The 576,716-nt window shown below is 42.3% G+C and overlaps 2 protein-coding genes across 5 annotated transcripts; both read right to left on the bottom strand.

The window, feature by feature from the left end:
- Positions 1-172,977: 172,977 nt before the first annotated feature.
- Positions 172,978-514,863, bottom strand: PPARGC1A (PPARG coactivator 1 alpha). Of its 4 annotated transcripts, XM_054172284.1 has the most exons (15): positions 300,890-300,948; positions 232,587-232,700; positions 232,365-232,500; positions 227,101-227,280; positions 201,584-201,778; positions 200,523-200,645; positions 199,384-199,588; positions 195,258-195,303; positions 195,076-195,149; positions 186,899-187,802; positions 186,252-186,356; positions 185,995-186,115; positions 177,088-177,209; positions 176,304-176,455; positions 172,978-173,451 (listed from the first exon to the last, which is right to left on the bottom strand). In XM_054172284.1, exons 3-15 carry the CDS (start codon positions 232,410-232,412, stop codon positions 173,348-173,350), a joined length of 2,379 nt encoding a protein of 792 aa, XP_054028259.1. In that variant the 5' UTR covers positions 232,413-232,500; positions 232,587-232,700; positions 300,890-300,948; the 3' UTR covers positions 172,978-173,347. The 4 variants fall into 4 exon arrangements, with proteins under 4 accessions (XP_054028259.1, XP_054028258.1, XP_009903217.1 ...); XM_054172283.1 differs by lacking the exons at positions 232,365-232,500; positions 232,587-232,700; positions 300,890-300,948 and adding an exon at positions 514,401-514,863; XM_009904915.2 differs by lacking the exons at positions 232,587-232,700; positions 300,890-300,948 and having other exon boundaries at positions 232,365-232,540.
- An 11,680-nt stretch (positions 514,864-526,543) lies between these two features.
- Positions 526,544-564,903, bottom strand: DHX15 (DEAH-box helicase 15). Its single transcript, XM_054172412.1, has 14 exons — positions 564,656-564,903; positions 558,433-558,781; positions 555,302-555,495; positions 554,788-554,947; positions 554,172-554,390; positions 545,676-545,843; positions 541,643-541,729; positions 539,949-540,098; positions 539,681-539,789; positions 538,367-538,558; positions 535,224-535,346; positions 532,869-533,059; positions 528,961-529,130; positions 526,544-527,826 (listed from the first exon to the last, which is right to left on the bottom strand). Exons 1-14 carry the CDS (start codon positions 564,721-564,723, stop codon positions 527,709-527,711), a joined length of 2,298 nt encoding a protein of 765 aa, XP_054028387.1. The 5' UTR covers positions 564,724-564,903; the 3' UTR covers positions 526,544-527,708.
- Between the last annotated feature and the right edge of the window lie 11,813 nt (positions 564,904-576,716).

Genomic DNA, 576,716 nt, shown 5'->3' with positions numbered 1-576,716 from the left:
TTTGAGAAAAGATGTAACAGAGGATCACAACCAAGAGGGATAAGGTGAGGGAAGGATATCACTACAGAGCAGTCAATACACTCTGGCCTGAACTCATGTTAATTTTCCACACTTGCCTCAGACATCTGTTTGATCCTAATTGCCCCGAGTCTCTGCAGAGCCTACAGAGAAAGTCAGCTGGAATGAAGCACTGTGGGAGATTTCACATTGGGCTTCTATGGCCAAATTGACTTGACACTTTGCTTCAGTTGCTCAGGAGACTCAGAAATCTTGGGATCGCTCACTTCTTGATGTCTCAGTATAGGTAAGTACTTGCATTGAGCCAGTATCAGATTTCCTTCATAGAAGTATTGCCCAATGCCTTTTGTAAAGCCTCTTTGTCCATATAGGTGAACAAATCAGGCATAAGGATAGGAAATGCCAGTTACTCGCTACTCCCATACTCTTGACTGAGGTATGTGATGAGAAAGGTGGGGTTTGCCATGTTTTCCCTATCCTTACAACACACAGGTTCCAGTTTTAAAGGCAAATCATGAGAGTTTTTATCATTTCTTGTGGAAGCTTGTTGTCAGGAATACTGCCTGATGCTGAGATGAAACATCTGCCCGAATTATCTTGTGAACAGTTAAAACCGTGGTGTCTACCACTCAAACTAAATCCACCCTTTTCTTCTAGTAATAGTCTTCAAATATTGGCAGAGTATCAACACCTTTTCTCTACACTTTACTGCTCTATTTGTGTACACAAAAGATAGGCAGTGAACTTTGCAGTTTTAGTACTGGATGCATTTTTACCTTCTTTCTGCAGAAGTGACCAAAAATGAATGTCTTTGTTTCAATTTCCATTCAATCCACCTCTTTCAAACTACACCAGCACATCAACTTCCAAATCCTTTACTACACCTACTTGATTCCTTCTTCACAGGTCAGCCCCTCCAAGGTCAGCCCATCCAAGTTACTGGTATGTTGTTACTTATCTCTCAAGTGGCAGCAACCTAATTACATCACTTTTACAATGCAGTGTTTACAAATAAGTGCTGTACTTCAGGGGTTATTGCATCAGAACCCAGCACACAAAGGCTGCAGCTGCATTTGCCTTGTCACTGGCTTATGCTGTAGGCTTGTACCTACAGGTTACATCCATAGCTAAAAGTTACATGGCTACAATTTGGATGATGAACTTGTTGTTTAAAATTAGTGTGCACCTTAAGGTGAAGATATAAGTATAGGTGTGCTTTAGATACAGACTGCTTAACTCCATTTCTTTGTGTGGTATCTATGCCAATATAGATAACACCTTTACAATTGTGTGGTCATGAGCGCTCCAAGAAGATGATACAACTTTAAATGCAACTCTAAGTATCTTAAAGTGGGAGAACTTGCTGTTTGAGATGAGCATCTGTGGCTTCTCTACTCACTCAGCCTTTTTCAACCCTAAAAACTTCCAGATTTTCCCTTCTAGTTAAATATTTGAGCTGCAGATCATTTTTTCCTGAGGTATATTAGCTTTCATTTTTCCTATGTTAAATCTCCTGAGTGGTTAGGCAGCTTCTTTATTACTCCTCCTATAATCTTTTAACCCTCTGTTCGCTTTCTGCTTTCCAAATCCTTTATGCTAGAACCGAAGTGAAGTCTGGAACATACAGACACACAGCTGCATACCTTTTAAATTGCTAAAGGCACTTTTTTTTCCTGAAGACTGGGAGTAGATTTGCTTTCTTCATAGCTTAACACTGATGCAGTGTTGCTGGTTTCTACAGCATTGCTTAATATGAGAGAAGAGTCAAGCAGCAGGGTCCTGGCTTGGAAGAAAAGAACTGTATTGACTTCATCAGGCTTAAGATTCAGCCATAAATCTGTAAACCCAAATGATAGGGTCAATGGTTTAGTACTCTATAAATTTGGTTTAATAAATGAATGCAAAATTTGATCCTAAATGTCTCCATAAATTTATTCCTCTCTTTTCTCATTCTTTAAATCAATATCGATGAAACACAAGGAATGTATCAGTGTCAAGCTATCAATAGTTCTGCCAGTGTTGTCTTTTGTTTTATATGCTTTTCCCTTTAAAGCTAGAAATATAAATATCTCTACATCATTCAATTTTTATAACTATTTAAATTCGTATTCAGAATTCTTTCTCTGGGCTTATTTCAATTATAGCTTTAAAAAAAAGAAGAAGAAAAAAGAACAAGGAAAAAAGAGAAAAGCAAATGCAGCATCACTCATTGAGAGCAAGAGAATTTGTCTGCAACATTTTAACCCCATGTGATATGTCTTACTGAAACAACTGTTTTAGAAACCCGGGGAAAGGAGGCTGTGTAGCAGCAGCGATGACAGCGTTAATGGTGCTACTGCATCATACAGAGCCTGCAGAGGGCACAGAGGCCTTCTTCAGAAAGATATGGAAGGACGTTGATGGATCTCATAAAGCTGACAGGTCATTGCTATCCATTGTCTTGCAGAACAGATTAATAGATTCATTGGTTCTTACTAGACAAAACTGTTCACAGCAGATAGAATTTATCCTGAAGAGTTGCTGCATTCTGCTTGCTGGTACAAAATCTGCCTCAGCTTTCCATCTTTCTGTCGTTGGCAGGTACTTATATAAGAAACACAGAGAACTCGTTTACAGTTATGGGTCTCTGTCCTCACTCGTAATTATAGTTATTAGATAGATTTTTAAAAGCTCTTTTTGTCCAGAAGAGAACATTACACAGCCCCCAGGGGCACAATTAATCACCCTCCAGATATGTCAGCAGCATGATACAAGAGTTGGTAAATTTAATACTTTTTTTTTTTCTTTATGTTGGATGGAAATCAAAAAGGAAGCATTTGGCAATATGCCCTAGATCATTACAAAGTAGTCTACTGTGGCACTCCAACCTTGACAGTCACAGATCAGCTGTGGAGGAAACTTGCAGAGCCAAAGGGGACTTGTAAAATCAAACTGATCCGCATTCTGCTATCTTGAATATTTTCACTTGAGGCACTCTGCTGCGTTCGTTATAATAAAGAAGGAGGGAAAAGGAGGGGGGAAATCCACTGCCTTTTGCATCAGTGGAACACACAGAGCAGTAGCATGATGCTTGCAGATACTGGTGAGCAGTTAGAATTTGTGCGGGTGTGCCCTTTGATGGGACGGAGTGATGGCTCCCCAAGGGCATGTGGAGGGTTCACAGCCTGGTTCTGCATCATCTTGGAACCGTTTCCTCGCACCCTTTGTGTCCACTACTTTTCAAACCATGTGTAAAAAAATTCCAAAATCTGAAAAGCTGATAGGAAACATTCCCAGTTTACACCCTGCTGGTATAATCCAAGTGTCAGGAGATATGTGGTCCCCCAGGTTAATGCTTCTTATAGCTATGATTTTGTACTGTATCACTCATTCCAGAAGAGTGGGAAATGCTCTGCAATGACTCTCACACAGTACTACCAGTCTCACAGTGTTACTTGAGAAAATGTCTCAAGTAGGCTTGATCACTGTGGTTACTTCTTGTTCTCTTCTTTGTGCTGTATCTCCATCTTCTTTCATTTCTCTTAAGAGTGGTTACAAGATAAAACCAGAAACTGCTTCACTGTGTAAGGTTTTTGATCCTTGACTAACAGGGGCACTAGTGTTGGCTTAAATCTCCTCTTTTCAAGTCCATGATGGAATCCTGCTGAGTCATGGAAACAGTGATTCCTTGGTCAAAGGAAACCAAGGCAATGTCAGCCATACTTCATTGTCTTCCCCAAGGTGGAGGAGAAACAAGCACATAATTGTAAAAGCATGATGGCAATCTGGGTGCTGAACTCTCTTGCTGGCACAGATGTCATCCATGAACATCATAGGGGGAAGCCAGATCTTGTATAGATCACAGCAAATGGAAAGGCTTTGTGTCAAAAGTGTGGCTTCAAAAACTGCTACATTTACAGGCTTCAAAAAAAAGAGCATTCATCTTAAATTCTCCTAAGGCAGTTGTTGGCAGGTGACTAGCCAAGGGGATGAAAACCAGGGGGGAAAATAACTCCCATGGAGGTGGAAGGTACTTTTGATGTGCTTTGTCTCTCTTGAACAGTTCCATTTGAATGCTTGAGGGTGAAACAGTAATTTTCAAACACTGTTTATGTTTTGGTGAGAGATCACGGTTAAAGCAAGGCTATGCAGTAATCAATTGGTACATCAATGAATTGGAATGTAGACTACTAAGTTTATGGTAATAAGGGGGGTGGGAGGGGTGCTGGAATTTCTTACTGAGGCATTTTGATGCTAATGTAAGTTTTAGATCAGGCAAGCTCCAGTAAACATATACTCACTCTCCAATCGGCAAGTTCTGACCAGTGTGCTCTTTCCCTATCAAAATACACCACGCCATGGCTAAAGAGCTTCTGGGGGTGACCTTAGGCTCTGCTGCTATTTTTTACTTCCAGTGCTGCATCTTGCTCTCTGCCTGTAGGAGAAGTAAATATATGATAATCAGTTTGCTGTTTCAGAACTACAAGAGAAGACGAGGAGGGATGACTATTACTTGGGGCTTCTCTAGTTCTTTCTCCTACCCAGCAACACTTTCATCTTTTAAGACAAATACAAAAATTCTGAGTTTGTAATCTGAGGGCACCAGCTCTCAAAACAGGTTTTGCTACAGGAAAACAAATATATATATATATATATATAAAAAAAACAAAAACTTCCTTCTTCCTGCAGTCTAGCCTTCAAATTACAGCACAATGGCAACTTGGAGTAGCCTGCCCCATCAGTGGGCCAGCCTACCTCAACCTCAGTAAATCCAGGTTCAGGGAATGCAGATTAACTTACTTTTCAGTCTGTTTCTAATAGTATCTCTAAAAGGCATAGGCAGAGGCATACTCTGTAAAATATCTTCTAGGGGAAGGCTTTTAGTGATCCCAGCTTGTCCATTATAACTCTTCTGCCAGAAAGTATTCCCCCTGCATCCCACTGCTTATGGCATTCTCCCTCAACCATTTCAGTTGCAGCAAGTCAGCTAAGTGAGCTCTGTGATTTAAGCAGGGTGAGCCAACCTCACAGAAGCATGTTAGGGAGTGACTGTGAGAGCAGTGGAGTCAGGAGACACAAGACTGTGTTAGATGGGAGGGAGGAGAAGGAATAATGTCTAGGAGAAGGGCAGCAGAGAGCAGCTGTGAACAGGGTGGAGAAGGGAATCAGTTGCACTGGCAGAGCTGGAGCTAGACAGCAAGAACCATCCAGTGCTTGGATGTGATTGTGCTGGAGACTGAGGCATAAGATGTAGAATAGTTTCCAGGGGGTACAAAACTATTAACATGCCCGGTTTTGATGCCAGGTAATGCAGGAATGGTCCTGTGGTATGTCTCAACGTGGCTGGTAAGAACACACTGCAACAGCAGGTGGTGCCTGCTGTGGAACAAGGCGTCTTTAGCTGTACTCTTCACCTCTTTCCTCGGTTGTGCTCTATCAGAAAGCCCAGTCCATTCATAGTTCAGGGAGGGAGGGCAGTTCATGCATATCACTTTGTGTCTGCTACCCACCCCCCCGCCCCACCCCCCCTGAAAAAAAAGCAAGCAAATCCAATTGGTGACTTTGCACTGAAGCACAGAGAAACGCTCACACAGCCACATCAGCTGTCTCTGCTGTGGAGCTTCTCTTCTCCTGTAGATATGTAGTAACAGGAGGTGACATTTTAAATGCCCTGGCTGGAGGTGTTTTTTTTTCCCCCAGCAAGCAGCTGACTAAAGCTTGACCCATTTATTTCTAAACTGCTTCTCTGCCATTGAGGCAATTACAAAGAGATCAGCTCTATGGTGCAGACAAAACCCAAACTGATCTTTAGGGCTTTTACTGCTGCGCTTCAAAGTAGTCTATTTCTAGAAAGAACTGGAAGGAAAGTGGGATGCTGGCAGATTTGGCACCATCAGGCAAAATATGCTTTTGCAGAAGGTGATGTGGAATGAAAACATTTATTCAGAGCAGCTATATTTCAGTTTTCTGTGTTTCCTAGTGCCAAAAGGTGAGCAAGCATATTGCAGGTCTTTGTCTGTGTCTAATCCCAGGCAGGTGGAGGCTGTGGGATGATTCTCCGGTTGAGTCACAAAATTCTTGCATCATGAGCAAGGTATTGCAGTGCCAGGAGGCTGGCTACATTGTGCCAGTATTTAAGATTTCATTTAAAGGAAAGCTCTTTCATTTTCTTTGTGTCTCTCACCTCTTGCTCTTAGGAATAGAAAAATACAGAAGCCTTACAATGTCACAGCATTAAAATATTTGCCTTTTTAACATCATTTTCTCCAAAATTTCCCTTTGCCATATCTGTGTTGTCTTAGTGTCTCCTTTAATTCCCAGTCTTGTTTCGTAAGGCCTTCTTGCTCTTTTGTTCCTCTCTTCTTTGCTTGTCTCTGACATATAACCTTTCTATCTTCCTTTTCCTTGCAATTTATGAAATTGTAGTTTTCCATGAGATTTCTCATATTACAGGACTACTATCTAAATGCAAATGTTTAAGGAAAAACACAGGAAGATAAAGTGAAGCACTTCATCACTGAAGCATGTATTCAGCAGGCTTCAACACCGAGACAGTAGCAGCTAAAAAAACCCCAAAACCACCTGATAGTAATCCTTAGTAAAAATGGCTAAAAATTTACTGAATTTGGATCAGAAAGAAAGTTTTGCTTTGTATATCTCTTCTCTTTTTTCTTACTGTTTATGGGAACATACTTTAAATTAGTATTACATGCGTCCAATAATCTAACAGCAAAATACAAATCGGGCATCTGTGAAGCCTCACATTTAGAGTGCCAAAACTACCATTGTCTGCTCCTCTACACAGCCTTCTGTTCAGGAATTTATTCATATCACCTGTTTATGAAATGCATTCAAACCAAACCCATCATAATTAGGCCTTTATGCCAGAATTGCAAGAGAACTACATTCAGCCCTTCTCTATAATTTTAATCTGTCTAAAATCAGAGGTCACTGCAGAGCTGGAGGAGCTTTATTTTGCTCCTAGGATCTCATTTAGATGAACTTTTGATAATATCATCTGAGATGAGTTGATACAAAGAGGTTTCCAATACAGGACTGGTAGTGACAGTGATAGGCACCTGGAATTACCTATGACAGATGGACACATAGCTAGAACAAGCAGTTTTAAATCAGTTTTTCTAGGAAATTAAATCTTCTACACCTAAGATCTCCAGAGCAGTTTAGTTTCCACTGGGCAACTCATCTGTAGCAGCACCCTGAACTCCATGAGCTGTGTTTCAGGCAGTCAACATTATCACAGAGTGACTCTCCTACCACTTGGGTTTGCAGAAGCCCTCTGACAAGCCAGCTCAGCTGCCTTTGGCTCTCTGACACTTCATGCCCATCCCAGGAGCCACAACCCCTGAGGCTCAGCAGCTCCTGCTGCCCATGGCACCCTCCCACCTTGCTGCCAGATCTGATCGCTGTGTGAGGTTTCCTTCAGGCAGTCATCCCCTATGGATGTTGGCAGGTGGTGCCGAGCAGCTTCCCAGGCTGTGGCAAGACCATGGGAGTGTCTGTGCCAATGGTCCCTTGGCCACAGGCTAGATGAGAGACTGGCTGTCCTTACCCCCAGGACAGATGGCATGTATCCATATTGACCAGCCAACGACCCTGTGCATCCTTTTGGTCCCAAGTGGCACCCCTAATGCAGACCTATTTTTGTGTGTGTTTTACACTTGAAAGTGCCCAAATCTGAGAGGACTGTCACAGCTCACTGGAGTGATGTCTCTGGCATGGATCCAAGGATTCCATTTTCAGGTGAAACACAGAAGTTTGATATGGCCTTAGACTTGTTGTCTTGGATGTTTTACACCGATACACAGACAGATGAACCAAACGTGGTAGTCTTGTCTGCCCTGCCCGCAGTGAACTGACACTTGAGGGAAGCTCCCCCACATTTCACCCAAATTAAATCCTGAAGAGCAAATTGAATTAGTCCCAAAGAGTAATCCAAGGGCAAAATAACACACACATACAGAGTGTTGATGATCAGTGGACCAGGACCTTCTATTGAACTGGAAAGCCAGGTTATTTGAGAGTGGAGCTGCACTGCAGGTATTAAGACACTTTATTTCTATCATTCTCAATGGAGATCTAAATCCACACAAGGATATTGGTCTAACTTGTCTGAAGCAGTAGACAAGTCAACCTACTCTCAGTCTGCAAAATCCAACTTAAAGTCACTAGCTAGCTGAAAATCAGTTTTATGCTTGTACTCTGTTTCATTCCAAATACTAAATCAAAGCTCAGGATCAGAGTCCTGGTGTTTCACATGATGCCTTGCAATCCTAAAGCTAGCTGGAGCTTGAGGCCTGAGCCAAAATGATACCAGAGCACACTATTCACATGAAGGACTGAAAATGAGTCTTACTTCTGCATGTTTTGGACAAGTGTTTGTAGGGAGCGTACTCTTTGCCTTTCCTCCTTTTCTCTTACTCTGTCTGAAGGGGAGACAGACCAGGACAAAAGGAGTCATGTTAACACTAGGGTACTGCCTACCACCTTCCTAGTCTGAAATACTGGAGGAAGGTTGTCTTGGACCTTCCACTTGTGATGCTTAGTCCCACACCAAGATGGGCTTTAGGTTCATTCTTTAAAATAAATATTCTCAGAGGCATTTTTCTTCAGTTGAAATAGGGAGTCTGCTATGGAGTTAAGCATTTGCCCTGTGTGCCCTGAGCTCCCATTACAGCTGCTGATTTTAAAGGGCAGTGAAGGGAAAAACAAATTTCCAGTCTAGTCTTACTTTGCCAGTTAGTCACCCTAATATATCAACACACATGCTTGAATTATGGTCACAAAGTGTTGTGCTGTTTTACCCAGCTGTGGGCAGGTTGGAAGCTAACAAATCTGTATTTTAAGCATATCCTAAATCAATAAAAAGTGCCAGAAAAAGTACATGCATAAGTGAAAAACCAAACATAAGTGGGCTGGCCTCAGGATATCATTATTTATTGAAACAGATTTTTCCTTTCCTTATGGTTTTAGAAACAAATGGCAGGTGCAAACAAAGAATAAAATTAGTCATAATTAGTTCTGCAGCCTATTTTGAATCACACAGCTGAGATCTGGATAAATGATTCAGTTTTTGCTCAGTAATTCTAAACCCAAAATCCATTTATAAATGGAAACTGTTTATTAATCTGCAGCTCTCAGGTTGCCAGTTTGTGTCAGTAACCCAAGCAGTCTTGTATTGCAGTTAATCATACGTCACATTTCTGTTCTTTAGTACAACAGTTTGGGTAAGAAGTCACAATTTCTCCGTTTCAAGGCGGTCAACTTCTTTGTTAGAGTGTTTGTGAAGATGAGAACCTAGGGGCTGAGTAGAGAAGTTTCTTTTTAAGGTTCTGGTAAGAAGTAGTTCTTGGGTGTTTAGAGGAATAACAAGCCCAGAAGCCTTATGGGTGAAGGTAATTAGCTGAAATAATAATTTAAAACAAAGCAGCAAAACACTTGGGAGATGGTGGCAAAATAGGGGCCAATCAGCATGGTTCCTGCAGAGGGAAATATTGTTGTGTTAATCTCCCAGAACTCCTTGAATATGTTAATAAAGAGGAGCAGCCAGCGTAATTTATTCTAACCTCTCTGGGCCACTGACAAAATTCTTTGCAAGAAGCTACGAAGGAAGCTAAGCAGTGATGGATCAAGAAGTGGTGGAGGGAAGGGAGGTGAAGGGCAGGATTAAATGGTCAATTTCATCATGTCAAAGGATAACAGCGGTGAGCCCCAAGGTTCCTGCTCATCTACTTATTTATTAATCATCTAGGAAATGAGAATTGCTGCGAGGCAGCAAAATTTGCAAGGGATGAAAAAAAAAATAGTTCAGCCTAAGTTCAGAGATGATTGTGTGCAACTTGGGAAACAAACAAAACCCTGTGACCTGCTCGCTCTGACAAATGAATTACCAACAAAAGTGGAGCAAGGTACACCGGGTGGAAAAAATACGAATCACTCAACCCCTCACAGAGCTCTAAATTAGCGTACCAGCTTTAGAAAGGGACCTAGCTATCCTTGGAAATTACTTCAGTAAAGACTTCTGCCTAATGTGCAGCTGTACCAGATAAGCAAACATATTAAGATGCATAAAGAATGGGAACTAATAGAGGAAGGATTAAACTGCCAATGCTACAGTCTGATCTGAACTACGGAGTGCAGTACCAGTGACTCCATCTTATAAAAAATAATGCTGATTTAGAGAGGGTTCAGTGAAGGACAATGGAATGATCAAGAGCATTAAAAACTTCTCTTGCAAAAAAAAAAAAGGTCAAAGACACTGGGGCTGCTAACCATGAAAAAAAAGGGATGTCAAATGTACAGGCTGTAATAAAGGCTAAAGTGAAGGTATGTCTTGTAATGCACACACACAAAGGCAGAGGCAAAGCAATTAGAAAGAATAAAATGGAAGATGAAATTCTTCTTCATGTTATTTGCAGTTAGATCCTGAAACTGAGGAAAATTTAGGGGTGGAAAACTGAAGAGGATTAACAAAGAGACTGCTCGGCAGGAATAGAGGTGCCCAGAATTTTCAGGGGTAACAGCTGGTTGAAATGGCTCTTACCTGAGCCAAGCAGAGTTCAGGAGGGCTGCTGTGTCACAGGCCACATCCCACATACCTGCCTTGAGGTTTCTCTGAGCACCTTCTTCTGAATCATCCTGGGTGATATAGAAGACAAAGTATTAAGTCAGACTGATTTGAGACAATTCCTACGGTTCCTGTGACTCTTAAAAATGCTTTCTTGTTATGTTGGATTCCATTTGTAATTCTTTGTTGTGCCTTTATTCATTAGCAGCTTTGGAAGCTATTTCATTGTTTATTTATTTATTTTACACTGGTCTGCACTGCCTCTGTACAGTTCTATTTCTTAAAAGTGCAATGTAACATAGAAGTGGCAAAATTAAGCACAGAAATCTAAGTACATTGTGTCAACAGCTTATCACCGAGTCTTGGATGATCTCATGAAAAAAAGTGGTGACAAATGTTCCTGATAAGAGCTATTTTCCATAGAGCCCTATTAACTGACATTATTTCTGCTAAAAATCTTCATGTGTTTACTGCTTGTGTCCCACACGAGCCCTTCCATGGTTTTAAGAGAGGCTGACAGCAGACTGAGTAGCCTGTAGCTCCTCATATCTCATTGCCCTCTCTTTAAAATAGTAACTCTCTCTACTGGTTGCCTGGAACTTTTTTCTTCCCCCCCTCCCCAAATCAAGATTTGTTCAAAATCAACATTAATATTCAGAGAGCTCCTAAGCCGATTCTTTAATATTATTGGGTGTACATTATAGGGCACAGTAGATTCTAAAATGCTTAATGTTTTTTGTTTCACATTCTCCCCAGTTACTAATGGAATAGAAAGTATTTAATTAATCACTGTAAGAGACGAATACATCATGCTAATGATGAATGCTTCTGTTTTTCCTGCATAGTGATTGACAATTTTGCAATCCTGGTCAAGTTCTGGATCTGTGCCATTTGAAGGATTTCATTTGTTTCTGATTTAGTTAAAACATTCCTTCTCAACACCATCAGTCAGAAATTCTTCTTACATGCCTTTTAGCTTTCCTTGTTAATTGCCTGCTTTTCCTGACTGCTGGCTTGGGCTCACTGTCAGAAGTTTCCCTGTGTGCCCCTTCTTCTGTGTGTTACTGCTCTGGTGGCGGCTGCTTTCACCTTTCCTGTAATGAAATGCTTTCCTTCATTACATTCACAAAGAGTTTCATAGTCTTCTGGCTGTGTCAAGGGGAACAGGTAGAGTGATGCAACTAGAGCAGACCTATGAAAAGAAATGACAGGCATTGAGTATCTGGCATTCACATCGTACTCCTCAGGGGTGTCTCCTTAGGACCAGCCAGGGATCCTGGACTCGACAGGACCAGTGAATAGGGACCAGCACATGATTCACTCCAGGAGCACGTTACCTGCAATGAGCCTTAGCTCCTATACTAATGTAGATGCACCTTGTAATAAAGAAAATCCTGTCTGGATGTTTAGAACATCTGCCAATCTCATTTACCAAATAACCATTAAAATATATATATACACACATACATGCATACATATATATATGAGAACTTTTCTGAATTCCATGTGGGGTGAAGATACATTTTTTTTTCCCAAGACTCATGTTTATTCTTGCAGAAGGAACCATGACTTTTTCTACTGCATCCAGTAGAAAACAAAAGTCTCTGCTAAAATAAGGGGACAAGAATGTGGCCAAAGACAATGTGCAGGGAAAATCCAGTATTGTTTCAAAATTGTAGATTTGGGTTCTTTGTTTCATTTTTTTTCAGTCAGGAAGGCTGAGAATTATCAAATGGATCTGAGTACAAAATAAAAGTTTGAAAAGGTTGTAATAAGCAGCTTTTTTGTCAGATGTAGCAAAACATTGAATAAGTAGATTTCCAATCAGGGTAATTTTTAAATGACCTCTAAATCAAAAATAGTTTGATTATACGCTGTTTGAAGAAAATTAATTACCCTTCTTTTCCCTTCAAAGAATGGAAATTTTTAGGCCAAACCAATTTCCAAGCCAAAGTTAAGGAAGGGCAAAAATAGGACTTTAAAAGCTAGTTGCAGCCTTAACAATAGGGAGAATGCTGCTTTTCCACAATAAAGAGAAGGTGGACGTGACAAAACTGCCTGAGAGGTCTATAGATTTGATTGTAAGAGGAGATGAACCAAAACTTTAAAACAATTGAGCACTTGCAGAGTTGAGCTGAAACTTCCTTCACCTGTGGTGCTGCATAGTTTCTGAAATGGGGGCTAGAGTGGGGAGGTGCTTCTGGGATGTGCTGCTTCTGCAAAAGAAAACTGCAATGCACAAGTGTTTGCTAGGCAAATGGACACCCCAAAATGCAGCACTGCAGCTCTTCCTCTCTGAGACATTATTCTGTGCTCTTACAAACACTGCAATGCAAAGCTTATTTCACACATGGAGCCATTGCTTCTCGGCCCAGCATCTTAACTTCTTCTGTCAGTTGGTGGTGGACCTGCTGGATAAAGATAAGATGATGAAGATTCGGCCAAGGTGAAATAGCATGTTACAGCTTAACTCAAGTTTCCCTGATACCATCAGAGCTGAACTTGGCTGTTGGTTGCACTTTACTTTCTGGATGTAGTGATGAAATGCAGTCATTGAATTACCTTGGGTCACCCATTTGCTGGGCAGTTCAGGTTTCTCAAACCCTTGATTATAGAGCTAAAATACTGGTGACAGTCTTATCTCGGCAGCAGAGCTGGATGAGTGATAATTCATTTGTGATGAGGAACCTTTGGCTTCATTTTCTGTTTGTCATTTCTGCATGCATTTATTTGATTTTGTTGTTGCTGTTAGTGAATAATCTCTATAAATATTTTTCATATGCAGGTTGTTGGAAGGCAATTTAATTAAAGTATCTGATATTAGAAATTCCAAAGGGTCTCCTTTGATTGGACATAGCAGCCACATGGGTTGTTTCTAACTGGCTGAAGATATCTCTCAGAATCTGCCTGTTAGTAAAAATAATAATAATTACAAATGCAAAGTTATTGCTGCATTGATCATTCCTGCCAATAAACTGATAGGCTGGAATATCTGTGGCAAGCAAACACTGAAAGGATGTGAATAGTTAATTACAACTCATTCATTTGAGCAACTATTTGCAAAAAAAAACCCCAAAACAAAACATGCTTGTGAATGTTCCACCAAACAGTAATCACTGTTATCCTCTTCCCTCTCCTGTCTTTGAGCCTCTTTGTCTGCTGAAGGCAGGTTTTATTGCAAGACCTGTCAGAAAGCCATACCCAAAATGAAACCTCAGGTGATAATATTTAAAGGGAATTTTTTTAGCTTAGGATTCCCTAAATGATTTACATTGCCAAAAAAAAAAAATAAATTATTATTTTAAAGGAATGTAAAATATCTCTTACAAGCTATAGATATTTAACTCTGGATGGATTTTCCCCAGAGTCCCTCCCTGGTGAGTCCTTATGCACATTACAAACACTGAAGTGTGATTTATAGCAACCGTCTCGTAGTTTGGAATCCCCAGCAGAAGGCATCTATCCATTTCATTTCAATGCATAGAAACATGTCTCCTCTGATCCTTTTTACAGATGACTTCCAGTTAGCACATGGCCTAATTCAGAGAGTTATTCACTGTGCTTCAGTCATTAAAGTAGAACTAGAAGAAAAACTACTTGATCTCCATCCATACCCAAATGCTTCTGCCTCGCCAGCAAGAATTCACTGATTCCTTCTGGATAACTGTATTATAGACCTGACTACACTGGGCATCAAAAAAGCTGGAGATACAATCTGCATAAAATTTACATACATTTGCATACATATGCCTGGCCAGAAAATATAGCCATTCACATTTCCACATCATAAGAGGGCTAATGGAAGCATTCTCTGTTCCTTTGGTGTGCCTTTCACTTCTTTTCAATTTTGTTTTAGGCATCTGTTTTGCTCACCAACTTCCCAAGTTGTCCCTGTGTCCCAGCTTTGCTTAAGCCAGTGCAGAGATGATACTTCTTAGTTTTTGTCCTTATTCAGACTTTACTCAATTTACACAACTTTCTCATCCCAGCAGGATTCTTTAACAAGATCTTACTTTGCCATTATTCATCTCTTTGAGGAATTTCTCCTGCTAGCTTGTGGTAGTCCCCCAACTTTGTCCTTTACCACCCTAGATCACCTCTCCAGTTTTCCTCCACAGCTCCTCATGTGTTTTACCACCACTGTGGAGGCAGAATAGAAGAGTAAGATGAGGAGAATGGTGATGCACTTTCTGGGCTTAGATTTGTTGCCATTTGGGTAATTTAAGCAGCTTCTCCATTTTCTGTTGGGTTAACACAGCTGTCGCACATGCTCAGTGGCATTCAGCTACCGTCCCAGGTTTATTGGACTGAGCATGAAAGCTACAGAACCCATCAGATGGATGCTGAAGAATGGAGATAGAGCTTTCAAGTCTGTCTGTGCAGTGAAATGGATTTGGTGTAATTTTCACTTCTTACATTTCCTAGTTAATCTCTGGTCAGACAAAGAGATTGTTTCAAGAGAAGCAAGCACGAAACTAGCGTACTAAAGGGGGGAAATACACAAAATTTCCTTCTTAAAAACAACCTCAGAAATAAAGGTAAAGACCTAGATACCACTGAAGTCTACCTCATGTGAAGGCTGTGCTAAAATAAGGATGAAGTTGTTAATAGGTGACTGTTGTTAGTGTAACCTTCATAGGGACCCAAAGGGAAAAAATAACCTCTGGGTCTTGGACTCAGAATTACACTGCAAAAGATTCAATGAGTTCTGTAAGGACATCCATACCAGAGTTAGAGGTGTGCTCTGAGTTAGGCCAACAGCAGCAACGTTCTTTAAGGGAATCTATTTTCTTAGTCAGACTTTCAGCTGGGCCTAACTGCCAAAGCTAATCACGTTGTTTTTCCCCTAGAGCCCTGATTCAGTCAATTCAGGGGCAAAGATTTTGTATAGAATTTCTTCCCCAATTAGAGATTTCCACAGACCAGTTTCAAGTGGCTAATGAGAACGTACAGGGATTATAAACACACTTTCTTCTGGGTATTTTGGGTATGATTAATCCTGTTTCCTGATTTCAGAACACTAATATGTATATAATGAAATCTTTCTACTGTTGTCCTCATTTTCTTTGGATTTCAGGTATGCAAAAAGGGGTAAAAAGAGTTGATTAGAACTGCTTTTGGCATTAAACAGTTGGGTTGGAGTTAGGAAAATGCTTTTGAAGGGATTTTTCTGTCACTGTTCACAAACTGCTTGAACTTACAAAATAGCCAATGAAGGCTTAAGAACCTTGTGGCCAATTCTCTGCTAAAAGTAGGTTTATGTACTTCACTTCTCACACCGTCCCCAAAAGCGAGTGTATGTATCCTTACTTTAACAGTTTAAAGGTAGATTGAAGCACAGTTGCAGGAGAGTTCATTGCTTCTAGCTGTGCAAAAGGGTTTGTGCACAGTGTTTGAACTGGGTTTATTTTAAAAGTATTCCTTAATGAATTTTGAATATGGATTGTCCTGAGGAATTCTAACAAAAGAATCCTGCCCATAACCTTGATATAAATGTCAAACCTTGTAAACTTATTCCTGCTACTAGGGCAAAACCTCTGAGGAGAAAGTTACTGTGAGTCAGAATCATATAATGATAGAATGATCTGGTTTGGAAGAGACCTTAAAGATCCTCTAGTTCCAACTCCCTGCCATGGGCAGGGACACCGTCCACTAGACCAAGTTGCTCAAAGCCCCATCCAACCTGGCCTTATACATCCACACCACCTCTGGGCAGTCTGTTCCAGTGTCTTACCACCCTCACAGTTAAGAATTTCTCCCTTGTATCTAATCTAAATCTACCTATTTTCAGTTAAAAGCCTGTCTAGGAGAACATTTTAAAAGCTATTCTAAGTGCCTGTAGACAGGAATTTTCTTCTTCAGGATGTTTGGCTTCCTTAAGGATCATGTAGGATGAAGTGTGTCAGATGAAAAAAAGATGCTTTCCTTTGAGGAAATACACCGGGACACTTCCTTATATTCTTTTTGCTTTAAAAACAAAACAAAACAACAAAAAACCCCAAACATCTTTCTTTGGCTGCATATTGAGCCAAGATAAGTGAAGTTGTTCATCACTTAGTATCTTCTCCCAGCCTGTAGTCAGGGCAGAGGAGGAAGAGGCTGCAAATTGCCTTACTAGCTATAGCTGTTAAATTTTGTTCAAAGCAACTGCTTTAGCAGATCTAAGCCTTCAAGAGCAACTGTTCTGTTTCTGTGCACATATGCTTCTATTTTTCTCTGTATAGTCAGTGTCGCAGTTATGATCCTCAATTACTGTCACTTGCAAAAGTGAAACTGAATCCATGGATCTTCTCCAATTTTTACCAGTCTAAAATTATCATCCAGTGCTCACATTGTAAGCTCCACCTTGAAGGAGTGCCCTTTTATGAGTCCCATTACCCAGTGTTTCACATCCATCTTTAGAGAAACAGAGGGAGAGAATTTAACTGATTGCTGAGGTTAATTTGGTCCATATACTTTGTCAATAGCAGGTCTGAGGAAAATTAGCACCAATAATTATAATACTGCTGTAAGTCATGAATCTTATTAGAGCGATTTTTAGCCATTTAAGGGCTAAAGGATCATGCATGTCAGGACTTCAGCAATATTCTTGGCTTTTAATAAGCGGCAAGCGTTAGAATTTAGGCTCCTTTTGCGTGCAAGATTAATCAGTAGCCAAGAACACGGGAGACACAATGATCATTTTTAAACCAGCCTTACAAAATTAAGAGATCCAAGCCAACTTGGACATGGCTATTAGTAGACTGTATTTGCTTTAAAAGGCAAACACTTACTGATTCTCTCTCCTATCTCAATAAGAAACAATTCTCCTTTGTTTTACCTTTGAAGGACTGTGTACGTGTACTGAGCCTGGCTGAGGTGGAGTTAGTTATCCCTGTAGCAGACCTCATAGTGCTCTGTTTTGTATTGGTAGATAGAAAGGTGTTAATAACACACAGTCTCTTCAACATTCCCTCCTTACCAGTAGACTGGGAGTGAGCAAGATCTTGGGAGGGGTCATAACCAGAACAGCTGACCCAAAATGACCTAAGGGAGACTCCATACCATATGATGTCAGCTCGGCAGTAAAAGCTATGGGAAAAGAAGAGGAGGGAGGAGGTGCGTTATTACAAAGCTTGTCCTCTGGAGCAACTACTGCTCCTACTGAAGCCCTACTTCCTGGGAAGTGGCTGGGCATCACCTGCTGATGGGAAGTATAGAATAAATCTTTTGTTCTCCTTTGCTTTTACATGACTGACCTTTACTTCTGTTTTATTAAACTGCCTTTATCTTGACACACAAGGATTTGCTCCATCTTTGCTCTATTTTCTCCCTTATGAATCCAGCTGATGAAGAGAGAGATAAAGTGGCTCGGGGGGCACCTGGCATGCAGCCAAAGTGAACCCAACACAATGTGCTACTAAGGCACAGGAATTGCTGCTCCTCAGGCAGGCCCATAGCCAGAAGAGTTCTGGTTTATTATACCAGAGCATGCAAGTGGTAGGTGATTGAACTACCTAAGTATCTACTGCAAGAATACTGTCAGAACACAGTCTGTCCAGCAACCCACGAATGCACTGGTGAGGCAATTTTTTACATGGAAGAACAGGGAAATAATGAGAGGGATGAGCTTTCTGAAAATACCTCTAAGCAACAGAGAATTAAGAGGTGAGCATTAGCATGGAATGGCAGGGTTTAAAATGCTTGGAATGAGATACTTTAGGGCCAAAAATGAGAAAAGCATGGGAAGAAATTGAAATGTGCTTAAAAAGGGACATGTGGTTTAAGAAGATGGAAATCTTTAAGTAGCATTCAAAGGCAAACAAACAAAAACCCTGGTGTCCCACTGAAGATAATAAAAAGTTACTTGCTGGAGATGCCAACACTGAACACAGATTTTCAGATTTCCTAGAGGGATCTTTTGCTTATTTCCAGTGATCCAAAGATTCACAGGATGTAGATAAGCTGGGCATTTTGAAGGGAATCTCAATAGCTTATGGCTATATTTGTGTTATACTTCCACAGGGGTTTATCCTCAGTCCAGTACCAGCCAATATTTCTATCATTAGTAACTGGAAGTCTAGAAAAAAAATATTATTACATTTATATATAACTGTGTGGGGAAGGACTTCCAGCATGCTGAATACCTGTTTGGTATCCAAAATGGACTGTGCTAGACTAGAATAGAAATGTCCTCAAATAAAATGTTCTAATAAATACAGTGTACTCAAAGTAAAACTTTTTATGGCACCAAGTTTCATAAAGTTGGGCTCTTGTTGTTGTTGTTGCCAGCACTGTAAGTTCTCACAAACAGATGAGACTAACATCTGCCCAAAACAACAGAGAGGTGCCTGGGCTGCTCCCATTCAGTGGGAAAAATAGACTTGTGAAGTCTTTTTCAGGCAGGTAATTTGTTTTGGCTTCAATCATACAGTTCTGGATAGATGAAGGAAGCAAAGATGCTGAGTTGTTCTTTGTGTGCCAGCATTATCCTTACAGACTTTGCAGAGTTCTGCTAAACATAATAAACAACTCAAACTTTTCCCAACGTCAGTCCTTCAGGCACAAATGGTTCATTAGTATAGCAGCATTTACCTTCATCAGACATCTATGAAGCCTGCCTTGGTCTCACAGCAGGGCCTTTGCATTTCTTCTACCCTGCCAGGATTTCAATCTGTTAGAGGCTAACAGAACTGATTTATTTTTATTCTGAGTTTCAGGCTTCTATCTCACAGGCTTCTCTAGCTTACTGTTCCAATTTATAGATGAATTTGCTGCTTGTAAGCAGTCAAAGAACACTATTGGAGAACTCTATGACTAAAATTAACAGCCACATCTGATGTCAAACATTGCTGTTGGTTCGCCCACAACAGATGGATTTCCCGGTTTCATTTTCACACACAGGATTTACAGCAGTACCTTGCCCTGCCCATGGTTGCTGCATGCCTCCTCGGAGTCTGGTTTAGTGTTACAATTGACTACCTGCCTTTTGGTTTTTTAAATACATCAACTATTTGACTACACACTGAAGTGAAATCTTCCTGCCTAACATTGTCTCATGCGTGGTTATGAGGTATAATACTTTTCTGCTGTACAGGCCCCCAAATTTTGGCTCTTGCCTTTGAATACCTCGCATGTTCTTTCAGTCTTACACGATTTGGGCTTATCCAATTTACACCTGCCCTTCAAGGATTTGTATTTCTTTTATGTCTTGATACAGATTTGATGTTATCTCTAATTTGATCTTGGGCTGATGTTGGATCTTTTCTCAGCAGCTGTAGAATTTACAGTCATTACACTTCAGAGCTATCTCTTCTAGATAAGACATTGAATTCTCTGTGTTTTGACTGCACTCAGCAATGTTTCACTAACTACTAATACTAAGCTTTAGAGTGATTTCTTGAAACAAAAAGCATTCCTTCGAGAGGCAGTCCCTTTTCTGTGTATAAAATCAGAACTCAGTGGTGTTCAGATATTAGGTGCAGTTATGGGGATTATAGAAGCAGAAATGGAGACAATGAATCATCTTGCTGGAATCCCCAATGTAGCCGCTATGAGACAACTATATTTTAAACCCTCTCTTTTTCTATTTATTTCTATTTTTCTTCCAAATAATATGGTTTGCTCCAGTCTTAGAGATCTTCATTTAAAGGGTTCCCTATCAGAGGCCTGCAGCTTACTGGGAAGTCACCCTGCACTGAAATTTTGTGCATTGATGTTCTGGTTTGGCAGGTGTTACTGCAGGAACAAAAGTTATATTGGAATAGCTGCAGTCCTGGGTTTATGACTCAATGAGGAAGGTGAGAAGGAATGAAAGGCAAGGCAAGGCAAGGAGAAAGAGACATAAAGACATGATCCTCTGACAGTACGGGGCTGCTGTTCAGTAGTATCCTGCCAGTGACACTGCCATTTAGATTTCCCAAGATACTTGTTAACATCTCATACCATGACATCTTAAAAGGTATCATTACAGTTTATCATGTTGTGATTTGTAGATAAATAGTGTGTGATGGACATTTTTAGGGAGATCGTAATGACCTTGGTGTCAATGGAAAATCACAGACCTTTCATCTGTATATCCTCTGACATAAACAAGACTTAAGGACAAAACAAGATGGGGAAATAGAAATGGTTAAGTGGAATAAGATGAAAACCTACATGGAGATTTGATTTTTTAATAACATCCTTCTTGTTAAAGGACTCTTTCACATCTGTGTGTGTGTGCTCAAACATCTGGGACAGACACAGCAGAATAGATCACTAAAGGTGATCAATAGGTTGAACTTGTGCCATTCTCCAGTCAAGATGTTTACTTATTTGCTCATCAAACCATATCCTTCTCTGCATTCAAGTAACTTGGAATTTCTCTTTATTCTTATTTTACATCCATTGTCCTGCATGTCAGATTTTTTCTAAGGGTACTTTGACAAGTAACTGGCTTTAGTATTTCCTTTTCTACCTTTCATCCCTTGAGAAGGCTCCTGTGTAGAGCCTTCTATTACACATGCTGTTGCTCTTGAAGAGGTACTCCAGTAACATGCATCCTAACAGTACTGTAGGCATTTGGGATAAATAATGACTTAATTGATCATTTTATGTTTATTGAAGTCTATAAAGTTTAAGCATTCTATGGACCTCCGATGCTTCCAGCTTCACCTTGTCCTACTCTTGAGTTCAGTGGAGGGAAGCACAGAATTTTGTTCACAAACTGCACGTTACAAGGCTGAGACAGCCACTTTAATGAGCATTGACTGCCTTCATTTTGTGTTTTCTGGAGCACTAAACTGGCTTTAGTAGCAACTCTTGGGGAATAATTTGTTACACCTAAGCTTTGTCATAAGAGCAGGTTCACTGCCCTTGTTGGACATATCACATAATCTTTAAAAATGTTAGTCTAAGAGAGCACCAATAGGACCAAAAAGCATGAGTACCTGGTTGAGATGGGCTCTTCAGCCAGACTGAGAAAAACCAAGCAACTGCCCTGGAAACCTATGGATTCTTTTACTGGTCACTTAAAATGAGGCTTTGCATTTTGGAGAAGGATGTGTGTACCTGTGTTGATGCAAGTCTGACTGAGGGTGAGCAAAGTTACCTCCTCTTTTGTCTACCTTTCACCTCTTTAGGTAGTGCTGTTAGTGTCTCTTGCTTTATCAAATGCCAGAGAAGACGTTGCAAGAAGGCAGAATGAAAAACAAGAGGCAGCAGTTCAAACGCTGAGGGCTGTGGACAAAGCCAGTGGTGACAGATAAACAAAGGAGGAGTTCCAGGAAGCAAATGAATGAAAGAGCCTTTTGAAACATAGGCAAGGGGGTGGGGGTGTGCTCTGCCCGTGATTCGCACTTCCATGCTTCATTCTATTCGTTTCCATTTCTACTGTGGAAAAGTACTCTGAACCCCTTGCCTCAGACAGTAACCTCTGTAGAAACTTTAATTAAAAATTATCCCTTATTGGTCTTATATTCCATTAAATACTTTAAAGTTACTTCCCAGACAGCAGCTACCTGAATCTAAACAATCTATGTGGTAAAATACAAACAAGGGATTTTCAACCCACTGACTGCTTGTAAGGGACTCGCAAAAGCTAACTGAAAAAGAAGGCAGGCTTGCTGCCAAGGGGTTCAAATTTGTCATACATAAACCTGCACTGAAAAAATATTTAGAGCTCTGCATGCAGAGGAAAAAAAAATAAAAATAAAAAAAAAAAGAATGAACCTCATAGCTGACCCCAGCAGCAGCAGCATTTGTTTTTTACCCCATTAGGGGCATATTCTTTTTAGTTATTATTCCAGGCTCTTTGTGAAGTGCCAATAGCTGTACTTGACATTGTACAATATTCATACAGCCTCTAGAGAAAAGAACACGCATTTAAAAGGAGACAGTTGCAAAATAGACACTGTGCCTTGAGAAGCACAAAGGAAGCTATGAGTAGGAGGGCTGACATTTTTTCCCCTTTTTTAATCTTTTCTGGACATCATTAAAAAAAAAAAAAAAAAGTGGGGGTGGGGAGGCCTTGGTTTTGAAGCTTTACAATACCGCCTTTTAGAAAAGATCGCTGGCGAGTCACTATGTCCTGGGTCTTGAGGAAACCTGTGCCTCGATTTGCATTGTTAATGGTGAGTAGCCATGCAGACACCGTTGCAGTACCCGGCTGCGTCCACTAGAGGGGTCAGTTGTTCCTGCATGATGAATGCTTACCCAGAGGACTGCTAAGCGAGGAGCCTCGCAGTGTTACCTGGTAGGTGACACTTCCCCCCCCGCCCCATTTCTAATAAAGAAGCAAACAAGAAATTAGTTGCCTTAGTAGCAAATGAACAGACAGCTCCTGGACTTGCATACACTGCTTGTTTGACAAAGCCCATAGGAGGGTTCTGCATCTGATGGCTTGTGCTGCTATTCAGAGTGGCAACTAGAGCTTGATTTCAGGATACACTCTAAGCTTAGAGCCTCTTCCTCCTATGGAGCTGAACTACTTATTAATGGGGTAAATTGGAAGATCTGCTGAATGAACTGTGATATTAAAGGCAGGACCTGGAGGATGCTACTCTAAAGGAGATTTACCTGGCTCTGGAAGCAGCCCTGCAGAAATCAAGGTGAATAAAGTAGGAGCAGTCTGGCTGAAAATCTGCACATGCAATAGCTCCCCAGGATATCACAGCTGGAAAACAGTTCTGATCGTTTTTAACTTACAGGATTTTAAGTGATGTTGTTTGCCTTCAGAAGACTATCAAATAACCCTTAGCTTATAATTATAGCTTTGCTTTGAGACACACTAAGTTTTAAAGTAGCCTGCTAGACAGAGACATGATAAGAGTCCCTGCCTTTGTGTTTGGGGGGAAAAAAAAAGAAAAGAAACAAGTGGGATATGGGCCCAGATCTCCTCTGTCTATTCCCTCTGCTTTTCCTAATCTGTTCTCAACTGGGCACCTGCTGTAGCAAATGAAAAAGCACTGGAGGAAGAGGAAATGGAAATGCTGCAGTACAAAGTATGGTTAATAATATTTATTAATGCATGCAGAGAACTATTAAATTAAAAAAATTAATGGAGGTCAAAAGCCAGCTTCTAATTCTCTTCAGGCAAAAGAAAGAATTTATTAAAAAGCAGAAAAGGTATCCACAGAGAAACTTTCCCCATTTGCTTTATGTGCATGAAATATAGACATCATCTTGACATTCAGTTGATGAAAGGGAAGAAAAGAAACTAAAATGAACACTCGGGCAAGTTAACATTACCCACATTGTGGGAGGGGGGACAAAACCACGGCACAGTGGGTTTGACAGAGGCTATTCTAGAGATCTGTTAAAGTTTGCACAGAGCCATTTCCTTAGAAATCCTTTTACAGAACCTGCTTTCATCATACCATATCTTCAGCACAGATAATCTTGGCATGGCATGATTTTACACACTGCAGCTAGCTGAAAATCTGAAGAAAGGATACCCAGATCTTCTGGCTGTGTGGATCTGACACAAAAAATTGGAGCATAGAGGAAGAGAGTCAGAAGCATGCATCAAACATGCCTTTTGTTACTGTAGGCATTCTTCTCTGCTGACAAAAATATTTGCTTAAATTTTCACATCAAGGTGAGATTCAGGTGTAGTTGATCAAATAACCTAAAGCTGCCTGGTAACTAAAATAAATTCCCAGAAAGCATCTCAAGTATTTTTTAATTTTCTGTGTGCTGGAAACACGAGTCTCAGTATGGTTCCCCTGCACAATCTGTACCAGGGCAGAAAAAGGAATCTGATTTGAAGGAGTTGCTACATTTTATGGAGAGAATTTGCAGGAGGAAACAAAAAAATGGGAAGGGAAAAAAAAAAAAAAAAAGGAAAAAAGAAAGTAAAGAGAAAATATCTTTTGGAAGTGTCACTGTTCTGCTGCCACTGAAGCCAATTGCAAACCTCCATGGCGTTCTCAGAGATGTGCATAAGGAAAACATAAAGGCTGGGCACTGCTTGGATCTTGTATAAGCTTCTGGAAGAAGGATGTGTAGAGGCTTTGGACAGGACACTCTGCAGAGAGGTGAATTTCACCCTGGCAACAAATCAGAACCCTTGTCTCAAACACACAGTGGTTTGTGGTATTTTTCCATGTAGCCTTCCTGGAATGAGCTGTTTGTGTCTCACCAGTCTTGTTAAAATCTGACATTATTTCCCCTGATATTAAGCCCCAATTCATCATTTACTCAAGACTGCACAAGGTTTCATCCTGGGAGTAGGTTTTTTCCTCTATCCATTTCCTTAAAAAAAATAATTATCCTTTCATAGCAGTTTGCTGTGATCAGAGGTGTTCCTGGTTTCATGAATACACAGGAAGACAAGGATCTTGCAGTCTAATTATAATTACAAACGATTAAATGTGAGACCTCAGACTAGGGGCAGACCTTTAATAGGCAAGAAACAATACTGGCACAAAACAGAAGGAACTGCAAGCAGTGCTCCAAGTTCAGTTGTATAAAATTCATGTGACTGAAGAGCAGGTCTATCATTTTAACTTTCTGGTTTGGCTTGTATTCTTTTAAAAGTTATCTTTTAAGTCCAGAAGAATAATATCTGCATTCATTACCTTGCAATTTCTTTCGCAGGACCTTTTGTCTCAAGCTCAGCGCCTTGCTAGAACAGTTACACAGCTCCTGCCCTGGCACTTCAGAGGGTAGAAGGAATATTTCACCACATAAACATCTTGTATAGGTGTATGAACTCCCCCCCACCCTTTCAGCCTGCAAATAACCTCACTCAAAAATACTGAGCTGAAGCTATTATCTAGCTAATGAGCACACAAAGATTATCTGAAGAGGCATTCTTAACAGGTTCCCTGCAAATGTTGTAATCCAATCTGTTGTGAAAATATTACAGCTGGACTGAGAGGGAATGTGTGTGTATTGTACCTGAAGATAAAGCCAGAGTGTCAGCCTGGATGTACTGTGTAGTTCCATTCCTTCCTCAGCTGAAGCAGCTGCCCATAACATTTCTTTGGCAGTCCCTTCCAGCCCAGAGGGCAGGTTCCTCCTGTGGGTACATCCCAACTGTCCTTTATCAGGGGACTGGTGACATCAAAAGTCTTCTTCAAGGTTTTAGCTAAACACCTCTGCACACTGGTCTCTTCCTGTTGACCTTCTTATTATCTGTCTAGGCTGGCAGACTAGGAAGAGTTTCCCAGGTTAAAAACCTCTTGCATTTTGTTTTTAATTCTCTATCTCCTCTATAGTTTCTGAGCTGATGATGTTTGTCTGTATAGTTTTGCAATCCTATGCTCTTTAAAGTTTGGTTTACTATCTAATACATAGAAGGAATTCCAGCATTTAAAAACTATTTTCAAGTCAAGTGTTTCATAGGTTAGGTTGGAAGGGACCTCCAAAGGTCATCTAGTCCAACTCCCCTGCAGCGAGCAGGGACATCCTCCACTAGATCAGGCTGCTCAGAGCCTTGTTGAACCTGACCTTGAATATGTCCAGGGATGAGGCCTCAACCACCATGCTGGGCAACCTATTCTAGTGTGCCACCACCCTGGCTTTCTTTGGGATAGTTTCATGTGGGGTTCTAAGTTGCATTGACTGTATGAAGCCAAAAGTGAAGTCTTCCCACTTCTGAATGAATCCCAGCTCTCTGAACTCCCTGTCCACACACATGTACGCAGAGACCCACCCTGTCTGGAATTACTGGCTGGTTTGTTTTGCTTTGGTTTTTTTCCCCATCAGCTACTGGTAAATGAGTGTTATTAATGTCAGATCAAATGCTTTCCTCTCTCTTACTAAATTGGATTGCCTGTGACAATAGGCTCGTGGAAATTTCATCTGTTTCATTTCTTTTTCATGGTAGAGTCCTTTATTGCATTAGCATTTCTCATACAGGGAATGAGTTACCAGGTTAATTAGATAATTTTGTTGTGACAGTTTAGTTGCCTTCATCTGAATTTTGGCATGGCCTAAATGCTACACATGTCCTCCTTTTGTTCTCCAGGATTAGACTTCTGTATTCCTCTCATGTGTCAATTAGCTCTTCTTGCACTTTGCAGGTAGGCAGCACCTGAGAAGGGCAAGTGCCCAGGAATAAAGTGAGCTTGGGATACTCTTTGCCCCTCTTTGCAAAAATGGCTGCTCAGAGTTACCTGCCAGCTCTGCACCCTGCTACTTACATAAATGGCCTAATTACAGACCAGTGATTATTATTGTTGAATATCTAACATTTTCCACTAAATGGAATGAACTTAAAGTCTCAGATCAAACAGAATTATATACAAACTCCAAGGTAAATGCTAGACTCTATAGGTGAAGCTAAGCAGAAGCATCAGATACACCTATTAATTAACATCACTATGTTGAGTTCTGTTACTTTTACTTCATGTTAAATTCTGCTTAGTGCAGAGATTTAAATACTTACACCTCCGAAAATGATATCTTAATGCAAACCACCACAGAGCAGCCCTCACCAAAACATGCCCAACCACCCCAGGTGAATGATAAGATAATGGAGCTTCAACCTTTGTTTGTCTCTTCTTTGCAGTGAGTGGTAATTCACACTCAGCACATTAGGGTTTGCTAAGCAAAAGTAAAATTATTTCCTTTCATAAGAAATCACAGAAATAATCAGACTTGCAACTGTTATAGTTTGAAGGGGGAACTTTAGCCTAGATCCTGACTGAGAAGACTGAAAGTAATATAAATTTACCATTGGATGCAAAAGGAAAATAAGGATAAGGTCTATATAATTCATTGGATTGCTAATGGCATTTAGAGCAGAGGCATAAACAGTTCTCTCTCTATTTTCTTCTTCTGTCACTTTTGCTTGCAACTTTCCCCTCTCTCTTTCTCATGGCCTTGCCAGGGTATCTCTGGTTTGGCTGCTGTGTGAGGTAAGGGGAAGGAGGGAGGGTGTGGGGGAGGAGGTGAATGTGTGCCCTGGATGCATCCAGGGGGGTCTGAGGAGTTGCTGTGTTGTTTACAACTTGTGAAGAGAGAGAGAGTGTGTACATAGATTGTATACTTTGTACACATTCATTGCACTTCATATTTCTACATTGTAGTTTGCTTGTAAATAGAGCTTCATTTGCTTCCATCCCAAACTGAGCTGGGCTGGCACTTTTACTTTGGGGGGTAAGCCTCTCAAATTAGTGTGTGTGGGGGGTGTAATTTCAACCTACCACAAGCACTTTCCTGCTGCACCACAGCCAAAGAGGCAGACACATCAAGCTGAGGCTGCAAGCAATGGTGAAAAACAAACTGTAGGATGCTTTCTCTGTACACCTGCTTGATGAAACATTCGTTGAAATGTGTTTACTTAGCCTGTTGGATTTGTTTATACACATATGTATATTTATGTATTTTTGTCATAGAAAATGGCTGCAATTTCAGCAGGAAAAATAAGAACAGAGATTTTAATAAATTGCATTGTTCAAATGTAATCTTACAGGCAAAGTCCTCTAAGGTATTTAATAAAGTAGGCCAGAGAACTCTCCTTTGTGGATAAAACTCTGTTGCAAGTTCCAAGCTGTTGGTGAGATAGATCTATTACATTATTAGCTCTGGGGTAAGGTTTCCCAGTGCTCCTAAAATATGCTCAATTTAAATTCTATATTATATCACCCCGCCTGAATAATTTTATATCTATATTTTACTTTTAAATGCTTAGCTGACTCATGTATTTTAAAGAATTATAAACATCTTTAAAAAAAAAATATACAACTTTATGTTACCTTCCTTTTTTTTTATTGCATTTAACTGGAGTAACAGGAGGAGCAAGGCCAAGGTTAGAACCGGAGGTTGCACTATATTTACATTTTGTTCAATACCAGCACTTAAGAACAGAGGCTAAGCATTTAAAAATAGGCTGAAGGGAATGAAGAGATTTAGAGGGGAATGCCTGGCTGTCTTAGAAACTACCAGGTGAGTCATAGCCCTGCCGATGCAATGAGCTCGGGGCAGGGAAATTGGTACAATTTAGCTTGGGGCAGGGAGACTGCAAAATACAGAGACAGAGCAGGGAAGTGTTTCGATTGTGTTAAGAAATCCTCCCCACCCTGAGAGGCATCTGCAGAACCTCCCCAGACCTCTGTAGATCAATACAGGATGCTGGCACCAACAAGTAGATTTCTGTGGCAGCAGCAGGACTGTCAAGGGCAGAAGTGGTCAGTAGCTCAGGACACTGCCTCCAAGTCATCCATCTGCACCTCTTCTGTACCAGAGGGTATGGACAGGGCAGGCTGTTCTGTATGACCATGTTCCTATCCTCCTGCAGACCATTTAACACTAGTATGTACTCTGAGAAACCACTTAGTAAGTGATTTATGTTGCTTGTCCCCAAAAAAAGCAACAGGAGAAGGCATATAGTTGTGCCACGTAGCCCCAAATCTAAGTCAGTCTCATAAATTTGTAGGCTTGGGTTTAGGAAATTTTTAAAAATGAAGTATTTTCCTTCCAATAAAGATGGATTTGATGCTGATGGAAGTGGCATTGGCTCTGACAGAGGAAGCTTTTCTCCTTCAGTACTTTCAATGTGAAGTATTCCCACTGAGACTATTTTTTTCAGGTAAAACTCTGACCTGGGTAGAGTAGACTAAGGAAAGTGTGGTATTTGATGTAAGAAAAGCCTATATATAAATTTAGCATCCTGGCCAAAGCTGAGCTCAGGTAAGAATGCTGCTTCCCTACCGAAGCTAATTCTCACTCTCAAAGATGGCACTTCATCCATTGGTCTGCACTGAATTATTCCGGGTTAGTGCCCAAGGATGGCTACGTTTTTGCTTCCAATAAGCAATCAAAAGGCTAACAGCTAAAATACATGTTCAGACTGGAAAGTAAAATGGCATTGGAAAAAAACCCAAACCCAACTTCCCCCCTAACCCCCAAATCTTAGCACCTTGTTTAATAGCTGCCTACATCCAGGCTCTTGACTCCTGTTTAATGTGAGTTCCTTCAGGATTGCCACTAACCTTCAAGTCCAAAATGACCCCTGCTTTCTAAGTCTTTATTGAATGGAATAAAGGGCATCAGATACTTGAGAAGAAATTATAAGTTCTCTCTGTGCCTTATACTTCATGTTGTTATCACATCATAATTTTTCATTTCCTGGGGCTGCTAGAGTTTAATTCCCTCTCTTTTCTCTTTCCCCCCCTTTGTTTCAAGGGGCTCATTCCCCACAGGCAATGCCAAAATTGAGTCCAAGTGTCATTCCAGCCCACAGAGTCACACATTTTCAACTGGTAGGTGGGTCCAGTTGTCTAATTACCTTTTGACACTTCCATTGTCTCCTTTGGCACCTAGGTACAATAAGTTGGGCATTTCAATATCTGCTTATCCTCAATTTAGACCTGTTTTGAAAATACAAAAGAACCTTAAGTGATCTGTCCCCAGCATTGAAATACCAACTTTAGTGGATACTTTGAAAACTCAAAGGCTTTACAAGATGAATAGCAAACTGTGGATGACAGCTCCTGTGGAGCCATTATTGAATAGCAGCAGTGATGACTGCATTGCTTTGGATTTAGATAAAAGACTCCATACAAGACAAATGGTAGGAGGACATCAAACAAGACTGTGTCCATGCGGTGACAGAAGCAATCCAATTGAAGAAGCTGTTGATTTCCCCAAGGCAACTTACTATTTCTTCCTGAGTAATTTATACTAAGGAACTAAAGATTGTATATTCATCTTCTATTTACACTTTTCCCTAAAAATGCTGCTGCCAGTTGTCAAGCACAAGACTTGCTTAAGCTGTCCTCTGGAAATGCCGTGGCCAGAACTTGTTAATTATTTTGCATCTGTGTTTTCTTTAGCCACAATATCGCTATGTGTAAAGGTTATAGACCGAGAGTTACAATCGATACTGATCAGATAAAGAGATTAGTCAGCAAATCAATAACATACATACCAACAGGAAGCACTGTGCACTCAGGACAGCAGTGAATACAAAGGGTACGGATAAACATCGTCACCTTTATTTAGATGAAAGCTGATTCTCGAGCACTTCCACTATCTCATTAATAATGTACAAACCTTTTGGAGTCTTAGTTTGCTATACAAGCATAATGTACATCTTCAGTATGCTTCAAGATGTGACATAAAATGGCTTTGTACAAAACCATCAGATTTGGAGGTTACTGGCAGCTACAAGCTGTACCATGGAAACGATACAGAATGTTTATTTAACCTCTTGAAGATAGCCCCACAACAGCATTTGAGTCCTCCTGTCATTCCCACTTACTGTGCCTTGCTGCTTTACAACTTCCAGTAGACCTAGATCTCTCAAACCAGCTTGGTTAGAAACAAGATAAAGAGGGAGGTGTACCCTATGAGCATGTGTCAGATGGTCCAGTTGGGAATGGCCATCTGGCCCAAAGGGCTGAACAACTTTTCCGGAGCAGAACTGCCTGAAGTGCAGAGAATGCTGCCAGTGGTGTGCCAGCACACACTGGTTCACTCCACTGAGCCACTTTCATTTGTCTGTCATAACTCTATCAGAGACAAAGACTCTTAGAGAACAAGCACGGCTGAAGGTGAGCATTTAGTTTACTGTAGCTTCTTGAAAGGGCACATTGGAGCATTTTATGGATGTGAAGAGATTAAACATACAGGTGTGCATAGAAGCATATAAAATTTCTGGTAACTCAGATTTTTTTTCTATCTTCCCTCCTTATACCCTGTTTCATACCACTTCACAACTTCCCATGCTTGCTTTCTATGTTGGATCAGGTCTAGTTGCCATTTGCCTATTTTCTGCTGTTCTCCAAAATGTTTCAGCATGTTTTTATCGCTGCCTGTCTTTCTCTCCTTCCTTACTAACACCTTTCCTTTACCAGGCCCATCTTATTAAGCCAAGTATAGGTTAAAGTGTGATTAAAACAAACAACATTCAAATATGTCTATAGAAGAATAGAATCAGAAAGGTTGGAAAAGACCTCAGAGATCATCAAGTCCAACCTATTACCTAATACCCAGCACCTCATGACTCACTAAACCATGGCTCCAAGTGCGACATCCAATCCTTTTTTGAACACCTCCGGGGCCGGTGTCTCCACCACCTCCCTGGGCAGCACATCCCAATGGCCAATTACTCTTTCTGGGAAGAACTTTCTGCTCACCTTTAGCCTAAACTTCCCCTGGCACAGCTTGAGACTGTGTCCTCTTGTTCTGGTGCTTGTTGCCTGGGAGAAGAGACCATCCCCCACCTGTCTACAACCTCCTTTCAGGTAGTTGTAGAGAGCTGTAGAGTCCCTCTTTTCTTGACCCTTCTGCTTCTCCCTCTCACACAACCTGCCTGGCAGACAGGCCAGAGTCAGCTGTCATGTGAAATTTTTCCTGGGGTGCCACCTTGCCAGGAGGTACAGTCCAAAATCTCTCCTCACCCTGCTGCAGCATTTGCTGTTCTTGATGAAAATTTAATCTCAACGCCCAAGGATCTAATTCCCTAAAACCATACCCGGTTTCAAATAACATTAGCACAGAAGGAGCCTTTAGCCTGTCATCCTCTCACGATGAGAAAAAAGGCTCTCAAATCTGAAGAGTTTTAGGAAAAAGCCCTGAGCAGCAAATTTTTTGCATAATCAAGAAACAGATCCCCTCCACCCCACCTTGAAATGCTTGACTAATTTAATGTGTGCCTGTGAGTCTCTGAACTCCTCGCAGTGACGGTGGTCCCGGGAGGAATTATCCGCATCTGCTCCTTCCCTTCCAGGATACTATGAGCAATATAGCAGAGGATCTAAAAGCTAAGTTTGTTAGGAGCAGATTCATTGAAAAAGAACAGGTTTCAATAAGCTAAACTTAAAAATAGCTTCAATAGTGTCTAATCTGTGATTCCTGCTTGGCACTGATAATTAGGACTAAAAAAACCCACCCAACTAACATGATTGATCTTGGTGAAAACAGTTTTGTTTTGTTCTCTTGAAGCCATCCTCAGGATTCTGCTTTGCATGATTACTCACAGCATTTTCCCCCCTTTGTTTTTCCTTTTCAGAGCTGAGTTTGCCCAAGACTCATAACCAGCAAGTGCAATTGCCAGCCTAGGGATAAGGGCCAGATGAAATTATTCCTTCCTTTTCACCCAGGTCCTGGTGAGAGCAAGGCTTCCTTTCTCATTGCAGAGTTTTTACTTTCAATGCTCTCCTTCTTGCTGACATGGGCAATACTTTGCCTCTGGTGGGAGGGCAAGGCGTGTGGCACCTTCCCAGCTCTTCCCTTGGTGAGCCAGTTGGAGAATGAGGACCAGAAACACCTCCTGAAAATGTAGCATTAGTACATATGGCTCCCCCAGCTTCATCTGTATTTATGGCTGCTCAGCATCTCAGAAAAGCAGACCATGACAGCAACCTTTTATGCCTTGCAGTCAAAAACTAGAGACCTTCAGACTCAAGCTGTTTCTCCCCTTGTAGGAAATTCCACATGCAGAACATCATCTGTGGGGAGCAGTATGGTTTTCTTCAGCATCCATACGTGTACTCCTCCTTGAATATGAGGAACTGTAAAGTGAATAGAAACAGGAACCCTCTGAATCCTTTTCCAAATAATCACTTGAAAAGCAGAAATATGGTTCATTTCCTACTGCAGAGGAATCCACTTCTTTGTCCTCTCCTTTTCATTGCTCATATTGTTGGCAAAATTATTTTTCTTCCTAGAGTAAATTTCTGAAGTGGAGTTTGTCTTTTGGATTCTTTCTTCCCATGGGCTCTTACCTGGTGAAGTTCTTCTGATGGGACTCTGAGGAACCTGATCTAGTTGGGGATGTCCCTGATTACTGCATCAGGGGTTGGATGAGTTGAGCTCTAGAGGTCCCTTCCAAAGCAGTGCATTCTGTGATTGTATGATGCAAAGAACTGAGCAGGAACTCCCTGGTACTGACAGGCTGCAATTCCTCTGCAGCTTCCTCTAGGAAAAAAAAACAAACCAAAAACCACAAAACCAAACCAACCAAAACAAAAACCAAACCGAACCCAAATCCAGACAAACAAAAACCCACCTCAAAGCCAGTGTCAAATATAGGTCTCAAAAGAATGTGTTGGTTCCCCAGCACAAAGTCACTTTAAATCCTCTAGTCCCTCGTTTCTCCTCCCCGAGAGGAATCAAACCAAACAGAGAATAGCTTACACTGTCAAGACCTGGGAGCTTGTTGTAAGAGTAACTAGTTCTTGACATTTGAAATTACTCTGGTTCAAACATTTTTTGATCTGTCTTATTAGCCCCGTGTCTTGAGAAATAAAAATATGATAATCAGAAAGTACATAATTGGGTTCAGGGTATTCTGTGGTCACCCTCGTTGGCTCTGGAGATAAAGGCACTTTGAAAGATTACGCAGGGATATCTGGAATTTATTCTGCACTGCCTGTGAAACTGCAGATCTCTGTCCTTAATTATGCCAGCTATCAGTCTCACACCTATAGTTAACCATTCTGTCCTGAGGAATCTCTTCTGTTATGTTTTATTGTTCCACCGGCACGTGGACGCTGAGACATTGATTGCTGCTGACACAGAGGCTACTTCAAATCCCCTCGACTGCTGTTTTACAGCACCACGTCTCCATCGCCTCCGGGCTCGGAGGGGCCGGCCCCTGAAGGTGCAGCCACGCTTCCCCAAGCGTTATGGGCTGGGAGATGCGGTTTTGCAAGGGGGTTGGGCAGACGTACCTGTGAGCTATCCAACCCGCACAACTTCTAATGAAGTGTTTTGGGGGTAGTGCTGCATGGCCAGGCTAGCCCCGTGCAGCCCTGGAGCCTGCAAGCTGACAGCAGTGCCCACTGCCCAGCCCACCGCCTGCTCTTTAAACCTCCAGCAGGACCCTTGCTGCAGCAATGAATCACAAGCAGAGGGCTTTCCACAAGCTGAGTTTATTGAGCTGTATTATAGGAAAATATCGCTCAGACAGCCCTACTGCAGCCAAAACAATCTGTCATTTTTAATTCTTTCTGTCACCTCATTAGGTATATAGCTAGGGTGACAGTAAAAAAAAAAGCCACTAACAAACAAAACAAACCAAGAAAAACCCACCAACAGCAAAACCCAGAACACACTTTCCACAACTCCTGCTCAGGCTTGAACATAAATATCAAGGCACCATAAGATTCATTGTCCAAACATATGTGACTTGCTGCTGTATATAACAAAGTGACATGCAGAATGGTCTCAACAGGCATATAAAGCAATTAAAAATAACTGTGCTTCAAAGCATTGTACTACAGTGTAAAAGGTCATCCCTATAAACATGAAAAAGATGACTGTATTTTTTTTTCCCCACAGACACACAAATACTCATCTGGAGGTTCCATCCTCAAAAGGTAAGCTTAAAAAAAACCCCTCTGAAAATATGCCATGTCCTGTACCCCCTCCCTCAGACTTTATCTTTTCACCAACTCTATGTCAGAAGGCAGTATTGTATACAATATTTCCCCCCCTGCATCCAGATGATAGTGAAGGAAATCCCAGCTAAGTTTCTGTGAAAATTAAACTATCTTTCCCCACCCCCCTTCCTCCTAAAGCTTCCTTGTTTTCCCATTCACACATTAAAGCTGTGTTCCATTGAAGCTGCACAGAGTACGTTTTGAGGGCCCTGATAATTTTTGCAGTAACACTCTTGAGTTTGTGATAATAATGTTTGTGCACAGATGTAAAGAATGTGCTGACAGATTAAAACAGAGCCGGCCAGTGTTTGCACAGTGTTCATTTTTGTTTAAGGGGAGGACAAAAAGAGAAAGAAAAGGGAGGGGGGAGTTGTACACCTGGCTATGAGCAAACACCTTTACAGAAGTGGAAGTAATTCGGTGTACTACTACTCCCTCTGGATTACATCAAAAAGGCAGGTTATGGGCACATCAGAGATTCACAAGATTTGATTTTTACTGAAATTAGAGAGTTCATGTAAAAATACTCTCTGGTGAGGAGCAGAGTCTCACCCAGTCAGTGGGTGGAGGTCAGCTCAGGTAGGCTGAATTTCCCTTTGGAAAGTCAAGTCTTTCTCCATAGCCTGTAGAAGGAGCCCAGGGTAAACACACTCCTTAGCTCCTAGCCTAGCAAGTCTCTATGAAGTGGTTTAAGTTTCATCTCTGCTTATTTAGCTTCAAAGTTTAGCTTAAAGGAGTGTGTTAAACTAGAAAAGTTAAGTGCTATGCTTGGCAGTGGGAACTTCTCTAGAAAGAAAATCAAAGTCATCTCTAATAGAGATAAGTCTGCTTAGGGGAACATACGGGAGCTCTCCCATATATTCAAGACTCAACAATGGTAGTAGGTGCTGAATACCATTGAAAAACAAGCCATAAACCAACATGAAAATCTATTGTAATTGTTCCTGATATACATTTTAAAGATGGATATCTCCTAACTTATATTACAAAGAGGGCTTCTAAGGTGGTGCTGTTTGGGACATGCAAGGAATAAATTGTGTGATGCCAACAGAAAAGGTGCTGAGGTAGCTGGTAATTGACAGAGTTAATGAAGTATGTTAAGCAGGTACAATATAGATGAAGTTGTCCCCTGCAGGGTGATTGGCCACTGGGGAAACAATGTGACAGTTGTCTTTGTATTAAAATAATGTGGTACTCCTCCTTTGCCAGATCCTATCTGCAACGAGAGATGAAAGAGATACTGCAAGGATACCCAGGTCTTCCTCCAGCAAACACTGAGCTTGAAGCTGGCAGGTAAAGGACAAGGTGAAGAGAGGGTAAGGAGGGTACTGGCTCTCTGTAAAGAAGTTGGGCTATTTCCTACATGAATTAGCCATTATTGAAAAGTAATAATTTGGCACTGTTTTCTGTAATCCACTCTTGACACATTACAATGAACTGTGGTGCTGCCTGGGGACGAATGAGAACAGAATTTGAACTGCCAATTTTTTCTGCAAGTTGATTCTTTTTAGATATTGTTTTAATAATTAACTAACCAGCTCCCAAGCAGTACAATGGATTTTGAGAGTAAAGGATGTTTCTGAGAGTAATGTAGGGTTTGTATTATTATCTCAGTCTATTGTGTGTGAATATTGCCATTGAAACAGCAGGGGAAATGTCAAATGGAAATAGAGCTCAACCTCTCAATTATTCCAAGCTGTGTGGTCAGCATTGGTTCTAAAAGAGGCATGTAGGGTAATGAAAGATCATTGATAGCATCAGTTTGGTGTCTAAACAGTCTAATGTGCTATTCCAGCATTGTTTTTATTAAGAATATCTCAGAGGAGTAGTTAGCCAATTAGTAGTTCCTTGGCCATCAGATCTCCCCATATCCTGAAACTCTGACAGTATTTTCATGCCATAGATGCTTGAAAATTGAAATCATTGAAGTTGTGGATGGTGATATTTTCTTAGGTGATCTTTATCTGCTCATAATGAAAGTGAGTTCGTTGTCATTGGAACTTTGAGCTTTGCTGTGTGGTTTTAGCCTCATCTTATAAATCCAAGGCAAATAATGAAAGATTTGCCAACAAATACCCTCTAAAAGATGTCCTTCAAACAGAGGCACCAAAGAAGATTAACCAAGAGTTGTTCTAAGGGTTCTCAAGGGTAGTGATATTTAGAGAGAGATGTGACACTTAGCAAAAATCAAGGAAGAAAAACAAAGAAAATATTTCCAAGCAGCACATGACAAACCATCTTCCAGTTTTCAAAATGAAATAATTGGGAAAGCTTTAATGGAAACATTTGTTGATTGTAGGCTTTAGCCTTACAGTAATCACCATCTCTTTCCTCTCTCTCTGTTGCGTTCGCAAGATCTGTACAGCCATTTGTTATTATGTTGTCAAGAACAACAGCCTGGACATGAGAACATTTTCAACTTACTATGGGAGTTTTAAAATCACTCCCTTTCAATTTATTACAGACCACAGTTTTAAAAACATTTTTGTGTCCAAAGAATCTCAGGTGATGCCATTAAGACAGCATAAAATACCACAAAATACCAGGAGATCAAACCAACTAGCAATTACCTGACACATTTTTCTGGTATCTACCCAGATTTGCCTTTTGGGAGTGCTAACTCAGTAAATAATCACTGTACATAAACAAAGTATTGGCTATAACTCTCTAAAGAACTTAAAATCATCTTCAAAGTGTTTTGCTGTGTTTGACAAAATACACTTTGGGGATGTACTAATGGACAAAGCTAAAGATCCAGCAAAGGGGAACTTGATCCATTTGAAAGAGAACAGAAGGCTGAAGGAAGCAAATGTAAAAATATGCTGGTACTCACTCAAAAAGTGCTGACTTCCTCCTGCAGGTCATCTCACCAGACCACCTTGTACCACAAAACAGTGTAATTAAAAAGTGCTGATGCTCTGTGCTAGCAAGACTTCTCTCTTTTCAACCCTTGTTTAGGACTAACTGAGACAGAACACATTATGCGCGGGGTTGTAAATGTATCTTAGAGACTGCCTTACAAACAAAAGGCACCGTCAAACCCCATAAAAGTCAGGTCCACCAGAGCACTCCTAATCTGTTAGTAATAATTAATAAACTCTGAAATTACATTTTCTATCTCAAGGCTTTGTTACAAATACTCACAAACACAGCTGTAATTGACTACAACTGACACAACTGAAAATGGCCTGTGCAAGCATGAGGCATCCAGCATGCTCAGACTGACGCTGTATCCTGTACAATGGAGAGAAAATTGCCCAGTATGATGAGCAGTTTACAAAGTCCAGCTGGAAAGAGGATAGTCATCTCTCCTCCTTTGCATCTTCTTGCCAAATAGACTACCTTTTATAAATCTCTATAGCGGTATTTGAAGGGCAGCAAGTCTGGGCTGGTCATGAGGAATTAATTGAACATAGAGGGGGATTGTGCTGTCTGCAACAACTCAATTAACGTACTTGTTAAATAGATAAGGGCACTTGACTGTTAAGTTGTGAAGGAACCTGTTTGTTAAACAGGTATTGCTGCTTATTTATAGGATACGGTCTAAGGCCTGGGTAAATAATGAGCATCTGAAGCATGCAGGAATCTGAGCTGTGTAGCAGGGGAGGCAGAATGGCAAAAGCCTGCTCTTCCTCCTGCTTCAGATGCTCTTACCTGTTTGACAGAATTTGAAAGAGAAGAAGATGTTTTCTCAGATTTGAAGCACTGCTGGCCACAGCTATGCAGAGGAGGAACCAACTGTATTCTGATGAAAATCTATGACTCTGTTATCCTATAAAATCTGGGAAGGGTTGGTCATGGCTTGAGATTTATTTGTTTGGGGGCTGTTATTTTGGTGTTCTTTTTCCTTCTCCTTCTCTTTCTCCAGTTAATAACCCTTCAGATCACTGCTGAGCCAAGAACTGAGCTATCAAATATATTTCTCAAAAGAATCAACAGCTTCACACTCTCCCAACAAGCTACATTTTAGCCTGTTCTTCCATTCTGAAAGTTTTCCTTACATCAGTTGCTTCCTTAACAACAGGGATAACTGAGCTTGAAAGGGTTTTGCTCTGAAATGTCAATATCGTTCACTTTCTTTGCTCTTCATTTCAGCATTTTGGCCTGAATTTCACATCTTGGTCTGTGAGAATCATAAATCATGGGGAATAGATACATAGAAAATGAAACAGTGTGGTCCATCTACTTAGTTTTCAAGGGACTTTTTCTCTACAGCTCCCCAGCTGTCAGCTCCAAGCTTTTGCCCAATAATTTATTTTTATTTTTAAAGAAAGCTAGACCAAGATAAAAAAAAAAAAAGCCAAAAAGCAATGTAACAAATCACTGCATTCTCTGCTTTTCCCCAAAGTTTGAAAAGACCATGTTCTGATCTGGAGTTCTGCTTAGGAATGTCTCATTTTAATTAAAAGCAAATGATTACAGAATGTAAAGTCTGCATGTTTCACTTTGATTCTCCCTTGGTGCCTACCATCTTATAAATACAGTGGCATCTCTCTGAACGTGAGACAGCCTCTCTAACCTCTTGCAGGATTCATAAAATCCTGCCCATATGTCATGTGGCTGCCACCTTACCTCCTCATGGGACAGAAAGTCCTGGCAACCACTTCAGAAAGCTTCTTTCTTTCTTTTTCTTTCTTTCTTTCTGTCCTTCTGTCTTTCTTTCTGTCTTTCTTAAAGGTTTATCAAATAAAAGCAAAGCTTTACATTGTTTAAAGCATCATCTGAGATTCTTCTTAAAGGATAAAACCTTTCCTTAGTGCTTAGACCAGGCTTCTCAGATGAACACTGAGAAACAAAGTACAAGAAAAGGAAGAAGGCTTCTCTCTGTAGATCGTAAGAAAGGCATTGCTCCTGCTTAAGAAGTAACATTGGTTTATTGCCTTCTACACATTATCTTCAAGTAAAAAAGGTCAGGGAAGTGTTGCAAAGTCATTGGGGCAGAATTTTGTTCATCTGGAGCTGGAAAATGCCTTTGCAGAGGATGGAGGATGCTTGTTGGGAGGCCCTTTCCAATAGGTGGTACAGTAGCAGGAGATCTCCATCCCACAATGTGAATTCTCCAGGGTGAGTAGCACAGATTTCAGTGAAGCCACCAGAGCTGCCCCCAGCTCCCTTAGATCTGTTTGCAGGACTGATGGTTACAGTTTGGCTCCTATTTTTGCAGTGGTCTGAGATATTTCCCTCTATGGGGCCATGGTCATCTTTTATGTTTCTGCATGTGCAAGCAAGGCAAGTGGAGTGGAAAAGGAAAACTTCTCTGTCAAGTGGAAACAGAGGGAAACATTGCTCACAGTGCACTTCAATAAGCCATCCTTAAACATACAAATTCATCAGCTAACCTTGGGCATGAAATTAGTAGTCAAATTACACTGTAAATGTAACTGAATACTAAATCAGATGACCACATGCCAGCCTCCACCCCACCTAGTGCTTTTTGTACTGCAGCTCCTACACAGTGATGTCTCTGCTCTTGTGTATCTCCTGCTGAACAGATGAAAGTACCAGATCAGCTCCTTGCTTAAGCCACCAATTCTTCCAGTTCTCTATTTGCAGTTAGTTTACCATTACCATAGCTGTGAGGGAAACCCTGTTGTGATGTGTTGTCTCAGTAGATAGACAGAGACAGTCCTCAGCCCAAAATCTCGCTCTCAAAGCTTTGGAGATGTGCTGCTGACTTTGTTCCACACACAAGAACCAATGCTATGGATAAGTAAGAGGTGTACTGACTTATGCAAGTATTGAGGTACTTAATTCTCTCTTACACTGAGAGGCTTTGCAATAGCAGCCACCAATGACAGGCATCACCAAACTTGAGATGCTTTGTTGAAATGGCCACCTTTGCTTGTAAGCTCACAGGATAGTGATGTACAGAGGGTCACCTCCACCAGGTGCCCGTACAGAGAGCACTGCTGAGCAGAGGGGTGCCTCACTTACCTTTCTGGTGTCAGCCTAAATTAGTCCTCCAAGTACTTTATTCAAGATCTGACAAATAGTTGGTATCAAAGGGAAGCCACTTTCCTCTTTCTCTTCCCTTTTATCAGATCAGCTCCTTGTGTCATATGGCTTCTTTGTGTAAGTTTACCTAGAGTTTTCTAACTGTACTGATGCCATCAGCAGTGTGTAAGTATCAGTATTTTGATTACTGTTAATATGCATACATTTCAATAAAATTAATTTAGCTAAGAATGAACACACCTTTTATACAAGATATAGCAATTTTTAGCAATGTATTGATTTAATGTACTTAGTTCAGTGAAAAATCTGTTGGTTTAAGCTATCTGCCATTAGTTTCAATTAAAATATATTGATCAGAGTAAATGTTGGTTAGATTAAGTGTTGCCTGACTGTGAAAAAAAAAATATTTGCTTAAGCAAAAATTGTATGAGTATTTAGACATGTGTTTTAGACTGGGGACTCTTCCAGCTACAGTAGAACTGTTTCGGTATCAATAAATTTCTTTAAACATAAATGAAAATATCCTTTCTGAAATGAAAAGAAAAAAGCTGATTCCAGTAATATTGGGACTAGCATGCATATTAATTCCAGTAACATTGGTTTTGAAAGAGTAAGCATTCAGGCAGGCATCATGTAACTTGAAAACATGGAGACTCCAGCCCTTTGTGAGGGAACCCAGGTTTTCCCATGGAAAGATTTTCTCCATTGCCACAAAGCTAAGACTTGTGGTGTCCTCTATTCTATTCTATTCTATTCTCTGAAATTAATTTCTTTTTTAGTGATAAAATAATCTTGGGAGCCTTTGGTAGTAGGGCAGCACAGATGCAAGGGAGGACATGCAGCTGTTTCAAAGTACCATGCATACCTTATTCATGGGATTCATTTCAATTCAAAGCATAAAGATATATCTGTATAAATAAAACAGCGTGCGAGCAATGAGGCTGACACGCTGATCTTTTATTAGTTCTATAAAGACTGGAATCCCTTGGGACTCCGATCCACATGCAGCAGAGTGTCTTCACCTCATGATAAAAGACCAACTTGCCTGCCTGCCTCTGTCCTCAGATACCTGCACTTGCACCCAGATGGCAGCTCTCTGGCGTGGCCAGCCAGCTAGCAGGCTGAATCTATCCCACCGTGGTTTGTTTACAGCCATGCAACCACTCAGCTCTGGGATTCAGGTTAAGAAACTCAGGATATCTGGGGTGCTAGCTGTGCATTTATTCTCCAAAGACATACCTGCTGTCCAGCTGCAGTTTACACTAAAGCTGATCATTTTAGACATGTGGTGTTTATTTTCATCTCCTGTATTCAGGTGAAAATAAAAAATGCAGCAGAACACCCCTAGAGGGTTTCTTAAAACATCCTTGATGGTTTGCCTAGGGGAAAGGTGCTGCTCAGCCTCCCTTTTTTGTCTGTGTGTGGATGCATAGGGAGAAAAAAATCTTGCATTCAGGGGTGTTTGTACTTGCCACCTGTCCTGTACTACAATGGCACGTTTTGTCTGCTAGAACTGCATTGACTGTGACAGGGCATCTGGATACATACAGCACTCACAAGCACCAGGAGACTGACAATTAAAAGCAGCAGCACAAGAGTCAAGCAGTGTCTGGGTGGCAAGGGGAGCAGACAGTGGTTGTAGCAGCAGGGCAGGGTTTGGGGGGATCACAGGTCCGGCAGGCAGATCCCATGCAATCCTGGGGAGCCCATGAGGAACAGACAGGTACACAAATAATATGTAAGGGCAAATTGTCAGTGCAGTGTGTGGGAAACATGCAACCTCCATGAGCTCTCGTGGGATTCACAAAGCCACATCCCCACATCCTGTATGGCAAATCTCCCCCTGCCTGGACAGCAACTGAACTATCAACAGACAGGTATTGACTTCTGAATGAAAGAAGCAACAAGTAATGACTAAAATTACAAAGTGGTTCCCAAAGGAGCAAGGATTACTAAACCCAACTCTTGAGGGGAAAAAAATTATATCTATATAAAAAAAATGTGGTAGTAGAAAGAGAGTTTTCTGTGTTTCCAAGGTCTGTGACTATAAAAAAGGGCACTGAATCTTGAAGTCTCAGGATCAGTTTGTGAATACCAAGAGTGAAGTTTCTAGCTATCCTGTTAATGACTCGGGCAGCTATCAAGTTCTTACCTTTCACAGCATATAATTTCCACTAGAGAAGAAACAGATGGAAGGGTTGGTTTGTCTTTTTGAGGATGATCCTAGGTGCAGAGAATCTGCAAAGCCCTTTTTCTGAACACAGTAGATATTAAGTAACCATGGGTAATTTATTTGATTATGGCTCTACTAACAGACAGGACTTCACTGAGCAGCTCTTTCCTTTCAGCCATTACCTGCTTCAGGCTCCCATTTGGACTACAGGTTACATGTAAATAGTCCCTGGGTTTGTTGTTTCCTTTACCTATAAAGACAAATATAGTCACTGTTCTCATTTTACCAATCTTTTGCTTGTTATTTAGGAATGTGGAAAAAAAAGATCTCTTCAGCTGTGTGGGCAGTGATTCCTACAGTTTCAGCTAGCTGTTCCCAGTAAAATGTGATTTCGACTTCCTTTAAGTGAAGGATGCCTGCTCTCTGTCTTTTACAAGGTTTTATTTAAATCCTGGGGTAACTGTAGTTGAACTCCACTACCATGCCCTTGCATAGCAGAATTAGAAACTCATGCCTGAAAATGTGATGTGTGTGAACTTTCACATCAGGACAGACCTCTCAGACTGTAGGTCACACAGCAATTACAACAGCCATTATCATCCAAAAGCAAAAACTATGCAAGTGTGAAAATGAGAGAAGAAATCCAGGTGCATTCCTACACAGCAATGTATGGATCAGTGAGCAAGTCTTGGGGCAAGACAGGGCATGAAAATCAACCACAGCACTGAGCAGTCAGCATCATACATAGAACTTGATTATCAGTTGCTAAGCCAAAGTAAGCTGTGAGCTTCATAAGAAAAGAAATGCACAGATAAAAGGCTGATCTGTGGCACCTAAAATCTGACACCTTTTCTAGGGCTGGGGTATTAATGCAACTCTTTGCTGCGTTCCTTCACCTCTGATTTGGAGGAATCAGCATGAAGTGAAGGAAGAATCAATTCTCATCCTTGATGTTCATACTTGCTTTTATTTATTAATGATCTTACACATTGCCAGTCTTTCTAAACTGGCAGAGGGATTTATAGCACCAGAACAAATCTCTGCTGGCTTTTTAACCCAAGAACATTAAGGGATTGCTTCCTTCCCATCCATAAGTACTTATTTACCCAGAGTGAGTTAACACTGCATAACAGAAATCTACCAAACAGACATTTCTGATTTAAAACATACAGAGACCTTTCCCCTGACACCCCCTCCATTCACCCCAGTTGGAGCTTCTGACAATAATTAAAGGCAAAGTTATCTTCAGAGGCTGAAGAATTAAGTCTGCTTTTGAAGCAATGAGATAATGGGTACCTGAGAACTCAGAGAACAAAGCTGCTTACAGCATGATCCCAGTCACTTAGGGGGTAGGTTTCAGAGACACAGAAGCTCCCTTAACCAAAGCCAGCCTGAGTAACCACAATCCCAGCAAAACAGAGATGATAGGGCAGAATACAGAAAAGCCACAATACTTACATTATAGGATTTACTTTAATCCATATAATAAACTAGGTCAGATGACTATCTAAGCAGGTAAGGATTAAATGAAGAACAATAAGTGCAACAAATAAGAAAGGAAGGAATCAGTAAAAGATAAGGTGAAAGAACAAGGCAAACAAAATATTGTACTAGGACTAGCAGCAAAACATGTGCAGAGAGCTGCTGGAGCTGTAATGTGCACTGTTTTGTGTGTAGGCATAAACTAAAGGGGAGGATTCCAGAAGGTGCCAGACATTTCTGATGTGAGGAATTTAATGTTTGGGGTTGTTTGGGGTTTTTTTAATGTTCACAGTGACCTGCACTAGATTATGTGGTCCTGCTCTGGCAGGGGGGTTGGACTCAATGATCTCTGGAGGTCTCTTCCAATCCCTAGCATCCTGCAATCCTGTAATACTTCAATGTTCAGAGTAATAATGCAAGTTTCAGACCAGGAATATCGAATTCTCTGACACCATAGTAAGTGTTCTGCCCAGCAAGCAGAGGTGAGGCAGAGTAGCCTAATGTCCCGCTTGCTGAGCCAAGGTTAGGGCACAGGAAACCTGCAAGGTAAATCAGCTGTGGCATCATCCTGCCTGTGTACACGAAAGATAGGTATTTTACCAGAAAGCCAGACTTTATTCATTTGTACACATTCTTCTATCTTCCCTAAAATTTCAGGTGCTAGGAGAGCTTTTCCAAAGATGAAGAGAGCAGAGAGTGGGCAAACATTCATGAGAAAGGAAAGAGTTCTTTACAGAGGAGCTGTGACTATTCTAATGAATCCTTGACTTTTCTCCCCCACTTTCTGGAGAAAGATTCAGGCTTAGGAAATAAAGTGTCTAAATTAAGAAGCTTAATTTCTGTGTTTAAGCTGACTTGGTGGCTTGTGGGAGCGCTTGAGGTTTATGCTAGAAATTCCCTTGCATCCCAGGGATCAGAAGTGGAAGCTGATAAGATAACTTGAGGCACAGGATCAGCATGTCTCACTCCACTGGCTCTGCCTTCAGAGAACATTAGTAACTGGCATGAGGCTGAGTCTAGCTCTTTTTCAAAAGCATAATAAAGCAAGGGCAGATAGTTACAGTATACTGCTTACACTTACTACCACACACTCTTCAATGCACTGGAACTCATTTCTGTTGCTCTAGTGGCCTGTTTCACCATGCTAGGCTTGTTGTCAGGCAAAAAGAAAGGAAAAAGCCTTTTACCTTGATTAGTATCTTTATTCAAATAGCAACATACCTGTGATAGAATCATAGCCTCTACAAGGAGAGCTGAGACAGTCCTGAAGTCTTGCTAGAAGGGGCTATAAGTGCATTTGGTCTTCCTGGTGTTCTCTGGTCACTCCCTCCAGCCAGCTGGAAGTGATGAAGAGGCAGTAATTGGTTTAAAGCAGTAAGGCAGTGGGATCAGGCTTTTACAGTGCAAATTTCAGCCCCAACCTAAAAACCAGGCCTACTGAAAAGATCTCTTCTGAGGACTAAATTCATCTCTTCTGTGATGTCTTGGTAAGATGCTCTTTAATTTGCCTAATCTGACCACATTGATTTGTCTTATTCTTCTTGTCTCTTAGAACCTCTGTATCTTTTACAAAAAGGGAAACAAACAGGAAACTCCCACAACAGTTTCCCCTTTCTTTTATGATTTTTGCTGAAGATGGGGAGAAGAAGAGGGGCAGGAGACTTCAGAAGCTCCTTTGGCTTGTTAGGGCACCCTGTGTAGCACCTGTGCAGCTGCTTTTCACACAGCATTGTATGCAATGTGCATTGGATTTCTCAGTTACTTAGCTATTGCATTTAATTAGAGACAGTCACAGCATCGGAGGACTAGCCAGTGTGGATGAGTACTGCAAAATACTCTCTGTGAACCTTCGTGTCAGTTCCCAGTTAAATTTGCCTGCAATCCTGTTCGTCTGCCTATGCTCCTCACAATTCATTAGTTTTATGGTAGGCCAGGAATAGGTGCTGAAAATGGAGCTATGGCAGTGGCAGGTACCTAATGGTAAGAGACTATCAGAGTGGTGCTGTCCTATGTACTCCACTGAGCTGGGAACATAGAATCATCAAATTGTTAGGATTGGAATGGACCTCAAGGATCATCCAGTTCCACCCCTCCTTGCCATGGGTAGGGTCGCCTCACACTAGATCAGGTTACTCAGAGTCACATCCAGCCTGGTCTTAAAAACCTCCAGGGATTTAGGAAACTGGTCCCAAAAGGTGTCTGTGGCCATCCAAGAGGTTCCAGATTGAAGGCAAAGGCTTGAAGTTCTAGAGTGAACCACAGGAATGCCAAAAAGGAGGAAGAGAAATTATGTTTCCTTTTCTGTTTTCCAGCTGGGTTTCAGGGCACGACTGTACATAAGCACATTTCCAGATAAAAGCAGCAGAGGCAGGCAAAAATTACAACGTGGGTGAAAAGCATTGACCAAAATGTTTGAACACATAAAATTAGGAGTGTGTTTCTGTATTGGAATTCTTCATAAAATGCCTGGAAAGGAGCTCTGAGCCATGTTTCAGGGGGTTTTGTAATCCAAATTTTCTTTAAGGCTGGGGAGGATGTGTAAAGAGGGAGAGATGGAGGAGGAGTGTGGCAGCAGCCCAAGGGTTAAGGCAGCTGGGGGAAAAAAACAGCCAGGAAGATGGTAACAAAGCAAATGCCTGCTCAGCAGAGTGTTTAATGCCAAAGATCAAGTTATGGCATGTAGCTGGTAATATTGCTGAGGTCAAGAGGCTGCAAACCCTTTTATGACGGTTATCTCTGTCTCTCAGCTTCCCATATTTTGACTTTACACTCCATTTTTCTTTCACCAGCCCTCATGGTAAGTGCCCAGTTGATGGCTATTTTGCTCAGCCTTTAAGAAAGAAGGGTAAGCCCCAGCCAGCATTACTGAGGTTTCTGTTTCCTGTGTCCACAAATAGCTCTGACTTACAAATAAACTCAGGAAAATCAGGGTATTTTCATGGACAATTTGCAAACTTAAGACACAAAAATTCAATTAATAACTGACTTGCTATGAATTATCATCTCCCCCTCTTCTGACTGCATCTCAGCAGCTGTGTACAGCTAGTACAAGCCAACAGGCACCCTTAAAAACATGAGATGAATCGCTTCTGACCTTGTTCTTCCTGTGACCTTAGAGCTCTGGCTTGCAGAAAGGTATACAGGTACCTTGGCATAACCTCAAGAGTGGTTCAGTAAGTGGTTCACAACTGCTGAACATCAGGCTGTTAGCTCTATGAGGGATCTGTTAATGCTAGAACTAGATCACCACCAAGCTAAGCTGCAGCAGAAACTGCAGGACAGAAGTGCATACAGGCCCTCTTGAAAACCCTGATAGAGATCATTGCAATTGTTTTATCCCCCTGTTTACTAAAGGAATGCCATGTGCTTTCTGGTACTGCCACGTGCAGAGGCACTGCCTAGGAAGGAGCTCCATTGTTTGATAAGCAGCCCCAAAGAGCTTTAAATCTCCATAATATGGTGGAAAAGACAAATTTGTGTGCATCCTTCTGGTTCTTTCTGCCCTTTGAGGTGATCAAAAGCAACGGACTAGATAGAGATAGGTGTTGCTAACACAGTGCCAAGCTTCAGGCAGAAGCGCCATAACTTCTATGAGGCGCTGTTCTGTAGGATGGTTTCACACTGCTCATGCTCAGCTTAAATCTGGTAGAACAAGTCTGCATCATCCAGCAGTTTACTGCATTGGCAGAATATACAATAAGCAAGGAACAAAGAGCAGGGATGGGGAAATACATGAATGTGTACAGTTTATGAGTCAATTTATGCAATATCATGGGGGCTATACTTGGACATCTCTCCACACTTTTATTGCATTGGTGTCACAGCAGAAACAACCTGAGGGATTTGGCAGTGTCATCTTGCATGTCAGTTTAGCAAGGTCTTTTCATTCAGTGGGAGCAGCAAGAAGTAAAACCTATGGGAAGAATAAAAAACCCAACAACTTGCATTGTGTTGAAATGGTTATGAATTTTGCAGAGCACTAAGTCAATTTGGCATCAGTAAGACATGGCAATAAATTCTGCATTTTCTCTTGAACCATGTTTTGAAAACTGTCTAAACACCCATGCTTTCCCTTATAGAGTCATTTAAATGTATTCAGAATGTGTATTGACTCTCAGGCCCAAGATTAAAATGCATTTTCTAAACGTTTTATTGTTTTTTTCCCACTGGGCTGATTGGTCTAACAAATTATTGCCTCAAAGTATTTTTCCCCTCTTATGCATGCTTTCAATGATCAGATCAGCCTATGAAATTTAGGGGGTTGATCTGAACTGAACCCAGTGCAAAAACCTTTTGAGGTTTGCCCATCACTGCTTACAATGCTGTTTTGAAAAACAACCTCAAGGCTATTTAATTAATCGTTCATTCTTTTAGTCTCCCAACCCAGGTAGATTAATACCTACAGTGCCCACAGATCAATGAGTTCTGGAGTCTCCTACAGATTAGCACATCTGTAGTTTAAAGCTATTTTGCCTTAGAAGGAAAGAAAGAAGGAAAGAAAGAAAGAACAAGCATATTCCCAGGAGGAACTTCTCAGGGATCAATTCATAAGCAAAGGGAAACATGCTATTCTCAGCAAGGAAACTATATATTTTTTTGTCTGCTACAGTGATTAATAACATGCTTTAACCAGAGCCTATTTAAAGGCCTCCATCAATCCACGTAGACCAAAAGCTGACCCACTTTAAATTCCTAAAATATGGCTAGAATTGCTCCCAATATTTATTTAATTATTTAGAGAAGCAAATGGAAGCTATAGAATCGTCACCAACAATTTCCTGCCCCAAGCAAACTGAGTGTCATTGTTAAGAGCCAGCAGAAATGGTGGGAGTTTAGCAGTAGAGCACTGTGAATGAAGTCCTAGGACTCTGGAGAAACAAGCTTAAACATTCCCAAAACTCAGGGTAGACAGGAACTGCAAAGTATCATTCAGCCCAAATTTCAAAATCCCACATGGAATTCTGCCAGTCTTCTGGCTTCAGGGGCCACAAATGCACCCCAAAAAGCAGTTTTCTCTCCCTGCTTCTCTCTAACAGAAGTGGTAACATGTTTTCTGGAAATAATGAGATAAAATTGATGTCTATAAACATTCAGGAGCTCAGAGATTTCATCTTAGGTTACAGTTAGTAGAATCAACCCTCAGCCCTGAACATTCCCTCCTCCCCATCAGCTGGACTTCACCGGCTGTGACTTTGAAAAGGACCAAATCCTTGCAGGTGATGCTGAGTCAGTAGCCCAGACAGTGCTTGTAATCTTCAAGGATCAGACCTCTGAGCCCTCCTCTAGCAAAGCACACACAGAGCTACTAAGAGGGTGAGTAATCTTGATGATGTTTGTAGGAGTATGAATATACACAAAGCCTGCAGGATTTTAGTAGGCAGGGGACCTTCTGAAGAAATAAATTCATAAATCTTCACAGGGAAAAAAAAAAAGGCTGAAAAAATACTTTAAACCCATCAGAATGTTCAGTCAAAATACATTAAAATCTTCTTTTCCTTATCTAGCAAGAAAAAGAGTACAGTTTATTGAAGACAAAACCTGAATTATTAATATACAGCCAATAGCCAAACATAAGATAGAGTGTGTGCTAATTTCAGAGTTCAGATAGGCAGTTGTGATCCTAAATTTAGCCTCCCATTAAAAAACATACCTTGACCAAGCTGTTTAAAAAGCACATCAAACCCATTATGAGTGAAACACAACAAGACAGGGCAGTGTCTTCAGCCTCAGACAGGTAGGCAGGAAAGAAGCTAGCAAGGAGCACCTCCACCCATTCCAGCATGTGAGTAGCATGCAGCAGGGACAGCTAACTGCCACCAGATGTTACTGAAAAAAAGTCCAGCTAACCAGTGAAGTTAGCAGGATTGATGAGAAAATAAAGCCCTCAATATAACATAGAATGGATCAACAGTGACACAAATGTTGGGAGCCCAACACTGTGTTTAAAATATCCTGCCATATAAAAAGCCATGAACTAATTCATGGGGAAGTGCACCCTAACTCTGCAGCCTGAGTGTGAACCCAGATTGTATCACTTTCTATATTCAGGATGGTAGCAAACAAGGGCTACTTCTTTCAGTGCTCCAGCATGCACCAGGCTGGTCCCTTTGATTCATTACTGCCTCAGGTTTCTCTTCTTCACCATCTTGTGAAGAAAGATTTCATGCTCCCTTTGCTCTCTCTTTCATGGGAAACTCATGCAGTGCTGTGGGACTCTACCTGTCTTCAAACAATTCAGGGCGGTTGAGAGCATCCCTGCATCAGCCCCACAGCACTTAAAAAACTGGGCAGCTTAGGTTTGCATCACCTCAAAATGCTCCCCAGCTCTGGTCCTACCTTGGCAAAATGCACTGAGTTAACATTATCTGCTTGGAGTCCATAATGAAATTCATACTTGAATGGCAAGGACTTTCAGTGCTTTTTCATAGTCTATCACCAATGTATTTCTTCACTCTAGTTATTTCTAAAACCTTCATTACAGAAGCAGTTAAAAAATAACTTTCTGCTTTTAAAATGTTGATTTGTTTTTGTTGCACAGAATGTGCTGGGAAGTGTCGAGGTAAGCATTAAGTTAGAAGGCCACTACACCATGCCAGCAGGAGCAATTTACTTCTTATGCATATATTCCCCAACATTATTTTGTTCCCTTTCTCTCTCTGAATGGGAACCACTTCCTTACAGCAGCTGAGTGCTTTCCTCCCCCTTCCCAGCCCTTTCTTCACCTGCTCAACATCAGGGGCATGCTGAAGGCTTGGGCAGTGGAGATGCACATAGCATTTCTCTCTGCATTAACAGATAGAGTTGCTCCAAATAAATGCAGTCTGTGGACATCATCTGAGGCTGAAAACTCAACATTTTCTGCATCTTAAAACTGTGTTAATCTGTTTAATTGTTTTGTGATTACCAGAACACTTACCTTGCGAGGATATTAATTATCCAGGCATAAAGAGACCAAGTTTTTGTCTGTAAGGAGAGAGCTCCTCTTATTTATTTCTTTTTTTTCTTGAAGTTATTCCAGTTTCTTTTACTCATTCCAGCTAAATAGATCTTGCCTGGGAAAGAGGGGAAAAAATGGGTCTAAATGCAAATTAACATTACTGTTTAAATATCACAGACCATTTTCTCTGAGCCCAGTTACAATAACTAGTAATTATAAAAATTGCTTGCCTTGGGCTTCTGGCTAAGCCAGTGCTAAACTTGTCCTTTTATTAGATCTGTCAGACTGAGTTAATTATCTTTATGATAATAGATGTGCCTTACCTCAAACAAAACAAATACCCTTATAATTAGCTTTTTAGTTAGAATTTTAATTTATTTATAAAGAATGTTTGTTTTGTTTCTTTTTCCTGCTTTACAAAGAAGTTTGGGGTTTAACAGGTTACTACTCAGCTTAGTCATATTTAAGAGAAAACAGACTCATTAGGTTGACCGAAAGGGTTTGTAGTTAACATTGTATCTCATCTAGCCGCGGCGAAATCTGCTGGGCTCTGGGAACGTGCTGCTGCATATTTGTGTGCAAGACAAGGGAGAAGGAGAGAAACAAGACATTTTCTTTTATTCCAGAAAGTTCTCTCTGAGCTGACTTTTGAGGCAGCACATTAACTGAATTTAATAGTGAAGTGTGCTAGCAAACACTAATCCTGGCTATATGTTTTCTTTTGAATTCTTTTTCTGAAGTCAGAGCTGAACTTTCCTTAGACTACTGAAAATAGAAAGCATAGTCTGGTTTAATATATTTCTGTCTCCACAAAATCCCTTTCAATCTCTCTCTCTTTCTCTTCTCTTTTTTTTTTACCCCCCCTTCTTATCTTCCTCACATTTTCTCTGAACCGATCCTGCAAGCCCTTCAAACAGAGCTCCTAGTAAGAATTGATGGACTGCAGAATGGGGTCTGTGCTTTATTCAGGATTTCAGATGTGTTTCTCCCACTAAATAAAAAATGTGACTTATGCATCAGGACCATCTCTTATTTTCCAAACAGGGGGAATAAAATAAAATAGTTTAAAATTTGATGTTGGTGGAAAATGCAATCTACAGATTAAGGAATTAAAGAACACAGTTAGGAAATGAGTGCCTTATGTATTATTTTAGTTCTGTCTCGGTGATAGGATCCAGACTGGATTTGTCAGATGAAGCCTGTTTAACTGAGAGCCAGGGTGCAACTTCTCTAGATGTGAGCGTCCTCATGTGAGCAAAGCAGTCCTATCTGAAAGCATCTTCGGGGTCTCAGTTCATTAATATTTCTATCAGCAGCTGAGATCCAAGGATTAGATGAGGCTAACTAATACTGGTTTATCATCTTATTCCCTCTATCATATCTTATTCCCTCTTCCTGAAGTAGCTGTATAGCCTTGATATGCAACAAATGTAAGGGGAATGTGGAGGAAAAATGTGGTAGCAATTACAGTAGGAGGAGACATTACCAATATTTACAAGTTTTTCAATTAATAAAGTAATTTCAAAAGTAAACAGCTTTGCAACCACAGGAACGCAAGTGCAGCTGTTTGGTAATGGGAAAAACACCCCATTGCTATGCACCTTGTGCAAGCAAGCAAAAGGGGGAAAGCACCCAGATGAAATCAGCACAGCCATCCCTTTTTTTACTCTCTAGACGCACAACTGCTAAACTTCCAAGCTCCTCAGAAGCACGGGAAGTAATACTTAGCAATGACAATGTACCATTAAATAATAACCAGTGGTGATAGCTAACACTGAAACCAACCTAATACAGACATAGGCCTGCTTGCAATTAAAAATGTCGTCATTTATTTTTCATAAGTCAAAGCTCTTTGGTGAAAACAAATATTTCTGTGGCGAATAATTAAAATTAATGTGATAGAAGGTTATATTTTCCTAACGTTGTACAGCCTGTTTGGCTGCTCCCAGTCACCATTAAAGGCTGGATGTTTATTCTGCTTTTTGGGAGAGCGCAGGAGAGATGGAAAGAGAGAGGGAGTCGAAACAGAAAGTAAAGTGTTTTAAATGTGATAAAGTGTGAGAGAACTGTAACTCCCTTCCTTCTCCATTCCCCCTCTCAAGGAAGCTTTTGTTGTCAGCCATATTTACTTGCAGTTCTATAAACGGTGTAAAATCTTTTAATTAGGAAGATAAAGCTTTCCTAATTTGGGGTCCTTACATAGTCTAATAGGTCCCTTGTGATGAACAGGGCTGTAGCTCCACTTCTTGATGCCAGGCAGAGTGGCAAGGTGAAATCCACGACACAGGCAGCTTTTTGGTGAAGCCAGAGCTCCTGGCATTGGACCTGTGCCGAGTGCCCATGCCAGTCACAGCCCCATGGGCAGGCTTTCTGCACAGAAAGTGATGGCTGATGCACTGATTCTTTTGAGAACCGAGCGTGGTTCCTTTGCTAGCACAGGTATGGCAGCTAGAACAAGATGTTTAGAACAACAGATTACCTCTAACCCCAGCACATACTGAAATTGGTATTTTGCTCTTACCCATAGAGGAAAAGGAGTGTGATCTGGTGCCTCTCCTGGGGCCCCACAAAACCCTTTGCTGCTGAAAACAGAAATCTGGTCTCCCTTTTTCTCAAGTCAAGGTGCAATACCACCTTAGCCAACCTAGGCTGATGCTTGCTCAGTCACCCCCTCTCATTTGTAGCTCAGTTTCCTGGTCCTTTGCATCACCAGCCTTGGTGCCTGGCTGGTCTGATTCAGGGAACTGAAGTAGCAGAAACTTTCTTTGCTGGGTTAGTTTTCTGCTGGCATCACTCTCTGACCCACCTCACTGTGGTATCAGTTGAATGCTGGTGCCAGTACAGGTGGGAATGTGAGGCTAGAGGCAAGCTTTTAATCACTTTTGCTCACAGGACTGCAGCAGCCAGGCATTGCTGCTACACAGGTGCAGGCTAGCTTGGTGTTTTTCACTGATTGCTGGGATTCTTTTTACCCAAGCTGATATTTAACTTTCCTGGGTAGTTTCTCAAATAAAACATTTTGATCTATTTCCTTGTCAAGCAACATAAGAGAAAAAAATAACCCACAAAATAGTTTAAATAGATTACAGCTTTCTACAGCTTTTTTTCCCCCCTCCCCCTTTCTTTTTTATTTGTTTTCCCTTAGATGCCTTGGTTAGATGAGGAGAATGTGATGTATAAAGATAAGGAAGCTGAGGTTAAATCACACTGTAGCCATTATCATTTGGGTTTATATTAGAGTAAAATTTTGAATCTGCTGTGGCCATGTTTGTGCTTTCTTGTACAGAAGCATTCAGTAACAGTTCCTGCTCAAGGAGCTGACATTTTACTTGCAGATGCAATACTTCAGCTACTACCTAAGATGTAGGTGTTCTATACACAGCCAATAATATTAATAGAGATTACAGTATGCAGTCTGGCTTAAATAATCCTAGGAGACTCCACATAAATAGAGAAGTATGCTGTGAATGCTGTGGAAGTAAGCAATATCCTCTCCCTCTGCAGAATATTCCAAAGTTCTCATCAGTCATGATCACACAGGAAATACACACATTCCAATTGGAAAACAAAAAAGTTATTTTCTCTACAAAATAATTTAGAAGCATCTGTTCTATTCATAAAAGCAGAAAGCTTCTCACCGTTGAGAAGACATCCTCTGGAAAGGTCAAAGCTGTACTTGACTGGCCTGCTCTGTTACATCTCCTACAGATCCTGTGCTCTCACACTGTCCTGCAAGGACACACAGACAAGGCAGTATTAGCCCTTTGAAAAGCTCCAGAGGGACACTTTCATATTTCACTCTTTTTAAATTAACTTCAGAATGGAATGTAGATATCTGTTGCATATTTGCACTGTAAATGATGAATGGATCCCTCCAGATACGGATGTTCACTAAACCAACAAGAAAAAAACATTCCTGAGGTTGGAAAGTCAGATCACCCAAAGTTAGGAAATGTCACAGTTAAGGCTGCAACTCCAACTCAACCCTCTTGGGAATGTGACTTAATTGATTAGATAGTGTTAGATGATAGGTTGGACTCGATCTCAAAGGTCTCTTCCAACCTGGTCTGGTCTGGTCTATTCTATGCATTATGATAGAAGTTTTAATCCCTTTTTTCCCCACAGGACTAGTGCTTTGCAGGGTGGAAGCACAGTGTGCATCCCTGCTAGTTGCCCATAAAACACAAGATTGTGAAAACCATTGTTACACAGGCTAAACATCCTTTCTGCAGCATCTCGGGGAGCGGTAGCTGGCGTGTACCCATTCGTTGCATTTGTATGTGCTGTACATTGTTGTCAGAGCTACCCTTCTCATGAGATTAATGGTGTCAATTAGGCTGTCAAGGATGAGCGAGCCTGTCATGTGGGCTTTGACAGAATGCTTGGGTTGATTAGCTTCATGCAGATATCATAGCTTAATATTTACATTTGAGCAACTAAGGTTTTACAAAACCTCTTTGAATTTTTTCCGCTTGCAGAGCTGCATTCATAAATATGATTTGTCTTGCAAAAAACATAATCATAGCCTACTGTATATCACTTAAATATGTTCATTTACATAGGTTGCAGGCATAATAATCAAATCAAGATTAAAGCACCATTTTGCATTACTCTATGAACAAGGGGGGGGTGGGGGTGGAAAAAGGCAGTTGATTGACTTTATTTAGGATTGTTGAGGACAAGGCCACATCTCTCATTCTTTTGTATGTCATTCCTAGGATTAGTCAAGAGTGAGTGATATTTAGTGTGTGTGCTGCTGGAGAAGGGAAAAATCTTCAACCTGTGGAGGAAAAAAGGCAGACAGTGTCCTGTTGGCTAGACCACATACTGGACTCTGCAGTTGGTCTAACCCTAGCAAGCAAAGGAGTGAGCCACAAATGCATGTCTTGGACACCACACCCACCCTCTTCATCTATCTTTTTCCAGTGGACTTTCTTTTCCAAAAAGCAGCCTCCCAGCTTGGGAAGTGGACAGGAACTGCTCTTCCCCCTTCCTGCAACCATAATGGAATGACGTGAGTTTATGAGGAGGTCTCTCATTTACAGGAGCTCTGCAGTGCAAACGCAGAGCAGAGGCTGGCAGGACCTGGAGTGTTGTTTTATGCAATTCTTTTAAAAAGATCCCTTTTTTTTTTTTCTCTTTCTCTAATGATTGTGCAAGGTGTCAAAGGCAGATTTCCTTCAGAATGTCATATATTGCTCTCAGCAGGGCTTTTAGTTTTCAGTGATTTCTGTTCTATATGCCATCTGCTTTCAGTTGTGCCCTGACCAAATCTCCTCTTGGATGCTATTTCAGGGCTGTATATCTTAGACAGTGCAAGGTCAGAATTCCAGGCAAGGTTCTATCACTGTGCCAATAGATAAACACCTTCTCAGTTTCTATTTGGTCTGTACTGAGATTAACCTCTCATTAACTTCAAGTCAGGATTCTGGAATTTGGCCCAAAATAATAGTTCTAACAAAAAGAATGAAAATCAACTCGAAAGTGGATTCACAAATAGAACCACAAATCTATACAGTGCTTCAAAACATCAGATAAAAGATATCTTATCCCAAGTACCTCATCCATGGTGGCTAATGCAGACAAGGCTTTGTGTGATCTTTCTCCATTCTGTTTTGGTCATGAGTGTTCCCCAGTGCCACTGCAGAGAAGCTGGATGGAGACAGAGCACCTGACTGCCAGACCTTTATAATCTCAGTGTAAACTTTAATCATCTTTCCTTACTTACATCTGCCCATAGCATGAAGGAGAATGGCCAATGGACTAATCTCAATCAAGGAAGTAATAGCCATTCCCCCTCACGCTGTGACATTGAAAGGCATGTCATGGGCTCACTAAAGTGAGGCAAGGAGAAGGCTAGTGGCTCCTGTGTTGGCTTTTCACCACATCAAATCCTGCTGTGTCAGGGATACTAGATCACTATTGTGGGAATTAGTAACCATGTGGGAAAGGACAGGAAGGACTGTGCAGACAAGTGTATTTTAAAAGGATTGGAAGAAACACCAGGAGAGCAAATGAATAAAACATGACAGAGGCAATCAGAGAGGTAAAGGAGACAAAGGGAGCATTAAAGGGAAAATATTAAGTGAATGATAGGGAGGAAAAGATGCATGGAAAGTAAAAATGGAGATATGGGATAGGGCAAGATTGTCAGGGACTTTGCATGTTCAGGTCAATAGCTTGCATTTCTTCCCTGTAGATTTGCCTTGCAGTCATGCCAGGAGCAAAGACAGTGAGCAGTAAGGTGGCATGCTACATGACATAGTGTTTGGAAGGGAAAGAAAGGGTAGACTTGGCTGGCACCTTAAGGGGGGGGAAAAAAAAGGTCAGGGGAGTACCTCTCTGATAAACTGTTCTTGAATATACTGCCAGAAACATAAACACAGCAGAGATTGAGCTGAACTCCCCATTTTTCACACAAAACCTCTTTCCACATCTCAGCTATTAGGGTCACTAGAGAGATGGTGTGCAGGAGAACAAGAAAGTCTCACATTAATTACAGATTGACTATGTCAACTCCATTATAATATGGAAGATCAAGAGTCAGTGCCGTGAGACAAGTAGGGAGAACACATATGGAAAGTGGAAAGGTTTGAGAAGGACCCCCACAGCTTCCACATCTTTTACTGCTCCCTTCACAAAATAGCAGCCAGGGTAAAGCTCCAGTGAACTGGGGACTGTAGCTGGGAATAGAAATTGGAAAACAGCATTTTATCTCTTCTTACTGCTTATTGTGAACCATACTAAAGCAGAAGACAGTCAGAAGGGGACCACTGGAAAGAACCACAGCTGCATTAAACTCGCTCCCTCTTCTCAGGTCTGGCAGTATGTGCAACCTGATATGCATGCAAGGGACCCATCAGTGGAAGGTGTGTAAAGACATTACAACACACAATCTCCTTGATCAATTCCCAAGCTGAAGAATTGCCTACAATTCACAAATTAGCTCATCCTATCTTTACAGATCGAGGAAGTTTTCCAGGAAAAAAGAGAAAAGAAGTCACTGGATTATAGTTATTACAAAGCCAGAGGGGGAAATTGCACAGCAAAGCAGTATATTTATATCTACAGAACCATAGAGAGCAAACAAAACAAAATAAAAACAAAATATCCCTAAGCAGTGGAAACTGCATTGCAAATAAAACTTTACATTAAGAGACACATTTGCATACCAGGAAAAATTATATGTGGAACTCACAGTAACCACAGATCAAACCATTGCAAGTAAAAAGCAGCCTGTGGAAATCTTGATGGATTGATGATGACTGAGAAAATACTTGGGAAGGACCTCAACATTTGACCTGATAATAGGATTTGCATGTCCAGTTTTGAAGTGAAACCCCCTGGAAGTCATTTCCTCTTGACACATACCCACACTGCAGTCTAACAGTAAAGGGAGGAACGTGAACACTTTAAGGATAGAATATACCATGTAAGTATCCCAGAAAGACTTAACTGAGTTTAATTTAGATTAATAGGATACTATATAAATACTTCTTGCTTGTTAAGCACTTTTTATTAAGATATAACTACTGTCTAATACTTTTCCATCATTCACACAGTAAAAGCATAGAGAGAATAAAAATTTCAAAAGCAATGAAATTCCCTTTTCAGAAGCAACCAAGACATTCAAAGCTGGGTTTATTTTCAAGAGCATAGAAGTGGCATTCATCTCCTAATTTTAGCTCTTCAGAGGACAGTTTAATCTTGTTACTTAATCTAGCCTTAACTAGAAGCCTAGGTTGATTCTACAGTCAGTGAATAAATGCCTCCAGCAAAAAATCCATTGTAAAAGAGGAGACCAGAGCAGGTTAACTGTGCCACTCTGATGATATTTACCAAACTCTCTTCAGTTGTCTTCTGTATGGCTCTTGAAGCCATACAGATGACAACCTTAGACCAGGCTCAAACCATCACATACCTGAAATGAGCTTAGATGATTCTCAGTTCACAGTTTAGCTTTCAAAATCTCTATCTTGCTGATTATTTCAATATTATAGGTACATCTGACCCCCACTTTGGATGAGACATTAGTTCTCTTAAACCACATAGTTGTAATTCCTACTGTCTAGAAAATCTAGTACCTGAGCTTGAGGTGTGGGGCATGTTTGGGAAGAAAAATGGGTTCTAATTTTTCATTGATTTATGTTAAAAGAAAAATGGTAATGCACTCAGTGCCACCTGTTACAGTGACCCAATATGTGATGTCAATATTGCTCTGCAGAAAGAGTACAGCCCAATTGCTCTGCCCTGAGCCATGGGAGGGACTGATCACTTTCCTTTGAAGGCAATGAAAGCTACACCTAGTAGGACCCTAATTTCAGATGCATTTTTCAAGACTATTTGGGAAATATCTGCTATGAACTGGAGCAGGCAGGTGATGAAAGATAGAAGTCCAAACACAACTGCAAAAGCACAGAGAGAAGTGCAAAGGGCAGATAATTGCTACAGGCAAGAGAAATATTTGCATGTATATACATTGCTTCCCTAACAGTTAGATCTGAATGGGTTGTTTGCAAAAATAACAAATATATATCTGCACAGCAGAGATAAAGAACTATTATTTGTGTGGCAAAAACTGAGGTTCAGAGAGATTAAAGACTTCAGTCAGAAAAACATTCATTAGTGTGCTAGACTTTGCTGTCAATGGGAACTGGAAGCTTAATACATGCTTGGAGCTTTGGTCAGTCCGGAGCATAATTCTCTTTTCAGTTCTTCAAAGCAGCCAGTAACGAAGATGGATATAAATTGCTATTTAATTGTGTACATTTTATAGCATTTCCATAGGACCTGATTTATTATGTATATAACCCTATTGATTGCATCTTTATTTAACTCCATTAGAATGGTATTGAGAATGAATGAATTCAAAGCCAGCTTAGCCTTACATGTAAGGTCCACACCAAAGCAGAATATTGTTGAAGCTTTTAAAATGTGAGATAGAGACTTAAAAATATGCTTTCCAGTAGGCCCTGTTGTGCCTCTGGGCAGAAAAAGTAACAAAATACAAAAACTCATGACGACATTTCTGACCTAGTGAAATGTCAGGGAAGCTTCATGGATGTCCTTTGCCAAATCCTCCACCCCCAAGACATGTTGAAACATCTTTCAGAGGATACAAGTTTCCTATGCAGGTGGGGTAACAATCTGGGTTTGTAACCTTGTTGAACACATGTTTGTTTCTTTTGGGTTTACCTATCTATAAGCAAAGTATCCCCTGAAGGGCGTAACAAGAGACCCTTAGTGCTGCTAGAGGAAAACACGGTCAGAACTGCTTGTGACCACTGCGCCTCAATAGCCAGCCAGCAAGTTTCTGTCTTGCCTGCCCTAAACATTTTTAACAGAGGCTCCACACATCTGCATGACTAAATAATTTGAAACTTCAGGCTTTATGGCATTCAACTATTGCTCATTTGTTGTGTTTCTATTTGCCCTGAGTTGGAAATTCTCAAGGCAGAACAGAAGCTTCTTAAATATTAGGCTCACAGTAAGCAACTCATAAAAAAAAAAAAGCTAGGAAAGGAGAAGCCAAGGCACTTTATCTGGGATAGGGAAATAAGGGGTCAAATCCTGAGTTCAGAAAGGGAAATAGCGTTCATGAAGCCACTCATGAGCCCAGCGTAATCAATGTGAACAGAATGAAACCCTCATTGTGTTGTACAGTTCCAAATACTATGGCTCCTTGTGTTTTGATATATATTGACCTGTGTTTAGGCATAGCCCTGTTGCTAGCCCTTAAGAACTACCTGAAGGGAGGCTGCAGACAGGCAGACGTTGGTCTCTTCTCCCAGGCAGCCAGCACCAGAACAAGAGGACACAGTCTCAGGCTGCACCAGGGGAGGTTTAGGCTGGAGGTTAGGAAGAAGTTCTATACAGAGAGAGTGACTGCCCATCGGAATGGGCTGCCCGGGGAGGTGGTGGAGTCACCATCACTGGAGGTGTTCAGGAGGAGGCTTGATGGGGTGCTTGGTGCCATGGGTTAGTTGTTTAGGTGGTGTTGGATTGGTTGATAGGTTGGACGCGCTGACCTTGAAGGTCTCTTCCAACCTGGTCTATTCTATTCTATTCTATTTATCTGATGAATTCTGGTGATGTCCTTCCAGTCCAACAAATGTCAGTGACTGCAGCAAACAGAAGATGGTGAAAGCTGTTTGAATCCTTAGCAATCTTCAACATCAAAACACCATGATCAGCACTTTTCCTAAGGCTCACTCTCCATTAATGGCATGTGCTTTAATCTTACCATTTTCAGTTTGTGACAGAGTTTAGCTAACCACAGTATCCTCAGTTCAACACCACCCACCGTTTCTATCCATTTTGTACTGTCAGAAGCACATCAAGCAGCCTCTGAGTGTAATCACATCAAAATCGATTTTCATGGCTGAGAGAAAAATAATGGAAATTTCTCTAATGTAGAAAATGTATGTGTTCCTTTTGGTTAACCAAAATAGACTATATATCAGGACTGTCAAAATTAAGTTTTCTTGATTCAGTGCTCTTCCCCAGACTTGTGTACAAATTACAAGCCCTCACTACAGAATGTCTTTAACATAATTTTCTGTTGCACTGCCTCGGTGTGGTTCCCACAAAATGAACAGTCTTCCCAAGCGATAGACTACAGATCATTCCCCAGTTCAGATCCACAATTAAATTACTCCAAGGGTTATAAGCAGAATCCCTGAACCTACACTGAAATGGGCAGCCAAGACTTCACACTTGCTTGAAGCTTCATGACATTACTGGCTCCTACAGAAAGCCTACTGCAGGGTACAGAGGCCACAGTGAACTCATGGATCAGCTCTGTGTGTGTGCATGACCCCTCAAGAAAGGTGAGCTCTATGCAGTGTTGTACAAGCAAAGCTCAACAAAACTTTGAGGAAGAGTAATTTAAGAAGGGCTAGCTCTAAAGGAACAAAAGCTTCTTGGATATAAGCATTTGGTTTAATGATTTGACGGCATTGTTTGAGAAGCATATCCAGATCTTAGCTGTTCTGATTATGTTGATCATCCACAACTGCTCTAATCAGTGCAATGCCATGTTCCAGGGCTGGACTTGCTTCCCTTCTTCAACCAGGTTTGAAATGTGGAAGTCAATGTATATGAGCTTATTTGTTGAGATTCTGGTAAGAGTCAGAGAAAAGGCTCAAGTAGTCGGTGTTATTTCCTGGGGTTATCTTAGAGTTAGGTGCCAGAGAAGGCGGTAGCAGCATTATTAGCTAGACACATGCATTTGGTATGAGCAAAGTCTTTTTCTGTGGAAATACACTGGAATCTTCTGAAGGTAATTATGGATGGCCATAAATATTTATTAAACTTTGAATATAGTAGTGACCTACATTCTTAAAACAGGGTTAGTTCAATAATCTTGAAAAGGGCTTTTTCTGGTGCATGTGGAAAGAGCAGTGAGTTTCCATTTAGAAAGGCTTTTGCTGTTGCTTTGCTATGGAGATGTGGTTTGAATGAAACTGTGATGTCATGGGTGAAAACTTGAGTTAGGGAACTTTATTCAGAAGGTATTTATCAAGTGAGGTTTCTGTACCAGTCTGTTCTGGATTGTGCTGTAATCAGTGACTAACAATTTAGACAATGGAATAGAGAATGTGCTTATTAAATTTGCAGCTGATGTGAAGCTGTGAGACATTGCATACACACTTAGGGACAGAATTGGAAATCAAGATGGTTTTTAGAAATTGAAGAAATAGCCTGGAAAATGTTAGATGTTATTTAGTAAGTGTGAAGTATTAATGACAGCTAGGAATGAAGTATTAATGACAGCTAGGAATGAGCAGAAGCATAGTACAAGAATCAGAGCAGCTGATCAGTTGAGGAACTATTCATGAAGGCTTAGGGAGCTACAAGCTGAACATCAACAGCAATACCAAGCTGATATGAACAAGGATGCATAAACAAAAGCTTAACAGTAAGAGATGTGGAATGATTTCCCCCCCCCCCCCCCCCCCCCCCCCAATCTGCTTAGTCTTCATTAGGCTTAGTTAAAATAACACATCATCCAGATTTGAGTGCTGAGCTTCATCAAGAAGTGAACCACTTGGAGAGACTTCCAGAGCAGAGAAACTAGAATGAGCAGAGCCCTAGAAAACACAATCTGACAGAAAAGATTAAAAGACTGAGTTACTAAACTAAAGAAAAACTGTCAGAAGGCCTGACAAAGCTATTGCACAGCGGAATGGAACACTAAATTCTCCAAGATATCTCACAAGCTGGGAAGAGATGATCTTAAATTACAACACTGAAGACTCCAGTTACAATTTAGGAATTATTTTCTAAATATAAGGCAGTGAGAAGATGATTGAGCTTCCAGTGTCAGGGATCTTTAAGAACAAGCTGAGCAAGAAAGGCACAGATTTAGCAGGTCTCACCCATAACCAAAGAGGTGGACCAGAGGAAGCTCTTTCCAGCTCTATTTTTATATGAGCTGATGACTGTGCACTTAAGCGTCTGTGCACAGACACTTGGACAGGTCTAACCAATTAACTTGGTCATGATGGTGTGCAGCATCTCTTAGTGACAGAAGCACCTGAAAAAAACCCACAAACCATCAGGCAGTGTTGTCAGCTCCTGCAGTTTCGCATTGGCTCAGCTCCTGAACTCGTGGGATGACAAGAAAACCTTTCACAGAGAGGGGGGGGGAAGTAAATTTCTAATCTTGCCTTTGTGAAGAACTTGAAAACCTGTCTCCAAAAGGCTTTACAAAATCAGACAAAGAAAAAAGGACAATGTTTCTACACCATTAAATACTCATAGTTTTGGGGGGGTGGGGGGGCCTGACTCATGGGTTTTCAATGGAGTTGGCATTAATGGTAATGGGCTAATTTGAATAGACAAATTTAGAAATTGATATTCCTGAACTTCCTATTATAGAGAAGGCAATACTGCCTGAACAGCAGGTCTATTTCAGGAAATTAAAACCTCCCCATATCCTTTCAGATGACTTGATCGTTTCTACATTTCAGTCAATGTTACACAGGGGACATTGCACAATGCTTACCATGGTGGCAGAAAAGTCACCTAGCAGAGAGCAGTGAAGGCACAGTGTATCTGCTGAAAGACTCTCCAGCTGGGAACAGACATAATGGGGGCACAAGGAATTCGTTCTTGGGCAATCTCTGTTGGGAAGCTGTTGCCTCAAATTAACAGTTCTTCTCCTCCAGAGGGGGTCTAGGTAGAAAGTGCAGGCAGAAGAGCAGCTCTCTTCTGTACCAAGCAGGCCCAGACATCTGCATTCTTCAAAGACATTCAAAACTTACAACAGATGTCAAATGTAAGATTTGTTTAATGGAGTTTCTGTCTACAGAAACAAAGAGAGCAGAGGGCATTGTTTTTAAAAAGCAACCAACCAACTGACAAACCACAACTATCCTTCAAAAATCCTTTTCTCCTGAATAGCTGTGGTCTTTGGTACAATTTTATTTTCCTTCTCCCACCATATGTCCTTGCTGAATGTTCCTATTTCTCCTTTCCTGGAAACAGGCATCTTCTGCCATCCCTTCCCTCCTGCTTCTCAGGTGAGAAAAACACTGCTCTAACAGATCACTTGTCAAAGGGTAGAAAGGGAAATCATAGGGAAAAAGCACACCTTTCTAAGTAGTCAATCTCTTGAAGCACTTCATTAAGAGCTGGAGTAAATGTCATACATGTTTTACAAAGCTCTGAGCAGTCAGTATCACAGTTGGGGCATTTCAAAGTGCTGCTTAGGTTCCACTGGACATGGTCAGCTGATACCATTATTAAAGCCTTTCTATGAATCTCCTCTCTCCGCTTTGACTAACTTCTATGAGGCTGATAACATAGAGACAACACAGGCATGTCTTGACTACTGACACCTTCTACCTCCTGAGACTTGTTCTTTTTCTGTACCTTTATCTCTGCTTTTAAAAGATGGCCTATCATATCATATCATATCATATCATATCATATCATACCTCTTCCCCAGGCATTGCTAATCAATTTGTCCTTTGGCTTCTTCTTTGCTAGGATGAATAAAATGAGCACTGTAATTCTCTCTAAGTGGGCACTATTTTTCACACTCTGAAGCGTTTTCTGTAGCAATCTTTCAGAATCCTCAGCCAATTTTCACCATTCTTCAGAAACCCCAAACTTCTCAGAAGACTCCAGCTGAGACAGCCTTTCCATTTTGCTGCTCTTGCTCCAACTACTATCAATAAGGCCAGAAGCCACTGAAACTCCCCCATCAAGCAATAGCTTTCCTGCTGCTTCCACTGCAATTGCTTGTTTCTTGAACTTTTCAGTTCATCAAAGAAGAGCCAGAGGATCTCAGGAGCATGCAGGAATGTAAAGAAAGGGAAGGGGAGACGTTCTTCCTTTGATGGAGCGAAGAAACCATGACACCCACACTGTCTTTCAGCTTAATATCTTCTCAGAAACAGCTGTGATCTGAATCCCTGAGAGAGTAGGTACAACAGTGGGAGGAATTTTCCCTGGAAATCCTTGGAGGGCAGCATTGTGCTCCCAGAGCTGGATTTAAACCACTGGATGCAAATATGCCCTCAAATTACACCTAAAAAGAAGGATCCCCCTTGCCAATGGTAAGCACAGTTATAACAATCCAAACATAAAGAGCAGAGAGCACAGAGGAAAATCTATTATTGTTGCTGTGAAAAAATGTAGCAACTCATGAGAGTTTTACTTTTATTATTCATGTTGCTATTAGGAGTTGCATTATTACTAGATCCTAGCTGGCACAGATGGCTTCTGTGCTTTGAGGTCTGCTTTAGTCATGTTTTTAGCTGCTTTTTTCTGCAGATTTTATAGGGTTTGGGCTGATTTTAGCTTCCTTCATTTGCTTGTTAATTGTTTTGTGTTTTGGTTTTTTTTGGGGGGGTTTAGTTTTTACTTAATTAGCTGGAATATGTTCATGTTTATTGTGTGCTTTATTCACTCCTTTTGAACTTGTGGTAACCAGAATCAGCAATGCAATTATACCTTCTGTTGTTTGTGTGGGACTGGCTCAGGCCAGATGCTTTGATGATGGTGGCAGTGGCTCTCCTAGAAGGTCAATATCAATTTGCTGGCACTGCTGAGATTGTATTTCCCACCTGTTGAGAACTTTCCACCTTGCAAAGCATCTTCCTCAACATTGCTTCTGTTTGCTGCCAGAGAGAGGGGGAACCTCTCACCCAAATGTATCCCCTGAGACCCTCCACCAAATCCCAATGGTTAGGATTTCTGCTTCCAGGGCTCCTCCTCAGACACACTTATGTTCCTCTCAGCCATCATCTGCGCTGCTGCTGTGTTTTGCTCACCTAACAGGTTATCTTTTTCCTTGTGCCTTCCAGTCATTGCCTTGGTAACAATGCCAAACAGCAGGAGAGGGTTACTTGCGCCGCTGTACCTGGTCAGCTCTTGTCGCAGGTGTGACTGAGCAGAACCTACTAATAAATTTTTATGGTCTGTTAGGCAGAAATTCGTGCTCAGCCATAAACAACTGTGCCTGCACTGCGGTTTACTTTGGCTAAATCATCACAGAACATTGATAAGAGATCTGAGTGCAAGTTTCAGCTTTCCTCTGAAAAGGAAGACATGAGGCGGGCAGTTGGGTGCAGCATGCTGCCACATACCTCCTGGTCTGCAAGGTCAGTATGTGGCCCTCAAACTCAGAAACAGACTGACTTCTGACTTCTTCTAGACCTGAAATACATTGTTCAGTCTTCATCAATGTCCATGCCTTATTTTGGTCTTCAGTAATTTCTCACAGTCCTGTTCTTTGCCTGCCAAATGTGTGGCCATCTGGTTAGGAGGAGTCACAAAAAGCTTCAAGTACATGGTTGCACTACCTGTTTTCTCCTTTCCACTGAACTTCACCACCCCTATTTGATAGGTAAACAGAAGTTTTAAAATAGAAAGTCTGTGAGAGAAAGCTTCATTTTACTGGAAAAACAAATAGAGCTTTTCAGGTGTCTGTGTTTCAGATGTAGTTTTGAAAACCTGTGCAACTTAGTTTTCCCATTGAAGAAGGCAAGTAATTAATTAGCATTGTCTCAATGTCATAGGATAGTTTTCAGTGTTATGACCAAAGGGAAAATAGGATGCACTAACTTACAGTAATTGGCTCCTAATCTTCTACCATAGGATTTGAGTAACTGCCTTCAGAGTCCATGGCTGTTGTTTTTATGCTGTGGCAGGGGACCAGGTCCCTTAACTTTTATCTGCTCTTCACATTAGCCTGAGTGAAAGTCTATGAGGAAAACCTATAACTCCAGCTCCAGATGCCCAAATAATCTGGAGCTGGCTAAGAAGGTGGCAGCTCAGGCCCATCTCTAATTACAATAGACAAATTATTGGATAATTTCTTCTGCTTTATCTTTGCAATTCACTGGAGCAGTTAATTTCTCCAACATCAGGCACTTCCTTTCTCATTCCAAATTCCTTTTTGGCCTTTTTAATGTGAGTTTCTTACTATTAAACACATACACATGTACATGCACACAGACACACATATACAAAAAGTCTTGCTGATAAGGGGTTACATAATTAGTACCTAAGACAATATTAGATCCTTAACAGAAACTTGTCTTTAGCTGCTAGATAATTAGCCACTTCATGGAAGCAGCCACAGCTGACTTCTCTTTTTACTCTTTTTTTCTCATAACTACAGCTAAATTTTGAGTAGTAACAAAACAGTAGTCCATATGCTTCCATAGGACAGACCTGGTGGGCAGCAAGGAAGAGCTGGCAGAGGAAAGGACTAGTGGCAACTGATTTGAATGTCCACTTAGTGGTGTCATGGATCACCAATTTCTGGATTGATTTTTGAAGGTCCTAGCTCTTTCCTGCCTATGATGGAAGTGAGGTGTTCAGCACTTGCTAACTCTGATATTTCTACTGGCTTCTCTTCCCTTTTTGGTTCTCTTTTTGTTCAGTACAGGTACACTCCATACATTATTTCTAACCCCCTAGCTGGAATTGATTTCAGTCATCCCTAAGGGTAGTACAGACACTGAAGATACACAGATACTACAATCTGTTCAGACCAAACAGAAACAGGAGGAGGATCATTGCACTAGATGGAAGTGTCAGCTGTGGTTCTATGGTCACCCAGAGGCATGGTCACATATAATGCCCTGGACTCATCATTCTTGCTCTCTTTTCCTCCCATCCATACAAAAACAGCTGGGAAAAACCCCAAACCAAAGCAAAGCTCCTGTTTTCACAAAATATCCCAGAAAAATCAACCTTAAATACCATTCTGCTTTGCCTGAGCATTGCCATAGGGATTTCTGCTGAGACTTCCAGGGAGCTAACAATGGCACCTATAGATTTTGACGCTCTTGATAGTGAGATTATTTTTTTCCCTGAGATTTCTGCTAGTAAATCAGTATGGTTAGTTAGGAATTCCTGGCCTCTCGACTTAGCTGCAGCACTGCATGCCTCTCACTTGCATATTTTGGCAATGCATGCTTCATTGAAGTGTCATTGATTTTCAACTAAAGTAAAAATGCCCTCCTTTAATGCTTTCTTAAGAGAATTACAGAGGAGGCTGGAGAGGGTTTGGACAAAGTCCTTATTAATTGTACATCACAAAATTGGGATTTATATATTTTTAATGTAGGAATTCTTTGCAGCTCCTAAATCAAAATGCCCTTCTACAAGTATGTCTAATTTTATAAATGGAAAGACCCTGTTTTGGTCAAGAGTTTTAAATTCCTTCACTTTGTTCAACAAAACCCCTGTACTTGCTGTGAGGGGATTGCTGATTGCTTTGTCAGCAAGACCAGTGATATTCAATCTTTGATTTCTGATTCATTTGCTTCTTGCTTGCCTTTGATGAACAGAATAAACGCTTAGCTTTTTTCCTCTCCTTTCAAAACAATTTCTCTCGCCTCTCACTTCCTTAGTAGTGAGACTGTTTCATGTGAAACATTCTGTCTGTCTTTCAGACTCCCTCTTCCCTGGGCTCAGAGCTGGGAAACTGCTTTAGAGTCATGAATTAGAGCAAACAAATATATATTTTTTTTCCCCCTTCTGTCATCTCTGGTTGTGTGGCATCAGCTTTGTCTCTGACCATGATGCTGCTTGCCTAGACCTTTGCATTGGCATTGCTCTCTGAATTGGCCACATCTACCCCTGGTCTGGTAGGGAATGGGTAGAGAAGGCCAGGTTCTGAAACTGATTGTATCTTTCAAGGTGCTGTGAGAACATGGAGGCAATCTTGAAGCAGAGCCTAGCAGATACCACAGATTAGTCTCAGCTGACCTTGGTGTTGGCATGTGAGCTTCACCGAGCCCTAAAGGATAAGGCCACAGCTTAGTACAAGCACAGAGTTCCTGAACTGTAAGCAACTCACCAAACACTGTGAAAGCAGTGACAGCACATTCAAGAGGGCTACATGGTGAGCAAAACGGGACAGCAGCATCCAGCCATCGGATGTGGCAGCAACTTGAACAAAACTGACCAAGAACAGTGTTTTCACTCTGATCTGAATGCCACAGGCAGACAGCCAGGGGATGCCCCAGCTGGGACCTGGGAGCACACATCACATGGCCCCAGCCACCATGCTACCCCTCATGGCTTTCCTCCCAGACCATGTCAGTATCATCAAAATGATCAATGGGCTAGAGAACCTGCTTCATAAGCAAAGACTGAAGGTATTAGTTCCTTTCTTCCTGTAGAATGCAAGGCTTATCACAGTATTCAAGCACTTCAAAGTCAATTAAAAAGAGAACAGAGGCTCTCTTTTCACAAGGAGCCACATGGAAAAGACAAGGAGTAAAGGTACAAACTGTGCCAGGAGAGGTTTTGTCTGGAGATGAGAAAGAAATCTTTTACAATAAGAACAACTGGAACAATCTCCTCAGAATTCTGAGAGGCTCCCACAAAGGGTGGGTCAGATGGTTTTCCAAGATCTGTTCCAACTTGAGCTGTTTTTATAATTCTGTGGCTCTCACAGAGAGCAGACAGGTCACCTAAGTAATTGTTTGCCTGTATCTGTCATTGTAGTGTTTCAGTGTCTGGATTCATGTAGTCTCCACACTGACATTTGGTCTTAACTGTGACCAAGGCTCCCGAAGTTTTATCTTATTGACATCTCCAAAAGTCCCAGCAACACCAGCACGCTCAGTGCCACACAAATGTGTCAACAGACAGCTCCTGTCTGCCTGAGTGTGAGTTAAAACCAAACCAATACCAAATGGCAGAAATGCACTACCAGTGTCTCTGCTGAAAGGTGGAGAAGGGGGGGGCTCTGTGCAATGAGTAAACTCACCAAAGGTTGGGCAGCATGTCTGAGCAAACAAGAGTTAAAGTTCAGCTGTGGCATTACAACCATCTTGCCATCATCCAATTGCTAAAGTTTGTTATAGTTGGCTAAAATCAGTTAAAAGCAGAGTTCACCTGATCTGCACAAGAATTATACTTTGCTTAACATGAGCTATCAAATGCTAATGGTTTAGCTGATAAAAATACCTTTGACTACTGAAGTCTTGACCACTGTGCCTAATCACCTTGAAAGTGCATGTGTGCTTCCTCTGAAAAGCTGAGTGCAGCTCTGTGCTACCCACCTCAATAGCTACTGATCTCAGCAGGACAAAAGCATGGCTCATTTCAGTGGGAATACCTTGACAGATTGGGGTTTGCACTGCCTCTGAGCAGTGGAGAAGTGTGAAGGGCTCCTGTACCTCATGCTCTTCACTGGGCAACACAACATGCTTTAGGAACAATTCTTGCATCAGGACTCATTAGCTGTCCTAAAAACCTCTTTATTTGACTGGTTATATAGACAAGTAAAGGAATATGTACTCAGAGGTCTGCAGGTGAGACTGAGATTGCAGGTGTGCCATAACTGTGGTATGGGCTTCATAAAAATCTCTGCAGTGTGAGAAGGTAAAATCAAAATATTGATTGCAAGGTTTGATCAGTTGCTCTTTTCAGAAGAAATTTCAATCTGATTTGTTATGGTATTGATTTATTTTTTTTCCCCTGCTCTTTGAGTAATTATTTTCAGTTATTCTTGGCTGATTGCTTCACTTTGAACTAGTATCAGATATCAGATTGCGGGGGGGGGGGGGTATTTAAATGTGAGAAAATACTCAATTTAAGAAGGATTATAAAATCAGATCTGAAAGGAAAAGCTGCTAGGTGGTGTTCTGGGGAAAAACGGCAAACAGAAGCACTTTCTGCTTCCCTATATGGCAAGTAAGGCCATTCAATAGTGTGAGAAAAGTAGAACCTGTTTTTATTATGTCCAAAGGTAGGAGATAACTTATCAAGTCATTACTTCATCATGTGCTTTACACTGCTGTGTATCTAGATACCATTTCCAAATATAGCCAGAACTTTTGTAAATATGTAATGACCTATCTTTATTGCAAGAGCTGTTCTCCTGGGTGATTCAGCAGAGTACTGAGCAGTGAATTCCAAGTCTGCCTCTATACCATAACAGTTGGTAGATCTGGACAGGTGACCTACTGAATTCTGTATTTCTCTTCTCCAAGAGGAGTGCATAAATCAGCTGAAATGTTTTGTGATTAGAGTTCCATTAAAGATGTGATCCAAAATCTTCTGAGATCATTGAAAGTTGACTGATGTTTTGGATCAGGTTCTCAGTGTGTAGGTGGCCATGAACTGACTGAAAACTCTTTGGAGGCAGTGAAATTCGATTTGGATCTGGTTCTTCTTTATCTCCCACTTCCTGTGACCTATTAATACATCCTCTGCTTTTGGCCAAAGCAAGAAAATCTCAGCCATGTCTTTTTTGCCACACTGATACACATCCAGTGCTTGTTGACTAATCTTTACATGCAGATCTTCCCAAAACATAAACATAAGAAAGCATGGAATAACATGGTCAGCTTCTTCTCTGACAGACTCTACAGCACAGCTTTCTGTAGAGGGCACTCTGATAGATGGTTTTTTTCCTTTTCCTATGCCACACAACCATTTTCTTGCAAGAAGATAGAACCTATGGATAGGGCTCCTCTTAACAAAATTGTTGTGTGTTGCATTTTATGGAATATCTGAGATCATAAAATAAAGCAGCATAGTTTTATGGCCTCTGGGCTGGCACGGGGAGGAGATACACTCAGCAAAGTACTTACATACTCATAGCCAGTAGTTAAAGAAGAGATATAATCATTAAGGAATGAAAGCTCAGTCGCTCAGCAAAGCGATTTTAGATGGTTAGATGATAAATACTTCCAAATAGTTGCACTTTATTTAAGATTTTAGACTTTTTTTTTTACATTCATATGAGATTTGCAAGCTTCAAGGCAGAGATTGTCTGGATTTCCAATGATGGAATCAGGAAATCACAGAAGAACAGAGGCTAGAAGGGGCATCAGGAGGCTGTACAACCCCACAACCTGCTCGTAGGAGGTTCAGCTAGACCCAGTTGCTCATGCCCATGTTCAGTCTAGCCTTCAACATAAATGATGGAGAGTCTTCAGTCTTTCTGGGCACTTTACTCCAGGAAATGATGACCTGCATTTAAAAAGGAAATCTTTATATTTAATTGCAGTTTACTTTGTTGGCCTTGGTGCTACAGGTCATCTACAAGAAAAGTCTGGCTACAGGTTGCTTCACCCTTCCCCTTCACCCTCTCTTCTTAAGGCTCAACAATCCAAGTTCCCAGTGTTTGCATTAACAAAACTCAGCTCCTGGAATAATTTAACTTTAGAACTCTGCAGGGTTGTGAGGACAAAACATGATGAAGTATTATTTCAGGATGGCATGACTGGGATTTCTTAAATGATGTTACAGAAACTGATAAACATGACTGTATTAAGAGACTTGGGGGGGGGGGGGGAATCTTAGATTAAGCTCTTCTGATTAATTACACAACTGGAAAAAACCAGCAGTTTAAAAAAGATTTAAGATATTTGCTTGCACAAGCATTACTCAGAGCCAGCTTTATTTTTTAAGGATGCAATTTTTCTGTCAGTCTATAATGTGGTACTGTGACGGGGTAATATATCTTCAGGCTTTACAGACTCCTGGCATGACATACTCTTTGAGGCACTAGATCTTAATAGATCCTTCTGCATTAATCCTGACTAATGAGCAGATGAATAGCCAATTAAAAATGCTCCACACAGGCTGTGACACAGTAGACCATTGCAACTTCTCTGTGGTTCTTGCTTTCTAATAGATGAACGGAACTTAACTTGCATTTTTTCCATCAGATCATAATGGCTCCAAAAGCTCCATTACAGTTTACCAGATCACTGATCTATGAACTAAACAGCATTTAAATATTTCTTGATTTGATTTACTATGGTATATGATCTCCTGTGCCTTCACTGAATCCATACAGTGAAAGAGCTATTATGTCATTTCTTTACTCACTGATCTAGCAGATCATTAAGAAGTTTTTCATTCTGGAGACATTAAGCTTCAAGGGCTTTTTCCCTTTTTTTTTTTTCCCTCTAGTGTTCTGACTGCTGGTGCTCTGCACAAGAGGAAGCCCATTGACACAGACAGTTCTTCAAGTGCAATAGGTATGGTATGAAACCCTAGGCGGCAGCCCATATCAAGTTAAAATGAGGTCTTTGCTGTCTAAATAGAATCCTGGCTTTACCTCCTGAATTATACATTCAACAGCTTCTGATGACACTGCACATTTAAAAAGTGCTGGCAGGTGTAAAAGGATGTAAAATGGCTTGAGTTTTGAGTCATATCAAGAAAGAATGTAGCCCTCCACTCCTTATTGAACCCTCACTAAGGTTCACTTGTGGGTAAATCTTCTGTTAATGACCCATGGAAAGCATGGAAAAAGCTCTAAATGGCAAGGGTAGTGTGACTGATCTCAAACAGCTACAGAATTCAGATTCAGTCAAATCAAGATCCCAGTAACTGGAAGATTAATCTTTTGCCTTTAAGATTTAGTTCTCAGTAGCAAAGGAATGGTAAAGTCTTCACAGAGGAACAGAGCTGACTTTCTTTTCCTTCAGAGAACCCCACCCTTTTGGGAATAGATGCTGCTGTGGTTAGCAGCAATCCCATCTTGCTTCATTTAGCCAAAAACACATTGTCCTTTCTCCAGCTAAGCAATTTTAGCCTTCTTCCTTGAAAGACAACATCTTTTACTGAAAGTCTGTCTCTAACTCTCCACATTTCTGTGCCTAAATGCCGCACACAAATAAGTTTAAGTGAGGATTATCATTTTTGCACTAGAAAGAACCCACTTTACCTTACTGATTTTGTGTGTCTGAGAACAAATTCTAGGTGCTCAAAGGAAACTGCAAGAAATCATGGGGAGGATAACTAGGGAAAAATATACCCATGCTAGAAAACACTCTATAAAGCATTGCTTCCTTCAAGTAAGTGCCAAAACTTACTTCCACTTGGTTTAAAAATATGTTCTATCTATCTAATGCAATGGTATTTTGTGGAATAGCTTTCTATAGCTTGGATGCTCCTCGGAGGAGTTAAATGCACCAGTTAGACTAGATGAGAACTTCTTGAGAGGTATTTGTTGATTGTGGAAAAATAACATTGTAGACACAATTACCAAACCAGCAGAAATTAGGAAGAAATGAGTCATGGTAATTAAGTTCCTTCAGCACTCTCATGTGTCAGAACCTAAATGTTACTCCTTGATAGATTTAGCTAAGGTATAATATTCTACCTACAGTTAATAGTAACAAATGCTCTATTAGTAAAGCAGAACATTTAGGAATATGATAAAGTTAATGCCTGAGAGAGCTGAATGACTGCTAGGATTAATTGTTGTACTACTTTGATATCCAAGTTTAAGGCTACCTGCAGATATGTTCCACTTTATTTTGCAACTCATTAAAGAAGAAAAAGATTCTCCTACAAGCAAGAGGTATTGTGTTCCTTCCACTAATAAAACAATGCTGCCCTGGAAAACTACAGGGATGCTGGCCGAAGAGCAATAAAGAGAGATCAGGAGAACTTCTGAAACATTAATGATGTCCTTCTGCCAAAGCTTGTAAAAATGTGCTAAAACTTTGACTATTCATGGACATGGCAGCTTGAGGTTTACCTCAGCTCATCAACTCCCTGGGCTAAGTTTTCACTTGCCCAATATTTTTCCCAGACGGGATCTCTGTAGGGTTATGAGAGATAAGAGGGGAAGACATACATTCTTTAGCCAAGAGATAATTAAACAGAGTCATCAAGGCCAGACCTCTGACTGGGTTGTGAAATCTACTGCCAGATGTTGCAGATACATCTGTCTAACAGTATCCTTCTCATCACAATATCTAAGCATTTCACAAATATTAATGGCTTTTCTCTCTGGGAAGGGAATATTTTTCCATACTAATAGAGTACCAGGCAGAGATGGACAAATAACAGGGGGTTTGAATTCTGCAGTTTGGTTTCTGTCTTCTTTTGTACATGAGAGAAGAAAACACTTTAAACTCTCTGAAGCTTGAAAATCTGTAGACATCTAGCTGCTTCTGCATGGAAGACTCTTGCCCCCATAGTTCTATAGCTACTGAACTCTACAGAACAAATGATGAACCATTTATTAATCATTTGCTTCAGTATATTTTTTAGGTCTACAAGGCTTAGATAATGCCATGGTAGTGAAAAGGCCTAAACATTGAATAACTGAAAGACCAGACCTCTGGGATCCTACATTCACAGGTACGTATATATATGTATACTTACAAGTACATGAATAGATCATAATTAGGCATTTTCACTAAGATTGTACTGAGGGAATGTTGTAGTAAGTGGGCTGCTGATGGTGCAAGATGCCCAGGTCACACTGGCTGTCACTGTAAAGAAAAGCTCTGTAATCCTGGGCTTACAGAGCGAACTTGGGCAGACTCCACCTCAGACACATCAGGCTTTCTCCAACGACTGAGAGAACTGAAATGGCTGCATGGACAGGGCACAGGTTGTCTTTAGAGGCAAAAGAGGAAGGGTAGGGCACCTCCCCTACTCCAGTCAACTCTAAATTATAAACCTTTTGAGAGAGAGTAAGGGCATTCTCTCTGTCCCCCTCAGGGAGCATGTCCCAGGGTCTCCCTGCGTGTGCTCCAGTCAGCTGTGTGATGGATGTGCTGACTTGAGGCATCTCCCTGCTGACAGCCCTGGCAGTTGTCAATCTCTGCCAGAGCTCACCCTCCACACTCTGTGCAGGGAAGGTCAGTTTATGGTATTTGAGGACCTAAGCTAAATTATATTAATCCATTATTCTTTTTCCTAAGTGTTGTTTGCTAAATTCTGTGATGGCATCACATAAATCACATCCAGGCACCTGCCACTGACCCAGGTGGCATTTCTGCTGCTAGCTGAAGGTGGAAGCTGTTTAATGATGTAGCCCTTGCTACATAAATGCTTTTGCTCTAATAAAATTACTACAGCTACATATAGTCTTAGGATAATATTTTTGAGAAGATTCTAGATTAATTAAAGCTTATTAATAATCATTTGCTAGCTGCACACTGTATATAACTATGCACTTAATTATTCTATTCCTGATGAGCTCTCATTTTGCCACTTTTAGTCTATTGGCAAAATAATCCATTTACTCTCTTGATTTTGCCCCAAGGGTTGGGGTAGCTCCTGTTGGAACTTGAGAGATTATGGAAAGTTAGGGGTTTCTTTTTCCATTTGAGCACAGATTTTACCCTACATTGTATGGTTAGGGTTTAAGTGCATTATTTTTAATTCACTTTAGAAGATTAATTAGGTTCTGGCCAGGAGATGTCTTTACAGTTGCTAAGCATTTCCCCAACAAGTGAAAAAAAAGGAGTCTGGTTTGGATCCATTTAGCTGTCAGTAAATTTTGATGCTGTCACCAGAATAATATTGATGTATTTGTGATATTGATACAGCTGAAAAAATACATGTTCTTTGGACCTTGTGGCTCTTTAAAATACACTTCCCAAGATTAGTTAAGTGTTTCCTATGATGATGTATAATACAACTGATGCTATAAAGTACTTTACCAAGTCCTTCAGGGACCTACAAGGACTTTTAGCACCAGCATTTCCTGACTACTGCCACTGTGCTCTCTACTCTTTTCAAGAGTAGAGGGGGAAAGCAGCAGAGCTACACATGCTGGAAATTACATTGCAGGCATGTTTGCTGTGCTCTTGAAGGCAGAGGTGGAAGTTTGTTTGGTGCTAGTTGCCAACTACTTATTTAGAGCTTCTAATTTGTGCCAGAGAGATTGAAAGCCTTGGCTGGTAGCATTTTCTCCAGCAAAGCAAACATAAAGCAAAATAAGTATGATTCAAAGTATATTCAACGCCTTGAATAGAAAGTTTAGTCCTGATCTTTGATTCCCAGAGCTGTCCAGTTCCAAGAGGAGACGACTACCGCGATCTCAGGCTGGTACTTGTCCTTTAGGTAGTCAAATTGCTTCCTGATAAAGACAAATTAATCCAAATATTTTGGGACCTACATTTTCAATGTTGGATCTGCTCCTGCAGTGTGGTCCACTGGCTCTGCTCTGTTAGAAACCAGATCTTCTCCATCCGTTTGCTGGAGCAATGCCCTGGAAGATTTGGAGTGGTAGTAAACACGGAGTTTCAAAGAATAACTACATGCAGTACTTGTTCATTTCTTAACATCATCTTCATTTTTGTGCAGAGATAACTCAGGGAGAGGAGAGGTTTGCACTAATATTTTCTTCATCCAAAAAACCGTCTAAACAGGATTAAAAAACCCACATACATTGTACTATCTAAATTAGCCTTTCCAAGGGAGACATAACTTAGAGATTCTCCTTCTGCACAGTCGATAATGGGACTTTCACTATGTTCCCTGGGAAACCACCTAACAATTCAGTGAATTTTATCATTAACATGCTTGTTCTGCTTGTCCAGGTTACATTTTTCTCTGCCCAGCTGCAATCTGTTACTCTTAGTTGTATCCTCCTGCCTTTTACTAAACATCTTTTCCTATCCTTTAAAAAAATACTTCAAAAATAATTTGGAGATTCCTTTAAAAACAGTTTAAGGGTTGTTTTTTTCACACACAACAGATGAGTCCCAAGCACTGAAATCTTTTGCATATCTTAGCCATGTGTTTGCTTGACATTTTCTGTATTGAACAGATCTGCTACTTCCTGAACATACTTTATTCTTTTTCAATTGTTCCTTGTTTGCAGATAGAAGCAGCATGAATTTCATTTCTGAGCAGTCATCAATAGAAAGTCTTTATTCTTACAGAGTTCCTTTTAGCTCCGTGTCCTGGCTTTTATGACAAGCATTATACAACAAATTCCTTCTATGCCTCACTGGCCAAGGTGTGAAATACTTCACTTGTAACGCTGCAAAATGAAGCACTCCTTGGAACTGCAAGGTTCTACTTTGACTCAAAGTTGCCCAGTTGGAAAATCTTTTCAAATCAGGACACATGTTGGATACTCAGAAATGCAGGTCAGAGAAAAGGAATTGCCAAGTTGGTTTTATTAACCTGTGGTACGCCCACATACAAAACCGGGAGGGCATCTACTTACACTTTCAAGATACAGTTATAACCCACTGACTTCAAAAGGACATAAAAACATTTATGAAGTAAAAATCTCTTTCAGAGCAGAGCCTTAATTACTAAATGCCTGGCTGCATAGGTACCTGGGCACATACTATGCCAATTCACACGCTGCTGCCACAGGAATCAAAATGAAAGATCGCTTGTTCACAGAAATGTGAGTATTGCTTTGTTGATGCTGGATAGGATTTGAAAGGAGCTAGAAACAAGGGCCAGAAGTCTCATTAGAATTATTTTTTATTTCTTAGGGTAAGTGACCCAGAAGTGGGAAAGCAAGCATTCAGAATGAAGTGGTCAGGCTTTCAAGGCTAACTAGATCAGTCCTTGGTGAATGCTAAGCACAAGCTCTCCTCACTTCTAGATGATGAAAAAGAGAAATTAGCATCATCATTCGTCTCTTACATTAAGCCACCCTCCCTCGCCACTTCATTGGCACCCCCTGATTATTATCTATCACTTACTTTTAAGAGGTATCTCTTAAGTCACTCATTTGTGGTAGGGGTATGAGAAACACTGGATTAATTATGCAAAGTTTTTATAAAGTCATTTACTTTTCCTGCAATAATTCAGTCTGAGAAACACCAGCGGGCTTTGACAATATAAATCAAAACGGAAAACCAACAACAATTCCCTTTCTGAGCTGTTCTGAGGAACTAAACAACCCAAACAGAAAGCCCTGCTCTGCACTCACAATTCCTACAATTCTTTCCCCATTTCCACAGAGCTCTGTCTGGGAGCAGGCTAGAAAAAGCCTCCATGGCTGTGCATTCACTAGGTCATGAGCTTTTATGTTGTATGGTTTTGAATTGTGGGCCAACCCTGAAAAGCCTTAGCTGCAGTGTGATGATGATCTGTTCTGAGAAGCAGAGGCATTTGTGCAAGAATCCAGGCTTTACAGCTGAGCTCAGATAAGAGCAGTTACACACAACCTTTACATCCAGAAGACACTAAAAGATGTATTTGCAGAAACTGTATAGATATGCTATCAGCTTCTGCAGAAATGAAAGAAGAAAGTGTTGAGATGTTCCCCAAACAGCAGGCAGCATCTTGCACAGTAAACTATTTGATATCTAAAGATTATTTTTGTCCTATGGCTTTATCTGAGGCTGAATCCCGGCTGTATGAGTATTTAGTGTCTGCTGGGCTGCTCTGGGTAGGTACAGAGCAGACAGCACAGACTGAAGTAGCATTTAAACATTATTTATATATTTTTAATTGACTGAATTACAGCCCAGTAGATGGCTTACAGCCATAATGGCAATCCTGAGGGAACAGTCCTTCAACAAATCAAGATACAACCTGCTAGTTGTCTCATAAAGATAGGGCTACCTGCTCCTCCATTCATTTCATGCCTCTGCAGACATTATTAGAAAAACATTATTCCTTCTTTATTTTTTTCTGTAGCTGTGCACAGCAGACCTGAACCAGCTTTTTAATTCCTAAGACAACAGAAACATACAAACAAGCAAAACCTCTTAACAGGTGGGTATCACAAAACCTTCAATTTGCAGGACAAGACAAGTAACAGGAACTGGAGATGTCGTCTCCAGAAGCAGACCAAAAAGGTTTTCTTTTGAACATGTCTTTGTACTCCCCAGTTCACTCACTTCACATCTTCATTTCCCTAAACCAGACCTGACCATGTGCTCCTGTCTTACTGGTTGACTTCACTTCTGCATTAACATTGTTAAAATGATTGATTATTATTTTAATAGCTTAACCCTGCAGGTGTCTTCACCAAATGTCCAGCACCAAAACAACTCTGGGGCTCGGCCGCCTTACACTCCACTGTAACAGACCACCTTCTTTTTATAGTCCGTTCCTTAATTAATTGTGAAATTGCCCTTTCTGGGTAAAAACCTACATCTACTGTCTTACCCACAATTCATCCACTTCTGCCACGTAGCAAAACTCCTAATTAACCAGACCTCTCAGGGGCCTGGTTAACTTCTACTTGCACAGCTATATTCATGAAAACTGTAATATGGACAACAGCTCTCTGAAAAGAAGAGGCTTTGCAGTTTCTGGAATGAGAGAAGAAATAGTTTTGCATGGATCAGTAAAGATAGCAATAATTGCCAAAAGGCTTACTGTAATTTATGCTGAAGAAGTTTCTCAATTGCTCATAGTGGACTGTCAGATGTGAGACAGCATGCAAATGGAGCACATCATAAAAATAATTTCTAGTCTAGGTTCCAAGAACAAAACTCCTGCAACCTTCCTCTAGTGCTCCGAAATGTAGAAGTAGAGCAAACAATGTGATTGCTAGCAAAGTAACAGACGTGCATATTGTATTACTCATACTGTTACAAAGCTACACCAAGCTAAGTAACAGAGTTGCCTGAGATGTATGCACAGCTCTATCTTGGTAAGTTCACTAAAGAACGTTCATGAACTGCCAGCAGGATATTGGTCTTCCTTTGATTCAGGAACAGTTGAAGTCTTGGTTGCCCACTGATGTCTTGAGCCAGAGAAATACAGAAAAGTTTCTTTTAGTTATCAGTTACCATACAGTTAAAAGGTAAATAAGCCATTCTGTGATTTATTTCTTTCAAGACAGTAATAAAAATGCATGAGGAATAGTTAGAAAAAGTCACAATTATCCTGCAATGGCATCGCTTGACAGTTACAGTAGACCTTCTCCTGCATTTTTGCCAAGGAGGCTAGGCACTTGCTGACAGCTAACTGTCAAGCTCCTTTGCTGTGCATCTCAGCAGAGTATGGTGTATCTGGTATTGAATACAGCATTTCAAACACAGCCATTTTCTTGCACCTCCCCAGTGGTGTCCAGCTTTACAAGTTGTACTTCACTTAGGTAACGTTGAACACCTAGGAGCACTGAAGCCTTTCCTCCCAAGATGGCTACCTCCTACTCCGCATTTGAAAGGATCTTAATGTGGGTTTTATCTGCTTGTATTTACTTACATGCAATAAGATAGGCTCACCTAAGTTTAGCAGTTTAAAATTGTCTAACCCAAACTAGCAGTCCAATGCACTCATTTTAGGAGAAAGAAAAGTGCCTTCAGTGAACAGTTCATCCCTTATGCTTCCCTAGTAGCTACCATGGGTCTAAAGTGGAAAGAGAAATAGAGCAGATTGTACTGGTGTGATGTTCTAACATTTCCTGATACTGATCCATGATAGTTTTACAGCATCTCTAAACCTTTTTTCTTAGTCATGCTTTGGTCTTCTCAGAATCTCATTTTGCTCAAAGCAAGAGCATATTTCCTTTGCCCTTGCAGTACAGGCTGCATTCCCAAGTCTGTAAACTCAGCACCTTGCTTAAGGACCTGTGCTCTTGCTATTTCAAAATAGAAAGGTGAGTTGTCTGAGCTATTCTGGATGGACTAACTGCAGGGGTTTTAGACATCTGCCATGAGCAGCTCACTGAGGTATCTGAATGTGGTGGGGAAAGGCAGGTATCATCAGTCTGTCTGTCCCCCCTCCACCTTTTTTGACTGTAAAAAAAGTGGGAGAGGTCCACACTGTACACCTGCCAGTGATCTGCCTGCATTTTTTCTTACCCTAAGTAACAGTAGACACCTTTCTTTTTCTCTTAGAAAAAGACATTGCCACTTCACCTGTTCCTCATCTTGTCTTACTTTACTTATCTTTAGGAATTATGTCTTGGAGGGATTTCCTGTGCTATTCAGATCTTGACTGCTGAAGATCAGTGGTTTTAACATTTGCCTGTCAATGGCAGATGGTTTTGTAATCCCATCTTCCATACTCAAGAGCGCTGGACGTTACAGCCTTGACATTTGGCCTAAGATTGAGGATTTGCTATTAGTATTTCCCCAGGAAACTGACAGCTGACGGACAGGCTACATAATCCATGCTTGAATACATTTCTTGGTGAATTGATCTCCATTTCAAATTGATGTGGGCAAAGACACAACTGTAGCAGATCACCATCTATTCCCCCCCCACCGCGGACTTTAATGAAATGCAACCTGCGTCGGAGCCGAGCTTACAGAGCACAGAAATCTGCAACGCGCACTTTTGAAACCTGCTTACAAAATGCCATGAATGCCTTCCACATCTCCCCAGTGCTTATTTACTTATGCAGTAAGCCTAAAAAAAAATAAATAAATTAAAAAATATTGTGATCTATTGCATGCCATCATTTTTAGCATTACTCAAAATGTTTCGAAGGAATTTTAGTGGAAGTTAACCCACATCAATCATGACCTTGACATGAAAAATTACCTCCAGTCTTTACATTCAAAAAAATAGAAGGGGGGGAAAAAAAAAAAAGAGAGAGAGAGAGGGAGGGAGCAAGAACTCTTACTCTGCTGGCTGATGCTGCATTGTTGAAAACATCCAGTGTTATGCACATACCCTGTCCACAGTGAAGCTATGTAAAAGGAAGCCAATCATTTAGTACTATGGCAAACATAATTAAAGATCTTTTATCTTTTCAACTTATAGGATCCCAGAATGTGTGCTTTCTATAGTGAGAATTATATTTAGTAACTATTGTATTAGTAACTATAGTAACTCTTTCTACTTTAGATTAACATAGATTCCAATGAATTCCCTGGGAGCTTTTCAAAGTTGGTAAAAACATGCATTCAGGCTGTGACTTTGTACCATACCTTGCTCCTTCCTCATTGTATTTCCCCGGCTGAACTTGCACCTGTTATCTAAACACATAGATGATAGAGTCTAAGCAGGGTTGACCTGCTTTTTGAGTACTCTCCTTACAAAGGAGCAACAAGGAACTACATGCCAAGACCTGGTTTCCTCACAGGGTCTGAATACAGAAAACTTTCTGTTTGGTAAGCACAAACAGCATTGCCTCAAGCTCTGAGCCAAGACTCATCAGTGTGTCTGACAAAGCTGGCATACAGCATGTAATTTCCCTGAGAGAAGTCAACCTTATCAAAAGTCTGAGAGTTAGGTCATCATGTCGAATCCTCAACATCTATGGAGAGTTGTGGTCAGTCTGATGCCCTTGGGTGCAGAATTTAATATGATTCAAATGAGGAAATGCTTCTTTACTGTATTATGGAAACCTTCAGCCTTGAAATATTTCAGCTGTACATTCCTCTAGACTGGATGCTTTATAAAACCTTGTTATTACAAATCCAGCTTATTTCAAAGCCTTGATCCTTAAAGCCTCTTTATATACAGATTTCTGATATTTTTTTGCAACCCTTCTAAATCACATCATCTAATTTATTCAAAGTTCTGCCTGTGCTTCTCAGTCTCTTTCAGCATTTCAACAAGTTGTGCAAACTATGACATTTTATTAAGGATATGAAAACTGCTCCTCTTCTCCCTCTGACTTGTTATTCTACTCTTGCAATGGTTATATTCACCTATAAAAGTCCTCTCACTCTTAAATCTTGCAGTTCTGTATATCATAGGGAAACAGAGGAAGGTGATTGCCCTCTGCTTGTGGTGGTAGTTTTTACCTGCTTAACTTGAGCTCTTACTGTCAAATGAAGTAGAAGCATTTAAACTGAGATAGTAAAGGACCTAGGCCAGTCTTCTTGAAACAGCTGTTGCAGGACAGGAATCAATTCTGTTGTTAATTTAAGAAAAGGCAGTTTCTAGAAATTATGAACAATGATTGCAAATAAGAAAACAGATTTAACTAAAAGCAGATGCAATTAATCAAGGAGGATTTTTCTGTGCTCCCTTCTTACTGCCTGAAACAGAAATGTAAACTTAGTATTTATCAGCTTTTGCTAATGAGAAGCCCAAGAGTGAGGCTGCAACTATGAAACTTCAATACAACTAGTCAATGGAAAACGTTAAAGGAAAAAACCTTATCAGGGAGGAGATGAGACCTGTGTGTGCATGTGTGTCTGCCTTGTCTTCTTTCACACCAGCAGCTCTTGGTTCAACATGGTAACAGCTCCTGGTAACAAAACCACTAGCAGTTATCAATCACTCTTAGAGTTGATCTCCTTTGCTTTAAAGAATTCCAAAGCATCTCATGAGTTTTAGTTTTCTCATTTGTCTTCTTTTTGCAGAGGGTACTGAAAACCTCTCCTCTCCTCTTCTGACTCTTTTCATTAATTGTCTTGCAATGGCAAGGAGCACTTCAGGAGAATCTATTGGCCATGTTAGATTATGTCTGACCACTAGAATGATGCTCTGAAGGCTTTAGCTCATGGGATCCTGTGCCATAATTTTTCTTCCACTTCATTTACAATATCCCTATTTTTAGCATCAACGTGAGACAGACCCAATTATACCTGAAGTTCAGCAGCATATAATAAGTGTCTGAATTTGACTCTTGAGTTCTTCTAACCATAGTTTTCAGAGTTTAACATCATTTGCACAATGCTATTTGGTTTTAAACAAGCTGGGCTCAACGTTATGTGCTTAAAGTAATGGATTTTGAAGGAAAAAAAGGAAAATTTACTAAGAAAAGCACTATAGGCAATGACTTGTGACATACTATGCTTAGCAAATACAGGGTAACATGAGATTATATTTTCAGCAGCTGTCTTCTCCATTGATTATTTTTTTCAGAGTGCTGGTAACAATAACCAGAGTGAATAAGCACTCTTTCTAGTTGTGGTAATTTTAAAAGGCTGCTGTAAATCTGAGTTTTCCTTTCCCACCTGTATTTGAAGTTAATTTTTATCTGTGCTTCATGGCATCTCCATTGGCTCTTGTCTTTCACCAGCCATTCTGAAGCCTTCTTGCAGCTGGACCCCATTTGACAAAGTCCATGATCTTCCAGTTGTAAATAGATGAAGAGCTGGAATCCCATTTTTTCACCTGACACGTCCCTTTACATGACCTGTTAGCAACAGGCTTGAATCATTACAGCATTATTCGACAAACCCTCAGCATCTGCCTGAAATTCAGTCACCTAAGTACAGGTCTACCAACCTTTGTTTGGGATTTCCTGGAGAGATGCATCACCATATACATTGTGCAGTATGTCAGGTGCCACTGTAAGGTAGCTCTGATGTTTTGCAGACTGGTTGGATTTATTTCATTGCATGTACATAAAGCAGCTGTGCAGTGCAAGAAGAGTTAGTCCCTTAGAAGCCTCTCTGCTGATTTGCAGATAGCTGGTAACCCTCTAAGGTTGAATGCTGCTGTGCATACACAGTGGAGTAAGGCAGGCTACTAGAGGGCAACAAATCCCCAACACTCGCTGCAGATGAGCTGGTCAGAAGGAGTTAGAGGCAATCCACAGCCAGATCCATGTCACTGCATATGTTCAGTAGCAAATAAATTCACAATGTTATGATAGGATCATGAGGAAAAATTATTTGCTAAATATATGAAGAATATCTCCTCATCCTTTGCACACAGGGTTGAGGAGATGTTCCAGTTGTGAGGTAATGCTGATTAAAGTGTTAATCAATCAATTAGTAATAGCAAAAAAACCCCTACCCCATACCAAAGTACTGATACATTCAATCAACGTAAGCTAATCAAGATAACAGGAAGCAGAGGAAATAGCTCCACCAAGTCGTGCTTAATGCAAGACTTACAGACAGCACATTTTACAACAGTGTCCATCTTAAAAATACTTCTAGCATAGAGCATTTTAGACCCTTTTGGATAGGTGTAACCTTTGAAGGACTTAAATGAAACTTATCTAGAGCCATATCTAAAGCATCTTTCAAGAGACTAAAATGCCACTGTTCCTTTCTAGTACCTATGTGGAGGAGAAAACATCACTAATATCAGCCTCACACAACCTCCTGGAAAATTTGGGCTTGCATATGTCTGTGTATGTACTGTATCCATGTACCCCATTAATGACAGTAGCACATCAGGGCTGAGCTCTGCTGTGCATATCTGAGAGGATATTCTTGTTACTAGAGAAGATTTCAGAGTGTCTAAAAGGTAAGAAAAAACCCAAAATCGTTAGTGATGAGATTTGGTCATAGTCCCCAGAGCTGTATAATTAGTTGTAAACGTTCTAGTTACAGTCTTGCTGTGGATTTGCATGTGTAACTCCTGGTGATTAAAGCAGGACATGAAGAGCAAAACTAAGCTTTTGCTCTGTGTGGGAAGCAATACATGAATTTGCACCCACTGAAATCACTGAGAATATTTCCTTTTCTTTGCTGGGTCAGGATTTTCTTCCATGTCTGGCTAAGTACTCAATATATTCATTTTCAGAGACTCTATTCCCTCTCCCTTTTCTCCTGGTTAGATAAGATAAAGTATTTTCAAGGGGAAAAAGAAAAAAAAGGGAGAGAGAGAGAGAGAGAACTAACCCAAATAAATGCATAATTTCTATATCCTACTTCTCCCTGGCATAAAAGCAGAAAAGAAAGGGTTTATGCTCCTACTGTATTTTTGATTCTAAATCCAATGTAAATACAGAATGAAATGTAAATCCATTGGCTTTTTATGCTGTGAATTTTACAACATTTTTAATATTGATTCAGCTGTGTGTTAGGAAGTGTCTTTAGTTGAAAAAATAAATCCATAAGAAGTTGAGGAAGGGGGCAAGATGCTATCTGCATGTCTGCTAAAGTTTAAACCCCTCTTCTACAAAGCCTGGTGAAATCCAGGAGTGGGCAAAGTGGCATAAGCCACGTCCCTCTCTGATCTCCAAGGGTTTATGACATGCATGCTTTCACACTTGTAACTCTGTGGTTACATTTCAATTGAGTTCTCCCTCACTGTGTCACTGCCTTAAGTATTTTTCACTTTTCTAATGTCAATAGCTCTTCTGTTGAGAGGACTCAACAGGAAGTGGATGCAGGGAGTATGAGCTCTGATGAGATCCTTTAATCCACCCCTAATCCCACTCAATTAAAACTCCATTGATGACAGAAAAATCATTAAGTGCTGAAGAACAGGAAAATGAGTGAAAACAACCCTGCATGAGAAATTAGATGCACAGCTTTTAGCAGGGGTGTCCTGCTCCTTCCCCAGCACACCTCCTTTCTGTGCCATGCCTGGCAAGCCAAGCTCTTAACTCTTACAGCTGGGCAGGTTAAAATGTATAATGTAGTTGGCAGCTTAAGCAAAGCAGCTCTCACTGTTCAAAGAGGGTTAGTTATGCACAGAATACCTAATACCACCCTTCCCACTGCTGGGTGAGCTGGAGGGATCTGGAGGCTTACATGAAGGGTCCATTCAGTGACTGCTCATGTCTTCTGCAAACACACAACAGTAGTAAACTGTGCAGCCCTGTTCCACATAAACACTGCTGCTTACCTGTGCATTTCTGGTGTTATTTTCCAGAGAGACAGTTTGCAGACACAGAACAACTGCAAGTGAAAAGAAAAAAAAATACCCCATTATTTTATTCATAACTAAGGTTTAATTGCATTCTTTGCTATTTTCTAACATAAAACACAGGTGGTGTTTGCTGTTTGATACCTTTACATTTAGCATGTCCGTTTTTCTACTCTAAAGCTTTTCTAGTGAAGTGGGGGGAAAATTAGGAAAGCAGTATTTGGTGTTACCTGTTCCCATCGTATGTCCTCCTCTGATACCTTTGAGTCCTGATACCTTTTAGGTCCCAGAGAAATAAGAGGTACCAGAACTAAGAAGCAGCAGGTTTGAAAGGTGTTTTCCACTGGGAAACCTGGGAACCATATGCTGTAAATGTTGAGTACAGTTAATGTGGCTTGAATTAGCATTAAATCCATTTACACTGCATGAGCCTCCTCTTACCAGAGTGCACACATGGGTCACAGAGCCAAAAGCAGTACAGCAACCAGCTGGACTTTGTTGATAGTTCTGGTGGTGGCTGGAGGAAAGCTTTTGGAAAAAGTGGTTTTGCCTGCCTATGCTGAGAATCTACAGCACTGCAGTCTTGATTTCTCATAGACTGCCAGTCATTATTTTCTTCCTTTCTCGGCCTGAAAGAGCCCTGTTTAGAATCTCAGGTAATCTCACAGACATAAGAGGTAATTTATAGAAACTCAAGCCCCAAACAATTGCAGATTTGGTGCTGATGTGATTTTGCCCTGGAAGAGAGTATGCACACTTCCATCTTTCTGTTCTACCAGGAATGGCCTGGTACTTTTCCAGGCAATCTGTGTGCACCTATAAACTGAAATGCAGCTCATAAACATTAACCATGTTGAAACAATACACTGGCTGTTTGCAATCACATTATAAACAACTTGGAGCTAAGACACCATTTGTAGACATCTGTAATGTCCCTGCACAGGGAAACCCAACCTCTGCAAATGAAGCACAGGGTAGTTACAGGTATATATATATTTTGCCTTGCCAATGTGTGCATCATCTATATGGCATTGCTTTTAGTAAGTACTTCATCAAATAGTGCTGATGTTTATCCTCTGGTCACTTTTATGTTCCTTTCATACCTCCTTATTTCTCAGGTACACACTCACTGCTTTCTACTTCAAACTGCAGATTGCCAGAGCTTCTTTGCCACGTGCTTAAGTGCCTTCTTCAAAGCTTTGTATTCTATTTCCTGTTTAGTGCCCCTAGGCATTACAGTAGAGAGAATAACTCATGGGTCCAGACCCCTTAGACACTTTCTAGTGCAAGTGATCCCCACGAAGGCTGGTAAGCACATCCAAGAGCAGGCTGATGATTGGTGCAGCTGGCAAGCAGAGGCTCAAGAGATCCTGTAGAGGTTTCACTTGATGAACTGGAGAATGTTGCTGTGCTTGTATTTGCTGACATCTAATTTGATATAGCAAAAAGCTTTTCAAAGCTAGGCAGTTTCTGAGGACTGAAAAACCTTGCAACTAACTTACTTGTAGAGCTGCCTCAGAGAGCTCAGAGTTGTCATGCTCAATGCTCAGCTATCAGAGCTGTGGTTGACTGCCAGGCATCAGCTTCAGCTGTAAATTTACAGGATCTGCAAATCTTCCCCAGCTCCTCCAAGATCTATTCATGGAAGTATACAGTGATCTATGCTTGGTGGTTTGGTGCCAGTAACAATTGCAGAGGGGACTTGGCTGGTTTCTTCTGTGTCCTTCTTTTGCACTACTCTGATACAGGTAACGTAAGGTCAGAGTCAAGACCTTGCAGAACGATTTCTCTATCACATTACACTGCAGACTTGTTTTCATCACTTACTAGAGTGAAGAATTTGTGTTATGAAATTTAACTTGAGGAGAAAGCAGAAACCTTGGAGAGAAGTTCAACTCAAAATACTGGGAAGGGTCTTGTTTCTTCAGGTCTGCTTGATGGAAAAATAAATTCCATAGAGAACTTAAATGTTCCTTCTTAAACAGAAAGAGAAAAAAATATAATGGCTGCAGTTCAGGAGGTCAAATGTCACTGGGCCACGTAGAAACATCTAGAGTAGAGTTCCTTACACTCTCAGATACTCCTTCATGCAGATTCCCAGCTGAAAGTATTGTAGAAAAATACTTCACTAAAAATACTTATTTCAAATTCCTGTAGAACATCAGTACTTGGAAATCATTCATTTTGTTTCCACTCGAAACAGCAGAGTTTGGTGATGTCAAAACAACACCCAGCAGTGGGCTTTGGCTGTTCTCTTTGTATACTAATTTGGAAAGACCATTTTCTTTTTCCATCCCTTTTTTTCCCCCCTCTTTTCTTTCTGGAATTCACATTCTTCTGAGGAAGAAGAATTCAAGTCAAAACTTTCTTGCCAAGGAAGAAACATTTTAATTTTTTTCAAACTAATCTCTTAGAAAATAGATTAAAAAAAAAAATCATTGTTTTTCTGGGAAAATAATTGTATTTGCTTCCAATAGGCTTTTAATGGTGTCCAGCTAGCAGGGAAAGAAATTACGAGCATCTTGCCAATATGTAGTCAGGTAGAAAGCATAATGTGTGTGTGTGGGGGGAAACAAATCACAAAAACATATACATTAAAAACCCCACATGTTTTTAAACAAAGAATAATGCATTGTTTGTTCTTATGGATTTTTGCAGCTTTCCTCTTTATGAGTTGTTGAATGACAGCTTAATTTGCAAGTGGGAGAGCAAAGAGCATAATGTGATCATTTATCTCCAAATAAAGATAGAGCAATAGCATGCACAAATTGAAGCAGCCCCCTGCACAGGCTGAGTTTTTAAAGTCTCCCAGTAAAAAGTATTTTAGTATTTCTAAAAAACCATTTGTAGCTGGCTGGAATTAATTTCTCTTGTCCTCTTAACAGCCTTTTTCCATAGGAAACTAATGCATCACTTGCCACTTGATAGGGCAGTGCATGTGTGTGTTTAAGTTTGAGAGGAGAAAGGGGTATTCTAATATGCAAGTGTAATGGTGCTGTTGGGTGTTTAAGGATCAGGATGATCTATATTGCTTCCTAAAGTGAGCCTGCCTGTAGTGGTGTTCAGAGACATCTTGTGTCTTGTTAAATTTTCCCAGTAATACAGAACAAAAAACCACAATAGCTTCAGTAAATCAAACTAAAATGAGTGATTAAGTACCTCATTTAATACTGGGCATTAATTTTAGTTCAGATGGTCCTTGCTTTGTTGTATAATACAATTGCAGGCAAGACTAAATCATTTGCATGCCACGGGAAGGTGCATTATAAAAATAATCTTAAATTATCAGGACCTGAAAGGGAACAATTGTTAGGCTGCAATGTCCATATATCAAAGGCAGATAGTGAGGGTGCTCCTTGTTTCTTCCCTAAGAGAGAATTGCTGAGGCCACAAAGCACACCTTTTCTCCCAAAAATCCAAACACAGTGGCATCCCTTCAGGTTTCCAGGGGTTTAGCCATTACTGCTTCTCCTGCAAAGTGCCAGCAACCTCTTACTTAGCAAGTTTTAAATTTTCCTGCATCTATCTCAAAACTACAGGTGTACTGTATCACATCCCTCCAAAGGACTCAGAGCTAAAAGAAGAATTTCATTCCAAATTACTGCTTTAAACTACTGTACATCTACCCCTCTCTCCGCAGGGTCTTGCTATCTCCATTCAAGCGATTATTCCACCTCTCCAGGCTTTTATCCTGGCTGCTGGATGTTCATTGCTCCATCTGAAATCTGCAGCTGCCTTGGGAAGGCAGGCATACAGCTCAGAGGTAAGCACACAATGTATTTGGTGTGTTTGGTATCATTAAAACCAAAAATGGCTGATTCAGATGACAGCTGATGTGGGCTTTCTGAGAGCCATCCCATCACATGGAGCCTGTCTCCTGATCCTGCTGCTGCATGTGGCTAATGTGAGCAGGACATAACAGCAAACACAGCAACTATCAACAAGAGTTTCAGCATTGTTGAAAGGAACTTGATCTGTGCTTTTTCTAAGCCATTTAAGGCCCTTTTACCCTGGATCACTTTTAAGCTGTATCATGCCTCTTCCCAGTACTGACAAAGCTGATGCATCAAAGCCCTTTTCATTGAGAGCCTGGAAGGGGCTCCTCCTGTAGCCTGAAGGTCCCTTCAGTGCCTTGAGGACCTTGTTGAGAACCACTGCCCTCCACTTACCACCTCAGCTTCATCTTCCTCAAGATGCAACAGAAAGGCAAATGTATTGGGTTGCTAAGCTGTGAAAGGGAAGGGCCTTACTGATCCAAGCAGAGTGCATGGGAAAGGAAGTTGGTACGCATGTGCCCAACTCCTGCAGAAGAAAATGAGTGCCAGGGATAGGGCAGCTCACAATGCTACAAGCTGGAAATGCTGGACAATCATGGGGGGCAGTAGTACTGCAAAGAAATATATCGGTGGGGTGGGTGGTACAGGGGTATATTTTTTTCATGTTTATTGTCTCTTAACTGCTCAGTAAAAAAGAGTTTTGTTTAGAGACAAACTTACCCATCAGGAGCAAATCCATAGCCATCACAGTTCTTTTCTCTGCATACAACCACCTCACTCTTTGTCCTCTTGAAAGATACATTCCAAAGTGCATCAAAGGAAAGAGAACAATCTGCATTCAGAGAAGCAGGTGCTGGCACACACTAAGGGAGAGCACTGCTCTTCAGTGATCTGCTTCTTATAAATGCAACTTCCATGGCAATGATTCCACCGCTCTTTGGTTCTTCCACACTGCTTAAAAGTGCTTCCTCTTCATCTGACTGAGTTTGCTGACATTGGTGATCACTTGGTGCTTGCCTGCTTACAAATCAGAGGAGGAAGGTCTCTAATTTGAAGGGGATCTCCAGACCCTACTGTGTTCAATTGGAGCTCTGGGGGGCTGGGCTTTTCTGTAAATCTGCCTCTAAGTGGAATGTCCACTGCTCAATAAAATATTAAAGAACTGTAATTAGTGCATAAATTGAAGGAAGTGCTACAATTCCCCCAGTCAAACAACATAAACTTTCATAATTTATCCATAACTCTGCACAGCTAGACATCCTTAGATGTTTCTTGCCCTCTCTGTTTATGTACCTATGCCTGTGTAGCGACAATTATTGCAGAAATCATATCTAGCAGTGGTACTATGGAGTGTGTTTCATGGAATTAGCTACATCCCTGTAAAGAAATAGCCAATTTGGCTAATACAAAACTCTCATTAGCTTGCTTTCAGTTCTTTTTACTTGAGAGACTTCCTTTGTTCTCATCTCTGTAACTTTGAAATGAGACTAAAGGGAAAGAAGCTGGCTGGCACAAAAGCTTCTCTTGCACACTGCTCCAAGTCTTCACAGCAGAACTTTTAAAGAAGACTGGCAGGCTGAGAAGTCACCAGTGCTGTTGAGTGGCTTCCTGGAGATGCCAGATCATTTTATAAAACTTATCCCATGCGACTTTTGCCAAGTTAAACCTTATTTCAGAACTTTTTAACCACCCAAGGTTCCATTATATAATCAGCTGCACTGGTAGCCATTGTGTCTCCCAGTTTAATAAAGCCTGTGAATTCAGTCAGCAGGCTACTTTTCTGCACCCACATCTCTCATAAAAATACTCTCTGAGTCTGTATCTGACAAGGATCCTCATATCATGCTCCTTGTAACCTCCTACGCTCTTACCTTTCCTAATACCTCACCAAAAGGCTTCGTGCTTGTCTCTATTGAGTACAGAAAACCAGATTGGAGATGCTTATGAGTAAATAGCTTAACTGGCCTACATTAAGGGAGAGAAGGAACAAAAGAGCTAGAACTGGTTTGCCTCTTTTTCTGTCTGTTACAAGTAAGCCCATTCTTATTTATGTGCATTTTTCAGCCCTCGTTTTCCTGTACTCAGTTTCCAGTAAACTCACTGGAGATCCTTTAGAGCCTTTGTTTCACTCATGTTTATATATTAATCATTTTATATGGCAATGGGAACTATCAGCAACAATAAAAGTAGATTGTAAATCAACTATAGTAAGCATAAAGGACCAAATTCTAATCCAGTTATATTAATGAGCTGTGTAGTCTTGTCCAGCAGGACTCCCTTTTAGCTTGATATAGGGCCTGGAGACTTCAGCAAGTAAACACTATGAGGTTTCCTCTCGTTTCATGTGAGCCTCTACAAGTATTAGTGCAAGACACCTAGCAATAGAGAATAATGCCAGAGAGAGCTGGCAGCACCTCAAAAGTCTCATTTGAAGAGTGCCTGCTGAAGGCAGGGAACAGTCTCCATCTCCTGGGAATTGACTGGCCAGGCTGAAACCGCCCTCCTTCTTTGACAGTCTCCAAGGAAAAGTGAAGGTAACACGACCTGCCTCTCCAAGGACATACCAGTCCCTCTGGAGAGCCAGGAATCTGTCTAGTGGAAGAAAGTCATACCCCAGCAGGGGGATCTGCATCCTCTCTCCTAAAGTGTAAGTTAAAATCCATCAGTCATTTTAAATGTGTCATACACAGAGCTCCAGACTACAGCATTTGAATAAACAGCATGATACCGGGTTTGTATTATTTTTTTTTCATCTACTGAATAGTCTCTCTTAGGCACTCCAGTACTACAGTAATGGGCTCTGGATAATAACTTGAACTGAAAGAGTTAGTCTTTAACCATATTGCAGTGTTTGTCCTTACAATACTGCAGAGCTCCCTGGCATTACACAGCAAAACACGAGGCTGGGGGTGGGGGGCAAGTTATAATGAACAAATGTGTTTGCACCGTGTTGAGAAACAACAGGCTAAATGCCAATCTGCAAGCCTTTCTGAGTGATATCCTGTGTTTATACTATTAGTTCAACCAACATTACTCTGCTTCACAGTAAAATAATAACAAGAACAGAACCGTTTGTTCAGCCTGACTGCTGGAAAGGGAAGATGACGTGGTGTGTGGAGCTGCAGGAAATTGTGTTGACTGATAACAAATATAATTATTTCCGAATTATTATGATTGTGGCACAATCATTCCAGGAATGCAAGAGATTTTTTTTTCTTCCCCCCCCACCCCCCCCCCACACTCTTTCCTTCCACCCCCCCGCCAGCAGCACAACTCCTTATCTTCCCCCTTTGTTCTTACCTTCTGCAGCAGTTGCAACGCTGGCGCTGTGCCCCAGCACATGAAAGCTGGAGTATTGTGGATTATCAGAGTTTTTGCCTGGAATAAGATGGATGCAGAAACACTCACTTTAACAAAGGCCCCACTTTATCTTTGCCCAGTCTTCTTTCCCCTGCTCTTTGAAGCTTCAGTTGTGTCACAGGGTGGCATAAAGGATAGCTGCTTTATAAGAGGGTTTATGAGCTGCAGAAACAGTTTGGTGTTAAGAAATGCCTCAAACAGAAAAGTAAGTCAGATGCCAGTGTAAAATGGTTGGCGGTTCTGGGCTGGGGTGTTAGTTGGCAGGAAGAAAAGGTTCATAAAATGGATTCTAACAGGAACAGAGTAGAATAAGGACCTGTGATTGGAGAAGGCCCCAGAATTGGTGAGATATTGAAGAAGATTATAGCTGATGAGGTACATTATAAAGTAACCGAAGAGAAAGGAAATGGATTGTGAAAATTAGACCTAGATCAGGAGAAGAGTACTGGAAAAAAAGGAGTAAATTAGAATTGATTGACAACAACCTGTTAAATAATATTGGAAAAGGTTACTTGAAATGGGAGAAGAGTTCAGCTGCTGAATTCTGGGTTTGCATGGATTAAAGCAAGGGAAACCATTTAGAAGAGAAGCTAGCACCACCTGGGACTATTTCAGCTGTGTCAGGGTTGGGGGGCAACAAAAGGTGGCTGCTTCAGTTGTTAAACCCCACGGGCTATGGTATGGAAAACCCCAGCCCACTGCCTTCAAACAAGCTTCTAGCAGCACCTGGGCCAGCTAGCACAACCTAGGAAATATCCAAAGGTGAAGAAGTATCCAAAAAAACATTGCTAAGCCTTTGGTACATTCATCTGCAATGACTAAGCAGCAACAGATAGGACAGGTTTACAGAGACTAATTGCAGAGCACGTCAAAGCAGAGCACTGACTTCTGCACAGGAAAGATCATTAGTCAGTAGCAGAGGCCAATGTCCCATGACATGACAGTTCTAGTGGTCCCCAGCCACCCTTTTGTTGGGCTATGAGCCATAGGAGCTGGAGGATGGGAGGCAGATTTGTTTACCCGATGGCTGTGCTGCAGAAGGCTGGCAGCAAGCCGCTGGCACCGCGGGTCGGTCACTCGGAGCTGTGAGAAGTCTCTTTGAAAAAGGCAGTCATGACTGTCTGCCTCACACAATGTAACCAGTCACATCTCATCAGAGATGTCTAATGTCCTAATGATGTCTGCAGCTCCTACTGACTGCACACAAGTGAAAAAACTGTTTCAGACAGGGAGACTTTGTCCCAAGCGCTAGCTGTGGGTTGAGCCTACTTAAACAGGGTTCAGACAAACTCAAGCTAATCACGGCGTAAGACTGCTGTTGTGAAGAGGACTATGTTCATCCCAGGCACTTGGGTGTCCTGTGCCTGTCTTGTCTTTGACTGCTGGGAGCTGGAAGCCCTGGATTGTGGTGGCAGCTCCCAACCAGGCTTTTCAACTTGGTGAGTCTCTGGTTGAGCTAATCCTACATAAGGAGGGCTTCAGACGAAGCCTGAGGCACAAGCCCAGCAGTGGCTCTTTGAGATCCTCTTCTCTGCAGAAAAATTACAAATTTCTGGATTTGCCTGGAATGCAAATTTGCTTTGTAGCAACTAGCCCAGAAGGGTATGTCCTACAAAACTCTTACCCTTCAGACTCTCATGTGGAACCACAATCAGATCCCTCCCTTCATGTAGCACACAGACTAGTGGAATAGCACCAATATCTGTATGGCTTTATTATGTGAGTCCATGGGGCTCTGACCAGGATTCACCTCCATTCCCCCAGTTTTAATGTCCCAGCTGCAAATGGCCTGGCCACCTCCTGCTTTTGCTATCTTCACAATGATGCAAGGTAAATCTTTTTTTCTCCACTGCCTTGAAAGCAGAGTGAAGCCTACAGCATTGTCCCAGATTCGCCCTGCTGCTTTGATCCCTTAGGGTACGTTTTAGGATGTAAGTACCTTGCAGCACATGAGAAGAACATGGGAGTTCCAGTATGCATAAGCTATTAGAAGTTAAAGAACATGAAATATTCTGAAACAAGTACAGCCCTTTGCTTCAAAAAGTGATCGATTCAAAGTATCTCAGCTGCAAGCTGCCAGAGAAGAAATTATCACAGGGTCTTATACAGGGAAACTGCTTGTAAGCAACATTAAACTCCTCAAAGAACACTGTCTTAAAATAAAGACAGTGGAAAAGAGGAAATCTCAGACATCCAAAATCTAGGAGGTTATCTTGGTAGATAAACTACTGTTACTAGCTACCTATTAAGTGTGCTAGTGGTTAATTTCACTAACCTAGAGTGAAGGCCTGTGTAAGAGGTACAATGAGACAATAGATGCAAAGGAAGAGATAAGGAAAAATATAAAAAGATTATCAAGGAGAAAGGCTAGTGGGGGATTTTGTCTGCTAAAAAGGGAATTATGTTCTTAATGGGGAGAAGCAGACAAAAAAGAAAGCGTACTAGAACACACCAAAGAGACGAGATCTGAGCTTTACAAACTGTGCTATGCAAAATTAGTCATTAATATATATTTAAGTACAAATATATATACACATATATGCATTTTGAAGAGCTATGAAAAGCTTTATGCCTCAAATCACATTCTAATCACACTTTCCCTTTCTGAAAGCTGCATGCTTTGATGTTAGCAATGAGATTACAGTGTTTGTGTTCTGCCTATTTATCTATACTGCATAAAACTGTGTTAGATATATATTATGTTACAGCCAAGGCTTTGATACACAGCAATATTTCCTCTTTTAAATTATTACCATTTCTTTTTACTCATCAGGAGCCTCATCACATCTACCTGCCTCTAAGAGAGGAGATTTATGCAAAACATCTTTATGCTTTATGTTCATGTCCCGGGCAATTCAGAAAGGCTAAAGTGGGACATCTGCCTGTGAGCACCTGCTGATAGTTTGCTGAAAAGAGCAAAGATCATAAAAAAAAAAATATGTTCTAGAGTCCATCAAAAAAGCCAGCTAAGGAAATGGGGAGAGACTGATCCAGGCTTCCTCTCTCATCTGTGACACACACTGAGCAGGCAGCCAGGGCTGCATTGCTGAGTGGTTATGAAAGCCCTGGGCTACCCTAGGAAGTTTTGATGGATCGGCCATCTCTACAGCAGAACATGAGCTCAGCCAATTTCTAGGCTCTTTTCAGGAAGCCTAGAGTCAGTACTTCCTACTGCCTAGATACTTCTAAAAGCCTAAGGATTCCACTGGAAAACACTAGGTCTTTGGAGCTTACTGCATCTGAATATGACCCTACCTGATCAATCCCTAACATGCAGAAAGAGCACAAAAGGAAAGACATAAAACAACAGTGGACATTTTCATTGTCCAGATTCCATCAGCCATTGCTCAGGTGTTGAGATCAGAGAGTAAAGGGATCAAAATCCAACCTTGGTGATTCTGTGAAAAAGGGCCAAAGGACCACTCTGTTATATTTCCATTTGTGCATGCTGACATTTGTGCAGCAGGCATCTGGGAGCGCCATGCAGACAGGTTGTAAGAAGCTACTTCTGTTATTATATTGCTGCACACAACCAGAGCCATATGTGCATATCAGGGCATTATAAATAATGCATTCTTTGAGTCTTGTTACCAAAACAAACAGGCCGTTGTTAAAACACCCTGCCAGCATCTATCTCTTGTTTCCACTAAAAATATTCCTTGGACTTTCAAGTTGCAACTGTCAGCCTCATAAAGCAAAATGCAAAGATCTCAGACAACTTGTTAAGAACAAAACTTTAGTGGAAACTTCAGGGTGAAACAGGCTTTAAAGCCTCACCTGTTAAAATAATCCTTTTCTTGTGTCTTTCAGTGTTTCCAGTGTGTTTTACTACTAGCCCACTGGCTAATAATAACTTCCCTTGTGCTTATTGGAAGATGGATGTCTTTTATTTGCCTGTTTAAATCCTAGAAATCTCCCCTATTCCAAGCACATATGAAGATAAAATATATTGGTTGGTGAGGTATGAACAGGTTGCAGTGAGGGCACAGTTTGCTGGGATGAGACATTTATTCTTCCCATAAGGGGATACATCCAGCACTTTTCAAGTTTCCACAGGTGCTTATGTTGTAATGAAGACAGATATTTCAATTTCTCCAGGTTTTAAGAAGGGAAAAATAGAAGTATTATGGTTAAGGACCCTTTCTGGCATCTGTGTATTAGTTTTGGACAAACCCCTTAAGTCTTTGCTTAGGGCTAAATCATCATTAATGGATATGCCTGTGGAGGGAGGGAGAGAAAAGCTTATATAAATAGAAAACCCATAGAGGGCAGGGATGAAGGTAAAAAGACTAATCACCTTTCCTTCCCCTCAAGCACAATACATTATGAAGCCTTGGGGGTGACCACCCAGGTTACTGCTCACAGCGTCCACTCCACTCTGGAGCGGAAATTGGGGGTGCTAGAGGAGTCTCTCTCTTTCTACTGGTTATACTGTAGAATAAATAGCAGTGACTCTTTGCCTGAGGTATTCATATGGTCTCTATTATTACTGCACCTGAGCTCCTCCCAGTCTCAAATATGTTTACTCTCACAACAGCACTAGAGAGCAGTGCTACTGCCCCATCCTGGAGGCAGGAGTCCAAGACATGGGACAGTTAAGGTCTGGATTAAGTCACACAAACATCTGACTTCCAGAGGTTCTAGTAGCATTTAGACATCTGAACACCTTAGAAATCATCATCTCCTGGTAAGTGAAGGAGCTGGGAATTCATTCCAGCTATCACCACCCAGCAAGATGTCTTTCTTTTCTATGAGGAACGTTTCTGGTGAAACACAGAAATCACACCACGTAACAAAGATGCTAACTGCCCTGAGGGGTAAATATCGTGGTCCCTTATTGCTGTGTAGATGATTTTCAGAGATAAAAATGGAAGAACGCTAAAGTACTGTTAAAAAAGAAAGGAGGGGGAGGGGGAAAGAGAGTAATTGGGGAGCTGGAAGTTAATCACTTCTGCCCAGAGCCTCAGAATTGTCTTTCTAAAGTTACTCCTCCTAGAGGCAACTTCTATCCTGGTGGGGATCCTGGTAGGAGAGTCACATATGAGTGATGGAGTTTTCCTGCTGTGCTGTGGGCTTTCCTGCTCAGGCAGGACAGTCTGTGGTTCTGAATTTTTCTGCTTAGTGATTACAGGATTTGGTCTTTTAATTGGTTTCTGTATATTAATTGGATCTGAAAAGCGAAGGTATTTATCTTTGTAAAGCAGTTCTGAATGCTGAATAACCAACTATTTTTCATAAGGAGTTTTACTATCCAGCCTGAAAGGGAATGCAGATTTATACATAAATACAACTGCTCCAAAAGAGATGAGATTTATCTTAGCAACTGGCAAAGTCTCTGTAGGATTCATCCCCAGTCCCAGCCTATCAGTCAGTGTATCGTCCTTCCAAGGCTTAACTGCAATAAAGCAACCCTTTTATAAATTATAAAAGTTTTATTTTGTCAGAGACAGGAGGAATTCCTCCAAGTGAGAAGTTTTATCCTTTAATGGATCACATTAATAGCAGTAATCTTAATTATTTACCTTATATCCTAATCAGGATTGCATCCGAAGCATTAGGCACGTCCTTGAGCGTAAATGAGCAAGGGCAAGGGCAGTTTAGGGGGACAAGGCTAGCGTAACCTCTAGACTCGAATAAAGAAACAAAAATCTTACCAAGAAACAGCAGAATCTTAACAATTGCCAAGCCAGCAGGACGGCTGGAATCCTCCCCAGTTCACCCTTTACGGCCCAGGAAAAAATACATTGCCAGGCAATTTTGTTGTTCCTACTAGCAGACCTTGAAGTGGAAATTAACGAGTGGTGGTATTCTCTCACACCCAATCCCCTGTATATTTGCATTCATTTGCATATGAATGCCCAGCTAATTGTTTTGAAGTAACAATTAAGAAAACAATAGAGGAAAGAAAAGGGACTCCAGGCAGCAACTGACACCTGGGAGTCTGTATTAAGAAAAGCTTTTACATATTTGAATTAAAAATAGACAAAGAAACAGGCAGGCACAAAATTCATTACGGAAAGAAAGTAGCACACCGCACTGGTGCAGGCTATCTCGCTCCAGAAGATGTTTCCCGCTCCTCCAGCCAAGAGACTTACAATATCCTGGATGGCAGAGAGGAGGTTTTTCCTTCTGGTGTGCATGTCAGGATAAGGTTGCTTTCTCCCATTGTCTCTGTGCCTAAACTTAGGAGTCTGAGTTCCGAAGGAATGAACTGTCTTGCCAGTTTGGTATCACTTTCCAAGTGGATTTGCCTTTCCTGAGAAGTTCAGGTGTGAACAGGTGAGGGAGTGCCTTTAAACTGTATGCCTGTGGTTAGAATGGGGTCCATTGGATTATGATAACAGAGGTTTAATTTCTGTTATAACACCATCGGTGCCATCTGAAATGATTACTCAGGCTGCACTTCCAGTAGGGATCCAATTACCCAATTGCTCAGGCAATGTGTTTTGTTAGTCTCACCCCTCCCTCCTGGTAATGATGATGTAGCTCTTTATATCTGGAGCAATTGCTGCTGTTAACTGCATGACTGGCAAATGCTAAGCTCTGCTGTCCCCTCTTGCAAAGAGAATCATGGGGTTGGGAAGTAAGCTGGAAATGGAGCAAAGCAGTTTTGCTCAGTAATAAACCCTGCTACTAAAGAGGTTTATTGACTCTAAATTACTGATCACTAAAAACACTTTTGTACCCACTAGGAGCATCTGAGCCCTCCTGCAAAGAAAAATGCCAGCACACAGCAGAAGGGAAGGAAGCTTGAGGCCATGGGGAAGGCCACACAGACCAAAGAAGCATTGAGTGTTGGGGCTGAAGCCTGGAGAATGGCACAAAGCTCTGGGTGAAGAAGCTATGACTGTGTGTTTGCTGGGGGAGATGAACACAAGCAGCCTCCTGAGAATAGTTAGCAGCTCAGCCTAGAGGATGCTTTGATAGAACAGTGTTTTCTAGCCCCAAACTCTTTCAAAAATATTTTCTTTTATGGAGGAGAGAGGAGAGAGATTGCATACTGTGTACACTTCAGGAAATGTTTTTTAAAGGAAAAAAATAATAACACAAAAAAAGAAGATAAGTTCCCAAGGAAAACCCAGGCTCATGACCATCGATCCCTGATCCAGGTGGGACCATAATCTGCAAAAGATGCCTAGGAGATACTCTTAGTGCAAAGATGAAAACTGTAATATGACCATAAATTACATTTCTTGAAATGCAAAATTACTAGCCCTGGGATAGTTGTGAACTAGTTCATATGTTGCAGATAATAGCAGCTTGGTACTCTGATGCTCGTGGGTGGCAAAATGCCCCAGAGTGCACCATTCCTTTTTAAGTGAAAGGTCGTCTTATACAAAGCAATCAAAACTTACTCTCCTGCAATTAAATAGTTTAGTTCAAATGGAAAAGACATAGAATTACAGGAGCAGGCTATCTTTTTTTTTTTTCCCCCCCTCCCTCCTTGAGTGTCTGTAATTTCTGTTTTATTTTGATAAAAATGATTGTGGTGAACGTGCATTATACAGCTGTATATGTCACACCACAGCTAAGGCTTCTGAATGTAGAGCATTACATTTGAAGATGATCCTAATCATGAGATGAAATATTCATAACATATTCTTCAGTATTGTCATGTTCAAGTTGTCTGAATTGCTGGGAAAATAAATGTCATATCTATATAGAACTGCAATGGCTTTTCTCTTGCTTGATCACAGAGATAAGTAAGATAGACCCATGGAAAGACTGATAGACCTTCCACTATAAAAGATTTGAAAATATGAACTAATCCATCTCTACATTATTTGCTGAAATGCTGTATGGTAAGGCATTTCTTTCTCTTCCTGTTGTTTCACTTTTCCTGTTTCTCCATTCTTTTCATGTACTTCTAATACATTAAATAGAATGTTATGGATTGAAAAATAAAGGTCTCTGTTATGGATGAATTATTTTTTTCCATCAAGTTGTCTGAAGGTTAGACAGTCAACACCTACAAATTACACAGATGTGTCATATTCCTAAATGAATTGTATTATGCCAGCACACCTATGAATACTAAAAGAGATCTGCCACAAATCTGGTATAAAATGCACCCTTCTAATTCATCTGGGAGTATATGGAATAAAAGAACATTCTGCCACTCTGAAAAGAAACAACATCTTGTGGGTGATAGTCTTCAGCAGCCAGTTGCATTTGGTCTTTATTATTTAGCCCTTTACTGAATTAACAGCTCTCTTTCCAAATATGCAAAGAAAGGAGTCAATATGCATTGGTAGCACTACTTTACCACTTTCTTATTAAAAGCCATCCCCATGTGTGCTCCACGAAGCAGAGAGTGAGGGAGGAACACGCTGGCAAGAGCAGGGAAGACTCCAGTGCCCAGCTTGAAGGCAACTGTTGCTTCAGAATGTAATGCTAGATGTATGCTTCTAAAAGGTCCCCTTAAAATATGATCCCCTATCAAGTTCTGTGAATGATGTGGTGGGAAGGAAAGAATTAGATGCCATTTTATAGCAGCAACAAATAATAACACACTGTGCAAAGGAATCGACTCTGGGAGTGTTGATTGAGGAGCCAAGGCATCTGGTGACATGTTGACCAGCCAAGACTGCAACAGAGACTTCTTTTGGCATTTTTGGAAGGTAAGATGAAGAATAGGTCAAATCAAAAAATTCTGCTGCTTCCAAATGTTAGGCTACCCACTTGTCCCAGGAAACACCCTTAAAAATCTTTAAGGGTATTTAGAAGAGTTTTGGACATTGACCAAGCAGAGTAAGACCAGAGAAATGTAAATCCAGCACTTGATGTCTAGCATAGCTGGGCCCAAACCTTTAGGCACCACCATAATACAAACTGTAAGTGATAATAACAGGTTACCATAGAACTCACCATAGCATAAAATGATCATCTTAAACACACAATGCCATTATGAGTGGGGTTTCTTTTTTGTACATAATTATTTCAGAACGATACACACTCGTTTAATCATTTGATGTGATTTTCAACTTGTTGGTTTTGTATTTAGCACACTGCAAAGTGCCCCATAATTTCATAATTATTAGTGAAAACTAACCTATGGACTCCCAAATTGTAATTTCGTGGTGGACCCAGTGAAAAGCAGATTCTATTTTCAACATTAAGCTCCAATGGCAGTACAGCAGTAAAATAATTAGAATGTATACATGAAAGCTGAAATTAAACGATGCCCAGTGGGCCAGTGCTAATGCATATGGTAGTGTAGTAGAAATACATGAAGAAAGATTATACACTAGATAGTCCAAAGAGATTCTAGTCAATCTACCATGAACAAGAATTGTAATTGCTGTAAACCATAGTAAAATGTGCACCTAGTCAGAGGTCACTTTGTAGCATGAAGAGGACAAAGATAATGAAGTGCGGTCAAACCCTAGAACCCACCCTGCAGGGCTTCGATCAGGGCACCTGCTAATTCTTTAATCTTTAATTGTGCATGTTTAAGGTGTATGCTCTGCCAAGACAATTCAAAGTTGCATTTTCTTCTGTGTGAATCAATATTAGTGATTGAGTAAGACAAGCTCATCTGTTCTGCCTTGAAACATGACTTATGTGGTGAGACCACATCTAGTGGGAGGGCAGCTGAAATACTTAGAGTCAAAAGAGTGAGAGCTTGCCAAACAAGTTTTCTGATCTGTAACAAAAGCATCTGGACAAGTGTTAGTGCTGAAACTGTCATTTAATTTGGGATCAAAGAGGTCTGCATTTGCCATAGCTTCTGCTGTTCCATTTGCCCCAACTGAATTGTTAAGAGAAGATCACCTGTGCCCACGTGTCTCCTTGTTGTGGGGCCATGGAGGCAAGAGTTTTGTGATTTAAGAGAAACACTTTAAGGTACCTGCCAGTTTCTGCTCACACATTTCAAGGAGAAAGGCAGCTGTAATGCAAGGCTTTAAGTTAGTGGGTTTGTGCCCAAAGTTCATGAAGCCAGTATTTCCTACTCTTCCTCAAACTGGCTTCTATTCAACAGTGTTTATTTCAGCACTCAATATTCTACAGACAAGTATGCAACCATGCAGAGCAAAGGCTCAGACAGCCTCTGGACTGATCATGTAACTGTTTCAGGTTCTCAGATTTGGAAGGAAAACACTTTTCTTGCCCTCTTGGCTGGTGGATGCTGCTTTCAATTTGCTTTGCTAAATCCAAGTTGTGCCCTGATTTACATAGAGAGAGCACAGAGGCATTCCCCCAAGACCAAAGAGAAGGAGGAGTCAAACTTAGAAACTGAGAGTGTAAGGCAAAAGAATTACAAAAAGTCATTAGGTATGGAAGATTAAATGTTAACACAGTGTATGAAACTCTCAGTCATTTCATATTTCTTGACATAATTTGTCCATTCTATTTACACCTGTAAGGTCATCCACTTGAATCATGGCACATGGAAGAATCTGTCCTCTGAAGGCATGCTTGCTACTACTGATGCTGGTGTAGTTTCTTTTTTTACTCAGAAAAGAAGACATGACTGATGATTGTGAATTAAATGTAACCCAGTGAGCTGTCAGTGACAGATATGCATTACGTGCACTGGTACTAGTCCAGATGTCACTGCCACACTCTAGTATTTTCCCTGTAGCAGCTTACAGCCCATAGTTAAGGTTTAACTTTCCTTTTAACGCTTTCATATCCCAAAGACCCACACAATAAAGTGACTTATTTGTAGAACAGTCAGTTATTTGAGATGAAAGAGGGCGCAGTGACACGTGCTCATAAGCATGCAATAATTTGGGGGGAAAAAAAACCCCAACAAACTATTTCTTAATAAATGGAAACAGCAATTTTGATGAGCACAACAAAACAGGAGGAGAACACCACCTCCTAAGACATGATAGATGGTCATTTGTTTTCTTTTCAAAATGTTTATATGGAGCAAACATAAGAGTAATATATAGCCACGAGCACTACACCCTGGCTGCATCCACTTCTGCTCTAGCAGCTTCTTTTTTACCCAGTTCCTTGATTCTATAGTATTAACCCCTGTGTTTCTCAGAGTGCACACAGCATTTTAACAACATGACTCCCACTGACTTTAATGAATCTTGATGTTGGAGATTATGTAGTTGACTGATGGCTGTAGTCTACATGTACGGTATGCAGTCACAGATCATTACACCGCCTTGTCTCTCTTGTGAGCTATAAGCAGCAGCTATAGTCTCTAGGCAATCAACTTAATTTGCAATGGGCTTAACATAAAATATCATGAAACTGTAAAGGAAGCATTTTGCTTTCCCACCCCATGCTGAAAGGAGAAAGCTTGATTTGATATTATCTGATAAGAGTAAGACTACCTTCCCTCAAGAAAAAATGGTACTTCTTGTTTTCTTTTTGTCTGAGAGAAAGCTGAACTTTTTGGCAACTCAGCCCTGTAGGTCACCAGCAAATTCCTCTTTTGGGGAGTGCCTGTCCAGTTAAAAGTTTTCAGTTGCAGTCCACTCCACTACAGAATAGTGGCACCTTAAGAAAAAAATGCATCAGAGTTGCATGGGTCCCTGGGCTTTCCTGTCAAAAATGGAGAGCAAACTGATGTCAAATGCTTTGTCTGCCTGCCTCCACCACGGCCATGGAGAAGAATGGAGTACATTTGGAAAACAACCTTGCATTCTCTGACAAAAAAAAAAAAGCCTGGCAAGTGTGACTCTCCTGGGACTCCAGGAGAGTGCAAAAGTGGTCATCCTTCATGTGATCTAATTTTTTCTACTATGGTCTTGAAAAGAAAGTCTGTCTGGCAGTAGCACTGTTCTCTTGTCATCTTTGTTCTCCCAGGAAACAGCTTCTGACAAGGAAGGCAAAGTTGCAAGAAACGAATGAGGACTGCAGTCATTTGGGGTTGGTGCATTAAATGCATAGGATGAAGCCAGAACAAGCTTCCTGCTTGATCTTGACACTTCTACCTTGACATGGCTTAGTTGCTTCAGTAGAGCCCCTGAAGGTTTGTGTGGTACTGCTAGGGCAGAACAGAGAATCTTTGGGTTTTTTTATTTGCCCTTCTTTTTGTCCAACTCTTCTCAAATAAATAATCATCTTTGGCAGAGATTGTACAGGAGATTGTAGTTGGGAATTAGCTTCACCAGGAGGAATGAAACCTGAAGTGTAAGGAGAAGCAAGGGGGGGAGTTGTGCAGCAATAGTAACAATATATCTAGTTTTTAAGTAAGTATTGTAAAGAAATTGGCAAATCAGTGCTATTGCTTCTAACAAACAGTATGCCAGAAGTAGATGTTTCTCATGTGTGAAACAGAAAGATCTTTAATTGGGACATCTTTAGAAAGCCCTGCAAGAAGGATGTAGCTTTGGTTTCAGCCAGTGGAATCCTCCCCAAATCCCCCAGAATACATTTAACATGAATGGATGTGTTAATACTGAACATTATACAGAGAGCTGCAAAGAAAAAAGGACTAATGAAGTAACAAAATTCTGAGCTGTTTGTAATGTAAGACAGCAAGTTGGTAGCAGATTCATATATATGCTCAGATCCTCAATGTTAATTCATCTGGTTTGTATATAAATGAGTAATGATTATAATAAGCTGCTAATGAAAATGTGATTAAACTTTGTTCGTGTAAATAGTATTATGTAGATAATTGGGTGCTATTTAATCATTAACATCTAGACAGTCACCGAAAAAAGCCCTAAATAACTGCAGACATGCATAGCTATGGTGTATATATGTCCATCCTTGTCCTATTTGAGAGTATTGTTCAGTCATTAGAGTGCCTCTGACAGCGCTGTGGGAGGTGGGTGCAGTTACACACACTTTAAAAACTGGGCATGATGTGCAGTGTAAGGAACTGAATTCACACAAAGCCTGGGATGGAACTGAACTCATCTCTCTCTGAACTCTCTCTGGAGCTCTAGATTTCTTAGGAACCTTTCAGTCAGGGAAAGGCCTAGAAATATTTGTGAAATGGTAGTATTTCTAAATCTATAAATGGAGTTTAGATCTCACACAGGGTGGAATTGTTTTTCCCAGCTGTTCTAAATATCATCACATTTAAAACTATCAAAGAAACATAAGAGTAAGTCTTGCCAATAAGGGTAAGTAACTGTTGAGATGGATCAGGGGGTTGTAAAAATTGATTAGAAAAATGAGTAAGACTGATTTATCCAATACAACATAGAACTTCCCTGGATTGCTTTGAGGGAAAGAAAATATTAATAGTTGGAGGAAAAAATGGATAGCCAGACAACAACCTTGACTTTAGGATTACCTGGAAAATCTTTCTTTAAGTTGGTGTAAATGTGTGCTTGGGTCAATTTACCTGCCTCCTAGCTTTGCCTTTCCTGGGCGTCCCTGCTTCTTCACCTTTTGCCTCTGGAGTCTCAGAGAAGTGCTCCAATCATGTGGCTGCCTTCAGCACTGCCTTTGTATGGTGTTTGGTTTTGTCTATACAGAAGTCTACCTCGTGCTCAGAAGAAACCTTCCACTACAGGAAGGGAAGCCAGGACTTCCTTTTAAACCTGATGTCTGTCAGGGCTCAGTTACTGTGGGCTTTGCCAAAGGCCATTTTGCCTCCTCCTGAGGTATTATGTTGTAGCTCCAGCTTGTATAAATGCCTTTAGCACCTTAAAGCAGGTGCTTGCTTAGCATTGTATTTATTCTTGCAAGTACTCATTTCAGGTTCTCCTACAAGTCTCACCCTGCAGTGCTGTGGCCTGTCTTAAGGGTTCAGTGGTATCTGAAGGACATGTTCAAAATGTGAAAACCTACTGAAAATTTCTTCATGTCTGCCAGCCTGGCCCTTTTCTTCTAGTTTCATAGTTCCCAGGCCTGAGAAAGAACATCAGAATGCACGTGGTAAAAGACAAACTCAGCTCTTCTCACCTTTGTTTCTAGTTTAATATTCTATTGCTAGCATTTGCTAAGAAGTTGCTTCAGTTTGACTTCATGGAGACAGACTGCATCAACAACCCCTTCTTCTATGACAGTTATGTCATAACCTGTACTCTTTAGATCCAAAAGTCCATTTTCAGTCCATGTCAGGCTTAGCTTGGTGCCTGTATGCCCAAAACACCTGCCAATAGCTATGGCAAAGATTGTCAAGAAGCTGGATGGCTCACCAGCTTAACATGCCAGACTCTGCTCTTGACGTCGCAAGCAGTTTAACCTGGAATAAATCACAGCGGCATGTCTCCAGCAAGTGCCGATGGATACTGACTTCTTCCAAGCACTCTGCTCAGTGCTTTTGGCTCAGAGCAGATCCTTGGTTTACCTGAAGACTTTCTAACTACTTTTCGGCTGCTGATTCACTCCGTGCTAGTTCCAATGAGCATAATAATACCTCTCGTTTACAGCCTTGTCGGTTCTTCCTTCGGCAATCCCATCACATCTAGTGGTACTTTGCATTTCAGTAGTTCCCCCAGCTGCAAACAAGGATACATCTCTACTTTGGCTTTGCCCTCGGGGTGTCCAGTCCTTAGGTTTAAATTCTTCGCAGTCCCCAAGACAAATGCTCTGCTTTTCTCTGGATGATGTAAGTCTGTCCTGTGCTGAGCTCTGTGCCATGCCCTGCTTTGTTGGTCAGCAGCCACTGGTACCCCTTTATGTCCACAGCTATAGATTTCAAGCGGTAGTGCTGCCTGTTTCAGGAGCTTTCTTACTGACAGCCTGTGTGTGTCCAGTAGTCTTAGGAGGATTTTTCAGAGTATCTTCAGTCCTTTGTCACATCTGATATTAGCACTTGCACATGGTGCTGGAGCTGTGTTGCAGCTGGCTCCATAATCCAGCTGGACTATTGAACAGGAATAGGCTGGCGATTATTTAGTAACCAATATGGCAGCTGTCAGGCAGCAGCTTTCTCCTGCAGCGTATTTATGTATTTGGATCAGCACATATCTTTGTCTTTGCAGACAGCCTTCTCTCTATTGGAAATCATTGTTCCCAGTCACTGCCTGTACTGCCATTTTCGTTTTCTCTGGTAATGGTGAGATCAGGACAGAATCCTTTCTTTTCCTTTTTTCCTGCTTTGATGCTGGGCACTTCAGCAGCCCATGCTCCTTTCAGAAAGTCCTCTTATTCTCCCACAGCTGTCTCCCACGGACTCAGCCTGCAGCAGGAGAATCTAGTTTTTTGTCTTTCAGAGACATGAGCATCTCTCAGCCATAGTGCTAGAGTTCCCAGCTCTGCTATATGAATGTTTGTCTTCCTTCAGGTTTCTCAGATTCAGGTGAAAAAAGAGCTTGCTCTGCAGCACCACTCCATATAGGAAATGTATTAGCTACCAAAATTTACCACGGACTCAGTTTCTGTGTATTTTTTGCAGTGTGAGAGTTATTCCAGCATGCTGACCTCTGGGAAGAGTCTCTGAAATTTCCATTCTCATGCAAAGGCTTTCGTAGAAGGCAGTGATCTTGTGGGAGGACATTTCTAGTGCTCTTTTCATGCTGCCTCCTTGGTTTGCTTTTTAGCTGGTGTTTGCCTACAAAGCAGATAATTTCTCACTGGGGCTCGGTGGCCTGAGTGCTAACGACTTGTCCTATGTCCTGCCTGCTGAGTCGAAACATGAGAGGCCTCCACCTTCTAAAGCTTTCCTGCCTCACCATGATAAATCAAGTACACAGAGATGCTGCAAACACAACCAGCACTTCAGGATGGATTTCTCTGTGACACCCTCACAATTCCTCACACCAACTGCCTTAAGTCTTTCCTCCCAGGACCACGACATTCACCACCAGCAGATGCTGACAAGATTTTTCTGTAATGCTACTCCAGATACAGTTATCTTAACTGGGAGCTGAGTAACACGGAGCTAGTTGGCCAGAGTCAGTAGTATTAAAATGTAAGTACCAGAGTGAAGAGAGCAGAAATTTCTTTTACAACTCTAGCTTTGATAAATTGAGATGAAAACAGATTTATTGTAGTTACACTCCCATGGAGGTCACAGTGTGTGCACATTTGTGTCTATCAGGTTGTGTGTTTCTGCTAACAGCTTCTGACTTCGTTAGCTGATTTCAGCCACATTTGACTGAAGGGTACCTTTACCCTTCATTCTCTACAATAATTGCATCTGCAATTTATTAATAATTAATATAATTAGGCTATAGTTAATGAAATAAAGCTGTAAGTTTTATGACATTGTATAACCAACTCCAAAAAACCCCTAAACCATGCAAGTGTTCCCCATATGAGAAGGAAAAATTGCCATGTGAGTGTGCATATGCTTTACATGCCTTAGACATTTATATGAGAGAAATCATTTATAAAGGTTTGTTTGTTTGTTTGTCCCAAGGAAGATACAAACTGCTGGGAAAAGAGGATTCTTTACTTCCAGGACTCCCATGAGTATTTAAATATTGTCCTCTTCATTTTAGTGCACTCTCCAGGTTTATCTACATGAGGGAGCTGCAGATTGCTTGGACAAGTTAACATGTTCGTGATAATACACAGCTGCTAATGATGTAGAAGAGACAAGTGCCACCGTCAGAGCATGTAAAATCTAATTGCTGATACAGCTGGAGCGCTGCAGTGCTATGTCCACAGTCGTCAGTCCAGCTTAGAGCATCTGAAAAAGGCTTCGTGCTGTCTGGTTGCCTAACAGAGAGTAGATGGCAAATCTTTTTCAGTGCTCCCGTGCTCCTGTTCCCACTGACTGTAACTAACTGACACAAAATCAAAGGTTTGTTTTTTTAATGCCAAAGACTTTTTGCCTGCTCAGGCTGTTAAACCATGCTTAACATCGGTGTAACTTCACTCATCTTTTAACAAGATGTTCCCTAGCAAAGGCCACGTTCCTCCTAGCATTTACAATGGATAATAACCCTCAGAACCACAGAATTAACCAGGTTGGAGAAGACTTTTGAGATCATCAAGTCCAACTATCACCCAACACCCCCCAAACAACTAAACCATGGCACTAAGTGCCTCATCCAGTCTCTTTTTAAACACTTCCAGGGATGGTGACCCCACCACTTCCCTGGGCAGCACATTCCAGTGGCCAATCTCTCTTTCTGTGAAGGTTTTCTTCCTCACATCCAGCCCAAAACTCTCCTGGCACAGCCTGAGACTGTCACTGGTTGCTTGGGAGAAGAGACCAACCCCCATGTGGCTACAACCTCCCTTCAGGTAGTTGTAGACAGCAATAAGGTCTCCTCTGAGCCTCCTCTTCTCCAGGCTAAACAGCCCAGCTCCCTCAGCCTCTCCTCATATAAAACCAGATGGTAAATAGAATATATTTAATACAAAACACCTCAAAGAATATTTGATGATGAGATACCTACTGTTTATTTTGAAGGATGAAACTTGGTCAAAACAACTAAAAACACAGACCACATTTCACACCTGCATAGCTGCTGAACTTGCCTTGATTTTCCATTCTTTGCCTCAGAATAGCAGACTGGAGTTTAACCTTCATCATATGATTATGTCTGTACTTCTCATGGTAATTAAGTGACCTTCCAGAACACTGAACAAAACTTTCAGGTTGAGAGATTAGTTCTGAGAGGTGTGAACTCTTCTGTTCATCCCAATCGATGTTAACTCTGAAGCCTTATAGATAGCTTACACTTCAGTCTCATTAACTATTTCACTGCTGATCACTTTGAATGAAAAAGCTCCCTAATGCAGTTATGATTCAAACCTAGCTTCCCCCAAACGACTGCGTATGCCAGACCCACCAGTCCCCTCTAGTTATCTACAGCATCTGTAACACAGCAGTTTGCTACAAGGATGGGAATTTATAGCATACTGAAGATCAAGGCAAAAAAAACCCCCAACAAAACAGGGGGAAACAGGTAATAAATTATATTTCATAGTCAAATAAAGCAGGAGCCTCTGTCCTAATGTTATTATTCACATTAATTCAGGAAACACCTTTCCTAACTGTAAAGAAAGCTGCTGCAGGGTTTCTAAGCTCGCCACACAGCTATACCGTAGCATAACAAGTGTCTGGCTGGAAAAAAGCATATCTTGAGCTCTCATCTTAGCCAAGCAGATTAGCACCAAGATTGAGCTAAATGACTTTTACACTTAAGACCTATTTGCAGTTATTCTGAAAAAGAAAAAGGTGACTTTGTTCCTCATATTTCTGGTGCTGAGCCCTTCATAGCAGTAGCCTGTCTGTCACTTTTTATGCCTCCTGTATAAGGGCTTGTCTCCGCTTGTAAGTTGTGCAAGGATAAAGTCCAGAGGAATGTGAAGCATCTGGAATAGCTCCTCATATAACCCCTCTTACTCAGTAACACTTTTCCACTGCAGATTAAACAACCTCCACAGCTATTTCTCAGCAGTGCTGCAGTGTCCACCGCTCTTAGCCAGCTGAAGCACATGGATCAGACCCATTCTGAAGCGTTTGGAGGTGCTCAACCCACCGTCACCCCAGGCAGGAATTTGGGGGGGGGAGGAGGGAGGGGGTGTTTGCAGACAAACGACCTGGCACTAAGCACACAAACATTCCTTCAGGGTTAAAGAAGAGTGTGGTGCTTATGGCTGTGCTAAGGTCAGGCTTAGCCAGTTTTCAGGTGGAAAGAACTGGATGGAAGGAGCTTGCTATTATCTAAGCACCGGTTTATGAAATTCGTGCTGGCACTGCTGGAGCTAGTCAGCATTATATAGCTCCTGGATCACCAGGGACTTTACAATCTGTCTTAGTCTATTTGTGTGCTAACAATAATTCTAGCTGCTAGTTCCATGAGTTCTGTGAACTGTGCCTGAAAAATCAGTATGTAAAAATATATTGTAAGGGAAGGCAATAAAAGAGGCTCATACAAAAAAATAAATGACAAAAGGCTGTGTGAGATTAATAAAAGTTAACTGCTTTCCAAATAGGAAAAAAATAAAATTATTAAAAGAAAACTTAACTGAAATGAGGTTTTTAAACATTTTCATATTTCATATCTGTTGGAAGGTTGTATTTGATGACAAGGCTGTAGCTTGTTATTTTCATCTTATTTTCACACTTTTGGGTTTCCATCTCTTTACATCAGTCTGGTGAAAGCTTATTAAAGCTTTATTTGAATTTTTGTATCTCTTTCTACCTAAACCTTTACAGTGATTCACATAAAAGTAATGTTTTAAAATCCATAGAGGGAAGGGAGTGTGGCAGCCCAGGTTTTAGGAATGCACTTTGATTTTATCAAGCCTTGCTAAGCAAATGATTAGGAAATAAAGTGCTACTTCTCCCTTGAATATTTACATGAAGTGAGTACATTTCATGGCTTCTGTGGAAGAAACAGGGCTTTACTGACTCTCCAACCTGAGAAATCTGCTTTCACCTACACATTTTGCAATGAGGAAGTGTGGTTTGTTTGCAGTAGTGAGACAAAGGTGTCTCGGTTTTGAGTCCAGTTTTTTCCAACCACTGCACAGCTTAGTACTTCACCTGCTAAATATGCCAAAATGCTTGGGTGTTGTTGAGATCAAGAGTCCTTGGAACTGTTTCTCTGTTGAAGAATAATTTGTTTCTTCAGCTTTCTTTACTTAGATCTTAACAATGTCAACAGTGATGAACTCAGACTTGACCGTTTGTCTAGGACACCACAAGGATGTGCTGTGGAAACATTCACATTCCCTGGCACATTCTATGACTAACAAAAAGTCTTCCAAGTCCCATTGTCTACATGGGATGGTAAATTGGGTGAGATGACAATTCTTTGGAGCAGAGACTTCCAGCACCTCTTGATTTCTGAGAGTCTAAAGAGTTTTCAGCATTAACAAGATTCGTGGTTCATGGTGAAAAGCTCTGTCAAAGGTCTGTCTCTGCTTTTCTTCACAGTCCTTTGGGAACGGCAGATTTACACTCACTTCCCCCCCCAACCCCCCCATCCCCCTCGGGCTGCTATTCTAATAGGTTTCAAAACTGTTATTTGGCATGTTTGGCCACTATATCAAACAGCCTTTGCTCGTTCCATGATAGCTGCATAACATTCCAGCTCTGGACAGGCTGAAAATATGACATGGCTACCTTTATGTGTGACATTATCTGGTGTCTTCAACAAATTAGTTACAGAGCTCTTCAGAAGCAAATGGGCTGTCCTTCCAAAAGGACATACATGAGCATCTGGTTTTGTGAATTTCTTACAAGTTGTCTAATATTTCATCACAGGTTCTTTTTAGCCCCTGCCCTTAAACTGGCATAGAAGTAGCCTGGATGATGCTGGCTGTCACTTCTGAATTGCTACGAGGTCAAGATTCTTGTGTTCTCTGTTCTGTAAGGCTGTTCAGGATAGAAAAATCTACTAACTACATATTGATCATTTTCTCACAATATTCATCTTAAAATACAATACTGAAACTTCAACAGCAAGCACCAGAGAAATCTAAAAGGAAGGCACTGAGTATTTCAGCCTTCTCTCTGTCCCCTGATATCAGGTCCCTTGCCCTACTCAGCAGAGTCCCTCATGCTCCTTTTGCAGCTGATAGACCTGTACAAACCTTTTTTGTTGCCTTTGCATAGCCCTTGCTGGATTCACCTCTGAGTGGGCCTCTCCATTCAGTTCCCTCAAGGGATCTGCAGTGCATGGGCTACACATCGATTCTTCTCTGTGACTTCACCAGCCATTTTGAGACAGCTTTTCTTGATACACTCAACCCCTAAAACTGCCATGACATGCTACTTCCAATTACAGAGGCAGAATACCAAGAAAAAGATGAAAACATATCTCGAAATGATTTGAGGGAGATGGCCACCAAACAACCAACCCACCCCAAAAAACCCCCCAAAAAACCCCCCAAAGGTTAAGACGTTGTTTGGAAGGCAATGTGTCTTCCATAAAGGATCAGGGAACTGCACAATTTGGTATTAAAACTAGTGAGAGTATGCACAAGTGTATTTTCTTGGAAAATATGGTCACCTCATTTGTCAGTGAGAACTGAAGGCTCTTGAGAACCTGAATTTATTGTGACTAAGATGCCCTTAAATTAAGAACTTTAACTGCCAACTTTAAGAGACTGGCAGCAAAGTGTGTTCCTTTCACTCTGTAAAGTATAGCCCTTGGACAAGCTGCACTATTAAGGGCTGTAACAAGAGCCTCTAACAGCATCTTACCTCTGAGGTCACTTGTTCCTTTCATCTGAAGATGCCACCCTACAAGCTTGGGAAATCCTGTGTCACAAAATAGCTGTGGGTTGGCCAGAGCCTATAAATCATGGTTTGGAATTTGGGATGTTATCCAATATGAATGAGACCATTCCCTTTCTATAAACAACTTGGTATTTTTTCCTGTCCATTATGGTGGTGCTAAATATAACATACTAATGGGCTCTGTGGGCTTGCAGTGGATTTCCTCTTAAGGTTCAATATTTTTTTGGTATCAATTTACTTTTTGTGTGCTCCCACTCCTGTTCCTAGCAGCACGGTGTGTATAGTCAGTCACAGAAGGAAAGAAAGAAGGGGGGGAGGGGGGGAAGAAAGAAAAAGAGAAAGATTGAAAATGAGGATTTATCTTCTATTTGAAAAAAAAAAAAAACCAACCCATCTGCAGAACAAAACGACCCTCTTGATGCCGGAATTGTCATCAGTGATGACTTTGACAAAATGAGCAATACATAATTTGCTAGCTCCCTTGCGAAGCTGGAACAGATTGTTGAATAAAACACTGGAGGAGATGCATATGGGGTGAGTAGACCAGCTTTGAATATGAACACATGCAGGTGGTGGTTTAGGAGTGGTTCTCAGAGGCAGGACATCCCTAATTTGGAGGGTCATTTGCATTTGGAAATGCTCACTGAGAAACAGCGATGTATTCCCTACAGTAAAGCAGGGCTGATGCTGCCAAAACTCCAGCTATTTCTGTTGCAGGGTAACTCGAACAAACCAGACAGCCCAAGGCAAAGCGGAGAGTGGTTTACACTCCAACAGACCTGCCATTAGTGGTGGATTTGCAGAATACAGATTAGTAAGATAGGGAAAAGTGCTTTCTAAAACGTAGAAGAAAAGAGAAGTTGTTCTTCACTCTCCGGAAAGGAATGATGGATCTCTTGGAGGGCAGGCGCAGCAGCTGGGTTGACTCAAACGCTGTGTAAAACAGGCAACCTTCAAAAGTGTTTTATCACAACCTCCAGTTTTGAGTACAGCCACTACTCTGAATTCTCAAATCGCTCTCTCCACTGTCAGTCACTTGACAGAGGCTGCAGCACACAAATATATATGCTCCTGTATCTTTCCTACTGCTCTTCTTGACTATGTGTCTGCACATACTGTGCAATCACAAAATACACCATTAAAAATACATATACTTAAAGAAATTCTCTCCTTTTGTTGAAATTTATGCTGGGGGGAGGAAGAATGGCATGTGAGCTTTTTGACTTACATTCCATTCCATTCCTGGTGCTTGCCTGTGTCTGCCAAATTAATTAAAATATTTCCTTAAGGAATTATTAATCTACCCATCAAGAAAGGTTTCTCTGAGATGCTGTTCCTGCTAAAACCTTTTCTTTGTATGAATTTGAGGGACCTCATTAGATGTTCTGATTGCCTTCAACACCAGAGATTAAATGACATTGTGAGATTTTTGGGATCCTGGACGTTCTTCCAGTTTGGACAGAGGATGGTATCAGAAGACCTTTCTTCTGACTAAGACATTCAGATATTAGTGTGCTATAAATAACTCATGATGATGTCAGCTTGAGGGCACTTAGCAACTTGTAAGAGCACGCTGCTCCTTCAGCAGTAGTTCTGTAACCTCAGCCTTTCAGCATGTTACCTCTAGAAGAATGTAACTTCCTCTGGAAGCTTCATTTCCATTTAACCAGCCTTGTCCTTTTTTTGTATGTACTCCCCTTGACATGTGTAAAGGAAATGTGATCCAATAGCCCAATGAAATCTTGCTCAGAATCGTTAATTACCTTTGATCAGACTCATCCCTCCATACCTTGGTGAATAGCGTGGATTGGAAAAAATAACAGCCAGATCTGTTATCCCAGCAATTACTGAGAAACTAAAGTGACAATTTGCTTACTTGCCCGAAAGATCAAGCAGCAAAGCCCTAATTTCAGTCACTTGGCAGTGGACTATATGCATCGAATCTGGCAGGCACACTTTATGCAATATCCAAGCAAAAATGACCTCAGGCTTTCATGGACTAAAGCATGGTACCCTCAGAATCACTCTGCCTGCTGACTGCCTGCCTCTCAGAGGACTCCTCATGTTAGCTTCCTTTTTTTTCCCCCCTTGGAGTCCATGATAACCATGTATACATATATTCAGAAGTTGAAAAAATAAAAAGTGACCTATTGAATATATCATGCATCAGACAAGTACAGTACAGTGTGCCTTGACACTGAGTGTTTAACAGCCCATCCTCAGAGACAATGGAAAACTACTGTAATTGAAGAAGGAAGAATATTTGACTCGAGTATGACTTTTTACGAACACTATATAGTTCATAGTACACTAGGGATCTTTTAAACACAGAACATTGGTGTAAGTTTACCTCTTTGACAAATGACTGTTTTACCACATACTCAGATTGTTCATCTGCAATAGTAAAAGTTGCCTAAGACAGAAAAGCCGCAGAGAATTCTCATTCCTTTTTCTCCAGTGTTTCCCCCTTTATCAGATCCATTCTCCGTCCTGTCTTTCAGGTCAAAACAAACACAAAACAAACCAAACACCACAAACCAAAAGCAAAAACACACACTGAAGAAAAGGGAAAACAAACACACACACACCCCCAAAAAAATCAACCCCAAACCAAGGTTTCATAACTGGTGAGTCAGTTCACTTCGCTAAGATCAGCACCATTAGATATTCTTTAGTATAACAAAGTGATAGCTTTATGGGCACCTGCCTCGCCTCTACTGATCTGCACTCTGAAACCAAATCATGCACCACACAACAGTGAACTAACTAAAGAGTTAACTACAACTGACCTGTGGGAGAGGTTTTTAGTTTATTAAACCATTTCTGACTCCCAAGGGCTGTGCACAGGTGTATACAGCTAGGTAAAAGCTTTTAAAACACAAATCAGAAACCTGTGTACATCACAGAGGTCCTCTGCAGAAAGTGACCCATCAGTCCTGCTCCTCACAACGCACTTTCTTTTAAAGCCAAGTGATTTACAAGGCTGTACATACACAACTGAAAAAAGTTCTCTGAAGATTATCTCGTATGGAAATCAAAGCACACTTCATTAATTACCCTCTCTGAGGAAAAGAAGGGTGAAATTTGTTATAAACTCAGACCACAAGACAAAGTCCCATGCATCCATTATACAATTTACTCCTGACATAGCACATTAAAATGTGAGAAAGAAGACCATTTTACTGTAAAGTCAGCAAAAAGCTGCAGAACTAAAAACTTGCTGCCTGCATACCACTAACCATAGCTACAGTGAATAACTACTCTAATGGTCACCCTGGTATTAATGCTCTGAGAATTTTACAGTGGTTTGTGCTTTTGCTTCAGCCTCACACAGGCACTTCTGTTGCTCCTGCAGACCATTCAAACATTGACATTTTGGTGAAGTATTAAACACTGTTAATACCTTTTCAGTCTGCAACCTAGTGTGCCAAAGGCACACCTATGGAATGAACGTGCCACCCCTTCCCAAATTTGTTTGTTGACCAGGGAGTCAAAAGCATACTGGGCAGGAGTTTCCAAGAGCTGTCTAGTGGTCAGGCTGTGGTTTCAGGCACAGCTGTGAGCTAACAGCACTGCCTGGCCTGGGCTGACCCACCAGTGGCCTGGGCACCAGTGTGAATCCTGGCTTTTGGGGGAGAGTAATTCCTAAACTGGCCACACAGCTTCAGCCAGCAAACAGAAGGATGAAGCAAAAGTCTCGTCCTGCCCCCTCTCACAGACAGAAAGGAGGAGGGAATCTGGCTTGCCCCCAAGCACACGGCAGGGAAATGTCAAATTCCATATTTGTCATTGATTTCCATGAGAAATTAGTCACCATTTTGGTTACAATCCCTGGTGTCAAAGTCCTAATGCTAAAAGATGGAATCACAAGAGGTGAAGACCTGCCCTTTCTCCTTGCACAGCCCCAATGAAGATGCAGCCCGGTGTCAGAAAAGGCAACACCATTTGGTTCAGTCTGTGCAATTAATTCATGTCTGCAGTGGTGTCTGGTGAGCAGCAGTGGAATGGATTTAATGATCTTTGTCATTTTTATAAACTGCCCAAGAATGTGCTGGGTGCTCTGGTCACCCCTTGAGTTTCTGGACTCACAGCCTTTGCTGTCCTAAGGCTGTATTTTTCCCCCCTCAGGAGCAGCTCAAGCAGACTGCATTCAGCTGAGTGTTTAATTAATTTACTTTTTCATACAATGCCTGATTTTAGTAGAATTATGAATAAATTAGATAACTACCACACAGTTTGCCCACCAGGACAGCACACACATGTTCTCCTGCTGTTTCAAATTCAATGATCTCTTTCTGTGCTAAGGTTCACTCTGAGGCTTCAGTATCTGACAACTGCTCAGCTCAAAGTTCAAAGATCAGAATTTGATCATTTGTGGGTCTGTTCTGAGAACAAATGTGGTACAGTAAGGGGGACAGCATGTCCTAAGACAAAGAGAACATTTGTTTTCAATGTGCTGTTTGCTGAAGGAGTTTTTATCCCAACCCATTAAAGAGCGCAGCTATGAGCACCTTCATTACATGTTAGCTCTAAGAAGCCTCAGCAGACTAAGCAAGTGCAGGGATGAAAGGATCAGAGATCAATTTACAGGAAAAACAGACTCTCTGTACCACCTCCTTCTCAGAATCAGGTGATTAGCTGCTGGGTAAGGCGCTTTGGGTGGGAAGCCAACTAACATCATCATCATGGTGCACACCCCACTCAGTGCATTCCACTGATTGTAATCTCAGAGACCAAAATGCACTATTGCACAGCAGCAGATAAAGCTCCCTTTGCTTTTGAGTAGTACACTAGTGGGAAAACACACTTCTAATCACAGTGTTATTTGTTGTGAGTCAAGAAAAGGCATGACTGGCACGAGCAAACCCCTTCCTAGCTCAAGCAACTACCCAATAAACTCCCGAAGTCCACACTGGGCTTCATACATCTTTCTTCCACTTACTTTTAGTAGGAAGAGAAGTCTGTAAGTTCAGAGTAATAGAGGAGCTACATGGCTCAGAGCTGACCCTCTTGTTCCCACACAGAGGAACACACCCTAAACCTTTCTCACAAGTTTAGAGCGTTCCCTGCTCTGTAGAGATTTCAGTTTCTCAATGTTTTTCAGCAGAGACTGTTTCTTTGTAGATGTTCTCCTTGTTGCCTACCTAAAAACGTTGATCTGTTCTGCTTCTGTAAGATATAATTTCTTGGTTTAGAATTAAAGAGTCTTCCTTGGCAATAAAGAAAAGGCAAGAGTCAGAAAAGAGAGAGGTGCCAAATGCTAGTGAGCATCCAGCTGCAGCACTCTGCCAACAATAAAAGTATATTTTACTTAAGAGTTCTAGGAGAAAGTTATTTTTGAAATATCTTTTTACAGCATGGCCTGCAATGAAAGCCTTCTGAATTTATCACCCCAAAGTTTTTTTGCAGAGCTGTTTCTACCTGAAATTCTGAGTAACAAGGTATCAAGGTTGTTCTTGTTAACAGCATACATAAAAATTCTTCAATGAATACTTGCAAGAGATGCATTCTGTTTAGCAGCTTATGTTCAGGGTGGAAAAGGAGAGCTCTGTGTTCTGAGCCAGAGCATTGCTTATGCCCTCTCCCCTCAACTGCTACCTTCAGAAGAATACACCATGAATGTGTAAGAAAAAAGAACACCTTGTGCTCAGAATAAATTTGTTCTTCCAATATATCCTATTGTCCTTTGATTTCTGGAACTTGCCCCCAAAAAATAACCACATAATAACAGCTCCAAATGCATGACACAAGATTCAAGGGAGTCTTAGCAAAACCAATTGAAGATGTTCACATGAGGCTTAAAAATCTTAGTGCTAGTCCCATTCATTCAAAAATCTTGTAACACAGTTGTCTTGGCTGTGTACTGGAAATCAAAGGGAGCTTTGGGGCATCTCCCTCACCCAGTGAATGTGGACAGATTCACAATAGCTGAAAGGCTGAAGAAAAAGAAAATAACTCAGTGTTATTGGTGTATTCCATAGGCATGGCACACAGTGGTGATTGACCTACTTCAGTGCTCCTGTGAATATGAATGAAGCATTCTCAAATCCTTAAAATGCTGCCAAACATATCCATGACAGGGCACATCCCTTTCATTCTGTGCCAGGATGGCAACCTTGAGCCTCAGGTCCCATAAAAGAGCATCCAGGATTTTTCATGTGCAAGTTTTCCACATTCCACGAGTCAATATCATTTTGCCTCAACTGTCTTGTTTTAGCAATAATTTTTATTTGCAACTAGTTAATGCCTGGAAATAACTGGTTTTGAGAGGCTACAAGAAATGGAGGAATATTAGACAGCTTGCAGTGTTTACCTTTGAGCAAATAGCCTCTAATAAATGAATGTTAATGCTCTATAACATGGCCATTCTGAAACAATTGCTATGAAAACCTGTTAAAATCAGCAGCTCTCTTACATCTCTATCCTGGAGTTGCCCTTTGAAATAATTCCTCATGGGAAGCTATTATGCTGCAGAAACCTTCCCTGAAAGCTGCTCCCACACGAGAGCAAAAGCTTAAATACGTTGTGTAATACAAGAGTGCAATTACAACAGTGGAAAACAAACAGAGGCTCCGGCGCTCTCCTGTGTATCACAGCCCCAGTTGCTCTCTGTTCTGTGTCATGGTCAGTTACTTGTTGCTGGCATTTCTTGACCCCTTTCTGTTTTCAAGAAAAATATGTTTGCAAAACCAACAAACAGCCCTACCCAGGATAACCCCGCAGCGAGGGTTCACCGCAGCTACAGCAACGTGTCATTCATATGGACTGACCAGCAAACAGGGCCTCAGCTCTGCCCTTGAGCACATAGCTTAATCCCAGAAGCAAAAGCACCTTTCAGCAGCCACCATCTTTGCCAGGTTTGTTTGAAAGCCTCTACCCATAGCTTGTGAGACAGCAGGAATGGGGTCTCAATGTGGGGGGGCTTTCCCCATCAGAATTTCTGCACTGAAAGACACTCAAAGCTTTTTTCCTAGTCAATGACTTCTACCCAACCTCATTTTGGTTTGTTGTCTGATGAAAATACAAAAAGTAGAAATATATATTTTTAGTCAAAAAAAGGGAACTAATTGGCTGCTTTAATGCATAATCAAACACCTTTTATAATTGCTTTATGTATGCATAAAAGTTCCCTGCTGACTGTGCCAGTGAAGCCTGTGTTTTATCTGCATCATCTGCTGCTTTTGAGATCAGAGGATTTCTGACTCAAACCACATACCCTCTCTCTCAGTGTCTCTCTGTACGTATATTACTATTTCCTCTTTCATATAATCTAACAATCTTCTGAGGATGTTATAATTGTACCTTAAGCATCTACATTATCTGAGCAGAAAAAAAAAAAAACTGTAAAAAAACTGGGGGGAAGGTGGAAAGGATTTTATTTCAAAACCACGTTTTGCAAAGCTCAGTTAATTTAGATCTCTGAAGGTTTCTTCTGGCTCTTCTTCATATATGGCCTGTTTATCCCTTCTGAAATAACTCAGTGGGCTTCCATTATTGCAGCTTGTAAGCACTTAAGACTCCTTGTTTATTCTTGAACACCGTTAGGAGGAAAGGAAGCCTTATTATGTACAATGCATTACTATGATTAACATCTGGAAGGTGAACACTCTACGTTCTGCCAGTCTCATTCTGTATAATCCTAGCTCTAAATGTACTAGATGTACACCTTTGTATTTCCAGCTTATCCCTCTTACAGCTGAAGAACTAAGCATCGTTTGACCCAAGCATCTGTGAAGAGCTGTTCTGATAAAAGATTCACAACTCAGGTAGAGAAAACAAACATTCCTTCAGTACAGTTGGCCTAGGAATCAATTATTTTCTAATTAGCCATGTCCTGTTTACCACAAGGAAAACAACAGTTTGGCTCCACCTCCTGGTTTCTAGGCTACCATAAGAGGTTAAAATTTGGCATTCTGTAGAGGCTGGTCACAAGGTGGCAGTGATCACAAGATGGCAGCAACTGGAATGCTTTGTAGGGTGACCAGAGATGGCTAAAGCTGATCCTAGCAAATAGGGTAAGGTGGAAAAGGAGTCTTGCAGTGTACAGCATTACATTTCAGTAGCTATACGCGTCCTAGAATCCCTCTCACACACAGGTGGGAATGGGCAAAAATCAGTGGAGTATCAAGGCACTGCCCACGCCTGGACAGATGCAGTTAGGAAAGTCAAAGGTCATCTGAAGTTGAAACTAGCAAGTGATCTGAAAGAGAGGAAGAAAATCTTCTAGAGCATACTATCAGAAAAAGTAAAGCAAAGCAAAGGCACATCATGGGGCTGAGGCCCCAGGGACAGCCCAAGGGATGAGATTCTCAGGGCTTTCACCGCCTCAGCTTTCACCAATAAGGCCTCTGCCTACACTTCCTGGCTTTTGAAGCCCTGGGAGATGTTACAGGAGTGAGAGCTTACATGACACAAAGAGACAGACTTAGTGACCATTTTATTATAGGATGAGAAGCGGTGGGAGCTGGCCAGAGTTGCTGTAAGGTCATCTAGCAGCTCTGGAGTTGCTGGGAAGCCTGGCAACACCTGGTTGTTTTCCACTAGTCTTTGGAAACTTTTTCTTTATTTAGTGCCTGTGAAGTACTTTGATGTTTGCAGATTTTCATTCCAGTGGACACCTTGTATCTCTTCATTTCTTATCAACAACCACTTTCCAAACCTGTTAGTGCAAATTTGTAAACTTTAATCTAAAATGCAGTCAGAGAAAGGTTTGGTTCAGACAGATCTTAAACAATTCCCAGCTTATGGAAGGAATTCACTCTATTGCCCAGAACACAATCTAATGCTTTCCTGGCTCTCCCAATGATGGAGCAAGGCTGTTATTTTCAGTATTTTCATGTGTCCGTGCCCAAAATATTCCTGGAGAAATTAGGGAGTGATTTGCAATAATATCAATACTGTGAATGCAATACTACATTATAATCTTCCATTTCTAGACCTTCCTCCCTGCCTAGCATCCCACAGCAAATTACAATCAATACAAAGCTAAAGTTAGCACTGTTATGTCTGCCAAGTGATGACCAGATACAGGGGCAGACCTATCCAATTTAGGGGCTCTCCAATCTAGCTGTACAACTCTGTGTCTATTCATCCTTTGCATTACTGCAGGAGCAGCTCAGAACAGAGCTGGCAGCTGAGTCAGCCCTGCTCTTGCTGGATGGGAAGGAGAGTTTTGACACTGATTTCAGAGGGAACACTCTTGAAGCTTAACACATGAGGAAAAGTAATAATGAATCAAGGCTGGATTTTCTGAGGAGCAACAAAGAATACTCTACTTTCAACCCAGAATCATGATCTTGTTATATATTGGAAGTCCCAGTCCACAAAACTGCAGACAAACCACTTGCAGTCATTAGATGTGTAGCCTCAGTTTCTCAGGAGATGAAAAATAGGTGGGATTGGCCATTCTCTGAAGGAATTCCTGTATTGGGAACCAATATGAATAATTTTGCTAGTGCCTAGACCTCAGAAAGCGATTTTTCAAGTGACTCACAACGCCCCCCCACCCCCACCCCGCCTGTGCATGACTCAAAACCCACGGAAATTTGCTCTTTCTTAATGGTCATGCCCTAGAGGTCCTGTCTGTAAAATGAACTAGTGTAAATCAGTATCATTATTTAAACCAATAATTCATACTAGCTAAGGATTTGGGCTCTGATGAGTAGTACCTGAAAGGTATCCATTTTTAAAATGCCAAACAGAGATTTAATATTTTGAGTGACCAAAGTGGGTTTTCCATTCTTGCAGAAGAAATTTTAGAGCAGGGAGCCAGTAACTGAAATCTCCATTGCCATACCCCTCACACGAGATCACAGCATCATTGCCTACCAGAGGTGCCAGTGAGGAAGTTTGGGATCCATCTCCCTTCAAAAGCAGCCCATACCCAGCAGGGTGCTCACACGACACGAAATGAAAGTGTGTTTAACTAATTGATTCGCTATACTCGAGGAACCAATACAATGCTTATAGAAAGGAGTCTTTGTATACTGAGCAGAGTTAGTGGAGGTAAGAAACATGACAGCAGCATTCACTTATGTCTCAAGGCACTGAAGGGCTTGATCACTGAATGCAGATAACATAGTAAATAATTTCTGAAGATGTAAACCATGCAGCTCTCTTTCCCATCTGGCTTATAGAATTGCTGAGTGTTATTTCTCCACTGGGTTAAGAACAATGGCATGAGACCCTCCAGTCCTCAGAAGCAAACCAAGGATAGATGTGAATTAAAAAGAAAATAGGGCAAAGCCTCTCTGTGTAGAGGACTGTACTCCAAGCCTACTGAAACTGCTGGAGGACTACCAAGCACCTGAGGTCCTGAAGGAAAGTCAGAGAGGAAAGCTTTATTCTCACTGTTTTTGGTATTAAGCCTTGAAATTCTGTGAGGAAAAAAAATAATTAATTGGAAGTACTTTTTTCTATCCTGATCTCACAAGTGCATTTATGTGCAATGAGGGGGGAAGAACCAGGACAAAATGCCTATATGCTGTTAGTAGTACTTCAGACAAGTTGTTGTGAGTAGAAGTAGTTTTACAGTGAAGTCCAAGGCAACAGCAGCAAACCACTAGAGTAGGACCATGATTTCTTTGTTGGAAAGTGCTGCTTGCCTCCCCATCAACAGATTCAGCACCTTGCAGTGTTCAGGTTCAGTGTTAACATGAATTGTGAATGAAAATATTGACTTAGCTCCAAAAAGTTTCCCATTTCACTGGAGAAGGATGTCTTCTAGCTGCCAGAATAAATCCTGGGAGAGCCAGAAAGCAGTTTTGATAAATTAGCAGAGTCAGTTTTCAGCATTTCTGTTTTAACTTGAAAAAGGTTTGCTGCCATACGCATTTGTACTTTGGCAATGCTTGCTGACAGAACAGAGGCTGTCTTGGCACATCACTTGTAGGAGCAAAATAGATTTGGCTGTCATTTCCATAATAAGCATAATTCATATTGCAGTGTCTAAAAACATACGGGAAAGGAGGATGTCAATATGAGAAGAATGTGCCTTAAAAGAGCTTGTAGGAGCCTCCCAATTAGACAGGTACAGGCCAGATGAAGTTATAACACAAGCATCACCTCCTCCTCCCATTGGAATGGCATTTGTTTTGCATTCAATTAATGAATGAGGTAACTAAGTACACTACTTTGAACATGCAGAGCCCAGGTTATCTGTTCACACAAACCTTGTACCCGTGTAATGCAATTAACCTCAGCAATTCATATCAGGGGAAGATCTCTGAAAGATGAATGGAGGAGGGTTTCTGCAGATAAGGCATGACTTCTGTTTGCTGCAAGTGTGTGCACCCAGTAGTTTGCCTGGAACTGGACCATCTGGTTTCAGATGGTCTGCCCTGTAGCTATCTTTAGGACATCACCAAGTTTATACAACTGACTACAGGTAGGAAGACAAATCTTCATGTGGCATAAATCACATCTGAGCTGCTCTCAGGTATTTTGGAGAGAGAATAAGTGATCAAAGTATGAAAGAGTTCTTAGGTGTCTACAAAGGAGTGCACGAACAAGCTTCTGATAAATGTATATGCTCCTGTTACATATTTTAGAGGGGCTTTGCAGATCTAAATCTCCTTTATATTTGTGTAAAAACATGTTATGATAATTATTGCACTGATAGAAAGCCTGAGACCATGATCTCCTCTCACTGGTAGCAGCATGGAGCCAGGCTCATACAAGTTTAAAGTGAAGGAGAGCATCTTACTAAATACAGTTGCACCTAGTTGAGAGCCGCATTTTGCTGCCAGTATAAACAGAGCAGAGTGTGAATGAGAATCATCCCTGCATATAGATACTTAATTTACAGTATCCTCATTGTCTTTTAACTGCTTCTAATCTTTAATCTAACTGGTTTTGCAATGGCAAGAATTTACAGCACAGGAAAATAGGCACAGATGACATTTCATAGCACTGAAGTCTGGTGTACTAAGGTGATGCATTTCAATAAAATGAAATAGCTGCTCTTGAAAAACCACAGGTAGATAAATAAAATGAGATCCCCATATCCCAAGCTCAAAGTGTTAGCAGTGTTGCTCAGATTTTACATGCAGTCTACAAATCAAACAAGTTGAACTTGGGCTATAAGTCTGCAATAAATTCTTCCATTTTTAGGTTTATACATTGAGAATAGTCAAGTGTGAGGAACAGGTAGAAGGAAAGAAAAAAATATCCTGTTTTAAAAGTGAGTGCATTAGGAAACTTGGGCCTACTTTCAGGAGTGAAATAAGCTCTTGGACACAGACCTCCTACCTGCTGTGCAAGCCAATTATATCTTTAAATCTAGCATGAAGATCCTTAAAGGTGTTTCCATTGCTAAAGATACAGAGGGATATTTAGAAGAATTTTTGAGATGCCTTGGCATCAAAAGCCTTTGACATTGTTGACATTTAAATCCCCTTAAAGACCTGACTCGTGTTGCCTAAGTCCCTGCAGAAGTTGTACAAGCTCCCAAATCATTCAGGGCTTTTTCTGTAACAAGTGTTGTAACCTCTAGGCTCCCTGTAAAACGTAAAGGAATAAATGTTACACTAGGCACCTCAGCACTGACAAGCTGTCCAAGCCAGTGTTTAGATCAAGGAGAAAGTAAAACTTAAGGTCTAGCTGCAAGAGTACTTCAGTGTCTAATTCTGAGATCATGGGAGGTGATGATCTACGATTTCAACCCCCAGACCTAGGTCCTCCCTTAGAATTAAGTATCTGATTCCTCCCTGCAAATTTAGAGCATCCATTTCAGAACTCCACCAGTTGTGCAGGGAGGCAAACTCAGGATTTCTTCATTTCCTTTCCCTCACTTAATTAGCACATTGCAAGTGAATGACCAATTACAACAGTTGCAAACAGAAACAAAGAATGTCAGGATAATTTAGCCAGGCAGAGATTAATAACATGAAAAGATTTTTCAAGACAACCTCACATGGGGGGGTGGGGGGGTGGAAATGTATATTAATGTCAAACTCAAATCGTCAGCCTAAACTGGAACTCCAATACTGCTCAATTCATTGATGTTTCTTTGCAGTACAAACCGAGTTCTGACCAAGTCTATCAAGACCTTGTTTTTATGGTCTGCCCTCTACAAGGGCAGTCCACAGCATTGTGTAAAAGTTGAATAAATTGATTGATGAAAGAAAAGAGCCACACTCTTCCTGCAACACCATAATGGCATTTGAAGGTTTCCATGCAAACTCTGAAACAGCCTAAGCCTCATTAACATGTAAAAACTTCTCAGGCATACATTGGTCTATGAGGAGGTGGGGAGGAAACAAATAAATACATTAATTCTGTCCAATAAGAAAAATAGGTAAGTTGCTGTAATGAAGTCATACAGAAATTACCTAAATATATATATATATATATATAAAAATTCTGTAAATCTCTAAAAAACAGAAGAAATTCAATAGAGAAATAGAAGCAAAGTTTTGAGGCTAATCCTTGGCAGTGTGTCAGACCAAATTAACTTTCACTTTGCATAACTATATAATGCATTAGTTTTATACTTGATTTTACAACACTCGGCAGAGGGACTACTTATCATGATCTTGACACAGAACAACAGTAGCAAGAAGAAAACAATAAAAACTACCTAAAAACTGCTGCAAGTGGGTATTTGCTTCATAAATGCCAGAGATATGAAAAACAGAAGTGCTTGGAGAACTTCCACACAGCCCTGAATCAAAAGCCACTGGAATGAGAATTGATGCTCTGTTTACACTTCTGCTTTTGTTTATTTACGTTGTAAAGCGATGCGAACCACAGTCCTTGGTGTACATACTCCTCACTGAGTGGAGAGAGTATTAATATGAGGTAATGATACTACCAGTAGGAAGCTGCAAATTCACTGCTATCAAAATTTCAGCTTCACAAAAGACCTAACTCTCATGCCTGGGTGTGAAATTAAAATGTATTTCCAGTTTTCGTAATTTGGAAACGTTGGTCGTCTTTGATAAATGCAAAATAAATCAGAATGACAGAAAATGTAACTCCAGCAGGCCTGACTGAATACCACAACCAGGGGTGTGAGAAAAAGCACTCTTCATAGTCAATGTGTCTGATGAATTGTGATCTCAGCAACAAGATATTGTTAGGCTCTATCTACTTGAGAGCCCGCAACAGCCACTTATCCACAACTACTCATCCAGTCCCTGGTGACCAGCAAGCGACTAACCCCCAGGTACAAGGTCAGCTCTGCTTCAACTTTAAATCCATACAAGTCAGCAGGCAGATATCCTGTAATATTTTCCAATACCTGTGCCAAAATACCCTGCCCCCAACACCAGGCCATTCTACTCTTTTCCTCCTCTCTCCTCTTAGTGCAAGGACGGACAAACCCAGAAGGAGAGATGAGTTATCTGCAGACTGGTTCCTGTTAGACCTCCACATTGCAAATTAATTGTTTTGGTGCAGCCATACACTGTTAGACAGAAGAGGAGGGCAGCCTGAGGTCAGTCTCCAAATTGAGGTCAATTGGCCTCCTGTGGGGGAATCTGAGGTCAGTCTCCAAAATGACTTTAAAATATCCCTACTGGCTTACTCTTTGTACAAGCAAAATCCTTCTTGGTTGACAGTGCTGGGGTCTCTACCTCTGCCTATTTGGTTTATTTTCTGGCATGAGGAAATCAGATCTTTGCTATTGCTTAGAGTAAGTGATATTTTTCTCACCACCATGAGCAACACTAATGCTGAGAAAATAAGTTAGATTAGACACAAGTCAATTACAGAAGAGAAAGTTTTAACATTGCCAGTCACAGCAGCCTTCTGGGGGTTTTCTCTAGTGAATTAAAAGCCTTCCCTTTTCATCTAGAAGCATCTTATCACTCATTTCACTATCAGACAAACACTCTGAAGATAATAATGAGAGATTCCTTTAAAGGAAAAAATATATCTAGTTTAATTTCATCTCAGTTTTAGGAGGAGGAATTGTTCTATTTTGTTATTTGGGTTCCTGGTTTTTTGCCGCATACACTGGTGATAACAGCCAAATTTATAGGAGGTGAGCTGCCAGAGAACTGATTTCACTTCTTATGCAAAAAAATAAAGACTGTCTTCTCTACAACTATGCTTCTTACATGGCTTGTGTTTTATCTGATGCTTACTTGTAAACTGGCAATCCACTCCTACCCTGCCTCCTGACTTCTTACTCCCAGGCTCTACACTTTCTTCAGGATTCAGCAACATTACTCATTTTGATTATGTCACTCATTTGTTCAGCAAGTAATTTATTACCTTCCTTTAAGGACCAGGATACCATTTCAGGTTTAACTTCCAACGTTTAAGGCACTTATAGTGCCAGGTCTAATTTACTTACAGCTACTGATTGATATCTACTTTCTCTCTTGACTGGAAACTCAGCTCTGAATTACTCCTTGCCTCTTCCCACAACCCCCTGTGTGCAGTGTGGATGCACATTTCTTAAATGCAGTAGTATCCCTAAACAGAGCCCCAGCTTATACTGATTTTGTTTCAAACAGAGAAATTGAAGATGTTCCCATCAGCCTCACCATCCCTAACTTATGTGGGTTTCATTCCTCAGATTCAGCTCATTTTCAAAATATAACAAGGCATTGATTTTACAAGCCTGTTTTGTAGCAGACCCAAGACACTGTAATCAGATGTTATTCTATCCTATAATCAGGGGAGAGGATATGACCTAATTCAACTTCTTTGCATTATGCATCATGCCACCTGACCACAAACCTGAGACTCTTGCCTTCTCCGCAGCAAATGAGGCATCAGCTCCCGATCAGGATGCTGGCAGCCTGGCACCCTGACTCCAGTGGTGCCAGGCAAAGGTGTCATGCAGTGTGGGCACAGCCAGTCTCTCCCCCAGCAGTGTCTCAGCTCTGATGCTTTTCAGCCAGGAGGAATTGTGCACCGCTATAGTTTCTCTATTTTGTCACCCAGGACACATCTCTTTTCCAAGTGCTTCCCCAATTGCCTCTTGAAGCATCTTAGGCATACAACATTCTTCAATGAGAAGCTTTTCAGATCTGTTGCTGATGATAGAGAGCACGCCACAAGCCCTGACTCCTGTACTGGAAAAGGCAGTGAGCAATGTCCATTTGCACCTTTCCTAGAGCACTCATGATTTCAAAGACACTCTCTTTTCCAGTCAGAAGAAACCTGCTCAGCTGCATCTTTCCTGGTACAGACACTGCCACTTGATTCCAGTTACTGCCAGTTTCCTTCCTCAGATCTTCCTCTGTCACATCATAAACTTCAGGAACAAGGGGAGAAGAACAATTCACAGTATCCAGAGTGCAGTTAGGCAATAGCTGCAGAGCTGCAATACCTCTTTCACTTTCCATTCCTTTCCTAATCTCCTCCTAAAATCCATTTTTTTCCTCTTAGTTGCTGAGCACTAAGCTGATGTTTTTCTGGATCTCTGTCATAAGAACCAAGGTCTCCCTTTTGAGGCATAATAAGCAGGTCAGAGGGAATTCAGTGTGCAAATTTAAAATGATTTCCCATCTGCACCAGTTTGTATCAAATGGTTCCTGCTGTTTTATTTCCTCCTCTGACAATGCCATTCTGCCCCAGCTCAGACAGTTTTGTCACCTTGCTGCACTTTCTAGGTCACTTGGGGACATGTCGTGTAGCACAGGTTCTAGAAGAGCCCTGGAGCCCTCCTTTCATTTTGAAAATCAAACATGTAGCCTTAACTCTTGTTTGTATTGCTGTGCCCTTATTTATCCAAGCTAGGGCATTCCCTCTTGCACTATGGCAGCTTCATTTCCCTAAAATCCTGTGGTGAGTGACTTTGTCAAAAGTCCTCTGCAAATGCAGGCAGATTACAGCAAGAGGCTCATCCTTAAGGACTTGCTCAAGAGACTTCCATTTTGTTTGAAGGCCAAGACTGGCTTTTACAGAAGCTCTGTTTTCTTTCCAGTAATTCATATTTATCCAGACCTCCAATAGCTCAATTTTATCGTGGCCTCTGTTAATTTATCAAGTGCAGACATCAAGCTCACAGGCTTGGAGATCTTCCCTAGAAACCTCTTTAAAAATTTGTGCCACATTTACCACTTTCCTCTCACCGTGAAGGAGCGAAAACTTAAGAGAAAGGTTACACAGCACCATCAATAATTCAACCATTTCATCCTTTAATTCTCTTAAGACTCTTGGGTGGATATCATACAGTCTCTGTGTTTATTCTATCTCTTTATTTGATTACTTCTTCCACGGTTTCTTCTGTTTCAGACAACCTCCTGCTGAGTCCTCTCAAAGACTTTGGGCTCCCCCCAGTCTTCCTACAGTGAGCATCAGAGCAAAACACTTACTTAGCATCTCCACCACAGCCTTGCCCTCACTGAGCTCTCCTTAAATAACCCCACCACCAGCTGACCTGCAGGGTTGGCCAGGTTTCCTTCTCTGCTGGGTGAGGGATTTAGACCTGCCTTGCTGGACAGTGGAACATGTTGCCTACAGGAACCATACTTCTTTGCCATAAGAAGTGGTTGCTTGGGCAAGGATTTCAGGAAGATAAAACCGGGCTCTAGTTAAGACAATGGCTCAATGGTCTGGATAACTGGGTTTGTGTCAGTGTCATGTGCACTGGGCAAGCGATTCAAGTCTTTGCACCATTTGTTCACTCCTGATTCTCCGAGTTACTCATTTGATACCTTTGGTACACAATTCATACAGTTCCATTTTTAATATAGAAAGTAGACACCAAAAATTCAGACCTCATCACCTCAAGTCTGACATATTTGAGGGCTGGGAGCTTTTGTTTCCAACTCTCTGTCTCAGCTCAGCATCTGCAAACTGGAATACTACTAGTCCTTGCCTCAAAGGAGTTTCGTGCATATAAATTCATTAATGTTTGTAAAACGTTCAGGTACTATAGCAACAGGCACCATAGAAAAACCTGGAAGGGGCACAGTAATTATCTTCATAGCAGGGTTTGGATACTGTGCAGTAAATAAGGCATGGGGGACACATTGAGCAATGGGAAGAGAGCTAGAATTGAATATTTGTGTTTGAGCTAAGCTCCTTCTGTCCTGCGCACAGACTGAAGCACAAGTAGCTCAGAACAAAATTCAAATGTGACCATGTAATTAGACAATGTCATAATGCTCACACCCACTGGGGCTCATTTAACGTCACACAAAGCAATTCTTAAGGTTTGGCAAAGATACCTGCAATTAAAAATAGGTTTTTACATCCGATAAAAGGTCAGGAAACTGTAATGAAAGGCAGTCCAATTCGCTTCTGCTACGCCACTGAACTGCAGTTTGAAAGGGTAATAAATATTGCATACAATTTTCAAAAGTACTTTAGAGATTTGAGAGCCTAAACTCTGTGAGTGTCATCACAACCTAAGCTGCTATTACTCCAGCTAGAGGAAACTCCTCTAGTTGCAGAAGTGGAAGCATTAGGATGATATTTCTGCATGACAGCCCATGCAGAGAGAAAACACCATGAGAGGAAACACTAAACTGGCCTCAGTCGATGTATTTGGGTTGGTATCATTGCATACTGTGCCATCTGAATATACACAGGTAAGATGTTGAGACAAATCTGATTAATGATTGCTTGACAGAATTTGATGCTTTTCCTAACTTTGCTCAAACTGATTAGCATCCTACTCCAAAAGCCTTCTTGCTGAAATCATTGGGGTTGCTCAGTGGGCTCTGTGTAAGGGGATCAGAATCCCTCCATTACAGAGAAAGGGAGCAAGCCCATCGAGGCATCACAGCCTTTAATTGCACTTAATTAAATGATACAAATAAATTCTTTTTTTCCAAGACTGATTAACTGTGAGAACTTCAAATAATTTTTACTTCTCTGAATGGGAATTAAAATCTCATGTGAAAGATGTACTTTGAAGTATGGTGCTGTGGCTTACAGTAAAGCTTCCATCCATTAGTACCAAACCTAACTTTCACCTATAAACAACTTAATCTACCTTGAAATTACAAAGGGCTCAGCTGATCCTGCCAGGATTTCATTCTGATGTCCAGGGGAGGAAGGTATTTTAAGACTGTAGCATCCAGCAACTTTTGTGAGCTATCTGAGCCACAGACACCACTTGCATTTAAGAAAACTGTCTATAAATAACAGTTCTTTCTGTCAGAATTACCCCTATGACTTAATTACTTTTGTTACTGTGTTGTAAAGTATTTAATGTTTCAGACTTTAAAACTCTACAGCAAATACAAAATAATTGATCATCATAATAACTGTCATTCCAGGGATGGAATCCATGCATATATATATATATATATATATATATATATATCTTTTTTTCTATAGGGCTGCATTTGTTCTACTGGCATGCACATAGAGCTGTTGGGTTTTTACGGTGGAATCCGATTTGGGCATTCATTATTGACACACACAATCAGATTTTAAGTGCAGTTAAGTACACCATCTGGCTTTTCTTTCCATCTCTGCCTGTGTAGCCATACAGAGTTATCTGCTATTCCAAGAGTGCCTGGCGTCTATTCGAGCCGCACCAGTTGCGCTACAATCAGCTGAGTAGGCATTTCCCTTATGAACTCTGATTTCCAGTGTTTAACAACTAATTCCAAATCGCATCAAGCTCCAGCGCGGCGTGCACATTTGCAGACCAGATGTGGGGTTGTTTATCCTTTTATTTCTAAATGCCAAAAATGGCAGGGGTTTAAGAGTCCGTCCAGATAACATAACATTTGTGATCAGCAAAGCAGACTTGCTCTCGGGCTGGGGGATACAATCACAGGATATTTCAAAGTGGGTCTTACTTAGCCTTTTGGTCATCTCCCCTTAGCTGACTAGCAGTAGTACACAGAGTGTATTGCAAGCCACATTTAATGGTGGGGCTTAAGCACATCTATGACAAACCACTAGCACTTGGCACATAGGGAAATGGTGCTGATTTACCCTACAGCCAGACAGGCTGGATTCTATTAATCCCAGTGTAGAAGTAAAAATAGTCTTTATATTTCTCTCTAAATCTGAGGAACCTAAGAAGTGAGAGAGAGGAGCCCTCCAGAGACAAATTCTGAGAAAGAGTTCAAATTCATAAGAGGACATAAAAAGGAAAGAGGAGGAGGAGGGAATGAATTCAAACCACTTTCATTTAAATGCATTTTGTTAATTTTTCTGACCATCTGCACTTTATGTTAGCAAGATTCAGTAACATCTCCTCTAAGTCAGGGTCTCTAACCCACCAAAGGTCTATTGAAGGACCCAGAATTAACAAACATAGTCCTAAATCACCCGCAAGTTCTCCAGGCATTTGTTTCCCCAGATAGGCTTGCAAGCGCCTGTCCTGGGGCACCGAATGCTTATCTCCCAGCAAACACTCCAGCTCCACTACAATCCAAAGCACCGGCTTTGCCCATCTCTCTTGAGAAAGGCCTATTTGCAAAACAGTCTGCTAGTTAGAGCACTGAGTCATGGAGCAACAGCACCCGTGGGGCATGCAGCCCACACCACCTCTGCTGAGTGCTCTACAGCTCTTTCAGCCAAAGCCTGAAGTTCTCAAAGAGTTTCAAGAGGCTGCTTTGCACATTCCCCACTAATTAGAGAGACCTGTGTTTGAGCCATTTCACACTGTGGAAGGTATTGAGCCTGGGTGTCTCGCTTCCTCAGCAAGTGCTCTGATCTCTAACAGGAATTGTGGAAACCACCTCTCCCTGCCGGAACGTTAAAAGAGAGGAAAGAGCTGGGATCAGTCCTTTGAAGAAATTGTTACAGAAGGCTACCATCAGGAGAGGACTCCAGGTTTGTGATCTCCAGTGGAAGGAAGTACTTGGAGTGAAGCAGTGGGTACCAGAGGAAGAAAGAGATCACCTCTTACCCACTGCAGCTTGACACGTTTGAGAACAACAAGGAATTTAGATCCTTGAGAGGTGGGCTTAAGTTTTGCTCACAAGTCAGGCAGTTCAATACTGCCGGCAGTCAGACTGCTAGCATCTGTAGATATTTATGCAATTGAAAATAAATCAAACATTAGGAATTCAACCAAGTATTATTTTCTGTAACAAAGGGTTCTGTGTTACCACAGCTCATGCCAGACATTCAATATTTTAATGAAGGAGAAACACATCATTTTTGCCTGTTGAAAAGGCTAGCATTAAATACAACATGTACCTCTGCCTTGCCATATTTTTCCACTCTTTCAAAGCTCCTTCCCCCCTGAAGCTCTTCTAAGCAACCTTTCTTTTTTTCCCCCCTTCGGTTTCCTGCTATTTCCACCTTCACCCTTTGCTGTTCCCTGGCTCCAGAACATTCTGCTCCACTTGCAGCCACGAGCCGCAGGGCCAGGGGCTGACATGGCTCCCACAAAGCAGGTCCTGTTTACACAGGCAAAAAATACTACAGGTCCCAGTTTTGAGGCAAAACGTTAGCATAAAGTGAAAAATGTTCCAGTACATAAGGAATATTGATGTCTATTATCATGAGTTCTGTTCCTTCAGCCCATGTCTGACTTTTGATTATTGCACAACTAAGCCTTGCATTTCGTCAAGTAGCCAAAGACCCTCTTAATTGCTTCCATTTGCACCTGACGATGCCTCCCCACAGAGAGGGGCAATCAGGAAAGGGAGCGAAGAGCCGCAGGTTGAAATGAAAGCAGAGTTCATGAAATTACCAAACTGACACCAACATCAGCACAGCATATATAAAGTTCTACTCACCCAGCAAGAGTTCAGCAGCCACAATATCCACAGTCCTCAGGAGCAGAAAGAGAAGCGACCCAAACGGGAGGCTCTCCTCACCAAACTTCCCTCTTTATAGTGTGTGAGAAATTAATGCTATTGGCTACAGCTGTTGCCAATATTGGCTACAGCTGTCGCCAATTCAGGTCACCTGGCCTGGCTGACTCAGAAGTGCTAACGGCCCGCAGCCCATGGCTGGCTGGGACTTTGTCCTAGCAAAACCACTACAGAATACAGCAAAAAAACAACCCATAAAACTAAAAATGTGGCACAAGCCTCACAAACATTGTAAAATGCTTATCATTGTTAGAAGTGGTAGGACGTTGCTTCTGTCCTATTTGACTGACTTTGCAGAAAGAATTCAACCCCGAGGTATAAATACATAAAGATTTTCAGGGGCAAATGAACAGACACTGAAGTTGTGGCACAGTCCTCTCAGGAGCAACTTTCACCATTTGCTTTGGATGAGCAGTGTAAAAGCTGAACAACAGTGTGAAATCTGTGTCTGAAAAAGCTACTTGTGGGCTCGCTGGTAAGTGAGCCAAAGATACATCCCAATTCCTCCTCCAACTATCAACCTTTCTGGTAGCTAATTTTCCAAAGTCTTTGCAATATACAAAGCAGTAGGACAGCAGCTCACATTTCTGGGCTGCACCAACATCTTCTCCTTGAAAATTGCATTACTTATTCATCTCTATCTTTTTAAAATAAATAAGAAAAAGGGTATGTGGCCATAAAAATATACTTTAGAGAATGGAATTATTTGTTCCTGAGATGGAAACACTGTTTTCTTTTGAATTAGTCTGAGGGGGAAAAAGGCAGCAACAGGACTACTTAGCATACTAAAAACAACCTCCTACCTGTCTTTATTTTCTATTGAAAAACACCTTATTTTTCACTTCTATGAACAGTTTAAATCTATTGTAGACACAGGTTAATGATTTAGGCAAATAAAGTATTTCTATGGTGTACTCACCTACAAATCTCTCCTTATCATCTTCTGTGATGCCCCACTTTCTGACCATTTCTTTGCAGGATTAGACTGCAAAGTGGACACTGTTCAAATATATGAAGAGCATAAATGATCTCAGGGAATACAGTTCTTGCTGTGGCATAGTCTGCAATGCTTATCATACTCTCTATTTGGGACCATTCAGTTTTACCACTTCTATTTCATGGAACAGCACAACAGAACTGAGGAGGAATCAAGGTAATGATGGGGAAAAAGAGCAACAAGGTTTTGCAGAGGTAACTGACAGAGACAAATGAGCTGTTAATGCTCCACACTGTCCCATACAAAAAGCTTCCTAAAACATTGTTCATTTTGAGGAGTGATCACAGTTGCTGGAGGTGGAGTCACTGTCTCCAGATTTCAGCACTGCTCCCCTGAAGAGAGTACTAGATGTGAAAGTGCACAAATGGACAGAATACTCCAAACTCCAGTGTCTTTTAAAACAGAAGGAAAGCTTCCAGTAACTCATGGTTACAAACCTGTGTATAAAATAAATAGGACCAAGATCCAGTTGTCCCAGGTCCTACACTCATATTTAGCACTAAGCTTCCAAACCTGATTTGCTCCATTTAGGCACAAGCCTCCAAATCTGATTTACCTGAACTGAATCTCATATCTAATTCCTTAAATAAATAAATAAATAACTCTATCTTGGTTTAATTTCCAATATGTTTTCATTCAGGTGAGAACATGTACATTTTCTGTGAGCATTGGTTTGGATTTCATCCTGCTGGGTTTCACACATGCAGGGTGTGCAGCTGAGCTGACATGGACACGGTAGCAGATAAGCTTAGCACCCAGATCAATGAGAGAAAATTCATATTGAGTATCACAGGACAGCCAAAGGAAGCAGCTGTCAGATTTGTTAATGTAACACTTTGTATCAGAAAGGTGGCTCAAAGGGTGCTATGTGTCCAGTCCAACCATTCCAGGAACACAACCATACACTCTACCCACTCTGCCCAATTAGTAAAACCTCATTGCTCACATGAATTGCTGTTCCACACTACACGTGAGGACTGAGGCAGGGAAATGCTCCCAGAAATGCAGACAGCTCCTGGAAGTGCCTCTTTCATAAAAACCTGAAGTCCAGTTTTGAAGAGGAGCAAAAATGTGAACGATGCTGTTGTGTGACTCCTGTGCAAATTAGCTCTATGGGAATCCAAAATAGAACAGATTTATGCTAACAACAGGCTGAGGGAGATTACTTGCAAACAACAAAGGCAGCCTGGCCAGCAGTTTAGGCCTTCTCTTGTTAAGAAAATTTTCCCATCTGTAACTAAATCAATTAGTTATACCAGTGCAAGCCCCTGATAGAGACATGCTGCACCAGCATGAATTGGGGCTTAAAGCCATTTAGGTTAATTCAATAAGTCCTTGTCAGCATTGCTTTGAAGCAAGGGATACCATAAAAGCAAAAGTTTATTTGGGGTAAAGAGACTGACTGACATGTGGGTAGGTATCAAGCTGTCATTCTTCTGGCTGCAAGCATGTGCAGCTGAGAGAATATATGTGGCAGGTCTGATTTGGATCTCATCTCAAGCCTATGTAATGAAGAATGACGCTCTTTCCCTTGCAGCCCTTTCTATTCAATAACTGATCCTAAACTAATTTTCAGAAGCTTTAATCTTGAGATGTAACAAGACAATTACACATGCTGACCCTTAACACAACACACCTCCTGGAGTAACACCAGACTGGCATCTTCCTCTCCCTTTTCCCAGCTCTCCACTTTTCTGTGGCAGTGTGGCCAAGTCTATCACTTTCTTCCTTGTCAGCAGGAGTGCCAGGGTCCAAGGGAAGGCACAATGCAGTCCCCAGAACTGCTACATTGCTCATTACACTGCTCACACCGCTGATGCCAGGTGGGCTCTTCTGTGCTAACAGATAGCTTAGTCAGAAATGTGCTCTGAGGAGGTCCTGCAAGGAGGAAAAGCAGCTACAGGAGAGTCAGGATGCCTTCTCCTCATTAGCATTGACACTGGTGACTAGCTGGGCTGGGAGTAAAGCAGTGGTGTGTCAGCACTGGTGCAAGAGGTCTCATTGGTTCCTTCTGAGCTTGCTTGTGCTGCCATGCTGATTGTGGAATAGAGTTTAAAGTAACTGCTTTTCCAAAGTCTCTAAATACCTGATGTCCTACAGAAAAAACAACAACAAAACCCAACCAAACAAATATACCCAAACATTTTGGAGCACAGCCCTATGAGGAGAGGCTGAGGGAGCTGGGGTTGCTTAGTCTGGAGAGGAGGAGGCTCAGAGGAGACCTTATTGCTCTCTACAACTACCTGAAGAGAGGTTGTAGCCAGGTGGGGGTTGGTCTCTTCTCCTGGGCAGCCAGCACCAGAACAAGAGGACACAGTCTCAAGCTGCACCAAGGGAGGTTTAGGCTGGGTGTTAGGAAGAAATGTTTCATAGAAAGAGAGATTGGCCATTGGAATGTGCTGCCCAGGAAGGTGGTGGAGTCACCATCACTGGAGGTATTTAAAAGAAGACTGGATAACGTGCTTGGGGCCATGGTTTAGTTGATCAGATGGTGTTGGATGATAAGCTGGATTTGATCTCAAAGGTCTTTTCCAACCTGGTTAATTTTATTCTACTCTAATATAAAAAATTGTTGTGTCATTACTTACTTATGTCACCTACAGTCAGCCATATATGAAACTTTTCAGCTGGTTCTCAAATAATCAGTCCATGTTCCCTGGGCCTCATAAGACAACATCTGCAAAACAGAATGTGTTTGAAAACCAAAACCAGTTCTGAGCTTTTAAATGTTAAAGCACAAAATCTCTTGCCAGGTACTTAATACAGGTCAGTCTTCTGCATATTGCCTACGTCAAAAGCTTTCTACTGCCCAGGAATCTAGGACTGAAGGCCTCCTGGGACTATCACAGGCTATAACATAGCCTGGGCTATCACAAGCTCCATATCAAATAATTCTTCATAACAAATCAATCTCCAGTCCAGCAGTAATAGATTTTTGTTCCACCAGGCAGATGGTTCTGGACCAGAGCTCCCCTGTTTACTGACCTGATAGTTAAGAGCTCAGTTTTGATGCACAGGCCAAAATATACCTGTGTTCAATAAATTCTGCTTTAGATCTCTCTGTTGTCACAGTAACAATTTCCAATAGCTTAAACAGTTTTTCTCTCACTCGTATCTTATGGTTTCTCGTCTGCCCACACACATTTATGTGAGTCTTTCTAGAACTCTGTTTTGCCAGGAAAAACTAACCAGGAAGTTTTTGTGTCTTCTAGTAAAAGCTTTGTGTCCCAGAATATGCCTTGCAGTCTTCCTCTGCACCTCTTCCATGCTGCATTAATCTTTCTTGTGCTTGTCTGACCAGGGCTGCGCACAGCAATCTCCACAGCTTGGCCTCCATCTATGCACTGGACAGTTTGTAATTACTTCACCTGGAACAGCTTCCAACTTCTTTTTTTCCCCATTGTCTAGTTCCCAGAGTCATCCTGTGGTGCTGGCACCAGTGAGAAGGCAGCAGCAATCTGTGGCACGGGGACAGGTGTGTGTGCCTTGTGAGATGTGGGAAGAAAGGCAGAGAAAATGGCTTTTACTGCCAAACCAAACACAGAAGGAGTCACATTTCCCTACTCACCTACAACCAAAGAGTAGCCTCAAGTCTTTTCCTTCTTTTCAGGTGTTTCCAACAGATAGGCTACCAGTTCTTGGCAGAAATTCTTGCTGGGCTGTGACTACATGATGTTGAACTTTGTACCGTTAAATTTCATCCATTTCTCTTTACTTCTCTCCTGCTGCTCCTGCATGATATTCTGAGCCTCCTCTGCAAAGGCAATGCCACTCAGCTTTGTGTCACTAGTGTCATTTGCCAGTTCACTCCCACTTTAATCCTCAGAAGTAAAAATACTCAACAAATACAGAGCCTTTTCCCAGTCACTGCAACATTCTAGAAGTATCTTCACTCCTGTCTGCCACTATCTCTTCAAAACTAGCCAGGAATCATGCTCACTTTAGTCTACTTTCTACCCCTCTTAGGCAACTCACCTCTCTCTCCCCTAGTCTGACTATTAGTCAGTGAGAATGCAACAAAAAACTCCAACCAACCAACAAATTACCTGGCTACCAACACTGATCTCAATAATGTACCATTTTTTGAGTGACTTTGGAAGTAAAAGACATTAAAATATGAGGAAATAAATGTAAGGATTTATATCTTTGTAAAGAGATGAAGTGCAGCTCTGGTGCCAGATTGATCTGACATTACTCCTCTGTGGAGAAGTTCTTTTTGTTTTTCTCCTCCTGAAAAATAAAAAAAAAAGGAAAACAACAACAAATAATAATTAAAATACAAACAAACAAACAAACAATGAGTGTGATCTGCTGGGACTTCAGTAAAGGACTTCATACCGTGTGACACAGCTAGTAAAGGCTTGCTGGTGTTTGCATTTTAGGCAGGGAAAGGGAAGAGGGGGTTAGCATAACTTCATACCAGTTAAAAATAACTGTTGAGGCTGAGAGTGACTGCTTGGCTGAGTGATGCCATTTACCACAGCTTTAAATTGCTGTGGAATTGTTTAAGCATTAGTTAACCGGCTGCCACGAATCCCATGATGGATCTCTTAAGTCAGAGTTAAGTAATGGTTTACCATAGCCTGGTTAATGGTTATACAAGCTGCTTGTGTCTGATTAGGCTTTTTCTTTCCATTAATATAATTGTGTGATAATTAACTTAATTCCTTTACTTCTGCTTTTTTTGGGGGGTGAAATGTACATATTTTGTGATTTTAGGATTGTTTTTTCCCCCCTGGGAAAAACTCTTCTATTACAGAGCATTCTACCATGTCAATCAATTAGCTGTTCCTGCCGAGTTTATATTCTCAATTTTTCAACCCAAAATAATGGGTGCTTAAACTTTTCCACTGGTGGAAAGCACAACAGAGAGATGATGCTTGATTGATTGGAATTGCCAAGCAGCAGTGAACATGTACCACAATATAGCACTGAATGCTAACTTAAAAGAGAAGACCATAACTCCTTGAAAGAAAATCATATTTACTGAAACATTAAGCATTAAAAAAGTTTGTGTGACACAACTGGAAATATTGATAAACACAACATAAACACTGCAGTGTAGAATGTAGGGCATTAAATATGCTGCTGATTCTGTTTGGGGTTTTGGTAACATTTTGCACTGTCAAGCACATAAACAACCAGGACCCTCAGTCACACCAAGTGTATTTCACCCTGCACTTTTTAATCGGTTGTCTGAGGAAGGGACAGAACATGATACCCCCCACAGAGCAATGTGAACTCGGAGACAAAACTGTGGGATCTGGGTGGAATAAACAAGCAGAAATCACAACCCACTGCAGAGCAATGTTTTTACTGCATAAACTCTGAGTTTCTCCTTTGGAAATAAAATATGGGGTGGGGGGGAGAGGATAGCAAAGTTTATGTTCATGCTGCTAAATATATACCTGCATGAGCTGATGGCGAGATGCATTTCAGAACTACTGCCTGAAAACAGTTCCTATGACATAACCAAATGCTTTAACATTGTTTCCTAACTGCATTTGAACTGTAATTCCAGGAAATTTTCAGCCAGAAAGGTAGGTGCATTTCTAGACATCCACAGCCAGGAAAATGAAGTCATATAACAACAGATGCAGAAAAGGGTTGTGGACATCATCAAGGGAATGGGACAAGACCAGAAGGGCTCATCCTCATCAGCTTACCAAAGGAAGGGGTTTATTTGTTTGAGGTAAAGCAATGGCATATAGAGAAAAAAATCACATGGAGTTATTAATTAAAACAGTAAATTAAAATGTGGGAATAAATGATGCATTAACAAATGGCTGCACCAGTCCAACAAGAAAAGAGTTAAAGGTTTTAGGCAGTCTCTTATCCCATGAAGAGCAGTTTCACCTCCTGTTAGCAGGAGTCAAATTTACTACCAAGGGAAAGCATAAAGAGCAAGGCTGTGAACAGGGGCAAATATTCATATTCATTTGGGGATTTTTAGTGCAAAATTCAGATAAAAATATGAATAAATGCAAATTTCATCTGGTGTGCATTTATCCGGGCATGAAATTTCATGCCTAAGCTTCCTCCTCCTCTGTCCACTGAAAACCTAAAAAAAAAAAAAAATAAAATAAAATGAAGCTTTAGTCTGGCAGATCTAATGTGCTCCTCCAGCTCCAGGATTTGAGCAGCCATTTGAGCTTTTCTTTATAACAAGCTGCCTACAAGTGATCATAGCATGTGATGCTAAGCTGTGCAGGTCCGGGAACAGCATCAGCTGTATCATCCAAGTTGCACAGCATGGTGATAATCCGACTGCCCCAGAGCTCCCCTGAGAGGCAGTTCCTACCAACCACTTTCACAAGCAGTCTATGAACTCAAACAATGATGTGGAGCAAGAGAATATTTCAAACTCTCATTACAGAAAGATCACTGAACCTCAGTTCTGGACCAGTGTGTAGGGGAAATGCAAGAGTCACACTTTTGCTATATTGCCTATTGCACAGGGTGCAGCTCATTGGGACAGCGTGAGGCAATCTCTCAACTCACTGCCAGCAGAAAGGGGAGATCCTCTCTAAACACACACATCTGTGCTTCTGGCTCTGTGTGCCCACCATCAGAGCTTGTCTGAACTGACTCAGCTCACTGGCTCAAGAAAACACTAAGTCAGCAGAAACGTAGTTACCTGCCTGTTTAGTTGGAGGATAAATCACCCTCTGGGAAAAGCCTAAACCTATCTGAACCAGTGCAAGGAAGAGGACAGAATGAACGCAGACAGGTCCTGGACAGGAAAAGGAGACAGAGGACAGGAGAGTGCTCTGTGAGAGCACCAAGATGTTGGGCTCATATCCATGGGCATCACTGCAAGCTCAAATTATACTAATGATTTGCCTTAGCCTATTAATTTCAGAAGTGAGAGAAATGCCCCATTCCATGAAATTCCACCATAGTATAGGGTGCAATGTGTTGGCCATTGGTTGAACTTCCAGGATTATTTTAAGAGACCCCGTGAGGTCTGCAAATGTCAAGACCTCTGGACTTCAAAACTCAACAGATCTGAAAGCTGGACAGCTGCAGTACAGTTCACTGCAGTATACTACCAAGGGAGAAACAAATCCTATTTTTAGTTCACCTTGTACAAGAAGTGAAATCATTACAAAGATGAAAGAATTGGTCTTTACTAAAAATAGTATGCAAATGAAGCCTTACTTTCAACAAGCTTATCTTTTCCCTTCACACTCACAGCCATGGTCAGGAGCAAAGACTTTTCCTGAAAATAGACACGACTCTCATTTGTGTTCTCTGCACTCATGAGGAGGAAAAAGAAAAGAAAAGAACAAAACCCCAAACCCAAAGTGGTGTACAACATAAAACACAAACCATATACAGAATTTAAGTGAAAAGTATCATAAACCTGCAGCTACAAAGAGTCTCTTACTTTGTAGACCAAGGTCAAAATAAACATTCTGAAGACAAAAAACTCCTTCAACCATGACAAGGAGTTCCCTGGTCTCCAGTGTTTTGTATCACAATACTAGAATTAAATGCTTGCATGGTCTTATGGTCTCCCTTGTCTCATTCTGCCAGAGGAGGAGCAGCCAGCAGCATGGAGTTTTGCAACCTCAACACTTTTTCAGCTTTTGATTGTCCATCTTGTAGAAGTGATTGAGAAAATAAAGGATACTTTTAGAGGAAATTAGTGTCAGGATGGAGAATAATTGCATTTAGCTTCATCTTGATTATACAAATTAGAATGGTCTTGTTACAAACATCTACTAATAAACCAGGGTTTGGCATAGAAATATTGACACACACTTGTCTATAGTTCTGCTAGCAGCACCATTATAATCACAGACCAGGATACAATGCAAAAATGAAAAAGAACATTCAGCACAGAGAAATTCTGTTGTGTTGGTTGGCTGCTGAATAGCTGCCTCAGAGATTGACAGAACAAGATGGGGCTTTTAAACGGGACAAAGATTTAATTCAATAGAGAAGCAATACAATACCAAAAAAAATATGGAATTCTATTCATTTACATGCAAGCTATTAAGTGGGTGAAAATGTATTCTTTTTGCCTTTAATTTACAGCCTTACAGGCAAATTTTTATTTTGTAGTGTTTATGCAAGTTACTACCATGAGCTATTTTTTCTCTGAGATTGAGAATTTTGCCTAATTCATTCAGAGAGCAAACAAACTGACTGAAATGCTGATCTCTCTGTGCCTTTAGCCTTATCTGTGCCCTTCCATTACTCTTTCTGAACTCATTTGAGTCAAGAAATGAGTCATGGCTGCGTCATATGGCTCAGCTACCTCTGAAGACTTCTCTGTCGCTGAAAGAAACACAAACTGCCCTTGACATTCATAGTGAAATACGGAGAAACACTTCATGCCACCAACATCTCACTGAGAGCTCTTCCCGAAACAGAACTTCAGTCTTCTCAAGGGTATTCTACTCCTCATGGGACTTGCTTTTAAATGTGTGTCCTGGTTGCTTGAACCATTTCCTCTGATAGCTTGACCATTCCCATTCTCTGTATTCTGACTTCAGTTATTCATAGCAGATTCTATGTGCTAATGAAACCATTGAATTTTGCCTCTGATGTCAACAGTGAAGGAGTCAAGCCTCTAGGATAGCAGATCACTCCAAATTTACTTACTCAGATTGTCACCAGTGTTGATGCACATAATGTTGAAGGGATTGAAATCAGAAGGGGGGGATATACAGGAGATTATGCATTTCTAGGACTGGGAAGCAGGCAATTTTCTTTCTCAGGGAGAGCATCATGAAGGAAATGGATGTTGTCCCTGGAATACAAGTAGTACATTGTCCCTTGCAGGGTTTCAGGTCTTTGTGAGACAGATCAGCATGATCAAATAGGGGACCTCAGTGATTTTCCAGGTATAAAGTTATGCCCTTCACACTTACATTCAAGTTTACATCAGTATCAAAAGAGATAAAGCATTAGCAAAGGAAACAAGATTAACCATGAAAGTCATTAGATTTTAAATTACTGAAGTAAATAAATGTCCTGCACGGTGACCCAGAATACCTTCACTTTTCTTTAAAAACCATTAAACCAGAAAGTTCATCAGTCATTGGACTGCCTCCTTCCATCAGCCCCAGATGAAATACAAAGTACAACACCTTGGTGCCTACTGCTCCTATTCAGAGACTCATATGTGTGTGTGTGTACATATTTCTTTCTATTTATCTATCTGCAAGGATGTCACTGCATCATTGCATTCAGTCTGGATGAGAAGACAACAAACAACCCATTCCAGGATATAAAAGGAGGAATAGCAGGTTGCCCCTTAACATGACAAAGCAGCAGTCCCTAACCAGTGTGATCACAGGTGAACCTGCACCCTTGGACTCATGCATCTCTCACCCTACACCACCACCAATGCCTCGTGTTGTGACATGTTGCACGAGGACTCCCACCCAACACACAGCTACCCACACACACACACACTGTAGCATGTTACACCCAGCTCCTGTTTTGCAGTGTCGGATGGGCAACCTTCTGCCCTGGCATTCAAGTTCAGAGGCATAAGAAGCCATAGTGAGCTAGTTCAGCATTTTCCTACACGTCCAGCTAGCACATGCAGGTGCTCTCTGGTTTCTGATTTCATATGAGTCAGGCTTTTTCTGCATGAACATTCCCTGAGCTCGGGAGCATAACATTCATTCTCTCACAGCCACTCCTATATTAGTAATACTACTACATTTCCATTTTTATTTCTATCCCCTGTGGACTTCTCATTCCCTGCAAGCATATGAAAACATTAAGAATAATAACGCTTAGTTCTTATATATCATTTTCCATGTTTAAGCATAGAAACTAATGATGCTCTAAGTCCCTACAACAGTGCCTTTTAGAGAGTAGTAAGGCAAGAACATCTTATTGGAGAACCAAGAAGGTGTGAAATGACATTTAGTTAAGAGACTGTATTGTAGATTAAAGAGACATAAAATGCTGGTTTTCAACTAAAAGCTGAACCTAAGTGAAAATCCCAAGTTTTGGGGGAGAAAACAGCACTAATTTGATATAGATAAATGTAACTATAAAATCAATCTACTGGCTACTTACAGCAACTGTGCAGTTAGGATATGGCAGAAGACACAAAAGACCTGACATTTATATTGTGAACTTGGTTAAGAAGAGAGTTCAAATGTTTTTTTATGAAGCTCATCCACTTACCTTACCAGAGTCTACCAAGCTGCTGTGATGTACCTACAAGTTCGTTCTCTGGACTCATAAGACCTTCTCTTTGTCCCTTGGTTGCCTCCAGCCATCATTTCCATCATTCAGTATTCTTATTAAATACAACATCATGCATTTCTTGCTTTACTTCTAAATTAGAGACAGCCTCTTCCAAAAGAGGGCTCCTAAAAAGCTTAAAAGCGTCTGTTCTCATACCTTCATTCTTGAGAGCAATTTTGCTGTTGGTCTGACATCTTCCAGCTACTTGAAGCAAATAGAGAAAGCTGACTACATGATCTTTGTTTCACACAGAACAAGAGTAAAACATGCAACACCTCCATCTTCACCCCTTGCCTCAGACTCCCAAAGATCTTAGTGACTTTCTGCGTTCCAGGTCCCTCCTGCTGCACTGCATTACCCTTCTTAGAGAGAGTCCTTGAAATGCTGTTTTCTTTATTTTGCTTTTTCCAGTGGTCCTGCTAGCTTGGCAATCCTTAACTTCATTATAAAATCTGTTCCTGTGTGACTCCCTGCTTGTCAAGCATTTCTTTATTTAGCCCTGCCTTTACACATTCCTTGGTCTTTTCTGTTTGTTTCAAGGGCTTTCTGGGCCTCACAGCTCCAGGTGTTCACCCACAGACAGCAAGAGAAAACTTCTTTTCCTGTGATGAAGTCATCACACAATTTTTGCTGGAGAAGAGCTAACTGTTTTTAATAACAGTTTTAATGCTCTTATTCAGACCCAGTATTCTGCCTCTCTGGGCCAAAGGAGTAGGCTGACAGAGTATCTTAAACAATGGCATAAACATTCAGTGAGATTACAGACCTGAGCAGAATTCATGAGTGGTGCACAGACAAATTCCCAAATGAAAGGAACATTATTAATCAGCGTGGTCATTCAGAAACCTGCGCTGCTCTCTAGTCCTAGGCATTCAATTGCTTTCCCTCACTGGATTTTGGTTCATTGACAACAATGATGATTAATGACAGCCCGGCCAATAGTGTATTTACACTGCAGAAGACAAAGTGCTACAACATTTAGCAAAAGAGAACAAAAGAGAACAAAACAAAAAACACAGACATATGGGTTGTTAAAATGGTGTTTTGCTCAACAATCCTGAAACTTTAACAAGAGGTACATCCTCTGATTGTAATGGATAGTCAGATGGTTGAAACAATTCATCTGGGTTTCCTGTACAAAAATGAAAGCCTTTGGTGCAGCAGAAATCGTTAGGATTTAAAATAAGTAGAACCTTCTCTGTTCCAGAATTCAAAGGACGAAGGTGTTTTTCAAGCTGCTAAAATAGCATGGTTGTTAATACCTCTAAAGACAGTCACCAGCCTTCCTTCCCACTGCTTTCTCAGCTCAAACATGCATTTACCATTTAGTTTAAGACAAAGTTTCATGAGTTTCTATTTTTCTGGGAACTTAGGATAACTCTTCTCCAACTCAATTTAATTTTGACATCCTATTCATCTTCCTGCTTATTTCCCATCACTGACCCTGATCTTATTAAAAAATCTCTGAGAATGTCAGCAGTTGAGGGGAGGGAGGGGTTTGACAAGTTACTCTGGAATGTGTTTAATGCCTTAAAATTGTCATTGATTGAAACTAGCAATTCTAGATGAGCAATTGAAAACTAATGTCCCTCTATTTTTTATTTCTGTTTCTCCTCAGCCATGTTTAGAGCTCCTGGGCTGACTTCAAGGCAGACAGACCAATGGCCCTTAAGAACACTTCTTGCTTTATCCTACTGCCCCATTTAGCTTCTTTCAGGGTATAAAAACCAATGGAGGATACTTCTATGCCAGAATGGACCAGCTAAGAAAACTGAGAAGTCTGAGCATTGCTCCTGTGCAATGGAATAAGACCATCACACACAAACATGGAGCTGGTTCTAGCTTCTGTGTATGTGTGTGACCTGTGTTCAATGTCTAATATAAAACCTAGTGACGATTTCAGGACAGAGTGAGCTAGATGGGAATATCTAGACAATGCTCTTTTAATTGGTGAAGTGGTCTGCAGCTTGGACTTGTGAGTATCCTCAGCAAATTCAAGATAATTTCTAGACCTTTTATGCGTATCCTGTGAATCACAGCCCCTAGAATTGTTCCCATTTTGCCACAAACTCACTTGGGAACTTCCCCAGTTTCTTATTTCTCTTTGTTTCCTTGGTCTATGTAAGGACATAAGGATGGTGTTAGGGAAGTCAAAGCTCTCCTGAAGATGATGCTTGCAAGGTAAACCAATGGCAATAAGAAGAGTTCCTACTGCTGCATTCATAGTTAAGATAACAAAAGGCTAAACAAGAAAAAAGTGAAGTTTCCATTTTCAAAATATTCCCTCATAACTGTCACTTGCTGCTGGGTTCTGCTCAAGCAATTTTTGTTTCTTAAATACAGGTAGATCATAGCCACTGCTGCACTGGCTTATTGACAGCAGAAGTTTGAAACGTGTCTTCAGGTAGTGGAGAGCTGCTTTGCTCCTTTGGGACTCCTGGCTGTCTCTCCATTAAACAATCATTCATTACATCAAAAAACTTAACCTTGCTATCATATTGTATCTGTGACACTTTAATGTACATCCTAATTTACTACTGAAGTATCCTACCATAATAGCCTCTTTGATCATGCTGTTTGTCACAATGAGGCATTACAACCCACCTGAATAGGTGGCTGCTGTCAACAGGCAGTGCTGTCATTTCTCCATGTAGGTACAGGATTCCCATCTGTACCAAACTCACACTCTGTTGATGTGATTCAATTATTCATAACATTTAACTCTCCAAATGCTCTCACACCTTGCACCACTGCTTCCCTTCCAAGCAACACTTTACCTTTTCTGCAGACTTTGGTATAACATGGTCTAGAGCACAAGTCTTATGAGGAGCAGCTGAGGGAACTGGGGTTGTTTAGCCTGGAGAAAAAAGAGGCTGAGGGGAGACTTACTCTCTACAACTACCTGAAAATAGGTAGTAGCAAGGTGGAGGTTGGTCTCTTCTTCCAAGTAATAAGTGATAGGACAAGAGGAAACAGCCCCAAGTTGCACCAGGGAAGGTTTAGACTGGATATTAGGTGAAATGTCTTCACTGAAAGGGTTGTCAAGCACTGGAACAGGTTGCCCAGGGAAGTCATCGTTCCTGGAGCTATTTAAAAGATGTGCAGATGTGACACTTTGCAGCATGGTTTAGTGCTGGGCTTGGCAGTGTTACATTCCTGGTTCAACTCGAGGGTTTTAAGAATCTTTTCCAACCTAAATGATTCAATGATTCTGAATGACTATCATTCATCCACCACATGCATGTCACATCCTTGTTTAAGGCCACATATACCTCTTCTCCTACCTTGTTAGGCTTCTAGGACTGTAAAGCAGTACCAGTCCTTAGTCCAATTTCCACTTTTCTGGGCTCTGTTTAAATAAGAGCTAATTTGATAACTCTGCCCTTAGTATTAGCTACTTTATCACCTTTTAAGGTATTCTATCTTGGAGGATAGAGCATCTCTACAATTTCAGCTGAAAGGACATCCAGAAGCCTCTGATCCTCTACAGCTTTTGGCATTTTTTTAAGACTTTATTTTTAAAACAGCCACTGTACTCTTTCTTATTTAAAATCACCACTTTTGTTTCTAATGCAATCATCATTGATTCCAAGGTCCCAGTTATTCAGTGGATCTGTGCAGAATGAAAACATTGCTTAGGAAAGGTGAGCCCACATGCTAACATGGTTCCCAATTAGAAAATAAACTTCAGAAACACAGCTGCAGAGAAGTAGCCCTGAAGTCTGCTTTTCCTCATTCAAAGAATCACGTGCTGCCAAGAGAAGGCTGGGGAGAAGACACATTCAAAACCGTGGAGAGACACAGAAAGAATAAAAACCAGAAAATATTTACCTGTACACTTTATACAGATTCTTTGTAGCTTTTGTATAGTCAAAAATATCCAACCAGACTTTTCTCCTTAGAGAGCTCATGGATTTTTGGCAGGACAAGAGTTTCATCTGAAGTGCTGGGAGAAACGTGAGCTGTACTATTACAGCTTCATGGCTCTCTTGCCTTACAGAAACCTGACCAAAAGAAAGAAATGTGTCTCAATCGCTCCTGAACCTCAGTAAAGGCTTGCTTCTATTTTGCTTCTTACAATGTGCAAGAAATGCTTTTGTCTGGACTGTTTTTTTCTATCTCAGATATCCACCTTTGAAGAGAATATTTCAGATCTGTGTGAATTCCTATGTTCTCTTCGTAATTTGTACAGACTTTTCTCATGGTATTAGGTAGCAAAGGCAAAAGCATCAGAGAGAAGATCTTATAAGGAGCTAAACTTAATCCTTTGTAAAAGTTAACTGCAGATGTGTCTGTTATTTTGACAGATCCATGCACTATACCTCAAAGCCACTCTTACTTGAAAAACAGCAACACAAATCCACCTATCTGCATACTTCTCATATTATTTACGGTGTAATACAACACTCAGGTGCATTCTGTGAAGCAGGTCCACGCTGTAGCTAAGGTTGAGTACTACAGACATACCACATTGATGTACCCTAGCCAACTCATCTAGGGAAGCTTCAGCAGAGAATGTGTGTGCAGGGGTTTAAGGAAACAGGCAATCTGAGGATGTATTTTGGCAGTAGGATGGCACTGACGCAGCTGGATTGCTAGACAGACTCTGCAGTTGAAGGTAGACTGGACAGGTCAGATCTTAGTCTCTGTGAGGATAAACCCTAAGAAATGAAAAAAACAATTAGGAGAAAGCAAGATTAAGTTAATGTGATGTTTCTTAATCTTTTTTTTCCCCTCTAGAGATGCATTGATTTTCACAAACTCCTTGCTAACCATGTCTGCCAACAAGCAATGACAAGCATTACTTCTATGGACCAACAACTTATGGACCAGCAGTTAAATAGCAGTGTGCTAATGGTTTATTCTGAATCAGGAATTAGTTCAAGATATGGAGCTCCATCCTTGGTTGTTCTTTATGTTATCTCCTTCAAAGCTGTTAAAGGCAGCTCTTCCAGCTCTTATTTCCTCTTACTTCTTCCCCTTGCAATGAAAAGACCGGGGAGTGGATTTCTGTGTCCTTAAAGTGACTCATGAAATCAGAATCCTCCTCAGGAATGCCACAACATGCCAAAAAGAATTCTTGAAGGCAAACACAACACATCACTAAATGGAGGAAAGGAGAGGCAGTGGAGGGACATGATGCGAAATACATCAAGGACGTGTGCAAGCACATCGTATCAATGAGTGTTAAGAAGAGAAAGAGAGGCTTCCTCACCTGTTGGTTACCATCCCAACAATCCAGTGTCTGAACCTTTACTTTAAACATTTGGTATATCCACAGCTCAGACATTTGGTTGTTTTTGTGGAGGCAAACCCTAGCAGCGTTGCAGCTAAAAAAAGTCGCCTCACATGAAGATAGCTGAGGGCAAACTGAACACATCTTGAAGTACTGGAAAGCTCAAAGGGGATAAATTGGAATATTGCTTTTGGGTTGGTTTTTTTTTTTTAAATATACCCTTGGGGCCAAATTAAATGGTATTTTACACACAAATTCTTTGTTGAGTCTCAACCCACCACAATGCCTTAATAAAACTAAACCACATCTGAGGCTTGTATTTCTTCCCTGGCTTGGTATATACCACACTGTCACTTGAAATGTTAATATCAAGGACTTTAAAGGCGGATTGATGGCCGAGGCAGGGACCTCTCTAAAGATTAGTGACATTTCCCCCTAACTCTCCCTTTCCCAAAATGACCTAGAGCACTGAAAAGAGCAGAACTCTGCTTTGTACAAGCAAATTCTGTGAATCAGATCTAAAGCAAGTCCTACAGTTTTTGGAAGTAGCTGTATAGCCAGTGTAACATGGCCAGCCCCAAGACTAAAATCCACGGGTGGGAAAGGGTGCTGTTGAGCAGCAAAATCCCTCAAAGGTCAGTTGAAATGCTGCTATGCAAAGTGGCCTTGTGACAGAAGCTGGCTGTTCCGATTCTGCTTGGGTGCTTTTTTTTCCCCCTAAATATGAATATTTATCCCTAAAGGTTCTATTCTAAGCCCACGAGGTCTCCTAGGTCATAAGCCATGACTTTCCTTTTGGCAGGAGGGCGGAGAAGGGAGACAAAAAGTGCATGAAATACATTATAGGAACTTTTAAAAAACGAGCTCTCATTAGTAATTACTATTCTGAGTGTTGGAAGTAAGCACTCCTTGAAATGCCACTGAACCCACCATCACAAGATGCAGTCCTGCTCTGGCTTACCCCTTTAAGCAGAATGAAGTTACTCTTACTTACACCAGAGCAAGAGTGCAACTACCCCTTTATTCTTCACAAACTAATCCTCCCTGCAGGAACTGTTTCTTTTCTGATACTTCCATAATAAAGAAAATTGCTATGTCCATTTGCACACGTACGACGGGTGATCTGTTTATCAAGAAATGAAAGAACATTTCCTTCCCATTTCTGTTTTCCTTGTGATTGATATTAATTAGGTTTTCTGCAAAGCACGGCTTATCTTGAACTGAACCCAAAGCAGATGAATATGTTACTGTGCGGTAAGATTTTCTTTTCTTGAAATGAAGAATGGGATGAAGATGCTTATCTGAGATCAAACAGGCTTCAGGTAGAGTTTACATCAGCAGCACTTTGAAATTCATTGTTAGAGTAGAGTTGGTATCAATAAAGAATGAGAACGGTACCCTGTATTGTGCCTGCATTTATTAACTTATTTCCAGCAGCTAAAAAGGCAGAGCCGCCGCGTACCTCCAGCCGCAGTCTTTTCTTCCCCAGATGAAAGCAGCAAGAATATTTCATAATGAAAATTAATGGAATCCCTGAGAACAGCTCCAAAAAAAAAAAAATAATATCAAGAAATCACTGTTAAAAATAAAAGCTTGTGAATTTCCTCCCAGGTCCAATGTTAGTACACACAGCTGAACAAAAGTTTGCTGACAGCTCTCTTTGCTACCTGCTGTGCCTCCCGCCTGCACGGTGTGGTGCGGTGCTGCATGGGGCAGCCTCGAGCAGCTGGAGCTCAGCCCCGACTACACCAGCTCGGGTACCTAAAGCAGTATAACCGCGACTGTGCATCCCACTGCCGACTCGCCATGACCTGCTTCTTGAAGCAGAGCGCCACACTAGCAGGCTTCCAGCACTTGACAGACCATGTTTATAACTCATACTATAGTAGAGACTTATTCTGATCCCTACATTTTAGGAAGGCTCTAGGTAGGGATGCTAAAACTCTCTTTTCTGTAGCACTAGCCAATATCCTTTGCTGGTGTATTGTGAAATAGATCCAGTGACTTAATTTAATTCTCTCTTTACACCACACTGATGTAGGCTCTTTTTTCCCCTATAATCCCCTGCTTAGTGGTTCTGCAGCTCCCTTCACCCCTCGCTGAGCTCTCTGCTGCTCACACAACCCATCCAGCTATCGCCCTCTCCTCCCTGTGCTACACTGCCAGCCTTGATATTCTCAAATCGCCTCTCTGCTAGAGCTTCACCACTCATACTGTTGGCAAAATAGTTTACACTACTGTGTTTTGTACAAGTGCAGCTTATCCCAGTAGCAACACGTTTAAATCCCAGGACAGCTAAACCCTTCAATGCTGTGGTCATGTACAACATGTAACTAGATAGATGTATTACCCAGCAAGCGTTTCTCCTGCTCCAGGATTCAGGGAGAAAAGCTTTTGCCAGCTTCCAGAATCATTACTTTTCTTCTTCATCATCTTTTTTTCTCCCTTCTCTTTTTAGTGGCATCCATTTGTTCCCTGTACCAGTTTTCTCACCACCACTCTGCCAGTTATGGTAGTTACTAGATTCTTAATAAAAGAGAATAGCTGCAAATTAGGGCTGCCATCTGGCTTTTATTAGAAGAGAATGAGAATAGGTTTTTCCTATCCCTTATTTTTCTTTGTACTAAAGAAATGCTGAAATAGAGAAACAATACAGTTTGAGTTTTTCTGTCATAGAGTCCCAGAAAGGGCCACCCCCACTTTACAGCTGAAAACAGTGATTTAGTCTCCATGCTAAATCAGTCTTCAACTTCTCCTAAGCAGAGACAGCCAATTGTGCCTAATTGTGTGTGGTAGTTCAACGATATGGACTACTGTTCATTGGGGATTGAGCTGCTCATTTTAGTTAGGACCACAAATTGAACTCAAACCAAGGTCCCAAAGAACAAAGCCTGGTGTTTTATACATTAAGTCATTCCTCCTTTCTTACTTGGCCCGTGAAATGAATCAGGGAAAGATTATTTTCTGGGTAAATTGGTAGTAAAGCCCTGATGCAGACAGTTCCACAATTTGATTGCAGTCTGACTTCCACTTATTGAATATCACATCAAGCAGTGGTTCAAGGGTTTCATATGACAGCTTTAAAATCCGCAAAGTTTTCAGAGGTACTTACTACATTGTGATCAGGTCACAGATCTAAATGTCAGTATTGTATGCCTGATTTGCACATTTCAAAACGATTTGGTAATTTTTTCATTTTAGCTGCATGCATGAAGTGATTTGGAATACAGAAACAATTTGGAATCATATTTAGTTTGTAACAGTTCAATTAACTTTAGTGCTGAAACATGCTTCTTTCTTAGGAACTAGTTTAATTGGTTACTATTGCAAGAACAGGTTTTGAAAGAATGCCTAAAAGGCCAGGGGCAAACTAAAAGCCCACTCTAGAGAATCCATGCTCCTGCATAGGCATGTGTGAAAAAGAAATAGCAAATAGTCTTTGGGGTCACAGTGCAGCGTGTGATTGCCAGTGGGGAAAGGACGCGTAGCCTGAGCAAGAAATGGACTGCACAGCAACTGCTTTTCACTGACACAGTTACTCGTGTAACCTCCAGTTCCCTCTGGCTAATTTTATTACTGTTCAATAAGCAAGAACAGTGGAGCACAACAAGGTTAGAAAATCTTAATGGTTCTTTATATAGTAGATATATAGAGATATATATAAACCTTGGTGTGAGCAGTAAGTACAAAGATTAGTTGTAACAAACTTAGCAGCGCAATTGTTAACGCGTGCCAGTGGTAGGGAGTGCTCATGCAATTAATTTAAGGAAACATCTGCTTTTCTTTTGAAAGTCTGACTTTTATTTTGCTACAGCCAGAAATCTTTTCTTTTTTTCAATTTTATTTTCACTTTAAAGCTTTTTTTTTTGCTAAGGTTTAAAAATAAAAAGGACACATCTCTTCAGAGATAGTAAATCACCACACACATTAATTCTGTCAGAGATGAATAAGGAAAAAATCTGTGTGGATGTTTGCACCTCTGGATGGCTGCAGAGGAATGCCTGGGATCTGGGTGAGATTTGAGATTTTTCTTTAGTTTTCTCTCATAAATCTGCATCACAACCCACTGCAGTGAAACTAAAGCCTATGCTGGATTCTGGGCTGTAGAGTGGACTTGGGACTGTATTTATCTATTTGAAACTCTTTCAGCCACAAGATTTGGTGCTGCAGTAACCCAGCTGCAGTTTGCTCAGAGCACTGCCTCTGTGCCTGGGCTGCAGAAAGCTGAAGGTGCGAGGAAGAAGCAATGTCGTTCTGCTCTGAGGTGCTGGGAAAGAAATTTGAGGAGAAAGAGTAGTGCCTTCATGGAGACCCTGCTTGTCAAAACAAGGCTTCCTTTGCTTCTTTAAGAATGGGCAAGCTACTGAGTGCAATTTATTCAGCACATAGAGGGCTCACACATATTTCAGGTAGAGACAAGCACATCTGCTGCTAGGGGCTGAGGTGTGGTGCGGTGTGGTACATCCCAAGAGCAGTTTGCATTGCACCTGCTTCCATCCATCCAAATTTTAGGTCTCTAAATCAGTCTCTGTTTTCTACATAGTTAATGAAGATAAATCAGCACCTCAGGAGATAACCATTCCCTCCTAACCACTGCACAACTTGCATGGGCTATGAGGGGCAGGAAATGGCACAAGAAATCCACTGACTGGGGGTAGGTCTAGATTACCAACTGTCTAATTCTTTTACAGCTAGGGCCAGGTGAAATGCAACCAGTGCGCAGTATACAGTCATTCCTTCAAATGAGAAAGCAAATTACCAATGTTGCTACCATAATCAAAAGTTCTGTATACCCTTGGCTTTCAGATAGTGTGTTAATGGATGAAAATCATGTAATGTTGTAAAGATGTAATACATAATGCAAAGCAAACTCAGATTTCTAGAAAATAGCTTGGAAAAAAAAAATCAGGATTATATTGTGTGTATATATCCTTAATTCACTGCCAAGACAAATAAATTTGATATTATGGGAATTACAGCTGCTTAATTCAAGAAATAGAATTAGGCAACTTCATTGTGAATAAGTATTAGCTGGAGGTTGCATTTTGATGAACTTAACTGAAACAGCAGTAATGAAATGTTATATATTGCTTGAAAGATTATTTCACTTTTCATTCATGAAAGAAAAATGTTTCATTGAGATGATCACGGATTTCTACTCACTTCCTCCAGATTTCCAGTTCTGCCACACCAATTACTCAAAAACAGTGGAGGAAGAGAGCTCTCTTTTTCTTAAATTAAAGTTTCAAATTTTTTTTTTCCTTCACTGAGAAGAGGCCAGTGCAGGAAATCAGTTGATGGTCTGACTATAGCCATCTGTTTTGATCATAAGGCAGTGAAATGGGACTTGTGGTACTTGGAGCTGCAGAGCTGGGGAGGTGTGGAGCCACGCAGGTCCATCAGCCTTGGTGAGGGCTTCTCTTGGGGAGACATCAGCACAGATGCACCCAAATGCACAAGCTCACAGTGGAAATTTGTGTCTATCAGTAGAATCATTTTGGTTCATGGCTTAAAGCACAAAATGAATCCAGGAGTCTGATCCAGGAGCAGGGACCTAAGTTGGACCAGATTGTGCAATCTGTCCATTCTTCGGAAGAAATAACCTCACCTGCTCCATCAGGGACTGTGCTACAAGAGGAGTCAAACCAGGAATATTAGGTGACTAAACAGACTCATTTTTTGGCTAAGTAGTCCTGTTTGTCCAATGGTGTAATGCCAGTAGCAACTCTTATCTATAAGACCATCCTTGAGGGTCAGCTAGGGTGGTTCCTGTGAAAGGTGTTCTGTAGCTCCTTCCATAATTTGTTCTCTTGAGGCTGGGGCCATTCTCAGTGCACAGATACATGCACACATATGTTTATGTATACATATGTATATATATCTCCAATATATGCCACTAGACACCATTAATTTTATTTTTAACTGCCTTGTTAATTGCCTCCATTTGTCTATCTGCATTCCATCTACATACTTTTGGAAAGGAACACTGCCTAATAAGGCTAAGTACAAAGAGAGGCAAAGCAGCACAATGTATGACTGCAAAAGGATGCCAAAAAATTAATCCACGAGAGATTTTTAATTTCAGATAAATCAGCTGACCAGGCTGGCCAGAGGCTCTGCTCTGCCCCATTACAGCATTGCTACAAAGTTCAATGAGGAGGCAGGAAAAACACTGGGCTACACATGTCCTAGGAAAAGAGGTTGAAAAAAAAATTACATAAATGCTGTCTTTTCAAAGTAATATGATGAAAATGATACTGTAATTCTGAAGACTTCTGATGAACATTTTATCCTCAAAGAGCACTTAATTCACAAAGGCACATCTCTCTAGCACAGTAACCCAAAGCTTGGAGGAACAATATGAGAATCTGCAAAGACTTTGTAGTATCACCAGAGAGGTCTAAATATGAAGACTGTAAGCATGAACATCTTTGGAACAAACTTGTCTTTGGGATCTCAGAGAAAGCACTTTCCCAGAGCCTGGTTTTCCAGTGATTTCATCAAGGAGGTGATTTGATCAAAAGCTGAAGGAAAGCTAGTGCAATGCTGAAGTGATAAAAACACAAGGAAGAGATTGTAAAGCCATTGAAGGGTGCATCAGGGGTATCTTCAAATCTTTAAATACTTTTTCCCTTAATAATAGACATTCAGCAGAACAGAGCAATTATTTCCCTCTACAGATCTGAATAGAAAGGTTTCGTACATGGGAGTAGATAGATCTTGTTAAATAAATGGGATAGTGCCACATGTTGTAAATACAGACAGATAAAATCAAAAGAAACATCATTTGCTACTTACCCCTGAAGAGCCATGGTAGCAGCACTCAAAAGTGAAGTGGAATTGTTGAATGCTGAGCTTGTATGAGATGCAGTACAGACCTCAGACTTTAGAGTAACTGTCAGTGTAGGTCTCTGAGCACTCCTGCAGAAACCAACCTCCTCCCACCATTTATCTGCAAAGCTGTAGCAATTTGGGGTGATCTAGGAAAGCTGTGTTGAGAAGCCACCTGGTGCTGTTTGACTCTAACAATTATTTCAATTCAGAAATGCTAGTGCAAAGTTCCACAGTGTGTTGTAATGAGCAAACAAACAAGTCCATTCTTATATACAGGAGCTGGAACAAAGCCTTGAAGTCATCACTGAGAATTGTTGCCCGCTTTATGACCAGGGATTGGAAATGACATTTAAAATACTGCAGCCAGCTATGAATTTAATCATAGAGCAAACATCTGGAAAGGAAGAAAAAGAAATCATAGCCCTCTTCAGTTGCCAGGTATGGCCCTGTACTATAGGAAGAAGGGGCTGGTAGAAGTTTGTTAGCTACAGGTACCCAATCCCATACCTTGGACTGGCTGATGCACCACCCCAGATTCAAGGAAATGACAATTTCCTTCAAGTTGAAGTGGTCCCTGATTGTATCTGAATGGTGCCAAGCCTGGAACATTTTGGATCCCCAGGCTGGTTTCCACCCCTGGGAAGGAGCCAGGGTGGTATGGAAGCACTGTGGACCCTATAGCCTTGGGGACACAGGATACCTGCACAGCCCTTTCAGAAGATACTAATTTAGTGTGAATGAAAAACAGGTGCTGCTGCTTTCTATCTTTTAACTGTTTGAGGGCTTATTGGGTTAAACTTAGAGGGTCTGAATCTGCCTGTTACCAACATCCTATAGAGTACACAAGCCTGTTTTGAATAACTGTTTAAGGAGCAATTATTTCTTTTTTTAGGCAGCCCCAAATTCAGTTACCATGGCTGCAAAAAGATAGAAAATAGTTTTGTGAAGAATGATTAAGGAACACTCAAATTACCAGGAGTAAAGCAGGTACTGCCTATCTCCTGACCAGTCCACAAGCATGCTGTGAATGATGGGGGGTGGTCATGCCCACAGAGCAGAAGACATTTCCTTTGACTCCATTCATGATGGTGATGGCAGGGAGGAAGTCCCTGCAGTAACATCAGCCAGGGTGCAAGAGGAATCAGAGCTTCTTGCTGGCCTGTGAGAGAATTAATTCTTCCACAAGGAGGATGTAGATAAAGCCTATGGCCTTGTTTGGGGACAAAACTACTATGGGAGTTTATGTTTTATTGCAACAGATGAGTTTCTTAGTGACAAATGCCAAGTGAAGAGTCTCCATGCACATACATATTGTAGATATACTGAGATGCATGTATGCATTCATGCACACATGTAACCATGCTTACTTGCTGTGCATGTAGGTGGGTGCACACACTGGCTGAAGAACAAGCATGGCAGCAGGTTACTGGTGAGCAAATACACCTTAAAAGATTACATGTGAAACAAGTTCTCCAGCCCTACTAAAGGAACCAAAGACCAGTATGACTTTCAGTTTGACCAAAGGAATAGTTTCCTTGGTATGACCTGAACCTGTGTGGGTAAAATGGAACAAGGAAAGTAGTGCATAATGTTTCTCTCTGCATCAAATAGTTCTAAAGGCCAGATACTGCTCTTGGCTGTATAAAGCAATAAAGGCAGACAAAACCAGAAGAAAAAGAGAACATTTGCTATTCATCCAAGAAAAGCCACTCTAACAGGACTTGACAATCCATTTCCTCATATTCAGAGGTACTTGAATTGACAATATTAGTTCTGTAGCACAGGGCATAAACTTCAGGGCTGACCATATCCTTGCTTTACTATGGTCTCATTATGAGCGAAGGCTGTGACTAATTCTTCTAGAGACTCACCACTAACCAGCATAAAACCAGACAGATTTCCATGCCCTCTATTGCCATGGATTTTGCTGAGCTCTTCAGATAATTGCCCTGTTCAGTTAAACCTCATTTTCTTTAGCATTTTGGAGTGCTGAACATCTTCTTTTGATGTCTTGTAGGACTGTCCCACACACATTGTGGCACAGAAAAACACAACTCTAAATCTAAATAGGAATAATGAAATCCCATAATTAACATTTCTATAAGAGAGTGAGAATAGCATCTGTGTGTTAGATGCAATAAACACAAATAAGTCAGAATCATCTCCAGTCTCGTATTAAGACGTGAATCATCTATTTATTACTTTGAGTATAAATGTTCCATTGCTATTTGCACAGTGATGAAGAGTAGTTTTCAGAGAATAAATCTGTTTCTTAATAGTGCAAAGAATGAGAAGGATGGAGAATAAATGGGAGTTTAAGGGGATGCTAAAGTTCTCCCATGAGCTTGGATGAGATTTATGTGCAATGTGAATAAAAAATGTATATGCCAGTGCAGGATTCACTTTGTTGTTAGTTCCTATTCCATTTGTCTAGCCTAACTGTATTCTTTGCCTCCCAGACATAGAGTGAGTCTGGCATTGTTGAGCAAGTGAGGGAATAAACTGCCAGTCAGCAGCTATTTGTGGAAGCTTAACCTCATCCGATCTCATCAGGCCCAACATTGTAGAGCAAGACCAGTGCCATGAGATTCAGAGCAAAAGCATAAACAGCAACCTGCAAAGCTTCTTCTGCTAGGAAGAGGTATCCTAGGAGGCTTGCTGCAGAGCAGTCTTGTTATTGCCATACCTTCTCCACTGTTAAATGAATACCTCAGTCCTTCAATTATATATCAGCTTTCATACAATGTCAGCAGCTTAGCAGCACAGCACAAGTAAGAACTGGTGGGATTCTGATCTATGGCTGATAAGCCTCTCTGTACAGTTTCAGAACTATGAGGCTTCATGCTTGATGCTTCATGTCCATCCCCTGTCCACTCCCATTAAGGTTTCCACAAAATCCTCACTACAGTTGCTCAGCTGTAAATGTGCAAAGGTCCGAATCTGAAGCTTCTGACACCTTATTAGTTAGATGGACATCATCTGGGTGGCTAGGAAATAACACCAACACTACTGAGCCATCAAAATGGAGGATTCCACTTGGGTTACTTTCTCCTCATTCACTGAGGGAATGAGACTTGGGCACTTCTGCCTCCTGCCCAAGTTGTTTCTACCATGCTCCCATTGCCCACATGCTCCTTCTACCTCCTGGCTCCCATTCCCCAGTAAACTCCTGATTCTGTTGGTCCATTTCAGCAAAATTTGGTGACAAGGTAGAAGGCTTCAGCACACTGTGAGCTAGCATAACATGCTTTATTTTGTGAAACCAGGGGGAGAAGTGGAGGCAGAGACACTGTCCTTTATCGCTGCGGCAGAGCTGCCACCGCAGTATTATTACAGATCAGAAAATCCACCCAGGAAAGTGCTGCAGTAAATCAGCCTGTGCATGATTTACAGCCCAAGGAACTATTTGTGAAAAAAAATAATTGCTATTTGTTAGCTGCAGAACTATGCCAGATGTTGGACTGGTGTACAGCAGCTGTTACACAAATGGCGTCCCCTCACGGTGCTATGGCCACCCTCCCTCTGGGTGCTTGGGCTCCACTAGGCCCCTGGCACCCCACAGAGAGGCTTATGCTTGCCTTGTGTTTGCTGAAAGGGGCCCCAGCACCCCACAGAGAGTCTTATGGTTGCCTGAAAGGGCACACAGCAGCCCCTCAAGGTTTGCATAACTGTCATGTGTATCATGTGTCAGAGGGCAAAGCAGTGGCTGAGTCCATGACGTTGCTACCTGGCGAAGCTGGACCACACAACAGAGAACAAGATATTGCAAAACTTGGATACCCTGCTCACCCTTCCCAGGTCAGACAGGTATGAGCACATGCAGGTATGCTCACCCCATACTGCAAGTGAACTCCTTGCCCTGAAGTGAGGAACTGCATCCCTGCTTCCCACCAAGAGCTGGGACAGGTTTCAGCAAATCACTCACATAGCTGCCATGTGGTGAGAGCCAAGTCCCTCCCAGACCTTGCCAGCAGGCTGTCATGGGGCAATTCAGCAAAGCCACGGCTGGAGGTTCCTGGAGGAGCCATCACACTGTTCTCACACAAAACGTCAGCACATCAGAAGGAGCAATGGCAGCACTGCAGCAAAGCAGGGAAGCTTTGTACCCTCTGGCAAATAAGATACGTGAATAAATGGCTTTCTATCGAAATTCTGTTGTGTACAGATTTGTACCAAAGAATTGTTGTGATGTGCATCATTATGTCTCATTATGTGATTGCAAGTAACCTTTTGTGTAGCAGCCACCATCCACGTAACACGCTGTGTGACCAGTTTACAAAACCAGGCTCCTTCAGAAGGGCAAGTAATTAATCATTATTCAGCAACAGCACTCACCACTCCAGTCCTTGCTGGCACGAGTGTGCAACTCAGGGCATACCCAGCTACCACAATACATTATTCATGCAAGAGAAAGCGACAGTCAGCCAGGGTATTGTTCCAACAAAGGGTTAAAAAAGGCAAGCACTTGCTCGGGCTCTGAGCGTGCGGCTGATTTTTATTATTTGTTAATAAATTTACTGCCAACACATTGCATGAATAAGCACAGGCCTGAATTGCAAACGCAGTAGGGAAGAATTAGTCTAAGGCACCAATGTGTGTTTTTCATAATGCCAAAGTCAATAATCCGAGGACAACGAGAAGATCTCTCGACTGCCTTGCCTTGAAGGTAAAGCACAGAAACTTTATGGCTGCGATGATTTTATTGCTTTATCAAGCGCTAATTTAATAGGGAACGGAATGCACATTGTCAGAAATAAATTGTAGCAAATATTTTATTTGATTAGGAGCCCTAATAGCCATTTACATATTGTGCTCTTCAGGACATGGTTTTCTTCACACTTAGCTTTGGCTTTCATTTACACCACGTCTGGCTGACGATCCGTCGTGACGCAAAGAAGGCACATGAGATTATTTACATTTGATCACTGCCCGCTATTTGCACAAGCCAGGGTTAATGCAAAAGGCTGATGAGGGCTGGAGTTTAGCCACTGATTCTGTACCTGTTTTCTGTTCAGCCACTTCTGTCACAGAGCAGCTCTGTTCTTTACCAGCAAATATTGAAAGAAAATTGTCAGTATGCAAGACCTACTATCACCGTGTGCTTCACCGTGCATACATTCCCCCCCAAAAAGTACATTTCATCCCAGGTCTCACCATTTACCACATCTCTTGGTAGAACTTTTCCAGCTGGGGCTATTGGTGAATTTTATTTTCAATTGTTTTGCTTTATGTGGAATTGTTTTTCCCCCCACTAATTCAATTTGAATTTGAAGGAGCTTAACTCAACAGGCGCAGTCACGTCATTAAGATTATATTTTTATAAAACAGAATCAGAAATGCCCTTGTACAACTAAGACTTCAGAAGCACGTTGAAGGAAGCTGCAATAATTCAAGGGAACCTCAAAAGCCAAGTGTGTTTCCAGCAGCAGAACAAATACTTGTAACTTCACCAAAATTCGTCACTGAAGAAAGGAACACCTTTAATTTTGCTTTGGGTTCATAGAGTACTAAGCTTTTGGAGTGAGGCTGGTTGACTGGAAAAGAACCAGTGGAGGAATGAACGCTGATCAAGTGCAGTGCTCATGACTTGTATACATCTTCCACCCAGCTGCAGTTTCCACAACTGCATTGCACAGACACTGGCCATTCAGCAGAGCAAGATTAACAAGAAGGAGCAGTGGTGTAAGGAGAGAACAGCGACAGGAAGTGCAGAGGATATATTCACTTCCTCTCATGGAGGATTTCATTTTCCTCTGCTGAGACCAGTCTCCTTTGCCCTGAAGTGTTAACAAATATACCAGCTCCCAACGAAGACAGGTTGCCCTGTGTCTATCAATAGAATCTATATAGAATCTTTCCCCTTAGGGATTAATTCAACTTTTGATTCAATCTCTCTGAGCTTTAAATTATGATGTTACAAACCTCCAAGGAACTACTGTACTATTTGTGACCTTCTTTATTACTTTCTGCTGTTTGATAAAGCAGAGAAAAGTGATTTATAGTTTAGTTTGCTTGTGAACACGGAATATCAATGGTGAAAGTGTGGTTCGGAGGAAAGCAGGGGAAGCTGGCATTAGTTAAAGTTTAATACAGCAGTTTATTAATTAATGGTGAGGGACAATGGAATAACTGCATGTTAATCTTGAATGAGAAGTGTAATGTGAAGCGGTATCCATCAACCAGGGCATCTTGCAGTAGCTGGATTTGAAGTTTTTTAAGTCATTTTCTGCAAGGAAGAATTTTGTGCTTCACTTCCACTTCTCCTCCCTAAACCTCTGCCTCTTCCCCTTATGACTTGCTGGTGGTTTTGTGTTTTCTGCAAGCATTAAAGGTTAAAGGTGGTAAGCGAGGCCAAGGTTTTCCAAACAGGCCTAAAATTAGGCCTCGGTGTCTGTATTTGGATTCTTAGGCCCCAGTCCAGGAGTCTATTTTTATTCCAAGCAGCCGAGCACTTGACTTCAATGGATCTAAACCCACTCGTGCTTAAGTGCACTGCTGAATCAGGCTGGACTTAAGCACAAATGTAAATGCTGTGCTGAATTGGAGTTCTAAATATGTGGCTTGATTTTCAAAGCGCCGAGAGCCTGCAGGTCTAATTGGAGTCAATGGGAGCCGGGAGGTGCTCAGCGCTTCCGAAAATCAGGCCACTCGCTGAGGTGCCTGACCCTGATTTCAGGTGCTCAGCCTGCACCGCTCACCGTGGAGAAAATGGCAACCCAGGAGAACAAGTGATGGAAGGAGTGATTCCTTAATAAACAAGATCCTGATTTGAAGCAATAAACCACAATAACAGAAAAACAAGGGGATGGTAAGGCAGAGAGCACTTTTTGCTGGAAATCTAATAGAGTGCTTTGTTATGAGCATCAAAGTGCTATGCAAAAATTCTACATGAATAAACCACATTAAAAAGCCTGGTAAATGAAGAAGTACTGGGCTAAATTCAGGCCCTCTGGAACAGCAGCCACCGCTGAAGTACGTCAGGGACAGATTTGTCCCAATACATTTGGAGTGTTAATTTGATCAGGAGCAGCAAGTCAAGAACACAAATCCCACACAGCAAAGTACTTCACTCTACCTGCATTGCAAGCACCAAGCACAACAGTTTGGATTAGGAAATAGTAGAAATGCAAAAGCTGAATGCTTTTGCAAGTGAAAGCAGTATCTTTACAAACAGTTAATGTTAGAACAGAGATGACGTGGAGGCTAGGTGCCTTGAGGAAGGCAAGTTTACAAATGCATTCAATAATCCTCCATACCTAAAGGCCACAGCCAGGCTGCCCATCAGCTGCTGCTCACATCATGCTTTGGGTAGCTTCTGAGGCACACATCAAGATGAGAAGACACTCATTAGTTTTGTGCTGTTAGCCCCCAGAGAAGGCTGTTGACACAACACGACAGGCCTACAGTGGTACATCGTCTGCCTGTGAACAAACCCCAGGCAAACGAAAGAAAAGCAATTTCTTTCCCTTTTTATGTGCATGTAAAGGAGAGGGCTGCGAGTACCTTTTGTCAGCCCTGCTGTTGCCTGCCCAATGGCAATGCTGGTATGGCAGCCCACCATACTGCACCCTGTACCATCCAGAAAGCATTCAGAAAACCCCGTGTTTGTCCAGCCACCAATCAGTCTGATCCTCTCAGCAGAGAAGAGAGGCTGGTGAAGGCCTCTCATGATAGTGCTTTTCTCCTAGCATAGGTATTTATCATCTCAGGATAACCATTTCTGAAATTGTCAGTCTCTACTACCTGCACCACTTAGATCCAAGCATGGCCACACAGAAAAACCATTACATTCCCCACACTCTTGAGCCAGTAACTCTTCCAACTCCACTGAGCGTTGTTCAAAAGCTTTCCTAGAAGGTTTATGTCAGCCTTTCAGCAGCCTTGGGCACTCACAGCAGAAAGGCAGACAGCCCCTTTCTACCATTAAACACACTAAAACCAGTGGTTCTGTCCCCTGCCCAAAGTGCAGTAATGCAGGTGTGATCTGGACAACCACCAAAAATCAATCACGACCAGAGAAAGAGCAATATAAAACCCAGTACACAACCAGTCTGGGGGAGAAATGGGGTGATGGGGAAACCTGTCACTTGTGATAAAAAAGAGAAACAGAAATGGATTTGAAACATTCGTTTCCCTTTATTTGCTCAGTGAGGCTGATGTGTACTGCACATTAAAAAAAAAAAAGAAAGAAAGAAAAAAAGAAAGAAAAAAGAAAAAAAGATAAAAAAAAAATCACAGGAATTTTCATACAATGAATTAAACCACAAAAGTACATGTAGAATTAATTGGCAGGTGGAAACCAGCCCACAGCTTGGGCTTTGCTAGTATCTCGCTTTCCCTGTTCAGCATAGTCCAACCAACAGCTTTACATGTTCACCTACGGCACAAATCTTACAGTAGCTCCATCAGGTCAGTGGTTCACATTATTGAGAAGGTCTGTCACACAGATACAAATTTAGGATCATCACATTATATTACATGGCTATTCTAGGTCATTTAGAGATCAGATCTTAAACTACAGTGATTGAAGCTCTCATTACAGCCATCAAAACCGGACACACGATCATTACCTACTGTAAGCTTACATCTCAAGGATGAGAAGGTGTGGTTGGTTTGCTTGGGCTTTTTTTTTCTTTTTTTTTTTTTTCCAACTGACCCAAGTATTAAACCCCAGAGGCACAAACTTTCCTCTCAGCCAAACTGCTTTTCAGAATCGTTTAGCACAGGCATTTGTCTCCAATTTTAGGCTCCCTCTGTTTGGATTTGGATGATTTTTACATTCTGCAGGAATTACTTTGTTCCAGCTCTAGGAAAGACCGTAGCTTCTAAATATCGGTTCTGTTACCTGCGTTGTGGATGTGGTACTTACCGCAGCATGAAAGCAACAGTACAATCTTCATCTAAAAGACACAGGGAGCTATGCTGCTATTTGCCTCCGGTGACAATGTGCTACATGTGCTAATGTGAAATGTTCTTGGGGAAGGGGAAAAAAAAAAGAGAAGAAAAGGAAACACCAAGTTTCTGTTTGGCTCGGGTACCTACTACAGTGTCTACATAGGACAGAAACAGCTTTATTCAGCAATCCTAGCTCGAGTAATTTCATATGGAATTTTTAAACCCACAGAGGAAAGCCATCTTCAAGATTAGAATGTTTACCAGGCCAGTGAAAAAAAAAAAAAAGGCAAAAACCCAACTGACTCATGTCATTATGCCTGCTTGCTGAAAAAGAAATAATCCCTCCCCCAAACCCCACACCAATTTGTTCATGTCAGCAATCTAGGGCAAAAGAGAATGTATTTAAAATTGAATCACATCAATTTAAAGGCAAAAATTAGGTAATGCATCTGGTCCTTGAACACATAATTATGATATACTAAATACTGATTTCTTAAAAATAATTTATTGCTTTTAATATTTCTTTTTTTTCTTTACAACAGAAGATACTCAAAATCCAGAAAGGAAAACTGTAAACTTTTAGTTTGGCATTCACACAAAGTTAAAATTACCTGCATTTTCAACCTACAGAGCAACAACAAGAATTATGCAGGTTAAAGAATATTACAGTCGGAACGCAGAACCTCTGAAAAAGTTCTTGATCTCTTTTTTTTTTTATCCTTTTTTATTTTTTTTAATTTTTTTAAATTTTTATTGCTACCTATCTACTGAGAAAGAAGAAGCCAAAAAATCAAGCAAGCATCCGACAGGACAGACAGTGGAATCTCTCAGAACACAATATGCTGGTGATAAAATGAATGCAGCCATCAAAATCAACTGCACTGGCGTGAGTGTGGAATCGGTTTTCTCAGATGGGGAGTGGGAAAGGAGATTAAATAGTTGGGTGTGCCATACCTTTAGGAGGAGTCATGAATGCCAAACAGTAAGAGAATACCCACTCTATACATTCACAAGCAAATTCCAAACTGTGCTGATTCGGACTGGAGACTCAGAGTTCAGATGAAATTCTGATGCTCGGACTAGCAGTAGTTTACTCTTGTGGCTTTTTTTATTTTTCCTCTTTCCTGAAGTTCCTATTGAATTTAGCAGAAGCAATGTCATCAGCAACAATGTCATGGGCACATCTGAGGCCATGCTAGTGCATAGTAAAACAAACAAAACAAAACAAAACAAACAAACAAAAAAAAAGAAAAAAATAAAGGAAAAAGAAAAGAAAAAACCACAAACAAGAACCCACTGCTTCTGCAAAAGCTGAATTTCCACACAAAGCACTTACTCCAAACTGACAACCATCATGCATCCTACATATAAAATTTCCACTGGCCTTTTTATTATTTTAGTCATCTCATAATTTATAATAAATAGGATAATTGTAACTGATAAATATGTCTCTTTAGTAAACAAAGGAATGAAGGATTGGTATTTGTACAGGATGCAGAACTGTAAAAAATATAGATAAATACCATCATTAAACTCTGCCAATGAAAAGATTACTGGCTTCAAGAACAGCGTTTAGACACAGAATTACTGTAAAAATCATACTGTACTTAGTACCTCAGCGTATTTTTTATCAAATTAAAATCACAAAAATTAAAACAAAATAGCATTTTAAAAAGATTTTTGACCTCTAGTTCCAAAACTACTGTCGATACATAAAATAAAAACATTTCTTAATGATCACCCATTTGAGAGACTTTACATAAAATCATTATGGTATCTCCTAGAAAAATTTAGATGAGAAAAATTTTTTCATTCCCCTAACAAATTCAGTGTATAAAACCGCAAAAGAAGATCAAGCAATGAAGAAAAATGTGGAAAAATACTGCAGAAGTGGTTAACACCTTTTTGTGGGCTAGGATAGCTCTTGACAAAATTCTTGTAGAAGCTCACCAAAGAAGGGATGAACGCGTGTAAAGCATTTTGGCGCTCGGGCACACGCACACGTACACACACACACACACCCCCCCCTCACCCACACCAGTTTCTCTCTCTTTGCCTTTTTTTTTTTACAATCAAATATATATAAGCGTTAAGTTCAGCTTTCTACATATGTTAGTGTACAATAATTGTTTCACCTCATATAATTACATTTGAGTACTCTTAAGAAAAATTCAGCAGTTTTTGAAAAGAAGGCTGCATTTACAGTGCATAGCTGTAACAAAACCAAAGAACATCGTCATACGTTATGTACATAAATAAAAATACTCCATTTAACATTTGTAAATACTCCACTACTTTAGAGAATGTAGCAAACAAACTATCTGTGCACACACCCAGATAGTTACATCCAACTCTCATTAATAATGTAACATCACGTCCGCTCATTAGAATAAACCGCTGAACAAGCTGCACATTTGACCATTAACAAGGCTTTGAAAATTCTGCTGTGGAAGATCAACGTTGTAGACATTTACATGGGTGTCAGAATTAAAAGATGAAACTTCAAAATGTTAGGGAAGCTTGAGCCTTTCATTTTCTCTTCTGCAAGGACTGGAAAAAAAACCAAACACAACACACACACACACAAAAAAACCCCAACAACAACAAAATAAACCCAAAACCAAACAGAAAAAAAACCCAAACCCAAAACACAAACAAAGGAGGTAAAAAAAAAGAAGGTCTTAAAAACAAAGCTGGAGCAGATTGTAGGCTTCTGGGAGCTGTGGTTTCTTCTGGATTGTCATATTATCACCATGGTGTGAGAAGAAGCTTAATCTTTAAAAAAAATAAAATTGCAATGTCTGATTCCCAGACATCAGCAGCTGTAGTTCTCAAATTTGGGTTGGTTTGTTTGTTTGCTTGGGTTTTTTGTTCTTTTTTTCCTTTTTTCTTTTTTTTTCTCCTGTTAAAATGCAGTATGTACAGATTTTGCAGTTTGTAGTTGTTTGTGTATCTCTGTGGAACTGCTGCCATGTCTTGTGGTTTGCATCGAACTCGCAAGGAACTCCCGGCTCCCCCGCCACTGATCACCCGCGAAAGCAAAGCTGACACCCATGGACATGCGTGTGCTTACTGGACAGCCATCCTGCCCCTCCACTCGCTGAGCAGCTGTGTTCATGTAAACCATGGTTTTGAACAGAGAGTGTAAAGCAGAAGAAATTCCTAAGTATGACTTGTTAATTGTCCGTTATTGAAGGACGTGATGTCCGTGAGGTATTCGCCATCCCTCTGTTTTCCTCAGGTCTGATGCATGTTACCTACGCAGGCTCCGCTGTGCCTCTTTAAGTAAACTATCAAAATCCATGGAGTCGTACTTGCTTTTAGTGGAAGCAGGATCAAAATCATCCGAGTTTGAATCTGAAATCCAAAGGAAGTAGATTCAGACAAGATGCAAGAACCCCTAGTGAGTATTTATACTATCTCCTCTATACATCCTATGAAACAATTCACTTACAACCACAACCTTATGAGATGAGAAAAGCGTAGAAACGATCATCAGAGAAGCTTTAGGTATGGGCAGAACTTTGTGGTGAGGAGCAGGTCTTAACAAAAGAGGTAAACATCACCAGCAATGGGGAAGAATCATAGATTGCATGTACATATAGAGCAAGTCAACACAAAAGTTTCTCCAAGGACTTGAGCACCAACACATGCTATGTGTAGGTCTCAAAGGGGTCCCGATAATCTGAACAGATGCGTCTGGCAAAACCCCACCACCATTTTGCAACAGCTGTTTTGCAATAGCCAAGATTTTCTGTTCCTGAGAAAGGTACTAGGGGGATGGCTTTGTAGAAACCCAGGGCTGCCTGCAGGCAAGCGCACAGGGTACGTGGCTGCTTCTGCCTGCCCTTCCTTGGGGTCTTGTAGAAGTCACTACACCTCCCTGAACCTCTGGGTTTTGCTTCCACTGTGGGGCTTTTAAGGGGGTTTCTTGTTTAGAGTGTGAGCGATTCAGAGTGGGGACTCCGCACTGCCATACAAGCAATCTCAGGTGGGCTCCTCAGCCTTTTGCAGCATACGTGATAAGTCAGAGCAGCAACAATGGTCCAGCTCCTGTGACCTGTGGTACCTGCTTCTGCTTTGGTAGTTGCTCAGATACAGATGTCAATCTGTGCCTCGTGCAGAGGAGGGATTGTACGTTTGTGGCCATACAGCCCCAGTACGACAATTATTGACATGGCTGCAAGCACTGAATTTCCTTTTGGAGTCATCCCTGCTTAACACCAACTCTCTCCGGTTCCTGTGTCACAGCTCCTTTATGAGAGTGCCCTTTTCTTGCCATTTCCTGTGTTGAATTAATCAGAACTCCCCATCTACCACTATAAGACACACTGTGCATTAAATGTTCATTACAAGTTCTGTTAAGACAATATCTTCTCACAGAGGAGAGGTGTTAAACTTCCGACTACTATTTTCAAGTGTTTTCTTTCTTCTGTACTCAACCCAAGGCTGATTAATTCTCTCTGTCCTTGTACTAGCTCATGAATTTTAAAGTTCATCCTGCCATTTCCTTGTGTAGCTCTCTCAGCTCTATCTACTCTGCAAAACATAGGGAATGCAGTCTGAAGTACAGAAGCTCGAGCTGTCAGCAGGACAAAGTGAATATACCCTGCTCACAGATACTCTGGGAATCCCACTCGGTACGGAGAGACCTGCCAGGGAATACTCCCGGTGATGAATAATGTTCAAGAGGGTTCCCTTCAGACAACTTATTTTAAACCCCAGATTTTCTGAGATACAGACATGACCCTGACTTCCACTGCTGAAGATAAGTCAAACCAAGTCAAGACTTCAATCTGTTTTTACTGTTTTTATCAGCCTACATTTTGACAAATGCCTCACTACCTTTTGTATTTTCAACATCAACCTTATATCTCTTCAGCAGTCAATTGCCTTCTCTTAGCTTTACATTATCTACTTAGCCACTGAAGTGAATTATAGCATATTCATCGTGAACAATGCGTATCATCTTTATCATTTATTCTGAAAAGACATCAATTGGTTAGAAAAAAACAGATCTGTATTCACTTTCTGCATTGTACAAAGCCGAGGGCAGCGCACACAAGATTTCATTAGCACTGTGTTACAGGGTTATGAGAGATTTTAATGACTGTGGTCATTTATTCATAAAACCCCACAATATCTGATTAATATAGATTCAATGGCAAAATGTCCCTTGCTATTCAGAAAAGACTATCTCCCCCACCTTTAGTCTATTTATACAAGTATTAGGCAAGGTTTAACATCTAATGAATACTTTAAATTTTAAGAGGTAATTAAATAAGAGGCGAATTTATAATATAATGTTACAGAGGATGTTTTGGTAGTCTGCATGATCTCTTTATGCATATACTTAACATCAGTACTCCTGCTGTAAGATTTCAACATACTTGCCACAAGAAGCATCACACCCTGACCCAGAGGACAGAATGACATATTCCTGTCCAGACAGGTCTAGGACATACCCAGATGTGTTATCACAGCCTGTATGCAAATTGGGATTGGAGTTATCACAGCATACCGGGGTGTAGAGACTGGCTATACATACTGCCACCCATCAGAGGGACAGTGAGCACCACGAGATATGCCAAGTCCTCCACAGGCTGAAGCCTTTTACATCATGACTGGAAATCCCTGCAAGGTGACACCTTCATACACAGATGCTTATGCACAATTTGAGAACCACCGGTTGAGATTTGTGGCCTCTGCTATACTAAGGGTCAGATTCGGTCACAAGGCCTTCTGTCTTTCCAACCTGAGAAACTATGATTTGTGTTTAAGAAGTCTCTGGCAAGCTCTATGCATCTACAGCACAACTCATGGCAAAGTAAGAACCATATGAATTTTCTGGGTCAAGGCATTTTCTATTGCTCATATAAAGAAGTTTGCTATTAGAACCAAGCAGTTATCATATAGTAATGAATAGCAAAGTGTGCACTATCATTCTGACATGGAAATGTATTATTGAATATTGGGCATGGAAACAGGCTTTAGAATAATGTTCATAGACTGAAATACCTAAAAGAAGCCAGCTCAGATTAGAGCTCAAGTTTAGCACTTTCAAACTTCTTGCAGCAAGTGAACTTTAACTCCCCCACCAAGCACTTAAATAACACAAGCAGCAAACGAAAGAGAAGCAAACCCTAAACTGTCCCATTCTACAAGGTTCCAGTTACATGCTTTTAAGTCCCAGAGAGCAAAATCCCTACCTAGATCTGCATAGTTAGACTTGCACAATTGCTTGCGTCCACAGAAGTACAGCTCGAAGTCAGGCTCGTTCGACCTGCGCAAAGTGTATCCGTTTTCAAGAGCAGCGAAGGCGTCACAAGTGTAGCGGTAGGTGATGAAACCATAGCTGTCTCTGCAATTGGAAACACAGTTGTGGGAAAAGCCTGAAAGAGTTCATGCACATGTGTGTAACCCCCTCCTCCTGCAAGAAAGGACCTGCATGAGATCCAGCAGCAGACATGCCAGAAGTACTGCATCCATTCTCCCAAGCAGCTTGTGACAAGAAGAGAGGGCCAGACCTGAAGCTGCGCCAGGGGAGGTTTAGGTTTGATGTTAGGAAGCACCTCTTCGGGGAAAGGGGAATCAGACACTGGAATGGACTGCCCAGGGAGGTGGTAGAGTTACTGCCCCGGAGGTGTTTAAGGAAAGACTGGACGTGGCACTTAGTGACATGGTCTGGTCAATGTGGTGGTGTTGGGTCACAGGCTGGACTCGATGATCTCAGAGCTCTATTCCAGCCTCAATAATTCTGTGATTCTGTGATTTACCAGCATGATTGTCCTGACCTGCAGCTAAATACTTATTTCTGAGACAGAAAATCTCAAGATTAATAAATAAGGCTGAAAGAAAACAAATAAGGGTTTTGCACCCAGTTTGTCATCTGTCACAACACTTACACTGGTAAGTCCCACACCACTAATCCTACTGCCATCATTTTTTCCACGTGACAGCTCCCAAACAAGAAGCAATCTCAAAAGTTCATACCCATCATCCTGCAAATTTACTGCGCACTCCTCAATTTCACCAAAAACTTCAAACCGGTCCCTCAGTTCTGTGCGGGTTGTGTTGGGTCTGATTTTACCCAGATAAATCACACGGCGTTCTTCCTGTGGAGACAGCACCAGCAAGGGCAGATCTTCAACAAATGGGGGAAAGAGATGAGCCGATACATACATGCATGCAAATGCACACGCACAGATATGCAGACGATGCATAATTATAGTCTCAGCTGGAAGACTCACTGCCTTTTGTAAGTGAAACAGCTCTCTCCTGGAAAGCATCTAAGGTATTTCAATGGCACTACATTTGTCAGGGGGTGTGCTCCTGGAAGCTTTCACTGCTTGCTATACGCTGACAGACAGCAATCTTTGTATCATACTGCACCTTCTTCTCTTCCATACTTTCTACTACTTCCCCTCCAAGACTGTAAACTATTCCAAACCAGCAGCTTCCTTTCTTCTGCCATCTATACAGTATGAGGCGAACCCCATCTTAGTTGTGGAGCTCTAACAACCAACACAGTAATTGTACCACAGATACAACAAAATGTATTACAAACATAACATTATAAAATTCAGATGACTCAGTAGCTGATTTTTACCTCCAATCAGCTGTCCCCTAAAAATCCATGTCTTAAAATGCAGGGAAAACTGTAAGGGGTCCAGAAGATGACTTTTATAAAAGTCAGTATTTGGGGGGCAAAGGTGAGGCAGTAGACTACATCCTGGGGTCACCATTACCTTTTGGTTTCTTCATTAAAAAACCACCTGATTGAAGTCCCTGATTTCTGCAGGCTAGAGTGCCATCTGCATTTTCCTTTGTCACTTGGAGCATAAGACCAAAGATGCTTTTTAAATAATCAAGTCATGGTTACATCCTTTCTCCATGAGTGGAAATGCTCAGCAGAATGACAGAAGGACTAAGAAAACCTGAGAGAGTCACTTAAGGAATTTTTGGATGCACACCTTACTGAGGGCAGAGAGCCATTTAGTGAGCTGCAAGCAAAGCAGAAGGCAAAAGATCTTCAAAACACTGACTTTAAAGTGACCAGGGCAAAGAAGCACCAGCTCCCACACCATGGCTTGGGTGCCCAGCCCTCCTGTCTCAGATTGCCTCTGGCCTGAAGAAGCCTGGCACTACTGGCCCTGCTGCTCATCCCTTACACACACGCACATTTGTCCCTTAAATTGAACCACCACCACCACATTCTCAGCTGCCGTAAATCTGTCAGTCAGTGGAGCACTGTCAGTTTAAACCATCAGCTTTGGCACCTGAGACCTGCATAGAATTTCGGTGCTGAATGCTGAAGGAGCTATACTGACTGCTGAGAATTCATGACTGTCGTAACCTGGAGGTGCCTAAAGGCTAATGGCACCTCAACTGTGTGATGCAAGAGACTCTAGGGACCTAAATATAGACTTCCATTCCTGATCAGAAACATCCTAGCCTGAAGAGACAGGCAGCTTATAGTGTTACAACTCAGATATAGCACTAAATATATTTTTTTCCATTGAGTCCCCACTAGTCATTTGTGGACCATGGACAACAGGATTGGGATCAGACCAACATGTACAAATAGAAATGATCCTGATACTACTTTACTGTTTTGAGCACTTTGAGATAAATGAAACATCCGAACTCTTAGTTATGGGGGCCCCAAAATCTTGACTCCCTCAAACTGTTTAATGCGAAATAAAGAAACCATTCCTGCAGCAGGAAGCTGAAACTAACATACCTGCTTCTCACTAGCACATTCAGTCAACTATTTTCACTGACTTCTTTCCTGGCCTTGAAATCTCAGGGGCTCAGATCCAATTAATCTAAGCTCCTGAGAAATGGTAGTGAGTTTAAAGCTCCCTAAGAAATATCCAAGAATGAAACACTCTAAGGTATGGCAGAAGAAATGACCACTAGAACCACCTGGGCTCTTTACAGCTCCCTGATCCGCCCAGTACAGTCCCTGGTTGTTCCACCAAAGCATGTACAGGCTCTCCTTAATCAATAGGATCACATGTCTCATTCAGACGCTTCAAACTACTGCCTCTTTTGATTATGTAAGGAAGCCAGGTGACTTCCTTAGTAGTCCTCTGTAGCTTTGCTGGGACAGACACTTCAATTTCTAAATGTTATGCCTAACAAAGTGCATGGTCCAAAAGCTGCCCTTGTTCTCTGCCATAGCAGTGCAGTCTGGAGAAGCTGGCATGGCTAAAAGCAGGACAAGTGTGCTCAGGTGTGGCCATAATTTTAAGAGTACCACTTTACAGACAGCTGCTGCTTTTTATCTGTCCCTGTTGTCCCTCAGTCCAGAGCCCTGACCCTCCTGACAGAGGAGTCTGGGCTTCGTGGAACTAGGGACTGTAGAGTACAAGCAACAGAAATCTGCAGTTCTTCCCTTTTGCCATTTTAATTCTGCTTACTTTCAGTATGGTTGGGTGCCATAAACTTCAAACCCAGGAAAATCTGCATATGCACAGTAATTACTTTTTCAGACTGTTTTACCAAATCAAGGATTTAACCGCACTGAAATACTTGATAAGAAACAATTCCACTGATACTTGCTATTGAACCTAAATGACTGACCAGATGGAGCAGAACATAACATAGCAGACTGTCTAATATACTTCAGCTGTGATAATACATCTCGACTGAAAAAACATAATGCTTCACTCACTGACATGGAGATTGTTATATTACAGTGTGATGGAAATAACTATTGCACGCTCTTCCGTAAGTCTGCCTGCATGCCTGCACAATTTTTCCTACTTCTATTTCCTCTAATAACCTTTATATCTCCAATATCCCTTTAAGACAACTGTAATAAAACAAAACTGAACAATTAGGAAAAAAAAAGGGGGGGAAGCCTGTTAAACTATCATTAAGGGAATAATTTAAACCTGCAAAATTAAGGAAATTCAGATTTGAAGCTGAAACGCACCATATGTCCTCCAGTGTGCACACATGAGGAGATGTGCTCAAGCACTTTTTTTTAAGCAGAGTGCCATGATGGTGTAAGATACTGGAGAACGCAGGATTCATGCAGCAATGTCATTGTTCTGGTTAACTTTGGTTTCTTTAAAGCAACTATGGAGAGCGCATTTACATTGACTGAGACACCTGCCTTTTAGTCCCTATTAAAAACAGCAGCTATAGAAGCCTAACAAAATGACAACATAGCTCTAAATGTTCAAGACCTTTATTTTATAGTAAGTTACATGCATAAGTCCATATCTGCATATTAAGTGTACTTTGCACTGGACTTTTTAAGAGGAGATGATATATGACCTGGAAACCTAGAGAATGACAGTGTGCTTTCAATTCAGCGTGGGCAGAGGGAACCTGCAGGAAACTCCAGAAGATACTGTTCTTATTTCCCTCCCAAGAGGGCAGATGATTTATTTTGCATCTTAAGATATAAGTGTAGTTCATTGCTTTGCTAGCTAAAATGGAAGAAAGAAGAGTTAGATTAACTCCCAAAATATCTTCTTTTGGTATACATAAAGCTTCTTCATATTCTTCCTCTTTCTTCCTTGCAGTAAAAACATTTTAATAGACAGATGTAGCAGAAAAACCTCAGTCTGAAAAGTCCTATTTCAAGTCTCAAATGAAAGTACTGAAGTATTAGAATGCCACAATTTGAGAACACAGGACCAGGATATGCCCTACACATCTACAAGTCAACAATAGGATCAGCCATCCTGTAGAACATTTATGCATGCTAATGTTCTTTTTGTTCTGCAAAGGCTTCCTCCAAAACTTCATTGTTTTCCCTTCCCCATTCTGAGACCTTTACCTCACAGGGAACCAAAGCACAGGTAGGCTGGCTGACTGCAAGTTCCATGCCTGTACTGCCTACCATGCCAAGCAACTTCTCTCTTCTAGTTCAAGTGTCGGGTTCTCACTTTGGCCACAATGACCCCATGCAGCACTACAGGCTGGGGTCAGAGTGGCTGGAGAGCTGCCAGGAAGAAAGGAACCTGGGGGTACTGGTTGACAGCAGCTGAACACGGGCCAGCAGTGTGCCCAGGTGCCCAAGAAGGCCAATGGCATCCTGGCCTGGCTCAGAAATAGTGTGGCCAGCCAGAGCAGAGAAGTCATTGTGCCCCTGTACTCTACACTGGTTAGGCTACACCTTGAGTACTGTGTCCAGTTCTGGGCTCCTCAATTTAAGGACACTGAGATACTTGAACGTGTCCAGAGAAGGGCAAACGAGGCCAGTGAGAGGTCTGGAGTGCAGCCCTGTGAGGAGAGGCTGAGGGAGCTGGGGTTGTTTAGCCTGGAGAAGAGGAGGCTCAGGGGAGACCTTACTGCTCTCTACAACTACCTGAAAGGTTGTAGCCAGGTGGGGGTTGGTCTCTTCTCCCAGGCAACCAGCACCAGAACAAGAGGACATACTCTCAAGCTGTGCCAGGGGAAGTTTAGGCTGGAGGTGAGGAGAAAGTTCTTCCCAGAAAGAGTAATTGGCCATTGGGATGTGCTGCCCAGGGAGGTGGTGGAGTCACTGTCCCTGGAGGTGCTCAAAAAAGGATTGGATGTGGCACTTGGAGCCACGGTTTAGTTGTCAGGTGGTGTTAGGTATTAGGTTGGACTTGATTGGTCTTTGAGGTCTTTTCCAGCCTGGTTGATTCTGTTGTGATTCTGTGAAAATGGTTAAGTGTTGCTGTGTGGCTGAGGACTGCAACAGTCCAGCCACGCTCTGTGGTGACTGCTAGAAAGACAGCGACGGATGAGTAAATCTCAAGATTTAGGTAATCTGTTTGATACATTTTCAGCAGCTCACACAGCAAAATTATGAGTGCCTGGGATCAATGCCATAGATGAGCAACTACAAAAAAAACCCCAAACTAAATATACAACATACAACTGGATGCTTCCTTAGTGGAAAAGCACTCCATTATAAGGCTGACTCTGGTTTTAGATTTGAGAGAAGCCAAGCACTCACTTATGAAACCACCTTTCTCCTGCCTTCCTGTTGTACAGCAATTTATTTTCTTTGAAACTGTGTTTCTTTCCGCTGCAGCGGCCTCACACTGCATTTATCTTTTTATGTCTGTAAGTTCTCTGGGACAGGGACTCTTGATGCTTGTCTCTTGGAGGCTGTCAGCACTTAGAAATGAAAAGTAGCAACGTTAATAATAATTTTCTACTTGGATAAGAAGCTGATTGTGTTGTACCTCCTGGTAGCAGCCAGCAGCCACAGTAAATGAGCTGCAGGGATGATGTGACCCTAAGTCAGTATTGTGCCCAGAGAGGCAGAGTAGCAGAGATCCAGAACACCAGGCTGCTCATCAGACAGTTTAACCTCCCAGCCCTGGTGCACCATGTCAATGGGGAACCATGAACTGGTGACTCCAGAACAAAAATGTGCTAACTGTATTTCTGACACCATGCCTTGGAAAGTATTTGCTGCATGGTCTAATGGGCTGCTGGAGTAAAAGCCAACATTAACTCAGAAATTTCCTGGGGTGTATCAGAAGTAAAAAGGAGCCCTCACTCTTCTTGGCAAATCACTGTTACCTGCCCTGGTTGGATGTTGTATTCCAGTTCCTACAAAGCCCTGAGAAGATTTTCCTGTTCTGCAGTTGCTCTTCAAGTTTCACAATGACTGTGCCTCCACTCCCATCTGCTTAACACTACAAAGCCAGGTCAGTTTTGGTGGTAGACCATCCTTCTGTTCAATGAGAACCCATTCCAAAACAAAATTGGGACCTAGTGAAATAAATGAAGTAAAGATCAAACTAAACTATGCTAGCATTTCTCAGTTAGCAAAGGCATCCCAAACAAAATTATGAACAAATGAATGACCAACATATTTTTCTCTCTCTAACTGGAAAACATCTTGTGGACTCAGATCCTGTTTTTCAAGTGTGATTGCTGAAAATTAAGACCTCAACTCACACAAAATAAAAAGGAGGCACTGAATCTGGAATAACTGTAGGGAGGAAGAGAAGGAAAAAAGAGGAGAAAAATATCACAGTACCTTTAGATGTCAAGCCACCTATATATAGCTGTAAGTCTAGATAGGCACTCAGGGATCCATACAAGGAAATGCTAGCCCAGGCTTCTAGCTGATCTGAAGCTCCTGTGGTGAAAGTGGCGTGTGCAGGACTCAAGGGGCAGCCACTTGAACACGCCTCCACCACACAGCATGAGCACAGGCTTCTAAAACAAGCCTCCTGCGAGTTCTGCCAATCTCCCCTCTCGCCTGCCAAAACACAAGCTGCCTGCACAATCAGAGGGCACTGCTTCACATATGGTTTTGACCAATTCAAATGTGAATTTTTCTCTCATTTATTTTTTCCTAGGTTTCCCACCCTGGTTGTCTCATGGAGACTAATTCCGGGCATGGAATTACCCGATGGCTTTTAGGTCAGCCATAACTTCTGTCCCCTTTCCACTGCGCATGCTTTCTACAACCAGCTCCTGAGATCACAGCACAGTGCTTATGATGAAAAGCCACCTGCCCTGTGTGACACCTGAGGCATTTGTACTGCCCAATCTTTGGGCCACTCTTTCAACAGTACCTGGAGGAATGTGGCCATGAATCAGTTGTGGCAGCACGAGAATCGGCTAGAAAGAATGTAAAAAAAAATCCCCAATGCAGAGAGTAAAGAAATCTAATTTATGGGACTGTCCAAAGAGTTCAAGGAAAGAGAGGAGATTCTCCTGGCTGCACAATAAATGAGTTAAGTCCCCCAAGAAAAAAAAAAAGAGTAGCACAGAAGGGACCCATAAGCTGAAAGGACTAAGAAAAGGAGCAGAGAAGGCTAGAAATAAACCAGATTTTATCACTGATTTCATGGCATCAGGGCCTTCCCTGTCTCTGCAGTCCCTAACCTCTACTTATTTGTACAGAGAATAAACCAGCATGATTCAACAGTGATTTTTTAAGTGCTCATAGACTTGATAAAGAAGTTAACAGGATTTCATCTACATCTGCAGCACTTACACAGGTGACTGAATTTTAAGTTTATGCCTTGTTTTAGGCTTTTTTTTTAGTTCTGATTTATTCACATTCATTAATAAATTTCTTTAATGAAGTTAATCATCATGACAATTCTTACTTCAGGAAGGAAAGAAATTCAGCCTTGCACTGAAATGTCTAACATTGTTAAGATAGGAAGAAGCCATAACACAGCATGTCTGGAGCTTTTAAAGTTTCTATTCTTTCCTTTTCTCTTGATTAGCTACTTGCCAAGCATTTTTGGTTTCAAAATACATGCAATTTTCTATCTCCTCATCAGGCTTCATCGTTATTTACACCAATAAGGTACAGTGACTGAGCAGTAGGAAGATATACCCATGACAGAGGTCTACTTGGATCTTTAATTTGTGTTTGATCTAAGAGAGAACAGGCAGCGTAAGTTACGATGGCTGGAAGCTAGTGTTCATCTCCAAGCAGATGGAAGCCAGATATTTTAAAACTAACTGCAACAATTGACTTAAATATAGCCCTGTCTGAAGGCAAGCAAAATCATTCCATTGCCTTCGCCGAGTTTCAGATCAGCACAGCAGAGCATGTTATAGCTCTAAATCTCGTGCTTTACAAAATACACCTATCACCAGCACTTTGTAGATAGGGTACCTGAAGCAGAGAAAAGTGAAATGATTTGATGAAGCTCAATAGTGAAGACAAAAATCAGAAAATAAAGGTGTCTATTCCCTTGCAGAATTTCTCATTGCTGTAGAGTACACCAGCCTCTGTCAATCTCTCCACACTCCCAGTTCTGAAGGTCTAAGTATTAGAAAAAATGCTGCCAAGTGTGTGACAAATCACCTTTTATGACAAAGTCCACTAAAGGCACTGGGAAAAAGAGCCACTCATTTTGGTGAGCCTTGGACAGAGCACTAGGGGAAAACCTAGAAATGAAGATAAAGCATCCCAGTCTGTACCAGTTGATGCAAAAGCCAGAGCTCAGACAAAACAGCAGTGAAAGTGAATGGAATAAGCAGGACATGGAAATCAAGCAAAAACGGTTAAGTGAGACACTAAATGGGCTTAGCAACTACAAGAGGAGTGCAGGCTTAGAGCAGCTCCCAACTTAATTTATCAGAACTATCATGCAGTTGCCAATGGGGAATTCAAGAGGGGCAAAAGCCACCTGGCCAGTTAATAGCCATTCTTCTATCCTACAGTTACAACAGCCACGAGAGTTGCTCATCCCCACATGGGTATTTCATTTGCCTCAGGTATTTGAGTTGTTTCAAGCAGAACATAGATGAACAAAATAATTAAATAATACATATTCATTATGAGAGGGCCAGTGCTAAGTGACTCTTTCAAATTGCATCATGTCTTCAGACTATTTATTTTGCTAAAAATAACTTTAAAATTAACAGAGTCTTACAAAGGAAAAAAAACTTCAATGCAGCTCCTGCCTTTGGATCCTGTTATCTGCACCCTCTTTATAGACAATTACAGCTACTACTGACATCCAGCAACCAGTAGGTAAGCTGACTCCTTGCATTGCTTGTGCAAAAACCCCATAAATACAGAAAATAGGCATTGATTACTGGCACTCTGGTAGGTGATATATAGTATAAAATGAAGGCTTACTGATAGATCACTAGAAAAATTGACTGGTTCACTTTTAACTTTTATTATCTGGGGTGAAACCTTTTTCTAGTGAGCCCTTTGTATGCTTGACTGTGAAAACCCTGCAGAGTTGCAATTTACAGGGGAAAAAAAATAGTACTGTAACATCAAAACACAAACTGCTACAACACATTTGCCTAAAATCTGGCATACTAACACACACATGGAAGCAGAGTGTTGTATTTTGGTTTTTCTTTCATGAAAAAAGAAAGAAAATTAAGTGCGAGTTCTAGCTTTAGAAATCTATGAAAAGAAACAGAAATCTATTTGAAAATGAAAGTTATCTTCACAGTGCTTACAATTGCTTTCTGCCTCTGTCTCTCCCTTTGTTTGGCCCTTTCAGATTCCCGTTTTTCATACTCTTTGCGGTATTCTTCCCTCTTCAGCCTTTCATGCTGATACTCCTCATAGCTGTCATATCTAGGAAACATAACTGAGTCATTAAATCAAGCACCTGCATTTGTGAAAGTAAAATTAGTAATACAGTTTTCTGGAATGCTTCGTTATGCCTTGAGAACCAGCTGCAAAGCAAACCAATGCAGGTAACACGCTCTACCTGGGTCTGTGACTGCACGGTGATCTGGATTGTGATCTTGCACGTAAGGGAGAACTTCTGTATGCTCGGTGTCTACAGTGGCTGGACTCATAATAGCAACAAGATCTGCAGGAAGAAACACAATTCACCTTGGCCACTCAGCCTGAATCTATTGGCAAAATTTTCTACCTCTCCCCTGAGCTACCAGCAAGATTTTCCAGCGACAGCCTGTGATCTCCTAGTCAGCTATGGGCCTCAAATGTTTTCCACCCTCACCCTTCTGTAATGTTCCTTATTGAGGCAAATGTAGAGAGGAGAGTCAACTACTGTCAACTTCATCTGATAAGAACTGCAGCTAGATTGGCACCAGGCAGCTCACAGATATTGGGAAAGGTTAGTTGCGTGCATCTCTCAGCAACTGTTCTGCTGCTGACCTGATTGGCTCCACTCAGACAGGGTAAACTTGACAAATTTAGAGGATAATGGCAAGAATTGTTTCTGTAGCAACTCCACTGCCTTCAGAGTTAATCAGTTCAGGAGCAAGAGAATGAGTTACACTGGGTTAAGTCACTGCTTTTTTCTTTCTTTCCTTCAAGCTGCTTTATGCCTTTTTGTTGTTTTCCCTCTTACTAACTATGAGGATGATAAATGAATTTGCTGTACTGTACCTTGAAGAGGATCTACTACAAGGCGACCTTGATCTCGATCGGGAATATGGAGAACGGGAACAAGACCTGCATTGAGGAAAGGACCTTGATCTAGAGCGTGTCCTTTGGGATCGTTGAGAAAATAAGGATTTGGGTGGAGACACTGAATCTCTGCATGGAGAGTTAAAAGAAGAGCAAGAAGGCGATACATCAAATAACGAATAGGCTTGTGTCCCATCCCAAGGGTAGCATAGTTTATCACTTTCATCTTCACTGTCATCAAAGAGACCATCCATTGCTAGTCCTGAATTTATAAACATAGGTAGTTTGGAGAACTGTTCATTACTGTAATCACTGTCCCTTAGTTCTCTGGTCTGATCTGCTTCTTCATCAAAAACAGCTTGGCTGGGGTGACCAAAATGCTTGTTCAGTTCAGCCCGAATTTCCTGGTCTTGGAGCTGTTTTCTGTTATTACCGTGGGATCCCTGCTTACTTGTCTGTAGAGTCTCTTTCTTGAAATACTGGTCTTGTTCTAAAGAAGAACAAATCTGACACTGCCACCCAGGTGAAGATTCTGGTTGTCTGGAGTCCTGAAGTTCCTGGGATATTTTAACGTGTATTTCCGATTTTGAATTCACAGATTGACAGTAGTCATGGTCACCAAACAGCCGCAAACTGGGCCGTTTTGTCTTTCTCTCCTCATGTCCACTGGACAGTACTGTAGTCTTGCTAAGCTGTGCATACAGCTCAGACTGTTCTGGACCCTTCTTGATTGGGTTATTTCCTTGAGAACCGGAAGACTCACTACAGCGGGGCTTTTTGGAAGGTGGTACAACAGTCTTGCATGATGACTTCGGCTTAGGTGAAGTCCTGAAAGGATTATCCTGGTTGGCTTTATGAGGAGGGGTTGTAGGTGGAGTTAGGCCTAAGGAGGGGAAAAAACAAATAGGAACAGAGTATTTGTCAGCACGCATACAACATTTATAAAGGTGGCTCACGTGCTTCTTTAAAGTCAGACACAAAGCAAGACCCATTCCTCATCACTTGAATACAGCACTACTAATCCTGGGAATAAGAGTATTTGGAGCATGAGACACCAAAGCTCTGATAAGAACAATAGTAACAGTACTAATGGATTGCCATTAATCTTCAACATCATTTCTGCCCCTCCCCTTCCTCTGTGACATCCGCCTCCCTCTCTGTAGATTGTAATAGAAAAGATCAAGAGATAAAAATGAAAAGACTTTTTTGTTAAAAATCAGAAGGACACAAAAAATTCACAAGTCGGAAGACCAGCACTGTCAAAACCCTAAAGAAATTAGCAGACAAAAAACCTGAATAAAAGCAAGCCTGAGAAAAATAATTGAGTGCTACCAAAGGAGCCTTGGTACAACACAGAACTTGAATGAAGGAAGTACAGCAACTCTACGACTCGACTGCAATGACTCTTCGCCTCCACAGTTCATTAACTTAGTAAACCATTGCTAATATATGTATAATACATTCTTGTAAGCATAACTAATACATTTTGCCTGAAAAGTGGTTCTGCAACTGCAACCCAAGTGAAGAATAGGACATGGAAGAGTAGAATATTGTAATTTCTTCAGATTTTACTGAAAAGATAACCCAGGGCACCAGGCTACAGTAACAGCAAACTGCAGCCACTGCTCAGGGAAAAAATTACAGGAATGTTTGTATTATGTTTGGAAAATGTGCACTGACTCTAATGTCACTTAGAAATAAATATGCTTAAAATTAAACAACTTAAACCAGGGCTAGGGAGTTCTAGGACATCCAGACCACCTTTAAGTGCTCCAGAGTTTGATGCTGCCCAAGATTTCTTCTCCTAGCCCAAACAATGAGGTTTCTATTACTTCCTTAGCAAGAATGAAAGAGAGAGGGCAGACACACTTCCAGGAAATGTGTCTTGCAAACACAGCTATAGAGTTTTGTTTCATATTTTTAACCATGCAACAGAGCTCAGCAGATCAATGCAAATGGATTATGTTTTACAGTGTTTTGCTGTAAAGAAGGAAAAGCGTCCATCAATGCACAGTGCTCCCTAAGGAGCACAAATGGAGACTGGGAGCCCCACTGCATTAGCTGCAATGAATTTGTGCTAGGAAAAAAAAATAGAAGTACCAAGGCATGAATACTTGATGTGAAAGAGATGCTTGGTTTTGTCTCAACGTTTGGCAAACACAGCTGTGAGCTACCTGTGGCTATGTGAAGATTTTGCCTAATGCCATAAAAGCCAGGGAAACTGAGGCACAATGATGACACCTAAAACTCCAGTCACCTCAAATTTATAGTGAAAAAGTCTTGTGCAAAGTCATCACTGCTAAACTGTTTCCTTTAATTTGAGTTCTCAAATTTTTCTTCCTTCCTGAAGATTCACTTGGGCCAGCAGCATTTATTTCACACCTTATCCACCTCCTCACCAAGAGGTATTTTGCAGCGCCAAACGAATGTTTAGTAAAAGGAAGAGCATCCCTTCAAATTCTGTAGCAATAACTTTTTTGGTTAAAACTTCAGGCTTATACTCCACAAAGATTTGAGTAAGCAAAGACTATTTTCTAGATTAAAAAAAAGACAGAGAACCATCACTGTTCCTCATGAACTTGTGTAGGCCATGAGAATCATAGGAGGGACCTCAAGGATCACCTAGTTGTAAGCCCCCTGCCATGGGCTGGGACACTTTCCACTACACCAAGGTGGGCTCCTTTTTTTTTTTCCTTTTAAACATAGTTTTAAGGAAAGAATGAAGCAGCAATACAACCACCCCACAATAAACATGCATACTTAAGAATTTTAGCATAGAAACTCAGAGATAATCCAATATTCAAACAGAAAATACTGTTTCCTTTTCCACCTCTTTAAAGCTGGCCCCAGCAGGAAGCCAACTAAACACAGAGCACAACAATTTCCACAAGCTCAACAAGGAGTTCAACAATCTTTAGAGGAAGGGAAAAGCAGCCACCCCTGTAAAAAAAAACCCTTGCAAAAGTACAGACTGAGCTACATTTACTGGCACTTCTCTTGCTGGCAGAGCTGTGCTAGGGACAGCCTTAGAAAGGGCTTCCTCGTGGCATATTGGCTTTTTTCCTGGTGTTCAGCAGAAGCAGGAAGCGCACAGGCAAGTACAGATAAAAGTTGGAAAACATTCCTTTAACTTTTGAACAAACCTCCACCGGAGGATGGCCTAGCAAGGGAAGCTTTGAATTCATGTCACCACTACAGAATCCATCTTTGGAGAGTCCCATGACCAATCTCCAGCCCATGAACTTTGAGAAAACCAGCTGGCTGCACACTTGTTCATCTTCACACGAACCCCTGGCAATCTGCACTGAGGGCCATGATCCCCCATCAGGGGTGTTACGATACGCTCTAACCGCTGGATTACTTCACACGTGCCAATTTCTCCTCCAGTGTGTACATTTTAGCGTTGACAGTGCAAGGTATACTCTGTGCTCTCTCTTGAACTTAGCAGGTTTTGACAGATTTATGGAAGGACAGATGGCCATTACGGGCTGAAGGCTGACAAGAGGCAGTTCAGAGCATTGTTAACACACTTGCACAAACTCTCAGCAGTGCAGCGCTGTGCAGAATGTAATTCAGACTATAGCTTTTTTATTGCTGCCTATTTTCTTTTGTCAAAAGAGCCTGCTGTGCACAGCAACAAATGGCTGCCATTACCCAGAATGTAATGGGTGTCAGACAAATCACGTAACACAAACAATCAAGAGTATGTAGGTCATATTTCAACAGAGCACAACCTTAGCAATATTTATGATTACTGCATTGAAATGTGCTCTATAATAAACAAGTACCTCTACATCACTCACACTTATGTACTTCTGCACAGCAAATCTGTTAGAAGTGGTACACACTCTACAATCATCCCCCTTAAACAGTCTTTTTTTTCCTCTTCTTTTTAAAGTAAAAGGCAAGTATTTTTTCATGACGTGCTATAAAACCATTTTCTTTGTAGGGGCTTTTCTCTAATTGAATGGCTTTGGTAAATGGTAGCTTTGCACTTTGCCTTGCTCTGTCTGCATACTATGAAGTGAGTCGACGATCTTGTGCTTGAGAGCAGCGTACATTCATTTGCCAGCACTGCCAGCACCATCCTCCCTGTGTCTGTGCAACAAAAGTTGTTTGCATGTGTGCCAACTCTGCCACCTCGGTCGAGTGACTTCTTTCAAAAAAGTTCCTGGGAGAGTGAAACTGCTTTTGTTTCATTCCAAAAACTCCACTGAAAAGACACCAAACCCTTAGTAAGTATTTTAGCTCAACCAGGTTGATAAGCAGAAATGAGGGGGAGCCCCTTGGTGTAAAATGTGACATCTTGACTTCATAGGAAAGGTTTGCAAAGCTGTTTTACACAGACAGATCTTTCTAAAACTCTACTGCAACTGTTGGCATTTCAGTGTTGGATGATGTTTGTTGTGCTTTGCAGAGGCTGAGGATCAGTGTCTTCTGGGGGAGACAGTCCTCAAACCTTTCCACGTGTGGACTGGACTTTCGAGAGGCATGAAAATGAACTTTTAAAGTTTGAGAATGGATTGTCAAGGGAAACGTTATTTAAGGCCACTTTGGATGCTGAATACAAGAGAACAGCTCAGTTCAGTAAAAGAACCAGAAGAGCCTTTGTGTGGCATAAGACTGCAGTAGCCAGGAAAAATATAATAAAAATAAATGGCCATCATATCATATAAAGCTACATGCTCGTTGAGTATTCAGTTTAATCCTGTTGTCAGTGCTGCAGAGAATAAACACAGATGCCTGAAAATATCAAATTATTTACCAGATTTTATTCCCTCTGGACAACTCTCTGCATCTCACATCTCATTTTATCAGAAATCATTTTGAAGCCAAACAAGTTCTTATGTGATAGATTTTAAGTATTTGTTCTGACAACTAAAAGGTAACACAGATCTAGAGGTGGGCAAAGAGCAGAGTATAAGTATTTTCAAGGATGCTCATGAATTTCAAATCACTATTCAAGCTGATTGTATTCATACAGCCTTTCCTGTCATCCTTTTGGAGAAATCAAATTCTGTACCCAAGGAAAGACCAGTGAGGAGTTTTATGCTCAGATAAATTACAGGGATCTGTGTGCAAATGAGAGACTTTTCGCCATCACCTGCTGCAGACAAAAAGGTGGAAATAGCCTTCCAGTTACTGATTGAGTCTTAAGCATGTGAACTTCTTTCATGCATTTACATGACGGCTTTGATTACGTAGGAGTGAAGGCTTAAAAAAAAAACCACACTGGGAAAACAAAGGCAGATGGATTTCAAACATTTTAGGCATCACATCATCCAACTTCTGGCAATCAGAAGTTCAGCAGAAAATCTAGGATAGTTATTGGGGAGCCCTTGATCACCAAGAGAAGCACAGCCACCTCCAGAGGGGGGAGTTAACCCTGTGCTAGCAGGTGCCCCCACAACTTGACTGGTAACAAAGAGGTCTCAGTGACACAGAAACATCCCATGCTCCTGGAAGACATCAGAGAGATTCAAGCCCGTGACCTCCTACCAAAGTGTTGGCAATGCAGCTAGCTATGGAAGCAAAGGGAGAGGGACTTCTGAGCCTCTTGTTCAGAGTGAGACTTGCTTTATACAGAAATTCCAACTGCTACATTATCCTCACGTAGAACTCCCTCCATATCATGATGTTCTGGTCCGTTTTCCTTTGAACAACACTAGGAGCTGGGACTTCAGGTACCAGCAGCCTTACTCCTCTACAACACACCATTTATTTAAAGTGCATTCAAAGAATTCTTGCGCGAGACTTCAAAACACTGTAGCAAAATATTTGTTCCTTGTGATTTGACAGATCAATGTTTTGACAGTTTTAGGGAGGATAAAGTTACACTCACGACTACTAACAGATTTGTTGCAAAAACAAGATACAGCCCTGGCAAGAGAACAGTTTCAGTTTGACTTCAGCTACACGAATCCAAAACACGTGTGTGACAAAGATTGATGGCTCACGTAGGAAATGCTCTTATTTATTTTTCTCCTCCAAAGTTAATTCACCAGTGAGGCAACCGAGGCTGTTTTCAGCAGAGAGATCAAGGGAGCTGCTCTTTATATTAAAATACTTTGTGCTTCGCTAGTGTGAGCAGCACTGCTAATGGTCTTTTCAATTCTGCAGTGAGATCAAGGCAACTCCTATTTAAATTATAATAAACAGTGCTTGTACAGTGCAAGCTGCCCTGCGTGAGGACAATGAGCTATGTGGTTATCTAGATATCATTTAGAGTTGCCAGGGTCTCACTGAAGAACTCCAAGGTAGTAGTAATCACTGCTGCCACTGCTTTCTTCCTTATTCTTTTTTGGGTGTGGTTTTTCTCACTGAAGTGGGTCCCCATTCTGCCACGATTTACTCACATACGTTATAAGTTCTTCAGTACTCGAGGTGGTTTCTGTGATGGACTTGTGTCTGCTTCCAGCATGAGCAGATACATAACACAAGACACTACTGCAATTCAAATGAATCAAGAAGACATGCAAACCCACTGAGCCTTTTATATATATGATTATAAACATAAAATCTACACGAATCTAAAGGCAGAGATTAATACAGCAGGCAAGTGATGAAATACACTGTCCTGAAACCTCCTCACCAACCACTGCTAAGACTAGAGCAAGATAACAGAGCAGAATGAATTTGGTAACACCAAGAGCATTCCTGTTGCCAGTATGGAGGCAATGCTAGAGGACTACCCAGGGTCCCAGTTTCTGTCTAGTTAGCTGATGTGAAGAGTAGACTGCTGGCTGGGTGAAAAACACTGCTCTCTTCAGTGATTTCAAGGGCTGCTTGTAGTCACCTCAGCTGCCCCTTTCAGTTGGCAGTGCTAAGCACTTACCAGTGTGCTTACAAATGGGCACCCTCATGCAGATTTGCTCTGCAGTAATGATAAAAGAGGCTCCTCCATGCTTCAGGCCTGCTGGCACTGAATGGGATTATCCTGCTGCATGCAGTGAATTTTGCTGTGTTTCTGCTGGTTTTCCAAAAGGGTGCAATAGAAGGAAACTTCTTTCTGGCATGAGATGAATGATTAAGGATGCAAGCTTTCGGTAAAGTGTGTGTGTGTTTTAATGCTCAACTAATGAAGGAGTTTCTGGAAGAGTGGAATGAAGGATGTAGGGAGGCAAAAGCCTCAAGTAGATACACACATCTAGTGCTTGGGCCTGCTCTTGTGTACAGCTGCCACCGAACTGAGAAGCACCAGGCTGATTCAAGGCACCCAAAGGCATATTTTGCAATGCCCCCCAAACATGTTAGGAATCACATAATTTACAATTCACTCTTATCTGGAGAGAAACACATGCCAAGCAGTACACCTCTTATTTTTCAGTATTATACAACTGAGAAAGAAAGCAGTCTTGGCAAAAGCTCCAGTGGAGCTCAACAGTTCTGAGCACTCCAGGAAAGTGGAGGCAAAACAGAGTTCAGAGGAAAGAATAAACCTGATCCGAGTCTGAAGGAATTGACTTTAGCTGGAAGAAGAGCAGATGAATTAAATGAGCACAATGGGTGATGCATGAACTGTCCCAGCATAGGATAAAATGTCGACGACTCTTCAGGTGTTAGAAACACCAGGGATCTGAAAGGAGGGGCAAGGTAAAGGGAGGTTGTGTGATATGTGCTAACAGAAGAAATAAAGAGAAAGAAAGAATAGAAAATGAATACCAATTAAAAAAAATTACCTCTGAGCTATGGAATAGTTTTTCAGTGGCAGAGGAGAAAGCTGTTATTTGTGACATATTAATCTAGAATTGACAAAGCACTGAAACATGCAGTCACGTACAGCCCTAGACTGGCCTGGAGACAGACTGAATGACATAACTTTTCCATCTGTAACATCTATTACACTGTGCTGTGGGGTTTCTCTCTGAAAGATGGTGCTCAGCAGTACACAAATCTATGGGGAAATGGGGAAGTAGAACAGATAAATGGTTTCATTCATATTTTCCCAGAAATTATGCTCTCTTGTGGAGGTTTGGAGCCATATTTTCAAACACATTCCTTCTCAGGTAACTGGATAAAAAGTCAATGCTCAACTGCAGGGCAGTTAATCTACTGGAGACCACTGTGAGGTCTTGGTGTAGCTGTGGTATATTAAAATTAACAAACACGCACATGAGCCATGCTTAAAGGAAGAGGCAGCACTCTCCATTTCTCACCTGCAGTTCCAGAGAGTTCCACACTTAAGGTTTGTTCAATAGTCTTGTTCTCAAATGGGGAACCCTTGGGATCACTGGAAGACAGGGCACATTTATAAAAACAAGCTGAAATGGAGTTGCTGTAGCCAAAATCTATTGAACCCCCCTCCCTTGTAGGTATGTTTGCGCTTTTTAGTACTTACTTTGGTGACTCGGGCGTCAATGGAAGTGATAAACTTGTTGGTTTGGCTGAAAGGAAAAGGAAAAGGATTATGGAATAGTTAAACACTCCATACTGTATAGAAAGAACATTTCTTTTTATGTTGGTGCTGGAATCCCATGCTAGTCAGTTAGGGCTGAGTGCTGATAGTTCAATAGCCATTTCAGTGTACCTTAGATAAATAAGGAGGCTCATTCTGATTCCTTATTAATGGTACCAAAAGGGCATCTAAATTTCAACAATGATTTACATCAATTACTGTACCTCTGAAATACAGTACACAACCCAAATGCCAAGAACCTTTCAGAAGAAGAGTGGTACATGCTAAAAATCAATGAAGAACTCTACAGGATACACTGTGAAAATGTTATTTCTCTCAGAGTTAATTTAGACTACAGTTCACGTTTCAGTTGGAAACAGGAGCAGCAGCATTACTAGGAAGTAACAGAACGTTATGAATATTCAGTTAATTTTACTTCTACAATATACAATTTTATATATAGCACTGAGAATAGGTTGTTTCTGTGAGGCCAGAGTCCAACCACTTACAGTCCAAATTTCTGCATATTATCCTCAAACTATGACAAGCCACGGACACAGTCACAGATGGTTAAAAACGGGGTTGAAGCTCTCGGCACTACAATCCCAACAGACACAAAACCCCAAAGCTCTGGCTGTAAAAATCCAAGTAGCCTTTATGGCTTTTACTCATGCAAACTTGTATTTTCCCAAAGCAAGCCAAGAACCAGGCTACTGTACTACAGCTGAGAGTCCTTTAATTGTCAGCAAAATGTTTAAAAATTAAAGAAGAATATTACTTGCAAATTTCACTTTTCAGAAGTTAGATTGATGTTTAAACGCAGAGAGCATTGTACCAAGAACAACAGCAGGGGATCTCTTCTGCAGATTAATTACTTAAGACAAAATGTTCCCCTTGAACACTCCTGCACTGCAGATCTTTTGTCCAGAGTGTCACTACTGCGTATTTTGTATTCATTCCAGGCTTGGAGCTCCCATCAACATTAAAGGATTTTATATGCAAATTGATTACTTTTATAAGCTCTAGAGCATTCCTGAAGTGATATTACTTTTAAAAAAAAATAAATAAATTAACTCAATTCTCAAGAGCTGCATATTGTTTCTCCTCCTCCCCATATGAAAGTTAGAAATGGAAGCTCAGGTGTTCACCTCAAGTTCACCTTCCTCAGAAGTCACCACCGGAGTGAGGAGATGCACCTCAATGAGTTAGTTGTCTGACCCAGTGCTGCTTCTGCTTTGTGCATAAAACCACCGGCACTGAGGCTGAATGCATCTTCACACGGCTTTATGTGTATTTTATATACATCTAGGGATAGTAATGTTTTACCTAGGGGTAAAAATGTGGTAAACCAACCACAGACCTTACAGTAAAGCTCTGGAAGGAAGTTTTATGCAAAACTTCCACTGTGGTTTTTTTTTGTGTGTAGTATTTATACACTCTGCTTGTTTTAAGCTTTCTAAGGAAGTTGAAAGTGTAAGAGCTATTTAAGCCTCTAAAATGTCTCATTTTAGTTCTCATTAGTCCCACAGAACAGCTTCACATGAGACCCTATTTATAAAATTCTGAAGCACAGTGCAAACCTGCCAGAGATGGGCACAGGACCAAGGCGTTATCTCACGCTCCTATCTATTCACTTTTGGCAGCTATGAGGGAGCTCTCCCACTGAGAAATTCCCATACCAAAACACCCATCGGTTTTCTTACTGCTAGTCAAGGGCTTGACCAAACAGTACTCCTGCAAAGGATTTGTCCTCACATACAGCTATTGACAGTGTAAATATTTAGCTGAGACACTATCAATGGTGCTTGTTTATTAGAGCTTCAAGATCTACTGTGGTGTGGAGTTTTTTCTTATTAAAAAGGGTTCACATGAAGTTGCTTGTCCCTGTAAATTGAAAACATTCAGGTTCAAAAGAACTAAGTTTCCTCATGGGCAAATTTCAATGCAAAACCACAGATGATCTTTGGCATGATGGGGTTTGTGGACATTCCCGTGGGTTTGCAATATGTTTACAACAGCAGCCCTAAAGGAAAATACCATTTGACTTATCCTTTGTGAGTTTTCCCCAACTCTGAAAGAAGACATCAGACCCTGATTATTTTTTAGAACAGAAGGAGCCAATTTTCTTGTCCTTTTGATTAAATGTATGAACTAATGACCGCAGGTCTGCAAATATCAAACTTGTAAGGTTGTTTCTGCCCGAACTGACTGTCCAAACTGAAAGCATTATAGTCTTGCATTTGCATTATATGCAAATCCATTGATATTGAAGTCATATATTGGTGTATGAGGCAAGTTTGATGAAAAAAAAAACACCAAAAAAAAAAAAAAAACCCAAAACATTTCAGAAGCCTGTAAATTAAACTGCAGGAATTAAAGAACAGAGTAATTTCTCTGTGCCTGCAATTTCACCTGCAAAGTCACCATCATCTCTTAAACACTGCTAAGTTAGCTGTACGTCCCTTTGGACTTCCCTCAGCTCTCTTTCTGTGCTGTTTCCAAAGCCCAGCATGCCCACCTGCTTCTTTGCACTGAACCTACACAACTGCCTCAGCTGGAGGGAAAATTGCAGCTCTGATCTGAATAGGAAGATTTCATAATCTGTACTTCTGTGTGTGTGTGTATAATACACATGTGCTATATATAGCATGTCACACATGATATACCTTATCACAGAGCACCTTAGCACCCAACAGTGCCAATCAAGCTCCCTTTAACTTCTGGCAGGTCTACATTTCAGTGCCACTGCAGCATGAGACCCTGGTTTTACATGCAGCGTTCAGCCTGGATTGTTCTGTGAAGCAGACTGCTGAAGCCATCCAGAAGGAGTGGCAGTTGGTATCCAAGAAGCTCTCAGGGCAGTTGGATTTCTTTCTTACAAGAAACATTGTTCAGATGAGACCATAGCAGCAAAAGCTACACTTAGGATGTCAGAACACACAGCTGCAAGAGGGTGGTGGAAAGAGAAGATTATTTTTCTGAAGTTTGCTTACACTTCCTACTGAAGAGTGAAAAATGAGACTTGATGTGGGCTGAAAATTGGGGGAGGGAAGAAGCAAAAAAACCTATACAGTTTACAGCTGTTTTTTAAAAAATATCAGAACACCACCTTTAGGGGCATATCCTGATCTGTCTTGCAGCCAGAGAACCCCCAGTGACTGTGGTGGAGTCACCGAAGTCACATCCAGGATTTGCACGGATGTGACTGAGATAGGCACCCAGCCTTCCAGCTGCCAAGCCTATATATACTGTATATACATAGATGTATTTTAAAGTAACAACAACTTTAAAAATAACTCCCTTTGGGCTTGTTAACTTTTACAGCTTTCCTTTATCTTGGGAAAACAGGCAAGGGAAGAGGGGGAGAGAGAGAGAGTGGGGGGCTTTAAGATCTTGCTCTGTCATAGAAGCTACTTGTAATGTAGACCAATCGTATATGCATTAGGGAATACTAAAAGTCAACACAAGTATTTAGGTTTGGCCATAAAGAATCTAAAAGGAGAGAGAAAGATCAGGATGGCAGCTAAACTTTCAACTATTTACAAAATAAAATTACAAACTGGCATTCCAGCTGTAACAGGAATGACACATTTATTGCTTTCTCTGTAGCAGCGAGAGCACTATTTATTGTCTCTTAAGGACTAGGTGGCAGGTTAACAATGCCTTCAGTTTTACACTAGCAAAAAAGAAAAGCTCACTAATGAACTGGCCTGCCCAGCTTGTTTAGGGAAATAATGCTTTCTTAGTGGTACAGTACTCTGTGAATAAGCCTCTCCAGCTAGCCTGGCACATGAACACGTGGTATTTGCTAAACTTTTTTTCCCTGAGATTTGTTTTCTGAGGCTGAGGGCAACAGAGACAGGATTAAAATTATTTAAAAGCTAAATCTAGCTAACTAATTCTAACTTCATTATACTGTTTTAAAGTTCTCCCTACACAGAAGAGATGCCAGATTTACAATACTAATCCAAAGAACAGAAGAGGTATCAAGGGGATTCACAACTGCGGTATTACAGCTTCCCTGCGATACTGCCGGTACCAAAGCTGCTTCCTTCAGTCCCACACCTACCTTGCAGATGATTTGTCTGAGACTGCAGATGGGGCTTCCTTTTGGAGGTGCATTTCTCTTTGCTGCTGTTCCTGTTCTCTGCTGGTTTGGTCTGAGGAGGGTCATCATTCGTAGTCAGATACTTGAGAAGTTCAGAGCAGGGACGTCTTTGAGGCTTTTGCTGTTGACAAATGCTCTTTGCTTTATTGCTCCATGAATTCTCAGTCTTAAAAACAGGGCACAATAAAATAAAATAAAATTAAAAGGGAAAAAAAAAAGTGCTAAAATTAGTGAACTGAACCTTATCAGAATGGATATAGGTTTTCTGAAGAGATGAGATTTTCAATGAAGTGTTCAGTCTAAGTGTACTAGATCTATGAGCTGTGAATAATTGTTTGCAGAACAAGGAAAGAAAATTACATTTAAAATTCCTAAATGACATTTATGCAGCTTTTTATTTCATTTCTCCTACATTTCAATGTTCCTACTCAGCAACATGTAACTAACAAGACCCTGCAGCACCTTTACTGTGAACAAAAAAAATAAGCTGGCTTAAACCTTAATTTGCTGCTGATTGCTTGAGCCCAATATTCACAACTCTCTTAAGTACCCCTAAACGCTCTGTTTTCAGTTACAGTGAATGGCAAGACAAACATTGTTGACTATGCCTGCTAACAGAATTATGGCAGAGCCCCCATTCCAGCCAATCCATGGCCGACATACAGCTTTTTCCAAGGATCCAGTGTCATTTTTCTTAAGCTCAGACAGCTGGTAAAAAGGCAATCCTGCAACCTGGAGTCACTCATAAACACCGCCAGACCATCAGCAAATTTTATCATGCCCCCTACTACTCTGTGCATCAACAAAGTAGGCAAGAGTAACAGACGGTGGGACTACAACCCAACTCTGCCAAGTGAAAGAGCATAAGCAAAATATTCAGAGCACAAAGGAGCTCAGGTGATTTCCTGGAACCCAGTCTATGATCTGGTCACTTTGGGTTTTTTTAAAGCAATTGCAAGACAGTAGGTAGATTCATACAATACATATGGATCAACTGCTTGCTCAGTTGCTGGAAGCATGAAAGACCTTGTTACAATTTTTTCCTCCCCGCCCCCCCCCCCCCCTTTTTTTTTTTCTTATTACAAAGATTAAGTTTGTACCTTAACAACCACAGGGCTTGTTCTGATCCTGTGATTAGTGTTTGCATGGTTTTGTGTGCTGAGACCACTGCATTCATTGTAATTTAGTTGAGTGTTGGCTGGAGCCAGCAAGAGCTTCTTAAGCTACAAACACATCAGGGAAAGAGTGAAGTTATGCATCTGTTTGGATGAAAATGACTTATCTACATTTTTGCATAGTTACTTAAAGTTAGCTATATCAATTTCAGCAAAGTACAACAAAACAGAAAGAAGGGCTCGCTATTCCCCAGAGCAAAGAGATTTCATTTCCTCCTGGACTGGCAGCGTATTTCTGCTCCCTTTCCTGCAGTATACTGTGGGGCAAGTAGAAATGCCCAGGGTGCTCCATTTCTGAATCCACAGCAAAATGAAATCCTTGGTGATCTGTTCCACAGAAGAGGCTTCTGATCTGAACAGGGAGGTTAACTTTCATGGATACAGCACCACGATGCAGGTATCTGGCTCTGCTTTCACAGAAGCCAGTGATCAGGAGCTTTCAGCAGAAGCAGAATCACGCCTCAAACTGGTTTTATTTAGCAAAATGCATATGAGATTTTACCCACATCCTCACCCAAGGTTCAGTTTTGCCCTGATTAGCACTGAGCTGGTGTTCACTGGTCAAATCAATGTTAAAGGCACAAAATTAGCCCCACATCCCGCCAGACTCAATGGGTCCTGCTTTGCAGATCACCAAAAGTGATGTCTGCACATACACACAAAAACAGCCCCGAGAAATGAAATTTGGATTAAAAACCATTACCCTAACTTATTTGAACAGCATGATAAGCAAAAGTGTCAGCCATTAGCAGAAGAATCTCAAAAACAATCTCTTCAAACACACTTTTTAATGGACTGCCTTATTAGTCATCCTATGGTATTTGGTGCTGTTTTCCCCCACCCCCTGCTTAATTTTCGGTTCTTTACTCCATTTTCCTTTCCAGTCCAAAAGAAAAGCCCAGACCTTACTGTGACTACATCATACCCATGCAGCGGGCTGCCAGAGGCACATCCAATTCCCGTTAAACAGTAGGAAGGGTTCTTACTAGAGACGGCTCTTCTGCCTCCTGAGTTGGAGGGGTGCCGTCGGGCATCGGGGAAGGGCTAGTGGCATTTTCGTTGGTCACATCTCCATCTGTCAGTGCGTCAAACGAAGGCAATCCATCCTCATCCACAGGGATGCTGTCCAGGGTTTCAGTGAGAACAGCTAGCAAGTTTGCCTCACTCTCTTCATCTATCTTCTGCAGAAGGAGACAACACAAAAAGCGGAACCAGGTGAGAAGAGGAATGGATCAAAATGATGTCTCTGTATGTGACAGAAACCTGCAACAGTGTCTCAGAAGATGTAATTAGGCACAATAAAAGAACCCATCTCTGCCTTCAACAGAAGTCTCTTTGCATTTGCACTGTATTGCTCTCGTTTACTTTTCATCCACAGTTCTTTTTTTCCCTTTTCAGCAGTGTTAACAACAAGAAGTAATCACTCAGGGATTGTATTACAGGATGTGCCTAAGCTGCTGACACCCAGTGATGGTGTCAGCCCAGGCTGTCTCTTTCTTTTTCTCTTTTCAACACTGAACACCAGCTAATTGACCTGACAAAATTACAAGTATCAGAGAGTAGGACAGCTAATCAGAAGACCCAAACGAATCACCAGTGAAATCTGGAAGTCCTTCTTACATACATGTCGCAGTGCGGGAAGACTTGACCATACAATCAATATGATTGATAAGCAAGCTTCAATCTTTATTCAAAATCACACAGTTTATATAGGATAGCTCATTCATATATTCAAATCCTTCTCATACCATTGGTTACATGTTAAATGTCAAGCCTACCTCCTGCGGTTTTGACAGCCTGCTAAGTTAACCACAAGTTCCTATTTCTTCTAGCTAAGTTCCTCATGAAACTCTCCAAGGTCGCTTTGTCCTTGTTCATGATTGGCCTAAATCAGCTGTGTTCTATGCTTTGCTAAGTCATTCTCAGGTCCTTCTTATGTCCTTTTGTAACCAGCCAACCCTCCACACATACACAGCCAGGGGTAAGCAAGAAAGCATTTCCCTTCCATACTTCTGGAAATCCTAGCTCCAAACCCAAAAAGAACAACTTCTGCCTATGAGCGGCCATCAGGACTCATGCTGCAAGTGGCAGGCTCTCTGGGTTTTAAAGCAATGCAGGTTGCCTTTGAAGTGGTCCTTTCGAGTTATGTTGTTTGAGTACTCAGCGTGACTATTGTGAGCATTTATCTAATTCAGATGGCAATTATAAAAAGTTGATTAATTCCTAATCAGATGTGGCTGTCATGTGAATTTGTATTAGATATTTTATTCCAGCAACATGACTTCCTTTTGTCAAATGGAGTAAATTCAAATGACTTCCAATTTTTTAATGAAACACGGTCCCTACTGTATATTAAGGTACAAATTTTTTGGCATGCTGAGAGCTTGGAGGAATAGACTTGTGTAAAAATCATTATACTTATTTTTCAGAAAGGTTGGAAATTGATCTTGACAGATCAATTATCTAGGATTCCTAGGCTGATCCTAGCGCTATTAAAGTAAATGAAAAGCCTTTCACTGATTCTCAGGATATCAAATTGGGAGATTTTCCACCAGCTTCAGAGTGGCTCATCGTGTTCCAGGTTCACAGTGTGAAGAAATTTCAGCTGAACTCAAATCTCACTTATCAAAAGTGAACTAGCAAGAAATATACCAGCGAGACAAACAACCAACAAATTAAAACAACCCTTTAAAAGTCAACACTAAAACACTGCCAGTTACACTTCAGAAAAAATTTAGAACCAAGTGAATCTGAGTATCCCCTTAGCATGGCCTTTTTTTTTTTTCAGTAGTAATTTTGTCTACCAGACTCCAAACAGAGACACTCATAAACCACACAGATCACTGCTTCTGTCAGGCTGCTCTGCCAGATCACACCTCACGGCTGCTTACAGAAACTCTGTCTTGGAGCTAGAAAGCTACAGCAGAGCAGAGACTGCGCTGGTGCTTACAGCATCACCCCCAAGAAACAAACAAATACTCAGGCAAAGCTAATGCTACAGAGAAGTATTTACTTACAAGGCCAAAAAACACTTGGCCACTGAAGAAAAAAAAGAGTCTAAGTTCTAGTACCTGGTGATTTCCACCAAACCAAGCAGACACATGCACAATGCTGGGATAATTCAGTGTACAAAGGTTGGAAATATGCTGAGGGAAGCCACTCTGTGAATAAAACCATGCTCCAAATCCAGCTTTTGACAGCCACTTTTTGAGGGAAATAAATACAACCATGGGACAGTCTGGCTGCCTCCAGCCCTGCAGCAGGAACTTCTCCAGCAAGTCTAGCCGGTGGGGCACACCCCTGCACCCCCTTCACTGTGCCTTGCAACTTACAAAGCTGACACCCAAGCTGGAAGTGTTACTATTTCTAATGGGGAATGCCTTCTTCAATAATAGCATGCCAGAAGAAACCCTGATATTTGCTGTTAGCTGCTCAGCTCTTGTGCTTTAAACAGACATTCAAGTGCGCTGACATTCAAAACTGGAAAGTTGAGTGGACACTGGTCCTCATCACAGCAATTTCAATTAGTTTTGTACAAGTTTCAACATTCAAACACCCCAGAGAAAGCAGAGGATGTGACAAAGAGGACTCTGTTAAACAATTAATGTCACTTTCCATTATTGCTTCAGTCCCAATTTACAGAGCAAATAAATCAAAGTCAGCACAGATGAAGCACACTAGCTGGCTAACACATGTCTATTCACAAACGACATGGCAGCAGGAACACATTAGTCAAGAAAATGACATTGCTAGATAACCTTTTAAAGGTTTAACTGTGCTATTGCTCCTAATTGTCCTAAATTACTGTTTATAAAGAAACACAATTATTAGATACAGCAGAAATGGTGCTGAGGGGAGATGCAGAGGGAGAGATGGTCGGGCGCATCAACGTCTGAGCAATAATCACTGAAGCAGCAGCTTTCTGCTTTGCTGTTGCAACCTGAGTCTTGGTGTTGACAGCGCTGGGGAGAAGTAACGCCATGGCCAAATGCAGGCTCTTTCACAGTTTCAGCACTGTCATTGCAGCAGCTCACATTTCAGACTGGCATCCAACCTGCACATCACACAGGCTCAGTGAATCAGGAGCTAAGCACCTTCCTTCTCCAGTGAGGTTAGAGGATGTGCCATGTGCTCTCAGGAACTCATTCTATCGTGTCCCTTACTTCCAAGCAGGGTCACACTGAAAGTGCTTGCTTCTCTCTAAAGAGAGACACTAAGTAATTGGAGCACCTAGCAGAACTACAGCGTGTTTTTAACACAGAAGCAGTCAGGCATCACTTCCCAGCCAGACCACAGAAACTTAATATCCTTGGTTTTACCCTCTGCATCTCCCCTCAGCACCATTTCTGCTGTATCTGATTGTGTTTCTTTACAAACAGTACTTTAGGCCAATCAGAAGCAACAGCATAGTTAAACCTTTAAAACCAAGTTTAATACACAGATATTTTTTGACCCTTATGAACTACCCCCCAGCTGAAGGAGGCAAGGAACAGAGCATGTCACTGAACACAGGTGTCTTCACATTTCTGACAGCAAAACTTTCTAGGATACCCAGATGGCATTAACTCTGAAGAGAAATAAGATTTGGCACTAGGAAATGCAATGGGAAACACTGGCTAGTGCTGTAGGACACCAACCAATCCTCAGAAATAAGCAATCTAGGAGCCTAAATATCATGAAGTGTTTCTAACTGTGCTCTTCCCTGCTTTCACATGTTTTGCTTTAGTGCTTCAAGACTTTTGCAGCACTAAAAATAATTCTCTGTCTGAAAACCCTTTATTAGTTGGGTAACAATCTTATTCTAATTGGGTTTCTGCCTTCAGTAAAATGTCTCCAGAGATGTTCTCTCTTTGGCCAGTGAGAAGTGCTAAGAAATGAGTTGATAATTTACCCACACAAAGGTATTTAAATCCTCTACCCCTGATAATTCTTTCTCCTTTGCTTATTCTGCCTATTGATGGAGTGGGGTTCACTTCGTGGCTAGCATTTTATGACTGTAATACTTGTTACTTGTAAGCAATCCCACTGCAGGTGTCTAAGACTGAGCTGTAATGGAGAATTTGCCACTTTGTCTTTCCCATGCACCAATCCCTTCCTGAAGACCTTGACACCAGTGTGCAGAGGTCCAGATGCAAGACTCCACTGTAGCTCTCTCGTGGCCAGCTTGGGTATGCTGATTCACTCTGTAGTGAATCAACAGTTAGAAAATCTTTTCCAAATCTTGATCATATCTTCCAACACTTCCCCTCTGATTCCCTCTGTGATATGTGCAAAGCTTTTGCTCGCTGTATCTCAAGAAGTGAAATCACCTAAGGAATGATGACAATGCTCTAAAGTTTCCTTACTGATAATCTGAACCACCTTGATTCATCCTGAAAGATCAGGGTCTAAACTGTGGCATTAGTCCACAGCCCCAAAGAGCTGGGAGCAGTGGCAGCTTGCCACGTTTCTGTAAAAAGCCCAGGAAACTTTGGGACAGATCCACAGCTGGTAAAAGCTGTCACCACTCCAGCAGCCCAGCTTGGTAAGCAGTTCTGAGCAGCCAGGTGTACACGTGAGCCCATGAGGGATCACCATTTCAACATATTGACTCATTTCTCCTCAGCAGCCTAAGATCTATTCATAGCACAATTAACAAAGAGTACACAAGATTTTCCTCCAGCTGAAAATATCCAAGTGATCTAAAAATACTAATACATTATGGCACTGCTCTCAGAAGCACAAAACTTTCTTGTGAGCACATCTGGGACTTCCAACAGGATTTAATTCCTCAATGACACATTTTGGAATGAATACATCCTCAAGATTCATACCACTAGGAGAAACAAGGGGTACAGACTCACCCCTTTTTGCACACAGGGAGGCAGGGGCAGGGAAAAGCTCACCACCACCACCTGAGCACCACCTGCCAAGAAACATGCAGAGGTAGGGGCAGATGGCATCTCAGCCACAGCCTTACAAACCAGGCTTTGCCACCTGAGGATAAGGAGCCGCAGGCTGGGCAGAAGCACAGGGAATGTAGGAGGAGGAAAAGGATTAGGATGCATGCTGATCTTCCTGCTCCTGCCAGCAAAAAAAATGAGAGCTGAGGTCAGGGACAGCGAGTGGCAAAAATTTACAGCCCAGGTTTTCCTTCTTCTGGAGTAGAAGGAGCCAACCTGGCACAGCACCAGCACAGACAGTGCTGTCATGGTGATTCTGCTGCCTTCTCAACGTGCTGATCAAGGCAAGTGCCTCCTTCTCCTCAAGTTACAGCTGGCCATACCTGGGACTATTTTCTCCCAGGGCCAAAGCGGACTCAGTGGTCCAAGTGAGAACCACTTGTTCCACCCTATCTGCTCACAACCAGTCCCAGATCATTATATACTTTGAGACATACTTCAAGCTCTGTTCAGCTACTTTGTAAATCCTTAGGCATCCTGTGCTGTCTTACAGTAGAAATCCACATGATGCATTTGCATTAGAACATTTTTCCAAGGTCTGTTAGTCTGGTCCCCAAGAGACACTCCCATAATTGAAATGCTTAAGTCCAGACCTATCAATTATCTTTAAAAACAAAATGGAGTCCCACCAGGAGAAAATTACAGCCAGCTTTCTTTATATGTTAGTAGAAATGTGGGGATTAATTATCACCACCTCTGTGCAAATGCCTTTAGGGTATGGGAAGGAGACAAGAAATCTTCTCTTGAAGGAGACAGCTGTACTCCTAGTCTTCACATGCACCTGTAGGCAAAGACCACTTGGATCCAGAGCTTTCCTTCTGTCTTCAGCTGTCCCACTGCCTAACATAGGAACCGTGACCATCTCTCATCTGTGGGACTTGCTGCATCTCTGTATTTATGTAAAAGCTTCACTCCAGCTGGTTTTCTGGAGGTGCTGTTCAGAGCTGGAGCAGTATGCTCTGCCATCCCCATCTCCTTCAGAACAATGTAAATAGTGTAATTATACACAAAGCAGGTACTGCAACACTTAACTTCCAGCGCTGGGTCCCTGGAGTGGAACAAACTCCCAGGGACATTATGGCACCACAAGAAGGACCTGCACAGGGTCTGCCAGCTGAAGGAGACAGGAGCACCTGCAGCAACCACTTCACCCCTCCCTTCTCCAGGATATAACAGCAAAAAAAGTATCAGTATCTGCTATTATTCATATACTCTACAAGGTGTGTATTTCCAGTCCAAAAAACTCTCATGTTTAATCTTGGCAGCTGAACTCAGGTTATTCTCCATCAGAAGTAGAGAGCTTCTCACCTGACATCATAAAACTTTCATCAAGCATCTGAGATTAAAACATCACAACACAAAACCATCTGTAAATAGGAATTTTCTTTAAGATCATGCCCTTGATCACCCAAACCAATGCTGGACTATCTTTTCAGCAGCTCTAAGCTAAAGACATCAGTTTAAAGGAGCTTACTAAATATTCTTCTCCCACAGACACTTTTTATCTACTACTGCTTCTGAGTTGCTGCATTTCAGAAGTTCCCATTACATGCAATTAAGTTTCTAATAAACTACAGAGCTACTAACTGACTTATCCATCTCACTAACCAAGGACCCAGCTAGCAATCTCTATCACATTTTACATTTTCTGGCCATAACTCATGCATATTTTGCAAGTCAATTTCATTGGTGTCAACTGCATCCTTCCCCTCTGTGATACTAATCTTTGATTCTGAGAGAAAGACAAAACACAGAATCACCTGAGAACACGCTGTGCTTGCTGCTGACTGTGTGAAGGGGACCAGCGTAAGATGTTGCTGTGTTGGAATCAGTGTCCCAATGGCAGACCCAGTATGAAAAATTTATGGTAGCTGAAACCACAGAATCTTTGGAAATGCAGTCAGTTTGACTCTGCATCAAAAGGTTATGCTATTCATTTATACTTGATGCTGAAGACTATACTGAGGAAACACCTGAAAGCAAATCAGTAGCAGTTTGGGCCTCAGCACTGACTGCCTACAGAAGCTAATTTGTGGATTACTAATTAAATACATCACCTGTGTTTTTGGCCTGGTGAGCTCAACAGTGGGGCTTCTTAACTTGTATAGGACTTAAAACTGTAAATCCATCACCAGACCTCTTACCAGGAATAGCACATCTGTGATGCTGCAGCACACTGTGGACATACTATCACAGTCTTGCCCAGTGCCAGGGAAGACAACCTGGTGGGGAACTGCACCAGGAGAAGACCTGGCATGTCTTGTCCAGGCTGCAGTGGGCTAGGTTTGGGCAGAGCCCCACATCAAAGAACAACAAAACTCTACATATATCTGCAGGTGGGAAAAACAAGAGCAGGGAAAGAGCAGAGTGCAAAGGGGAGAAAAAGTCTGATGAAGAGCTACAGAAGAATGCAAAGGCTGGGAGTCATCCTCTGCTTGCAAGACAGCCACAGAGGCAAGCAAGCAGGTGGAGTCTGCCTGCTGCCAGTACTGTTGGAGAGGCAGGCATGAGCAGAGGAGTAGCTGAGCTGCTGCTGGGGCAGGGGACACAACATGGGCAGCCCAACCCGCAAGAGTATTTCACTGCTTGGGCTCAGAGAGGCTACAGAGACTGCCCCTCCAAGCCCACCAGTTCCCCCCTGGAGCAGCACACAGCACTTCTTACCTATCCTCCCTTTTATGCACATAGTAAGGTCCTGAGCAACAACCCAGAGTTTTTTAATCATTATTACACACCCAAAATATGCAGGAGGGTAGAGAGTCACAGTCCCTGACCAAGGGTCCCAGTGCCCAGACAAGCTCTAACAGGGAAGGATTACTGCAAAAACAAGGGAAGGAGCAGGAGGAAGGCTACAGGTTACCGCATCAGGTAGAAAAGAAGTTTGGGACTCTCCCCACTGCAGAGCTCTCAATAACGGTGTCAGCAGTATTTCATCTCAAATACTCAAACATTGCTTGCTCAGATTTATTTATTTACTTGATTTATGGTGCATGCCCACACTAATCTCTCTATGCACCAACATAAAATTTTTCAGCATTCACAGACCTTTGTTAGGCAGCCAGGCATGTTCTGGATAAAAAAAGAGCTACATATATCTTACAGTGATTATTTCACACCGGTAACTAATGGAAAAACTTTTTTCCTCCTGAGGATGCACACCTAACAATTGCACTGGAGTGGTAGTATAGAGCCTTTGCAAACCATAAAGTATAAGCTTGTTGCTTTTGTTCATTCTCTATTTCAGCATTGCATTTGCTTTAGTTTTAATTATATTGGATGTGTCAGGATGCCTATCATAATCCCTACTTCTTTCCAGAGATTTATGCCTCCACACAAACATAAATTTCCTGGTAACACTGTATAGAACAGAGGAGACTTTACATACTTTTAAAAATTGTGTCCAATTTTATGGAGGCTGCTTTTTGTGCAAAAAGAACAGGCACTCAAAAATGCCTTTTTTAATAGTAAAATAAGACACACACTTCTGTCTGGGGCTTTTACTGGTAGAAAATTGGGATTTAATTTGACCAGGAAATTAGCATTTGTAAAGCATCAACCTGTACTGTGAGCATCCTAGGCTGAAAGCAATAAAAGGCTCCTTTGTAACCGAAGCATCGAGTGAGAATGTGGAGATGCCACAGTAAGGGAGGTGCTAATAGGTACAGGGTTTAACATAGCACAGATCACAGGTTTCTTTGGCCAAGCTTTTCAGTTCACTTTTACAATTCCATGAAACCAAAATGTCAGCTTATACCAGCAGGCAAGTACACCCTCCCCTCAAAAAGCAGTGATCCTGGTAAACCCCTACAACCACAGAGGACACCCTCCAGAATGAGAAGTGTCAGAATCTTCCAGTAGTGAAGCATTTACATTTGTTTAGGTATCTCATAATATCCTTAATGATGTATTTCCTTGATTTGTCACTAGGGGCTAAGACTTTAATGTTCTTTCAATTCCATTTTTTGCATGGCAATGTAAATAGGCCTCTCCACAGGTTTTAACCTGCATGCAGAGCTACGCAGATACACGCTAGCTAGGGACCTGGGTCTTCTGCTCTTTGGGTATGTTGATGCTGAAGCTGAGAGTAGCAGCTCCTGCATACCAACCTGTCCCAGGACTAGTCCAGCAAGGGCTAATTCTTCCTCCTCATCAAGTGAGTTTTGCAGCAGAGTGCTACATTGCTCTAAGCTAGGCAACATGTCTTCAATGTGGTAGATGCTCTGCTCATGTTCCCTACTGGAAATGCACTGATGTATTTGTTCATGTCAAGTGCATTTTCAATTTAAAAGTTATGCCCACTGAAGTTAACACAAGTTATAATTTCAGCCTATGTAGCTGCCAGACTCACAACCCAAACCTCACAGGCTGTGCCTAACCCCAGGAATAATAAACAAATTGCAGCCATGTGAATACTAAACCAGGCTGGGACACTGGCTTCAACACAGCCTATCTCAGAAGGCCTCCATTTGTATCAAGGTGTTTTGCCTTGCTCTATCAGTGCCCAAAATGAGGGGAAGGAAGCTGTGGACTGGAAATGAAGAAGAATGAGAATGATGAAGAATAGAGATACTTCCATTACTCCATGCTGCATGACCTTTCAGAGAGAGGGCAGGACAGTGTGCCCAAGCCCTGCTCAGCTGGCTGAGAGGAGAGGGTGGGAGCACTCCTCTTTCGGTAGCAATAAAATCCTGTTTTGTAAACATACTTAAGGAACACACACACATCGACAGAGAGAAAGGGGGGAAAGGAAAGGAGAGAGAGACCAAAGTAAAAGCCACACTTCATTCTGTACTTGAGGGGACAAGACCATACACTATTTCCATTTCCAGTAAAAAGATCAGCTATCTGTGAGTAGTATTGCAAAGTTGTATCCACCTGAAGCACCAAACCACCGGTGTGCACAAGCACTGCGGTTTCTCAGAACCCCCGTCACCAGCAAAGGGTGCCCCCAGCCCGGGCAGCAGCAGTGCAGGGAGCGTAACGGCACCCCCAGCTTGACTTCCCTGGCATTAGAGCAGCACACACCAAGCATCACCCGGCGAAGTCAATGGAGTTACACCAGGGCAGATTAAGTGTAAGCGAGAAGCCAATCAGGCTCTTTATGTCTGCCCTTCCTTCCCTGAGAAGAACTAAACAGGATCCTTTTTCCTCAGAGGCATCGCCAGCAACAGCCTCGAACTGCCCTGATTGGGTTTCGCCGGCCGCAGTGCAGAAATGTTTATTTCCATCGGGCTGGGACTGCAAGACCTCCTTCCAACTCCTCTGCTTCTACAGTTTCCAAACAGCAATGCCTGGCATTTCGGTCTCTGACAAGCAATGCTCGAGGGTGGGACATTTGAAGGAAAAAAACCCCAAAAATCTCTAAGAAGAAAGCTCTTAAGACAAGATAGGCTGAGCGTTTGCACCACCAATGGTTTGTTTTAGCTATCTCTCTGCCTCCTGTAAGACGGAAATCAGACAGCTTATTGGCTTAGCTTGTTAGGCCAGGTTAAAGGGATGCAACGCTGAAAGGCTCTTACAGAAGCTTACCCTTGGACTAAAAATAGCAGGCACTAGAGAATTATCTTAAATACTACCAAACTTGTTCTGCACTGTGAATGCAGATAACTGTAATATGTTTCCATTTTTGGTAGTTTTAGAGCTTTTTAAAGTTATGCTGGCTTTAGCTGACTATTTAATTAGTTTCTGATTCTATTTGCCGCTTTTTCTCTCAGAGATATAGCCTGAGGGGTACTTTGCCTATGAATCCTTTGTATTTAGCAGCGTTGCTATTGTTAACATCTAATGAGCTGCTGGATTTGCCAAACACTCCGCATAGGTACAAACGCTGCTTTGAAATATAAATGTTTAACACACAGCAAATAGCAAATCAAAAGATACTCTAACGCGGCGTCCTCACTCTCTCTTCCTTGCCTGCCTCATCAAAAGGGAGGAAAAATAAAATTCTGCTTTATTACATTTAATTCTGAATTGCCAAAATGCATATCAGAACGCGACATTTTTAGCTCTTTAGAAGAAAACTAAATGGTTTTTGTTACTGCAGGAGGACTGGTGTGTACAGGCGAGGCTCTCCTAGCTGAGCTGTGGAGGTAGCAGGGTTCTCTTTGGGGTGAAACTGCAAAACCCTACAAACAGCTCTCTTTAAGTGGTCTAAAGATGGATACCTGTTCACCTGCTCCTCACTGAACACTGTGACGAGATATGAAAACAAAGAAGCTCCAAAGCAAAGCACCAGTGTCCTCCATCCTTACGTGCATTTCACCTGTGCTACAGCCAGTCTGAAAGACCTCACAACAGAAATCAGCCATGGTGTAACACCCTGGCTGTCATTGCTACCTCAACTCTTCCCACTTCTGCTGATAACACCACAGTGGATACTTCTTGTATGAGCTCAGACTGAGAACATCACAGGACTCAAGCAGCAGGTGCCTCCAAGTGCTGGTGTTGCCCACTGCCTTCCACATGACATCCCAGGTACCACACCAGCCCTGGCACCTGGATGATTGCTGCAGCAAGAGTACCAAATGGAAATCAATTCAGGCTCATACTTCAGCATCTTTACTGCTATTTTTGCCTTCCCTGGTTTACCTGCAACATTTTAGTACGAGTTACTTTTAACATAGTTTTAAAACCCCACCTCCAGGAAGGCAAATTTCTCGATACAAACACAGGCCAGGGTCATGTTAAAACCCAGCCACACAGCCCACCAGAAGTTCCTTCCCTTATGGGGCCGGCACTGCATTCAGCCGCCATGGAGCTAGCAGAGACTGTCCTTTCAGACACCATTTTTCTTTGACTCCTTTCAGAGTGAGAAATGTTTTCACTCTTAAAGAGTGGTGGAATTCACAGATTCCCTCACCAGATATATACCTACTGCCTTTATAAGCTCATGCATAGTGGGCATAACCTAGCCACCTGTCTTGCAACTGCCATTAAAACCCTCCATATGTCTTCATTTGGGAAGCAAGTTTTCTTTTTGAGTCAGGAGTTAAGTTCACAGCCTCTCTGTCAAATAAACAACACGTCTGTTGTCACCTGGCTGCTGAGCAAGCCTGCTTTTGACAATATGCACTCAGTGATTTTAATCACCTATTTCTCAGCCTCTCCTTCCACATTCATGCAGTAAAAATAATGTTCCATCTTCATTACAATGATTAACATTACTATCCACCTCTTGGAATTTAACTTGCTCCTGGTTAAGTGCTGCTCTAGCACTACCAAGACAACAGCCTTGCACTGAATGGTCTCCAGTGTAAGGGAAAGTAACTTCAGAATGTATTCACAGTTCAAACAGATGAGATCAAGAAAGGAGGATTATAACCCCTGCTTTATAGCACGGGATTTGATGCACAGAGATCAACCACCTTCTCTAGGCCAGTGTCCACAGGAATGGTGGAGGGCAGGGTTCCAACCAGCAACATCTGTCTTTGCAAGCAGGGAACAACATTTCACCAGTGCACCATCCCTGTCCCAAAGCACTTGCAGCCAAGCTTACAGAAGAGGACTGAAAAATGGTAGTCAACAGCAACCTAAGGGGAGACTCACTTTGTGCATCTGTGGAACTTTGTAATTTTGCCATCTTTTGTACCAAAAAAGTTCCCATCCTGTTTGTTCACTTACTACAGGCATTCCAAAATGGAGATTTCCAGAGAAAGTTAACACAGAGACAGTAGTGAATGGCCACAACAGACTAAGGCTGGTGTGCCAAATGTACCTCCACCAGAAAGCCAGAGCATAGCTGTATGACAGAGTGAATGTTAGGGAGACCATCAGCACACCATAGCAAAACAGACAAGTTTGGATCGGTGGAAAGGAACAGGGTCATGATTGAGCTCAAAAGTGAGCACAGACACCATCTAGTTTAACATGAAAAACTGGACTAACCCCTGGCAACACAGGAAGAAGAGGCTATAACACCAACTCAGCAAGTCTCTAGGAAAAACAAAGGACCCACAAAATGTTATTTGAGTGGGGCCCTCTCTTTGCATAACTTACTTTGGGAAGATAAAAATCAGACAACATCCAAAGCTGGTTGGGTAAGTCATTACCGGAACAGACAGTCACACGCACAGATTTGCCCCACAGAAAGATAAGCAGAAGTGAACTGAGAGTTCAGCAGAGCATCATCTCAAAGATTTTCGAATTACTATAAGCCAAGATGCAAGATATTTTGCTTTAGAACATGGATGGTACCTAGAAACAAAAGTGTTCACAAAAGCAACCCCTGTTTGCCCCCATCAAGATGCCACGGCAGCAGCTTTATTGCATGTGGGCTCCAAAGAGCAGAGCCTGCAGGCAGAGCAGCGCACAGGGTGTCTGCAGTGTCCCAAACCTGCCAGACAGGAAAAGAGAGGAGAAAAGCTGTTGTGTTGCTGCCCCATTTTTTACTGTATGCTTTTTCCGTTCTTTTCTTTGCTAGTGAAGAGACTGCACTTTGTGACTAGTAATAGTTCAAGATCAGTGATCTGCTGGGGAGGACCTTCTGAGCTGAAGTGACAGCCTGAGATGTGGCACTCATTTGTGGACTTTTGTATGTAAGACTCTGTCATCTACCACAGCCTGCAAAGGTCGTTACAAAGTCTGCAAGAAGGCAGACAGCAGTGATGGAGGAAGAAAGTGTCTTTGGCACAGGATCAGGGATAAAACACTTTCTCAAAGGCATTTGTGGGATATCAGGCAGAGTGAATTGGAATTAGGATGAGGAATTGTGCCATTAACGGCAGCAACAGATTAAGTCCTGACAATTTTCCTTTTGTATAAAGTAGGGGAAGACAGGCTAGATAGTGTGTGTTTATTGAAGCAAGAAGGTTAGAGATAAGATATAATCTAACCAAATCATGGAATGCAATTTAGGGAGATACTCTAGAGTCACAGAGTCTGAATTAGCGTGTTTGTCTAATACCTATAGGTACAATTATGGCCTGGTGCAAAACAGTTATTGGATTCCAGAGTGGGAGAACACCAGGTGAAGTGGCCCTGATCCTTCATTAGTTGAGTAGCTTCCAGGACCAGAAAGGACACCCACATGTATCCAAAGATACAAGTACTTCGGGAGGAGAAAGACATCTCCAGAAATGTTTGAGTGTACAAATTTGGCACTAGGAGACACTTTCTTTACACAGAAACAAGTCAGATGGATCCAAACATTTAAACAGAAGCCAGGAATACTTTTGGAGGTTTTCATTCCAAGTCTGTGAGCATTTTGATTTCTGGGTTATTGAAAACAAGGATGTTATTACACCACTCTATTGTCCTGCCATCTTCCTCACACACAGAGGGCTTTAGGCTTACCAGTTCCCAAAGTTAAGAAGGATATCATTTTAGAACTGAACCCAGTACTTGCAATGAAAACTGAAGCCATGAAAATTTGACCAATTTCTCATCTTAAAGCTTCTCAAGAGAACTTCATCTCACTTCTGCATGGCTCCTGCATGAAACACAGAAGTTTGCAATGAGATCTGCTTTTCTTTTTTTTGAGGTTATACACACTCCATTCTTGGATTTAACTCTCTAGGGGTCATCGTGATGAGGAATCATGTGGACTGTCTCCAAATCCCTGCAACATTGATTCTCACCAATATTGGAGTTATTTTTCTAATTGAGAACACACCAGTACTGTTTGGAGGGATTCCAAGGGGAAAAAAACAAACAGTACTTGATAAGTCTTGATTGGAATGGCTAAAGAATAGAATGCAAGTTTGGGACAATACATTAGAGGGATGTCTTTGTTAAGAGCTCTGATTTTGGGAAGGAACTGGGGAAACCTAGCCGCTCTGTTAAAAGGTATAGAAGGGCAATGAATTCTACTGTAGGATCTCTCCTTTTGCTGACTCAGTGAAGACACATTTGTCATTCAAAGACAAATTAGAAAAGGGCATGGATCATGCTACATAGATGCTCAGTCTCAGTTATCAGCCAGGTACAGGCAGCTTCCAACGTATCTACCTCCAAGTGCATCCGAAAAAAAAAGGCAATCTCTTCTGGTGGATGTGGACAGAACATCTTTGTCAAAATTTCAGTGTGAGCAAATAACTGCAAAGCGGTTTAGCGCAGGGAGGATTTGTCCCTGCAGAAATTGACACAAATTCCTTTAGGACAGGGGCAGCCACCCCAACCACATTGCTGGGATTGCCAGCAGATAGAATTAGGAAAACTGGAAGATAACACTGGGGCCTAATGTAAACTCTTAAATCTGCTGTAAACAGAGCGGTAACATTGGCACGCAATAAAACCAGTATCTGTCATTGCACTCCCAGAAGCAGGTGTAGAGAAGGACAAGAGACATGCCTGGATTTCTGTTCATCCCTGCGAAGTCAGGCTGGGAGAAAAAGCAAACTGACAGAGGCTGTGGCAAATAGCTAACATTATAGTGATGGAGGGCATAATGGAAGAACAAGTGGAAGGGTCCAGTTTGAGGTTCCTGCTAACACCCATGGTGCAACTTGGAGTAACAGGCTTGAGGAGGCAGCATTCCTGGATGTTTCGAGTTGGACAGAAAACACAGTACCCACAAAAGACATTTTCTAAAAACCTTGTAACATGCCTGCTGGGCTGAGGCTCGTCTTTAAGAACAGATGCACACCATTTTCAAAGCCACTCATTAGGGAATGGGAACTAATAGCAGCTGAAGTTCAGGTCTCTTGCCTTCCTTAGCTTTGGGTACAAAAAGCAAAGTTTCACAAGCTGAGTCTTGTCAGAGCGCACACCATAAACCAAGGGTGGGCTGCTCACTAGTACCGACAAAGAGACCATCCAAGATCTTACTCCAGGGTTTATAGGCATTACCATGAGACAAGTAAATAAAAACTGTGGTTAGTAACTAAACCAAAACAAAATAATGTAAGCTAGCATCACAGCCAAGGAACCAGGCAGGCCAGCTATTAAAAAGGGCCACATGGAAACCCTTCAATTAAACTTAATTCATGAGATGAGATTTTCAGGAGGGTTAGGTATCCAGTGACAATGTTTAAAAAGCAAATGCACACAGAAGTAATGTGCTGCCAGAACTGTAACAAAAAGACTGTATAGAAAGTTCTGCATTATGGATGATTTAGCAATATCATAGCACAGGCTCCAGCAAAGAGAGTGAAATCATCCCTAACTTCCCATTTGTCGGCAGAATTTTAACAAGGGACTCCTGGGAGCTCTTGGGGGCTCCTCCATGGCTCAACAGACAAATTAACTCATCAGAAGAAAGGTAGGGATGATTAACTAACAAAAGCCCCCTCCAGCCCTTCACTGGCACATGGTTATTCCACCCAGATGGTGTTCACCTACCTGAAACTGGTAATGACAGCCTTGGATTGGATTTACAGAAAAACATAGATAATAAGGTGCTGCAAGAGTGACATGATAGGAGTTATTGGTCTGTGATGCTCTAGACTGTGCCAGAGGCAGCAGAGCTGTTTTGTAATGTTAGCCTCTGTTTTGTAACTTTATCCTCTCTGCCCGAGAGGTTTCCTGCTGCAAATAGGAGACTTGGTCTCCAGAGAGGCATTTGACCTGACCCTTCCTATATGAGAGTGGGATCAACAGCAAAGAAAATGACAAGAGATGGCAACACTCCCATCACATACAAGCGGCAGCAGTTTGACACCCTCTCACTGCAAATGGATGAATGTCTCTGCAGCGCTAAGGACTGTGCAATATTTTCTTATGCCTCAGGGGGGAAAAAACAACAACAAAAAAACCAACCCAAACCCTAACCCCCACAAGTTCTTCTGGCTTTTCTCCAGATGCAATTGAGGTGACAATTGGTAAAGTTTTGACCTTTGTGCTAGTATGAAGAGTCTTTTGGGGACTTTGAGGGACAGTTGATATGGGGCAGAGGGAATTGGAAAAAAATCCACAGCAGTCCTGGATGGGGAAAATAAGCAAATAAAAATCCAGGAAAAAAGAATTAACAAAAAATAAATAAAGGTAGGTTTCCCTCAGATAGGGAGAAACAGAAGTCCACCACTCCTTCTGTGCATGCCTGGAGGATCAAATGCCTTACAGAGCACATCCAAGCAGATGTCAACAAGCATGCACTTAGGGTTTTGCTCATTAACATAACTGCAGGTGCATCCTTTTGTACCTGACAACTATTAAAACCTCATCTGTCCAAGAATAAGCCTATGAAAACGCACAAGCTAAGGACCTGTGGAAGTTAAGACTAGCCCTAGAGGTAGGTTTCCTTATTAGGTGCTTGGAAGGGCTGATTTTCATGAACTTGTTGTGACGAGCTAGATAGCCGCGAGCAGTTCAGGCAACTCAAATACGTCATAAATCAACACGTCCACAACATTTGCCCACGGGTCCTTACAGAAAATGTTCTGGTTTTATGATCAACATCTTCATCTTGGTGATTAGAAGTACCCATTACAGGCCAGCAGCCATTGTGCTACTCACAGGAAAGCACAAAAGCACAGATGTGTGCGAGGAAATGGAAGCACTGTTCCAACGCATCACAAGGCCCAGGCCTCATGACAACACCAAATCTCTGCAGGTTTTGGTTTCGTGCTTCCATAAACAAAACCCAGTGATTACTGCATGTGGTAAAAAGCAAACTCCAATCACGGCCCTTCAGACTCATCACCACCGCAAAGTGCTAATTAATTTCTCAGTCATTATGAAGCAAGGCTGTTGTCTGCTGTGGTAGAACAAAAAACGACCCACAGCCACCAACTCTGCATTGCAAAGGGGCTGATTTCCACCCAGCCCTGACGCCAGCCAGCATGGCTCAGCACATGTGTGCAGCCAGATGCCCACACTGCGGCCTGGCACCTGCAAACACCTGCAGAAAGCCATCACAACCAAACCCAGAGACTGCAGTTTTTCTCCCCACAAAACTGCAGGGGAAACCCCTCCAGAAAGGCTGCACATTTCTAGTGCATCCGAGTATCTGAATCACTGTAGCACAAGCGGGCAAGTTTTCACAGACACACACCCCCTCATTCTTGTATTTTTTTCTGCTCGTGGGGAGGAGAATAGTTTGACACTACTTTAGTTCACTACTAAAGATTTCTCCCTGCAAGAAATTTGCTCTGTGCAATTTCTTTCTCCTGGCATACACATGCACAATAGGTTAGCAGCATCAAGGAAAAAAAAAATAATTACTAAATGAAGCCTCGCTATGATTTTCTCCTTCTGTAATGGCATGGGCCTGAGTAAATGTTAAGTGGGATGGGGCAGCAGGGGAAGAGCATGCCAGGGTTAAGATGGAGCATTTAGCAGCAATTAGCAATGATGCACAATGCAAAAATAGTAACAATGGGGAAAAAAAGAAAAAAAAAAAAGGAAAGAAAGAGGTTACACTAGAAATGAAACCATTAAGGGAAATAAATTCAACAGTTTAGCCAATTAGCATTTGTCTAAGAAAGGCAAACTTTCTGCTGCTGTTGTTAAGCAAGTAGGAAAAGAAAAAAACCCAGGAGAATCTTATCAGAAATATTTACTTCCCACTAGCAGTGACTCTGGGAGTGTTTTCCTAACAGAAGACAGAGCCACTGTCCCACTTTTTTGTGACCCTCTCTGCAGTTCTAGGGAGAAAATATTTAGTTCAACATTATCGTAAGCCAGAATATGGCTCTATTTATGTGACAAGTTGACAACATACAATTTCATGCTTGTTGAACTGATCTGTGTTATATATTCACTGTGAATATTATGAAGCCTCACCATTATAAATATGAAACAGTATACACTTATTCAAAATAACTCCAGCAGTGGCAATTTATAGCTCGGTTGTTTGTGTGCTTATGAAGTCCAAATGCCACCTTAAGAAGCTGCATCTCACTAAAACAGATGTGGAGTGTGACTGTGACCAAAGTGGATTTAAGATGACCTCTGTGAAAGGAGGCTATTACATTTTTGTCTGCATGGCAGCTGACACCAGTTTGTATTTAGATACGTAGCCAGCGGGAACACAGTGTAACACGGTGTCCTCAAGGGCTGGTTTTAACTCCGGCCAAGACATTCGTCTAATGACCTAATTAGCTTACTACTGTTCTAGCTAGTGTTAGCCTTCCCTCTTGCAAAAAGGACAGGTGCTCAGCAGAGCAGAGACACCACGGGTACCTCAAACCACTACTGCTCCAGGTGAAATATCTCCTTAATGGGACTGTGAAGGGGATCAGTTGCATTTTCTTGATTGCGCGCCCGGGGAATGGTCCTGGTGGCCTCATACATCAAACAATAAGCTCTCAAAGCAATTGGGTTTTTTTGCTCATTTGGGACTTTTTTCCTGCCTGAAGGTTTCAACCAACATGCAAGGTTCTTGCATTAAAACAGAGACATGTTTAGACGGTTTGTAGTTGGTCCAAGTGGGGAAAAAAGGAGCAGTGAAACACCTTGCTAACACCGATACGGAGCATTTGCATAAACTCTTCCCAATCATACAGCAGCTGGTTTGAGTAAAATAAATTCCACTTACTGCTTGAGCCTTTTTAAATGTCAGCATAGCTAGTCACAGATTATAGTTTACATACATCATCCTTGTAGATGCAGTGTTATTGTGCTGGCCCTTATTTAGCAGATGCAGAAACCTGAGTCAGGCCAGAGACACTGGAAAAGGCAATGCATAGCAGCACACAAGAAAGGTGACATTCCTCCATTAGAAATGTAACAATTCTGGCATTTTTGCTCAGCCTCCACCATCTTCTTCCCCTGGGACACAGACAGGGTCTTCCTCAGTGTCTCAAAGTGGGTTTTATAATACATTGTTACCTTTTATTGTTCTTATAAAGTTTCCTATCCCAAATCTGCATCTTTTGCCTTTTATGTTTATTGTTGTATTAAACCTACGACGTTGCCTGTCGCCCTACTAAATCTATCCCATAACCACATACTGTACATTCATTTCTCAAGGCCCTCAGTAGCTCTTATCTGTTTGCTTTTATGATCTCTTATGAACTGCTAGGAATAGCAATTTGCAGCGCTGTTTGTAAAGTCATCTCAGCCTGAACTCAGCCTTCCCCTTTTTTGCCATCCAGCGATCTCCTCTGCAGCGAAATCCCATTTGCCAGAGAAGCATTTCATTACGGGATGCATTTTAGAGGGACACAAGTTCCCAAGCACCCCACGTGTGCTTATCATGTAAAATTCAATGTGTGTGGATCTGGAATTCAAAAAACCCTACTTATTAGAGCAGCAAAGTACATGTTGATAGGAGATGGGCCTGTGCTGCCTTCAGATTCTCTGATATGCTGCCTGCTCCATGTTGCTGCCCAGAGCTATTTAGCTTGTGCTCTCTGAGGCCTCAGACATGCTGCTACGCTGTTCACACAATCTCAGTTCTTTAAAGCACTTTGATAAGCTTTATTCTGCCATTATACCATCTAGAACATTAAACACAATGTTTAAGTTCTATGTTAAATCACAATCAGTTCCTATTAACTGTTCCAAGCTCCTCATTTTTATCAACAGTTACTTTATTAAATCCTTAATAATATAGATGGAATAGTTAGTTAATTTGTGTGTTGAGCCATGGATGTTAATTTGTAAACATAATAACATACTGCAATCATTTGCATAATAGCATTTTAATCTTTTTAGTAAAAGCTGTAATTCCCTACAAAGTACGCTGCAGTAGAAACTAAGTGACTATTGGTAATAATAAAAAAGGCCTTAAAATTCTGATCCTATTATAGTGTTGGAACATACCCAAACTGCTACCATAATCTCTGAAATGTTACTGTTCTCTGATTTAGGTGTCTGTGTCAAGAATAAAAATGAAGTATAACTGGTAGCAGTAGACTATTTCCTAAATGTAATTTAGTATTCACTAAGCACCAGCACTTTGCAAATAGCTCTGAGGCTTTCCTTCAAAGTTCAGAGCTCTAGTTATGCATATTGTGTGAGGTACACCATGCAGCTCACCTCCAGCCTCTGTTGTGCTGAATAGATGGCTATGATAAATCATGCTGATTTGGCACTGAAGGGCATCAGCCATCAAGGATTTGACTACTATGTCTTTTTTTTTCTTGTCTTTTTTTTTTCCCCCTCTCTGAGATTATATCTCCTTGAACTGCCTGCCCTGGGCTACTAGTTTTGGAGAAAATTAGAAAGTGGAAAAAATGCTAGGGGAGGCCAGTACAGAAAGCCTATATAGGCTCAGCTCTCTGGAAACCCATTAACACTAGTCACAAGACTGGCAAAGAAAACAGTGGTGGTTGTTTAAAAGTCAGGCCAAGTCATTTTACGCAAGATCTGGTAATTCATTAATCAATCTGGCTGCAAACCTTGAATGAATAACCTGAAATAGTGAAAGAGACTGGCAGCACCACAGAACATGCTGGAGTTTATAATCTGAAGCAATGCAAAACACCCTGGTGATGTTTAGGGCTCCCCTCTACCCTCGTCATTCCCTTCCAAATAAATAAGAAAAGATTTATCTCCCAAGAATTTCCCTGCTGCCAGGGACAAGTCCGTACACAATTCACTGTGCAGCTCTTTCTCTCCCCACATTTTCATTGCTTGTAATACAGCAGGTTTTGGCAACCCACTATAAACATAGTAGCCTGCTTAGGCTTTCCAAATACATGGTACTTAGCACGGTCTTGAACAGTTACCTGGGCTACACCTCTGCAAAACGATTAAAAACAAAGTCATCAAACACAGTAAGCATCTCTCTGGAACAGAGGATTGTGTAAATAAATTAAATCCACAGAAGAGCAAGCAAAGTAGGATTGCTGAAGTCTTTTTAAAGGCTTTTGTTCTGCCAGGTATGAGAATACCTCACTTACAAGTCTTTACAACTTTGCACATGTTTCTTTACCAGGTGATTCCCTACCTGTGGGCTGAATTTTCTCTTATCATCAGCTATTTGTAAACAATACCAAGAGACATCCACTGCAGATATCTGCTCTCTTCAATGGTAGGCCTGGGTCACAAATAATTTTAAATATGACTAACCTCCCATGATATGGTACAGCATGTTGGAAGAAGCCTCAGGGGCAACAGTTCTCACTTGTGCCACATGAAGTTGTATGCTTTTACATAGTATTGGCTTAGAGAATGGAAGACTTATCCTTCTGATTTAATCAATTTATCACAAATACAATTTTTTTAACTCTGGGTCTTCACAAAAGCAAGTCATGAAAGTGAATGATGCAGTGAACCATCTAAATACCTGGTCTTGGGTGACTTGTTAACTATTTACTTGCATGAACTTGTGTCAACAGACAGTGCCCTGAGGGGCAAGAACTCCTTCATTCTATCTTTCCAGTAGTCAACACAACAGGCAGAGAAAATTAGGCTAAACCCAGAAGGGATCAGGCTGTAAACAGAAAGAAATTAACTAATTCATAACATGCATATGTACAGATATTGATGACCAGCCTCTGTGCTGAGACAGACACTCCAGGTTGGTTCAAGACTACGATCAGTTACACTGGTGTGCAAAGAGCGCAACAGTGATGTCCTAGGTGTGCCAACAAAGCACTGGTATGTTCTAACACTAGGGTGAAGGGCAGAATCTCATCATACCCAAGCAGCTGAGAGCAAGGATTTATACTCAACGTACTATGTAGATTAATTCAACCTTTATCTCACTTGGCTCCTGGTTACTGCAATAACTAATAATTTCTAGTCCATGAGACTCCCAGCGCCACTGAAGTGCCCAAGCTTGTGGGTGCTTGGCTCAAGTGAGCTTCCAGGAAGCCTGAGTATTAGCTTCCCCAAGAACAAGCCTTTCTTAAAAAGAAGTGCACCAGAAACATCCAGGAATGCTTTTAAAGGGCTTCTGAAGACCAGCCTGCACCTAGAAAATGCCACATGTACTGCACTAAAACCACAAGAGAGAGTGTGCTTCACTCAGGGTTAGATTTGGCAGTCATAGCTTGTGCAGTTAATGCTGCTCACCTACTTTCCAGCCTTTGTTTGTTGTTTTGGTTCTTTTCCTTACACCCTAAACTGAGTGTATTTCTCCTTTTTGGGATGACAAAGCCTCATCTAGAAGCTTAAGTTAGAAAAAGCATACCACTCATGCTACTCCCATGATTATATGAGAGAAAAACGGGGGGGGGGAGGTTGTTTTGTGGTTTTTTCCCAAAGAAAAGCCGGTGCGGATCAGTAAGGAAAAACCCTGGAGATTACCAAATGGGAGACTGCACAAAACTTCTATTCTCTCAGCTAAAACAAACACTTCCTTGCAGAGTTTGTGAGAAAAATCTCTGGAGAAAGAAGACATCTTCTTCTGTTCTTGAGCACCCCCAGTTGTCACATTATAGAGGTGCAGAGGTGAGAAATAGTGCAAGGTAACCAGCTGCATGATGGAGTACGGGGACAGAGTTTGTATATGGGAGGAGAAAGTAACTGTTTCATTGCCATCTTCCTAGGCCAAGTAATGTAAATATAACAAACCATGAAGCTGAAAATAGTCTAATTTTGCACTGCAGTATTGCAAAGTGCTATTAGAGCACAATTTGTCCCTACAGGTAAGATTGGGCCAAGCTGTGCTGTCAGAGACAGTGATGCAGCCCGTAACTGAAGCTGCTGGCACATGGAAACCCAGGCACTTGCAGAGAGCACAACAGAATTTCCCTATTAGGAACAAATCTTCTTATTCCATTTCCAAACTATGGCTTCTGACCTATCAGTTGCTGCATAGATGCACTGCCCAAGCTGCTTACCACCTATTTCTTCACAATGGGGCTGCTCATCCTCAGATGCATCCAAATGTGCCTGAGAGGTTACACCTACTGACCAGCACCTCTTGTCACCATTTCCCAGTGATATTAAGAAGAAGCCTCTCTCTGGTTGTCTTGCTGTTTGGCACATGTTTTGCTTTTCAGAATGGGAACTGTCTCACATAGGATGTGACAATTCCTATACAAATTACATAGGGGAATTATCACTACCAATCCCAGACAATTTTGTGTCCAGCAGCTGTGGCCACCAGTGCAGCTGAGCAGTTACACACAGGGCAAGACATAAGCCTATGGTCAAGTTCCACTGTTTTTCACTGGAAAAGTTTGTGTGCTTAAGAGCTGATGGATGCTTATTCATTACATTATTCATCTGGAACTTACACTTTGAAAGTCTGCATCTTCAATTGATTTTTCCGAAAGGAAAATGTCTCTGCATTGATGAATGAGGAAAAATATGTCTCCTCAGTTATAAAACAGGCAAAACCACTCTCCACCATGCTAGCTGCTAATGGGTCCCCTGCCCCCCTGCCTCTGCTGCCTACCATCCAAACCTACACACCAACACACTGTACCCTGCCTGAGGCAGTACAACAACAATTCAAGAATGAGATGGGGTTTGGAAACTTTGTAAAACAAGGTGTGGAACATTATACAACTAATAAAAATCAAGAACCTAAGCACAGGGCTTTGCAGGGCTAATTTTGGTTTGATTTTAATAGAATTAATTCCAACTTCCTTGGGTGTAAATGATAGAAATTGAATAGGGAAACTGAATAAAGACCAGTTTCTGGTACCAGTTACCCTGGTATAAATCTAGAGTAACTTCATCTGCATCAGAGAAATCACTGTAGGTTTGGAGCTGTATATAAAAATTATTCAGGACATCTTAGGTGAGAGCTGTTTTATACTGTCTCAGTTAAACCTTTCTAGGTTTTCAACTCCACCATGGTAATTTGGGGCTTCCTCAAGACATGGGCCAGCCACACTTCCTGGAGCTGCAGTACCTGCCCTGTGAGAGTGCCAGTGCTTGCTGTTGCACAAGCTCCCTCTGCCAGGTATCACTTTATTGTCTAATTTCCCACTCAGTGGACAATCTATGGCATTTCCTACCATCAAGGATGAAAGGAGTTCAGGGTTCAGAAGGCACAAGGCAGAGAACCATGAAGGCTTTACACAACAAAAGAAATGAGATTGGAGATTGAAATAAAGACACAGCAACCATCCTCTCAACCCACCTGATCCTCAAGGTAGAATTGTAAAGAAAACATTTAAATCTCCTGTACCACCCTTCAACTTTTACTTTAAGACAGCTCTCCACAAGAAGCTCTATGAAACAGCTCAAATTTTGTGCTTGTTCCTGAGCTCCTGACAGTCCTGACTGCTTTCTATGTCACATTTACCCTTTTTCTTCCCTATACATCAACTATGAGGACCTCTCAATTTGTATGCAAGTGCCTTGCACACTAAGGCCCTGAGAGGTAAAAACCTTTACTAGAACTGCTCCAGCTACATCAGGTAGATGCTGTGCTGCACTCCTCTTCTTGCTGGGGAATATAAGTGGAAAACAACAAACAGGTTTCAACTTTTGTTTCTCCTTTGCAGCTGACAACTGTGCAACTCCTTGCTGTGACACCACGGGGCAGTGCACTCTAGGCACTTCTTAGCCATTTTCTCCCCAAAATTAAAAGTTCCATTTAATTCCTTTCAAGACTTTTCCTCCCCCTCTCTCTCCAGATCGCAGGCCTGGTTTTGATCATGAAGATTAAGGCTGCCAGTCAGAAACTGTAACACACATCACCACATTTGTTGTCTCTTAACAAAGGAAGAATAGTAAAACTGCTGTCCACTGGACCAAAAAAACCTAACACAATAAATTTAGCAATAAAAGCAAGCAAGGACTTTGCAATGTGCACTTGCATCTCCTTGCCTTACCTCGAAAATATTGGCGGGTTCATTGCTGTACTGATTGGAGATGATCTCCGACTGGTCGCTGTACCACTTGAGTCCCCCCAGAAAGCTGTCTGCGTCCAGGTCGTTCACATCTAGTTCAGAGAGGTCAAGTTCTGGGAGATCTGGGCAAAGAGGCTGGTCTTCACCAACCAGAGCAGCACACTGCAGGAAACAGCAACACAGAAATAGTTTATTAATTACTGGGAATCTATTAACTTTAATATCATGTGATAAGAATTAAGGCTCGATTAAGCCATGGGGCAGGGTCAGTAGAATTGGCTTTGTTTTCTGGAAAAGAACCCACTGAGTAGCTAAGTATGAGAACACTGTTAGCCCTATGCAGGCATGCAAAGCAGAGGGGGAAACAGGAGGGCACAGGCTTCCTTCTCTACCACATCTCTGTTCAAAGGCAACAACTTTCCTTTTCTCTATACTCTTTGATAACAATCATGTTCAAAGGTTTATGAAATTAAACAGTGGAGGCCAAACCATGGCCTTATTCTCCTGCTTCAGAGTGCCCCAGCACAGGTAGGAGTTACAGATGAATACCTCTGGGCAGTATCTGTCATGCATTTCCTGATGCATTCAGGTTAAAGAGGCACAGCCTGTTAGAGCCTTCAGGCCCGGAGGCTAGCTCAAGCTGGAGATAGTCACACTTTCACTTTTACAGATCCTCACTAATCCTCAAGGGTCAAGTCACGATGGTGGATACCATGTGGGCATAAGAAAGTACAGGTCAGTGCTGCTCCTGTGGTCGTTCCTCACTGCACTTGATGACGCACTGACCACAAACACCAAGCCACACATGAGGGTGCTGGCAACCGCTCGATGTGTGTTCTGAAACAGCCCCATACAACTCATTCATGCAGCCTTTCACCTGTTTGACCCAGTCAGTCTCCTAAGTGTCCCCAGACAGTGGTTGCAGCGAGGAAACCAAACAGGTTTTCCTCCTCTGGCAGCCTCTGATTCAGTAATCCTAATGTAGAGGGTCTGTGAAACGGTTTGTCTGAGGTAGTAAACAGTCTGGCCTGTATGGATTCTCTTCAACACTGCAAAATGTTTTCATTTCTGTGACTTTACAAAGAGAGGAGCAATAAATACAAATACACCTGGAGTAAGCGTCCTTTTATATGCTAGTATTCAGCTAGATAGTGTATTGACTGACCTACTAAGGAAGCAAAATTAGTAACACACATTCACTTCAGGATGGCAATTGAAATGTTAGAATATGCACCAAAACCATTTCCTAATTATGGAAAACATAGTAACAGCTTGGCAAGCAGCAGACTCCCATACATCAATGCTGCTTGATTAAGCAATTCCTCCTGCACCACACCTCATACCCTTGTAACTTATGCCCAAAGATCAACGTTGATGAGGGTACACTGCAAAAACCCACAGAGCTGCAAAGACACCAGGTGCTGAATGGTTAAACCCATTTAAACTCAACTGAGTCTGTGGACTTCTATCCTGGATATTTCTAGCACTGTATTAAGGATGGCCAGCAGCAGGCCCTCCTTGAGTCCTGTCCATTTGACTGGGTGGTCTGAATGACTTCCCAACTGCTACTTGGACTGAAGACAACACAGAAAGTGCCGCTTTCTGCGGGTAGATGTCTGTAGGGCACTAACAGAGTGTCCACAGATGTGAATTGCTCAGCGCTGGTTATGCCACTCTCGCAAGGCCTGCCTTTTACACCAGTGCCTGTGAGAGCTGCTGAAGGTGCATTTCATTGAAGCTTTTGTCCCCGGGAATCTCGGCGCGTCTGCAGTGCGCGGGCTGGATGCAGCAGTGCAGCCGTGAGCAAAGATTTTGTCTGTTGGCACAAAGGCTCGGTGCAGCTGGTGTGAGCTATAATTTACCAGACAACTTCTACATCGACCAGGACTCTACAAGATAATCACAGAATAGGCCAAGGGGCGAGGCAGCTGAGAGGCTACAAAACGAGGTTCTGAAATAAGAGCTGCTTTTCTCCCTATTATTAAGGGGCTGCAGAACTTTAAGAAGTCCAACCCCACTTAAGGAATTTTCACAGCACACAATTTTTTGTAATTATTTTGGTCATAGGGGAAAGAAAAAAGAAAAAGAAAACAAAATATTAGAGAGTTTCCTCTTCTTCAACGCAAGACACAACCTTCCCGTAGCAATCTTGCAATGCAGAGATGACCTTTTATGATGCTTGGCCAAAATCTCTGATCTAATTAAAGGATAATATAGTTTTGAGCGAAAAGGTAGATCCTCAGCATCATTCTCAGGTTTGTGTTGTGGAGGTCAGTAGCTTGTAACTGATACCGTAGGCTTCCAAAGTACCCTGCTGGTCTGTTACTGCTTTCATTTGTAAAAATAGCTGCACTCTGTGAACCACTCACTTAAACATGTTTACTCTTGGTAACCTGCATTTTTAAGTTCCTTCGGTGTGCTTTTGAAGCAACATAAGCAATGATATTAAAAACACCACCAATCCTGCTCATCGCAGCGTTCATCTGCCTGTAGTGACTGCACTGCCACCTAAACAAATTGCTGAAATGAAGTATATATGCTCTTGCCAACGCTGACATGATAATAAAATCAATGTTTCTGAATATGACATTATGCTTCTAATCTGAGACACATTAGTAGCAAGTGTTCCTGTTATTAATTTATATTTGGCCTTTGGATGATGCCAGATTTAACAGTCCAAGTCCTAAAACTGTCCTCATCTGACACGCTGATATTTACTGTTTGCCTCTACATCTGTAACAGGTGCACCTGCATTGCTAGCAAACGTTTGACTGTCTGCCTACCCTTACTCGATATGAGAGTTGCTCTGTAACTATAGCTTTAGTTTGATAGTAACATTTAGGAGGATAAAGCAGTCACTAAACACAAAAGGCTAATTACTGCACGTTACTTCACCCCAACAGACTTTTTTTTCTCTTAGTTCAGGCGCAAACAATAAATTAGCTTAACTGCACTGATGATAATGAATCATTATAATTAAGTATAATTCTCCATTAACCTTTTGGATTTTTTTTTTGCCTTTGAAGGTAAATTAAAAAAAAGAAAAAGAAAAAGAAAAAGGAAGGAAAAAAAAAAAAGACAGACTGGACTTGTGCCATATTAATTACATTAATGAAAAAATAATCTGCATTTCATTTTTAACAAGTTTTTCAAGCAGCCAAGGGGATGAACCCAAGGGAAGAAAGAGAGACTTGACAGCATGTGTGTCATGTGGATTCTCTCTATCAATCTTTGGAACCTTACTGTACATCACCTTCATTAAGCTGTGAAGCATTGGGGACGCTGATCAGCTACAGTGATGCAGGCCTTTATTAAGCAACACGCCGTCCTGTCATTATGTGAGTGAGAATATAATACATTTCACTGACAACAAACATTCCTGATTCAAAAAATGCAAGCTTCCTCCAGTGCCTGCCACCTGCAGTATTTTAGATCAGTGAAGGTGATCCCCTGAGCCAGAGAAGCACACAGATGCTACTGTATTGCTATAGGAAGTGCAACGCAGGAGCTCGTTGGTAAAATCCTACCCAGAGTTAATCCATCCACCACACAATTAATATGAAGATCAAACCTTCTTTAAACTCCTTTTCTTTTCTCCACACTATGAAAAAGTCATTGACATAAGTTATCTATTCTGTTACTAGCTTGAAATTACCGCAGGAACTCCAGTGATTAAAATAAATCTTCAGTATTTCCATATAAGCTGGTTCCTCAATCAGCTCCTAGCAGCATTAGGAATAATACATGATGGAAAAACGAAGCTACGGCAGCTGAGACCCATGCTACAAAGCCAGACAACAACCCACAGGATACTCCAGCTACTCAGAAACAATTAGGACTTTGGAGCCAGCAAGTCATCCACTTACAGCCTTGACTCATAATAGCTACAGGACATATGAATTATCCATATCTATTCCACTTTACCAAGAAATCAAAACAAGATAAGAGCAATTACAATATGCAAACAGAAATCAGTGGACACAATGGCAAGCTGTGAGTATTTAGAACACGACAGAAAAACTTGAGAATCCGCACGCATGCTCCATCAGATAGGAGAAATATACTGGAGAACACGGGAACGTTTTTACTTTAGATGGGTATCTCTCGGTGGCAAGAACATCTCACTTAAAAAACATTGCCTGTAACCTGCTTTTTCCCTCCCCCATTGCCCAAGGGGAGCATTTTAAGCACTTATTCCAAGCTTGCAGCCAGAGGGTTAGTTCCTTTGAGGAGGTCTGTATTTGGGATTCCTCTCCATGGGGTCCAAGGAAAGTTTGCCTCGCTTCGCAAGTTGCCCGAACTTTCAGGTAATGCTCCATTTTGCTGAATGCAAACATGCAGAAATCCTCAAACCTCACTTTATACTCCAGAGATTACCAGGGAGCTGCTTGCCCTTTTTTTATTATTTTTTTTTTATTCCCTTTATGAATTGTAGCCAGCAGAAGCTGTGGATTTGATGTATTGCCATCTATTTTTACACAAGCAGCAGCGGCGGCAGCAGTGGCAGCAGCAGCAGTTCACACAGTCCTGCATAAACTCTATTCTCATGGTTCATCCTGTTGTCTCTGCTGTGCAGTGGGATTTAACCATTTGTTGGACCGACTGCGAACCCTGCTCTACAGGACATTAGCTACAGCGTCATTATTCCAACACCACAAGAAGCAGGGAAACGTCTCCTTCCAGAAACCTCTTTTAAAAGCATCTAAAGCCAAACAACAGGGTATTCATTCTTGTGTGTGTGTTTGAATTCTGCAGCTGACAAAAAAGGAAAAAGCCTTCCATAGAGCACAGTGAAACAAGCAATTAAAATATGAAGCCCTTGGTTAATGTCAACTTTTTCCCCTCCTTTTTTTCCTTCTTTTTTTCTTTTTGCAAAATAATCTTTATCTTATTCTAAATAAACATGGCATTTTTCCAACCAGGCCACTAAACGCCACTGGAAAGACTTCAGACACCGATTCATATCAATATCTTAGAGCATAAATATTGCATATGACAGGAAAGCGAGCCAGAGGCACATGAAAATAGTTTCCAACTGCAGGAGATACTGATGACAGGAGCTCAGCTTTGATTTGCTCAAGGCATCGCAGAGTAACCTTAAAATAGCAAACTTACTGGAGTTAAGATAAGATTCGGACTTGTTTGCAAAGTAGGCTGCCTCGGCCGCCCTGCCGGCCCCCCGACGAGCCCCCCGGCCCCGCACAGCGCCCGCGCCCCACGCGTCACCCACGCCGTGCGCCCCTCACCTCGAAATCACTCCATAGAGAGTCCTGGTTGCACATGTCCCACGCCATCCAGCTGCGAGCGACGGCAGGAAAGCTGGCAAACTACAGTCCAGAGGCAGGCAGGCAGCAGACACTCATGCAGGCAACGAGACCCTCTCTGAGAGTGAACCGAAGGCACCTGTCTTACTACTGTTCCCCGTCACATGACAAAGCTATTAAAAAGTAGGCTGGGCTGTCACTCACCCAGCCTTCTGGTGCCGCCGCTCCAGCCCGTGACGTCACCCAGGGGCAGACCCAGCCTCAAGTGAAGTAAATCTTTGCAAAACCCGCTCAGACCTCGCCGGCCGCGGCTCCACGCTGCGATTCAAAGCACATTTCCACGCCACACCCCTGAAACTCCGCTCCGGCCACAGAATGCCTCCCCGCCCTCCCCATCTCTTTACATTTCTTGGCTTGCTTTCCCCACCAATCCACCTCCACCCCCCCCACCCCCAAGAAAACAACAGGCAGAGCTCTGCTTATTATAAAGAAAAAGTGAAGTAACTCCAAGCCGAGCTACAGCCTGCCTGCTCCCAGCAGCCCGAGCCCAACCTTGCAGCACCCGCAGCAGCTCCCCGGCGCTGCTTCTTTCGGAGGGGCTGTCCCAGAGTTCGGCAAAAGTTACACCACCGGCCCACTTCCCCCCCCCCCCCTTTCCCCCTTTCCAGTCAGGGATTTTGGTTAGGTTAATGGTTTCTCGTCGGTAATTGCAACTCAAGTTAGTTTTTCCACACCAAACGCATCAGCAAACAGCACCCACCCCCCCTGCCTCCCCACCACCAGGCATTTCTGTGGAACGGGGTAAGCAGCTATAAAAAACATTCATACAGTTATCTCACCTGCTACACGGAGGGAGCCTGATCCTGTTCCCAGCCAGATAACAGTATTTCTCAGCTGCTCTTTAATCACTTCTCTGTCTCCCTGGCTATTCCCTCTGGAAGCCAGGGCTGTTACAAGCAACTGCCACAGTCCTGCCCATAACTACTCAGACCCCTGCTTGCTTTTTCTCCTACAAGCACCACTGCCTCAGGCTGCATTTCTGTATAAACACCATGCACCAACCCCTCTGACCTGGACTCGGCATTTTCTCATTGAAAAAAAAAAAACCAACCAACCAACCAACCAACAACCTCTTGTGTGAAAACCTGGACACGCCGTCAAACCCTTTCCCAGACAACAGGGGCTGCTGCAGGTGCAACCGGTTTATGATGTCCCTTTGCTCTGTATACACAACAAACTCCAGGTACCCAACCGAACTGCAAAACACTGCTCACAACGGGGAAAAAAACAACCCACAAATAAAGGTCTTGTTTAACTATCCCCACCTGCCTGCTTAATTGTCTTAAGTTGCAGGGTTTTTAATTAGCTGGGTGCAAAAAAGTCTCCTGAAATGAAGCGCTGGCTCTGTCCTGCTGGGCTACCACTCAAAGTCACAAAACCATAATTGATCATCCTACTTGTCATGAAATATTCATTTTCATTGTTATTTGCAAACTTGAGTATTCTAAAGGCTAAATGAATTCAATTATTATACAAGAGTATGGTGATTTTGTTGAGAGAAAAAATAAATACAAAGAAGTACAATTCTTGAAACAGCCTTTTTCCCCCACGCACATTGGAAACTTCAGAAATGGCAGGGGGTCTCAGATACATTCTCAGCTTGTTTGTGTTCCCTTGTAATTCATTATTGCCAGTCCTGATAAAATGAACAGTTTTCCCGGCTTGTGCTTAAGTTGCAAATCACATCACCCTGTCATATTTTCACCGTGCACAGATGACAAAAATGGCATTGTTTTTACTTTACTTAATTAAAAAATAAAATGAAATAAACCCAACACACGGCAAAATGCTGAAGGACTACAGAAAGCCTTTCCTAGGAATGATTAAATTAATGCTATTGCTTTGCTCTCATAACTAAAACAACCTCATTTCCTTCCCAATTATATGCCGATTTAATGATAAAACTGCAGTAAATTATTAAGATCTGGGGCAAAGGTGAGTACCTCTACCCCCTGAACAGTCAGCTGTGAAATAATGCCGGGCATCCGCCTGCCTGGAGTGGAGTTGGTTCTTATTAATTATTATCTGTGGATCCATGGCTGGTGGAATATTCTCCTTCAATACCTACTTATAATTGTGTTCATTGACTGTGCCGAATCCATCATCTGGTTTTTTTGAAGTTTCATTCACACCTTTTATAGAAATGTATTTACACTGGAACATTTCATATTGCTGTTTGGGATATTTTGACCTGCTCATGTTGTTTCTATTTTCTACATTTCCACTTCACTGCTTTCCCTTCAAATTAGCAACTTGACTGATAAATATAAACTGTGGCCTTAGTGGTGCTCTCACCATGCAAGCTTTAGAGATTGGAGAACTTTCTTAGTGTACTGTAGACAGTGCAAGCACTAGGTAATAACAGGAGCCCTCCGGAGCTCTTCTATGACCCTGTCCACGTCACAGCTTGAGCTTTGCCAGTTTCAGCATTACCTGGAAGGGATGCCAAGCACAATTCCAACTACCAAAGACTGCAAGGTTTCAACAAGGGTTCCCCATTGCTTGGGAAGATTTTATTTCATGTTTTTCATAAATCCAAGTGTCTACCCCCAGCCACAGTAAACATTTACTCACTAGGATCTTTTTTTTGTGTTGTAATGTGATCTTTTCAGCATACTGCCCGTGAGAGGAGAAAAGCAAGGCAGGCAGTTGTTGCAGTAGTGGTGTAGTTTGGAAATGGCACAGCCTCTGCACTTGGAAATGAAGTCTGTGAAACCTAGCCAGCACCTAAGCTGCTCTCCTCAAAGGAAACCTTGTCTTCTGAGCATTCCCTAGAAGCTTTAGCAGTGCTCTCCCCTCGTGTTTTGACAACAAGGAAGAATTGCACAAACATCTTTCCTGGGGCAATACCTGAACACATACACGTTATTTGGTTCCATAACAAACCCATACAAAGAAAACCCTCTTTCAGCTGGTAAACGGCTGTGGGTCTGCTTGGCCCAGTCTGCCCTGTTGAAATACCCAGCCTCAGACCACCCCCCCAATCACTGCATTTGCCCTGTTTCCAGGTTACTCTCTACCCACTCTCAGCAATTCCCAAATCTTGTCTTTTTTTCTTCAAGGGCCATAATTCAAGAAAGTTCTGGCAAGCCTTCCAACAGCATTTGGGCATGAATTCCCAAATCCTGATATATTTTTTAACAGAACTTGAAGGTAAGGCTGCCTGCAATGACAAGGAAGACAATGCAAAGACCAAAGTCTTCAAGCCCTCTGTCCTTAATTTTTTTCTTGGATTCAGCATTCATTTTATTTCTTCCTTCTCTTCTCCCACTCACATTTTCCAGATATGATCATGTTTTTCAGTCCCTGTAATTTAGATTTCTCAAAGAAGCTACTCATTTTGGAGCCCTCAGGATTTTGAAATCCAAAACTTAGTCCCTTCATCACAGCACTGAGGAACAAAGAATTTAATTCCTGGCCCTTAAGACTATGTTACTTGCTGATTTTCAGCACTCTGCTACTTTTCCAGTGGAGTAAGGACAACCAAACTTGTGTATAAAACTAGTGCTGGAGTTTCAGCAAGCTGAGGTTTGCAAACCAGTTCACCAAGGTTCTCACACCAGTTCAACCCCCTTCTGCACTACCCTCCACGAGTGAATGGATTTACAGCAGCAAATCAGCCAATGCTGTATATAAAAGAGCAAACTGCACTCCAAAGGTGTGTTAGTGTGAATGGTGTTCTATATAAAGTATATGTACCCTATTAATTTTTTATTAGAAATATTCCTTCTGTGCATCTTTACTCTCATTTTTTTGCACAGTCCTGTATTTGTTGTATTTGTTTTCCAGTTTGTTCTCTCTGTTCTGCTATTTGTTTGCTGATCTCCCTTTTTTCCCTTCTCAGTTTCTTTTCATTATTTATCCAGTTCATCCTACCCAGAATCCACCCTCAATAGCACAAGCCAACTCCTCAAACTTCTGGGTTCACTGGTGCAGCAATTAAACAATGCAATAAAACAGTATGTCCTCTCCCATTTTACTAGGGCAGTTGGGAGATGAAAATCTTGTGTGGTTTGTTGTGGGGTTTTTTTAACACAGGAAAACCATGATGGGTTCTCTGTACCAGCTCCCTGAAAAACTCAACAGATCTGGGCCAAGTTAATTCCTGGCCCAGCTATGGGCCACAGGCTGCTGTCTGAGGAGCTGACATTACTGACACCAGGCTGAGTTTTGCCACATCTGCCTCTGCAGACTGAGGCCTCAAATAAACAGCACTGAATGCCAGGGGAAATCACTTGCTTGTTCACATGCAAATGGACCTGACTGTGAATATTCACTATGAGTGCAGATTAGCTGATTATCAATGTTAACAGGGCTCGCAGACACTCAACTCTTTGTAACTCCTCCTAGTGAAACCTTCCAGGAGCGTCTAAGTGAGGCAAGAGCACAGGCACCCATTACAAGAAATCTTCCTCATTTTACTTGTGTCTCCCTGAACATCTCCCTCTATTTCACTTACTCATTTTTAAATCAAGTAAAGCAAAGCCTCACCAGCTGATTACATAAAAAACACACTGTCACTTGTTTTCCCCCAACATTTGGAGCATATGTTCTCCAGGACCCACATTTGTGATGATTTGCAGGAAAATCCAGCTTGTCAGGCCTGTTAAAAGCAGCATAAACAATGTCTTTCACTTGGGTGTTACTGTTTTGGAGAGAGACTAATCTGTAAAAGAGTATCTACATTTAAATTTATTGCCCCTATATGTTTGAGAAATGGAGCCCTGTAAACACATCAGTTTCCTGGAGAGGCTTTGGGCTGTTTGAGCACAGACGCCCAGACAAGCCAAGGAGACAGATTCCTGTTTTGCACCTTGCACGTTGGCAGAGCAAGCAGGACCACAGCAAGATCAGCCCGTTACAGATCTTCATCACCTCTCTTTTAATCACTTCACTGCTGATACTTCCTTGAAACAGAAGAAATCATAAAATCCCCCACCGACTCCCTGCATTGAAGTCCCTGGGAAGAGACCAAAACCTGCAACCTGCTCATGTCCAATAGTATCACACTCAAGGAACTGGCTTCTGGCATTGCTGTTCAGTGGCTGGGTGCAATGCCCCCACATCCAGAAGCTGTGCCCCTCTTCTCCCCCTCCCAGCCTGTCTGGGATGCTCATACCCCTTATGGAGACAGACAATTGCCATCTTCATCCATAAAAGGCAGAACCTGGGTCTGCCTGCAGTCTCTGCAGGGCCCTGAAAACCCCACCCAGATCCTTTTATTTACTCGTATTACCATCCACCTTGCACCACCCTCCCTGAAGCACCTGTGGGGTCCCATTCATCATCAATACCACCAATCTAGTTTATACTGACTTTTTCTGAGATGGATCTGAAAAAGATGACCCCAGGAACAACCACCATGGATTCAATATCTTAGGGTACAGAAAAGATTCCCTGATGCAACCGTACAGATTTAGTGGGAGCTGAGGCTGTTCCAAAGTCACTATCATTCACTAGGGCTGGCACCCAGCTGGCACACTGCACTTGGGACTTGCTGCTTTGCCAGCTGGCCATTTAGTCACAGAACCAGAACCTCTATGATCAGAGGGAAGCTGTGGTGTCCGGACTGCCACAGCAGCACAAGAGAGCACAGTCTCTGCCAGATCCATGCCAAAGCTTGTGGTGGCTGCTGGTGGAAGGCAAAAAAGCCTGTATTTCCATACCAGTATTTCCATACCATAGCCTCTCTGCTCTCTAAAATGGCTGGGAAGGCGATTGCAGTGGAGCACACACAGGTCTGCAGCGCAGCACTGGAGAGAACAGCAACCTCTGAATACTCTGAAATCAAATCTTGTTTTACACAAAACCGCTATGGTAAAGTCGATGTGAATGAAGCACCTTTGAGTGAAGGAACAGAGGGAAAGGCAGTGGACAGCTTTAGTGCCTCCTAGCAATTTTTTTTAATAAACTAGAGATGACAGACAGCCTTACCAACACATCTCTCATCTTCAAATAAGACTTTCTTCAGACAGAGCTCAGTGGAACTGAGTCAGCCTTTTTTTCTTGGGCCTAGCTCTTGGCATTTTTCATATTAAAACAAAGTATAATGTGGAAGTAATTCTGAAGTGTAGTCATCTGATGGGATTTTAGCAAGAGAGGCTACAGATTTGCTCAGCTACTATTTTAGGCAAACAAAAGAAAATGAAGATATCACACATAAGAACTGGAGCTGTTGTGTGGTGGTGTTTGCTTATGAACCAGTTGTAGGGTTATGCCTAGCTGCAGAGGAGGGCAAGCTGCTGTGGAGCCTGCTGTCAGTGGGCAGCAGAGCTTCACATGTGCAGCAGCCAGCACTCGCTGCTTGGCCTCTGACTGTCACAAAACTCAGCAAATGTCCCCTTCCCCAGATGAACACAGCACCCCATTTTCCCCAGTCAGCCAAGGGACAGGCCGTGAGGAGATGGGGTCACGTCCCCACAACAGCCAACATAGTCTCACACAGACAAAGCTCCTGAAGTATCAGCTTCCCCTGACCTCTTAACTAGCAGCTCCTGCCAGCCAAAATTGAGCCCTGAAGTTATTTTTAGCAGAACCCTTCATGAATTGCAGTTAACTTGCAATATGCAAACTAGTGACTAGTGCTAGAGGAATCCCTATGGGTTTTGTGGTTCCACTCTCTGCTCAAAAGTCCAATTATTCATTTTTCTTGGAGCTGCAATATTAATCTAAAAAAGTTGCACAAATGGCAAGAGATGTCATCCTCCCTCCATCCCCAATTCAGATAACTGAAATAAAGGAAGATAAGCATTTAGCCCAGGGGTTATTAGCTGTACAAAGTGCAGCTGTAAACCTTTGGAGGCTGACCCTCCTCCAGCGATGCTTTTGACAAGAAATTTGTCAGTACTTCCACCTTTGACTCAGGGCCAAACAAAGTAGTACAGAGATGGAATGGGAGAGCTCCTAACTATGGAGTGGTTTGGACTGAGTTACTGTTTTATTTTAATTTTATTTTATTCTATCCAAATTACTTGCCTTCATACCTGTAAAAGAGGGGTTAAAGTGACTGGAAGGGGTGACTGCTCTAAATCCTTTGGAAGAGAATGGGAATTTTAAAATGGATTTAGGCAGGCTTTGAATCAGACCTTATCACAGAAAATGGGACCAAGACAGTCCAAAGCAGAATCTCCTCCACACACATTTCCACCTGTGTTTTATTTTCATACTACTCAGACTTGCCCAGCTTTCCCCTGTGAATGGAACAGGGATGAAGTGCTGAAACCCCACCAGCTATCACCATTTTAGCTATCTTGGTTCCTGAAAAATGTAGTATTTGCCAAAGATTCTTTGCCCTGGGGCACTGGTTAGTCTCATAATTATTTTATAAGTGGGTACCAGTGAAGATTCATACCTCCACCCCAAAAGAGCTACAACTACTTTCATTACTTCGTGCCAAACAACAGGTAAGACAAGCTTGCTACTTTCATATTTGTCCCTAATGGAGCTCTACCATCATAAAATTTCACAACAATCTGACACAATAAAACATTATTTGCTGTCTTTGCACTGTTGAACCTCACATGCAGAACAGGAAGCCAGGGCAATGCATTTAACCAAAAGCATTGAAAGGACTGTGTAGGATGGACACTTTACCAGAGCGCACCCTTCCCTTTCGCCCACTGCAGGCTCCCCCTTCCTTTCTGGGGAACAAAAGGCCGAGTAAAAATAAGAAACTGTCAGGATGGAAGTTTATTTTAATTTATGTTGCAAGTTGCTATGCAGAAAAAGCCTCTGAAAAAAACAACCAAACAACAAACCAACACCAAAGAGCACTTCATCATAATATTATTACCAATTTATTAAACCGAGATTGCCCAGACTGGAGAAATGAGTGTGACACATCCCCAGGGGTTTCCTGGAGGTAGACCTCCAGCTGTTTCATTCTCACATGCACTCCTGTTTACAAAGACACAGCAAAATATTTGCACTTCGGCTCACTGCAACACAATTTTACATTGTTTGCAGGTTTCCTTTAAGGCAGGGTAGGAGCCTGCCGAGCGGGCTGGGGACGCACGCTTCTGGGAGACACAGGGCTACCATCTTCCAGGGAGAGTGGGGGGAACGCACGGCGGCTGTTAATTTATATCCTGGACAACGCTATAAATCGAAGCATTGCTGACAATTCCTGCCCAGTAAACATGCTCAATTTCATCTCCCGTAAAAAGGCAAGCAGGCACTAAATAGCAACACATTTTGATTTTCATTTAGCCACTTTAATGATAGGTGATGTTAGCGGAAAAGATCATTTATCTTCAGATTTATTTCACACCAGATAAAAGGCCTTGCCAATTTTTTAAAATTCATTTACACAAGTGAATAAATCTTCCCCAAACAATAAGTGGGAAAGTCATATTTCTTTAACTTTGCTGAAATCTGAAACTGCTGATCTTGGAGTGAAATAGACAGCACCGGCATTTTAATCAAGAGCATAAAGACTCCTCTTCTAAATAAGAGGCGCAGCTTTCCTTCGGGGGGAGAAAAAAAATATCTCCCAGTCGGGGAACAGCCTTTTTAATGCCCTTTGTCCAAAATCTCTGACAGATCAGGAGAGACACTTGCAGTTTTTATATCACCTTCATTTTCAGATCAGTCCCAATGTGAAGGCTACCTAAAAATAGACCGGACCTAACCTTTCAAATATCTGTACTGCTGCATACCAGAAAGGCAAGCTTTCAGTGCCTCTCATGGCTTCCAGAGCCTTGTGCTGTGCCTGTCCTCTCCTCTAGCACATTATCCCATGTTGCATATCGCGCCCGGGCACGAGACGAGCTGCAAGTCGCAATGTGCAGCGCCTTGCAGTATGTGATAGGTGTTCATTCCGGACATGCAGCAAGATCATCAAAACCAGCCTTCCCTTTTGGCTGCTTGAGTTTGTCTCAAAAAGGACACCAGCAACACCCAACCTAGAAAGTGGGGATGTGAGAATGAAGCTGTGCCAGCTGACCTAAGCAGCTCTGTTCAGCAAACGTGAGCTGACGCGTTTGCAGCATACCACTCTTAAAAACCTGAAAGGGCACAATAAGCTCTTTTGTCTTCTTCTCTGCTACAGCGCTTGCAGACACACTTCTACCCATTTAAAGATGAGACTTTCCAACGGTGCACTGAACTCTGAGTGACTGGTGTAGAATTACAAGACAGCAGAACACGCAGCAACTATTTCTTTGCATTGCACTTTATAAATCGTGATTCTGCTTGGCCTTAACAGTATAGGTCAAATTCATCCCGAGCACAATCCCAGCAACTTCAGGTCAGTGGTACCTGGAAAATCAATAACATTTAAGGTGATGAAGTTATAACAAGGGTGATTTTGACCCAGGCTGTACAAATACTTACTTTTATTGTATGTATTCTTCACTGGGTATTATGCTTCAGTGAATATATTTTCCTGTTCTCTGCTGCTAAACACTCTGCTTAGCAGGTCCTGAAGCCAAACTAGGAGCTGGAACAGGAGAAATCTGTCCTAACCCAGGTTGTGGGGCTGCCCTGGAGGCTTTGAGTGACTGACTTCTGCTTACATGAAATAGAAAATCACCCTTGTACCAGTTGTTAGAGAGCTACTCCTAGCAGGAACGAGCTCGAAAGGACCAGCTTTGCTTTGTTTACTGTCATGCTCAGCTCCGACAGAGCCAGAAGTTTATCAAGGCACTTCACTCTGTCAAAAAATGAACAAAATAACTTCCACTGATCAAACAATCAAACAAAGCAGCAACAGACTAAGTGAGTTCTTTCAATGGATTTTGGATGGGGAATGTCTTACCTGCTGACAGGGAGGGAAGAACAGCAAACAAAGGCATAGGAATAAAAACTATTCAATAAAATATCGATTTCATTATCACCACCTATTCAACTTCATTTTCTTGGCATCCATATCCCTAATGCGGGTTTGTGATAGATCGTACAATCACTTTTTAATTAAGCCCTACTGTGCTTTGTATTAAGAACAAGGCAGTAGACATTATGGCACAATGTATCTAGCGCAATATTTAATGCTTATCCTTTTCATTTTGGTATTTAAAAGTTGTTCTCTTAGGAGGAGGTATCAGTATTTAACAACATTCTTGACAGCAAGTGAAAAAAAAAACCCAATCAAAAAGCTTCATACTTAATCTAACCATGTCAAAGCTGAAACTCCTTAAAATAATGGCTTTCTGACTGTATGATATTTCCATTGCCTTATTTTATTGTTACCCAGCTTTCCACATCTTAGAATGCAAAACTTGTTCCCTCTTGCACATACTGAGGAGACAGAAAGTGGCACAAGGACAGGAAGCTGAAATTTGACCGACGCAGTTGAATGGCACACGACAAGGTGCCATCACGTTTTAAGAGATATTGAAGCAGAAGCTGTAGAAGGTGGGAAACTTCTTGGTACCTTCTTTGGGGTTTAGGTGTGCATTGGTACATTGCAGCTCTGCTGCTTGTGATGGGGCAGATCCTGTAGAAGAAAAGCAACTCTTCCAGTAGAGTACTGGCACTTTTCAGAGGGCAACATTCACTTTAATTACTAAAATGTGCCCACCTGCTCCTTCCAAGGAAGAAAAGACTGTTGTTGCATATATAATGTGGTTTTAGTTTTTAATGCCAGAAATAAATTGGTAAACATAGTTACATTATGGTATACTGTTTTTTATTCTGTACCCATAGAAACCAAATTAATCTCAAGGCACTGCTGGCATTAATTCAATCTGAAGCTCATACTTTGGATTTCACATAGGTGCCTTCATCCTATTCTTCTTCTCAACTAATAAAATGTTAATATATGGCAATGTATTTATTTCTGGTTCAGTTCAAGTTGAGGAGTGCAGTACTTTGCAGAAACCTAATTAATATCAATCATATATTACAACACTGTGGTTTGGTATACAAAAAAAAAAAAAGTGGTGCTAGTACATGAGGATGAAACAGATGAGCCAGGAATTCATTTCTGTCTCTAATTTCATTTCTGTCTCTAGGATAGGTATGATCTGTTTTTTCCTTACCCTTCAATCACCATTAGGAAAAAAATAATCTGTAACATATGGCAAATAACTACACTAAATATATCACAGATCCTAAAAAAAAATAAATGAGAGGACTGAGATTTGGGAGCATGAGATGTTGATAGCTCCCTCTGTACCACTGTAACTTGGGTACACACTTGCAAGAAGCTGGAACAGCTCAGGAATTGCACTTGAGTGGCTCAAGAGGCATAGGCAGCTCAACAGCTGTTGTGTAGCCATCCTACACCAGACCATGGCCAAAAGAAATGTGGTTCTTTCCTCAGGGCTTAATTTGGACAGCCTGAGACTCCAAGCACACTACAAACCCAAAGTCTTAAAATTTCCTCTGCTCCCCATAGTTAGAGAGGTTTTGCAGCAAGGTTCAGTGGCAGTTCACCTTTCTCGACGCCTTTCTTTCCCTTCTATTCCTAGAAGCACTGGTGTCCCCAAGTATTTTGGTGCTTTCAAAATGTCCACCTATGAGAAATTATTGCGCTGAACAATGCTCAGTCTGATCCAACCACTGCCAGGGCAACAGGGACAGGATCTGTCACCCCTATTCACTACATGAGCAGACCCATCAAATGGGTGAGTTGTTCTGAGGACTCAAGGACTTCTGGATAAGCACAGGGAGGGTGAGTGAGCTGTGGCTTACTGAGTGAAGATTTGCACTCCAAAAAGAAGCACCCTTCTGCCAGCATGGCTCTGCGAGGAAGCTCAGGCCTCGAGCTGTACATGGGTCACACAGCTGTAGCAGAGCTTGTCTTTGGCTTACAAAGATCTGGTGTTCTGGCAAAAGTCACAGGGATGTATCAGCCAGCCCACAGCCCACTGGCAGTCCCACACCCAGCACTGCAGGACAGAGAAGACTCAGGACTCCCTCCAGCAAGCACATCCCTAAAGGCTCTCCAAGCAGATGCATGAGCCCAGGACATTGCGAAAGGATCCTGACCCATCTCTAACAAACCTGCACAATGCAGAATTGCATCAAACAGCTGGGCTTCACAGAACCCTCCAGAACACTTCAGGCTCTGCCTTGGCAACAGAACAGTAAAGCTCTTAGGGGCCCTAATGTGCCCCATGGCACTGACACAGGGCTCCCACTGGCCTTGAGCACTGCCTGTATACCACATCCAAGGGCACAATAGAGTCCTTCACTTTTACCAACTGCTACAGAATAAGAATTCCTAGAATGGCTCAAACACATAGCAGTTCAAATATGGGTCCTTTCAAACTTCTTCTTTTCTATTCCAAATGATGTGCTTTGCCAGCTTCAAAAAAACAGATGGAAAATACATCCCTAAATGTGCACCCTTGTGATCATTCCAAAAGGAAAGCAGCACCAAGTAGCTTAAAACGCTCGCTAGAAAAATTCTCTTCCATATCATGCAAATAGAAGACAAAAATAACTGCTAGGCAATTGATATACACACAAATATTGGTTATTTTAAACAGTAATTTGTTATTGAGGACAGCTCACAGAAATATTATAATATTCAATTTCCTCTGCATTTGCATGGAAAAGGAGCTGGAGAGCACATGATCATTCATTTAACTATTACATAAATACGTCTGTGATAAGATCACAGGGCTTTCAAGCCAGAGTTCAAACACATGTTTAATGCATGAGAGTCTGATGAAGAAACTTGTGAACTCACAGGTCTTGTAGCCCAATCTCAATCAGATACGAGCTTGGTGTAAATATGTACAGTATCATGTGCTTTCCAATAGCAGCGTGTCTCCAGGGAGCAGTCTGACATCAGCAAAGGAGACAGGTGGTTCCCTTTCCAACCCAAGAGGGGGGAAAAAAAGTAATCCTGAAGACACTGTATAAATATAGCAATATTTTGCCTCGGTGTTTTGCTATGGTTTTCACCCCTTAATGAAACTTCAGTGCATGAACAATTCTCATAACATCTTTGCTACAAATCAGCGAGCGGATGTCATGTCCCGAGATATTTATAGCCTTAAAGGTAGTGGTAAGTGATACTGTTTGGCAGCCTGGGTTTAAAAGTGATGAAGATTTCTGCCTTTTGCTTTGCTAAGAAAGGAGTTCCACGAAGCCACAGAAGCCCATTTTCCTTGCTCTGAGTATATCCTTTCCCTGTAGCAGGTCACTGTTACTAACAATGCCTGTAAGAATGACAAACAACAGTCAATCACAGGCGAGAGCAGGTCACAACTGCTTTTAGCTAGCTCAACTTTGTAAACTCCAGCAGTGTCAGATATGCTAAACCCTGCCCAATCCGCAGCCGTTTGATTTTGCGTCTCACATTACAAGAATTCACACATACACTAACCTGTGTATGGAATAACCCAATTTGGCCTTTCTTTCCTATCTGTACGTAGATACTTTCTACACAGTGACAGCCACAGCCTCTTAAAGCATTTTCTTTTGTTGCATTTCCTTAGAAACACAAATCTCGTTCCTTGGCAGCAGTTGCTGTAAGTGCTGTACCACATGCCCAAACTAGTTCTCACTCACAGCTTTAATTCACAGTAAGTGGCACGAAAGGAGGTCAACACTTCTCAGAAACCACTTTCAGTTCTTTGCTGCTTCAGTATCTATTCTGTAAAGCCATCTACCCTAACAGGAAAAAGAGAAAAAAAAGGAGTTGTTTCTTCTATTGCATCCCTTGCCTTTTTTACTGTTGTCATCTTTATGGAACAGGCTGCAGAATATACGATGGAATAGAAGAAGATTATTCCTGGAATCACATTCCTGGTGTCCCTTTTGCAAGATCCTAAAAGTATGATAAATTATTTTTTGAAAATAAAATATGAATCCTTTCCCCAACAAACCCAAAATACTCTTTTTTCTTTTTCCTATGCAAAAAAAGACTTTATATAAATGGCCTCTTGCAACTCAGTGTCAATCTCTGGGCCTTACTTTTTGTCCACTTTGCCTTCCTACAGAAAGATTATGTTTTTTTATCAACCTGACCAACACCTCATGGAGGTTGAAAATCAAACAGCCTTCTTTTTGCTGTGATGCATCACTGGCAAGAGGAATGGCCTTGCTGACAATATTTTGCTGTCACATTTGCCTCTACAGCTTCACTGCCTCCTCTGTGATCAATGAAAACAGATTTTGACCTCATCTATTTCATTTCAGACCATATTCTGCCCTGAGGCACACAAGTACAACCTATCATAGTTATAGTGGCAAGGGGGGCAGAATTTGTTCCTTTCCTGACAATTCAATATGTGATTCATGAACCAGAATTGAATCCAACTCTCCTTTCCTAGAGCTCCTCTGGTTCTTTGGCATTAGCATTGGTAAAAAAGCAGCAAAGATGAATTTATGTTGGGTTGTATCAGCAGAACCGGCTGGGCAGTCAATAATCAGACTGCTCACTAAGATGCTAGCAGACCAAAAGTTAGTTACTGTGTTTTATTTACACAGCCTGTTCTGTAGTCTGCTTCCTCTCTTCACTTATCCCTCTGTTGTTTATCTAATGGGATCATAAGACCTGGAAAAACACCTCCTAGTCTCGAACATTTCTAATTGGCTTAATAAAGCAAACAGGGGGGGGAAAGAAAGAAAAAGATAATCCTCTCCCAAACCATCACCTTCAAACCCACAGAAAGCCATGCCGCTAGACATGGGGTATCTGGTGTGCTCACAGGATACGCAGTGGCAGGCAATAACCGGATGATCAAGTTCCCATTAATCCCCAGGACAATGGACCACTTCTGAAAACACAGACTCCATTTAGAGTCACACATGAGCCAACGCCTGCCTGCATTCCTTCATAGACCTCACTGCACAGCAGAGGTGAGAACTCTTCAGCATACCAGGTATGAAATGGAGACATACAAATCCCTCTGAGATGTGTGGTGCTCCTCACCAGTGTATGTTATGGGGCACTCTCTATGCATGACCCTCGGCAGGAGGTAAGCCTGTTTGAGACCACCTAGGGGACTTAGGCACGTCAGAGCCAACACCAGGAGATCGTGTTTTGAACTCTGGAGGTTCTGTGTCTCACTCCAGATGACAAACATTACATACATACATTGTATGGGGATTTTCTGCAGGACTGAAGGCCCAGGCAGAGGCAAGGTTGACATAACTGTGAAAACTGCATCTAATGAACTGCATACAGGAGACTAATCTACAGTAAATGGTAAAAATAAACTCCTTAATATAACAAAAGCACTAATCAACATATTGCAAATTAGGCCTGCAAAACACCAATTACCTGCTGAAGAAGAGTAATACTAGATTGTTCCAATTCCTTCAGTTATTTAACTATTTACATTAATGGAAACCAAGGAAGACAATGCCTACAGATCCAAGCATGAAAATATACATGAAAGTGCTAAGCCAAGATTTGGGTTCAGATTTGAAGGTAAGAGGAGAGAAAAAAACACTCAATGATAAACCAACAACAATACTGCTCAGGATCTCTGAGTCCTGCTGCATATTGCTACTGTACTGGTTATGAGAACACTGGTTTGGAAACAAATTATTTTAATTTCTTTTACCATTTAAGAAAAATTCATCCACGGCAAAACATCCACAGAGCCTGATCCTGCCCTCCTGCAACCCCCTCAAAACCAGCTGTACCACAGATTCCAGAGAGGCAGGATTTATCCGTTCTTGTGGCTCGTGCTCTGAGCTTTTAATGCAGTTACACCTTCCTCACCAACTAGCTCAGTAAGGTTGGCCAAGTAGAGGGTCTGCAAACATCCTCTTGCTCTGTATTGTCAGACCAAAGAAAGTATTCATAATCTGGAGAACATTTCCAAAGGCCCAGAAAGAAACTGAGTATCTTCTGGGGGAATTTAATGCAGTGAGAGGTGTTCTTGGGTTTGAAAATTGCCTTGCAATGAGAAAAAAAGACAAGAACTCCCTTCTCTTCCTGTCTTTTGTAGGTAGCATGACCTAAAAAGGATTTGCAAACAAGCTTGGAGAGGGAAGCAAGTTCACGAGTTTACTGGATTTCTGCTTACATTCTTGCAGTTCTTTCAGAGATCATCTCAATATTTTCAAAGCTCTCTGAATCTTACAAGGGCCATCTTTTCCAAGTGCAATGTGTCTCGTTTCAATGTATTTTATTTTTCAACGTATTTATTGCACTTAGTACAAACTCTCTGAATGCTCACAACAGTGCTTTAAAGCAGGCTGCAAATATCCCCTGGATCACCATCAGCAAAAAGCTGCTCTCCTAAAAGGAAGTAAAAACCAGCATGTATTTTTGTTCTGTTATGTGCTGTTTTGTAAAAGTGCAAGAAAACTTCTGCCTGAAGGGCCAAGCTGTGCTCGCTCGGCAGCGAAGGAGCTCAGGAGCGGTCTGTGCACTGCACCGGCGTCGGGCTTGGAGGTAGAGCACGGGAGGGACAGCCTGCCAGAAGTGCTGATTCACTGCAGCGACCCAAGAGGTTGCTTAGTAGCTAAGCTGGGGAGGAGAGACGGCACAGAGAGGGGGGCATCTGGATCAGTGCGAGTGAATAAACAGGAGAGAATGCCACAGTTGTTGCAGAGCCTGGGTCCCCGAGATCTCCGCTTAGTACATGCATGTTAGTTCGTTTATTGGAACAAAATCTGTTACTACAGCTTTAGCCATAGGGGGAAAAAAATACTTGCAAATGCACAGAAGTCATGTAAATCAGATCTGCTGCTCTATTTTACATGAAATGTTCTCCATTAATTAGTTTCCTGACTTAGAGCAAATGTGCATGGCTGGAAACAGGGGACCCTGCTGATACCAATCTCATGGCACAGGACACTTTTGTCTTTCTCTCTCAGATTTATAGCAGATGTACTCCCTGGCTCAAATCCAGGTGTGGACTAGGTGCTTTTGTGGCTGAAGCAATGCCTACCAACCTGGTTAAGTCTATTACTAACTTTTTCCTGGTTTGGAGCTGTAACAATCACATGAAAGAAAGAAAGAAAGAAAAGAAAAAACAACAGGATTTTAAAATCCAAATTCTCAGAGCTGTCAGATTTATAATTAGAATGATCTGATATGACCGGCATTAGTATGAGGTAGGAACATATCACAGAGGGCCAAGCAGACAAACTAAACTATTTCTCACCCTTAAAAAGGGGATTCTTCCAAGTAGAAATGTCAGTAGAGTCACAAGAGCCCTGTGCAAAAGTAGCACCTCTTCATCCTCATACCTCCTCATCAAAAGTCCCATGCTGCAGCCTAACTTAGCCCAGCAGACCACACCACCAAGTGCAGCCCTGACAACAGCCTTGTCTCCCTGTATTAAACCTTGATCCTCCTCCAGACAGGAGATTTCTATTCTGGAGATGCAGGTTGTTTTGGAGGTACCTGTAACACCCTCAAACATAAAGAAAGCATCTCTGTTGATATCACACGTTGAAGGAGATGCCCCCACACTGAAAAAAAATGAGGTTTGATAAAACACTTTGTCACAGAATCACTAGATGCAGAGCTGGTTGCAAGTGTAACCTTTTTATGTGCTGATGAAAGGATTTTTCAGGTTGTCTGCCCCCATATAGGAGAAAGAGAAGAAGGAAGAAAAAAAGGAAGGGAAGAAAGGAGGGAGGGAAGAAGGGAGGTTACACTACTGTAGCTACTGAATCAGCACACAAACCAGCAGCGGTCAAAACGAGAAGGGCTGTAAGGAACCTGGCAGCACCAGCATGTTCACTGAAACAACAAAAGGCCTGGAAGAGAAGAGAAACCCTGAATCCAGATACTCACATCCCCCATTTTTTTTTCATTCTTCCTGGACAAGGATTTATGATGCCAGATTTCAGTTGTCTCTTAATACCCACACCTGGCTAAATACAAATGAAATTAATTTTACAGCTGCAGACTTTCCCCATTTTGCACATGGTGATTTGCTGAAGGAAACCCTCTCACGAGGTGTCAGAAAACAGCACAAAACATAACATGCAATGTTTTTGGAGAGACATCAACCGTAATTATATGAAACCTAACAAAGCTGCTCCAGGGAGAGGTGGATGGAGTGGCACAGCGGAGTGCCTGGCCCCCTGTGCAGGAGGCAAAGCTCGATCCAAGTGTGTACAGTGGGAAGGCCACAGGGGCTCACACACATCAAATAATAACAGTAATACGTCTCCTTATTCTGCCATCCGGTCACTGAAATCGGTGTGAAAGCTGCACAGAGATAAAAATACTATGGTCATGGATTAGACTAGGGCTTCCTACATGACCTGCAATGACAACCACCATCCCTCATCCCTCTTACTTCCACATGACAACCCTCATTCCTGTTGTGTCCTAAACTAAATCACTGGTCTTGGAAGTTTGACTAGCACAGGATGGGTGATCCTCACTCCAAGGTCTTGAGTTGGTTTTGAAAATCGGTAGAAAATATGTCTGTAACACAGCCCTGGGATTCAGGCACTTCAGTTGCTAGCACTGTGCCAGTGCTGTGAGAAGAGATGGTGATACTCCTCCAGAAACCCAGGGAAATTTTCAGCAGACTCTGTCTGAGAAACAAGGTGTGATACTTATTTCAGAGTTAGGGCAGGAGCACTTTACCTGCTCACAGTCGTTAGCCTCCTTGCCACATGCCCAGACTCCGGTTTAGTGCTTGGGAGAATGAAGATTGGTGCTGTCCTAAGTCTCAGTGTTCTACCTATAAAAAACACATCCCCAGGAAAGTAGTATTTTCCCCATTGCTTTCTGCTGGTGAGGGTCAAATTATTAAATGCATTAGGCTCACCTGCTTGGAGCCAGCCGTGCCCACAACAGGAGAGGAGACCTCCAAACTGGAGCTTTTTCAAGCTGAACTAAAAAAGCATCGGGTCCTTTACCAGACAAAATCCCCACTTTTGCAAAATGGGTCAGTGCTGAAGGAAAAAAATCCCTTTTCTTATTATTAAAAGGGCAGTTTGCTTTCTGGTATTTTACCTGACCCCACATTATCACGAGCATGCTGAATTAATAGCTGTAACTACATTAAAGCATCAGTAGGTCCCCCTTTTTTCAGATTTTGCCCTCCTTTGACTCTACCAAGCTGCACAGTGGCATTAACACTCAGAAAGATATTTTCCCTTTGAGAAAGCAAGCAAAGAAGAGTACCAGCTTTAATGGGTAAACCAGAGGCAAACTATGAAATGTGAACACCTATCTTTCAAAGTGTGGAGAATGGCAACCAGTTTTTTACAAATATGCTGCAGAAAACTCTTTGTAAGGTGGCAGGTTTTCTGCACTTGGGCTTGCACCTGGCTTTAATCCCTCCCATACTTCTCAGCTCTTGTGCAGGAAACGCAGCACAGTCCTACAGCTGCGGCATTTTCAAGCCTGCACAACATGCTGTACATGCCATTGCTTGACATTTTATTGACAACAAAGGCCTGCAGCATGGCAGCTTTTTTAGAGATGGGATTAACATAATGAACTCCATCTCCATGGCTTTTTTCATGGCATTTCTTCACATGTAAGAGGAAAAAAATACCCAAACCAGAAACAAACATTTTTTCCTACTCTTTTAAGACGCAGTCCCCCTTGAAATAATAGGAGAGAAGAGTCTGTAAGTAAAGGAGCATGTTTGTATCACAGTACATTAGAGGCTGGAAGGGACCTCCAGAGATCATCGGGTCCAACCCCCCTGCTAAAGCAGAAGCACCGAGGGTCGTCCACACAGGAATGCATCCAGGTGGGTTTTGAAAGTCTCCAGAGAAGGAGACTCCACAACCACTCTGGGCAGGAAGAAGAATGTAACTGCTGAGGAACCAGGAAAACAAAAAGGTTCTAACATGTCTATGAGGCAAGTAGAGCTCAGGTGTGAGGTCTGAACTGGTGCAACATCGTATTTGATAGTGCGAACTCCAGCCACTCAGGGACAGACTGAAACTGTCCATTTGCAGCAACACAAAACATCAAACTCCTAAAAACACATGAACAAAATCCAGCAGATGCTGCTTATCTCAGGCTCAGGTCAGTTGGTCCTTGTGCATGATAGCACTCACAAACACAGCCACCAAACCCAACCTACATTTGCCAGGTGCCCAGCCCAAGTCTGCAGGATGGTCCTAAGCACAGAGAAGAGAGTGGCACCCTGTGTAAGAATCAGCAATTTTGTCTGCAGTGCTCTAATCTTCCCCTCATAGGGCTTCAAGGAAACTCTTCGATGAAAAAGTGCTTGGCAGAGTTTCCACTTGTTCTCAACTGGACTTGTTAGCCAAGTCTAAAGAACACAGGGCTCTGGTTTGTTGTTTTGTTTTGTTTTGTTTTTTCCCCCCTGGTATATAGATAAAACAACGTTCATATTTTTTACTCAGTGAGATGGAGTAATCACACAGCCTAAATGTAGCTGCTACAAAATGATGTCTAGACAATTAGGAATTACGGTTTCTGCTATGGGGGAATGTTTCCATTTCCTTTCTGTCCCTCTCTGAAGTCCTGCATCCAAGACTACCCTTTTGTAGCCTTCTACGATGCCTTAAAAACTTACCTAGTTATCTACAGCAGTTACTTATTCAGACCCTTTAGAGGGTGACAACAGAAGGAAATGGCAATCTGGTATGACCTCAACCACCAATGCAATGAAATTAATGTTAGTAAGAGATCAAAGAAGAACTAAGCAGTAAAAAAACCCCACACTGGCATCAACCAATTGCATCAAGAACCTGTCTGCAACTCAATCATTGGCTTTAAGTTAACACGTTATATCCACACAGAAAATTAAAGAGGAAAACTCAAAATGCCAACTGCTTTGAAAAATGGAGGCAAAGTTCCCGGTCACTGTAAAAGCTGAGAGTATTCGGCACCTTTCCTGAAAGTCCTGACAACTTGCAGAATTGCTATTCAGTTTCTCTGGGAAGCTCTGAAAATCAAACACATTTGCAGCCCTGATCCAATCCCTCCATCCTGGTTCACAACCTTCACTTAAGGAAGACAAGCAATCTACACTGCAGAAGGAGGCTGTGCTCATTTTCCTGACGTACTTCTCTGTGACCCGAACCCGCAGTTATATAAGAGTGGGAAGCATGAACAATTCATTCTTAATGCTAGCTCAGTCCTGGCCTCTCCTGGGCACTGGCTGAAAATAATACTAAACCATGCTGAATCATTTACAGTAGCTTTATGATGTGGATTATCATTCAGAGAGGACTGACCTGACCCCAGCACACTCTCTTCATGCAGCAACACAGACTGGACTCCAACCAGAGCCTAACGAACGCCACCCACCAACACAAATCATGCATTCGTGTAAAGTCGCTTTACATTTATCCTTGTATTAAACCTTCAGTAATTGCCATGTACTTGCCTCTTCTGTCAGCACAGGCAGTGCTTTAAAAATACAAGTGGCCCAGAGATATCTGCAGTTTTTTATTTCAAGCAGCTTCCCCACTCTTATTTTCAGAAGGATGCTAGCCATTATGAGGAAACATTTTGTTAATTAATGCTTCCAGCAGTCGCACAGATTCCTAATGTCTTTGCTAAAATAATGGTCCATTATTCTGTTTCATCCTCCAGACACAGATCCTGGTCACAAGGCACGGGAACAATTTACCTCCTCTTGGACATGAGATCTTGTGCCACAGTGCATGCAAAAATGTGAGCTTCTCAGTCACACAGGACCTGGTCATATGGCTGCCCACTGAATTCCTTCTCTTTCCACCATCATAAAAGGAGTACAAGATGCTGTTGCCATTTATATTCCACTGATTACACAAGCTATTTTCATGGCAGGACTCTGCTGCTGCATTCCATCTCACAGGCTGAACAGATTGAGCTTTTTTAGTGGATTCTGTTAAAATGGATGTTGGCTCCAATAGGACAAATTCGTCAGGTAGGGAGCTTTTACAATGCCTCATTTTGAGGTAATCTTTGTACGCATCCTTTTCTGATAGCTTGAACTCTTTGAACGATAAGAGCACAAAAAACAATAGTGGCTGTGAGTGGAGAAGCAATGTTTAAAAAGCTGGGTTTGTTAAATGTTAACCCAGAAAACTAATGTTTGCTAGCTGCATTCCCATCCTTGCTGATTTCTCTCTACAGATGTGCTTTTAAGCTAAGTGAAACAAAGGTTTTAATTGCGAGACACTTTCATTTTTACTCAGGAACTGTCATTATCAATCATTTATGTTTTCTAGTCAACTCCTACACTAAATAAAAAGAGAATACACGAATACGTCTTTTAAAAGGAATCAATTTGCTGCACATCAATCCCTGCAGGCCATGTGTTCATAAGTCAATAGTCTAAAATGAAAACATCTGATTCAAGGTAACACACCTGGTAAAGGAGCATAAAATTCCAAACCCAGTGGTAAAATATAAAGATTATGAAGCCTCTTAAAGGAGCCATCAAAGTAAACTATTACACAGCTACATCTGCTTCACACCAGCGCCCATTCCATCAGTGCCACTCACGATAAATGCCTATTAGGACAAACACTTCATAGAGCCTCTGTTGAAATAGGGTTTTTCCAAATGTGAGTAGTTCAGCTCAAGAAAAGAAGAAAGTAATCACTTGGCCTTCCAGGTACTTCTAATCAAGGATCTCCAAGCAATGCAAAATATGAATGATCTGACTCAACACAGGATCTGTGTGTTTGCAATTTATCAGTCATGTTTTACAGATGGAGCAACAAATTACATATTGTAATAAGTGTCAGCAGAGCGAACTGAACAGCAGCCCTGACCATGGTGAGAGCAGGGCTGAAGTACCAAAGCAAGCCCACAGGAAATCAGCACTATCCCCGCTGCTGTGACTAGTCATAGTTCAATCAGTTCTATTGTTTCCCACCCCAGTGGCTCCATACTTTGAGGTTTGATGGAGAAGGAAGTCAAGCCCCACGCCATCATGGACATCCTTGTGCTTTTGCAGTTTCCACCTGCCCTGAAGCCATAGAAATCTCACATGAATGCTCTCTGCCAACATACTCACTTCAGTGTGTGCTGTTGGGAGAACCAAGGGGGTTTTGTCATTTGTTCTTTCTTTTCTCTCTCTCCTTTTTTTTAATTTAAACAAAAAGTGCTCAGACCTCCACCTGAGGGATTTTTGAGCCCCTTTCCTAAAGCTTCTGGACTCCCAAGTCTCACTTGTAATTACAAAATCATAGAATCATAGATTAGTCTCAGTCATGTTTTCTAGTCCTTCATCCCTGGGATTGCAGTTGGGTTTGGCCTGCAGTTTAAAATGGAGGGAAGAGCTGGTACCAGCTGTGTGTTCGGACTCCAGAATTTCTCAGCCTTTCTCATACTTCCTAAATCTGAGGTTTTGCAGGACATGAGGGGAAGAGAACTACGGTGTCCCACACAGGGCCAAGGGAGGGTAAGACTTCTCCTTCACAAAATACATTTCTGTTGGGATTCCTCCTGGTTCCTGACCATAGCAGTGCCGAACCTCCTCTGGCTTCACAGCCCCAATAATGCAGATTTCACACTCTCACCTCTTCCCTTCATACAAAGGGAAGCCAAGCCCAGTGCCCAAACTTTCTGTTGCCCTGCTCCCTGCTCACAGGCACTGCTGAGGTGGGCTGCAGGCAGCTCCTGAGGGGAGAGAATGAGCACCTCCTGCCCATCTGGTGGGTGGACATGTGTGAGAAGACACCGTGGGCCCCATCCCACCAGCCTTTCACCAGAGGTCACTGATGTAACCTTACCTTCCAGGTTACCACACGAGTAATGCTACTCAGGTGACCAGAGTTACCAGGCATGGAATCCAAATCCTTTGCACCTCTGATGTTACCTCATGAGGTAGAGAGGGCAAGGCCCCTGCCTCCTCAGCCTGGGGCTGGCACACCACACTTCCCTGCGAGCCTCAGCTTTGTCACCCAGTACCTCACGCACAACATTTACCACATCTGTCCAAGTGCTTGAGCAGTCAGGGCCACTGCCACGCTTTGCACAATGCTGCACGCTTGGCACCGGTTTTGAACTGCCCCACACAGGTGTCAGCCTGTGCAAAGGGTACAGCGTGTGTGCCTGCCTGGCCTTCCCCGTCAGCCTGCGGATCGTTACCTCTCGGCAAGCATCGCCCTGCCGCTGCTGACATTTATGTAGCACACTGAGGTCTATTTTGCCAGCTATGACTTCAGCCCCGTTCTCAATAACTTTAAAGATCAACCATAACAAAACAAAAAAGGCTTCTGAATTTTATTGGCACGTGCTGCCACCACAAACAGGGAATGTGGGCCCCTGTCACCACTGATCTTTTTAAATTGTTACTTATTTATTTATTTACCAAAAAAAGGGGGGCGAGGGGGGTGTCAAAATAAGAAAAAAGCAATTGCAGCCTGCAGAACTGCTCTGAACTGTAGGGTCACATTAAAACAGAGGAATCATTAAGATAATAGTCTCCTCTGAGGTACAGCAGCCAAGGTAAGCTTGGTGACCGTGCACTACCAGGCAGGGCAGGGTGCCTGCTGCAGGTGCTGCTCCCAGAGACAGAGCTGCTCTGGAAAGAATGGGTTAATATGAGCTGCGTGTTATACTCAGTGATGCCTTAAATAATCATCACATGGCTCCTGTAATCTGTTCCATGCTGTCAGCACCGGGTTAGTCATAATAATATCAGATAAGAGCTGTTCAAAGTGACATACTAACCAACATGAGAGCCACATGACTTTCTGGCTACATGGCTGCCCTTCACCTGAACTTTGGCTTAGATAGCTTTACGCCAGCACAAGGTGCGCTGCCCTTACAGGCAGCTCCCCTGCACCTGAGCACCTTCCCGCCACCTCATGCCCCCCACGGCCTGTCCTCTGCCGATGGCAGGTTTGGCTGCCGGGGCCACCCCTGCGGACACTCCTCTCTATTTTCCCTACGCTGGCCGCGGGGTGAGGGAAGCACTGCTGGCAAAGGGCATGCAGGGTGACTTTGCCTTTTTTGCCCAGCGCTTCCTGCCCCTCCCCTGCCGCAGGGCGGGAGGCGTGAGCTACCCTGGGCCAACGAGGGGAGCTGAGGGGCAGGGCAGGAGGAGGGACCCTGGCTGGGGAGCAGGAAAGGGAGTGAGGCAAGGGGAGAAGCATTCAGAAGGGAGCCGGTGCAAAGCTTAGAGGATCTGTAGCAGAGAGGGCAAAAGGGGGCAGACTGCGGTGCCCAGAAAAAGTATCAGAAGCAGAGAAACTGGTGTGAGAAAGAAATCAGGCCAAAAAACCCAACCCCAAAGCAACAAAATAACCAGAACTGGTTGTTGCAGGCCCTGAAGGACACCAAAACCAATGCAAGGAAGAAAAAAAATGTCAAGAGTTCCAGTTACAAATGCCAAGACAATTCTAAATGTGGTCACAAGGTTCCCATGGCCAGTCAGGCAACAACCTCCCCTGTATCTACAAACCACAACTCATACCCACCACTTAATATAGAAAAGGACTGCTGTGAGAAGGAAGGGAGTTCAAGGGAACAAGGGGAAACAAGTGAAACACAAGAAAAAATATGAAAGGGAGACACAGCATTAGAGAGCTTAAAGAAATGGAAATATAGCCACAATATTTGTTTGGGTTTATCTTCCTTAATTATCTCTGTCCTTATAAACTGCAGCACACTCCACCCGCACCTCCTAAAGCAGCAAAAGTTTTGACCCCTGAGGAGAAGATCTGGATTTTCAATCTTACTGTTAAGCATCCATCAAATGTTAATCTCTGCAACATCAAACTGCCATTGGGCACCTAAGATATCACTGTGTTAGCCTCCCATTAAGCAAAAAAGAATGGTGTCAAACAAACTCAATGAAGCCAGGGGATTCAAAATGAACAGGATAAAAGGGGAAGTGTTTGGTACTGGGCTGTCAGCAGTCAGCTCAGACTGGCTGCAGAGGCTGCTCACCCAGACTTTGTCCTGAAGACAACAGAAAGGGGTGGCTGGATCAGGTCCCAGCCTGCCAAGTGTGATGCTTGCTCACTCAGGAAGACACCCTCAGCAAAGACAGAAAAACTGCACCACAGAAAGCCATCCCTTCCCTGGCACTGATGCGTCTCTTGAGCATTACGTTATCACCTGCTCTCTTGGGTATTACACTAAGACTTAAATACATAGTGGACAGAAGCTGGCATTTCTTGGCTCAGTTAAAACCTGAATCGCTTTATGGACCTATAAACTAAGAAAACCATACCCTTAAGACATTAACTTAAGTGGGATAAATCTAGGAGTATAAATTAGTTCCCTAAATTTAGGTGGGCCGCAGTTCCTGCATTGTTCTTGTGAAGAATCACCTCTAGGATATAGTCTGACTCTGGGAAGAATACCTGGTGTCATCTCAGGAGACAGCACCCTTTTTCCCTACCTAACTGTAACCTGAGTGTGTTTTCTCTTCTACTGACACATGTCAAAACCAGTGTTACACAACAGTGAAATGGCTGGAAAGAGCTCCCTGCTTTTTTAAGACCTTAACCCTAGGCAGGGATCTGGGATGCACTCACATTTCCCTCCATGAGAGGCAGAAGGTCTGTTAGCCGTCTTCACTTACTGAGCTGTGCAGAATTCTGTTCCAAACTATGCCATTTATTATTCATTATTATTTAATGGGACCAAAGAATGCAATATGTGTAACCAAGAAATATGCCAAGTAATGTTCTTTCCTTTAATGGCGAGATCAAAGGAAAGTTTATGAGGCTGGTGCTGGCTCAGTCAGTAGTGGCATTTGCCCCAGATCCTCTGCAGCACACCTTGCTCAAGCATGCTGTTTTAAAATCTTTAAAATCAGGAACCAAAAGATGTGCTAGGCATCTCAAGTTCACTTGCCTTCACGAGCTTTTTCTCCCTTTCCAAAGGAACTGGAAGACATTTTTTCCCCAAATGTTTCTGAAAGACATTTCTAAGCTAGCTTGTAGTAAGTGCTTAACATAGCATCTTGGGTACTCAAAAAGCAAATAGTCCTTGGAGAACACTCTTCCTTCTTTCGCTGTAAATGCATGCAGTGGGTGATGGAAAGGCTCTTAGACTTGCCAGAAAAGGGATGATTTTATGATTTTCCTCTTTTAGTCACCAGCTGCTTTATCAACAATCAGATATTCCACATACACATCGTATACACCACCACCCCCTAACCCCTCTTGCCCCCAGTGAGACTTGTAAATGTCTCTGGAAAAGTTGTAAAACTAGCTCTAGCAGGATAGGCATTCACACTAATGCTGAAGACTCTCAACTGTGATAATTTAGCAGATCATTAATCCCACTCTCTAAAGGAGGCTGTAAAGCAGAACTAAATATGCAAATCCTCTTGTGCTTTAAAACTTGCATCTGTCTGTCCGTCCATCCAACTATCTATCTATTGTAGTGGAATTCTCCTAAGATCATGCTGTATTCTAATCCATTAATGTAGCTCAACTGGAGCATACAAGATTAAATTAAAAAAAAAAAGAAAAAAAAAAAGGGTAAGAAGAAGGTGGAAGCCTCAGTACAGTGGCAATCTTGAGGGCTTTATGATCTCCACCACACGTGCAGAAAAGGGGTGCCCACAGCACTGGGGGTTAGTAAATTAGCCTTTTATCACCACCCACTGACATTCAAGCATCAATTACTGTAAGGCAAAAGTTGCAAATGAGGTGGGTGGCCTCTTTCTAGTCCACTTCACTGCACTGCAACACAATCTGGCATGACCTCCAATTCCTATTCAGGACAGCAAACGCTGTGCTGTCAGGGGGTTTGGGTATTCTGGCATGGCTGCAGGTGGTATGCTTGCGCAGTAACTACCCACACAGTGCCTGGGGCTAGACATTTTGCTCACATGAGCAATAAACTCTCTCAATCAAACGTAACTAAGTGTATGATTTACTATTTGCAGCTATTCTAGCATGGAACTGTTCCTGCTTTAACTTAGACTCTTCTAGGGTGGTTTTTTTTTTCCTTCTGGCTTTAAATCAGAATCCTAAATGAACATTTAAAAACGTAATGATCTTTGCTCCTTAAAAATTGCAGTATCAACGTCTATGGGGCACCTTCACAGCGAGCACTGCAGTGATTTTTAAGATGCAGCACAAATGATGGAGTGCTAACAAATGTGAAGGAACATTGCAGGTGAAAACTCAACGAGCAGTCCTGGACCCCACAATATGTATGCAAAATCCAGGTGGAAGGGATGTACCCCATCTTCTGAGAGGATCTGCAGCGCAAAATACAGCAAAAAGAATATGCAAAGCTCACAGAACCTAACCCAGTGGAAAATACCAGCTCCTGCTTGAGCCATAGGAGCTCTGGAAGGCAAGAAATGCCTTATTTCTGTTCAGGGGAAAAAAGGGGCACTGTGCAGATGGGGAAGACCCAGCTTCAGCAGTTTGTGTCAGGGAATAACAGATTTATTCTTGGTTGGAAAGCCCTGTGGGGAGTTTCAGCAATCTTAAGGCTGGAACTAACACTATGTCTCCAGCAGCCACAGGACTCCACTCCTGTCTGAAAGTGCAGCTGATGCTCCCATATGGGATTTAGCTGCTGGCAAAGAAACTCTCCCATTTGCTACAGAAACCTCCACTCTCCTCCCCCAGTCACTTCAGTGTACTGTGAAGAAAGCTACTCATCTAGGGAGACCTAATGGGCTATGTCTGCCTCTTATGCCTCTGAAAACTTCCTGTTTCCTCACTGAGAAGCTCACACCCAGAATATTCCACTGAGAGGCTTGCGGTCTAAGTGCCTGCTTGGCCTTACAGAAGGTTCCTTTCCAAGGACCACTTCTGGTTTCCCACTGTCTCGGTAGAAACTGGCACAACCACTGGACTTTGCACATCAGAATCCAACAGGATGATGGCTGAGACCCTGTGGATGTATGCCAGTGCCATGAACCCAGCAGGTGCTCCCTGCACATGCTATGGGGCATTTGTGCACGCGTGTAAGCACACCAGAACTCGTGTGTTTCCTTGTATATACTCAGAAACCTGCAACCACTCCAGAAACTAAGCAACATCATCTGAAATGTCATCTAGATGTTTTCCTTCTCTCCAGCCTGCTACAGGCTACTTCTTGTTCTCACTGTCCATGCCAAGACTCACTCCCCAGGCTCAACTCAGCTATTTGGGCTACACTGGGAGCACTCTTTGCTGTGCCCTCTTGATGGTCGAGGAGGAAGAGGAGGAGGAAGAGGAGGAGGAAGAGGAGGAAGAAGAAAGGGTATCTGATAGTTATGTATGCATATCTTTTCTTCTGCTAACTGACATAAACTGGTAATAGAAATTAAACCTGAGCTGCAAATGCTCAATGCCTAAATATTATTACTATGCCCCACATGCCTGGGTCTATTCCAGTATGAAACAGCTCAGAAATTAAACACAGGAATAACAGGGACTTTAAAGATGAACTCTTCACTCACAATGCATACAGACACATTAAAGTATTTATTTGTATATGTGTCAGCTCTGCATCTAGAAATGTTCACAAAGACTCTAAATGTGTCCCATGTTCCAGTACATGCACTGAGTATTCAGAAGAACAAGAGTTTGCTAACCAAACACCATTATAAACAAAAGATATTGTGGGGGTTTGTTTTTTTTTCTGCAATACTTTGGCATGATTTTAATTACCTATGAAGAAAAATCTGAATAATTAGCTTTATAAAAACCTGCCATTTCCTTCAGTAAGTGTTTAGCTCTTTTCCTCCGTAAATGGATCACATCCATCCAAATTTCAGGCTCACAACAATGAGCTACTCAAGAATACAATTCAACCTATTCTGAAAGCACCTTCCCATTGCTAGAGACAAGCAGTTTACAAAGGGAACAGCAGAAGTAGCCAAGCTGTCTTACTGTCTGCTGTCTACAGGATCACCCTCAAATTCAGCTTCTTGCCATTTGTAAGCCATAAGCATTGTTTTGAGGAGACTACTACAACATGCTGCAGAATGCTGCATGCAGCATGGTCGAAAGCAAAGTTGAACAGCTAATAACTCTGCTCTTACAACACCAGCATAAAATGTACCCCTGCAAAGGGAAAGATTAGCATTAATTGCCTGTTGTCAAATTCATCATTTCCCCCAATTTATTAGAAGTTTTGAGCATTGCAGCACCGCTAGGATAACTTTGTGAGTACTGCAATACACCAATCTTTATTCTCCCTTTGGCAAATTAATGCAGATATTTTGCCTTATGATAATTCCTAATTAATAAGAGGTATAGAAAAAGTCCCACTCATTTGGAACTCCGGTGCTACTCTCATTCATTTGAAATTCAACTCTTAATTTATTTTTTTTCAGAAGGAAAAAAAAAACTAAAGAGAGAGAAGATATTCAGCTCTCTCTTTACCACATCCCATTTATTGCAAGAATACTTAATATTAGTAAATTGGTCCCTTTGGGAATCTAAATGTAGGCACATATAATAATACACGTTGAAAACCATAATTCTATCATAATCACTCCTCATTTCAGGTTGTTTGGTTTAGGGGTTTTTGTGGGGGTAAGGAGGTGTTAATTCAAAAAGGAGGCTTCCTCACTGAAGATTTACCATAAGATGTAGGTATTTACATAAAAAGTTATGTTTGAAGTGCAAGCTCGTTCAGGCATAAAGAACCCTTTCTGGTATGAAACTCTTACATGTAGTTACAGAGTTAAATAAACTTCTGCACTACAAATTCACTTTGGGTAATCTGTACAATTTTCTGCATAAAAGATCAGGTCAGCCTGAAAACCACTTGTGAACGATTTAAAACACAGGAAAAATACTACCAGGCTGTACATCAAAGGCCGGGGTTGTATTTTCAAAGGGTACTTAGTGCAGGTGAGTGAAGTGCACGGCGTGTTCTCACATCCGCCGGCTTCTTTGAGCGGCGCTTAAGGACAAGCGGTTTTAACTCATTCCGAGTCTGTGACTTTAATAAGTGGAAAAAACATTACGAGGCGGACTCCAGAGTCAGCAAAAGCTTCCCACGTAGTGCACTCCAGTGAGCAGGAAAGCAGGGTATGCGCAGGGGAACGGCACCGAGAAGAGGCTTAACCTGATTTCCTAGTTTGTATTTCCAGCCCTGCTGACGCACGCCCAAGAAGGTCGCTCGCATGCGATCTGCCGAGGTGTCGCTGCAGGGACCTCAGTGCCGCCCCGCACCCGCACCCTTCCCAGCAGGAGGGAGCATCTCAATCCTGTGGCCATCAAGAGGGTCTGCAAAGCACTACCGAAGCAAGAGTGGAGGGCAGCATCCGGCCTGCTGCGACTCTTCAGAGGCGCTTTGCATTCCCGTTGGAAAACAGGCAGGTTTTCCACGAGAGAGGAGGAGGAGAGGGGAAAGAACTGTCTTTCTCTAAAAGGCCAGCACATTAGTGACGAGATTTTTGTGTTAGATCCCGGTTTGTCTAGTTGGGGAATTTATGGACTTTTAAAAATAGATTTTGCCAAACAATTGTGTGGGCAACTGCTGACTTGCAGTCTGCGAGATATCTTTCCGTCAGCCTCAGGAAGATTAAAGCAGGTTCTATTTTCATCACGAGGGAGCTAAGGATGGAGGCACAAAGGAGAAATTCACTTTTTGTCCACATCAAGCTGAGCCTCTTGCCAGACGATGCAGCGTTCGCTGCAACAATTGCCAACATAATGTGTTGCTTTCTATAGCCCCTTCAGGTTGAAGAATAGCCTTGTACTGCTACACGTAGAGAGCAGGAGTATTTCCCTGTCCCTGGGTATCTGGTTTAACACTGGGACAATTTCTTTCCTAATTTTGCATGCCAAAAAGCTGACAGAAAAATAACATTGGTCTACAAAGCAGCAGAACCTCCATGCATCACACCCAGGTGAGGAAAGAAATGGAGATGAAAATAAACTATCCTCTGAAGGATCACAGCATTACTTATTTTTCTATTTTCTTTGAAGTCCTGATTCTAATACCAGCAGTACAATGCTCAGAGAAAGCAAGTCACAGCCCGGTATCTGCCCCTCTAAGACAGAAGAGGGGTAAAGCAGCCCTGCCAGCATACCAGAGAAACCTTGTGCTAAGTAGGGCTACAGGGACATGGGAATGGAAATTATCTTCCCAGTCATAGAATCCAGGCCCCTAGTGTGGGGCTACAATGTGGTGCAGTTCCTCTTGAAAAGCAATCAGCAGCCCCTGTAAGGGATCTTCCCCACTACCCCTCAGCAGCAGGTTCTTCCAGAACCTCACCTTGTTGATGGTCTGAACGTCTTCCTCCAATTTTCAGCCTACCTTTTCTCATGGCTAGTTTATACCCATTTATTCTTATGGCAGCATTCTCTTGTATCTTGAACAGTCCTTCCCCTCCCTGGTGCTTATTCCTCTGATGTATTTATGGTAAGCAATCAGATCCCCTCTCAGCCTTTGTTTCAATAGGATACCCAAGCCAAGCTCTTTAAGTCTCCTTTCACAAGACAGGCTCTCCGTTCCTCTGATCTTCTTGGTACCCATTCTGAACTGAATTATCATTCGTGCACACAGATGACCTGAATTGTACAGAGAATTTTGATGGGGTCACATCACTAAATGTGCCATGGAAATGGTATAAGCAGAAGAGATATGGGACATATGCTCCTGTTTTTCTTGGATACACAGAAACATAAGTGCACTTGGCACTTTCTAACTCAAACTAAAAACACAAATGTAGTAATATTTAAATATTCAGACAAACAAACCCAAGAAGCTTTCCTTTTGCTTATCAAGGGAAATAGCATTTTACCCTGAACCTAAATGTAACTTCCGAGGGAAGTTTCCTATGCAATCTAGTGGACTTAAACCAAAGCTGTGCTCCCATGAAATACCATCCTCCTGTTTATAACAAAGGAGGGGCCTTGTGCTGCAGAGCTTCTTTCAAGCCATGATGAACACCTGCATGAAGTGCAAAATGTAAAGACATGAGCAGCATCTTCAGGTTAGCTGCTCTGTCTTCTTCAGCTTGATCTGACTGTGCTGCTGCTGAAGACGCAGACACAGAAACCAAAAGCAGAGCAGCTCACTAACTTTCTGATGATGCAACTGAACCTCCCCCCACTTGCAAGCAAACAAAGTGACCCATAGGAAATGGGTAAACGTAAGAGCTTATTGCTAAGGGCCCCCAGCACAAAAACTAAACTGAGCCAAGCGGTGCCATACAGGTAGCAATTGTACCGAGGTATGCCAGCAGTCAGCAGGCTTTCAGCAACACCCCACACATGGCTGCAAACACTCGTGCCAGTTAATTAGCAGTGGCATTAACTGAGAGAAGGGACACTGACCACGACATTGGGGTTAACCTTAGCCTATGTGAGCTGTGCCATGTGATCTTTTATTCCATCTGTTATCAACATACTTCAAGAGATTAATCCCATACTCACTATTTCAAACGAGCAGATACCATTTTGTTACTCTGGATCATACTTCACGAGTCTCAAATGTTCAGCATCTGATTGACAGCTTGAAGAGGTGCCACAAGGTTAAATGACAGCCTATCAATTTTTCAAGGGCAGGAAATCCTTTACAAGACATTCAGAGGGTTTTTCCCCCCCTTTTAGCATTTTTCCACCGTTTGCCTAGCCCAAACCTCAGACATACAGCAGAGTTTAAGGACATGCTCCTGTAACAGGAACCATCAGTCAGCAGTGAAAAACATCTCTGAGAGATGTGCCATATGCCCATCCTGCAAAGACACACCAATTACGGTGCTCGTACAAGGGATCACGGCAGGATCTGTTGCTATGGCAGAGCCACTGCTGTCAGTTACACCACGCCCAGCGCCTGCACCCGCCCCTGAACTCCAGCCCTACAGCAGTGCCAGAAGGGACTTGCTTCCATTGGTGCCACCTACCACAAAGGCACCTTTGCTTTTCCAACCCTGCTATAAAGCTTTACACCAGATCCAGGGCAGCATGAGAACATAGATAGCTTTACTAGCCACAGCTATGCCAGAGGAAGATGAAGCTGTGCAAACCCCCATGCATGAGGAGCTGCTCTACTGGATTGTGAGCAAGGGAAGCCAGACAGAAACATGCAGCCAGGCACATGCAGCACTGCTCTTCTTTATAGGAGGAGACAAGTGATTTCCTGGCATATGTGCAAATGCCTGGGAAAGTACTGGTAGGAACATATGAACATTGCCTGGTAGCTGGCAAAGCATGTGAATGTGGAACCCTCGCTGGAAGGGAAGCTTGATGGTGCCCCTTGTCTGCCCATGTGAGAGTCACTGCTCCTCACCTCATCAAGCTCTGCACCCAAGAGAGTACTCCTACACTGCACAGAGCAGGAGCTGGACAAACATCAATAGCAGCTTTATACTGGCCACTGGAAATAGAGCCAGTTACTATCAGCTAGTCATTAATCTGGTGTTATGCTGCAGGTCAAAATGTCCTTCTGTTTAGACCTTATTGTCAATGTCTTCAGCTTCCTCAGCATCATGATTTACTGTTCAGAGCCATGTAACTTCATGTCACTGTCACTTTCACCGCATGTGTTCTGCTCTTTGCCTCTGAGACATCTTGACACCTTGATATACAAACTAGGGACTCAAAGATGGCTGTAAATACTGCACTAGGCTCCATTCCTACCCAGCTGAAGAGAATCTAACACAACTAATTGCAGGGAAGAGATTGACTCGAGAAATTCATAAAGAAAATATATTGCATTAATAAATTAAGAGCTGCAACCTGTCTAAAGTTCAGCTGTATCGACTGCTAGAACATCTGAATGATTGCTCTAATTACTGTAGATACCAGTGCCAGTTTACAATATGGCCTCTTCTGCTTGCATTGTCCTTCCCATCTTTGCAGCAGTACCACAGCTCCAAATGCAACTGTTGCTGAATTGAAGCCGGAGTGCCTCGAAGGCAAGCACCATATTTTATTCTTCCATGCTTTCGGTGCTTAATTGGTTCCTGAACTAAATATGCTGAATATATACTTAATTAAATGTGCTAAAGAAATATTCTAGGTGCATTTACAAAAGATTTGTTTGGCCAACTAAGATGTTTTGCCACTGTAATTGCATTATTGTTATTGGCATTTCTAAATCACTGTCTTGCATTTCCTTTGGAATAAATGTCTCGGTAGCTCACCAGTATAATGTATTGCTGTGCTACAAACTGGAGGAACACATTATATATTCATGTACACTTGGCTTTAACCACTTACAGTAGAACAATGAAGGAAGGATTGTTATGCAGTAAGTTTGCTGAATCATCATTCTTTGCAACCATAAATATACTCTGCACATACCACAACACCCACCCAGGAAGAACTTGGGTAAACAGAGCTCACTGTGTGAAAAACCTGAATGGACAGTTGGAACTGAATTAACCAGTCAGATAACATGGAAACTGTAGCTCACACATTTTGAGCCTGTTTCTCTTGCAGTACAAGGGAAAGGAGTTGGTATCATGCATGTTCCCAACACCCATACATTCATTCAAAAGCAGGTCTTAAATACCTCAACTTATTAAAAGATAGAAGTCCCCTTACATTAACATTGTCTAAAGCATCATCAACACTGCAGCAGAGCAAGGGGAATCCAAATCAGCTCCTAAATGTGCCCTGATTATCTATGTGATACTATCTTCTGTCAAACTGCATCCAGGGCATTCACTTTCTCAAAAATCACAATCAAAAGCAAACCCAAGGCACAGAGGATGTCAGAGCAGCAAAGGATGGTCAAAGCACAGAGGATGTCAGAGCAGCAAAGGATGGTCAAAGCACAGAGGATGTCAGAGCAGCAAAGGATGGTCAAAGGCACAGAGGCTGCCAGAGCAGCAAAGGATGGTCAAGGCACAGAGGCTGCCAGAGCAGCAAAGGATGGTCAAGGCACAGAGGCTGTCAGAGCAGCAAAGGATGGTCAAAGCACAGAGGATGTCAGAGCAGCAAAGGATGGTCAAAGGCACAGAGGCTGCCAGAGCAGCAAAGGATGGTCAAAGCACAGAGGCTGTCAGAGCAGCAAAGGATGGTCAAGGCACAGAGGCTGCCAGAGCAGCAAAGGATGGTCAAGGCACAGAGGCTGCCAGAGCAGCAAAGGATGGTCAAGGCACAGAGGATGTGAGAACAGCAAAGGATGGTCAAGGCACAGAGGATGTCAGAGCAGCAAAGGATGGTCAAGGCACAGAGGCTGCCAGAGCAGCAAAGGATGGTCAAGGCACAGAAGATGTGAGAACAGCAAAGGATGGTCAAAGGCACAGAGGCTGCCAGAGCAGCAAAGGATGGTCAAGGCACAGAGGATGTCAGAGCAGCAAAGGATGGTCAAGGCACAGAGGCTGCCAGAGCAGCAAAGGATGGTCAAGGCACAGAAGATGTGAGAACAGCAAAGGATGGTCTTTGGAACAAACTGACTGCACTGAATGTGGACAGGGAAAAAAACCAAACCAACCACAAACCCCCGTGTTAAATTTTTCCACTCTAGCAGTTTAGTAATGTACAGGGATTTTCATTGTTTGTGTGTATTGCAGTTTTGTTAATAGGCAGGTCCCAAGCATATGCTTGTATAACACAAACCATACTAGGTTGTAGCATTAATAATTTCTTTAATTACTGTTTTTAGCAATTGTGGCATATTTGCAATTTTCGCCTACTATGTCTTTCACATTTTCTATTTTTTAACCTCTTGAGACCCTTCCCTTCAATCTTTTTGGGGTATTTTGTGTAGCAGGAGATGCCAGTAGCTACAGTATAAATTAGCTGGTAAAATTCAAGTTCAGAAGATAGGAGAGGCAATCCTGCTTGATGCGGCAGATCTCTTGGTCACAGATCTGATTTTGAGTGGCGTCTGAAGGGAAGGGGACCAGCCATGCCCCAGCCTAGCAAAGCTTTTAAGCACACACTTAACTTTAAGCATATGATTACTTTAAATTACTTCAACAGGATTATTCACACACTTGAATTAAATGCTCTTCTGGGTTTGAGCCCTTATGCACAGCACAGTCTGTCTCTGCAGCAGGTCCCAAACTATACGGGGGATGTGGGAGAGAGAGGAGGGTGAGGCACCTGTAGGTGTTTCCAGGACCTCACACAGCAACCAGGTGAGGTAAATCTAATACCAGTTGGAAACTGCAGCTTCTTTCCCACACTGAGATGGGCACCTCTTACAGCACCAGTGTGGGTTACTTCTTGCCTTTTTTTTTTGATCTGTTGAAAAATGAAATAAAGTCATGCATTTCTTCAAAATAGACTTATTGATCAGAAATCTTTCCTTTCAACTCACATTTTCCCTAGACAAAAGCCCATTCTTCTCCAAAAGCTCTTCACTTGTTTGGTACCCAGTGCTTTTCAATAAATTTGGTATTGTACTGTACTCCTATGCTGTTAAGAGGAGAACCATATTCATGCTCTGATTTTTAGGACTTGGAAGTATTACCAAAACCCAAAAAGGCTTATTGTGTTTGGTTTGTTTTTTCCTTCCTTAAGACAGAATAACAACTCTTCTGACCAGCTTTTGTTTCCTGATCCCACACAGCAGCTCTGTTACGTAGCTCCACTTGTGCAGAGTTTGGCAAGCCAGGCAGGCTGGATGGAGCTGGGTAGAGGAGCTGCCCTTTAAACAGAGAGCACAGCTGCACATTGGTTGGGTGGGGATTTAAGTGCCAGCCTCTCTAACTGTATTAATGGGAATTTAAGATGTAAAGAGATACCACCAACACAGAGAAATAAAACAGTTTTGATCTGATGTTTCTTCAGCATCAGAACCGATGGAGAACAATAGCCTGGTACTTTGTAGCTTTCACGGCTATAAGGCAAGGCAGAAACTCTTTTATCTTAATACACTTCCTTTTTCAGGATGAGAATTATCATGTTCAAAATGGCCCTGAAAAATGAAGACAGACATGACACCAATGCTACTCAAGGCAGTTTAAAATCAGACCTTATTTGTCTGTGTCAACATTTTAAAGCAGAGGGTACAGAGAGTTTTGTTATTTTTGTACTAATAAAGATCCCAGAAGCCCACAAGGACCCGGTACGCTATTTCAATATTTAGAGAGTGTGCCAAAAGCCCAGGCATTGTATTCCCAACAAGGAGGCAGAAGCACACAGTTTTGCTGCAGTCTTGCTACTTTAACTACGTGTCACTGTGCATCAGTGTTAGCTGGAGAACCGAGAGCATGGCTAATGAGAGAGAGAGGAAAGTAAAAACTGATGGTGACATATGATTTTTCCTGAAACATCACCTCTCCCTCTTTTCCAGATATTAGGGAAAGGTTATGCTCCTTTTGCTCACAATTATAAAGAGAGAATTCTAGTAACACGAAGGGCCAAGCTTTTATCAATTTCCAACTGCTCAATTTATTAGGGAGTGCTTCTAATCTTTTATCTGAGATGGGAAACGAATCCAAGGCTGAGAATCTTTTGCTGATACTTTTTTAATTGCACTGAAACCACCAGACAACATTTATGTTCCTGTTAAGATTTGCTAATTTTATTTCATTTTTTATAGCTGAAGACCTTTGCAAAATGCATTTTCTCACCTTTAATGAATACTAAACAAAACTGATTGATACAACTAGAAATGTGTTCACAATGAGTAAAAATTACTTACGATGGCATTAAAATATCAACCTAAGTTATACTTAGCATTTTTTCATGTCCAGGGGAGGTATTTTAAAACATATCCTAGATTAACAGTTACCACTACTGTTGTTATAATTATTGTTACTATTATTATTATTTATATAAAAAGTGGTGCAAAAAAAAAGAAGCAGCAGAAATCCTTGAAGTTGCCTGGTTTAGGGTCTGCACCAATGCCTGTTAAAGAGGTCCTGACAAATATTTTGGGTACACTATTGCAAATGAATCAAAAGATCAAGGTGGTTTCATTTCGGTTCTAGAATGGCTATTTTTTAAAGTACTGAGGTATTTTTATCATATCTATATATGTGTGTGTATATATACACACACACATTTCTAGTTCAGAGTTAAATCTTGAATGTAGCAGTCTAAACATAATCCCTATAATTAACAGATAGTCCAGCATGCTGGCTAGGCTTTCCCCTCTTGAGCAGATAAAAGTCATTTATAAGAAAGAGAGAAAGAGAAGGAGGGAGGAAATAACAATTTTCTAGCTGATGCAATGTTTTACTGCAACACACTCGTTCCTATGTGGCTATTTAAAAATATGTTTTCAAAGATAGCTGATATTTCTGTTGGAATGCAAACCTAAAGGTATTTTTATCTCAGTGCACAAGGGTTGCACAGAAATCTCAGGAGCTCTAATGAGAAGATTCCCAACCAGTCTGCTTCAGGGATTTGTCCAAAACCCAAAATTGCTGTACCACATGGCCCAGCACTGGCAGTATCTGCTGGGCAGAGTGACTGGAAGGAAAAAACAGGATCCCTTGTACTATGAAGAAGTCCTTCCTCACTGTCTGATCAGAGAGGAAATGTAAATGCCATCACATTGATTGAAGGGGAAGCATCACACACCATGTGGTCAGTCAGAAGCAACTCTGCAGTGAGGGAGAAGCTCCTTGTTTTGACAATATACAAGGCAGGCAAGTGAGTGGACACCTGGTGATTTAAAACGCACCAGGATTTGAATGTTGGGCCTGTTTGCCAAATTGCTGCTGCTCTTCTGAGCCAGAAGAAGTAAAATGTGTTTCTCTTACACATTTCAGCTGTTGTGCTGTATCAGAAGGCACTCCAGGCTGGAATGTGAAAACAAGCCCAAATTATCATCCTGGATTGTTTTCCCACAGTTCCTACCAACTTTCACACTGCAAAATCCCATCTGACATGTACTGCCATTAGTGCATTACCTTCAAATTAGGACTAATAAAGTCCTGTCCCAGTCTGCTATAAAATACCAAGGTTGTTTTTCAATTGCATAGTCAGTGTCATGAACTGGTGACAGACTTCATGTGTGTAAGAAGTATTTCCAACCTGTAACTAAAGCCCAGTATGTATCAACATTGGAGAAAAGCTTGCAGTTTATCTGCCCCAACTCACATCAACAGTAAACATCATCCAAACAGGTGGCTTCCTGCCTCTTTGCAGCTATTCTCTGGATTATTCCTACAGCTGACTACACATGGAGTGCCTGACAGAGATCTCCCCACTGCCACAGCACATACATCCTTCCTATTACTCTCTTTATCCTCCCAATCAGAACCACAGACTGATGTTTTGGTGCCCTTGACATCTGTCATCCAAAGCGTCCTCTCTCTGGGCTGCTCCCATTTTCTGCAGCACCTCTCACACAGCCCTATACTATCACCTGTGTGCCCCTGGTGCCCCACTCAACCTATGCTTGATGTGGCTTAGCCTCTGCTCACCAACAGCTGGTCTCTGGAAAGCTCAGCAAGTCCCAGCTGAACTTTCCATTCACAGACACTGCTCACAAGCTCCACATACAGAAAACCACTTTACTATTCAGCTTCACATCCTACAAGTGAATATCCAAATGCAGCAGCATTCATCAGGAGGAGTTACTGGAAGCATTTACCCTAATTATGCTCCTGTCTGAATTGGTTACTGATCTTGTATTATAGTTAAACTACCAAAAGGATTTCTAAAACAATAGATTTTTTTGCTAGTTAGTGGTTTTTATCAGACAGATAATGAGAGAAGAGGAATAAATAAACTCAGTGAGGTACAATTACATCATCTTACTATTTCAGCACGATAAACAAAATGGTATTCTCTTCCCTCCCTAGAGTGCTATGAGGCTTATTCCATTAAGGTTTGTCAAGTGCTTGGATGGAAGGCTCTGTAAGTGCATGGTGTTATTAGTAAATACTAAACAGAAAACTAGATTCTAATTATCAGGATAAACAGGCTAAGTTCTGCTTGGCTAAATGCACTTGGGAGAGGAACCCAGGACCACCAGCGTGCTGTAGCATATGCATCCTTATCAGATTCAACACCTCTTATCCTCCAAAAGACCAGATTTGCTCAAGTTCAAAACTACTAGAGCTAAAATTCATCATCCCTATCTCTTCCCCAGCTCTGAATAAAAATTTTACTCTCACTTTAGTGTGTCTCTTGCATAGCAGACTGATGCAATTAGTTTTCCAGGCATCCCTAAAACTGCCCATCACCCTGTACAGCTGGGATAGAAACAGCACACAGGTACAGCAGGCAGACCCTCTGCTCCCACACCTGGCAAAGGCCCCTGCCCCTCCAAGCACAGGGCACAGTCTCCCCTGTTATTTGGCCTTGCTCCCTACATCCCAGCACCAGAAGGAAATCCCTGTAGTAGCCTTTCTGCCTTTCACCACAATGGAGAGACCAAATGGAAAAAACCAAAACCACAAGTAATCATCCTACAAATGTTTCAGCAGAGATAAAAGAAGGAAACGTTTGTGTAACACTGCACTGATCAATCAGAATTAGAGGAAAAAACTGCCCTCAATATCATGCATGAGGAAAAAGTCTCAAATACTTTTGCATTGATCATTCATGATTAAAACTAATGTCATCTGCTAGCTTTGGTGGTGTTTGTGGTTTGCTTGTTTTTTTACCTTTGCTGTCAAGTCAAGCCTGTGCTGGGCACAGCCATCTGGGGCTTTGCATCTTCCCAAGCATGCTGTGCAGTCTGATGGCATCGCTTGCGTAAAAGCCATCGACTGACAAGGATTCAAAGGAGACACAATTGCTGCAGTGAAGAGGCTCCTTTCACATCAGGGAAAAGGTAGGGATGGGTAAAACTGTGGAAAATAGCATTTCTGGTGGGTAGAACAGGAATCCTAGTAAAGAAAGAAGGTCCTTCACAGAGTCTTCTATTCTGGGAGAGTGAACACATTGCCAGCTTTAAGTGTCCTTTAAAAGGAGGCAAGCAACCCATGCCTACAGACCTGCTCCCAGAGCCTGTGCACAACGCAGCCCCAAGAGCACAGCTAAAGCACATTAGCCAGTTCCTACTCACCTATTTGTTTGAAAGGAAAACTATCTTCACTGAACACCATGTTAACAACCTGGCTGCTGAAGCTTTCTCACTGGGAGTAAGCTCAGAGATGTTTGGAAGACAAAAGTTGTGAATTACAGTGACCTCTTGCTAGTGGGGACTGCTTACCAAAAAGCAGCATTTGCGAGACTGATGGTTTGGGCTGTCCTGCAAAGATCCCCCTCTAGAAATCAGCTCTTGGAACACCAGCAAAATATTAAGCAGGATGTTTTGCAACCTTCCTATCTGTCTCCTCTCAACCCATAACAACGGGCTGAATTCAAACAAACAAACAAACAGAAGAGCCTGTGGAGACTCAACATCAGTCTCCTTCCATAATCCCCACCGAGTGGCTCTCAGGAGAGATGGCTTTCAGCCACACTGCATCCTGACCTAAGGGAGGCTGGGCTGCAGGAGCATCAGCTGGGAAGCCTGTTTCAGGAACACCCAGGTTGGACTGTTGCTAATTCAGTAAAACTGTTGCTAATTCAGTAAAACTTGCTCTTCCCTTTAGGTTTATGCATGGAACAGCACCAGCCTTACCAGCATGCCAGGCTGCATGGATAGCTTGGGTTTAGGAGAGTCATCACCACGTACACCCATCTGTTATGTTCTCCATCCACGTAACAGCTATAGATTCACACAGCCTCCAAGCAAGCCCTTCTTCTACAGCTACAGTGTGTTTAGGCACACACTGAGGATGGGCTGAGGCATCCTGCAATGGTGGCACCATCTCCTGCTTCTCAGAAACTGCCTTCCAGCACTAAGCAGCCTGAATGGGGAGTATGGACTGAATTGGAAGCATGCAATTTTTAATGCGTCTACTTATTGAATTTTTAATTTGCAGATTATTGACTGTATGGACTGTAATGGCTTTGAACAACAGGGTGAGTGTGTATGCCAGACATCTGAAGTAATTCCATGTGAAAAGAGATAGCAAATTGCTGGAGCCTTTAATTACACTATTATTTAATAGTATTAAGGAAAGGCCAGGAAAAAACAGAATACTCTCCCCCTGCACATTTATCTACATCTCAATAAAATGAAATGCCATTTGTGTGAGACGAAGGGAAGGGTGGATCTGAATATATATATATATATACACACACATGTATACAATATCTCTGAATGGGGCTGGTATGAAAGGGCAGGACATAAAGAACTGATGGTTTCAGTCCATGGGATTTTTACACTTTTTGCTTCTGTGATCTTCTAAGCCCCCAAGACCAAGATGCCATTAAATGAAAAGTCATTAGATTTCTGCCCTGCCTTTTTCTGTGCATCTGAAGACAATAAAAACAATGAGGCTGCCACCAATTCCCACATCTGTTTGCATATTGCATACTTTATAGATATAGGGCCTGCTGCCACAGAAATGAGGACTCCCAGATTGTTTTTTTTCAGCAGCCTCTTGACAGCATGGTCAGCACAAAAATCCATTCTGAGCAAAGAAGCAGCAGCCACGGGCCAGCCACTTCACCATACCCAGCCCAGGTCATGCCAGGCACTCCTTCCCTCTCTGGCAGCAAGGCACTGCTCTTCTTCTCTTTCCTCATGCTTTTATTTGGAAACAAAAAGAAACAACATCCTGTCATCAAACATCAGTAAGGTGTAATTATCATAGCTACGTTTTACCTACCACAGCGAAGGTTATTAATATGTGAGGATCACAAATATCAAGCCTCCAGGAATGTCACACGAGAATGTCATAACTAAGCCTACGTCTAAAATAAACACTCGGGAAACCTCTTCTCAGAATCTCTGCCTACCTACGTGCAAATGCACCTTGTCAAGGGCGGCTCCTTAAAGGATCAGGGAAACAACCTGTGCAAGAGCGAGGCCAGATTGTTATTTGGGGGGAGAAATGGCAGTTATGCAGAGAGCTACTGTTTTGCTGCGACTTCTCTCCAACTGGTGCCGTTGGAAGGAGCCACAGCTCGGCTGAAGCACGCTGCAGCTGCTCAGGACCTGCTGCCATCGGAACAAGGCTGGGGCCGGCTCTTCTCTTTCATGCCACCGACTATGTGCCGGCCTTGTATTTCTGCTGCCCCTTGCCAGCACTCGTGTCTCAGGCAGGCAACTCAAAACTCTGTTATAAAAAGCACCTTTGCTAACATTTAAATGCACTGTGCCCAGCAAATGAATTTAAGATGAGTTGGTGTCACTGGGTGCTTTAGATAGATACATATTTTTACTCACTGCCGACCAGCTCATCACATTGAGGTCTAGCAGCACTGAAAAAGAAGGCAGCGAATACATACCCCATTGGAAACTGAAATGGCACACAGCAGGACAAAGCTTGTCAGTGGAGGGATGAGCCAGGGAAGGGAATTTTACAAATGCCTTTCAATGTCAGGTCCTTAACTTTGCAGCAGCAGTTCTGTATACCGAAGTTTTGTTTCATGCCCTATATATATTCCCCTTTCATGGAGAGAAGGCTGGAGACTGTGCTTGCTATTCTTGGAGTGCTGTCGTGGATGGGTGGAATACTAAGAGAGCCACATCTGAAAATGTGCACTCACAACGTCTTATCAGTCTTGGACATACATAATTTTTTTTCTTGCAAAGTTTTTGCTATGAAATTGGTTGTCACACAAATCCTCGTGCTTCTCCTTGCTGGGCTGTTGGGGCTTTTTAAACTCCCTACATTACTGTAGGTTTTGATGTCCATTTTAATGTTCCTTAAAGATAAAGCCAATCGTCTATACTGAAATTTCATGCACTCTTTTGTTCACTTGCACAGAACTGCATTCTCACTCCCCAGTAAAACTTCACATACGTTTCAGTAACTCAGCAAACTCCATCCAGATAAAAATATCCACCTGTAGGCATGAAACACTTCTGCTCTAATTGAATGTAAACACAGCCTTCCTGAACACACATTCTCTCAGGTAAGAGCCTGTGCTCTATCTGTGTGAAGCACCACCATCTCCTTTGCTGCCATGGGAAGTAAGGATGGATTAGCTGAATATCTGAAACACTTTGGTCTACCCTTGGAAAACTGAAGGTTTCTTCAACCTTAGCTGAAGATTCTCTCAGGCCAAGCTTTTGATAAATCATAATTTATCAAAATAACACCTGCACTTGATACAGAGACTTCAGGGAATGCTTTATGTGAACAGAATAGATGGGAAATTTCAAGGGTTCATGGCTAAACACAAGCTGGCAACTAGCACTGCTAGTCCACCAAGCACACTGTTCTCTTAACAACCTTTGTTTTTCACCTGAAGCGTAATTCACTACAGATTTTCCGCTGCCCACTATAAATGAGACAACAGCAGTGCCACTTTGCAGGGTGGGTTTTTTTGAAGCAAGAACCACTATTGATTGCATGTGGAAATGCAGAACAATGAACCAATAATTTCCATCAACAGCATTTTAATCCCATGAGTAAGGTGCTCAACCAAGCCCTTATGGGCTCTTTGCAAGGCTTACATTGAAGCGACTGGAGCAGAGCAGCAGAGAACTGCAGTGGTCAGAGCAGAGACCTAGAGGAAGCAATGTAGAAGAAAACACCCAAAAAATTGCCTATTTAGCATGCTGAAAATGAGGATTGTTTCAAACAAAGGTCTTTGTGGAGGCTGCATGGGATTACACAAGCTTTGATAAAGTAGAAGCAGGTCTCAGAAAAGGTGTATGGGCTTCAGCCACAGAAGAGCAAAACACAGACACTTTCCAGGTAAGTCCTAAAAGGTAAGGGACTTGCAGGACAGTTGGCCACCACCAGGCCCCAGGATGATGATGATAATGCTAATAATAACAAGAATGAATTAATTAATACAGAATAGGTACTAAAGTAATCAAGTCATCTAAAGTCTAAGTTGAGGAGTTGTTTTCTTTCTAAGTGAAGAAGGGGAGAGCTGCTTCTACATCTACTGCATTCTGAAATCATGCTGGTTTCAGCAAACAGGTACCCTGGACACAGCAGTCAACAGAGCAACTGAGAGGAACCAAAGCACTAAGACAGCTGAAGCACAATGGAAAGACCCAGTGCTCTATTAATGATGCTTGCATTTAAAGAACCATGATAGAACTGTGGCATTTAATATCAGTGCTTATCAGGAGCATCTCAAGAGATTTCATCTCTTTTAATGTATGTCTTACAAAAGAAACACCACTACAGAGTGCTGACTTCAATGTTTTCCTACTACTAACAGCTACCTTTCAGGGAAGATCCCATGCAGCTTTCCTCTTCCACGTTTAACTGACTGCAGATTTCCACGTTTAATTGAATGGGATTCAATAGCAGGAGCAGAGAGAGTTCAAATTGTCCCTTTGGGGATTCACTCACTGGGAATTACTCATTCATGCCATGACATTTTGAGGGAATATCATAATGTCGTTTTGGACACAATGTCATAACTTAGAGGAACAGAAGAATAAGATGGAAACATCAATTACAATAAAAGAAAGGGTGTAAAAATCATGGTTTGCCCTGTGCCCTTCCTTTCACAGGGAACTCTGAGTTTGAAGAAGGCTGTTCTGTATCTGCAGTTGCTACATGATTGGGTCAGTACCATCACCAGTGACAGGGTCACTTGCAGGCTGTGTCTTGCCTAGCCCACGTTCACCCCAGCCAGCCCAAAATCCTCTGTGGCAGGATAGAGGAGAGCGTTGTTATGGAGACTGATGTGGTAGGTGAGTGCTGTTGGCAGGATCTGGCCCTTCCTCACAGCAAAAGATAGCAAAAAAGGACTGACATGGCTGTGGTGGGTATGCTCGTCCGGCAGTACCGCAGGGTGGTACAACACAAACCCTTTATATGAGCACGTATGTACAGGAGTATGTATCCCCACATGTGCAGGCTTATATGGATAGAGAGAGAGTCCTGAGAGTTATTTTAGCAATGCTACCTCGTGTGCTGACACTGAATTCCATTAGCAACACCACTCCACAGCAGAATGTTGTGGTTTTAAAAACATGAAAAATAAGTGTGAAAAATCAGGCAGATGCAGAGCTGTGATGGGAAGGCTGAGTGTTTGAAGGTATCTAATATGGGGATACAGCATGTCACAGATGAGCCACCAGGTCATGTATGTGCAGTCTGAGGACAATGGCTCAAAACTCCTTCCAGAGATACTCCTTGCACAGCCAATGAGACATGAGCTGTGAGGTAAAAGGTGAGGAAATGTCCTACGGGGTTATGGCTTGAGGAGAAAGTTGACTTTACCCTACCCTGTGTGCATTAAAAGCCTCTCTCTTTGTCCTCTCTCTCTCTGCCTTCAACCTGCTATCTGATTTATATTAATTAAATATAAATGCAATTAAGAATGAGTTATTTTCATTATGATTAAGTATGTTGAAATGAATCCATCTGTTTTTGAGGTAAGCAAACTTCAAGGAACAAAACCCTAAGTCTTTAACAAAACAAGCCAGTGCTGACACCTTTATGTTCACTATCTGATTTTGAATTACTTATTACTCTTTAAATATTATTTCACCTGTTGTGTAAATTGTCACTTTTTGTGTTACAGCTGCTATGCCAACACGAAAAAGGCACTAAACATTTTATCACACTGCGCTGAATGGCCTCAGAGTTACCACACTGTCAGTAAATATCTGTAGAAAGGCTCCTTCCAGTTGGATGGGGTGCCTGGACCCACTGCCACCTGCCCTGACTGCCCCACTGGCAAGTCAAGCTGTAGGGATAGCTGGAAGGCAGCGAGCTCCCTACCTCCACAATCGAGCTCTTGGCAAAGACTTAACTGGGAAAGTAAACTTCCACATTAGGGCTTCATCACTCTGATATTATAATTATTCCCTTTTTCAGTTACTGCTGCAGCTTCAATTCATCTAGCAGTAGGCTTTTTAGATTACAGTCCATTTATTACCAACTTTTTTTTTTCCCCCCAGAAGGTTACAACGGTTTATTAATCCATCAGCGGACTCCCTAAAAATATGATCAATGATGCTGCATGAAATGTCATTCTTCATACACTTTAGGAGGTTCAGCAATTAGCACTTCAAAACATTATGATTGTATTGAAGGTTTAAAAAATAAGTTGTAGAGAAAAATACAGAACCATATCCCTGAAGAGTTCTGCTGAATTCGAACAAAACGCTGTAAATCTTGCCACCTGACAGCACTACCTTTATGGAACGATTCAAAAATGCATGTTATTTGCAAAAAGTTTGGGGAAAAAAAAAAAACACAAAAAGGGAAAGAAAAGTATTAAGGACAGCATTTGATTAATGAGACCGTGTCTCGAGCAGCTCCACAGTGCTGCGGTTCCTCGGAGTCGCCTTTCAGACATACCTTGAAGCCTGGGAAGTGCTTGCTGCTGTTTTCCAAAGCATCTTATTAAAAGAAAACACTCTGACAGGGCTGCTTGCTCACTACAGTGTGGCTGTGGACAAGGAGAAGCTACAAAACACATTACAGTTTGCTTTCCTTGGATGAAGAGAGGCTCTTCAATTACAGAAGCAGAAAGGGGCGAGGATGGAATCACGGTGGTGAAAGCCCCACACGTACTCATCGCTCCCCGCCCGGAGCCTGCAGGCACAGCAGCCAGCAGCACCTTCTGCAAGGTGCTGGGAGAGAGTTAATGCTGCACAGCCTCTTGCACCGCATCCACACTGCATTCAAAGGACAGCACGCTTTGCTGAGCCCTGCTCTAAGACCACCGCTTACTGTAGCGCTGTGCCAAATATTTTGGTTGATATTTAAATAATTCATGAATGCTAAACTCATCTCTTTCTCTTTTTTTTTTTAATAGAAGAATAAAACTGTCATATTCAGGAGCTGACCTTTTTACTCTGCTATATAAACCCATTAACAATACGGAAAAACAGATCCCAAACATAAAAAGCTTTGAAATATCAATTTAAAGGCTACTTTCTGCTATATCCTTTATTGTAAATGTTACCAAGAAAAAGGCAGAAACCAAAAAAAAAATCAATTTTTAATATATTTCTTCCTACCACAGGGCATCGGAAACATTAAGGGTTTCTGCATCTCCCTGGCTACTCTTACCAGCCTTGCTCTTCCCACACTCGCCTTTAAAACGTGATTAATGTATGTTTGCATATACATTTAAAGTACTTCTGGATGTAAATTAATTAACAATAATGCAGTACACACAAACAACTTTCCCATTATTTGATTACCCAGAATAACAGTTTGGTATTTACATAGCTGCTGCAACTTAGGCAAAACAAAATGTTGCCCATTTTTCATTAGCTAACTGGATCCCCAGCAAACCAGGAATCCAGGCAGGAGGCAGACTTTTGGAGTGAAGTTTTGCAGCCACTGCTGTTCTGAAGAACTCGGCTCCAGTAAAGACATTTTGTGACAATGTTGCCTGCCTTTAAACTTTCAATGGTCCAGGAATACTGAGTAGGGCTTAAAAGTTCCACTGCACATCAGCACCACAAGAGTGCTGTACGAGTGATGGTTATGAACAGCCTTCTGCAATCCCAGTGTGGAAACATTCCTTTGCATTTTCTTTCTGCTGCTTCCGAGAAGTCTCCCCTTTCCATCATAAATCCATGCACACACACACACTTCTACCTAATTTCCACGCTCCACATTTGAAACCACAGTTCATCCTACTGCTCCTGGTTACTCCAGGCTTTGTTCACCTCTATTTCTCAAACTACCCTTATGTTTCTGGAGATGAGGGTGGAAATTTCCTCTGTAATCAAGAAAGAGAAGTAGGAGCCTTTGAAAGCCTGCAGACAGGGAGATCTGGATTAGGATCTAATTAATTAGGGATTAGGAACCTAAATTACCTCTCTGTTCACAATGTAGGTATTTACTTCAGGAGGACTGGTTCACTATGTGCCTAAAGGAGGAATGTGCGATATAATCTAGATATTTTCCTCAGGTTCACATAACATACTCTGTCATAGGTTTCATGATGAAGTTTTCTTCCTCTCTTTCCAGATCAGGCTCTGGCTCAGTAATACTCATTGCTATTCTACTAATAAAACAATACCACATTCTCCAGTCTAGAAGTAGCACATTAGACTAGAAAGCAGAAAAAAAGACAGCTGGACAACACTGAGAGACTGAAACCACTGCAGAAAATCATTACACTGTTTGCTTGGGCTCTAGGGTTTTCTTACACTCCTTAATCTACTTTTAAATACCACCTTCCTTTTCAGACTGTCCCACTCTCAGAAGCATAATCAATCTACTGGATTGCTCATGGGTTAAAGTGACTCTGGGATTGCTGGGAGAATCTGTGTGAAAATATTCCTTCAGAACTATGCAGTAGCATTTCTACAGTCAGGCTGCAACATTACAGAAACTTCTCCCTCTGCTTGTAAACATATCATTGAAACTCCACAGAGCTGCATGGCCAAAGCCTCCTCTCCAATCAGCTAGAACAGTCTTGGCCCCACAAATGCAAACTGGTTAAATATTATTTTTAGCACTTTAAAAGGAATTAAGAATAAAATCAACTTTTCATATGGCATGGAAGTCATCAGTGTGTCTCATGTCATTTTAAGCTGATCTTTTAAGTGTTAAAATAACACAGCAGAAGCCTACAAGGCCGTGAAAAGGTTTTTTTGCTCCCTTTCAGAGAAGGGAGTAATCCAAGGGATTTACAATTAATTGTACAGTTTCAGCACTGAGTAACTGCAATGGGTGAAAGTCTATATAAACTGTCTTAAGCTGGAGCTTTAAGTCTGTCAGGCCAGTGCTGTCCGCTGCAAACTCCACTCCCAGGGTAGCACAGCTGCTTTCTAAACACCACTGCATATCATATGTAGTACTGCAACATCTTGGTGCACCTGCATGAGTTACAAGCAGTCTTGTTCCCAGTTTTAACAAGAATCATGATGTCATTAAAATGTAGATTTCATCTTGGGCATGACCACTGTCAAGGCACAAGCATGGAAATACTCCTGTGGGAAACTCTGTTGAGCCCCCTTGAGAGACGTGTCTCTGCCAGTAAGGAGGGAGCACAGCCTTCCTCAAACAACACAGAAAATGAGAGGTCTCTCAAGAGAAAAGGATTTCATTCACTATTTCCTCTTAATTGTCGCTATCTATTGAGGTCCTAAACCTGTTGCTGAATACTGGGGAATTCAGAAAAAACAACCATAAGGTAAAGCTTTTACCAGCATGTATCTGAGCATTAACTGAAATGCTTTAAGGCAGAGTAAAAATGCTTCTAAGCATTTACATGAGATGAACAGAGCTTGGGTAAGAAAGAAAAAAGGAGATATTCACAACAGTTTTCTTTACAGCTATCCACATCTATTAGCCCTCACACACAATGACTTCTTGACTTAAGTTCTCAGAATGAAAGCCCACTGCAAAGAACCCCAAGGTCTAAGAAAACATGGCTTGCTGAAATATTCCAGAACGACTTTTACCAAAATAGCACTGAAAGGATTGGTCTCTCAACAGCAGATTTAGAAGGCACTGGGTTTGTTGCTTGGTTCTTGGTTGGTGGATTGGATTTTTTTCTATTGATAGCTGCACAGAGTATTTCTCAGGCAGACTTTGGGCACTTTAGGTACATTATGCTCCCAAATACAGCACACACATCACCAAACGCCCAATTGCAACCAAACCTTAAACCTCCTTCCACTGTATCTTCTGAAGAGAAACCTGTGGCATTACAGGAAAGCTTTTGTTACTGCACATGGGAGTCATATGCCAGGATACCTTCCTCTCATCCCATTGCTGATGGTCTGAGGTCTGATGAGGCTGTAAACTGCAAGGCCAATGCAGATGCAGCTCTTTAGAAGCAAAGTTCTGATTGCTCTTAGTGTGGGAAGACTTTCCACAGGTCCTGGCACCAAGAGTCCCAGCAGGATCCTCAGCCCTCTGGGGGAAACAGGGCTCTGAAGATGTAATCTGACTTAAAAGCTCCCAGCAGGGAACACATCCTGCTCCCAAGCAACTCGCCACAGAAGCTAGTGATCTGACTGCTGAGGAACTGTGGCCAATTTCTCCTCTGAATTTGCTGGGGATCATCTTTTAACCCTGGCATCTCAGCTCGCCTTCTTTGCCTAGATTAAGGAGCTATCTGCTATCGAAGGTATCGTCTCCAAGTAATACCCTGTAGACCATCATCCCATCATCTCACATCCTCCTCTTGGACAAAGTAAGTAGATTGAGCTTCTTAAGTCTGTAATTGTAGGGCCTATTTTCCAGAGATTGAGTGAATTTGCTACTGACTTTAATGCTGTCAGGATTTACTCTCAGAGCCTCAGCTGGGGCAACTTCTGTGCTCAGAGGTCAGAAGAAAATGTAACTAAACCGTTGCTGAGATGTTCTGATTCCAAATACCTCCTGCAAATCTCTCTTGCAATCTGTTTTAATTAAGGCTTAGCAATCAGAAGAAAAAAAAAAATCTTTGAAGTTGAACATTTCAATATCATGTGAAAATGTTAAATACTGACTCCTTCTGTGTAAGCCTGATTCTGTTAGTTAACAAATTTCCAATACAGGAAGCAGCTTGTTGAAAACAGATAAAGAAAAAGAGATTGGTGTGGATAATACCTTGTGGCTAACACACTCCTTAAATTCAGTTATTTACCAAATGTTATGCTGGTGACAGTGGAGTGCTTGGCAAAAGCCGGACAGTAAATCATACAAAATTACACTCCCATGCAACCTTAAATTTTGCATTTTAATTGCCTTTGAACAGATTCTGCCCATGTTATAGCCTAAAATATGCAATGCAGTTCTAGATAACAGAAAAATAAATGGTGAGATCAGAAAACAGCAGTAAGAATTATGGGTGGATTTGTTTCTCCCAGTGCAATTGTGAGTAAGCAGAATGGAGCGGGACTGCTACTTCTCCTAGCTACACTGGGAAGGGCTCAAAGGGTCTGTGTAATGAGGATCTTCATGGCTGAAGAACTGGAAATCAAACCCTTACAGGCATCTAACAAATCAAGCCAATGATCCTAATATTTGAGAGGCCTGAAACGCTTCCATTTCCCTGAGAGATGGGCAGAAAGACAGAACACCACACTGTACCCGACGCACTAACCAGGGGCTGTACTTATAATGGTACTTTAGGACATTAAAAGACTATTTTCTTTCATGTTTTGGTCTATTTGTGTTGGCAGGAAGGTACTTGTGCAAGCCTGCCTGGGTGCTGATGAAACACAGGCTACCCAGTCTAATTTTCAGTGTCTGAGTGCTCTCACAACCGACTGAACTTGATACCCAGGAAAAAATGAGTGGTCAGAAACCTCAATACAAATGCTGTAACATGTATCCTGATAGCCTTACTACTGAGGGACTGCTGCTTGCTTTTATTGTTCATAACATTTGTATTGATAACTACTTAAGCTATACAAAGGATTCCCACATCTAACTTTCCTAATAATCGATGAAATCTACTGTTTGTGAGAGAGCCTACCCATGAAATCAGGCAACTTTTGCCCCTGATTTTGGAAGTTAAACTAGGGTAAATATTGCAGTAAAGTGTGTGATATAAATGTGAGTGTACCATAATACCCACAGCATATGTATTAATGCAACCATTAAACAGGATAGTACTGCCACAATATTAATACATTTTAGATTATAGTAGCAGAACTAATACACATTAGGTTACATCATCTTCCTACAGTAATTACTGGAATACTACATTATCCATAAGAAACTGCCATTTGCCTCCCTGAATTCCATTATGTGCCATTTCAGAGCAGCAGGAGCACAGCTGGCCTCTGGAGATGAAGCTCCAGCTGAGGAGCAGCACCCCAGGAACAGTCAAGGTGCTTAGTTGTTGCTGACTCCTTGGAGCTGTGTAGCACAGACATGGGAAGCTCTTTGGATAATGTTTCCTGCAGGAGCAGTCTCAGCTGGGAGCTGTGGATGCCTGGCCTTTCTGGGTCCTCTAACCTTTCCTCTCAGCCCTAAAAAAAAGTCTAATAAAAATGCTGAGAGACAGGACAAGGAGGAGCTTTGCTTTTTGATGGTGAGAGGCAAAGGCATTTTCCCTGATTAATTTACCTGATTAATGTTGATCCTGATCAATGACGATGATGAAAGGCCATAAACTCCTCCTGAGATACTCAGAGCTTTTCAGCTCTCAGAGAAAAAAAAACAACCCAAAACATAAATATTCATTTGGCTTATAACATAAACTGAAAACCCTCATTTGACCAGTTCTGAGTGCTGCCCTACCTCCTGGCCAGAAGCAGTATTTATTCATTATTTTGGTGAGCACTCCCCACAGCAGGAACACACTGGGGCTGGGGCCAGCACAGATACGGGTTAGGCTGAGGAGGACAAAATTTTGCTACACCTATGATTTACTCCCTTCATTGAGATGCCTGCCTCCACTTCCAGCAGGACCCTGAAAAACATCGCGGTCCTTCCTCCTCCAAAGAGGCAGCTGGCAAAAGCAGCTGGATTGAGGACAGAGATGAACCTGTTAGTGAGCTGTTTGCTTCTCTGTGCTCCTTGCTAACCACCACTGAGTGTTCACTGCATCCCAGTCACATCCTAAAGATACCATTTGGCAGGAAAACTGCTGGCAGAAAGTGCAAGGAAATAACAGTGAGGAAGTGACTGGGTTAGGAACAAAGCACTGCAGGCAAGCAAGTCCTCTGGACTCAGGCAGTATCGCTCTGCTCCATCCCTGGACTATGTCCCACAGGAAAAGTAGCTCACAAAGCAACAAGGAGATTAGCAGAGATAGAGAGTATGGCAGAGGAGAGGAAGGCAATCAAGTAAAACAACTCTGAGCAGTATCTGCTCCAACAGGGTTTTGCCCCTCTAACAGTGGCAAGTCCTTAAGCATAGGTTAAGTCCCAAATTGTGTCCTTTGCACCAAGGAACAACTCACTGACTGGCACTTAGCTGATAGCAACACATCCTGATACTCAGAGACAGGTGATGTCACAGAATCAACCAGGTTGGAAGAGTCCTCCAAGATCATCAAGTCCAACCACCCAACCCTATCTAATCAACTAGATCACTTCCTACCAAGACAGAGGAAGGCTCAGGATGCCCAAAACTATATGGGACACAACCTGGTCCCTGCTCCAGATGGCACAAGGGGGAAAGTCCCCATGCTGAGTGCTGCACAGAGCTGCAAGGATGCCCAAGAGAAGCACCTCTGCACTGACCAAGCCTGTGCCTGCTGCTTCTGACCTCGACACACACCAGTCTCCAGCTTAGCAAGCTCTGGCTCACCTCCTGCTCTCTCCACCACATGGAAGTGCTCACCTGTGGATTAAGAAACCCCCAGGTGACCTACACCATTCCACACCCACCACACACAAAGCCTCCACTTCTCCAGGTCCCTCTGAAGAGAGAAAAATTCCGAGGAGAGAGAATCTGTGTCCCTTTAACAGAGAGATATCATTAACCATTCCAACAATTTATCAAGGCTTCTCAGGCATTTCCAATCACAGCAATTTTAAATCAAGGTTGGATGCTTTATTTCTGAAATAAATGCTCTTGTTCAAACAAGAATTATTTCAGGGAAGTTTGATAGTATGTGTTATAGGACGTGGTCAGACTAGATTAGCACAGTATTCCCTTCTGGCATTATAATCTATGAATCTATAAAAGGGAAAGGATTTAATTGATGAAGTTTAGCCCCATTAGCCCCTCATTACCAGATGACATTGTCATCGTTAATCTCTGACTCCAAATGACTATAGATCCAAATTCAACCTTTTCTCTCTAATTTTATATACATTTTATGTCTGTGATATACACACATGGTTTAAAGGGATTATAAAATCCACCCTTTACCTTTCCCCTGCATTAAATACATGGAAAACATTACAGATTTCAGAATTAGCCCATCTGCAGCTCCTCTCTCTGGAGGAGTTTTTCAGTAGATTTTCAAAGGGAAAGCAAAGGAAATTCATTCAGACTGGAGAAAGACATTCAGGGATTGCTATGATGAAACCTGGGACTGTGTGGAAAATGATGTGCAAAAGCCATGCCCAAGCAGATGACATAAATGCACTTTCCTTTTAGCTCAGAGATGACCTTAAAGAGAAGACCTCATCTGGATGATCGTAACGCTGTTACCAGGGAATAATCATTTATGAAAGATCTTGTTGAAGCCTGGGTTTGGATATCAAGTAAATTCTGAGCAGCAATTTTCTTATATCCATTTATAATCTCCCCAAAAGTTTGCAAAGGAAAACAGGAACAATTGAAAGCCTTCAGACTGTCCCTTCATTTTACCCCCCATTGTACTGAGTTGCCCAATTCACTTCTCAAGCATTTACTTCACTTTTTAACTAGTCCTCATTTACAGATTTCATCCTCAGTCAAGAAACAGTACTCAAAAAAGTGGCCTGCAGTGAAGTGGATATTTCATCTAGCTTCATTACAGGCAACAAAGGAAAGCAATCTGTTGAGTTCACTTCTGTTTGGGTTGGCCTGCTGCTGAAGAACAACTGTGATTTAAGGATATCTGAGATGTGGAGTACATGAAGAGAAAATGCAGATGGAATATGGAGCTGACAGAAGTCAATGGCAAATCTGTTAAATTTGTTTCATTCCTAGTACACAGTTTCTCCCCCCCTGCACCTCACCATTTCATAGTGCATAGTGTGAATGTGATAATACATTCTTAAATTGTTAAACTTGGTGTTCATGGAGACAATTCCTTCACGTACACATCTCCAACCCTTTAAAACAGAGGATGAACCTTCCTGACGCTCAGCAGCACTCAGTACTACTCACCCCATGCCCACAGCAACCTGGGAGTCAGCGAGGAGACAGGGCAGCTCTGCAACACAGTTTGCTCCCAGGTGCATTCACCAAGCAGAGGATGCACCAAAAGCCTTCTGTCTGGTTTTCCTCTTTTCCAAATCAGAAATGGTCCTTCTCTTTCTCTTGAATGGGCAGCTGAGAGTCCATGCCCCATTTTCAACAGTTTGCTTCTCAGAAGAACAAAGTAAAGAAAGATATTTATAGCTCAAATCTAAAGTAAACCATACCTGAGAAGCCGGATTAGACAAAAGTCCTTTTTTATCTGAGGTTTTTGCTACAGATTAGGGAGGATTAAGCAAGCATCCTGCTCTCACTGCCGTGTGAACGGCTGCAGCAAAGGGGAAGTGTTAGCACGCTCCCCATTAACATGAAAGGCCAGCAATGTTTAAAGGTAAGCACAAAACAAGTTTTTCCAGCAGCCCGTGTCACTTGCAGAGAGTTCAACACAAGTAGTTTGGGTTAATAGTGTACTTGCATGTAAATACATAAAAGCTTCAGTGCCGTAAAGCTAATTTAAAAAAGGACATTCCTCTTTATCGTCCCCCTGAGTATAATAGAAGCTATGATATTCTTTCTACCATAATGTACGTTTCATTAAAGAGCTGGAGCTATAATTGTCTACATCAGTATGTAGCAGCAGACTGGATAAATTGTCCACATAAATTGCTTAATACAACTCTGAGCCCTGTTGCAGAGTGCTGGTGACTCCTACAACCGCACCGCTGAGTCCTGCCTTAGGTTATGCTGCTACCTGCAGCTCCCCAGGGCTTCGGACAGACCCAGAAGGACCCCGGGTCCCATAGAACCGCCCGGTGCTGAAGTCCACACTCGACGCCACATCAAACATTTAAACCTGTTCACTATGCTCCACGGTGGACACGAAGATTTATGTGACAATTATGTATATGAAGCGATATGCAGGCTATTATCATTCTTAATAAATCAATAAAGTCAACTGAGGAATTAAACTGAGCATGTACGGAACATTTGACAGCAAATATATTTTGGTCTCTTAAGCGCTGTCATTTTCATTGCAATTTACTGCCTACCCTGCAAGAGGGTTAAATCAGAAAAGTGAATAAAGCAAGAGAAGAGGTCTCAGAAAAGGAACTACAGTGCATTGAATTGCAATTTCCTAGTAAATCAGCATGGCAGAGGGAAATTTTTGTCGTAACGGGGCTGTAACAATCTTTTTTTTAAAGCCAGTTTTGTCTTGAACCTGAAGCTAACATTCATTAATGGCAACTTTAGGACTGTACTAAAACATAAAACATGCTAGAAATGTAGAGATGTAATTTCATTGGTTTAAGGTTTCTATGCATTATTCCTCATAAAATATGAATGCTGATATCGACTTAGTAGGTAGGATGCAAAGTATTTTCCTTTTTAAGCCGAAGAGGAAAGAGGGAAATCTTCGAGACAACAGCCATTTTCCAACCTAATGTGGAGACTCAGCACTCTCCTGACTGAGTTTTTTTGGATCTTGATCACATTTTGACTTTCTACAAGATACATTTGCACGAAGGGTTTCAGTTTGCCCGTTTTTCATCCTGCAGCAAAACGGAGTGGTTTCTCTCAGAACGTGTGGTCTCTGAAGTCACACACAAACACAGCAATAGAGGGCGTGGGCTCACGCAACCCAGGCATATACACGAGAATATTGTCTTAAGGAAATCCCCCCAATAAGCACACGAAAGTTTGTGGTTGTTAGCCCTCAGTGTTTTAAGTCAGAGAGTAATGAAAGCAAGTAGCACATCCATGTGTACCAGGATATTAAATGCTGCTTTGTGAGTGCCTTTACAAGCCTCCGTATTCCCTGCCCTCTTTTGTGGAAGTTATCACTGTATTAGATGTTGTTGAACATATTTGATATGAAAGCATTGTCTGTTTGCTACCAGTATCTAACGAGTATCTCCCCTAGAGTTGCCAGCAAGGTGCTGATTAATTAACTGAAGTAGTGAAGCTGAATTGTACAACAGCTGTTTAGAGAATTGTCATTAACTCGGTCTCTTTCCCCATCTATTCATTCCCTCGCAGTGCTACCTCTAAACTGTGCCTTTGGGAAGCTTTCTCTTGCTCCTACCTTCACTTGTCCACGCTCCATACCGAAGGAAGGGGTGGCTGGTCAAGGCTTATTTATAAAAAGAGAAGGGAAGCATAGGAAGGAGGGAGAAGAAGAAAATAAACTTCCTGGAAGTCGCAGCTCTGCTGTCACTTGTCAATGGCAGCTGACAATAGATGGTCCTCCAGGCAGAATGTCAAAGCAGGAATCACATATATCCTCAGCTGACTGAGAAGCCCAGGGCTTTGACAGTCCTTCCCCAGGACCGCTCTGCAGCCCAGGGAGGCAGCTCGGCTCTCCCAGCCGGCAGAAGAAGGGATGAGGGCTAAGCAGCTGCAGCCCACTCCCACAGTGTAATGACACTTGGCAGTGGATCCCAACCTGTGGACCTCAGCTGCCCCACTGAATAAAGATGATTATTCAGGAGAGTATAATCGGTATTAAGTGGCAGACGGAGGGGTGGGGGGAAGTGTTGATAGGAGAAGCATTTCTCGTTAAAACATGCTGGATAGGCTTTCTGCACTTGCAGGAGCTGCAAATTTCAAAGGAGAAGGGGCAACAACGATGTATTATTTTTTTTTGTTACAGCTTGGGTGAAATTAATGCAAGGCAAAGTTTGGCATGCTCTCCTCAGGCTGATCACCTGACCACCTGAGTAAGCTCAGCTTATTCCACTTGACGTGCTCTGCCGTGACACGCTGGAGATCGAAACGTTAACACCAGCTGCATCTCTAACTGCTGCTCTCTGCAATTTAATTTAATATGAGGCTGCTTCACATGGGCCTGGCTTTATTATGCTTGAGAATTATGAAAACTGGAAATTACACATGTGATTAAACACCATCTAATCATTCCACGTACTAAATAAGCCAAAATACATTGGGAAATAGATCAGGTACAGTTTTGGTGTGAAACAAATGAATGCAGGAATGTGTTGCATTGATATAGATGGAGCATCTGCCTCATGATAAAATTAAGTCTTGTGACAGAAATAAATCACTGTAGGGGAGAACGCAAACCATTATCCAATAGGATTTTCTCTTCCCTTCTTATGTGACGGGACTTATTGGATTCCCTGATGTTAGACAGCCAAGTGCCTCCATGATATGATGATAAATCAGGAAGGCTACACCATCTGAAATTTAACAGCTACTTATTTTTGAGATGTTAAGATAAAGGGGGGGTGGGGGAGGGAATACTTTGATTTCTGCAAGTAACTATTAAATTGGGAATCTCCCTTCCTGATAATCTGATGCTCCGTTGCTGTGTCATATCATCAAACAATGCCAGCAGCCAGCAGTGGGTAAAATAGATTTTGGACTAAGATGAATACGAGAACCACTTACCTTTCTTCTTGCTTTTCCAATATTCACAGTTTTATCTAAAGAACACCACATAAAGGTTACTGTTGACATAAAAATGTACTGTTCTTATTACATTTTCCCTTTTTTTGCATGAATATATACTTAAATGGAGCCCAAAAAATGTGGAGTTTTCCTGCTTCTTTCCACATTTGAATGAAAAAAATAATACTCCATAGGCTACCTGAAAAATACAGAATAAATAATGGAACTTCAGCATGTATAGTGCTTGATAAATGTGAGTCACAAAACACACCTTCGTGTTTTAATAGCTTTCCATTGTTAGAAGTATGCTATTAATTAGTGGGGAAATGGATTCATCTATCCAGGATCTACTTGTATTTCTTCCTTTTAACCCCCCCCTTTTTCTTTCACTTTGGTGACTTTTGGCTACTACCCTCAAAAGAGGAAAGGAGGTAGCTGAGGGAAGATTGCTAGGTAAGATGTCTGTAGGGGCATTCCTAAGCAAGCCTGCAGGGAATGCCACTTAAAACAAGCATCACAATTAGGTAACTGATGAGGTCACGATTAACATACAAATGAGCAGAGGAAGGTAAGGAGCAGCAGTTACAGCACTGCTAAGCACAGCACCGGTTCAGTTGCCTTTGGTGGAAATACAGCCAGAGCCTAAACCTGCTGGTCTCGCAGGTAGTCAGTGACATCATCCTCTGGGCAGTGTCCATATGTGACTGTCACTGTAAAGCCACTTTCTCCAAGCTGCCCCTCCACAGCCTGCCCCACAATAAGCTCTGCTGGGGAATGGCTGAGCAGGGAGGGAGGGTAGAGAAGAGAAAGCACTGAATGTTTATCACTTTTAATTAGGGTAATCTCCTTCAGAAGCTTTAACTGCTCTAAACTCTGGCTGCCTTCAGACAGACCTGACTCCATGCGACAACACCATAAAAGCCATTAAAGAAATGTAAACTCCTCTGGCTGGGCTCTCCACACAAGGGAAGGAGATATCATAACTCTATTACAACCTGCCAGGAGCGATACCATCGCTAAAGTCAGGCTCTGCAGCAACACAGAGCAAGCTTAAAATCACAGCCTAACCAGAGCTGTTTCCTCCCAGACAAAGCAAGGAGAAGCCAGGCTGTTTCTAATTACTTGTCCCAGGCTGTTTGGGAAGCACTGTGCTGCACGGGTGAAAGCCAGTTATTATTTGACATCCTCTGGCTGACAAGGACATGATAACTGGCACTTGATGATGTACCTCTGGGAAGGGAACAGCATCAAAGCAGGCAATTCAGCATCCTGCCACACTCTGTGTTAAGAAGCCCTGATCTGCAGGTTTTTGCAAAAGACATATGAAGAAGGAAGGGAAGACAGAAGATAAAAACTTTGCAGGGCAAATCAGAAAGGCATCTGTCTGCAGCCATGTGTCACAGGAAGGATATGGAGGCTGAGATGAAGGAGACAGCAAGGAAAACCGACCAGGGGTGAGATGCCTCTGCCAGCAGCAAATGAGCCATTTGCCATTGGCTTAGGCTGGGCAAAGAGAGGGCAAGATCCAGGAGGAAAGTTTTGCCCAATTTTCAAGGGTTTATGTCAATTCAGGGTGTGGTATTTTAGCAGCTAATTTTGACAGATATGTTTAGAAAAGACCAAGTTTTAAGTGACTACCCCATTTGTATCACTATGCAAAGCTTACCATAACCTCACCAGATAACTGCTATTTCTACCCTGAAACAGTGGCCTACCCTCAAAACACAAGACACTTAGTGTTGCACCACTCCAGCCAACAAGAGTTTTGGCCCTGAGGGAGCAAGAGCAGTACCTGAAGTATCTGTAATTATCTGTCAAAAACACATGCAACTCCCAGAAGTACTGCTTGTGTTATTGCAACATCAATGTTGAAATCAAGTGCTCAAAAAGGAAGGAAATGCAGAGCTTCAACAGACACTTCAAACTTTTGTCTCTGTGCTTATGCTCTTAAATAAAGGCTCTTTCTTTAAATAAATTAATAAACATCATTAAAAAAAATCTCAACAGCCTGACACAAGGTTGACACAAGAACCTTCTTATCATGCAGGGTTTCACAAAGAAACACTACAACAGTGTGTCAGAAAACACTGAGATTTTAACTCCTGGTTGATTAAGACAATTCCACCTTGGAGGGTTTTGTGTGTGTCTTGATTGTGATTCTTCTGCTCTTTCCATTGGCTACACCTCTGCTGCCACCTCCTGTGGCTGCACCACAGTGAGCCCTGCAAAAAGCCCTGACCCAGGCAGCTGTGTTGGAGATGGTTTGTCCATGGGGCAGGGCTGCCATGGCATTCAGTCCCTAGGCTGCCCTTCCACTTTGTCTCCCCCTCCCATTGGGAAATTGTCCTGAACGCAAAGCCAGCTGACTTAAGAGTCCCCTCGGATCTGGAATGGGAGAGGCTGTGCTGACCATCAAAGACTTTGGACTTCTACATCACTTTGAGACCTGAGCCAGGAGAACATTATAGACCCAGGCAGCCTACAAGCCACTCCAGAGTAACCTGGTTCCAAGACCAGTCTTTCTAACTCTAAATTTGGGCTGCTAGCTCAGGAGCAGTGATGTGCTTTCTTGCAGACTTCTCATTTAGATAGCTCAGAGTAAGCTCAGCTGGAAGACTAGATGTTGAGATGGACCATGGTGGAAAACGGTGTGAGATAACCTTTTTTATCCACTATGATCAATGTATCAGTGGAAAAATCTGAAGAGCAAGAGGAGAGAAGATGAATACATGCATAGCAAATTGCATTTCAAGTTATTTCCACTGAAAGTTTAAGACTAAATTTGTTTTAACACCCATCTATAAAATCAGGGCATAAAGCAACCAGTATTTTATCACCAAGAGCATTCAAGTTTGGTTGCCCTTCAGAAATGAGGAAGATCAGGCTATAATAGCTTTATATGGGAAAACAGTCTTTGATTGACAGAATCTAATCATTTGAAGGGCAGCAAACCTACATTAGGAAAGCAGAATTCTCTGTTCAAGTTCTGGCTTGCAACATCTATTAGCATCTTAACATTTGCTTGTACAAGTTTTTGCTAACTGAACATATTATTATTCTGTTCCTGTGGCAGAAAAATAGCGACCTTTCTTTCCAGGGATAAAAATATGGGGGTGCTTCTCCTGTACTTCATGTATCTTACACTGCAGGTCATTTTTAAAGGTCCCACCATTCACCTTTTCATCCTGAGGAAAAGCTAATTTTATCTAGCACAACAAGACCTTCACAGAACTTTCTGGTGTCAATGAATACAGCCACATGGCCACTCCTGTGTGAAAGGTTTTCTCTAACATATCTCGTGCAGACAAATAAACATGGGGGTGGGGGAAGATAAAGTACATATAACCTTCTTGCTGTCTGTCTTACAAAAGTACCTACAAGCAAAGAGAATTAAGCGGAGGTTTGATGGCAGAAACAAAGCCTGGTGTGAAAGAAACCTGACAGGAACACCATAAAGCAGCAAACCAATAAAATCCGAAGCAAAAAGCACGACAAAGCATGGTTTTGAGAAAGGATTTGGGGTATGATGGGTGGAGGGACACAAAATGCTCTAAATGAGGGGGTTTGCTACATGTGCATTATCAAAAAGATTTGACTGGCACCAAGGTAATTCAATTGTCCATAAAAATAACGAGAAGCCCTGAACAGACAAGAAGGCCATTTGCAGGACAGACACCAAACCTCCTCCTCAGATGGTACTCTCAGTACTCTTCTTCACCTGAGTATCTTAAGAATAGAAAAAGGCCATGTGCACACAGAATCCTGTGTTATGTGGACAGAAGCCGTTTCTCACGGTGCGTGTTTCTGCTGTTGGCCTTGTCCTGATGTCCCCTTCAAAGCATAACAAGCAGCCTGTCCTGGCAGAACAATGAGTTCAGGTTTTCTGCACAGAAATGAGACCTTAATAAGTCTTAAATCCGGTGATTAGCCCAAGACATCAGTCCTTCCAGGACAACACATGCTGCATACGTCAGGATTCGCCAAGAAGAAATCAAAGAAAGGTGAGGACAGCTACCATAGCCCAAGTTGGAGGACAGACAGAGACCAGAGAAGGATGCAAGAAGACTGTGTCCAGTTCTGGGCCCCTCAATTTAAGAAGGATATTGAGACACTTGAAGGTGTCCAGAGAAGGGCAAACATGGCTGGGGAGTGGTCTGGAGCACAGCCCTGTGAGGAGAGGCTGAGGGTTCTGGGGTTGCTTAGCCTGGAGAAGAGGAGGCTCAGGGGAGACCTTATTGCTGTCTACAACTACCTGAAGGGTGGTTGTAGCCAGGTTGGCATTGGTCTCTTCTCTCAAGCAACCAGCACCAGAACAAGAGGACAGAGTCTCAAGCTGCACGAGGGGAAGTTTAGGCTTGAGGTGAAGAGAAAGTTCTTCCCAGAAAGAGCTGTTAGCCTTTGGAATGTGCTGCCCAGGGAGGTGGTGGAGTCACCATCCCTGGAGGTGTTCAAGAGGGGATTGGCCGTGGCACTTGGTGCCATGGTTTAATTGGTCAGGAGGTGTTGGGTGACAGGTTGGACTTGATGGTCTCTGAGGTCTTTTCCAACCTTACTGATTCTGTGATTCTAAGACAACAGATCCTGGTTTTGCGAAGCAGTCCCATGCCGAGGTACTGCAGCCCTGAGCAACAACTTGCAACCCCTGCACTGCTGAGCACACCGGAACCTGGAGCCAGAGCAAGCGGGCTGGCTTTGTGGCATACATTTCATGTGAAACACACTGCAAACTGTACCTTTTAAAACAATTATTGCCTTTTTAAGGACAATTATGTATTATGTATGATGTATAATTTATTCCGGAGGTTACTGGTTTATAAAAGAGTCATGGGCAAGCCGCCAAGTTACCGTCTCAACTGGAGCAGAGTAATAACAGGGTTATAATTTACATTCCTACTCTGTTTTTAAGTTAATGAGCTATCCAGTATGAAACCCAGCACTTGGCTTTTTGTTTCTGCACTTCCTTATGTTCAAGAATACAGCTCGGTGTTATAATTTGCCTCTCAGATATGCAGCACCCTAAATACCTTTACTCAAGTGTCATGGTGGTGACTGCCTCAATAAGGAAGCCACTGTGTGCTTACCCTTGGCTTTTACACGTAGACATTGATGCTGGTACTTGCTTTGGTGAAAGAGGGAATACCACCAGGACAGTAGGATTATACTTCCCTCATTAGAAAACAAAACAAAACAAAACTTTCTCTGGGATATTTCCACTTCCCCCTGGCCACCAGGACAAGGTGCTTCAATGCAACTTTTCATCCAGACTGCAGCTCCTCAAGCAGCATGATACCCAGTTGCCACACTGGGAAGGAGCCATGTCCTATATGGGAGTAATGAGAGTGCAACCTCCTGGCCTTCAGGTGACAATGTCAGTGACGAGCCTCACTGCCACAAACACTCAGTTTTCCCCAGCCAATCAGACAGCTAAATGCAGACAGGTTAAATGCAGACCGGTGAGACACTGGGGATACTCCACCTGGTGAGCATCCTTTTTCTTTTTGGTAACAGAGGAAGAGAGGTGAGAACCAAGGAGGAGACTGAAATTAGGGAAGTAACAGACTCCATGAGTTCAACTGAGAAAGAGCTACCAGGATGCCCTGACAAAAACATTACAAGACAGACCTAATGTAAAGGGCAAGGACAGAAGGGCAAAAATACAGAGAGGCTTGTTGTTAAGAGGCCTACTTATGTCTGTCACCAGAGAACAATATTTATAAATCCTGAGCCTGGCCTTGGTGGAGGTAAGCCTGGCAGGATCACCAAGCTTAATTCGCCCTTCATACTCATGCCACTGCTAATGGTAGCCCAGTGGTACCTCTGCTTCCCATAAGAAACTTGTAATCACTTCCCCTTCCCCTAGAAAAAAGTTACAAATTATTAAGTCCTTGGCACATACAAAAGAAGCAATAATTAGATAATGCCATGCTTGGACTTTCAGTCAGTCATCTTCCAGTCATGGTTGTTAAGTGCTACTCTGGTGCCAAGTATTAATTATCTGAAAATTAGTGCTTGGTGATGGACCAAGTCTTTTCTCATCAGAACTCAGTACCACCAGTGTAACAGTGTGGGAGAAATAAGCCCAAACATCAGTCAAGAAAAGAAGAGTGGAAGCAAGCAAGGCAGAATTTCCTCTCAAAGCTTTGCTGATTCACTTGCTTTCCACCCCAGTGTCTCATTCCTGTCTCTGAGGTTTCACTTCTTCCTCTCCACCTGAGGACTCAGCCGACCTGCCCGAGTCAGGAGGCAGCTGGGGGCTCCCACTAAGCCAAGGAGAGCCAACTGCAGAGTGTGATTCTTTCCAAAAGAAAACCTAAAGACGGCTCTGCAGGTACCACCTTCTGTCCAGTCAGGCAGCCAAAGGCTGCTCCATGGTGGGATGGACCCAGGTTTGCCAGCTTCCCTTTCAAACCTGGTGAAGTCATCTTCTCTAAGCTGAAGGTGAGAGCTGTGCCTCAGTCACTGCTAACATTAAAGCAAGAAAGCAATTATTTTAGTAACTGCCACAGGAGAAGAGACAGATGGATCTTGGAGGTGGGATTCACCTCTCCATTGCAACAGGCTTTTTTCCTGCAGCTTTCACAGTGCCGTGGCAGCCCTGTGGGGCTGTGGCAAGCCCACCTGAGGAATGCTCAGGTAGCAAGAATGGGCTCAATCCTCCCTTCATTTTAAACCTTCACAACTCAAGGCAGATGGAGGAAGATGGATGCTTTCTACTGCAGTGTGAGTTAGTTCCAGAATAAATCTCTTTCACACAGTTACTGGATTACCCAGTGTCTGGTTTTGTCTACCAAAAGCCTTAAGAGATTTGCTTGTCAGTGCTGCTGTATTTCCGTGGGACAAAATCTTCTAAGCAGCCTTTTACAAGCAAAGCAGCTATGTTAGCATCCCATAACCCAGGCACAAGAAAAGGGGGAAAAAAAGGATCGTCCTGAGGAACTGAAAGGTCACAACACTTCCAAAAGAACATGAGGTCAAGGGCTGAAGGTTTTAAGCACTCACTAGAAAGGGGTGAGACCCAGAATATTTTTCCCTGCTTGCTAGGCTTTGAACACAGAGCCTAAGGCTTTGGAGGTTTCTCCCGCTTAAGATTCTCACTAAGACTAGCCCACATAGTCAAACATCATTAAATACTCACTAGAAACTCAGAAAACACCTCCAGACTGGAATCCCAACTCTTATGCTATGCTTGGAAAATGGCATAGACATGAAAGAGATCTACCACAGAGCTACCACATCCTCTGGCTTCATCACCACCCTGGGAGAGGCAGGAGGCAGCCAGATGCCACCTGCCTTGCAGCTGAATCCCATTGTGTCCTGCTCACTGTGGGTGCTCCATCCTCCTTGGAGTCACTCAAAAGTGGAAACAATATGCCTGGCAATCAGCACATGAAACCTATAGTGGACAGAGTCCATATTAGGCTAAACCTGTCTCCCTGTAGGAACCTCAGCTCCTTCAGAGGAAAAGAGGTGCTGGAATTACTCACCCATAGCAGCAATTGCAGTCATACCTTGATCTGTTGCTGCAGTGAGCCCGGCTGTCTTGCACTTGGGGCAAGGATAAAATACACTGCCCTATTCTTACAGAGCAGCAGCATCCTCAGCAGTACTTCTAAACTATTCCACATTCCCTTAGTATTGATAATTCTGTGCCATTGTGTTTGAGCTGCTGTGATAAATACCTGAACTTGAACCATTTTCAGGTTTTCTCCCTTCCCCATCGCTGTGCAGCTCCGTCTCCATCCTTCTACAGATGTAGAACAAAACAAGGCTCAGCAAAGTGTTTGAAATGTCACAAGTTCCTTTTTTCATATTTCTACACAGATCTTAACACTTTGCAAGATGTAACCAGGCCTCTCCCTCACCCTGATTTATGAAAACTTCAATTTAAAGAGAGGGGAAGGAAATCGTGCCTTACGCTGCCCTTAAATGTCAGTCAACCTTAAGACTAGGGAACGGGTCCCTACTTTTCAAATGTCACTAAGACTTCTCATAAAAAAACCATGGGTGAGATGTCTGTAGAGTTCACATGCTGTATGATCTCATTTTCAAATGTTTCTGATCTTTCCTTTCTTTCCCGGTTTGGCTGGCAGAGCAAACCAATTCTCAGTGCCCTCCCATCTGCAGCTCCATCATAAAACCACTCCTGCGCTCCCTGCTACCTCAATCTTTTAACACTGCCTCTTTTTTTCTCTTTCTTCTTCACACACCCCCCCCGCCACCCCACCCCCCATTTTAAACAATACCTTCAAGTTAGCTTTCACACCTCAGAAAATAATGCCATAAAAATAAACAAAAGACCCAGGACTAAAATTGAACATAAAAGTTGTTGCAGATATTGTTTCTTGACAAAGAACATCTCCAAACGTCATAAATTGTCCAAACCCTCTTAAACCTTTGCTCTGCATCACCCACGTAGGACTGCAAAGGGAATACAGCCAAGGAACTGCAGGCTAATTGAAAAATCATTCACTTGAGATACAGTAAGTATCATGCTCCAGCTCTACGAAAGTATACAGAAACTTGACACAAGTGGCATCCTCCATGAACTAAGCAATTGACTAATCAGCAAACTCAAAAGGAAAATAATCTGTTTTTTCCTCCCTTGCATTGCTGAATTTGCATTTAATAATTCATCTGAGCTGCAAAAGAAAACCAACCCAAAAAACCAACAGCCAACCAGCACCACAACCACCACCCACAACCCCCCTCCAAAAGCAAAACACCACCAAACCAAAACCAAACACCACAAACCATAGGGTGGCACCAATTCCTTCCCAGCCTCCGGGGCTGCTGCCTCTCCAAAAGGGAGCTCTGGTATTGACTGCTGAGGCTGGTGTAAGGACCCAGGAGCTGCTATTTCTAAACCTCTATTATTCAAAGATCGTTATCACGGTTTTCCATTAGCAGAAGTAAGTAAAAGCTTTGCTGTATAACTGACAATGTTATTTTGGGAGAAGGGGAAAGAAGGCTCAGTATTGTGCTGCCAGAGTTATCCTATTGATCCTGACTTTTTATAAGATTTCTGTGCCTTTATTCTGGAGGCCATTTACCATCGACTTTGCCTATTATTAATTTTACAGTCAGTAGGAGCTTCTGGATTTTACATGTACAGTACAAATGGAAACACCTGTAGGACCTGTTATTTACCTGACATTTTAATATTCTGCGCTCTCTGTCCCCCCAAATCCCGTTTAGGAGCTTTAGCATCTCCCTTTATACTACAAAACCAAGTCAGACACATTTCAAGCTCTGTCCTTCCGCTGGGTTCACGATACAGAGAAACCAGGCTCTGATGTCATGATTCCCTATCGCCTGCTCTGGGCACTAACAGCATTTACCTTCAGACTCTCCTTTCACGCCTCAGTAACTGGATTTTTCACTGTCACTAGTTGCCTCATCCTTCTACTCCCTTTGAAGCAGGAGGTGAGCATACACACACTTGAGCATGTATTTCTCTGCCTCATACTGGGATAGTAAAAGTGTAACTGTAGTCAGAGAAATACATCACACTGTCCACTTTGGAATCCCTATGAAAATAACATCAGGGATATTGACATCACCTTCAGAAGAGCCTTCCATTATCTCTTTTGGATGATCACAGCATGGGTCATCCTCTCTATCGACAGCGACAAGCTGCTAACATGACAAGACAAAATATCTTGTTTCTGAAGGTTCAGAATCAACTATTGACAAGGTAATCCCTGAATGCTTTGTGTCCTGCACTTTAAAATATATATAGAAATGTACAGCACAACTCTCATAAACAGCCAGGCAAAAAGGGAAAAAAATCTACTTGGACAATGTCCAGAGGAAGAAGATGCTCAATACAGACACAGTGCAAGCAAACAAACAAAAGAAGCCTCAACAGGGAAATTAAATTAAAAGCACAGATTTCCACCACAGAACACCACAGCATTTCTTCCCCACTGTACAGTTATTAGCTACAGCAAGAGTCAGGCAAGGAGGCAAATGAAACGAGAAACAGGGAGAGGAACTGGATGGATGAGAGATGCTCTGCGGAGGGAGACCCACCAGACAGATGATGGCTAGGTCCAGACTGCAGGACCCAGCTTGGAATCTGCTTTCTTTTCTGGTAAATGAATAAAAAGCCATTGAGTTTTTCACAGCATACAGCAACAAGGAGAGTCCCACAGCTCCCATAAGAATACCCTCATGGAGCTCAGATGCATTTATTGTTTATTTAGGCAATCTGAAGCTTCCCAATCAGAAATATTTCTGGAGATTCAGCAGTTGCCAGCTTTGTAATTTGAGCTCCTGGAACAGTGCTTTCCAATCTGTGGTCCACAGATCCCTTCCAGTCCCCATTTCTAAGGAGTTTAAGAGTGATTACTACCAAGATGAGACTACTAGTTGTGGCCCTCAGCTTTCTGTCGAGGTGAATACATCCTGTACAAATATTCCATGTGTCACAGGATGGCTGAAGACTATCAGGGTCTAAAATTCACTAATTTGTTTACTCCTTCATTTTGACTTGCAAATCCTCCAACAAGCCTGTCTGAGCACAGCACCTGAAACTGTATTTTCAGTGCTCTGAAATCTCATCTCTCAATTGTTTCTCACTTTCCTTTCTTCATGCCATGTGTCTCCTCCATCCTTCTCCAGGCCACCACCCTGCAACTCTGCCTGAGAAGCTGACACTCCTGGAATCCAGAGAATTCCCCACAGCACAGGTTCCAAGAGCCCAGGATTTGTTTGGTGGGCCAGGCAGCAGATGAAATAGTTGGGTAATAAAATTGTGTTTATTAAGTGTTGACTGCTGAAACAACAGCAGCTGGGCCTCTGACAAAGCTGCAAAACATGTCTACAACTGGACAGATGAAAATACAGGCTGCTTTTAAAAGAAGAAAGTTTGCATGAGCTCATAAGGCACAAACTTATGTAATCTGTTCTGAAATCTATGGATGGACACACAGACACACCAAATTGTAAGCTGTGTATTTCCTGGTGAGCAGTCTTCATCACCTCACACAAGAAACCTTGAGAAACAAAACAACAACAACAAAGCCCCCCTAGCCCTGGCCTATCTTACCAGTGCCTAACTCCACCAAGGCTCTGAGGATGTTCCTTCTGATCAGGAAACACCCAGGGAGAGACACAAGAATCAGTCTCTGCTGTCTCCAGGCTGCCCAGCTCATGTACTCAGCCACTGAGACAAACATGCTCTGAAATTCTACCTTCTATTCTCTTTCTTTCTGATGTCATAAAAAGAAAAAAAAAAAGACAAATCAATACAATTACACACAAAATTACAGAGAAGGACAGTACAAAATATCATGCTAAATATTTAAATAGGCAGTGCTGACCACTAAGATCTTTAAGGTTTTATTATTCCCAGTTCCCAGTGCAAATGGATCAGTTACTTGCACAAGACAAGTAACCAAATGGTCTTAACTTGGCAATGCAAACAGATAACTACAAATAAAACAACAGCAATAACAGAATAACATCCTGATAATGCTTCCTCCTGATTTGTAGCTTTTAAGCTGCAGCGATTTCCAACCTGGATATTCAGGCAGAAATAACACACCAAAACCTGCAGCTTATTAAAGAAACCATTTTGCTTGGGCAGCCTCTCACCCCAGGTGACCACCTTTGTGTCCCCAGCCTTCTCAGGCAACCACCCTAATGGGCTACATGGAAGCATAATGCAAGGACAGAGAAACACTGCCAAATATTTGTTATGCCTAACATTTATGTACATTTATCTAATCTCCAATATAAAGGAGGCTGACAGTACAAACAGGCCTGCTGAACCTAATCTGTGCCTGTTCCTGGTGTATGTAAATAGTCTTTTCCTCAGTTTGCTTCCTTAAAGCATGGAGCCTGCAATTATCTCTCACAGCTACAAAGGCAACTTAGTGCTTTTAGAAGTGATACATTCAGTCCTGGTGACAAGGGAGTCCCAACCTGCCAGGATATAAGCTGCAGCATAAGATTTTCCAGTAGAGATCTTCTGTCCCACAGGCTCATTCATTTTCAACCTTGTTCTGGTCTACTCCTTCTTAAGCACAGGACTCCTACTGTGGTCATTCCTAAAATCACTTTCTGAAGACTGTTCTTCTTCAGGTACTAAGTAAGATCCATTAATTCCACTATCAGAAAGACCAAAGGGGGAAACTGAGACTCGAGGAGCCCCCCAAAACCCCCCAAAAATCTACAAGGCACAACTCTGCATTTCATTAACATTAAGCTTCCACTAAACACCTGCAAAACTGTTGATGCAGCCAATGGCACATCATCATCACATTCATGTCATGGTGAGATCGTTGTGTTTTGGAAGTACAACAGTCTACCTGGAATGGGAGATTCTCAGATTAAACAGCCTCTTCCTTCCACCCCTCTTCTGATCATTTGTCATGCTTTGACAAGAATAAAATGCCACCCAGATTTTCCTGGGACATTTTATTTTTTGGACTAATATTCTCTGTTTAACTTAGTTTGACATATCTGTAATACCTGTTTAAAACTGTCTCTCCCTCAGTCTAATACCTCAGCCTTTAACAGATGGATATTTTCTCCTGCACGTAGTTACAGGCAAAGCAGCTAAGAAAAATACAGTGCAGATGGTACAGGATGGAGTAATGGATGAAGCAGTGGTTCAGCAAAAAAACAACAACAAAGCAGAGCAAAACTGACTAGTCACAAAAATGCTTTAAAAAATAATAATTGAGGAACAAAAGAAAGGCCTGGGATTAAGATGCTTAAAACAACACAGACACAGCTCATGCTGTTGGTCCAAGCAAAGACTCAGCTATCTGAGCTGTGTCTGTATGTTGAAGGTCAACCTGGGTGGTTGGAAACTGGGTCTGAGATTCACAGCACAGTTCTGCAGCTATTTTGCTGTGCCTTGATGCTCCAGACGTCTGCTCACAGCTACATAGAAACATATCTCATCGATTCTGTACCCAAGACATAGCCAGACTCCTTCCCAGGTGATTGTGCCAACCAGAGAACAACTTGCATGTCCCCCAGAAAAATGGGGGCAGTAGAGCTGGGTGGTCTGTCGGTCCTCAAGGGATGCGTCTGGCCCCTGCATGGCAAAGCAGGCAGCTTCTGCTCTGCACCTAACCCTCAGCCAGGCATTTACCTGTGCCTGGGTGAATCTTTCCTGGTAAGGGTGGAAAACCAGTAGGTATAATGCAGAACAGGAGGGAGGATTAACAGAGCAGGGTGGTAAGAAACCAGAGTGAAGAACCAAGAGCTGTTGCATACAGCTAACAAGTGGTTTGAGTTGGGGGGGTGGCCACTGGGTCAGTTGCAGCAGTTCTATAGCAATGTTGTGCTAGGTGCAAATACCTGTTAGACTGTCAGCATCCTGAAGCTTTCTCATCTGTAATCTGCTCTTTTAAATATTCATGGCCAGCTTCTTCCAAACACACATGCTAGTCCAAATAACATTCATCTGATTGATGTAATCTTCCAAATTAAAAGGCATCCATTTGCTCTGGCACGTGCTACATCTAACTTTTACCCAGGATGTGTCTATTTGCTCTCTCTCACATGAATTTCAGCAGGAGACATAACTGAAAGCAATAAATAGCTGAAGATGGAGCCCTGAAGAGCCCAGAACTGGCAATGTAATGTCCTGCCAGGATACTGACCTTTTATTTTTCTAATGAATACACAATAAAATGGCACTAAAAAATGTGAAATGGTAATTTTTAAAGCATTTAATATTTCTAATCTCAGACACTAAACTGTACCACCCAGTGTTTTGAAAATTCATTGGTAATCATCCCTAGTGCCATTTCAACTCCTCCCATGTGGGCTCACAGCTTTCTGGCTCCCTGTGGGAATGGCAATCCAAGGACTTGCGTCCCGAATGTACCCAGGGAACCATGCAGCACTGATGAGATGCCTTTCCCTGTGGCTGGCAAGAGCATTCCTGCTGCAAGGTAGGAACTTCAGCCCCAGCCCCATTCCATGTTCCTGTGAAGGGGCAGGAGGAAACAGACTTAAGATCATTCATCTGTTCATTCTCACTGCTGCCAGGCCATCAGATTCATGGTAACTGGTGCAGCCTGAGTTCAGACGAGGAGCCTCAATGCTCTGCAGCCTGTTGCTGACTCCAGCACTAGCCTTCAAGCCCTGCATTTCTTGCAGAGCCACAGGTCAGGAACATGCTATCTGAATTTATTCCTGTGTTAAATCAGCTGCTGTGTGCTTACATAATCACAAAGCAGCACTATCATTATCAAGCTGAATTTCATGGGGTACGCAGGGAATTTTATGGCTGTTTTAAAAAGCATTACACTGGTTGGAACTTCTATAAAATAAACCATTTTTCAAGTTAAATATCCCCTTGTTAAGTGCCAGACTGCTAAGAGAGGCAGGCAAACAGAAGCCTCGCTACAAATCTGATTGCCATGAAGGGTCCACCGCCCCTGGCTGGAAAGGCAAGTGAATATTAATTCAAGATGCAGAAGACACATGATCATCCAGAGCTGTGCCACCGGCTCTGGGCCACTCCTGGTCAGCCCTTCCATGAAGTGTCCTTCTGTCCCTCCATTCCCAGCCAGCTGGAGCAAGTGGCTCATCACCACACTAACAATGCAAGCAACAAGGCCAACTGCAAAGGGTCATGTCTGATGGAAGAGCTGAAGATACACTCCCTCTGAATCACACTGGCTAAATTTAGCTTGAATATTTATTCTGATACAAAGGTAAAACAGGAAAAAATGTGAAAGATAGCTTTCTGTCCTGAAGCTTTCTAGGCATCCCTCACCATTCATTTCTGACACTATTTAAACATCCTTTCATCTGCTAAGTGATATTATAAAGCTCACTTGATACTTACAGATCTTTAGATTTGTGCATAATGACATTTCTTTCAAAGTTTTACAAAACCCTTCATTAACTCTAGACTCACCAGGCCCTTCCTAATAAAGCAGATTCAGCCCACCTGCCTGATCCATTCTTCGTGTTCGAGTCTGACACTGACAAATGGAAAACAGAAGAAAAGATGGTGAAAAAAAAAAAGCCCTTCTGGACATCACTGGGAGCACACCCTCCTGTGGTAAAGTAGAAGAAAGCAAGAAAAGGCAAGCAGATTTCATCCACTCTTGCAGAAAAAATGCCAGCCCACAAGCAGACAGCAATTCAGCACTACAGGAATTGTCTTCTACTGAACAATCATTGCAGACAGAGTCGCCATGTATGGTATTTCCAAACAGATACATTAGCCTGCAAAATTCAGCTGGAGCCAAAAACAACCCAATAGTCCAGGTGCTGGCTCTCCTCCTGAGATACAAATAATTCTTATTTACTTTAATAGAAAGTGAGATTAAAAATAGAGAGGTATTCATGTCATATGGGAAGTGATTCAGATCCTCAGATTATCCCATTAAACACAAAACTCCAGTAAAATGCTGGAGAGCAGTGTAATAGAAGAGGCAAGTATAGCATGTAGGGCACGCAGTGAAAGGCAGGCTTGTAAAATAAAACCAGCATTGCACAAAGATCTGATTAGCTCCCCAGCTTCTATTCTTAGACAACCTAGGCACAGGAATGGCCAAGGCAACATTTTTCCAACTCTTGCAGTCTGAAGGCAGCGTTTTTAAACATTGGACTTTGCTATCATCATTCACTGAGGTGATTTTCTGTGGATGACTGGGAAAAGCAGGGTGTACACAAGTGGGTACTCTGCACATGGCAATGCTCTGAACTCGCAGGTCAAGAGGAAATTTCAAAGATGGGTCTGTGCACCGCTCAGGGGCTAAACCACTGGGCTACAGCTGCAGATGTGGCACTGTTACAAGAGCCACAATGTTCCTCCTTGTAAGGGAGTTCATGCACTGTACTTATACAAAGTGCTTCATGTTGGATGAAGCCTCAGCCCGAACCATGGGCACACCGCAGCACACCAGCACAAGGACCAAAACTACTGCTACCAATAGAGGGAGGGGGCTACAGCCCCCACAGTTTCCCTGCTAAATCCTTCCTTCAGCCTTTCATCATGCAGCACAGAGAGATCAAAATTCAATTTGTTCTGAAAGTAAAGGTTTTAAATTAGACAGAGCTGGTTCCCTTGAGTCCTGGCACAAGGTGCCTCCATCCCTGACACTAAACACCTCCCCTGCCAAGAGTAACCACCTCCACCACTGGACTACCTGACTCCGGCGTGCTGCCCCCAGGCCACACTCCTCTAGCACAGCCAAAGAAACACTTGGGTTAACTACTGTCAGCATGGCGACTCCCACCTCTTGCACACAGCCACTCAAACAGTCCAGCCACTCTTCATTACTCCATCTTCTTTCCAAAAGAGCTTCTTCAGGATGCAAAGTCACATCTGGGTGTACCAACCAGATGTTTCACCACCTGACCACGTGAGCAGGCCAGCAGAAAATCACAGCCTTTTAATACCAAACTTCAGTATTAGCGCTTGAAGATTCCTGGTGAACGTTGTTAAAAGGTTGTGAGTGAACAAAGCAGCAAGAAATTAGCAGTGCTGTTGCATTCTGCTGGATTTTCATCAGGAAGCAAGCAGTTAACTGTACCTTTTCCTATTTGGCTTCCTACTCTTCCACTTTCCTTAGTACTTTTAATTTTTTTTCCCTTCTCTTTGTGATGAGAGGGAAAGGGAAGGCAAATCCCAAAGACCAGAAACTGAAATCCTCTCTTTAGGGTTGGCAATTCAGGGGACTTAACCCTTTAATATTTCATGAAGTAGAAATTTTGTTGTGAGGCATTACAAATGTATTCATCAGAACTATCCACCAGTTTTCAAGCAACTCTATACAACCTATACAGTCATGAGCCAGGGAATGTCAGGAGAAGAGGCTGTGTTAAATCAGTGAGCCTGAAGCACAACTGACCAAAACCTAACTGAACCACACACACACACACACACACACACACATATATTCTCTTTGCAGTGGCACTAGTGTTGCACCTCAGCTCAGCAGACCCAAGGCTTCTGGTGGGTCCTTTTCCCCCACGGTCCCTCAGTAAAATGCATTCCTCACTTTACTGCATACCAGGCAAAATCTGTTTGCTGATCTTCAGGGTATTATGCAAAGCATTTGGGGAGAATGACAGGAGGGAGAGAATTGAATTCTGAGGCATTTGTTTGATCTATCGCTTTGATGATTTAGGCTGATTTATATGATGGGTTTGGGTTGTGTGTGTTATGGTTTGCATTTTATGCAGTGTTTTTTTTCCTGTGGCTGGATTCTCTGCCATGTTCAGCATCCTGCATCTTTTAGTACAACACACAGATTTCAAACAAATAAATAAATCCCACCATTTAGCACCTGCTCCCTGGCAACCCATACTAGAATTTAAATAAGAATTGGGCCGTTAGAAAATCTGGCTGCATTGGAGGGCACTGACCACTTCAAAAGCTGGTCTTAAGCTCAGGTTATGTGATTTTAACCATCAAAACACCATTCTGAATCCCATTCAGGGAATCCAAAAACAAGACAGAGTAGTTTTCCAGACGTGCCTGCTGTGTGGTCTCAGGAATCGCTCTCCTATGAATAGAAAATGAAGTCTTGGCCTATTACAAACAGCTGATAAATAAAGAGGGGGCATAATCACCAAAAAAAAAAACCCCACCCAAAAAATAAATGCTTTCAGAATTGATTCATTGATTCTCTGACTGTCTTGCAAAGAACCCTCACATCTTATTTTTCACGTTTATTTTTATAGCTTTTTCTTCTTTCCTTCTTTTGTATTCTGCTCCTTACAAATAAGTAGGAAGCAAAATGTTCTTTTGGTCAAAAGCTATTGTTAGCATACATCTTACAAATCTAGACAGATGGCATGGAGGAGTCTGTTGTTCTGAGAACTGATTCGGTGCTGGATCACTGAGAAGGAGCATCTCCATTCAAAGAGTGGCACTTCTAAGTCAATGCCAAGCTTCATTACTAAATTCCATGCTTATCTTAAGAGGTTCACACACAGTCATATCCCAGCAGAAGCACATCCCTCATGCTGCTAAAAGCCGCAAAATAGAGAAAAACCTGCTAATCACCTGAGAATGAGAAGCATCAGTCTCTGCAACCCAGTTCTACAAGGCTTTGTGCAAAGGAAAGCAGTCGCCAAAGCAAACATCTGTGATCAAACAGTAATTTAGCACCAACAGGAGATTGACTTCAAATCATCTCTTTGTCACTGTAATTGATTAAAAGTCAAATGAAAATTGATAACGTGATTTTCTATGTGTGAATGTGTATGTGGCACAAACTCTCAGGAGCTCTATTGGCTTCAGCTATTGACCTTTCCCAAATAAAGCCTTTTAAGAGTACCTTAGTCAGTCCGCTAATAAACTCAACATGCAGACTAATTACACCAACATGAATCATTAATACACTCTCCAGACTGCTGAATTTTGGGGCAAACCCAAAATTCTGAAGAGCTGTTTGAACCCAGGAAAAAGTAACCAAATGCACTATGAGGGACTGACTGCCATCCCCTTGTATTTTCCTTCTCATTTAAAACTTGCTCAACATTTTATGAACTCTTCTCCAGTCTCACTGTCAAACACCATTGCTCTGCCCTGCTCTAAAGGCTGGGGGTTTTTAAGTGCAGGTTACAGATGTACATATCTTTTTTTTCTTTAGCAGATTATTTTCTGCATCACAGAGCAAATGCCCCTCTGTATCGACCCCTGAAGAGAAAGCAGCCAATGGAGAACTAAAATGTTATTTCATCTACTCTGGAGACACTGATTTTTAATTTATTTTTTATTTTAATATCAGATGTAAATCCAACAAAAAGCATTATTCTGCCTCAGAATGGCCATTCGCTTTGTCGCTGCATATTCCAAGCTGGTCTGAAACTAGGAGCAGAAACGTCTTGCAAATAGCATTAACCCCACTAATTCAGATTCCCACCTTCTCCTCTATTAATGGGAAAACACAGAGGTATGAGAAATGGAAGGAAAAGACTATTAGAGATGTTTCATTAAAGAAAGCAAACTTCATCTCTCAACCAACCATAACACACAAAAAACCCAAACCAAAATCTTTGCAAATAAATTCTTTAAAACAAACATTTCCAAGACTTTCCAAATGTCTTTATATTGCAGCCAAGTTCTGTTACATCAACACAGACATGCCACTGGCCAAGGAACTACCTGTAGGTCAAGCAACAGAAACCTAAGGGAGAGAGCATTACCAAGTATCATCCCTCTTTGTCTCAGGAGAGGAAGGAGAACAGCAGGAGGAGTAACATTTCCAGATGCAGATATGGATTGTGCCTGTTAGAGCTAATCCGGAACGAGATGGGGAACCCAGAGACGAAAAGGGTCCCCTTCCACATGGCCATGGTAAAGCAATGAGCAGCCAGGAAAGAGCTGAAATTGTTCAACTTTCACAGCTTTTGAGGTGGACTGGCCCAGCTTGGAAGAAATTAAGAGAGGACTAACGTGGTGCTGCTGAGTGCAACGGTTAGCTACAAAACCCAACCACACCAGATTGCTCATCACTGCCTTTGTGGGGTTCCGTGGGGTTACAGCTGTAGCAAAGGCTCTCTGTGTTGATGCAGTGAACAGCATCAGCAGAGATCCAGTCTGTGATGAGTGCCAACATAACATTATCACCTAAACTCCCCTTTATTAATGTGCCTACAAAAAAAATGGCAAGAGTTAAGCTGCTAGTGAACTAATACTGCCCTTCCATCTGATGCTTCCCAACATGCTTCTTGCTTCCCCATGTGTTTACAGCTGCCTCATACTTCCATATCCTCCTCTCCACTTCTTGTCTCCCCTTCCTACCCCAGGCAAAGGCTGCCAGCAAGGTGTATGGGGACACAGCAAGGACCACAGAGGCACTCAGTCCCTGGGATGCCTCAGTATGACCACAGCCCAAATCTCAGTGAGAGCTCAGATGACCTCAAAGAGACTGTGTGGGTGGGCAGACCATGTGCAGCCCCCTTGCCCAGTGCTGAATGCCACACAGTCCCCACCACCTGCTGCAGAGGTTCTCCAATTGCAAACCACAGCACTTGCAAAAATTCAGCACTTCCACTTCCCAGGAGAAGCTTTAGGAGCAATCAGATGCAGGGTTTACTGAAGTATACACACACACACGTTAAAAAAAAAAGCATAAGCAGGTGGGCAGTCAGGGTGCCATGCAGCCTGATGCTGAATTCAATACTGATTGGGTTGGGTGATTTTTTCCACCAAAGACATGCTGTCCCCAAACTATGACATGCCACCAGAACCTGCAGAAGGCTTAGGAAGGCTGAAGGAACTGTTGTGAGGAGGACACAGATTTTGCAGCCTACACAGGTAACCAAAAAGTAGTTACATTTTAGTGCCTTAAACGTTGGAGCATCCACAACTACAAAGCAGACTCCCTTACTGTCCAACCAGGGCCAGCAGGAATCTGAGTCTTCAGTATGAATTGGACACTTCATTGCTCACCTCTGGAACCATCTGCCCTACCCTCTGCTCCTAATAACCACACAGGCAAAAAAAGCACCTCAGCTGGCCACTTCAGTAGTAAAGCAGAGCTGGCACATGCTCTCACCTGTCTGTACAAGCAGAGCAACCTGCACAGGCTGCAATTCCTGTGTCCGCTTTTGCATTTGCACCATCATTTGCCTTGGCTCTTAACAATTATTACTCAGCATTTCGAGTGCCATCTGTGCTGCTGATAAGTAAATGCCTTCAAGTATATTTGAAACAGATTTTCTGAAGTTTTACCTTGTACTGGGCACAGTCAGCATCAGAAGGATGTTCTCTATGGAAGCTGACATGTGTTTAGCTCTTTTTCCAGAGAGCTCGGTGTATTTAAATTTTAAGTGTGCACACCTAAGCTGCCCCCCAGAAGACAAGCACATATCATGAAGGGAAATCACTGCATCCTGAAAAGCACTTGCTCTCTATGGGGCAAATTCAAATCCACACACAGGAGGAACATTCACTCGCACCAGGAGTGAATTTTGTCTTATAATTGTTAACTGCATCTTGAGACAAAAGCCTATTAAATAAGAAACAAAATATCTGCAGGTTCAATACCCAAATGCCTCAACTCTTCTTGACGTCTACATCAGTCACCACTAATATTAAAATGTGAAATCTAATGAATGATATCCACAAGACACATGAAGCTGACTATTCTAAGATGCTCAGTGACAGTTTAAACTAGTCGAAGTGACACCCGGGAGCAGATCCAGACTAACACATCTCTGCCCACTGTTTTAGTGTAAATGTCACTGTGGAAGTAGAGTCTGTGAAAAAATATCTTAAGCAGATCTATTTATTTCCACCCCCCCTTTAAAAATCAGTCATGGACAACTGCTTGCTAATAAGTCATGTTTTCCCTTCAAATGAAATCACAGATGGCAATACTCATCCTTAGAGGGATAAACCCCCCCAAGCCCCAAGATGCAGATACAGGTAAATACTGTGCCACGCTCTTTCTAAACACAAAATACAAACTGGAGGGAAACGACAACCACGTAGACAGCTCTAGAGTGTTTCAAGCCAGTGAACAGATAGACCATGGTGAAGGAACAAAGTGGGAATTCCCTTCTGTTCCCTCTTCTGATGCTGAATGGCATTACTGACTGCAAGGGCATTTCTACCAAGTCATGCCTGCCAAGGCCACTTGGAGAAACCCAGCAACGCATGGACTGGGCACCAGGAAAGTTTAGTGCATGAGAGGGGTGGCTTAATGTAGCCATAACACCAAAGCCACTGACGTCCAGTCTGGGACCTGGGCAGATTTGATGCTGTTGGGAGCCCATGAATAGCTTGAAATAAGAAGCAAAGTGAGGATCAGATATTCCAACCCACCCATGTGCCAGGATGCCTCTCACAGCAGAGATCCACCAGAGCTCCCAGCTGCTGCCTCTGCTCCAGGCTGGAGGAGAGGAGCTGAGAGGCTGCAGAGAGGCACTGGGCATGTCCTCCATAGCTGTCCTTCTCCATGCTCACCTCGAGTCAGGGCTCTGTGCAGTTTAATTACAAACCACAGACATGCAATTCTATTAGCCAGCCTACAGCACTGGCACTAGATAAGCTTGTGCTCTGAATCCAGTTACTGAGACACTGCCAACAAGCTCAGAGATTCGGAGACTCTTTTCTATGCAGGTCCGTTTGGCCTGGAAATAGCCTACATATACACTGACTTGAGTTTAACAAAGAATGTTAATTTGGGTCAGTGAACTACCACTAATTGAATTCTAATAGATGTCACCATAACTCAAGTGCTCCAGCTCTCTCAAGCAAAATGGCAGCAGACTAAAGCAGGTGCTTCTAATGCATAGGAGGAGAGAAAGTCTGTCCTTCAACTGCCTGGCTTCTTCCCTTTCCAGTTTTAACAATTGCTCAGACATATTAAGAAGCAAATGAGATGCTGGCTTGACAGCTCCATCAAAAGGTCTTCAAGAGCAAGGTTTAGTTTTTAAGGGCAATGCTCTCTTTATCCAAAACTGAGCAAACCTTGAGTTCTTCCACACACAGGCACAGTGGTGAGGATTGTGCAAACAAGCAGGCAGACTAGCACCCAGCCTCTTCTTCCTGAGATCACTTACTTGGAACACACCATTTTTAAACTCCTTTTGCCCAAAGCCAGCAGCCCTGTGATGGCTGGGAGGAGTAACCCCTACACAGAATTTTCCCAAGGCTTTTGGAGCCCAGCAGCATGGGAATACCACAGAGACCGCACACAGCTGAGCATCCAGCCACATGGGAGCAGGAGGAGGAGGACTGCATTCAGAAAGAAAGGAGTGAGTTTATTTTAGCTGAAGTAAGCTTACTGTGATTCACACTAGCTTAACCATGGCAAGGCTCCTTCTTAGCTCATCTGAAAGTAAGAGATTTACAGTCAACAGACCATGAGGGTGCTGGTTCGTGCCTCGGTTAAGATGGAACACAGAACACAAGGTGAATTTTCCACTGGCTTGCATCCTCTATAGTCACTCATCCCTGCGCAAAATGGATGCAGAACTGCTGCTGAAGAACAATGGTGGCATTTTGTACAGCTGTGAGTAGTGACAGGAGAGGCAGGCTGGTGGAAAATCAGGCCCAGCGAATTCCACCCTCCAGGTAAGTCTGCGGTAGCAGCCGGACCCGATGTAACAGGTCATGCTGCTGACAGTCACCAAAACTGTGGAAAGAACTGCTGGAACCCAAAAGTAAAACAAATTAAAAAAGAAAAAACCTCTAAAACTGAGAAGTCAGCCTAAATTCAGTTTGCATGGCTCCATGGGACAGGCAGCTGGACCTCAGAACAGTCAGATGGAACTTCCCCATGCCGACTGAGCACAGGTAACATTTCAGGGGGAGGGCAGGGAAGAAGAGAACAAACACTTCTGTTTTATTTACCCACAACCTGTGATGTGCCTCCACCATGAGGCACATAAATGCCTGCAGGTGAGTAAATTCCACTCGGAAGTCCAAAATGCCTAGAATTAGCAGGACAAGGAAAACAAAACTCCCTTTTGTCCCATACCACTGCTGCGCACTTCTGAAATGCCATCATTTAAAGTATATTCACTGAAGAACGTGGATATCAGAGGCATTCACATAAACTAACCCTTTCCTATGCTATTGCCTTTCCTGTGTTATTTATTTCACCTCATACTGTCCTTCTGCTTTGCCTGCATTTACGTTCTCCATCTCCTTCACCTCTCCCTTTTAGTCAGACCCCACAACCACCAGCTCAGCACTGCTTCTTTTCCTTTCCCACCACTGGTTTTATATACCCTCCAGTCAAACTTCCCTGTCCATTTAAAAATGAATAGCCCTCACATAACTACAGATAATGTTGTCTACTTTTTAATAACCAGGTTATATATATTTGTCTGTTCCAGGCACAAAACCCCCACAGCTCTTTTCCCAGCTGTCTCCCACAATGAGCTCTCGTGCGGTCGGCGTCCACCGCGAGTCAGTGGGCTCCTCTCTGCATTACTGCAGTAAAGGTAAAGACAGATGTAAACCTGAGACCTTGATCATCTGCAGCTGGCAAAAACCCAACACCAAAACACAAAACAACGACCACACAAAGCCGTGGCAGTTTTCATCAAAGGAACAGTTTTAAGCAGTGCCCTGCTGCACAAACGCTGCCTTCCGTTAACTTTTACTGCCATTTCAAGGGGACCTGTAATATTTTGTCCTGAACTGTTGCACACCACTGCAGAGTTCAGTGGAAGAGCTGTCATATTCTGCACCAACACAGGAGGTGTCTCTGTGGAGAACCAAATCATCCTGAGGTGTAGTTTTCCGTATTAATTTATTTAATTTGTAAAGCTCTTTGGGACTCCGCAAGATGAAAGAAGCCACATAAATGTAAAATATATCACCATTATTGCTGTTTTCTAAGCAGCATCTTCCATTTTGTAGTTGGTATTTTTCTCCCATAGTGTATGACCTTGTATTTTATCTAAATTAAATCTCATCTTGTTAATTTTTGCACAGTTCTTTAAACTCTCAATATCCTTTTGTTATCTCTCTCTCTCTTCCTCTCTCTCTGCCTTCCACTGTGTTTATGATCCCTCTTAATTTGGCATCATCTGCAAATTGTATTGCTCTGTATATATTGTTTAGGAAAGTATTAAACAATATTGTGATCAGCACTGACCCTTGTGAAACCTCCCCTGATATTTTTCCTAAATTGATGTTGTAACATTTATAATTAGGTACAAGAGGACACCAGAAGAAGTAACAGGCGGCAATTAAGGAAAGGAAAATATAAGCTATCAGTAAAAACTCTGACAGTTAAATCTATGTGAATGTACAATAGCTTCCCAAAGGAAGGGCTGAAAGTCCCAATGCTTACTAAAAAATACATTAATAGCAAATAAACCACTAAATAATAATAATGCTTAGCACAGGGTGTATATACTGCTTGCCACGTTCAAAACCTACTCACCAGAAATAGCTGGTTTGGGGAATGAGTGAAAATTCTGGAAGACAAAGCACCCAAGTCTTTTTCTTTTTGCATATGTAACAGCCTCTCCCCAACCAGCGTGACTCAGGGACAAAGCACTCCTGCAAATAAACCTGCGCTACCAAAGGGATCTGCAGATGCCTGAGAAGAGGACAGGATGACCTGGCACTTTCCATCGTCTCTGCTGCTGTACCCTACACATTCTCCATGGGGTAAGCTCTCAGTCCCCAAAACTGACCTTCACAAACCCCTGCTCTCCTGATTTTTCGAGATTTTTGTTGTTCTTTTTCTTTCCCTCTTTTCTATTTCCCCCCTGTACAATAAACACAGAGGGTAATTTCAACCTGCTGGCAGAAGATAGGACTAATTCCCTTGTGAAGACAGCCTTGAGAATCCACATCGTGAGACTCAACAACTGCCAGGAAGACCTCTCTCAGAAGTGTAAGCTAATCCATTTCCTCTCTTCAGCCAAAAAGAATCAAAGCAGGACAAGTCTGAAACCTGTGCCAGTATTCAGGAGAGATCCTGGGACCAAATCCATTGGGATGAGAGGACCTCTAAGCCTGATATTGGATACGCTACACCAGCACTTGGTCCACCTAGCCTTTGGCTAAAGCAGTTAAGGGGGATCTTGAATAAATAAGTGACGGATAGAAGCTTGGAAGCACAAAAGTCTCTGCCACAGGATCTTCCAGAGGTGGATGAGGACTCTTACGTCTCAGCCCTTTTACCTGAGATGATCATCTTTATCCACAAGCAGCAACAAAACCTAGGAAGCACAGCCATCACCCACATGATTCACCAGCCAGTTTGCATACATGCTCAGGAGAAACAACCCTTCGAATTTAACTCCCACTCCCAGATTCTGCAGCTGGAAACAGTCTTCCTTTCCAATCAGTCTTTCATGTAGTTAGTCAGTAGTTTTCAGTTTCCCACTTCCTACTCCACCACAGCTTTTGGAATTGGAGTACAAGCAACCCCAATGTTCCACCAACCTATGGGCACTTAAGAATATTCTGAAGATTAAGTGTATAACCAGCTCAACCCATCTCCACTGGATTGCTTACATGATTAAAATGAAGCACGTGGTTCAGATGCCTGAAAGCTCATAGCCCAAACACTTATTCTCTCCATAGGCTTTGGCAGCCACTTGGTGGCCTGATCACGTTCTACCGTGTGATGTCCACAGAGCTGGTATCTGTCTCTTACTAGAAAAATCTCAGTTTCACAAATGAGTAAAACTGTAGCAATAACTGTTGTGAACTCCCTTCTTTTCCCCCAAAGATTTAGTAGTAAAGAGCTCTGAAAAAAGGACTCAGGATCTATGCAGAGTGTGGTAGGCAGAAGGAGAAATAAGGAGAATACAGGTGGGAACAGAGAGACCTTGAACCACGTCAAGCAAAGAGGGAAAACGAAAGAGCCTGACATGGAAAGCAGCTACCTAACAGTATTGGTTTGGAGAAGTAAAGAACAGAAAGGACATTGAATACTCTCAAAACTACCAGTCCCACATGGAAAAAGACAGAAGATAGGGCTGCAGTCATGTTCTCACTCCTACAGCCAGGGAGAATATGCATGAAGCTCTGAAAAAAATGGGCTAAAGAAGGAATGTAAAGGTGGCTGGTTCAGGCATCCTGACAAGAGAAAGCCAGAAAGTGGTGAAACTAGAAGGAGGGGGGGTGGAAAAAGCTGAAAAGCTTAACAGCAAAAAAGAGAGAAGTATTTTGAGGAATGCCTCTGACCTAGCACGTTGCTCAACACTCCTCAGAAACTCTTGTCTTTACCGAAATGGGGCTGGCATAAAGATATGCCATTTAACCCTTGAAACTACAGCCACACAAGTGACAGCAGATGAACACTTCCAAGCAGAGATGTGTCCAATAGCAGCAGAAGTGCTTTCAGGAGCCCTGTTATGAGAAGGAGCTGAGGGATGGAAGATTTCAGTGCTCTGGAAGACTGATATGAACAGCCGCAGCCATCCAACCTCCCTGACCTCTGTTGCTGGAGTTCATGTGGGGTGAGAAATAGTCCCTAGTCACTGAAGAAAGAGGACAGATGTCACGACATCTTGAAATCTTGCTGCCCTTGCAAGCCTGTAAGGCCAGGTTGGGTATAATGACTGGGTGCAATGCCTGCAGCAGAAATCAGGCCAGCAAATTCCAGGTGGTGGTTACACTTCCAGACTTTCTGCAATGCTTCCAGTGCTGCCATCTTGTGTTCCCACCTGCGCCTCCTCGCTAGCATCCTGCTTTTAGTCCACTCTGAACAGCTCTTACCTGGTCGTGTAACAGCCTTTGCAAATGTTTCAGAAGTCTCTTAGTGCTTTGAAAAAAAGAAGACATTTTGTTTTTCTCACCTCCCTATATTTACATGAGGTTCCCTAGAAGTATGTGTGATAAATGCACTGAAGTTAGGAATTAAAGCCACATTAGAAGGCATCGATTTTCTTTACAGTAAGAGGAGGCTCCTTGGGAGCTGGCTGGAGGTAGCGAGCTGAGCAGACACAGCAGGATGCTGGCGAGGAGCAGCATTCGGGGAATTGCTCCCGCAATAGGAAAAATTTGTTTTAATTAGGTTGGTTGGTGGTTCCCAAAGCAACGTGCTGTGAGTGGGAAGAAGAAATGAGGATGGGACTGTAAACAGCTTGTTGTGCTCTCAGCCTCTGAGTCACAGCACAGAGAGGGAACTTGCGCTCCTGGCTCTGCTGCCAGAAGTCCTTCCGAGGAGGGGTGAGGGAGGCGACGTGTGGATGTCCTTTCCCTTTTCCTTTATTCCTGTGCTTACGAAAGCAGAGGAGGTTTTGCTCTCCTGGACGAGGGAAAAGGTTCAAGGAAGAAGATAATAACGAGTAATTAGGGCTGCAAAAACATCCAAGAACAAAACTGACCGAAAATAATAAAATTAAAAAGTGAGTGAGAGCGACTTTGTCATTCTGTCTTAGATTATGTTGAGGAGGCTGAACTCAATTTTATTGAGAAATCAATTCTAATTTGGCACTCCACACGCTCTCTGGCAGAGGACGCCGGTAACAGTCTCCATTGAAATCTGCCAGCTAATTTACTTCTGCTGACTTTACACTAGCAAACAGAAGCAGGGAAAAGTCGTGTCGGAGGGATGACATTTCCCACTAAATATCTTGTACTAATATGCATTCTGAGCCCTCCCACGCTCGCCTTCAGAAACCCTTCACCTTGCAAAGGGAGACGAAAAACCATGAAGACCTCCCCCCGCCGCCAAACAGTCCCTGTGCCAGGCTATGGGCCCGGCGCAGGTCCTGCAGACCAGGCTTGCGTGTCCTGAGTTCAGCTGGAAGGAAGGGCTGGGGGGCAGGAATTTAACCTCATCTGTCCTCCTATCAAACTGGCAGTGGAAGTCCACTACCAGCAACTTTTATAGACGCTGCATCTTGCCACTGATTGTCAAATGGGGGGGAGGGGGGGAAGAAAAAAGGCTTTTAAAGGATTGTGAATTATTGAAGAAAATGTGTCTATAGATATTTCAGGAATGCACTGCATAAAATTTACCAAGGGTTACGTGTCTGGGAGCACAAAATGTGCCATTTAATGCTATGCTTTACTGACCTTTAAGCAGTGGCAGCTCTCCTAACTGTATTCACAGCTTATGTGTATTCACTCAGCATTTATATAAAATATTGTTCATTTTTACAGGGTTTGTGCCACTGAAGATTTTCCTTGCACTGAGAAAACCATTGCTGAGTGGGTTGTTCATAGCATTGTTTCCAAACATTAATATAACCAAGAAGTGTGATTTTCTCTTGCACTGGCATGCTTACTAATACATCCCCATCGTATTTTATGAAGTGGTTCTTACATGTGGACAGAATTAAAAAGAAAGGGGGAGGGGGGAAAGCAAAAATAAAATGTTTTTTATTCTTTTGATTACTTACTGCCTTTGCTTTTGCTTCTAATGATGCCTGAGCAACCCTACCTTCCTGCCACAATTGCATTTTCTTTTTCAGGGAAGGTTTCTGTCTTCAGTTAAGTAGTAATATCCATACAAAAGCCCCAAAATTAGAAGTGCACAATGACTTACATTTCCTCACTCCATTTATAAACCAGGTTCAGTGCTCCATGAGGACCTGATTTCACCCCCTCCCTCTCAGCAACATTCTTTAAGTCTTCACAAAGATCCATTTTCCCTTTCTTATTCCCAGAAGCCTGCTAAAACTAGGGCAAGATGGTCTAAAATTGCTATTTCCCTCAAAGTCCCAGAAAACCTAAGGCCACTGGCACCTCTCCCTTACAGCAAAGCTGCAGCCGGACGAGCCACGCAAGAGCGATGCTGGGAGCGCTCGGGCACCCCCACACCTCAGCCTTTGGAGAACCTCTGCCTTGTCCATTCAAGGACACACTCCCACTTAGTCTCAAGACCTGGTTCATCAGAAAGCTATGAACCTTTGACCCAAGCAGGCATTTTGTGGCTCCAGAAACCTGACGCTAGAAAGACTGAACTTTATCTCTGAGAAAAGAAATAGGGTAAAAAATGAATATAACGACATTGTTCTAAATAATTGATGTTGCAATCTAATGCTATTTCCTTTTGTATTACTGCAATCATCTTAAACAGATATTCTCAAGCTGTTTATTATAGCAATAACTATAATTTTTCCTTCTCTTTTAGCAACAGTGCTTCACCCAAAATGTTGCCTACAGATAATGTATTAAAGACATAAACGAACTAACGCAGCAGAGGTGGTACAGCAACATACAGATTGTTAACTAGCCACAAAAAAAATGTGGTTTAGAGTTGGATTAGCTGGAGCTCCTTATCTGAGTGTCTTCCCTCTTTTCATTTATCCATCATCAGCTTTCTATCTGTCTCTATCTGTATTTGCTCTGACATTATGACAGCACTGTGAATAAAACCTAAACACATTCACACTTTTCTTTTAGTCACCTCACCAGGAGGAAGAAAGGAGATGAAACAAACAGCTTTGAATGACCAGAACACAGAAATCCAGACCCCAAATTTAAACACCCTCTTGCCTCTCATGTTTTGTCATAGCTCTGAAGTTCCTCCAGAAAGCTGTAATTTCCTTAAATATAAAAATCCATTTAAAAGAAAATTCTCTCTCTCTCTTCTAGGATGGACTAAAAATAGCCATGAGTGCAATTATTACCCTCTAACCTCTAGCTTCAGTTCAACTGCATATGCCATCCTCAGGAACATCTCCAGAGGAAATCAGCACAGTTATTTGTGTTACAGCAGCATCTCTAAACCCTTGCCAAGAGTCAGTGCCTCTCAGTTCTTTTTGTACACCAGTCTAATGCAGCAGATAGTCCCCACCTCAAAGATTTTAAATGGAAACCAGATTGTCCTAAATGTATGAGACAGACAAGGAAGGAGAGGAAAAGAGGAGCTCCACTTGCATGGAGGGACCTGAAGCACAGTGAAACTTCAGGTTAGACTGTGCAGAAATCACACTGGATTTCTTCCTAACATCTAGCCTAAATCTCCCCTGGCACAGCTTGAGACTGTGTCCTCTTGTTCTGTTGGTGGTTGCCTGGGAGAAGAGACCAACCCCCACCTGGCTACAACCTCCCTTCAGGTAGTTGTAGACAGCAATAAGGTCTCCTCTGAGCTCTGGGTTCAAGCCACACTGTCACACGTTTATGTCCACAGTTCAACCTGAAAGGCAAAGTACTTCCATGTGATGAGGATGAGACCACTCACAAGCCCTCCGCTTAGCACACAGGACTAGGATCTGTAGGATCAGCTCCCTGGAATGTTAAACACCACACCACCTCCACGAGGCCATTGGGGCTATGGGCAGCCCAGCAACGTTCCTTACCTGGAGACATTACTCCCCTAAATTTTTCTCTCTGCAATTCTGAAGCACATTTTGAGACAAATGCTGTTCTAATTTGCTGTAGGCACTGACGACCAACATGCATTTCAGTGGAGGAAGTTATATGTTTTAATTGGTTTATGAAGACAAAGCATATGCCATGACACAGTTAAATGATTAACAGATTCCCACGAATGCCTTTGGCATAGAATATCTATACATTCATTAGCTGGAACAATTCATCTTCTTGATAAAACTAGAATTAGTTATACAGCAGGTTTACTTTTTATGATTAATAAATGATAAAAATCTAAATTATCCATCTGCAATGACTGCTTTCTTAGCTATTAATCTCACATTTATCAGCTCCTATAATTCACGTTATTAGTTGAAAAAAAAAATCAATTTCCCAAATATTTTTAATTTCCTATGGAAAAAAAGAAATCAAAAACACGTGGAATCATGTATCACCTCTTGCACTACATTAGTTTGGGATTGATTCTAAATCAAGATATAAGAGAGGCACTATTTGATGACTCTACCATAAAAACCAAACAGATATAACATACAACTGTGCCTCCATCATTATAAGAGTCCAAAAGGGATGGGGGGGGGGAAAAAGGAAAGAAATTGCTCAGTAATAAAACAGCTCTAACAAAAGATGTATCAGCTCATTTGGATTTTCCAGCTCTCCATAGTTATTTTGCCAAGAAGCAAAATCCATCTCATTTTGCAGAAAACCAGCTTAGGGCAGCGCAGAGCAGATGATACGGTAGGAGCACAGCGCTGCCTGTGTGCTGGGGGTGGGCTTGACACAGCACAGGTTTAGCTACAGGGAAAGGCTTGAGAACACATCCTTCTGGCAGCTGTTTAAAATGTTGAGGGCCTCTTGTCCTCCAACTAAAGCATCAAGGAAGTCAACAACAGCTCACGTACAAGTGCTGTGCAGGACTCCCACTGAAGGCCAAGGGCTGAGGAGGATGTCTTAGTTTAGTCCTGTCATTACTGGGGTCAGCCAGTGGCCATCCCCAATTCCAGTGATATCCCCAGAATCCAAAAAGCCAAGTTTACCATTTTCTAGTCCCTGGCAAGAGGTGGGTGAGGAGAAAGAAGGATGAAGCAGAGGTATTCGGTAGCCCCAGCGATCTGCCACTTTATTGATGGCTGAACTGTGCAGGTGGCACTGCCCTCCTGGATCCCAGCCCTGGGGGTGCAGCTGATGGCAGCACACTGGAATCTGCTGGAAGGAGCAGCAAACACCAATGGTATCTTGCTGCCCTACTAGATCTCCTTACCAGCTCAGAGAGCGGTATGGGGCTAGTGAAAATCCCCTAGCAACACAGACAGGATTAACCAAGAGCCATAGGAAGATGAGTGCTGAATTCCATGTCATAGTCATGGGAGACAGGATCCAGAGGGATGCATGATTCGTCAGTCAGAAGTATATAAAAAACCCCAAACAAACAAACAATAAAAACCCCAACCAAAACAAACCCCCAAATCAAACAAACAAGCACAATTCTGTAAGAAGAGGAATGAATTGCAGAAGTTTCCTGAACTCTGAGCTGCATGTTGGCACACATCCCTAGCTGAATGCTCTGGAACATATTTTAAAGAGCAGTCACATAACTAAAACACTTTTTTTTTTCCATTGGAAAACAATTTGTCCATCTCTTTCTATCATGCCTGGGAGTAATTTTCTGTGCAAGTAAGGGGCTAAATTAGCAGAGAGATGTAAACAGCCTGAACTCTGCCCCAGGTAGCCTGGGAAGAGAGAGGTAAACATTTCAGGCATCAAGTACCCACCTCCAGAGCTAGAATATAATTGCCTAGTCTGACACAAGGCAGACCAGTCACAGTACAAAGCCTTCAGGGAACATTTAAACTGTGATAACACCAGAGAGGTGGGTACATGATGGCAAGTACCTCTTTCATAGGAATTAGGAAACATGGGTTCAATGTGAAACACTCCTGTCTGACAAAGACCTTCCTTATCCAGATGTTTCTTTCAAGATTTTCAGAGAATAAGAGAGAAGTGATTCAAACAGCACAGCCCAAAATGCTACTCAATCATTTTTGCCACTTGTGAAAGAAACTCTTTGCCAAAAATAAAAAGTTTTAGAAGAGTTAAGTAGGCACAGAACAAAACCTCCAGTGGAACATGAGCCAGCAAGCCCACAGTTTTCCATCAACAAATCAAGAGCTCATAACCCTATACAGCTTCCTGAGGAGGGGGAGTGGAGACCGAGGTGCTGATCTCTTCTCCCTGGTATCTAGGGATAGTGCATGTGGGAATGGTTTGAAAATGCAAGAGGGGAGGCTTGGACTGGACATAGGTAACCATTTCTTTACCAAGAGGGTGGTCAAACCCTGGAACAGGCTTCCCAGGGAGGTGGCTGATGCCCAAAGTGTGTCAGCGTTTAAGAGGCATTTGAACAATGTCCTTAATAAGATGCTTTGACTTGGTGAGCAATGAATTGATCAGGCAGTTGGCCTAGATAATCGTTGGAGGTTTCTTTCAACCAAAATATCCTATCCTACCCTACCCTACCCTATCCTAATTCTTATTCTGTGCTATTCTGCCAGACAGTTCCACAATGCTCTCTTAGGCATGGGCTTAAGTGGTTGTTTACATAGGGCTGGACTCCTGCCTCCCCAGACTTTGCAGAAACAGAGCCACCTACCTATAGGTAGTGCTGGAACAGCGCTGGTATTAAAGGCTGAAAGTACTAATGGTGGCTTTGGCAGTTCATCCCAGTAGTGTAATGGAGAAACACAAAGCTTGAGCTATCATAAGACCAACCCAAACTACCCAGTGAAGTTAAATAATGATATTCTCAGACCCAGATGTCTGCACATCAGTACACTTCACATATGTAACTCAGGGTAGCATGACATCCATTTAGCAGGTTAAAAGGAAGCTAAGAGGTGTCCCAGAGAAGCCAAAGGATAGAGTTGATATCATTTATAAGAATACATGCATGCACAATTTTTAATATCAACATGTCACAGAAGCAGCAACGTTCAAATGAAATGCCCTTTTTACTAGCAAATGTCTTTAATGTTAGAAAAACATAAACCCAGCTTATAAATAAAACCACATAAACACTTTGGTACTGGCAATAAATGGAGAATAATTGACCTTGTCCTATCAAAGGATGAGTGTATCTTTAGATCTTAAGTGCTGTGAATAGTTATGAACAGGCTGAAAGTACTGAGCAGCAGCAAGCTAAGCACAGCATGCACGGTGCATTTCATAGGGTATTAAATAACCCAGGTTGGTAGAACCTCTCTCTTGGTTTAGTCTCGAGGCGTTTGATTTCTCAAACTACAGTCCATACAATATCACACGTTGGTCCTGCTTCTCTTTACGCTAATTAGGCATTTTATTATCAAAAAGACACCTTGTACTAGCCTGGTGCAGCTACAGCTCTTTTCTTACTGCTACGCGCCTGATCCCAGCTTTCAGAAGGGCTGACACCGTCTTGTCTCGCGGGGGAATAGTCCCCTGGTGCTGTGCTTGATGAGGAGCATCAAGGAGAGAACACTTCCTCAGGCATGATGAAAATAAGGCAAATCATTTTGTTCTGGCGGTGTGGGGCCTAACCCTCAAACCTGAGGATGGACTAATCACTGCCAGCGCTCTGAAGAGGGATTTAGAGTAGAATAGAATAAACCAGGTTGGAAGAGACCTTCAAGATCATCACATCCAACCCATCAACCAATCCAACCCACCTAAACAACTAACCCATGGCACCAAGCACCCCATCAAGTCCTCCTGAAAACCTCCAATGACGGTGACTCTACCACCTACCTGGGCAGCCCATTCCAATGGGCAATCACTCTCTCTGTATAGAACTTCTTGAGGCATCCATCCCTCCTAAATGCCAGTGCCTAATGGCACTCTGTGGCAAGCGGAACAAAGGGCACAGAGTGCTCATGTAACATCAGAGATGGCCAAATACCGGTGCTGGACATAACTGCACTGCCACTCATTACCAGCTTTTACCCTGCAAAGCAGCTGCATCTGCTCCCAAATCCTGCCAGGTAACAATTCCCTGTGTTAGTTTCACACTTTGAAGCATTATGTATATGCTTTCAGTAGATGAAATCAAACAAAACAACAGTCAAAATAGCAACTGTAGGCAGAACTGATAAAGAATTTCTAGTTCACTATGCTGCTGCTCAGCTGCCAATCCTTCTGTGAAGCTTCCAGGATTTCCTTTGTAAAGGTAACCCAGGGATGGAGGTCCAGCCAGCCCACCTGCACCTGGGAATCCTGCAGCTCATACTATACCTTAAACACTGAAACTGTAACAAAATAGGTTGGTAAGGTTAGAAATTAATCCAGCAGTAGATCCTTTTATGACAATTGTCTTCAAAATAAAATACTCAGGGGAACAATAAAAAATAAACAGCTTCAGAAGGTGCTGGTCTAAGATGACTGAATTGTGACACTTCCTCCCTACAACTAAAAAAATAAAAAGAAAGGAAGGGGAAAGGAGAAGAGGGGAAAGGAGAAGAGGGGAAAGGAGAAGAGGGGAAAGGAGAAGAGGGGAAAGGAGAAGAGGGGAAAGGAGAAGAGGGGAAAGGAGAAGAGGGGAAAGGAGAAGAGGGGAAAGGAGAAGAGGGGAAAGGAGAAGAGGGGAAAGGAGAAGAGGGGAAAGGAGAAGAGGGGAAAGGAGAAGAGGGGAAAGGAGAAGAGGGGAAAGGAGAAGAGGGGAAAGGAGAAGAGGGGAAAGGAGAAGAGGGGAAAGGAGAAGAGGGGAAAGGAGAAGAGGGGAAAGGAGAAGAGGGGAAAGGAGAAGAGGGGAAAGGAGAAGAGGGGAAAGAAGAAGAGGGGAAAGAAGAGGGGAAAGAAGAAGAGGGGAAAGAAGAGGGGAAAGAGCAACAGAAAGAATAAATCTTCAGGAACTTCACTCTCTAAAGGAAATAAGTGTTCACAGCTAACACAGCACAAAGGTGTTATTGGCTGTAGCACACTCAAATCTTGCATGCTTTGAGAAACAAAGTCAAATTTTCCATATTTTTCACATCCAGTATTATGGAGGAACACAGGGCAGACTCGTGGAATAATATAAGTAGCAGATGAGGTTCCCTGCCTGGCTCTCCAGTTGGTTAATAGCCCAGTTTGGCTGCCACCAACAGAAGACTGAGCTGTCAGCACTGGGAACAGTCAGAAAAAAAATAAATATACTTCTTAAAGAATGAATCTGCAGGTTTGTTTTACTTGTGTTTCCATCACAAAACTCCCAACATTTTGGCAGCTTACTATTTTGCATTGGTTTTAGTAGATTTTGGAGAGCTAAATACTCCTGAAATTAGGCACTGGAATGGCTGTTCTAGACAGAACAAGAAACAAGAAGAGAATTTTACATGTTACTTCAGGCAGGGATTTCTAAACCTCCCTTTCCAAAACATTCAACTTTCAGCACTACCATACCTTGAAGAAGGGAACACACTGCATGCAGATGCCCCCACCAATAGACAGATACATGCCTGCACATATAATCCATCCATATATATACACACACACACATATATATATAAATTAGCCAGTGTTCTTTTCCAACTAATGTTATTAGCTCAACAGGACCATACTCTAAAGGAGAGGATAAGCAGTTATGCTTCCTTCACTTTATACTGTCTGTTGCTCTGTTCCCAGCTTGACTGAAGCCTGATAAGCTCTCACTTCAGCCAAATTTGTCCCACTCCCCACAAATGCATATGAGAAGTAAGAATTAAATGAGAATGGCAGGATGTGTCTGCTTTTATTACTCTGTAGGAAACGCTCATCAGCGGGCTGAAGGCTCTGACAAAGTGCCTGCTTTCCATCAACCGCACGCCCATCCTGATGAAAGATCCCAAATGATTCTGGAATGACTTAAACATTTCTTGCTCTGCACTGCTCCCTCTGCAATACATGCAGTGGATTTTAGGCTGTACAGTAACTCAGCACATCAAGGACAAACCTTACAGTAAGCTTGAGACACCGGCTGTACACTGATTGAGCCATCAATTAGGAAGGAAATTGTGGCTTTCGAGATCTCAGTGTGTCAGCAGAGGGATCACCGCTTCGACAAGTTGCTGGAATCGGTGCACTGCTCCTTTCTCAGGACATTCTGGATGACTGTTTGCTCTCATTTGTGGAAGAAAAATTCACTTTTAAATCAACTAGAGTTACTCTGGCATGTCTGAGAGCACAACTTTCCCTGGATGTGTAGATGTGAAGGAAAATCCATTTGTCTCTATCAATATGCAGGACTTTTTTTTTCTCTAGGTATTGACACCCACACCCTTATAGATTTCTTAACCTTTGGTCTATCAGCACAGTTGTGGTCACCCAAATATGTGCCTAGCCTGTGGTAAAACTGTGCCAGCTTTGTGACAGCTATAGATCTGTTGGATGTCAGAAGCTGTTCCCAAGGAAACATCAGGAAAAGGGATTATAGGAGGTTTTGAAAACCTGTTCTGAAGGTCTGCTAAGAGGAGTAGGAAAGGCCACTTTTCTCCATGAAAAATCAAAACCAGACACAGACCATTACAGCAAAGTCTGAGATGAGGAGAACAACAGAAGATAAAAAGTTAAAGCTAAGTGATATAAACAGAATTCAAATTTTAGCTCTGCTTTTTAATTATTATCTTTTTTGCTTAATAGAAAACTGTCTCCTTCGGGAGAGAGACTGCAATCCATTTTCCAAATTGCATATCCCCCTGAAAGAAACACTGTGAGCTCCTTCCTTCCTTTTCCTTGCAAGCTGATGTTTATTCATGTGCATGGGGCTGCCACACAGACCTCTCCCAGCATGACGAGAGCGCTGGCTGAAAGGTAGGATGGATGACGACTATCGCCAGAATTTTTAAAGCAGGATGCTCAAGCTTGGCTGCTTAACCTATATTTAGCCTGCTAAATAAGTGGCCTGATTTTTCCAAGTGCAAAGTCAGAATTGCTATATCTCTCACTATGAGAGGGAGACTCACAAGACTGGCTGCTGCTCCCCCTTTGCTGCATGGCACCCGGACCACTCTCCTGCTCTGTGGCCCCCTGCATGTGCCAGAATGGGTCGGCAAGTCCCACTGACCACACAGAGCTGACATAAGGGTGAGGGGCACAGCAGCTCCAAGGGTTATTAAATATTTCTTAAAGGCAGTTCACAGCCATCAAGACCTCCAGCTGCAGCTGAGCACCACAGCCTGCCTCCTACCCCAGGACCATGCAACAGGTACCATCACCATGCAGCCCTAGCCTCACACATTGAAGCTCAAGAAACTGTCTGTTGGCTTCCCAGGATACTCAGCACTTTGGAAAATCAGGACACTTATTTGGGAGTCTAAATATGGATATAAGGGCCTAGTGCTAAAAAAACTTGGCCCATTTAAGAAGAAAGGATGTACGCCATCACCTTGGAGCTCCCCAGCACACAGGACTGAAGAGGAGCTCTGGCTCTGCAGCGCTCGTTCAAAATCAGCTCCTTTCAAGATTGATGCTCTGCCCTACCCTGGGACTTGTAAAGACCTTGCAGTGTGAAGAAATATGGGATGACTTACAATCAGAGTGAGAGCTGGATAACCCTTTCCCAGGGGCTTCTCTAAAAATCTCACTCACGTGTAACAGGGTTGCAGCTTCAGAGCAAAACATTTCCACCCACCATCCCTGTGCTCCAGTCAAAGGGAAGTCAGTCAAGATAGCAATTCTGCCTGGGAAGGAGGACGCTAGCAGACACTACCAGGGAACATTGTCTCCTCAGAGATAAGGCCTCACCTTTATCTATCTCAGAGTTGAAGGTATGGCATCTACAGCAAATGTGACTTCCCCCACCATGCTGCCGCCACTATTCTGTAGCAGTGCAACACCCAAAAAGGAGGCAGAAGCTGCTGACTGGAAATTAATCCTTGCCATGGCATGCTTGGTTTCTAGCCAGGTACTACAGGAAAATTGCTTCCATATTTTCCCAGCTCACTCTTCTGTCATCTGACCTGGCAGAAACAGCACAAACCTGGGAAGCAGCAAAACAGATTTCCAGGTGTACAGACTGGGTGTACAGACTAGCTGCAAACAGCCCTAGCTCTCCTCTTGCCTTTCCCTCATCTCCTCCAGATCTTCCACTCCTTCACATACTTGTGGAGCCCAATTCTTCAGGGTAGTGATGGTCTCCTATGCTGTGTCTGCACCAGCTCCACACACTCGCTACCACCGTGACAGAGAGAGCAAAGCTCATTTATTTGACTTTTATGTTCACAACATCCTGATTTTGTATTTCATTTAGTCAGTGATACAAACAGATGATCAGAAAAGCATCACAGCACAAACCACAAGCAGTGTGACATGAAGTATCTCCTCTGAAAAGCAATTTGTATTTCCTTCTCTTAAGTGAAGTTATGAGGAGGGAACCAAACTAACCCAGCTCTTCTTCTGGGGGGAGGGAGCGTGCCTTGTAGCATTTAGACTGCTGCAGTAACTCTTACCAAGCTGGGACTCTTGTACAGCTTCACCTGATAGGAAGAAACCTAAATGCCACTTTATATGAATTCTGTATAATGGCATCACCAAAATAATAATAATAATAATAATAATAATAATAATAATAATAATAATAATAATAATAATCCCTTGTAAGAAGCAGCAAAGGGGGGGGGGGGAGAAATAACTTGGTGACACATCTCCTGAATATTGTTGATTGACTAATTAAAATGCAATAGAGCAGAAAAAAGTGCATAGAGGATGCTGAGGATGTAATGTAAAGAGCAATCACAACCACTCAGTGGGGCTTAGCAGGTCTGAAACGGTATCTAATTCTGCAAACTCCAGAAAGGTGCTGCATAATGTAAACATTATTGCTCTGCACACGTTAATGAAAACTGCCTGCCTCTGGATTGAATTGCATGCACACCCATTGTGAGTCCAGCGTCGTAAAGAAAACAAGCATTGTGCATTTAAAGACGTTTCCTCCTTACAAGAAGCTGAAAGAGCCCCCTTGTTCCAGTGACTATGGCACAATTAAGTCAGAGAGTGACAGGTGGTGTATTATCATTTGTAATGGAATCAACTTGCATCTACCCAGACGCGAGCCACGTCTTTCCTTTGATCTTACAGCATGCACCTGCAACTTGTTATTGCAAGGACCTTTATCAAGGAAGTGCAGTCAGTAATGCCTGCAGATTGCTAAAACTACTCACTCAGCCTACAATTTGCAAGAGATGGCTTTGGAATCTCCCAACTATTCTTTCCAAGAAAATAGGAAGATAATGATAACTGCTCTGGTAGGAAGGAATACGCTTTCAGGCATTGCTAGACACAAACATGTATGCTTCACCTACGCTTAGGCTAAAAAGTTCAGAGATTTTCAGAGCTGAGATTTAATCTGCTTGCAAGCATTCGTCTTTGTATCACTAACCTGCCAGCTAGCTTCCCGGCGCAGCCCTTTTATCCAGTTTTCTTCTAAGTCCTTATTCTCTCTCGTGGATGTTTCATCCATAGCTGATGGAGCTTGCACAAACTCGATTGGCCACTGGCTGTTACACTCTCTTTGTAAGCCTTTACCGAGGCAGCAGCAAGTGCAGTTCGGAGACAGACTGTCATGAAGAAAATGTCACACCGCGGGCTGGGGGGAGGAGAGGGGGGAGAAGGGGAAGGGAGGGGAAGGAAAGGGTCGACACGAAGGCTCCACACACGTGAGAAGATTTGGGGAAGTGTGACTGCGGTCTGACACTGTTCCCGCTGGTCCAGCAAATGCACTGCTGCAGCCGGGGAGTTCGCAGGGTAATGACAGGGGGTTGGTGACACTGTGGAACAGCCCTAATTAGATGTAAAGTATAGCAGAACTGCTAATACTTTCCCAAAAGTGCTTTTTTCACGTATTCCAATAATTGTCTCATTTGGTGTCATTATAATTAAGACTGCATCGGGGTGTGGATTCAAGCAATGGAAATACAAATAGCTGCCGGGTCTGTTTAAAAGAAAATATTCTGTGTCTGTTTGAAAAGTGCTTCCTGAACTGCTCTGCAGCCAATAAACATGAATAATAATACAGGCCATTTTGATAGCAATGGGCTCATTACCATACTCACTGCTGAGCTCTTTCAGAGCTCAGGTTCAGCAATGCAGGAGTGGGTTCAGCAGGACACAAGGATTTCAACCCCAAGCCAGAAAAAATTAGTCCCAATGTAAGGCATTTTAAAAAGATTGCTCGAGCTTGCTCTCTGTGCTTCGCACCTAGAGCTGCCTGCCACACACCCTGAGCACGGCCAGGCTTGCTTTATGATGCTCTTTATCACTCCTTAACTGAGCATCACCACCCTTCATCCCACCAAGAGACAGTTTAGTCTTCCCATCAACTGTTGAAAACATCATCTGCCTTTTGTTGTTACCAAACCAACCCCAAACCAGAACCTGCCCTGCTGCTGCACTACAGCATCTGTCGCAGATGAGCTGAGAATGCTGAACTCGTTGCATTTAGGAGGTCAAGGGTTTCAGGAAGTGACAAAAACAAACTCTTCTTTGGAAGTACTGCTTCAGTACAAACCCAAAAGATTAATTTTCAAGCATGCTTGTAGCTGAAACAAGTCTGTCCTGCTAAAAAAAAATAAAAGAAAAAAACAATACTGCAATATCTTTCCATTTCATGAAGTTTCTGACTGTTAGGATGAGCTATATTTTTAAGGTATGGATCATCTGCCAGTCACACTCTCTATTTAACTAAGCAGACCAAAAAGAACAACAACAGGAAAAAAAAAAGATTAATTTTTAGGTTCTTTTTTTTTCCCCTGAGGATTTTTATTTGCATCCCCCTCCTGGTCTCCCCCCAGCCACCCTCCCTGGGCTGAGTCAGACCTCTGCACAGGGCTGCTGACATACCAATAAAAGCCCCTTGCTTTCCACCTTCCTTCTAGACTGCTGGAAAACATTTCCATTTTCCTCAGCTTTCACAAGCATCTATTGTCACAAATTTTGGGCCTTCCACAGCTTGACAATGCCCTTGCCATAAAGCCAGACATGCCAAGCTCTGCATTGTGGCTATGTTTTGAGCCTCCCTCCTGCAGCTTTGAATTTCTCCTTCATGGGATTTTTTTTTTCCCTCCCCTTTCTCCTTTTAGTTAAATGATTGGAGGAGCTTGGGCAGCACAGGCCTCTGCTGCATCCAGTGTGACTTCAGGACTTGTGTTACAGACCAGGAGCTCCTCTTACACCTATGGATATTTTATTTTTAGAGCCTGGGAGCACAAGGTAAAGCAGTACCAATGCCAGAAGGAACCAGGTGCTTGCACAGACACAGGCAGGAGCATCAGGCTGGCAACAAAAGAGCTGCAAAGGGAATTTTTGTTCAGAAATTCCTTAGTGGAATTCTGCTTTCTTGGTGACCAGGAAAAAAACCAAACATAAAATTTTAGTTGAACTGAACAGGTAACCCAAAGCACTGACCTGGCCCTGGTGGAGCACACCTTGCCTCTAACACTCCCCACCCACTGGCTGGCAGCAAAGGGGAGCAGGGTGACAAAGGCCAGCAGTGCTGCCAATATGGAATCCTACCTCCCTGATGATAACAAAACCTACCAATGACAAATCCTTGAGATGAGATAAGCTGGCTGTCACTTGCAGCAGGCAGCACCCAGGCAGCAGCTGCTCTGATTTCGGAGGGGTACAATGAAAAAAGACAAAATGAAAAAAATTGTAAAGCACACGTGAAAACAAAGCAGGAGGAATCCTTGTCTTCCTCTGCATATGGCAAAGACAGATGCAAACCAACACATCGACATATTTGTGGCGGGCCAGGAGCATCATGCTGGACGTGCGAGGCGGGGAGCGCGCGGAGCGGGCCGGGTGGTAGCTGTAAATATTAGCAATGCTGCCAATCTAAGCTGCTCTGGATGGCAAGGAATTATTGTCTTTTTTTACCACCATGAAATAGCCCAAATTGTGTATGAGCTGCAAGAATATGAAGACATTTATTGATGGAAATCAAACTACTGGTTTTTTTCCCAGCCACAGTGTCTTTGATATGTTAGAGCCTGAAGCAAAGCAAACATAATAAAAACAATATATAGATGAGAGTTTCAATTTTCCCCTACGTATGAATCTGTCACTTATTTGCTAAGAATCAAATCTAACTCCACACAGTTAAAGAAGCTCCATACATCATTCTCTGTAATCCAGGACTCAGTTCAAATGTACCTGGCTTGAAGTTCATACAACACAGTTGATTTTACACTACTCTAAACAAAACATCTCTGGATATTACAGCTCGGAGTCTAAAAGGCTTTCACTGCAATTGCATCTCCAATAGTGAGAAAAGTGTTGGTGTGAGAAGGGATTTATCAGCATGAGGCAAGAAGGGTGTTTCAGCAGTCCATCCTGTGGATCAGATACCACTGTAACAATAGGCTATTCTCTTTTTATGTATCCACAATTTATTACTGTGATACCAGCACACAGCTGCCAGCAGTGTGAAGACACAAACTGAGAAAAACAGGAGGGATTTTTTTTTAACACTTAACTGGTTCCCAAGCACAATCTGAGTCTGCAAAACACTTGACCTGTGACACAAGTGCTGCTTCTGAGTGAGGTCTGGTGTCTCACACTCATGCAGCTCTTACATGCCTATCCATCTAAGCATAGTAGGATTACCTGTGGTGGATAGGGTCATGAGGGTACCACTCCACCTCAGCAAGGCTGCACAGAGCTTCTAGTCAGCCATCTGCTCTCCAGAAGCATGATCAGGGTGCCTCCTGGTGACCCTGCAAAGGGTCTTTAGTGGAACACTGAACTCCATTTTGAGAAGGCTCAGCATCATGCTGAGTATCTGTAGACTAACTGATATGGTTGTGGGAGGGATGCAAGGATAAATATAAACAATTTTCACCATCTTCTTCAGAAGGTGTGCTGAGGTCAGCTTGGACAAAGCACATCATGGGCCTATTACATCTGAACATACTTCTTTCAAAGCTTTGTGTTCTCCTAACTGTCCCACACATGCCCACCTTTCATTTCCTTCTTCCTAAACAAATGCCATGCTCTGATCTCTGTTAACAGTTCCACATGAATTAACCACTGAAGTCTAGTACCCAGTATGCATCAAATTCCTGCTATTGTTCTGTCCTCCTGCCACGTGTACCCACCACAGCTTTGCAATAGCCTTTGTTTCTGAGTTTTCTCATCAGAGAACTATGATAGGAACTAGTAAAGTTACTAAGGGATCCTTTGGGATCTCTCAGTGCAGAACCATCTTCCTGCCTCTTGGATCACAAGTCTTCAGCACATTTCATGTTTTCAGTGCCAGACTCGTGGTTGTCACCTTAACTCATGGAGGCATAAGATTTGTACCAAAAAGGTCCTTCTAGCACCTTCTAAAAGACTGCTGAGGAAGAGCTTATAAATGCCTTCAAGTACAAGCCAGATCAAGAAGCACTGCATGGTAATACATGAAAGGGAAAAATTATGAAGTACCTCTTAACTTTTAACCACACAGTGGTTACTGAGGGTAAAATTTATGTTGTCCCTGAACTAAATCCAAGCCACAGCTACATCATTTCCAGCACAGTCTGTATTAAAGCTATTCACACACTGCTTCTTATTCATCAACAAGGCTCCCATTTAGGAGCCAGAGATAGGAAAGAGCAATTAACAGGGAACTGTTCTCAATCTTGCTGTGCTCAAGGATGTCCCAGACACAGTGAGACAAAGTAGTATCTAGTGATGACATCTCAACTGCTTTGTGAAACTTCAGTGTCTCTTGTTCATAGCTGAGTGAAGGAGAGAGCTGAGTGAGGGAGAGAGCTTACCTTCAGTGAAACTGAGGCTCATGAAATCCCCTGATCACTGCTGGAAGTACAGTTTAAGACTATTAGTGGAGGCTTCTGATGCCAGTTGCTGGAGGCACCACCCTCCTAATGAAGTCCTTGCACCCTGCTGCAGCCTTGCAGATCTAACTCTAGCACCTGGCAAGCTGATGGCATGGCAGGTCAAGGCAGTTCAGAGATACCTGCTCTCCTCTGTAATGCTGCTGCATGTGCTGCTTAAATCGATTACCTGTTGACAAGCTATAAATAAAGTTGCCATTAGAGCAGCCTAAGGTGTGATATTCCACAGGCTAAAGCAGAGCTCTGTTTTCCCTACCTTAACCTAAGTGTCCTTTGAGGAGCTTGCTTTGTCTTGCTAACCAGTCAAGGAGGAGCTCGTTTTTCTGTCTTGCCTATCTTGCAACTTCTAAGCTCCTGCCTGCAAGAATTACTCATTTGTTAGTGCCAGGTTGTCATCTCCTTGAAAGCAAAGCCACGCAGTCTTAACAGACTGGATGTACACAGCTGTTAAATTTATTAGTTAAGAAAAACAGCAAATGACAAGTGAATAAAGCACTCCTCGGGACGTTCGGACTACAGGTTTTGTATAAATCAATAGCAAGTGCTATAAAATGTCAGAAAATACCAAATGAGGAGAAAGAAATCAATAGATACCTTCTGAATTAAATGAGTGATGAATATTCTTTACCAACCAAAATAAATTAAACTACAAAAAAAAAACCTACATTAAAGCAATATCCAGCCTCTTACTTGAAACCCCAAAGGGAGGTAATTCAGGGTTAAGTCTGAAAGCTCTGTCCTTAAACAGCACCACTGAGGAAGTGGGGGACAGAAAAGAGGAGCAGGAAGAGAACAACTAAATTGCTTTGACAGAAGTTGAAAATGACATATTAACTCAAACATGGTCCTCTTCATCCTGAATTCCCTTCATTTTCTGGGCTCAGTCAAGTCACCTGCCATCTTTCTGTAACATGTTTGCAGCATGTTCTGACTCTAATTTGGATCCCTAGGTAGAATACCAGAACAGAATACCAATTCTAAACCCAGAAATGGTTACAAGTAAACTAAATCCCTTATCAGCAACTGAGGATGCATTCTTTGTATTGCAGAGGTCCTTCCACCTCCTTGTTAGGAACCAGCATGGAATAGTGGTTTAATGAGTTTGCAGGTATTTTGCCTTTGTGGTCCTGGATCCCACCTTCAGGAGCACGCTAGGGAAGGCACCCAATGGGAACACCACCACACTGACACAGAACAGAGAAGAGAAGACCTGGGTTCACACTCCAAGTTGTGCAACAGCTGTGGATCTGCCCTCAATGCAGCACATCACTTCATCAAGGGGATGTTTCTGCTTTTAACAGGCCCCTGTTTGTAAAAGGCCCTGTGCACCATGCAGCCAAACACCAATGGCTTCCTGTACATTATCTTTTTCTTTCAAGGAGGACAGAAGTCCATATGTGCCATCATGCATGCAGAAGAAATATGAGATCATGGATAATGGAAAAATACTTATTTATGTCTTCCAGCCTCCTGTTGAAGATTGCATACAGTACTCCTCCCTCCCCTTTGCACAACTAGGACAAAGGGCAATGCAAATAGAACATGGAAAACCCCTCCTATAAAAAGTGACAGGGAAAAAACTGTGGGCAGGGTTTGCTTTCTTTATTTAATTATTTTTAATTTAAGGAAGAAAAATCATTAGCACAGGACATGGTACAATTTTCTAAAGGAGGGAGTGGTGGAAAGGCAGCAGGTCCCTTCTTCCTGGCTCTCAAAACAACAAGGCAAGGACATACAACGAAAGCCAAAGGTGGCAGATTCAACCCAACAACATCAAATGCTTCCTGTGAAATATGTAATTAGAGAGTGAAACTCGGTGCTGGAAGAAGTGCCTGAGGGTAAGAATGTATCAACTTCCTACAAGTGTTAGTGCAGCTGTAAGAGCAGAAAATTCGAGTGTAAAGCAGGTACCACCAAGAAATATTCCTGCTTCGCTGCGCGTCCAGCCTGCGGAGCCGGCGACACGCCGGGCAGAGCACGGGACCAGCATGGCTGACAGCTCTGACGCTCACCCAACCCTTCTCTACCTTTTCAGAGACCAGGCTCCATCCAGTCTAGATGCATCAGAGAGCGGAAGAGGTACAGCAATTCCCATGGCCTTACAGATCGTCACTGGGCCCTCCTGCTTTACATGGGTAGGCAGCTATCATCCTTGATGATGGCTCTGTGGAGGAAAGGTGTGGGAGGTCCCCCATGCTGAAGCAGGGAGAGTGCAAGGAGTCCTCCCCCTGAAGAGGGAAGAGCAGCTGTGGAAAAATGTGATGAACTGTGCCACTAGATGGGGAGGAGGCAGAGAAAACTGGAAGTAAAGTTAAGCCCAGGAAGAGGGGAGGAGTAGGGAGAAGGTAGGAGTTTTGCAGATTTGGGTTTATTTTTCATTAGCCTACTCTGATTTGATTGGTAATTAATTAAGCAGATTTCTCCAAGTCCAGTCTGTTTTGCCTGTGACAGTAACTGCTGAGCGATCTCCCTGTCCTTATCTCGACCCATGAGACACTTGTTTTATCTTCTCTCCCCTGTCCAGCCAAGGAGGAGGAGGAGTGTGAGAGCAGCTTCAGTGGGCATGTGGCCTGCAGCCAGGATCAAGCCACCACACCCACCAAGATTAGAGCTGGCTTCACACACTTGCTCTATTAATCCCTTCTGACATCTATTCTAGCGCTGGACATAGACTAGCCTGAATTTGCTAAAGCCTCCTTACTCATACTAAAGCACCCAGAGGGAGACTTTTTGAGGATGATCCCTGAGCAGCTCGAAGGAGAGATCTATTTCATTAAAGCCCTACCTGTTGTTTGTTACTGTAAGAAGCCTTCTCAGTGGAAAGCAAGCTGAAGGCGTGCCAGGTCACTGGTGCTGCTTGCTATTTCAGACAGTGTCACGAGCCACAGTCTGATGGTATTTCTGCTTCAGTTTCACTGCATGGCTCCAACCACTCAGGATCTTTATGAAAGTAATACATTCCAACCTAATCTACAACTAAATTAATGTCAGAAGTAAGACAGTGCCTCGAGTGATCAATAAGTGGGTTTTTCCCTATAGAAATATTAGAAGCAACTCACATCAATAAGCTTCAAATTTATGTGGCAATTCGGCTCCTCCATTTACAGCTTGAGTAACTGGCCTTTGTATGGGATATTACATTACTAAATAACATGTGCTAAAAGGAGCTTCTCTCCTGCAGCCCCAGACCTGCCGCAGCCACAGATTTCACGGTCCATCAGCACATGGCAGCGAGGGACCTGAGATGTCCACCTCAGCTAAGCCCCTTCCAAAACCAGCACAAGATTATTTCCGAATGCATTACAGACAACTATGGCATTATCCTCAGACCCACTTTGAGATTAAAATGAAGAGTGCCAGTACTAGGACCTTTGGAAGACTGACTTTGGTCTTGTGACTATCTGTATGCTCACCTTTAAAATTACAGAGTGAAACAATATCCTGTTGAATATTCTTCATCTTATTAACTGAGTCATATAAAACCAGGCTCCTAGAAGAATGATGTCTATAAGGAAGGAACAATCCTTCACCAGATGGACTAAGAAGGTCTCTCTCATTTGTAATTTTTCAAATTCCATGCAAATCAGTGGATCTGAATTGCCATTATCTGCTTACCTATCAGGAAGACATTAAAGGAAAGCTCATTTGATTTCTTTTTCCCTACAATATAATGTTAGGTCAGACAGCTACTGGAAATAGAGAAAATAAACTGACAATGCTATGGCAAACCATTAATTACCACAAAAACTTCTCAAAATCCTTCTGAAGTCACTGCTCACCCTTGTGGCACCAACAGTCACGGTGCCTGGGTTTTACACACGAAAGAACTATAGGCTGTGGTGAAGAGTAGCACAGGTTGGCATGCTTGGTACTCAGCAGAGTCCCACTGGGCACTGCAAACTGCTGCTCTTGCTATGTGCTGATTCTGACATTCCAAGAGCAAAATCTAAACCCAACCCTTCCAAAGAAGGACAACCTGCACTTTGCAACTGCCATGGGATCCACGGTGAAAATGATTAGGAGTTTTCCAAAAAGGGCTCTTGATCCATATCAATTTTCTTTTCCTGAGGGTAAGCATCATTTTAGCATCACTGGCCACACATCCAAGCTGTATTCTGATCAGCTCAATCTATCCTGCTTCACTCTCTGCAGTAAGCTCAGCATTTTCACCTACATCCACCCTGGAGAGCATGGAGCTTCATGGCAGTCACAGCACAGTTATTTTGCTGCCCTCTTCTCTTCTCCAAATCCTTGGCTGAGCTCAGACTGCTCTTAAATGCCTTGAAAATTATTCTTCAAAACAAAAATAACAGTAAGGAAGAAAGGTGCCTGGCTCCAACACAATCACTTTCTGTTTAACAAACAAACTCGCCGAGCTCAGTAAGGTCACCAATGGCTGCTTTTCATTTCCCATTTCTAAAAGGGCAATGACTGCTGTGCCGTGTTCGAGGCAGCACCTTGTCTTTCACCCATTCTATTCCTCTCTCTCATTTATTATGCTGCCTTTATTTAGGCATTATGATAAAAAAGCAGGCACTCCTGCAAACTAATAATCTTCAGTTTCTCCATCCGATCAATGCCGACGTGGAGGAGAACTTCCAAATGCCTTCAGATTAATTTCTCACACATCATCACGGACACTTGAGCAACAAATAGCCTGCTCTATTCCTGATAATAGGAGATTAGTAACACTAACAATGTACAGAACAGATGAAAGGAAAAGGGTATAAATCTTTCCAGTAATATATTACATCAAATCTCGAGGCAGGTTTCTCAGTGACAGGTGCAAGTCTTGCAGCCGTTGTCGACTGCTGTAGGAGACGCTCAGTTTGGGAGAAGTGCAGAAAGGTAAAATCAAAATCATTGCCATTTTCCTCTCATGTCCTCTTTACACTGGAACTGGAATGAAATTTGCCTGTTTTTCTTTCCCAAGTAGGCTCCCATGCAAGCACTGCCAGTAAATCTCCATGTGACACCAGCCCTCAATGTGAGTATTATTGTGGAAGTGTCATGGTCTGCCAGCTATTTGGCCACACTTGAAAATTACTCCTTTTTTATTTAGTTGAGGATGCAAATGTTCCAAAAATGAATGCAAGCAAAAGGAATCCTGCTTTGTCCCTTTTCCTCCCAAAGGGAATAGTAGCTAACAGTGAGATCACTCTGACTGGCTTCCGTGGTTTCTTTGCTTAGCCCTTTCACCTCAAATGCATGTAAAAAGAAGTGGTCATAACAGAGGTATCCATCTTAATCACACAGAGCTTCCCTAGTCTCATCACAAATGAATCTGGAGTCTTCTGTCTTTAGCATGCATCACCCTTATATTGTAGCACTATTAAGAACTATTATTAAAGGTATATTTTAAAAGGCTAGGTGTAGTGACAGAAGGACAAACATTCACCATGTCAAGAAAGTTACCAGTAACGTCCCAAATGGCAGAGAATAAAAGTGCTGACTTGATTGGCCTAAATTTCTTAACTTGCCTAATAATTTGCCTAAATCAGATGTGCAGCTCGCTTACAGCTAGAGGTAACACTAAGGTGCTTGCCACCCTGTTCCCTACTTCATATGGCAAGTGGATGCCATTAGCACCAAATACCTTCCAGCTCAAGTGTCAAGGGTGGCTCAGATCCCCTGCCCAGCACACAGCTCTGCTGTGTGAACGTGCTTACAGACAGAAAGCCCTCATGCTGCAGCTGTTTTCAGGGCTGTGCCCAGATTCGTTATACAGGAACGCTGCCAGCTCTCTCTAACTAGTTTGGGCATCTTTTGGGCACGCTCACCATCCTGTGTAGCTTCAGGAGTGCTAGAAATCCTTCAGAACAAAGGTGTGACTGTACCTACAAGGAGAACAGGTGTGCAGCATTTTTGGGTTCACTGAGCTGATCCAGCCTTGGTGGTAAGTTGGCATCTATCACAAACCATAGAAACCACATCTGTGAATGCTGGCAGATGCCATCCCGGGTGCTACACGTGGAGGGGCTGTAAGAAGAACTATTGCTAGCAGAGGAGATGGTTTATTATGGAAGAGCCCCGCAGCTCCCCGCGCTTTAGCGACAGACAGAGCACAGGGAGCCTGCAAGCCCAGGGCCATCAGAGCAGTTCTGTGCAGCCTTGGCACTAAGTGGATCTGGCGTCAGGAGTCAGAGGAAGGTGCGCGGCTGGCAGGTTCGGCGGCTGTCGAGAAGCAGCGCCGGCAGAAGGAAGTTTGTCAGCTGTGCAGCAGCGGTGACAGTGACCAGCGGCAGCAGACAGCAGACAAGGAGGGGAACTAACTGCTCACATCTGCTCTGTGCCGGTGGCAGCGGGGATGGAGGGCTGCAGCAACAGAGGGACTTCATCCGGGAGCTGCTGGAGCCCCTGGGACCTAACAGCAGCAGTGCCAGCCTGGGGAAGGATACTGCCCACGCAGAATGACATTCCTGCCCGAGAATGACAATTCAGGGACTCTCCTTTTGTTCTAATTTACTTGCAAATAATGGTTTCCTTCTATGCCTACCAAACAATGTTTACGCAGGACTGGATATATAGCTCTCATTAGAGCAAATGCTACTACCTAAATTGGGCTATTTGTGACTCTACACCTCAAGTTTCACTCATCCCTGGTCTGAAGTGCACTAAAAGCACATTATTACCGCTTAAGATGCAAACTACTGTGCTGAAAAATACCACTTTTTACCTCCAGTGAAAGAAGTTAAAAACGAATGGTTACTCAAAACTGAGGTGGACAGTAAACAGGAACTCCTTGTGACCGTGCGCAGGCTACTCCCCAATCTGTGAGGAGGTTCTGCTTACTACTTAGATTAATTACTCTTTTTTCTTCTATCTTAATTTATTTTACTCTTTAGGAATCCAACATGTCCACTAACCACTCTGTACGTGATAAAGAAACACAATAAAAGCAATTTCTCTCCTAACCCTCCCCCCCAAAAAAAACATTCTCAGTAATGCATTTTTGAATCCAGCATACCTTCTCCTAATGAGGTTTCAGCATGCCATAAATAACACTAATGAGACTTTGTCTTGCCCATGTAATACATTTCCTTAATACAGCTTTAGATTTTCTTATGTTGCACGGAAAACTAACAGTCACAGAAAGAAATGTCCTCCAGTAGCACATTAAGACCAAAATTACAATTAAATATAAATTAATTCAGTAATTTAATTGCAGGGTTGCCAATTTTTAAAAATGCAGAAGAAAAGTAATGGTGTCATTTTTTTTCCCTACTGGTAAATAATAAAAGTGCTGAGGAAATCAGATAATATTTAAATAAACATTATTGTGACTGTATATGATACAAAGATACCTTTTATTGCTAGGTAAATCCTGTGTTTGCTAATGAAGAGAGAGCTCCAAGCATGTATCTTTGCAGGCTGAGGGACCAGTTCTGCAGGCACTATGTAAGCAGTCCCAGGTAAGGGATGTGAGATTTGACTCTGGTTTTACAAAGCTAATAGCCTAAGCCAATGCACATTTCCAGCCTCAGAATGCAGATACTTTAAATATCATCTGCAAAATGCAGCCATTTAAGCAGAGGTTTATAGTGAAACAATCTCTTACACTGACAAGTGGTATATATTTATGCAATCTGCAGCTCCCATCATTCTAAGAGCAAGCCAATATTGTCTGGGTGGAATTTTTTTTCCCTCTAAAAATACCAGCTCATGTTTTTTTCCCCCCCTAAAAAAATAAAGAGAGAGAGAGAGAAACTAATATTTTTGCAGAAAAATCAGGTGATTATATGGGGCAGTATAAATTTGAAGCCTACTCTATTGCTAAAGATCAATTGAAATGTTACGCCTGTCACCCCTGGCACCTTTTTTCCCCTCAGAAAGCAATGTAAGGCTTATGCAAAATTTCAGTGGGTGCACGTGGAGAGTTTTCCCACCAGATTTCAGGAAAATGGGTTAACTAGTAGCTCTTTTTCAGGATTCCATCTGTCATGGCAAAGTTCAGTAAACACCTCGGACTAGGCTGGGCAACGCTGCAGTGACAACAGAGGGAGACGAAAGAGCAGCAAACTCCATCCACAGCAAGTCAATCACAATCAAGAGGGTGTCACTGATGGTGGTATGGGCAAAAGTAGTTACATGTATAAAAATGGAAATAATCACACCCAAAGTGGAAGCAAAACTCCATTTCCGTAATTCCTTCAAGTCAGGAGAACAAGATGATCACAGCTTCCGACTTTGGAAAGAACCAGGACACCAAATTATAGGTTGGGCATCTGAACAAATGATTAAGTCAGGGTGGAACTATATAGCTGAAGATTAGGAGATAAAATTACTGATGTACTTCAGAAAGGGGAAAGTGATTCATGCAGATATGAGGCTATTCATCTGATCTCACTAGCATCTAAGGCTGTAGAGCAACTCTTCCATGAGGGAATATCTAACAGAGGTGTAGGCAATTGGAAAATGGCATGAAAATTGACATGGATTTATCAATGGCAGGCTAAGCCACACTAATAGCTTCCTTCGGTATGCTTTCATTTTCAAGACAATGTTAGTGACCTCATCTCTCTGGATTCTGGCAAAGTATTTATCATCTACAGGGGAAACCCTCAGTTAAAATGTAGATGAGTTTAGGAAAATAACTGCAAGCAAAGCAAGAAGAGAATCAAAGGGAGGTGCAAGAAAGTTCATACATGGCTCTGGTGAGACCTTCTGTGGAAGCCCAAGCATGCATCCAGCTGCTGGCTCCTGAGATCTTTACATACCTCAGCAGGTGTAGGAGAGGACTGCTAGGACAACATCAATATGCAGAAAATAACTATATTAGAAAGCAGTCAAATATTATTAAACCTGGACAGAAAAAGGCTTGTAAGCTTCAGAATACAGCACTCTTAAACAGACTTCCAACAAAAGACACCACAGGTGAAAAACATAAATGGATTTAACATGGACTTTGATCAGCATCATGGAAGGAATATGGAAGAAACCATACAGAAACTTCTAGAAACAGCAGTGTGTGCAAGACTCAGCACAGAACATTGTCTAGGTTCCCATTTCCATGTGGGCAAGTGACTTCTCTACCACCTATATCATTTTTCATACAAACTGTGCATTTTTCTCAAAGTAAAGGAATTTCCTAAGTTACAGAGAGACACACTGATTGCTCTGGTTCTTCTTTACACTCGAGGTTTTTAGATCAACAGATTTAGCTAGAAAATGAGTACTAATCCTCCTCATATGCCTCTCTCACACGCACACACAGAGTTTTCTGGGGGGAAAAAGGGGGGGGGGTATGAAAAATTAGCTATTTCTGACATAGCTATGTGGCCTAATTTGATGGGTATGCATTCAAACCAACCAACCAACCAACCCACAAAACCTTTCCATTGTTGCTCCTCAAAATTCAGAAAGTTTCACGAGAAAGCGCCACAAAATGTGGAGAGCTCAGACCCTAAGGGTTTCTTTCTAAACTTCTCAAGTGACTAAGCTCAGATTAAATGGTTCTGAATCAAAAGCCCTGGCAGAAAGTGTGCAAAGTCTGAGGTGCTATTGCTGAAGAAGGAAAATGACTCCTGACAACAGCGGAGCCTCACGAAGGGTTGCTCAGCATCACATTTTAATTCTACAGGTACAGGCACGAGCCAGGCTATCAGAAAAATCCCACAGAATTGCTTAACATGGGTCAAAATGAAGCCATGTTTTTCTTAAATTAACTTTTAACCCCCTTTAAAAAAAAAAATAGCCCTTCATCAGACCAAGTTATACAAGGGATATTAACTGCATTTTTTTCCAGATTCCATAGCCTGTGGGTGCTGCCAGCATAGCAAGGATGACTCTGATCATAAACTCGTAGTAAAATGCTAAATTGAACAGGTAAGATCAAACAGCAAACTTATGAAATCAAGTTAGGGAGAAGCAAACTCTAAGGGCAGCTACCAGAAATGACAAAGGAAGAAAGGATGATCAATATTAGGATTTCGATTCTAGCTCTAGACAGATAGAGAGATCATTCCCCAATGTCCCTTTCTGGCAGGCAATATTAGCAGAAGTGATGTCAAATATTGTCATTTCATATCCAGACAATTGGCATTACTATCTCATTCTCAGGGCATCGTCTTGGAGAGGCATGCCTAGACATACATTGGGCCACAGATCTGACAGGAATATCTCTGAACTTCCCTGCTAAGAGATGCAGCTGCACTTTGTCAGACTGTTTTGACTCACTTCCAGTTGGAATCTGATGCAGGATAATGGTTCTTATATTTCACTAAGGTTATTTATGATGCATCTCTTTCTTTTCTTTTCCCCATAAGATATTGCCTTTGAGCTATTTTTCACTCTTGCATCACTGCTGTCTTTCAAAAACATAGTAAATTCTGAATAGAATGACTCTTACCATTTGCTTGCTGGAACTGGGTTGCTGCTGCTGAGCAATGGCCAGGCTCAGGGCACTCCAGTAACACCAGCAGCCTGGAAGAAATTAGCCTCCACGTGGCATACATGCATTTAATGAGAAGTCAATGACAGAAAGCAGAGGGTTTGATTTTCCTGTTAACTATACAGCTTTGCCGATGCAAAGGCTACAGTGCTATAAAGTGGGGCCCCATTAGCCTGGGGCTCTACACAGCTGAAAATCTTGTACCAACACACAAGGTTCAGGGAGCAGAGGGGCAGTGTGGATCACACAGAAGACATGGTAAGGTATTGTACAGGTATTCACGTATTTTCCTTATACAATTTATTCCTCTCCACCAATGGCTCCTGACAAGTCATTAGAAAATGAAGGCACCCAGACAGTCTTGAGCTGTTCCTCAAGACTCTCACATCATTACCATTTTAGAGATAAAAAATTTAAGCCTCTCATTTCAGCTGTTCCATGTAAGCATAACACATACACAACTCACTCAATTGAGAGCAGGATTTTCAAGGATCAGTCCAGCTGCTGAGCCACATCTGGTACCCACATCTAAGAAAATTCAAATTGGTGCATCTCTACTATTTCTGTTAGATGTGCTTGTGACACATGGCAAACATGCCTTTATCTGAATGTGAAATGCCTGTTATCTGCTAGGCAACATGTATTTTATCATGTTGGATCACAGCTTGCTCTCTGAAGTAGAACCCCCATTTTCCAAGAGCACACTTCTGCTTGCTACGGATAACAGCAGAGAAATCACTAATTCTATTTTTCACCTTCCGCTCCAGCAAGTAGCTCCATTGCCTCTCAGTGGTTCTCCATACAGAAACCAACAGGCAAGGCTAATGCTTGGGGTTTTTTTCTTACTAAAGGCAAAAGAAGATGGAAAATTGTAGAGAAAACCCAGGATGAGGGGACAAGAAAGGCTTCTAAGCAGAGGTCATTAATTCTGCACTTTCAAAAGGAAAGAAAAAGGCAAGGGCTGACCAGTGTCTTTCCAGGGTCTTTTAATGCTTAAACATGCCAGGTAAGGAACTGCTGGGATAAATCTGTTTCCCTTTCCTTTTTGCTCTCACGGGGTCCATGAAGGGGACCATCACTAGAGCTAGGAAGATGGGGTGCTGGGCACTCAGCTTACAAGAGCTCTTTTGCATAAGAAGAGCACCAGCAACCCCCGTCGAGGATACACCTAAAAGACCTTGTGCAATACACCACAATGACAAAAGAAGGCTAGGCACAGCAAACTTATTAAAGCTTTCTACTTACAATCACTGTATGTAAATCCTTTGTGTTCCTAACCCTGGAAGTCAGAAATCCATCCCCTGGCTTTACCCAATCATTATCTTTTCCTTTGTACTTGATGACACCAAATTTCTGCAGCCCTTCACAACAGCGGCTGTTAACTGGGAAGAACTTCCACATCTCTAAATACTTGTCTGTTTAGTGCCAATCAATCAAGTACACATCCACAGGGCTCTAAAACTAACATTCTACAAATTCTAGTTATTAGTATTTGCATTTAGCTTCAGTGTACTTAGAAATAATTAATCTTTTCAACGACACTTTGATTTAAGCATGTTGTATTATTCACCCTATTTTGCAGGCTGGAAATGAAAATGCCATAGTCTCTGAGGATGCCACAGGCAACGCTGGGGATGAAACTTGAGCAGCTACTCCTCGCCCACCCACCATCTCACTTTTACAAACCAGAAAAAAATAATCTGACTGCCCACTCTCTTGAATCTTAAGTTTTGCACCCATCCTGCAAGCGACCACACATTATGCAAAGCAGGCAGGAACTGAGCTCCAGACTTTTAATTTTCCTCCACCTAGGGACCAGTCCTGCTTTTCTGCAATCTCAATGCAAATCAGAAGTGTATCCATTAGAGTCATTAGCATTGCATCACTCAAATCACCACCAGCAATATCAAAAATGCAAAGTTTTATTCTAATGATGAGGCAACACATGCATTCCAGAGTGGGGCTACCATTGTATGTGGACAGCCATAGACTCATAGAATTGGTGGGGTTGGAAGGGACCTCAAGAATCATAGAATTCCAACCCCCCTGCCATAGGCAGGGACCCCTCGCCCTAGATCTGTTGCTCAGAGTCACATTAAGCCTGGCCTTAAAAACCTCCAGGGATGAGGCTTCCACCACTTCCCTGGGCAACCTGTGCCAGTCTCTCACCACCCTCATGGGGAAGAACTTCATCCTAAAATCCAATCTGAATCTACCCATTTCTAGTTTTTTTCCCATTCCCCCTACTCCTATCATTACCTGACACCCTAAAAAGTCCCTCCCCAGCTTTCTTGTAGGCCCCAGAGGATGACTCTTAAGGATTTCCAGTGAAGCAGTTTGATCATCAACTATCAGTGCCACAGTCAGGCTTTTCCTTGCAAAAAAAACCCTAAAGAATTAAAAGCCCCAGCAAAGCACAGGAATATAATCAACATAAATTAACTTCCAATTTCTAAATACTGGAGAATTAAGTCAGGCATTTGCAAATGGTAAATCACTGTTATTTAGTAAGAATCAGCACCAGGCATTACAAAGCAACAGATAGGAGTGCTGATAGATAGGAGATGAAGAACTGTGCCTCCAGAAGGCAGGGTATGGCACTCCAAGCGAACACAAGTCCATGTCCTACACTTGAAGTAAAAGACGAGGAGAAGAAACCAAGGTCTAAGCCAAAACAGACTGCTGCTTATAGTCTTCACTAAGCAAAACTAGAAGTAACAAGTAAATATAAAACCCAGACTCACAGGAGTCCAGGCAAAGTGCCAATGGATTTAGATGAGCTCAGATGAGACCACAACATTGCACCATCCCCATGATGCACTCTTAGAGGAGTCCTAAGGGTGAGGTGGGTAACAATATCCCACCAGGAAGTGGTGGTACAGAGGTGTAAACCTCTGTAGGGCTACAAGCCTTTCAGTCCACAAATAACTAACTCTGAGACATAATTCCAGGATGCTGGTATCTCAGGTATGCAGAGGCCTCTTACCAGGTCAGAGTTCTGACATGCCCCTGTGGATGTCTGCTTTCCAAAGCAGGTGCCACTGTGGAGAAATTCCACTTATAGGCAGTATAATCCTGAGAAATCATATCATGCCATATAAAGCTTTAGCCAAATACTGAAGGTGATTTAAGCCCTCCTCTTAGAGCCATCCAAACAGCATAGAAAATCCAAGATATTTCCAAAGTGTCTGCTTTTGTAGGAGAGGAATAAAGAAACTAGTCTTGTGATTGGAACACACAACCAGGGATGGTGAATCTCAGTGTGTTACCAGCAGTTAGCCAGGGCAGTACTAGGTGCTGTACTGCTCCCAGAAAAAAATACTCGGGCATTTCTAGTGACTGTGGGAAACTCACATAAGACAATGTTTTCAGAAGCACCCCAGGAATGTACTACCAGTTTCCAAAACACATCCAATTTTCAGCAAGTGTTGGGTTTTTTCCTCACCTTTGGGCTAAAATACAGACAAAAGCTTTTGCAATCACCTGCGTGACTTAGCTTCTCTTGCCTTAGTCTTTCTGCCCCTGTACAAAAGCAGGACAGCTCAGCTGAGAGCTTTAATTCATTCCTGCCTGAAAAGGACCTTGGATGGAGGATGTTGGTGAGCTACACAAAAGCCTCAGAAAGCAGGGCTTAGGTGAAGAAACAGAGCTGCTTATGCATTCTGAAACACATGAAATTTCTGCCTGATAAGTAACGTTAAGGGACAGCAGTCATGTCAAACACACATCAGGAGCTGTTACAAAACCAAGCACTCACTATGGGGACTAGTGTGTCCCAAATTCCAGCCCAATGACAGCATCTGCAGTCCCAAACTGTGTCACAGATTCTTCCAACTTCATAAACTCATGTGGTGCATACGTACGTGTGCACGCATCTGAATTACATACACAGTCCCACGCTGGATAGATGCGAGTCAAAAACGAGCTGAGGACAATGTGCAGGGGACACACCACCCCTCTCCCTGCTGCCTCTCACACAGACTCTCACAGAGCAGGGAAGCACTAGGGAAAACCAACACAGAATACATTCTGCCTCTGAGCATTCGGCTACTCTCATCTCTTTCTGGAATTAGAGTTATGACCATCTCGAATATCCAGATGAGAGGCCAAGGAAAATGTTTTAAAGTAACTCAAAGAGTTATCACTACTTACACATTCCAGACTTCTGTTCAGCTGCAAATACATTAATGCAAGCAAGAAAGAAGAGTGTGATGTGGGAAAGGAGGCTGTCTACAATTTATCACTGCTGTGCAGACATGCCCTGAGAAGAGAGCTGTGCTGAAAACCCAAATATAGGAACATCTATATTAGCAGCACTTATTTCTGATTTGGGCTGAGGGACCTTCCAACTCTAGGGGCTCACAATGAAGGACTGGCCAGCCATGAAGAGCCTGCAGTAAAGCTGAAAGGACATGTAAATTGTTCTGATATCCCAGCAGACTTCTGCTGTTTCAGGGATGCTATTCTAATCCCTGGAAGCAAGGAGGAGCCCCATTTTGTGCTTTTCTCCCTGCTGCACCACGTTCATACTCAAGCTTTATCAGAGCCTTTTTTATCTGTGGACACCTCCATTCCAAAACTACAGCTGAGAATTCAAGTTAGGAATGATTTCACAAATGGCACAATTGCCTAAAAAAGCTGAGTCTGAACTGGGTCAGAGCCTCATCTGGGGAAAATCAGTGCACTAGTGTAAAATGCAAGCATGGAATGGGTTAAACATCATATAAGGAGTACATTCTGTGTTTTATTAGGGCATTAATAAAGGCATACCAAAATTATAGTTTTCTGAAAGGTCAAAAGAGAGCTCTCTGCTCCTTAGAATGTATTTTGCACAATATTCAAAAAAGATGCATGATTTGGGGAAATAACTCAGCCATAATTTTGCAGTGGTATCTCCTTTGATGCCTAAGGAGAGTACCTTTGAGCTGGCTGTGAATTAAACATTTAACAGTAAGAAATGAAAAAGCTTGTCAATACTTTCTGAACCAGCTACATGAACAACAGCTGCTGAAACTGGCCCCCTGAAATTGCTGTTTCCCCTCACTGGCGTTTCACAGTTTTCCTTCAAGGTTTGCTTGTGCATAAGTAATTAATTTAAAGCAGTTTCCCAGGTTCTTCTGTCTTGCAATATCCTCACTTTAAGTCCTTGCTCTTTAAGATCTGTACTATGAAGCAATTTTATAGAGACACATAAAATAAGGAAACTTGTAGAGTATTTCAAACCAAGTCTTTGACTGGGTGTTCAGCTTTGGGTCTCTCCCATCTGCATGACAGGACTTTTCTCTATCTCTAGAACCTGGCTACTCTCAGAACCTTTTCCCAGCCATGGGGTTGATCACACAGGTGACTCTAGCCTACCACTCCAAACACCAACATTCAGCCTTAGAAGTGGAAAGAAGACACACACACACACCAGCAGTGATAAAAAAACCTTCCAAAGGCAAACTCTAATCTCCCTATCTCCAGTTGTTCCCAGTCTGTGGTTTAATTTACTGCTGGGTTAGCAGGGTGTTCCACAATGCCTCTCATAATTACTTTCTCAAGGCTCTAATTCAACTGCAATTACCCACTGCGGAAGTCAGAGAATTGGATCCCAGCTCTGCTAAGATCCAGCTGAACCACCCAACCAAGGAGCTGCCCAGCCCCCAGAGCCGCTTCCCTCGCTAAGGTGCATCAGGACCTTGCAGAACCATGTAGTGAGACTATCTCCCAAAGGCCTCTTCCACCTCCCCACCCCAGATGCCTTCCCTCTGAGCCCGAGGAATCATTTTTGCAACAAAGGAAATATTTATGTTTAGCTCTTTGTGTGGACTAAAGAGTTATACTAACAAAACAACCCAGCAGACCTCCCTTTCACACCCACAGCTGACCAGCTGGGTTCATGGCTCACAGCTGGCCAAATGATCTAGATAATTAAAGAAGAAAAAAACTCTTTGTTGTTCAGGGATTTCAGTCTGATTCATCAAGAACATTATGTCCTTGATCTATCTCTGCTCTTTTTTGGCTTTTTTTTATTATAACTGCCAGATTTAAAGGCCACTACAACTCTGTGGAAACTGCCTATCAGCCATCATGGACCATGCCTACATAAAAGAAATGTCAGGACAGGAGGCTCTAACGAATGCTCTCGGTAGAGCTCCCTCCACTCACAAAAGGCCATGTACAATATAGGGCACATGTTTATGGGCTGCTCCAAAATGCCCACCATGGGACAGAGGAGTGGCAAAGCAGCAAGTGCTCCCTGCACTCACAGAGCCCATCACTCTAACCCACTCCCCTCTGGTTAACCTTAAGCACATGGATGGTTCTATCCACAACACACTTTATTGGGCTTCCCATGCTGTGTGTGGGGGCCTGGCTGTGCAGGCAGACCCACCATGGTATCCAGGAATCCTCACAGAATGCAGCAGTGCATCCGTGTCAATACTGGTGACTGCTGAATCAGCTGCTTGTAGGGAGTGACTGGAAAAGGCAGCAGCAGGAGTTAATTTATCTCTGCAATCTGCTTTGACTGCCACTTTGCTTAATACCCAGCACCCAACACAGCTTTCAAGACAGGCCCAGGCTTACTGCATTTGGGAGGACTCAAGCTTATGGCACAAAAATGTATTTACTTGATGATGTAGCAAAACCCTCTTTGCACATTTTGGCTGCAGAGCCAATGTTCAACAACATACATTGGTGCTGGCAAGCAAGAAAAAACACCCTGTGCACACTGAAAAGAAAAGAGGTTTCAAATGATGAAGTAATGGTGGGGAGGGAGGAAATCTCTTTATGAATGTGAGCCTGAGAAGTGGCTTGCAGCACAATGACTTTGCCAGGACAAGGTACCCTGTAGCATATCTCCGCAGCTAAGCAGCGCAGCATCGTCAAGTAATACAGCACTGCTAACAACGCTGTCACACAGATGCTGTTTAGTCAGCAGCTGCACCTCTATGACACTCCACACTTGAGGAATGCTTAGGTTCCCAAATGAAACGTGATACCTTGCTAATGCAAGAGACAGCCTGAACCACATTCCCCACCACGCACACCCTACCGACCTTAAATTCGGTGCCTTTCACGATTAACCTTCTTGCAATTGAAAGATTTACCCTAATCCCACTTAGCTGTTTTCGAAGCACACGAGCTCTGTACGTCGGCACTGCTCCTGCAGCCGGCTGTGCAGCTCCTTCCAGTTTTCAGAAGGCAAACAAGATGGTTTCAAAGGCACTTGGCTTCTATCTCCGCCACTTGACCTCCCTAATTTCGAGTGCGAGCCCCCAGCGTGGCAGCGGTGCCGTCTTTGTTGAGCCGTTGCTCTCTGATAGCTAATACATGCATACATTACTGCTGACATTTAAAACCATTCCTAACAGTTTGTGTGAGTACATGGCAAACAGATGCTATGGGATTTTTTTACCCATTATCAGTCATCTCTGAAGACTGCAGCAAAGTGACAGGTTGTGTGAGACTCTTCGGTCTAACAGTGAGAGATTTATTTTTAATAGGATATTGATATTATGGCACAAAATGCCATTTGGTGTTTACTTTTTTTATTGTGGGTTTTTTTCTCCTAGAGATGCAGTGTAGCTTTTCTTTTTTTTTTTTTTTTTTAAGCTTTTGCAACCCTCTGTTATATCTACTATTTTTTATGGAGGGGAAAAAAAAAAGTTAGAGACTTTTATGAACTCTCTGATTAAAGTACCTCCATCTGAATGCAGATTAAAAGTTCCAACACCTGAGAGCACTAAACCAATGAATATTTATATAGAAAAACAGCAGATGAATGCACTTTAAATCTTCAATGCAAGTCTAGTCATGGGGTTTATCTTATTTTAGGGCTTACTTTTTATTAAAATGAACTCTTGCATATTTACACTACAGAAATAAATGTTATTTGCAAGCACAATACAGTAAGAATCTTACAAATGGATGGCCTTGGTGAAAAGTAAATTTAGTCCTCAAACTGATTTACTCTTTTATCAAGTATATATTTAAGAGGATTTTCATTGTGTTCTGCTGGCATAGCGTGGTGCAGATCGAGTGCGTTCAACTGGCTCCGATTCCGCGCTTGCACAAGTCAAGCAGCACCCACGGTGTTAAACTAACCACCCCACTGTAAGTCATGGGAAAATCAACAGATGCAAGAGGGATCACTGCACATGGCTTCCCAGGTCGGATACAGGATCCTGCACAGGATCCTTGCACTTCACTGTTTGCACAATGCTGCAGTTTCTTGCTGCACTTGGTTGCTACGAGTAAAACCAGCTCCCACTATACACTGAAGCTACTGTCTGCCCCACCAGAAGAAACTGTGAGCAAAACCCAGCCCCTGAGTCAATTCGTCTCAGGAACAGCACAGGGCTGCCAGGCTACCCCAAAACCTGTGACGTCCCTCAGCACTGACTCCAAACCTCTCCTGCTCAACACCCGCAGTGGCATCATCGTTGACCCCAGTTCCATAGCAAGCCACTGACACCTACAGAAAGGGCGTAATAGTGCAAGTGAGGGGAAAACGTGACTTCTGTTCTGCACAGGAAGGATCTCCATGTCTCCCTACATCCTTCAGTGGCAAAAATCCTGCTCCCTTACTCCAAGACCTGCTCCTTGTTTGAATGGGGAGAAATCCACGGCACCAGAGAGCAGCAGCACCACCAGGAAGGAAGTCTTGACGCAGCCCAAGCATCTTTTAGACAGTAAACATCTCTCCAGATCTTGTGTTTTGTAGAAAGATTTGTTACACTGTCTCCAAACCTATGCAGTTCTATTTTGGCTTTAAATGTAACCTTAGAAATAAATGTTTACAAATCAGCTCATTGTGTCTTTGTTTTGAAGCTTAAAGCCTCACTTTGATTGCTGCCTTTTTGACATTTTGCATAGGAAATATGGTTGTGTGTTCACAACGCTATCGAAACAGCAATTAGATCACCATATTCCAGCTGTTACAAGGTTTTGTAATGCATTTTCCAATAAACATTTTCAAGAAAACAGAACTATTTTGGTATGTCAAGCAGATAGGCTGAGAGCTTTTCTGTTTGTCTCTTCTCCCCCCCACCCCCAGTCTTGTGCTTTCCTGCCTGTTCCTGTACTTCTTCATGTTCCTCTGTTTTCACTTCTTTTAATGCCACCTAAAATTAAAACAAAGGGTCAGGCCTTCAAAAGCAGAGAGTGATTGGAGGAGTTTTGGTTTGGGGGACCTGGGGAGCTGAGCTGAGCCAGTTTTGACAGAACTGAACTTTTTCTCTTGGATTACCAAACACCACAACTGTGATGGCTTTTAAAACACTTGCTGTTACTTCTCTGATCTTCTTTAAACAGGACCATTTTTACCTTTCCCAGGTACTACCTACCTAGCTAGCTTCCTCCCTTCCTCAACAATTTTCCCACTTGATACAAGAAAAAAGTAGATTTTTCTTCCCTTGCCTGCTAACATTAAACATCCAGCTCCCCTGACACTGCAATGATTTCCTGCAGTGCCATGGAGCCAGTGCATTAGCGGCAAAGGCAAACAGCACCCAGATGTGAGGGGAAAGCAGCGCCTGCACCTGAACCTCAGCAGCCCAACAGATCAGACAGAGCCTCACCTCAGCTGGGAAAACCTTGGTTGTCCTCTCTTAAGTAACTCAGTTCACACCAGTCAGTAACCAGGCTCATGATAGACACCGGGCAGAAGTTGCCTTGGCTGAAGAGGAAGGAAATCTGCAACCTTCTGCTTTACATTTAGTATCAGCTGACTATTAAGGATTACTTTTTCTTCTTGCCTGGTGGTTAACCATTCCTGGTATGTATGACCAAAAATTAAGATTTTCTGCTTCAAATTTATTTTGTTTTTGCTGCTTTCTCTCCTCACATGTCTAATTGTTTGCTTTCTCACACCAGAAGATGTTTTTCCTACTTGTTGCTTCATGCAGTAAAAGAAAAGCGAAAGACTTTTGCTGCAATATACCTGATGTCTAAACCCAACGAACTGAAACCACAGCAGCTGATTTATCTTCTGTGTGTTGACTGATCGCTTTGAATTTGGTATACGCTGATGACATTGATACACTGACTTATCTTTTTGGGGTGTTGTAAGTCATTAGTGGGCTGTAACCAGATTATTTTCCAGATGGTAAAAATTCAGAGAGCTACTTCTTTAGCAGGAGAGTTGGCCTAGATCATCTCTAGAGATCCCTTCCAACCCCTTCTATTCTGTGAGAGGAAGAAAGAGATTTTCCTGGGGATCAGGAACTAGGGTGGGAAAGAGTTCTCCCCACTTGATTACCCTATTTCAGAGCAGGCTGTCAACTATTTCTTTGACAGTGGTTGTAGGTAACTGTGTCCCAATGGATTTCTGATTTCTTGCAGTAATTTTCAATAATAAAAATAATAACAGGACAATGAAGACTTACAAACCTCTTGGGAGGCTTCCCCTTACCTCCTGGTAACTCCCAGACTTGCACAGTGGCTCGCTGTGATTCTGCCAAACAGGGTGCTGAGATACACCACCCAAAGAAAAGCAAAACCTAGGGACACACAGACCAGTTAGTGTCTGCTTGCTGCTTCGAAGGGCTGGCCATTGCTCCATCCCATTCCAAGTCTCTCAATTAGAAGTGCAAACGTAGGAGAGCTGCAGCAGAAGAGGTTATTTTAAGTTTCCTTCTCATCTTCTAGGAAAATGAGCCATTATAAATGCTGCAGCTGCCTGTCTATCACTGACGGGACATCATCAAGTTGGGGCCATTTCAGCCTCCCTCGGGTTTAGCAATAATTATGCATGATTTTGTCACATCAAGATGAGTTTATTTGCAATTCCCAGGCGTCGTGCATGTCCAACGCAACCTTGCATAGCACTCCAGCACTGATAACCTGAAAACACTCCTCGTGAAGAGGGTTTGCTCTTCACATATTTCACCCAGTCTGAAACTACTACCTTGGTTGCCAGTTAAACAAAAGTATTGATTTTAAAATTGCTCTTTTAACCTACAAGGTACTACATGGCCTCTGCCCAGCATCCCTTAACTTTTTTTTATGTTCTCGGATGTGCACTTGAATCTGCTGCGGGAAATCCGTCACTTGTCCTAGATTTCACTGGGAAGTGTTAGGGAACTACAGCTTTTCCTCAGAGCAATTCTGTCCTCCTGGAAAAGCAGGAGGTAACAGTAAACCAAAGAAGTTAAAGTAAGCTACAGGTACATTTTTTACAGCATGTTACAAGACTTTCTTTTTATTGCTCTGTCTTACTGTCTAATGAACTCTCTGACAATTTCTACCTTCCCATATTGTTTTATTACCAATTAGTTTGTCATGTAAAATACCCAGAGACACACTGCATGAATGACAATATAACCTACTGACTGCATGGCAATGGGGAGGCTTTGACTACTGCATCCTAATTCCCTGTATGCTGAAAGGAATCAAAACGGTTTCTGTAGCTGCTGGGTGCTCCAGGTCTCCTTGTCAACACCCTGATTATCAGAGGAGCCAAGTGGCATTCATCTGAGACAGTGTAGTTCAATTCCTTCCCTCCTGTGGCCCACACCTGTACATACTCTTGTCATTTTACTTTTCTGAACCCTATTATTTAGATTTGAAAGACTGTAAAGGAGACAGAGATCTCTCAGGAAGATATCCACAGAGAAACTTAGCAATCCCAAAAAAGAAACTTCAGCTCTGGAAGAAATTGCTGGGACCGGGCTCTAGCACGAAGCTTCGCATCATGAGTCAGGACACTGCAGATGCAGCTGATTAATGGCATCTTCTACCCATTCCACATTATGCCAATCTCGAGAATGAAAATGTGACCCATGGAATCTGCACATCCCTGGTCATTGATGCATTGATTTTTGGAACAACTGTGACAAGAAAGCATCACCTGGTGACTAATGCAATCTTCTGAAAAGAAAGCAAGCTGCTGCTGCTTAACACTGCTTTCTGTAAGCTGTCCAGGCAAGACAGGCTGTTGGTTTCTCTTTGGATGTGCCATTAGAGACACTGGAAGATGATAAGCCAAGAAGCTGTTAGACAGTGCAAGAGGGAAAAACATTAGAGGACCAGAGAAATCTGACAGAATCTAAGTCCCTTGTTCTTCTGAGTTGCTGCATCAACATTACACCAGCAAGACAGCCTCTGAAAGGTAACTGTTTCCTTTAAAAACATGTAAAATTAATACAAGTCCTGTGTAGAGGGCTAAGTTCCCTGGATGGCATCTAGGAAGGAGCAGGGAGAGGTGTGGTGGGGGGCAGGTATGACAGAGGAGCAGACAGACTGATAGATGTGAACGCCGAGCTCCTATTTCGACAGCCAGTTACAAGCAAACACAAAACCAAGCTCTGTGAACATCTGAAAACCTTAAAATGGAGGAAGTGAATCACCCACAGCCTCACAGCTGCCGTAACAAATTAGACTGTCCCAAAATCGAGGAGATCATTTGATAGCCAATTACCTGAAATAATGAAAAAGGGATAAGAAGTGAAGACACCTAGGGGAACAAAACAAGAACCATTTCTAATATCCCTGACACTCCTCTCTTACTGAGATCTCCTCCCTTGTTTCCCTTCCACATTAAGTTCAAGCAATTCATCTTCACTCCGAAAGCTGTGCAGTTTTGACCCTGCTTGTGCACTGATGTCCTGGCTGCTGCTACATCTTCTGGCTGCCTTGCCTAGCCTACCTTCTCTATCACTGTCCCTCCGTGTCTCCCTGATGCACCTTCCTCCCCTCCTTCATGAGGAGCGCACCCTCCCTCCTTGTGTGCCACACTCCTCCTCAAAGTCCTTCAATAAAACACAGTATGAAGGTTTTTCATGACACCTCAGAAAAAGACAAAAATCCAGGGAAAAAGGAAAAAAGAGCCACCTTTAGACCAAATCTTTACCTAATCAGCTAACACCTTGTAAAGATGCAGCATGACCTCCTGCTACAGGGGGTTGAGACCAGTGTCTACCAGGCTTAGGTCCTTTAACTGGAGCTCATTGTGTGCTAGAGGATGGGAAAAGGGAGTTTTGAGCTTAGAGGGGTTTAGGAATTCGGATGTCTCACTGCTAATTAATCACTACACTATCTTCTGACACAATATACAAAGAAGCAAATGCTACAGCCAGATCCAAAGAAGAAATCAATCATTCAGTTTTGTTCTTTCTGAACTGACCAGTGTAGAGAATGAAAAACTCTCGACAGGACAGCCTTACAAGAAGGCATTTGTGAATAACGCTTTTCACTCATTCATGTAGAGAAAAATTTGTCTGTTATTAGGAGTTTTGAAGAGACACATGGAACTGAAGTCATATGAATGCAGAGGCTGGAACCTGGCATTAATTCCAGTTTGCTGGTTTACTGCACCCTGTAAGCATCTACAAGAAAGCTGTATTTCTGCACTCACGATTAGAAAATCTATTAAAGGAAAGTCATTTAGGATGAACACCCTGCACTCAGAGCCATAGGTGTCTTCTTCATCTAAATTAAAAACCATAGTCTTGTCAGGCCATAAAAACCATCAGAATTTGAGTTACAAATTACACCACAGTCAGTGTCAGCATCTTTTCCACAGATTTAGCATTGTCTGAAGATAAACTGAAACAGATCGGTGCAACACTTAATTGAGCTCTCAATAGCCACATTGATAAAAGAGCCTTAGTAGACTTTGGCAAAAACTTTAACTATGGCTACCAAGATGCTGCACAGAAACCATTCTAAATAGAGTGGATCACATTTTCTCTGGTGCCCTAAGGCCTCTTCTGTTGCTCTTGTGGCATAAAGAGGCTTAAAGACAGCAGACTTCAACCTCGGGGATATTTCCCGCGTAACGAGATTTCTCAGGCAATAAATAGCTGCAACTACCTCTGCTCCCTCAGCATATTAAGTACGTGAAGGTGAGGATGATGCTCTACTCCATGCCTTTCCTACCAACAGCTCAAGCAAAATTCAGAGCCTCTGAAGAGCTCAGTCTCTGGGCAAGCACAGGAACTACTCAAAACAGAAGAAAATCAGAAACAACTTAGGGGCATATCTGTTGCTGCTTCCCCCACCCCGCCTCTGCATACAAAGGGATGGATAACTAAGCAGAGAAGCTGCAGTCACAACCTACAGCCCTTTTTCTCTGGACAGATTATGTTGCCAGATGCTACTTTTGTCCTAGGTCCTCTTGAACCAAGGAGGACCATCCAGAACTGTTCAAGTTCCTATCAGAGGGTGGAAATGACCCCAGAGATGCTATGGCTCTCAAGACAACGAGGGCTGAACAGAGCTATGAATACCTTATTCTCTTCCTTTAAGAGAATATCTAATAGGCATAAATGAAGTTTGTGTACTCAATAGAAACTCACTCGCATCTACATCTTTTTCTTCATGTTTCACAGAAAATCTGATGATCCAATATTAGTGCTCAGTAGTAATTCATTGATTCCTAGCAGAATGAATGAATACCTTTCAAAAAACCCCTTGGAAATGCTGATGACTAGAGACTATTGGTACAAACCAGTTTTACAGATCATAGAAAATCAGTTACTCATAGAAAGCATGACAGATACAGAATGTTCTTGCTTTAGATGGGGAAAAAAAATCCTACATTATGATCCATAAATCGATAAATATCCAACAAATCAGCAACACAAACAAGATGAGAGAACTTTATTTCATCTTCAATCAGAGAATAAGAAACAAACTGGGCAAGGTAGCTTCAGCAGTAAAAAATAGTTACCATGCTAATTTTCTACTCATCTAGTAATGCCAATCCTTTGCATTTCAATATGTTTTCTTTCCTCCTTTGCCATCATATTTGTATCTGCAGCACTTCCAAGCCCACGATGCAAGCTGTGAAATATGTTAAGCTGATTTTGGTTTTTAATAAAACAGAAAAATGACAATATAATGCTTAAAAAAAAAAATCAATACACTCTTTTGCATTTAAAATAACTCAGGAAAATACTGTAAAACCACGGTGTCAGCAAAAAAGGGGCCGGATTCAGGTGGTGGGAGCAAAGGTAGAGGTGCAGTAAAGACTGAAGCTGCTGTGCAGAAAAAGGGAAAAGGAGGATGGATCTTGTAAGGCAAGAGGAGGATGGATCTTGACACCCAATATTACTCAGGCAATTGCACAGCCTTCATTTTTTCAGTATCCAAAAGGATTTTTAGAGAGAAGAAACCCTTTTTTCTGTCTAGATGCATTGGTGCAGGGTGAGTGACTGTGGAGAAATCACATTGAGTATTTTTCTCCCTAATATTTATATATCAGAACTCTATGAGCTCTGATTGCCTTTGACATTGCCAGACTGTCAAATACAGTACAATCTCTGGCTTTTGTGTAGTATTCTTTGCAGAAGGGTCTCAGAAGTGTTACTTCTGCCTGCATAAAGCTCCTAGAAACCTACAGCAAGCCCAAGTTTTCTGTTCTGCATTCGTCACTGGTATTGGATACACAGGAACAAAGAGAGGAAAGCAAGCTGGGACAGTAGGGTCCTTCAGATGGCCTGGGTCACACTATTAGGCTGTAATCACCATCCCCTCTTCCCCATCTTTTTCAAGGGCATACACAGAAGTGCTGTGTGAGACCCTAGACCCACACAGGAACACTGACCAAGTGGACACATTCTGTATCCTTTTTTTGTTGCTGGAGAGCCTTTGGTGTATGGGCTATGGGCAATGTCACAGGAGACCAAGTGCAGAATGGGTGTGAAGGGTCAGTTCCCATCTGTACCCCACCACCATCACAACCTCCAACAAACACACAGACAGGTTTTTATGCAGTGGGGATTTAAGCAGCACTTCTGCAAAGCATTTTTTCCATTTATACAATTTAGTCTTCACCTAGGGCTGACATATGTCCTAGCTTCCCCAGACAAGAGCTCTTTTTCCATCTTCAAGTTTCTTTGCAGGTGAAGAAAGAGGAATTTGGCCAGATGTCTCAGAGGTACAAATCTCTACAGCCACAGCCGCAGATGTCAAAAAGTTCCAAGCAAATGGTTTTGGAGCATGTGCAGGCCACCTGTGTAGCCCCTGTGCCTGCATCTCTATCCAAGAAATGACAAACAAAACTAGGACAAAGCCAGCTCCCTGTCCTTACCCCGTGGAATAAAAATGCACAAAAGGAAAGCCTGTCTGTAGCTCAATCCATAGGAGTGGAATTCTGCAGCTTTGTTGTGTGGTAGCAACATAAAAATAGTAGTTTGAGGAGAAGAGTCAGAAATTCACACCTAGTTTGCAGATCAGAAGGGACAGTATAGGGATCCTTAGCAGGGAGATGCAGGACACCACATTTATGAATACATAGAATAGAATACATAGAATAAACCAGGTTGGAAGAGACCTTCAAGATCATCGCGTCCAACCCATCAACCAATCCAACACCACCCAAACAACTAACCCATGGCACCAAGCACCCCATCAAGTCTTCTCCTGAAAACCTCCAGTGATGTAAATCCAGTGATGATATGGTTCCACTCTGTAACACCACACAGCATTGCTTTACTACATGTGGGAATCCCAGCTTCCTTCTGCTGCAAAACCACCTTTCTGGAGCATGCAACACATGTGTTTGGAGACCTGCAAGCCCCCCAAGCCAGCGACCAGAGGTCTCCCAGCACTGGGATGGAGATGGAGCATCTATTCCAGTAGCAGGAATATTGACAGTATTTATACCTTTAGCACTTGTTTTCCAATGACTGTGTCAGCACAGAGAGGCTACGGTTCTGTTATCTGCACAGCATCCTGAGAGCAGTGAAAAATTCCCTACCTCTTTAAATATTGGGGCAATGCAAAATGGCTGAGGTGCTTATCAAAAGAACTGAATCAAGATTTTACATTTGCTTTCTAGTTGCCCAAATATTTCTATCAGACACTAGTTAGAAGCCAGCACATGTTTTGAGAGAGAGTCATTTTCCCTCTGCCTGCGAGCTTGCATGCATTACGGTTTGTACTTTTCTTTAAAAAGAAATGAGAGACTGCTGAGATATTATTGTACTCCACATTACCCAATTACCCTTTTTTAACCAGACACATTTGTCATTCTGTTGGAAAAATAAGTGTTTGATACTTATCATATTCTCACAGACTTCAGCCACTATTACTTCTTAAAAATGCAGGGTAGCTGAAGAGCCCTTTTATTATTTATTTGCTGTGTCTCCAAGTGTCTATGCTCGTGCTCTGCCTCTTGCTGAGGGAATAAGATCAGTGGCCCAGAAGGGCCAAACTCTGCTCTGATAAATGTGATGTTCCCCAAGTGCTTGCGTGGCTGGCTACTGGGCATGCCTGCGTAAGCATAGTGGCTGTGAACTGCGTTGTGAGCGACAGAGAAAGAAGGAAATTCCTGCTGGGTCCCCCCAGAGCAGGAGGGTTGTCTGGTTCCTCCACGTGCTCATTCTTCACGGTTAGGACACATCCAGATGGTGGTGGTGAAACCTGCTTGTGTGGGAAAAGCCTGGCACTGGCCTATGAGGAGCATTGCTTCACCTGACACAGTACAAACGAGTAGGGATTGTCCACAGCAGACTCTTGATACCCTTCCTCCTAATGAGTCACGCAGCAGGCAGGGGAGTGAGGAGTGGGCTACTTGTGGGAGAAAGCATTCTTCAGTGGAAGGTTCTGATTTGGTCTGTTCATTAGCATGTACAGAACGACAGACAAACTGCAAAGGTGGTTTATCTATGTCTATATTTGATGCACTGGACTAGGTTTTTGACTATAAAATTCCATCAAAGGGAAGAAAATTGCCAAGAGGCTACGTGGAAAGATTGTGAAACTATTAGACAGTAGATGGAACAAGCCTGTTCCAGGAGTGGCAGAAAGCATTACCATGGATGCTTATAGGAGGAAGATAGATCCATCATGCACCTGCATATGCTGCTCAACGCAAGGCTGGACCAGAGCTGCCTGGTCTATGACAGCCCCCTCAACACTTCCAACTTGATTCAGGAAGACCAAATGAGAATTACAGAGAACTATGCCATTTTTAACTGCTTCAGTATGTTACAGGAAAAAAACATAAATGCTGGAGATCTGAATGTGGCAAAGGAACCACAACTCCCTTAATTCCAGTTGTTCCAAATACCTTTTTGACAAGAAGTGGCATATTAATCACCATGCTCCATGTCCTAGGTAAACCCTGGACTCCTTGTCCTCCAAAGTCCCTTCCCATCCCTACTCCCTTAGCAGTCCAGCAGTTAGGGAGGGTCACTCCACCTCCATCACAAGCCTACTGGCATCCAGGAGGTGGTTTCTCAGCACCACAACCACTGTGCAGGCACACCACCAGGCCAGGCTTGCACTTACAGTGTTGAAGCTTCCAGTCTGTGGCACTGATGGTGCCACCAAACTTTCATTTGCTGCAGATACAGCTAAAGGGAGATAAAAATCCCCTGCTGAAGCATGTGCCCACAGACAGCCACTGTCCCCCACATCTCCAGAGCAGGCAGCACACCTGCCTCTATCCAGGCACCGCTGCATGCTGCCTGCATCTCTGTCTCAGCAAGGGCAGCCCAGCCAACACAAGCTGCTCCCTGCTGCCAGCAAATGAGGTGTTCCTCCTAAGTCCTTGATGGCACCAGCGTGTGCCATGTGCACTGGGCAGCCGAGTTAGCTCCCTCTCCCATGTGACTTTACCTGGAGCACTCCATGATGTCCTTACTCTTAGCAAAGGAACTATCACTACTCTTTGTCACTGCCCACAGCCCTTCAGTTGTCTTCCAATTAGAGACCAATCGCTCCTTGCCCCGTTTTACCCCCCAGGGACAGGCTGTTTTCTTCTGTGGTTAGGTCCAAGGGGCTGCCAGCAAGGAAGGGTCACAGAAGCACTGCTTTCCTCAACCTGCCAGCTCCAAACTGAATAGCTTTGCAGGGGGCACTGCTAATGACCATCCCCGGTTTTATTGTGGCTGGCCGCGGATCTGCTGGGCTGAAAGGACTCACAAAAACCAGTATCCATCACTCCTGCAAACTGCCTGGCACATTATTATAGTTTGATAAGTTCAGCTGCAGACCACATGCATTTGCTGGCTTCAAATGAATGGCACAAGTCAATTCTCTATAAATTCTAAATGTATATTAGAACATGGAAACATATTTTAAGTGGGCTTCACACCCTGCCTCCCTCCCTCACCCTGACTGCTGGAGATGAAGCCTGCCACTTTGCTGCCTCGGTCTTCTGCCACATAACAAGACATGAAGAGAGTTCATTACCCTTTGTCACCCCCAAGCCACCTGGGTAAGAAAGGAGGAAACAACCTGTGCCTGAGCTGGGATGCTGAGGGGGAAGGGACGAAGGCTGAGGGAGGGCACATCAGGAAATAGCTTTTTAATTGTGCTTCCTGAAAACTGCTGCCGTGGAGAAAATGACTGACGGAGAAAGTGAAGCGGTCTGAAAGCATCCACCATGCCACAACCCACTCGGGAAGCTAAAGAAATAAGAGGCAGTTTTGTACTCTGAGTGGCCTAAACAAATAAATTACAGTCTTGATAACCTTTTATTTCAGTGCTGTGCCATTTGTGCTACTCCAGTTGGATTGTGTCATTCCCAGGATAAATCCTCAATTGCAAGGGCTTTAAAATTGAGCTATAAAAATTTCCTCTGGGCAGGAATCTGGCAAAATGTAGCACAATGGAGAGGGGGAAAAAAGGCAAAGGGAATCAGACTAAAAATAGAAGCAAGTAAAAGAACTTGGGAACCTTTGGGTGGACAACAATTTGTCAAACTTTTCTCCCCTGCACTCTGGTAGGCAAAAGGGTGGGGGCCAGGCTAGAGGGACACAGTAGCTCACCTGCAGTTTCTGAGCACTGCACCTTCACTGCCAGGGTTTAGGGAAATGGCACAGTGGCCAAACTGTCACTATAAGGGAGGGAGGTGTCAGAGAGGGAAGGGTGAGCCAGGGTAAGAGATGCGACATGCTGCTCAGCCCCAGGTGATTCCCCTATCCGAAGGCCATCTCAGATGCTGAGTTATCCTACTGAGCTAAAACTCAGTCTGCCTAAATCCCACCTACATTCCTGCTCCTATTGTTTCCTACTGGCTGCCCCCATGTTTAAACTTTCTGTGGGTCTCTGTCCCTGCCGAGGTGCCTTTCGAGACGCCCTGCTTGGTAGCACTAGGCACAAGGCTGAGTCTGTGCTTTATTACCTGACAAAAGCTTTGTTTCTCTTCATAGCTTAGCTTTTGCATGAAAATTAAAACAGTTTTTAATGAAGTTTGCAGCTACCAGAAACAACATAGGCATGGCAAGGAGAGCAGACTCTCAGGTTATGGGAAGTTAGGCAACTAAGCATTCACATGACAGAACCCAAGGCAATGCCTTAATTATCTGTAGGTAAAAGAAAAAATAATGCCTCAAATATATCAGAGTATGCTGCAGCATTAAAGATTGTTGGAAATAACACTGGGAAGCCAAACCAGACAAAAGCCAGCCCTGTAAAAGCCAGTTCCCCCTGCAAAGTTGGGCAGTCCTCAAAAATGGGAGGGCTGCTTGGAAAACACACCACAGCCCTGCAGCATCACACAGTGCTTAGGGGGCTGAAGGTGACACTGTCAAGCCTTGCTGATATCCCTCCTATTTTTAAACCTGCCAACAGAGCTTCAGTTGGCTTCTGATCTCTGATCCTGTCGTGCTCCCTGGGAACCAGCCACACAGCAGCAACAGGCACACCAGCACCAGCTCTGCCTGTATGACAAGGCAGCAAGGCCCAGGCCAAACGCAGTGGCACAGCCATCAAGACACATTGTCCCCGTGCTAGGCTCAGACTAATTTTCATGAGAGCATCTTAGTGCGGCCGTGACCTGATGGTAATGAAGCTCCTGGGCAGCAAGCAGGAAGAGCTGGCCTGACAGTGCACATCACCTTCTGTGCAGCTTTTTTAGCTTCTTTTGTGGGATTGCTTGGAAAAAAAATAAGGATCTGAGCAGCAGCCAGTGTTCAAAAACAAACAAAAATTTCAACATCAAAGTCTCTGCAAGCTCAAGGAAATGCTTTTTACACAGGGCAAAATGACATTCAGATTTAAAACATGCTTCAGCCCTAATAACTTAAGGTGTCATGAGCATATGCAAGGAATACCAAACAAATAAACATATTTTCTTATCTTTCAATCATTCCTCTAATAATATAATGTCTCACACACGTGAGGAGCAAGATGTTTAGGCAGCGGCCGCCAGAGTTAATGACATCAGGTACTGATGAAACATCTCAGCATGCCCCAAAGTTATGCAAAATAAAGAACTACTGATTTGAATTGCATCCAACTCTGCAACTCTCTATCTTCAGGGCAATCCAAGAGTAGATTTGTTTGAATGTTTTTCATTAAATGCCATCGTGCCATACTAGATAAGAGATTCCATTTGGACTAGCAGCCACTTCCAATTTTCACCCCAAAATAAAGGAGGGTTTATCAATTCCAATCAGTCTTATCCAGAATTAGTTGTCAAGTTTCAATAGCTGGCATGGATCTGACAACATAAATTCAGCACCAGTGTCAAATGACTAATACAACCTTGTAGAAGAGGCCTGAATGTATAGTCCTGCCGGGATTGACCAACTGCATTTAAAATATCAGCACTTTTATGTTATAATGGCTTCTATTAACAACAGTTGGCTGACATTAGATATATCCAGGCTCAGCATCAATTAAAAAGTTGCTTATCTGTTTGAAAATGTGAAAAGCAGGTATGGGCTCTCACACAGGCAGAGCAATACAAATGAAATAATTGCTGTGGTGTCCTGGGACTGCATCACTTTGACTAATAGATGCTGCTACTTTTCTGTCTTCTTTAAGACAAGACCATACATATAGATGTGTGTCCCCGTCATGCTGCGCTGCATTTCTTAACAATCATCTTTCATTTTCAAAACAGCATCATTTAGAGGCCCTGTGGAAAGCCAGGTGTCCGTTACAGCAGGTATCACTCAAGCAAAATGCAATCAAATAATTGCCCCGTGCACTTCACAGCACAGGCAGCCACGAGAGGTATTCTGCACCATTCTCCCTATGGGAAACTGAGGCACCGCTACATTTGAGGCATTGCCCAAGGTCACAAAACCAGCCACTCATATCTCCTGAATCCAGGGTCATAAAGCTACACTAGTAGTAAATGCTGACATCCAAGAGACCTCATTAAACTCATTAAGGACTCATAAATGAGCTGAAATAAGTGCCAACCAGTTTAAATGTTAAATAGGTCATTGCTACCTCTGATCAAAATGCTTTATTCTTCATTGTATCTGAGAGTGATTTAAGTGAGAGACACAGACATATTCCTAGGAGCTGGAACATGAGGTTCCCTGCCCAACTGCTCCACTCGCTCCCCATCTTTATGCCCCACTGGCTGCGGGCCCAGCCTTGGCAAAGTTTGGGGCAGCACTTCAGCTTGGTGGCATTGAGAAGGGTGTGGGAAATCTGCTCTCTCCCCACCTGCTCCCCAAAGCTAACCTGCAGCCTTCCAGCATGGCCACACTGCCCAGGCTGGGCATACTGGGAGGAAATCCCACAACAAAAAAAATGACAACCCAAACCCCCAAAATGCCTCACCATGGTCAAACCTTTTAACCACTCAGCTACCCTGCAGAAGGGGGAACTTCTCTTCAGCTGTCTTCTAAAGGGGAAAAAGTAGCCCAAGTCAATTTGTCAAAGGAAAGGTGCTCTGAGGAGAGAGTATAGGGCATGATCTTGAAGAGATGGAGACCCTTCCTTGCAGCTATCAGTAGAGTCTGAAAGGCAAAGTTAAGGAAAAGATTTATTTCCCCTACAGCTCCTATTTCAGTAAGCCATTAAGAATGCAGACATGTTTCTTTTCAGGAGGCAGTCAGGTTTTGGTTCCCACCGTCAGCTCTCCATAAGCAACACCAAGGAAGCCTGGATGCCTGACAGACATTTCTGGGTTCAACTCCAGAGGCCTTAGAGATGTCCACACTGCTTTCTTATCCATCATCAACTCCAGAGCAGTCAATGGAGTTAATAGCATTAAGGACCTGACACCTCCACCACTTACCAGGGTCTCTGGCAATTCTTCAGGCCAGTTAACTGCAAATAAAACCCTGTCTGAGCAAGCTGGGACAGACTGTCCAAAAATAGCAGACAACCACTAGCCTCAGTTGCACCATTGCCTGTGTGAGGAGCTTAGTTTCTGGTTGTCTGGTCAGATCTCTCACTGCTCCCTTCATCATACATATCTCTCATTCATTAATATAACAACAAGCTCCCAGTAATAGGATCTTGCCACGAGAAGATGATTTCTTGCTCTCAAAAATAAACATCTCTGTTTCACCTTCACATTGTTTTTATAATACAGTAGGAGATCTTCATCCTGTCAGGTTTTATTTTCATCCCACTGACATTATTTCTTAATTAAAAAAAAAAAAAAGGAAGAAGAAGATAAATAGAGGGATTCAGCCAGGTGCTATGGCTGATAGGAGGCATAGCTCCTCAGGAAAAGAGAGTCAAGGCAGAGAAGAAGGGAACATGCCTGGCAGTCATTTCGTGCAGCCAGCCTCCAGCAGCGGTGGGTGGCCATAACTGGCTCTCCCCTTCGTTTGTTCTGCAGTTTTGCAGCATCTTCCAGCTGTCATTTCCTTTTCTTTATTATTGTATTTATTTTTTAATGATTCTCCACTGAGGAGCTTCAGCTAAGAGAAGAAAGAACCAGCAGCAGCAAAGCATCATCTCCCTCTCCCCAGGCACAGGGCAAGTGAGGATTTTGCACTTCGTACATCATTTATGGCTGGTGGATGTCAGGCTGCCACTGGAGTCCACCTCAGCTCAGGCAGCATCCTGCCACCTCAAACTGCACATGGCAGCCAGGATTCAGAACTTCACTGGGGAAAAAACCCCAACAACACAACTGTGGGGAGAAGTATTTCATAGAGAACCACCACTTTTGGAAGCTTCAAGCCACTGCAGAAATAGAACCTTTTTGTTCAGTGTGAATATTCTCTTTCAAACCAAACGGTCCAGCAGATGCCAAAATGTTCTGTGCATTAAAGGAGATATAAAATGCAAAATGCTCTGCTCCCCAAGAAACAGGTTATTTTTTGAATGTCTGTTTGAGCCATACCTCCCACCCCAGGGACCAATACAAGCATCGAAGAGTACAGCATCCTCCTTTCAAGAAGGAAGCGCTGCTCAGTTGGGGAGAGAGAGACCAGCGACAAAGCCGACCCAAGAAAAATAAAGGACGAAAGCAAAAAAGTTCTCTATTTACAGACTTTGCTCTGAAAGAGAGAGATTAATGAGCAGCTGAAGAATATGAATAGCACAGAGTGACATTAACTGGGTTGTTAATTTGAATAAAAGAAGGAGGTTCTCTGGTTTCTGGGAGACAGGGTTTGGGGCATAGATGCCTGGGTGCTCACGACAGGAGGCAGAGGAACAGTCGACTGCAAGTCTCATTTTCTTTGAGTTGGCTGAGCTGCTTCACTAGGGAACCAGATCGAAGAGGCACTCCAGGAAGAGATAAATGTGCCAAATGAAGAGTGTTTAGGAAAAAGAATCTGTTCAGGGACAAGAAGGTAAGGAAAGGAAAAAAAGCCTGTCCAGGAAACAACAAAGTTTGTGAAGCTGGCGCTTGTTTTGCATTAATTCAGGCCACAGAAATGTTTGATCCTCTATATAATCTTAAAGCCTTGAAACAATCTGTCCTGCAAGGCAAATCTACTAAATAATGCAGCATTCCCAGTGGAACAGAAACAGCCTTCCACCTGCAGAGGAATTTTTAAAGCACCGCATCAGAGCTCTGAGCTTTTAATTGTATCTTGCTAAACTTAACAACAGGCCTATTGTTTTCTCTCAATAGGTTAAGCAAAAAGCCACCATGATTTCAGAGCATTGAAAGTGAAAGCAGAATAACAAGACAAGATCAGATGCAGCAGTGTTTTCAAATTGCATAACTCAAGCATCCTGCTGTGTAGGGACGATCTCGCCCTTGGATGCTGGTCACACAGGATCTTAGACCCAGCAGGGCTGCTTAGCTTTATAGCTGAAAATCGAGATCAGTGGCTGTGGGAAAGACACTGCTGGTTAAAGCTGGCTTGGGAAGAGCTGTGTCTCCAGCCTGTGCCCCTAAAGGAAGGTGCCCATCCCTCCAGTCTGAGCCTCACAGCCGAAACTGCTCTTGGATGGCCACCACAATTTGAGCCAGTCCCTCAGGACTGTGAGTCACAGTATTTCTGTATTTCAGTATTTCTGACTCCCAGGATCCAGAGGGCCCAAGGGATGATTCAGTGCCACCTTCCTCCCTGAACTGCATACAAGAGATGGAGCACAGAAAGAACATTTTTTAATGAGCCAGTAATAAACTGGCCACAATCACAAGAGCAGCAAAGGCAGCTTTATTTGAGATTATCTATACATATATCTGTAGAGAAATCCTTAATAAGATCAATACCCTTACTGAGCACATTTTCCTCAGTGTGTGCTTAGTCTTTCCAGTAAAATGAATCATACAAAGCATATTGAGTAAAGCACTGACTTCCACTCAGTAGATATTTTGGATATTTGGTACCCCTTCCTACATCTTCCTCCTTCCTGCTGGGTCAGGCTACAGCATCTCTCTTCATTCCCACATCAGAGTCCCCCAACAAGGGTCACCTCCTCTGTAAGGAAATGTACATTTACATTTTGTCACCCTCCAGCTTACATGAAATGGCACCATAAATGTAGCTGGCACAAGGCAATCTGTCATGAAACGTTCACATGTTTGCCTTGCTCCATTTTGCCTGCAGAGGTGATCAAATGCAAACTAAACTTCTTTCAGGAAATCTCTCCCTTCCTAGGAACAGTGCTCCCTTTTCCCTCTAGATTTGACCTAGGAAGTATCTGAGGTGTTTGTTTATATAATTTTGCTCCTGTCAGGAGAGGCCAGCCTGCCTCTGCTGCCAGAGCTGCTGTCTGCCTGCCAGTCTCACTTCTCTTCTGCAGACACTTCATCCCATTGGAATCAATAGGTAAAGAATCAATAAAATGCAGACACTGCACTTTACCCTGGCTGCTTCAGCCTGCCTTGCTCCTACCCTGGAAATGCTGCAGCTCTCCCTCCACAGCCAACCTAAAGCAGTTCAAGGGATGAGGAAAGAAAGGTCCTGTGAGACCAATGGGCAGGAAAAGCAGGAAGGCTTTGCTCAGCTCCCAGCTGGTGGCAACAGCCACACAGGTATCTCTTTTTTTCTGGTGGTACTCCACAGCTTCAGGAACCAGCAGCACCCTGCCATAGCCTCACAAGGAGCAGCCTTTACCAGGCACCATGCAGGGCAGCCTTGGTGTACCTTCAGAAACACAAAGCCTGGAAACTGCCTCTCTCAGCAGCCTTCAACCACTGTCCAAGCCAGATGGTTTTAACCAGTCATCTTTTCACTGCTGCCATGAGGCCACAAGCCATACTCATTCATCACTACGTTTTTAACCCCAGCTCCTTCCTTAGTCTCTTTTTGACAGACTGCTGCTATAAACAGCTTCACCTTCTGCAATTTCCAGACCCCACAAATCACTACTGGCAGAGCAGGAGCTCAGTAAAACAACCCAGTTGTACAGTTCCCTTCCTAAACTGGCCATCAACCGTACAGACATCTAAATAAGACAATCTTTCTGTTTGGGATTTCCAGAGAAGTTGTCACCCACATCTTGCCCCAGGCACACAGAGGGTGAGGGATCATGGCAGCAAGCCAGTTCAGGGCTGTGGGAAGCATTTTGTGCCACAAGGCTTATCAATTTGAATGTTCCTATTATTCCAGTACTTGTTTTGCTTTAACTTATTCTGGTTTATTTCAAACAATACTATAATTTGTATGGGCATGATGCATTTCACTTCACTGAGAAGTTAGGGTCTCCAGAGACTCACACTAAAATCATACTGATATTGTCAGCAATGTAATTGCCACACAGTCTCCAGAGACTTCTATTGAAATTGCTTTCCTCTCCTAATCTCAAGTAGTAGGAACAACATCCCAGCAGAGACTCCAAAGACTTGCAATGGAGTCATGTTCCCATCATAAATGGTCTCATAATGATCCTCTTTAGACATTCTTTGAAACTGCCAAGAGATTGGTGCTGCACAGTATTTATTTTCCACGACGTTCTGAAGAGGACATTAATGTTCTCTCCCTTGAATCCTGAAGCTCACATCCTATTAAAAAATTTTATGAGAAGTAACTACTGCTTCACTGCAGTCCCCCACAGAGCCTTCAGTATATATATTATTATTTCACAAGCTTCACTACTGAGTTGCAACAAAATTAGCAAACACGCTCTTTACCCAATAGACTAGAGGCAACCCCAAGGATCTGTCTTGCTCCATGAAGTCATGATGAGCACAGGGGAGAAGAGAAACATATTCTTTCACCCAGAAAACAAGACTGTCTCCTTGGGAGCCACGTTGGCCCATGCACAACAATCCACACAAAAGGGTTAGCACAGTTGGTGATAAAAGGTGCTGGCTTTGTACAGGAGGCTGTAAAGATGATTTTCCTCCTTGTTTTCCTTGGTTATATATTATAGCCAGCAAACCAAGTTCACTTGAAGCAGTGACATGCTGAGAATGGAGATTTAAACCCACCTGCATGAAGGAGGAAGCTTAAACTGCAGGATGGAGGACAGACCCTAAATCTGGTCCACTTCTCTATCTTTGACGTCTTTTCAACTGAGATAATCAAAGTAATCAAAGTTTCTGGATTTCTGGAGAAAGTTCTTTCCCAACAGGCAAACTGAACATATGCTCAGGCTGCAGCACAAATCAGATCTTGCAAGAAGCTTTTGAAGTCCTTGGTCTCAATGGGGTTTGAGTAGGAGTATCAGCAAGGTTTTGAGTCCTCTGCTGGGGCATTTTGTACTTTAGTGAGAGTGAAAGAGATGTAGTTTATGGAGCAAGAAGCACCAGATGTGAGCAGAGGCTTAAAGGCCAGAACTCCTAGATTCCTCTCTTGTCGCTCCTGGTCCTAAGATTCACATGGTGCTAGCACTTGATGGCTTTAAGGAAGCAATCTTAGGTGCCCCAGACTCCCCACTAGCAAAAGGAAGATAATACTGCTTACCAGTTTCAAGGATAACCAAACTGCCACACACGACACAGAAGATTAAGCTTTAATTGCATAAAGAAGGAAACTAAGAATACAGAACAAATTATTCTACCTTCTGGGATAGCCAACTACTCCTGTGCAGCAGGAAGTGGAAGAAATCCCTTCAGTCAGTTCATACTCACCCCAGCTATTTCACTCTGGCAGTCATGTGTTGGCAATCTCACACAAATGTCATCTCTAGCCTTTGGCTGCATTTGCCACGATATTAGATGGCACAGAGGCATTACAGACTGAATCAAAGATTTCTCTGAGTCTAAAATAAAGACTGGTCAGCAACTTGTGAAAAAACAAAAAACCACCAGCATAAAAATCTACTACATAGATGTCACAGAAAAAAGACCTGTCTGGAGATGAGTAAGGGCAGGATTGCTTTCTTTTGCTTGCTATACAATGTAGGAAACTTTTGAATATGTAGCTGGGTGTAAATTACTGTTACTGTAATTACTGTTAATAACAATTATTCAAGCACTCGGAGAACTGAATCAAAGGTCTCATCTTGGGACCCCATCAGTACCTGATCTTTACCATGAAACTTCTGAGCCAGCCTACAAGGTGAATTAAATGAGTTCCAGCATACACACACATTCACTAAAGAATGAGTCCTGATCTGCTGCCATTTCACAGCACATTTTACTTCTATGGCTCAATAAGATCATAGAATTGTCAGGGTTGGAAGGGACCTCAAGGATCATCCAGTTCCAACCCCCCTGCCATGGGCAGGGACACCTCACACTAGATCAGGTTGCTCAGAGCCACATCCAGCCTGGTCTTAAAAACCTCCAAGGATGAGGCTTCCACCACCTCCCTGGGCAACCTGTTCCAGTGTCTCACCACCCTCATGGGGAAGAACATCTTCCTAACATCTATCTAAATCTCCCTTCCTCTATCTTGGATCCCTCTCCCCTAGTCCTATCACTGCCTGACACCTTAAAAAGTCCCTCCCCAGCTTTCTTGTAGCCCCCTTCAGATATTGGAAGGCCACAATAAGGTCTCCTCAGAGCCTTCTGCTGTTCAGCACAGTATGCCTGCATAATACCGGCTACTGCAAAATACACTCTGGCTTCCACTCATCCACTTTAGGGTAAAACTAATAGTAGCTACATCTAAAACACAACAGTCTTGCAAGTTTGGCACAAACCACTTTGAAATGCTAGATTATTGTCACGTAGTGGAACAGTTCATTGTTTTAGTTTTCATTCCCAGTCAAAACTGCATCTTTTCTACCCGTTAATGAACCCTGCCTAAAATAGACATTTATATTCAGACTGTTTACCTGATGCATAATGCTTGATGGGGGGGAGGGGGGGGAAATCAACTCTAAATGATATTGCTACAATTTTATTACAGATTTTGGTGCAAATAATAAAAAGCTTTCTACAGCTAATGAAACTGCCCAACAAAGCAAGTTTGTTAGTTACTAAAACCACATCCCTTTAAAAACAATCGAGAGATTAGAAAAGTATGGTTTTCACTAAAGAGCTGCTTGTACATTTCCTATGAATTGGCATGCACTACTTTCAGATTTTCTGCAGTTCTAAAACTATGGAAATAAGCATCAGGAATATTGGCTTTCAGGAGAAGTAATTTAGATCAGAATTTTTATATCTATGAGAACAAACAAAGACTTCAATTATTTCGTCCAGCAGGACAGACAGAACACCCCTCAGCAACATAAAAGATAGCTAAGTGTCTAGTGGCCAAACTACCCAGGTAGCAAACACTCTCCCTCTCAGACTTTAAGGTTTGAACTTGATTCTGGAACATTTCAAAGACAACATTAAAAACATAGTGGGAGGGCTCAAAAGAAAGTATTGTTCGCTTCCATGGGGGAAAGATCTCCACTGACAATTCACATTTGTAAATCATAGAATCATGGAATGGTCTGGGATGAAAGAGACCTCCAAAGGGCACCTAGTCCAACCCCCTCTGCATTCAGCAGGGACATCCTCAGCTAGATCAGGTTGCCCAGCACCCTGTTGAGCCTCACCTTGAATATCTCCAGGGATGTGGCCCCAACCTCTCCCCAGACAATCTGTCGCAGTGTTCCACCACCCTCATGGGAAAAGAACTTGTTTCTAACATCCAATCTAAATCTGCCCTTCTCTAGTTTGAAGCTATTGCCCTCTCCTGTGATCTGATACACTAAATTACAATAGTTCAGGTCTCAGATGGCCAGAGCTCAGTAAACAGAAACTAAAGCTCTAAACAGAAAACAAAGACCCTGTGAACAGAAGGAAACTGGGTAAGATCCTGACAGCAGATCTCACAACCCAGGAAAGGTGACCACACATTCATATCTGTCTGACCTGACCCTCTCCACATGATGATAAATAAGACTATGTCCATGTTAGTCAAACACTGATGGGTTTCAGAGCCCCCGAGTGTGGAATACATCAGGCTTCAGAGGCAAGTAGTTATTAAACAAGAAATAAATCCAGGTAATTTTGGGAGGGAAGGGGGAAATTAATCCTGCTCCTTGCAGGTGACTTTCTGGAGTCCTGACGCACCAGATTTTCTTATAATCACTTTCCTAAGGTAGGTTTTTAAGAGTGATGAATGTGCTGAGAGCAGCAAGGGCTGCCCAGTTCCATCCACAGCATGTGAAAGCAAAAGGGTAAGAGGTACCCTGAGCACAGGGCTGAAAGAAAACAAATACTCATGTACCTCACCATGACGCCAAGGGCCACAAAAACTCTGTGACAGGTGGAAGTAACTCCTCCCAAAAAGGCATTCAACATCATCTGGAAAAGCACAAGCCGAGTCCCATTGTGCACCTCCCAGCAGACACAGCACTGACCTGCCCTCCTTGCTCACAATAAATGTCTGCTACTTCAAGGCTGAATTTGTCCAACTTTGAATTCCAGCCACTGGATTTCTTCATGCTTTTGCCAGACAGACCAAAGAGCTGCTACCCCTGATTTCCACCTGCCATTATCTTCCAGAGCATGCCTCCCTATCCTTATTCCAGCTACACATCAGCTGTTCCTCATCCTTACTTGGAGATCAATTACATGCACATACCTCGAATTTATACACAGCGTGCCCTGAAGATACCAGCAGCTTTGCACAGCCAAGGACTGCAAGTCCAGACATGACTTAAATGAGGCTGAAGGTGATTCTCAGGGCAAAATCCAGGGGACAGTTGCCACTGCTTCTAAAAGGTCAGGATTGATCTCACAAGTGAGAATTTCACCTTGTGTCTTGGCAAATCTGAAGCTCAGGTAATTATGTTCTGCCCTCTTAGAATTCCTTTGAAGATTCACTTGAAGAAGTTAACCTCCACATCCCTTCCTGACAGACCTGCAAAGACATGAAGCTACAAAAGGACTATCCCATAGCAGCAGCCCCTGAGCAACGCACAAAGGCTCTCTCCCTGGGCAGGTGATGGGGCGCTCTGGTCTCACAGGGAAGAAATGTTACCTTGGAGACAGAGCAACCTGCAGCAATGCACTTGAAAAGGAAATGGCAATAAAGTTAACAACAGATCTGTGAGCATTACAACAAATATGGAAAAGGCAAATGTAAGCTCTTTCCTTGGAAACACCAGCCTTAACACGTTCCCCTTGCCATTAACAAAGCAAAAGCCTACAGGTTGTTAGTATTAGCAGAGTAACCTTCAGAAATCTTCCCAAAGAAGAGGAGATTAGCAGCACTCACACACAGGCTGCTCAGCTGTAACACAGCAGCACCTTATGTACTCGTCTATGAAATTACAGCACTCGCTATGTACACAATCGATGCTTAAGTGCAGTTCTTTTTCAAGGGCAGTAAAACCTGAGAGTTGCACGACCAGTAAAGTAACAAATGCAGCGAAGTAAAAACATCCAGAGGATTCACATTGCTTTTTAAGAATTAGTGGTTTATAGTATAAATTTATTGATGCTCAGAACTGTTGTGAACTGATAAAGTATTTCTTTAAGTGCTGCATATTTTCATTTTAAACATATGTTCTCAGGGTAGTTAAAAAGTATCCTGCGAGGAAAGATACTTCCCAGTGCAAAAATCAATCACCTCATTTAATACTATCATCAAGGAATGTCTCTATTAATTATTATTAATCACACAGAGCAGATTATATTTTCATTTTCATAAATGCTACGCTTCTTTGCTGGACTGCTACTGAAAAGTTCAAGCAGGAAATGGGATGGCTTTAAGCAGGCCAAGAATCAAAAAGTTGAAACACCACAGATTTTTACTTTATTCTGGGTGTTAAATTGATCTGTAACAATATAAAGAAATCATTTCTAACTATGCTATGTTCATACCACCCCAAAACTGCATATTTGGAGAAAGCTATTCTTGCAGCACGGCAAAACCTCCTGAATTCTTCTGCTGATTTTCTCACATACATCATTTGTCATAGCCTAAGTCTGGCATCAAATGCTAGTGGCAGATATGTCCTGGAGATGCCACTCTCTCCCTCTCCCCAGTGATGTAGTGACTAAACAGTTGGCTTATCATAAATACCTGTCTCATAGATGGTTAAAGGCTTATGAAGTTAATGCTATCCTAAAGAAAAATGAACCCTCTCTTGCCATGCTATGGTTCTGCAAAAATAAAAGCATTTTACTATTTAACATTTGTCACCTGGAAAAGTCCCCCACAGCTTATTTAAATTAAAAACAAGCAAGCAAACAAACAAACCACAAAACCAAAAAAAAAAACCAACAAAAACCATACAAAAGGCCCAATGAAAATTTCCTCCATTTCAACATTTTGGTTCCCACAGCTCCCTGAAGGTGTTCCACCCATGCAGGAGTAAAATGTCCCCTATGGCAGGAGAACAGCCCACTATCTATTTGGGAAGAGAGAGTTCAGGCATGTTTGAAGCTGCAGCAAAATCAGATCCAAATGAAATGCTACCTTGGACAGAGCCCCCATACACGATTCTGAGCTGCTGCTCTACCAGAGCATTCTGGTCTGAGAGTAGGAATCTCAAATTCACAGGGAGAGATGGGAATGACTTCTGGCATTTTTCCCCTTTCCTCACCCCATCTGCAGGAGGGGGAAAAAAAAAGGCAAGCTGCTATGAGAGTGAATTCTACTTTCTGTAGCCAGGATTCATATTTCTCTCTGGAGCTTGATTCAATGGGAAGTATCTTGAAGCGAGAAGCCTCTAGTGTACAAGCATTTTAAAAGATGTGCTCTGTGCCTTTATATTTAGGTTTTTTATTGCTGCCTTAGAAGAAACTCCTGCCAAGATATCAGACTTTTTAAGAAAAGGCTGTAGCTTCCCTTAGTAACTCTCACTTCAGTGACATCTTCTGTTCTCACAATCAACTTTATCCTCCCAAAGCAGAAAAGATAAAAAGAGCATGTAAGACATTCCTTAAATAACAACGTTCATAAGGACTCACGGTGCAAGCCCCCTAGGGCAAAACCCAGGTGGCACAGGCAGAAGTCATACATTTTGGGCATCACATCCGTTGCAGGGCCAGGGAGAAAAGCAATTCACCTGAGGGACAGGCTAGTGGTGCAGAATGCACCACATCCACAGCGTGAACATGCACCATCCTACTCCTTGCTGTACCTTCAGACACAGCCCTCAGGAGATGATCTAGAGAGGTATCAGCATCACTCCTGATCCACACCTCAGACCCAATCCATTACAACCCAATTCTTCCCACATCTCCACCGCTGTTCACCTTCCCCCGCTGCAATCCAGCCTTGTCTTCTTTATGCAACAAGGAGCAGAATCCTATCTTCTCACCCTGCACTAAGTCCCATCCTTCACCCTTACTGCTGTGTAAGTAATGGTCAATATTAATAATAAATCCACCAGAGGTGAGGATGCCACTGCTAATGAGCCATACCTACAACCAGAACCCTGGAAAAATAAACTTACAATCCCCGCAGCCATTCTTACACGACTGAGCCACCTTCCCGGATAGCAAATAAAGATCAAAAGCACTCCGTTCCGCGGGGGTATGCACCAGGAGAAATAAATATGTTGCCACTGGAGAAACTCTGCTCCTTATTGAATACTGGAGCACTATTAGGCACATTTCTAGCATCCATGATAAATATAGTGCTCCTAAATTTAAAAGACCCATTTAAAATATTCCTAGACACAGTGACCATTTAACAAGTTTATACTGAATAGCGTAAAAGAAAACAGAACAATTTGGTTTTCAAACAGCCAGCACTGATACTATTGACATTTAGCTCCCCCCCAGCCTTAACCTTATCTTCTTTGTCCTTGTCTCTCCCATTATTCTTCCTTTCTTTGTTTACTTGCTCTTACTTTTCTCGTCCTGTCATTTACACAGTAACATTATTTTAACAAGTACATTTGAACAGGAACTACACCAATTACTACATCATCCATTTTTTTGCTCAGCCTTTATAAAGAAAGGCTGAGGAAGGAAAGGGAAAGATTAAACCCAGTGCAATAGTTTGGAGCTCTTTGCAAAGTGCCACTGCATCTCAAGTGAAGCCTGCTCCGCAGTGAACGTGCAAAATATATTCAGTGCCGTACAAGTAATGACATATCAATTAACTGTGTCACAAGGTCTAAAAATATGCAAATTACTGTACTTCAATTAGAAAAATCTACATCCTTGGAGAATATTGTAAATCAGGAAATTTGGGAGACATTAAGAGTAATCAGTGAAGGAAAGCATGCACTTTTCCCCGTATCCTATTTTTATACATACATAATGAAATAATTATAGCTACACTGTATTTATGCCTCTGCCAAAATATTAAAATCTTAAGATCTTTACAATGATAAATTTAATCCACGTTACGTTTGCAGACAACATTAATTATATGAAAAAGAAATCTATTATCATTCAATATAACTAAGTTGAAACTAATTTGGACATGTAAATTAGACATATGACTTTTCCATAGTGCCAGGATAGCAGAAAACAGAAATTCAGGAGAGATCCAGAGATTAATTAAAGAGGTTGCATATGGGGGGGGGGGAGGAGGAACCAAACCCAAGTATGTTTCGTTTGGTTCTATAACCAAAAATATGGATTGACCAAAAGAAAAGAAGAATTAATAGTATAGATGCATCTTAAGAAAGAAAAAAAAGAGTTTTATGTTTTAATAGCAGCTCTTCAATGATTATTTTTTCTGCTAGGAATCCCACACCACAGCCAAAGCCTATCAGGGCTGGGTGCACACCTGCAGATGCGTACGGCAGTGTCACTTTTCAAAGACCAGGTCATTCACCACCGTGGCAGCTTTTGTTTGAAAGTCAATTTGCATCTGTTTCAGGGATGCCATAAGAATGCATATAAGGAGCAGGCACACGACTTGGATCTGCAGTGGTTCCACTCTGTAGCCTTCAAAAGACTGTAGAGTCCAGCAAGAGACATTTCCCTATACTGCTCCAGAAGAGGAGGAAAGGGCTGTCCTTGCCTACTCTGGCATTCTGTTTGCTGGAGAGACTATTCAGAAGGACATTTGTTGTTTCCTCTTCACCAGAGAGTTTCTCCATCTCCTGAAAGTGCTGTTTATGACTATCAGGTGATCAGGACCCCCTGAGACACTCATTGTCATTTGGGACAATGCTCAGCGCTACCATGGCTGCGTCATCCCCCAGGCTCATTCACCAGATGGTGGGTGTTAAGAGAGCAGGCAGAGGTCCACACAGGAGATGGCTGGGTCATGCATGGAAGGTGCCATTACCCAAGCTTCTTTGCAGCCAAACATGTACAGGGAGTATACAAAGGCAGCCAAATTCACACAAGTATGAACTGTGGAGGTCCAATATTCCATCATTGTAAGTGCAATCTTTTAAGTGACAAATGTACTTGCATTTGTCTGAGGAATCAGGGGCACTCAGTGGCCTCTACGGCTGATCATAGGGAACCAGGAAGGATCAGCAGCATGAAAGACACAAAAACAGGACTGAGTCCTCCAAGTGGCTTTGACTTGGGAGCTGAGGTCACCAAACCCTAACAAAAGGTGCTCAGAGTTCTGCAGAAGGGGCTTTCCCTACCAGTTTGCAAGCATCAGAGAACTACAAAGCTCTAGAAGGCTCAAGGCCGTGTGAGTTTTTTCCTAGAGTTCTCTACAAGCTGCTTAGGACTCAGTCCTCCTCTTAATAAAGATGAAGCTTCCCAGATCACTTGAGGGAAAGCAGGAACCAGCCCCTCATGGTGCCCATCTTAAGCAGCTGCTATTGACCTATACACACTGCCATTATTAAACCAGCATCAAGAGTATCACACAGATGCATCTAACTGAGTTGGGCTCTTCCATTTAACAAACTCAGAGCTATACATGGATTTAAAAGATGTATGTAGGCCAGTTTTACTTAAGCAAAGGAGATTTCTGATAAACATGCAAATAGGAATTTAAACAGCAATTTAAAACCCACGAATTCAATTCTCATTACTTATGCAAACTATCATGGTCTTGTCATGCTTTATTTCTCTGCCTTATCATTTTATCTATGGTATTTCCCCCCGTCACTGCATTTTCTTTTTCCCCCGTCATCTACATTTTCTGGACGTGGCTTTAATGTCCTCACCCTCACATTCTAACCTCTCAGGTAACACAGGATTTGCAGCAGCGGGCAGGGAAACGGCATCCACGTGCAACTGAAGGCACCTCCTGCAATTTCTGCTACATAATTGCAGGGAACAGAAAACTCAAAAGATATTTATCGGACAAGCAGTTTATCATATGAACCTAAGGGCATTTATAGGCTACAAGCAGAAAACAGATAGAGAGATTTACAACTGCATTTATACGTCTTAAAACTTTAAAAAGCTCGGAGTTCTCCTTTCTAAGGCATAGCTACGTTTCCTTTTTAAGAAAACTTCCTTCATTTCACTCAATCTGTCTTAGATTTATTTGCCGTGTTTCTGTTTGTCAGTAGAGTTGAGGAAAAGACCAGAATATCCTTCCTCCCTGAACTGCAGGACAGCCACCAGATAAGGATCAGAACAAAGTCTAAAAAAAACCACCAAACCACCACCACCAACTACAAAAGAAAACCCAACCCTATCACGAGTTATGATTAACTCTATGTAAAAAGAAGAGGACAGACAAGGGGGGGGGGAAATACGAGGAAAAGAAAATCATTCCTGGAGCAGGGAGGGGGGGAAATGAATTTAAAAAAAAAAAAAAGAAAGCAAGAAAGAAAACCCAAGGATATGAAGGATTCAGACAGAAGTATGTGCTGCAAATATAGCATACATTTTATTACCACCTATATGCTGGTACATCCCAAGACCTTGCAATTTGGTTGCCTATTATTTGCCTTTAAACATTAGCAAAAGAGATCTAGCATTTTTTGAAAGGTAATTGTACTGTAATGCAGGTGGCAGTAAAACAATTATACAAGATAAGCCCTTGCAATGATCTTTACAAAGCAAACCAAAAGTAGTACTGAATCATAAAAGACCCAACGTGGAGAAGGCTGCATTGCAGCACTACCGCTCTGCTGCGAGTTCCCCTGCAAAAGTGGCAGAGCAATATTGCAAACAGCACAAGAAGCAGACACAGTGAAGGTTAAGCACTTCATAAGTTTAAAGGGTTCTTAATCCCAGACTAATCCCTTACAGTCTCTATTTGGTGTAGATCCCAAAATACTCCAAGTGCTACAGAAACGCTTGTTTGGTGATTATTTCTCCGCCCCCCCCCCCCCCCCCCCCCCCCCCCCAAATAAGAGTTCAACTTTTACACCCTCCTGCTATCCCCAAGCTCTGCTGGCACACTGTCATTTGAACAGGATTTTTCCTGCCTCCTTGAAGTTGTTCAGACACAGTGAATGCAACTGCTGAGGAATCATTAATTGCTATTAATAGACAGCTCTGGAGATGAGATGAACTATAACAAGTAGTTTGTTTGACTGTCACATCAACGCACTTGGTATTTTTATGACTTGTTAGTGACTCGGAGGAGATTTCAGATGGCCAAAGGTGCCTCATCAGCCCACGCTGATCGGGACTGCCAGCTGCAAACAGATCGCTCTTGTTTTAAACCCTGACCAGCCATCCAACAAATCAGGGCACTCACCAGCCACACATTGCAGCTAGAGCCTAGCATCAGACATGCAAGGAAAAGAGGGCACATGGGAGATAGGATCTGATCTTTGCTGTTTTCCAGTGCATAAAATAACAGCCTGTCATCTACCTTTTGCAGGTCATTTTTATCACGTTGCAGGCCAAAATGAAATTTGACCTCCATTTTCCAGCTAGCCCAGAGATGATAAATTTAATGCAGGCAGTGTAAATGAATGGAATGCTACTAGGGAAAAGTCGGACTGGTGAGAATTATTAGTGGTGAAGTTTTTGCCCCTGTATTTTTCATTCCATTTTTCCCCTCCAGTTTTTTGTCATCTTTTTTCCCTGTGTTTCTCTTCCTCTCTCCCCACGATCTAACCCCTTTTCCACCTGGAAAGATAACATTTACTGCAGCCATGCCCTGGTCACTGCAAGCACTTTTCTCCTTCTGGATAATTAAGAGTACAGGGCAGCAGGAGCCCAAGTCTGCAAACCCACCTGAAGGAGTCAGGAAGACTGCTTTTATGGAGCAAGAGAGGGACGGCCAGGGTAAAGCCAGCAGATGCTTATGCAAGGCTTTAGAGCACCACACTCATATTATTTCTGTATTCCTTAAGCATGAAAACAAAGGGCATCCAAAGTTATGCCCACTGATGATAATCTCATGAGCCCACACCTATCTTTCCCCACAAGCAGCATCAGGGCTTGGACTATAACCTCTTCAGAGCAATCTGCCTTGCATTACAGGTTAGTAGAGGAAAGGTCCTCGGCCAGAACCTTTGACTACAGCCACATCTGGAAAACAAAAGTGTCATCAGTTTGCAACAGATGGTTTTAAACCTTGACCAGCCTTCCAACAACAGCAGCTCCTCTTTGGCAGCAGAGAGCGAGCCTTTAGGCTGACAGTCTTCTTCCATTAATTGCCTTGATGAAGGAAAGAAATGAAGACTAATGGTGGACCTGGTGGGCCACTCCACCTGCACAGTCAGCTGTCCTAGAGAGTCTTACAGTTATCTTGGATCTCTCTCTCGATGCTATTTGAAAACAGTGACTTACTGCCAATGTAAATCTGATACTCCCTTGTTTAAGAAAATGTGGTTTTATTATTAAAGCAAGATGCCTCACTGGAGAAAATTTAGTACCACAGAGAACAGCAATGGATATATTTCATTACTATTATTGTATACAGGGTGCACTGGTTGTAAGAGGAACATCTGTGCTCCTAATTTTATTATAACATCCAGTATTTACGATATCCGGGGAGGCAAGCAGCAGGCTCCATGTGTGCATCCGAAAGACAGGGACAAGAATGGATACCTGACAAACTCCAGAAACCTAGCTGAAGCTCTGCACAGATCCACCTACTTCTCTTCACCAGAGAAGGAGTAGCTACACACAGCGAGGACACAGAAACCAAATGGAAACCACAGCTGAACTTACTGGGCTGGGGCTGTTGCATTTCCAATGGTCTCCCCCTCTGGAATTCAGTCTCAGTGAGGAGATGAGGTTGAGCACAAATACTAAAACTATCAGACTGCAATTCAAAGCTGGCAGTGGATCTTCTACATTACTAAGTGCTGAACAGTGGAATGGCCCCAGGAGTGTAATCCTGAATTAAACTACACGAATTCAAGTACCCATAAGCAAAAGATGTATAACTGAAGCAGAGGGAATTAGAACTAGTTCCTTCTCTTGAAGGAACCAGATGCTTTACAGACATATTGTAGTACCTCTCTACCACAGTGACAGATGCCTTAGTGATTCCTGTAATTGGTGATGATGATGGTGATAAAGGTATGCTACTGCTATCCCACTGGACTGACAAACATTATCTTTGAATCTCAGAATCTGAAAAAAAGAAGAGAGAGAAAGCTGGATACCACTTGTGTGACAAGCAAACACATCAAGGGAAAAGTCTGACCTGCCATCCATGGAGAAAGAATAACGTTTGTAAAAAATCCTTTCTTGCTACTGCAGAGAAATGAGGAGTTACTCCAGGAGGGAGGGGGAAAAATCCTGTAAATACTGGTTTAACAAGTCCTTGTGGTTGGCCTATTCCTCCAAGTGCTGTAGCAGCAATGTATCATAGAGCTGTTTACACACCTACTGATCTGGAGTCATTCCTCTCCTCTCACAGCCCAAAGGAGGGTCAGAAAATCTTACATTTGATGCAGAAGATAGAAAACTGTTTCCCATGAGTACACCTACTGCCCTCCATTTCTTTGCCAATGAATCCTTCAGACTGTGTTCTTCCCAGGCATGCTCCTGGCTCCCATCTAAAACTCCTCGTCCAAAGGATGCCCCAGGGCTGGGGCCAATAGAGATGAGGGGAATGGTCAGCCAGGCTCCTATCCAAATCCTTGCAGCACCTCCTTTTGCTGCTGTCAGAGGCACACTACCAGGCCAGGCAGCACACAAACCTGACATTGTAGAGCAGTTTTTGTGCTCCTAGGTAGAGTGCAAGCCTCCCCACAGAAACTGCCACTGGGTCTTCTAACCCAAACACTACACTGAGTAATATAATGCAGTCACATATTCCAGCCTGCCACCTGATTCTCAAAATATAATTGTTTGCTAGAGAGGTCTTGCACTGCAATCATTGAGATAAACTACCAGCCAAAGAAAAAATAGAGCCATATTAAAATGGAAGATAAACTAAGCAAGTGGAGTAAACCCTGCCTGAGTAAATGCAATAGGACTGCTGGAAAGAGGGAGGAGAACATCCAGGCAAGGACCAGGGCCAAGCCCTTGTCTGCTGTTGTGCTGACACCTCTGTGATGATGTCTGCTGGGTTAGGAGGGTGATTCTGACAGTGAGTGCTCCTTCCTTTGGAAATAAAAAGGGAAAGGACACTGTATGCTGGAAAAGAAAGGGGGAATCAAGAAATTAAAAGGCAATCTATAGGAAAGGAGACAAGTGAATCTGTAACGAAGCTGCATGGCTCCAGCTGTGCTGTGATCTTGCCTTTGCTGTCAGCAAAGGTCCCACAGTGCTGAGGGAGAAAGCAGGACAAGGTCCCCCTGAGGCACAGGAGGTCTCACCCTGCATCTACAAGGCAAACAATCCCTGACCAGCACAGCCAGCTCCTGCTGGTGCTGCTTCCTCTGCAGGGTAAGGGCAGGGGCTGCTGTAATAAGCTATCTTGTCAAAAAGCATGGTTTTGCCAGGACAAGCTATTTCCAGCAGTCCACCCAGGACTGCTTTGCTGTTGCAGTGTGTGGGTATAGCTGCATCAGCAGCCTGCTCCTAATGGAGACAGAGCTCCGAGGCTGCTTTCCACATGGAAAAGGGCAGAACAGAGGGCAGTCAGCTTGCTGCTTCACCTCCTCCTACTCCCAGACCCAGTAAGGCGAAGCCGCCAGCTTCCCAGCCAGCTTCTGATGGTCCTGGCAGAGAGAGGTCATACGAGAGAGGCCATATGGCTGTGCAGACAGAGATCAGGATTTCAGGCACTGTCTGACACACAGAGAGCAAGAAGTGTCTGTACAACACTGAATTAACCTGTGGAACTGGAGGGTGCAGGATACTGCTCAGGCAAAAGATAATGGGTAGGATGGAGAAGTGATGTGTTTCAGTGCAGAATCACAGAGGGCACACCAAACCTGAAGAGTTGCCTTGTGGCTGAACGGAAGAAAGAATTGCAAAGCAGATAGCCTTGACCATCACTGGTTAAAATCTGTCACTGGGGAAAGGAAGAGTCTGTTCCACCATTCCAATTTGCCTATATATTGAGATTATTTTTTTAATGCACTCTAGAGATGTGCTGTACCATAAGCTTTACTAATAGCAGCTCCACAGATCTAAAACACTGCATCTGGCAGGTGGAAGTACAGCATGCCCAACACTCTTTTCTGTGGAGCCTCACCCCTGTCATCTGCCTCATGCAGCTCTACAGTCCAAGAGCAACAAATCACATGAAGATAAGATTAGCCATGATCTCCATATTGTAAGACCCACCAGAAGTCTGCTATCATCACAGAACAGCTGGAACAATTTGTGGCTAAGCACTTCAGCAACGGACTACAGCCTTGCTTGTATCAGGGTTTTCCAAATAAAGAATAGATCAAAACCTCCTGACCCAGATATTAAAGACAAAAAAGTCATTCTGAACAGAGAGCTTGCAAATTTAGCTTCCTGCACCCGTGTCAGGAAGTAAATAGATACTTTATTCCATGTCCTTTAACTTCTGTTGTCTTTAAGGCGAGTTTTTCTCAGCAAGTGAGACAAGTCCATCTACAGAAAAAAAAATAAATGAGTATTTGGGGATAAAAAAGGAATGATGGACAGGCTGGCACTTCCCTTCTCATTTTTAGGATTCTTTCTGAAATTTCAGACAAAGCCAGCAGCACCCACGCAGACAGCAATACTTACAAACTTCAAGTGTGTCTGTTGTAACAAAACCCAGCCATTTTTTCACTTGACAGTATTTTGCAGCTAACAAAAGGCACCAGCTGAACCGCTGCAAAATGCTGCCCCGGCGGCAGGGCGCTGCTCCCTTTCTGGGTCCAAACAGCGTCACCCCAGAGCAGCCGTGGCACCGGGGCTGCTGCTTGCCTCCCAGACAGAGCCTCACTGGATGTTTGCTGGCTGGAAGTGGTGAGTGTTAAAAAAAGACTCACCAGGGTCAGGCAAAATCCCTGAGAAATCATGAGGTTGGAGAGAGAATGGAGCTAGGAAACCTTTACAAGTTTCAAATCGAGTAAGATCAAGCCTCGGAGAGACAGAGCAGGAAATAAGAGACTGATCCCGCTGGGGGCTAAGTGCCCTCTAAACCTAACAACTTCCAGAGGCTCAGCACCTTGCTGGAAGGGTGTCACTTCAGAAGATCAACCTCCTCAGCAGCATTTGTGGGTGCTACTATTCTTGGCTCTCTCATAGCTTCATGTTATAATTTTCTGCAAGTACATTAACCTTGCTGTGGCTGAATTCGCTCTCTGCGCTTTTCCCTCCCTCCTCCACAAAGAGCTTTCTGATCTTTGGAAAAGTCAATATGGGTTGTAAGAAGAGTTCTCCTTATAACTGCATGAAAAATGGAGGGCACGATTCTGCCCTCCTTCCTCATTCAAGCATTCCCAGAGATTTCAGTTGTGTGAGTAAATGCTACCGACCATGAATACAGGCTACAAGGTAGGACCTTTAGCGGGGGGTGAGGGGGAAGGGATACTAAATGTCAGCGTTAGAAATTCCTCACAGCTTAAAGAAGCCAGAAATATTTTTAAATGGAATTATGCATCGAGTAAAACAATTCTTAAAAATATCCAAAAGTCACATTTCCATTAGAATACTGCATCACACACACACACAAATCACTCTCTGCTAGGAAGAATGTTCTCCGGGCTACAAAATCAAGCCTCCGACATTAGGCAATGAAAGAATGATGGTTGCTGAGGCAAACTTAATTTGGGATCCTTTGCATATACATTATCAGACAGTCTAATTTTTGTAACTTTTTTTTTTTTTTAAGGGCAGTTCTCCTTCACAGCACAGGATGGATGGTGTTGAATTAATAAAGAAGCTATTCAATATTTTGTCTTATCATTGTTAAGGGTACGGCCTTACGGCTTGTTTCCTGCTAACTATTCAAACAGTGCTCTGAAGACAAAATTATTAATTTCCTTATGGGCTTTTCTCTTGCACTCATCACTAAAATAAGTGAGAGCTTCACAGGCACTTCACTAATCTTCACCAAATCCCTGCAAGTAGAGGGAACTACTATTCTGTTTCATGCAGAGAGAGCTTAGGGACAGATAAATTAAAGCCAAAAGTACCCACTAATTTAGGAAACCCTGCCTTAAGATGTCCAGGCCATGATTTTTCAGAGTCTTTAACATTATGCAGTGCTTTGTATCTTCAAAGCTGAGTCTCACTGGTTTCAGTTACAGCTATGCTCTTCTACAAAACAAGCCCTAGGGCTGAGGCTGGGCTTCCAGAAAAATGTAAAACATGCAATTAGCCATCATCTTTAAAAAGCCTGATTTAAGGGGCTTAGTGTCATGGAGAAATCTGTGAAAGAACAAGAGACAGAACCCAGTTTTAGGGGCCTGGTAGCTAACCATAAGGCTGGCCAGATCCTGCTATTCCTGCTGTTCACCACCAGCCTCTTCAACCTCCTCCAAGGGACAGTGCTATCCCGTTGACAATGAGCCCACCTACCATCAGCTGGCCTGCACAACTGGTGGGGTTTAAACCCCAGGGGAACATCATGGCATGATGGATACAAGACTGTTGAAATGTGTAAGGGGCAAAGTGTTACTGCACGAACAATCTCAGCTTCCCTACTTCTTAATAATTTAAGAGCTTATTGTTTTGGTGCAGATTTTTCATGCATTTTCCTTTCTTTTCCCCCCAAGAGCAGAACACACCACTTGCAGCTCTTCATGCAGGCACTATGGCTTATACCAAGCCCAAGCATAGACAGAGGTATTCAAACTTAAAAAGAGACCTATTAATATCTTTAGAGGACACATCTCAGTCTTTTTCTTCTTTTAAGATTCATGAACTGCTCAAAAATGGGGCTTGTTTTCATAAGCACAAAGAGAGCCTCCTTGACAAAAGGAGACTACCTCCTTGCCAGTTATCAAACCACTGCTCCAAAGCACGAGCTGTTCAAGAAGGCTGAAGTGTTTCTTAAAAAGAGCAGAACAGTATGCTTTGCAGCACTTCATTTTCAGAAAGTAGCTAACTTTATATGGTATTTGCAAGGAAAATCTACTGGAGAGGCTTTTGGTTGCCTTTTTTTGGGTTTTTTTGCTTGAATGGTTGCAGTTTTCAGCAGCAGAGAAGGGGACCCTTTAGAAGGACATGCTGCGTGGCCTTAAGAACAACCCACGGCGTCACCCCCTCACCCTACTTACAATAAATCAAATAACTTCTCATTTCAACCAAGAGAAGCAAAGCTGGGAAAGAAGCCAGAGATATACTTTGATGCATATTGAGGAAAGTGTATTCCAGGGTCAGGAGACCTTATTGGCCAAAGTCCTCTTTCTTACATTTTCCTGAAGATGCCCCAAAAGTCAGCAATGCTAATTCTGCTCATTTCACCTACAGATGCATGGTGGCAGGCAGCAACATTTGCTGTTTTGACCAAAGCAATTAACTAATGTTCTGGATCCTGCTGCAATTTCCCTTCAAAAATCTGCTGCTTAGGGAATCAGGTACAGCTCGAAGGCAATCCTGTTTTATCAAGGGTAGTGTACAAGATCCTCCCTAATAACAACGAACAAGAATGAAACATTTTCCTACTTCTATAGCCTGAGACTTTCCTTTGGGCTTTTGATCACACTAAAGAGTGTTTTGTTTCTGTGGGCTGGGGTTTTTTAAGCTTTCCCTTAGAACTGCATTTCAAATGCTGCTCCAGCTGCCCTGCCTTTCCAGCACTGTCTTTCACTGTGCCTGAAGTGTTTCTGCTCATGTCAAGTCCTGACTTGTGAGCCCACACACGTTCATGCTGGACCAGCTAAACAACACACAGCCATTGCAGCTTGCATGTGGCTGCAAAACAATAGGTACTTTAAGGAGGTTCCAACTCGGACTACACTAAAAGGAGCTTCTGAAAAATTTCTTTCCCTTGGCTGAAAAAAGGGGGGCACCATATCTGCCAGCTCCCTCCAGGTTTCCTCACAAGCCCTGGATAAAATAACACCAGACTAAGCCCTGTCCAGCCATACAGAACCCAAGCATTTCCAACCAGGCAATAAGCACCATGACTCACCCAAAATGTCACAAGTCTCTCATCTGATTCTCTGCCTGGAAGGTGCCCATGGTCTACATCCAAACACCTACCCAGATGATACAATGCTCTGTACATCATGTTTTAGAAACAGTTACACCAAAGAAATGCACTCCAAGAGGGGGGGGGGGGGGGAAGAACAAAATCTCTGTAGTAACTATTTGCAGTGCCCTTAAACAGTCTTGAAAAGGGGGCAAAGAAGGAGGGAAAGAAAAGGGGGCAAAGAAGGAGGGAAAGAAAAGGGGGCAAAGAAGGAGGGAAAGAAAAGGGGGCAAAGAAGGAGGGAAAGAAAAGGGGGCAAAGAAGGAGGGAAAGAAAAGGGGGGAAAGAAGGAGGGAAAGAAAAGGGGGGAAAGAAGGAGGGAAAGAAAAGGGGGGAAAGGAGGAGGGAAAGAAAAGGGGGGAAAGGAGGAGGGAAAGAAAAGGAGGAAAAAAGGAGGGAAATAAAAGGGGGGAAAGAAGGAGGGAAAGAAAAGGGGGGAAAGAATGAAAAAAGAGGAAATAAAGAAAGAGAGCAAAACGAGGAAAGGAAAAAACTTGGCTCTATTTAAGTATGTAGATGACAACTACAATAAATAAAGAAATACAACTGTGCCCTGAACAGGCTCCTTGCCATTTGGCTGCAATGAACTCTCTGGACACTGGCACTGCTCAGCTGGCCCTGGGCAGGAATCTCAACTTTGCTACAACCTCCAGCCCCTGTGCGTGTTGTTGCTACTTGCATAACTCCAATCTGCTTAAAACAAAAGCTGTCGAGGGGTAGAGGCACAGAAGGAACAGCAGTGACACTGTGGCCTTTTTCTTGATTGCTAGAAGCATAAAGAGGGCCACATCCTATCAGACAGTGGGATGAGGTAGGAGGTTAAGGAAAGAAGCAAGGGAGGGGGAGCCAGCGGGTGAGGGTGAGTGCACGAAACGGCAGTGGTGTGCTCCCGGCTTCCATAACTCAGTACCTCACAGGGAATTTGGGTTTGAACAGTTTAGTGAATAAAGAGTCCCTCTTCGTACAGAGTCAACCTCTGCTTCAGAGTATCTAGCGGGAGGGCGGAGAAAACACTGACACAGAGCCTAGAAACTTCCTTTTAGTGGGTTTAATACCAAGGAAATACAAAATACAGACGTGGAGTTATGTGACTGAACATAAAAAGCAGCAGCTCACTAAGCACTGTAGCTATCTAGAAAACACACATAAAAATTCAGAGAAGAACCGAATGTGAAGCAATAGCACAATTTACTTACAATCTGGAATATCAGCAGGATTTTAGTTTGTTGTTTGTGGGTTGCTGGGGTATATGGTACATTACAGTAGAGCATCAGCACTAATTCTACATGGCAGCTCCTCAGAATACCATCTGCTTCCCCGGTAACTGTTAATATAGTTGTAATTATCTACTTCTAAGCACTTTATTGGGAATATCATTTGCAAATTAATCAACTACAGACCGGTAAAACAAATGACATGCTTGTCTGAAAACAACAGCATTATTTCAAATTATTTTCCTAGGGGTTGGGAAATCACAGCCACAGCCAAAGCTGGGAACAGGGCAAGGAAAGGGCTACGTTCCTCCAGGACTCTGCTCTCTCGGCCTCGGCATCTTGCTTTGCTCCAGGCTGCTCGAGAGTCTCTGCCCTTCATCTCTTCCCTTTCTACAGTACTTATGCCACTTTTTCACAGCTCATAATCCTTACTGCTGGCTTCTGTCTCATTGCTTCCTTTCTTCAGTAAGGGATTCTTAGCCCTGGGTACCCCAGTGTAAAGTTACATAATCCAGGAGTGGACACCACCTTGTGATGTCCAACCTGGGATCTGCTATGCAAGGCTAGGGCAGAATTCGCTCATCCAAATCCCAGCTACACGCTCAAGACACTGCAAAACTGAAGGCTGCCTAATTACTGTAAAATATCAGGTCGAGATGCACCTTCTGATAGAAAGAAGAAGCTTTAATTATTTGAAAGATAGTTCATGAGGAACGATGAGACACCACACAGAAGCACTGTCCCCACCAAAGTTTCCAATAAGCTATTAGGAAAATGAATTTGGAGGACCACAATAAGCAACCCGGCTGCTATCAGTTTACTCATGCAGCTACCATAAATAGCCCTTCCATGATAATGCTGTTCAGCAAGAGATTTTTAAAATCACTTAACTTGTAATTCTTGAAATATTAGAAGCCTTGCAAAGTGAATACAATCTCCTAGCTCAGTGAGCAAGCAATAGGTAAGGCACGTTTGCCGTGGCATCTGTTTGCAATGTCCTTTGTTTGGCAGTAGGTCTAAGTGAAGCACTTTCTAATGGCAGACAGTGGGGTAAGCTGATCGATAATTGTGGAGTGCCATTTCTCCATTCATGGTTGAAAGCTCACAAATAAAAGCAAACAGGTTATCTGCTCTGTGATATAAGTGTCCTCAGATCGCTGTATTTCAGCATCTCAGCACTTTTCTTATGCTTTTCCCATCAGTGCCTCTGTCATCTATTAATGCAACGATCAAGGTTAAAAGCAACAAGGAAGTACATTGTTTGGGGAGAAAAATTAAATTAATTTCTGAGGAGTGATAACTCCTCTGTACTGCTCCAGTATGCATAGAACCAGCTCCTCAAGCAAAAGTCCTGCTTTCTTACTTTAGAAATATGGAGCTATTTAACGATCCTTTGGTCCTTTGTTCCAAGGACCCGGACGCAGCTTTATTAAGTAACAGTTCATAGTAATAAGAGTTTATGTTCTTTAAAAAAATTGAAGTCCTTGAACAGAAACCCACTCAAGAATCCAAGTGGCAGGCAAACAACTCAGCTGGTAAGACTGAGCAACTAAAATAGTTTCTTTTCCTTTTCATTGCCATTCAAGTGAGCAACAGAATTGTCACCTATCATCAAGGCTGAACAGCTACCGCTAACTGCTACTTTTGTGCATGATGAACCTTTTCTTAAGGGTTACAGATACTTAAACCCAACAGCAGACACTTCACAGGGACTGTAATGAAGTGCCAGCCCATTCATAATGAACTGCAACTTTGTATATGATTCATCACCTCTGCTTTTAATATTTCATTAAACTTTATAAAGCAGCCTGGAAAACTGGCACAAAACACCGTCTAAAGCCTTTCACATTTCTACACTATGTTCATTACTATACAGGTAGACTTACAAAACACAAGCATTTGCTTTTCTTTGTAGAAGGCTATGTGCTCCCAATAGTATGATAAACACCTTTAGGGCAAAATCTAATTGTCTCTTAACAAGTCCTGTAGCCTCTCCGTAGGCAGCAGGATGCTGTGAATGTCAGCTAAAGCTAAATTTTGGGCAGAGCCATGAATAAATGGCTCCACAGTTACCATCTGCAAAGAATAGGCAGTAAAGACTTTTTTTTCAGAAGCAAACAAACAAAAAAGTGTTTCAAGTAGGTGTTCATTACAGCATATAACATTTGGCTGTTTGGGGGGGACCACATTCTCTTCTATAGGATAAAAGTCAAAGGCACTAGGTCTTCATTGTTTTCAAGGGCTTATATCAGTAGACATCAATTAGTATCTGGCCCATGAACTTTTTTTCCACATATTGCTGAGACTGAAGCTGTAAGCTTTGAGCATGGACTCCTGGCCAATAACATGTGTAAGATAAAGACCTCTGTGCAGAAGGCACAGCTTACAACCGACATATGTGAGATCTTCAGCTCATTACATGAGAACCAGCAACTTCAGTGGTATCTCTATGTCTTGCATTAGATATGTTTTCCCAACTATTGTGCATCACAGCCATCTACTCTTTCATCCTAAATGAACTTTATTGCTTATTATACCCTCACTTATTCTCTACTTAGTGCTGCACTGAGGCATTAAACAGCACTGCATGCCAAGGACCAATTCCTGACCTTCTTTCTCCTACAGAGAGTAGCACAACAATTTAGGAAAACACCTCCCTGGGGGGTCAAAATCTCATATAAAACTGGTGCTTCTTTTTCAGATGTATTTATTCACAGGAAGCAACCCAACTTTTCACATTCTAATTACAATTTTCAACCTAAATGGGCAATGGAGGGAAAGGAAATGGTAGCCTCTTTTTCTATTATTTGTATAGCATCACTAAAAATAAGCAAGCACAAGAAATCAGAAGAAATGCGAGAACAACACTGGACATCTGACACCAGCCCAGCAGAGGAATTCAGAGCTAAGATAAATGCTCTAACCTTAATGCACCTTCACGGTGCCCAGCCATCTGCAGGCATCTTTGAACAATGAGTGCTTCTGCATATCAAGTGAACAGAAATACCTTGAGTGGACACAATCAGGCAAATTAAAGCTGCAAGGGCAGCTTGAGCTCAAAGTGCTTGGGGGTTTGCCCACTGAACATTGTCTCTGAGATCCCCTCCTTGTACAGGGTTAGTTTTGCACAGGAATGTAACAGCCCCTTAGAAGGAGCTGAGAGGATGGCAGATTGTCCAGTGTGCCTTGGCTGATCCATTTGGCGCCTGTCTCCACACCTTTTGCTCACTAGAAGCACCACTGCGCTTTGTGATATGCCACACCGAGCTCATAGGAGTTCAGGTATCAGAAAGAGGCAAATCATTTCCAAGCTTGACTTGAATTCAGTCCTCAAAATTCCTCCTACTAGTTTCCTCTAATATTTCTTTGCTACTAGCAGGGCTTTTCTGCTGCACAGGACATCTCCTCTGTTCTCTAGAGCTCCTGCTCACTTTATAGCAGTCCCTTGAAGGCCCCCTGAGGTTGCTCTTTGTGAAGCAAGACATATTCTGAGTGGGCACAGACATCTTTGCTAGCTTTCAGACTGCAGCTTACTCATTTCCTCGCTCCACTGTGGTTCTAACCTTCTTTCAGATTAAGAGCAATTTACATCTCTTTAACTAGACATATTGGTGTTATTACCATTGCAGTCCTATTGATTGCAATGCTGCACTTAGCATCACTGTTCCAATTTTATCATCCTTAGTCATTCTTGCATGACTGTGTATTTATGTACGAGTTCTATTATTTAAATTAGTATATAACATTAGAAAGGAAGCATGACAGAATTAAAACAAACTGAAAAGCACAAAAGAACGATGCCAAAATGCTGCAAATAAAGCCCTCCTCTTCTTGGATATATCAGCACTCAGTTGTTTGAATTTCTTTTAAAGGGAATGCTGCTACTGATTATTTTGAGACATTATGGCCATAAAACAATGCCATCAACCTTGAAAACAGAGGAGGGATTATTTAAAAGCTTCATATTCTGCTCTACAGTACAACACAAAAAGGCAAAGGCAAAGAAAATGTTCCAAGTAGGTGCAACTGTGAAGTAGTACAAAGACTTGTGACAGCCAGTGCTTGCTAGTAAATGACACAGCAAGACAAACACTGCTGAAAATAAAACCCAGTTGTTTCTACCAAATGATTGCAATAACTAAGAAATCATAAATGTATACTCTAGAAAAAAATAGTTCAGAACTTCTGTGAACCCTGCAATAATCCATCATGACATCAGTCAGACTCCATCACTCCATTAGGGCATTTCAGGGACAACAGAGGAAAGCAAAGACAATATGTACTGAGGGGCCAGAGGTTGCAGACAGTACCTGAAATACAGCAAACCAGATTTTTCTACATTTCTGAAGTGTCAGCTAAAGCCTGCCTTCCAACTCTGGCTGCCCCAAACATTCTGATTGCTCTTTTTCAAACAACATTCACACCACGTGAAGAACACTGACCACAACCTTCCGAGGCCTGCAGTTCTAGCATGGATGCTGCTCCCTTTTAACTGGCCTGCAAACCTGAAGAAAAAAGCCTACAACGATCCCAAGTGCTCAGGAGTTTATAGACCAGCTGGGATTGCAGTACCTCTGCTCCTCCATATGCCACAATTATCTCAGCAGAGCTCATGATGAACCAAGCAGAGACTGCTACCATTCCTGTAACCCAGTACACCTCTAATTCCAAGACCTCATTAAAAATACATCCCTAGCATTCCCCTTTGGCCCTCAGTGACTTATCTTAAAACAGTGTCAGTCAGTCTAATGAGAGAGAGAAATGCTTTGCCTTTTGAAAAGAAAAAAAACCCCAACACACCACCACAGAAATTGATCAAATGTTCTTTGAATATTTGATAACCCAAATAAGAACATGCAGATAGAGCACATCAAAATTCTGCCCTGGCTGTGATCAATAAGCAGGCCATTCCACAAATCCACTTCCATTAATTAAGAGAAGGAAGTGCTATTTCTTCAGACAGATGCAAGATGACAGTCATGTGTTATTATTTCATGTTAGCACCTTGATCCAATCTGGGTAAGAATAGTGTCTCACCTCTTTTAAACAAACAAAACCTCCACTTACTACCAGTTGGTGGTCTGAGTCTGAATGCATTCTGCATTCACAGCCAACCAGACCTACCTAAGTCATGTCATATCGAGTCCAGCTTCCGCTTTAAAGCCCCACTGCTGTGGATGGTAACACTATTGCTTAATGCTTGTGTAGGAATGGAGTCTGTACAAATCCTTAGCCTTCTCATCTACAGCCAGAAGGAAGACTTGTTAAGTTGTAACATGGGGTCTTGTAAACCACCAAGATATGAGAACTGAGAGAAACATGCAGAAGGTTAACTCTCAGATCCCTGTGTACCTAGGAAACAGTTATCCACTAATACCTGCCAGCCCCCATTTGAGCCACCAGAATTAATGACTAGGTACGACTGTGAAAACCTAAGAGAACAGACTTTCCTCCTCATGCTGTCCCTCACTCTACTCATTTTCCCTTTGCCAAAGCACAGGTTTTCCACAGAACTACAAGGATCCACCACTTCAGAGCATCTTCACCAACCTACAATAAAAAGCCTGAACAACCATCCACTGACTTACTCAGCCTCTCCTAGTGTCTACCACATCTTTGCAATGCTCTTGCCCTGAATGGGGACCAGCAGAGGCTCATGCTCTTTGGCATCAAGTTCTTCCTAGAGTAGGTTCATCTTTCTGTGGAGGCTGTTTGCATCTGCCTCTTGGCATGAAGAGTTATGAGCTGCCCACACCCAAGGATGTCCCATCACCCCTGCCCAAGCTTGCCAGGGCCGTTTGTAGGACTGTGGGGAGCAAAGCGTGCCAGCTGCAACTAAAGGAAAAGACAATAGGACACCTTATTGCACTGCTGGCAGCTGTGGAGGAAAAAACCTGCTCTGACAAAAAAGACAAAATGTCTTCAGAGTAAAAATGTTTCAGCCCCTGCTCATACCTGTAAACTTGCCCTTTCCATTCCCTCCAGGCAAAACAAGAACTGAATAACCCCTAACTCCCCTCAAAAGAAAGGGAGTCATAATACTTTCTAGGGTTGTTATTATTTTTTTCCTTTTTTAATCAAACAGCTTAACAGGGAGAACATTTCAAAACTGAAAGGATACATTCAGAAGGGGAATGCAAACAGATCTAACCTAGATGCTTATGACAGACCCAAATCTGGCCTGACATGGGAGTGATGGAGGTTCAGAGTTTAATAGTTTGGTAATTCAGAAAGACAGGAAAGAGCTGATCCATATAATCCAATGAATGTCAGGATAAGGATTTAAAACTCAGTCCAGCACATAACTAAAAGGCAATGTAATGGCAGAAGAAGCAGAGGAGTATGTTCTGCACAGGTTAGCACCTCAGCTGTGTAATTCTCCACTGAGCTATTCATACTCTAAGGGATTCATCAAAAATAAAACACAGGGGAAGGACGGAGGTTGTTCAATGGTTTACGACATAAGCAGGACACATCTGCAGGCACAATGCAGGACAAGCTATTCAGAGCTCGCCTTGATTTTTACAAGACATTCATGTCTGTGCAACAGACAGCAAGGTTAGTTAATAAGAATACATCTCATTGTACAGCAGGTCAAAATGACTGATGGATGACAAAACAGATCTGATGAATCAAGTTAATAATCTTCACAAAGTTATTTGGCGTTCACAACAACTCAGAATTTATTTTCACACCACCTGATGGGGGGCAGCTTGCATTATTATTAACAAAACACCAACAACTGATTCAGCCTCTAAGTCAATTCTATTTACAGCTCGTCGTTCCATTATATCACAGCAGCGCGGGCAGGGACGCAAGAAAAAGACTTCATCTTCATAAAGATCATTTTTTAACACGCAAGCATGGATGGGCAAAACCAAACACATTTCTTTTAATAAAGAAAGGAGGTGCTACAAATTAAAGATCAGGCATCTAAAATGAAAAATGGTGTAATCTGACACTAATTCAAACTGGTCATCAAAGCATGCACCGTGGAAATACAGTCCAGACACTGAAGAAAATGGACTCTTCTCCATGCCACTGCATTCTCATGTAGCCTAGCAGAGGGTCCCCAGGAAGTCATTCTCTGGGACTTCTGCAGACATCTAACAGCAGAGTGAGAGATGAATTACTTGGCTGTAAAGGTAAGCCACTGGGTTTCCTAGCCACAACCTTTTAACATGTTAATAAGACAGCAGGCATTAAGGTAGGAGAAAATGCACAGTGGTATCCAATTCTGTAACCTTTCACTAGTTAGTCATACTGCATGCCATCCAAACATTTCTCAGGGGAAGGCTAACACCCGACGAGTCAAATCAGCTATGGAAATGTGCTTCAGTGGTGAGCTGCCGCTGAAACACAGCTACTCCTACTGCACAGACAACAGCTGCAAGGCACCAGAAGCTGTCAAGATTCGGTGAAGCACTTGGGTTTGGATACAGGTTTTTTTCTTTTACAAGAATGACCAAACAAAAATCTACTAATAAAAGAGTAGAATTTAAAATTTCATATCAATCTTATTGATAACTGTAACTTGGATACTCCTAACAACTCCTCCTCAGCAGGGAATCAAGTCAGGATTTGCGCAAGTGACTGTCTTGGCAACCCCTCCCAGAGTACAGTCTACCAAAGGTACTCTTCACAGACTATCAGGAGATCATGATGCCCTTGGAAGTCTCTCTAATTAACAATAAACTGCTTTTACAATTGAAAACGCACCCTCAGAGCCTGGTGACACTGTGGATACGTCAATTCCTGCTCCGCATGCTTCATTGTGTGCAATGTCTTTGGAAATGAAGGGCAACAACAACCTGGAAAATATTTTTCAACATTTGGACTGTTGCCACCAAATCAATAATGGTGGAACAAAATGAATTACAAGATCCCACAGCTTCAATCACAGAAGAAGTAGGGAGTAAGCCAAAAAGAAAAACCACAACTTACATTGAGAGACTAGTTGGACTGAACTGTATGTAGACTTGTATCTAATTAAATGAGACTAAGGGCAAAAGTGAGGCAAAATCATTTGATAGCTGGCATGGAATTGGTCAACACAAAAGGGTACTCAGCTCATGAAATACACAAGTAATTCCTCTTGATCAGGCCAGAGGATTGACATGACCTCCACACCTGAAGGACAGGCAATGTCACGAGGAAAGGAGGAGGTTTAACTCCTAAGAGTATTATGACTGTCCCCAATAGCTTTTCCACAGGATTCAGTTCTTCAACACTTCAGGAACATAGGTTCAAAATTGTTTAGGGAAGATTCAAATTAGAGGAGACTGTGAAATACAGATATGTGAAACAGCAATTTTCTCAAAAAGAAATGATGTGCATTGCTTTGATATATCTGCACTAAAGATCTCTTGTTTTCAAGCCTCAGTTCCCTCAGCAGCTAGCTCCTTGTACTTGCTCTGCACTCGCTTCCCTTTGGCAACAACAAAGATGGAATGAGCAAGAGCACTATTTCGGACAGCAGCATGCTCAGCTCAGGTCAGAGGAGAGCAGCCCACTGCTGGAGATCCTCAGGGGGCAAAACACTTGCACAGATCACAGAGCTGTCTAGCAGAGAACGGCATAGCTTCCTCTTATCACAAGCATAGCCTTAAGAAAGGCCAAACCAGCAAAATGCATTTCCAAAATGGCTGAATTTGTTCTCCACATCTCTTTAACCCCATCCCCAGAACCACATACTTGTGACTTGCATTGTACAGCCTCCTTCAGCATCAGATTTAGCTTTAAAATACTGCATTTTCCCAATGCTCTCTAAAAGTGTTACAGTGGTGTTGGTAAGGATATAGTGCTCTTTATTTTACCCTTGATGCTGCTTCTGCAAGCCAAACCTACGTCTGGAATAAGGAAGTCCAGCATCAGTGATGAATAGGATCCTTGTGGGAACAACAACCTGTGCTTACACCTGTATGACTGCTGGGTACACTAGAGAACATTGCATTAAACTTTCATATCTGATTCCTAGGTCAAAGGAGCCACAGCAAGCTGCTTTTTCATCGATGCAGTGAGCCAGGCAAGCACACGTTAGCATTTACAAACACAGGCTCAAAAAACAACTGGTACCAAGGTATTTGAGACACCCTTCCAACAACAACAGACAGGGACGCTGATTTTTCACCTTGCATTATTGAGTCTTTATTCCCAAACACAATTTGCCATCATTTGCTCCCATTTTCTCCCTATCAGAAAAGGATAAACTGCCCAAATAAGGTTGATAGCTTTAAAATCAAAAGTAACAAGCAAAATAGGACTTAGTAGACCATGGATTAAATACATGAATCTCAAAACATACTTTACTCTTCTTTCCAGCTGCATTCATTAAAGGACAGAGCTAGCTCTAATACAGGAAATTAGAGACCTTCTGTGAGAAATGTATGTCAGGTGCCAAAAGCATTTAAATTCTATCTTTTTCCAATTCATGAAGCTCATTGTAGCATTGTATTGTTGCATTATTAGATTTATGCATTTAGCAAGCAAGCATATTATAGGAGTGGCTGTAAGTAATTACTCTTTTCTAACAGCAGGAACCACAGCATTGTCCATGCAATGTTGTTTTTATGAGAAAAACAGCCTGTTCTCTAAAAGAGACTTCACTGTTTAAACACCCAAATATCTCATTTATTAATAAACCACAGCCCTAACTTGTGCGAAGAGCAACACACAGAGACTGAGGACAAGTGACAGAACTCATCCTTTGCTGTGTATTGACTATGAGACCTCATCCAGAAGAGGTTGTTTATATACTGACATCCCACTACTCTGGGGATTAGGTCTTTGCAGGACACTTTTTTCAAGTGATGTTGAAAACAAGGAAATTCAAAGGTGCTTTGTTATTCTTTGTAACTTTTTGGATCTGTCCTCTTGAAAGAGTCACTGTGTGTGTGGAATGTTCTGTCAGGAAATTATGGTGGTGGAGCACTTGATTAGTCTGATTGCTTAATGGCTGTACCAGTTTGCAAAACTTCCCATGGGGAGTCTTACAGAGAACATTCTCAAATCCAAAATCTTACTTTCCAGACATCCAGCAAATGCTCCCTGTCGGAAATGTCTTTCTGCACCAGGAATGTTGCTATTCATTAGACAGAGCTTGGAGCTTCCTAGGTGGCTGTTTCCTGAAGCTTTCCACCACATTTATCTATTATTTTTTTCCTCACTTCCATACAGATCAGCAAAAGCTTTGCAGAAGCAAGATGTTGGAATACAGCCTGACATGTACCATGTAAGTCCAAGGACCTCATCCATCTGCTCCTCACATTCATGGCTCTGCAAGCAATTTAAAGATAGCCCATGTCCTGTGTTCTTTTAGTCTCTGCACAAGCAAAGCTAAAGAAGCTTTATGAGTTCAGTGCTCTTGTGCATGGTGTCACTAGAGCCCTGGGAAGTTTTTCATGGTTTCCTAGTGTAATTACAAAGTATAAACCCAGTTACTCATACAATGGCACTTCTGGTATTTCAAACACAGGAAGGGTCTTCGTCCAATTATAATGTCTGTGCCAGTCCAAATACTCAACTCCCTGCTCACATTTCTCATGTGAGAATCTCACTGGAAGAATGTGAGTTATGAAAGCATCTGAGTTCAGGTAGGCTTGACTCTTTAAGACATTGCACTCCATAGACCAGCAGCTCAACACAAAATGGTCCAGAGCTGCAGCCACGTGGAGTTTATCATTCACTGCTGCAAATACTGAAGTCTGAAGAAACTCTGCCATGATTTCAATCAGCAGATGAACAACTCCAATGAGCAGAACCCCACAGAATATTAAGGGTTGGAAGGGACCTCCAGAGATCATTGAGTGCAACCCCCCTGCCAAAGCAGGATCACCTAGGGCAGGTCACACAGAAACACATCCAGGCAGGTCTTGAAAGTCTCCAGAGAAGGAGACTGCAAAACCTCTCGTGGCAGTCTGTTCCAGTGCTCAATCACCCTCATCACAAAGAAGTTTCTCCTCCTGTGTTCCAGCTTGTGCCCATTGTTCCCTGTCCTATCACTGGGCACCACCACCAAGGGAGCAGACGAACAGACCCCAAAGACTGTAAACTCTACCTTGGGCTGCCACTGAAACACAGGGCATGATCATTAGCATTTTACACAAAAGAATTCCTCTGAAAAGACAACTCAGTAAATGTTTATTTTTTCATTTAATGACCTGATCCTCACTTTGCTTCACCCTGCTCTCTCCAGCAAAATGCAGCAAGAAAATAAGACACCCCAGTCCGTAGCTATCCTGTTGGCAAGGCCAAAGAAGAGCAAAAAGACCAAAAAAAAGTTGTGTTTTAGGAGACACCTTTCTTCTACAGATGCTGCTGAAATGTTATTGCTAAGTACCTGGGCAGTTTATAAATAAACCTTTCCAAAAGTGTATTTTTACACAATCACAAAATGAATTAAACTATCCAAAATTCACGCTGCTAATTAAAATAGCCCCCGTAGGAGGGCAAAGTAGCTACAAGGCTGTTGTAAACATGAGGCTTTTTTTATTGAACTGCAGCTGATTAATTTTATACCCTATTTACATATATTTGCTAGTATCATCAAAACCTGGGGGGGGGGGGGGGGAGGGAGGAGGGGAAAGGAGGGGGAGGGAATACCACAATTTTGTACTCCTCACAGACTCCAATCTCCTAGTGGTCCATCAGTTTTAGGACAGACACCAGCAAACTCTCTTGCTGATACAGAAAGTCAGTAGCAAGGACACTTCCATTTTAAAAAGGACCTACCTGGATCAAAACACTTTATGTCAGTCATAACACTGGAATTACATGATTTGTGAGACCAAGGTCTACAAAGGGTTAAAAATGCACACCCGATTACATGGTCTCCTAACAGAAAAGTGCTCTTCATGAGAAAAGTAAAACTGATCACTTACTACTTGCCAGGAGCGAGCTTAAAAGTCACTTTTATTCAGAAATGATCATTTTAATTTTAATGGATGATACAGTTCCATTTTCACCAGCTGCTCAAGATAAATTTTTCTCCTGACAATACAACTGAGGGGAAAAAAAAACCCTCAATCCTTAACATCTGAGTCGCCTAAGAAGTCAATCTAAATACACCTCAAGACAAGCGATCTTCTTGTCGCGGCTGATTACACAACTTGTACCACAAGCTCATGAGTTTATGGAAGCTCATGGAGCTGATTAAGCTTACTTGGCCTAAAAAATGAGCTGCAGATACACAGAGCTCCCCTTTCAGTGCCTTCATAAGAAGAATCAAAGTGACAAATGAAAATCTGGATAATGCAGACCTCCCCACCTCGCACTGGCAGTCAGCAAGCAAGGCAGTGGTGCATTTCAAGGTCTTGCAAGTACAAGGTCTCATCAGATACAGTATCCTTAATAACCCAGCAGCAAGCCACTCTCAAGATTGTCTATCACCCTATATTCCATATAGCAATTGAGAGCAGTCGGGGTGCCCTTGTCTTCTCTTGGATGAGTGAAATGAAATGGACCCAGGGAAGGGTCCATTTATAGCCTTCTTGACTGTAGACCCTTGATCATGAAATTTTGCTCAGCCTTTCCACTTAATTATTTCAATTCCCTTCCTACTCTGGACAGAAGCATTTCTCTATCAGACTGAAGTTCGGCAGGGAGGTTGTGGTCTGCTCACAGGTCCTTAGTTTAAGAGCTGAAAGTGCAGCAATGCTCAGAGCAGTGGTGGCTACTTAACAAGTTACAGAACCACTGCATAGGAGAATCACTATTACCTCTTTGTAACTTAGATGACAACAGGCTGCAAGGACTATACCATTCCTCTTTCTTTCTTATCACTTTCTGCCTCATTTGCAAAAGTTGGTGGTTTGGTCTTGTTCTCTCCAGCCTGCCTCTGCTTCTGGCTCCGCTGACTGGCAGAGCCCCTAAGGATGCACCAGGCAGCGGTGAGAGGCAGTTGTAACATCACTGCCTTTGCACAGGGTCAGGAACCCAAACAGACCAGTCTGGATGAACAGACCCCAATATTTGCTTTTGGAGAGCCCCAGGTGCAGGGCCCAGGCAACATGTTCCTGCTTTGAACACGCTGTGTGACAACTAAGAGGCCAGACACTGAGCTATGGGGTTGTAGTCTGCAGCTTCTGCTGTTCCCGTGAAGCAGAAGAGCAGAGCTCCAAAGGCTGCTCCAATACAATTCTTTACTCTTTACAATGAGAGCAGTATTGGATTTTTGATTTAGCTCTAATGTAAACCTAGAAAACCATCTTCTTTTTCCACTGAAATGAAATTCACTTTTCCTTCATAAGAATGAATAAATGGTAATTGAGAAATACTGTTTCTGACCCTTTAATAAAACGTACATTTAACCAGGAGTTTAAGTTAAAGCTGAAGGTGTTTGCACACATGCCAACAGGACTGTATTCCAAGATGTCTCTTTCAACAGCTGAACACAGACCCAAGCCAGAAATCTGTAGAGATAATGTAAGATAAAATTTGAAGTTTGTGCAGAGGCAACAAAAAAATTCAAAGGTTTCTGTCTCCTGGGCTTTGGCCAGGCTCATTTCCACACACATCCTGGCCATCCACACCGTTTTCCTTCTCCCTCCCAACACATACAGAATGGCTTTGTCCAGTAGTGATCTGCAGCTGGGATGCAAAGATCACCTTTGCAAGTAAAATAAAAAGAAGATCTAACAGCAGGAGGCTGAAGGCACACAAACCAGACTAGATTTTGTGGGCAATTAGCTGCTGGAGCAATGACTGTGGGCTGTGGTACATTGCCTGCCATGAGCAGCCTCAGATTCAGACATTTTTCCCTCAGAGAGAGGCTCCAGTGCAACGATGAACCGATTCTGGTGAGCCCAAGTAGCAAGTTCCTGCATGCTATAGATCAGTCCAGATGGGTACAGTAGTCCTTTCAGGCATTTTCACTATGAATCTACATGCAAACCTTCTACAACTCCCAAATGCTTGTGCTCTTAAGGAGGGGAAGAAGCAGATCCTCAACAAATAGATGGCAGTGCCAGAAACCTGCAGCATTTTGCCAGATGTGGATTTTGCTCTTATCCTTCACTGAATTCCTGTAAGCAGCAGAAATTCTCATGGAGGTGTAATGCCTGCCTGACATCAGGTCTGACAATGGTCCTTGTGCACCAAGACACACAGCACCAGGAACATTAACTGCTCCTGCAATGCTGAGCTGTGTCTCTGCCAGCCATCCCCCACCTCTAATTCTCCAGAGCCAGGCTCAGACTGTGTCTCTCTTCCTGATACCCAGTTACATCTTGCTGCCTCTGCAGTGAGCCCAAAGTTCTCCTAAAGGACGAAAACCAGTTGAAGTTAGAAATAGAAACAAACTTCAGCAGCTGGATTACCTTACGTGTTAGGCAGCCCCCAACCCAGCACAGGAGGCTGCTCTAAATCTCCTTGTGGTCAGCTCAGTCAGGCAGAAGATTTTGCTCTGCTGAGAAGCAGGCAGTGCAAGCACACCAAGATGATCAAATGATGTTCCACTCTATGCTGCAATGGCAGCACAATCCTCATTAATATAGCAACCAACTTTCTTACTTCAAGACAGATCACATAAACAGCACTTACATCACGTGAACAGAGATTGTAGCGTGGTGTGACATGGAGACTATTAATTTCAGGATCTTCTGGAATGTGACATTTCACTACAGTACACTGAGTCTATCTCCTCCCGACACCACATGAGCCAACAACTTTTAGCTTTGCATCTCCATGGTTGAGCTGCAGTAGCAGAAGCATGTAGTGGGGCTGGATTTCAAATTATGGAAAGGCAGCCTCCCATCTATGCAAAATTTTCAGAAGCTTTATTTTCCATCCAAGCTTTAACTGTGACCTTCCTGTTCTAGTGCTGCTAACAGTAGCTGGTCATGGCACAGCAGGAGAGGAGAGTGCACTGCTGCCCACACTACTTACACTATTCAGTTCATGGGTGCAAGCCATGAGACATCTGGAGAAACCTGTAGAGCCAACTTGATTGAACACAGAAAGAGGTGTTTTAGGAGCAGTGCTTGTCAATTTGAACAGCCTGGTCAGCTGGCCACAGGTGGTCAGGAGTTCACCACAGGGACCCACATGCTATAAACCAGACCCCAGAACCACCCTCAAATCAAAAGGCAAGGGTTAAAGCAAATCTGAAAAGCACACAAGCCATAGCCCCCCAGCAATGCCATCACAGACTTTGCCTAAAACAGTATTGTTTTAATCTTCTGTGCCTTCTCTCAATCACAGTCCCTCCAAAATCCTGTGTCCAGTGAAGGTGTGCTGAGTGACAGAGGAGCTTTGGGACGAGAGTGGGCATGCTCCAGAGGCAGACATTGTCCATCTTTCATTTCAGAATACACTGCACCCCCAGCAGAAGATTTTAAGGGGTGTCACTTCACTAGTAACCTATGGGATGAATCTCCCTGACTCCAGCACAGATTAACTTTTAAGATCAGTTCTCAAGAGAGGCAATTACAGTTGTCCAGTTAGGCAGCACCACACAACAATGCTTTTCTGAGCAGTTACAGCACAAAGCAGTATTACAAGCACAGTCCTTCAGGACAGTCCATTTCAACTGAACTGTGAGCACAATTCTCCTTTGGCTGCTACTCATTATTGCTCCTACTAAACAGAATTTGTAAATACAGATAAAGAAACCAGCCAAATCTGTACCTTGAGCAGACTTTGTGCCTCACTCTGAGCAACTTATTCAGAGAAAACCCTTATCATACCTTTATCCATATCTGCAATATTGCTCAGATTAGTATTTCAGAATCAGAATTCTGCCTGAAAAAGGACTACAAGCAGCAGCACATTATTGGTAGACTTACACTATCATTGACAGCCAAAAGGAAAGCTCAAACACATTTTGTACCACTTTTTTTGCTCTTCTTTTTGTACACATTTATCTACTTCATAAAGACATCAAAAAGAGACAACTCATGCTCCATGCACCTGAAACACATGTAAGTCTTACCCATATGGACTAAGTATCACAGCTGTATTCCTAAGACCTGATGCAAAGTCTGCTTCCCAAAATAAATCCTAGTAGTGACCAGTAGGATTTAAGTGGCCTTTGGGGAATACAGAGGATAGGATAATAGCTGGGTTTTCACTCTTCAGACCTGACAAGCAACAATCATGCAATCACTCACTCCCCAGCCCTACCAAAGCACACCAGCAGGACACAGCCAAGCCACCACATATTTTTCTTTACTGGAGCTTAGCATTTCTGACATTGGACTTTGGAATGCTGTAACTCAAAAAAAAAAAAAAATCTCTGAAATTTGGAATAATCTTCCTAGCAAGAATCTGACAAAAGAACCATTGCAGCAGTGCCAACTGAATTGTCCTCTGCTTTTCTACGTCTCTTTTCTGCAGCTGGTACAGGAGGCTGCATAACCAGGAGCCAGTGTAATGTGGTGCTCCAGCAGCATGATTATCATTCCAAAAACTTCTCTCCTCTTTAGCATTTCATCCTCATATTAAAAATAACATTCCTGTGCTTAGCCTTCTTATTTTTAGTGTACTAGAAACATAATCTGTGAGCTGTATGTATATTCAATAGCACCGTCAAATAAATTATTATTATGGCATGTGTGGTTTTTTTTCCCTCCTCCTCTGATTTATAATGGATTTTAGCATTGTTAAAACTGCAGTTAGTCTGTCTACAGTCTCATAATTCTTCTCTCAGTCAAATGAAACTACAGTCTTGCAATTTCTAAACCAAATTACTACTAAAATGTGTAGAAATAGGAATTTTAATAAGATTTCTACATTACAAATATTTCAGGTCAGAAATATTTGGGAGTCAGTCTCGGAATAGGATTAGCTTCTGCATATTTTCTTTTAATTTTACATATAAATGAAATACAGGATCTCTCATCATAATTAAATTTGAACTATTCAAGATTATGACTGTGGAAGCACTCTACACGCACATCCACACAGATTACTCAAATGTCAGCAGATTCTGCGGCGTACAAACAGAACATGCCAACCCCAAGGCCTTTGCAGTTCTTCAAACTCATGCTTGCAGAGGAGCTAAAAGGCAAGCAAGGCAACTGAGGAGAAACTTGTCTCACTGTCATGGTTTGAGACTGGGTGCCTTCAAGAAACCATAGAGTACAGGCCTTCAGAGGCTAGATAGGTGCAGGAGGTGGATGGGAAAGTGTGATTTTTGTTATTCCATTCCCAGAATGCCTGCATCTCCAGTATGAAACTGGATGCACATCTAGTTTCTTCCCCTTTTCCCTCCCTCCCTCTCCTTCCCAATGCTGCTCCCTTAGCTTTCCAATTGCAGGGGAGGGAGGCATAGGGCAGCCTTGGCAGGGGTCTGGAGTTGGCGAGCCAAATTTTAGCTGTGTGACACAGGTTTGGTAATGGGGGGTAGGGTGCAGAGAGTCATGTTGGGGGAGGGTGTTTGAGGCCTGGAGTTTTGGCCTAATTGGGGTAGGTTTTGAAAAGGTTTTTGGCTTAAAGACATTGCTGTAAGCCCAGGTCAAAGGACTGGGCTGAGGCTGAATGTGAATTTGGGTATGTTGTAATTTCTGTCCAGAGCTGTGAACAGCACTTCCATTTTACTTCCAACTCTTCCCAGTCCCTTGTGAGAGCCTCTTTTTTTCCCCTTCCTTTGGGGGGTAAAATATATTTTCTGTCCACTCTTTAAACTAAGAGACACACACACAAGCTGCTGCTTGGCAGACTCAGCATTATACACTCATCATGTGCGTGAAAAGGTAAACTAAAAGGACGCTGAGCTTTGATGGATCTTAAGATACATTAAATTAATGATGATGATCTGACTGATTAGGATAAGCAAGGAATTGTAGGCCTGGGATTTTTTTCCCTGCATCACTGAGGTCAGTAATAGCTTTGCCATTGATTTAATGAGATGAGGACTAAGGCCACTGATGAACTGCAATAAATGAAGACAAGCCAAGCGGTGTGGAAAGTGGGCAAGGGCAGAAGCTTGGGTGGAACAAAGGGATTGGAAGAGAAATTGAGAAGAAAATCAGAAGCAACCATTATTTGTCACCAATGGCTGCCCTGCAGATAACCAAAACTGTTCTTTTATCTTGACTTAGCACTTCCCATGTACCTTGGGGTGAAGCCAGTTGAATGCAGAAAGACCCAATCTTTCCCCATGACGATATGTACCTGATTGTTGGGACACTATTACATCTCCTATGGCTTTGTTTCTTTCTTCCAAAATCTAATTCCCAGCCTCTTTCTTTTCCCTTATGTATGTATCTTGTACCCAAAAGTACAACATCCTAAAGACAAGGTAACTCCTTTTGTCTGACCTCAAATGTATAAACACCAAAAATGCTTCACCCATTAAAGCTCTAGAAGCCTCAAGGACTGTATAACTACCCTTCCTGCTAACATTGCTCAGCACCAGATCCAGATGCTCTTCTCCTGTTTCTCCAAGCTACAGATCAGTCTCCTGTACTGCAGAATGTCACACAAATGACTGTCACAATGGAAATACATCAGTAAAACCAGGATTGATGCTTCTGTATCACAATGGACAGTGCTCACCTAAACAGAGGCTGTACTGTGGCTAAGTTGAAGTGTCTGTTTCTGCAGTTCTCATTATTCAAGTTTCCACTGGCATCAGCAATGGGGAGTCAGGTTCTAAGAAAATGTCTACCCCAGCAAGTCACTCATTCACTTGAATTTAAGCTTCCAGAAAGTCCTGGGCTTAGCCACAGATAGATTGCAACAGTCTGATGGATCAGCAATGGGAGACAATTATCCAAGTACAACATGGTTCATAAGACACTCTCCATCCCAAAGGTGCCTCTTAGGCAACCTCCTATAAAGTTTGCCTATGGCAAACAATTTTCACCCAAATGGGGAAGTGCCCCTGTAGGAGAATCCTGCCTAATATGTGATACTTCAGTATCTAATAATAGTTACAGAGCTTCAGCCACAGCAACTTGCATGTTGTGACAAGGAAATAAAGTTCCCTATTATGGAAATCCTATATTGTATTTAATTATGTAATTATATTTTATTGTATTAGTGAGTGGTTGGGCACAGTAGCAACTGCTGGGATTTCTGCAAATTAGGAGCACAAAATTCATTCTTTCCAACAGCTGATTACTTTTTATGATTCTATGGGATTTTTTCAGGGCTATGGAAATCATTCTATTTTTGGCCTGTTTCTCATAGACACTCTGCAGCAACAGTGATCCCCTCTCTTGACACCATAATCCACAAGCACACAAAGAATTTCATCTTAGCAGAGTCACTGGGCCAAATTAATCCCTAGCATAAACTCTTATAATTTTATGCAAATGATGTTTACATCTAAGATGAATTTGACCCACGCTGAACCAGCGTGCCTGGGGTTTTGTTTCACTTTTAGAGCTGAGTCAAGTGTGCACAGCACTGCAGAGTGCCTGCACTCGGTGGAAAATGCAACATCTCCAAGCGTCAAACTCCTCCTGAACTCACTGGGATCACACCTCCATACCCTAATGGCAGTCAAGGAGCACACACTATCTTCCTCTCATTCAGCCTGGGGCCAGCTTTTCCACTGCCTGGCTTGAGTTAATACCTAGCAGCAGAGATGACAAAGGAATGAAGGCAGAGATGGGCAGCAACTCCTCCTTACCTTACCTGCTGCACGCGCAGAGATGCACCACTTGCTCCTTGGACAGCACAATCATGGCAGAAATGGGAAATTCATTTCAGCCAAAAGCCTTTAAGTAGCAGGGTGCAGGGAAAGACAGAGATGTTAGAGCTGTCTGAATCCAGGAGGGAAAGTGGGAACTAAAACTGTGATGCAAAACCTACAGTAAACATATGCAGCCCCACTCTATGCCACATACAGAAATAAAATTCCTCTGACTCAGGGACAAGCACGTGCTTCAGAGCTACAGGACAACGACAGAAGTATGATTTAATAATACAGATGAATACATTTATACATATAGAGAGCAAAATACTAAATTGGTAAAACTAAATAAACAGTAAATAATCTTTTATTCATTGTCTTTCTCCGTGCCTTAGCATACCGTCTGTTGTGGTAGCAGGGACTCTAAAAGTGAAAAATGAAACGCAACATTGCTTGTAAAGTATAACGTGCAGAGTCCTTCCTACTGCTGAAGTTCTTCAGAAAGGTGAACAGAAATAGAGGAATGCAGTGAAAAAGCTAAGAAAAGTCTTCCTTCACAGTTAAGAGACACTGACCAATTAGAGAAGATCATGGCCAGCATTTTCAGGGTGGAACAGGACATTCTTGATGCTCAGAAGCTGTGAAATCCTGGCAGCTACTGATGTGCTCCAGAGTGGCTAAAGAAGCTCATTTTGAGCACCCACCATCTCTGCTTCACAGACCTCCCAAACACACATCACACTAGTTCCTGGTACGTATTCTTCTACCTTTGATGAAAACATGTATGAAGTTCAAATGCTCACAAGTATTTTCATAACAAACACTACTTGCCCAAGCAAACTGATTCCAAAAACAACAACAAAAGCTATTAATTGTTCTGCTTATCTCTCTTTTTCTTCCTTCCGGTTTGGTTACTCTGGAGTAAATCTCCCAATAAAATTCTGATCTTCTGATCATGTTTTCACCACCAGCACGGTTACTGAATCACTTGTGCACTGCTTAAAAACCCCATCTTGATCTGGACACGCTATGCCTATCAGATCAATGCAATTCAAGTTAAGATTGAGTATACTTTTCGTTATATCAGCCTAACAATCACTTAAAATAACAAACCCCAGCAACTTCACTTCACCTGCTCCAAAGCAGATTTTATACAGCCATAACACACGTTCAGCTCACGTCTGACTTCAGCCTAGCATTCAGCAAGCAATTCACCTGCTGACATTTATTTTTGTTAAGCAATCTAGCAGTGGGTGCCTGGAGTTGCTTTTCTTTATCTCCATGACATGATGGTATAGACAGACATTACTGGATTAGGAAATATTTTATTCCTGAAATGAAGTTAGAGGGTCAGTGTCTAAAATGAATCATTACAGATCTCTACTAGGAGATTAAATATTATCTACCAACTGAAAGCCAGTGATATAAAATATGTAATTATTCTGCAGTGTGTGATTACAGTATATTCTTCACATCACTTATTTCAGCTCTGTAAGTGCTACCAACGTTCCTCCAAACTAGAAACTACTAAAAGAGGTACGTAAACCAGAAAATACACTAGGAGAAGCAAACTCACAATGGGATTTTACTGGGGATTTTCCATCTAGAGACTTCTGTTGTGCGCAGGGATTTTGCTTAAAAACTCTGTGATGAAGACAGAAGAAAGCAGACAAGAAATGAAGATCTCAGTACTCCTTTTAAAGCAAAGCAAAAGAGCAGTTTCTCTATATAAAAATCATAAATAAGTGTTACCAGGAGGAAGAAAAAATATTAAATTACATGTGACAAGCTTTGCTGTAACCATATTTTGACATCATCATTTCAATTAAAGGGTCCCACTAACTCTGAAAAGCATCTCAAATGGTAATAAGGGTTATAATTTATGTCAAGCAGACAAGAATCCCAATGGGAAGGACATGGAGCCTGACTACCTCTTGAAGTGCACTGATTGTGGACAGGCATTACTGATGCCATTTAGATGTTCAGAGTCAGCATGGCTTACTCTGCTGTCTCATTACTAACATATGATAGACATGCAAAGAAAGATGTGAGATCAGCTGTTTATATCTCATGTCTCAGCCACTTCACTCAAATCTCTGAACAGATTTATTATTTACTTGCCTGTTAATAAAACTAGCAGCTTTACCAGCCCCTGCTTCCCCCCCCCAGCTTTTGAACTCCGCTGAGATTTGGAGGCAATTAACATTCACCAGTAACAGAGCAATCAGCACGGGGATATCTAATGGGACTGGACAGAATCCAAAAGCAGGTATTAGGATAATAGTGAGTCACTGACATAAGGTTATGATGTTAATTTTGGAGGGGAGAGCAAGAGTGAGTTTTCAATAGCAGCGTCTGTGATTGCTGTCACATTAACGTAACGTTCTTCTCTATATGGCTGTCTTCTGAATCCCAAACGTGTTCAAAACTGAAAGCAGCTGACAGGACTCAGAATTAACTCTCATGCCTATTGCTGAAAGGCCTGCCCAACCAAATGACCTACACAACAGTTTCCAAATGCTTCTCTTCAACAAACAGACAAAACCCCCATCATTTTACAAAGCCAGAAATCGCCAGCAGCTGTGCAAGGTACATTTCTGCATGGTACACTCCAGAGATCTATTCATCCAAGTATCTTTAGACTAAAAAGCAAGGGACGTTCCTGGAAGCAGCAGCTCTATGAGGTATGGCTGCTATCTAATCAGATCTCTAACTAAGGAGGTTTAAGATGCAGTTTGTATCCCATAAAGGGCCTGGGGACCCACAGTTAGGCATTGCAAGGCATGCATTTTTAGAAATCTGGTCCCAAAAGGGAATCTGAAACACAGAGGTAGACACACAGGCCCCAAGGGCATACAGAAACCAAACTCAGGGGTGCACTGGAGCGTGAGAAACCTCAGAAGACTCATAATGAGTCACACAGCCAAAGAGGAAAGCTTACTGCTGAGCATATTCAAAGTCCTGCCCCTTTCCTAAATTCCCTGAGACAGGACATCAGGTGGTTGCCTCAATGCACATTCCAGAACACTCTCCTGAGCTTCAGTGCCCACTTCTGTTCTCTGAAAACAGCAGCAGCTCCATACAGGATTATCTAGCAGAGGAGTTGCTGTCAGCAGCTGTTACACCATTCACCAGTGGTTATGGCAACAGAAAGGTGGAACACCTGGATGCAAATCTCTCCCAGACTGAGAGCCCAGATTCAAGCACATGTCTTCTATGAGAGCATCACTGCCAACAGGCCATAGGTGACACTGGTGATGGATGAGTACTTTTCTTTGGAAGCTATGTCACTGGGGAGTTAGGCACTCAGGATTTGGAATGCCAAGAACAGTAATATAAAAGACAGACTAATTTTGTAGCACCGTGATTTGAGTAAAGGACATTTCAGGTCTTCCAGGTGGACACTCTGAGGATTAAGTGACCTTGGAGGGGGATGCAGACCAGGTCCGTGGCAGCTGGGTACATTTCACAGAGCTTAAAAGACAAAACCAAGAGGCTGCAGACAGCAGTATTAAACAGAATTGTTATTTTTCACAGATTAGTAGGTCTCAGAAAAAGGCACTGTACAAATGTAGCCTCTTCTCCAAACATATGGCATTTGCTATCAGCACCATATGTAGCTTCTGTACTTAGTGAAAGAGCATCCACTCTCCTAACATGTATGCTGTCTTTATTAAGTTATGCTGTGCCTTCCATAAACATCCACCACTTTTACAATGTTATGTTCTCTACACAAAAGCCACTCGAATTTGCCAAGTAAAAGCTAATAAAAGCACGGAAAGGATCTCAGTGTTTGGCTTATAGGGTTCATTTCACTTCATCCTGCATCCAAATGCAGACATCAGGGGTGGAACACACCAGACATTTCACGTTGCCAGCAAACCAAGAACAGCATATATAAACTAACTAAAATGACAAAAATATTTAGCTTCTATCCATGAAAGGCTGGCACAATAGCATATAAAACATAAGGATTACACAGCTTTACCCTCCTAGTCTGAAGGATTATTTAAAAATTAAAGACATCTCCATGGCATTAGACATGCTGCCAACTGAAGTTGTCCATATTTTTACAAAGGCTGAACATGCAACCAGTTCACTGAAGGACCAGACTCCCAATGCTAAATGAAAATAGCAATTAAGACTCTGGGCTTGAGGAGTTGTGTTTTTCTGGTGTCCTGTGCTGCAGTGAAGCTAACAGACCCGTGTCTTCCCTGCCTGCTTGAGTACAGCCCATTTCTGCCTCGCAGACAGACATCCATTCCCGTTTCCCAACATGGTTCAGTCCCTCTGCTTCCTCTCCAGCCCTGCCACCTCTTTTGCTCTTGCTGAAACTCAAGAAACTGTCAGCCAGGATGGTTCGTTCTTTATGTGGAGACATTTAGTGATTAATAAATACCCAATCTTACTTACTGGCAGGTCTTGGAGACTTCATTAGTCTTGCAGCATCCCCCAGCTTTTTTTCTTGCAGAAACACCAAAGTACATTAAGCAGATGCAGGAAGCTGGAGCTCTGCTGGGGACCCTTATGTAAGTGAAAGGGCACCTTTTAGTTCCCACAGCATCCTGGCTTGACAGTGTGCTCTAAGTCAGGCACAAAATGGACATTCTGCATCTCTCAAGACAATTTTCATCACCTCATCTATGTCCTGCTTTCCTTACTATCTGTGCCCATTCTTGACTGAGACTTGAGCAAGAGAAACTGCTCCATTCCCCATTTATTTTCCACTGTTTTTCCTATCTCTTTGCTGACCTGCATATCATCCAAAGTTGGGGTTTAGTATTTCATGAGTCTGTGTTCCTCCCATGTCCAAAAGGGCATTTCTATACTTGGAATCACTCTTGAATAGCTCTGTTTGCAGCCACTCTTATGCACAAAACATAGCATTTAAACATAAATTATTCAAGAAGTGTCCAGAAAATACTGACTATTGTCAGCCTTGAGGGAGAAAAAGTCACTTTAAATATATGCTGCCTTAATGCCCTTCCACTGGCATCTGCTGCTGGTCTGAGACATGGTACTGGGTTATAGACACCTCTGATTTGCAGCACCGGCTTTATGTGCTTACATTAATCTCAACCACTAGCTTACCCAATACTGTGTTCTGAGCAGGGGCTCAGGCTGCTCTGATTAGGGCTATCACACAGGGTGCTTCCACAACTCTGGAGTGGGGTGGGGGGGAATGCCATTTGTATTTTCTTTGCACGATAAAAGGTGAATAACTACTCACTACCTATTTCTCTCTCTGCTGCAACAGTTAAATATTTTTCTACTCCAGCCACAGGACTAGAAGATTAAAGAGCTAAGTGCAGTCATCCGCTTCTGCAGCATGGTCCCGCCACACGTCTCAATCACTGGCTTCCCCCAAAGCCACAGTGGTAGAGATTAAAGTGCTTCTGGTCCTTGGTAATCCAATCAGAGCTAGAAGGGCTTTAATATCTGCCATTCTATAGACAAACATTTTGGCAAAATGCCTTCCTTACGGCATTCTGAATTCCACCTGGGCTGCGCTCTCACTTTGACAAGGACTGGGGTTGTGTAGGATTATCAGCCCACCCAGAAGGGTGACAATTCCTGCCTCTCCAAGCCTTGGATTAAAAAAGAAAACACCTAACTGCAGATCCTGCCACACAGACAATAAACTGCTCCCAAGTTGTGCACTGGGAAGCAATGCAGATTCTCTGGACAAAAGAAGATGGAGAGAATGCAGTTTCTAATATAACTTGGGGACAAGGGGGTTTTATTGTTCACAGTCTCAAAGGATTAAATGTTTAGATCAATCATCCCCTCCCAAAGCAAGCAAGGAAACCTCTATAACCCAGCCATGGAGAGTGAGCCCATTTTTTAAAAATGAGGTGACAGCCAATTGAAATTCTGGAGCAAAGGCAAGTCTCTCCTGCCCAGGGAATTTGCATTATGCCCACAGGCTAGCACAAGACTGTTCAAATTCTGCCCTGTCATATAGATAGGAAATGGCATGATCTTCCTTGAAATGTTAGATTTATGTACATCTGTTTGTGTCAACCACATTACTTATAAGCAGTGAAGGAAATTTTAACCAGAAAGGCTGACACAGTCATCCTGGAAAAGAACTGGCTTTACATTAAAAAAGGGTTTTTTTCACTGGGAGCAGGCTCTGCAGCGTGAGCTGTTTCAGGATATTTTGAGGAAGGTGGGAAGCACTGATGGATTTTCACTAGCACCTTAATAATCACATATTATCACCATCATCACTGCCTTGGACTCATGCCAGTTGGGTTAGTAGGAAGGGTTCAACACGCTAAGTGAGGCTGGACAGGGCTCTGAGCAGCCTGATCTAGTTGAGGATGTCCCTGCTTACTGCAGAGGGGGCTGCATGGGATGAGCTTTGGAGGTCACTTCCAACCCAGCCCGTTCTACAATTCCATGCCTGCCCCTCTCTACAGAAAGAGAGGCACTGAACTGGCCTGGGCTTTTCATTAAGGAGTAGAAGTGAAAATCTGGGGAGGGAATCAATAGGGGAAAAGGAAAAAGAGAAATAAGAGATGAAGGAATATTATTCTAAAGTCAGTGTGTAAATCTTTAGCTGTACAACTCCCACTTGCATTAAAGGGATTTGCACCGCTAAAACCTCATGCATCAAGTTGACAATACAGCCATAAAGATGTGAAATCTGAAGGGGGGGGTTGTTATGGTTTGGGATTTCTTAAATTTATTTATTTGGAAAAGAGGTTTTTAAATTTTTATAACAGCAGGTGAAAGTATGAACAGCAACATGATGCCATTAGGCTCCCACAGCCAGGGCCAGGACACCTCAAAGGATTTTTCCATGTGGAAGCCAGGCACGTGTCCCACCTGCTCCCTGGCAATGGGCTCTTTGCAACACTTGGCCCAACTCTACAGGACTAATCTGCCATGTCTTATTAACATCTAGAGATATCTGAGGGGTGGGTATCAAGATGAAGGTGCCAGTCTCTTCCCTGTGATGCCCAGTGGTAGGACAAGGAACAGCAGGTACATGCTAGAACCCAGAAGGTTCCACCTCAGCATGAGGAGACACTGCTTTATGGTGAGGGTGACAGAGCACTGGAGCAGGCTGCCCAGAGAGGTTGTGGAGTCTCCCTCTCTGCAGACTTTCAAGACCTGCCTGGATGCATTCCTGTGTGGCCTGCCCTAGGTGACCCTGAATTGGACTGGATGATCTCTGGAGCTCCCTTCCAACCTCTAACATTCTGTGATTCTGTGACTGATACAAGACTTCCACTATTACCTCCCATGGATTCAGTGAACTGATCCTGCTTGCCAAACTTCCAGCAATGATTTGCTCTAATCAATAATTTTCATGTAACAATATCCACTGGCACCCATTGCTGCTGTTATCTCCACGACTTCCAGCATGCAATTTGGCCTATCAGTTCCCTTTAAAAAGAATGCTAACATTTACTATCATGATAAAGAGCTTATTGACAATGAGGATTTTTCCACCCCAGTCAATAAAATACAGATTACTGTTTAAAAATTAGAAGTTCAAGGGATTTGTTTAAGAAGCAAAATCTGTAATAGAAATTTATCAAAGCTAAATAAGCAATAAATAAGACGGTATGAAAACTGTCAGAGCAACTTAGCATCCCCATTCTGTTTGTGCTTCATTTTATTAGCTAATCAAAGTGTCATATTATTTCTACTGGCATCTATTTACTGCCATGTAATTTTGATAAGGGCACCATCTGTATTTATAAAAGCATTATCTTAATAGCTGTCTAGCAATCTACAAACACAGGTGATATTTAGCTTTTCTAAGGGGATCAATTTTAACCCAGGCAAAAGGACTGATATAAGTCAATATGCTCTGTTAACACACCGAGGGCCCTGTTTGGATCTCCCCCTGCCACGTGCCGGCACAGCAGCCTCACGCCCAGACCGAGGGAGGAGGTGAATTTGTTTGACACGCTCTGTGCTCCTCTTTGCTTTATTAAGATGTACAGCCATGAATTTTGTTTAGCAGGGCTTAGAGCTGCCCAGATTTTAAATCCCCCACAATAAAAAGAAATTGTCACAAAGAACTGTTTTGCAACCAAGAAAGTTTAAGTGACAGCGCTAATTCAGCTAGTCCCTGCTCCTGCACTTCCCCCCTCTTTCAGGATTCCCTACATAATGTAAGGCTGTCATTTTTTTTATATATTAACAGGAGCTTTGTTCTACCTCTTGCCTCTCTGTGGAGTGAGAAGCACTCAAACTCAACCCAGGTCAAGCCTCTCCCATCCCAGAAGTGTCCCAGCTCCTCAGATGCCTTCTTCCTCTGGCTCCCCACTCACACCTGACAGCACAGCAGCCCACCTCCACCAAGGGAAGCTGAGGTAACTTCCAACTGGAGCCTGCACTAGGGTTCACTCCCACAGCATAGGTGATAACACTCCAATTCCCTCCTTCCAGAAGGCCACCCAGACCTCAGCTTTCTCACTTTATGGTCAAGTTTTCACATAACAGTACCACCAATGCACAGTATTTTGTGCTTTGGGTGGTCTCAGAGGAAAGTATGAGTCACATTGTGGGGCACCATGAGCAGCTCCAGTACCCTCCTCTTCACCCTGAATCTCTCTGCCATCACACAGGGCCAGCTCCCCAGCTGCTTAGCTCTACACAGCACCCAGGGATGCCAGCTGCAGGCTCACAGTTCGTTTGGCACCTTCCTGCCAAGGCATTGCCAGCATTACAGCTCAACACTCCCTTTGAACATCTCTTTTAAAAGACTTGGAGCTACGAGCAGCAGCATCTCCTTTTTATGCAGCCACTGAAGCAGAGACTTTCTGAAATGCTTATGTAGAACAAGACACCTAAACTCTAAAACCTCACATGAGACTTAGCCACAGAAGGCTCCTTGGATTTTGGTCTTTTAATTCTACTTCTAACTCACTGGCTGCCGGGATGGAAAAATAGGAATTACTGCAGGATTAAATCCTTTGGGGTCTCAAATAAATACATTGTCTAAATTCATGGTTAGTGGGAAGAGAGTAGGAAACTGCAGTCCATCATCCACTATATGACAAATATGTGTCAAACATTCTTAGACTTGAGTTTAGCACAATCATTTTGAATACATTTGAGTGTTAATTGCCATCTCCTATTTGACATAATAATTATACATAACTGAGTAACTATAAAATTGCTGCCTTATATTGCAAATTAGTAATTATGGCAGTAAACATTAACAACATGCCATATATAAAATAGTGATTTGTATACTGAAATGAATTAGGAATAATTACAATGTGTGATAATTAGAATCATGTGAACATTAGTTAGCTGCTAGGTGGATATCTAATTTTTTTCTTCATTTAGATTGTCCTTCTAGAGGTTGAGATCTCTATCTGAAAAGTTTTTAAACTGTAACTTGAGGACTTTTTTTCATAATCCCAGGGGAAATGAAGACAAGAAGAGTGCTTATTGAGCCTAAACAGGGGGTTGAGGCAATGCTCATACAGAGGGCTACCAAGCAGGGCTATGAAGAGAAAACCTTTGAGGTTTCCCCAAACAAAGAGGATTCCTCTTGTTGCCCACTCTGCAGAATGGGCCATTACCTGTACAGCTCCTAAATCTGCAACCAGAATTAGGCATCACCATCAGTAACCACAGCAACCTCAAAGACACCTTCTCCCCACTGTGACCTCTTAGGACTTTTGTGGAGAAAACTACTTGGAAGGGGCTCCTAAATGTCCACCTCAGGCTGCAGCTGGCTTCTTGTGAGCCTGTCATATCTTCTCCTGGGGCAGGACTTCAGTGAGTAATGATGGGTGTCCACCTCACCCTTCCTCTCTTCCCAGACTCTCTGCTTTCTTTGTCTCTTGGTCTCTGATATATGTGTCCCACACCACACAAGGACCTCTTTCCCTTTGCTACCATCACAACATTTCCAAACACAAGTGTCTAACTTCAGACACAGAGCTGGAAAAACACTTCTTTTAGATTTCAGTTTAGATGTAGGCTTGGCAAGATGGTAACAAGCAGGAACTGTGGTTTATTTGTTGTAGTTTTGTTTGGCATGATTTGAGGATTGAGTAGCACTGGGGTGGAAACTCTGACAAATTACAGAAAGGTCTTCACCTGGGAAAGAAACTGAAGCTGCTGTCAGTTCAGTGTTTAGAAGGCCTTTAAAAAAATTAGTTTTTTGTAATTAATGTATATGAATATGCATACACAATACTGTTAAAACCACAATGATGATTTCTAGTCCTGACTGAGGACATGTACAAACTCTGTTGGAATTTGTTTCTGAGATAAGGCAGCAGAGAGAGCCCAGGAGTCTTAAAATTATATCTCCCCAGGGAGGGTATGAAACAAAAGCCTGATAAAGTCCACGAACTGGAGAGTCTAACTAAAATATCAAATCTCACTTTTATTTGAAATGTCAATTGGCTAGAAAATAAAATAAAGTAGGCAGCCCTTGAATTAGCAAAAGAGGCTATTCAAAGGGCTTTAGATGCATGGCCCAGGTAAAAAGGAGAAAGCAACTGATATGCTGACATCTGCTTGCAGAGGGGCCCCCACCCCATCCCATTTGGATTTGCTGGGAGGTATCATATTTCACTGGCTTTGGGACACTTAGGTGGAGTGATCCCCTATGTGTCCAGCACTGAATTAATGTCTGCTCCCTAGCACCTCATTGGTCTGAGAGACTTTTCTGGCCTTATTCAGTAACAGCATCTTTGTCCTCTTCTCTTCATCTCTTTCTAGCTTCATTTTTGCAATGCTATAGAAGCCCTAATGGAGAGGAGGGGTTTGAGGCATGAAAGTTGCTGTAGTGTGCAAGCAAAGAACAAATTAGGTTGCTAAACTGATGTGATAACCCTACATTTATCTGCTAAAGAACAGCTTCAATATTAGTGCAAGACTGGAGCACTAATCAGAAAACAGTCCAGACACATTATCAGCAACAGAGCAGTGAGAGGGGACAGCCCCTTTATGAAATTGTTTTCTTTGATAAAGGGAGTTTCTTAGTGCTGTAAATCTAACTCACATGAGTGATCACATAGCCACAGGTACAACACCCATTATTAACTAACTAAAGAGTATGCACCAAATCAATTAAAAACAATCTTTTAAAGAAGGTACATAATTTAATTGTACCCAGGTACAGCTCTGCTCTAATTTATCTTCTGGCCACTTGCAAGGGATTTTACTTAGATGTTTAATCTAACATTCATTGCAAAGGGTAATTCTCATGAAATTGCTATGGCATCTCCTGTATCACTTAATGCAAATGCTTCAGTGCCTCGGCAATGGAGAGGAGCTTTTCCAATAAAGACACACATCAAAGTGCAGGATGAAGTGCTCTCTTTGTTCAAGTTGTTTCAAAAGCAGCAAAATGTTTCACAGTAACGAGACATTCAGACTCTAACACCAGCTACATTTCGATGACAGATCACAATCCAAATAGTGGATGCGTATCGCGTGGCCACCATGCGACAACTAATGTGGCCTCCAGACATGGTTTGCATATAAAAGCATCCCCAGACTCATGAACTTGCACAGAAACACTAGAGAGGAGCATGCCTGCACTACCAACTGATGGGCAGCATTAAGATATCTCTCTGACTTTTTCCCAAAAAAAACCCAACCACCTTCATTTTTGGCTCCTAAATTCAGATTTAAGGCACTTAAGGAAGTGGCCCAGATGTTAAAGGTCATGCAGCTAGCAGCACTCATTAACCTTCCTATGTGTGCTACGTGTATGGAGAGAATTGTAGCAGGCAGCAAAGCAAAGAAAGACCACGGGTGCCATATGGGAGCAGGAGCTAAGATGTTGCATCCATCTATAAAATCACAGTGGTTGTCCAATGAGAGGGGAATTGCTTCCTGGTGAAGGAATCTCAACCCCAAAAGTTGAGGTAAGACCTGCAGTAAAAGGCCCTCACAGCCTGGAACACCTGTAAGAGCCCACGGTTAGAACATTCATTTCTGCACAGTGAGCAGATGAGAAGGAACTGCACAGTAAAATGTCAAGCCTGAGTCTGGTCTCACTCCTATTTCAACACCCCCTAAGTTATTTCACACCAGCATTGCTCCCAGTTTTGGCCAGTTCTGTTGTTTGGAACCACAAGCTCCATTTGGGAATGCAGGAAGCTGGGGCTGATATCTCCAAGGCTACAGCAGGGATATGCACTACAGCTGGGGAAAAAAACCCCACCTGTGTAGTTCCATCACCATCTCCTCTTCCTGGAGAAGACCACAATAATTTGCAGGAAACAAAAACTAACCATCATTACCTGCTGTTCAAACAGATGAAGGTAAGAGGTGTCCTAAATAATGACCTGCATGGACTTTCCCTTTGGGCTGCTGCAGCAGGGAGCTGGGAGGAGGCAAAAGAGAAGGAAAGAAGGGGCACAAACACCACCTTCAGTCCTGGGCACTGAATTGCTTCACTGTAGCCCTGATGGAAGACTCTGAAATAGCAGCTCAGTGACAGAAAGCAGAGCAGGTTCAAGGCAATCTTGCTGATACCTGCACATATATTTTCTCCATCTGCCAATTTTCTCTGGAGAAGGAGATAATCTGTTCCCTTACTCTGGTACTCCTCATTATTAAAAGCAACTGGGCTGTTTTTTTTGTTTGGCTTGGTTTTAATTAAGACCCCTACCAATCTCCTTGTCCATCATCTCAGAGAATGGCTCAGGAGGACATCGACTTCCTTACGTTGTTATTCTTCACCTTTACTCTTATGCTGAATATCTGAAACATCACAGTGGGGATGGATTCCCATATTTACAGAACACTTATGTAAGCAGCTATTCATCTTTTTACTTAGAAGCTCTCTTTTCAGGTTACCATTACCATCCATCTGACTAATAAATGCACTTATAAATGTGCATGTCTTCACATCTCCCTCACCAATACGGTGTCACTGTGCTTGCTAATCGTGATACCATTATTCAGGACCAGCCCTGGGAATCTGTGTTTTCTTCCTTGACACACAGAGCTCTGCACCTGTTAGCTAGCCTGGCTTTTTTGTTGGGTTTTTTTTTCCCCATCTAAAAATGCTGTTAAATTATTTATTTTTTTCCATTCTCCTGACAAGAAATGAAATGCTTATATTACAGGGAAGATTGGAATATGTTAGTCAGCCTGTTAAAGAAATAAATAAATAAATAAATAGAAAGAAACAACCAACCCAGACACAAACTCCTGATATATAAATATTGCCCTACCAGAGAGAAGACATTTGTGGTCATGTTTGCATCGCCCTAACGCCAAGGCATCAGGAGTTTGAAGTCATTACCAATCTTTAGTTTGTACAATGGAGTAAGTTAAAAAAAAAAAACAATAAAATAATTTTTTTTAAAAAAAAAGTTAATTTAAATATCTTTCCACACAGCCAAACTCTACTGACATCAGCATATTACCAAAACCAATTTTCTTACATCAACTCACATCTTCCCCTAATTCTGTAGCACAGCTCTTGGGAGTTGCTACAAGGTCTGTGTAAACTGAAAATCTAAATAACATTATGACGCCTGTTACAGAACTAATTTATAATCTAATACCCTAGTTGAATTTAATATCCTACTTATTTATTCAAGGAAAATATCTGGAAAAGATATGTCACATCGTAATGCAGTTGTTATGAAAATGGGGAAAATAAAGAGGAACTTTAAGCACGCATAATAATAATCGGCAGGGACAGGTACAAGCAGCAACTGCTGCCTGCTCGTCACAGGAACAAAAGCTACATTGCCTTAGTAATTGGACTGTTTGTTTCAGGATTCAATTATTGACAGATCTAGTATTTTACACCAGATCTGCAAGCTGGAAATGTTCCTTCCATTAATGCTATTAGCTGCACAGTACAGCAGCCCATAACCAGCGGACAAACCGCTGCCTCCTCATCAGACACCTTTAGCAATTCCCTCTTTTAACTGGATTGAAGGATTGAGCTTTATAGCAGTATCTGTGAACATGTGATTTCAACATAAACAGTCACACATGCATCATGATTCTCAAGTTAATGAAAACAGACTGCGCCAGCGAGTATCACATTCACCTCTTAATTTGCCTTTTCTAAGCCCTTCCAAGTGAATATACCTCTCAAACATGGTTTTGTAAAAATATTTAGGATCACAGCAGGAGAGAAAAACAAATAGGCTAAAATCATTCACAAAACATTTTGCTATTGAAGTGTCACTGCTGGATAAGCCCTGTTAGCTATTCTGGCAGAAACAGCATTTCATAAAAACTTAGTAGACCTGCATAGCATATTTATATGGCAGAGCTGAATGCCCAGGAAAAGGACAGCATCCATTTTTAGCCAACTTAATACCCACCGTGGAGGGCTGCATAAATCATGTTACAGTAAATGCATAACCTTACTGCATGGCTTGAGTTGTGCTGCAGTCCAAGCTTTCAACCTCCACCTGGCATTCAGCAGACCAGAGACAGCCACTGACCACCACGCTCTGGTGGCTGCCAGAGGTCACATAAACGGCACACACACACCCCAACAACAACAAAAATACATATAAAATGCTATATACACACACAAACATTTATATATAGAAATATCACAGTCTCACAGGATGTTAGGGGTTGGAAGAGACCTCTGGAGATCGAGTCCAACCCCCTATACACACACTGGTTTAACCCTGTTAAGTAGTCAAATCCCTTCACTTGGACACCAAACACACTCTGGGTGAAAAGCTGTGCTGAGGCTGCTATGCAAATGTAATTACCTCGTTCAGCCAATTTGTTTCAGCATGTGCTTAGGTCCAGCCAGTTACAAAGTGGGTGAAATGCCCCTGTTTGGAAGTCCAGGCGGCAAAAGCAAAAGCTGGTCAACTCTGCTACCCTTGATGATGTCACAGTGCTTGGGGGCACAGGATATGCCTGGTTGAGTTTAACAATCACTTGCAATAGCACTTATGCAAAAACCTCTGAGAAGAAGGAAGGCTGCTGCCCAAGTCACCGAGTGACAATTAGGTAATTCCTCCTCCATTTGCTGCAAAAACCTGCAGTTCCTTATTCAGAAACACACACTCCACAGAATCACTGATTAGAGAGATGCTGCCTTCTATTCCCTATGAATATGTCCCTAAGGTTTCCCTTAAAAACTAGCTTATCATTATCTGCCTTCAGGAGGTCAAAGGCTTGTCAAGTACTTGCCCTCCTATGATGTTCCTTCACATCCTCCCGTCCTTTTGGGGCTGCTTCTAATGGCCACAGGCTCCACGCAGCTGCCTCCCTAAAGCACCTGGCCCCACGGCAGTAGGAGCACTCCTCTGCCACTCCTGTGCTCACACACTGCAGCAGGTTTTGTGTTAGCTAAGAAAAGAAACAGAAGGTCAAAAAGCACAGTCTCCAGGATCACAGCAATCAGACAGTGGAGGCACGGGCAAGGGTGCAAAGTGCAGGAGCCACCAGCACTGCTATTTTGCTCTAATTACCCTGGAGGACTCTTCCCCTGGAAGAGCTGGAGTCTGCAAGCCTCATCCTCTTCCCGGCTCCTGTACTGCTTCAGGGACAGCAAGGCAGAAGAGACCTGGCAGTGCATTCCCACCATCCCTTAGGGATGTAATGTTGCCACAGGAGCCATCCTGAGTGGACTTCCCAATAATGTTTCTAGATATCTCACAAAGCTACCTGCTTCACTTACTCTAAAGATACATGTTTGGGGTGGGGAGAAAACACATAAAGAGGTTATCTTCCCTTACACTTCTTAAAAACCAAGACTATGCATGGGCTCCATTTGAGTCCAGTTAGCCATACCAAACTCCATGTAAAATCTATTTCCACAAGCACTACCCTCCCAATACTCAGTTACTAGATATCCCAGAGCAGTGCCAAGCACATCTGGGGAAAGGGAGGTGAAGGTGGAAGGAGGGGAGCCTTTTGTTTGTTTGATTTGGGTTTCTCTACCATCTTTCTGCTGTTTGCGTTTCTGAAGACTACCAGGGCAGAAGCAGTCCCCAGCACACATTAAATCCCCATAAGCTGCCTTTAGGCAACTTTAACTTCTTTTTTTCACCACAGGTACAGCACAGGAGGGACTCATAAAATGGAAGATCCCCAGCTCTTGCTTCTTCAGGCAAGCAATAAACTTCCCCCAGCCGTGCACAGCATGAAGGTTCCTCTTCTTTCTTTCAACAAAAGGCTAAAACTTGTCTGCATTTTTCTCCACTGATCCTTCACTAGGGGAAATTATTTTGGACAGCAGCAAGGCCAGCTGCTCTTAATTATAAATCAGGTCTCCAGCATATGTGCACAGCACATAGGGCCACTCTAGCAGTCGGGAAGATAAAGCTGTACACGCAAGCCAGCCCTCCAAGGAGCAAGCGGTGTCCGAGTTGAAGCCATGAGACTCTGCACCCACACAGCCACCCCTGACCGGCTCACCTTCTGCACCCTTGTCAGCCCTTGCCCATGGGAAAGGCTCCTGAATTTAGGGCTTCTGGAGGTGAGTAGTGCTGGAAACCTCTACTGCTTTAGCATCCATCTCCTTGCCAGCTTTTCCTCATTTGGTTTTAAGGCGTTCATTAACAGCCAGATTTGCTAGGGGGTTTTCTTTTAAGTAAAAACAAACAGGGGAATGTGGCCCAAGGGCCAAATGCATCCCACAAAGTGCTACGCTATGGCCTGAGGCCACTCCTGCTCTCTCTCTTCTCTTTCAAATATTTAAAGACTGCAAAAAGGCACGGCCCTCAGGAGAACACCTTGCCCAATCCCCTGCACCAACTCACCAGTCACAGCATTACCTCAAGAGAGAAGTAGCCAGTAAAAACCAAGCCCAGGTTTTACATCAATGAGTGCCTCAAGCACCTACAGCCGTGGTTGAGTCTCCAATCTATCAGACTGATTTACAATGAGCAGTGCTGAGGGCCAAGGAACTCCCACCAAAGCTAACGGATTGCCTCAAAATCCTATCACACCTTTAGATTTTTAGGTGTGGACTTGGAAAATAATTCAGCCAAAGAGTTTGAGTTCACAGCTCACTTCCTTTTTTGTTCTACTGGCTTTATGAATGTTTTCACTCCTTTTACTTTTCTCCTCCCCCAATGGCTGATTAGTTTAGAAGTTCACATCATTTTTAGGGGAAAGATTTATGATCCTATCTACTGTACTCTGCTACACCTGCATCTAAGTTGCAAATAATAAGCAGGTATGCTTATTACACTCTTTATGTCTCAGGGGCTTTTTGCTCCTTTTGCCTTAGAAGCAGACATGAATGCAAACTTGAGCCACGCTCTCCTCTTTCTTAGCAACCTGTCCACACAATTCTCACAGTCAGAAATTAAGCATCCATTTAGATGAGGAGCAAAATGATGCAGGAGACTGCAGCAAGGAGAGTGTAGGACAGAGGAAGAAAGGTAACCAAAGGGAAAGGGGCATTGAAGAACACCGCAAAATGAAGAAAGGATGCAATGTTCTAAATACTTAATGAGCATTCACAGTTAAATGGCAAGCAGAAAGCCCTGGCTAGTGCAGCTGAGGTTCTAACTTGGTAACCACTGTGTTTGCTCCGTATGTTCAGCATGCACCATCCTGGGCCATCTGCTTCTTGTGTCTGTGGCAAAAAGAGCCAAACCCTACCTGACTTCTCACACCTGCTCTTAACACTCTCCCCAAATGGCAAACACAAAGGAAATAAAGCACTCCTCCTTGGTGGGTACAGACCTCTGGAGCGTCTCTGTGCTTGTGTCTTGGAAAAAGAAGAGTTCATTCCCCTGCATTTCATAACATGCCAGAAAAATATCTGACATCTTCTAATAACTACAGGGCAGATTTTCCAAGTCAGGCATGTGCAATTGGGCAAGCCTAACTTATGCATGCAATTACCAGATGTGCATGCACAGACATCTGACCTGCACACGCACACACAGATAGCGTTTCCCAACCCTGATGACTCTGGGGCACAGGTTTATCTTCAAAAGTCCACCATCACTTGTGGAATTTTACCTCCTGATTGCAAGGAAAAGATGTTCATTTATGCTACTCAGCTACATACTGGTATTCAGCTGGAGTTCAAAGCAGTTAGCCAAAGCAAAAATGACCTGAGCTTTCAAAAGAGGTAGCAGCAATGTACAGAGCAGACTTTAATCAATCTGAATCCATCCACTATATTAACAGCACAGCCATTTATACAACATCCTACGTAAAAACAGTCTCAAGAATGATTATGTTTAGTATTTGAGAATTAAATCCTGGCAGAGGGCAATGTAAATGGTGTATTGAGAGGTTTATGAACATGCAGTGACAAGTAAGATTGCTGTACACAGGCAAATGTGAAATATGAAAAGTGAAATGAAAGAGCAAGGAAATAACAGGACTGAGAGGCACTGTCGTACAAGGGGTGCACAGACCCTTACATCTTTCATCCTGTGATGGTGTGCCTGCCATTGGCTAATCTCACAAGAAACTGAGGGAAGTGAATGATGAAGGGGGGTTAAAAAAAAAAAAGGAACCTCAAAGCTGTTGAGAAAAGAATAACAGATTTGGGCTCTGACCTGACAGAGTCACAGAGCCAAGGTCCTTTTGAAAATCTTTATTTAGAAATCTAAAGATGTGACCTGATTTCCAAAAGTACTGAGCACCCCAGAAGATCCCATTGATTTCATTTAAGTAGCTGCAGGAATACAGCATAGCCTCTCAATTGCTAACAATTTCATGAGGCATGTGTGTCACCTGTGAGATCAATGAGATGGGCAGTGCCTAAGTATCTGGCAGGGTAAGTCCATCTGTCTGGGAAATAAACCCATGGCTACATCATTTCCCCTTTCTTTCTCAATCTAAGTTCAAAATAAAACCAGAATTACAAGTTCTGCTCAATGAATGGTACTGACTTGTGACGCCTTAGTGGCACCTAATATATGGGCAATCAATACATTTACACACATAAAATGTGTCCTTTAAACTCTTCACAGTAAGCTTAATTCATGTGCTCTCATTGTTTGAACGTTTTCCAAGGTTTTCTTTCAGGAACAGCAGAGGCTGTCCTGAATGTCAGGACAGCGCAGCTCAGGTCAAGAGTTCTGGGACACATAAATGAGCAAATTCAGTTTCCTTAAGATAAGAAAGTGATTTTTTTTTTTCCCTGAAGGAAAGCAAACGTGGGCTCTTTTCAGCATAACAAATATTTTACTTAAGGATCCTAGACCATTTCTTTATCTTTTCTTTTTAATTTGGATAATGCCACTCAAAACAAGCATCCTGGTATATTCCTATCCACCAGCGGTTGATGTTTTCAAGGGGAAAAAAAACCATTGTGGGAGCACCAACAATATATTGTTACCCCCAAATGCAGGTCAGCTTTGAATGCTTAAATGGCCTGAAACCATCTGACCACAAAATGATCAGCTAAGTGAACACCTGAGTGTTACTCAGCTGCCCTGTTCATAAAAAGCTTGGTGTGGTTTTGCACCGCTAATCTGCTACAGAAACGGCTCTTGCTTCTGCCTTAACAAAGCCTTGTGGGGTTTGGTTTCTGTTAACAATTCCAAACAAACACACCAATTATTTTGGATGCTGGGAGTACTTTACAAAAGAAATGAACAGCATTATGCTGCAGCCTGGGACACGGTTGTCTGTAGCCATATAGTTAGCACTGTAATGCTGTACAACAAGTCATTCCAAAAGTTCTTTTGTCAAACCAGATTGTTTGGGGTGTTTTTAAATATGGGTTCTGAAAGCAGAAAGAAAAGAAAAATAAAGCCACTCCTCAGCTACATCTTCACAATCTGTACAACAAAGGGGATGAGAAGAAACAGGTTTACAGCAGAAGGTCCAGAAAATCAGACCCTTCTCCCAGTGCAAGACTGGGTACCCCTGCTCCTACACTGGGTATGCACCTGTGGGGCTACCTGAAGAGTTTGTAAGTATCCAAGGACAGGATGGAAGAGTGCAGACAGCTTCTAACCCTCTCACTGGTGCCTGACCTCCACTGGGACTCTTCAAGCCCAGGTCTGGCTGTTGGCTTACAACACACAGGAAGCCAAGGCATGCAACAAGAAATGTAATGAGGGTGTCAATGAAAACTGTCAGGTTCTATCTACAGAGGATGAAGGTGGACTGGGAGCAGAGACAATGCATTGCTGGTAGAAATGTGGTTTGGCTGCCTATCAACAGGCATTTTTCCTGCCTGCCTCCCTAGATAAAGAGAGCAGTTCTCACAGACAATGCTCAGGTACTGCAGTTAATATGAAGCTGGAAGGGTCATGTCCCATTTGTCAGCATGTGAAAACCAGAGAAAACAACCAGACAAATCTGAAACCCCTGCCCTCCTGACCCCTCACTGAACAGACTCATTTCTAACAGCCACACACATTTAATTTTGCCCAGTGAGGAAATACTACGAGTTCAGCACTGTTAGAGATGGTTTGTCAGCCACCCAGTACCAACGTGCCTCCCTTTCATGTTCATCTCAAACACTCACAACTGAAACCCTTCCTGCAGCCAGGAATGAAGCATGACTGGCAACACCTGCACCTGTGGCACGTGAATGCCAAGGACACAGGGCTCCTTGGTGGCCATCACCACCCAGCCTGCATCACCAGGCTTCACTCCAGCTGCAGTGATGAGCACAGTCACTTTGAGACGACTGTCCACTCTACTGCTCTCAAATGAACAATGCAATTCTAATAACCCTCCATTTATTCTTTTAAATGGCAACTGCCATAAATTTTAATGCATCTCTTATTTTGCTCAATTCATAAATCCTTTCACAGGTAGGAACATTTTAATCTAACTGGAAAGAAAATTTATTATTCTTTTGCCATCTGTTCCAGCCTACCTACACACAGGATATATATTATTCATTGCTGGATTGCTGACGCAATAATCTCCGTAAATTGTGAGAATTTGAGAGACACAGGATCTGAAGGCTGAATATTTAACAATTCCTTGATATCAAGTCTTGAATTACAAAAACAACTACTGAATCTGTCAGTACAAAGCTTTTGCTTCATTCAGACAAATGCAGGCTTCTGTCCAATTTCACTCCTAATAACCTTTAGCAACAATTCACAGATTTCCAACGATACCAAATCACAGAACCATAGCAGGTGGAGGTTGGAAAAGACCTCCAAAGGTTGCCTAGTCCAACCCCCTCTGCAGTCAGCAGGGGCATCCTCAACCAGATCAAGTTGCCCAGAGTCCTGTAGAACCTCAACTTGAGCATCTCCAGGGATTGGGCCTTCACCACCTCCCTTGCCAACCTACTCCAGTGTTCCACTACCCTCATGGTAAAGAATCAAGTTAAAGCAGTTCTGTTTGCCAGAATCAAAACATGAAGCAAGTTTTTGAGGGCTCCCTCGTGTACCCTAACGACTGAAATCCCTTTTCACTGTTTTGCTTTGCCGTGATAACAGTTTGCCAAATAACAGCTGCATTTATACCCTAAGAACTTGTCCTCAACACTGATACAAGCCACTCTTCACTTAGAGGCTGGCAAGCTGACATATCTCCTTGTTGTGGTTGAGACTCAGCCAGACACTCCTGTAATTTTGACACTGTTGTCACGTATGGAAAAGCCACTGAAAATTGTTCTTAGGCACTGTTAAAAGCAGCTGGTGAATGACATGCACTGCACTCTCTCCTGCTACATGGAATCACAGACTTACAAGCACTGCAATTAGCCAGAAGCACAATATTCACTCTCATTTTCTATCACTCTGTAGGTAGAATAGTGCCTCCAAAATTTTCATTAGCATTATCAGCTGCAAACGACAGTACGCTGTCAAAGTTTAAATCGTATTATTCCGGGATGCTGTGGATTTTTCCCAGTATTCTTCTCCTGCTTTCATTCCTGTATTGAAAAATAACTATATTCAATTATAAAGAAAAAAAAAGCTATCAGAAATGTTCTGCCATTCCCATGGTTTGAGGCACCAGTGGTCTCAAACAACAACACGTGCCGGCAACCAAATCTCTGCTTTCTCAGCTGAAAGGAAAATGATGGCTGGCAATACTTACAGCTTTACTCACAGCTTTCGTCCTACCAAGACGTGCCTTTGTAGCTAGAGTTAAGGTCTGGCAAGCAATATTGCACGTTGTTACAATCAACATTTTGATATAACTAAACTAAATTCCCTGTACTTTAATTATCAGAGTCCTTCCTGCAATCATAACACGTGCAGGCATATAAAAATTAGACTCAGCTACTGTCTCTGCACTACCAAACTGCTGAGCCACTCAAGTCAGCGCTGTGCCCCATATAGCAGTGTTAAGCATGTAGCAAGTAAACCTCTAATACAAAAAAAATATGACATTTCCATGAATCCCAGGTGCAAGCTTTTGCAGTCTACAGCTATTAAGGAAACATCTTCCAAATACAGTATTTTGAATTTCAGTACAAAATGAAGGACAATTTAACACATCTTTGGTATAGGAACTGCTGAAGAAAATCTTTCCAAAGCATTGCAGACATGGAAAATAGGACTCTGTGGGGTCAAATACACATCATTTGGGTTTAAAACCATCCAAAAAGCTCAGCTGAAAAGAGGGACACATAGGGAAGAGCTTCAATGCAGCTACTTAGAATTCCTCGCACTTATATTAATACTCCTAATATTTCCTCACATTTATCCCTCTGGATAGATTCTCTAATTTTCAAACCCACCAAGCTGAAGTGCTCTCAGAAATGTCAGCAACAGCCTTTTTAGATCGTTTGAGGCTTATGTTGTGGGGTTTTCTGAAGGAGTCTTCCACTCCTTAGTTACTCCTCGTTTCTCCTTTGAAACTCTTGCTGGTCCTGGAGAGCACCAGTTCTGCTTTCCAGCCTGAGCACAGCCAAGTGAAGTCTCAATTTCATAAGTAACCCAGATATAATTTGATATTTTATTAATGCAATTCAACCCATGTCACTGATTGAACAATCTTAACTCCCTGAAAATTTAGCATAGGAGAGAACAGCCAGCAGAGAACCACAGGCATGTGCAAGAGGAGCTCAGCACCTTCCAGGAAGACCTTTGAGCCATAACATATTTTCAGTGCTGCTCACCCTACTGCAAGATCTCCTCAAGGACATCTGCATACAGAACATAGTCTCCAGCTAATCAGGGAAACTGAGTTCTACACCTTCCTTACTTGTAGTACAGAACACACATTGTGTGTGCTAACCTGAGCAGTTTCATACCGAATACACTTTACTTGAAATGGTGATGTCTCAGAATAAAACCATACCAGTAAGAACGTGGGTTCAAGAACAGGCTTGTGTTCCTCATCTCCTGCACAAGTCATTGTCCCAATTTCTGTCTTTGAAACAGGAACAATTACACTCCCCTCCTCGAGAACTATAAGATAAAAATAAGAGCATTAATACATTGCCAAGTCAGACTGTAGAGTGATGGATAAATACCCAGACAAATCAGTTCATTCAAGTTGGATGCTTCCCTTCTCTCCTCATTCTTAGATAATACAGAAAGGTCAGTAAGGAATCTCACCAGGCTGTTCTTATACCATTGCTTCCTACACTTCTTCCATTAATCTCTGCTCAAAACTAAGGAATTAGAGCTTTTTCCTTTCTCTCTGTTGGAAGTCTTTCCATAGGTCTAGCTACCCCGAAAACATCTTTTCATGTCTGGTGTACAGCTGACAGTTTTGAAGCACATGTTTATGGCTAGAACTGCTGTTTTACACAGTTATCAACAGAGATCAGCATCACTTCCAGCAGGAATGATCAACTGCACACAAACAACAGAAGAAAGGGCACACCTATACCCTGTGTTTCTTTCTCACCTCGACTATTGCTGTGCATTTTGCACTCAAAGCTTCCCACACAAAGCCTACTCAAATGCTACCCTTCAAGCAGAGGGCTGCTTATGCCACAAAATACTGTGTTAAATATGTCATTTTATGTTCCAGCTAATAATGAAATGATTAGAAATTCTCTCCCAGACTGAATGATCAGAATAGGGCATGTAGGAGAGCGCAATGAAAGTCATAATGCAGTCACAATTTAGGGTTCAAAAAGAGCAAATATAGAAACTTTGCCTGCAAAAAACACCCCAGTGACTATCTATGGACCTGGAGAGGAGGGAAACAAAACAAAACTAAATGGGGAGTCCTCAAACCTTGAAAGTTTACAAACTTTGCATGAAATTTAAGGTTTTCAGTACAAAACTGTACTGAACATTAAGCTTCTATGTTTGTGCAAAAGCTCTCTGATCCACAGGCAGCCGCTACACACCACTGTGAAAAAAAAAAACCATGTGCTTCTGAGTTGGTTATCATCAGTATTTGGTAACTGATTGGGACAGTTCTAGGGGGGAATGCTGAGGGGGGAAATTTCAACCCACCACACTGATGTCCTAACAGACCTTCTGAATTACACATTTATACACACACACACACCTCGTAGGCATGCATGTATTTGTGTATATGGTAGAGAAGTATGCATGGAAATACCCACAGAAATCTCCACTCCAGATCTGGTGGAAGTGTACTGAAATATTGAAGTCCTTACAGGCTTGGATATCCATCACTTGGAACTGCATATTTACACATCCAGCAGCACGAGTTAAAACGGATCACGAAATAATCGTTCATTAGGAGGCCTTAAATGAGGAGAAGTCTGAACTGATGACTATTTTAGGCCAACCAAGGGACAAGGATGAAATCTGTGGTTTGAGAATACCGCAGAGCAGCTCAAGGCTGCTTGAAAATATGACACATTTCACGCTGCTTATCATAATACCTTTTTCTTCATATTCAATGCAGCAAGTCTGCTCAGAGTAGTTTGGCTTTCTTGTCAATTCTGGGGATCTGATGCATTGCTATTATTTATGATTTCATCTATTTATTAAATAGATAAATCCAGCTTCTCTGAAGCTTGTATCAGAAATCACTGAGCTTTTAATGAAGTGCTGCTTGAAAATATAAGGATTTTTGTGTGAATTAAAACCTAAAGGCAGAAGCTATAAAACATGCTGCTTGTCTATGTTTCAGGAACTGTTGCTGGATTTTCAAATATCTGCATCAATGTTCTGTGGTTTTCATGCATGCACAATCCCTTAAAAGAATCCAATGAAACAATCCTTCCCGATAGCATGGTACCGATGTAGTGCAGCTCTTCTCAGCTTCCATTTTAGAAACTACAGTACCACGTTTCCATTTTCTATTCCTGACTCAACTGAAGAGTCAAGGTAGCTCACAAAAATCTGACTTCTCAGTTTATCAGCACAAAGAGGGGGAAAAAAAATCCAGTAGTAGAATAATTAATAGTTGTTCTAATACACTATAAAAAGCCTGACTTTATGAGTGCACAACACTTGAGTATACCAAAAATATGTTCTGAATAATACCCTTTTCTAAATGCTGTCACAGGACGGTGCATAATTACTGGTTTAAAGACTACTCATTTAAAATAGTGCAGCAGAAGTGGCAGTGGAAGCTCATAAACCAATATGGGTGCTTAGTGTCCTGTTTCTGGCCCATCTGGAAAGCAGGAGGCTGTACTGTGACAGCCACCTTCTCGTCTGGGAAAAGCAGCGTTTTGTACCATCCAAGGTTAAACACTTACTTTGCTACTCCACAGCATTTGGTCCTGCTGCATTAACAACCACATTAGTACATTCACATGAGTGCTAAAGATTTTTCATAGGTGCCATTAGTTACAAGGCAAGCAACTGGTGGCCAGGCTTTAGATCCAGCAGCAAAGGTTTCACCGTGACAAAGGAAAGAACTGACAATCACCTCTCCAAAAAGCATTTCTCCTCCACTGCCACCAGACATAAGGGTAGGAGTAGGGAAAGGCAGAGTTTAGCTTCAAAGAGAGGCTACTTCTGTGGGAAGAGGATGCTTAATTATTTTGGAGCAGACAGAATTGTAAAACACAGCAGGGGAACTGCAGAGTAAGGCATGTAAGGATGTGAGAGCCAAGTTCTTATCTGTTTTCTTTAACATTAATGATGCAGTAATGATTTTCCATACAAAGGCAGCATGGTACATGTTGTGAAACTACATTGTGAGGTTTAGATTGGATAGTACCAAAAATTTCTTTAGTGAAAGAGTGGTCAGGCATTGGAAGAGGCAGTCCAGGGAGGTGATGGAGTCACCATCCTTGGAAGCGTTCAAAAAATGTTCAAGACATAGCACACTGGGAGACAGTTTAATCACAGAATCAATGAGGTTGGAAAAGACCTCAAAGATCATCAAGTCCAACTTGTCACCCAGCACCTCATGACTACTAAACCATGGCTTCAAGTGCCACATCCAATCCCTTTTTGAACACCTAAATGGCCATGGTGGTTCTAGGTCATAACCCAAGAGGCCTTTTCCAACCCAAACCAGCCTATAATTTTATGAACTACAGCTGCAAATTCGTGACTAAGGAAGGTGCTCTGGCTGCACAGTCAAGAAGTTATTCTGAGGTGGGCAAGGAAAGGGAAGCACTGCTCACAGAAATTAGCTGCTGCAGAGAGTGTCTAAATGGAAGAATTATCAATTCAGATCATGATGTGGCAGTTTCTAATGAGAATGGCAGGATGCAAAAATAACATCTGGGTATAACTACGAAGCCAGAAGAGAGGCTCTTTACCCTATTAGTGTTGCCTTTACTGGGGTAAAAAAAACAAAACCCAAACCTACAACAAAACCAACAAACAACAAGGATTGTATTAGGCCATCGAGCTCCCATCTTTTCAATTACAGAGATAGAACAATCTCAGATTCCAAAGCTAACTACAAATCAAAATTGTGTTATGTTATCTACTGAGACACAAATGGAAAATAAATACTGTTAACTGTCACTTTCCATTAGGCAACAGAAATTCAATTACATTTCAAACAAGCCTCCATGTCAACAGAATAAATCTGTTTCATAAATGAGCAGGTAACCATTTTTGATTCTAACTTCCCAAAGGGAAAAAATCAATTTTAATCACAATTGTTCATTTTTTTTTCCATATGAATGTTTTGGAGCGAAGTATATCATCTGACCTAATAAATACCATTGTACAGCACCATGGTTCAGGGAGAAGGGACAAGAGGAAGAGCAGAATTATGCAATTCATCTGCTGATACATTGCACCAGCTTGCATTGAAGGCTCACACTACCCAACTGACCTATGGACCATCAGCTTTCCCAGCTTTACTGCACCAGAAAATCAGAAACCCAAGCAGAGATCAGCAATTACTGCAACAATCAAGAGTTTATCACAATGCAACAGCCACTGTAAAAAACAATGCATTCTTCCAGGGTGGTTACAATTCAAATGCTTGAGGCAAGTAGTGAAGACCAAAAACACGAAGACAAAAAAATTACACAGGGTGAGTGAAACATTCTTCAGAAAGACAGGTTCATGTTTGGTGGGGTCAAGAGGACCTTCTCAGCTGGGAGACCACCAAGGCACCGACAGCACATGAAGAAAGCTGAAATTGGCATCCATATTTCAGCTGCCTTTGTAAACCTTCACACCAGATTTCAGAAATAACAATTCTGCTTTACCTGCAGAAGAGCCCCAGCTTGACAGAAGGAAGAGTCAGCATCAAGGTGGAGGACACCTTGAAGACTAGCCCTGATAACTATTCTGAGTCTCTTGAGTATTCACAGTGTCACTCACACATTTACAGGTCCTATTCATGCCATGGACTGGAAAAATTAACTAAATGATTGAAAATAGTAACAAGGAGGCAAAAATAACCAGTGCAGGAAGAAAGCATGTCCAAAGGATCAATACCAGGAATGGCATAGTTATTCATATTTACTAATAACTGAAAGCTGACATGCTGTAAGTAATAAGAATGTGAAATTTGCTGACTACAGAGAACTATTTAGGGTAGTCAAGACTACAAAGAGTTGTGAGGAACTCCAGAAGGACCTTTAAAAAACTAGGTAATTGGACAACCTGACAGCAGATGAAATTCACTGTGAAAAAAAGTGCAGAGTAGGGTACACTAGAAGGAACAAATTTAAAGCCACTTGTACATACTGATGGGTTCTGAATTAGTTATAACCTCTCAGGAAAAAAAAAAGATGCAAGATTCATCATGGGCACTTCAATGAAGACGTTTGCTCAATACACGAGGGGTCAAAAAAAAGTGAACAGGATGTTACAAGGTATTGAGAAGGGAATACAGAATATGAAAAATATTAATATACTGCCATTTATATTGCCATCACTGTAAATTAATGACATATACTTCCCTTGAATACATTACCTCTGTCAAGAAGGACATGAAAAAATAGTCTAAAGGACATCAAGGATAAAAATCCTCCTGCTTCACAGGAGAAAAGGGTCCCCAACTAATGCAGTTAAAAAATAAAGTTTCCTTGTGGAGAGATTATTCCATCATCATTCATGCCAGCCTCTGAAAGGGGCACAGAATACTCAACAGCAGTAACAAGGTACCAGGCCAAGAAGACCTGAGCCTTTGTTCAGAGGACAGTGCCCCTGCTTTTAATTAGAATGTTTAAAGCTAATTATCTGGTTTTCAGGGAACACAGAAATAGAGGCAGGTGATTTAGTGACCATGGACAGTGGTAAGGCTGAGGCACTCCAAACCTTCTTTGCCCCAGCCTTCACCTACAATGTGACCTCAGCGCTGAGAGACAGGGTCGGCAGACATGACCAACAGTGAGAACTCAGCCCACAGGTGTCCGCGGGACCTGACACGACGCATCCACAGCTGTTCCCAGTACTAGCTGCTGTCCTTCTAAGGGTGCTCTGTCACCTTTGCAAGGTCTTGGGGAGCAGGATAGGTCCCTAGGGACTGAAAGAAGACAGAATTTGCACCTGTCTCCAGGGAGCACCCATCTTTTAAGGAGAGACTGAAGGAACCAGCCATGTTCAGCCTGGAGTAGGGATGCCTTTGGGGCAACCTAACAACACCTATGGGGAATGTCACTGAGGAGATGAAGTCGGGGTCTTCACAACAGAGCATCACAGGACAAAAGACAATGACCCTAAAGTAAAATAAGAGGGGGTCAGACTAGATGCAGAACAAAAACCTTTCCCTGTAAGAACAGTTCAGCAGTGGAATGGGCTGCCCTGAGAAGTTCCACCCTCAGAGGCTTTGAAGATCCAATTGGATCAATCCCTGAGCAGCCCGGTCTCATCTGGGCACAGTGTGCAAGGTTGGACAGGAGACCTCCTGAAGACTCTTTCAGACAGAATTAACACATCATTCTATAAGTAGCTCTTTTTTTTTCTATCACAATTACAACACAGTTGAAGGAGCCCCTTTATGGCATCCAAGTGCCTGGAAACCCAAGAAAATGACATTTCTATAGAGCACCAAACCCTGTGCTTTGAAATGACAGAAGCAGGCAGAATTCTGGCCAGGCCATTTCCTCTCCTCAAGTTTCCATCTGCTCTCTTCCATCTACTTCAGTTTTATATGGCCCCCATTAACCAGAGTATCTCAGCACCACCCTGTTTCACCGCATTTAAGAGCCATGATAATCTTTATGATGAAGAAATGAGTAAATCCACTGTCATGTGTTACTGCTTGCTTTCCCTAACTTTTCTTGCTGTGGATCATTAAGTTTTACACTGTCAAATGCTGGCACCTTGTATATGCTCACAACACAGGAAATTTTGATACATAGCCAAGTAATAATCTAGACACAAGAAAGAGGACGGGGGGCAGGGGGAGGAAATCACAAAATCTAGAGAACTCAAAGCTTTCTTCCCACATTTTTCCTGTGGTGCACTACTCTCTATTAGTAATAACTTGAAGATGAAATGTCATCTTTAATTTTTAATTTCTTTAGCACTTTAGTCTAATGGTTTTCAAGTTTCATCATACAACAGCATGACACTGGATTTTTTTTTTTAAACACCTTCTCTTTTTTGCGAACCCAGTGTGTGTAGAAAGGAAACACTGCTGCACAGATCCGTTGAGCAGTAAGGATCTCCCCGGTTTACCTTCCTTCCTTTCACTCATCTCCATTCAAAGCTCTAACTTTTCCATACTAATGTGGATTTGCTCTGACCTGCAGAAGCGGTGACCCAGCAAAGATGATGCTGTGCAAGTGCTCTGCTCCCTAGAAAAACTACCTGCCACTGACACGAAGTTGTCTTTGTTCCCCCTGTCAGCTTCTGCGCTGCTCCTCCCCTATCTGGGCAGTTCACAAACCAAGGAAAACATTTGGTCTTGGGTTTTAAAAGAGTTCAGAGCTTCTCCATTTTTATCCCTGCATGCTTCTGTTGCCTGTGCTTGCCTCAAGGGTATTGGGATCTGCTGCACAACCTGTCCTGTCCTCACCCGCACTGCTGCTGCACCACCCCCTCAGGAAACGTGCTCATTTTTGGAAGGCTGGGCTATCTACTTGCTGCCTTTTCATTTTTCTTCATTTTTGTTTATTTTCTTCTTCCTGCTTCATTGCTCATTCTCTCTTCCCTTTGACTTTTATGTCCAATTTTCATTTTAAATACTTCCCCGAGTTGCATTATCTAAAAACGTAGGCAATAAATAATGTCATTAATACTGGCACACAAAGAATTATCACTTGTTTCTGGAATTAATATCCCAGCTACCTTGGCAGGTAAAAATTCCACTACACTGCAATCAGCTCACTTAAAGAAGGCTTTCTCAACCGGCATGAGACCTAAAAATGTTATGTTTGTTTTGCTAAATGAAATCAGGTACTGAAAAATATCACAAGGGGCAGAGAGTTCACTCTGCAGAGGAAAATCTAGCTTGGGAACCAGGGCTTGACATCAGTGATGTAAAATTTCTGAGTGTAAGGATAAGTATTAGGGGAAGGGGACATTCCCAGCTGGCAATGTGAGAGCAAGAAGACCAAAAGCAGAAGAAAGATGGGAACCAACATAATCAGGTATCACCAAAGATTTGAAGGAGCAAGACTCTGAAGCCAACAGCACCAAAAAAGCCACTTGAATGTCACTTGTTTTGTCGGTCTGCCACTCCTTTTTAACCCGTCCCCCAACACACAGCATTGCTCTGCAATGATGTACACAGCGATTCCTCAATGGTTTGACTGCTCTGATATGCATGACCCCAGGCTAATTTTCTCAATGGGTGGTGCTGTTCCTTTCCCAGTGGAAATCTAGAGCTAATTTCAACCCAGGAATGATGCCTGTCAAAATTACTGAACCCATAAGACACCAAGTTTGATGTTCTTAACGGTCCTGGTACAACTTGAACTGCTCCTGAATAAATAATCTGCACAAACACACAACAGATGGACACATGCACACACATTTATGTGTGCTGATCGTGAGAATGGCACACAAAGTCTTGTATCTACAATGGGACTGTCACCTGACTCAACAGCAAAACTGATCTGAAATGATTAACCCTAGAGCTCAGGAAAGAACAGACAGATCTAAGTACAGAAAGGTCCCACACATTTTTAAATATGAAGAATTTAAACTGAGGCAAGTAACAAACCAAAAATATCAGTAACAGAAAGTATCTTCTTCAGCTATTACCTTAATATTCAGAAATATTATTCAAAGAATGCTGAGAATGAAGAAGTTAGGAAATAGTCTTTAGACTGAGAATGAAAGAGTTTGTTCATCCTCAAATACCACGCTTCAGCTTTAAGCAATTACCAAAAAGCCTGAAAGATATCAAAACAAACAAAAAAATCCAATACTGAAACATTTTAGACCTTTTCAAAATAAAGCATCTAAGCTAAACATTTCTTTAACTCTTCTGGAACTTTTAAAGGCCAAGAAGATGGATAATAAAAGTCTACTGTGTGTCATAGAGAGACTGGCCATTGGAAAGTGCTGCCCTGGGAGGTGGCGGAGTCACCATCACTGGAGGTGTTTAGGAAGAGACTGGATGGGGTGCTTGGTGCCATGGGTTAGTTGATTAACTGGTGTTGGATGATAGGTTGGACTCAATGATCTCAAAGGTCTCTTCCAACTTGGTTAATTCTATTCTATTTTTAGCCTTTCAGTGTCACCTAGTCAACCTCTTGAGGAAAATAAAAGTTCTGTCCACAAAGGGTTAATCGATGATCTGGGGGGCTTTACTTAGTGGCACTCACAGGGAAAACCACTGAATTTTCTCCTAGTGACAGCAGAGCACAGCAGAAATTTCAATCACAATTACCTCTGTCCATGGGCCTCAATGAAGATTTTTTGTTTCTACACTAAAAGTAGTATTAGAAGTCACAGAGCTGATACAGGCATTTACAGGGGGGTTATGCTACTGAGTTGTAAAGGCTTGCTCAGGGTTGTGCAGTTGTCTGTCTGCAGACTCAGACTCGTTTGAGTTTACACACCCAAGCAGCAGACAGAGTGAAAGAAGAAACACCTCCATGCTGCATTTGATTAAGTCTTGTAGCTGAAAGATACAGGGGTGGTTCTACATCCTGCTAATACCACAGAGTAATACATTTTCTTCTTGCTTCAAGTGTAGGGGGAAAAAAAATATAATTAAAACCTATTTCTAGATATTGAAGCCTGGCTGCTATCTTAGTTATGACAAGTAGAACTGAAATAGTCAAATCTTCCATCTTAAGGCAGCTGCCGATGGATTTGGGAAGATGAACGCTCACCCACACGCTTCTTTCTGCCATACTCATCAGTTATTTTTCTTTATTACATCTTAAAGATAAACATCCTGTGCATTTCTATCAGGCACTGTGATTCTGGGAGTTATACTCTTTTTTGATACATTAATTGGCTATCATGAAAAATGGAGCAGAAAATGTTATTCATAGATGTGTTACTCCACTGTGCATCGCAACTTCAAAGCGCTTTGCAGGCAGCCCTTACTCTCCACAGCATCCCTTGTCAAGCAAATAAATACTGGTTGCCCTGTTCTGCAGGCAGAAAAGGAGGAACAGAAGAAATAAAAGGCCTGAACTGCCAAAGGGTTTCATTAAAGCAGGCTGTTCCAGTGACCAGTTAACACAGCACCTTCTGGGCAGAGGTTTTAGTCAGCAGCACAGCTCTGGCTGGAATTATCTTCAACATCCTAAGTTGTCTCTGCAGGTTAGCAAATCATTTTTGGTATCTCAGGTTAGGTCAGCTAACAGCATACAGCAATATTAAAACTCTTCAGACCATCTTGTCCCTAATCCCAAGTCGTTGTCATTATGTCGTTTGTTTTGTAGAGCAGAAGATATGAATGGCCTCAGACATTCCAGTTAATCATTTATGCACAAGGGGTAGGATCGTGATTGGAAATTATGCAGAACAGATTAAGGTGACCACGTTTGGTTATGGAAGAAAATGACAAGCAAGATTTCCAAAACATGGCTGTCTAAAAATAGTCTTCCAATTCCTTACTGAGACACCTGACTTTCCAAACTGCCAAGGATGCAAGACTTCTCCCATGTCAAACAGCTAAGAAATTCAGGACTTCGTGCCACGTGTTTCTATGAAAAGCTGCCCAAAGTGAAGCTGGTGAGGCAAGAAAAGCTGGATCATGAAAGCACAAAGACCTCCAAAAGCACACACTGACATGAACAATTAATCTGTCTTAAAAACTTGACTGTAAAGATGTGGTTTATATAATTTAGGATGTTGGAAAACACAAATGTGTGTTGGGGCCATGTGCTCTACAATATACCTTAATTTCTTCTGTCACAAAGAGTATCATTTACTTGAATTACAGTTGGTGGCAGAAGATGCCAGTTCCCATTAACTAAAAAAAGAATTCACCAGCAGGTATTTATGCTCAAGTAATTCCGTAGGAAAGCTCTTAGCCACCTGGTGCTAGGAGTCAGAATTTGTCAACCCAAGGTGTTCATGCAAAAATGTATTAGTGACTAATCACCTGAGACCAGCTAGGGTTAATTTACCAGAACAGCTTCTAATCTCCACTTCTTTCTTCTCTCAGTGGTAAATGGACCAGTAGAGACAGCACAGGAAAAACATGCTCCTGCTTTCTGAAAAAAATACCTTTTGTCACTACATCCATCTATCACAACCTTTCACCTTCCAAGACTGTTGTGAAGGCCACATCACTCATGGAACTGTCCTTCATATGTAAGACAGTGCCCCAGCTGAATGCAGCCAATTTCGGAGCGGCAAGCAGGGGAGTGGGAGATCTACCAAGGAGGTAAAGCGGCAGGGAGAGAAACCACAGAACAGCAGCCGTGTTTCAACAGCCATTATGGGGCAATGAGCCAGGCCTAAGGATGGCTTGAAGGATGAGCACAGAGGCAGGCAGGAGAATGTAAGAAAAGGTGGCCTGGTGGGAAAAAAAGGAAAATAAATGCCACTGAGTAGCTCTCAAAGGAATTAATGCTCACAGGCAATGTCTGGATCGTTGTAGCAACATGATTTGAGCAGCAACAGCTCCAAACTGAAAAGGGCAGGTGAGCTGCTTCTGAGAAGCAGTAAGAAACAAAGAAACAAACAAAAATCTACAGAATTACTGGGCAAGGAGAGGAGAAAAATCCTAGGACAAAAAAAAATAAAACCCAGGGAGCTAACTTTTTGCCCACAAAGACTGATGGAGATAAATCCTGCTGAATTAAAAGGGATCAGACTGCAGGCTGGATAGGAAAAAAAGCCATAGGAATACCCATGGCATCATCTCCAGTGCTGATCTTAAGCAGAAGGAATGAGGTGCTGAGCATGAAGCTGCAGAGAATGGAAATAGCCTAAGAACATATGCACCTTTAAAGCACATTTGCTTTAAACACTGGAGGCGGTGAGCTGTGCTAGATACAAGGCTTTTAAACTCAAATTACAGAGCTGTCCAGAGAAGTCTACAAAGACAGCAACTTTCCTTTCTAGAGTCCTAGTGTCATGACTTGAAATTCTATTTATACTGATAAGAGGTTTTCAGAGAAGAGATGCAACACAGCCCTATGTATCCTGACAGGTCAATCAGACAGCCAGGTACGGGAAAAGAAAACACCTGGCTGCAGCTGCAAGGCTTCTGGTGCCATCAGAACAGCAGCACCACTCCCTCCTACTGGTGGTCCCCTTCACATGATGCTCCTGGAGAATGAAATTACTGTATTTCCTTGAAGATTAACTGGTTTTTAATGGTCTTCATTACCCAATAGTTCCCAAAATGCAGATCCCTATTAATGAATTCCTATGGTTTTCTTAATGCTCCTCCTGTCCACTCCCAGAAAAAACAAAGCCCATTATTTAACCAAACCATACTACTAAAAATGAGAAGGGGCTACAGGGTTCTGCCTAAAGCCATAGCCAGACTAAGCTCTCTACTTGCAAGAAATTCATCTTGCTTACCAATCCTTTTATGTGTAATTAAACCAGTTTCCTTATTACACCCTTGCTAAGCATGGTAATAACTCAGCTCTCCAAGAATTAGCCTGGCATTTTAAAAATCACTTCTTTCCTTAGCTAGCCTGTTTTCAGGGCTGTTGTTTAAAGAAAGTCCCTTATGTGCTGTAAAAAAACCCCTCATTTAAGCCAAAGAGCCCTTTACATTCTAAAGAACTAACTATTTGCAAGGGGAAGGAGAGGCAACCTAACCCTCTGTTCATACCCGAAATGTGAAATACAGTTTCTGATGTGTTTTTCATTCATTATAGTTCTTATACCACACTCTTTGTGAGTCTCCCAACAAAATGTTCAGCACCACTGCCTTCCCGAGGCAATAAATGAAGTCATAGATACTTGATTTCAAGAACAGCATTCCACCAAAAGCTGCCTTCTTGTACTCCATCGAAATGTGAAGCAGCAGCACTTGAGCTGCACATGCACCACAGCTGTAAGCACAGGGACACTCAGATATTTGGGAAACCCAACAGTTTCTCTCTCTCTTTTATATATATATTAAATTTTTTAAATAAAATTGCTTGGGGTATTAGCCAAGGAACCCTGAATCTAAGTCCAAGGAGTTTGGGATATACATCCCCACAAACCCTGACCTAATCCCACAGAAATGGGGACACCAAATGCAATTTACTTGTGTGCAGAGCACTGTTACAAGGCAGCTGCAACGTTCAGATCCCAGTCCAACCTCCAAGGTAGCACTGGAATGTGCACTCAGTGGTATGGATAGTTAAGTGATCACTGTAACACACCACTGTTGTGCACTGACACTTCTACCCTTCTGCCAGCTGCTTTTCTTCTTAAAAGCCACCTTTGAGTGTCACTGTATGCTTTTCAGACCACGTTCACACCGATGCTCCTATATACAACCTAACCCATGAAGTCACACTAAGATGGAAGTAGCAGCAGTGGTAACTGGGCATGGGAAAGAGTCCTAGGAGTCTTCTTGGAGGCAAAAGGAGAGCAGAGGCTGCCCATCTCCTTTAAAATCACTTAGGACATGGCTGAGCACTTCCAAAGTATGCTAGTCCCTCTATTCCGGCACAGATAAGGAAAACAAAAGGCATTTAATATGATGAGTGATACAAAACCCTGACCATCTCCACCCTGCAACACTGTCTTTCCAGTACTTTTCAAATCAATGCACCACTACTCTCACACACTGTGCTACCAGGATACTTCACGTACTATCAGTATTATGAAAACCCCAAGGAGGATTTCTTATCACTGCTACACAAAGCAGGGCAACGGCAGCACTCAGGCAACACAGAGGCTGTGTTGAGGTTCCCTGCCAAAGAGGCATTTCCCCCAGAGAAGACACATTTCCTTTAGGAAAATGAAATGGAAAGCAGTTTTGGTTTGTAAAATTAATTCTGTAAGAGGAGTCAGAAGACAGGAGGGGAGTTTTGCATTTTATTTACAAGTCAGTTTGCAACTCTCCACCCTAAAATGAGCTCAGACCCTTTCCCTGGCAGAGGCATGGTCCAGACCCTGCACTCTTCCTTGGGAGGCTGGTTCTGGAAGCTTTCTAGAAGCAGCCTGACGATGGCACCACACTTTGGCCAATGATAGCTACTGGCATCTGAACCTGATAGTGAAGAACCATCTAGTTTATGCATTTTGCTAGCACACATTTCCTCCATTTTTCTCCAAGGCATGAAATCTGGAATCACTGCCAAGCTATTAATATGCAACATGATTTTACATTTTTAATTGTTGTGTTTGCATGGCAGATCAATTCTGAATCCCTGTTACACTGGCTACTGGAAGTGTAAACACAGCTTAGTGCTAAGAAGACTGCATGAGTAAAGATTATTAGCCCACTTTATCCCAAAGCAGCGAGTCCAGTGCCAGTCTAAGGTACAGATCTGCATGTTTGACATTTGCATGTGCAAAACACAGGACCCCTCACCACCTGAAAGCACACACATCATTTTTGGCATGACTAGGGCTAGCACCATTACATTCAAAAGCTGGTCCCAGATTTCCCCAGCAAACTGCCAAAGATGGTGATTGTGGAGGTGTCTAATTGACAGGTACTGTGGAGGAGTAGAGACAAGTGGTGCTGCATGACAAAATCAAGGCATCATCTTTACTGAGCCTTGCCAACATGCCTCAGCTCTGAGCTAGGAGAGATGGGCACCTTCATTCTTGGCTGTTTCCTGAGCAGACTAACAAGCTTGACAATTAGCGTGCATTAATTAGTGTGCATATAGTGAAAAGGTTTGTACTGCTATCAAACCAAATACACTCTTGATACTTACAGGACATTTTTAAATATCATAATCCATCTATTTGAAAATGGGTGGAGGAAGTTCTTATGTCAATTATAGTAGAGCAGTGTCTAATCTTTCAACCCAGATCATCTTCCCCCAGTGGAGTCAGGAATGTGAACTTTAATGGACAAAGGAATATATTCAAGGCAAAATTTATGTATTCATTTTGCATCTTGTTCATAGAACCATACAATGGCAGGGGGTGGAAGAGACCTCTGGAGATCATTTAGTCCAACCCCCATGATAACACAGGTTATTATGTTGCACAGGAACACATCCAGAAGGGTTTTAAAAGTCTCCAGAGAAGGAAATGCCACAACCTTTCTGGGATGCCTGTTCCAGTGCTCTGACACCCAAAGTGAAGAAGTTTCTCCATAAGTTCCAGTGAAACCTTCTGTGTTCTACTTTGTTCCTGTTTGCAGGACTATTACAAGGTTTGAGAGACACTGCCGCTAACCTCTCTTCCTGTGGAAAAGTCTGCCTGAAAATGGGAAAGGTCTGACACAGCTCAGAGAATTATAGAATACTTTGTGTTGGAAGGGACCATTAAATGTCATCCAGACCAACTCCCCTGCAGTCAGCAGGGACATCTTTAACCAGGATCAGGTTGCTCAGAGCCCAAAACAACCTGACCTGGAAGGTTTCCAGGGATGGAGCATCTACCACCTCTCTGGTCAACCTGAGCCAGTGTTTCACCACCCTCACTGAAAAAAATTTCTTCCTTGTATCCACTCTGGATGTCCTCTCTTTAGTTTCAAACCATCACCCCTTGTCCTGTCACAACAGGCCCTGCTGAAAAGTCTGTCCCCATCTTTCTTAGCGGTCCCTTTAAGTACTGGAAGGCTGCAAACAGATCTCTGTGGAGCCTTCCGTTCCCCAGGCTGAACAGCACCAACTCTCTCAGCCTGGCCTCACAGCAGAGGTGGTCCAGACCTTTGATCATTTTTGTGGCCCTTTCTGTTCTCCAGTGCAGAAATATTCAGAATTCACCTAACACAACGTAACCAAAACAGCTGCAGAGGAAGCTGTAAGGCGGAGCTTTTTCAACTGCAGAACATGACGCACGGCTTTCTACGTGGCTTAATGTGGCTTTTTACAAGGCCTTTTTATCAGACAATGTAATTGCAGAAGGAAATAGTGTCCAGTAAGTTTCCACTGACTTGGAGATCTCAGCTGGCACCAGATCAGAAGACTGCTTTGCAAAAAACATGACAAGCTAGACAAGAACAGAAACAGACAAGCCAGTCCATTTGGCCACCTTAACCTGTAACACAAACACGAGCACGCAAGAATTCTCCCCACTAAAAGAGGATTTAATCATATGCCTAAGTAGTTTTCTAAATTGGGGTCTATGCTGCTTCTCCAAAATCTGCAACATTCTGAAAGGAATTAGCCTCTCTCGTTTCAGTTGATTTCATGCTGCTAAAAAGTCTCTTCAACCACCAACGAGCTAATGAATTAGGAAGTGTGCTGCCACACCAACCAAAACACGCCACCGCTGCCTTCTTAACAGCGTGATCTAATACACTGCACCAATATTTTGCTTTGTGCAGACATCAAGATTTACAAGGGGTTCTTTTCTTTGCATTAATAGTGATAGTGCTAAAATCCTAAGAAGCAGCGTTATATTTAATTATCCTTCTATAATTACGATGATTAAATACAGCGTAAGGGACCATAAAGATAGATAAAACATTATGGCTAAAAAACTTCTCAAAAATGACCATAAAATTATTATTAAGCCTGAGGTGAGAAAATTAATATCACAAGCATGATTTTATAGGGTTCTCTTACACCGCTTCCCCTTCTTCGAGTAGCTCATCTGCAGTGGCAGCAGAATTTCCTCCCAGCAGTAATGAAAATGAGAAGTAACTATTAAAAAATGTTGCAGCTTGAAAGGGAGGTCAGTTTAGTCCTCCATATCAAGGAAGAGTATTTGTGTGACTGATGCTTCAGGCAAATGGCAATAAAACATATTAAAACATCTCCCTCCCATTTGTTTCCCTCTTGTTTCCTCTTCCTTCCTCTTCTTTCACAAATACTCTGCACGACTTCAGGGCAACGAAGCAAGAACTGGCACCACATAACATTCAATCTACTCTCTGAGTAATGATCTAACAACACAGATCCAAAGATTTGCACACTGGGTGACCAATACTGTTATAAAGATTAAAGAATCTCAAGGAAAAAGTCGGACCAAGAACTAATATTAAGGCAAAAAGCTAATATTGGACATCCGCAATGCCTTCAAAGCCAGAAAAGTCTGGATTCTAAGATTATGACTGAGCCCAAGAAAAATAAAACAGATCTGACCTACAGATGGGATAAATCATTTCGAGTAATAATTTTCCTGATTCTTTGAATTATATGTTTAATTAATTTTATTATACATAATTACCAAAATGTATCATAATTATCTGACACATTTCAAGAAATACGGTCTCATTTTGCTTAATTATATGATTAATTAACTGTGCTACGTAATTGCTAAACTTCAACGAGATTGCATTTCTCCTTTTCTTCCAAAATTCAGAAATCCTTCCAACGTGCTCCTGCGTGTGACTGCTCCACGCAAAGGGCGCAGAGATCATCGAACACACGGTTGTTCTGCAGGGGAGAAGCCCACGGCCTCCTGCTCTTTTCCACTGTCTAATACTCATTGTCTAATTCTCAGATCTTAAAAATAACTATTAATGGTGGGGTTTTTTCAGTAATGGTTGGCTTTGACACAGGCACTTCTGGTTGTCTTAAAAGCCATCAGGCTCCCTGCAAAGTCTGCTGTCACATTTCCCAGCCCACTTGCTTGGTTCAGATGCCTGTAGCGCATTAAGGGGATGCTCCTGAAGATACAAGACTGATGCAGCCCTTCACCTGGATCTGAGGTGAAAAGCAGGAACAGTCACAGTGTTATCACTCTCCAGCAAATGTGCATTGGCAGAAAGCACTCATACGAGGCCATTAGAGCAGGAATGAACTGAGGACAACCTTCAATCTCTCAAATTCATCCTAGAGGCCAAAAGAGTCACCAGCTGGGTCACAAAACTGCCATATCAACATCTCTGCTGTGTATCACTGCTGCTGCTGCTGCTGCACTTAGCTGCTAGCCATGCTGTTCCATGAAGCACAGTTCTGGATGTGAAAAGAGCTCAGAATTGCAGCAGGGAGAAAAATTACTAAACACTACTAATCACTGGCAATGCAGGTGAAAATGAGTAGCACCACACACTGACAGCCCCTGGTAGATACAAACACACCTCTGGGGAGTTGTACATCCCAACCAACATTAAGCAGTCGAGGATAACTCAAGAGGTTTTGGTCATTCAGGAATTAGCTGAAAATAGTCCAAGGATATGTAATTGATACCATTAAGTGCAGCCTTAAATGGGGGATATTTTAATACAAATTGAGGGCCTTTATTTCTAATGGATTAGGATAATTAATTTACAAAACTGTTTCATCTCCACTGAAAAGGCAGAGGGGCATCCAGACCTCAATCAAAGAAACCAAACAAAACCTCTTCCTGCATTTTGAAGAAGGTGAGAAGTCATTTCTTAGGAAGAGCCTTCCCACTTTGCCCTAGGTTTAAGCCACTATTTTACACCTGGAACACAATCTCTGGATTTCAGTTGCGTGCTAGACACTCCTAATCCAACTAGTGCTGCCAGGAATCAAAGCAAAGACTGCCTAATGCAGCAGGATCTTATTATAAACCAGTCCCAAATGACACTTCAAAAAAAAAGAGAGGAACAAAAAAAAGCACAATCAATCTGGTTTAGTTTAATCCCCTTCTTTCCCTAATAACAACCCAAGGAAGTGCCTGGTCTGCAGGTCACACTGTGGCTGGCTGGTGAGCAAGGTAAGCAAACGTGCATGAGGAGCTGTAGTGCCTGCTGGCTGTGAAGCAAAACAGAAATCAGGGACTATCCACATCAGTGCTCTGTCAGGTCAGTCACACAAACTGCTCTACATTTCATGTCTCCATGCACAAAACTGCCTATCAGCATTTTACTTGGAGACTCTGCTCACGTGTTGGGGTTTTTATGTATTCTTAAAAGTGAGGGCACATATTCCCAATCTTCCTTGACAATTTTTAATAAGGTTTTGAACAAAACCTGGGGGGAAAGAAAATGCATTGTACTTTGAAGATAAAAGATAAATTATGGAAGCCAATACAACTGTCAAGCTTATCCCAGCCATGGCTGAATATCACAAAAATCAACTTCATCACATACACAGAAACAGCACAGAAATCTACATGGTCTGTTTTCCACAGTTCTTCACTGATCCTGAAATCTGGATCAGTCTCTGGCTCCCATGGACAACCATCCTCTCCTCCATCTAGAGCTCCCTACTCTCGTGGCCAAGTTGTGAGATGCCAAATGTGTGCTGTGGATCCTGAACACAGACTTGAAATCCCTTGGGAAGGTGGAACGATTAATAATCCATCTTGGCCTCTGTAGTTTAATTGTTTCCTGAAGACAGAATTCTTTCTCACTGCAGCATATCCAAGCCAGCAGTAAATATCACTAACCTCTCCTCATTCTGCCTGTAAAGTGAAAAACAAACTACTCATCAGGGACCTTTTGTTATCTCTATTAACTGGAAGTCTATACTGCTCTTAGGGACTATGGGAGATCTTAGGCACATGGGATGATGCTGATGTTAATATACTAAGAGTGCCAGCCTGGGAAAGAGAAGAACCCAACAACAGAAAAGGGGAAGCCTGCATTGATCTATATATTCTAGGACCTCAGTTCTATCACACATTCTCTCCACAGCTATACTGCTGCTCAGAATGACTGACAAGGCTGGGCTGCAGGGTCTGCAGTCAGGTTTATCACAGTACTGCTCTTATTTTAAAGCCTTTCCATAATGCCTCTTCTCTTCTTAATATATAAATGATATTGCTGGATTTATTTCTGTTCTGTTTCAATAGTCATCCAGAAATTGGGAATTGTCAGTTTGGGTATTTTGTTTCAGTTATCTAGACACATGTAGACACGTGTCCTGCCAGGTGGCATTTCCTGATAAACTTATTTCAAGGTCTCACACATTTGCAAATACGCATGCAAAAATAAGAGGCAGTAATGAAGGCATGATTATCCCAGAGTTCATACATAAACATTCACACACGCAATGTCATGAACTTCAGGAGGACAGGAGACGTGAATACATCCACTTACTTATCTTGGAGACAAAGATTCCACTCTTTCTTTCCCTACTAAAGGATTCCTTTGCGTATTCCCCCCCCCGAGCCATTCCCAGTCAAGACAACATTGCTGTTACGTTACCCTCTGCCGTGCACACACACCCAGCTGAGGAAGAACACAGGCAGATCAGTGAGCACCATCCCTGCTTTCCTTCAGCACATCTGACTCACCCACAGGAGGAAAAGACACCTGGCTTTAGTAAGAACTTTCCTCCTTTCAGTCATTCACCAGATTTACGATAGCTTGGGAAATCCTCCACAAATGGCTGCTGTCACTGTACAGAGCAACTCCACATCTACAACACAACAAATCAGACCTAGCTCAGATGGGACAGTGAGTCCACCTGAGCATCTTCTGTGACCAGCACAGACTCCACAGCCATATGCAGATCAGCCCCAAAATAAGCAGGACATTCACCAAAGCCACTCCATTCTGGTATTGGACCTCCTCACAAACTCTACGGCAATGGAAAGCACAAAGCTCAGTTTAAGATTTCTCCTCAGATTTAAGTAACTGTCTGGGTTTGTTCTACTCTTGCTTTCTCCCATCCTCTACAACTAGAAAATTAGTTCTTATTTCTATATTGCCTAAGGCAAGGCTTTATGTCTGAATGTCTTAGTATCTATTTTTCCTTCTTTTTTAGGGTCTTTTGTTGGGTTGGTTGGGTTTTTCTGTGCCTTTCACTTTACAATCCCTACAATTGCTGCACAACTTGAGGGCATCTAATTCTCTTTCCTAAAATAATCAGTTGACACAGATACTTCAAAACACAAGGAGGTAAATGCATGTTGCATTACAGTAGGGTTACAACAGAACTTCCAGAGAAGCATTTCTGACACAAAAGGAACCTTTGTGATTGATGCTCCCGGAATGTTTCACAGGATGCTGAAGTGCCACCATGATTTCGGTGTTACTGTAAAGGGATACTAAGCCATCAGCTGCTCTGGAAGCACAGCCAGGCCTAGCAGCAGAATTTAAACACACACTTTTAATAACACTTAACATATTGCACTATATGAATCACAGTAAATAAGCCCGACGGGGATGTTTACTGAGGCACAAACAACCAAGATCTGCAGAAGGAACTAGTTTATCATAAACAATACAAATATTTACTCTACTATTTAATGTGTGCCCAGCATGTCTATCCTTAATGCAGCATTAGCTGACATCAGGCATATGCCATATGCGCAAATAATTAATTCAAATTCTGTTTTCTTCCAGTGTGTTGTCTCCGAAACGAGCTGAATTAATGTAAAGAAACATCCGACAGCAAATACTGAGATGATCTCTCCATGTAACAACCCAGCAGTGTTTGTCTTTGGGAGCATACAGTTCTTACACTTCACCCTCATTGTAATTCCAGCGCCAAGGGCTGATGGAACACGAACTGCTCCTGCAGGGTTCCTTATGTAATCACCGTGATGACTAACGTGGTGATTCAAAAAAACCACCACACCAACTTGGCTAAACATTAATTTTTTATCAGCTAAAGCTTCAAATAGCAATGTCTTCAGAACACATCCACCTTCTTTAACCCCCCCACTCCCCACAAAAAAAAACCATCTCAAGATTAGACATGTTTTCAAAGCAGCCAGCAGACAGTCTACAGCAGCTTCCCACAGCGCGGCAGCAGTTCAGCTGTCCGTACAAACTCGGGTGGTGTGCAGTGCAGAGGCTGGCAGATCCTCCTGACACAGACAACATCCTCCGTGAAGGTGTCCCTGTGAGTAATTACACCAGACCTTTCAACGGTGAGTTACTGCTCTGCAACGTTCTGTTTGTAGTGGCATTTGAGATGCAATTTGCCTAAGAAGAAAAGCTACGTTTAGGCCCAAAGTGCTACATAAATAAAAAGTTACATAAGCACTTAATTAATCTTGAAAGGCAATGTCTCTAGAATGCCATTCCTGTAAACCTTTATTCACATCTTCTCTGAGAGCTGCATCTTACTCCTGTGCTCTTCTGTACAGGTGGTGCTAACTGCCTGCTCTCCACACCTACTGGCTCTTCTCATCAGCTTTTCAGCTGATCACAGAAAAAGAACTGACTGCTGAAAAAGGAATCTCTCCGTTCCAAAATTAGCTTGGAGAAATGCCATATCCAGTTGCTGAAAACCAGCTTGCCTGGACCACACTGGCAATGCAAGCAACACTGCAATTCAGTCCACTCAAAAAGATCCCAGAAAAGGCAACTCCAGTGGGATAGAGTAAAGCAGACACAGCCTTGGGTGGGCACTTGCAAAACCTCCCATGATATGGACACCACCAGCTCGTTTCTCTCTCCCTCATTAAAAAAAAATTCATTTATGGTCCTTTTTCCCTAAGTTCAGTCCTATTAACCTCCAAGCTGCTCATGTTCCCCACACAACTGAGCCTGTATATTCTTCCACCTAAATACACAAGTGCGTTATGACACGTTGGTTCTACCGAAGGAGTGAATCTCACGATACTACAGTCTGGCACACACACTGGGGAGAGAAACACTCTGGCCCTCTGTCACATACCTAGCTCTGATCTGGGCCGTGAAAGATGTGGAGACTGCACCTTAAGGACAGGCACTATCTATCCAGGCACCTTAGGATCCATCAGCCCTTTCTCTCAACTCCTGAGAGGTGCTCGAATCACTCATAAGGGTCTCACGCCTTTACAAATGCGGCCTTTAGTATCCATGTGTTTGCAGAGACATGCTGAGCTTCTTGGCAGCAGCTCACAGCTCATCAGTTCAGTGGGGCTCCCTGTGGCTGCCCAGGTACAGTCTGGCACAAGGGAGGCCAGGATTTGTAAGACACTTTTTGCTGCAAGAAGGGAACAGACCGATGACAGGGCAGACAGCTCTTCCAGCCCAGCTGGGACAGCATGGGAAAGAACACTCTCTACCCTCACTCTGGCATTGTGATAGGAAATATAAAGGTAATATAGAAGAGTTGGTTACATATAGTTCAGCTAAGCAAGCACTAAAGCAGGCAATATGAATGGTGTTGAAATGTCTACAAACACCCAAAAAATGTAAATAATATTTGAGAAATGTGATCATGCCCAAAACCAAACTAAATAGCTACATAAAAACCAAAGTAGAAATTCCTTTCTCTGCATTTACAGATGATTTCCACTTTAAGCTCCTGGTCATAGCATGAAAAACTCAACCAGAAGGAAAATCTTCCATTTTATGACATTGCATATTAAGCAACCAACTCACATCATGCTTGAATGAAAACCTGTATTACAAACCTACAGAGCAGCGTGCCAGGACCCACGACACTTTTCTGCACACAGGTCTAAAAAAAACCCTCAAATATTAACATAAAATTTTGAAGGGGTACCTAGCTCCCTAGTCCTCAGCCACATCAAGGCACAGTTAGCCATTTACTGCTTGGAAAAGCTGCCAAGATTAAACCAGAAAATTCATTTTAGACTCGGGAGCTTTATTTTACTCTCAACACAGTAAAGTAAGAGCAACCTTCCATATGAAACCAGGAGGGCTAGAGGAATTTCCACATGCATGTCAGCTCCTGGAGCTGCAAGTTCTTTCTTGTTTTTCTTCATTGTTTCTGTTTTAAACCTTGATAAACTATGCTTTAGTGAGCGAACATGGAACACTAGGTAGGAACCCAGAAGCCCAAGAACCACTTTACAGAGCTCACCAGAGCGTGAAACTTGTTTTGACAGACCAGACATGATCTAGCCAGCTCCCTGACTATAGCAGGACAGTGTTTAAGACCACCAGAATACACTGAGGTGAGCCCTTCTCAGAGACAGGACAGGCTCAAGGTGACCAGGAGGTAGTTTTATCTAGTTAGGTATGTAGGGAGTTCTAACACAAATATTTTGAAGCAGAATATCTTACTGTTCTTTGACTTGCACACAGGAAGTTTATGGTCTGAAAACCTAAATGACAAATTTCATTCACACATGACCAAAGAGAAAGGAGTGTGCATACAGCTCTCCTTATCCAGGGCACAAGGGGTTACTGTAGACAACAGCAAAGAAAAGTTATGCTGAAACTATGACAAATACCTTGACTGTGTCCTTTTAAAGTCATAACTTATTATGGGAAATCAGCATTCACAAGCATAAATTTGTTTCTGTATAATTCACTGCCCAGTGACATTTGATTCCTTCCTAACAAATCTGTATTTAAGAGGAAAGTCATAAAATTGAAGCAATGGCAATGACTGAGTAATTCACAGCCTGGTACTCCATTAGCAATTAATAAATTCACCTGGCAATATCCAGAAACCACTCGTCTGCCACTTTTTATTTATTTCATTTCATCTTCTGTATCCTGCACATCCTTTGGGGCAATCACACATAGTACCTTTACCTTGCTTGCAGAAAACTAGCAATTCCCCCTTGTACTTCAGTGTCTCAGGCCTCATCTTTTCTGCATTATTAAATGCACATGAAACAAATACGTCTTGTAATGCAGTGGAGAGCACAGTACTTAACACAGGCTCCTCAGCTGCTTCACAAAGAGCTATCAAGTTTCTGATGCACACGATGTGTTCATTTATATTTCATCATCTAGGACAGAATTTCATTTGCTTGGGAGTATTTGAGCCTTAAAAAAAAAAAAAGCTTCACAAAGAAGTTCACCAAACCTAAGGAGAAGTCTTCAGCAACCAAAGACCGTCCCAGGAAGAACCACGCCTCAGAAGCAGTGATCCATAACATCCTTCCTCCTTACTTCCCCTCAGGTTCTAAGGGCTGGTACTTGAGCCAGTTTGTATCTCCTAGCACGTAAGGAAAAGAAACGTTCTGTCTGCATGCCAGCTCTCTATGCAGGCTAAGCTAATGCATCCAATCTTAGAGTTCATTGTTTCTTTCCTTTCCTTATATCCCTTAGTATTTGCAGAAATCATGGCAATGCATGGAAGGAAGCTCTTAATAGTGAATATGTAGCCTCTGGAACAGTCAAAGCTCAATTATTCAAGTAGAAATAAAGAACAATCAAATAAAACAATCAACTCTGGCACCTGGCTGTGCCTGAGTACCCCCTGCCCCATGCTCACAGAAAGAGCTCTCAGTTCTTTTATACACCTTACACGTCAATGCTGCTTCAACGGAGACAGGCTGCTTTCTGTCCTCTGGCAGGTAGAGAATCCCCCACCTGGGTGTTGCCATCTGCCTGCCTGTTTTAGGATGCTTTATGCAACAGTATCAACAGTAGCACAATTCCCAAAGGGTCTAGGGGGCTTTTCTGGGAGTCAGAAAGGAATTTTGGCTGCCACATGGTGTCATTCAGAAGGTAAAAACCTGCCCCATGGTACGCTGCTGTAATTCACCACAAAACACGTGTTAATGCGGCTCATTAATTGATTGTGCACACAGATGGCAGATTTTAGGTTAACACCAATGCCTTTCCTGGAACAATCTATCACCTTCCTCCAGAGTACCCTCCAGGGCAGTCCACGCTGACTGGCACTGCTCAACTGTGCTGCTCCTGAGATGTAGTGGGAAGGGAGGAGACCCCACGTATTTGAAGTGATTGTATCCCAGGTCGTATTGACTGCTTAGTGCTTCCTGAGAAATCTGCAAAACCTTCAACACTTTGATGAAATTTCCTTGAAAAAGAAGAGATCAATAGTTTGCTATGCTGCAAAATTTAATTCAGTCCCTGTTGAGAAGAAGATGATCCAGGAGGGGAACGTTTGATTTCATCCGCCACACTTTCTGGTTCTACATCTTCCTACAGGTGCTACCTTGTTTTGCTTTTCCTGTGGCCTTTGCTGCATCACTTCTGGCACGAGCTCTGAAGGCACGTAACACCTGACATTTTTAACAGGGGTAATTTTGCTAATGCCATTCTGTACTCATTTTAATTATATTATTTTCTTACCTTTAGCACTGGAGAGGTGGAAAGTGAGGAGTGCTATGCCCATATTTTCATGCACATTGTTTTCCAAAAACTCACCTTCAACAGGAGGCAGGGTTTTTTAATAAGCAATATTACCTCCAGCATTTCTCCTTTCTTTGCCTGGAAGCACATAAAAGGAGGAATTCCACAGTTTTACCGGAAATGAGATCAGTCTCCACCTAGAATCTGCAAAAATCACTGTCTTTTGCAGTGTCTTCAGCCAAAGTTAAAGCCAATCCTGTGGACACCGAAATTGCTGAAGTTACATCACGTTAACAGGTCACCGAACTACAACTTTCAGACCTGTACTTTTGAATTCTGACACGCTGCTACTGAAGGGGCATCAACAGAAGGTTGATGGCAGCTCATCAGTAACCTCAGAGAACTGCAGATAAATTCAGAAGTTTGGTTGTTAGGGGGTTTTTGTTGGGTTAGTTGGTTGAGGTTTTTTACATCTCTTTCTTTCTCTCACTTCAAATTCCATCTCAGTCTTTCAGCGTTAAAATCTCCATCCTTACCGGTCAGGTTTTTGCTGAGACAATTATTTTATGACCAGCCCTTCACAATAATTTTTTTGTGATACTCCTCTGCAGAAGGAGGATAACTTTTAATGCCAGTGCAAATATGATCCTGTATATCTGTAGCGCTGAATTTATAGCACACGCGTGGAAAATCTTGTAAAGTGCCCTTCTCTTGATAGACTGTGCAGTAAACTGGATAGTATTTTAATTAATTTCTTAATTACAAACCTAAAGTGTGGTAGTTGAAATCTCACATGCATGCACAGCAAATATTGTTGCCTTAGCCTGACTAACACAAGGCAGATCAAGGCAGAAATACTCAAAATAAGCAGAACCAGCTGGAAAGATAGATACTGGCTCATGCCTGCTTTTACTCACTTCCTATTTTTTAACTCCTCTCATAATTACCAGCTTACTTTTTTCCAAGCCTTATATTTTAACCTTTTAGAAATCTCAGAAGCCTGGAATACTGCAACAGAGGAATTAGCACCAAAACAGGGACATGCAGTTAACTGAGTGACTTAGCAGTTGTACTGCATAATAAAACCGTGTTTATTTGTGTGTTTGTTCTCAGTAATTGATCAGGTAACTGCTGTCACGGGGCAGACACACGTGGAGCCAGACATCCAGGTGCTGTGAGCACCCAGTCATGCAGAAATTCCCATTTTTGTAATGTGGCCACAGAGTAAATACATCTTTCTTTCGCATTTTACTCAGCCAAATACAAGCTCACACTGCTGATCTTTACTCTTCTAACCTTGCATGGTATTGACTTAACAGTCTAACAGCCTTCTTACAGCGAGGAGCCTACTCACAAGAGCAGCACAGGAGACCAAGCTATTACCTCAGGCCAAGTGTCTATCTAATCTTACCTTCAACAGTGGCCAGATGTGGGTGCCCTTTGGAAGAACACATGGCCCTTCCTCCCCTCCTCTGAGAGTTTCTAACATTTGCAGCTCAGAGCATTTTCTGAACACGATGGAATTGCTTTGTTTATTAAATCCCAATGGATCATCTAAGTCCTTATCAACCACACCTAAATCACACATCATGCCCTTCCAAGCAAGCTCCATTACCCAAGCTCTGAGAAGATCTAAGACTAGCTAAATGCTTCATTTTTGGATGGCTAAAATTAGGTGAGAGTCTGCCAATCCTTCTACTTCATTAAAGCCTTTTATCCATTCTCTTACATACAATACCTGCCTGCTATTAACAGCTTGCAACCAAAGCACAGGGCACCAAGACCTTGCAGAGGAGAGTTCTCTACGAGTTCAGAAAGAATCAGACTTCTGCGCAGCTGTACACCTGAGAGATCCCACAAGGCAGCTGGCTGGGGCTGCTCCATTTCAGACCCATGAAGCATGCTGTGGGACCTGCCCTCACCACCCTCGGAGCAGGCAGCAGGGATGTGGAGGTACATCACACAGCGGGGCCGCACCTGTTTTGCTGCACTGAGAAGACTCTAAACCTTACCTTTACAGCGTGAGCTCTCAGCACAGCTCTACCAACAGAAGGTTATTGCCCACAGCAAGCAGAGTTTTGTTGCTTTTTGCTTTTAAGTACCCTGCCTAGCCAGGTTGCCTCTCAAATCCTAATGATGCCTCACATTTGTTGCTAAGTGTAGCACTGCTGCTGGGCACCAGGCTTGTGTGTGCCTGATATGTTGGATTATTTTATTTTTTTTTCTTCAGAAAAAGGCTGTAATAATGGTGCAGTCTCCTGAGAATACATTTATTTCTGCAGCATAAAATAAAATTAAATTCTTCAATCTCAAAAACTATTAAAAGGTTGTATTTAAAATGCATGAAGCATTAAAAAGACATCAAAATTAAAATAATCTCATAAATCTCTTCATTTAAAAGACTTATTAGAATACAGATAGAGGCAGAAAACAGCTGCCCTGCAGACTAAAGCAGTAAATTATGACTATTTTAACTTCTTTTTTTTTTTTTTTCCCCCATTTTCATCATTGAAATTTTCCTCACAGAATTATTGCAGTAGTATAAAAAGACCAACTGCCCCTATATTTAACATGTGAATAGTAAATTATTTTTCAGTGGACTTCACAACAGATAAGCTGTTGTATTCTTTCAAATGTCAGCAGACTATGGGATTGTTTCCAGACAAAGGAGGTGGGCAGTGTTTTCAGAAATCAGTATTGCATGCAAAACCGTGGAATTAATCAGCAACTCATTCAGCACCACGGCAGCAGGACGCTGCAGCAACTGCGACTCCAGCACTGCAAACTCCTCCCACACACTCCTGGCCATTATTTTTAACAGGAGCCCAAAGTCAGGTGTGTTTAAATATCAGCAGGCTGACCTGTAAAGTGCTGAGCATGAAACAGCTCCAGGAAGTTTGCTTATTTAGGAAGCTTACCAGGGCCTTAAGAGCCTGCATTCAGCCAAGATGTAGGCTTCTCTTAAAAGCAAAGAAAAGCCTTCCTCTCACCAGATAGTACTGAGGATGGAGTGAGAAGATTCGAGGGCTGATGTGGGGCATCAGCCACGTGAGACAGGAAAATGAATGTTTGTTTCATTATCAATCAGCAATATTTGCCTTTTTAAGAACGACAGACGAATTGCATTTTTCAGCAAGTGCCCTCACTCCTCAGACCAACAGTTGGCAGTCCTGATGATACCAGAGCATTCCTTGGAGTACAATTAAATGATCACATTGATTGCTCCTCAAAGTAGTTCAATGCAGGGAGAAGCCAAAGAAAAAACCTGGGAGACCTGGGGGAAGGAGATTTCTCACCATTTATCCCTCATCTCATCTGCTCTCTAGCACTACGATCACTGCACAGCCAGGCTGTTGATATCCAAGCAGATTACAGCAGGAAATGCTAAGGATGCATGAAACTAGGGAAATGAACAACAACAACGCTACCAAGAGGGAAGGGAGGGGAAGCAGTTAAATCAAGAGGATAAGGGGTGTTCCCAGATAGCCATTTGCTGGTTTTGCTTCACTGCAAATTATATCATACAATATTATAAACCACTTTTCCTGACAGCAATGTGCATTGCTGTGCACTTTAACTTCCTTCCTGCTTACAAGAGATAAGATTAGTAAATGTTTGCTTTATTAACAACAAGTTGAAATGCTATTAAGCCAACTTAATTGATGGTACAGTTACATGGAGCCTGCTTCTTGTTTATACTTTCAAAACTTACACCTGCAACAGAAGTTGATTTCTTTCCAAAAAAGCCAAGCCCACATCCGCTGCTCACATCCCAAGCACTTTCCTCCAACACCGCCGCCTGTTCAGACTGTGCAAAGCTCCTTAGCTAAAACTCCAACCAGGATAAACAGCAGTGTTGAAGGATAAAACCTCCATGTATTTTATTCACCTTGCTCACTGCTAGATTACCATTACATCTGGTCAGTGAGTTTCAGCTTTTGGGCTTCAAATAAAGCAAGAGGTCGATCAGAAGGCGCAGTTCTAAACCCAAGGGGTTTCGTGCACCACCAATAAAAACATTACAAACAAACAAACAAACACACTTCTGTCCTTCTTTTACTTTAGCCTAAGGTTAACTTCCTCATGAGTGGCTCAGGATGCTTCTGTAACCTTCCTTTCAAAATGCTTATGGCAGAAGAACATTGTGTGTTGCACAGCTGCTTCAGTCAACTGCTGATAATGGCAAGCTCAAATGTACCTCACTAGGAGCACACCATCGCTCTGCTGGAAGCCCAGAGAAGAGGGAACTCTCTACTGGGAACAGAAAAACTTTTAATGTAACTGCCAGTGTAAACTGTAAAGGATGACAGTGCTGCTCATCTGACAGGGTTCTTGTTCCAGTTTGATGGTTCCCTCATCCTGTGCCTGAACCAAACTAATCACTGTTATTTACAGCAAATAACACACCGTTTAAAAGCTAATCTATTTTAAACAAAAAAAGAACCCAAAACCTGTAAAGCAAGTCAATTATACAAATCTCTAAGTGTAATTCCCACTTAATATAAAGACACCAGATAAACTGCCAGCCAGGTCTTATTTAGTTAGCAATATCTTGACAAGCAACATTATTATAGCCTTAATTTATTATGTCTTCAATTGATCAGTCTCTCATCCGATTGTTGCAAGAACATAACGATTGGCACAGAGTTGTCAAGGTGGTCATCTACACAAGACAGTAAAAGCCCAAATGAAATTTATCCTTTTCTTAATAAATTCAAAAGCTACTTTTTTTATTTCAAGCTAAAGATCATATGCAAGCTAACACAGGCTGCAGAAAGGCAGGCACTAATCATGCTTCCTTGAGCAGTTTTTAATGACTTTGACGTTGAAACCACATCAAAACTGCAGTCTGGTGGCTGTAGGCTCTATTATGCTAGAAAACATCACAGGGGGACTGAGTGGTCCCTAAGAAATTTATTCTGATTACACAGTATTATTTTACATCTCAATCACATGGTTGCCTGCCTGGTGTACTTTCAGAGTGAAAGAGAGGTTTTTATTTTGGGCTTCAAGTGTCAGGAGGGGAAAAAAAAAATCGTAGTAGTATTTCTTATGACTTATGAGATGAAGCAACAGAAATCACTTCATGTGGCAAATTGTAAATTCGAAGGATTTACAGAGCCAGATCCTCTGTAACCCCTCTGTAGCCTCATTCACATCAACAAAAAATACTGCCCAAGAATCCCAGGCTGTGTCGCCTCACACACTACCAAAGTTCTGCAGAAACTAAACTTCAGCGTTAACAAAATGCCTCCATCCCTCTTTCCTGTGAGGGAGAAAGCCAGAACTGGATACTGATGTCCAACCCTCAGCATACACTAAAAATGAAATACACTTTCTTTGTGAGCCTGTGAAAGCACCTTTCCATCCACTTGTGTGCTCAGCTCCAAGGAATGGGAAATCTATCAGAGCAGAAATGGTCACAGTGGTGAGGGCTGAGCGAGAGAATTCCTTGGCAGGGAGAATTACTTTGTTTTTAAACTAAAACCTGAAATGCACGAGTGCTATATAAATAGTACCCTATGTATACAGACAAAAACATCCTCTTTACAGATAGACAAGATAAACAGATACACACATCTACAGCTAAACACACAGTCACACATTTTCTATACAACCAGTGAAGTGCAATCCATACAAGACTGAAGGATGGTGGTCCCCATTGTCACTCCTACACTGCAGGAAGACAGAAGCTGTCTGTAAAAAGAGGATGTGAAGATATTTGCTAACATTCCACATTCTTTCTGTAAGGCACAACTGTGCAAACAGTTTAAGGTCTGCACACTGTTAAACCCTTATCCCTGAAGACACTGTGAACATTCCAATTAATTTCAGACTTCATTTGGTAACCTGAATACATTAGGTAAGCAATCATCATAACATCCTGAGGAGTGCTTCACACAGCTCCATATCACATAGGTAAAGGCTCACCCTTGGATACAAGGTGCAAGAAAGGCTCAAGGTAAGCCAATCTTTACCAGGTTCTGGAGGTGCACACCGGGAGCCGAAGGTTTCACCCAGATTCTTGGAGAGAATCAGAGAAATAGGCTAGAACAGACCCGTGCTCCCAGTCCAGCCCCCCACACCGCCTCCCACCAACTGTGTTTGCTGTGACAAGAGGTCACTTGTGACAAGGCTGCTCAGAGCACCTGCACCCAGGGCTGCTACACTGCGGCAGCCACCTGCGGTCTCTGCCAGGCAGCTGCAAGCACCCTTGCAGACAGCACGGGCAGAACAGGTCACTCTGAAGCAAGCATCACCTATCAGCTGTGATCTTCAGGGAAGCTGCCTGCAGTATTTTATTTTCTAGCATATTCTTTTCAACACGGTTCTCCGCTGCACTGCTTGAAGCCCAGCATACAAACCCAGCCTTCCAGCCAACACTCTGCAGCCACGTACCAGCCCAGCTGTTGTTAGCAGCGGGCTTTTTTTACCTTCACTTCTGTGTCTAATGGGACCTTATATTGCCTGTTGGCTTGACTTTTCTAATTTTTCTATTTTTAGAAGGACTCATACTAGGAAAAACACACTGGAGGGCCAATCTGGGAAGACAGGAAGATCCCAGATGGTGTTAGTTGTCAAAGCTTCACTTCAGTGTCATGACAACTCCCAGCAGCTGAGGGCCTGCTCCACTCCGTTTCATCACGCTGAATATTATGTTACATTTTAATGCACATTTACTGGACTCACGTTTGTCCCCTCGCTTCAGCAATGAAGCTTTGATTTAGCTTAACGTAGCTGTGAAGCTGGAATTCCTGGTTATCCAAGCTCCTGATTATCTTCTGGTTTAGGACGCTCCCACGGGACTCGCAGCTAACCAGGTTTTCCCTGTATAACACAGCAGTCCTATAACCACATTATAATGCAGTTTTGTCTCACCTATAAAGGTCAGGGCCATAATACAATTTAGCAGGGAGGGTAAAATATGATTTACTTCCGTCCACAGGCAAGACCAAATCATGTTATAACGCTGAGGGTAGGGGAAAAACTATCAGGTTACAGCACAATCCTCCAAAGTCATTTTGCCTGTTACAACCATAAACTCTGCGTTAGCAGCTGATAGCAGAGGGAGCACAGTACTTAAGCAGGCTATCACAGTTCCTGGGAAAAATATAACTCTGCACACTGTTAAGGGAAACCATAATTTCTACTGCTGAAAGTACACAGAGTGGCTGAGACCTCTATAAGCCCCATCTACTGAAATCAATGAAGCCAAAAGAGGCATGGAGGTCACTAATTAATCGTTCCTGTGTAATAGTTCATGATCTCCTAACTACCAACATAAATATTCACTTCACTCCTACCCAAACCCCTGAGACCTCCTGCAAAGCATGTTCTAGAAGATCACAAAGTACCCTCCTGGAGCGTTGAGCCCTTCAGCTTCTTTCATTTGGTAGAAGGTCCCACTGGACTGTTGCCAGGTAAGGTTCAGCTCCAATATATACCATGGAGAAGTACAGTACAAGGAGAAGAGTCCAACCATACAAGCAACCCCTTGCAATTCAGGAGACTAAGTCTGTTCTGCTATCTGGTTGCAACCCCAAGCAAGTCAATAAACTTAACCTGTGCCACAATTTCCTCACAGTAATTGACAACACCTACTCCAGTTTGCACAGCACCAGTCAATGATTGGCTTCATCCCACTTCCAAACCACAGGGGATCCATCCTTCAAGACCTGCCCAGGTCACTGGGACCATGTAATTAAGTTATTACGAATGGAACTACTTGGGCTCCTCAAAGTGTGCAAAAACAGCAGCTAGGGTTTCTTTTAGTTTTCTTTTTAAGAAGCTTGTGTGGAGCCTAACAATAATGCCTTGCAGTTGTTCAGTACTCCTCCTAAAATGCACAAAACAACACAAAGTCAGAAAGACCTTAACAGAATTTACTTAAGATGTAATTCTAACCAAGTTCTTCCTACACACACACACAAAAAAAGTAACTGACAGTGAATGTTTGGTAACTTTGACATGAAAAAAAGGGGAGAGATAAAATGCTTTTATGCAAATTTGATTTCTCTATAATAATCTAGAGCTATTCTGCTAGAAGGAATTATCTCCGCGGGCTGGCAGCTGCAGTAGGCAGTGAATTAAAAATGGCTCTGTATATGGGAAAATCTGTTCTATAATCAGTGCTATTCTTAGAGAGGACATCAATCTCACCAGCTCCCACGATGCTCTCTCCGTGTGAATGACATACCAGTATGATGTAGAAACTCCCATTACATCACCGACACCGATTTCCTGACCGCAAGGAATACAGCACTAAAGCGTTTCAGGAGCAGGTCTAAGGTTTTGTATTTTCCCTTTAACAATCCACAGCAGCAAGTGACCTTATTAAAAAAATAAATAAATAAATTCCACAGCAATTCAGCCAACTGGACTCGAAATGAACTGCACAGTCTCACTGCGAGGCTCCAGTTTCTGCTTGCTGTTTTTATATAATAAGCTCTGTTCCCAGGTCACAAGACATCAAGATAGCAGATATTGCATGAGCTTTCTTTGAACACTAAAAAGGCACATGCTACAGGGAAGTATTTTAAGAAGCAAGTGACTGCTGCAGCTCTACACCTAAAATGTCACTGTTCCCAGCGCTGCAGCTGTGTGACACACAAAAACCACCACCACAACACCCAAAGAAAGCCCCAAAGCCAAGCCACCACGCACCCATGGCACACTGGGTGTATTTCTGACAGCTTGCCCAGTCAACAGAGCTCGACAGGACCCAGGCTCATTGGCAAATCAAAGGGAGTTTAGGCTGTAAATAAATAACACCTCCTATGCACAAACCCATCCTGCCCAGCTACGTCTGACTCTAGTACTTCCTCAGTGATCTTTGTCCTCATGCCTCACACGTACAGTAATCCTTCTTCTGCTATGTCAAATGTACTGCAAACCGTCCCGGCCTGAGTGATGGATTTGAAAATTAAACAACCTAGGGGGCTCACTGTTTTTAAAAATCATTTGATATATCATTTTAAAATAACTTTGGGTAACCTGACACGAATGCCCAGCCACTGGATCTATTAATTCAAGATTTACTCTCCCCTGTTACAGTTTTCCCTGACAAACTGACTTGTACAAATCTATAAATTGCACTGAAAATAAAAAAAAGAACAAATACAAAATAAATGTTACAAATGCCATAACCTCTCCAATTCATGGCAGCTCTTCAGGTATTTGTATCTCAGGCACTTGCCTGGGGCACCACAGTTACCAAAACAGAAGGTACTTTTTCTTTATAAGATGAAACTCCCTCAGAGTCTGAAGATAGCACACCTTAACCACAGAAAGAAAACTGGATGTTGCTCAGGAGCAGGAGTAAAAGCTTTTAAAACTATGCCCTACCTCTTACATCATCAAACTGTGTTTGCATCACCCAAGCACATCCCTCTACTGTCGAGCTGATGTCCTGCAAGTTACTGCCTGGCTTTCTTCTGGGGGTTTGTCATTATGACAGCCTGGGCTCTTTGCCCATACAGGCACAGGGACCTCCATCCATAACTCTCAGATGCCATGGAGAGGTTTCCTGTTGTGTTGTGTAGGGATAATACTGAATGCACTCCACTTCTGTGGGAACTCTGAGCCTGGTGAGTCTGTGGGGTTAATCTCAAAGACAGCTGCATCCATTCTGCTCATTGCTCTCCGTGGATAAACTGCAAATTGCATTTGAAAATAAAATAAGTTATTTCTAACCTTTCAGCTGGCAGCAAATATCTTGGTAAAAAAGGACATAATTTATGACTCTGATGATGTGTGGCTGCTTTCCAGAGCCTTTAAACCTGTTTCCAGCCTGCTTTAATGCTAAATTAACAATCAAAGACTTTCACTATTTAAATAAATGTTGAATAAAACACAAGTGTTTGAGTAAAGTCAGTCCCTGGATTGCTCTCTCACAGCTCAGCAGTTCCTAGCCACTCTTGCAACACTCAAGGAGCAGCAGCATTTCATTCCCTGCCATCCTGGAAGGCTACACCCCTTTATCCCTTCTGACTCTTGTGTCTCTAAGTGGGTAAAAAACCCTTTCTGCAAGAGAAGTGCCATGTGTTTGCTCAGCTAAACTCAGGTCAGGCAGGAAGCAGGGAGCTACTGAACCCAGAACTGATCCCAAAGAATTCACTGCAGATTGGAGGAATCCATGCAGGTCTTCCCTTCTAGTTTTCCAAAGTCCAGCCTCAAAAGAAAAGAAAAGCTTCTGTAGGACCCCCAGCGCTACCCTGGCTTACACTACTTAAAACTACTGCAACAAAACTGGGTCTATTTACAGAGACAGGGCAGAAAATTCTAACACTTCTGACTCTATTAAACTGAAGTCTTCACCAGGTTTGGAACTTGGAGGCCAAACCTGAGGTTCAAGACATGCTCTTAAAAATAAAATTCTTCGCTTCTAATATTGCCCCAAACCTATGGATCTCTATGGAGGGACAAGAGAATCAGGTCCTTATATTGCACCACCTTGCAAAAAGATATAGAAGATGCTCTTTCCAGATAAAGCATGACTGTGCAACAGTAACAGCTAAAGAAGTTACAGGCATGGTAAGCATCTTCCCTGTGACTTTGGTATGGAGCTCTGTGCTGCTGCAAGGGCCACTGAGCAACCAATATCCCTGGCTATGGGAGGAAATGAGGCTGGGTGAGACTGATGAGGTCAGTTTTGCTGGTTCCACTGATAGGCATCTTACTGATCTCAGTCACATGAAGATTTCAGCAATGCAGCTTACAGAATGGGCATCTCCTTATCACAGAGAGTAGCTGGCTTTATCAGAGACAGAGTGGCATGGGTGGCCACATCACAATCAGCTTTGAAAATAAGCTAGATCTGTAGGACAGAGGTTCCTCTGCATCTCCTCTGAGACACCATCTAGCCAATTTCCAGCTTCTGCCATTGCAGCATTTAGGTTTCACATTGAATCTGTTCTTCCCCTAACAAGAGTGTTAGCAGCATGGAGGACAGCTCACTCCAGGCCCCAGTGGGCCAAAATTTAGCGGTCAATGGATAATCTCCATACAATTTGTAACAAAGTAAGGCCTTAGATACAAAGGCTAAACTTAGAGAGGGTCTCCAGGCCCGAGTTAATTGGATACAAGCAGCACTTTTATTTCTCAAACTGTCTACAGGGAATGCAGCCCCCCTTCTAGCTCATAACAGGATCCCTGTAGCAATCCATTAAGTGTCAAATGGAGACCTGCTGAGCTGCATAACTTGGATTTTTAATTAACTAAGTTTTGCCACCTACATCCTTACCGCTTGAAGATTCACTTCCACACACGGATACCATTACTCTACCACAGTCCTGTGGGCTATCCAGTCCTGCCTGTGATGTTAATAAAATATTTTCACTTGCTTTTTGCTCTTCTGAGCTCTGAAAAGCTTACCTAGCTTTTAGAGATGTTCAATTCAGTTCAACTTCCAGGACATCACTAAGCTGCTCGCTTAGTCAAAATCACTTACCTCTGTGCAAGTCCATGACGAGTTGAATTGCTCCATCTGCTCAACAGCCTCACTAACTGGGAAGAAATGTTAAAAAGAACAACTTTCATTGGCAAAACCTAGCATTAAAAGAATAGTTTTGTAAACAAAGTAGCTGTTCTACACAGCTCACCAGGACAAAACCAAGAACTTTATTTATAGAGTATTACTCTTCCGTAGACAAACACCATAAAAATGATTGAAATTTTTGCCACAGTCTTATCCACCCTGCCAGGAGAGTGTCTGAGATTTTCTACTCAGAGGCACAGGAAAAGCAGAGGTCACACACCAGCACATCCATCCAAGATTAACAAGAGGCGAAGTTGCGAGACTGACTCAAAGCCTTAGATCTCACGTAACAGTCCACAAAAATTCACCTTCTGACTCCTGCACAAAGCCTGCACCTTCCAAGTTACGTGTAGAAAAACATTTTGTCTTGCTTTAAAGATGTGTCAGGTGACACAAATCACTACATGATGAAGGAATTAGACTTGCTGATAAACTGGTATGTAAAATCATAGCACAAGTAGTTAACAGTTAACTTCAGCTACCACCCGCTGGATGTTAAGAGCTACATCTTCAATTCCAAACTGAAGAACTCTCTCCTGTTAGAAATCCTCTCCTGACGGAAGAAAAGACAGAGCTGGAGAAAATACCTTCTAAATATATAGAATCACAGAACCATAAAATCGTTAGGGTTGGAAGGGAGCTCAAGGATCATCTCTAGTTGCAACCCCTCTGCCGTGGGCAGGGACACCTCACACTAGATCAGGTTGCTCAGAGCCACATCCAGCCTGGCCTTAAAAACCTCCAGAAATGAGGCTTCCAACACCTCCCTGGGCAACCTGGACAGGCATCCACACCAAATTATTTTGGATTTTGTGGGTTACTGAGGCTATTCCTAAGCCTCTGATTTAATGTATGCATCACTAATGCCCAACTTCTGTACTCACTTTTGTCACTGGTACTTCTGAAATAAATTCTGGTGTAAATGCAGGCATAAAAGCATATTGCCAGTGCTGGCCCTGTGCTTTCCCTTTTAATTCTTACCCTTGGCAGTTAGTTTCATCTTTAACAACCGTCAAACCGGTATTTATTTATTTTAAAGGAAAACAAATGAGAGCCTCAGTGAGTGACACAAGAGAGATGTTATGGCATGTACTACCTAGCCAACCCTCATCTGTGAAGTTCCAGTAAGGTTTTCATCCAGTTTCTCCAGCGAGTGGCTACAAATAAAGGCATCCCTTTGCTGATAAATAAAAAGGAGATTAGCACTCTGCTTTCTCTCCTGTGCCCTAAGGTCTCAACAGTTCAAAAATAGCAGCCCACAGTTGGCTCACACCAATCCAGCTAAAAATGGCTTGCTGATGCCTCTCTCTCAGCTATAGCCTTGATGCTTAAATCACTTGAGAAAAAATGCTTAGCAATCCAGCTGCTGTTTGTCTCGAAGTTCATGAGTGGCCGATCCAAAGAGGCACTACACAAACTGCATTTGCAAACCTTAGCCACCTACAGCTACTTTACACTCACAGCCGAGAAAATGCCCAGGCGGGCGCCGCAGCGTGGAGACACAGTGACACCTAGTGCCCGCTGGCCCCGCACGCCAGCTGCGCGGGGACGGCACATCTGGGCTCCTCCAGCACATCACTACTGCTCTGAGCAACCTCTGCCTGTGACATCCCGAATGGCCGAGGTTCAGCATGAAAGAAGAAGAAGAAAGGAGACGTTATCTCCATGCAAGCATCCGCAGACATCAGGAGAGCGGCAGGGCAGAGGCAGCCTGCACGCAGAGAACTGGGTCTTTGAACTCGGCGGTTTACACACACCCATGGTCCAACAATGGAGTGGTATCTGGATAAAAGACCTCTAAAAACATAAAGGTTACAAAGGGACCTTGGTATTTTATGTTTGTATGAAGTGCTCAATCTATATTTCATGTTGGAAATGTCACCAATCTTTGTGACTGAATTACACCCTTGGACTTTACAGAAGACTGCCGATTGCACCGCTGTCTGCATGCTCTGCTCTCCAAAACTACCAGAGGACAATAATTTGCTGAGAAGCACAAGTCCTTTACATTGAACCAGAACCTTTTGATAAAATAACACACCTTTGAACAGGATTTGTACCACAGCAGAATTATGCTGTAATAAAAAAGGTTAAGATATGATATGCATTCTTTTTAATTAAAGTTTAACATCCATTAACATTTCTAGATGAAAACTTGCCATTCTGAGAACAGCTTTAAATTCTGCTTTGATTACTACTTTTTTTTTTCCAGAGCACTGAAGCTATCATATAACTGAATAAAAAGGACTAACAACGTCAGAGTCTTTGGTAATTAATTTTGTGTCCTAGTGCAGATGTATGAAATTCTATCAGCATTATCTTGACAGGCATGTCAACTCTTCTGAAAAATTCCTATCCATTATGAGCTTTATTGCAATTGTGCATTTTTCTATTAGCTGGGCAGGCAGTACCATCCAAGTTGTACTTTATGAAATTAAACATAACATCGAGTTGGTTATTAGTCCTAGGAAATAACAATAGCATTGTCAGTGGAAAAGGAGCATAAACTGTAAGATAATTGGGTCAGATTTTGTACAGTATCTTTATTGCATCAGATCCACACCACTCTATTGCACAATTGTTACCTTCTTTGCAGCTTGGCAATTCGCATTATATGGATTGCAGGTGTCTCGGAGAGGTATCATAACTTCCATAATCTTGCCAGAAAAAAAAATAGCCTGAGAACTGCAAGGGGCCACAAAAAATACAAGAATAAAACCTCTTACCCTTTGCAAAGGCATTGCTGCTACGCTAATACCTGCTGTTAGGTATTATGGCAATCTAATCAACATTGGTCAGCAGGACTGAAGCTTGATCACTACAGTAAGGGAAAAACAGAGTGATGCCTGAAAACCTTGATCTGTTTCTATACATTGCACTTTTCCCCCCCTAAAATTGAACAACCTTCCCCTCTTTTTTTGTCTCACTAAAAACAGCAGAAACAGCTCTTCTTTTCCTTCTTTGTTCTCCACTTCAACAAAGATACTAGCAATTAGCAGAGAAAAGAAAGGGAGTAAAGTCTTATAATTGCCAAGTTGAAAGCCTATAGATGCACCAACTGATAGAGCTCTGTCAGAATTCACCGCAGAAGAGAAGCACCATTTCTGCTGCTAGCCTCACATGTGAGGATAAAGTACCTGACAAGTCTGAACGACCAGCTGATTTCTGTTCCCTGGCACACCAGCATAGACAGGGGAAAATCCAGCCAAATACCTTAGGCTGCTTCTCCTAGCAGGCTCTCCGTGGCACTTTTCCCCATGAAACAAAGCACCTAAGTACGTGCTTTAGGTTTAAAGGTTCAAGCTGTTCAGACCATTTCATTAGTGCCAGCCCATTTAAATCTGCGCTGAATGGCCTTACCAGAGGATTCCAGGATCAAGAGAAAGAAGAAATAGAAATAAGGCACATCTGGATGTCTCTGGGGCTCTAAGTGGTACCAACACTATTTCCATGCAAGCAAATGAGAAGGAAGCAGGGGTTTTATGTGACAAACCTGACGCTAGAAAAACAGATGGCTTGGATTGCCAGCACACAAGGACTACTTCACCCACTGAAGCTACTCTCCAGCCAGAAAAGTACATCTGAAAATAAAAATCAGTGTCAGTTTTAGCACCCAGCCTCATCTGAGTATGTCACAAGTGCAAGGGAGATTTGCCATAAAAACATAATTTGAGTATCATCTCTCATCATTCAATACAATTTTTCAACTCTTTCAAAATTGCATTGAAAAATCTATATAATGTGTGCTTAGATTAATGAACTGTTTGAATCTGGATCAATACGTACTCAGAGATTTGAACTGTTGACACCTGCTGGATACAGCTCTAAGAATGCTTCATTCAGCTTATAGCCAATCAGTACTTTGTAACTACAGGGGTTCCACTTAATAAACAAGCAATCTAATATATGACCTCTGTAGATTAATTTCCTGAGAGCAAGTAAATAATCTGGATTCAAAATTTCCATGATTATACATATAATTACAGTATCACTTACCAATTAACACATTGATTTAAACCTTCTTGGGATTATGTACTTAAGTGTAAAATAGGTGATTCAGCCATCACTCAAATACTAAGCATCTCTTTAAGATGGCAAAATCACGAGCCACGGAGCACTAGGCATCTAATTTCTCTTGTGGAAGAAAAATGTACTATGCTAATAGAGATTATGAGAGATACAGCCTAATTACCTCAGCTACGGCTAGCTGGGCTATTATGCAGTAGCTGGACCACACCAATAAACATCATGGAATCGCTCTCCTTTTGTAGTGGGAGCAAAGCCTTTAATGTGCTGTAGTTCCTCTAAGTGCCCCTCTGTCCTTTACTTAATAATAAAGCTGAGGATGCGCTTGGACTTTGGGGTTTTTTGATTTCGCATGCAGAGCAACTTGGCCAGAGTCACCAACTGCCTAACACATATATAAACAGACAAGAGATTGATGATGTTTTATTATTACACTTTTAACAAGGGCACTAATTAATGCAGATTCATATTATGCAGCAGTTCTTGACAAAATTGCCTGTTAGAAACCTTAATACAGCTTTGCACACAGCAGCACCGCGGTGCATGAAGACAAATGGAAAGCACTACACAACTCCCTTGCAGATCTTATTAAGTTAAAATATTAATTCAGGGTGGCAAATGAAAGTGAGGATGAGTATCCAAGAGACCATGCTTGTGAGCTTTATTTCCTGTCACATTTTGGTTTTAATATTAAGACCTTTTATCCAGTGTTCGGTTGAGTATCTGTCATTTCATGCCTATACCTTGAGGGGAAAAAGAATTCACATCTGGAAGCAAATCATTATGTTCTGCCATTTTTCCCTTAAGAGATAAGGGAAGATGTTGTGAGTAATCCTTTCACATAGAAAATTAGAATATATAATAAACAGCCAATTTTCAATACATGATTGCTTGCAGTTTTCAAACTGTCAAACAGAGATAAGTAACTTCCGGAGACAAACAGTGAAAATCTGATAAACTAAATGTACAACACTCCAGGAAAAAGGAGTTAAAGAACTACCAAAAAAAAAACAAGGGGGAAGAAACTGCAGCTGTAAATGGTTTATTTTCCTATAGAGCTCTTGAAATTATGCATATTTCATATGACTATCACTGAGAGTCACAAGCAACTGATTGCTAAAGACAGTTTCAAATAAATAAATAAATAAATTTAAATCATTCTTTTAATCTTAAGATACTTCCAAGAAGTGCATGGGGAGTGGAAGCTGTAACACAATGCAAGGTGGCCTATTATGCTTGAGCTCTTCTGCAAGTACAAGGATCTACTGCATCGCATCCCTGTAAAACACACACACATACGGCAAAGCCAGAACAGTGTCCTCTGTGTCAGCCACTGCAGTCCAGCTCTGGAGAGACTCAGAGGCTGCTGTTGGCAGCTATTCAGTGAAACAAGAAAGGGAAAACAGTAAAAAACAACTCAGAATAGCAAGACTGCTTAGCTTCCTCAGGTATTAACTAGCAGATAATGACCACTAGAGACTTTAAACTATGTGTTACAGCTTAGGTGTGGTATGGTGCTCACAGCAGTTCCCTAGCTAGGAAGTAAGTAATGCAACGTTGCCATAAACACTCGCTGTTAAAAAGCCAGCTTGCACACATGGATTTCTCTCTCTCCAACTTATCCCACCAGGCAGCTTTATAATGATCTAAAAAAATACATACCTTGACTAGCAGTGCTGCTCTGGAAGAGAAGCAGTTTTAAGAGAACACATTGTATGAATGTTGGCACACTCACCCACCACATCCCCCGGAGGCAACAGTCCCGTATATCTCACACACTGTAACATACTTCACTGCCCAGCCACCTCATGTAATTCCTCACTCCAGACTCACCCTTCAGTACTTTACCCCTTTGTCAGCAACATGGGTAGTAGGAGCAAGTGCACCCTCAGCAAGTTTGCTGATGACACCAACCTGAGTGGTGTGATCAACACGCTGGAAGAAAGGGCTGCCATCCAGAGGGACTCTGACAGGCTTGAGGGGCTGGTCCATGTAGACAAATGATGTTCAACAATGCCAAGCATAAGGCTCTGCCCATGGACTGGGTCAATCTCAAGCACAGATACAGGCTGGGCAATGAGTGGAGAACCCTACAGAGAGGGACACATGGGGTGCTGGCTGACAAGAACCTTACCATGGCCTGGCTCATCACGACCAATTGCATACTGGCCTATACCAAAAGTAATGTGACCAGAAAGTTGAGGGTGGTGATTCTCTCATGGTACTCCTCTCTGATGAGACCCCACCTGGAATACTGTATTCAGTTCTGCATAAGAGGGTATGGACCTGTTGAGTGAGTCCAGGAGAGGGCCATGAAGATGGTCAGAGGGCTGAAGCAGCTCTCCTATGAAGACAGGCTGAAAGAGTCAAGGTTGTCCAGCCTGGAGAAGAGAAGGCTCCAGTGAGGCTTTAAAAGAAGCATATAAGAAAGCTGGAGAATGAGGTTTTGCAAGGGCATGCAGTGACAGGACAAGGGCTAATGGCTGGAAACTAAAAGAGAGTTGATTTAGATTGGATGTAAGGAAGTAATTCTTTCCTGCAAGGGTGGTGAGGCACTGGAACACTTCAAGGCCAGGTTGGATAGGGCTTTGAGCACCCTGGCCAAGTGGAAGGTGTCCCTGCCCATGGCAGGGGCCTGGAACTAAATGATCTTTGAAGTCCCTTACTACCCAAACCCATTCTATGCAATCTCTCAGAAAGAGCACTTTATCTCACTAAGGATCTGATGCACTTCTAATAAAAAACGTGAGATGCTCAGTCTTTCCACTGACTGTAAAGGTTAATAGACCAACACTGAAGTGCCTGTAAAGGCCCTAATTGGATGAACTCCGATCACAAATGAATCTCCTGGTTGCTATCACAGGAGCCAAAAAGAGTTAAAGAGACAAAAAAAATGGAAAAAAAATTACCCTGACTTGGACACTGGCCTGAAATCCAAGAGATGAACATCGAATTCCTAGCTCTGCCAGACCTGGTGCCGTGTCTGCTACACTACACCACCCTCTGCAGAAACAGTCAGGCTAATTCCAAACTGTGAAGTCCTTTACATCCACCTGGTGCAATCAGGATGCTGATGTAATCATGCTGCCTCCACAAGTGAGCACCAGTGCAGACATGTCAGCAAGCATTTCACTGTGCCACACAGACACATTCAACTCCTGACATGAATCTCCTCTGTCCATACCAGTAAGGAAGATACATCATAAAAACACAAGCAGTGGTATTTGGGAGGACCTCAGCTACCAGGATTTCAGAATACCTACGTGAGCTCAGTGGCACCAAATCTGAGTTAAGAGAGGGTAAATGCAAATGCCTAGAAAAAACAGCACAGATTTACAGGACCTGTAGGCACAGGGTGGACTTCAGCAGCAAACCCCAGTTTTGCCACTTTGAAAGTCAGGATATCAGCACTCACCTTACTGAAAACACATCCCCTTTGCAGGGGATTCAGCACATTTTTAGACCTTCCCCACAAACTCTCCAGCCCATAGCAAAGGAAAACAAAAGGCTCAGCTCTCTTATTTACCTTTAGGCACAAATTTCACCAGCAAAATAATTACTCATTCTGATAGCTACCCTGTTCCAAGCTTCTCAAAGGCAAAAATCTCCAATTTCTCAGAACACCCTCCTCTCAAGATGCCAGGAACAGCACCAATGTCTTGTTCAGCTGTGCACTGCTCCTGAAGGACACTCCTTGCATTTATACTCCTTGCTTACCTCACACAGACTGTTAATTCTGCACACCTTAATGGCTACTGCTCTGTGAAGGCTCAAGGTTTTCTTTCTTGTGGCTGCTAATACCCGAATTTTCCCTCATTTTTAACAGCATTCTCTGAGCAGGGCAGAAGAACAGCCAGCAGCCATTTACCCTCTCCATTTTTGTTTACAAGGCGTGTTTGCATTTCTATTGGGCCAGCAGTATGACTTTATGAATGGCCCCATAAGGTTGCCTGCTCTATGAGCATTTTAATAGAGTGCTCCTGGAATGCTCAGAGTCTTAATCACAACCAATTTGACAAATAATGGGCCACGCTGTCAAAACAACTCATCTCCCATTTGAGTACATATGTGGGAATAAAAGTAGCTGCTAGATGCTAAATACTTTTGCAAATCTAACCATTTAATTTAGGTGTCCAAATGAGAGCTGAGCTCTTTTAAAGCCTGGCCAAATATATTCTTGAAAGGAAGAAATACAGTGAAGCTGTGTAAAGTTCATCCTTTCTTCCAGAAGGAAAGGTCTGGCTTCTGCATGCCTAGGAATTTATGAGGAAAAACCCTTCCTCACCACGCCTGATCACAGGTCATAAACATTTCCAAAGCTCACACTGATAGCTCTAATGACCTCTTTGCAAGAATTACAGAATTACCTATTCAAACAAAATCAAAGAGAATGACACAGAGAGTCTACAAAGTACATGCACAAATGGACAGTGCACATTTGCTCTAAAACTTCTCTCAGTCTGGGGCTTTTTACATCCCTCAGGCCTCCTGGAAAAGACAGCAATGTTTAAAGCTAGTTTTTGTCCACGCCAGTTACCACAAACCAGTCCACAGTGGTGAACATGGTAACAGATAAACAAGGGAAAGGCAACAGAGGAAACCAGCATGGCTCAGTGGTGAAAAACACAAGCAAAATCAGAGTCATTGACCTAGCTGCAGGACCACGCAGACCACTTCTCTGCAAAACAAACAAACAAACAGCCATTAGAAAGGTCTTTGTCTGCTGACAGAACTCACTGTGCCCAATAATTTTTCCAAGGTTTTTGTACACATAAAACTTACTTCTCTGTTGAAGTTTCCCTCCAGCAGAGAGTATCAGTAGCTCAAACAGCACCTCATATACACCTTACAACTTTGTCCTCCTCCTGTTATGAGAAATTATGGGGTTTTTCTTGTTCTGGACTGTTCCCATGAGATGAGTCTCTAAGGAACAATCAATTTCCCATTTAATTTTTTGGAGCAAGATGCCAAGTTCCAGCATGATTTGGAACGTAGCACTGCTCTCTTTATAAACCAGAAGCAATTTCACCAGCCAGGATGATATACCTCTGCAAATGTTGAGCAAGCCAGTAGGGCACTTCAGCCAGAGCAGGAGACAATTTATGGGGAAAAAAATGTGTTGTACAAAATAAGGAAGCTAACAAGGAGAATGATTCAGGTAGTAAAGAACATTCCTGTGCTTAAGACGGAGCAGGCAGCTAATTTCTTCCCTAAAAATATAAACATACATATATATTCTTTTGTGTACTTGCAAAACCTGTGTTCACTCCCTTCATTCACTTCTTCACTATCATCTTAAGCTCTCTTATTAAATAAACTCAAGTTACCATCTATTTCTGAGCACATGGCTGACTCCTCAGATGACCCAATTTCTACTGCTGATATTCAAGAAGCTGTTAATTCTTCTCGTCTGGCAAAGCCCCAGTTCCCAAATAGCTTACTACTGATTTTTATAACACCTCTATTGACAAAATGACACAGAAGCAAGTCAGCTTGCATAATAGCTCTTCAACCCACCTAGTCAGCCACCTATCCTCCAGCACAGCCTTGATGCACAGCATGGCCAGTCACATGCCAGTACAGGGGAGCGCCAGAAATGCTGAGTGTATCTCCACTCCAAATGTTACAGCAGCCTCATGGCACTGCTTATGATTCCGGTACAGAAATAATTACAACCACTTCCTATATATTTGGGGGGGGGGCAGGAAAGTTTAATGACAAAGCTCATCTGAACCTCAGTCTTCTGGAATGGATTTGCTTTTTGGTTTGCATTAAAAGTTTGGCAATAGCTTAAATATTCATCTCCCGGTGCAGAGAGACAGAACTTAATTTGAAGAGGGCCTGCTGTGACAGGACATGGGAGTAATGGTTTTAAACTAAAAAAAGCAGAGATTTAGACTAGAGAGAAAGAAGAGGGGTTTTTTTAATGAGGAAACACTAGCTGAGGTTGCCCAGAGAGATGGTAGATTGGCCATCCCTGGAAACATTCAGGGTCAGGTTGGATGGGGCTCAGAGTTCTTCTCCATCTTGAACACTGTGCACAGGTGTGGCTGCCTCTTCTCAGAAAAAGCAACAGAATCTGAACACGAGGCAGAAACAACCAGCCTGATGAAAAACATGGAAGGGCTGCCATGTAAGGAATGACTAAAAAGATAAGGGATCTTCAGCCTGGCTGAAGTAGTAACAGGAGAGTTAATGATAAATGCCAGAGATGCCTACAAAATCACAAGTGAAGGAATCAAATAAAGAATGATCTTTCAGCATTCCCTCCAAAAGACAGACCTCAAATGAAATTAGCAGGTGGAAGGCTAAGAAACAGGGAGGGGTTTGGCTGCAAAAATGTAGCCAAGCTGCCTCATTGACTGCCAGAAGATGAGTTTTATGCCAGAAGTGTGTACATGGGTTAGAAGTTCAACTGGACTACCACATGGAAGGAAGTTTAGGGAGAAAAAAAAACACTACAAGAGAAAAAAGAAGGGAAAAAAATCAGAACTAAGCTATGGAAGTATCCAACAACTGAAAGTGAGAATATGCAGACAAAGCACCTGAATGGATTTCCCAGTCTCACACTCCTTCCACCACTGATCTTTGCTGTTGGTTATCAGCTGAAACAAGATCCTGGCTACCAAAACTTAGCCAAAGCCTTTATGACCTTCCTTATGTCACTTCCCCTTCCCAAAGAGGTGTGCTTTCCAGAAAGGGACAGGCTTCACCAAACTCCTGCAGTTCAGCTAGAGCCCCATCGCACCTGTCAGTGCCACCCCAGTTCTAGCTACCTCACCCTCTGATACACATCACAGCTAAGTTCCACTGAACAGGAAGAGCTGCTGGAAAGAGAAGAGACGTGACAGAAGTCACTTCATTCTTTCCTCGCTGGCAGTGTTACAGCAGCATAACGTGAAACAGCCATCTCTCCTAGCAGTTTCCCTTCCTTCTCCCACTCTGCACACTTTTATTACAAAAACACTGCAAATAAGATTAAATTACTCTTCCACAGCAACAGTACATTTGCAGCAGTTCGGCTGTGACGTGACACAAATCCAGCTATTTTCAGATCTGGTGCAGGTGTCGTTCTTCTTTAGATCACAGTTTTGCTGCTTTCTCCCCCAAAACCCTTATGGCAGGATTTTGAAATGACATCACAGGTTGCAAAAGCAGAACAAGAGTCTCATAAATTTCTACTACCCAGGCTCTATAATAAGAGCTGGTTGGGGTTTTTTTTGCCATCTACCTCATTTCTTTGCCAATGGAATGCAGAATCATCATTAGTCTTTCCAGCATGCAGCAAATTAAGTTCCAGTGAATTGTCTCTTCCTGTTTCAGGTGTGTGCAGATAAGCTGTTTTCCCTTGCAGCTCTCCTAAGGGGCATACTTTACCTTTTTACTGAACAGCTACAATCAGTGCAGATTTTAAGAACTCCTGCCAGAAGATGCACAATATTAGCACCACTTTAAAGAACGCCATTTAATCACCAGGTATCAGGGCAGTGCAGAGTGTGGTGCATAGGAATTAGCTATTCAAAGGCAGAGTCTCACACCAACATCCCCTGATGTAGGCTGCCTTTCTGGTTTTCCTTGCATATGAACTTAAGTCTTGATATTCTTGTGGCACATAAGATATACCAGTAAGCCAGGGGTTTGTTCCTCCTGTGACACAGAAGCACATTCTCAGAGCACCTGTTGACAAAAAAAGATCTGACACTGATCACAGGAAGGAAGCAGAGGGTGGGAATAAGTATTTGTGAATTAGATTCTAAGATCTTCATGCAAGGCTGTATGAACTTTGAGTCTGATTCTGCATAGCTGTTACACCTTTGTGACCAGATGCTCCAGAACTCAACACTATTCCTGCTGTGATCTGAAAGTGGTAAAGAACACCTCCTACCTGGCCCTACACCACCAGTGCATCTTCATCTCACTTCCCTCCACTTCCCATAGGGGTAAGAAACATCAAAACTTCACAATGGCTTTCTGGATTTCCCAATATTGCAGAGTTTAACAAAGAGAAGCTTTTTCCTAGGATGTCAGTGAAGCATCAAAAGTGAATGAGGAATCTACAAAGCTGTTCCACCTGTGGCTAGACTCCCAGAAGCTTAACTCTCATGAGAAATAAAGCAAGACTGGGAGGTCCCAAAAACCCCGGATGTTCTTGAGAACACGACCCTTTCTCTACACACTTGCTTCTCTCCTCACTCTCTTCATATATTTTTCATCTATTTATTCTCCCACTTCTGCTATCACATTGTTCAACAAACATAATTATCTTTTTTCTTCATCTTTTGAAGGCAGACTCTTGTCCTCTCTAACACCTGGAAGCCTGTGTACATGCCAAAAGGAAAAGATGCTCTTTTGGATTCAAAGGCTTCTTCCTCCACTGCAGTAATGTTCTAGAAGCCACTGTTACATTAGGCCTAGAGAAATGAAGGAGGAAGATTCATACAGTGATAATTCACTCTCCCAGGTCACAAGCTAGACACTACCTTAACCTCAGTGTTCTGACAACAAAGGGAGATGTGCTCCCTCCACCTGAAAGCCTCGTGCTCAGGATCCATCTCACAGACAATGCCAGCTGTAACCCCACACTTCTCTCTCTCCTCTCACTGCAGCAGCACAAGGCATATTCAGGTTACTGTGAAGAACATGGAGGCAGAGGCTGCAAAGGGATACACTGGTCCAGCAGGATGCTGTCTGTACACCACTTGCTTCAGATCTCCTTAGAGGCCCCAAGCTGGCTCCATTTCCATGCTATTTCCAGAACTGCCATACTTTGCTCTCACTACACTTCAAATTTAAAGGGCAGCAGCACACTATAAAGCACAAGGCTATTATCCCCAGGTCATCACAAAGCCCAGCAATCTCCAAACAATCATGAGTTCGGGTAATAGAGAGGCCCATTTCTGCAGGCTGTAAAAGTATTGAAGGAGAGGTCTCCTGAGCCAGCACACAACTCACAGCCACTTGGTGAGCTCTCCTGGTCACTGACAGACAGATTCTTTCCCTGAGGCCAGCTGGCTCAGAAGGAGGCAACAACAGTGATGCTGCAGGGCTTCAACACAGACATTCATGTAAGAGAGAGATGGAAAAGACCTAGCAGGTCACCGCGTTCATTTTTCTGCCAATGCAGGGAAAGATTTATGTGCTATGACTATAACCAGTACAACACTTGAAGACTTGTAATTTCACATCAAACCTGTGACATTTGGATAACTGAGGCATCTGGGCTAGACTGCTTCAGATCACCAAGGTCTGACTCACCAGCATGTGGAACAACAAGGCACTGCCAACACTTTGCTTAGTCGAGAGAACTTACTCTACAAAACAGAAGATCCTCTGGAAACTTCACTGGGGAGATCTCCTTTCAACAAAACAGAAAGTTAACAGAAGATGGAACAGAACCAGAACCATCTAGAACAGCATACCTCCAGCTTCACTCCAAAGACTAGATGCTTATGCTCATGCTCATATTATGCTACTGGCCAAGCACTTAGCTCAGATTATAAAGATCTCTATCTACATTTTTTCACCTCTAGAGCCTAGGAGAAGGTTGAGCTGTTTTCACTGTGCCATAGCAGTTGTCTCTCCTTCAGAGAATTAGTTTTCAGCCTTTCCTGAGCTGTCTTGCCAACTGCTGCTCTGCTGGTTCAGCCACATTCTCTATCAAACAATAAGACTACCAAGGTGCCTCAGTTATATATCCTGAAAATTCTGCCAGCACACTCTCCTTTGGCAATCAGAGAGGCAACTGATTTTAGGATTAGGGCATGTGTTAAGAGTGCATGGTGCTGCTCCTATGTCACACAAGCCATGTCTGTAATGTGGTATTTGGTGCTGACAGACTGCAACCCTGATGCTTCAAATATGGCCAACTTCTGTTTTTCTCAGCCTAAGAGGCTAAGCTGTTCTTACTCTTTAATATGTGCTGTGTCACCTGTTGTTCTGTCTCTGCTGGTCCTAAGAACTGCCCACTGACACATTTACAATACTGCCAGAAGAGGCATTCCTCTGAACTTGCTGCACTGAAAGAGCAGCCTCTTCCCACAAGTCCACTCTACCTGGGGAAACAGAAAGAGATCACAAAGGCTGCTGTGTATTAGAAGCAACTCCATGGTTGTTGTTTTTTTTTAAGCATCAAAGTGACAAAATCAGGAAACAGAGACAGTGGCAGTGCCAGATGTCAGGCTCAGCAAAAGCAAGAAAGTCAGACACCAAACAGCTTCTCAAAGAAGAAACATCAGCTAGTAACAGAGAAGCATTACTAACCAACTGGATTATACAACAAGCCAGCTTGTGATTCTGCCCTCTACTACCTCCAGATCCTGTGTTTTCCAGCAGCAAGGCAGCTGGATGCAGAGGTCACACAGGGAATTAAGGAGAATTCTGAAGTGCAGATTCTTTGAAGCTGCACAAAACGTGGTCCATGGAAAGTAGTGCATTTAACAGCACAGCAGCACAAAGACCTGCACAGAACTGAGCACCAGCAGCCTGCCTCCGCCTCCAGCCACACTACCCAGGCTACAGCACACCTTCAGCTCCTGCAAAAGGATGTCCTGGGCCCAGCAGCTATGGAGCTAACAGACTTGTAAGATAAGGTAGGATTACCGAGATTCAGTACCCATGTTGCATTCCCCTCTACTGCTTACTGCATTCAGATCACAGGCAGGCAGCAGCACAAGGCCCTGTCATACTACTGTGACCTGTGCCCCTCCTGGCACCAACATTCTTTGTTCATAGATCCCACATGAAGGGCTAGCTTACATACATATTCCTCCTTCCACAGGAGAGAAGGCCACACTATCTACACGTGAGGCTTTCCCTTTTTTCACAGGTATAAAGACAGGAAAGGACACAATAAACAACATCCTTCCAGCAGTAAATGCCAGTGGTGAGAATAGAGCTAAATAGCAGCAGTGTCCCTTCTAGAACTACAAGCCTGACCTTAAAAAGAAAGTACATTTGCATTCATTGCTTTTAAAAGTGGTGTACTTAAAATAAAATGCAAGTGCTCTCCTGCAGAGCCACCAATGTCACACTAAAGAAAACATGGCATCATTCCTCGTATTAAAACAAAGTCATGTGCAGTATTTTTTCACCGCCTAGGGCTACTAGCTCTTTGGGGAGGAGTTCAGGATAACCCAAGACAAACCTCAAGAGCCCAAGCTGAAACAAAGTCTCCTGTGTGCAGCACCTCTTAGTGCCCTAAGGTGGAATCACCACACAGGTAGATCCACTCTCATGTGGATCCATGCACAAGTGAGCAAAACCTGCTGCACGTCTCCCAGGGCCCTGCCTTTCAAACTGCACAATCTTCTGCTTACACGTTTGCCAGAAATTCCTGAGCGCTACGAACTGGGGTCTCCCATTTCACCCAGATGATAAAGAAAGAGTGGTTCTCCCTGGAGCAGCTTCCTTCTAAGCCCCTGTTTAGTGTACATGACCAAAAAAATATATATACATCATTTCAAAGCTGTGCTTTGTAGAAGCTATAGTGCCTTCATCTACAGAAACAAGCTGTGCTCAAAAGTTGCTTAGCTCACATTATTTCCAAACCACCCACAAGCTCCATGGAATTTGATACAGCAGATATGCATAATACTTGCTGCACTTGAGACTGCTACAGGAGATATGTCTGCTGAATCAGCCTTCAAAAGCCAGACTGATCATAAGCCTTGGGTAGCACAAAACTGTTCTCATGAGAGCACAAGGAATTAAGTGTGCACAAGGAAGTCAGCTTCACTAATGGATCTGAGGATACGGCTCCGCAAACTCACCAGAAGATGATCCATGTGAGGACAGTGGAAGAACTTCGAGTAGGCAGGAAAGGCAATCAACTGACAGCAGAATAATCTTCTCATCTGGGCAAGGCACAGGGAGCAGCTGCTCCATCGACCACCCCACTGAACTCATTTCCCAGCAGTGGTTAGAGAAGCAGTTCTTCGAGTCAAAATTTCACAGGCATCAGCAGCAGCAGAAATCTGGCTGCTCCTCTTCCAACAGCAAAACAAGCAGAAGGAGAACAGTACACAGCTACCTTCCTGAAATCAAGCACTTGAAGACCTGGGTACCAGAGTGCTCCTTCTGCCAATTTACAGCTACTTCACTCACCCTCAGGACACTGCTTTTTTCATGCACTACTAAGGGAGCCCAAACAGCTCCATACTGACCACTGGTGAATGCTGCCTGAGGCTCTGCTCAGTTGCACCCTGTGATAGGACAAGAGGCAAAGGATATAAACTACTGCACAGGAGGTTCCACCTCAACATGAGGAAGAACTTCTTCACTGTGAGGGTCACAAAGCACTGGAACAGGCTCCCCAGAGAGGCTGTGAAGTTGCCTTCGCTGGAGACTTTCAAGACCCATCTGGATGTGTTCCTATGTGACCTGTGCTGGATTCTATGGTCCTGCTCTGGCAGGGGCATTGAACTTGATCTCCAGAGGTCCTTTCCAACCCCTAACATCCTGTGATGCTGTGATCTATTTGGTCTATTTTAATGACCATCTTAACTGTTAAAGCTTTGCACCTCACCTTATACTGCTCTTAAATATCAGCTATAAGCACAACACACTCCACAGGTGTCACACAGAAGCCTGTGGCTTGCCTGTCAAAAGCAGCCTGATGAAGTGCTAACACACCCATCGCCCTCCAGCAAGCTGACTCCTGCGTGCCCTGGCTCCACTGGTGTGGATTCAACAGCTACAGAGCATGCTGCTCTGGTCAGGACAGCATGCTCCTAATTCCACAGACAGAACACATCTATCTCCACGAGGAGTTCACTTCCCCTCTGACAGATTTCTCCTGCTGGAGACCTGGGACTTTCCATTACCTTGTTGTGAAGGAAAATAAAATCAGACCATATATTTTTTCCCTTTGTAAATGAGCTAATCTATCACCATCCTCCCCCACTCTATCACTGGCAGTAACCACACAAGCTTTGTGGCCATCTCACAGGCATCTGATGTAACTGTCACAGATGCTGTGTAAGGAACGGCACACAGCTGCACTGCTCCAGGGACACATTTCAGGAGATTCCACTTCTTCCTTCCTCCAGAGGAAAAAAAGAATATGCATTTGATATGAGAAGAAACTCTGAAGACTTCTCCTTTGTACTGTCAGGTGCAAGACTTAGCGAGTCCATTTTTCTCGGTATCTGTATTTGCTCAACAAGATGGCAGAGAGGTTTCTCTCCATCCTGTCATATACACAGCCCAAGAAATCGCTCTCTGTCTTCCCTCTCTGCTTGCAAAGAGCAAGTTGCAAGATTATGTTCATTTTTTGCCTCCTGATTGTGATACACTGAATGGATGGCTTCCCATCACGGCCCTGCATGCTTATTCTAGTAAATTATTCAACTTTCTCTGTGTACGGCAAATTAATTTCTACAGCAATTCAGCTGCTACTCCATCTACAGCACAGATACTTGCTGGAACAGATGAATTCTGCCATGCAACGTCATCTCTTGTTTTCTTCAGCATTTGCACAGAACTTTTATCCAGATAAAACTCCTCTTCTCCCCTTGACTCCCCATGCCCTGCCACAAGTAACATTTCTTGGACCTACTACAGTGCTTATGGCTGGGAGCAAAAGAAAAGATCACCAAAATGCTGGTAAACCCTGTGAATCTAAGACCCAAGTTACATTTAGGCTGGAGGTGAGAAGAAAGTTCTTCCCAGAAAGAGTCACTGGCCATTGGGATGTGCTGCCCAGGGAGGTGGTGGAGTCATTCTCCCTGGAGGTGTTCAAAAAAGGCTTGGAGGTGGCACTTGGAGCCACGGTTTAGTCGTCAGGAGGTGTTGGGTGACAGGCTGGACTTGATGAGCTCTGAGGTCTTTTCCAACCTTATTGATTCTATGATTCTCCAAATCATCTCCACTCAATTTGCCTGTACCCAAATTCCACAGCTGTTCACTGTGGTCACCTCCAAACACCATGGGTTGCAATGCAGCAAACCCTAAAAGAGGTCTGAATGGAACTCTTCTGAAAGCAGGAAATGACAAATGAGGCCCAATCTGCAACGCTCTGTCACTGTCATTTAGCCACATGAGATCTCCTTGGCTGTACACGTAACCAACTGCCTCACTGCCTGCACTGACCTCCTGAGTGGAAAACAAAGTTACCCAAATGCCTCCAGATTAGCAGCTGTCAAACACACCGCAGCATTTTCACCCTCTTTTAGTATCAGGACATTCCAAAGATGAACTCGGCTCCTTGTGCAACACTACATTGTAAGTTCATAATGCAGAGAGTTTACCTGCTGGAAACATGAACAAAATCAAGATGCTTGTACCTAATTAGGGAAAAAAAGAGAGATGCATGCTGACAGGGTTTTGGTATACAATCAGGCTGGGGTTGCAGTTTATTTGTTTACAGAGTCTGAAATTGAATCAAATATGTTGACTTCCTTACCTTCTTACTTGTTTGTATACAAAAACGTCTGGAAAAGTCAGAATGATTTTGTTTTGCAAGACAGTTTCTGACCTGAGGTGACCTTCTGGTGTCAGATTTAATAGAGACTGCTTTCTTGGGAGCCAGACAGAATTTCTTTTGTACATCATCGTCTGCATGTACAAGGAAGCTTCTGTAAAGTTAAGCCAGGTTGTTTCAAGAGAGTATGGAAGCTCAAGATGCAGGGGGGTTCACTTACACTGCGAGCACACTGGAATGCTCTGACTTCTCTCTGAAGCTCAAGTATGTTACATAACCACAACCAAACCCTGTGGTCACTGAAATCAGACTTCCCTGGGAGTACAGAGACCTCGAGCTGCAATTTTGCCTGTTGCCCCATGACGTCCCCAACTCCGCTTGCCTTGCTAAGGCCATTAGAGTGAAACAAGTCTTAGTCACACCACTGGTACAAGCAGGTGCTGCCTCAGTCATGTGGCTCTCTCACAGCTCTATCAGAGGTCTCTTCTAAAAGGTTTGTGCAGCTGTGATGTACTTCCCAAGCAACCCCACTTACGCCAAAGAGAAAACAACTGCTGTGAGAGGCACTGGGTCCTCGTGAGAAGAGGTCCCTGTCCTGTTTTCACAGCAGGATCAGTACATTCAGTACTTACAGAGATTACAGAAGACTGTTTCAATGTCTCCTTGCACTTCCCACCTGCTTGCACTCACCTATCATGTATTCTTTGGTATTTGCAGGGTAAGCTCCATCAGGCAGATAGCAACTTTCATTTGGCATGTGTACACCGCCTGTAGGAACAAGGTGCCCATGGATGCAGCTGCAGACCCAGTCAACAATGAAGAAAGGAACACCTCTAAGCAGAGTTGTGCTCTTCCTTGAAGAAGACTCTTTCAGCACTTTTCTACATGAGGTGACACATCACTGATGGAAAGCCAACTATAATTTATCCTTTATCCATCTCAACCTTAAACCCTTTGTGTCTGTGTCCTTTCGCTTCCTTCCTACATTGTTCTACAAAGCATTTTAGTGGCTAACACGAACCAGTCCCATACACTCTCCTGTTTTGCTCTAGGTTACATATCTGAACCTATTTGAAATGCTACAGTGCAGGCACTGTATAAGATATATTTCAGTATTTTCCAAAAAAACAACATAATTCACCAGTTTCCACTTTTTAATACACTTCTCTCCACAGGGACAGCATGACTCACCCTCCCAGTGGAAAAATTACTCCTGCAGTTGGACACCAGCAGCCGTTCTGGCATCCAGCACTAATAGCATTATCAATTTATGACTCTAGAAGCACTACCAGCATCTAGTAGTGCCTCTAACATTACAGATGGCCCATTTGTCCAGTTTTTCCACATGGCCCTCTGTGTCTTTTTTTACATCCTTACTAGTGTTTCCTGAGGGCACTTATCTTCTCCCATGTAACACAGCTTTCAGAAGAATCCCTTCAGCTACAATTCCCACAGTAAACAAGACAAAACCAACACAGAAAGCCTACTGAACTGTCTGCTTTTTCCTCACCAGCCCCTCATGAAGATAGGCTGTTACCTCTCATCTCAGCAAGGGGTCTCAACCGACCAAGGCATGGTAGCTCCTTCCATCTCCCACCTCTGCAGTATACCACGCAAATCATGCACATAGCAGTCACACTGCAAGGTCCTCTGGGCACTCTCTCTTCCTTTCTGAACTGTGAGATGCCAAGGAAGAATTAAAAAAACCCCCAAAAGGTTATGAAGGCTATGAAAAGAATGAAAGGCTACAGATCCCAGAACAACCACATCAGCAATAGCACAACTGAGCAGCACTGCACTCTTGGCTGCATCAGAAGACAATAGAGCACGGTGATGAAAGCAGCACCTCTGCTCCAGCCTCAATGGCCTGCAGCCAGAGCTGCCAGCATTCCCCCACATCACCACCTCAGTCATCAACTCTCCAGGTGCAGGAGGAAGATAAGAAGCTGGAGATGGGATCGCATCTTGTGACACAGTTTGAAGAAACTCTCGTTCCCAGTGGGGACAGTGGGGCAGGTCCTCAGCAGAAGTCAGCCACCTTCACCTACATCTACTCTTCTCTGGCCCAACCACCAAGTTTTGAACTCATTACAACTTGTCTACTCATTCTGCTAGCTCAAAGGAAACCCTTTGACTTTTCAACTCCCTTCTAATTATGACCTTTATTTTGGAAGATGTTACTGAATGGGAACCATTGGAACTATTCTCAATCCTACTCAAAATATTTACAATTACTGCTCTCCTTTAAACCAACATTAGCACAGCATTTAATGGAAAAACTATCAAACCATCTTCTCACAAAGAAGTGTGTTCCACAGAATGGTCACAAGCTTTAATTCAGCAATGGCTTGTGATTGTTTTTACTTCAAGATTTGTGTACATATGTGGAAACTATTGATGAAAGGATTGCATTTATACTGCACTGAAATGTAAGTCATGCTGTGATAAAAATATGTATTTCTTTATACATCAGAGAGCTAGAATAATTGGCTATTACACGAGCAATGTTAGGCTTATGATTTTCTAATTCATTAATTCCCTTGTTTGGGGTTTCTTAACAGAAATCCTTGACTTAAAAGGTTTTTTTAGTAAGTACAATGCCTAGCAAAACAAGGGTCTAGACCTCACTAATATGCTTTAAAGACATCGAATTTACTGAGCTAAGTGGTCTTGCAAGTGCGTTTTAAATCATTTTCATTCCACTTTGAATTCCTCCAGGTAACTGAAACCAACCTTCAGACTCTTTAAGGAAGCCTAGACATTCTGAAATCTCTGCCCACAGTAAATCAAGCCCCTTAGTGAATCTCAGGGTGAGGTGAAAAGATAATCAAGGCATAAAAAATGAGAGAGACTTTGAAAATGTTGTCTACCATTTGAAAAGTGCAGGGGGGACGGGGAGGGGGGAACCCCACCCACCCAGTTATTAACTATCCCTTCTGTGAAGCACTGGATAATGAATTAGATAGGTTGGACCTGATGATCTCAAAGGTCTTTTCCAACCTGGTTAATTCTATTCCATTCTATTCTATAATACCTGGGAGCTTATCCACTTCTCTATGAACATCTAAATGGAAAATGCAGATAAAGATAATGCTTCCTATTTCCAGTATTTTTTGACACAAAGTAACTGGGGTTAAATATTCTCAAGTGACTGAAATAGAGAGATAGGATGCAGTATGTAGACCGCTTGGGGCTGGAGTCCACCGAGACAGCTTCGGCACTCTGGAGATGGGTAGCTCTGGTTTAGCCAACAAAGTCTCCTGTGTCACCTTTCACATGTGTCACTCTACATTTCCTTCTTAAATATTCCCAAAGTGAAGGGATAATGAGAAATGGAGGAACAGGAGGAAGTGTAATTCTACAAACGCTGGAGTGCCCTTTCATTTCTGAAGAAGGTAATACAGCCTGACTCTGAGGTCCATGACAAAAACACTGCCCCTGCTTTCATACTTGCAGTGGATTTGCTGACAGGGAAACAGGTCTGATTTTTAAATAATGAAAATGTCTTAAACATGTTCCTGTCACTGAAAATCACTTCTCACAGGAGCCATTGTCAAAATCTACCCACATGTCAAGCGCTAGATGTAATAAGAGGGAGGAAAAAAAAAGAACATTAAAGCACTAGCTATTCTAGACATAATAAATGGAAAGGTTCTAAGCCTTTTAACTGGAACACATTTACTTATGCTAGCCCAACATGTTCACTCTTTATAGAGGAGAGAAAACTGCACACTATGGAAGGGAGAGATTTCTGGAATTAAAACCAAACTGTAACATTAACTTCAGGAGTAAACTCTTTTCTATCAGGTTAATTCAGAAAACACTGCATCTCCCACAATCCTCAGTGCACACGCTTAATCAAAAGGTTTTCTGCACTAAAAGACACAGCCTAGAAGAGTGAAAATGTGTATGGAAAAAGCAGGCAGGCATAAAACAACTGAAGCTGCAAACATCAGCATCCCATACTGATGATAGGGCAAAGCAGGAGAGAAGATAAGCAGAGCAAGGCTCGATCATGAACGTGCAAACATGCATTTGAAGGCCAAAGTTTGGGAAAAAAAGTGAGAAAGGACCCAATTTCATCACTGGGCAGTTTTAACTATAAAGGACAGGTTCTCAGTTATAAAGTGGATTTTGTAAGAGATCAGGTGGGTTCACGTAGAAGAAAACAGGCAATCCTGGCAAAGAAAACATGACAGAACTAAAACAAGTCAATGATTTGCCACAGGCAGAGAACATATCAACTTGTATGATTTAGTGAGTCTCCTGATGTTAGAGCCTACCCAGATCCAGAAGCCAAGAAATTATGCAACTTGTCTGTTCTTATTTCAATTTCTAACATTCCTGATTGCATAGAAAAGTGGAAAAGTAAACTCAAGAGTTCAAAATCCTGAAAGCGAATAAAAAGGCCCTCAAAAAAAAAATCATTAGAGACATCATGATTTTAAGCAAGCTGATTTTCTGGCACAGAATTATTAAAAAGCCAACCATCAGCAATAGTTTATCTGCTTTCTGAATTAATCATGGCTATTTATGAAGGCACTGAAAGCTGTTTCGAATAACAGGGGAAAAAAGCCAACAGTAAGGGAGATGCAAAAGACCCAACCACCAATGAATCATTTGAAGGTATCCCCAATGCACATAATTACCATCCCCATTAAGCAACAGTCACTGCAATTAAGTATTGTTTGGCTTAAATCAGTTACCTGGAATGTCTTCTGATCAGAACTGTTCCAATTAAATGGCACTTACTTATTACCTTAATCATGCCGTATCAGTTCAAAGCAGGACAGTACAGCTTCACCTTGAAAGCAATCAGCCTAACGCTTGGCAACCAAAAGCAATAGCCCTCGAGTTTCCAAACGACAGAAAACTGATCTGTAAGTATAAAGCATCCTTCCATTGTCTCCTCTCACTTGCTTTATTCCTACAACTCTACCCACATCTTTCTTAGAGCTGCTACCAGCTGCAGATCTGTTTGAAAACAAAAGAGAGATTAAACACGAACTAAAAGCCACACATTGTGCTGCTCCTTAACAGGAAGATGCTGGGGATAACAATAAGTCCAGAAACAGCAGGACAGCAGGACAATGCTTAAAACTTTCATTAGAGGTTCATTTGTAAAACTGGAACATTGCTGCACTCTCTCTCCTGCCACACAACTGGCTACACACATCTCACTTCTAAGCATGTTTCACCACGCTCCAAGTTGACTTTGAGTTAGACATCATGACACATACCTTTTCTGTTTCACAGTATTGAGACTTTTTCTTCCTCTCATTTGAAACCACTGCTTTCCACTACAAAAGTAGTCACACCTCTGACATTAAGAATTGAATTAAGGCACATAGATAAAACTTATTTTAGAAGGTGTAATTCTTACCACATTAGGACTCAACAATAAGGTTGGAAAAGACCTCAAAGGTCATCAAGTCCAACCTGCCACCCAAGATTTTTACCCACGTATTTATTGTTTTATAAGTACATGGATTTTTTTTACTGCTTGGCAGTGGAGTATTTAGGGTTTTCAAACAGACACATCTAAATAAACATAAAATTAGGCATTTCAATGTGTACTTTCATTTTGCCCTTAAGTTAGCTTTAAAATAAACAAACAAACTAACACACCAACAAAAAAATCCAACATACATCCCTAAACAGAACCAAACCACAAACCCCACACTGGTGAACAACCCTTTTGCCTTCAGGTAATCCAAGTCCTAAACTTTTCAGCCTGAACTTCAGGTATCATCTCTTAAGTCTGCCTTGACAGAGATGTCTTAAATCTCAGGATAAAATGTTCAGAATCCCCCCTCATTTCATGTTCAGCTGCTGCTTGCATCAGGCTAAAAGTACACATACACTATATAGGAAGTGCAATGATGAACAGAGATATCCAGCATAGCCTTCCATCTGGCTAGCAGATAAAAGCCACTCTGACATGTTTTCCCACCTGTAGTAACTAATCCACTAGCAGACTGAAGTGCTGCCCTTGTTATCTGAGCTAGTTAATTTTAAACTCTCTCAAATATTCCTACACAGCACTATATTTTTTAGAAGAGCTTACCTAAAGCCTTACTGAAAGGCACCTTGCTTCTCAGACCCATGTACCCTCAGAAAGTCAGACTCAGCACCTTTGACAAATGTTCCCCAAGTGCCCTGCACACAGCTCTAAATACAGTCATCACTGCCAAAGCAAAACTCTTGGTGGTCACTGGCACTTTACAGAGAATTATTTCAGGCTGTGCTTTATCTCACTTATCTTTGGCACAGTTATCAGGACAGTCCTGTTCCAGGCTTCAATTTTAGCATACAGAAAATCTGCAGGCAAAATACATATCACCAAATCTTCTCTTTTTTTTCCCCCCTAAGGGAACACAACAGCATTGAGGTTCAAGAGCTTGCATGAAGTTCAGAGCCCTGCACTGTGGAGCAACATAAAAGCCTGAGCACGCTAGGCTGATTTCAAAACCCTTCAGCAGAAGGCCTTCAGAGTCTTGCCTGTGATTAACAAACATCATAAGAATAGATTATTAAAAAGAGAGAGACATCAGTTACAGTCATCAATTTCTGTGACTACTGGTAATTCTCTGCATAATCCAGCCTAGCAAGGTTCCATACAGCTTCCCCCGCCACGGTTGCAAGCTGTCTCCACGCATTAACCACCAGAGACACGCACGTCTAGAGACATTGATTCTTCTTGGTTAAGATTTGGTTGCTCAAAAAGCCAAAAAATTCCCTAAGTGCTAAACAATTGAGCTGCTGAAAGTCAGCCCTGTTAGAGATGTCTGAAGCTGGGCCTTCAAAAACCTAAACATTCCAAATCATTACTTCCTCGAAGGAGGGGTGGGGGGAAAATAATCACATCCTCAATAGGCACCTACAGAAAATTACATTCATTTACCTATAGCTCTTCAGTGAGGAAATAATGCAGGCCTGCTGAAAATGAGAAGCTCCCACTGTTTTCACCTCAAATCTTTCCAAGGAAAGACATTTAATTCTTTCTTACTTAGTACCTCTCCCTCTTCAGTGCTTTTACAGCAAATGTAGGCTGAATTGAGTTACTCTCTTGAGGCTGCAGCTGACCCAGGCTACCACCCCTACAGACCTCTGGTTGCTCATCATCACATCCTGACGCTCACCCAGCATGACAGCACATCAGTACTGTACCCAAGTCCTTTCAAAATGAAGGCAGGTTTCCTTGTGCTTGTTAAGATTCCTAAGAGCAGAATTTTTTTTTCAATGCTTATATTAATTTGGGTCATTTTGAAAGAATCAGGTTAGGGAGCAATTGCACATACAGTTAAGTCTGCAAATTTGGATGGAGGGTCTCCTGGCAGCAAAGGCCACATTAATGGGGCAGCAGAGGTGAACAACAGGTGTGGTAACCAGACTGGAAACCACTCTGGATCATCACTGAAGCTAAAATACATGGATTTCCTTCTTCTTTGCTGCTTGCTTTTGGACCTGTGCTGTCCCTTCTCCGTGCCATGGACAATGTTTGTGTAACTATGAGGTGAGCCACACGCAAGAGGTGAACAAACCTGAACATGGAACACTTGCACCAACATAAATACAGGAGGCACGATGGGAGATGCAGGCACCAGGACCATCTCTTTCAGAAGCAGTGCTGGTTGAAGGAGTTTAAAGAGAATGAACTATAACATATCAGAGAAGCAATACATCACATGCAGCTCATTTTCAGACACACAACAATACATTCAGCCCAGATACAAACTGACTACAGCAAAATTAAGCCAGGAGTTGGTATATCTAATTTATTTTATAAAACTAAAGAGCCAAGCATATCCTGAAGCTTTACTTGGTGGTGGGGTAAGCGTGTTCCCTGTCTAGATGAATTCTGAGTACATTTCTAGTTAAGTCCTACCCACAAAAAGGTAGAAGTATTTCAAAAGCTATCCAGGGCACATAAAACATGCTGGCACACAGGCATTAATACTCTGCTTCATGCATAAAGTATTGTTTGAGCCCACAGGATGCTTTTATCACTGTCTCTTTAGTGTAGCACCACAAGTGTAGCCATCTACGACTAGGGGGAACAAAGGAAAACTAGAAATGGGTAGATTCAGATTGGATGTTAGGAAGAAGTCCTTCCTCATGAGGGTGGTGAGACACTGGCACAGGTTGCCCAGGGAGGTGGTGGAAGCCTCATCCCTGGAGGTTTTTAGGACCAGGCTAGATGTGGCTCTGAGCAACCTGATCCAGTGTGAGGTGTCCCTGCCAACGGCAGGGGGGTTGGAACTGGATGATCCTTGAAGACCCTTCCAGCCCTGACAATTCCATGATTCTAAAACTAAGAAGATACTAAGTAAGAATATATTAAGGGCATTAAAAGGAGGCTAGGAAAGACATCACAAAATACAATTAATTTGCATTGATGTTTCTCCTGGTTTTCAGCAAGGACTGGTGCCAGGCTTCACACTAGTCAACAACTCATCAGATAAAATGACAATAAAATTAGTAGCCAGAAGTAAAACTGGCAAAAAATCTGTACATAGGTACAGAATGTTAGAGTATATGCTGGATAATCTTGACTCAGTTAAGACAGCAAGTATTGAAGAGCACCAGTTACTCAGTGTGAGCTCTGATTGCAATACTGCAGCAAAGAGAATCAATTTGAACCTTGAATGTAATGACGAGACACAGGTAAGTGAGTTCTTCACTGCAGTACTGAGAGCATTGGAGAGACCAGCACTGAAATACCATCACGGGCTCCTGGCATCTGATTTTCCTAATGGTAAAATCAAAAAATTGGAAGGGAAACAGAAAACTTATGCAAATGTGCTTAAAATCTGAAAAAAAAATTGTCCTCCAGTAAGAGTCTCTCAGTGATCATTCTGATTAGCCTTGCAAAAGGAAGACACAGCAGTGTCCAGAGTGGAAGTGTTTTCAGAGAGAAAAACAGAGGGATCCTGAAGGGCTTCCAAAGCTATCAGGTCAAAGCATAAAGCAAACCTCTGCCCAGAAAACTAATCCTGAACAACTCCAGTGAAGAACAGGGCTCTACACAGAAACCAAGCAATGAGAATCATAGAACGCTTTGGGTTGGAAGGGACCTCAAAGATCATCTAGTTCCAACCCCCCTGCCATGGGCAGAGACACCTCACACTAGGTCAGGTTGCTCAAGGCCCTACCCAACATGGCCTTGATCACTTGTAGGGATGTGGCATCCACAGATTCTCTGAGCAACACGTTCCAGTGCCCCACCACCCTCAAGGGGAAGAGATTCTTCTTACTGTCTAATCTAAACCTAGCTGCTTCTAGTTTGATGCCCTTACCCCTCATCCTATCACTACCGGCCTTTGCAGAAGGATGCAGAATGAAGTACAATCCAGAACGTTGCTGAATCCTTGATGCCATCCCCTCACATAAACACCTACAAACCTGGAAAACATTTTGGTCAAATCAATTTAGACACTAAGCAGAGTTCTCAATTCAAGGCTGAACCACCTGGCCAAAGTCCAGGTGTATCTGTGGCTTTACAAAATGGTATTTTCAACACCATATCTCCTCCTATCCTCCACACATGTAAATGCAGAACATGCAAATTACAAATACCATTAGTTCTTAAGATGATTCTTGAAAAGACATCTTTAATTTGCTGCATATTTTACTGCTGAGGACAAGACCAGTAAAGAATTTCTCACCTTAGCTACCTTGGTTATATCATTTCATTCAGACACTGTTATCTCCTTGTCTCCCACACAAGAGTCATGCTGCTATCAAAGTCTCTCTCACTAAACAATTATTTCCTTTTATGATTTCTTCTGGCTGGTCAAAGATAAGGGCTTACAGTGAGCTTGATTAGAGTTGCAAACAAATAAGAGTAATACTAGAGCAGACATAACTAAGCTGAAGTAATCAGCACTATTAATAACCTTTTGATTTCTAATCAAATACAGCTCTGACTTTTGCTGCCACTTTGCTTCACATCTTCTAAACTACAAAAGAATTAATGGTTTTTTATAAAATATTTTTCAGCATGCCAGCCCTTTTCTTCTTGTTTGCTTTTTGTCTTAATTCTTCACTTTAAAAATAAATTACTAACTAAAATCTTCTATATAAAAAAAAAAACCCCAAACCCCAAAACAGCTCTAGTTTATACTGCCTTCCCTGGTGACGAGATTTAATTACACATCATAGGATGAAATTTTGCCTTTCTTAATCTAGTAGCATAGTAAAGACAGTAAAATCACATTGGCTGATATCTGCATAAACAAACAAACCAACCAGCCTCACACAAAACCCAAAACCCTAGCTTGAGACATGCAGCTGAGGCAAAGAGCAGAGCATACAGCTAGTATCTGGCAAAATTGCATCCAAAAATAGGAATCTAATATGGTAAGGCCTTCGCAGCTTGCACTGCAGGTAGCACTGCCACATCCATTCCTCCTTCTGGACAACTACTAATCCAAAGGCAGAAAGACACTTGGCTTAAGCAGTGGGCAATGACCCTTACAGAAAAAGCCTAAAACCACTGCCCAGCTTCCTGTGCTGTTAGAAGAGGAGAAGCACATCATCTCCTCACTCTCTGCAAGTCCCAGATGATCTTCCCCCCATGCAAAGCTCTTCATCAAGACTCTCTAAGAGGGAATGCATCCCAAGCACCAAGTATGTGCTATGGTTGACAGGATAGTTCGGTCTACTCACAGAACAAAAACCCTCACTGGATTCATAGATAAATGCTTGTGATGCCCACAAGTTGGGTGGCGTCTGTTTTCAATGACAATCTCTCCATGGCTTTCCCAAATGGGGACAACAAATGAAAAAGGCAAAATACTTGGGCAAAGAATCAGCTCTGCATTGCTAGCTTGCTGTTGTGGTAGTGTTAGGAAAGCTGAATGCTGCTCAGTGAGCTTCTAGCTCATTTAGAGATGAAGCTTTAGTGCTAATTCTAGAGACACTTCTGTACATCTGGGGTTCCAGTGTGCAGCACTGTGTGCAGCCCTGCATGTGCACAATGTACACAATAAACAGCATCCTTGTTTCAGGGTGCTCCAAAGAACAGCCTTCCATTTCATATGGCATTTATTTGTAGCAAAACCTAAACAAGCTTGCCGCTGTTTTGGTTTTTCATCCTTCACCATTTATGTCACAATCAAGACTGAAAAAAAAACAACCAGAAATCACAAAACCAGCAGAGAGCTGCTTCACACAAAAAGTTCTCTTCCCTGTAACAAATGTGCTGTGCCTACCAGCAGGCTTAAAAATAGACAGACGTCAATGTTGAAGGTACAAATCACTATGCTAAACACAAAGGGGAAAAAGAATGTCTGAAACGTGGCAAATATTTTCCAGAGTTTTCACCCAGAGAATTCCTTTCAAAGGCAAAAGCCAAGGATGAAGAAAACAAAATGTCATGAGCTGTGTGTGAAGCGTTGGCCCACGCAGATCTGAACAGACCGCGAGCTGCCTTACAACACGGACAAACAGCAACACACAAACAGCAACACACAACATGCACTAAGATAAATTACTCACTTTGATTTCCTCATTTTTATTACCTATCAAATGTAAGTATTTCTTCTTTTCATTCTTAGCATGGTTTTAGGAGGCAACGGGCAGGCTCTTTGTGTCTGAAGCATGTCCAAAATGGTCCTCACAACTCTATGTATATGTTAGGAATGTGTCCAATTTCATGCTCATTAAAAAAAAACCTAAAACTGTTTATTTTCTAAAGGCATCTCCTAACCCTATAGTGAGGAAAAAAATAAATAAATAAAATTCATAAGCCTCCCCCAATTAACTTCCCCAAAAAAGCCACACATCTGTTTCCACAGCTGGAAATGTTTCAACCATTGGTAACCAGAGAACAGCTCCAGCGTGTTCAATTACTCTAGCCAAAAACTGGCACTCCAGCAAAGGCAGCTACTTTGACAGCACAATCTGAGCAGCTGTTAGGACAACCTTTATTTATACTGTAAGGGCATGAGCTAGCCTGGTGCTGTTCCTACTAACCCAGCAAACCCTGCTGGAAAGGCTCCGCCGGCGGGCAATGGACTGCGCAAAAGCACCACACACATTTTACCAACCCGGCCAATGATTACTATGACGTGGGAACGGTGATGTACAACAATCCACTCACTCCCTACCCACTTCTCTAGAACAGATTCTGCAAGGCTCAGCTTCCAGATGGGGGGGGTGGTGTAAAAAAAAAAAATCCTTTGTAAATTATTTTTAATGCAACTGTTATTGTGAATGTCAGAAAAATCAATTAACAATGCTGCCCTGACTCTTTAGGAAGAACAGGACTCAGATAATTAGAAAAAGATGATGCCATTTCTTTTACAGCATTATTTTTATTCTGAAAGTCACATCAAAGAGCCACAAACCTCTCCCTCCCTTCCCCCCCCCGGCCTTCCTTTGGCTTTGACATCACACAAAGGGAAAAGTATTCCTTTCACTACTTGGAGCATCCAAGCTTCTGCATACTGTTATCACTTTCTATCCTTGAACAGGAATTATTTTAATCCTCCAGCAATTAACAATCTTTTGGGATGAAAATAATCATAAAATAAAAGAAAGCTGGAAGTGCAACCTTCCATCAGTTTTGCTAATTTATTTGGTCAGTAGTTCACTTGCTCATTGTTTCACAGGGCTTAAGTATTCCGGTGTGTGCACGTCCTACTTACAATTATCATTATTTTTACCATTACACATTTGCAGAGATTTTTTTTTTTCTTCTTCCTTTTCTTTTTAAATTTTGCTTACAATCCAGAAGGAGCTTCCTGTCCTTAAGTATCTCTCGTGCATAGCTTTCTGTCAGTGCACATAACTTTGCATTTTCGTGCACTACCTATTCATTTCATCACAAGGCTTCTTTTGCTTGGGAGAAGAGGAGAAATTGCCTTTAATTTGCAAATCCATTTAACAAGGAGACTCAACTGCCAATGAACAATACTATAAAACATCGCTGGGTTTCCTTCATCTCCTCATTGCTTCCTTGCTCCCGCTGCCATAATTACCATCAATACTTTTAATGTACTGGAAGTATGGCAAGAACTCGACAAACAAGAAGAAAGCAAAGTTCTCTGTCCTTGAGATATAGCTGTCTACAGCCCCAGTCCAACACACCAGACACTCATTTTAAACCTGTAAGCAGTTCCCTTGACTTGAAGAGCTTACAGATGAGCTATTAAGTGGTCTGCTGGATCAAGGCCTAAGCAAACTATAAGCATGTAGAGGTAGCAGACAGATCTAGTAAGAAGCTTCATGAATAAAAGTCAAAGTTTAGCAGATACATGAAGTCACAGTGTCCTGTTGGACTCCAGCAAAAGAAATTGAAAACAAATGGCTGAAAAGAGGTAGCTTGTTGGAATGAATTTGTACAGTCCAAATACTGCTCTGACACTGTGAATTGCTCAGTTCAGGGACCCCATGATGACTGGGTATGGTTGATGAATCCACATATTTGTAAAGCCAACTTCAGCAGCCCTTCAGGAATCATTACTACAACAGTTTTCCCCCTTAATGACCTCACTTGTAATATTTGTTAAGAGTGGAGCAAAGGACAAAAGACATCATTAATCTTTTTTCAATGATTGTAACAATAAAAAGCTACTGCTCATCTGATCTACAGATTGATCAAACTATGGCAGCAGATGCTGCAGTGAAATGCAGCAGTCGGGATGCTGACCAGGGTTTGGTCAGTTTCTTCCGTAGCTTTCTAATCACAACACAACTTTATCCATCTTTAATACTTAAGCAACAATGCCTTTCAAGAGACTAGGTAGAGGAAAACTTGCATGACCTTCCTCAAGAGGAAGCATGACTTCACTAAGAAGAACTATGGGGATAGCAAAAAAAGGGCTGGTTGGGAGAAATAACCTAGCCAGGATCACATCTGGCATCAGCTGTAAACAGAAAGACATGGCTCCAACAGGGAAAAGCTACATTATGCAGAGACTTTAAAAGAACAAGAAGTCTAAATTCTGAAGTGTTAAATGAGATAAGGCATGGACTTTGATTTGTATTAAGAGAGAAGGTGGGGGCAATCCAGAAAGTATGTCCAGCCAGGGCTTATACTGCATACAGAATGGATGGAGGCAACAGGGTTACCAAGACGTGAGAAAGAGGCTGGTGAATGCAGGCTGGCAGGAGGTGATACAGATGTTGGCTTTCTGGTCAGAGTGTTAGAAGATCAGAAATAAACATAAATGCAAACCAGTATATAGAAAATCATCAGAACTTAGCCTCCTCTAAGGAAAGGGGTTGTAAACGATGCTTGGATTATGTCCGTCAGTGATGTGAAGCAAGTGTCTGCAAGGGGAAGAGAATGAGTGGGATTCTGGACTGTTTCTCACATTCATTTTGGCTGTGGACTGGTATTTTTCCAAGCATGAATAACTCTGTATAATACAGAAACACATCACAGCAGCTGACAGTGAAAACTTGTTTCATGACATTCAAACTGGTAAACTCATTAAAGTACAATATATTACCTTCCCCTCCAGTAGAGACTTACAATACTCAGTCATCCAAGCAACCATAATAACATCTCTTCCTCTTCTTTACCCTTCTAATAACCAGGACCTAGATTGTAAGTTCAAAAGAGGCAGAAAAAGTCACATCACCTTCAGCAGGCTTTGGATGCAGCCTCTCCTCTACAATTTCAATCTTGATCTGCTAATTCCAGAATGCGGTGAAGCTCTCTAATCAGCATCATCATCAGAGTGATTTGTGGCTCAGTGCTCCCCTTCTGGAACATTGGGTACAGGTGAATATACATGAGTAAAGCTTCACACAAGGACTAAAGCAGCAATCTGCTGCTTATAAAATGCATATATTATGTGCCACATATTTTGTGAGGGGGGAGGTGGTTAAATACCCCACAACCAATTAGTAAATTGTCAATGGAATTCGATAAATGTTGTTTTAAAAAAGAACAAAAAACCAACACAACAATGAATTATTGGTGACAATAACCAGCTCCTATTGCCATTTGGTATGTGAAGGTTTGTAAACCACTTCCATTTGAGAAGTAATTGATTCCATTTTTATCATTTGCTCAAGTTTATGTGGTTGTTCACATCCAAAGAGATGATAACATCTATTTGCAGCAAATTATACATTATAATTCCTCATTCAAAAGCGGTAATGGAAAACAAAATGCTAATTTATGCTGTAAACGGAAGTACAGAATCATAATCACTCATTGTTAACATTAGGAACTAAATTGCTCTTGCAAATAATAAAATGGGTTAAAAACGTGGAGGGCTTTCGTGAGCCAAAGTGCCAGGGCCTCTCTCTCACTAGTGTGTTATATTACAAGCGATGAAACGAACCTTTGTGCTTCGTGCCAACACAAACGACCCCTTTTTGAGGGGAAGGATAATGGTCCCATGATTGCAACACAAGGATGCATGTCAGGTGACCGTTCTAACCATGAGCCTCCAACCAGCTTCCCAAACACGGGCTTCCAAGCGCTCCCTGCTAGGTAAACTCAACTGTCTGCAGAGGCTGCCTACAGCAGCAAGTAACAGAGAGCTGTCAGATGGGAAGAGCCAGGCGCTGAGGATCTGACATCTACACTGTAGGCTTTGCAACATGCACCTCAGGGTGTGGTTTCTTTGCTTTTTTAACTTCATCCTACATCTGGTCTCATCTCACTAGATGAATGCCCATTTGTAGCTCAAATGCAGTAGGAGTACTTCTGGAATACATCTCCCAGTACAGCTCTATCCAAAAGGAATTCCATTCATGTGCAACAAGACCAGTTTGCAACAGTAACCAAAGCACAGCAGAGCCGGGATGCATGCAGCACACTCCTGCTCCCATGAAAAGCGCTACTGTAGACACATCTCTCATTGTTTTAGGTCCCAGTGCATTCCCATGGAACTGGGAGTGCCCAATTTCTTCTTCCAAAGTTAGAACCACGGTGTCACAAATGCCACAGCCAAAGCAAGAGTCACTGCTATTAATCTCTCTCTAGCTTAATTTTACCTCTAGGGTAAACACATAGCTACTTGGCAGAAAGGGAATCTCAGTTGCCACTCTGCAGAGAGCAGAGTCTAAACCAAAAAAATACTGTAGAGTTATTGAGCTTGTTAGCAATTTCACAGCCCTACAGGTTTTAAATGCACAAGGAGATTTGCTCACACAGCAAACAGACACATCAGAGGACATATAAAAACCACCAACACATTAGGACTGTGCACCTGCTCTTCCACATTTCATTAAGCCTCTACACCTAAATGTACGTCAGGTTCTCTCCTATGTGCATCCGTTGTGCTGGTATCCCTCAGTGATACCTTCTGGTCATGGCGAGACAAACTGGATCACAAGCATCCACACTGCCTCAGGAGAAAAAAACATTAAAAAACTCATTAACTTTTGGTAAATCAGCTCAGATTATTACAATCTAAATGATAAATGCCAAAGAATATGTTTAAAAGGGGGGGAAAAAAAAGTCTCTGTTTGTAAATAAGCTGCCATTTGTAAACCTCCCCTAGCTTACATGATAAACCTCAAATCCCTGTGAAACAGCTGATTTGCCAGGCTTTTTGCAGTTATTAGTATTTAAAAAAAATACAATTATGTTATCAAAAAATTAAAATTGCCTTTTAGGTAACCAAAAGAAAGTTCCACCGCTTCATACAGTAAATCATTTTACTGCTGCCCTTTTATATTTAATACCCTTCTGCAGTACACATTTATCTCTACACTAGCAAAGTGTACTCATTGATTTCCTATGGTCTCTCTGGAAGAAGGTTCTGCTTCCCTGATGATGAGTACAAAGGGTGGATGACCCCGTCCTCATTCCAATGCAAACCCTGCACTTTTACATTTCTGCTTAGACCATATGAACATTTGACCAGCTAAGAACTCCCTGCCCTCTTCCTACAGAACACGGCGCTAGAGCTACTGACGTTTTCTCCTGAACACCACTGTACTTTTGAAAATCCCAACCTATGTATAAAACACTAAAATGCCTTAGTTCATCACAGCCACAGCTGTAACTTCTGACTTGCACACAAGCTTTTCTCCTGTACCAAGACACAGAAGTAACACCTTGCCCATTTTCTGCCTGTGTTTTAACCTCGCATCACTGTGCTCTACTGCACCGCTACTTGGCTGGTCTGCTCTGGGGCAGGAGGAAATGGTTTGTACTCAGTTAAAACTCTAGGGGGTTTTTGCCAGAAGGGACTGTAGAGACTGTTCACTGTGTTGAACAGCCAAACACAGCATTAATTTCTGAAAGAAAAAAAAATCACCTTTAACAACTCTTTCTTGTAAATCTATTTTATTATTCATTTTATTGAGTGTCATCTTCCTCTTTATCCCACTGTTTATCTTTTGCCAGGATGCCAAGAAGTTAGGTCTCTCCTGTTTCATTTTTACTGTGCTCCATTTTCCCAGCCTTCTGCACCAGCATACCACACCCCCTGGGTACAGAAAAGCCAGGAAAATTTCAAATCCCAAACTACTAAGTCTTTTCTGTTAATACTAAACCAGGACTGCTGCTGCTTCTTAACTAATTTACTTTTGACAGCATCCTGTTAATTTGCGGAGACACTACAGGCTTTGCTAAAATACAACTGAAGTTGAATGATGGTTTTATTCCACTGGTTTTCACAGTCCAATAATGTACAACTACTGACTGAGACTTTTTCTATTAAATAAAAAGGTCTAAAAAGAAATAAAATCATGAAGTGCACTGCCCAGTCTTATGGAGATTGATACAGTATCCCTCATTCAACATCCTCACACAGACTTAGTGCATGTTGTACGTGTGCAGTGCAGTAACCTGAACTCATCTAGCTCATCTCCAAACCTACACAGAGTTCTTCTTCTTCTTGAGTTCTACTGCTCAAATTAAAATAAAAACCAAAGAGACCCAGGAACCATGGAAACAAAAATAAGTCCAAAAGTCTCACTGGCTGTGGACCAAAACCAGAAATGGCCATTGGACTCTCCCTAGTCAAAAGAACAATATGCATTAAAGCAGTAGACTACATTCAGTCCAGTTCTCCAGAAGTACTGGCAGACACCTCTGACACTGTTGGGGTAGTTGTGCCTCTGCATACGTAAAGACAAAGAGCCAAGGTACAACATTTTACTGACTGACTGACATCCACAGAATGCATTCTGTGGAAGTTATGTCCTACACTATACTGTCATGTTTGAAAACACAGGGCAAAGAGGTGGTGCCAGGAAGACAAGCCCTGAGCCAAGCATTGCAGGGAAAAACCTCTGAACTGACAGCAGTCATCAGGCATCACACTCTCATTTTACTTCTATACTGCAGGGATGTTCTCTAAAATATCTACCCAGATAAATGCCTCAGTCGTAGGATTTCATTCATGAGCTACATTTCAAATGATTTTTAAGCACTTCCCTACCATATGTATTAGTAACACAACGACGTATCCAGCCCTGGACCGGAGAGTGAAAAATAATTAATACAAATAATGCTGCCAGTTCAGCATGGACAGGTTATGCCCAAGAATATTACTGCTCTTGCAAGGCTGAATACCCCCTATGCAGTACTTAGAAATAGCTGTTCCTTCCTCATGACTACTAATTAAGAAACAGATGTAAAGAGAATTTCAGTAAGCCAGAAGATACACTCGGGAAAGTTTCCCAGGAACACAGACTCACAAAATAAAGAGCTAAAAGTAGAATTTTTATTGATGGTCTAAAAATGCAGATCACAGAATGAATCAACAGGAAACCTGGCGGGTCTTCCCTAGCCTTAGCTTTACACACACTGGCAAGCCAACGCAGGTGAGTTTATGCCACCACAATTCATAGCTCTCTGGATTTAAGTCTATGTTTGTCTAGTCTAGAATTTAGCGTAATGGTTAAGTCCCTGTACTAAAATAACTGTTAAAAAAGAGAAGACAGCAAACTTCAGGAGAGTAGTCAATCTTTCTGGAGCTCTCCTTGGCCATGCAAAGCCTTATTTGTAACCATTACAGAGCCTTATTTTCTGGAAGACTGTCTCAGAAATGGATTCAAAATAGACTTTGTGAAGTTTCTAGACATTATTTTTCCCACACAAGATTTTCTGCGGCGCACTTTGGAATTTAATATGCTGTGGAAAAAGTTCCTTCCAAGAATATTGCCAACGAATCACGCATCTCATCTTGTGCTTAAAAATGAGCTGCAATAATGCATCGGAAATATAAAAGCCGAAAGGCATCTCTCAACCTCCCTGAATTTACAAGCAGATGTCCTGGCTCCGCTTTCAAAACTACCCAGAGAGTATATTACATTTCTGGAAGAAATCACTGTTCCCTTTAACCTGACTGATCCCATTATTAACTCTTATTTTGATTACTTATATTCTCATTAAAGTCCTGAGATGCCAGGAGAAGATTCCTTGCAGCAAGCGATGGCTGAACCGCTACTGATATATTATATAAGGGATCCTTTTACCTCGTACTCCATGTTGAGAGTGCATCATATTGATCTAGAAATAAAAACATGTTGGGTTGTTGGTTGTTTTTTTTTCCCCAGTAGTCAGCCCATCTTCTCATCTCAGCACTTTGTTTTAAAGTTCTTCTGTTTGCTGTTTTGCTTTAAACAAGAGTATACAAAACAAATTCTCTTTCAGCCAGGTTGCTATATTTAGCAAGAAGAAATGTTTTGCAAGCTCTTTCTTTTGTTTGGTTGTTTTTTTTTTCCCCCCCTCTTCCCCTGGATGCAATTCAGGTAAAAAACAGACGCACGCAAATATGGCTGACTGTCAAATTGAAGCCAACTCTGCCTTTGTAAGTGTTAAAACTTGTAAGGGGAAAAAAAAAATCTATTTGCAGCAAAATCCCATATTCATTTTGATTTCATATTCAGACTAACATCTACTGCTAATCCTCAGCTGGTGAATTTGACTGATGTAAATGCTAACGTAATACGCAAAAGACTAAAATAGAAAGGAGCCTTGAAGCACCAGAAAGAATATGTATCTTAAAAATTCTTCTCATCTTCACCCTGGAAAGTCTTGCGAGCTCGTCTGTTCCCGCTGTAATGCTATATAATGATTACACCACCTCCTTCTAAACTCCTTTCCTAATCATGCATATTTAATTCAACTTTGTGTATGTATTCCACAGTTTATATACTCTGTCTATAAATAGACCCTCTCCATCCTGAATTATCTCCCCCGTTTTCCCTTAGATACAGTTCAACAGTGGTATTTAGAACAGATCAACTCTGGATTTGTCAGTAATTCTTCCTCCTTCCATTGTGATACAGGCTTGCTCTCCTGAGCAGAAATGTAAGGGAACTATCATCTCACAATGCCATTCTCCCACCGAACTGTTTCGCTACAGAATGAAACTAACTTTATCTAAGGAACTGGTTTAAACCCGGTTTTATTGTCTGTGTTCCTGACCGTTTTCCTCCTCTGATGGTTTCAAAGGAGTCTTGGTATGATTGCCTGCCTTTTATAGCAGGCATAAGCCCTTCTTCAATCTCAGTTACTTCCAAGGACTCGTATTTAGCAGGATAATAAGGTCCGTTCTCTGCTCACATAAGCACACCGGCGCCGGTGCGTACACTCGGTATGCACAGAGAAACAGGCAGCGGCAGGGTCTCAGCAGTACCCGGCCGCCCCAAGCAACCGCTGCCAGCAAGCATCGAGCAAACTTACGCCGCAGGCACCGCCGGCAGTCGGGCACGCCGTGCTGCCAGGACCGGGGCCGTGAATTCGGGCAGCCCACCCTCCACACACACCCGCCCCGAGCGGCTCTTTGCCCTAGGGACCAGCCAACGGCCGCCACCTCCCGCACCTGCCGCCCTCTCGCCCCTCCTAGGCCGGGGCCACCGGCGACACCTGACGGCTTCATCGAGCCAGTGGGGCCCGGGCGTGCTCGGGAGACGGTGATTCAGCGGTGGCTCTGGGTTTGGTACGTGCCTCTGTGTGCCTGCTCCCCACACGAACCCCCCTCTCTTCGGCACGACTTGTTCCCTGCTCGCAAGGCTCTTGCCCTGCCGGGGCGGCCAACTCGGCAGGCAGCTTGACCCAGCCACCAGCTGCCTTCCCAGCTGGGCCCGGCAAGTGTCCGCTCGCACTCGGGACATCAGAGATGACTGTTTATTCGGCCGCTTCAATGGACGACCCGGTTGTCGGGGCTCCAGGGCCCCACTGCCACAGCCCGGCCCCCAAACCCCGCCGGCTGGCCGGCGGCTGCTGGCAAAGGGGCTCCGCTCCTCGCCGCTCGCTGCTGGCAGCTCCCGGAGGCAGCGGGATGCGCGTGGCTGCTCGGCCCCTCGCCTTGCGGGGTAACCTCAGCCGGCAGCTGTTGGTTTGGGGATAGCAGTCCCCGGCAGAGCGGGACTGTGAACCGCGAGTCCTTCCGCGAGCCGAGGCGGCTCTGCCCCCCGCGGGGAGGCGACACCCCCCAGCGCCCCCCTCGCCGCCTCAGGAGGGGCCGCGGGCAGCTCTCCTGCCCCCGCGCGGGCACCGCTGCCTCCACAGCCCGGGGCTGCCCTTCACCTGCTCCGCAGCCCGCTGCCACCCGCTGCCCAACTTTTCCTGCCGCGCCAGAGCCCCCTTCCACACGCACGCACACGGGTGTAGTTTATAAATGACAGTTGCCTGTAGACTTTCACCAGACAAGCAGCGGGGGCAGCAGACTACAACAGTTATTTAATTAAAGACGTTTTGGAGGCTCCCAGAATAGCTCTCTCCCTCTGAGGCGCGATTTCTGGTTTCCCCCACTCTCCCACACCGCCTTGCCCACCACCCCACGCGGGCCGAGCCACGGCGCAGGCGACAGAGCCGACCCGGCCGGAGAAGCCGCTACCGGGCTGTGCGCCCTGCATTGCACAGTCATCAAAGTTAAGTACGCGGGGGGAGGGCTGAATCGGAACGAGAGATGGGTAAAGCCGAACTATTTCCACCTAGGCGGGATCAGAAATTAGGAGGCTCAAGGCATATGCAGCCATTTCTGAAGGAGAGGGAGACGGGCTGGGAGAGGAATATCCCTCTCACACCAAGCCCGTGCCCCCCGCCCGGCAAACTCGTCCAGCTGCCCTCAGCAGGGACCCTCAACGCGCGGAGGACAGTGGCAAGCGTAGCCCACGGGAAGCCTCAGGGATGCTTCGCTCGAGTTGCCTTCCTGTGCTCGAGTTGCTCCCGGGTAACGCTCAGCCTGCCGCGCACTACGGCCCCCGTTCCCCAGCCCTCACGGGAGGGGCGAAGGCGGAGGGAAGGGGGCTGAAAGGCACACGGGAAAAGGCTCTTGCCTCTCATTTCTTTCCCCGGCCGATTTCCTTCCCCACACGCTGAACAGAAACACTTCCAGACCCTTCCTGCACACACTGGCACAAACCTTCGCCTCTTCCGAAGAACCCGGCAGGGGCAGCGGCAGCGAGCGCGCCTCGCAGCACCGGCCACCTCTTACCTGGTTGTAGGAGGTCTCCCAGGAGGAGGTGTAGTTGTAGAAGAAGGAGGAGAAGCAAGCGTCTTCTGACAGCCCGCAGCCAGCCATCCTCTGGGCGCAAAAGCTCTTCGGAAAAGGCACGCAGCAGCCTTCGCAAACTCTTGCCGCTTGCGCGATCGCCGCTTGCCGGTGCTGGTGCCGGTGCTGCCAGCGAGGAGTGCCGCCGACAGCTTCGCCCCGGCGGCGGCTTGCGCGGTGCGTGCGAGAGGAGCGTGCGGTAGCGAGCGCGGCGGGATGGAGGCGCGGGGAACGCGTGTGTGCGGTGCCGGTGTGCGGGGTGTGTGCGTGTTTGTGGCGGCACCGAGGAGCCGGAGCCGGAGCCGGCGTCACGTGCGTGTGCTGACTCCGCCGCCGCCGCCGGGGACGGGCTGTGCTACAGACCCCGGCACTGAATCACCAGCACCGGGCGCCCTCTCCATCCCCACCCACCCCCGTCCCCCCGCTCGGCAGCGCGGCCTGCGCCAGCAAACAAGGGGGCGCTTGCAGGACCTGCGACTGCACCGCGGCGGGGAAGGAAGCAGCGGGCAAGTGCCGACGCGCGTCCTCCCCCGCCGCGCCGGGGCAGCGCCGCTGAGGGCGGGCCCGCCCCCGCCCTCCCGGCCGCGGCCCGGCCTCCCCCGCTCCTCCCCGCGCCTCCCCGCGCCTCCCCGCGCCCGGGCGTGCGGCACAGCGCTGAAAAGTTGGAGCTCGGTTTCCAGCGCGCGAGTCGGGGCCCGCGGGGGCACAGGGTCCGCACGAGGGAGAGGGGGCGGAAAACTTCATCTCAGCTGTCAGCGGGTCCCTGCCTTATCAGGTGCAGGTGCCCTCGCTTGTTGCTGTTTTGCAGGTGTTTTCCTCATCACCTCATTTTCGAGGGGCGGGAGAAGAGCAGGATGAACGTGTTTATTTAAGCGTGTCGGTGACCACCGAAGTGGCCCCGGCAACGTGACTTCGATCCCTCCACACCGGCGCATCCAGCCGCCGGCTCCTGTCGCAGCCGCGGTGACCAGGCCGACCTGCAAAGGGGCCCCAGGTCAGCAGGAACCCTCCCGGTCATAAAGAAAAACAAAACTGTTCATGGGACACAGTAAAGTCACGCCCAACATGATTTTAAGGTGTATGCCAAGCAATTAGTGGGAACAGATTGGCTTATGCTGACCGTGTTCCTTGAGCAGTCCTTCCCCTGGTGGCACACACAGCACCTCAAGCTGTGTGCCTCTGACGGAAGGGACGTTTTCCTCATCAGCTAACGCTGAGAGCACAGTGAAACTCAGATACTTACAAATTAAAAGGAAATAATGTAGTTGGTCATTTATTTTTTTCAGAATAGTCGTTTGGTTTCATATAATGTATGATTTTAATTTAAAAATAATTATCTTTTTGCTTCCCAGTCCTGAGTGGGAGGGCCATTGATTCCTTGAGCAGCACTCGGCACAAACATAACAGCCCCTAGCTGTCAATGGAAAAGACTAAAGACAGCTTTCTGCCATAGCTGTGATCAGAAGCCTGAGCTCTGAAGGACAAAATTACCATTTAGGGGTAACCATGAAATCTTTTGGCTATTCTAGTTGTTGAGAAAACCTTACTCTCTTTGGTCTCCAAATGTGGCATGAGCATGGCATACCATGAAACACAACTGAGTGTAATAAAAACCCTGCTTTTTGATGTGAGTTGACTTTGTCTGAATGAAGGCTAGCCAAAAATACCTGAGTCCATCATCCAACGGAATCTTTGTGATTGGCTCTGTTCCGTACAAAGCTAAAGACCCTTTCATCCTGCCCTAACCTAGGTAAAAATGTAGCGGGAAAGTTCCTAGCACTACAGCATGGAATCCACATCAGGAACAAAGTGTCCACAGTGATTTGCTTCAGCGTTTTGCTCAGAGACTTCAGCCTGTAAGGCTGCTCAGCAGTGGCACACTAAACTTGGTGTGGTTCAAGAATTTGTTTCAACTTTTCAGACAGCAACAATTAAGGCACAACATTCCTTTCTTCTTCACCATCCTTCTTGAACTGTTTTCTTTCCTCCTCTCTGTTTTGTTTGGGTTGGTTGGGTTTGTTTGTTTGTTTCTGGGGTGGTTTGGTTTTGCTTTTCCTAACACCTGATGTGTTTATACACTGTGGTAGGGATGTGTGTAAATACCCTCTAGTGGCAGACATACTATCTGCCCCTCCCTGCTGCAGAAGTCAAAACAGATTATAGGTTCTTACATGTTTGGGTTTTTCTTCTTCCTTCAAACATTGTTCCTCATCCTCCTATTAACCATTTGCTCTAGCTCAAAGTCTCTTCATCGAAGTTCAGGGAGTTGCCCACAGGAGACCATCACCGGTAGAAGGTTAGGCTTAATTGCAGAGTGATCAGTTCCCAAAGGAGATCCACCTGTAGTCTTTTCTTACAGCTGTGAACTATTAACCTCTTCAAGGCCTCTGCAGAGCACACTTCTGCTGGCAGCAAAACAAGATATGGAAACTTATTTATAGCATTATGTACTGCTGCTCCAGACTATTTGCAGGTGAACTGGAGCAAAGCTTTCCAGCTGAGGCTGATCCTTCTCATTGCCCCAAGGTTGGTGCACAGAGACAAGGCCGAGGCCAGGGGCTGCTGTTTGAGCCGATAATAGATCTGGTATCGTCAAGTGCCAACCTTTTGGGAGAGACCTCTCAAAGAGCAAACATACCCCACTGTCACAGGCAAAAGCCAGAACATCAACACATCTCTCTGTTCATTATGCAGAACGGTCTCCAGAGAAACCCCCTGCAAAGCAAGGCTTCTTGAGGTCTTTGGTTTGAGAGAATACGAGATGAAGACATTCATCTTCCACTTATATGTTCCATGCAGACAGATTTGTACCAGAACAGTCCCAAAGGGATCAGGAGTCAACTCAGCTGTAGCCTTTAAATTAAGATTCTACAACACAAAGTGATACTCCATGGCTGTACATTTTGTTTAGGCAGTTCAGTGTCCCTCCAATGATCAGCGTAGCATCTAAAGTAAGTGCTGCGGCCCTCAGCTTGTGACCATAAATACCTCAAAAAGTTTTATGGCTCCTATTCTTTTATTCACTTTTGTCACTTTTTTCTTCTTTTCCCCATGTTTTCTGCAGCAGCAGACACGTAACTTTTCTTGTTCCTGTGTTCACTGGGCTTCATTAGTTGGAAATCCCTTCTTACAGAGCAAAAGCCTACAGTCTAAAATAAAGTTACAAGCTATCCTGGTATCTTATTTGCAGGTGGGGAAAAAAAGAGACTATTTCTACTTAGTCTATTCATAAGTGCATAAAAGCCTTTTAAAGTCAATTAAGACAGTCCATAAAAATTGAAGAGGAAAGGCTTTAAAAGTCCACTGATAGGTTTTCTATTAGGCTAATACTTTAAAGCTTCCTTAACACCTTTCATCAAATAATTTCATTTTGCTTTATGAACACTTCTGGAGCCAGCTATTACATCCTTTTAATATTTGAGGAGATCAACAGTTTAAGTACCAGACCCTTGAAAAAGTCAAGCAACATTGTTAGACAATGTTTATAAAACCAATTAGCCCCAGAGGAGCAAAACCCTGCTTAGAAGAACAGAAGTCAGTGGAGGTTCCAGACTGGTTAGGTTTCTCTTTAACTCATACCTGTAATCCAACAATGTAAGATCAGACAAAACTGGGAATGCGTTCACCAGTGGGTGAGAACACAGCAGCCACGCTTACCTTTACAACATCATTTCAGGGTTCTGGGGTTTTGTCTGTTTGCAGTTTTTTGTTTGGTTTGGGGGTTGTTTTGGTTTTTTTTTTAATGTGTTTTGGGTTGTTGTTTTTTTCCCCCCCATTTTCTCACTGTATTCTAGCTAAAATCCAGATGGCATTTCTCACCTTCATGAGGCTAGGCAGCCCAGTTCCTTGCTGGGACTTGGAGTTCCCAGAGCGGCTTCTGCACATGGGATTCATCAGCCTCAACCACCACAGCTACACGTGCAGGTTTGCCAATATTCATTCACACCCCACCATTCCCAAAAGGTTCTACTGAAAATTGCATTCAGAAAACGTCATTGACATCAGGACAGGAAGCAGATACCTTCTGTCCACTGAATGGTGCTGGTACAGGAGCCAGTTTCTCTGAAGTTCCATGGTCTTCTCATGGTTCTATATACAACACCTGAATCCTTGCACACAGTGTGCTAAGCTGGGAGACTCACATCTGCTCCTTCTTTCTCTGATGAAAACAGGGGCAGTAACTGCGTTGGAGTCTTTGCTGTCTATGGTGAGAAAAGAAACACTCAAAGACATGGCCCTTGCAATCTGAGCAGAAGGTACTGAGATTCTAGATGATAATTATTTATCATTATCTAGATGATAATTATTTACTGTTACACTTGTTGTACTGTCTTGTACTGGCAGGCAACTTTTACCTTTATTTCAGAAAGTTTGGTAACTGGCACTGGGCACATGGGCTTCATCCCAGAGATCAGCCCAGGCTCTTAAAAGTCTTGAAGAAAAAAACCAAACCAAAACCCAACCAACCAATCTAACTCCTAAGTTTGCTAGATGGTGAAGCCTGCCTATGCTGTTGCGCTAGAAGAAACAAAGGTAACTGAAGCTAGCTGACTGCTCGCAGTTGGATGGCAGCTCCAAGAGAAAGGGGACAGGCAAAGAAGCATTTTGTAAATGCTGCTCTGTCAGACCATCAGAGATGAATAACAAAGACCAGAATACAGAATGTAGAGGAAACAGCACTGTCTTTGAAATGTTTTGGTCTCACCACCACTCTGTTACTGCTTGCTCTTCATCTGTGAGCTGATCCCATCTAAGCATTGGGTCATTTTGATAATTGAAGTTATGTGAAATAGGCAACTGGATGAAGCAAAGCTGATTATTCACAAAGAAAGGAAGGGGGGGAAAGTGGCAGGAGTTTAAAAGCTAGATTACACGAATTCTTGCTCATCTCAAAAAATGCAGGAAATTATTTTCCTTGAATTCTGCAAGATCAAGTGTGCCACTGATTAAAACTTTGTCTAGTGAAGTGGAAGAGCAGAACACTGATGAGTTTGATTGTCCTGCAAGCAAGATATTTTCAATGAGACTGTTAACAAAATGAAGCCACTATGATAATTTAATTCCTAGTTCAGGCCTTCCAGCAGCTTTTCTACATGAGTAATCTCCATCAGTTCAATACCCCCAGAATTATAAATAACAACCAGTGAATATCTGCCATTCAGATGTAGGCAGGCATGAACTTATGAGGTAGTTCATAACTTTTATAGTCTCACCACCAATTAACAATGTAAATAAATTACTGAAGCCCTATCAGATTATAATTTCCCCAAAATAACATTTCTGTGATTACGTTCCTGTGATTGTAGTTATGAAGTAACTATATGAAGTAACTAATCAAAGCGGGGGGGGGAGGAAAAAAATTCCTAGAATAACCCAAATTAGCAGGAGTCAAGATGGTTGGCTTGTCATGAGCCTCTGCCTCTAGTCTTAAGTTATCTTCACATCTGAGAAAAACCCCACAGCTATTCTGCCTGCTCCTGGGTGCATCCGGCTCACTGGCAAAATAGGGAGTGACATGAGCAGAGGAGACTCACCGGGATTGCAGCAGTCGTGGTGGAGATGTCTTCTAAGAATGAATGCACCCATTGTCAGATCATGGAAAGGGAAAGAGGCTCCATCACTCCACACATCATTCAGAGCTTATTGATAAAGCAATAGCACTTCATCAGCACAAAGTACATTACACATTCAAAACCTATTTGGCACTAAATGATGCACCATGTGGGGAGGAACGTGGAGCAGAGAGGAAGACTCCTAGTCACACAGCACAGAACTCGGAGATTGTATTTAGTTGTCTTTTGCACAACCCCAAGAAAAGCTTCGGTCAACACAGAATTCCATTTTCACACAAGAAATACCACAAGGCAGCAGAAAGCCCTCCAAAATAATGGATAGACATTTCAAAGGGATTTGACAGCTCATTAACTTGGAGTTTCTTCAGGGAGATCATCCTAGTTGATGCACTTAATAAACCCGAACATCACTAAGAGCAAACCTGGGCAGGTGTTGGTAGCAGAGGTGGCACTGCAGTTTGGAAGCACGTGTCCTTTCTGTCACATATCTCCCAAAACCAAGGGAAGGAATAATCCTTAGAGCAGGTGAAAGGGACTGCAGTGAAGGCAGCTGGAATGGCTCTGAAAACTTTGTTAACGTCAAAGTTTTGGAAGTAGTAAGAACAAAGATTTGCTGCTGACTTTGTTGCTAATTTAGGAAGTCTAGACAGCCCAGCACTGATAAAGTTGTTTTTCTAATCAAATTAGTTTGATCAAGAGACTGCCTGCTAAAAAAAGAAAATTAATTTCTGAAGCCTCCCTGTACCTAATGAGAAATCTCAGTGCTAGCCTCCCATCGAGCCAGCAGACTACAAACAGTTGGGGTTTTAAGCTTTACTTGCAAAAATAACACCCATTGCAGGCAAGCACTGTGTTAAGAACAAATATGATTATGTAGGAATCATGAAGCAGGCCATTACCATTTCATGTAACTGAATATTTTCCTCTTCACTTTTCCTTCTGTAATTCTCCTCCAGAAACAAACAGCAATTCTCCAGGCTGCAGAGAAATCACAACCCTACCACCGCCGCACCGTTCAGCCTCCTGTACGGCAGTGCTTGAGAACACAGAGAGCAGACATTTGAGCAGTGTTTGGATTTACACAGGAGCAAATCCAACGAGGAGACTGAGAGCAAAAACGTGCAAAGCATAGCCCTGACCTAGCATCCAAAATGAAATAAATATTCCTCTGTTCTGGTTCCCATTCCTGTATGGATTTTTCTTTAATGCCAGTTTGCTTACAGGGAGAAGCTGTTCATTGTCCATAGATTTACTGAAAATTAAATGTCTGTTTTCAACAAACAGGGTACATTTTATTGTGAACATTTAGACTGGGCTTTTAAATTCTTGCCCATTCTTCTCTCTGCTTTCTGCTCTTGATCAAATTGGTTTTTTAAAAGTATGTAAAAGTAGCAGTAATTGCAGCTTACTTCCATTACACTGTGTAACCCAAATAACTCCTTGGAACAAAGCTGCCAATACCCTCTTGGACAGCATGTAGAAACATTTCCTGAACAGCACTGCTTTTAACCTGCTGTACAAACTCTAAGCCTTCCAGAACAGGCTCAGAGTGCATTAATTTCTTTTAGAAGAAAGATGCTATCCCCATCCCAGTCAAAGGCTTATCAGCTACTTGTTATTCAACGTGCAAAATGAAACAACCTCAAAGATACCGTTCTCAGGTCGGGTTTAGTTTGTAATTCTTTTAACAGTCACACATGAGCGTTGATGGTAAACACTAGAGACTCCATAAAGCTGAAAAGTTTGATGGGTGTGAGGATAAAAGTGGTTACTAATACAAGCAGAAGCCAAATATTTAAGCAAAGCAGTCAGGAACGAGGTCCACCAGCAACCCTCCACCCTACGGAGCCTAGTAAGTGCTTTGAGCGCTGAGCGTTCCTGCTGCTGGAAGCAATGAGGCCAGGAAGCATTAATGTGATATGCTTGCAAAATAAACACTGAACTCAGATGGAAGGCAAGAGCCCACTTTAGCTGAAAGAATAAGACCAACCCAAAATAATACATGTTTAGAGCCACAGGAAATATTTATTATCAACATAAATTTGTGCTGTGTTTCATTTTTCTATACAACATAACTACTGCATGGCTTTTGTAGCTGGAGAAAGCTTAAAGAATCACTCAGAGCCAAGATGTACACAAATGGAAATTGTTTTATCATCTGTCCAACATACATTCAGTGTTCCTGAGAAACTGCCATATCTGAGTTGAAACTGCAGAATTACACCACCTCCAATCAGCAGAGCTGTTGCTGCTGCTCCAGGAATGTTATTTCACTGCTGTTACCATATTTAGTTTAATCCCTCGGTACTGGAAGCTGGGATCTCCTTGATGCCAACCACTTATCTCAAAAACATCAGTGCGAATTGGAGGCAGCCCAAGCTCCTCATTTATGAAAGGCAAAGCGAAAAGAGGGGCAAGCACTCTCATGTCACAGTTCCATCCTGGGTTTAAAGCTGCTCAGCACAAGCTCAAAAATATCCAGCGCTGGTATGAGTGGGGACCGATGCCCAGTTCTGTACCAGAGCAGCTCCGGGAAGCACACCACAAAGCTACCAGGGTAAGGTGTATCAGCAGGAGAAAAATGGAACTAGGTTGACCAAAGAGATCATTGTTCTCTTTCTACTTCACATAAGTCTTATGTCATGTACACAGTCCTAAAGTCAAATAAATTAATAGGTCAACAGAGTCAACAGATACAAGATTATACCTCCAATAGCAAAAGATGTTTATTATGAAAACCTTCAGCAAGATAAATGGCTGAGATAAATGGCTGCTCCTCACAAATTACAGGAAGAGAATAAATTCATCTACTTCATAATGCAACTCTGCTTCCTAGGGTCACCGTGTGGCATGGCTTCTTATTGCTAAACTGCCAGAGAATGAAGAAAACTGTAGCAATCTGACTGCAAATTAACAGCTGTAGCTTGACTGGAAAGAAAACTCTTTACTTGTGTTCAAGTGTCTTCTAAGATGACATACTGCAAGCAAAATTCAAGGGTTTTGCTTTAAGCTGCATTTCTCACGGCCGGGAATAAGCAGTGTCCAGCAGGCGCCGTGCTACGCGGCAGCGCAGGTGGGAAACGACACAGCACAAACTGAAGCTGCTCCACTAGCCCTCATCCAAGAAGGGAGAAGGTGACCAGAAATCATGGTACTGCTGTGCCATGCAAAGCTGACCAAATGGGTGCAGAACACAGCAGCAGAGTGTCAGGCTGTACCAACAGCTCCTCAACATCAGCGAGTGAGCAGAGGTACCACCAGCGAATACACCCCTGTAGCCCACAGGAACTTCAGGGCCTGTCCGTGCCACTGGTGGGTGTGCAATCTCCCAAAAGCAGAAGTTCCAGGGGTTATGATGGCAAGACAGAGTGAAGCATGAGGTCACCATTTGTGCTTGGGACAAAATATTCTAAATGCTCTAAAAACCCTACAGATCTAAGCACAGTATAACTGGTCACTCCTTTAGGTCTCTAGAATGGTAACAGATATTTATCTAAACACAGCTTTACATCCATCAGCCATCAGGAGCTGATCTCTGCATCTAACAAACCTAAAATGTACTTACTAGCTCACATCAGTATTAGCCCTTTACTGTTCTGAGGTATTACACACAAGCACAACAAAGATGGAAGACTCTCCTCTTTCCAAAAAAAAAATAGATGCCTTTCACTCAGTGCTGTTTTCCTATTGTCTAATCCACTCTACAGCTCCTGAAGTCCCACACTATAAATAGCTTCTTTTATACAAACCATCTAGTTTCAAGCCCCACCAGAATTCCTCTGGTAAAAATAAAATAAATCACTGTGAGTAAACAAAGCACTGCTTTTCCTTTCAGATTGCTCCAAAGCAGATAACCAGCTAATCCTAAGGGAACAGCTCCTCAGTACTCCAAACCAAACACGCTTACACCCTGGCTCCTGGCTTCACCGCCCTGAAGTGACAGCACCAGGCCAGGGAATGCAGCAGAGCAAACAGCTGAGGCTGCTGGGGGCAGCTGATGTGCTTGATTCAGGATCCCTCACACCGCAGGCCAGCAGAAAGAGCCACAGGGGCTGCTGGTCAGCTGTGGCATTTCACAGAACAGAATGCACAGGCAGCTCAGTTTCTATTTGACATTAGCAGTTTCCAAATTTTCCCCCCATTTACTGCAGTCTGCAGCAGCCAAACCAGAGCTCTCACAGTCAGCAGGACTGCAGCTGCTCTTGACTGTTCTAAGAGAGGCAAGAGGCCTTCACACACTCATAAAGCAGCAACTCTCCTACTCCTCCTTCCTGCTCTCAACAGGTTTGTTTTTTTCCACCAGAAAAACAAGGATGAGGTTTTGCCTTCCAACATGCAAGACACGAAAACAAACAGGGTGATCTTCAAACCCAAGTTCCTCTGCATCTGTCTGGTGTATCCCCCAGATAACAAAGAGGGTTCTGGAATGTCCCTTTAGGACCTAGAAAATGCCTTTCTCTAGGAAACCATCCTGTCCCTTTCACCACTTCTTCAAAGACAGTTACTTCCTGCACTTGCTACATGGCTTGAAAATGACATTAAAAGAGTGTAGTTTGCAGTGACTCTTAAGGCATCCACAGCCATTCAAGCAAGTCTGTGGCTCACTGCCCCAGCCTTTAAATACCTTCTTGTTAGCAAACAGTATTGTGCAGCAGAATGGCAACTGCTTGGTGCCTCCACAAAGCCACTCCAACCCTTGAGGCCATTCTTTGCTCCTCTGGAGATCACCAGTAAAGGAACAACTGTGGATTCAGCACACAGTTTAGTATGGGAAGATGCTTCAGTCCTAAACTTTGGCATTGTGAGCTCCCTGCTTGCCATTTCTCCATCAGGAGAAGTGTTTTCTTGGGATATCAGAAGTGTCACTCAACTACCAGATTCACTGGATTCCCCAGATGCTGGAGCTTCAGTACCTTCTCACCCAGGAATCCAGCACAAGCACACCAGCCATGCTGTTTCCCATAGCTCACATTTCCCCTGCCAGGAGGGACAAGGGCACCAGCCCGCTCTGTCCCTGGTGACAGCTGGGACACCCAACAGCCTTCCAATTAAGCCAGTGCCACTGGTGCACCCCAGGGCCTGTCAGTGCATTGCACAGGTGTCACTGACTTAATTGGAAGACGGGAGGGGTGCACAGCTGTCAGAGGACACTAATTTGGCCTGTAGCATTTGCATTCTTGGTAGCCAAGAGAGAGGAGAGTGAAAGATCCCAGGTCGGCTGTCACAGCCCAGGCTGGGTCTGTGGGCTTGACAACTGAAAAAAGCAAAACAGAAAACCAGGCCAAAGTCTCTCCCGTGTCAAGTTCCACTCACAGCCACAGCCATCTGCTCCCCCATCCACAAGTACCAAAGCTGCTGCAGCTTATGCCAGCTGGTTCCAGGGTCCTCAAGGGATTTCACACTGAGAGCTGGCTGTCTTTGTGGGCCTGGCCATAGCCAGGGAAAGTCATACAGAAGGTAGTTCTACACCATTTAGCTGAAGGCTGCACACAAGTACCAGAGAAATTCCTACCTGGGGAGCAGCCATTTTCTAGCACTACATAAAGCAGCACCTTCTGCCCCCCAAAAGAGGAACAAGCAAGCCCTTGTAAAAGCCCAGATATTGAACCTGAGTTATCCTAGAGAAGACATCTGTACGGTTAGGAACACTACTTTGAAATTGAACTGCTTAAGGAGTTCAGAACCCCGATGCTAAACATGATAATTCTCATAACTGCAGTCAGGTAACTTAAACCACTCCAACATGTTATGAAGAGGAAACCTCCTTCCTTTCTACCTGAAATTACTTCACAGGACAGCCCAGACCCAGCCCACAATGCCTGCAGTGGTGGAGATCCGCTGAGTATTGCCCATTCACTTAAACATTAGCCTTCAGACATGTTTGCCCTCACAGCACTGTTTCCATTGCTGACAAAAAACCCCAACCCAAAACAAAGAAACAAACCCCAAAAGCAAACAACTTTACAACTTCTCCACTGCCCATCACATAAATGACAACCAGAAAAAAATGGAATCAGAAAATCCCCAAATTATTTGTTTCCAAGTAATTCTACAGCCAGCTGCTATGACTTAAACAGAATACCTCACACCAGTGCTTCAGATGAGCCTAACTGAGGTTACTTGCCAGCTCTCCAAACATAACCTATTTTTGCTTCATCATTACAGCACGACAGCACACAGCTCCCATTCCAGGGGAACCTGTTTCATCAGCAGGAGTTGCTCCGGCTTCTCTTTGCCAGAAGGACTCCAGGGAGAGGAAATACTGAAACTTAACCAAATACCTTAGAGATCACAGAATGGTTTTGGCTGGAAGGGACATTAAAGAACACCTACTTCCCCCTGCACCTGCCACAGGCAGAGACACCTTCCATCAAGCCAGGTTGCTCAAAACCCCATCTAGCCTGGCCTCAAACACCACATGAGGCATCAGAGATGCACACACGTACAACTTCTCACAACGACCTGCTACAGTCTCACCACCCTCACAGAGAACAACTGCCTCCTATCTAGCCTACACCTCCCCTCTTTTAGTTTCAAGCCATCAACCTTTGTCCTGTTCACAACAGACCCTGCTAAAAAGTCCATCCCCAGCTTTCCTAGAGGTCCCTAAGTACTGAAAGGCCACAAGGAGGTCTCCTTGGTGCTCTCTCTTCTCCAGGCTGAATTACCCAAACTCTCTCAGCCTGTCCTCACAGCAGAGGGGTTCCAGACCAAATCTGACTGTACATTCCATGTGGGCTTAGTTTTCCCAAATGGAAAATACCATCAAGTCTGTTGCACTAAAAACCACTACAAAGTTACAATGGAGGCACCTTGCCTACAGTGCTGCTCACAGTTTTATTTGTGTTGACCCTGAACTGTACCTGAACGTCACCCAGCAGAGCCATTTCTCAGTGGCTACAGACACTTCACTTTACAGGAGACACAACTACAGTCCTGCCCAAGAAACATCTAGGAATGCATTTGAAGAAAGCATTCTCCAAAGACATCTGCATGCATCTCGGTTTTAAAACACTTCCTCACATAATTTAAACAAGTTTGCAAGGGCCCAACAGCGTCTGCATTATCCTGCTGTCACTGTGGCTGTGCCGCTTAAGCATCCACGCTCCTCGGAGCAAAACATCCGACCGCTGCCGCACCAACAAAGCAGCAGTTCGACAGGAGACCGAAGGGCTGCTCGTGTTTTGATCAGAACAGTAGAAATACTGACATACTGTGGCACCAAATTAGTATAAATAGACTTTATTGAAGTCAGTACCTTTGTACTGAAGCCGAAGATTGTGTCTACAGAAGCACAAGTTGTAACATCTCACAACTTCTAAAAGGAATGTCAACAATTACAACGATCATGCATACCATGGTCGATAATCACATTTTTTAGAAGCATTTTCAACCATTTCTAAAGAAATGCTTATAACATTGTTATATATAGAACTACTTTCAATAAACTGCAAAACATTGATCAGCTTTTCCAGTATGAGCTACAGTGTCAACACAAAAAGGGAGGCATAAATGTTTAATTTATGAAATCAGAATGGAATATTTACTGTAAAAGAAAAATTAAAAAGCTTTCAAAATAAAGGCCATTATTGAACCAAAGTGAAGAGCACAACTTGAACTTTGAATCCTTTCATCTCTTAAAGCTGTCCTCTGAATAACTTCAGTTCAACACACAAATTCAGTACTGTGAGTATTCCTTGGACTGCAGTTTGGCAATGATCCGATCCAACTGTCTCTTTGCTTCGCACTGTGGGAAATTGCTCATGTCGTAGTACTGAGGGGCAATTTTCACCAGCCTGTCGGGAAAGGAGAAGTTTGTTACTGACACTCAAACTCAGAGATGTGTCCTACAGAAATTCTACAACTGAAGGAAACCAAGCTCCATTGCTTTCAGCTCATTCTGAACTTCTGGGGTTAATGGAAATGTTTACATAGACACACTTAAATCTCAATGCCAAAGGGCAAGTGTCTTGCAGCCCCATGCTGCTGCTTCAGCAGGTGCCAGACACCCCACACTGACATTAAGCGGCAGTTCTGCTCAAGTCCACAAGCCACAAAGTCCCCCTAAGTATCAGTTGGTGAAAGAGAACAGTCCACCCTCAACTGCTTTAAGCTTGAAATACAATCAAGGCTACAGCATCCAGCTACCCAGCACTTGTTGAGAATAAGATTTCTGAGGAAGGATACAGGCACCTATTTTCCATTCAAGTGCTACAGACGACACACCCATCTTTACACTTTCTGCACAACCTCCACAACTGAAGAACCTCCTGAGTCCCCAAAGCTTACAGCTTGGCAGTTGAAGTACAACCTTAAAGATGGGCAAAACAATTCAGCCCTCTGCTTGCCTGCAGAGGATGAGGCCTCCCATTTCCTTGGTATACACCCTATTGACAGGGCAGGCTGTCCCAGCATTACCACCTCCTTCAAGCATATTTTAAGGCAGCACTGGATCTTGTTCAGAACCTTTGGGCATGGGAGTGGGGGATAAAAAAAAAAAACAAACAAAAAACCAACCACCAAGACACCTACTTCCAAGAGAGGTCTGAGACCTTGAGAAGAGCTATCTAACAGTATTCTCTTACCTTAGGTACACAAGTGGGTGCTAGGACCCATCCCAAACCTAGAATCTCTGAGCATCTCCTTCCCAAGAGGCTTACTAAAGTGAGCAGTTTCAAGTTCAACACTTCTCTGCATACAGAGCCTGGGCACCTGAGGGTTACCCTCAAGTTCCACAAACAGAAACAAGCACCACAAAGAAAGCCTTTAGTTATGTACAAGATCTCAACCCTGTGGCACTGCCGTTCCCCAAACCACTTTAATAATATTACCTTCAGGGAAAGTGAAAGGAATGACCTCAATTTAAGGAAGGCAAAAGAAGAACAAGAGCTTTACAGCAGGTCACGACTGTTTTAAGACTTTTGGCTTACCATTCTGGCTTGATGTCTGTACATGTCCGGATGTAATTCTTTGTTGTAAGGACAAACTCATTATAGAGCACCCATTCTGGTTTATGGTCAAGAACAGTGGAGGGATGTAACTGCACCACCTGGTTATCTTTTACTGTTAAGTAATGCCCTGTTCGTTCCAAATGTGCCACCTAAGTAAAAAGACATTCTTGCATTACTACAGGCAATTTTTACATTACACCATTTCAAGTGGACTATTAAGTGTGCTATACAGGAGACACCACCCTAGCTTTCAAACCCCATCCGGATTTGGCACGTTACTTGACCACTGCAACCTTTCAGGTTTTTTTATAGCAAATCAAGATGCCAGATTGGTTTTGCTAACCACCAGAGTCAGCGAATATTCTAATGCACAGTTCAAGCAACACACAAAAATAGTTTTGACCCAGAAAGAAGAATCGTTGTTAGAGCAACAGCAATGCAAACAGCAGTACTGGGCAGGAATATCTAGTGGATGGGTCTGTAACATCACAGAGGGTTAACTGGTCTACAACAGACACCAGCTTGAGCACTTGATTGCAGTAGCTGCTGTGGGACTGGTGAGTCACAGCATCAGCCCTGTGAGTTTGTATTAGCGCAGTGTTCCAGTGGTAATTTCACTGATGCACTTATTAGCCCGCAAATCCTCTCACAGTGGGCCTGGAAAAATATGTCAGTCTGGCAAGAATGGGAAGTTTAGTATGTCAGAAATAAGAGCAGTTTTGTTACAGCGTGAGCTTCAGAGCTGGAAAGTGTAAGTTCAGCAGCACACTTCTGCCGTGACCTTGGTGAAAATCAATTAACCTCTCTCTGACTAAGCTTCCTGCTCTGTGAAAGGAATAATGCCTACCTCGCCGAGATGCTCCGATAGCCAGCTCATTAAGATTTGGGAAAGCAGACAGTTATCCTTAAAGGATATTCTCTGTAAGAACAGTTAATCTCACAGAGCAGGTAACTAAAATTAACCTTTTGATACTGGTAATTCCAGATGACCTCAGTACTTATTTCATTACACATAACACACACAAAAAAGATTAAGCAGGATGGACAATGGCTGAAAGATGTTCTGAATGACACAGTTTTAATCAGATGATCATTAGCTGCTTTCCTTTAATATAGACCGTGTACTTGTTTTCTTAATTCCTAGGTATAGCTCACCTTTTTTTCCGACCAAAGGTAAATTCCATCTATTAGATGAAAATCCCAGGACTTCTAAATCAAAAGCTACCTCTAATTTTAAGTCAGAATATCTCCTTAGTAACAAATTCCTTACTTTGAGTGTGCTTCTCTTTCATATTTTATGACACTGATATCCAGATCATGCTTTAGGAGTGGAGCAAAATATTTCAGCAGTCTGCAAATCTTTTCACCCAACATTTCAGAGATTACACTGCTACTTTATTTCAAGTCTGGGGAGCCAACACTGGCTCTTTTAAATGGAGATTAACACTGCACTGTCTGTAACAATTTAGGCTTAATTTCATCCAACTCAATCCAATGTTTGCAAAACTAAAGAGCAGTATAGCTGCAAAGCAGACTAGACTGGAAACTCATCTGTCACAGACACAACACAACCACAGCACATAAGCTGCTGTGGGGCTATGTGTTGGGTTTTTTAATTTTTTTTTTTTGTTTATTTAAAAACAAAGCAAAAAGGGAAAAAAAAAACAAACAAAACCAAAGCCAAACAACCAATTTAATTTTTCAAAGCAGAAGTAAAACACATGTAGAAAAGTATTTGGGTGCTTCATCTGTTTTTGTTCTTCCTATAAAAGGACAGAACAACTCATTTAGTTAGGTTTCATTCCAGAAAACAGTGTGCTGCTAAATTCAAATCAATACTATTTACTGATGTATTAAAATAGTGAAGCCTTATCACCTAGCTCTCCCAAACACATACAATTTGCTTTCCTGTGTCATTTATAATGATAAAGAATTGGATTTCTTGTTTACTTGGTGCAATTCTCAACTAAGTAAAGAGATTCTGAACTAAACATCCTCAAGTCAAAACAGAAGTACAGTTAGGTCTTAATTCCCAGGGAAGGACAGGGACTGAAACAACCCCAATTAAGAAAGCACAACCCTGTTCCCTTAGAACTTAGCTTCTCAGAGATGTCCCCTTGAAGTGATTATGCACTACTGTGTCTTCTTTCAATCCTCAGCCAACACTGAGCTACAGTTTTCATCCTGCTGCAGTGTTTGTAGTCAGCATGCTCCTTAGCATGTGGACCTAGTGAGCATGTTTCTTAGCCTGTGGATTGGTGAGGACGTTCAGGTTCAGCAGTGGCAATGCTCTGTCATGAAAACTGCAGCTAAGTTATGGCTCCACAGCAAGCAATGATGACCTAACTGTCAGCTACTACATTTTCCTGCTTCCTCCTGGCCCAAGCTGTTTCAGCACAACTGACACAGCCAATTCTGCCTCTTCTCTGAAGGTGTGAAGTGGCTTGGCCAGATCACTATGCTAGAAGAAACCAGAATTGGCTCAGGCAAGCACCAAGGTTGGCATTAGGGAGTGAACAAGGACACAAAGGAGGCAGCCCCCAGCATGTAAACTACACAAACATGACACAAAAAGGATCATAAGGAGCCAAGTCAGCCCATGCACCTCTGCAGCAGGTGACCACAGCCCAGAAAAGGCCACCTGCTGATTTACTGACAATTACAAATGCTTTTATCAACATAACAGACAGAACTGTAGCCACCATGGCACATGCCACCTTGAAGAAAGCTCTCACAACAGAGGTTTCAAGGATGTCACAATTTCATAAAGAATGACCCACCCTCCTCTGAAATTTTGATTGGCTTGTGCTTATTTATTCTCTATCACCACACTGAACCTGAAGGACCCAACCAGGGGCCTTGAGTCAAACACAGCAAACTATAAATCCAAATGCACTCCAAAGGGCAAATGCAGGAATGGTATCACAAGATTCAACCATTTTTAGATTTAAAGCCACAGATTTTGGCATGCTGATCTCGAGAGATTAGAGAAATTATTGTTTCTTGTCTGTCTTTTCAAAAGAGAATGTTAACGTGCCCTAAAGGAGCAATGTCAGGTGCTTGGACTGCTTGCAGAGCATGCAGTAGTGTTTCTGAAGCTATTAAGAAGATTTTTAACTGTTGTTCTGTATTCTTGAAGAGAAAAATGAGTAGCATTAAATACACTGGTGACCACCTCTGTGCCATAGGTTTACTTCATTACCATTCTACTATTGGGAGGACCCTGATTATGTAAAGACATCAAAATATACAGAATTAGATGCATGAAATAGCACCAAAGACTGAGTAGCAGCAAGAAAGAGGTTTTAATTAGTAGTCTAATCGTCTGACATCCAACTTCCTGTACAGCATAGGTCATTTAATTTCATCTTCTGTAGTGACCCTGATATATCCTGTGTTTGACTAAGCCACATCTTCCAACAAAAAAAGGTTCCAAGCTTGATTAGAAGACATCACAGGATTTTGTTCCACCTTTAAATACTGACAAATTCTCCACTACTAGCTCTTGCTCTAAGGATTGCAGGTGATATTTATACAAATAGGGGAAGTGTAGGTGTGTATCAGATTACAAACCACTCAGAACTATGTATTTTGCAATTACTTTGAAATGCTCTATGAAACTACAGCTGTTCAGAAGATAGTGGTCAATTCCTGACCTGTCAGGCCAGAAACAGTCTTTCAAGACATGAAGTCTGCCTACAACTTGTCTTCCAAGGAAGATCTGACTAAGTAATAACCAAGCAATCTGACAAAGACCACATGGCACTATAGTTAACCGTGCACAATTTAAACCCCATTCATAAAGTTTTGATGGATTATAACCACCCTACCAGCACTAAAAGCCACAGAAGCCCTGAACTGTGCTCCCTACAAGAAGGCACACTCACCTGCATGAAATAGCCAGTAACTAATGCCTTTCTTATGTTGATGTAATAGTCTCGGCTGGTGAAGTCTGTGCTTCTACGAGGCAAATTAAATCTGTCCATGATTCGTGACAGCTGTTGGCGTACATTGTCTGCAGACATCAGGGACCTGTAGTTAATGAAGTTGTCATAACACCACTGAACCGACTCATGATCTGCAACATTAAAAAACATGAATCAAAAATTAGTATTTCATCCAATTAGAAGAAAACAGCAACTAACCAATTGATCAGTCACTTGAACCAGAAAAAAATACCCATATGCTTTTATAAATGACAACTCTAAGTTTATTGAGTCTATTTCTTGCATTAAACAAGGTGCCCAAACTGTTTTCTACTCAGCAAGCATGTGGGCAGGACAAAAGTTAGCTTCCCCCTGCTCCACCAACAGGATATGCACACAGTGAGATTCGCTGAAACCACACCAATACATTCTGCACGCCTCAAAAATCATCTTCCAAACCTGCAGTGCAGAGCGTAAGTGAAGGTAAGGAACGCTGCACAGTCCGTAACTGTAGTGTGCAATGAACGTGCAGGAAGATTGGGCATAGTTCTACTGCATTTGGGAAACTAAATCCTACTTAAATTAAGCATTCAAGTAACAGCTAAGACACAAACAGACTTAATCTAATAAAGTGTGATGCACCTCGCAGCAATTTAAGTAAATGTAGGTGACTGGTAAAACACAGTGTCAGTAATAGAACTCTGTACTCTGAAATTATTGTTTCCACTGCTGATAGCTCTAATAAGAATGTTGAGATAGCAAGCTTAAGCCATTCTATCAGGATAACAACCTGCATGTTTGCCAGCCAGAAAGCCAGTTCTCCCTACCAATTGTTTTCAAGTGATGTTCTTCCAATCCTTGTCATCTTAATAATCCAACCAAGCCAGCCTTAAAAAATACAGCAAAGTATCTCTTGTATAGAGGCTACTCTGAATGAGCATTGAAAAAAGGGACAGTTACATAATTTAAGTTCTTCCTGTACTTTACCTCATGCAATCTATTTTAAATGAAGCACAAATGCTGAAGCAATTGTTCATTACACAGCTGAACCAGAATTGAAGTACCATACCGTGTGCTGCATTGTGTGCCATTTGAACTATGCATTTTAGATGACACGCAACTATTTTCTGTGGTTCCATATACAAACAGTAGCAGCATTTTGTTTTCCTATTCCAAATCTCAGGAATCCTGCTCAATTGCACAGTGAAACTGAACAAAAGATTATTCCCCAAATAATTCCATCTCTCTGTAACCCATAAACATGAACACACAAAATGTTCACAAGACATACTGTATCCTGTTAATTAGAAAGCCAACAATAAAACCAAGCAACAGATGCCTCCAATTCACAGGTGTTTAGTAGAAGTTCCTCAGCTATTCAATTAATTTCGAGTACTTTTGATCAGACTTTTACTCTGAAGTTCACCTTACATTGGACTGCCAGGTAAGGACCAAGTGTTAGAATGTTTCAATGCAAAACTTCTAGATCAAGAAACAGAAAGGAGCCCCCACTTGTGTTTCTTTTTACTCAGGGTAAAAGACTGTTGTAATTATTTTTTTCTTACAGGAAAATGCAACTGGAGCACCTAATTTAACCTGGTTGGCAGTTAAAGAGTAATCTTTCTACTTCCCAACGGGATAAGTCACTGTTTAAAAAGTGTGCCACTTATGCAGTCATTTTTTTTCAAGAGAGCTCCCAGCTTCACCTGTTTATTCCCATCTTTTTTCAAGCTGTTAAAACAGACTTCAGCTATGCTGATGAAGGCCATTCCATGCACTGAAATGTTCATGCTATGGCTGTAAGTTAATTCTTAATGCATCACCCCTTTACCTCTCAGCCCATCCCAAGGCTTTATTACAGAATTCTTAACTACATTGAAAAGGTTTTGGTTCTAGGAACATATTCTCCAAATCTACTGCATTTTCTGTACTGCTCTCCTTGAAAAATTACTATGCAATAATGCAGGGTTTTTTCTGTAATTAATGTCAGATAAATCTCCAGTATTTCTTAATTATAGGAACGTTTACTTCCTTCTGTCCAAGGTTACCCAGGATTGATTTAAAAGCCTGGCTTGTCTCCATATTCATCAGTTCATTACATGATCTCTTGGCTGGCTTTTTGGTTTTGTTCCTGCCCCCCAAAGGAAAGTATCACTTAACTCTTTTCCATACTTTAAAAAAAATTGAGCATTTGAAACTACAACAGAAAGGCTCAAAAGCCAAGCTCAAGCCTTTCAGCTGCCCTTGGAACCCAGGACCGAAAGCTGGCAGCACAAAGTACTACAAACAATTTTGGTAAGCCAGGTGCACACTTACTTTGTTTGAAAGCGTGGTAGACATTCAGCAACGTCAAATGATCTCCATCTATATGGGCAAACCTCATCTTGGCTTCATCTGCTGCTTTCTTTGCTTCCGTGGGGCGAACAAAACACTGTGGGACTAAACAAGGTTGGTATGGGCCCAACACAAACGCCCATATCGATGAGTCACGCATTCACAGATAGAGGAACAAGGCCTAGCTAGGTCAGTTCACAGAGCATAGGGCAGGGCAGGATGGCCTCCAACTGCATCTTGGACTGTTTACTACCTTGATTTGGTACATCAACACCTAACCACATCTGTAAGACAAGAGGGTTTCAAAGCTACAGAGTACCTGATTATTTTAATAGAACTATATATAGGCATCAAAATATCTAGTCTGAAGGCCATCAAGATTGCCTATGTATACTAGAAGGGTAAACATCTCAGTTCAAAACCCAGTGCTGATAACTCTACCAGGAGCTAGAATCCCAGGTAACAAATACTTCAATAGCAAGTTTGCTTCTTCAGAAAGCCTTAAAGGAGAGTGAAGGAGATAGTTCTGAAACTGTACTGCACTAGCACAGTCTAAACCAAGATGGGACATCACAAGTCTCTACTAAACAGAGCACACTAGTAAAGCCAAGTCCTCTTCCCCAGCTGGTATTGTTATCAGCACTGGTATACAGAAACACCTGAAGAAGGTATTAATAAATCTAAAGGTTGTGATGGTAGCGGTAGTGGTGGAAGGTTAAACCGTCCTTTGGCACTACATGGAAAAACAATTAACCAATCCCAATGTGATGACTTGATCATTATATTCTCTTAACATAAATCTGAATCAGTTTGACTTAAATCCAAGTCTAATGTTTTAAATGTTCCCTTCCCAAATACAGGCTATCAGAGACCACAAACAGTACTGAAGCCAACTTCAGTTCATGGTCTGTCAACATTCACACAGGTTTATCATACCAATACTAATCCACAAGTTGCTGAAAGTAGTTGTAAGAGATCTTCACTTTATGGAGAGGAAGGAGGAAAAAAGTAAGTTTGGTTTTAAGTGGATGTAATTTCTAAGAGGGCAAATCTCAATAAAATTAATGCTAAGATTTGTATTAATTCTACACATCCTTCATTTCTCCACTGCTTGGGACTACACAGCCTTCTCCTACCTGAAGCCCAGCAATCACAAGACTACCTCTTTGCAGTTCAACTGTCCCTAATAGATGAGGACTTCTTGGTAGGGTATTATGTGGATTTACTTCATTTCATTCTTAAAATCCCACAAAGCCCCAAAGCACTATATTTCAAAAATACAGTGATACTGGAATTCAAGGAAGAAATAAAAAAAAGCAAGCAACAAACCCCACACTGCAATGGTGAATCCCAAAGCAGGAAAGACCACTGCATTAAAGAAAAAAGAAATGCAGGTGCAAAATAAACACCCTGGGGTTTGGGTCCTGCATTAGAAAATAGAGATAATAGAAAGTGTATTTTAACTTCAAACAGACTAATAAAAGCAAATCCAAATTATTTAATCACTGGTTTAACTGTTTTGACTAAGAAGTTAACACTTTCTACCCATGAGAAGACACAAGGGCTCTTATCAAATGAAGTACAACTATTTCATCTGCTCATTTATTCAGTGCTATTCTCTGCTTTTTTTCTGGTACCTAGTTTTCCCTTCATTCCAAACTTAATAAATTGATTGCTATCCAGAGCCTGACAGTCTTTATGTGGACTTCAGGCACCATAACATAATCATGCCAGTGGTGTAAGTAGTGTTTACTTTCAGAAACAGTCTTTACAAATGCTAAGAGTATTCTTTTTTTAAGAGCAGAATTTCAGTTTCAACCCATACATGAACCAAGTCCAACCAATTCTATGAAAAAACCCCACCAAGCAAACATCATTCATCATTGCATTGGTATCTTGAAACAAAAAAGCATCATGGCCTAGAAAATGGTAAACAGAAAAAGGAATAGGGCAAATCACTTGATCACAGAAAAAAACCAAACCCTAGACTGTTCTGTAGTAAAGAGTGGGGGGAAAGGGAAGAGAAAGACAGGCACCAACCTACCACCACCTCCGCAATGAAGCCTACCATTTTATCACCAAGAAAATTGTTATGATTCTGCCCTGCCCATCTGCTCTGAGTCTGAACAATAACTCTGCAACAAACATTTTAGCTTGTTCTTAAAACCTTTTGTATCAATATACTGTAAGACTGAACTGAAGCAACAGAGTTCACACTTAGCCAAAACATTGTGTTTTTTCTCTTTTCAACCAATTTAAGCATGTAAGCAGCACATCTGCATTGTGAGGAGCCTGGTAAACCCCAAAGGACACATGAATATTTATGAGAAAGAACACCCCCATTTTCAAACAGACTAAATCTTGGTTATGTCTTATGACAACTAACTGTAAAATAAAGTCAGTTCTATGTAACTGGGAAATAAAATCCAAGGCTTGCTTGGTAACATTTTCCTCTCATCAAGCTCTCTTGACAAGCAGGTCTGCACTGACGCAGCACTATTCACACAACACAGCAAAGTACAGCTGTGCACATCAATTCATTCTTATATACCCTCCCCCCAAAAGTTTTTCTTCCCTTTAAACATTAGGACTGTTCTACAGCTCTTCCACTTAGTGACTGAAAAAATGCATCATCATTTCACGTACAAGCTGATGGTGTAAGACAAATCACATGGTAATGCTCTCAAAAATACTGGGATTTACTGAAGAGCAGAAGAAAGCACAATACAAAACAGGTCTGACTGCCTTAAAACCAGAGTGACTGAGATGACATTCCTGGTTCTAACTATAACCCTAAAAAGGTATTTCTCTCCCATTAGCCTGATTTTCCCCCACCCTCTATCATCTCAAATACATACACTTAACTAAAGTTAGGAGCAACCTGTCTGACCAATTTAGGTATGTTAATTTCTTAACACTACTATTCATTACCTCAAAATGTCTCAGAAACCTGTAATGATTAGACCCCTCATAACTGGTTGTACCCCTATATGAAGTTCTAAAAAAACCCAAAGTAAGTCTAATTTTATTAGAAATATATTTCTAGTGCTTATGTTACTGATGTGGAAAACCCTGATTTTCCCCAAGTCAAAGATCTGCATTTTGATCTCTTTCCCTGCTATTACCTGACAACATGGCAGTAATTGATAGGACCTCATTAGAGCAGTTGTAGTCACAACTTGCAATAACCATTTTAGCCAGCTGTGGGTCCAATGGAAATTCAGCCATCATAGATCCCAACTCAGTCAAGTCTCCATCATCATTTAAAGCAGCCAGGTAATTCAAAAGCTCTAATGCTCTCATCAGAGTTTCAGGAGCTGAAAGGGAAAAAAGGAGATATTTAGGCAGGCTTATTAAACAAACTGTTCTAAATAAGCAAAAAAAATGAGGAAGCATTGACTATAAGCCATCTTATTTTTCATTCTCCATTCAAATGAGTTCCAAATACGAAATTCTTACCAAATTCAGTTATACAAGTCCAGACATGAATGAACTGGGGAAGGGAGAGTAATAATTGCTTATTTTGATGAGCTCTTAACTGGATCAAAAGCTTTGAGTATTTGAAGATTGCTGCTTTTCAAAATTCAGACAGCAGTGGCATTGTGAAATATTCAGTATCACAGTAGTATCACTTCCCCCTAATGCACTGATTCACTTTCCCTTGTTCCATACAAAATGGATCGATGCAGTTCTAAACTCTCAGCCATGTCAGCTGCAGGTATCTAGTCTTTCACAAACCTGAGCCTGTAAGGCTCTTAATGTTCTCTTAATCCTGCGTTCCTCGTAGCAAGTGTATATTACACTCACAAAGCAAACCAGAAGGAAATCCAAAAGCCTTCCTGCTAAGCTATCACACATGCTGCACAGCACAAAGAATGCAATTGTTCCACAGAGCTATTAGAAGCTTATAGATTATAAACTGTATTTTTATTTTGGGGGAGGAAAAGCCAATCAACTTTGGTGTATTTATGTATTCAAGTGTTCAATTAGCAACATAACCCTGTTGTCTTTTGAAGTATATATGAACATTTAACACTGCTAGAACAGACACACACCTTAACTTTCTAGTTTAAGCAAAAAACATGTATTCAGCTTCTAAAAGGTTAGCCAATTTTATTTGCATGCAGTTGTTAACTGATGCACAATTAGAATGGGTAATTGAGGTGCTAAGTAATAAAATCCTAACTCAATTTTAATATTTTCTAATGCCCATAATTTTATCTTATCCTCTACAGGTAAGGAGCATTCCGATTCCTTGGTTCCATTGAAAGCTGTCACGCAGACAGAAACAAAAAGCTTGCTTTAAGACACAGAGCACTACATTTCAGGATAAATAAAAGAGACTCTTTATGGATTGCAATAAAAATGATGGGGGGAAAATAAAGATTTCAGAAATCAAAAACATACCACAGTAGACAAGACAAACCAGAAACAGATACCTGGAGGATCCATAAAATCAAAGTGCACCAAATCATCTATACCAAGCTTCTTGAGCTGCAATACTACAGATCCTAAGTTAGACCTCAAAATTTCAGGGTATGTGTTGTCCTGGAAGGGGAGGAGGTAAAAAAAGAGAATTCAGAACACTTATTCTTCCAGACACTTTCAAATATACAAGCATTGCAAGTCTGATTTTGTTTGGCAGCACAGCACTCAACTTGTATTGATCAGATGTTCTTATACAAGCAGTATGAGAAGTCATCTTACCTGCATTTCAGTTTTGTAAGCCTTCTCTGTATACAGCCTGAAGCACTTGCCTGGTCTAGTACGACCAGCACGGCCAGCTCGCTGCTGCGCGGAAGCTTTGCTAATGGCAGTCACTAAGAGAGACTCCACTCTGATACGAGGATTGTACACCTGCGTGAAGGAGGAATCGGAGAGGGAAAGAATCAACACCACCCATGGATAAAACAACTATCAGAAAGAATGCTTTCAAATTATCTTTAAACACAGCTTCTGACTAGGAAATCACAAGTTGCCTGTATCTGAAAGAAGCGGGGGGGGAATTGGCTACAAGTCTTTGGAACAGTGACAGAAAGCCTCAAATACAACTGCCCAGAGAACAGCATTTGCTTCCTATTCATTTGTTAACAACAACTCCTGCCAGACTCCCTGTCCTCCTTAAATGTGTGTATTTTTAGATAAGATTTTCATGGCAAAAGGAATAGGTCCAATTTGTTCTATAGAGTGCTAAACACACTCTTGCTGCTCAAATAATTCCGTGGGAAGAGAGGGGGGGAAATAAATAATCTCCATACAATTATAAGGTTGGATAATCACGTTCCAGAGGTCAGAAAAATCTAACATTAAGGTTGAATGCAACTGTACAAATCAGACTGATGACAAAGCAAGACTGTATTTCAAGGGTACATGCAGACTGTCTCAGTGCAAAATGTATGCTGGAATTTACTGTGAAATTTCCATTGCAGTCATACATAAACAAATCATGCAAGCAGCCTTGCCAACTCACTATGGCTCATGGAAAACAATGCAATGTTAAAAAAAACCCAAACCAGCAGTCAGATAGTTGTGTCAGTTGAAGACTTTTTTGATCCAGGTTTCAACACCCTCCTGGTAGGAACAGGCATAAAACACACACAAACCCTTTTGTTTCTTATTACAAAAGGTATTCTTCCAGTATGAGAACTACTTGGGAAAAAAACTCTCAGCCTAATGGTGATTGAACCTTGTGCATGAAGATGCACTGACTACTGACATTCTGCTGTCTCTCATTTTGCAGAGGTTTAGAAGGCTGACAATATGTATAGGACTACTAAAGGGAAAGTGAGAAACCAAGTCATGGATGGTTAGGTAAAAAAATAGAAGATTAAGAGATTTGGGGTTTATCTTTCTTGAGTTATTGCATTGATTGCAGGCAAGCTACTTCAGGTCCTCTGAACACCCTAGGACATTCCAATATGCTCTATGACAGTCTTCAGGGCTACAACAGTATGTGATAAACACTGGAAAGGAACAGGTTCATTTCTATCTTACTTCAGTGCTGCCTGTCTACGCTGACATAACAGAAGCAGCTTCTAGCATCATTTTTATTTACTCTCAGATCATTTCTTGGTTTTACTTGAGCATTCTCAAGCACAGGCACACAGTACAAAACCAGCCTTCCTAAAGTATCTAAGAAAAACCCACATTCCAGGCCTAACTCTCAAAAGTCTTTACATTTCAATTTGTTCAAAACAAAATTCTTCTGCACTGCACTATTTTGGACTGTTGTAAGTATCAAAAGTTTGCAGACCAAATGCAAACCTACCAGAAGTTAAACACAACCAAGGTCAAGAGTTCGACTGGGAAAAGACCTATCAGTGTTTACAAAGAGAATTTACTTGAGCAAACCAAATTCTAGCATCTTTTCTACTGCAAAGGGAAAATGAAATCATATTTACCTTCTGTTTTGCAAAGCCAGGATCAATCACAAATACAACACCATCTATTGTTAATGATGTCTCAGCAATATTTGTGGACACAACCACCTGTGGGAAAATAAAAGAGTGAGTAACTTTTTCCTGAAGAGCTCTAACTAAATCTGTGTCTGCACCAGGGATTTTCAGCAAACCTTCCTTAACTTCAGCAATAACTACCAGAGCTGTCCTCTTCAGTACTTTTTTGCAGGACAACCTGAAATCAACCAGATTAATTTCTACTGCAAATAGAGCAATTTTTGTCCACTGTGTCCCTATTAACAATATAACAAGCATTAGTTCTGAGAGAAAGAAACAGAAGAGCAAATATTTTACTGACAAAACTGCTATTCAAAATTTTCTCCCTACATCTCTGGTACAAAATGACAAGTTACACTGGATCCCTTTAACTTCATCTGTTAATTCCAGCCTTTTAAACTATTTCTTTTTTGAATGCCTAAACAGGGCAAACAGTTTAAGTAATACTAAATCAAAGGTATAGACCTGTACCTGCATACTATGTTCTTTTACTTTGTTAGGAATAAGGCAGTTTTCAATACATTCCAGCTAAAATCCTGAACAATAAGTATTTAATTTCAAACTCTGTCTTTTGAAATGACCAGATAGTCAAACATCTTTACCTCTTTCTAAGGTTAGATTCTTAAATTTGTAGACTTTTTGAAGATTAGGTCTCGTGCAAAAATTAAAGCAAAGACAATACCCAAGTTCTAAAGCTTGATTCACTGTCATTTAAACATCATGTCCAGAGATGCAGTAAATCAGTTTATGTCTATCATTAGCTCTCATCCCAATGGTGACCACATTAAATGACATGTTATTACCGAGTTTAATCGGCGAGCTCAGACAAGACCAATAATCTGTTCAGCATTTCATCAAAACTACTTACCTTCCCCCTCCCTTTTCAGAGCATTCTGTCACCACTGTGTTCAGTTTAGCAATTACAATTTCTGAGACTAACAATTTGTTCAGAAATACAACAAAGCTAGTGGCTGGACTAGACGTATAATCCTGCTGACTTTTCTTCCTGGCTGATCACTTTGCCAGTCAGCTACTTATTACTCTCACAGCTTGGCTCTTCTTAAGTAGACTTAAGGCCTAAGCTTGCCCAAATACTACTATATATTGAAAGCAATACTTCAGTGGGAAAAACACCACATTGACATTGATTTGGAATTACAGTGTTCCACTTGGAAACAATTTGCTACTTCAAACTCCTCAAACAAAAGAAATCAAGTCCTGTACACCTTTCATTCACAGATAACCTGCCCAGATTGGTCAGACAAAAGCCAGAAACAGTGCAATTAAGCACTGACAGGCACAATGCGTTTTCATTAAAAACCTGCAAGTCATTAAATATGCAAATTAAACTAGCTCTCATGTTAAAAGGCTAGTCAAGGCACATTTACCTTGCTGTTCGAGAGTCCACCTTATGTAAAAAGGTGGCAGCTTTTTCCAGATCTACTAATGTATAGAAGTGTCCATACCCAGAATCTTCAAATACCAATTACAGAGCAGTGTCAAAAGGTTTTGGTCCTGCTTTTAATCATCAGTTTCTATAAGGACACTTCAATATCAGTAACTCAATACTGTTAGCACGCTTAGTCCACAAGGTCCATCAATTTAACTTGTACTGGAATTGTATACATTATTTACACAGTGGATTCTGTTGTACATACACATCTTGTTTGTTTAGGTCACACTGCTTAACAAACACAAGTAATAAATGGAAAAAAACCAAGAAGTTTAAGAAAAAAATTTGAGGACGTTACACCACATCTTTCAAACCCAAATCAAAGTACAAAGTTACTTGGAAATCAAACAAATGCAATTAGCATTGAACTACCTAATATAAATTGTACCTAATTAGCTTTAACTGCAGTTCTGCAATTACTGAAATAGTCACATTAAAAGTGTTTTTTAAATATCAGATTAACAGTTTGATAAAGAGTTAAAGTGCTAAATTTAAGCAAATCTCTTTGAACATGGAAATATACATACATTCTAGATATATTTTTAGAGAGAGGAACTATGTATATTAAATAGCAGTGCTTAAGATTGCCAAAACAAAAAACAGAAAGAAGGTGTATGATAAGAAAAGGGAGTAGAAAGGCTCCTTGTTAAGCCATCTTCATCTTCCTCCACAGCGTAAGTGAAATACTCTGATTAACTGTAACTAGTCAACACCTTTTTTTCCCCTCTTTAAATCTTAGCTTTCTTGCAATAATAGCTGATTTTACCTAGCACCCCAAGAGAACAAAAAAGGTGCTGTCACCCAGCTGCATCAGTAGAAGCTGCTGCAAGATGCCACACAGCTTTCAGCATGTAACTTTTCTTCCACAAAAATTAAAGCTCAAGAGATACATATTCAGATATTGCAAGCACTTCACTTGGGTTTTATGACCATTAAAGCCTTTGAAATTATTCAGGCCTCCTGCTAGCTCTCTCCTCAGGAGTTCTAAAAACCAGGTTCAACTTCCACAGGAGACTGTGTGAAAGCAGGTATTTTTTGCAAGACAGTGGAGGCACAGCAACACGGTGCTAATTTAGGTATCCTGATCACTAACAATAACAAGCTAAAACAACATTGAAACAAATTTACAACACAGACACTTTCACTCATTGCTACATTTGTTATGAAGGTAAAAGCCCAAATAGGGAAGTTGGAACACTTCAGTCAATGCAGGCAAAGAGGAAAGATGGTTTGTTATTTTCCTAGTTGTTTTGGTTTTAAAAACAAAAACATAGTGGCTTTGTGTGTGAATTTGTTGCTTAGGCATTTCGTGACTGCTTTTGCCAACAGCTGATACCTTTCCAGCATGGCAATTTTTCTTGTAGTGACATAGATGCTGCACCAAGAGCATCTTCCTCAGAACAACACTGGTGGTGGCTTTATCAGTTTAACATAACAAAAGCTACACAATGCATCTGTTAAACTCTTGTCAAGAGAACCAGAAACTCCCTGTTTTCAAGGGCACAGTTTTAAACATGAATAAAAATTTAATCAACTACATGGCTATCACTTGTTCATCACTGAAAAACAATTTCATTCAATTAAATCATTTGCTAATACAATCTTGTTGCAGCATTAGTTTCATGATTTCAGATTGAATGCTTTCTGCAATCAGCTTCAACAGGAAAAAGAGCATCATTTCACTAAATGTATTTAGTGGTTTATTCTTCCAGAACACTAGGAAGTTGTCACCAGCATTCTACATGCTTTGTACTGCACAAAAAATCTACAAACAATCAAGGCACGAGCCCTGCCTAGAGCAGACAGTATGATTCAGCTTTGACCTTCAAAATCTTAGCTTTGTGATTGCTGCAGTTTCAGACAGCATTAGTTTAACTTGAAGAAGCTCCATTAAGATGCCTTCCAAGTATTCAGTTTTAGAGAAACAGCCACATAGTTTCTAATGTGGTTTGTGCAAGCATTTAGGAGTTGAACTATTAATTTTATGAGCATTAGCTAGTGTATTTCGGGTTTTTCACTCTCTCAATCCATTTTGCCCAATGAAACAACCTCAACTCCTTGCTTCCCAGTACAGAAAGCACAAACTGTAACTTCAAGGTACTTCATACTAGTCATACTCCTTGAGAAATACACAAAACATCCCTTGAAGAGACAGCCTTTTCTGTTTCCAAAACACCCACAAACATCTCAGAATAATTACCGGGGGACGGGGGGCAAGAGGGAAATCTCATCCCTCCAAGTCAGTCGTGTGGCTGTCTTGTATTTCTCAGAAGAAACTTAATTGAATGCCACTCCCATTCCATCAAATGATCACCAGAACATTCTGGATTTCTAGATGGTGGTCAGAATTTTTAATTGCCCTGAGGAAAACAACTCCCAAGTTAACTAAAAATTGTAATGTTACAAAGTACCAGATTAACAAGTAGAAGGTTTTTTGATAAAGCCCTACTTTAAACTGATCTTTAATTGCCCATACAACAGAGCAGCTAATTACTGAGCAGAGCACTAAACCAGCATCCTATTTACCTTTCTTCCTATTGCTCCATTTTGTTTTTTGGGTGGGGGAGGTTCAAAAATCCTTTGCTGCTGCTGTGGCGGAAGGGTGGAATACAATGGAATGATTTTGATGTCGCCAACTTCAGGGCCTAAATCATCAATTTCACGTTTTATCCTCTTGCAGGCTTCATCAATCTCCTGCAAAACAAAAATAGTGGTTAAAAGAACTCCGTTAAGAAGGTAGTGCGTTTTACTTCAGCGTGCTTTACGGCTTGTATTAAATCTACACCCTGAAGAACAATTACAGTAGCTTCTATCTTAAAATTTAAGAAAATTAAATAAATTCTAAGTTTTAAAAAAATAATAAAAATCAATTACAAAAATATATCAAGGTCCTCACTGAATTTGCAATTGAATTTCCACAACACTTCAAGGCGCTTCAGCGCCTATACTCTAATGAAGAGCCTAATTTGCATTCAACAGCCTTTTTCTTTTAGTCATGTTTCCCAATTAATTCTCTACAAATTGTACTAAAATTGAAATCTCTCACCCTAGAATATTAAACTGCACTCGTGACCTTTTCAATTTTCACAATTTAAAAGAAACTGATATGCAAGATATTTCAAACCAGCCAATTAAGCTTTAATGTCACGTATCACTAATGCAATTATATGGAAGATTTGCTTCATTGTACCTAATGAGAACAAACACCTTTACGGCGTAAACATGGATGCTCAAAACCAAACCTCTCAATCCACTGCTTCAGGTTTTACTTTAAAATTCAATGAAATCCCAATTAAGCTTAAGGAAAGTCAGGGAAGTACTCTGATGGAAAGATTTTTCATGCCATTTTTCGACAGTTATTTGCCGGCCTGTTCTCTGACTGTACAAAAAAATTCCTCACAGCCAAACTGTTTACAATTCCATTTCATTTTAAAACAACTATATTTAAGTCAGCTAGGTGACCTATAATTATAACAATATTTAATGAAAATTGAAGTGAACAGAAATGTAGGTTAATGCATAACACAATTCATTAACTTCAACTAAAAAAATCACAGCAGAGCTTCCACTGGTCTAAGAGGGACGCTTACCAACCTTTGATGTTCCAGCTGAACCACTGATGGGAGAACAAAGTCATTATGAGAAGCAACAGTAAGTAAGAGCAGAAAATGGCTACAACAGACTTGGAGGAAAGAAGAAGGACTTCTATTAATACAAATAATTCACCAACCTGAAGCTCAAGTCAGGCTAAAGACCCTCAAAAGCATCTACACAGAACAGCTTAATCTAAAGTATCTTTAAAATTGCTGCTTTAAACTGTAATTAGAGAAGCTAAAGCAGACTCCTTTTTAGAAACCACAAATTCTGATAGATCCTGGGGGGGAAATGGATGCTTTTTATTCATTCCTAAAGAGACTTGTAAGTTTTCAGCACAAATGTATTAAGTATGCTTTAAAGAAGCACAGACAATACAATACTCATGTTCTGTATTGATCTGCATATTAATTAATGTAAACATGGCAAAATAAAGGCTCTTCCTTTTTGATGTCAGAGCCCTTTAATAGGCAGCCTAATGCTTTCTGGCATTATCTTGCCAATTTGAATGAACTGCAGATAATTACAAAAACCTTTTAAACAAAGATGCACTTTGCCAACAAATCCAACAGACCCTTCATGAACTGTAAGGGAGATGCAAGACAGTGAGCTGGAATGCCCCCTCCTGGTGCATGAAGAGCAAACAAACTTTCTTTACACAGGTGTCAGTATCTGGTGTTCTGCTGATAAATCCCTTAAGTTCAGCAACTGCCTCTCAATGAAAAGGAAAACCCTAACAATTCACAGATGATACACAGTAGCTTAGTAAATTAATGCTGTAACAGTGATGCCATGTAAAAACACAAGTTTAAAAGGAAATAGTTGATTATGCAACAACACTCCTGTTCATAGTTGTAACCATTCAAAGTCTTGACACTGATACTTGGGCCTGTCAAATATTTAATTAAAAAATAGATTATACTGTTTAAAAAACACTTAGAAAAAACCCCACACAAACCAAAAAGAGAAAACAAAACCCAAACAAGTCAAATGCTTAAACAAGAATACAGACAGACCTTAGCTTCTGATCTGAAGGTCACTACACTGTTTCACGGATTGTGAGAAGATTACACTGTGTAATTGGGAAAGCTCTGATGCTGGACAGGATGCTTAATCTTCAACAGTAATGACTAGAGACTCCTGGACAGTTTAATACTTAAGAGATAGTAAAACACAAGCAAGCAGTGATAAATGGAAGCACTATACACTTCAGGCTACATGTGTTCATAGCCACCTATCATCTTTCAGAAGAGATAAAAAGTGGTGTTTCTCCCTAGAGTTTCCCAATGTAGTTTCAACATATCCCTAATCAGGACTCATTAAAACAGTTCAACATAGAGATGACAAGTGCATATATAACCATTACTGCAGATGTCCAGAGGTAACTACAGACCTCTCATCATAGACTGCTGAAAGAAGTATGCAAGTCACCAAGAGCCACTGCCACTCATCTGAAGACAGTGAAAGAGAATTCTTTAGTACTGGATTATCTTAACTTCAAAATTAAATACATGTATGTATTTCCTTTTATATACCACACTGGCTGAAAACAGCATCTCCAGTTTAACCATCCACAACCAGCCTCCACTTCTAGCAGATGACTAAAACTGGTTTCCCTAGTATAGTCAAGAAGAAATACATGTTTAACAAGAGTAGTCTGAAAATATTAAGGATTCATTTAAGTGTATTTACAAAGGCATGCAGCACTAGGATGATGAGTGATGGATTTCAATTAGGAAGAAATCCTCTTCTATGAAGGTGGTGGAACACTGGAACAGGCTGCCCAGGGTGGTGAAGGAGGTCCCATCCCTGGAGATACTCAAGGTCAGGCCCCACGGGGCTCTAAGCAACCTGCTCAAGTTGGGGATGTCCCTGCTTACTGCAAGGAGGTTGGACTATTCGACCTCTAGAGGTCCTTTCCAACCAAGCTCATTCCATGATTCATTTCTGTCACGTGAAATTATTTAAGATACAAGAGAGAGAGTTGAAGGCAAACTACTAACTCTAATCCTTTGAAGATGAAACAAATCTAAGCCAACAATCCTTATTTATTCCATTAAGAAAAGCTTTACAGAAACAACAGAACAGAAAACACCACCACACACTTAAATTTACACATCATCTACTCCAAATGCACTACAAAATTCCTTGAAAAGGGACTATTCCATCAACCTACATGTAAGAGGAAGTTTCTCTTTTTGGAGGGAAGAAAGGAAAGGTAAAGTGAACTTGCTTGCATTTAGATTACACCTGTAAAACTCCAGAGCCCTATCAGACAGAACACCTGAGATAGTGGGTATCAGGGTACCAGAAGCACGAATAGACACAGGATATAAAAAGGAGCCATAATTAAGACCTATGACTGCCCAGCACATCAGCACAAAGACCTGCTTCAGAATTAATCAGAGAAGAAAGGCTGAATATACCATGTGTGAGGCTTAAGCAGTGTTGAAATTACTAGATTGATCTTGATCCTGAAGATTCTTAGGAGTATTATTTGAACAACAGTTCTCTGTAGAAGTGTAGTCAATGAAATCATCCATCAGTGCACTCCTTCTAAAATAGCTGACTACCAAAAGGTAAATAGTAAACAAACCACAGAAAGGGGAAAGGTCATATGCTAGCTAAAATGCTCATTTATCTCAAGCTACAACTGCCACTTAGACTCAACACATCTGTACTTCACAAGATCTAGTCATCAGAATTGTCCCAGGCAGTCTATTATGCACTTCAAAAATTTCAAACTGAATTAACAACATAAATGCAGCAGCTGTAGTTCAGCTTTACCACTATGAATATTAACATGGAGTCCTCAACATGGAAAGCCATTCTCCTTGGAAAAGCAAGGACAGACAAGAACAAGCAAAAAGGAAATAGTGCTTTTCATGGACAAGCATATGATCAAGAAAGTAATCAGGTGGCATTTTTCAACTAAGAAAGAGAGTCATCTGAATATACAAATGAGAAAGTATTTTATACCTGCAGCTACATAGCATTTACAACAAGAAGAAGAAAAAGCAGTAACCAGGAAAATAAATCAATCAGATAATTTAATCAAGGCTAGTATTAATAAAGTTTAAATTAATTTAAATGGCATTTCTTCCAAGAAATTGGTGTGATTAAGCATGATTCTACTCAAAATCCTGAGCAGGCTGCTTGCTTTCAAGCAACTGGTAGACAACAGGCAGTACCTAAACTCCTGAATGAACTCCACTTAATTTGACAGGTGTTTTAAGTATCAGAAAGCAATTCTGCAACACCAATAACCTTCAGGATTTCAATGGGAACTTCCATTGTGCCAGAGATTTCAGCTAGACCCGAGTCTGTACAGGAATCAATGCTTAGCAGTGCCTTGTTAGGAAACAAAGCAAGAACAGGGTGCACAGTTCCCCTCTCATTTGTTAGAAACAGCAGTGCAGCCATCTATATTTTCACATATCAGAAAGTAGGTTACTTAAGCCTCCTGAATCTGGAAGGATTTTTACTCCATTTTAACCCACTTTTCCAGAGAAAAGGTAGGCTGATGACTAGTGCCCAAAAAAAACCCCTCTTGGATGCTGTATTGTTTACTCCTCTCTCTGAAGCTGTGTTTCTGTGCAGTTGGAAATGCAAAGATCCACCAGACCACAGGGAAAATCTGAGTTTGAAGTCTGTTGAGACAAGGAGTCCTGAATTCTCAGAATATCACAATTGCTGCTAATATTCCATTTGAACATGTTCTGGATGGAGACAGGAACACCTATTTATATCAAGCTCTCAAGAAATTAAAAGCACAGTGCTTGCTTTATTTTTCCCCTTCTCATGGCAGATCAATACATCTACAAATAACTGCTTATGTTAAATGATTGAACCTCACACAGAGCAGAACTTCTGATCCAGCTTCAGTGAAATACACTGAAAAATCTTCATTTCCCATGACGCTGAGAGAGTTCATGTTTAGCCTGGAGAAAAGAAAGCTCCAGGGACACCTTAATGCAGCCTTCCTCCACTTTAAGGGGGCCTACAAGAAACCCAGAGAGACTAGCAGCACTGAAGTTCAGAGAAATCATAGAACATCAGGTTAGAAGAAGCCTCCAGGATCATCTAGTCTCATCTGCCTTGGCATAGTCTGGCCCAGCCAAATCTTAAAAGTGTCCAATGACTGTTCTCAGTGTCCAGACTCTCCCCAAGAGTAACTTGCCTCCATCACCTCTTTCCAACCTGATACCTTGTAAAAACAGAGGCTTCCATCTTCTTTGTAGCCACTGGAACATGGTGATACAAGTCCTCCTAAGCTTTCTTTTCTCAAGACTGAACAAACACAACTCTGCCTTTCCTCACAAGGCAGCTTCCCAGTCCTTTCATCATCTACGTAGCCTTAAGTCTAACTGTTCTCACTAATGATCCAATAACTTGAATTTCCTTCCCTCTTGTTTGGCTGCAGGACTCATCCCTGCTGCCACAGATGAGGCTTGAAAATACACTGACACTAAACAGCAGTTACTAAACACTCAAGTTACTCTGAACAACCAAAGTACATTAAGTGCTGGCCTTCATCTAGCTCACAGGCCAAACTGGTGTATGTAAACACACATTTAACTTGCTGGTCAGGCTCCACCCCAGATCCCAAATGCATCTCATCTTTAGAAAAATTGTTTCTACAAACAGGCAACAGCTAGTGATGTACATCTGATGGAACCGTTTGAGCTCTCAGCATGCAAAACAGAACTCAAGGATTTTTGTAAACATGGTACTTGGGAACATTATTTAAGAAAACCTCTCTTCAGGTTACCTGGTATTTGGAGCACATGCAAATAATCTCATGAGGTGAGCAAAACTTCAAGACTGTTCAAACTCTTTTAAATGGGAGATGACAGTCTTAGCTAATGCAGATAAGCTCCTACAGTATAGTTAGATTGAGCTTCACCTTGCATAAGGGAGTCAAGTAGACAACTGTTAAAGTCTAGAGGAAAGTAATAGCAAAGCGGAATAAGACACTTATACCCTGTATAAAATGAGTAAGCAGAGAGAAAAAACCCCAAACCTAAATGCATAACTAAAAAGCATCTCCCAAACTAGAAATACTTGGCAGGTATGTCAATCTTCTCCCTACTTTGAGTTTTTAATCACAGACAGGGAGACTACATCTGGCTTCCATCACATGAACATAAAAACTTGTCTTGGTCCTTCAAGCTGCATGAAACTTCACTAATTTTCCTTTCTGCCTTCAGGATTGAAAGCAAACTACAAGCTAAAATGAGGAAACAACAGTAAAAGAAACTGGCCCTATGAACTGCACCATTTCAGGAGATGCTCTGAATCCAAATTCTGAGAAACAGAATCTAGACAAAAGTCATCCATGGAACAAGTCAATGCTTGACTGTAACTCAGAACTGCTCTGTCAGCATGTCAAGACTGAACTTGTCTTGGTATGATTCCTGAACATTCAGGATCTTCCTGACCTGACCAATTTCAAATACTTAACATCAACTCAAATGAAAAGAAAAACATACAAAAATCCACAACAGAAACAACTTCCTCCCTTTAGTACTCGAATATAATATTATTACTCTTTCAGGTTATGCTCCCCATTTCTTCCAATACTTTGTAAGGCTAAAGAAGATAATTTGTGCTCACTGCAGCCCAGGATGCTTACTGCCTTAACCTTACTCTACCCTTACCACTGAGACTAAAGCTGTCAATTTTGACCTCTACTTCCTCTTAGTCTCTCTCTACTACTTCCTTCCATAGTTTCAAAGTTTAACCATCCTCACTGTGATTAAAAAAAAAAAGTACCTTTTAAATGAATCCTAAATTACACAACTTTCTGCCCAAACCTCATATTTGCTGCTCTCTTCTACATCACCATCAGTTTTACCAACATCACTTTAAACCATTCTGGAACACTGACACCAGAATTCTGCAGCAACATTTTTCAGTATCCACAATCAAAACAAGAGTACTTCAAATCTCCAGATACAGCTTGGATTCCTCCTCCTAAATGTGTAATGGCTTTATGGAAAAAAAAGGCACAGGGGTGGCAGAGAACACATACTGCACTTGAAAGTGCCTAGGTTATCAAGATATGCAAGACAGATCTACACAGTTTCTGTGCCATTATTTCTGCCTTCCCCTCCCCATAAGTTTCATCTGTAAGGATTTTACACCTCCCCTCAGATTACTGATCTTAATGGAGTGTGAAATCTATACTGCCTTAGCAGAACTCCAGTAGACAATAAATCAGTTACCTGAGATCTGCAGGTGAGCTAATCTTGAGACATTTAAAGTCAAGTTTAACAAATGTGTATCTACACAACCAGACTACCAAATTGTAATCTCAATGACTAAGAACAAGTTTGACAAAACCTATTGTCTAAGAAAGACATGTTGACTGAAATGTAATTATACTTTTTCCTTGTGAACAGAACTCCCTGTCAGAGTCTCCAATTTTGCCTGTAACTGACATCAGGCAGCCTGGCTTACAGTTACACAGGCTACTGCTTTTTTAAACATTGACACAGAACATGAAGGTTATTTCCATCTTCTGCCATCTCCCCAGTACATTAGGGTGGCTTTTGTTTGGTTTTAAAATCAATAGCTAAGCCCTTCTCTTACACAGACTGTGGGGAAAATCCTGTTTAAAAAAAAAGTCTGTTACTAATGAATGTTGTTTTTCAAAAACCCTCTATTGTTACTAATGGATGGAAAAGCAGATCATGTAACAATCAAATGTTTTTGTTTCTTTCAGGATTCAGGAAGAAATCTTTCACTAAACACTTATTTCTGCACCACTCAAAACAATTTTATCTTTGTCCAGCAGCAGGATCACACAATTAATTTGGTTACAAAATTTAAACTTCTTTATTTGTGGGCCTGTCAATGTAGGAGCTTCCCTAGCATCTCCAGGTTCTGTTTATCAACTCTTTAACTAATCTGTATTAATTAACTGCTATCCATCTTACTGCCCATGTTAAATTCCTTCAGATTTAGTGGGAAAAGGCAGTAGCCAGTAAAGACCGTCACTCTGCCTTAGACTCTTGCTGCTATTCCTTCTCATCTGAAGCCTCCTAAACTCAAGAATTCACACTTGCAAGGCCCCACCTAAACTACCTTCCTTTTATGCAAGTTCATTCAGCTTTGTAAATGCAGCTCTCTGATCAAATCCCTCTGCACCCTGTTCATACGGTTTTCCAGCATCCAGACAAAGCTCATGAAGCATTTCTGCCCAGGAAAAATCAATGGCAAGGCATAAAACAGCATATGCATACAATGACTAACTACCTGAAGCATATGGCAGGTAGAAAAGCTCCAGTCATTCAAATGATAAGGTAGAAAAAAAATTATATTCTACACAAGACATTAAAACCAGTTTCTGTATGGAGTGATGGATGCCAAAACCCACAAATGAATAAAACCCCACAAAAGAACAGAAAAAAATGAAGATAATACCTCCTGTCCTGTAAGAAAAAGTAAGAGATCTCCTTCTTCCTCTTCACACATGTGAATTTGTATCACTGTACGAATGGCAGCTTCCAGGTAGTCCCTTTCTGGTTCTGGAGTGTAGAAGATCTCCACAGGATGGGTGCGACCCGGGATAGTTAGAAGAGGACAGTTATCAAAATAGATCTGAAACTTGCCAGCATCTAAAGTGGCACTCATAACTATAACCTGGAGGTTTGGAGGACAGAAAAATAAAAAGTTATTCCAACTGTTAACAAGAATTTGTGGAACATTACACACACAATACATAATACTATTCAGTAAGAAACTAAACTCAATTGCTTTTATCACCAAAATACATCACCCTCGTTACAATGGTCCAAAACCAGTCCCAGTCCAATACAGAGACATTAAGCAACAATTGTGCTGTTTCTAGTATTTTCCTCAATATAATTAAGAATTTCCTAGGGGTCTCTCTCCAATACAGAGTATGACCAGATCCAAAAAAACCTACTTGATCTGCTTTAGCGGATTATAAAAATAGAGTAATGGTAAGCACAGAGAAATCATATTTGCTATGCCTGCAACTAGAAAGATGCTGCCATTGGCCTTCATCATTACTGACCTTCAAATCAGACCTCTGTCTTACAACTTCCTTCAAAACACCCATCAAAATGTCAGTAGCCAGTGTTCTCTCATGGGCCTCGTCAAGAATTATAACTCCATAGCGCTCCAGCAAAGGATCATTCATTGCTTCACGAAGTAACATACCATCAGTCATATACCTGAGCACAAACAAAACCAGTTTCAACACAAATTTTATCTATTAAGGCTGAAACAGAACCCTCTTCCGTATCATTCACTAGGTTGCTTGAACAAAGCTTTAAATCAACATTAACACAGAAAGATCAGTATACTATTTCCAAGATAACAAGCACATTAAGTTTTCAAACAGAAAGTACTGCAGAGTTTAAGTGAAAGCTCAGCGTAGGAAGAGGAGCTTGGGGGGGCGGAAGAGAATGGGAAACCAGGTTTTGCAACATTATTTTGCAACAGTGTGGCTCACCCTTCACTACCCTTCAATTCCCCCCACCCCCAAGCAGCCTGCCTTACACCTTTACCCAAGTTGCCATACTTACTTCAAAATGGTTTTTGCACTACTGCAGTCTTCAAATCGAATTGAGTAACCAACTTCCTGGCCCAGCATGACATCCATCTCATCAGCCACCCGCTGTGCCACACTCATTGCAGCTACTCTCCTAGGCTGGGTACATGCTACTCCTCTCTTTGGTCCAGGTAATGAGCGCATGTAGTCAACACACCATTGAGGGATCTGTCAAGAATAAAATCCCTTTTTAAACACAGCTGAAGTGGCCAGGTGTAATCTGCAACCACTGTATTGTATCAAAGTTAGTTATAATTCCACTGAGATGGCAACTGCACGCACAAAAATAGCAATTCCTAAGCATTGATAGCATGACTCTGAAACCCTACCCTGTAGCACATACACTGCAGTGTAGGGAAAAGAATTTGCTTCCCAAATCACCAATAAAAACGCAACTCTAAGCATATTAGGAGAAGCCTCTTGACTTTAAACAGAGCAAGTCCTGAAATAAACTTTCCAACAGCAGGTCTGTCAAGCCACAGTAGCATGAAATAATTTTTAAGTGGTTTTCCAGGAAGCAGCAAAACCTACAGCACCAGGACCAAATGAAAGAAAATGGCTACACAGACTGCAATGTGCTAAGCTGCTTGAGATGACCACCACAGTACTTTTCATGCCCAGCTTTAAAAGACCTACAAACAGTAGGAAAAAGGACTGTTAGTTCTACCTTTTCTACTTCAGTCATAACTGAGAATATAATGATTAATTATTATCTGGGTCTTATAAAACCTAACAAAGTTATTTCAGCTCCACTGGCAAACATACAAATGACCAAAATCCTTTACTTCCCTTAAAAGCCATTTTATCAATACTGAAAGCACATGGAGTAACTTTAGTTACCACACTTCAACCTCACAAACTTTTCTCAATTAGAATTTTCACATATTCCCTCCATAAACATGGAGGTGAGAACTACACATATAGTAGCCTCTAAGATCAAAGATACATACACTGAAGACAGTTAAGACTATTCCAAAGAACAGTCAAAGTAAAGCCATGTTTTTAAAGGGATGAAGGGCAAAAGAGGAACAGCACTGCCCCAGATTTTTGGAGTCATTTCCATTTGTTAAAAACATTCTCTGTTAAAAGTTATATGGTCAAATTCTCAGTAGTTGAAAAAGGCGTCAGAATTTTACCCTTATCAACTCTCTTGTGCAGTGCAAGGACAGGAGATTAAGCCATACTCAAAATCACCTTGCTTCTGAATTTCACCTGCCAAGAAAACTTGCTGACAAAGTGGCATCCCTTATGTTGCATCAACAAACATCCTACCCTTTACAGTTAATACTCTCAAGTGAAAGCAGATGCTACTGTACTATTTCATCTACAGAAGAAATCTACATTACACCAGCTCCACATATGATCCCACACTGCAATTACACAAGTACTTAACCTCTTTCTAAAAGAAATTCAGCACAGCCATTCCACCACTGAGCAGATTCAGAGAGCATTTAAAGAAAACAGAAGATTAAATTACAAACCAGACCACTGCAAATACTGAAGATTTGAAAATTAATGTTACTGCTTCAAATTCAGTGCCTTGGATTTAAGTTGATGTGGAACAAGACTGAGAACAGTTTTATCTCCTGTTTCCACTGCTGAAGCCAAGAGTTTCCAAACCTGGCTTCTCTGCAAGACTAAAGGGAAAATATGCACATAATCACAGAAGGGACCTGTCAGGCAGCAGCTCACTCTATAGCCTTCTACTACCTCCATGAAAGTTAAGACAGTTTTGGAAGAACGATTCATTATATACAGTTGAAATTATTTGAGACTTATTAATAAAAGTAAGAATAGTTCACATACATCTTCAGTTTGAGTATTAAAGAGTTTCCTAACCACAATTACTTATCTTGCTCTGATCCATGAATGAGAAAAACAATGTCCCCCCAAGTGGTTTTAAGACAGCACTTGATCACAAAAAGAATGTGACATTACTGCATGCAAAACAGGGTTTTCATTAGCTAGCAGCAAGATTATTTGCAGTGATATGTTCCTAAAGAGACACTTCCAATTGTTTTAAAACATATCTGCAGTCTCACAGGGAGAATTCAAAGAAAGCAGTGACGCTTCCAAGACAACTTAAGTGCTTTTGGTAGCTTAAATACCATTTTTAGGAAAAATGCTTTAGGTTCCTTAAGTCCATTTGGAAACTAAGGGGTAAAGTAGTAAGATAATTCAGGAAAAGCCTTATGCCTGTGCTAAGATGTATTACTTGATGTTTAAGTCATAGACATTAAGAACACATACCTTTTAGATTTTCAGTGTCACATCATGCAATGAGAAACCTTGCTTTCATAGAAGGACTTTTTTTTTTTTACATGAATGTTATCTCTTCCAAGTATCTACAGAATCAAACATTCCTGAAGAAGTGTATGAAATCATGGTCCCAGCTCACACATGTTAAAAAGGACAATCCAGACAATGCCACATAGGACCTTCTGAACAAGTTACTAGTTCCTAAAATTCGCAGCAAAAAGGGCATGTAACTTGAAGTATTTCAGGCACAGCTGCAAAAAATATCCCAGGTACTATGTCCTTCACATTCTGTCAACATAAAAATCTTTTTCTTTCTTAAAGTTTACTTGTGTAAGGTTTTCAATGATCCATTTTATAAAAACTCAAATATCCTTCAGTTACTTTCTGCTTAAATAAAAGTAATTAATCAGGTTACACAATAAAGACCATTTTCACATTACTTGTGTCTACACTGATTTTTAACAGTGAAGCAGAAGATAAAGATTTGAGCAAGTCTCTCCTGCCATAAATACACTGTCACGTTCCTTGTGTCTTAGATCCTCCCTTCGATCCACAAAATTCTTCTTAAAGGTTAAGGAGACTCTGCAGGTCTCTTATCACTATATCCAGTGCTCAGGAAGACTTTTCAGGCCAATACTCTACCAAAACAATTGTGATTTTAACTGCAGCACTGGAAAGCTATATGACCAGAGAACAAGACTAGACTGTACTCATCAAGCAAATGAAACATCAAATTAGTTTTGCTCACAGTTACAAAACCCAGAGGAAGTTTCACCACCCCCCCTTCTCCACTTAGTAAGTCTCAACCTTCCAAGAAAGTGCAGTACCATGCAGATAAGAACTCACCTGTGTTGTTTTACCAGACCCAGTCTCTCCAACCAGCACAAATGACTGATGCCTAACCAAAATATCCGTAAATCTTTCTTTGTACTCCCAGACGGGAAGCTGTAGCCTTTTTTTCAGGATGTCGTAGTATCGTGGCGTGTGGGGGAGATTCGTGAAAGGATTAATACTGTGTGGAATCATTGCTGGTTTTATGGCTGGTAACCCAGCAGCCCCATAATATGCAGAGTTGGACGTAGAGCGCAAATCTTTTTCCTTGTCCCTTTCTCTGTCACGATCTCTATCTCTGTCACGATCTCTGTCACGATCTTTAGAACGGTCATCACGATCCCGGTCCCGATCCCGGTCTTTCCTAAAATGAGTCAAGAGACACAGAAGAAAATGAGATACTTCAATAGTGAAATGCAAATGAGCAATTTAAAGACAATGCAATTTTGAAGGTAGGCAGTTCTAAGGGGATCTAAACCAATTGTTTTTTCAAAAGCCTTGCAAACAACTACCTGGAGGGATAAGGAAAGAGTAACAGTATGTGATGCAGACTGAACAGTAAATCTTGTGTGCTGAGTTCCTCTCACTGCAGGTAAGATTGAACAAAGCCATTACATAAAGAGAGAGCATTGTCTTAGCCCTCTCCTTTGAACGATGGTAAAGAACCAGATGTCCGTTCCACACTTCTCTTGCTGTTTCAACAGCACAAGAAGTGTATACCGAACAGTCTTCTTGCCTACCTAGCAACAGAATGATGCTAACCCACAAAAACTAAGCAAGATGACAAGCGAACCCTGGCATAACAGTTTAACATCCCATAGTTACTTTGTAGCTTTTATTTGTTCAACGTTTCCCATACAACTCTGATTCAATCAACTTTCATACACAGGTTGTGTCTGAAACTTACAAAGTCTTAAAACCAGCCACTACAGTTCATAGAATCATTCAGGTTGGAATTAAGATGAGACCACGTCTAACTGTTAACAGTGCTAAACTTTATCATCTTCTCTGGTATCACCTCCTACCACACAGGGAAAACAACCAACATTTATATGCTTCATTTGCTTCAACTATTAAGCCAAAAAAACATTCACTGAACTTGCAGAAGAACAACAGTATTATTTTCACCTGTTACCCACTCACATTTCCAACTCTGGCCTCAGTGGCAGTTTGACTTTACAAATCCACGTACTTGTTCTTGCACATAGTCTTTCTCTATGAACACTGGAACACTTACATAGAAATCCCTACTTTCACCCAAAGAGCTACAGCCACATTTAAAACAAAAAGCCTCAAATTTACCCCAATTCAGCACTCTGAAGTTCTGCTTTTCAAAACAACACCCCGCTACATTTTAAGCTAGTGGATTTAATATTTTTAAATTCAAAAGATTAGTGACATCTTTGCCTGCAGAACTGAGAATATCCTCAGCTTCAACTTCTGAGCATTATGTTAACTGAAATCCCATCAAACAGGCAAAACAAAGTCAACACCAGCTTTATAGCAAATTCCTTAAAATGTTTGTATGTGTATAGTCATTAAGAGAAAACAAAACCTCCCCCTCTTCTTTAACTGCACTCAAGCACGCCCAGAAGAAAGAGTACAGCACATTTTACAGAAAACTGTGGGCTGACACTCCTCTGCAGTGTCTTTAACATGCAGCTGCATTCAAATGTAACTAGTGAAGTGAAAAGTAAATTCCTACCTACAGAGAAGATGAAATAACCCAAAATTATATTAGAACTAATTCTATAAATGCTAATTCAAAGTCTGCTGCACACTGGAAACAACCACTCTAGCTCTTGCAAAAATGACTGTAATTTAATCAGGCTGTATTTTTTCCCCAAAAATACTTTACCAATATTATGGTTTCAGATGCTGTTACAATATTTATTTATTCTTAGTAAGACTTGTTTGAACACATCCCACCAAGAGTAAGGAAAAACTACAAAACAGTTTACTCTCACTTACCTAACTCACTTGTAACTAGATTCTCGTAAAGCTCTGGACACTGAACTGTCTAAAAACCAAGGGCCTTTCAGCTCATTTGCTTGCATCTGAGATACCAAGCTTTGCCATTCCTTCTACTGTGGCCAAGTGTTGTACAAGCTAGAAAACTCTTCTTACTGTAAAATGGGAGGCAATATTGTATAACCCAAAAGGTTCATATTCTCTGGTATGGAAAAGTTACCCCTGATAAAAACTGAAGGAACTAGACTCTGTTATAGTATACTTACTGGTGGAAGAGCCTAATAGAACACATCAGACAAAAGGTAAAGCTTTGGACTTGCAATCAATGAGCTATTCACAATCAGGTTTTTAAGTGTCTGCAGGTAGTGAGATGAACAATTGCATGGTCAGACAAATAAAGCTATTATTAGGAAAAGGACTTAAGTACAAAGACAAATTAAAAATAGTAAACCCAGGATAAAATGCAACAACCTGGTAACAGCACTCAATTCACTGAAAGGAAGAATTAAACACCCCTTTAATGCAGGATGGTTTTGCATGTGCACGTGCATGCACATTTCTGAAGGATCTTTATTCTTCCCTGACATTTAGTCAAAGCATTAAAAAAACCCCAACACACCAATAAAAATATCCCATAACCATTTAAACAGTATGATGTCAGAAGTTTCTACATCACAGATCACCAGGTGTATCTTCAGGCATGCTTCAGCCAGACATAGCCCACCCCTACTGCTAAAATGAACAGAACCACACTGCTGTCAGTCTGCCTCAGTGCTGGCAGAAGCACAGCAATGGCCTTGTGCTGATCAAGCCCTCCCAGATGCCCTGCAGAAATGTTAGTTCTAACTCAAGATAATTCTGTGATCTAGTCTCCCAAACACTTACTTGCAGCACAAGGGAAGAGGGCAGCACTGTCTTCTGTGTTGGTAGCCATTTGTGTGGGCTTAAAGCACAGATAAAAATACAACCTCGAGAAGAGGACAGTGGATTAAATGGACTACAAATACAATCCAGAATGGAAAGTTCTCTTAATCCCCCATTTCTGAGTTTCTTCATTGAACTCCTACAGCTGTTTAATCACACAAATAAGAAAACAAACCTATCAAGTTCTACCTACATTTCAGAAGTAACAAACTACTTACAGGTTAATCAAGGAAGTTGTGTTCTTTCATGGTAAAAAAAAAAAGAAGTGGGGGCAACCAGATCTTATCATAGAAAAAATGTAGTATATAGTATGCCCTCAAACTTAGTCTCTTACGATTTCACAGCAGAACTTCCTCTCCTCTTCTCAGCCCCACAAATATTTCCAGCCTGCTGGTATTACAAAAACTTAATACACATCCAAACTCCCTTAGTCAACAAGGGAAAAGAGGACTGACAGCTTTGCTGTTGCATGAATTTAGTGAGTTTTCTAAAAATGCAACTTGGCAGTTCTTCATTTATAAACTGTCACATTCAGGCTACTTTTCATTGCTGCACAGAGAAAGCTGGTCTTAAATCCAGAAATAAAGAATAAAAAAGGGTAATTTAATCACATTTGTCTTGTGCCTGAATCCATAGCAGCCTCCATAATCAAACGGGAGTGGGGTGGGGTTTTTTCTGCTTTGTTTTTCAAGTGAAGTAGCCTGGTCTGCTCTCTGCTTTCACTTCTTTATGCCAATACATTATATACACACAAGTGAGTGCAAAAGAAACACTGTAGCAGTCATTAAATCAAGAGGATGAAAAGCACATAAAAAGCGGAAGCAAAAAGCACAAGGTAAAACCACTGATCATCAGAGTGAAGGTTTCAGCATATCTAGTGGAACCATCAGTGGTTTTTCTCCATTTTTAGACATACCTATAATTGATAAAAAAAGCAAATGCAGCTAAAGCAGTATTTCTGTTCTACATGTAAGGAAATAAAGTATAATTAGTCAGTGTGGTACATTCTGCTATACAGTCACTGTGATAACACAACAACAAACTCTTTTCAAATAAACTGAAGAGATTTTAAGTAGCATCTATGTAATTCACACAGCACAGCCAAAATCCCACCATACAATTCCAAGTTCTCCAAGAAGTATTTTACTTCACACATGATACTTCAAGACTGGAAAAGTTAAGGTAACACCAACAATTACAAGCTTGCTGGCCTGGCACCACTGCCGTGCAGAGCCACACTTACCAATACAGGCCTCAGTTAAAAAGGAAATTAAAAAAATGGAGGATAACTTGATACAACTTTCATATTTCAGGTGCTCCAGTTTAAATGAACAACAAACTACAATTCTGCACCTGCAGTGGTAACCATCCAGCGTGATCCAGTTCCAGAAATCAACTGAAGTGCATAAAAGCACTCTCAGCATGTACCTACACGCTATGGACTAGAAGAATCTCTCTGTGCTTCTTCCTTACAGCCTTCCAGAAACTGCAAAGCCAAACTCTCCAAAAATAAATCACAACAAGGCAATATTAGTATGGCTTTTTCTACATGAGTTATTATTTCAAGTAGTAACAACCACGCTCAATAACTGTGCTTGTAGTGACTTGTTCTCAGTCCCATGCTATGTAACGCTTTTATGGGTGGAGTAGGGGACAAAGAAGGGGCACAAGATCAGCACTTGTCTAGCTTTTAGGGGCCACAAAGGTCCAAGAATGCTGGTCAGAAAGTTTAACTACTCATGGGAATTCATTACAGTCTATACACAAATCGGCAAAACTAAGAGTTCAGGATGACAGACGATCAGTTCAGTAGATGACAAGTAAAAACAACGCTAAATAAAACCACACCAAAACTACAAAACCTATCAACACAAACACGAAAACACCGACCTGTGAAAACACTGCCTGGGCAGCCAACTGCAACAGCTGCACCACGTTTAGGTAGTGCCCAGTTTCAGCATAATTATTTGAAAACTTAACAAAAATATCCACATATTAAAAAAAAAAAAAAGCTACATTTCTTTGACTTTTCTGCACATACATGAGAGCTATTTCAGCTTCTGGCAACGCATGCAAAAATAGACTAAAGAAGATAAATAACTCAATACTTTTTTAAACAAAACACGAAGATCACTTTTTTGGGGGGGGGAGGGGAAAGGGTGGTGGGAGTTTTGCAGAAAGTGTTTATCAGTGAACACTAACTGCTAGTGTAGACTTTAGGTTATTGCAAGCTTTTGAGAACAAGATTAAGTATTTTTCTTAGATAAATAGTCCAAAACAACGCTGCTGGACTTTAGAAACGGATTAACTCGTGGAATTCTTTTGTGCTCCATAGAACAGACTAGATAAACGTGGTATTTATTTGTGTTCCCTTCAGGCTTCAGGTATTTACTCTAAAAGAGCCACTCGCCTTCTCCCCGATTTAAGAGTATGAGATTATGTAAAGAAAACTCTAAACCAACTGTGTATAAAAGGACAGCAGCAGTGTAATGCTTGTTCCTACAATTTCATTAACCTTAATGAAAATCTGCTAAAGCTTGAGCGGTACAGTCCCGAAACTCCCACTTAAGAAAAACATAATAATGCCTCTCCCGATCCCCATGCCAAAACCCACCTCGCCACCGATTTTTACTTTAAGTCAAGCATATCGCCGTCGATTAATCACTGAAAGACGCTAACAAAGGAATAACATTCCTACTAGAGCAGGCACTAACTACACAGGTGGAACAAAACTCATACTGATCTCTACGACCACATTTGCTAGACCTCTTAAGTCAGGAAAACAAACAAAAAAGGAAACTTCAAAAATTTAAATTAAAAAAAAAAAAAAAAGCAGCAAGATAAAAGCGATAAAAGCTGCAGACAAAGCCGGGCGCAGGGGAGTGGGCCGAGCGGCGCACCGCCCCCGGCTCCGCCGCGACGGGAGCTCAGCCCAGCCCTCCCAAGCGGCTAGGCCGGAGCCTTCCTCCCCTTTCCCCTCCCAATACCGCCGCACGAGGCTCTCCCGGCCCGCTCCCTGCCACCGCGCTGCCGCCATCCTCCTCCTCCTCCGCCCGCACCGAGTGGCCTGCAAAAAGGCCGACCCTAGGCCCAGGCCCAGTGCTCAGGAGAGTGCCCGAGGTTCTTGGGCCTGCCGAGTCGAGGCGGCGCCGGGGGCTCGCCGCGCGGCTCGGGCCACCGTAACCCCTTCGTTGGCCCCCGCATGGCTGCCACCCCGTTCCCCGGCGAGGCCTAGCCCTGCGACGGGCGGCCAGCGCCAAGGATGGAGAGTGGATTGAGCGGGAGCCTCTGTAATCCCCCCACCCGCCGCAGGCCGCGCTCTCCGGGCCGGGCCGCCCCTTACCCATCGGTGCTGCGTTTCTTGCTGGAGCTGTAATCGTCCCCCAAATCGAGGCGGTGGCGCTTGGACATGGCGACGGGGAGGGTGGCGAGCGGGGTGGCGAGCAGCCGCTCGCTGCGGTGGCGGCGGCAGGCGGGGCGGCGGACGGGCTGGGTGCGGCGGGACGCGCTCTCCGCTCCTCGAACAGCAGCAACAGCAGCGGTGCCGCGAGGCCAGGCACAGCAACTAAAATGGCGGCCGGAAGGAAGCGCCGGGGCTGCGCGGAGACGCCGGCGCGCGCGGCCAGGCGAGGCGAGGGAAAGAGAGCGGAGCGCGGAGCGCGCGCGCGGCCCCGCCCGCCTGCAACAGCCTGTCCCCGGCGCGCGGCCAACAGGCCGGCCCCGCCCCGCCCGCGCGCGCTCCAACGGCCGCGCGGGGCGCGCCGTGGCGCTGGGATGGGGTCGTGACTGCTCGGGCGGAGCGGGGACCTTCCGCAGCAGCTGCTGGGGGCTGGCAGCCTGGCCGGTACCGCTGATGCTGGCCAGGAAAAGAAGCCCCTTTCTCCAGCCCTATGTGTTCGCCCGGGCACACGTGCGCTGGAACGGGAGTTTCCACAGGGGGAGTTTAAACTAGGGGAGCTGTGTTGGTAAACCTGTCTCAGGTCGTCCCAGGCTTCCCTGGGGAGGTTAGCCTTGCGTGAGGAAAAAGGCAATCTCTCACAAACCGTCTCCAGCGGCAGCAGAAAGAGTAGAAATCCGGGGACCTTAAATCTGTGAAAGTTGCTAAACTTTGTCGGTTTCTCTTGTAGTTTGCCTGCGGTGTCGGAGTAAGGTCAACAGTGCAAGGGAAGCTGATGTGCCCACAACCCCCCAGCAGATCTGTTTAGTTCTGTAGTGATGTAGCAGACTAGATGACGGGCTTCCAAATGTGAGCACGGCTGCAGCAGCAGCGAGTAACGCAAATCCTGAGGTGAAACAAGACACATGAGTTCAAGTGCGATTTCCTCATTACAGTTTGTTTTACTTGAACAGTTACAGCTCTAGTAAGGTCTTTCTCACACTTCCAACCAGTGTAACCGCCATCAGAAGCATGCATGTTCAAGCCTGGTCCAGAAAACTTGGTCCTCGGAGTTGTTTCTTATACCTCTGAGCTGTTCCACGTCTACCACCCCTAGCAGCTCTTAAGAACTGGGTTAACTGTCCCCACAAGCAGTATTTGTCTTCTAACTGAAAGCACAGAGAGCTTGGGCAGGGTATAATGAAGTCAGGCAGTCAATGAGATTCCTTAACGACCATGTCTTCAGGTCAGAGGCAGGCTTGGTGCTCACCGAGCAACCTCTGCTCTCACAACTCCTTTTGGCCGCTTCTGCTCCCTTGCAGCGCTAAGTCTCAGCAGCTGCCTTGCCTTCCCGTGTGTTCACTTGATACTTCAGCGCAGCTCGTAAAAGCCAGTCTCTAAGAGCTTCTGGAAAGGCAAGAGGCGCTCTTTGTGATACTTCAGACAGCTATTTGCAGAACATCAACCACTGGACATTCTGTTCTATATTCCTCCCTGCTCTATCCCCTATTTCATACTCCTTCAGCAGCACTGTGGTGATTTAAATTCATACCACAGACAAGTGAATTTAAAAGCACTACCATCAGATCAGTATTTCTCTTCATCTAGCTACATTTGTTGGAAAACATGATCTGAAAGGCTTGCTCCCCACCACTCCTCACAACCAGAGATTACCTTAACCTTTGCGAAGCTGCCTGAATGAGCACTCGTTCCCTCAGCATTTTGGTCAAAGGGATTTGGTTAGTTCATATGATTTAAATCATACATCTATGTTAACTCTTTCTGACTGTGAGAGCAAGAGAGCATTCACATACATGGCTCAGCCTACAAATACAAAAGTGGTCAGGAAAGATCATCTAGCAGCAGTGACCAGTTCCACAAGCACAGCCAGCTCAGCAAGTGGGTGTTTGTCCACAGCTTCACGTTCCAAACACTTTCTGAGACTGCCTCAGTATGACTGCTAAAATATTTTGTGTAGACAAATCTTTTGAGTATGTTCTTTAGTAGAAGATCATTCCTGTCCCTAATTTTAGATAACATAGCAACATTGCACCCACAGCTCAACTGGAATTCTAGACACCAGAGCAATAAAAATAACATTTTTTCTGCCTAGAGTTAGCAGCTGAAATAAATACTCCTGGGAAAAAAAAATATTTTGAGATCTTCATGTGAAGCTGGAAGTAATTTTTCAAGCTACATTACAAAAAGCACTGGAATATCTATGTCAGAGGTGGCCAGAAGTGTTCCAGGGTGTCTCTCTCTATCCCAAATACCAGGTTTATTTTTTGTGATGCTGCAGTAGTGCTCTCAGAATACAGTTAAGGGAAGAGTTTCTACACGTCTCCCCAGCTGGATATTAAATGATTTGACTGAAATAAAAGCAAATGACAACTAAATAGAGTGTTTGGATAGCATACTTTCAGCTTCTCAGAGAAGGGATTAAAGATAAAACAAACAAAACAAATAAAGTGTGTAGGTCTCTCTGGGAAGCGGGAAAACACAGGAAGAAAATAAAGGCATTAGATACCTTAGCTGGGATGAGCAGCTACTGCTGTGTGGTTATCAGAAGGCAGCAACTGTCCAATATCAGGAGCCTGGAGAGCTCTGCAGCTATACATTCCAGGTCTTAATTGCTCCTCTTTACAAACAGCAGCAAAAAGCTACTTATGGTCTTGCTCCAGGTTACCACATGGCCAACACCAGGGAAGTTTTTGCTTTAGGAGGCAGGAAGAAAGGAGCAGGTGTCTCAGCAGGTGTGAGATCTTCAGCTACGCCTCAGCAAAAACCCAAACCCAAACCAAACAACAAACAAACACACACCACAAACAACCCCCCTAACACTCTCTATGTTGCTTGGAGTGAGCAGCTACTTGTGTGCCATGCCCCGGACTTAGCCCACTCCTTTGTTCCCTCCTAACCATACTTTGCAAACTCCTGAACTCATCCTTCACCTAACCATGTTCTGAGCTGCACAACTGCATAAAAACCGATCTGGTCCCATCCCAGAGTTTACAATGTAAGGCCTTCACCCTGCAAGCACACACATGCCTTATTTTAACTAATGCAAATAATCCTTTTAACTTCAAAGGGATTACTAAGAGGAGCAAAACTAAGCATGTAGGTAAGTGTTTGCAGGATCACAGCCTAAATATAAGATGAGACAAGAGAAAAAAGATTGGTAAGCACAAATTGACATAATGACAAAGTGATAAGCATTATGTAAAAATCCCAAAGGATGAAAGGAATGTGTAAAATAGGGCACATTTAAGCATATTTTCTGCTTTTTTTCAAAGGCCTTTGTTAAATAAGAGATTTTAATGTCTCCTCCCCCCCCCAAAGTCTTTCACATCCACCTTTAAAAATGAAAATTGTAGATTACTGAAACAGGAGACATTTACAGGAGTTGCTATTTGACTATCTTCTCTCCTTCCCTACATTTCTTGTCCTAGTTTTTGTAAGTATACTTGTTGGTCTCAAAATCCTCTTAGCCAATTTCCAGTTAATATTTCTTTGCTTTTGATATGGGCATAATACATGTTATGCTATTTGGGTTGAAAGGAGAATTAACATTTAAAACTAAAACAATGGCTTAGAAGAATAACACTCTCTCTGAAATACCCTTTCCCCCCCTTTCCTTATTGACGACTGCCTTCTCCTCAAAAGAATAAACGTGAGTCTCGGGCAAGACAGAGTTCAAAGACCTACTGGATCAGGTGAGGTTTGTGACAGAGAAGTCTAGTGTCACTGTTTAGGATATCATTGCTTGTAGCTAATTGCCTCACCTCTTTACTAGAGATTATCAATCTATAAAGAGAATGGGGAGGGGGAATAACAAAACAGACACATCCAGTCTAGCACTTTAGTTGAAATGCACCTTCTTCATTGGCTTAAGCTAAAACAGGGGATGGTGAGGTTAAACCGCAAACTGGAGCTGTAATAGAAGCCATAATAATGAGCAGGCAGCCAGGAGAGGTTACATCTGCTAAAGCCTGTGTGTTCAGAGCCATAAAACCTCTGTAATTCATACTTCTTCTATATTTGGCTGGCTTGCATTGCACCCTAAGCTAGTCTGTGCATTCCTAATGCTATGGCCACACTTGCACTACCAACATAGAAACATCTTGAATAGTTTGTTTTTTGGAAGCGAGTTCAACTCCTGTTTTTTTATAAATCCACAAACTAATTTAAATATATTCAACCAAAGCATTTCTGATAATTATTGTTGTAATAGCTGTTGTAAAATGTCATGTGTGTATGTAAAAATGGGCAACACCCTTACAAAATTACGTGGGCCCCTGAAATGCAAAAGCTTGTCACAGACAAGCTCTCATTCTGTGCTCACCCACCAAGCTCATGTGAATAAACGGATATTATCCTCATGTTCTGTCATATCATCAGAGAAAGAATACTTGAGACAAGAACCCACAATCAGAGCATGTTTAAAAATGTCAGCCTTCCACATTTTTCAAATTTAAAAATGTGAAGATGAATACATGGACTGTTCTCAATTTCTGCAGCGAAGAAAAGAGGCAGCTCCTCTGTAATTACAGAAGCTAAACTTTGCAACACTTCAAATATATATAAACCAACACTCTGAATTGCTCTGGGAGCTATGCTATAGGAAGCCAGCATGGCAACAGCAGTATTGCCATGACAGCAAACTTTATCAGCCATACAGACACTGAATGTTGTGAATGGCTGTTAAACGTTGTCCCATATACAACACACCACTGTGACTGTAAGTAGGGTAAAGTCTCAGAAAGAATCAAAAAAGGAGAGAGAAAAAGAGCAAAGGAGAGAGAGACTACTGGGTTTGTATCTACAAAACCAGAGTGACAAATCACTTTTTAAAACAGCCCCCCAGTCTCTAGAAGGAAATACATTGCTGTAGACAACCAACTGCTATTCTGAGCCCCTCAGTTCCCTGCTAAGGCCTTGTGATCACCTTTAGTCCTCTCAGAGAAACCTTGCCAGAGCTTGTATTCATTATGTATTAGGAATACAAATAATAATAAAACCCACAAACAGTGTAAATGCAAAACATTACCCCTGAGTAGATGAGGTTATGTGTCTAATTTGCATTCATTATACACAGGATTCACACATTGCTCTTGTAACTTCTAGGTCTGTGTGGTTAAAGTGGCATTCTTTTAATACCTTCTGCATTTGGAAACAACTACAGGCTAGGATGTTGTACATGAGGGCAGTTTATCTTTTAAGCTCCTTACAATCTGACTGCTCTCTATGCTGAGTCTGAAATCTTGTGAGGAGCTCCTTAAACACAAGGTGCTTCTAGGGAGTTGCAGCCAGTTCACAGGGACATCTTTAAAGTCAGAAAAGACTACCATTTCAAGCTGCTTGTTTTAACTTGCACTATTGGAAGAGCAGCAAATGCAAGTTTTTCACTTGATGCCTCTTTTGAGGACATCTGGTTCTCTCTTGCAGTTTCTTTGCAAATTTTTGGCATCAGAAAGGAAAAACTGTGATACATTGGTGTGTATTTGTCATTCCTCTTGCACTGAGTACAATCACCTCTTATTCACTATTGCATTAGCTCCCTAAGACCTGTTTGCAAAGTCCTGTCTTTAATACAATCTGTAAAACATTCATATTCCTGCCTAATCTTTAGCATGCTGGACCTACCAGTGGTATGTTGTCAGTCTGAGTCCCTGCTTAAGTGTTAGGAAACTTACTTGTTTAGTCACAGCTTCAGCAAGCTAATACCAAAAAACCCCAAACAACAACAAAACAAAACCACAACAAACAAACAGAACCCCCAAACCTAAAACCAAACTAGTGAGCAGTGAAACAAGTGACCTAATAACCTCTATCTCACGGGCTACTACTGTCTGAAGTGGTAAAATACTAATCCTTGTCATCATAATAAGTTTCAGACTACAGAGCAAAATAATGGCAGTAGAAAATCATGCACACTAAAAAATCCATCACCTGCTGGAAATAGCTTGTACCAACCCATGAGCATTAGCAATCACACCTTGCCCAGCTAAGCCCAAATTTATAACAAATGGCTGTCCTTATCCTTCCCCCAGATAATTCAGGCTTTCTCTCCTATGTTAGAAGGCTACTTGCAGAAAAATCCTCAGCAGCCAATGGAAACACTGAAAGATTAAACTTCTACATCTGTGTGGCCTCCACTTTCATAACTCATTAGGACAAAGCCCCAGCCTTCTAGAAGTAAGATTATTTGTTAGTGAGCATCATTCTACCCACAGCTGGGAGGAACAACCTTAGGTATCCTCTGAAAACCAGTGTGGGAGTCCTGAAGATGCTTAAGTTTGGGGGCTTTTTTTTTGGGGGGGGGAGGGAAGGGGACAGAGGGAGGGAAAGGATATTAATGCATTATTATATTACATTGCATACCCTGTAATGATATCCCTCTTTCTAATTAGCAAGGGTGTTCCCAGAGGAAAGGAGAGGGTGCTGATAGAGCTGCTCCTTCTTGTAAAAACAAAAGCAGCGATGCAATACTCTGGTGAGTGACCTTCTTTGTAGAGATAGAGCAACTTGTCTCTCAGCTGAGACCAAGGAGAATGCTATACTTGCAGCAGCCATATCTAGGTTAATATAAAGAGCTGTCTCATGTGCCCTTAGGCTCATTTTTTGCATTTAAAGCAGTGCTGACCTTGTGTCTAGGCGATTCTGCCTTTGCAAAGGTGAGCCATAAGGATGGCCTCCTCCTTAGAACAGGGCCTGCCCTAGGCACATAGGAGAGATCAATGTGTGTGTGCAGGTTGGATTGATTCTCTAAGTGCTGCTTTCTGCCCACATTGGTAAAGCACTGGGAAAGAGGCTGGTGAGGAGCAAGCTGCTGCTATAGCCTTGCTCAGACTCTTTGGACTTGGACTGCAAAGCAGGTAACTTGTTCTGAAGGCAGCAGCTTGCTTTCAGGCTTCATTTTCTACTGCCCCATCTTGTATCATGTCACTGAATATTTCCTTGTTGTGGGAGATGCCTCCAGAAAAGAGAATGGCTGGAACTCACCTGTGCTTGCTTAGTGTTATGGAGCCTCCATGGCCTAATGATAGCAATGCTGGTTCAAACTAATGGGTTTTTTTGTCTTCTGTAAATGTGTAACACTGCCACACTGTGTATAACATTTACATGTAATATGTGACTGTGTAATGCTGCTGTTACAGCAGGACTGCATTACTAGTGTAATACTGCTGCAATAAGAAAGGAGGCAGAGTTAAGGTTACCACAGGTAAAGTGCTTCCTTCTGCAGATTTAATGATGTTTCAAAGTACTTTGTCTACACTTTGGTACATGAAACGTGAGACATGCCACCCAGTCTTATGTTATATTTAATGTGCTTCAAGTACTTCCTTGGGAGTAGATGAGCTTTTGCAGGACTGTGCTGCAGCAGTAGCTGAGCAGTCCCTGGCTGCTCCCACGCTGACTGCTCAGTCCCATCTCTGCAGTGCCCTCTCCCTTGCTCTGGCAGGGTTATTTGGGCAGCCATGCAGTGCACCAGGCTGGGAAACCAGCATGGCTAAGAAAACAGCCTAGCAACAGCAATGTAAAAGTAGTTTCTTAGTCTGTTTGGTTTCCCAACAAGGACCACAAACAGAGTAGAGCATGGGGACAGAGACAAGCAACTGGAGACAGGACACTGTGTCAGCTGCCAGATGGCCTGAAAAAAATCCATGACTTTACAGTCTGACACAGCTCATGGTGACCAAAGCTCAGTAGTTGAATATATCTTTGGAGGACAAGGACCAAAGAATTGTCTCTTTTCTTGTAAAAGTTATTTCACATGCATTTTTCCATACCAGATGACTGATCCAACACTAAAGTGACATCCTGATTGATTTGGCTACATTTGCATGAATAATATTTGCTGTTCTTAGAGGAAAAAACTCCCAAACCCCTTATTCAGCATTTTTGCCCCAGAAAATATTCAGCTATTTGAATATGTTTCTTTTTCCATATATTCCAGAGGAAACTAATTAATATGTTATAGGAAAGTTATAGTGGAGAATCCTAGAGGATTTTATTTCCTTTGAAATAAGACAGTGCTGGTTAAGACCTTGTGTGGGAGGGGTGGTAGGGTAAGGACTGAATCTTCAGTACAAATATTCTCTGGAAAGTGTTCATATCCTGTGAAAAACATGCAGTATCCCCCTCTGTGGGACCAGCAAATTAGGAAGAAACATTTCAAGTCCTCCAAGATGCAGCTGAAACACTGTGGACCTTGGTAGAGGATGTTAAACCAAATGAGACTGTTATGTGCTCAGCTTTTTAACAGGGTATCTATTTGGACACTTACAAATAAATCTGAAATAACCAGGACAAGACTTCAGGAGCTCTTTTGCCTGAGTATTGATAGACATTCATACAACAGAAAGGCCTAATATCCCTCCTACACATCCTTTAGCTCTATAAAGTTCTCCCATAGGTGTAGTTTTTATAAGCTTTCTGATATACTTCTGTCAAGTAAGCAGCACTAACAAAGAGCTGATTTTTGGTCTGTTTTAAGTTAACCTCTCTTGTTTGGGCAGAAATGAGTTAGGGAGCACTTACATAAATTGCTTTCTTGGAAGATTAGGGTAGCAGGAAAGTATTAAGGGTCCAGCAGAGGAGCATTGCTAGGAAGCTGAGGGTGATAATGACTTGTAATCCCCAGGATGGATCTAGGAGTGGTTGCTGCTTTGTGCTTTGAGAATGCTGCTGAACAATAACCTGCACAGATTCTGCAGGTGCTCTATGGTAGCTTTATTTGTAACCACAGCATCTTCCATCTCTGCTCTGATTGAGAGTAAATATCACCCCCGGCTAATGCCATGGTGATTAATGCTGTTGAATTAAAATGTTCTCAGTAGTTAATACCAAGAAATAGCTAAGAGACATGTTCATAATCTGCTTTGTCATGTCTTAACAAATCACTTTTCTGTACTAACTACACAATGGTTAAGTCTGAGATTGGTGTCAGCACTCTCAAAAACATTTGACTCGATCTGAAAATTGTGCTGCCTCACAGGGTCAGTGTGAAAAATGTTAATTTATTTCAAGATGAGATTTGTGGGGTTTCTGAGATACAGTTTGTCCTGTGCACTCACAAAATCATCCAGTTCTGCTCATGCCTATCATCTGGATGTTCCTTAGAGGAATACTACTTCTTTAGGTTTATCTCTGTTCCAATATTGTGTTCCCCTGGGGGAAAGTAAAAAGAGCAGGGTGTATAGAAGTTGAGAATGCCAAGGGGAAAAAAGCAGTAGTGGTAAAAGGGACAGCAGAGCAAAAGAGCTGACATATAAGAGAAGTGGAAAGATGAAGAAAAATGCAGCCTTCGGAGCACAGCCTCTTCTCAGACCTTCTACAGGGATAAAATGTTTGAAGATCATAGAACCACTGAATTGTTTCAGTTGGAAAAGTCCTCTATGACCACTGAGTCCTACCACCAACCTAACACCACCATGGCCAGTAAATCATGTCCCCAAATGCCATGCCCAGGGTTTTTTTGAACAACTCCAGGGATGGTGACTCCACCACTGCCCTGTGCAACCTGTGCCAATGCCTGACCACTGTTTTGGTAAAGAATTTTTTCCTACTATCCAACCTAAGCCTCCCCTGGCACAACTTGATGGAAGAATCACAGTAAGTATGACCAAAAGACAAATCACCTCAGGAAAAGGAAAGCTTCAACCTTATTTTAGCATGAAGCCCCCATCAGGTATTTAATATGCAAGCTTGTGAAACTGCAAACCTCAGGCCTATTTCTTACCCAACGCTCCCCCTTCATCCTAATGTTTTAAAATACATACAGCTTGTGGCTGCACAGCCCTGCCGGCCCTCTGCAGCTTTCCTCAGCAGTCTTCCTCTCTGCTGCACGCATGCACAGGCCTGCACAGGCTGCATATGTACTCCCACACACCATTTACTTTCAATTAGACATAATCTGCAAGATATCAATGTTGAGAAATCAACTCTAAACCACAAAGGAGAGAGAAGCAGCGCTAGTATTTCATTAGAGGAAAAGGAGGAATATAGAACAAATGAAGAGAGAAGGCTGCAGGTCAAACTTTGGCCATATGTTCTAGGTACAATGTCACAGGTCTCCCAGGAGAGGAGTCCAGATGCTATGCAGAATACAACTGTGACTGCAGGTGACAAAAACAAGATAGAAAGAAGGAACAGGAGAAGAAAGAAATCCTAGTGTTAAAAGACCACAGAAATCTAATTACCCTCTACTGAGTCAAGATCAATGCTAAGTGTTAGCCTAAGCTCTGATCTTGCTGTTGTTCACCGAGTGCAGCACTCCAAGTTTCATCATATTTTCCTTCCTGACACCTGTCTGCTCTGACGCTACTCCCAGTCTGCTACACCTTCCCAGCCTGCTCTTCGTGTCCCCTCCCTCACGGCCACCTTGCCGTGCGGTGTGCCGCACGTGGCAGCCCCGGGCTGCTCCGCACTCTGTTTTTCTCGTGCTGCCATCAGCTTTCATTTCAATTCACACAGATCTGCTGCTGCTGCCGGCAGCTCCACAAACCAGGGCTCTGCTGGAATATTAACAAGGGTTTCTAACTTTGAAGAGGAGATAAGGAAGGGGTTCTTTATCACTTACTACACTGTTCTTGTACCGTCAACATTAAGACTCCCTCCCAGTGTGTTTCTATGTTTCTAAGCAAGACTTCACTGACAGAAATATGTTCATATTATTACATGGCAAAAAAAAAGCCACATGGTTAAATGTAGGTCTTGAAGCTAGCATTACAACCCACCCTTCTCCCAGATTTCCCAAACCTCCAGCTCTTTCCCATCCTCATCAGAGAACTTATTAGGGAAAATAATAGAGGAAAAGGCTATATTTTTGCTCAGTATTTATTTGGAATGTGCTCAAGTTTTGGTGCCTCCGTCTGCAAACCAACTTTGTTACCTTCTCTCCTCTCTCTGGAGTAGGAGTACAGACAGTGTGCTCATGCTCCCAGATAAGTTTCCTACAGGAATGATCTTCCTGAAACCTTTAAGCAGTCCAAAAGGAAAGTCAAAACTCTACCAAAAGTTGTCTATTACACATAAGTCTCCAAGAACCAAATGTCTTAACAGTTCAAAGTCCTAATACAGGAAAACTACTGCATGAACTCATCACTCAACAGTATCAGCTCTGAAGGGAATGCTTCCTTCAGAGACACTGTTGGTGATGTACGCTGCCCAGGGTGTATCTGGAGTCTCAGTCCAGCTTTGTAAAGGGATGTAGAGAAACTGAAGAGGGTCCATCATGTCAGCTGGGTTATCAAGGAGGAGTGGTTGATTGTTGGCCAGTGAAGGAACTGGCAGGGAAGAGCTACACAGCCTGCAATGCTTGAATGGGAGTCAGGAAAGGGACAGAGCAAAACTCTTCTCCATAGTAACAGGCATGGAACAGGGGCCAATAGGCACACATTTCGATTAGGAAGATTTGGACTGCACAGCACTGGAGCAGGTTCATATAATTTTTCCCCCAGGGAGACAGTGAAATCTCTGTCCTCAAAGCTTTTCAAGACTTACACAGATAAAGCCATGGCTGACCTGATCTAGCACTGGCAAGAGTCCCAAGTCACATGGGAGGTTAGACCAGATGATTTCCAAAGGTGCCTTCTGACCAGTATTTTCACAACTCTGTGAAGAGAAAGTAGAACAAAAAGTCAGGAGCACTTCAAGACCAGCTCAGACACAGAGAGTGGATTAAGCAACATCATCAAATCATTGCTTGGTTGATGTCACTGACATTTGAGCTAAAGTAACTGTATTTGAATTGCATAATTCAGAGTCTTCAATAACAGTTTCAGTAAGAGTCCTAGCACGGATTTTAAATCACATTACCCTTTTAACTATGGAGATGTAAATTGCTACAAAGCACTAGTGGGTAACTTACATCATAGATGTGCAGGCCGAGTTTCATTTAGACAGGGGCTGCACTATTTCTCAGTTCAGTCACACTGGCACTTTGTCTTAGAGCTGAACTCTCTTTTAAATAACCACCAAACCAACTGTAACATTCCTCTCTCACTATAAACAAAGCTTTCCAAAG

The sequence above is a fragment of the Dryobates pubescens genome, chromosome 23 (genome assembly GCF_014839835.1).
Source record: "Dryobates pubescens isolate bDryPub1 chromosome 23, bDryPub1.pri, whole genome shotgun sequence".
NCBI lineage: Eukaryota > Metazoa > Chordata > Aves > Piciformes > Picidae > Dryobates > Dryobates pubescens.
Note: the sequence above shows the minus strand (reverse complement) of the source record. Positions and strands in the feature narration are given on the sequence as shown.

What these genes read in the sequence shown, in the direction of transcription:
- PPARGC1A (XM_054172283.1), bottom strand. Translation starts at nt 514,487, where the DNA reads ATGGCTGGCTGCGGGCTGTCAGAAGACGCTTGCTTCTCCTCCTTCTTC. An exon ending in AGGCAGAAGAGCCGTCTCTA is followed by an intron (nt 200,646 to 201,583) that starts GTAAGAACCCTT and finishes ATGTGTTTGTAG; the next exon opens with CTTAAGAAGCTCTTGCTGGC. An exon ending in TGTAGTAGATCCTCTTCAAG is followed by an intron (nt 186,357 to 186,898) that starts GTACAGTACAGC and finishes TTCTTCCTGCAG; the next exon opens with ATCTTGTTGCTATTATGAGT.
- DHX15 (XM_054172412.1), bottom strand. Translation starts at nt 564,723, where the DNA reads ATGTCCAAGCGCCACCGCCTCGATTTGGGGGACGATTACAGCTCCAGC. An exon ending in TTTTTCTTACAGGACAGGAG is followed by an intron (nt 545,844 to 554,171) that starts GTATTATCTTCA and finishes TTTGTTTTGCAG; the next exon opens with GAGATTGATGAAGCCTGCAA. An exon ending in TGATTTTATGGATCCTCCAG is followed by an intron (nt 538,559 to 539,680) that starts GTATCTGTTTCT and finishes TTTCCCTTTCAG; the next exon opens with CTCCTGAAACTCTGATGAGA.